General features: G+C 35.3%; 3 protein-coding genes and 1 long non-coding RNA gene across 9 annotated transcripts in view; 2 read left to right on the forward strand and 2 right to left on the reverse strand.

Moving 5' to 3' along the window:
* Positions 1-30284: 30284 nt before the first annotated feature.
* Positions 30285-298897, forward strand: C4H1orf21 (chromosome 4 C1orf21 homolog). Of its 2 annotated transcripts, XM_074308574.1 has the most exons (11): positions 30285-30414; positions 33054-33203; positions 39029-39232; positions 94092-94190; positions 151982-152216; positions 197467-197561; positions 229229-229291; positions 237542-237610; positions 264255-264331; positions 277653-277713; positions 298111-298897. In XM_074308574.1, the coding sequence occupies exons 5-11, from the start codon at positions 152123-152125 to the stop codon at positions 298147-298149; spliced, it is 498 nt and encodes a 165-aa protein (XP_074164675.1). In that variant the 5' UTR covers positions 30285-30414; positions 33054-33203; positions 39029-39232; positions 94092-94190; positions 151982-152122; the 3' UTR covers positions 298150-298897. The 2 variants fall into 2 exon arrangements, with proteins under 2 accessions (XP_074164675.1, XP_074164676.1); XM_074308575.1 differs by lacking the exon at positions 237542-237610 and having other exon boundaries at positions 298111-298341.
* Positions 208854-211334, forward strand: LOC141565491 (uncharacterized). Its single transcript, XR_012489038.1, has 2 exons — positions 208854-210763; positions 210831-211334. It is a non-coding gene; the product is annotated as an uncharacterized LOC141565491 (long non-coding RNA).
* A 76595-nt stretch (positions 298898-375492) lies between the features above and the next one.
* On the reverse strand, positions 375493-426849 carry EDEM3 (ER degradation enhancing alpha-mannosidase like protein 3). Of its 5 annotated transcripts, none has more exons than XM_074308581.1 (21): positions 426401-426849; positions 421136-421181; positions 412929-413029; positions 411505-411544; positions 407148-407260; positions 405829-405982; positions 399582-399716; positions 397070-397175; positions 395696-395793; positions 394330-394455; positions 392933-393016; positions 391265-391348; positions 390769-390893; positions 389141-389306; positions 388732-388886; positions 387649-387805; positions 386141-386335; positions 383463-383628; positions 380029-380214; positions 378939-378986; positions 375493-376666 (listed from the first exon to the last, which is right to left on the reverse strand). In XM_074308581.1, the coding sequence occupies exons 1-21, from the start codon at positions 426571-426573 to the stop codon at positions 376260-376262; spliced, it is 2865 nt and encodes a 954-aa protein (XP_074164682.1). In that variant the 5' UTR covers positions 426574-426849; the 3' UTR covers positions 375493-376259. The 5 variants fall into 5 exon arrangements, with proteins under 5 accessions (XP_074164682.1, XP_074164677.1, XP_074164680.1 ...); XM_074308576.1 differs by having other exon boundaries at positions 387649-387802; positions 426401-426774; XM_074308579.1 differs by lacking the exon at positions 378939-378986 and having other exon boundaries at positions 387649-387802; positions 426401-426774.
* A 40742-nt stretch (positions 426850-467591) lies between these two features.
* NIBAN1 (niban apoptosis regulator 1) overlaps positions 467592-576716 on the reverse strand; it is a 192261-nt gene continuing 83136 nt past the window's right edge. The window contains exons 4-14 of the mRNA XM_074308582.1: positions 570926-571040; positions 565653-565820; positions 509164-509279; positions 495071-495175; positions 494587-494749; positions 486890-487077; positions 485408-485569; positions 483047-483157; positions 480014-480121; positions 469559-469670; positions 467592-468954 (exon numbers count right to left, since the gene is read on the reverse strand). Of these exons, the coding sequence (XP_074164683.1) occupies positions 467798-468954; positions 469559-469670; positions 480014-480121; positions 483047-483157; positions 485408-485569; positions 486890-487077; positions 494587-494749; positions 495071-495175; positions 509164-509279; positions 565653-565820; positions 570926-571040 (2505 nt within the window). The 3' untranslated portion in view covers positions 467592-467797. The remainder of the gene's footprint in view (positions 468955-469558; positions 469671-480013; positions 480122-483046; positions 483158-485407; positions 485570-486889; positions 487078-494586; positions 494750-495070; positions 495176-509163; positions 509280-565652; positions 565821-570925; positions 571041-576716) is intronic.

Raw genomic sequence — 576716 nt, forward strand, 5'->3', positions numbered from 1 at the left:
CAGCCCATAAATTCATTTTGGGAACTCTCTTTTCCCCCAAACTAGAGCAGCTCTATTGTGCTTGGGGCTATAAAACTCACCTCCCCCTGTGATACTATTTAGTTAGTATGCAAATGAAACTGAGAAGAAACAGTTGATAAGTAAAAAAAGTAGTCTTTGCTTTCCGATTTATATTTTTAATTTTTATTCTAGTATTTTTAAAAATGTATATCCACCAATTACAGCAGCTGAAACTGCAGCCCAACAACCAACCTGATATGGGGCTATATTTTAGCTGGCATAAAATTTCTGTAATTCTCCATATTGAATTGACATGAATTTGCAAAATGGAAATTAGACCTACCTCACAGAGTTGCCATGAGGTTTAAATGAGATAATTTTTGTGAAGTACTTCATAACTATAAAGTGTCACATAAAAATAATTAAGCTATAATATTTTTGTTATTGATTCCTCAGGTGATCTTGACTTCTTGAAAATGAGGAGCTTCTACCTTCACATTAGTGCCTAGTGAACTGCTAAAGTAGTCAAAAAGAGTTGGAAGGATTTGGAAGAACTAAATGTTATTAATACAATCTATCACTTCAATTGTAAACTATAATTATTAGTTGTAAAGAAGTATTTTTAAATTGTTGACAATTATGCTTTTTGTTAACCAATTTGTGCACTTGTTCTGTCTCATGAGTTGTTGAGACCAAAGGATTTATAACATAATATGTATACATAATATATACTGAGTGCCCGAAAAGTCTTAGTCCACTTTTAAAATTTAAAGCTACAATATTCTTTGACTTAACAATACCACTTCTAAGCATAGATCCCAAAAGAGATTTTTAAACAAAAAAGAAAAGGATTTATATATACAAAAATATTTACTGCAGCTCTTTTCTCAGGGTAAAGAACTGGAAATTGAGGGGATATCCATCATGGCTGAATAAATTGTGGTACGTGGTTATGGTGGAATATTATTGTTCTATAAGAAATGATGATCAGGACACTCTCAGAAAAAGCTTGAAGTCCTCCATAGACTTTATGAAAAATGCTATGCATACCCAGAGAAAGAAGTGATTGTGTCTGAATACAAACTGAAGCATATCTTTTATACTTTATTTTTCTTGAGGGTTTTTTGGGGGGAAGGGAGATTTGTTTCCTTTCACAATATAACTTTTATGGAAATAAGGCTACAGGGGTTAAGTGACTTGCCCAGGATCACACTAAAGTCCTTCTTAAAACAATACTGCTATTACTGTGTGTAATGTTCTCTTGGTTCTGCTCATTTTGCTCTTCATTATTCCATGCAAGTCTTTCCATGTTTTTTAAGGTCACTGAGCTCATCGTTTCTGACACAATAGTGTTCCATCACAGCCATACATCATAACTTGTTCAGACATTCCCCAATTGTTGGATATCCCTGAAATTTCCAGTTCTTTACCACCACAAAGTTGCTATAAACATGCTAGAATATATAGATTCTTTTCCTTTTCCCTTAATCTTCAAAAATAGACCAAATAGGTACTGGTAGGTCAAAGGACATAGGTAGTTTAACCTCTTGGGTATAATTCTAGCTTGCTCTCCAAAATGGTTGGATCAGTTCACAATTCCACCAACCATGAATTAGTGTCACTTCAACTGGTTTTTATAGATAATATCTAGATCCATCACTATCCTGGTTGCTCTCCTCTGAACACTTTTCAGTGTATCAGTAGTTTTTTCTAAAACAGGTTGCCCAGAAACAGAAACAATACTCTTGAGGTGATCTGACTAGAGCAGAAGACAGATGGTTTAATCACCTTCATAATCCTGGACATTATACCTCTCTTAATGCAGTATCAAGATCCAATTTATTCTTAAGGTCTAGGGTCTTCCATGTAACATGCCTCCATCTCTCCCATCCATAATCTATGTACTTCCTGGTGACGCAAGGCATTTTTATCTATATTCTATCTTTCCTTTTGATTCTTGCATATTTCCGGCATTTTAATCTATATTCTATCTTTCCTTTTGATTTTTTGAACATTTCCTGGCCTTTTTTTTTTATCTATATTCTGTCTTTCCTTTTGAATGTTTGTACATTTCCTGGCCTTTTTGTATTTATATTTTCTCTTTCCTTTAGAATTTTTGTACATTTTCTGGCATTTTTTCAAGTCCATATCATGGTTGGAAGGAACCTCAGTGGTCACCTAACTAGTCCAACACTGTCATCTAAAAATGATGAAAATTAAGTCCAGAAATTGCTGGAGTTGGAATGAACTCTACAAATAATTCCCTTCTATAGCATCCCTGACAAGTGGTCAAGTTAGGTTTCCTGAGGTCACACTGTTTGTAACAGAGTAGAACCAAGGTCTCCTGACTCTCTCTATATTTGTTGAGTGTCAGAAGGAAGACTATTGCTTCTTAAGGCAACATCATATAGTGAAAAGAGTGTTGTATTTGGAAGAAAAGGACATGGGTTAAAATCCTGACTCTGAGACAGATTATACAACTTGCCTGTGTTATTTTGGGGCAGCTGGGTGGCACTATAGTGTATACAATGCATAATCAGGCCTGGAGTTAGGAAGACTCATCTTCATGAGTTCAAATCCTGCCACAGGTACTTACTATCTATAGGACCCTGGATAAACCATTTAACTCTCTTTCCTCAGTTTCCTCATCTGTAAAATGAGCTAAAGAAGAAAATGACAAACTGCTCCAGTAGTCTTTGCCAAGAAAACCCCAAATAGAATGATGAAGAGCTGGACATGACTGAAATAAGTGAACAACAATTGTCTTGGACAAGTCACATAATCTCAATTTTTCCATCTGTCTATTTAAAGGGTTAAATTAAATGATATCTCATATCTTTTTCAGATCTGTTAATATCGTATTCTTCTCTATTCCTATAGCACCCAAGACAACAGTAAATTTTAATTAATCCACACAGACTGATCTGAAGCTATTTTCAGAACAGATATAAGAAGCCCACACTTTAGCTTTTCCTATCTCTGCTCCCTGGGTAGATAAGACTTCTTTGGATTGACAACATGAACAAATATATTCTTTTCTTTTCCATAGTCAGATTTGTGACATGTCTATTTTTCTCAATATGGCAAAATATTGTATATATATTTAAAAATTGGATGATAAGCAAGAACATAAACAATGTGGAAGAAAACAGGTAGTTTTGGTTCATGGAAGATTAATTAATTAAAAAATTAAAATTATTTAAGCCTCATTCTCTTTTTTCACAAGACCTTGCAAACGCAGAACATAGGAGTCACAGAGGTTTCCAAAAACCTTATCAGAGAGTAGTTTCCCGTTTGGCCTGGTGACATTTTGCAGGCCAGTGTAAGTTCACACTTTCCTATTGTATGAACTTATATGTTTGATACTTCTTTGGTTTAATTTTAGCTTTGTCACATGAGATCTCTAAATAAACTTCACTTGGATCTCTCCTCATGGACAAGTTATTGTCTCTCTGGAAGGATTTGTAGAGGAAGACAGAGGGGCTGAACTGGAATTTAGCAAAGACAAATGTTTTAAAGAACTGCAAGTTCGTGAACCAAACCAAACCAAACCAAACCTAGAGCTTTCTCCAATTCCTCTTAGTTGTTGTGGAAAATAAGAAGGCAATATCTATTATAAGTGCTTAAACCATCTTGGAACTGAGATGAAAATCTAGTGTCATCCTGACATCATCATTGGGTGATAATGGCATTTTTATAAAGAGCATGATATCAACAGCAGATTTAATTTAATTTGTGAAAAAGGTGGGAATAGTAAGGATTTCATAGGATATTTGATCTGGTACTTAAAAAAAATAAAACTTAAAACAAAAGCAAAGGGCTGTGTTTCCTAAGAATGGAATGCCTAGATCCATGAGCTTGTTGTTCCATTCATAGCGTTCTATTTCTTTCACACTTTTTACAGAAATGCCCCAATATTGTGTATAGTAGAATCTAATCTTTTGCCTGGAGAAACTTGCCAAATATAATTACATCAAGAAATGGCAAAAACAAACATCAAAGGGACTTTTGATGAGAATCTTGGGCTACACAAAGGACTAGATCGTATTACTACTGGGTCTGTATCCCAGAGAGATAAAAAAGGAGCACCTTTATGTACAAAAATATTTATGCAGCTCTTTATGTGGCAAAGAATTGGAAATTGAGGGGATGGCCATCAATTGGGGAATGGCTAAACAAGTGTTACATATGGTTGTGATGGAATAAGATTGTGCTATAAGAAATGATAAGTAGGATACTCTCAGAAAAACTTGGAGAGACTTACATGAAGTGATACAAAATGAAATGTACAGAACAAAGACAACACTGTATACAGTAACAGGAATGGCATAGCATTCTCAGCGATCCAATGCTCCAAGACAATTCTGAAAGACTTATAATTAAAAAATACTATCCATCTCCAGGGAAAAAACTGGTAGAGTGTGAATGCAGAGAGAATCATACTTTTTCTTTATTTTTCTTATTTTTTTAAATATGTGTTTTCTTTCACAATAAGACAAATGTGGAAATATGTTTTGCATGACTATATATAGAGAATTATTTTTATTTACTTCAATTAACTCAATTAATTTAATTATTTCAAAAATATCAAATATTCAAATTATTTTTACATGCAATTGAAGAAAAAATAAAATACCAAAATTTTAAAAAGCAATACTTACTATACTATCTTTGATACTGGCATTGATATATCTACTAATGACCATTTTGACAAGCTCATTTACTGATATGATAATGAATATAGTTATAGCAACTGTGTAGTAGTAGACCTTGTCATCTACATGGCAATCAAGAAGTGAAAAGTCTGCATCCCCAAATAAAAGATGAATTCCATCACTGAGAAGACCATAGCCCTAACCTATTTGCCAATAGTAGGGATACTTTGCTCCTTTCATAGTCCTTGCCTCAAAGCACTCCCTAGTAGGGGGAGAATCATAAAATTCTATGTTGTACACCACCATAAAGTTACCATATTCAGTGTAAAAAATGAAGAATCCTTCTTTGAAATTTGACCTTCATGTATTTGGATCATCTCTAAGGTATTCTAGGATGTGATCCTTTACTCCATCTAAATTTTTAGCTCTCTTTCTAGTTTCTACAGCATTACAGCAATATTCTGAATGAAAGTCAATACCATTATTTCAGATCTCAATTATCTAATTAATCTCTATGGGAAAATGACAATATTCTAAATAAAAAAATAACATACATTTGTGGAATGGTCATGGGGCAGGGGAGTGATTTTATTTAATTAGAGGTTTCTTGAAAATGCTCTTATTCATTGTATTCAATAATAGAAATAGACACAGAAGTAACTTAGAAGCAGGTGAGCAGTTTCTCTGGTGGTATTAACTGTGAAGGTTTTTTTTAAATAGTTATGGAGGAAACCTATATTTGGCTTGTTTTCCTAGAACAAGGATTAAATAGCAGAACATCATTTCAATTATTTATATAAGGAGAGTCATGTGTCAAAACATCAGGGTCCACCTCTAGCAGAAGTATGTGGATGTTCATCCGTCATTTTGTCCATTGAAGTTCTATTGATAGTCACTATCATCAAATTGCATTGTTTAAGGTTCAAAAGATACTTTCCTCCAAACTGTCCTTCGAGGTAAGAAGTACATTTGCATACTCATGTTACAGGTAAGGAAGACTCTGAGGCTCTGAAAAATGAAGTGAGTAACCCATGATCACAGAGATGTATGAAGCAGGAATAGAGAAGACAGGTCTTAAGAATCCAGGGCCAACTATTTTAAACTAGTATGGGGCAGTCAGAAATCTTGAATCTGAAGATCCGGGTTCAAATCCTGGAAAAATAAAAAAAACTAACAAAAACATGGAAAATTAAATCTCAAATCCAAAGTGTTTTTTAAAAAAAGCTCTGTGCAGATCAGATATAAATTTTTTTAAGTGACAATGAATAGGTCTGGGTAGCACAGTGGATAAAGTTCTGGGCTTGTTGTTAAAGACTTGAAATCACTACATCTTCAGACACTAGCTCTGTGATCCTGAGTAAGTTATTTAACTTGTATGTCTCAGCTTTCTCAACTAAAATGGGGATAATTAGCACCCACCTCCTAGCAGTTTAAGATTCAATGATATAATATTTGTAAAGAGCTTAATACAGTGCTTTGTACATAGTAAGCAATGATATAAACATTAGCTATTACTATTATTAACTTTTTCAAGCCTTGGTTTACTCAACTGCAAAATGAGGGGACTGGATTTGATTACTTTCAGATCCTTCAAGGTCTGGGCCTATTATGGGCTTTATAATATGACCTCTCACTCTCCAGGAATTAACAGGAACCAGTTGTCTGTTTAAAAATAGCTCCCATTTATGTAGTACTTCAAATATATCCTCTTCTTACAATCATCCTATGAAATAGCTAGTATGCATATTATTATTCTTTTTACACATGAGGAAATGGATGTTCAGAGACTTTTAGGATCACAAAGCCACTAAAAAACAAGATTCAACCTTTTTTATCCAATGTTTTTCCTATAGTATTATGTAGTCTTCTTTATACTTCTCCTTTGGGAGTGTTCCCTTACCTGAGCCTTGCTTTCTTCATATTAAATCCTCTCCAATATCACATAAAACCAATTTTTTAAAGAGTGAAAAATGACTTTACTTTAGCATGAGGAGTCTTGGGAGCACACACTATATACAGGCAGGCAAAGTACAAGAATAGAGTCTAGCCTTGCACATTTTAATGAAAAGTCTGGTTTTCCTTTAAGTACCAATTTTCATCCATCTCCAAGCAAACTAGGCATATCCTAGGCCCTGGTCTTTACAGAAACAAAATCCCTTCTGGCTGGGTCTCCAGGCATCGAGGAGGAAATTAAGTTCAGGTCACAATTGTTTTCCAGGCTGCCTCCCCATTCCGGTTGTTCTATTTTTCCTAGTTTCTGACTCTTATATATCCCTACTTATATAATCTAGTTTAATATCTTGATCTTCATCCAAGGTTTACTCTGATTAACTCAGTTGGTTTTCTTCATATGTTTCTATTCTTTCTTTTCCCAAATCCAGGTCTAGTGCTCTATCCATTTGACTATTCTGTCAATAAAACTATATCAAGAAGGATTATAATTATTATGCATGTATAATTGGAAAGGGAGAATAAATAATTTTATCTTATGCTATGTGTATCACCCTCGACAAACCATTTAACCCCAATTGCCTCACCAAAAAAAAGGTTTGATCTTAGGGAATAATAAATCACTGCCCTTTTTTTGAACAAATGATAGAATAACTGGAAAAATAATAGTAGTGGGTTCAAGCCTTGTGTCGGAAGAAATCTGTTCTAGGACTATACCATGTTCAAAATATAAACCAGAAGAAAGAAGCTTGTATTTAAAAGATCTGCTTTGAATCCCAGTTCTGTAAAACTCGAGACCTTGATTAATGTACTGGGGAATATGGGTCTCAGTTTCTTTGTCTACAAAAAAGAATGGGATTGGTCTTGATAATTTCTAAAGAATCTATCAGTTCTAAATCTTATATTCTTTATACCTGCCCAAAAAAGTCACAGAGATATCAAACCTGATTTCAAAACTCTCTAAAGAACCAGATTAAAATACAGTAAAAAATGTATGACAAAATAAATAAAAATATCATGCAACAGAAATAATGTTAATTTGAGGTTTTCTAAGTGAAAAATACCACATACAAGAATTCTATTTGACACCAGTGGTCTAGAGTAAGGCTTCTTAAGCTTTTTCTACTAGTGACTCCTTTTTGCCAGAGAAATTTTTATGTGACACTAGATACATAGGTATATAAAATAAGCATATCGATACATATTTATTAATAATAAATCATAATTTAACAACCTTCACATTCGGTTATAAGAGCCCATATGGGGTTTAAGGAGCTGGGATCTAGAGGACTTAAAGTATCAGCTGAGAGAATGTAGGTGCTCAAGCATAAAATCCATCTCTGATGATGAAGGAACAACCCTGTGATGTAGAGGTAGGAAAAACCAGGCTTGTCAGATGCTAATTCTTATACTTACTGACTGTCTTAAGTCACTTATTAACTGTTTTATGTCTATGCCATATCGCCCTAACAAAACACATCTAACACAACAGACTTTTTAAATCTCCCATGTCTGAGAGCTCTCAAAGATGCAGCTACAAGTCATAGTGCAGAGTCCTGGACTTGGAGTCAGGAAGAGCTGAGTTCAAACTTAGCCTCAGACATTTACTAGCTGGTCATATAGCTATATGACCCTACGTTAGTCATTTAATTTCTGCCTCCCAGAGTTTCCTCACCTATAATATGGGCATAATAAGAGCAGGATTGTTGTGAGAATCATATGAGATGATATTTATAAAGTATTTAGCACAGTTTCTGGAGTAGGGTAAGTGCTATATACATGTTATTTATCAGTATTATTAGTAGTAGTAATTAAAATATAAACAGATTGCTTTCTGTTTTGATGAAGGGTATTTTCTACTAGAAGGAAATTACAGATCCTTCACATACTAACTCTTATTAAGTACCTGCCAGATTCTGAGCAACTAAACACATGGGAGATTTAAAAAGTCTGTTGTGTTAGATGTGTTTTGTTAGGGCGATATGGCATAGACATAAAACAGTTAATAAGTGACAACATAATCAAGTATACAATTATCAGCATCAGTCATATAATTAGTGCTTTGGGAGCTCAGAGGAGGAAGCCTCCAATAATGATCAGCTTCTGATTCTATAGACAGCACAATAGACATCTAGATCTTCCTACAAAAACAACCTATTTTTAAATAATCGTAGTTTACAATTATATGGGAACTGGACATTTACAAAGTACTTTCCCAACATGACCTGGTGAAGTAGGGAGGAAACTTTTTTTGATGAGAAAACTGAGTCTCAAAGACATAACTACTTGCCCAAGAAAACACTATAAATGATGAAAACAGAACTTTTCCAGGTCTTCCAGCTCTTAAAATTCTAATATACTCTCCATATTATATCACCTACTCATACTATGTGTCAATCACTAAATGCATATATTCAAGGCAAAACTATTGTTCTAGCACAAACCAAACAAAGATGGGAAAGCATATAATGAACTAAACAAAATGATGTTATTTATGTCTCTGGGACTTTTTTAATGTTAGCTTCCTTTGACAATATTAATAAGTGGTACAGGACCATCCAATCATTAAGGTGACTTATATCAATCATTTTATTTCAGGCAGTGCATCTTTTCCTCCAGAAGGGTTTGCTTAATAAAAGAGAATTTCTTTTTTTAGATAAAAAATGACAAAATCTAGGGTAAGCAGATCTCTGGGGCTGCTCTGCCTGCCTGAAAAGTCTGATGTGTGCCCTGAAGTCTTTGAGGACCTTTGCTGCTTTAATTAACCAGAGGAAAACCTTAGTGACTCTTCAGGAGGCAGATAAAGAAGGGAAAATAAATGGGTTCCTGAACTCTGGGGATTTCATTGGTGCCTCAGGCAAGGAAAAAGCATTTAAAATATGACTAAACAAAAAATCAAAGTCAATTCTTTATAGTCCTTCAAGTGTGGGGCTCTGGGGACATCCCTAAACATTCAAGATATCCAATAAATAGAGTGTCTCTTCTCCTTTCCTCCTGCCCTGCCTCAACATACCCCCTAAACAGATTTGAAGACCAAAATAGACTTTTAAATAATTTTCAAATACCTTCAGCCTGAAGATTTCTTTGAAAAATCTTGTTGTCTGACTGTCCTGTATTCTATTACTACATTCTAAGTTCCTGAACTAAAAGGACACTAAATGTTTGCTGATAGCAATTACAGTCTATCAGAATTCTCTGTCTCTGGTGAAGATATGACTATAGGGAAAACTGGAGGGCTTTGAGTATTGCAATTTAGTTAAACATTTACTACAAACTCTTTCCACAGTGCCCCAGGCAACCATCTGTTTGTTAGTTACAGTACAGTTATTTACCTGTGTTTTAATGGGTATATCTGCACTAGAAGCTCCCTACATCGAAGAAATCAGAAGGAGAAAGAGGAGGAGGAAGAAAAAGAAGGGAAAGAGAAGGAGGAGGAAAAAATAAGAAGAAGGAAGAGAAGGAGAAGAAAATGATGATAGTGACCATGACAAAGAAGACAATAATAAAGGAAGAAGAAGAAGAAGAAAATGATGATGATGGAAACAAAGACAAAGATGACAAAGGTGATGAAGATGACAATGAAGAAGGTGAAGAAGAAAAAGAAGAGGAGATAGAGGAGGAAGAGGAAGAGGAAATTTGTCTATTAAGAATTTATTCTGTACACATTGTGTGTATATATGTATACACCTACATATATATACATATATACACCTACAATGTGTATAGATATACATATATATGAATATATATATATACACATATACATATATATCACCTCTTATGCACATGTTGGAAAAGCAAGTTTTGAGTTATATTTATCTCAATCTTCTAGACTTTATAAGTTTGAAAAAAAGAACTAAAATCTCCAATCAACTGGATAACTTTTGGGATACCACCTGAGCAATATCTCTTTTTGACTATCATGGACATGTTCCTTCAGAGAGCAGGAGATAGGTAACCCTCAATAACTGGGGCTTGCTGTCACTAAGATGGAAAGTTGGTTGAGATTCAGGAGGCTGGACTTTTATCAGAAGACCCAACTTTCCTCATCAACATCTATAAAAGTAAGCTTGGTCTTATCCTGTTTTAGAAGCTAGGTGCACAGCAAAGTTCACCTAGTCCTAGAAAGAAGTGAAAATGGCTGTACTGGGTCAGAATTATTGTGAGTTTCATGTCTTTCTTTACAGGTAGCCTGAGAGGAAAGATTTGGAGAATGGAGTTCCCTCGCCATTGTGATAGCAGCAACTGGGGCACTATTATTTTCCTACAGAAGCATATGGCAGAGATAAACATTGGTGTTTTCATCTATGCTACGGGAACAGTTCAGGGTCAATGTTTGTGAAACACATATTGGAGAAAAAGAGGGGAGATTCTGAATTGCATAGTCAGTGTGATCCCAGAATCTAGCTTGGCCAGAAAAGGGATATTTTCTGGACAGCACCACTTCTAGGACTTGCCTTGGGTTTAGCCTTTTATTTAAAAGTTATTTCATTCAAGAATTCCCCAGTTTAAGAATTCAAGAATTAGAATGTCTAGAGAGAAATAAGTCTTTCCTGATGCAATATGCCCCTCAGAAAACGATTAATTCCTAAGCATTTTCCTATTTGAAGAAGGAATCTATTTGGATTATGCCGGTTCAATGGGGATGGGAAGACTTGTTCAATAGTCTAAAAGAATGTTTGCCTTCTGAGGGGAAACTAAAGCATATGTTAACAAAAGATTTTGTGGGAAACCTAGGGATCCAACAGAATGTCAAGGGGCTGCCCTAATGTACCTCTAAGCTTAGTTCCTTTCTAAGGGCAGTAGATAATCTAAGTCCTTAATGTGTTTATGTATCTGTTTATGGCTTCCTATAAATCCATGTGTGCTTTGTGTTTTCTATCAAGTTACCTTGAATGTCTATGTATTAGTTGGAATATCTTGTTTTTCTACATTTGGGAAAACCCAGGCACAAGCTAAATGTAAGATAAATTTAGAAATTTTCTTGGAATAAGTCCAGGTTAGGGCAATGAGTCAAAGAGAGGTATAATCCTTTTCAGGATTAGCTGTATAAATCAGCTGACCAAGACTGAATCTGGACCATATGAGCCCAGAGTCTTGGAGGATGGAGGTGGGGAAGGGTTGAGCCATTATCAATACAGTATGAGAAAGATACAAGATAGCACAAATCTGAGTATTCAGGAATGTGGGGAAAACACCAGATTCAGAAGGAGAGGACTGAAATTTAAACTCCACCTCTGATACATGCTGTTTATGTGATTTTGGGTGCATTATATAACTCCTTTGGTCTTCCATTTCTTCATCTATAAAGTGAAAACATTGTATAATCTCTGAGGTCCCTCCCATCTCTAAATCTATGGTCAAGAGTGGATTGTAAACTCAAAGTGTCAACAAAGTGAAATGACAGCTAACATAGGTCATACTACTTTTAACTGTATGAGGGTTTGTGCAAACAATGACTGAGCAGTCATTGGTCAATTCCTCCCCACCCCTGATTACATATATCTGTGTATCTGTAAACATAGGTATCTGTGTATAGACTCATAGATGGGTAGGTAGGTAGGTAGGTAGGTAGATAGATAGAGACAGATAGACCCTTCCTTAGATCCACCATCCAATAGAATACAATCTCCTTAAAGGTAGGAATTATTTTGTTTTGTTTTTACTTTGTATCCCTAGCACTTGGGCTCTTAATAAATTGTTGTTCAGTTGGACTAACTCAATGGACCATATCACTCCCCTACTGTCAGAATGAATGTTGCAATCAGAGCAATAACTCTTCTTCATCTACTTTGTTTCAGTAGGGATAGTTGAATTGATATCTTTCCAATAATTATGAATTTCATGAAAATTTCATGAGATTAGCACAGGGTCAAGAGCATTTAGAGAATATCATTACCAATAGAGAATGTTTTTCATTCAGACTTTGATTGTCATCCTCCAGACCTAGAAAATACTTTAATCAACTATATGTCGCAGTTTTATGTTTCGCTTATGAAATCCCTAAGTAAATTTATTTCTATACTTGCATCTCTCATAGAATCTTATGTAATTTTAATAAATGGGTTGAACATTCCTTTTTCAAAGATATCTTCATGATTGTTTTGATCTAATGATTAATTTTTTAAATTCAACAAATAATTAATATACCAATAATTTGAAGTTGAAACCACAGCTACCCTTGACTCCCTCACCCCCATTTCTTTTATTTCATAACCAACTTGTTGCCAAACTTAATTCCATTTTCATTGCTTCTCTCACATCCACTGCCTTTTCTCTATTCACACTGGCATCAACTTAGTTCAGTCCATCATTAGCTCTTAACTATATTATTTTAACAGCCTCTTAACAAATTGACCTTCCCTTGGCTCTCTCCTTCTCCAGGCATCCAGATGGCACAGCAGGACTTCTAGGAGCCAAGAGGGTGGAATAAGCAGTAAATTGCTGTAAATCTCCCACATTCAATTCCAGGCAACCATAAAATAATGCCCTAAGACAGGTCCACCAGCAAGGAGATAGAGTAAAATAATCTGTTGGCCCAGGAAACTTGGAAAATCAGAAGGAGGGGCCCATCTCATTCAGACAAGAGGGGGTATGGTTTGGGATAAGAAGTTTCCCATTGAGGCAGAAGCAAGCCCTACCTCAGCAAAGCAGCAGGAGATCCTGAGGCAGGTGAATGCTAATATCAGGACTCCCCCTGTGCCTTGACATAGCGTGGGAGCTGGTACACTCCAGTTTCAGGTACTGCAAGCATTATTGTAACTCAGAGGCAGTCAAGTAACCTCCTGCAGCCAGTCCTCCACATGCTTCAGCCAAGCAAGGGAAGTGTGGAGGCACCCTGCTGGGTCTCAGCCACAAGAAACAATTCAAAAGGGAACAACAATGTCAAAATACTTATGGAGAAAACTCTAAAAAAAAGAGAAGTGGTCTCACAGAAAGAGCTCATGAAAGAGCACAAACAGGAACTTAAAAATCATATGAGAGATAGGAAAAAAAAAAAACTTGGGGAGAGTGGTGCAAGGGAATTATGAAAAAAAAGGAGCCAATGACTTGGAAATCTGCTTATAATATGAATTTGTCAAATGGAAAAGAAGACAAAAAAAATCCCCTGAAGAAAACAACCTTACAGAGTATAGTTGGCCAAATGGAAAAGAAAGTATAAAAGCTGATTGAGGAAAACAACGCCTTAAAAGTTAAAATTGGAGAAGTGGAAGCTAATGACTTTATCAGACATTAAATCTATCAAACGAATTCAAAAGAATGAAAAATAGAAGAAAATATAAAATACTTCATGGGAAAAACAATTGATCTAGAAAACACATGATACAGAAAAAAATGTGCAAGATTAAGAGTGGGGAAGACTGAAGTTCAAATCTGGTCTCCAACACTGGCAGTGTGATCCTGGACATATCTGTTAACCTCTGCCTGCATCTGTTTCCTCATGTGTAAAATAGAAATAATAATAGCACTCACTTTCCACAGTGGTGAGAATAAAATGAGTCATTTGTAACGGGCTTTGCAAACCTTAAAGCTTATTTAATGTTAGCTATTATTCCATCCTTCACAAAAAAAGTTTTCTCTAATCATCATTCTGACAATATCTATCCCTTGCTCAAAAAACCTTCACCTGTCTCTATCATAAAATACAATGTCTTTTTATAGCATTTAAAATCCATCATAATTTAGAGGCACTGTACCATTCCAGTCTTATTTCCCACTAGGCATTGGCCCATATCTGCTCTTTGGGGAGGCTGAGACTAAAGATTGCTTGAGCTCAGGAGTTCAGAGCTGCAGTAGGGTTAAGTTGAGTGGGTGTCCAGATAAGTCCAGAAGCAATATAATGAGCTTGAGAAAGGAAACAAAGCTGCCTAAAGAGTAGTTAACTGATTTCAAAAATGGAGCACAGCAAGCTCCCATGTGGACTAGTAATGGAGTCAAGCCCCTGAGTAGTTGCTGTATTTCCAGCTAGAATCAATCTCAAAAAAAAGAAATAAAGAATAACCAAAAAAAAATCACTTCCCTTTATTCACTCACATTTTAGTAATTTCTCTGATTAATGTTAATCATAGCAAATGATTTCTTCTCCTGCCTCTTTGTATTTATCCAGGCCACTCCAGATCTTCCTAACACTAAATGGAGCCTTTTTTACACTTCACTATACTAGGAAAAGGATGATCCAGGTAAAGAGAATCACATCAGCAGAAAACAAAGTGTTCTTAGTTACAATAGTTGCTTCTTTTGCTCACTTCAGTCATGAATTTCACACTTACATACACACACACACAGGAGGTATTATCCAGTCATTTATGTGTCCAACTTCTCATGACCCCATGGACCATTGCATGCCAATAATATTCTTGGGATTTTTTTGGTAAATACACTGGTGTGGTTTACTGTTTCTTTTTCTAGTACATTAAGGCAAACAGAGATTAAGTGATTTTCCCAGGATCACACAGCTACTAAGCATTTGAACTCAGGTCTTCCTGACTCTATGCCCAGAAATCTGTCTTCTGTTTCACCTAGCTGCCTCCACAGGAAGTATAAAGAAATGGCAGATAATTGTCATTATTATGTATATTGTATTTACAGGAAGTAATAGCTAAATGGAAATATTGGATGATGATGATGATGATGATGTATATATTATATACAGAAAATAGAGCTAAAGGGGAATATCGGATGGTGATGATGATGATTGTATGTATAATAAATACAGGAAATAGAACTAAAGGGAAATATCAGATAATTGTCATTATTATGTATATTGTATATACAGGAAGTATAGATAAAAAGAAATAATCTGATGATGAGGAGGAGGTATATAATATATGCAGGCAATATAGCTAAAGGGAAATATCAGATAATTATTATTATAATGTGTATTTTATATATGTGTGTGTGTATACAGGAAGTATAACTAAAGGGAATTATCAGATTATTGCCATTAATATGTATATTATATATATACACATATATATGTATATATATACATACATATATATATATGTATATATATATGAAGTATAGTTAAAGAAAAATAAGGTAAAGGTTGCCAGTTCTATTCATTCCAAACAGTCTCTTCCTAATCTCACTCATAATATGTCTTTGCATAGACCACTTATTAGATGAGAGTTTAAAGAAATCTTCCTATCACAAGTTATCTAATTCTTTACAATTTTACTAAGGGAAATTTCCAGGATGATTTTCAGAAACCAAGGCCAGGCTGCAACTGAGGATGTGATAGGAGATCTTTCCTGTCTATAATTCACAAGTTTAATCTGAGGGAATCTGAATGGCAGTAAAGGAGTTTCTTTCAAAAGACAGACTCAGATGTCTACAAAGTAGTGAGCAATCTGAGTGCATCTGACTGGAACAGTGATTTACAAAAAACCTGAAAGAGCCATGGGCCCAAGGGAGATGTCAGCAGAGAATAAGACGGCAGAAAGAAAAGAGTTAGAAAGTATCACAGCTCCCCATCAAGAAATCACATCCCAGTCCAATGACATCAGCAGAATTGTAGAGGCTCTGTAGGACAATAAGCACAATTTTGGAGTTCTGAGTTCTCTGTCCAAGAAATATGATTTGCCCCAATTAGTCCAGCCATGTATTTTCTCTATACATACATACTTCCCAATCAACATGTTCCTGTCTTTTAATGGAAGTGTGACAATCTTTGAGAAGAGTATATTTCTATTTAGAGAAGATGGAGACAAGAAGAGGGAAAATATTTTTTGACACATGCTTTTCTGTTTTGTTTAGTTTTCTTTTGCTTTTAACTGATATGTCCTCTGTTTAATTGGTAAAAAAGAAATTTATGTGGGAACTAACTAGTTATCATTTTAGTGCATTATAATCTACAATATACTTCAAATCTAAGGTAGCTATTAGTTATGATAATAAATACTGAGATTTTTTTTTTTGTTGTTCAGACATTTCAGTCCCATCTGACTCTTTGTGATCCTCTGGGGGATTTTCTTGTCAAAGATACTTGAGTGACTTACCTTTTCCTTCTCTAGCTCTTCAGAGGAAGAAACTGAGGCAGGCAAGATGAAGTGACTTGCCCATAGTCATCCAATTAATCTGAGGCTAGATTCGAACACAGGAAGATGTCTTCTTGTCTCCAGGCTCAGCACTGTATCCATTGAGCCATCTAGCTAACTATTGTGCCATCTAGCTACCCATATGTAGATGTACATATACATATAAATATTCATATATATAACCATGTATATAGTTGAGCTTATTGTTTTTTCAGAATACTAGTTATTAATGAAGTCCCTTAATAGACTGATAATAGAAAGATAGATCGACCTTTTATTAAAAGTCTTTATGCATCACTTTGCTAAGCACAGGGTATATAAATACAAACAAACAAGATAACTCCTACCCCTTAAGGAGCTCACATTTAATGAAAGAAGACAACACAAAAGAATGAGTTGGAAATATGATAGGGTGCAGGCAGAGGTGTACTAGAAGCAGTCAGTCTCCTCTCACTAGAACTGATTGTTAAATTTTCAATGTGACAATTTATAGTCCAGACATCAGCAACCACTATAAATTAAGTTTGGTTTATTGTCCAAACTTAAAAAAAGGATGGAGGAAATGTTATGATACAGATGAAACTTAAAAGTTGTGTCTCACATATTTTTTGACAGCTGGTTTTTAAATATTTAGCAGTATACTCCTGGGGGCAGACTTAGTAAAGGTCAAGTCAAAGCTGAGAAGAAGGAAAAGGAATCGGGAAAGTTCAGACATGAATGAGGTAAATGACTAAAGTCCTAACTAAAATACTTGTTGGAGTTGGGAGTTATCTATCAAGAGAGCGGGCCTTAGGGCACAGGTCTCTCCAGAGTGTCAAAGAAGCAAGAAAGGGATAGAGAAGAGAAGGAGAAGGAGGAGAAGGAGGAGAAGAAAAAGAAAGAAGAGGAAAAGGAGAAAGATCTAAGAATAGATCTATTGGCTAAATGATGAAATAAAGGATACCATAAAGTCTCAAAGTTGAAAATGAACACAGAAGTCAATCTAGTCTATTTCTTATCTTTAAAAAAATACATATCACTAGCAAATAAATACTTGAAGAGCTCCAGGGAAGAGAAATCTACTTCCCCAAGTAGCCTATTCTACTCTGTTATGAGTTTCATTGGCTTCAAAATCCCAGACTAATTGAGAATATTCAGCAACCTTTATTTTGATATCCTGCTCTAGTTTCTTATTGAAGTAATTTTCTTTGAGTTAGATTAGTGGTCTACAGTAGAATTTGAGGGGAGGAGAGAAAATAAACCTTACTTCAGTCCTTTCCATGACAAAAGCAAAGTTCATTCCCCAATTCTGAGACAGAAGGAAGAAGAGTTTTGAATTATCTCACAAAGTGATTCTCTGCGATCTTCTTGCCTTCTAATGTTGATAGTACCTGCTAATTCACTAAGCAGAATCCAGCTTGCCTGCAGATTATTGCATGTTATTCTTTTTAAATTATTTTTATGAATGTGGGTCTTCATTATATAGATAAATAGAAAGTAACCTTCCCCACATCTCCCCATTCTGTCTTTTCTTTTTCTGTTCCTCCTCTTCTACCATTATATTCTCCTAGCAGAGCACAGTGCTTATCCCTCAATAAATATTGAATTATTGAATAGTTACATAACCAATACATGAATGCATATATACATGCATACATGAATAAATGAATAAAAATGCCACACCCTGCTAAGATACCAACTGATATTATATATATATATATGCTTGCTTGTTACCCTTAGAACAGTGTCCATAGAAATTGAGAGAATAGTTGAAGTACTATAAAGAATAGTCATTCTATAGGTATAATAAAAGCAAAGGGAATTTTATAATCACCTGGGACTAAATTAATTAACTTCATCACAATAAGAATTTCCCCAAAGTAAGTTCTTTTCCATGGAAATCTTCATGCAGAGGCTAAATAACTAGCCTTTTGCTGGGTATGAGAAATGAGAATTCTTTCACCAGTATGGGTTGATTTAGATTGATGGCCACTTGGCAGCTAAATGGTACAATAAATAAAGCCCCAATCCTGGAATCAGGAAGATTCATCTTGCTGACTTCAAATCTGGCCTTAGACACTCACTAGCTGTGTGATTCAAGGCAAGTCACTTAACCTTGTTTGCCTCAGTTTCCTCAAATTTGTGGAGAAAGAAATGGCAAATCACTCTGGTATTTTTGCCAAGAAAACTCCAAAAAGGGTCACAAAGTGTCAGCTGTGACTGAAGCAACTGAAATTGTCAATTGGCTACTTAGGTCTCTTCCAACTCTGAAATTCTGGGATCTTGGAATATTTCAGCCAGATAAGGTAAAACCTAGAGTACTAGTCTCCTTTCATTCTTCCCTCCTTTTCCAGTGTCCCAAATCCTAATGCTTAGAAGGCAGCAAACCTTTTTCAGCTGCACAAAGCTAAAAAACAAACAAACAAAATGAAAAACAAAACAACCCAAAAAACTGCCAACCTGTCTTACTCTCTAAATCTGTTTTAAAAGCAACTGGCACAGTGGATATAACACTGATTTGTAGTCAAAGGGTGCAAGCTCAAATCTCATCTCCAAACTATAATACTTAAGTGACCTTAGTCACTTAATCTCCCTGGTCCTTGATTTCCTCATCTGTAAATGAAGGAGTTGGACTAAAATGCCTGTTAGGTCTCTTCTGTCTCTAGAATGACAAATTAATGTCCCTTAGAATCACCAGCAATTTCTTACATCATATTCCTTTATACTATATTACATGTTTCCTATGATTCTCCTCTTATATAGTTCCTTTTAGGAATTGTCTTTTTTCAGTATAAGGAGAACTCCTTTTGTCTTTGATAAAATAAGGTGTTTCCAAAATACATTTGCATAATAATCTCATTTTAGGAATTTTGCTTTCAGAATCACCAGATCATAAAATCTCTGAATTAGAATAGATACCAGAGACATACAAATCTTGTCCTCTCTGCTACATATCCAAAAAGTAACTATCCAACCTTAACCATAGATTTGGAGACAAACTTTTATTTGAAACCTGTACCTTTCTATCCTCTGACTAGATATCTTCATTAAATATTCAGCTAGACATCTAGTCCCTTATTTATATCTTCTGATTACATTAGGTTTCTTCTAGGTTTTTTTTTATTCCCTTAGAAATTCTGTAGTGTATTCTGTGTACTATTAAACTATCTTCAAACTTTCTCCCCAGAGGAAGATCACTTTGTTGGTGGATTCTACAATTCCCCTAAGGAGACATCTGAACTGCTAATAAGCAATGTAGAACTGGAGACTTGGTTTATGTTTTGTTTTATTTCTTAAAGAAATGAACACACGGACATTAAAAAAAAAAAAAAAAACCCTAGCTGGAAGAAATTTTCTTTCTAAAGAGAAAGTTTGCTGATTGCAAAAACAAATTCTTTGGGAAGGAGTCTATGCAGGTGAAAGGGAATTGTTTTGAGACAATGTGGTACAATAGAAAAAGTACTGGTCTTGGAGTCAGAATTGGGTAAGCTTAAGCAAGTTATCCAACCTTACTGAGTTTCAGCTTTTTCATCTGTAAAATGGTCTATCAGCCCCGCTCACAGAATTTTTAATGAAAGAAAAGATTCAAAAACTCTGTAGCATTCTGTAGATGTTTGCCTTTCATGCTGATAACCTGAACCAGCCCTTGTCCCTTAGAGGCCGATTCAAAAATGTGATGAAAACGGCCGTACTTTGAAATTTGGTGCTTTGGGAGTGTATTTGCCATTGGAAATACATATGTGCCAAGATGAATTATGCCTGTTTTCCTAACTCGGCATGGTTAATGCAGACACACACACAACTGAGGATTTCAAATCTTTCTGAACAAAAGGAGACATGTGAAAGGTGTCCAGGTGTTATCTTAATTACCTCCCCTCCTAAACCATTTTAATGAATCATGTAAACTCTGTAAGTCCTCAAGGAAGTTGTGGAATATATCATATTGAAAGCTTGCTTGATGGCTCAGAAGGAAAAGAAAGTTTTCCTGCCCATGAGACACTCAGACATAAGTCCATTGTGCATTTTGTCAGCTTAAATAAAATCTGTCCTATTTTTGATGTCTTGTTAGTCTACTTACACAGGAGCTGATGAGCCTTCTAGGGAGAACCAAGTGACCCATATTCTGATGTTCACAAGGGAAAGCATAGGTGGGTCTATGAGCCAGGGAGATCTGTGAGAAACCTAAGCCCTATTTTTATGTTCCCATTTAAAAGCCTGGGTAGATATAAGCCAAATAAATTTTGCAAGAGACCTGTATCAAGCTCCAGACAAGACTGAACCTGCATGCATAATATCAGGAGCCAGGGGCCCAAATGACAAAAGGGTTATATTAATATATTTAATAATAAACATTATTCTCTAGTATATGTAAGATGCTCTTCTGAATTTCGGGAATATAAAGATGAACCAATAGAAAGCCTTCCTCAAAACTTTCTGTTATCTGAAAGGAAAAAGAATTTATCATACATAATATGCTAAAACATTATGGAAAAGATGGGCCTTTATTTGGAATGGAAGGCAGACCTCTTAAAAAGGGAAAAGACAACTTTTAGGGGTATTCTGGGGAAAATAGACACATTGATACATAATTGTTGAATTTTGGATAATCCAATCTTTTTGGAAAATAATTTGGAATTATGCTCCTAAAGTCACTGAACTGTGCATACACTGTGATACTACTACAAAGTGTATACACCAATGAGATCAAAGAAAGCGGATTATAACCCACAGATACAAATTCTTTTTGTCATGGCAAACAATCTAAAATCAAGAGGATCATCAATTTGATAATGGATAAATAAATGATTATATATAAAATAATGGAATAGTATATCATTAAAAATGACAAATAGGATGATTTTAGAGAAACTCAGGGAGATATGAGCTAATGCAGTGAAGCAAGTAGAACCATAATTACTTAGACAATAACATTTAGACAAAGACAAACATCTTTGAAACACTTAAGAACTATGATCAATTCAATTATTTCAAAGAATAGATAAATTATTGATAGATAAATTATGGACTCAAGATGCAGAATGAAGCAAGCATTTTGGGGGTATTATCAACAAGGGAATTTGTTTTGCTTGACTATGCATATTTGTTACAAGGATTTTTCCTTCTTTTGTTTCAATGGGAAATACAGGAAGAAGAAAAAAGTACTAACTGAAAGATTTTTAATCAAAAAAGAAACTCAAGGTCATCTAATCAACCTAATCCTTAATAAAAATCCTTTCCAGATTATTCTCAGAAAGTAATCATCCAGACCTCATGGGGCAGAGAGTGGAACCCATTTTCTACTAAGGGATTACATGCCACTTTTGGATAGCTATCATTTTTAGGAAAACAGAAGATATGTCACAGGACTGGAGAAAAATAAATTTTATCTCTACTTTAAAAAAGAGAAGATAGTTATCTTCAAACTATAGATCAATGAGCTTTATTTCTATTCCTGGCAAAATTCTAGGACACATTATTAAAAGTATCATTTGTGAACATCTAGAAATGAAAGGAGTGATGATTAAAAACTAGGATGACTATGTCAAGAGTGGATCATACCAGACCAATCTAATTTCCTTTTCTGACAGGTTTACTAAAATGCTAGAATCTGAAAGACAAGATATTTTTAAATTTTAGCAAAGCATTTGCAAAGTAATTTGCATATAAACAAGATTAGGATATTTGTACTAGACGATATGTGGGCAATAAAATGTTATAGTGGACAGAAAGTCCAGAAAGGCAACAATAACTGAGATCTTGAGCAAGTTATTTAACCTTTCAATATCCCCAGGCAATTCTCCAAGAATATAAATTATAAAATACTTGCCTACCTATACTGCTAGAGGGAGTTTCCTCATCTTGAAGTTTCCTATAGTAATGAATTTTCAGGTATAACTCCTATCCATATTAATATATTTAGTAGATTAAAAACTGGCAGTGTAATCTGATTTCACTTATTTTAGTTTTAGTTTCTTCATCTGTCTATTGAGGGAACTGGATTAGATTGCTTTGAAGTCTGTTCCAGCTCTAAGTCTGTAAGTGTCTCAGGAATTTCTCCTTATCCTTGCATTATTCAACAACATTTTTGTCAATGAATTGGATAAACCCATGGAAAGTACACTTGTCAAGTTGCCATATATGATACTAGGAGAAGCACAGCTAACCTTTTAAAAGACAGAGTCAGAATCCAAAAAAAGATCTTGTCAGGGCAGACCAATGGCTCAAGACTAATGAGATGACATTTGATAGAGGTTAGCATCAACTTCTATACTTGAATTGGAAAAAGTCAACTTCACACGTGTATGATGGGAGGAGTTGTGTCTAGACAACAGCACACATGACTCATAAAAAACTCCTGTGAAAAAGATCTGGGGTTTTAAATTAGATTTCAAGTTCAAAATGAGTCAACAATGTGGTATGGAAGCCAAAAAAAACTAATGCTGTCATGGGATGCATCAAAGAAGGTCTAATGTCCAGAAAGAGGGATATAATAGTTTTTTAATTCTGATCCTGCAAAGCCATATGAAGATTATTGTATTCAGTTATGGGAACTATAATTTAAACATGGCATACACAAACTTGAACCTATCTGGTGAAGGATGACTAGGACAGTAAGAGGACTGAAGAACTACCAAATGCAAATTAGTCTAAAGAGCTAAAGATGTTCAGTCTAGAAAGAAGATTTAGTAGGAACCAGGTTTTGAAGCATTTAAAAGGCTACCATTTAAAAGAAACATTTGTTTTCCCCTTATGACTACAGAGCAAAGAACTGGGAGTAAAAACTGCAAAGTGCAGTAGACTTTGGCTTAATGTATGCAACAACTTCTTAACAACTAGATTTGTTCCAAAGTGAAAAAAAGTACCGTTGTAAGGGATGGTTTTCCCTTGTTGGAAATCTGTAGACATAGTGTAGATGCGGTCCTATCTAATATATTCAGGGAGGAATTATGGTTTGGATACAGGTTGGATTCGATGGTCTTTATAATCTATTCCAACTCTTAGCTTCTGTGACACTTGTGCTTTATTTAAATATTGACTGGGAAAAGAGATATGAGACATATATTTTTTAATGAACCAGGTTTGGTATGAGAAGCAGATCAATAGCCCCAAGAGATATCCTAGCATTCTTTACCAATGTTCCAGTTAGTTTAATGGTAGAAATAATAATTTTGTGTTATAAGATTCATATTTCTCATTCATGTAATTTTTTAAAGAATTGCAGAAATGTAGATAGAACAGGCACAAACAATGTTGGGAAAGGAAAAAAAAAAAACTTTCCCCAACCTTGTGCACAATATTCTTATTTAAACACAAAAAATGTCAGAGTGCTTCCCACTCCTTGCCCTACAAAATAACATGCTACCTTTGTAGGTGCTACTGAGACAACCTGTCAAGAAATAGCTGTGTGAGTCATGGGAACACCAACCCAGCTGTAACCCAACTCTCATCAGCCTGAGCAGCCAGATTGCTGCGGGGATGAGAACCCAATCTTCCTTGGTTTATAGTGTATGACCACCACATCATCAGAGAGGTAGGAGGAGGAGTGGGATGGAAGAGGAAATGCCTCTTCCTATAGTTATCAGCAGTTTCAGCATGCTGGGAGCATCCTGTACCACACAGTGATTGGAACATTGTACAGTGACTCATCCATACTAGTTAACTCTTCATCACATTCTTGTGGGTGGAGTAGAATGAGGCTATTTCGGTGGATATAGGCTCTCACTGACAGGAGATAACATTCTAATAAACATGATTATTCTTGAAAGTAGACAAAATTCAGTTGTTCCTTTCTAGGAGGAGTGGCAGATATCTACAACAAAATAGATGTCTGTTTCCCTTATCGAAAACATATAAGAAAAGATATGGCCAAAAGACCCAGAGATAGATAGAAGGAACTTTTCTCCCTGTAATGACTGAACTGGGAGAAAGAAAAGGTAGCTTTTAAATGATTACTATACTGTGCCAATTGCCAAGGATACAAATATATAAAAGACAGTTTTTAGTCTTATTCTATAGAAGATAACCCAATAGCAGAATGATGGTCAAGAAATGGTACTTTGGTTTGGGGAGCCACAGAGACAGTAACATCCTTTCTGGAATTAATATTGCTATTAACTAGCCAAGGCAAGAGGTAGAAAGTAGAGAAGGATCCCTGGAAGGTAGCTGGCCATTGTCAGGGAGATGATAAGATGGTCTGGGCAGTGGACTGTATGGCCAGATGAAATGAGAAGGTAAATCAAAGCCTGAAATCTAGAATCAGTCTTAGTTATAGATATAGTGAGCTAAGTTGACTTGGTTTATAGGGTAGATTCTAGAGCAAACTTCAATGATGAGTGGTAAGTATCCCAAGAGTAGAGGTATGGGTTCTCAAAATTAGGAAGGTGAAGGTAACAATGTGAATCCAGGATGAGGTTAAGAATGAAAGCTATTAGCAGAGCCATATTTAGGATATCCAGTATATCAATTCCTGGTTTGGACACCTTCAAATGAAAGTATTTACAGAAAAATATAGGAATCATGTCTAGAAAAATCAGAATATATTTCTTGGCTCTTAGTTCTTAGTAGGGCAGGTGTAGCAACAGCCATGGGTTAATTCCCAGAGGAAGTATCAAAATGCTTCCGCCATCCCTAGTGTTGTCATAACACTCTGTTCTACAACCAGGCCATATTCTCAGTTTCATGGGATAGACAGAGGTAGTAATAGATTTTCAGTAGCACAGAAGTATAGAAACTACTTTTCTTCCTAAGAGAGGAAAGGAAATTATTTGGAACATGAGGGGGAGGGAAGAGGAAAAAGAGGAAAAGGGGAGAGAATATGATACAGGTGCTGAAATGCTTAACTATGCCCTCAATAAATATGGGAATGTTAACTTAAAATCACAACTGAAAACCTGGGTAGTATTTCATGGAAATTCAGGTCTAATTCCCTTTATTTTTTGATTTGTTATTCTTTGGAGGTTGGCTCTTTTCTCCATTCATGCAGGAATCTAGGTGAGAGGGATATCTGATAACTTACCTTCTAACCACCAAACCCACAGCAATTCTTACTCTATCTAAAGTCAAAAGGCCTTCTGAAGAGATTTTTGATACCTTCTGGTTCTGTTTAAGCTGGAATAAGATCAAAGGCAGGTGCAAGCTCACTCCCAGAATATCAGATCTCACACAACATTCTAGGGAGAGGAAAAAGCAAGTGGACATTAGAAGGCAAAAGGTGAGCACTTGGTTCCTTTTCTATTTTGACTTCCAAGTTCCTAGGCAGTATTTTAAAGATGATTTTCAGTTTCTCCTAGTTTTCTCCTATGTCTGACATAAAAAGTAAACGGAAAGCAGAAACATTGCTTTCAAATCCTTGAAATCAAAAGAAACTTGTGGTTTTATTTCTTCCTTAAAAATCTTGCTAGATTTTTAAACTATCAGTCTTTTCCTGATTTACTCTTCCACCAGTTACTATTCCTCTCCTCCATCTAGTTCTGTAAAACCAACTCATAAAACAATCCTATCTGTCAGTGTTTGCAGAACTCTGGACCACCTCTCTTTCAAAGGACTGAATGGGTATGGTGTCCTCTATTTTATAGAACACAGACTATTTCATTACAACCCAGTTAAGAGTGAGTAAAATGTGATTTTTAAATAAGATGAATATATTTTATTTTTTTAAAAAATCTTCTGAACTTTCCTATCTAGTCTTTATGACTTTTAACAGTGTTACCCTTATATCCCCCACACCAAGTCACTTCAGTTCCTGTTATTAAAATCCAATATCAATGGCATTATCACACACTCAGAGTCATACTTCCCAAATTTAAATATACTTTCCATAAAACATAACAAAAAAAGTAGAAGTAATACTGTATTAACTTACTAAAAATATTTAAAGTTCACTGCCTCAATTTTTTTTCAAGACTTAAATGTCAGTTGACTTAAAAGAGGTCATTTTTATAGAATTGTTAATAGAATTAATAGAATATGGATCTATGAAATCTATGAAATCGTACATCCTTACAGTAGGAAGAAATCTCTTAGAGGTCATCCAGTACAGTCGCCTATTCATTGTGTGATAAAATTGGTCATTTCTATAGTAATTATGTGGTATCTTCAAATGCTTTGCATGTAAGAGGGATTGTTTAAAAAAAAAAAAGATATTAAGAGCCAAGGCCCCCTTTCTCTAACAGCTCAAGTGCCTAAATTAGATCACACAATTCTCCTTTTATAGAACTCACAGGAGAATTCTGGCTGTTACAGAGTCCATGTAGAAAGCAGAATTAGATTTCAAAGTAACCTGCTGCCAAGGTTCACACTACTAGATACCTTTCTAAAGTTATTCTGTTCTTAGTGAGTGAAAACAGAATGCTCTCTTGATCTAGGAACATTTAGTTTTAGCAAAAAACAGACTTCTCTAGCAGCTGCCCATCTCTGAGAGGAATTCAGATATTTCTCCAAGAAATTTGCTTTGTCTCATTGGTTAAACTGGAAATGACACAATCTTACATTCTTATATACAAAGATGAAAACAATTTCATAGAAACAATCTCTCTTTCACTGGTTCCTTGGGGTATTGGTCTATAGGAGGAAATATTCCCTCATGAAATATGTTGTTCAAAAGTCTGATATATAGAGAAAACTACAAGTCTTTGAAGATCGCAGATAAATGAGTTAGTAATAAAGAGAAATTAGTTGTATATAACTCTAAAAAGTCTGATTGATATGGCAGACAGGTGCTTAGCAAAGATAAAATTATTTGGATTTCAAAGAAAAGTACGCTTGAATATATGAAAACATCAGTTTTAAAAAGCTGGACATGATAGACTCAAATAACAGTTATAGAAACTTGTTAAGAAGATAAAAAGAAGATTTAATTGGTAAAAGGAGAGTTATTATGAATTTTCTGTCATAAGGTTGGTCTGTAGAAAGCATCACTTTCATAGTATCTGGGATACCTTCCTGGAAAATGGAGTCAAAATGGAGTCAAAAGCACTCACACATTACTTAAAACTTCTCTAATATACCACTTAGAAAAAAAAAGTTAAAAATAATTATATCAGAGACTGCATAACAGAAAACAAGCCGCATGTTATTCTAAGTCTAGCATGAATGTGATTGCTTTCCTTTCTGAGGGTTATGTTGCATCAATATTAATTGGGAGGAATAAGGAGAGTGTCTTAAAATACTTAAGAGCTCAACAAAACCACAATGAAATTGAGTGATAGTTATGAAGATCAGGATCTGCTGGCCTATGGGAAAAGATGCAGAACCAGAAATCTAAAAATCCAAAAATAAGTTCAAATCCTGATTACTCTGATACTTTCTAGCTATGTTATTGGCAAGTCACTTAAACTTTTTTTGTCCTAATTTCCTCATCTCTTAAAATGTCAATTGAAATACTAGTACCTCTCTTATAGGTCTGTTGTTGGGAATCTCAGATAAAATATTATTTTCTAAAGCATTCACAAATTTTAAAGCCTAATATAAATGTCAACTAGCTGTGAAAGTCAAACAGGATAGAATAAGGGTGCTGTTTCTGGGAGGAAAACAAAATCTGACTTAAGAATAATAATAATAATCTCTGCAAGAGGTAGCTAAGAGACACAATAGATAAGAGTATTGGTTCCAGAGTCAGGAAGACCTGAGTTCAATCTGGTCTCAGACACTTATTAGCTGTGTGATCCTGGGCAAGTTACTTAATGCTGATTGTCTCCTAAAATAAAATAAAAATCACAGCAAAATTGTCAACCAATGATTTTTTGGGGGGTATTCATTATTTTATTCCTCCCAACACATAAAGTTTGTGAATTATTTGATGTTGAGTAAGGGGTGCATTTGATTCAATTCAACTACACAAAAGGTCCCAGTCTAAATGCATTCATGCTGATCAGATCTTGACCACTTGTATGTTTGATCATGCTTATTCATTTCTTGTCATTGTAGCTTCCTTCTTCACTATTGCTAAATCAGAAAAATTAGAGCTACATACAAGCAGGGATGTGTTATAAATGTTTAACAATTGGCTCTCAAGGGGGGGGATATACATACAAGACACTTTTAAATTTAATCTGGATTATTAATGTTTCCTCCATCACTTTCTTAAGTCTAAACAATCAACAACAAAAAAACAACAAAAAAACAAAAAACAACTCTTAATTTTTGTATAGTGTTTGCCAATTTCTGAGGTATAAATGCTTATACTGGAGTTTTAATAATCAGCTCTTCATTAATTTTGCTCCAGAACAGGTCATACAGCTAGGAAGTGTTAAGTGTCTGAGACCAGATTTGAACTCCCATCCTCCTGAATTCAGGGTTGGTGCTCTATCCACTGCGCCACCTAGCTGCCCCAAGGTCATTTAATCTAACGCTTTCTTTTTTGAAGTCCAAAAACTGAGCCCCAAAGAAGTTAAGGAAATTTCCTAAAGAATTATAATCAAGTAATAAACTCTTAACATGAAACTTATCTTGAACAAGGGCTGGGAAACCTTTCTTGCTGGACCATTTGGTGTTTTTTTTGGTTTTGTTTTGTTTTGCTGAGATGATATTTGTGTCTGACACATTTGTAAGTGTTTAATGAATGTTTATTCCCTCCCTTTCCCACTCTCTGTTCTAGGATGGTTCAATAAAAACTGACCATGACTCTATGGATAGACTATACTTTGGAGAGGAGAAACATCAAATGTTCTTGAATATGTAAATTTTTCCTTTGTGTCTACAAGTTCATAGGATATTTAAAGGTGAAAGGAATTTGCTAGGACTATTCAGAAAAAACTTGTAAAGATTTTTACAAATTGATGCAAAGTGAAGTAAGCAGAACCAGGAAAAAGTTATGCAAAGTAACATCAATATTGTAAGATGATCAATTGTGAATGACTTAGCTGTTTTCTTTTCTTTATATTTTTTGGTGGGACAATTGACTTTAAATGACTTGTCCAGAGGCATACAGTTAGGAAGTATGAAGTGTTAAGTGTCTAAAGTCAAATTTGAACTCAGGTCCTGTCTCCAGGGTTGCTATCTAGTTGTCCCAGAACTTAGCTATTCTTAGCAATACAACATTCCAAGACAGTTCTGAAGGACTTATTAAAAAATACTGTCCACCTCTAGAGAAAGAACTGATAGATTCTAAATGCAGATTGAAGAATATTTTTTAAACTTTCTTTTTCTTGTTTTTTGTCTCTATTTTCTTTTCAATATGGTTAATATGAAAATATATTGTGCATGAGACTTGTATAATTAATTTCAAATTGTTTGCCTTCTTAAGAAGGGATAAAGAGGGGATAAGAAAACAAATTGGAACTTAAAATTTTAAAAAATGTTTAAAATAATTACATATAATTGGGGGGGGATAAAATTTTCACTTGAAAAAGGAATCTTTTTAGTCCAACTGCAACATTTACTATTGTTGAAAATTATAGTGGAATTTTAGAATATGTTTTTATTGGAATAGTTCTATATTAATATAAGTTAAGCTATGTTGAGGGCCTGTTTGTCCTTCCTCTTTGACCCATATCTGATACAATGAAAGCTTGTAGGTTCATATTACACCACCTTGAACTACAGCCAAAGTGTGAGCACAACAAGACAAAAATGGTTTATGACTGTGGGGGGGTGTTGACTGATACTGCTTGTCACAATACGTAGGAAATACACAAATGCCAAAAGGATCTGTGATTTCATCAGTATAGGAAAATCCTGGGTGGGAACCCCACCCACCCAGGCAGATATACCCTACCTATGAAAGTAGATAAGCTCAGAATCACATAGAGGCAAATGAATTTCTCAGGCTGAAAATCAAGTAACTGTCACAGGTAGGATTTGGAACCAGATTTTCCCAACTCTTAAATCCACCATTCTAATTCACTATTCCATGCTGCCTCTTGTAGAATATAATTTTTGACCTTTTTAAAAAGCCAAAGCAATCCACATGTCTGGACTTTCAACCTATCATCAGGAGAGAGTAAGAGGGGAAGAGAGGAGAGGGAGGAGATGAGAGAATGAATGAGAGAGATGTGAGTAGAATTCTGCCCAACTAATCCTAGTGAGGAAGAAAAAGGAAGACAAATTAGTGATTGTTACTTCCTATTACCTAAAACTGCTCTTAAATGGAAGAGAGCTACTTTGTAATGGAAAAAGCAAGCTCTTCTGTCAAAGAGAGTTATCTTTTCATATGTCTGTATCTTAGGGTTTTCAATTGTCCTTCTAGCTTGGTAAGATATTGATAAACAGGTAAAAATTAACATGGAAGGCTTTTAAAACTTTAAAGAAACTCTCTGGTCAAAACACTTAGTATCTGTGATGTTTGTAAAATCATTGCCACATTCCAGTACTCAAAAGATGGAAAACTGGCATCACACAGAGCTTCCTCGCAGGTATCTATTGTCATGTTATATTTAGGACTGTAGGCCTGTAGACTGGGGAGATCCTTTATATGTCATCTTCTTCAACCTCCTGATCTTACAAATGAGGAAATGGAGGCCCAGAGGGGCCAAATGATTTGCCCAAGAACCAGGTCTTTTGACTAGAGAGATGTTATATACCCTTTTGTATCAGTAAGAGAAAGGCTTGTACATGGTAAATGCATAATTAAAATGTGTTGCTTAATTGAAAGGATAGAGATTGCTGATATCTAGATTTCTCAGCAAGCATTTACATTTGATACTAAGTCTTTATGGGGCAGATGTAAAAGCTATTTTTTGAGCTGGAAGAATGTGGGGTCCATCAGGAAGTAATATGGTAACTAAAGGACCGCTGAATCTAAGACTTAATTTAAAGACTAGTGTGAAGCTATTCTTGGAAAGAAAAAAATCTGGAAAGGTATCAGAAAATCCTTGAATGGGGATGACAGAGGCAGACTCAGAAGAAGAAATTGGTCACCCTTCAGAATGGAAGTATAGGACTCCTAAAGTGAATTTGAAAGAAGGGGGGGAAAAGTTACCCACTTAAGTCATCCTAGATAATCTTCAGAAGTAGACTATAAATAATGTAAAAGCAGAGGTTATGACATGTTTTATTTTGTGAGGTAATTGGATTCAAGAGACTTGTCCAGGGTAACACAATTACTGTGTTAAGTTTCTGAAACCAGATTTGGATTGGGGTCTTCTTGACTTTAGGGCTGGTGCTTTCTATCTACTGCACCATCTAGCTGCCCTGACTTTTTTTTTAATTAAAAAAGTTCTTTAAGAACAGACACTTCTCTGTATCTCAGCATTCTGGACAATTCCTAGAATGTAGCAGGCACTTAATAAATGCTTACTGGTCTGGCTTTTTAATCCTCAGGACCAAGGACAGTGGCATACATAATAAGTTTTAAATAAATGTTTATTAATGAATAGCTGAATGTAATTGTTTCTAAAATCGAGCCACTGAAAACCCCAGGAGAAATCCTGAAGGATTCCTCAGGATTCAGACATCAGAATTCTAGTCTTTCTTAGAGAGTTAGTGGGTTGTGGTAGATTGAAACAAACGCTGCCTCTGATATTTGCTAGTTGCTTAAGTATTCTAATTTTTCTGAGTTTTACTTTCCTCATATGCATTAGTAATACTAATCAACCTACTCCCAGAGTTGTTGAATTCAAATGAAATAATGTATATAGAGTACTATATTTGCGTCAGTTATTATTTTGTCTACTTGGTCTCTTGGGGTGGTAAAGAAGCAGAATTCGGCAGCTAACAGAGAAAAAGAGATTGGCAAGCAGCCATAGCAATTTGTGTCATTGAACAATTAAATATTATTCCAATGAAACAACAAACTTCAAATTATATTTAAGGGAGGTGATTTTATATATTAATTTCCAAGTAAGTTCTTTAAAAGAAGAGAACCATTTAAAATAATGGTCACTGTCTTTGTGGTTGGAGAGAGTTGTATGTGCAATATAGATTTGATGCAATTAACCAAAAAATCCACTCTGAGAGGATCACTATGCTAGGATTGAGTGAGAAATAAAGTTTAGACAAGACACAGAACTCTGCTCTTAAGGAACTTTTAGTCTAATAGGGGATTTGATACACATAATGCAAAAGCATATTTAACCATATCAGGGGATTACAAAACAAAGTGTTGTTGTGAGAGGCTTGTTGAAGAAAAGGAGATCAGCCAGGTGAGAAGTGAAGTCTCTCAATTATTAATCTATCCTAACTATTTGATAGATTCAGGAAGGTAGAAATGAAGGAACAATAAGGAGTGTTGGTATACAGAGAGAATGGATATAATAATGATATCTGACACAAAGTATGCTTTTAAATTTTGTGAAGCACTTAAGTTGAACCTCAAAAACATTTGAGGTAGATATTTTGAGATATTATTGTCCTCATTTCACAGAGGAAGAAACTGGGCATGAGAAATGCTGCTGAGATACAGTAAATCTGACTGGTAATTAACTGGCTGTGTAAAATGAAGGAAAAGAAAAAAATCTTAGAAATAACAGGATTTTGTGTTTTTTTCTGACAGGAAAATAACCTTGGACTTGAACAACAGAACAACAAAAAAAGAGAGTTCAAACCCAAGATAAATAGGAAGAAGACAAGAGAGCACTGAGTTGTTAGTTAAAATCACGGAAACCGGATAAACTGCATCCCAGAGGACTGAAAGAACCAGCAGGTGTGGTAGTCCACAATCTTCAGAAGATAAAGACTTGTAGAGAGTTGCTAAAGGACAGGAAAAAGCTACAATTGTTCTAATTTTAAAAATTAAATTCTAATGTAACCTGATGTAGTAAAATGCAGAGAAGACTCAGAGAAGGTAGAGAGCTGTACCTTAAAGCTGTACATTCATAGGGATGAGGATGGACAGAGAGAGGTCATTCTAGATAGGGGAAAAATCATGAGAAAAGCAAGGAGACAGAAATAACACATGACCCCCCAAAAGGATAGAAAAATATTGGGTTGTCTAGAGTAAAGGTTTTGGGTTTTGGAAAAGTTGGAAACATGGTTGGAATTGCTGAGTGAGGCCTGCTTAAGGAAAAACCACAGGTAGTTGTCAAAGTGGATAGAGAGTTTGACCTGGAGTCAGGAATATCTGAATTCAACATTTTAGCAGGTGTGTGACTCTGGGCAAGTTATTTCATCTCTCTCTACCTCAGTTTCCTAAAATATAAAATGGAAATAATGATATGCCTAACTCTGAGGACTCTTATGAGGTTCAAATGAGATGATATTTGTAAACCACTTTGCAAACTTTAAATCATCATGTAAATGCCAGGTTTTGTTATTAAAAGTTTGATAAAGGAAACCAGGAAAGAGATAATTGGCAACTGGTAACTGTGATTCTTGCATGTGAGAATAGTAGGGAAAAGTAATTTTAGGACACATCATCTTACTATCCTACCTGAAAATCCTTCTGTAGTGGAAGTGACTGTGTTTTCTCCAAAACCATGTTTCTTGAAAACCAGCTCTGTCAAATCTTACTAGGCTAAAAAGTCTTCAAGTTCAAGGAATGGACTCCATGTCTGTCATCCACAGATCAGTATCATTAACTTTAAAAAAGCTCATTAAAGGGGATTCAGTGTCAGATCATAAACTTAAGGGGAGCCACACAACTCCTGAAAAATGATCTGTGAGAAAAAAGAGCTTTCATACCACCAAAGTCCTGGGTCTTTGGCAGCCTTAGGGGATAGATAGAAATTAGTTTGAATATGTAGGATGGGTTGTAGAATAGAATACAGGAAACAGGGAAAGCAAAGCTGGTGATTATTGCAAAAAATTCAATGGCCATAAAGGTGAAAATCTAAACCTACTATGTTTTGAAAAAAGGAACAAAATACTCAACATTAGATGAAATTGATAAAAAGAGGTTAAATTGGAAGTTTTTATTTTAGCTTGGTAGATTAGAAGAACTGTGGTGTCACTGACAGAAATGGGCTAGCATGCAAGGAAAGGTGCATTCTTTAAAATCTTTTTTTTCTCTCATGTCAATGTAGGTCACGCTGTGTTAGGAAGAGATCAATTGAAGTAGATTTTATATTGTTAAGAATGGGAAAATTATATTTCATGCCTATTGCACTAGGGACTTCACATGACTTATTTTTCCTCATTTGAGTTCCTAACTGCTCTTATAAGAGCTCTTGATTTCTTGCCCCTTTTTCCCCTCTCAATAATCCGCTTCCGATTCTTAGAATCTTTGCAAGCATCTTCTAACCAGAAGATCTTCTCAACCAGTCTCCCCATATATAATACATATACACATATCTGAATGTACATATGGATAATAGATATATACAGATACAAAAGTGTGTTTATATACATATACATGTATGTGTGTAAATACACATATGCAATTAGATGCATTCTCCATTGAGATTTAAATTTAATTCTTCTACTTTCATCAGGGAGGGAGAATAGTTATACTGCTTTACAAAAATTGTTCATAAGTCTAAAGAGAGACTCATATTCTCATTTATTGCTGAGAACACTTAACTCTTTCATGCTTCCTTAAGCATTTCTTTAGTAGGTCCAAATGACGGCATCAAACTCCCTCTCTTCCCCCTCCCCACCAGCATGTAAATCATGAAAATCATGACATCTTATCAGTAAGCTATTTCTTAGGCAGACCCTGAAAAGAATTTGATTTTGTCATGATTAGAATATTCATAACAGTGGAAATACAATATGAATAAGAATAGAGAATGGATCTCTGTCCACCAATTCATGCATTGCTGAAACCTTAAAAAGAATCCTCCTGCCCAAGAATGTTCTCTTTTCCTAAAAACTTTGGTAAAATGGAAAGAGTTCTAGATGTAGAGTCAGGAGACCTGAATCCCACTTCCATTTCCCTCACTAGCTTGCTATGTGATTTTATGGCAAGTCCATGCCTAGGGAAAAGAATAGATTGATTTAATTATTCCTTTTTTTGCTCGTATCTGATTTTATGTAACTTAACTATAATTTGATGTAGGTCAAAAAATGCCCGAAAATTAATTTGAAATATATTTCTGCTGATTTGAATACAATAAGCAAAAGGTCAGTAGAAGCTTGCATAAACTATGTGGTCATGATAAATTATTGTTAAAAGTAATTAAACTTAAGCTCTACACCATCTGTAAATATCAAAAGGTTTTTAATGTATTTACATATTCTTTGAACTTACAATTTCATTGGTATAGGGAATTCCCAGATGAGGAAACTCTCTCTGTCAATGCAGCTCAACACTTTCTCTGCAAATTCTGGTCTTCACATATTGCTTAGAACTTTTAAAGACTAATTATAGAGTCTCATTTACAAGACTGGAATTAGAGCTAAAGGACAATACTTCTTACGATATTTACAGAGTCTTCACTTTACATTTAAGTAATTGAAATCTTAACAAAGAAATGTCAGGACATTGTGGCCAATGACCAAGTTGAATTCTGATGTTCCAGAAGTAATGAATGAAGAAATTCTACATGTCACCAGAGTTCACAATTGGAGCATACATAATGTGCATTTTGCGTATAACTTCAAGATGGTGATATTATGTAATGATAGTTAATATTTACATAATGCTCTAAAAGTTTGTAAAGAAAACTGCATACATAATTTATAGAGAACCTCACAACAATCCTGTGAAATAGGAATTATCTTATTCATTTTGCATGTAGCCTATATAAATTCAGAATCCTTACCACTCACTTATAGTTCCATTCAAAAGTTGAGTCCCCAGACCTTGTTACATCTCTTCCTTAAATTCTAAAGATATCACTGAAGATTCAGGGGTGATTCTCTAGAGCTATCAGTCCAAGTCTCCTCAAGTATGTTTCTCTCTCTAGGATTATTTCTTGAGAATCAATTCTGGCATCCAAACTTAAGTAGCTTTCAAAAAAAAGTTGAGAAGAGTTGGTTTAAAAAATTCCTCCTCCCCCCACCAAAAACTGTTAGATTCCCGAGTTCAAATACCGAGTTCAAGGGGAAGAGGGCTCAAATTTAAAGCACATATGTGTCAAAGTTTCTGGTTTCTAAAATAGATTCCCCTTAAACATGGTATAGTTCCTTGTTGGATTCCATTGTGGAACTATGACTCTCTTTCCATTCTATCCTTGGCTCTTAATGATCTATAGATCTCATTACGACACCAATAGGAGAATGGGTAATTTGATACACTTTGCACTCTTCAAAGCTATCATGGTCAATTGCTAAATTGGGGGGAAGAAGGAGATAGGAGGAGACATAGCCAAGGTCTCTCTTTTCTCTCCCTCTCCCAAGAACTTCCTGCTCAAGGATATGCTGTAAAGTCATAAGTGCTCCAGTTTCTGGAAACTCTTGATTCTGGTTAACTTAATTCTTTTATATAGAACGGGGGAATAGAGGCTATTATAAAATCCATAACTAATTAAAAAAAACTTTCTGTGTATTATTTCATCTCATCAAAAACTTTCACATTTTTCATATATATTCTAAGATCTATGATTAAAAATAGACTGATTAAACATTTTATCACCATGACTTGATTAAGTCAGTATCAATTAATTTTCCATTTACACACAGATACATAAACTAAAAGTCAGAAGTTAAGTCTAACCCATGATGATCATGTAACTATTAACAGTTAGAAGTATGATTCAAATCCAGGTGTTTCCAACTCCAAATCTAACACTATGCCCCAAATACCATGATATATGTCTCATGGATGTTGTTTATAACTTCTGTGTGTGGTCTATTCTATCAACTTTGTTATGTGTTTCTTTTAGTTATGTTGTTATATAAGATCTATTTGTTTGCCAAATTGTTTGTAAATCTAATTTGTGTATATCTATGTGACTACCTGGGGTTAGTAATTTGCATATAATCTAACCATACACAAATAGATATGCAATTTTTCTGTGTGCCTAGTATGATTTGTAGGGACTACAAACTTTTTGCTGGGAGGAAATTTTAAAGGAGACAGAGACTTTTGTTAAAATGAATTAATATCAGTGCAAAGATCTCCAGCTCTTAAATCATTTTTTAAAAAAATCTTCTTAAGAATTATCAAAATTTCAAGACAATTAGACTGGCCTGGCACTTGCATGGTCAAAGTCAAAAGAATTTATTTGAATGTATCTAGTTGGTAACAAGAACAAAGAAATTTTGCATTTGAGGAATATATGAGTCAAAACCAAAATATCTTGACAAACTTTAAAGAGTTGCTCCACTCCCAGCTTACTTCCTGCTTCACTGTTCCTCATCTGTCCTTTATTTCCATCCCTGAGGTTTTGGCAAATGTGTCATTTGCTCTCCCATCTTCTCTAATTTCCCTGTTTGCATGCTACCATTTTCAGCTTTCCCATCTCCTAAAAGTGATCAAAATTTTTTTTAAAAATGTATATATGTCTGTGTATGTGTGTGCGTGTGTATCTATGTAGATTTGGATCTGTAGTATATGTATAATATACAGGTATATAAAATATAGATGGTCTATCCTATACATGTAAATAAAATGTAGCTTGGAATCACATATATATATATATATGTGTATATATATATATATATATATATATATATATATGTATATATATATATATATATATATATATACATATATATATATATATATATACACACACACACACACATATATATACAGATCTATTCAATGTGTACATATAAAATATAGATATAGATCTAAACTACACAAAAATATAATGTAGAGCCATACAATGTGTATATATAAAATATAAATCCAGGTCTATATTATCTAACCCCTACACAGATACTCTAAAGATAAATCTAACAGAATGAATTTCTCTTTGTACCCTGCCCCCAATATAAGAAACAAAAAATGAGACCGTCTTTAGTATTTCATGTACTATCAAGAGAACTATTAGAATCATTAGAAGGTTTTTAGCACTGCATTTACAACATTTGCACTTATATGGCGCCAAATTATTTATGTGTTGTGTGATGTTCTTGGTGTTAAAGATCTTAAATAAAGTATCCTCTCTAGTCTACTGGCAAGAGAGCAGTAGCCATGGAAAAAGGGGATAAATGGAGTTACCTGCTGAATATTTGGAAGTTTTGTGGTTGTAGACAAGTGGTTGTCTCTTGGAGTCTCAGTTTCTTCATTTATAAAATGGGAATAATGAAAGTTGTATTTTTTTACCTGGTTGCTGTGAAGAAAGTGCTTTAAAAGGACGAACTATAAGTGGTTATAATTAATATATGCTTCTATTATAAACATAAATATTATATTATAATGCTGCAAGGCATTAAGGTTTGGGGAGATAACAAAGAAGAACACGATCCTTGCCTTCAGGGATGATAAGATATAAACATGAAACCTACATTATTAACTCATGAAGAGATAATTAACAATGGCAAGGAATAAAATCTGCCCAGCTAGCAGTTTAGAGAAGGAAATTAGCTTATGGACTGAGGCAATCTAGATTCATAGGTTCAGGAATTTAAAAAGGCTCTGTCTTTCTGACTTCTGATACCTTATTCTCTCTCACCTCTTTTTCCATTTGTCATCTGCAGGAAAATAAACATTTACACATAGGTGCCGGGGGATTGGTCTGTGTACACGAAAAGACTGAAAATTCACCTGTCAAAGGAAAACTATGAGGAGTATTTCACAGACTTTGGTGGATGATTTCTGGGGTGAAGATCAAAAGGAGCTGGTGTGGAGAATAAGGAAGTGGAATGTAAGCTGGAAAGCCCAAGTCCAAGAGGAGCACTGAGGTTAGTGGGGTGATAGAGGAGCCACCTCAGGAATCTGCCCTCCCCTCTTCCTTCCCATTCATCACTAAGTCAGCCTGACACCATAGGCCCCTCTGAACCAAACCAACATTATTGGTGATTGCAGTAGTCCTTATTCTTTAAGAGGACCCCAATATAGTGAGAAGCAGGGCCTGAAGATGGGGAATGAACTGGGAACCAGTCCCGGGCCTTAATCAAAGGAAGGGTAGAAAGTATCTAGAGCCATAGCGACTAGTGAAATATTCCTGGACTTCTGTGGACTTATTTAAGTAGGAAAGTGACTACACATATGAAATTTATGTGAATGACTAGGTATCAACAGAAACACATACAAAATTTAAGGCATTTTTTCTTTTGTAACTTACACATTAAAAAATGGCCCTAAGCCTAAAACTTAGGTAGTAGTATAAAGACTACCGTCAAATGAACTACATTTTGTTTAATTAATCAAAATTGTATATTAGGGAAATATATGTTTTATTTCTATTACCTCAATATGGACCCAACTTTCCTTGAAATAACTTAAATAGTGCTTAAACCTATGTATAATTATAACATCTGTAAAAATGAATTGTTATTATACTTCTCTCTAAATTTATTTTCACCTCTACTCCTTTTGAACTGTCTTTTGGATATCGTGAACTGGATTTCTTGTAAGTAGGCATCTTAAATATGTCTAAAATTGAACTCTTTATCTTCCCACTCACCCATTCAACACTCTTCTATTCTAACTTTCCTGTTACTGTTGAGAGTAATCCACTGTCCTCACCCCAATCATACAGGCTCATAATTAGGTGCCATCCTTGACTCATATTCTCTCTCACTACCACCACTACTCTCATAGCTAATCAACTGTCAAGAGCTGTCATTTTACCTCAGTAATATTTTGCCAGTATAACTCCAATTTTCCTCTGACACCATTAATACTCTGGTCTAGGTCTTTCTTATTCCATGCCTGAAATATTGCACTAGCTTGCTGGTTGGCCTCTCATATAAGTTTCTCCTCATTTTAGTGTACTCTACACTCAACAGCCAAATAGATCTTCCTAATGTATAGGGCAGACAAGGCCACTTCCCTATATCACCTCCAATCACTGAAACCTTAATTTTCTCCCAAGCCATCAACCATATACCACTGATTTTCTCTCTTCCATCTTGACCCATTCAACTCCACACTGTTCTCATCTCTTGTGTCCTTAGACACTACATTATATCACCAATTGTATCGTATCAAGCCCCAGGTTTGAATCATTCCCACTATCAGGTATTACAATAAATTTATGGGAGCTGAAGAGATCATCAAGTGAAAACAGTATAGGGGGGAAAAAAGGGCCTTAAGACAGAACCCTGTGGGACACCTATGGTTAGCAGGTTTGATGATCTGACTGATGATATAGCAAAGAAGATTGAGAATGAGAGGTCTGATGGGGAAGGAGAATCAGGGGAGAGTAGTATCTCAGAAACCTAGTGAACAGAGGTTATAAAGGAGAAGAGGATGATCAGCAGTGTCAAAGGCCACAGAGAGGCCACAAGGAGAATAAGGATTGAAAAGGAAAAAAAAATGGATTCATAGCATAGTAAAAACTTTAATTATTGACTGACTGACCATTCGGTAAATCCATTGCCATTGTCTCCCACTTTCTTCCAGAATCAAATATAAAATAGTCTGCTTGGTTTTTCTGGCCCTTCATAACTGAATCTCTTTCTATCTTTCTAGTCTGCTTACACCTTACTCACCTCCATGTATTCTGTAATACAATGATATTGACAACTTGTCTTTCTGGAACATGACTGCAGCTCTCAACCACAGGTATTTTCACTGGCTGCCTCCTATACCTAGAACTCTTTCCCTCCTCATCTCTGCCTCCAGGCTTTTCTAGCTAAAATCTCATCTTCTACCAAAAAACTTTTCCCAACTTCTCTTAGTTCTAATGTCTTCCCTCTGAGATTATCTCCAATTTATACTGTAAATATCCTATTTGTACATAGCTATTTATATATTGTCTTTTCCCATTAGATTTCGAGAGTTCCTTCAGAATATACTTTTCCCCCTTTTTTATCTCCAGTGTTTAGCAAAGTACCTTAATAATGCTTGTTAACTTAATTCATTGACTTGATAGTTTATGACATGACCATTATCTCTTCAAAAGGAATGGACAGAACAAAAAAAAATCACTTAAGAAGCCAAGAGGTTCTTAAAATCTATTATTTATATGGTAAAGAGAAAGAAACTTTAGAGGATGGACAAATAAATACATGTACTAAGTTATATTATTTTTAAATTTGTATTTAAATTATTGGAAAAATGTCATTTATGCAGTATGTTAAAGAATAAGGAAGCATTTATGTTACTTTAAAGATTTAAAAACTTTCTGAAGTTTATAATGAATTTAACAATAATTTCAGCTATTTTTAAAAATAGATTTAGTTTTTTAAAAAGAAACATATAATACTAGAATTCCTCTTAAATCATTGAAGAAGAAGCAATTATACTAGAATTCCTATTAAATCATTTTTGAATTGAGGCAGTTGCTGGAATATAAAGGGTCAAAGCAGGAATATATAAATAAATATAGATTTGTTAAATTATTACTATTTCCAATGAGTTATACTATATACCAAGTTGGGTACAAATAAGAAGACCTCTGCTCTTGAAGACTCTTGAGGAAAATGTAATGTCCTGTCGTCTCTAAGTTATAATTCCTCTCTGGGAGAAGATTTCTTTTCTGTGAAATCTTTTCCTCTGTGTGCAGGTTTCTTGGGAGGCTTCTGGAGCCTCCAGCCAGAGCAAAGGTAGAATCTCGAATCCTCTTCTTCCTGAATCCTGGCTCTGAATCTTCTCAAGCTTCCCCGAAGTTCTCCAGGGAAGTCTTGTTCTTATCCCAATCTAGACTACTCCTTCCAGACTGCCGTCCAAACTCAATGTCCCAATCTAGACTTGTCCTACTTGTCCTTTCTTTATGAATGGATGCCTTCTCTATTTCCATCTTATCTTTGTGTCACAATTAGGTTGCCACAAATCGTGACTGCTTCCTTTTCTCTGCTATTTGAAGTCTCTTATAATTCCTTCCCTTTTTCAACTTCTAAGAGTAGAATTATTACTAAGCTAGGATGACTTGGTTTTTGTTCTACGACACTTCTTCGATATAGAAGCAATGGTGACACTAAAGCATTTGGTTGGCAAAAAAAAATTAATAGAAAATTATCAAATGGAAAGCTTCTTCCCTCCTTTTCCCCTCCATCCTCAACTGTATATTAGGTGAGACCTTCAGTCTGGATTCCAGTCAAGCTTTCCAAACAGTGGCCTTCCATTAGCTGTTTCAGGATGTCTAGAACCTCCAATACCTCATCAATACATAGAATTCCATGTCTCTTTCTCCCTTATTTTTCCAACTTAATTTATCTTTAAAAGTTGACTTCAGACTGTATTTTGTTCTTCTTCTTCTTGATGTCTAATATCCTAAGTAACACAAATGATACTTTAAGGTTTGCAAAGCATTTTACAAGTATCTCATTTTTTTAAGTACAACTATCCTGGGAGGTAGGTGCTATTATCTCCATTTTATAAATAAAAGACTGAAGCAGGTAGAAGTTAATGATTTATCCAACTACTGTCTAAGACCAGATTTTATGGAAGACTAAGGTCTTCCTAATTCTAGATAGCTGGTAGAATAGTTGGGTTGTTGCCCTTCATTCTCAAAGAGAGTCTAAATGACATCACTACATGGGAGTCAAGTTACAATGTGTCTGACAGTGCCTGATGAGATCAATATGATCTTGAAATGCTTTACCACAAGTCTAGCACAAATAATCCAAATGAACATTTTTTAAACTTTCTTTTTTTAATTTATTTTTAAATTAATTTTATAATTATAACATTTTTGACAGTACATATGCATAGATAATTTTTATAACATTATCCCTTGCACTCCCTTCTGTTCTGAATTTTCCCCTCCTTCCCTCCACCCCCTCCCCTAGATGGAAGGCATTCCCATACATTTTAAATAGGTTATAGTATATCCTAGATACAATATATATATGTGGAGAACCTAATTTTGTTGTTGTTGTTGTTGCAAAGGAATAATTGGATTCAGAAGGTCAAAATAACCTGGGAAGAAAAACAAAAATGCAAACAGTTTACACTTATTTCCCAGTGTTCCTTCTCTGGGTGTAGCTGATTCTGTCCATCATTGATCAATTGGATCTGAGTTAGATCTTCTCCTTGTTGAAAATATCCACTTCCATCAGAATACATCCTCATACAATATTATTGTTGATGTGTATAATGATTTCCTGGTTCTGCTCATTTCACTTAGCATCAGCTCAAGCAAGTCTCTCCAAGCCTCTCTGTATTCATCCTGTTGGTCATTTCTTACAGAACAATAATATTCCAAAACATTCATATTACCATAATTTACCTAACTATTCTCCAATTGATGGGCATCCATTCATTTTCCAGTTTCTAGCCACTACAAAAAGGGCTGCCACAAACACCAAATGAACATTTGAGCACATGAGATTATTGGGCTTCCTGAAATAAAGGAGTATTGGCCAACGTGGCTAGAAGGCTATCTGCCTTTGAATTACCATCAAAAATAGGACCTGAAAATCCAGTATGAGAGTGGACATGCAAGATATAAATCTTACCTGGATGCTTTCTCACTTGCTCTTGAAGTTCCTTAAAGAGCTGATGTATAACTTCAACAACAATACTATATGATGATCAATTCTGATGGACAAAGCCCTCTTCAACAATGAGATGAACCAAATCAGTTCCAATAGAGCAGTAATAAACTGAACCAGCTACATCCAGTGAAAGAACTCTGGGAGTTGACTATGAACCACTACACAGAATTCCCAATCCCTCTATTTTTGTCTGCCTACATTTTTGATTTCCTTCACAGGCTAATGGTACACTGTTTCAAGTCCAATTTTTTTTGTACAGCAAAATTAACTGTTTGGACATGTATACATATATTGTATTTAACTTATACTTTAACATATTTAATATGTATTGGTCAACCTGCCATTTGGGAGAAGGAGATGGGGGGAAAGAGGGGAAAAGTTGGAACAAAAGGTTTTGCAATTGTCAATGCTGAAAAATTACCTATGCATAATTTTTTTGTAAAAATCAATTAAATTAATTAATTAAAATTTGAAAAAAAAAAAGAGCTGATATATATTAGAGACTACAAATTTTATTTGGACTGTGGCAATTATTTATACCACACCTACTGAATGCAGATATTATATTTATATCTCCTGGATAATAAGTAAGAGCTAGAATGATTGCATACTATTCATTCTTCTGAATGGACTGAAAAGGAGTTCTGACTACTCTCTTTGTAGTTAAGTCATGAGAGTATACAGTGCAAATATTATATTTGGATGCATCTGTAAAGACAGTTGGTACTTTAAGAGAAACTTTAGAAACCTTTTCTCCAAGAATCCATCGCCAATTATGTAACAGTCTGGTTATCTTTAATGGAGACCTGGGTGTAAAATTTGGAGCCATAGCTAATAAAATTTGCCACTCTGGGATGGTTTCGCAGCACACATTAACTTGTGCATTAGTATAAAAGGTGTATATCTTGTCAGGTCTTATCCCAGATAATTGTACTGCTCGCTTAATGGCCTTTAATAAAATTCTAGCCACAAGCACTGGGTAAAGAGTAAGGCTTTGTTCTGGTTGTGCTGGGAGCTTCACCCACTATCACACTGTCTCCTTAATGAAGGACAGCTGTGGGTGCTTCTTGTGTAGCAAAAACTGATATTTCCAAAGAGGTTTTGAGTGACTTTCAACCACATTGGATAAAGCAGTTCAACTTCTCTCAAAGCCTCTTGAGCTTCTTTTGTAAGTTGGTGTGGCGAGTTTAAACCACTGTCTCCCCTTAAAATGTCATATGATGGTTGTAATTGACAGGTAGTCAAGCCTAACACTGGATGTATCCATTGGGTATCTCCTATCAATTTCTGGAAGTCATTTAAGGTGGTTAGCTTCTCTGTTCTTAAGGAAAGCTTTTGTACTGTAAGCACCTTAGGGTATACTTTATATCCTAAATATTGAAAAGGAGCATGTCTTTGATTTTTTTCTGGAGCTATGTGCAATTTGTAGTTCCTTAGTGTTTCCATGGTCTTTTGTTGACATGCTTCTAACATTTGTTCCTCAGATGCACATCCCAAAATATCATCCATGTAATGTAATAACATTACTTTTGGAAATGCTTTTCTTACTGGAGGAAGAGCAGCAGCAACATACATTTGGCATATAGGGCTTCTTTTCATTCTCTATGGCAAAACTGTCCATTCATATATTTTATAAGGCTCAGCTAAGTTAACGCTGGGCACTGAAAAGGCAAAAATCTTTTCATATCCTCCTTATCTAGAGGGATAGAATAGAAACAATCCTTAATGTCTATAACCCACAGAGGCCATTCTCTAGGCAATTGAGTAGGAGATGGAAGTCCAGGCTGACAAGTTCCCATAATTTCCATCTGTTCATTTACCTTTCTTAAATCAGTTAACATCTTCCATTTTTGAGATTTCTTTCTTACAACAAATACAGGGGAATTCTAAGGACTTAGACAAGGTTGTAAGTGTCCTTGGTCAAGTTGTTTCTGTACTTTGTCTAATAAGGCCTGAATTTTATCGCTACCTAAGGGCCACACTGGTGTATCAGTTTTCCATTGGATACGATACGAACAGGTGAAAGTGTTGGCAGGCCTTCAATAGCAGCCCTGCCTAAAAAATTGAAGTACTCATTTTTAATCCTAATTGTTGTAAAATGTCTCTTCCCCACAGATTAATGGGGATTTTTTCAACTATAAAAGGAGTAAAAACTCCTGTTTCACCTTCAAATACCCATCTCAAAGGGGTAGCACTAACTTCAGCTACTATTGATCCTCCTGCACCAGACAAGCAGATGTTTGCCTTAATCTTTGGCCAATGACTGGGCCAGTTGGCACCTCTAATGACTGTGCGATCTGTACCAGTGTCTACTAATCTTTCTAATAGTATGCCATTTATATAGATAGTGAACATAGGATGGTCAGCTCTCACAGCTGCTGTCCAGTATATTCCTGGATTTTGCTGCTTGGAGTCAGAATCTGGGTGACTATCACCGGGTTGCTTATTAGGAGTCTGTATCAGTAAACCTGATGCTACTACTTCTCCTGGTTGATAAGTCACACATTGTCTACCTGTATTAGTGACTGGGATATTATCTACACATTTCCCAGTTTCCCACATCAGTGCATGGATGGACACTGCTTTGTAAGTAATCTCAGGAAGTGAAATGGTCAAGCCTATTGTGCCTGGAGGCAAGGGATCCATAGGCTGGAGAGGAACATATTTCACCTCTCCAGGGGGTATCTCAGTTGTCCCAGCTGCATACAAGTCTATCCTCCCAATTATAATCCCTTTCTCCCATCAGGTAGTGCTTCCTGGCTGATTGTTTTGCATTTTTTGGTTTTTAAACACAGTGCCTGCAAAATAGTGGACTCCATAAAAAATGCTTACTTCTTCCAAGTCCAGCACTCCATTCACTCAGATGCCTAGTTGCCTATTTGTGATTCTGTCTCTTGGGATCACCCAGGGCCTTCTTTTCCTTCCTTTATATTTCCTTCACCTGCTTCTCTTGGAACCTAAGGAATTTCACTGTCAATTGCCAGGTTGAAGTAGAAAAGAAAGTTCTTGGTTTTTTTTTTTTCTGAACAAGAGGAATCTTGTTCATCAAGAGGAAACACATTCTTAGGCATCCAGAAGGAGAGGGAGAAATATGTTTTCATATATAAAACAATGTTACAAGTGATAGGTGGATTTTAAAGTAATATTGGTACTGTATAACATTGTTTCTATAGGGAAAATGAACTCTGGATAGGTTGTATGTTAGAGCTAGTTTGACTGGTCCCAGGAGCAGATTGTTAACTTTTCAGTGTGGACATTTACACTTCAGAAATCAATAACACATCAGGGTCTGAATGTTTCTTTTGGTGATGGTTTAGATTTAAGAAAATATTAGAGAAAATGTTAAAAATACAGATAAAGTTTAAAATGGTTCATATGTGTGTGCATATATAAGTATATATACATAAACGCATTTTTATTTAATTTGAGAGAGCTGTTTGATAAATATTGTCCAGAACATCTCTAGCTCTGGGTTCTAAACAATGGAATTTAAAACTTATAGCAAGAATTGATACATAGAAGTATAGATAGAATGATTTTACATACATACATATACATGCATATGTTTTTGTACATATAAATCTATATATGTATATTTATATCTAATTGTAGCCATCTCTGGGATGGAAAGGAAAAAGGAAAAAAATAAATTTACAAGATAACATTATATATTTAAAAGGAATAGCAAGTTATACCCAATAAATTTGCAATTTCATGTGTAATCATATTTTTATTATACTATGTTACAGAAATGTTTGTTTTATTCCATAAATTAAAAATAAAATTAAAACATGGTATACAATATTGTACATTTGGGTTCCTGCACTTGAGACTAGAAATATAAGACTTAAGAAGGAGAAAGAAAATAGAAGATAATAAACAAGGAACACTTCATTACAAATCATATAATAACAAAAGTTGTAGATTTTTATTTTATTTATTTTTTAGCCAAAGAATGAGGGAGTGGAGGACTACAAATGGAATAGATTAGGGAAAAGGTAAATCTGCCTTGCGTATATACTAGAGGATAATGTTAAGTGGAGGAATATCTCACAAAAGCCCATACCTCTCCTCTTCCTACAATAACTCTTCTGGTGCTTTTATTACTGTTGAGGATTGGTGTGGTGATTGACTCCAAGCTCTTCCTGAAGGGATAACTTCCTTGGGGGCCACCTTTAGGATTTTTGGAAACCAGCTGCTTTTAGGTTTTTGATATTAACTGCTATGTCTGCATATCAAGGCATTCATATCCAAAGATGTAAACTAATATCAATTGGCATTTATAATGCTTTAAGATTTGCAAAGCAAGTCCTATGTCTTTCTCTCACAATTGAGACTTTAAAATGCTGAGAAGCATTTTTTATTATTATTTCTCTTTTACAGATAAAGGAACTGAAAATTTAGTGATTTGCTCTGGATTACACATCTAGTAGCCAAGTCAAATCAATAAATATTTATTAAAAACTTAGTATGTGCTAGGCATTGTGATATGCACATAAGGAATAACAAGTAAAGGGGAGAAAAGCACTGCCCTCAAAGAGCTTATAATTAAGTTGGGGAGACAACACGCAAACAATTATGTTCAAACAAGATCTATATCTTGGTGTGGTTAACTCCAGCATGTAATCCCTGCTATTTGGATGGTGGGGCTGGTGGATCTCCTGGATCTCTTCATCTTGGGAGTTCTGAATGAAGTGGGGTAAGACAAAAGGGTTTTCACTAAATTCAACATTGGTATGGTGAACCCTGAAGGAAGAGTGAGTTATCAGATTGTTTAAGGGAGAAACCAGCTCAAGTCAAAAACTAGAGGAGATCAAAATAGGACTTAATTGTGAGTAGCCCTGTACTTCTAGCCTAAGTAAGAAGAGATGCAAGCTTTTTTTTTAAAAGAAAAATATACAGGATAAATTGAAGATAATCTCAGAGGGAAAATACTTGTTTTTAGAGGCCTGGGGAAGCTTTCCTGAAGAAGGTAGGATGTCAGAAACAAGATTTGAATTCCATTCATCTTGATTTTGAGATCAGTATTCTATTATTTGGCTGCTATAGACTAAGTGCATCCCTAAGCCCCAGTCATACAGCATGCTCATCAAAGTTCTCTCTGCCTTGCATCAATCTACTCACTTCCCATCATTCTCCATTCCTTTAACTTTCTGAACCAAAACCCATCTCTCTGGTCATTCCTCTCTATATATTGTTTCTTCTCCCTTTCCACTTCCCCTATTCCTCTTAGAATGTAAATATTCTTGATGTCAAGGGCCTGGATTTGCCTTTGAGTTAATATTCCCAGGATTACTTTCATTCACTAACTCAAGTTGTACTATTGAGATTTCATATTATAGATTTTTTATTTAAAAAAATATCTTGGAGCTGGCGGTTCAAGAATCAGTTGAAACATCATACTGAAAGGGGAAAGTATATACAAGTCCTAAGAGCCTTTGAAAAGAGTTGGCTGTAGGCAGCTGGATGATGCAGTAAGAAGACCTCTGGTACTGAAGTTAGTTGACACAATGTGCTAGTTTTATTCTAGACAAATAACTTAACCCCCTTTGTCTCCACAAAGAAAGAAGAATTGGCTAATTATTGATGAATTGGTGCAGGGAATAAACAGGTTTACCTCCAAAAAGGATTGTGTGAACTGAACTTCATTAAAACAAAAAGGTCTTGGCAATGTGATTCAGTTCTATTAGAGGGGAAAATGCTGGTTATTATTAACAAAACATGGTTAATGAGAAAAACCCAACAGTGATTTTCAAGATTGGAGCTGAAAATAGTATTGATATTTATATTAAAAGGAAGCATTAGAAGTCCACATTTTTAAAAAGGTAGACTTCCTCTTCAGTAATGGATGATTACTAAGTCATTTCATTAAGCCAAATTATGAATTTGCTTTTCAATTGTCTCATCACTGTCATAGCTGTAATGTGTGCATTTCCATTTTCCAACTTCATCTTGGCCCAAACATCAAAAAGGATCTGGTTCTAATAGCCATCCTCTGGGTGAGGTTATTGTCTAGCCCTGTTGTTTCTTGTATCTTTTGGTAGGTGTGCGGTCTGACATTTTCATGTGTGATACGGATCCAAACCCAGAAAAAAGTAGCCGGTGGAAGGTAGAAAAAGGCCACCACTAATGACATTTAAATGATAAAGGGGCAGGAACATTCCGTTGTCATATTTTAAAATGCACCAAACGGTAACTCTTTACACTCCCCACCAAAATCACAGAAAGAGAAAATAGCATTTCCCAGAGACTGGGAAATTTGACCCTTTAGGGGAATTAACATAGAACTATGGGATTTCAAGTAGAGGGAATATTTATTTTCTTCGCCCGTCAACAAATCATGTCCCATCATTGCCAGGCACTGCCTCATCCTCAGCACCCCACTGGGTGGGCAATGGGCAGTGTACCATACAAAGTCCTCAAAACGCAGCCCGGTCTGCTCCTCCCTCTCCCTTCCCTCCCTCTTTTCTAAAGCTGGCTTCTGTTGGGAGACACTGATGATTCATTCATCTTGCAGGAGGCTGCCGCTCCCCTCCCCCCCCCCAAAAAAGAGAGAGAGAGACAGTTGTTCTCCACGACTGGGCTGGTCCGGCAGCTCCGGCCCAGCTGCGCTCCCCTCCCGGGGCCCGAAAAGGAAGGAGAGGATGGGGGTGGGGGTGCGGGAAGCAGTGCGTCCACTCTCGGCGTGGCTCGGTCCTCTCCCACCATCCCCCGATGCGTCCGTTCCTTTAGGGGCTCCCTCCCTCCCTCAGGAGCCTGCCTCCTTCCACCCCTCGCGCCCCGGTACTGCTCCGTCCTGGATCTATGCCTCCCACTCTCCCGCAGGTAACGAGCAGGTCCGCCAGGGAGTCAGACGCCCACCCGCTCGCTCTTCACGGATTCTTCCCCTTCCCTGAAGCTGCGCATCCCTCGGGCTCCATCACCGAGCTCCCCCGGCGGTTTCCCAGCCTTTACCGTCGGTAGCCTCGCCCAGAGCCGGTGGAGGGCAGCTCCTTTCCTCGAAGTCCAAGAGTGTCTCCTCCCCTGCAGCGTCGGCCCCCCCCCCCCCCCTTCCTCCGAGGCGGACTTTTGGCTGTCTCATCTTCCTCCTCCTCCTGGTCCTCCTCCGCCGCCGCCCCTCGTTCTTCTTCATTGAACCTTATCCAGCAGCCCAGGGTAACCCGGTCCTCCCCTCCGGCCCAGCTCCAGCCTGCCCAGCCTCCTGCCTTTCCGGATGCGCCTCCTCTGTCTCCCTTGGCCCCTCCCCCGGAGGGTGGGGAGAGGTGGATGCAGGAGCTAGAAGGGAAGGGAGGGGGAGAGGCGGGGTGGGCGGTCGGGGGGTGGGGGAGTGCCTGGCTGCTCCCGCCCCCCCGAGTGAGTGACTGGCCGAGGAGGTTTCTCTCGGTCTCCCTCCCTCTCTCCTTCCCTCCCTCCCGCCCGCCCGCCAGCTCCCGCTTGCTCCCTGCCCACTCCCCGGGAGAGGACGTTCCGCGCTGCTGCTGCCGCCGCCGCCACCGCCGCCGCCGCCGCCGCCGCTTCTTTCACACTTTAGTTGGGGATCCGTGTGCGTGTGCGTGTGTGTGTCTCACAGTTTCAAGAAAGCTGCCCGCGCGCCTCCCCCTCCCCACGCACGGAGCCCGGCTGGGGCGCTTTCGGCTTTTACTCCAAGCGGCAAGGGACGAGGGGGCGACCAATACACACAGAGGGGAGGAGGAAAAAGAGGAGGAGGAGGAGGAGGGAGGAAGAAAAAGAAGGAGGAGGAGAAGGAGGGGAAGGGGCGGGGGGCGGGAGGTTTGCCACCTTCAGCCCCCCCCAAGCGCCCAAGGTAAGTGGGAGCTTCATCCCGGGCCCTGGGGCGGGCGGAGCTGGCGGCGGAGCCCGCCCACGGCAGCGCTGTCCGGGCATCCCGAGCTGGGCAGGCCGGCCTGCCTGCGGGGTGTCTGCCGCCCAGAATGGATGGGAGCAGCGGTGGTCATGCTGCTGCCGCTGCTACTGCTGCAGCTGCAGCTGCAGGGGGGCGAGAAGCGGGAGGTGGGGGGTGGTTGCTGGAAAGAAGGGGCTGAGATGCTGCTGACGACTTTCGTCACGTTGAGGCCTGGGTGGCTTATGTTTAGACACCCCTCCCTTCCCACCCCCACGTCCCCGCCGCCCTCAGCCTTCTTCCTCTCTGAGCATTGCATGTAGCACCGTACTTTGCAAGCTGGAGCTAGAAGAGTGAGCAGGGGAAGAAAATCCAGATTCTTACCGTGGTCCCTCTGCCCCTTCTCTGTGTCTGTATGATACATTTCTGTAAGATGGTGGGATCTTTGCAATTCCTAAAGTTTTTGCCTTTTTAAAAGGCGGCTTATTTCAGTGCATCTATTTTTCTCCCACCATATATAATTCATGCCCGTTCGAGGTAGCATGGGAGATTCGGCTTGATTCGGGGAGTGGGGTGCTTGGTTATTGCACAAGGAACAGATTTCATTCCCCTTTGCAATTTTCAGAGTCGCTGCCTTTACTCGGCTGGATAATGTCCTTTTCCTTGTTGGCAATCCTACACTCCCCCCCTTTACCCCACCCCGTCCCCCAGAGAGGATGCTTCTTTAGAAGCTGTGTGTGAGAAAGGTCGTTTGTTTTGCAGGGATCTGATCTCTCATTCATTCACATTCTTCATTCGAATCATGCCTCAGACATGTTGATGATATTTTGGGGGTAACTGTTTCTCTCCACCAAGGGTTGCATGCAGAAGATATAAATATGCACACACATTAATCTTGAGGTTTGGCACATACGGTTTGAGAGAGAAGGAAATCCTTTTTTTTTTTTTTCAGTGGAGAACTGATGGCCTGGGGGCTGTCTTCCTTTGTATATAGATACTGAGAACTGTTTTTAAAAAGAAAATATTAATAGGCAGGGGATAAAATAGTGCTGTTAAGTTCTGCAGTTGAAAACATCCCTCTTAAGTATCGCTGCTTGGTAATCCCCGATTGTGGTGTGTGTATTTGTGTAGTGTGTGTGTGTGTGTGTGTGTGTGTGTGTACATTTACACACACACACACACACACACACATCCACTTCATTCAGTAAATGTGAGTTCAGGTAAACCAACATGTTTGTATGTTGTAGTAGTTTCTAAGAGGGATGACAGCCCGAATAGCTTAGTAGAAAGACTATGACTTTGGAGTTAGAATATCCAGGTTCCAGATCTGCCTAGGTCACTTACTATTTGTGTGACTAAGTCACTTTTAGCTCTCTGAGTCTGTTTCCTCTTCTGTAAGATTGGGCTAATAATACATTATCTATCTCATCAAGTCGTGAAGAAAACACTTTATAAACCTTAAGGCATTTTACGAATTTGAGTTATGGACAGTATTGGAACTGACAGCTACTTCTTAGTGGGTCCATGCAATGGAAGCCTCACTCTACCACAATAATAGTATTCTTCAGAACAAATTTATATTAGGGGAGAGTGGAATTGAGTCAGGTTCATAGATATTTTTAAGGATTGGAAAAGTCCTTAAAGGTGAACTAGCCTCCCTCCTTATTTTATAGATGAAGAACCATTAATTCAATTTGAAAAGAAGGTAGTGCTTTTGCCGGGCCTTTGATACTTTAGTACTCAAATTTGATGTTTATTATTTAGTTCACTTTAAAATTGTGTGTGTGTGGAGAGAGGGTATAGATCTAAGCAGTCTTGTATCTGTTTGCTAGATGTCTCTCTATCGATATCTTTCCAGAACTTTAATCTAAAACTGAAGTCATCATCCCCTTCCCCCCAACCTCTTCTCAGTTTCTGCTATTGGCATCTTCCCAGTCACCCATGCTGAAAACCTCACTCACTCCTTCAGCATCTAGTCATTCGGCCTCTTCAGTCTTTCTTCCATCTGTCCCATCATTTCACTCTGACTGCCTTGCCCTTATTCGAGTCCTCAATAATTTTCACCTGGAATATTATCATAAGACTAATTGGGCTTCCTGCTTCCATTCTATCTTCCACACAGCTGCCAAAATAAATTTTCCAGTATATAAATCAGACCATGTTATTCCATTGCTTAAATCTTTTAGGGAGTTCCCCCTTGCCTGTATAGTAAAGTTCAAACTCTTTAGCCTAGCATCAAAAGTCCTCTACCCTGTGCCTTCATTCTGTATTTCCAGCAATTACCTTCCCAACCTTATTTAATATTACTCATTTTCACACATTCCCTGAGTTCTAGCCAAAATGGACTGCTAACTTTTGCTCCATCTGTCCTTTTTCTACCTCCAGGCATTCCCAAAGAGCATTCACTTACACACCTCAGACTTGAACTTTTCTTCCTTCAAAGACCAGCTCTTTTGTGTATGATTATCTGATCCTTTCCCACTGAAAGTAATCTTTCCCTCAAATTTTCTTATAGCATTTTACTTGACCTTCTTTCTTTGTCTCTGTCACATTCTGTATATCTAATGGATTCTCCATTGGTTATGAGCTTCTTTAGAATCAAGAGTGTTCATTTTCAATTTTGTATTCCTACTCCCTAGCCCAGGGCCTTGCAACTACAAGTCCCTTAATGTTGACTGAATTGAACATTTGTATGTATATCAAGGTAGCCAGTATAAAAGTATATAGCTGAATGTATAGTAGGGAATTGAGATAACCATAAAAGTCAGTGTGGTATAGTGGTTAGGGAGTTGCTTTCTGTTCACAAAGAACTTGCCTCTGATATACACTGTATCAGAGTAAGTGAGCAACTTAGTGCTCTAGGTCTCATTTTCTTAAATTGCGGGTCACAACTCCATATAGAGTCTTGTAACTGAATGTGGGGGTTACAAAATATGATTTATTATCAGTAAATGTTTGATTTGTATACCTACTTTTGATACCTATATAAGTGGGGTCATGTAAAAATGTCTTGGCTAATGGAGTTGCAAATAGAAAAAGCTTAAGAAGCCTTGCCTCTAGGTAACTCTTCAAACTTATAAACTATGAGATATTGATCTGAAATGATGAATTTCTGGGAGTTCCCTATCCCAATAAAAGAATAGGTTCAGCCTTTATCCCTGAGACAGGTATGCAAATAACTATAACATAAAGCAATAATTGGCAAATGAGAAAAGAAATGCAAAGTATTGCAGCAACTCAGGACAGAGAGAAATCATTTTTTTGGAAGGGACCTAGGAAAGCTTAATGGGGAAGGCTGGCATTTGAATTAGTTCTCAGGTGTTGATAAGCCATTCCAAGTGTGAGCAAAAGAGTAAGAAATCTTGGTTTTTATATTGGATTATTCCTTCTTCCTCATCTTTCATGACTAATCCAATACAAAGTTGTGACTTGTCTCTTCCCTCTTTCTATTGCCATTGTTATAATATCCTTTTTATCATTTATCAGGTTCAAGGTAATTTCCTTTCAATGGGTCTATTCCCTACCCAATCCCCTCCAACTCATCATTTGTAATCATATCACTACCAGACTAATTTCTATGCATATGTCTTGTCATGCCACTTTAATTCTAAAATATATTAAATGATTCTTTCTTGTTTAATAATTAAAATTTATTTTACTTGGTTTGGTGTTGGAACTTCTCCATGATCATATCACTTTCTTCCCTCTTCACATAGTCTATGCTTCAGCCAAATTGGGCTAGTCTATGTTTGCTGAGATAATATTTGTCAAACATTTAGCACAATACATGGCACATAGTCGGTATTTAATAAATATTATTATGTTCCACTTGTCTTTCCCTGATTTCACCTTGACCATTCTTATCTCTATACTTTTTCCCATGGCATTGCCTAAACCTGAAAAGATCTTTTCTCTTGTTAAAGTTTTTTTTTTTTAAATCTTTAAATTTTAAAAAATCTTTAAAGCTCAACTTAAATTTGACCTCCTCCACGAAGTCTACCTTGATCTCCCTCTGTAATCAGTTTTCCCATGGACGTCTATGATGCATTTAACAATTAATTTCATCAATATTGTAATCATTTATATATCTCTCATTCCTCTACCAGACTTAAAGTTCTATGCAGATGGAGACTATGTGTACTTCAACTTTCTGTTCTCATTGGTTATAAGACAGTACTCCATGTAAAAGTACAGGGTGTTCCAAAAGTCTGACTGTAGTTTTGAACCTTAATAGCTTAAACTTCATTAAGATTTCTGGGATCCACTCTATACAATAGCTATCAATGGTGGGTTTTTTTTTTAATTAAATTGCTGAATTGAAAGCTGTTGAGGCTGTCTGTCATAGAAAAAAAGTAGTTGGGAAATAATGGAAGATAAGGTTAGAAAGGTACATGGAAAACAAAATATGTAATAAAGGCTAGGCAGCAGAAAGCCATGAGATTTTTAAGTGGCTGAATGACATGACCTGAGTTAGCAGCTGTGTGTAAGATGGATTGGAAAGAAGAAAGTAGTGAATGTAGTGAGACCTAAAGCTAAAGATAAGATGGCTTTTGTGAAGTGGGTTTTTACTCAATAAAAGCTGAATTGAGACTGACTTTTCTCCCCATTTCTCCCATAATTTTATACTTCCTGCTGTGACTAGCCCCTGCAGACTTGAATGAATACTTAGCTCAGCTCAGTCAACTCAGTTGTATTTTTGTTTTCATCTCTTTGCAAAGTTCAGTACAATGTGCCTGTCATTAAATACTTAATGCATTTCTTTACACTGAACAAACAGAAGAACTGGAATTTGACCAAATGTAGAAGGTGCAGGCCATTCTAATATCATAACAGATCCAAAAGCTCTGTGAATTGCTTTTGGAGTCCAGAGGAAGACAATGAATGTAGGTCCTGATTTTTCAACATGCTCCCAGATGAGGCACAAATAAATATGCTTTGGTTGGTAGTGGGGTGCAGAAAGGGGGAATGGGATTTAGCATTTTCTTCTTTTACATGGATCAAAGAATTGTAGATTTGAGCTTCTTTACATCTTTCAGAGGTATATTCAGAGAATGTTCTCTCCACTGTACTGTTTTTGCCATAAAAATATTTAATGATCCTACCTCTCCTGTAATATTGACTCACTGTTTTACTTTGTATAGAGTAAGCCATGGGGCCTTTCTTGATTCACTTTTATCTAGTAAATAAGTAAATATATCTTAGTTCTATTTTGCAATCTGAAATTGGCTTTAAAAATATAATTAATTGGTTGCTTTCTGAAGTACTTAGTTTCCTAGGGCATAAATAGAATATAAATTGAGAGTGACCACTTATACATGTTCATAATTGTCTTATTTTCTGTCCAGTTCAATAGTTTCTGAAGAGTGCTGATTATATACTCCATTTTTATATCCTTACATACATATTCCCTATTTCTTTTGGTAAGTTATTAATAAACATGCACAAAAATACTAGCTTGAGATTAATTTCCATAGTGCTTCTTTGCCATATCATATTTACTTATACAATTCTCTCTTTCTGCATTTTTTGGGGAGAGAGAGAATTTGGTATGGATTTGTTATGTGTTCTTTGTAAGGACATTCCAGTGTGGAAATGTCTTCTACCGATATACATTTTCAGCTCTCTGACTTAGGCTTATAGAAACTGTTGATGTAGAGCTGAAAAGGTCATCTAGTCTAAACTTCCTAATTTTCAGATGAGGAAACTTAGGTTAATTGACACAGATAATATACACAAGTAATATATGATGGAACTGGGACTCAAGTTTATTTGAGCCAATGACTTCAATCTCATTGCTGTTATTTAGTTTCAGTTATTGCATATCAAAAGCAGGGTTTGAACTCAACTCGAGTATCTGTGACAATTAAGTTCCACCTCTCTATCCACTATTTACTCAATTTTATTCTTAACTATCACAAAACATTTATCAATTCTTAAGTGTGGTGCTTTTTGGATTTAGGTTCAATTCCTGAAGAATATTGTTTCCAATTTCATTAATTTGTTACTGGGCACAGTAACAATTCTATTGTATTATAAGGGTCCTAAGCTGTTATTGACCTTTTCTACTCTGATCTTTCTGTAAAAGATGGAAAAATCCCTAAACTGGAAAAAGGGGAGCATGATTCTGGGCTCAATTCAAAATTTCTAACATGTGAATCATCAGCAAGAGACCTGATGGGCCCCAAACATAAGAAGCTCAGTTCTTGGGACTTGCTTGTTGGAAACTTAACTTTGTAGCTATACAGGTGTTAGGTATTCTCTATGGCCCACAAATTCAAGTAAACAGGTCACTGTGTTCTGCACCAGCTGGCCTTCAAGAGTGGCCCCTAGCAGATCACATTACAGTAATTCAGTCAGGAGATTGTAGAGGCAAAGAGCCAACTAAAGGAGAGAATGAAAAGGTATTTTGCTCCCCCTCCCCAACTTCTTGGACATAAAGAAAATAAATTATCTATATTTCCTCTCTGTTGCATATTACTGGGTTCAATCACATTAAGCTCAACACATTTTAGGTAGTTTAAGACTTTAGACCCAGACCCTATACCAACTGTGAATCAATAAACAAAATTTAGGCTCATTTAAAGTTCAAATAAATCTTAAACAAAATTAGTTTTCAAATAATATTAGTATAGTCATGCTACTTGATGCAACTTCTTTCATTTTTAAAAACAGTTCCAAATATCCAAATATATAAATAAGACAAATGGATGATTGCATTAAAAAAAAGGATCCCTAGAAGGGTTCCTTCAGTTTATGGGGGAATCTTTCACAGTCGGTGAGAAATTCAACAAGAGAGGTGAGGGTAGCCTAGTTTTCGTCTGTATTCTTGGCCTACTTGGGGGCTTTAGAGAGAGAGAGAGATAAGATATTATAGCCACATGACTATAAAAATGGTTTTAAAAATCTCTGAAATAATCAAAATATGGGATTATAGACTTAAAAGCCAGAAGGGAATTTATAAGATATATAGTAAATAAAGCTTCCTCATCCTACAGATGTGGAAACTGAGACTTAAGAAATTTGCTCAAGGCCACACAGGTAATAAATGTCCAAGATGACATTCAAACTAAGGTCCTTTGACTACAAAGCCAGTGCTTATATATTATGTTGTCTCCCCAAAAGGAACTTAATTTATTTGAAAGTTTTAATTTGTACTGTGGCCAATTGTTTTGTTAACTCAGGAATTGTTTACTTAGTTTCATGAAGATAATTCACCTATTGATCACTTGGATTTGGGAATTGTGTGTCATACTATTAGAGGCTTTATAAATAAAGATCATGTAGTCAATCCTTTTATTATACAAATGAGGAAGTAGGGGCACACAGTGGTGAATCAGTTTGCCAAGGTCACACAAGTAAACAAGAAATCTAGGACTCCCAATATAGATTCTATAAAGTTGAAGGTCACTTAACCATCCACAACATGTACCATGTTGCTCCTGTTAACACAGACATTCTTAGCAAACAAATCCTTTCTTGCCTCATATGACTTAAGTGAAGAGTGCTTATTTAAGGTTAGCTTTTAAATTATGAAAAGTGGATATGGCACAGACTTGTTTCGTGGCATTGCATAAAGCCCTAAGAAGAGAAGGAAGAGACCTGGGAACAGGAAGGATTGTCACATTGTAAGTATTTTTAAAATTGTGACAGCCGTGACTTTTAAGAGGTCATAATTCAAGAGCTTATCCAAGGCATCAAATGAATTATGACTTTAAAATAAAAAAAAACTTTAGGCAGTCATCTAGTTTAAATACACATGGTCTTTAGCTTAACTGTCCATTTTACCACTGCAACAAGAAACAACATGATGTGCTGTGTACATTGTGTAATTAATAGCTACAGCAGTTGGAAGTGAACTGGGTTGCCTTGTACTTTTCAACAAATGACTGAGTACCTTCTCTCTGAAAGACATTGGGGATGCAAAAAGAAAACAGAATTCTTGGCCTCAAGAAACTTACATTCCACTTGTGGGTGAAGGCTGGAGCAAGATTAGATTCAAAGTATGTATAAAATAATGCAAATTATTTCAAGATGAGAATACCACTTATAACTGAGAAGATTGGGAAAGGCTTTGGGTAGAAGATTGAATGTGAACTGTTCTTTGAAGAGTGAGCAAGGAAAACATACCACATGAATTGTAAAAGTTTATTCAGTAGCAACAGTTGCCTTAACTAGATGTTGACAGTGCCTCGTTTTTGTTTTTGTTTTTTTGCTGGGAAGATTGTAGTCCCTAGATTGTGATCTGTCATTAAATACAGCTCAGAGACCATCTTTCCTTGTACAAACTAAAAAAAGTCAGTTTGGCTCTCCTCTATTCTTATGTGGATGTTGAGAAAATTATTTAGTTAGTATGCATTGTATGTCATAAATATCTTAGAAATTAGTTAAATGTTGATTTAATTTTTAATACTTGCACAGAAGTTTAATAAAGAGTTTATAGAATATCTCCAGTGAGTTTCCCATGTATTAAAAAAAATCTTTTGCAGGAAAGTGAGCCTATCAAATGCCTTAGTCTCTGACTTACTTGTGTTTCTAGTCAAAAGGAAAAGAATAGAGCAGATATAACAAAATAATGCCCATTGTTTTGATCCACAGTCAGTATTTTGTCTAGTCAGCTGTCATTATAAAACAGTAATGCACAGACTTTGCTAGATGGGGAGGATTGAATTTGGTTTTCTAGCCCAAAGTAGCCCATCTTAGCCAATCCTTGTTTGGGTCACACAAGTACTTTCTGCTTTGTCGGGGGCTCTCTAAGCAAATAATGTGCTTGATTCAAAGTTCAGGAAATCTCATGTTCAAGAATTCAAGGGCCAAGCTAGGATTCAGGTATTAACCTTTCTCCCTTTCCCCCTCAAAACCGGTCAGTTCAAAAAGGGCAACATTTCTTTCTTTCAAATCAATGAAGCAAGGAATTATCAAGGTACCAGTGCCCACTGCAACTTTCTACATGGCATCCTTCTGGAAGGACTTCTGTCTACTCTATACCTCTTCCTTTTCCCTCCTTTCTAAATCTAGCTTCTTATCTTTTAAGTCCACAAACCTCCTTCAACTTCTTTTTGTCTATCACTTAGCCAACTACCTGGCCAGGTCTTACTCTGTTTTCTCAGACCTTTCACAATTGCTTTAGACCAATATTTTTAGCTTATCCCTTCCTACTTCTCCTCGCTTTTCTTTATTAGCATTTTTGCTTATCCCCATTGTCAGTTATCTCCTTCTGAGTCTTCCACTTATCCTTATGCTGCTTTCTTTCTCTAAGACTCCTTGATTTGCCTCTTATTCTTAGCTCCTCCCTTTATGCTCTCACCGACTTTGCTACATCAGACCCTGTGGTCTTTCTGCCCACTACCTGCCTCTGCGTGTTCCATGCAGCTCCTATGTCCTGAGGCAATTTGCTTACCATAATCATGAAGGCAGCTGTCTTTTACTATGTTCATTACTTGTAAAAAGTGGAATGTTAAACAACAGTCTTACTCTCACTGTTTTGGGAATTTGTTTTTTCTGTTAATTTTTTCTAGTATATATTAGTCACTTTAGGCTCCTTTATATTTTCTGATGGTGATGATGATGTTTTTCAGAGATACTAAAACTGCTAAATCAGAGCTAAGTGACTTTGATTCTTTGCCTCTCAATCTTTTCCCCACTCTTCCCTGGTTAACAGAAAAACTAGAGGGTTTTAAGATTTTCTTTTTAAAGTACCTGTAACAAGTCTTGACAGTAGCTTTAAGCTTTACCAAATTAAATAATTAAAGGGACTTACCAGAGATACTACCCAGCAGTTACTTATTATACAGAAGAAGTTACTTACTCTATAATAGAGATTGCTGAACACAGAGAGAGAGACTATTGGATTAATTGAATTTCAGTCTGCTGTTCTCATAACTTATGATTTTCATCTCTTTTGGCCAGGGTTAGCTGGCTGGTTTAAGTGTTACCTTAACTTGAACTGACCTAGTTTTTTCCTCCTTTGTTGTGGTATTTATTGCTTTCCAATTCTTTCAGTAAGACTGGCATAAGATCATAAAGACAGTGCTATGATTTGAGATGGCGCATAATAGTCTCAAGCAAGGAAATTCCTTAGCTCAGAATAACTACTTGTTGGATTCCCCTCCAGGATTTCTCTTATTGGGGATTGAGGGGGCAGAACTTTGAGGAAACATCGTGTGCTTGCTTACAATATACAAACTGGAATAGTTTAGGGTATAAAGCTGCTCTTTTCAAGTAGAACCCACTACCAGTAATAGAATAGTCCTGAGTGCCATAGGACTCTTTGGGAAAACATTCTGTAAGGCACAGTAGGCCTGTGGTGGCTTTTAAGTAAAAAACTTTCTTCTGAAGTTCTACACTTTACCCACATGCTGAGGGTGTTAACAGTAAGGTTTTTGTTTGTTAGACATTATGCTAAGACAGCCTATTTATGTTTCACCTCACATAGTGAACTAGCTGCAGTTTTGCTAAGAGAAAAAAACTTACTTCCTGATAAGCAGTGTGTCCTAGGTAGAGATGTGGAGGGCAGAGTAGGACATGGCTAGGGAAATATTAGTAGGAGCTGTCTCAAATACAAGAGGTGCTTAGAAATGTTATTAGTAATACACTGTTGCTTGTAAAAGATTAGTTTTCAAATACTAACATGTTACTTTGGGCTGTTGGGGTTTTTTTTAAGTGCTTTAAAGGAATTATATGTTATTGTATTTTCTTTAGTAAATTAAAGCCAGGAGATTGCATGAATTTGCCAAAGTCTGGGGATAGCAATCTGTCCTCCAACACAACTAATTATTTACAGACATGGGAAGTTACCATAACTTGATATCAGTGTGGGATCAGAAATTTAGAGCTGGAAATGACTTTTGAGGTCAGATAGCCCAACTTTTTCATTTTTCATATGGAGAAACTGAGGTGTAGAGAAGGTCATAGATGTATATAAGGCACATGTGCCTTCACAAAAACAATTTTTGCAGAGAGAATTTTTGTAATAGTTATTTCATTCAAAAAGTTAGAAAGTCAAAGTCAACAAATATATTAAAAACCTGCCGATGAGACTGAAAGGAATAAAAGGAATGATATTCCATTTGCTGATTAAGGTTTAGGAATTTAATAGCAGATAATAAAAGAAAACACATGATCCAGGAAATTCTTTAGGAATTTTAAAATATTTGCTGAATTTGTAAATATTCTAGCAATTTTACTACATATACACAAGAAAATTATCCTCTGTTCTTTGGGGCTTTAATCTCTTGTGGTTTAAAATCCCACTTTGTGGGGTTTTCCTCCTCCGTGTGGAAAGCTGGAGGTATCTTATTATTTTTGCTTTAGTGATTAGTGTGAAGTAGTAGAGAGAGTGTTGGCCTTTACAAAGATCTTAGTTCAAATCTTGGCTGGAACACTTATTAACCTTGTAATGCTGAGCAAGTGATTTCATCTCTCTGAGCCATTCCTAGCCAATAAAATGGGCGTAATTATCATAACATTACCTACCTCAAAGGGTTTTGTGACAAAAGTGCTTTAAAAACTTTAAGTAGTAGATAAATATGAGAAATCTTGAATATGCAAAGAAGCTAACCTTGAAATATGGAAGGTGGAAGAATGGGCAGAGATAATGTATTTGCAGAATAAAATCAGTTCTGGAGGTCAGACTAACCTTTCCAAAACATTATTTTCAACATGTCACTACTGCTTAGACATTTTTACTGGTTTCCTATTAATTACCATGTCAAGTATTAAATCCTCTGTCAAGCTTTCAAGACCCCCTCCCTCTGTCCTCAAATATGGTCTGTCTTCTTGCTTTTCCAACATTATTTACACTCTTCTTCATAATACAGTCTAGGGTGCTTTTCTTCCTGATTCTGTGACCATGCCATGTGCCTGTTATCACCCCCTCACCTGGAAAAAGCTTTCTTTTTATTCTAAGTTGGAATTATCACATCTGCATTGTCAGTCCAGTTGTAGAAAAAGCTCATATACCTGGGAACATCTGTGGAACTGGGGAACTACAGTTGGTGTTCCACGTAGGGCCACACCCTATGCCTTCAGGTACCTGGCAGAAAAGCTCTGTTTGCCATCTGGAAGTGTGGGTGCCCCCACCACCAGGAGAATAATTAATATAAAACATCTACCTTGAATATTGATCTCTTTCTTCCCCTTCTCCCTTAATTCCCCCTCTGAAAGAAAATGCTGGAGACCTACTTATCCATATGAGTGAGAAAGCATTAGGGAAACTGAGGTTTGGACTTGTTCTCCTATAAAGCTCTGTCCTGCCTAGAGAATGCTGCCCCCTATTCTCCTATTTTTAGTCTTGTTTTTTTCTAAGGCAGTGAATGTCTTCAATATGGACATTTACGCCACTGGGAGAAAAATATTCCTTTTTAGTCATTGCATGTATACATACTTCCTTTGTAGGGCATTGCAAATAAACACATAGATGCGTACATACAGACACACACACACACACACACATATACACATACACATACACACATACTCATCACTTAACTTTTTCTAGCTTGCTTATCTGTAAAAATGAGAATAATAATAGTGTGTATCCCATAGATTTATCATAAGGGCCAAACTTTTGTAGATCTTAAAATGCTATATAATTGCTAGCTATCACTATTAATAATAATAGCAGTAATAATAATTGTAATATTAATAATAGTTATACTAATAATCCACAGGATTGAAAAGTTAGATGAGAATTGATTTTGGCTCGACTTATGTACTTTTAAAGATTTAAAAAAGGGAAACTTAGCAATAGCCCAAAAATATATATATAGCAAGACTATAACATTGAGTTAGTTTTATACAGATTCTCTGCCTTCTCATTTTTCATGATGACCATTTGGTGAACAGCATTTATGGAGCCTGAAGAAGGACCCACTGTCTCTTTGTGTGTTGGATTTTGTGCATTGTTGACCAGAAAGATCTGTGGTTCATAATTCACTCCTTGGAATCAATTAAATCTCTTTAAAATTTTTCTAAAATTTATTTTTACATGTTTTTATGTCACTGGCATTTATCTCACTGGCTCTCCCAATGTACAAAACCAAACAAAATGAAAAATAAAATCCTCATCATTGATGTTCATACTCCAGGAAAACATTTCCACACTTGCCATGTCTGAAAATGTATGTCTTTCTTTGAATTTTAAGTTCTTCTCCTCTCTGATAGTGAAGGAGTTATCAAGGTCTTGTTAATGACTTCTTCTCAGTCTTTTTCCTTCTTCATATCTCTATAGCCTTTAAACCCTGCTCATGACACTCTTCTGTCTGATGCTCTTTTTTCTAGGTTTTCATGACATTGTTCTTTCCCAGTTCTCCTCCTACCTATCTGATGAATCTTTTTTAATCTTCTTTGCTCAGGGTTACATGGCAAGGAAGTGTTAAGTGTCTGAGGTCAAAATTGAACTCAGGTCCTCCTGACTTCAGGGCTGGTGCTCTATCCACTGTGTCACCACTGTGACATACCACTGTGACATACCACTGTGCCATCTGTCAAGTTCTGTTGTTTCTACCTTTGTCATATCTCTCTCAGAAGCCCCCTTTCTCCTGGGATACTGTCTACCACCCTCATGCAAATTCTCACCACTTGATACCTAGAATGTTGCAATAACCAGATGGTGAATCTGTCTACTACAAAATCTCTTCTCAGTCTAATCCTCTACTTGTCTGTCAGAGTGCAAGTATGACCAAGTCACTCCTATTAAGTAAATTCCAGTGAGTTCACTATCACCCCAGAAGCTCATATCAAATTCTCCTTTTGACTTCTACAACACTTTATAACCTGGCCTCCTCCTATAGTTTCAGTATTTTTGCATCTTACACTCTCCAGTCTAGTTCCCATAATTCTGCTTACTTTGCTTTCTCTTAGTTTATAGAGGTCTTCAAGTTTCATTTGATAATTTCTTATAGTGCAAGAATAGTCTATTCATAAGATACAATTTGTTTGGTCATTGCTCTTAGATTAACAATTTTTGGCTACTATGAAAAAAAGCTGTTATTAATACTTTTTACAATTAGACCCTTTTCTTTTTTCTTTAATTTCTTTAAAGTATATAGACCTAGTAGTGATATAGCTGGGTTGTAAATTATTCACAGCTTAGTAGCTTTTTGGAATGGTACCTAATTATCTAAATGCAAGAACAAACTTTATATATAATGGAGAAAGTTAGAAAGCTTTAAGTTTGAGTAAAGCAAGAATACCACTACTAGATCTGTATCCCAAAGAGATTTTTTAAAAATGTACAAAAATATTTATAATGGTTCTTTTTGTGGTGGCCAAAAACTGAAATTTGAGGGGGGAAGCCCATTATTTGGGGGATGACTAAGAAAACTGTGGTATATGATTGTGATGATGGAATATTATTGTGCTATAAGAAATGATGAGCAGGGTGGTTTCAGAAGAACCTTGAAACAGTGTATAAACTGATGCAAAATGAAGTGAGCAGAACCAGGAGAATATTGTATATAGTAACAGCAGTAATGTGTAACGATCAATAGTGAATTATTTAGCTATTCTAAGCAATATAGTGATCCAGGATAATTCCAAAGGACTTATGACGAACAATGTTATCCATCTTCAGAAAAGGAATTGATGAGTCGAGTGCAGACCCTAATCGCTTAAACACGTGCAATTCTTCTAAATATTTTTCTACATTTATCATTCTTTGAGGCATATTTTAAACTTTATTTGTTTTATTTATTTGTTTATTTATTTTGGTTTGTGTTTTCTTTTGTAACATGGCTAATATGGAAATCCATTTGTATGCCTGCATATATGTAATGCTTATCAAATTACTTGTCTTCTCAAGGAGGGAAAAGGAGAGGGAAGGAAGAGAATTTGGAACAAAATTTTTTTAAATGAGTGCTAAACATTGTTTTTACATGTAATTGGAAAAAAAATATAAAAATTTAGAAAAAAAGAGTAAATCTAGGATATCTATTACATATTTAAGATAGTACCAGAAATACTAGCTGTAGCAATAAGACAAGAAATAGAAATAGAGAAAATTATTGACAAGAATAAAAAAATTATAGCTTTTTGCAAATATGATGATTTATGTAGAAAGCCTCAAAAATACAAAGCAAAAATTAATCAAAATATTAAATTTGGCAAAGTTACAGGATATAAATTTGAACTTTATAAATACTTAACTAAACTATATAAATCCTTAGTATACATTTCCTGAGTTCAAATCCAGTCTCATAAACGTAGTAGCTGTGTGGCTCTGACCAAGTCATTTAACCCCATTTGCCTCAATTTCCTCATCCATAAAATGAGTTGAGGAAGGAAATGGCAAATTATTCCAGTATCTTTGCCAAATTGAACAAGAAGAACTGGGGGGGGGGGGGAAGAAATTCCATTCAAAATGACTATAAAAACAATAAAATATTCGAGAACGCATTTACCAAGATTCATCCAGGAATATATAGTAGTTTTTAATAGAAATAAAAATAGACTCAAATAATGAGGGTCATTCATTGATCATGGGAAATTAAGTTTATATCATAAAATTAGCATTACATAATAGTTAAATTAATTTGGGGAAAGAGAAGGGACCTCAAGTTTATTAAGTATCTTTTATCGGCTAGGTACTTTGCAAAAATGTTTTACAAATATCTTATCCTCACAATAACTCTGTGAAGTAGGTTCTAGTATTATGATCCCTGTGTTTAGAGAAAACTTTGAAACAGGCAGAGGTTAGGTCCAGAATCACTCAGCTATTAGGTATATGGGATAGGAATTGAATTCAGGTATTCCTAATTCTAGCTTCAGTGCTCTACTACACCACCTCCCTGCTTAGATACAACATTTACTTATTAAATACAGTACCAGTCTCTACTACCAAAGGAATATTTTATATACCTAAAAAATTTTAATTCTTGTTTGGAACAAAAGATTAAAAATCTCAAGAATAATAATGAAAAAAGGAGAAAGAAAGAGGGCCTACTAGTATCTGATCTTAAGTGTTATTAAAAAAATGATCATTAAAACTGTTTGGTGATTAAAAAAAACAAGATTTATCAGTGAACAGAGTAGATATACAAAAAACAAACACAGTATCCTAATGTTTGATAAACTTAAAGACCCTAATTATTGGCTGGCGGACTATATTCTACTAAAGTTGATATGTAAAACTGGATAGCAATTACTAGTTTTATAGATTTGTTTAACAGTTTTGTTGCTTCCAGTTTTATTAATCCCTTCTTTAATTTTCAGTGTTTCTCCTTTGTTCTTTAGTTAGGACTTTGTTGTTGAAGGTTTTTGGTTGTTAGTTTGTTTTCATTATATATTCAATTCACTGACTTGTATGTCTAGAGATATACATTTGCCTTTAGAAACAGTTTTAGCTATATCCCATAAATTTAAGTCAAAATACGTATTACATCTGAGTCTGTTTTTATGAGTCTCTATCTATGTCTAGATAGTGAAAGAAGCAAATATGGAAGATAGAACCCCACAGGCTATTCCCTTCCATCTATCTGAATCATTTATTGTTTTAAGGCCTTAGGTCAGGTCTTACTTGCTCCATGAAACTCTATAACAATATCAACTTACATTGATCTCTTCCTTTTTGGAATTCCTAAAGTACTTAAAGTTTGCATCTAATAATGTATCATGTAATTAGTGTCTTTTATTGCTTTCTTGCTTTATGCATGTTAATCTTATCTCCCTAACTAAATGATTAGCACCTTGAGGACCAGAATCATGTAAAGATTTTGTAGTTCCATGAATATCTAATACAATGTTAGTCATAAAATACACTAAAAATTTATGGTTCATTGACTGATTAAAGCTGTTATACTCCTGGAGAAATCCCAGGTTGATCTAGTTTCTCCAAGGATGGTCCATTTTCCTACTTTTATTAGTCAAATGAATTAGAAGGATCCTCTGGGAAATGCTTCATTCTTTTTGCTTCCTCATCTTCTTAGAATACTGTGGAGAACCCTTGGGCATGTTCCAGATTGATATCTACCTATAAGTTCCTTAGATATGGGTTACCCCATTATCTGGTAACTTGAGGGATTTTGAATGTATGTGGAATAACCAGTTTTCTGCTGCTTCCTTGGAGTATGCTTGCCTAACAGTATGTCAAAATATGGCACCACTAATGTACAAATAAGGACACCCCAAAGTCAGCTAGAAACAGACCAAAAATCTTTTTCATTTTACTTCAATTTATGATACTTCAAGTTGATACTGGTAAGATAGATTTGGGAAGGCACAGATCATTACCCATTCCACCCAAGTATGAGAATGTTTTTCTGCATAAGGGCAAAACTTGAGTAATACTTTAAGAGGAAAGACAAAAGAGGCTCTGTAAGGCATGTGTTCCCCTTCACATGTGAAACAGAGGACATTGTTTATCCATTCTCAGTATGATCTGATTTTTATTAATTTTTTAAAATTGTGGTAGAGATAGATTCTTACTGATTTTTGGTTTCCTTATGACAATGGTATTTAGTTTGGCATTCAAAGCTCTCCATAATCTTACTCTTTCAACTCTTCTGGCTATATTTTGTATTTCTGTACATAAAATAAATTGTTCTATTCATTACTGACTAGGCAATAAATACCAAATACCTTAATACATTTTCTTGCCTTCCTGTTCATGGAGTGCTCTTCACCATTCTCCCCTTTTCAAAGTAATTTGAAGTGGAGATAATGGATTTCCTTTCACTAGCAGGAATGTTGTTGATCAGGTACTGGTTGGTCTAAATAATCTTTCAGGTTCCTTCCAATTCAGATTTTGTGATATTAATGTGCCAGTTCTTTGAGAGGGGTGGGATAGTCTGGGTAAATGAGAAAATGCTTCCTTTTTTTCACATGCAGGACCTCAGACAGGCCATTCACCAGGCTATATGGATTCTAGCACAGATATGAGCATCATCTTCAGGGGGGAAGGTTTAAGGGAGTGAGCCTTTTAAAAAAATGATCTTTTAGTATACAAAACTTTTATATCGAACTTGGTAGTCTCTTGATTATAGCTTCCATTGAAGAGGGAACAAGAAGGAAATAGATTTGAAATAGAGCTTAAAAGTCTTCGATGTCGTGGAATTTCTTGAAGTCTGGGGATTTCTATATTAAGAAGTTATAGAATTTTGCTTTTTGAGAATATTTTAAAACAAAATAGATTTTTCTTCTATTTGAGGTAATTTTCTTATGGCCCTGCCTTCGGGTACGGGGAATACAAATAGAATACATTAGGAGAACACTTAAACAGAAGAAGTGATTCTTATCATTATCAAAACGCTTACATCTATAATGCTTTCAGGTACATAGAGTATTTTCCTCATAAGTGCTGGGTCTGGTAAGACACTGTAGAAAGTATCTTTCTTTGCAAATAAGCAAATAAAAGCTCAGGTTGTATTGGCAATAGGTGGTGGAATGGGGTTGAACCCAGATTTCTGACTTCTAATATGCTATATTGTTAAGGAAGCATAACTAAAAATCTAGGAAATTTACAACTTGACTTTTTGTTTTAGAAGTTGAAACACCCAATAAAAGTATCAAAAAAATTTTGGTAAATATTTATATTATTGGAGTGAAGTGATTAGGTGGAAAGTGAATTATATTGCTGGTAAGAAACCCCAATTAAAAACCCCTAAAACTATTATAGTTTAACAAATGAAATGTCTCCTTTTAACTTTAATACCTTTTCTTTTTATTAACTTGACAAATTACCAAATACTAGATATTTAACAAAAATAATCTGTGGATAGCACAAATTTTTCACTAGTTCAATCCCCTTTGTTTTATGGATAAGGAAACTGAGCTCTGAGGGGTAAAGTAACTTACCCCAACATGGTGATATAGCTAGTATTAGGTGGAATAATTAGACTCAACAAGTAGAACCATGCAAAAATGGGAATGTGTGGTGAGACTTTTATTGGATATTTATTTTGTGCTTGGATTAGAGAACATGGCTGATCATGTTTCTTCCAATTCCTAAAACCAGTGATTTGTGGAACTATGGCTGTATTGTTCTGCCATCATCGTTCTGCCGTCACCCCCTTCCCCTGCCTTCTAACCCCCAATATTACACCGATAATTTCACTATAAAATGGAGTAACAAGAAGAAAAGGAGATGGGGAAGAAGGCTTAAAAAAGCACATTAAAATCCCAATTACCTAAGAACTGTGACTCATTCAAAGAAACAGAGAACTAATGGCAAAGTTAATTGGATTCTAGATCTTCTAATTGGCATTTCTTCTTTGTTCCTATTTCATCTAGATCACTGTACTTTGTGATTTGGGAACTGAATGTTGTTCTTAAGAGCACTAGGGAATCCTTGTTGAATACAGCCAGGGAGGCTGATTGAAGGGACTAAAAAACATGGGGAAATTACATTGTGATTTTTTTTTCCTCTAGATTTGCTTTTCAAGAGGAAGTTTAGGTGTGTGTGAAGGGAAGGGGTTGGTAGGAAAAGTGATTGAGAAATACGAAATCAGAACTTCTGTATCCCCAGAGAATACTAGACTTAGTCCACAAAGACATGGTTTTGTGCTCTGCCTCTTGCATTTACCAGCTGTATGATCCTGGGCAACTTTTCTGAGTCTGTTTCCTTATCTGAAAAATTTTGAGGATTCTGTGAGTTTGAATAGTTGTACTTTCTTAACTTGTGACTTAAAAAAAAAATTCTCTATGGAATTAAATCTGGCCTATTGTAAATGTTAGGCTGTTCTATAAAATACTACAAAGACTATTTTCCTGTTCAAAGTGATGAGGAAAAATTGGAAAATCATATGTTCTTTATATAACTTCCATTAAAGCTCTCTTTGATAATTCATCATGGAAAGGATCATCTTCGATTCTGAAAGGTTACTTCTTTAAGAAATACAAAGGTTCTTAACTTTTTATGTGTCCTAGACTCCTTTTGTGGTCTGGAAAACCTACGGACACCTTCTCAGAATAATGTTTTTAAATAATAGAAGGAAATAATAAATTTCAATTAGAAGTGAGTGAAGATAAAAAAATGTAATTTTTCCCTTTCCTCTCTTTTTCCCCTTTCCCCCCTCCCCCCAGCCATCCAAATTCATGGAACCCAGATTAAGGATCCTTACTATAGATTGTAAGCAGAATTTAACAGCTGGAAAGATTTTGAGTACAGACCTGGTGAATAGACTTTTGAATGTCATTCCACAGCCAACCTACCTAAGTTTGGAGAGATCCAACACCAGAAAACCAGGCCACTGGGTATCTCTTTTTGGAGTGGAAATGGCATAGGAGAATTGTAGTTCGTTAGTTATTGTCTGGTAGGATAAAAAGGGAGTTTCATTTAGGTAAAAATGGAGAGATGTTGAAGTATGATGTAAAGTAAGTGGCAATACCAAGGAAATCAAAAATCTTTGGGAGGAAAAGTATATTTGCTTTCTTAAAATTTAATAGGCAGATAAATTTATACTTCAGAATTTAATATGGCAGGAATAGGAATTCTCTTAGGTGAGATTTTCTTATTGATCTAAACTTTTTTCTTGAGTTACATCCCATGTCTGACATATTAGTTCATTATAGACATCTAAATAAACAAATAAAATTAAATAAATAATAAATTAAATAAACAAACAATAAATGATGGATTAAAATAAATAAATAAATAAATGGAAGCCCCTTACTTTGGAAGCACATAGTTCCTTAAAAATAAATAAATAAAAATACTTAGCTTGAAATACTTTGATATTATTTTGATAATAGTAATAGTTTCGCTAACCTGTTTGCCTTAGAAAAGGATTAATGAAGATTAGATGCTTTTTCTGCCTGGGTATAAAGGGAAAAACTACCAGATTCCTAACAAATTATGCAGAGAGATTGCAGGGGGAAGAAATGAACCTTATTGAGTTTGACATAGTTATTTATCAGGTAGTTTTTTTTTTCTTTTATCAAGTGTACAACAATGTGAGGTTTAAAATGAAAAATCTTCCTTTCACTAATAATATAATAAATATGAGTTTTTGATGGCACTAAGGAAGAATCTATTTTTGGCTCTGCAGATATCTTATTTCCATTTTACTTGTGCTAATGGATATTAGATGAAGAAATACATATTATCTGGGTAGCAACCTTCCTGGAGGAGATAAAAATATGGAAAGGAAAAAAATGGCAAAAAAATGTCATTTGGAGCCAAGAGGATTCAAAGTTCTAACCTCTCCTTTTTGTGGTATGGTTTACTTAGTACATTGTAAATAGTAAATTCTTAATAAATGCTTGGTGAATTGACTAAATGAAGATAAGAAAGCGTTTTAAAGAACCTGAACTTTATGGTACAATTAAAATGGATTCATTAAAGTTTTAATTGTATTTAAGCAGAAACAGAAGTCTAGGATTTTAGAGTCAGTAAAGGGTTCAAAGGTCACCTGGTCTTAATTTCCTTATGGATTCTGGACCTTGCTGTACCATATCCCTCAGAAGTGCTTAGTATTTGCTTGAAGGTCTTCTGTGATGGGGAACTCATGGTCTTTTAATACAGTTTGAGAAATTAGGCAATTTTAATTATTAGAAATTTGCTATTCATAATACAAAGAAAAAATTGTATATTTTTGTTTACTTAAGTAAAGCATACTACCTTCTTTTACACTGTTTTCAAATAAAGTATAAAAACTGGGCTGAAACCTCAATATTTTCATTAGCATAACTGACCACTGCAGAGCAGAGACTTGTGAATGTATCTTTTCTCAGACATTTTTAATTTATAAGAATTCATTGAAACCAAATCAACAAAACCTGTTCTGTGGTTCATTTGCTAAGATGGAGACATAGCTTTGCTCAACAGAAAACCTCAGTTAAAATAGTATTTGCTAAAGGTGGATATAAAATACTTATTTTCAGGTAACTGTAGGGTCTATAGTGCATCTGATAAGCACTTGGAAATTAGGAGCTGCTCCTAAACCTATTAAATAATGGTAGTATGTGAAGATAGAGTAAACTTCGGTATGCTCCATCTCCCTTTGAGAATAGTCTAACATTTGTTTGAAAAGCCCAGTTGAACTGAGTCATTTCACTATCCCTTCTCTTCCATCTCAATCTGATGCAGTCTCATGCTTAAGAAAAAAAAATCAAATTAAACTCCTTTATTTGAATTGGACAGTGAAGGTATAATAAGGAATTTTTTGGGAAGTCTGAGCCTGAGCTATACAGAATATTATTCTTACTGTGACTATATTTTGGTATTAGCATTCTCTCTGCAACTGATCATCAAAACTTTCTTCAAAAAAGCTGATTGATGGTGACTTAACAGTGACAGTTCTCAGAATCTCACACACCCATTGAGTTAACTTTATCTCTTGGAACCAAATCTTCAGAAAAAGCTGCTGTCGTTGTGAGCTTGTTGTTTGGTCTGTATTTGGTTGAACTAGGTCAGTACTGATCTTATTATAATTTGCTTCTTGATGCCAAGTCAGTCAGTCAGTCAGTCAGTCAGTCGACATTTATTAAATATCCACTGTGTTCCAGGGACTGTGCTATTATGTCCTAAGAATACCAAAAAGAAAAAGAAAAGAAAAGAAAGAGAAAGAGAGAGAGAACACTCATTGAATGGGAGAGACAACATGAAAGCAATTATGCCCTAATATGTTATATATAGAATAAATTGGAGGTAATCGACAGAGGGAAGGCTATAGAATTAAGGAAGAACAAGTCAGAGCTAATTAGTGACTAGAAGCTCATCTATTTCAATGTAATTCCTACAGAGGGAGGGATCCTTTTATTTGAAAATTAAAATTTAGAGCTAAGAAAAATAAGTTAAAATGACTTTTTAAAAAATCACTCTTTAAGTTCTTCCTTTTCCTTCTTTTGATTTTTTCTAAAAAAATAATTCCTTTAGTTGAGAGATTAGTAACAAACCATCTTGTGTGATAGTAGGGTTCTCCAGAGAGAGAAGACTGACTTTTAAAAAGCAGTTTTTTCAGTGTCTATGACTGCACTTTCTTTACTATGGTGTGGGTGACATTGAACTTTTTTAGAGATTTTTTAAAATTAAAGACAAAAGCTTAAAAGAGAAGTTAATGAACCTTTTCCCTCATTTCTGCAGTGTGATACTTTGTCAAGGCTTCAAGAAATCTCCCTTTTCACCATCACTTGTTTTTGCAACGAGTTTAAGAGGATATGTGTTTAGATTATTGTATGTGCCATAAGTTTAGCAGGCTGAAATAAAACTTGGCTTTAATGTTTATTTTTTTAAAGATGTTTGCATATTGTGTGAATTCAAATGAGAGAAGGTGATGATGCTGAAGTATGTGTGTGATTGTAGTTCCCATTTTATACCTGAAGAAAGTAAGAAAGACAGAGGTAAAAATTATGATCCAAGTGATATGAATGATGACACTATTTTTTCTACAGAACTAAAGTTTCTTAGGTTGGTGATTAATTCTCTTTAAGGAGAAATCACAGGGAAGTTACTGGATGCTTGCAAAGATTACCTTTGTAGAACTCTTTAGTGACAGTCAACTAAAGGCTTGTTTCTCTTCCACTTTCCAGAAACTCTCCTAGTGCATCTTTTTGCTTCCCACTTCTTAAACTATCTGGCAACTTGGGAAGTAAGTTGGTGCTATAGAAATTCATTCTATTTTTGGTAGTATTGAAATCTATGAGAAAAGCTATGGATTAATTTTTTTAACTAGAGGTCTACCTACACATTTGCCATTTTGTGCTTGAATGGATGAATGAAGTTCTCTGTCTGGCCTTAGATTTCTGCTACCTAGACTAGCCTCCTCCTGCCAGTCAAAATTCCAGTTCCCTTGAAGATTTGGGCTCTCACCTACCCTATTGATATCATGATCACTTTCCTGTAATTCCCACTAAGATATAAATGAGGCTGGAGTCTCTAGGGGATATTTGCCTTTTAAGAAGGATACTTTTAGCTCAAATAAATCTCTAATTGGTGAATGTGTGAGGGTGGTATTTTTAAGAAGGGAGGGGTCTGTGATGGTTTCCTTGCACTGGAATCTCCTTTCCTCCCTTCTCATTAATTTTTTTTAAAAAATCATAGCTGGGAGAACAAGGTAGGTTGGTTTCAGGTACTATAAATGAAAATTGAAAGTGTGGAAAATTCTCTATACTTAAAAATATTAATAGCTTAATTTTATATATCACTTTAAGGCTTACAAAGTGCTTTACATTGATCTTTTCTTGAATTTTCACTTCAACCTTGTGAAATAGGTATGTCAGATGTTATCACCATTTTTCAGACCAGGAAACATAGAAGAGCTGCCTGAGCTGCCTGAGCAGCAGAATAAAATGGGAAAAAAAGGATTAAAGGTCAGAGTGTCTGCCTCTTGCTGTCTTTCTGATTATGGAAAAAATCCTTAAACTGGGTCTCAGTTTCTTTATCTTCAAAATAAGATAAAATTAGGTGAACTTTCTGAAGTCCATTTTAGCTTCTACAGCTTGCTCATGGTCACATAGCTAATGGGTATCAGAAGTGGGAATTCTGGTCTTCCTGAGTCCAAGCCCAAAACCCTCTTCTTGGCTCAGTTTTTTTGATCTTCATACTAGCTGGTAGTTAGTGACACGGATGGGAAGGATTTGAACATTGTACATTGTAGCATAAATGTAGGGGGAAGCTATCATGTTGCAGAAAGAGAGCTGAATATAGTTTCAATCAGGACTCTTTTATTTATTACCTGTGCTGCTACTTCAGGCAAATCATTTTGCTTCTCAGTTTTCTCATCTGTAAAATGAGACAGTCGATTTCTAGGACCTGTTCCAGTTCTAAATCCTATGATCCCAATGTAATGTTCTTTTTTGAGGGTACTGAATAATATATTATTCTAAGCAGCAGCCCTTAGCAGACTTTACTTTTATTTATCTTGTTTGTGCTATTCTGATAGACTGTCTTCTCTCTTTATTATTGATATAACACTACTTAATTATGAAATTTTTCTGTTAAGATGATTTCTAGGAGACATTAGTGTGGAGAAGAAATATCCAACATTAAGAATCTCTTGCAATTTGGGCAGTGATTTACATTCAGGTGTTAGAGGATTTTCTAATATTTGAAACACACTAAATAAATTTGACATGGACAATTTGTGGATTTGTTTTGCTTGAAGGAAAAGGTTTATAGTAGACTATGATTTATTAGGTAAATATTGAGCACCTTTTCAGAAAACTGTGTTGGACCCTGGGGGAATTACAAAGTTTAGACACAAATCCTTGCTATGGATGGAGCTTGTGGTATAGTCAGGTAGAAAGAGAAAATATAAATAGCTATCATATAATAGTGAATTAGAGAAATTAGATTGTAAGCACAGTGAAGGCAGGGACTTTCTGGCCTCTTTTTGTATCTTCCATACACAGTACAGTGGCACAAAGTGAGTGCTTAATTAATATTTCTTGATTTATTTTTTGATTATTGATTGACTCATTCTCATGAGTGAGTTATTGAGGTTTGGGCATTGAGTGACAAACATTTGAATTGGGTTTGAAAGAATCAGATACTTAGTAGAAATTAAGGAAAATAGACAAACAAATGAGAAATAAAAATGAAAACTATGTTGTCAAGAGGGAGCTACAGAGAAAATAAAAATCTTATTTCTTTAATAATGTATAAATATATTTAAAGTACATTGTCAAAATACTGTCTCATAAATAGACTACAAAATTTTAGCTTGTTTTTAAAAAATCTGTATTATTCTGATCAGTAAATATACCAATAGGATTCGAGATCTTCTAGTAGCTTGTATAGTGGGAGAGAGTAGATTAAGGTTGGACCTCCCTATTAATTTAAAGATGTTTCTAATGAAAATGCCCCAAGAATCATAAAGATTCACTACTCAACCTTTTTACATTCTGACTTCTGACCTCATCACTTAGCTGAAACTGTTATCTCCAAAGATACCAATGATCTCTTAATTATAAATCTGGTAGTCTTTGTTTTCAGTTCCCTTTCTTCTGAACCTAGCCTTCTGCATTTGTCATCATAGTGTTCTCTTTTCCCCTGGATATTTTTTCTCTCCCCTGATTCTTTTTTAATCTAACTATTCTTTTTTCTTTGCTAGAAAACCATTCATATCACACCCAGTCATTATGGTAATTTCCCCAAGGTTCTCTTCTTCCTCTTTACCAGAGATTCTTAACTTTTTGCTTAACACCTTTAACAGTATGATGAAGTCTTGGACCTGACCCCTTCTCATAATATTACTTTTAAGTGCATAAAATAATATGTGTAGAATTGCAGAGGAAACCAGATATATTCAAATACAGTTATCCAGGTATTTTTTTAAAATCAAGTTCACATACCCCCAAATTAAGAATCTTTATTCTACATATGCATCCTTTAGTTACCTCATCAGCTACTATTGGATTTAACCATCATTTCTATGTAGATGATTCACAGGTCTATCTATCTAGCTCTAATTTCTCATGAGCTTCAGCCCCAAATCACCAGTTGTACAGAGAAAAGAATTTGAAATCAGTGTTCTTTCTTATCTGTACAATCCACTGCCCACACTCTTATAAGGGTAATTACCTTCTTGTTTCTTTATCTTCCTGTGGAAATCTTGGGGGAAAATGTTTGAAAAAATTGGTTTCAAACTAGTGCCTAGCAATTTGAAAATGACAGAACAAAATTATGGTATGTGAATGTTAATATGTCAAAAGAAACAATGAAAGAGGTTGCCCTCAGAAATATTAGGAAGAATTATGTGAAGTGATGCAAAGTAAAGTGATCAGAACTTGGGGAATAATTTCTACAATGTCTACAACATTGTAAAGAAAAGTAACTTTTAAAGACTTGAGAACTGAGATTGATTCAGTCAGTGATCAGCCATGATTCCAGAGTACTGATGATGAAACATGCTTCCTATCTCCCAAGAAAGGGCTATAACTTAGAGGAGTCATGTGATTTGGGAAATATGTGGATTTTATATACTGCCTATAAGGGAGAGGAAGAGTGGGGAGAAGAGAGGCTAATAAAGATGCCAAAAGAAAGAAGAAAAAAGTATCAATAAAGCATTTAAAAGAACAGAAATAGGTTCAAAGGAAAACTTAGATAATTTTGAAAGTATAATTGTTAAATTTATTAAATACTTTGAAAAAGGGAAGCTGGATTTGCTATAGATGTATGCAATTTAAAATCAATTGTTTTTAGGTTCTATATATGTGTATGGAAATGTTCGTGTTTGTTGGATGTTTGCTCACTTCACCAAATTTTTTTTCTTTTAAACTTTGTTATTGAATGAAAGCTTTTTGAGTTCAGATACTATTTTTCATTTTTTGGTCTTCATATCTTGGGTGCTCAGAACAGTGACTTTTACATATGAATACTTTATAAATGCTTGTTGAAACGGGACTTGTTGCTAACAGGCAATTTAAAAGTCTTGCCAAGATTTTAAAACAAATGTGACTAATTTGGGCAGACTATTTCATTGATTCTTATCCTGTTGAAGTTCATTGCCACCTTGTTGTATTTTTAGAGGTATATGCTAGCTTGAACATGGTATAGGCCGGTGATACAAAGGCAGCCTAAGGGAAGGATTATGAAATAAGTGCCTGGAACTCAAAGAAGTTCTCAACCCCTTTTCAGTTTTTAGCTTATTTGGACAATCTTGGGAAAACTGCTGACTTCCCTGAGCCTCTGCCAGACCTTCTCAGCTCCTCTGCCAAATGGACAAAGGAATAAGGTTTTCCCTCATTAATGTTTGCAAAGTGATTAGAACTATTTAGAAATGTTGGTGCATTGTAGTAAAAATGTGATCTCTGGACAAGCTAACCATATGACACAAGCATTAGGACTTGGTCAAATCAAACAAATACTTTATACAGAAGAAAGTAGTTTATTGCTTAAATTTAATATAATAGTGCATAGGTGACAGTAGCTGCCAATGTTTTGGCTTTCAATAGTCCCTAGAATACTCACCAAAATTTAAGAATAAGGTTTTTAATATACATTACCATATCAAATACTCATCACCTTCAAGATATATGGCTCTCAAAATATAGAGAGCCAGTGGAAAAAATCAATCCCAGAGAGAAAGAGGAAGAAATACATATCATCCCTGGCATCCTGAAATGCTTTCTGTTATTGTCATGAAGGTGGAGCTATATTCCAGTACTATAAAAAACTAATTATTTTCATCCTTTGCACAACAATCTACCTAATATTAGATTGCCTGTTTAGATTTATTGTAAGCTCTTCAAAGGACACAAACTGGTTTTTGCCTCTTCTTATATCCCCATGCTTATAGCATCAGTGCCTGGTACATAGTAGGTGCTTAATAAATATTTATTGATGGGACATTTATTAAGTATTGTGCTTATGGAGTGATAAGAGGGAGCAGGGCATGGAATAATGCTAAGCTTTTAAATCAAGAATGAATCAGTGAACATGGGAATTAATGAAAAAGCATTTATTAATCATTTACTATGTGTAAATTCTAGGGATACTAATAAAACACAATATTATATCTGTTCTCAACTAGCTCATATTTTAATAGTACAGTGTTTCTTAATCATTAGTGTACAGATCATCCCTCTAGGAGGCTGGTAAAGCCTATGGATCTTGTCTTAGAATAATGTTTGTTTCCTATACTCATAATTGAAAGAAGTATTTAATTTCACTTAAATGTTAGTAAAAACTAAGGTGCCGTTTTTCCCCATCAAGTTAATGGATTTGTGCAATCTAATGGATCCATTGGGTCTGTGGCCCTCAATCTAAGAATTCCTATAATAGGGAGAAGCAGCATATGTCAGAGGAGGTCTTAGCTAAAAAAGCAGATGAAAAGTTCTGGTGTCTTTATATTTCATGGAGTTCAGATAGAAATGGTACTGAGAAAAGTCACTTTCCTATTATTCTTTAATTAATCAATAAATTGATCAATTAATAAACATTTATTAAGCATTGCTTGGAGCGGTGAGGTAGCACAGTGAATAGAGCTTTGAACCTGGAATTAGGAAACCTGAAATCAAATCCAGCCTCAGACATTTACTACCTGTGTAACCCTGGGCCAGTCTGTTTAACTGTCTGCCTCAGTTTCCTCATTTGCAAAATGAGCTGGCGAAAGAAATGGCAAATCATTCCAGATTCTTTACCAAGAAAACTCCAGAGGGAACCAGGAATAGTCAGGCATGATTGAAAAACAACATGCTCACCATGTGCCAGGCACTGTGCTTAGCCATAAAGATACAAAAAAGAGGGAAAAATAGTCTCTATCTTTGAAGAGCTTACAGTTACTCTAACAGATAGTCTAATATGAAGAGCTTATAGTTACTCAGACAGTCTAATGTTCAGCACATTGTTACACAGGGGATGAAAATGATTATCTTTTTTATGGTGCTGAAAATGCAGGCTCATCTTCAATACACTCACAGAAAACATTTTAGGATACCAAGGATGCCCTTCTTCCTCATACTCTCTAGGGTTGATTTCTTCCACTACTCTCTCTATTTTGAAATCTTTTCATTTTACATAGCTTAACAGCAATGCATATTTGATACAGTGATGTTTATTAAAATCATTATTCTGAAGTTTTTCAGTCACTGTTCTGTTTAGTATATTGCAAAAGACAGTTTCATCTCTGAGCATCATCCTGATGCTAATACCATTTATTTATTGAATATGTTTGGTTTTTGCTCTTTTGATGTTTCTTTGCAGCATAGGTATTTGTTATCTTTTACCATACAAAAAATAATGAGCTTCTACTATATAATTCTGGTTTTTACTGTTGTTTTTATTATGCTGAGCCCTTTGGGAAATTTTTTTAAAACAATATTATTTTAAACAATTGTGGTGACCTGCTCTCAAGGCCTTTACAACCTATTTGTGTTTCTTAAATAATACTGAACATATGCACAAAAGATGTGGTCAGTGCATTTGTGTTAATGATATTGGTAATGTGGTTCTAAGCAAATCTCCAAGGTAAATGAGGCAAAGAAGTTGCTTTTTTATTATTTTAACTTTTTATTGACAAAACCTATGCCTGGGTAATTTTTTACATCATTATCCCTTGCACTCACTGCTGTTCCAACTTTTCCCTTCCCTCACTCCACCCTCCTCCCCTAGATGACAGGCAGTTTTATACAATGTTAAATATATTATAGTATATCCTAGATACAATATATGTGTGCAGAACTATACAGTTTTCTAATTGCACAAGAAGAATTGGATTTGGAAAGTAAAAATAACCTGGGAAGAAAAACAAAAATGCAAACAGTTCACACTCCTTCTCTGGGTGTAGCTGATTTTGTCCATCATTGATCAATTGGAATTGAATTAGATCTTCTCTTTGTCGAAGAGATCCACTTCCATCAGAATACGTCCTCATACAGTATTGTTGTTGAAGTATATAATGATCTAGTTCTGCTCGTTTCACTCAGCATCAGTTGATGTAAGTCTCTCCAAGCCTCTTTGTATTCATCCTGCTGGTCATTTCTTACAGAACCATAGTATTCCATAACATTCATGTACTACGATTTACCCAACCATTCTCCAATTGATGGGCATCCGTTCATTTTCCAGTTTCTAGCCACTACAAAAAGGACTGCCACAAATATTTTGGCACATGCAAGTCCCCCTTCTTTAGTATCTCTTTGGGATATAAGCCCAGTAGTAACACTGCTGGATCAAAGGGTATGCACAGTTTGATAACTTTTGGGGCCTAATTCCAGATTGCTCTCCAGAATGTCTGGATTCGTTCACAACTCCACCAACAATGCATCAATATCCCAGTTTTCCCGCATCACCTCCAACATTATTTTTTCCTGTCATTTTAGCCAATCTGACAGGTGTGTGGTGGTATTTCAGAGTTGTCTTAATTTGCATTTCTCTGATCAATAGTGATTTAGAACTTTCATATGAGTAAAAATAGTTTCAATTTCATCATAGAAAATTGTCTGCTCATATCCTTTAACCATTTGTCAGTTGGAGAATGGCTTGATTTTTTTTTATAAATTAGATTCAATTCTCTATATATTTTGGAGATAAGGCCTTTATCAGAACCTTTAACTGTAAAAATGTTTTCCCAGTTTGTTGCTTCCCTTATAATCTTGTTTGCATTAGTTTTGTTTGTACAAAGGCTTTTTAATTTGATATAATCAAAATTTTCTATTTTATGATCAGTAATGATCTCTAGTTCTTTTTTGGTCACAAATTCCTTCCTCCTCCACAAATCTGAGAGGTAAACTAATCCTATGTTCCTTTAATTTATTTATAATCTCCTTCTTTATGTCTGAATCACGGACCCATTTTGATCTTATCTTATCTTGGTAAGTATGGGTCCATGCCTAATTTCTGCCATACTAATTACCAGTTTTCCCAGCAGTTTTTGTCAAATAATGAATTCTTATCCCAAAAGTTGGGTTCTTTGGGTTTGTCAAACACTAGATTGCTATTTTTATTCATTTTCTTGTCCTGTGAACCTGACCTATTCCACTGATCAACTAGTCTATTTCTTACCAATACCAAATGGCTTTGGTGACTGTTGCTTTATAATATAGTTTTAGTTACAACTAGGTCACCTTCATTTGATTTTTTTATTTATTAATTCCCTTGAAATTCTTGACCTTTTGTTCTTCCATATGAATTTTGTTATTTTTTCTAGGTCATTAAAATAGTTTCTTGGGAGTCTGATTGGTATAGGACTAAATAAATAGATTAGGGAGTATTGTCATCTTTATTATATTTGCTCGGCCTATCCAAGAGCACTTAATGTCTTTCCAATTATTTAAATCTGACTTTATTTTTGTGGCAAGTGTTTTGTAATTTTGCTCAAATAATTCCTGACTTTCATTTGGTAGGTAGATTCCCAAATATTTTATGCTATCGACAATTATTTTGAATGGAATTTCTCTTTGTATCTCTTGCTTTTGGATTTTGTTGGTGATGTACTAAAATGCTGAGGATTTATGTGAATTTATTTTGTATCCTGCAACTTTGCTAAAGTTGTGAATTATTTCTAATAGCTTTTTAGTAGAAGCTCTGGGGTTCTCTAAGTATACCATCATATTAGCAAAAAGTTGGTTTCCTCATTATCACTCTAATTCCTTAATCTCTTTCTCAACTCTTATTGCCAAAGCTAGTGTTTCTAATACAATATTGAATAATAATGGTGATAGTGGGCAACCTTGTTTCACTCCTGATCTTACTGGGAATGGTTCCAGTTTATCCCCATTACATATAATACTGACAGTTTTAAATATATGCTCCTATTTTAAGGAAAAGTCCACTTATTCTATCCTCTCAAGTGTTTTTATTTGGAATGGATGTTGGATTTTACCAAATGCTTTTTCTGTATCTATTGAGATGATCAAATGGTTTTTGTTAATTTGGTTATTGATATAGTCAATTATGCTAATAGTTTTCCTAATATTGAACCAGCCCTGCATTCCTGGCATAAATCCTACTTGGTCATAGTGTATTATCCTGGGATGATTTTCTGTAATCTCTTTGCTAATATTTTATTTAAGATTTTTGCATTAATATTCATTAGGGAGATTGGTCTATAATTTTCTTTCTCTGTTTTCAATCTACCTGGTTTAGGTATCACTACCATGTCTGTGTCATAAAAGGAATTTGGTAGGATTTCAAGCCCATTTTTTTCAAATAGTTTATATAGCATTGGAGTTAATTGTTCTTTAAATGTTTGGTAGAATTTACATATAAATCCATCTAGTCCTGGGGATTTTTTCTTAGCGAGTTGATTAATAGCTTATTCTATTTCTTTTTCTAAGATGGAACTGTTTAACCAATTTACTTCTTCCTCTGTTAATCTGGGCAAGCTATATTTTTGAAATTATTCTTCCATTTCATTTAAGTTATCAAATTTATTGGCATAAAGTTGGGCAAAGTAATTCCTCATTATTGCTCTAATTTCCTCTTCATTAGTGGCAAGTTCTTCCTTTTCATTTTTAAGACTAACAATTTGATTTTCCTCTTTCCTTTTTTAAATCAGATTTACTAAGGGTTTATCTATTTTGTTGGGTTTTTTCATAGTGCCAACTCTTATTTTTATTAATTAATTCAATAGTTCTTTTACTTTCAATTTTATTAATCTCTCCTTTTATTTTTAGAATTTCAAGTTTAGTATTTGACTGAGGGTTTTTAATTTGTTCCTTTTCTAGCATTTTTAGTTGCAAGTCCAATCCATTGATCTTCTCTTTCTCTATTTTGTGCAAGTAGGCATCTAGAGATATAAAATTTCCCCTTATTGCCACTTTGGCTGCATCCCACAAATTTTGGTATGACGTTTCATTATTGTCATTTTCTTGGGTGAAGTTATTAATTATGTCTATGATTTGCTGTTTCACCCAATTATTCTTTAGTATGAGATTATTTAGTTTCTGAATATATTTTAGACTATTTTCCCCTGCCTTTTTATTGAATGTAATTTTCATTGCATTGTGGTCTGAAAAGGATGCATTTACTATTTCTGCCTTACTGCATCCAATTATTCTTTAGTGTGAGATTATTTAGTTTCTGAATATATTTTAGACTATTTTCCCCTGCCTTTTTATTGTATGTAATTTTCATTGCATTGTGGTCTGAAAAGGATGCATTTACTATTTCTGCCTTACTGCATTTGAATTTGAGGTTTTTATGTCCTAATATATGGTCAGTTTTTGTATAGGTTCCATGAACTGCTGAGAAGAAAGTGTTCTCCTTTCTGTATCCATTTAGTTTTCTCCACAGATCTATCATATTTAACTTTTCTAGTATTCTATTTATCTCTTTGACTTCTTTCTTATTTATTTTGTGGTTTGATTTATCTAATTCTGAGAGTGCAAGGTTGAGATCTCCCACTATCTTATTTCTTCTTGCAGCTCTCTTAATTTCTCTTTTAAAAATTTAGATGATACTCTGCTTGGTGCATATATGTTTAGTATTGATATTGTTTCATTGTCTATGCTTCCCTTTAGCAAGGTATAGTTTCCTTATCTCTTTTAATTAGATCAATTTTTGCTTTTGCTTAATCCGAGATCAGGATGTCTACCCCTGCTTTATTTTTTTTTTACTTCACCTGAAGCACAGTAGATTCTGCTTCAACCTTTTACCTTTACTTTGTATGTATCACCCTGCTTCAAGTGTGTTTCCTGCAAACAACATATTGTAGGATTCTGCCTTTTAATCCAGTCTGCTAACCACTTCCTCTTTGTGGGGGAATTTACCCCATTCACATTTATGGTTAAAATTACTAATTCTGTATTATTTGCCATCTTGTTAACCCCTGCTTATGGTTTTCTCCTTTCCTTCCCTCTTACCCCCCTTCCTGTATTAAACTTGTGATCACCACTTGGTTCTCACAGCCCTCCTTTTTTAGTATCCTTCCCCCCACCTTAGAATTCCTCCTCCTACCTTACCCCTTTTCCTCACAATTTCTTTATTCCTTTCCGCTTAGCTTACTCCTTCTCTTTTCACTTTTCCCCTCCCACTTTTCAATGAGGTGGGAGAAGTTTCATAATAAATTGAATATGTCTAATATTTTTCTCTTTAAGCTAGTTCTAATGAGAGTAAGATACACACTGTGTTTATACCCCTCCATTCTTTCTGTCAGATATAATAGGTTTCCTTTTCCTCTTTGTGAGATGTAGTACCCCCACTTTACCCTTTTTCTGGTACAATTTCCTTTCCACCTCTAGTTTTTAGAACAAATTATATATGTGTTCTTTATATATCTTTATAGCAGAAATATAGTTCTCAAGATTTCTTTTTACCTTTTTAGATTTCTCTTGAGTCCTATATTTGGAGATCAAACTTTTTGTTTAGTTCCAATTTCATCAGAAATAGATGAAATTCACTTATTTCATTGAATACCCATCTTCTTCCCTGGAAAAAAATGCTTATATTGGATAGGTAAGTTATTTTTGGCTGCATACCAAGTTCCTTAGCCTTTCAGAATATCAGATTCCAGGCCCTTCGATCTTTTAATGTGGATGCTGCGAGATCCCGAGTAATCCTTATTGTGGCTCCTCTATATTTGAATTGATTTTTTTAGCAGCTTGTAGTATTTTTTTCCTTGGTCTGATAGTTCTGGAATTTAGTCACAATATTTCTTGGAATTTTGATTTTAAGGTCCCTTTCAATAGGTGATCGATGAATTCTTTCAATATCTATTTTACCTTTTGTTTCTATAACATCTGGGCAATTCTCTTTGATAATTTCCTGAAAAATAGTATGCAGGCTCTTTTTTTCAGCATATTTTTCAGGAAGTCCAATAATTATCAGATTATCTCTCCTAGATCTATTTTCCAGGTCTGATGTTTTCCCAAGAACATACTTGACATTTTTTCCATTGTTTCATTTTTTTTTTGGTTTTGCTTGACTGATTCTTGGTGTATCCTTGAGTCATTCAATTCCATTTGTTCAATTATGATTTTTAATGAATTATTTTCTTCACCCACTTTTAAAATATTTTTTCTAATCATCCAATTGAGTTTTTAAGTGAGTTGTTTTGTTCTATGGAATTTCTTTCCATTTTGCCAATTTTATTTTTAGAGCTATTTTCTTTTTCCAGTTCACTAATTATGTTTTCCTTGGAATTATTTACCTTTTCCAATTCACTAATTCTATTTTTCAATCCACTCTGACTTTAAATGAGTGAGATGACTTATCCAGACTCTCTTGCCAAGTTTCCCTTTCCTTTCCCCATTTTTCTTCTAGCTTTTGTGAGAGCCTTTTAAATTTCTTCTATGAGAGTCTTGTGTGTTGAGGACCAGATCATATCCCCTTTTGGGGATTCATCTGGAGACACTCTGTTTTTGGTCTCCTCAGGGCTTAAAGTCTGCTCTCTATCCATATAGAAGCTACCAATAGTTAGAGCCTGTTCAAATTTTTTGCTCATTTTTTCGAAGAAGAATCAAAGAAAACAAACAAACAAACAAAAAACAAATGCAGTCTGCTTTTTTTTGGGGGGGGGGCGGGGGAGGTTGACTGGTATTACCAAGCTTCCTCTATAGACTACGGGGGGCAGCAGTGAGGCATTAGCATGACAGCAATGGTTGTGCTTCATCTGCACTCTGAGACTCTGAGAGCATACTGAGACACTCTGGGTGGATGTGGCCAGGTCCTGAGAGACACTAGCTTTCAGGGTTATAGTCTTTACCCCCTGTGTTTATAGCTTCTCTGCTGATCCTACTGGCTTGCTGCCAGGGCAAAGTAGCCCACTGTAGTAAAGTTCTGTCCCAGAAATGGCTGAAATCACACCTCTCCCCTCTCAGATCTGCTCATACTCTCACTGCCTTCCATGCTCTCACTACCTGCCTTCAGTCTGTGCCCAATCTAACTGTCCCCACCCGCGAGCAAAAACAGACCTTTTTTGGCAAATTTCGAGGATATCTTCTGTTGGTAATTAATTGTGGGGTTTTTTTTTCAGTCAAGTGTTAGGATTCTTACAAGGTGCTAAGTCACTGGAATGAATAGAGACAATAATTATCTAATTTAACATGGTTCAGTATGATTGATCTGACCCTAAGGAGATGTTATGGTCCAGAACTTGAAACAAGGTGCTGAGTGGAATTGAGGAGATAATGGTTAAATCTAATTTAGCATTGATTTAATCCTACAACAAATAATGGTTTCCTAGTGATGAAATGATTGGTGTGCAACATATAAGCAAGAAGCTCTCAGGGCCAGAGAAGACTTTGGGATTCAGAGTCAAGATTTCATTCCAACTAACCCCCTTTGTGCTGGCTGGAGACATTGGGAGGATGAGAGGCTGAAGCTGGCAGAGACAAAGGACTAGCAACAAGAGCTCTCAGGAAACCAAGGAGAGAGATAGACCTCTAAGAAAGCTAAAATTCTCATGAAATACCATTATATAAATTCTCTAGAATAAGACCTTCTTCATTTTACCAATAAAGAAACTAAGACTCAAGTATACTGATTTTTTTACTCAGGATCACATTGGTAGTAAATTAGAGAGCCAGACTTCAAACTAAGACTTTCTGACATAATATATAACAAGTTTTCAGCAATATGACATGTACAGAACAGGGCAGTACAAGAAGGGGAGATCACTTGATTTGAAAACAAATTTCTTTCTCCAAAGCAACTTTTTTTTTGTTCAATTGGTTTAGTCATGTCCTACTCTTTGTGACTCCATTTGGGTTTTCTTGGCAAAAAAGGCAAAGTGATTTGCTGTTTCCTTCTCTGGCTCATAAAGATAAGGAAACTGAGACATTGTTAAGTGATCGTCATTTTGAGGGCATCCTTAGAAAAACCTTTGTTGATTCTGCTTTCCAGTTATTCAAAATTTCTCCCTCCTGAAATTATTTGCATATTCTTTGTATGTACTTTGTATGTACCTGGAATATATGCCCTCAGTACAACTTGAGATCTGAAAAGGCAAGAATTATTTGTCTTAGTATTTCCCAGCCCAATACCCGACACAGTAGGCACTTTATAAATGCTTGATTTGAATTGAATTGAGCATTCAGACAGTACAAGCATCAACCAGATCCTGGGCACACACCCTAGTTCTCTCTGTCTTTTGGAAATGAATGATTTATAATTACTCCATGGATGCAGCTGTGGAGGACACAGCCTTCTCACCATATAAGCAAATCATATAAAGGTAGTTTAGTTGTACCACATAGAATCAGTGCTTGGTTTTCTTCACCTTCTAAGAATAAAGTTAAGGAAATCTAGTCTCTATTTCCCTTTCTATTATTTCTTTAGAAGTTTTTCTTGTGAACTTGCACTGTTGGGGAAACCTTTCCATGTGGCCTGTTGGGCAGATCCTTGTGTTCTGTGAAGCTCCTGATTAATGGCTAGTATTTCAATTCTTGACTATGGGATGAAATTCCTTAATTGAAAATATTTCAGGGAACAAGCCCAAAGTTGTTAATCTGATTCTAATTTGTCATGCTACATTTAATAAAAAATAACACAACTATGACATAATCCGACATTTTTCTATAATTACAGTGTTTGAGCCATACATGATAAATTACTGATGGATAAAAAAGATGGAATCTGGGCTTTAGGAACAAGAGGGGGAAGCATTTACTGGTGAGGTCAGTCCTCATATTGATGGAAATGTAGCTTGGGTTTTATTTTTTCCAGGTCTCTAAACTGTAAAACTTATAGTAAATCTGTGTAGTGGGCACAGTGAAATCAAGATCTGGGGAGGAGAAGGGGACAAACAAACAAACAAAAAAAAACCCCGCCATGTAGCTTCAGGCATGATATGTATGAGCTTAGCTCGTGGCCAGATTGGCTTGCTGCTAACTATTTGGAATGCTTTCTGGGTTCTTGTTGCAGAAAGGAAAGGAAAATTCATGTGGGCTTTTCTAGTCTAGATGTTTTAAGTTTCTTAAGAGTGAAGACTTTTTGTTTACCTTCGTATCACCCTCTGGGCATAGTTTAAACTCTGCTAATTTTCTTCTCTCTTACTCTAGGCCACCGTACTTTTTCTCCCTTTATCCCTTTCAAAAATAGCTTCCAGAAACTTTGGGTTAACAAATTCTTTTAAAGATGTAAAGACCCCTTGGAGGAAGGGTTTAAACCAGTTGCTTACTTACACTTTACTGTGAATTTAATCTCTTTGAAAACCCCTTCCCCCTAAAAATGAGATTTGTAAGAATCTTAATTTTGCTTAACATAGGGGGCTAATGGAATTAGAGATCACAGTATGAAATTGGGGTTGATTGATTTATTCAATCAAATGCCTCCTCTCCTCTTCATTTAAAACAAATGATAAAAAGAGAAATCAGGAGATGGAAATAAGAAAAAAGAGAATTTCAGTCATGGGATATAGTCAGATAAAATGCATGGAACCAGGAGATGGAGTGTACTGAAAAGAACAACTAAGAATGCCTGGGTCACTGGATGTTAAAATATATGGAGAGAATAAAGTAGACTTGAAGTAAGAATTGAGAGGTAGAAAGGGGCTAGTTATGGAGGTCTTTAAAAGGCAAATGAAGGATTTTATATTTGACCTTGAAACTCATGGAAAACTATTGAAGTTTATTGTATTAATGGAATGACATAGTCAGATTTATATTTTAAGATCATTTTGGCAATAAGGGGATATGGATTGGAGTTTGGAAAGACTTGAGTGAGGGAGACCAACCAACAGGCCATTGTAGTAATCCACTTATGAGGTATTGAGGCTCTGCACCAAAATGGTGACAATACTGGAGGAGAGAAGAAAGTATATAATGAGAAATATTGCAAAGCTAGAATCAACAAGATTTAGCAATAAATTGGATATAGAGGATGAGGTAGAGTGAAGAGCTGACGATGACAATTTTGTTGTGAACTGGAGTACCTAAGAGGATAGTAATATGCCTAAAATTAATAGTAAAGTTTGGAAGAGGACAACATTTTGGGAAAAGATAATATGTTCAGATTTGGACATAAAGGTATTTAGATGTCTCTGAGACATCAAGTTTATGTTACCCAATAGGCTCCTGGAAACTAGATGTCAAGAGAAAAGTTAGGGCTGAATAAATAGTTGAAAATCATCAGTTCAGAGATCATCATTGAATCCATGAGAGCTGTTGAAATCACCAGGAAGGCAATATATAAAGAGAAAAGAGAAGAGAACCCAGGATAGAGCTTTGAAGAGAATATTTGGGATAGTGAGCTAATTCCCAGATAAAGAAATAGCAAAGGAGACCAATAATGGGTAATTAGACAAATAGGAAGAGAACCCAGCAGCATTATAAAACCTAGGGAGAAGTGAGTACCAAAGAGAAGGTAAAGATTGAGAAAAAAACATGTTGGAATTGATAATTATGGAGATGGTTTGTAACTTGAATTTTCCAGTTGAAAGAAAGGGTTTCTTAATCTGGTTGCAGAAACTTAAGTAGAAAGTTAGAGAAAAAGAAGTTTGTCAGTTATGGAGAGCCTTCTCAAAGAGTTTAATTCGTTCAAAAGTCAAATCGTCATCATTTTGAGCTCATTGATTTTTTTAAAGAATAAAATACAAACAATAACAGCAACAACAGCTAAAAAAGACATGAGAAACTCAGGGTGGTAACTATTGAGCATTGATGAAACATTCGACAAGGTGTTTTTGATTGTTTGTTTTTTTTAGAATAGAAGAGACATAGGTATTTTGAAGGCAGCAAAGAAGTGGCCAGTGAAAGGGCAAACTGCTGATTAATGAAATCAGATGACAGAGGAGTCAGTCTACTGGAGAAGATGGGATGGAATGGGATCACTTGTGCATATAGAGGGGTTTATTGTTGTAAAGAGAAAGACTATCTTTTTGTGTGAGATGGTTAAAAGAGTAAATGAGGGAGAAAGCATCTGAGTGGAGGAAGTATGGAGAAAATAGAGATGGGTAAATGACTTCAATTTCTTAAAGAAATGTGAGGGTAATATTCTTAACTGAGAATGGTAGTGGACAAGGATGGGAAGTTTGAGGAGATATGAAAAGGTTAGAAAAGCTGTTGTGATGAATGTGAATTGAATAGGGAAGATATAATAAAAGCATTGCCTTGCTGCATTTTGGGCCAGTTTGCATTATATACCATAAAAATGCAGTAGATCCAGTCAGTATGTTTTTTTTTTTTAATTTCTTCATCAGGGGTCAAGATGTAGAAAAGGAAGTATGGACAGTTCAGGGCTGGGAAAGTAGAGAGGAGTGGAGAGACTAGGAGGTAACAGAGCCGGATAAGGAACATGGTTAGAGATTATAAGGCAGAGGGAAGGGTAAAATGACAAAAGATTATATTCAGAGTTAATAAAGATGGAAGGTGAAACATTTTGGGGTAATAGCAAGATCAAAGATATGCCTATAGCTGAGCAGATGGTATGAAGCGGGAGTAGGTCATGAGAAATAAGCAAGTTGAGAAACTGGGAAGTAAAGTTGTTTTATTATTGTTGGGTTTTTTTGAGTATTAGTATGTACCTCAAAATTTCCTACCATGAGGGAAAGGGTTAGAGAGGAGACTGTGAATGAGGTGCTGAATACATTTGCTTACTAAATTCTAACCCACTTTCCCCTGGATTTGGTATTTATATGTGATAGAGTATGTCAGACTTTGGGGGGATTTTTTTTGATTTATTTGATTTTTTAAAATAATTATAGCATTTTGTTTTTCAAAATACATACAAAGATAATTTTCAGCATTCACCCTTGCAAAACCTTGTGTTCCAAATTTTATCTCTCTTCCCCTCTCCCTCCTCTAGACAGTAAGTAATCCAATGTAAGTTAAACATATGTAATTCTTCTAAACATATTTCCACATTTATCATATTACACAAGAAAAGTCGTATCAAAAGGGAAAAAAAGAGAAAGAAAGAAAAAACAAGCAAACAAACAACAAAAAGGGGGAAATACTGTGTTGTAATCCACATTCAGGTCCGGGGAATGTTTTTGTAACAATTATACTTTACCTGTCACCTTCCCTCTAGTCCAATCCCATCAATTTATAAATGAGGAAACTGAAACCCAAAAAGAAAGCTAGTTATTTTTTAAGGTTTTGTGTAGTGCAAGTAGTTTTTAGCTTATACTTTCCCTTTCTTAAATATTCTGCAAGACTAATTATGATAATAATAGGATAGGAATAGCAGCAGCAGAAGTATGCATATTTATATAGCACTTGAAAGTTTACTAAGTGCTTTACAAATCTTATATTTGCAAGTGTTATCATTTTATCCTCAAAACAACATTGAGAGATAGGTACTATTATTTTTCTATTTCAGAGATGAGAATACTGAGGCAGATAGAGGTTAAGCACCTTGATTGATGACACACAGTCAGTAGATCCCCAAGACCATTTTTAAACTTAGGTCTTCCTGATTTCAGGTACAACACTCTGTCCACTGTACCACCTCTAGCAATTAGTAGGCTAGCCAGTGCCTATTATCTTGGACAAACTTGAAAACTGAGCACTATTTTTTTTTCTTTTCTTTGTTATCGTTATTGCTATGTATGTAGTAGGAGCCTAATAAATGTGATTGAAAAATTGGAAACATATGAAGTGAGTGTAAGTTTAATTCAATACAGATTGAACTCAGTGTTTGCAATTGGACAAGAATTTTTTTTCCAGTTACTTCACTGTTTACTCAAATGAAAATTTCTTAACCTCCCAATCTGTTATTTTCATTATGTATAATTTGGTGTTGGAAAAGACAAATAGACAGGGAATGAGGAATTCTTGGGCAAGTCGCTCAATTACTCTGAGTTTCAGTCTCATCTGTGCTTGGGGATAATAAAGATTTAAATACTTATCTCATAGATTTGTTATGAGTTAAAATAAGAGAGATATGTATGTAATGCTTTATAAATCTTAATATGTTATTGTAAGTACATGTTAGCTTTTACTTTTAATATCCTTTTAATTTTTTCCTTTTGTTCAAATCTGGGAAAACCCTTAAGGTATATGAACCCAAAATTTGATGTTCCCATCCATTATTATACTGGTTCTTTTTGTCCTCTTTAGGTCATTTGCCTGTTGAATGCTTCTTCCAGAAAACTTCGTTAACTGGTTTTGTTTGGCAAAGAGCTTCATTTGGTGACAGTGCTGGACTCCATACTGAATGTATGTATCATGGGAATTTGTTTCTTATTTTAAAGAGTCAAAACATCATTGGCTAGCTACATTTCTAGGTTGCTTATAATTTTAAAAATCACTTGAAATAATATATGAGCAGGTTGAATTTTATATGAAGAAGGAAGATGGAAGAAGCCAAGGTTGTGAGAAATTCATTATAACTCCAGCTAGGAAAAGTTGAGCAGAGCACTAAAATAATGAAGATACATGCAGTAAGGCTTTGGTTGGGAGATAACATTTGAACTGAGCTTGATGGGAGCTGGGGTGTGCAAGAATTATAAGTGAAAAGGGAGAAACATTTTAAAACTGTAGGATAGTTCATAAAAAGCCATGGAGATGGGAAATTGAACATTATACACAATAATAAATAGAATAGATTGGCTGAAGCTTAGAGCATGTGAACGGAGTAATGGTGAGTCAGTTTAGAAAGATAGGTTGAAACCATATTGTAAAGATCATTAAATGGTGAGTAGGAGGAGTTTGTACTTTATCCTAAAGACTGTGGTTGAAGATTCTTGAGTAAGAGAGTGACATGATCAGACACATCTTTAGTTGCATATGTTCCTATTTAAAACAAAATCGTAATACTATTCTTTATTAGTGAAAACTGTAGGAAATGACTCACTAACATATATACCAGCTATCCAGCTTTGCTTAACTTAAAATAAGAATTGAAATAAATTTTAAATTATTCTTGTATACATTGTTCCAAGTGCTTTGATATTCTTCTTTAAAGTAAGACCATAAGATATTTGTCATTTAAAAGTTTTTGAAACTTTTGCTCCCAGTCCAGTGAGTTTATAAATGTTTCTGAATAATTTTCTATTACAGTAAGTGACAGTACCTTCATTGTAAGCAAAAACATCTTTCAGGATGGGCTTGTATAATGGAGATCATAAATCACATCTAAGTTTGAAAGAGACCTTAAAGACCATCTAGTCTAATCTTAATTAAGAATTATTTCTATGACATAGTTAACAGACATTTATCCAACCTTTGCTCCACTTTTGGAAAAATCATCTTCCATATACGATTATACCTGATTGAATTGGGCCCAATATTCTAGTCTAAGAATCTGCAAACAACACCCCAAAGCCAAATCCAGTTCATGACCTGTTTTTGTAACGCCCAAATGATTCTTAGGTTATGGATTATATAAAAAATAGGTACCACCTCCTTTTCTACCCACTGAGATGGCAAAAAATACAAAACTCAATACAAAAATGAAGTCAAGCAATTTTCCACATTAGCTATATTCCAGGAAAAAAGTTTGAATGATAAAAGAAAGAAAGAAAAAAATGTTTTAATCTATACCCTGAACAGTTAGTTTTCCATCTGTAAGTGGATAACGTTTTTACCCTGCGTCTATCAGTTAGTTCTCTATTAAAGTGGATAGTGTTTTTTTTTTTTATCATAAATCTTTTGGAATTCTGGTGGATTATGTGGAGCCAAACAGCAAGGTAAGGAATATGCCATTGGATCAAAGAGTATGGGAGTTAGAAGGCTGTAAGAAGATTGAAGAGGTGGGGTGAATTATGAAAGGCTTTGAATGCCAAAAAGAGATTTCTATACATATGATCCTGGGGGTGATAGGGAGCCACAGGAGTAAATAACCTTCATCAGAGAAGAAAAGATTTGTCTTATACAAAGTAGAAAGTAGCAAGTTTCCACATAGGGAAAAAAAAAAAGGAAAATCATATTCCCCAAAATAGATTAGTGATGAAATAAATTTAAATAAAATCTCTCTGAGAATGTTATATGGGTGGATAAATAAAAGCCAAAAATTCAAAAATTTTCAAGTATTTTTGGATAGTGAAATATTTAGCAGGGAAGTGAACATGGAATGGGTTGAGAAAACTCTGCAAATATTTCATATTGTAATTTTTTTGAAGTTCTTTCTAAGTAGACAAAGAGATTTAACTGTTTTGCTTATGTAATTTCCCCCTTAATATTGAGGTCTCTATCTCCTTTAAAAAAAAAAAAAAGAAGGTTGTTCCTTAATATACTCATGTTTGTTAGAAATATAATTCAGCCCAAATCTAGAATTCATTTAAATCATAAAAGCAAATGATTTTACCTTCCCCTTTCAAATAGAAATTTAACAACTTTGAGATAAATTTTAAAATTTCCCAAAAAATTTCTGATGAAAATTTTTATTTCTGTTTTAAACCAAATGATGTCATTATTTTCTGGCTTTGTATTGTATTCCTGGCTCTTTTTACTTCACTTTGTACCAGTTCATGTAAGGAAGCCTATACTTCTCTCATTTTGAATTAGTTTATATGCCACCCAAGAAGATAATTCATGTTTCTTTAATTGCATCCTGATTTTGACCCCAAAAGGTTGCATTGCCTGGCCTCATCCTCAACTTCATTCATTAGAATTAAGTCTAAGTGAATTTTGACCATTTAAAAATATTGATGGTTCCTCAAAGGATGGAAAATGTTTTTCAAAAAGTAGTTTCCTTTGGATGACAGAATAAAAAATTAATGCTATGATATTTTGATATTAATATATAATCTAATGAGGTGGCTACTTTGGAGGGAACAACATTGATTGAGATTTCCAAGTTTTGATGTGCCAATAAATGAGATGTATTACTTTAGCATCATAGTTTATGTTTATTGATGGGTTAAACACGTACTAAAAAGAAGAAAATTGGAATTTGACTGGGATATGTAACGGCTGATAAACTAAAATATGACAAGATCTTTGGCAAGTATATCCATAGAAAGAGTGCTGGTCTTTGATCTGTTGATTATTAATGCTATGCAATATACATAGCTGTGTTATGTACGTAGATTCAAATCCTCCTATTAATGCTTAGAAGGTATGTGACAATGGGCAAGGTCACGCATTCTCTACTTCCTTATCTGTAAAATGGTAATAATAAACAGCATCTATATTTCAGGATCAGATGAGTTAAGGGGGAAGTAAAGCACTAGACAAACCTTAATATGATATATAAATGATGGCTATTAAGCAATAAGACAAGGAAAGATTTGTCTATGTGGTTATGGATATAAACTTTGAATGGAAAGGGATTTCCCCATAGACCATGAGTTAGTTCCTCCAGATGTTCCTGTTAACTGAAATACCTGCTTTGTGTCACTGGCAGTTGAGAATTTCTTTCCATTGCTGGGCCCAAAGAAATAACATGTTAAATTGTGATTAGAAATAAAATTAAAAATTTCAAATTTCTATTTAAAAAAACATAACAGAAGGTACTCTTGACTCTTATATGCAATCTAATTTTGGCTCTTTGAACTTAAAATATAAAATTCTAAAGTAAAAGGCAAAAAAAAAAACACCCTAGAAGCTATCCATGAAAGTTTCATTGAATATTTAATTTAAGTCTAGTTTTTGGGGAAAAAAAAAAAAAAAGAAGAACCCTACTGCCTTGTCCTCAGTTAATGATAGTAAAGAATTTTGTATGGTCATACATTGTTATAGTTAACTCCCCCATGGAGCAGGTATCTTTGCAAGTCATAAACTGTGTTGCCTGGAAAAAATCTGGAAGCTATTTTTAGTCAAGAAGGTGCTAAGAGAATTTTAATGCATATATTCATAATGATCAGGATAGGTTTGATCTACATCATTCAAACAACAGAGTGTTAAATTGGTCATTGAGTGGGGCAGCCAGATTCCTGGTATTTGAGAATGTTTCCTCGGTCCACTGTCCTTGGTATTGAAATCAGTTAATGTGGTACTTGATTCATAGACAACCTGCATTTTTGCAGGCCAGCAATTTTAACCTAGTGCTATATGAGACATTTTATTTAGCCCGCCTGGTTTCTGCTTGGCCACCAGCCTATTCTCAGCCAAACAGAGGCAGTTTGTTTGTCTGCTAAGTCGACTATAAGGTTCTGGAAAGAACTCTTCTTCGGAACTGGGACCAAAACTGGTTTTAGGTCCTGTTACTTATCACTGAGTATCTGACTTACATTGGCAAGATGCTTAACTTCTCTGTTGCCTTATCAAAGTAGAAGTAATTAATAATTGGTCTCATGGAGTTGTTATGAGGAAAGTGCTTTTAAACATGAGGTGCTCTCTCCACAAGAAGGGTTCTTAATTTGGAGTCTATGAACATATACATGTGTGTATGAATATATTATATATATATACATATACACATATGTGTATGTGTGTCTAAATACACACACACATATATGTCTGTGTATATATATATATATATATATATATATATATATATATATATATATATATATATATATATATATATATATATGGATACATGCATGGATGTGTAATATTTTAATTTTTTAAAATATCCCTAGCACAAAGCACAGTGCCAACATATGGCTGGCACTTATTAAATGCTTGTTGATTTGGCAGTTTCCTTTGCAATCCTATGAAATTTTTTCTGTGTACTTAAAAATATTATTCTGAGAAAAAGGTCCACAGGTTTCACCAGCTTGTCAAAGGGGTTCACAACATAAAATGGTAAGATTCCAAGAGTGGAATCTTGATTGATCATAAATTGGACCTGCTGGCTTCTTGGCTTCCTTATTCTGAAATTTCATGGAGTGCTATAAGAACTCCTGCTGGTGTGAGTCTCATTGTTTAGCATCCTTTTAGAGCTACTAAGGCATTTATCCCAAAGATTTAGAAATGGCTTCAGTTGAACTTTCATGGTATTTCCTTCATCCCCCATGAAGGCTGATAGAAACTTCAGCCCTTCTCTGTGCATATAAAAGTTGTTCAAAAGTAAGACGGTTACTAAAATTCAAGTCTCTTCAGTCCCAATTTGATGATTAATTCAGTAGACCCTATTCTTTATGGTTGCATAGGTAATTTAGTTAATAACATTAAAGAAAACTTCATTATAAAACAGTCCTAAATAGTATGGAATGTACAATGGTGAGAATCCAATATACATGAAATTACACATAGCCTAAACTGTGTGTAGTCATATCCTGTGAAGGAAATTATGCATTTATAATGAAAATGTTCTTTCAATTAAATTTGTTCTTAAGGTTCTAACCAAAGAGAAATAATTTAATCGAAAGAAATGTAGTGTTTCATTATAAATATATACCTTCTTTCACAGGATATTCCAGCATGCATTTTTACACCTAAGAGTGATCTCATACATGCTATTGGGAATACTCCTAATAAAGTTTTCTTTGATACTTCAGCAACTTAATCTAGGATGTTATACAAGGTAGAACTTCCTTATGCTGAATTCCTTTCCCTAGGTAAAACTGTCATAACTAGGGTGTGGTGAAAAACTCCAGAAAACCACAAATATCTACCAACTGAGTGACTCTTCAGTGATAAGTCCGACATGGTGTGAGTCAAGGTGTAGGCTAAGAAATAGAAAAGGAAATTAATTTTATTTACTTTCTTTGGAACTTTCAGAGATGAGAAATTTGCATGTTCAAACTCACACAATGAACCAGTGTAAAAAACAATTCTACTTCATTTATTCAACAAATATTTATTGCATATTTACTATATGCAAAGCAAAAAAGTAAAATGAAACCCAGGCCCTTCCTTTGAGGAGCTTATTTCCCACTATAGGGAAATAACTATAGTATAATATGAGGAAGAAGAGAGAATTAAAAACTTTCAGGATCAGGAAAGGTTTCCTGATCAACCTGAGTTGAGCCTTGCATAAAGCTATTTATGGAAATAGAACTTTGTGAGTAAAAATAGAATTCTTTACAGTAACGTTTAGGACTTTTTTTCATTGATTGTCATCTTAACCTATATAATTTCTTTGAAAATAGTACTTGCTGTATTGTGAGTAACTAGTCAAATTAGATGGGACTAAACATTTTGGATAAATCTAGCCTCACACACTCACTAATTGTAAAACTGGGGCAACTCATTCAACTTTAATGTGTCTCTTTTCATCAGCAAAAGAATGTATAATAAAAGCACCTACCTCCAAGGCTATTGTGAGGATCAAGTGGAATAATGTTTACAAATTATTTTGTAAACTTTAAAGTGTTCTATAAATTCTAGATAATGTTCATTTTAACTTTATGTGAAGAAAAGGTAGCATTTGCTGCAACCTAATTACAGAATTTTAGGACCCTGTTGAGGAAAGGAATTCACATACTCATCTTTCAAGCTTATCCAAGGTCTGTTCAGTGTCTGTCTTTTCTTAATGGCACTGAGAAGTTTCTGTACTTACCTGTTTTCCTCATTCTGCTTGCCATGTTGGAGGAATGATTTCTTGTTTGGCCCTAAGATCTGTTTCATGTTGGCACACACATTGGAGCTTTTCTCCTTTATGTCTCTTAATCTGAAGTTGTTAAAGATGAGTTAACATCTACAAAAAAATGAAGCCCATTAAATCCCTCCCCTCAATTATGCTTTTCAAGTATTTTAAAGCCCTACATTTGCTCCATTCATAAAGGAACCCTGTAATAAATAAAGATTAACCAGTGCTGTTGTGCCAGCTTAATTATTTAGAAACTGATTATCCAATTTGTAGCTTAGTTTGGCCTCTTGTTTTTCTTTTTCTTCTCTCCAGTTTTTGTCTAATTTATAACTATTGATCACTCTCCCTCCCCCGCTCCAGGGTTAGACTAGAAAAAGGAAGAGGAGTGAAATGCACGCCAAAACTACCTTCCTTAATTCTGATGAAAGCCTTGCTGGGAAAGAAGTTTAAAACAGTTGAGTTAAATGAAGTTTGTTTTGTTTTGTTTTGTTTTTGCATTATTTTGGCAATTACTTTATTCCTTGTCAATTCTGGTCATGCATGTTTTATACATGTGCATTTATAATCCCAAATTAGTAGAGCAGAAAAAGAAAATTCTTTCAGACTATTGAAAAAAAGAAATACAAAACAAAAAACCTATTTTGACAGATGCTATAAAATATTTTTAACATATTCCTGATACTTTTTAAACTGGGAGTTCCCTCCCACATTCTTCCACCCTGACTCTATAATTGTATCAATGGAGCCAGTGTGTTGCATTGTCTGTTAAACAAATATTTAGTCATTATCTGATAAACAAACTATTTGGAGGATAGAAATTTCTATGTCCCATATTTGACTAAAACAATAACCTTTAAAAAGAATTCCTGTATTAACATAATAAATCACAGTGTTTTCTCATTAATTTTCTTAATTATTACAAAATTGAAAGGGATGATTTGGAAATATAGGCTATTTTAATTCATTTAGCTTTTATTAAGGGCTTTGTACTCAATGCTGGGAGAGATGAAAATTCAGATTGTCTTTGACATCACAGAGTTTATAGTTTGCTGAGGGGATAGCGTATTAACACAAGTTTGTAAAGTGCCCAGGGCCAGCCAAGTTTACTCCTTTCATTCCCCAGTGAATTATGATCCTTCTTTCTCTACTATGACCCCAGTGTGTGCTTCTTTTCTCTCTTGATTTTGCCTTTCAATTTATTTTTTATGTATTGTCTTCCCCCAATTAGGTTGTAAGCCCTGGAGAGTATTTTTCTTTTGCTTGTTTGTATGTATATTCTTAGCACTAAGCAAAGTTCATGGAACATAGTACATGCTTTAAAATGCTTGACAACTAATACAGCCTAAGCATCAATTTAGATAATGAATCCCGTGAAGTAGCTAAATTATATGAATTTATACTGTTGTAATTGATTCTGGCCCAATGGAAATATGCAATGAAATTTTTAAAAAGTTTTTTTATTTATTATCATAGTATGAGAGTAAATTATAAAATGTATATCTGATTCAGGTTTATTACAAAGTAAGTAATTATAGAAAGCAAAATTTTAAAAATCACTAAATATTGTACTTAAAGAGAAGCTTAAGTTGATGTTATAAAAAAATTGTGTTATTATTTAAAATGTTTTAGCAGTATAATTGTACTGTCTTCTCTTTTTTAAAAATCTTCATACATGTGCTGGTAAATACAGGGAGTTTTTTTCCATGTCTCAGCAAATTTGCACATTCACATTCTCATACATTGAACTAGTATAGTGGATGAAGTTTATCTAAACTCAGTAATGCTTTCAACATGATATTGTTGTCTTTGCAATATTTTTTAACAGTGGGCTAAGTTAGAAAACTAGTCTTTAAAACATCTTTAGTCACCTATGCTTTCTTATTTGGGTACTGAAGAACTGGAAATGATCAATGATTGTAGTCTCTCAGAGTACATGGGTTTAGAGACCAATGAACAAGCATTAGTTTGAATTTAAAATTCTTTCTTCCTTACCTCACAATATCCTTAGATACTTGAAATCCTGATTTTTTTCTTTCTTAAAAATCTCAATTATGGAGACATCCTTTTCTTTTATTCCTTTTTTTTTTTTAAAGAATTTCATCCACAAAAGTGGCCTGGCTGTACTAGACTTAAAACTATATTATAAAGCAGCAATCACCAAAACCATTTTGTCCTGGTTAAGAAATAGAATAATGGGTCAGTGGAATAGGTTAGGTTCACAAGACAACAACATTGACTCTAGTCAATGACTAGAGTAATCTAGTGTTTCATAAACCCAAAAACCCAAGAACTTACATTTTGACAAAAATTGGTGGGAAAATTGGAAATTACCATTCCATACCAAGATAAAGTCAGAATGGGTTCATGATTTAGATATAAAGGGTGATATATTATAAGCATATTAGGAGAACAAAGGATAGTCTATCTCTCAAATCTAAGGAGAAAGAAGGAATTAGAGAACAAGATTAAATGCAAAATGGATAATTTTGATTATATTAAATTTAAAAAAAGGTTTTGTATAAACAAAATCAATTAGATTAGAAAGGAAGAAAGGTGGGAAAAAATTCTACATCCAGTGTTTCTGATAAAGGCAATAAAACTGCATACCCTTTGATCCAGCAGTGTCTTTACTGGGTCTGCATAAAAAAGGGAAAAGGACACACATTTGCAAAAATGCTTATATAGCCCTTATTTTAGTATCAAGGAACTGGAAATTGAGTGGATGCCTAACAATTGGGGAATGGCTGAATAAGTTATGGTATATGAACATAATGGAATATTATTTTTCTGTAAGAAATGAAGAGTAGGCTGATTTCAGAAAAGCCTGGAAAGACATACATGAACTAATACTGAGAGAAGTGAGTTAGAACTAAGAGAATATTGTACACAGCAACAACAAGATTATGTGATAATCAACTGTGATGGATTTGGCTCTTTTCAACAATGGGGTGATTCAAGGAATTTCAATAGACATGATGAAAAGAGCTACCTGCATCCAGAGAACTATGGAGACTGGATCAAAGCATAATATTTTTGCCTTTTTTGTTGTTTTTTGTTGTTTGTTTTGGTCTGATTTTTCTTGTACAGCATGAAAAATATGGTAATATGTTTAGAAAATTGCACATTTAGCCTAAAAAGAAGAATTTCATCCATATTATTTCATTCGTGTTAAAAATATGTTCAGCACAGTATCCACCTTCTTTGATTAGTTATTTCAAGACATAAGAATATTTAGCTCCTGTGTCCTCATCTGCACCGACTGCCACTCTAGCAATTTTAACTTTATGCAATTGAATTCAATTTTTAAAAGTGATCAAACCAAACAGTGCTTACAATGGAAGTTTTTTTTTACATATACTTCATTTCTGCTTTCTTTCTTTGCCTTAAATAAACTCAAAATTTTTATCTGAATGTTTGCTTCCTGTTAAGAGAAATTTGATTTTTTAAAATTACAATCATCAAATCATATAGCTAAAATGTGCTCTGTTTCTTTCATTGAAAAATATTCCTTATAGTAGTTTGCAAACCACAAAAAAACTGGTATAATTCTGTCCTATGCATTTTATAATATTCTGTATCCTAGATTCTTACATTCCAGTATCTTGTCCTATTTTATAATTACTATGATCTCTTGTTTGTGCTATTCAGTTATATCAAATTTTTGTCCTAATATAATAACAAGCCTTTATTTTTTATTTTTTAATAATGGCAGTGTTTCTATCTGAAGCATTCTTCCTTTTGTCCATTTTGTTGAGGGCTGTTTAAAAAATTAGTTTACACGACTTTGCAATGCATCATATCCAAACATAATGATAAGTGAATACAAAAGTGAAAGTATAGTGGTACATTGAATCCCTTGAATGAGCTCTTTTGCATTACATTAATTGAATTTGGGGCATTAAGTAAGACTTGATATTATTTTATAATCACACTAAATTGAGTTTAGCATTATTCATACTCTTATTAATTGTAAATGCTTTAGAGTTTCCAAAAGTGTTTCATGTGAGGTCTAAGAAGAAAGGTTATTACCAATGTTGAAGGTTTAGGAAGAGGAGGTGCATTTCAGGATTCTATCTTTAGCCATCTTCTTTACTCTCTTTACAAGTTTTCCCATAGTTGGAAAGACAATAGAATCTGTAGTTTGAAAGGGATTTTGGAGTTCATCTTGCTGAACCCCCCCATTTTATAGGTAAAGAAAATGAAGGCCAGAGAGACTGAATAACTTGCCTGACATAACATAGTAAATAAATGGCTCGTCTAAGATTTGAGCCCAGGTGTACAAAGTCAAGAACCACCTGAATTCAAATTCAGCCTCAAACACAAGTTATTTGATATTGAGCAAGTCACTTCTGTTTGCTTTAATCCAAATGATTGAAATGCTTAAATATTGGAGAAGAAAATGGCAAATCACTTAAGGAAAACCCCATGGATAGTACAGTCTATATAGTCAGGAAGAGTTAGACAAATTGCGTGGTAATAAGTACTGATTCCAAAACCAGTGGTCTTTCCATTGTACCACATTGCCTTTTTCTGGTAGTTTCAAATGCTATTTTTCTGTAGATTATTCCAGTCCTATTCCTCTATCCCTGAATAATATTGAATTCCAGATTCATCCTTCCAACTGCCATCAAGACATCTCTAAACTGGATGTTCCACAGGAACCTCAGATTTCATATGTCCAGAGGAGAGCTAACCCAGCTCCATTTTTCTGACTTAATACTTTCTGAAGTATGATCCTTATATTAACAATTTTGGTGTCGTCATTGACAACCTCATCTGACATAACTACTCAGTCATTTAAGAAGCATTTATTAGACACCCACTATGTGCCTAGCAAGCTACTGAGCACTGAGACTTCCTCTACATGAATACCTGGTGAGTCAGCTCCCTTGTTTTTCTTTTTAAAAAAATAAGCTGCTCTAATAAATCTCCAGATCTAAAACTCTATGATTCTGTGATTCTTAATGAATTTAGAGAACCAGATAAACAAGTTGAGCTTGTTAAATCAGGAGTACAAGGGTGTGACTCTAAGTTTTGGCCTTCCTTATTAGATTTGTTTCAATCTGGCAAAAAGAAACTAATGAATTTGATCAGAAATAAAAGATTTGTGATTCACGGGAGTCCATTCACAGTTTTGTTGTTTGGTTTTTATTAAACGTCCACTTAATGTCTTCACTAAAAATCTGTTGTCTTGGCCCCTTTAAGTGACTGCCTGGTCTCCTTCATGGAGCTGATTTTGGAGGTAAGGAACTCTGAGTCCAAAAATAACATGTGACACTTATTTTCCATATGATCTGAAGCTAGTTACTTCTTCATAGTACCTTAAGCAACTGGAAATCTATAAAATTCAGAAAAATTATTTTTCTACATTAGTAGAGGATTTTCTTGACTGGGCACTCCCTATAGTGATGACGAAATCATAAATCAAGGACTCAAAATAGTACTGTTGAAGAATTTTTCTTTAAGAACAACCTTTTTTTTTTTTTTAAATTGGAAGCAACAGTGTTTCATAAAAAGTTTTCCCTTTTAAAAAGGGACTCTATTTGATACATAGGCAAAAGGTAAATTGAAGATAAAGCAACATCCTAGTTTTCCCTTATAGTTTGGGGATAAAGCACAAAGAAGTCTTCCAGAAGAAGGGATTTGACAGTTTTCTGTAAAAATTTGGTTGGGAGAAATATTTTCATGATTATTATTAGATGCATATAAATGTAGCTCATATAGATCCATTTAAATATATGTGTACATATATGAAAGTCTTTATATAACATTTTAAAGTTTGCAAAGCTCTTCTACTTATTATTTCTTATTTTAAGCATTTCAATATTATTTATATGTACATGTTATACATATATACATATTGTATGTATATACATATGTATAATATGATAAAAACACTTTGCAAACTCCAAAGAACTACAAATATACTATCTAGTATTAAAACATCTGTGATTTCATTATTACAAGTACTTCCTTCACTGACCAAAGATCACAAACTCTGTGAATATGACAAATACTCCTTCCTAGACCATTTTATGAATTACTTTGGCAAAACAAGCAAAATACCAACTCTTTACCAGCTGTTGGCCAGCTCTCAAGTAAATAAGCCTCTGTGAACATAGACTGATGCTTAGGTAACACCACAGTCAAATCTGGGCTTAATTAATCTTCACAGTTTTGTAGGACCTGCTAAAGCTGGCATTCTATGGGCATCGTGATTGTTTAGAACCTAAGATCAACTTCATGGCATGATGACACATCAGTCCAGAAAAAAGGGCAAAGAGAATATTTTATGAGGGGTAATATGGCATAATGGCTGGACCCAAAATCAAGAACACCTAGCCTCAGCTGTTGCCTCTGAGACACAGGCAGCTGTGTGATCCTTGCTAGTTATTTAACCTTTCTAAGAAATGCTCCAAGATTCTTACATTACAGAATAGTAGCTAATCCCCTTGGTAATAAAAAGGTCTCCTCAGGATGAAATAATTAATTCAGATACCCTCTCTCCTGCCCAAAAGGACACAAAATATATCAGTATACTTAATTTCTATAATAAGGAATTAGAATATATGCAAATACATTTTTAAAATGACTTGCCAGCATCATTCAAATCACCTAAGTTAACTTCTTTAATTTATAAAATGTTTTCTAATATAAAAATCTTAGTAAAAAATGGAGCTTCACTGAAGTTTTTGAGTTTAATTTGACTTTCTTTTTCTAATGAAATAACATTAAAAGTTATATGGATCTGAGATTTGCTAAATCAAGGTCTAAATTTTGCAATTAATTAATCAGTTTTCATAAGATGTGAGAAAATGCATATCACAATAATTATCATGTCCTACTTAGATCTGATCCTCTTACCAAGGTTTTTTAACTGGGGTCCATTAACTTGTCTTTTTTAATCAGTATTTTGATAGCTTTATTTCATTATAATTAGTCTCTTATGTAATCTTGTATATTTTTCTTTTACTCATTTAGAATATTATTCTGCCAAAGAGGTGCCTGAATTGCACATATTTAAACTATATCAGATTGCTTGTTGTTTTGGGGAAGAAGAAAAATGTTGAATCATAAAGTCTTATAAAAGTGAATATTGGAAATTATCTTTATATGTATTTGGAAAAATCAAATACAATTGAGAAAAAGAAAGAAAAAAGTGAGAAAAAAGTATGCTTTAAAAAAACCAAGGTATCTGACAACAAATGTTTAAAAGAGGAGGAAGGAAAAAATATAAGAATTTTAGTTCTTAGATACTTTATGAACTTTATGTAACAGGATTCTTGCTAAAGGCAATAAGACTCTTAAATTTGGGCATTGACAGTTCCCACTATTATATCTAGGATAAAAGACAAACTCTTTGGGAATTTCAAAGCCCTTTACAATCTTGCTCTAGCTACCTTTCCAAGCTTGGTGAATATTATTCTCCTTTTCTAGCCAAACTGTCCTGTTTGTCATTCCCTATATATAACATCTTATCTCCTCCCTCTCTGCTGTTAAAGGTGGGGCTCCATGCCTGAGATACACTCCTTCCTCACCTCTACCTCATAGGGTACATGTTGTTGGTATTAATGAGTTATGTCTGACTCTTCATGACCCCATTTGGGATTTTCTTGGCAAAGATACTTGTTTGCCATTGCCTTCTCCAATTCATTTTACCATGAGGAAACTGAGGTAAACAGGAATAGGTGATTAGCCCCCTTAGGTCACAGAGCTAGTAAGTGAGACCGCATTTGAGCCCAGGGAAATAAGTTTTTCTGGCTCCAGACCTGGCATGCTATCTATTGTACCATACTCTCACTTTATTCAAATCTCATGGCTCTTCCTCCAGAAGGTATACGTGTGTCAGTACTTGAACTATCCATGCTTATTTCTCTCCCCATTCTGTTCTTTACTCTGCACCTTTTCCTATAACCTCTCACTTCCTCTAGCTTCCTTTTATGTAATATCTTGTGATATCTCCCTCTGTGTGATATTAGAATTATTATTATATGTAATGTATTACATATATGTCTTTATTAATATGATTATATATATATGTGTATACACATACTATATATATACATATATATGTATATATATTATATATATATATGTGTGTGTGTGTGTGTATATATATATATTGCTCCTTAAAGATAGGGCTTTTTGTTTTATTTTGTTTTGTTTTTTTGCTGAGGCAATTGGGGTTAAGTGGCTTGCCCAAGGTCACACAACCAGGACGTGTTATGTGTCTGAGGCCAGATTTGAACGCAGGTGCTCCTGAGTTCAGGACTGGTGCTCAAGGATAGGCTTTTTTTCCCTCTTTTATTTGTATTCTCAGGCTTAGAATTGTGCCTGGATTGAAATAATTTCTTTTTGAATGAGGGAATGCATAATAATATTTAAAGATTGCAAAAGCTCTAACTTCTCTCCCCTCATTTAGACCACTTTGTTACTCCCATATTCCATAAGCTCCTTACTAACTCCAGGATCAAATATTCCATATTCTGTTTGGCATTTAAAGTCTTTCATAATCCAGTTCCACCTCCTACCTTTCCAGGCTTTTTATAAATTATTTTCCAACACACACTTCTCTGATTCAATGATAATGACCCTCTTGACTATTTCATGAATAAGTTACTCCATCTTTTTATTGACTCTTGGTATTTTTCTCTGGCTGTTCTCATCATGGAATAATCTATCTTCTCAGCTCTCTATTGACTTCTTTGGTTTACTTTAAATACCATCTTTTTTACAGGAAGCCCTTTCCAATCCCTCTTAATTTTAATGCCTTCTCTCTATTAATTATTCCCTATTTATCTTCTCTCTAGCTTGCCTTGTATATATTTGTTGGCAAATTATCTCCCCCATTAGATTAAAAGTTCCTTGAGGGGCAGGGATTAGATTTTTCTTTTTTCTTTTTTTTTCTTTTTCTTTTCTTTTTTTTTCCCACTTAGCATTTTGCATTTAGCACTGCACCATGTCTGGTATATAGTAAGAGCTTAATAAACATTTCTTGATTTCTGATTGATTCACTAATTGACAACCACTCCCCCATTTTCGTAGTCTTCAAGAGTTACTTTGGCCAAGCAGATTTATAACTTTCTGGTATAGATTCTCTACTTTTTAGCTAAGTGTATCCTTGGACAGCAGGCACATAGTTCAACACTTAGATCCTTGAAATCCTTCAAACTTAGTAGGACTTATCAGAACTTGTATTTTGTTCCTGCCATAGAACAAAGTAGAACTCAGCATCACTTCTGTACCTTGATGTATCACAGTAGGGTATTTTTCTAGTAGATTGAATGTAGTACTTGAAGACAGGAAATTCTGAGTTTGAATTTTGCCTTAGACACTCCCTAGCTCTGTGACTATGAGCAAGTCATTTCAATTTTCTGTTCCTCAGTTTCCTTTTATGTAAAATAAACATAATCATAGCACCTATTTCATAGGATTGTTGTAAGGATCAAATAAGGCAACCTATGCAAAATGCTTTGAAAACCTAAAATGCTATCATTATTATTATTCCATATCACTTTTATTTTATACATGAATGGTGGAAAAAACTGTTTAAGGATTCACAGTACTCTTTTTAAGGAAAAAAGGAAGGAGCTTTCCAGCTAGAGTCATACTTTTCTCCCCTTTTTTTCCTTCCGTAACTCTAACAAACAGGATTGTTTAGTACTGAATTTTATACATGGGGTGGGTGAACATGAGAACTTCTGGCTAGTGTGAAAAGAATCTTAGGGATATGAGAACAGACTTCAGGAAAGAATTAAAGCTACTGTAGCAGGTAAGTTCATGACTTCTTCTTAGTGTGATATCAGCAGGTCAATCTCACTTGTATCATGACCATCTTGGACAGTTGACAATTTTGTGTTCTCCCTTACCATATACAAAGTACTGGGTATTATCCAGAGCAGGAATGTGTAAGTATGACAGGCAAATAGAAGATAATCTGAAAGCCAGTTTAGAAGGGATTAAAGATTAGGACTGGAGACAGAAGTCTAAAAACTTCTCTCCCCAGGGCAAGTTTTCTACTGAATTTCCATCTCTTCTTGCTTTCCTCTTGTTTATGCTTAATTTGGCTACTTACCCATTATATTTTCTGGGATGGCACTTGCCAGAAGAAGGGAGATCAGTCACCTTCCCTTGATATTGAAGCACTGGTTTGATAGCTACAGAGCTGGAGATAGTCTTCACTTTTTTTGAGGGGAAGGGGAGTTTCTCTGGATCCCATTTCTCTGGACTCTCCTTTATACTTGGTTTAGAAATTATAGTTTGAGCCAATCCATTCAACCTCTGCTTGTAATGCTTTAGAGCAACTTTGGACTTCAGACTGAAAAATGGAAGAAGTGAGGCTGAGAAGTAAACAAAAGATGAAAAATTCAATTTAAAAGGGGGGAAGGATGTTATGTTAGATTATTTGATTTATGGGACTAAACTTGTCTCATTTTTTCTACTGAATGGCTGGCTGATTCAGTGCTGTATTATCAACTTAGCCTTTATGTTGGAATGTCCCACCTCCCCAGTTTTTTTTTCTCTTCTCTTTATCACTTTCTCCATCTCTTTCTCTCTAAGACTTAATTTATTTCTCTGGTTCTCTAACCCTAAGACTAGCTTCCTGACCAAGACCAGGATTCTTTCCACTGTCACCTAGCTAAAATTTCATACTTTAGGGGAAGGGGGAGGGAAATCATGTTGAAAACAAACAAGAAGCTGTTTTTTTTATTCTTTATCATATGAATATTGTGTGTGGAACAGAACCACCTCAAAAAATGTAGCAAGCAGAATTGAAGCCCAACCCAAATAACCAACGGTTAAGAAGAAGAAATTTGTTGCTGGCTATAACCTCCACTCAGATCTCCCTCTTGTATTTTATTTCCTCCTATCTTTACTGTATATTTGTTTTTGTTTATCTCTTACCTGGAAACCTTTTACCTACAGCTACACCTTCAGTATAATGATAGAACTGAAACTCTAAAGTCAGTCATAGAACCATGGTTATAAAACTGAAACTCTCAAGTCTATCATGATCAATTAGGATGTCAATGAGGTTTCCTAATATGATTGTGTGTGTTTTGTGTAGGCTATAAAAAATGATCTGTTATCTAGTGCCTTTATAAAATCTTATGGATTGTTCCCAACCATATTGCTATTTTCATGAACTGTTCCCAATGAAAGGAAGAAAGGGTGTAGTATTAATGCTGCAGACTTCCTCCTACTAAGTGCTTCAAAAATCATCTTTCTCCTTGTTCCTAGTGAGTGTAATATGGAATTTAGCTCCATTTGCAAAGATTGCTTTGTTCTAAGAATCTTGAAAAAGTATAATCCTTAGGGACAGGGCATTGGACCTGAAGGAGACGACCTTTTTTTTCCTCTTTGGCATCTTTTGAGTTGTAGAGAAAGCTCTTTCATCGAATGAAAGGTTGAATTAGAGGAACTTTCAAGTTCAGTCCTTTTTTATTTTACCACATAGATTTTTGGAAGGAAAAGGAATTTAACTAATACTTCATTTTTCTAATATCTTCTTTGAGTTACCCTGGCCAAAGTGGAGGCAACTAGCAAATTTTATGGAAAATGGATCTATGGAAATAATATATGTAGAACTAGAAATGACCTTAGACTTAATCTAGTCTTGTCCCCTAATTGAAGAGATGAGATCACTTAGATAGTAATTAAATGGCATATATAGAATTTAAACTCGGCTCCTCTAAATAAGAGCACCTGGGTGGCTCAGTGGATAGAGTCAGACTCAGACCCAGGAAAACTTATCTTCATGAATTCAAATCCAGCCTCAGATTCCTCCTTACTAGCTGTATGACCCTGGGCAAGTCACTTAATCCCATTTGCCTCAATTTCCTCATCTGTAAATTCAGCTGGAGAAAGAAATGGAAAACTATCCTTGTATCTTTGGCAAGAAAGCCCCAAAATGGGATCAGGAAGAGTCAGACGTGAGTGAATAGCAACAAGCCTTTTCGGTGTACTATACTGTCAATCGGGTTTTGTTTGTTTATTTTGAGCATCATCAATCACTGAAAACAGATGACTGGTTCCCCTTTCCTAACACACCAAGCAACCCCCTCCAAATCTTACATGGAATAATTTTGTGAATACCCATTAAAGTGACTCTCTAGTGAACTGAGAATTAAGTGACTTGAAGGATTGATTTGAACTGGAAAAAGCAAGTAATATTAAGGGGATCTGATTGATCTTCTTAAAGAAGTATTAGGTTATTGTGGAAGAATTTATAATAAAATGACATTTTAGATGAAACATGAATTTCACTAGTAATGAGAGCCAAGCACTAGTCTAAGGAGGATTTCTTTATGCTGCTGCCCTATCTGTGACATGAGTGAAAAGCTCTACAGTGTTACTATAAGCTTCAGCTGAATAGGAATGTCAAGGAAGATGAGAGAAGAGGGATTCTTGAGTTTCAGAATTTAAAAATAGGTACTCTTAAGATCTGAAAGCAGAAGCTACATCAAAGAATTTACTGTGAGTTTAAAAATCTGTGTGTATCAGTGACAGTGATAGAACAAAGACACAAAACTTAGCAATTGGTCAGGTTTTAAAACTTGGAGGCATATGGATTGGCAAGAGGAAAATGGCCTCTTTATAGCCTTGAGAGTATTCATAGAAATAAATAAGGCTTTTAACTTCTTTTTTCTCATATGGTAATTTAGTGATGGTCCTCAGTAGATATTGGTTATAATGATCCCTTGGGGAAAATAAAAATGATCTATATTTATTTTAAGGTGAATTACATTTTTACAACTTAGAAAAGATCATCAGACTCAGGCTTGAGGAAATCGGTCATTCTCATGATTATTCTTAATAGAACTTTAGTAAGAAGCTTGATAAATATTTGTCAAGCTATTGTACATAAAAAATGTTACCATCAGTTCAGTGAATATAATATGACAATCCGTTAGTGTAAAAAAAAAAGAAAAGAAAAGAAAAAAAAAAAAAAAAGAAAAAGGTTGTTCCCCATTTCCAAGCTTTGGGAATTCAAATCAGTCAACAAGTATTTGTTGAGTCCAATTTCCTAGTCCATAGATTAAAAAAAAAAAATTATCAGGAAATCTTAACCTGAAATTTGATTTTTTTTTCCTTTTGAAGGATTGAGAAAACCTATGTGATTATTCATTATTTGAAAAATAGAATAATAAGATTGGTGATAGAAGGGATCTTAAAGGAAGATATTTTAAAAAGCGAGTCTCATAAAGCCATCTTATTTTTTCCCCTTTTTTGTTGAGGAAGTGCCCAGGGTCAACAGCTAGGGAAGTGTTAAATGTCTGAGACCACATTTGAACTCAGGTCCTACTGACTGACTTCAGGGCTGGTGTTCTGTGCCACCTAGCTGCCCCTAAGTCATCTTATTTTTAACATGGGTCCCAAGAATATGAAAGTGAGAACCCTTTTTTCTTTAAGCACATTCCCTATTCCTTTGCTTTTTGTATGGGCTGTCTTCACATTTAAAGATTCTAATAAATGGATATTTTACCAGCTTTCTTTGGAGAGAAGCCAGAAGGAAATGATTGTCTTCTTACTGTAGTAGAAATTTTGCTTGTTGGAGGCTGCCTCTGTTGGTTATGCAAAAATGGTCGTTTTTAAAGTTTATACACCTGTTTTTTTTTTTCAAGTTTATCTTCTTCTCTACTTCTTCTGCATTTTTTTTCATGCATTACTTTGCCAAACTTTGCTTTTTTGCCTTCTCTTTCTACCTGGTCTTCTCTGAAATTCTTTCAATAGCAATAAGATATGTTTTAAGCTTTTCTGGGAAGGAGGGATATGCATCCAAAAGAGCCAAATCTGTCATGAATTGCCTTAGCATTTGTTATGGGAGTCTAAAACAACAACAATAAGGTCACTATTTAATGCATAATTTTAATGCTTATAGGTTAACTTCTTTGCCTTCTCTTCCTCCTTCCCTTCTTCCTTGTTTTCTTCCCCTTTTCCTTTCTTCCTTCTCTCTTTACCTTTCTCCTTCCCCCTTCCTTTTCTCCCTTTCGCCTTTTCTCTTCCTTTCCTCCCGATCTCCATTTCTCCTTCCCTCCTTCCTTCCAACCCCCTTTCTTCCCTTTTTCCTTTCTTCCTTTCCTCTTTTCCTCCTCTCCTTTCCTTTATTCCTTCACTTCCTCGATCTTTCTTTACTCTTTTTCTCTCTTTCCTTTGCTTTCTTCCATCCTTCTTTGCCTCCCTCCCTTTTTTTACTTGTCTTTCTTCCTTCCTTTATTCCCTTGATCTTTTCCTTTCCCCAACTTCTCTCCCTCCCTTCCTTCCTTTCTTCCTCCATTCTTTTCTCCTTCCCTTGCGTCCTCCCCTCCTTCTTTTCGGCCTCCCTCCCTTCTTCCTTTTCTTCCTCATTCCTTTCTTCCCTTCCTCTTTCCATTTTTCTTCCACTCTCCCTCTCTCCTTTCCTTCCTTTCTTCTCTCCTTTGCTTCCTGTCTCCTTCCTCTCCCTCCTTTTTCTTCTTCCCTGCCTCCTTCTTCTCTCCCTCTTCCTTTCTTTTTTCCTTCCCTCCTTCCTGCATTTACTTCATCCCTTTTTCTTTTCTTTCCTTCCTTCCCTCCCTTCCTGATACTTTTAGATGCTATGACTATTACTCAATTTTCCCATAGTTATTTGATAATTGGAATTTTATGTACCATATTTAAAGTTATAATTAACAAGAAAAATCCTAAATCATTTTGGCTTTGGGAAGTAAATGATACATTTAAAAAAAAATTTTATCTAACTTGCTGTGGTTTGGGCATATCTCCTGTGAGCCTCAGGCTAATTGCTTTGTCATTATTTAGCTGTGTGAATGTTTTGCTTTTATTACAGCTAATCTTAATTTTCATCTTTATTCAATTCACCAGAATTCATGTATACCCAGCAAGTAGACAACGTATTTTTCAATGTTATGTAACAAATTACATACATGTATGTATATATATTATATATATGGAAATATATATCTTTTTTATTATTTTAACAAGAAAGTACAAGAAATAATTGTTGCTCTGTTACTCTAGTGTATGATTTAACCTGGAACCCATGAACTTTTAAAAAATGTTTAAAAATTGTATTACATATAATTATTGGTCTTTTATAATTATAAGCATTTTATTTTATGTATTATAAAATTATGAAAAGGGATCCATTCATAGTTTTACCAGAATGTCAAAAGGGACTATGATAAACACATACAAAAAAGGTTCAGAAATATGATACGCAAATTCAAAAAGGTTGGTCTTATACAAGTTTATTGAGCTTTTCATTATTAGGACTCTTTCCTCTATCTACTACTTGTTTTGCTACTTGACTACATATATTTTTTCTTTGCTACTTACTTTTCTTCTATAACTTGATGGATGTGTATTCTCCTGAGTTTGTGTCCTTCTTCCTCAATTCAGGTTACAAGCTATCTACAGTACCTCCTCATTCTGTGTGAATCTAGTACAAGATATATTCACTGTTCTGGGGACCTCATTATTGATGTCTTCATACTGAGTGGATTCAAGTAGAGCTCAAAAGGATTAGTTTGATGTCCCATACTCTTCTCATTTGACCAATTCATCTTCCCAGTCATATACTCTAATGGCATCCTTTTAGGCCCCTTATGTCTAATTCTTGTTGGTCTTAATAGTTTGAAAGGATTGTAGAAGTCCAAACCTGTCATTTTACAGTTAAGCAAACTAAGGCCCCAAGAGGTTTGTTGATTTGTTGAAGATCACATAAGTAATAAGTGGCAGAGAAATCATTTGAACCTGCATCTTCTGACCCTAAATCCATTGCTAGTCCTATTTCTCACCTTATTCCTTTCCAGAGCCCTTTGGATCACTCTCAATCTTATTTCTTTGAAGATGACAACATTTTTAATTGATTATTTTGTCATAATAACAGTATAATTTTGTTTGTTCTTTACATTTATTACTTAAGTTGATTCCCACAACTAAATAGTGGTTGTAGAGAGAGATACATAGCATAAAGATTATTGCTTTTATCTATTTATTTTTGGTTTGTACCTAGGATTTCAACTGTGTAGGGAATTGTTGAGTGAGAACATTTACTCAACAAGTATGAATCAGCAACTCTTCTACAATTTATAATTTTAGGGTATTTTCTGGAGCACTGAGTGGTTAAGCAATTTGCCCAGGGTCACCTAGGCAATGCATTTTAGAGGCAGTACTTAGACATAGGTTTCCTTGGAAAGCTAGGTACCTGGGTGGTGCCATGAACAAAGAACCAGGCCTGGAGTCAGGAAGTAAGTCCAGTCTTATTATCTATGTGACCCTGGGCAAGTCCCTTAATTTTGCCTTCCTCACTTTTCTCATTTGTTAAAATAAAGATAATAAAAATACCTTCCTCCCAGGGTTGTTGTGAGACTCAGGTGAGCTAATATTTATAAATCACTTAGCATTGTGCCTGATACATAGTATATACTATACTGTATAATTACAGTATTAAGCATCTACTGATACAGTTAATAAATACCCTTTTACTTCCCTTCCCTCCTTCCCTTCTTCATTCCTATTTTCTTTCCTCGTTCAAATTAAAGTATAAATTTGATGTTTTAGTTTTGGAAATTGCCAGCTGGAAGAATTTAATATCATAATTAGTTTTTTTAATAAATGATGGTACTATTAAATATATCTTTATTTCCTTTTACCTTCTGTTTTTATATTATAGTCCTTTCTCAAAACACTCACCCAATCATAATTTTATTTTCACTTTTATCATTCTTTCCCCTTCCAATACCTTGTGAAGGAATATTTTGAAATTATCAACATTAATGATAATAAAAATTATTAATCACAGCAATAATGTGCTTGCTTTTGTATCTTGTAATAGTCTTGTTTTCAGAAGAAAGATACCTATGTTTGTGGAATCATACCAGAGGTTCAGCCACAAACTGCAAAATCTGATTCTATTCAACTTGTATAATAAGCACATAGTGTCATTGTGACGATTGAATATGATTTTAGCTTTCTATAAACTTCTTTTAAGTTATTCAGAATTGGGATTGCACTACCTATTTTCATTGTAGATAATTTTCTTTTTTTGCCACTTTGCAATCCTTTGAATTCCAGAGTTCATGGTCCATTGACTTAAAAGGTTTGGAAATGAGATTTAACTTTCTATTTCTTCAGATGAAGATTCCACAGAAATTGCAAGAAGGTCTCATTTCTTTTGGCAGCTAACAAACATATTCAGTGTGATGGGTTCCTAGTAATATAGTCATAAAAAGTCACATATACAGTCAGTCTTAGTCACCTGTTTAGCTTTTGTGTTTTCTGGGAAATGTACCTTACTTGGTAGAGAAGAGGAGTTTAAAGAATCATACAACTAGAGCTGGAAGAGATCTTAGGGGTCATCTTGTTTTAACTTCTCATTTTTCAGATGGGAAAACAGTGACCTACGAAGATTGTGACTGGTCTAAGGTATCACAAATAGTAAGCTAGAAAGTCAAATTCATAAGAGATTCCTTGAAAATGTAATCAGATGATCAGCAAGCATGTTCTGTTTGGCAGTGTTCTAGATGTTAAGGTGACAGTTAAAAAATTAAATAGTTCTTGCCCTCAAGGAGCCTGCATTCTATTAAGAAAGAAAACATATACATAAATAAAAATATAGAAAATAGATGCAATGTATACCTTTGTAACTTTGACCCTTTTATCAAATGAGACACAAAGCAGGAATTATATATACGTGTTTACTATTGTCATGAAGCTTATCTAATTCAGAGTCCAGAACACAGGGATTTGATGTATTTGGTAAGAGATCCTCAAGCTACTCTGTTTGGAGATAATATTGTGCACTCTGCATTGAACCTAGGTTCATTGCAGATCATACTGAATGAATTTCATGATTGCTTAACTATCCACTTGGTTTACCAAATAAATAAAGAATGCTTTTTGCCAAGAATATGATTGGCATTTGAATGTATGACTCATAGAATTTGTCCATTAGTGAATATATCTTAGAGAAACCTGACAAATGGAAAAATGAGTTGGACACAGAATTGAACAGAAAAGGAACTGTTGCCTTTAGGGAAATTATATTTAATGACCCAATACTTTACTCTGAAACTAAAGCCTATGCTTTATTTCATTTTGTTTTTAACAACCAGGGTTTTTATGATGATGTTAAATGGATTTCAGTCACAGAGTATTAAAAAAATTCAAAGAATCAAAATTGCATACCACCTAAAGGTGAAGAGATACATAGTGGGCATAAATAAGCCATAAAATAAAATCACTGAAAGCAAGGACTTATGTAAGAGAAGGGTCCGTTCAAACATCAGGATAGTGATGTGTCTGATGATATCCTATCATTAGTAACTCATTCCTTTGTATTACCTTGTTCTCTTTTAAAATTCAAACATATTTTTGAAGAGTACCATACCATTGAATCTGGAATCTCTGAAATCCCTTCTAGCTTCAAAGGGCTAGGAATTTATGAAATATTAATTTGATTTAATTGGTCACATTTCTTCTCTCTTCGTTAATATATCTGTGATGACACATTTGTGGGGGGAATTGGCACAGAATGAGAATCAAAGAACCGAAGACAAAACTGAGTTCTATTTGATTGAGTTCTAAGCAATGCTGTTCTGATCTGAAAGTGAAACACTGTGCTTCTCTGTGAATCTAAGAATGCAACTGAGAAGTAGCCAGAGTTTGTTTTGCCCCCACAGGATAAAAGCACCTCACTTTTATTTGTTATGGGTCAGCCAGCTAAGACCTCTCACACTTTAGCTCCTGTTTTCTTCCTTCTATGTTGCCAGTACAATGTTAAAACTAAGAGGTCAGTGTAAAGAAGTGACCCCACACTGCTCTAGATGCAGGCTCTGTGGTCTGGTGCAGGTAATAGTTCATTCATTCCCTGCCTAGTGTTCTTTCCACTCCCCCCCCCTTTTTTAGCCAGGCAGCAGTAAATAATGATTTTTCAAACATGGTTCAGTGTTGCCTCTGTAGAGAGAATACCCATACCTGAAATGATAAATCTCTGAACACTGATACATAGTAGGTACTTAATAAATGTTTGTTGATTTGATTGAAATGCTTTGCAGAATCACTACCATCACTGCTTCTTCCCTCTTCAACCCTTCCCCAGTCCCATCCCCATAATAATCTAAGAACCTTGGAACTTTTTAAACAATCTCCTTAAAAGTGAATCATTGTTTATCTTCAGAGAGCATCTCCTTTCTTGAGTTTTTTTTTCTAAAGGAATCTGATGACATTTTTAAAATGTCCCCTTTTCTTCAAAGGTAAAGATTATAGAATAGATTATGCTAAAGAAGTTCAGGGTTGACTTGTTAGAAAATAAAGAAATCTTAAGTCCTTTTTGTTCCCCTTGAAAATGCAGACATTCTGATCAATTTTTCCAGTGCCCTTTGAAATGAGTGTGATTTTCCTTACAAATAATACCCTTTTCCCCATTGCAACTGCCATTATTTTCCTTTTCTACTTCCTCATCCCTGGTGCTTTGTAGCCCTTCTTTGTTTAAACTCTCTCACAATGAAGAAGCTGTGTAGTGTTAATAATGCCTCATCATGGAAGTCCTTTAATAATGTAGGTTATAAGTGTGATAAATAATCTATAAATGGAATTTAAAAGAAAATATTTTAAAGTACTAAAGTTGAAGACCAAATATATTAACCAGCTCTATAGAATGTATTTGTAATCAAGACTTACTAATTAGTTATATGACCTCAGGAGAGTTATTAGCATAAGTAGTAAACAAGTGAAAATTTTGCTGGCTATAAGAAAGTAGCATGTTGGCTGATCAAGGACTAGACTCTTGGTATCAAGAATTGGGTTAAACTCTTTACTCAGACATTTATTAGCTATATGATCCTGGATATCAGTTAACCTCTCTATGTTCCTCATTTTCCTGATCTGTTAAATGAGGCCTAGAAAAAAAGCCTCTAAATTCTTTTCTGGCTTTTATCTGTGATCCTATTTATTTCCCCCTTCCATTTAATAGTCTTTTAGTTTTTCTAGTTACATGTAAAGAATAATTTTCAACATTCATTTTTATAAGATTATGAGTTCCATTTTTTTTTCACTCTTTCCCTTACCACCCCTCTCCATAAGTGGCAAGCAATCTCATGTAGATTATAAATGTACAGCAATATTAAACCTATGTCCACATCAGTCATGAAATCAGTAATGAAAGAAGAATCAGAACAAAAGGCAAAAACCATGACAAGGAAAATAAACAAAAAAATTAATGATTCTAATAAACCTATTTCCATATTAGTCATATAATGAAAGAAGAATCAGAACAAAAGGGGAAAACTATGAGAAACAAAAAAAAAAGTTTCGATGATTCTAAGTAAATTGCTTTATTTTTAAGTTGTCAAAATTTAAAGATAAAAAAAGGTTTAAGGATTTTATATAGAAAGAAGGATCTACATTTTGGAATGAATTCTTTTTAAAAAGTTTGTTTTTTTTCTCACTCAGGACAATTTAAGTTTTAGAACTCATTTTTTTTTGTCAGAGAGAGCAATGGAGGCTAATAGCTTTTTTCTTTTAGCTCTTTGTGGTAATGATCCTTTCAGGCCTGCTCAGGGTAAGGATAGGGCCAACAGGGTTCAGTGTAGCAAGCTGAAACTTCCCCACATTGAGAGCAAGAGAAGGCATAACTAAGGAATTCTTGTACTGTTAATGTCCTTAGGTTTCATGCCTTAAAACCAGAATCTGTAACTAGAAGTTGAGCTAAAAAGTTAGCTCTGGAAGTTACATATGGTATCTAGAACAAAAACAAGGTCAGAATCATATCAGCAAGAAAGTTTAATTCCAGAATAAGCAAAAGGGGACACAGGTTTTAAAATGAGTATTCAATTTGATGCCCTCAGCAGGTTATGAATTTCTGTGTGGATGTAGGAAGCTTTTATTCATTCAATTCAATGAACGTTTATAAGTACTTTTACTTGCTAGGTAGTATTCTTGAGACAAAAACACAAGACTTCCTCTTCCTAAGGACTTGACATTCATGTAGACTCAAAGTTGATTCTAAGAATGATGGAAATAGAATAGCAAAATAATCATTATGCAACTGTGGATTTTGTAATGAAACGAGCAAAGCTTACAGAGAGAAAGAACTCAGTCATTTCCCCTTAGATCTTAAGTAGCATGTGTTTACTGTGTAATATGGCATATCCTTGTTATATATGCTTTTATCTTACCCTCTTTCTAGACTAAAGCCTCTTGAAGGCAGGCAACATATACTACTTCAAATCTCTTTAAATTTTCTGACTTCTTTGGTACTTTTTCATTTGCAACACGAGAGAGTTGAACTTTTAGAATTATAGGGCTCTAAGGACCCTTGTAATGCTAGATCTGTGATCCAGCAATTACATGAAGTCAAAAAATTTTGTGTCTCTAGAAGCATATTGTTGAGTTGGAATCCAAATGTAAATTTTGGGACTCTGTTAAATATTCTATATTGCTATTTATTTTGCTGTTCCTGGCAAATCACTATAAAATTCACGATATTGTTACAGTCTTGTTTATTGAGAAGTTCAGTTTTTCTTTTTTTCATTTGTATGGAGCTCTTAGAGATTATAAAACTATTGTCATACTGTCAGCAGAACTGTCACTACCTTCATGCTGCTTTTGCCATGATTTCTGCCATACTCTCCATTTGATACCCATGCTTTAGAAATTGACAGTAACTAACTTCTGATGTTTAAAGAGAATGAAATCCAGAGTTTCCTAAATAGTAGAAAGAATGTGAATATTATCCAGGGGTTGTCATGACTCAAGACTTAGGGAAGCAGAGAAAATGTAGGTTACCAGTGTTAATCAAGTAGAAGGGGCTTCTGTAGAGAGATGTAACTTTCTGGAAAATTTGAAGCAATGGCCGAGAAGTGTGCACAGGAGTAAAAAACCTCATTGCCAGTCCTATAACTGGAGCTTCCAGTTTGGTGTAGGTCTTTCCATATATGGTGCTGGCAGTCTGAATCCATGAAATATCACCTCCATGATGTAGTATCACCTTCCTTCAGTATCATTGTGATACTTCAATATCACAAATAATATTAACAGTGTTAATAATGTAATTTATTATATATTGTAATACCTTGAGGAAGTTATTTCCCTCCCTGAGGCAATTGGGGTTAAGTGACTTGTCCAGGGTCACACAGTTAAGGAAGCATTAAGTGTCTGAGACCTCATCTGAACTCAGGGAGGAAATGATTTTTTAAAGCCCAACTTGGGAACAGCTTGAAGAACTTGACAAAAATACATTTTAAATCTGACTACACATATAATTGCCTTTATTTCAGATTCTATCCTATGAGGCCTTTGTGTTTTCACTGGTGTAGATACTTCCATTCATTTCAGCATGTGTTTGCAAAATGCCTTCTAGGTACAAGACAGAAATTAAAAGAAAAAAGTCCCTTAAGGGACTTTTAGTATATTGTATTTTTCTCTACTAATTATAACACTTCTTTACTTTCTTCTGCTATGCTATTTTTTCCAGTCCAGAAAAATAGACATGATTTATTATACATATGCTATTCTCAACCACAACAAAAACAGTTCAGAATGTTTATAGGTATTTAGTTACATTAACTGATTTTAGGTATGTAGCTCTTGCACTAAAAGATGGAATATAGGGACAGCTAGGTAGTGCAGTAGATGGAGCACCAGTCCTGAAGTCAGGAGGACCAGAGTTCAAATATGATCTCAGACACTTAACACTTATAGCTGTGTGACCTTGGGCAAGTCACTTAACCCCAATTGCCTCAGTTTGAAAAACAAAACAAAACAGAAAAGATGGAATATCCTATATTAGGAATAGGCAATTGGTAGGAAGAACCCTATATCACATGATGGAGATAGAGAGTTCTGGTTCAAGACAACTTTTTTGCTTTTATACCTTCCCATTAGACTGTGTGAACTCCTTGAAAACAAGGATAATTTTTTTCTTGTTTTCTTTGTATGTTTAGCATTGAGTATAATGCCTGGTACATGGTAGATGATTAATGAATGCTCTCTGACTAATTGACTGTCTGATTGACATGGGAGAGATGATGCACTTCTATATGTAGTGATGTCTCCTGAAAGTTTCAGCCAGGTAGGACCAGGGGCTAGGTATTCCATATCTCTATTCCATTAGTATCTGTAGTCAATCTACTTTTACCTCTGACTTGTCTTTTTCTCTCACAATTTAGTCTGTGCATTTCCCTATTCTTTCTCTTGGCTTTCATGGAGAAATAGAAGCCAGTACGATGGCACTAAGACCCGAGACCAGGTTTTTCTTTCCCATGTCTTCCCATAAATTCTCCATAGAGGTTTCATCCATTGCACCTTTTGTCTTAGTTCTTATATTAGTCTTGGGGACGGTGCCCATTTAATACCTGGGACATCCTTATCTCATTATTTAGTCTCTTTACATGAATGGCCTCCCTCCTTTTCTAGTAATAATCCTTTTTCCTCTGTTCTCCTGATAATTCTTTTTGTCCCATTTCTTAAACATAAGCTATTATTGTCATCACACTAAAGCCTAATTACACCCATAGTGCTTTAGCTTATTCATAATTTAGATCTTTTTCAGAGATTCTAGTGTTACGGTGATTCACAGCCATAGACTTGAGTCTAAAGAGATCACATTTGTGCTAGGAAAGTCATAAAAAGCACTCATCCTGATCTCCTCCTATTCATTTCTTAATCTAGTCACTATCTGCAGCACACTTCTTGATGGGCAAATACATATACCTGTGTATATCAGTACACTTATGCATAGGTATATTTACATATGTTGTATGTGTGTGTGTGTGTGTGTGTGTGTGTGTATGAAATAAGGCAGTTCATCTTGGCAATGGGCTTTTAATTCTCTTTGTCTCTCTAGGGCATTTCTCAAGGTGTATGATTAGCCTAATCTTTTTCCAAATGATATTTTCACTGAGGAAGCTTAGAAGTGTTCTATAATTCAATGGAATTGCTGTTTTAGAAAGAATAGGAGCATTTGGAAATCCTTACCATCAATAAGCAATCATTCTTTTGTTTGGAATCATGTGGGACATCTTCCATGACACTGACCAACACCTTAGGTCAGCATGTGTCAGTGCTCAGTAGTTAATAGAGCACTGGCTTGGAGCTATCGGAGTTTGCTTCAAGGCCTGGCTCTGATGGTTACTAGCTACGTGATGATGAATAAATCACATAATCTTTTGAACTGCAGTTTCCTCAACTGTAAAATGGATATAATAAAACCACCTATCTAAGGTTATTGGTAGTATCAAATGGAATAATATTTGTAAAGCACTTTGCACAATACCCAGTGTATAACAGGCACTTAATAAATGCTTATTTCTTCATCTTTTCCTCCTGAGGAAACCTCTTCCATTTTGGTTCTCTGTCAAGGAACTTTTGTATAGCTTTTGGAAGAAATTTTTCCTTACCATGAATTGAATTTTGCCTCTCAGTAATTTCCACTCTATTGTTCCCAGTTTTCCCCTTTGAAACCAAGCAAAACATTTAATTTTGTTTTATTTCAAATTAGTTACTTCTTTGGTTACTTTTATTTCAGATAGGTGAAGTTAGCTACCGTGTTCCCACTCAGTTTTTTTTTTCTTTTATAGACTTAACTTTCCCCGTTTCCTATCTGATCCCTATAGAGCATGATTTCCAGTACTTTCGCCCTCCTGGTTGACCTCCGGCACTCTGTCTTGTCAAGACTATTTTAAAATGTGGCACCCAAAATAGAATGAAATATTCCAGATATAGTCTCACCAGGGCATGATGCAGTACAAAAGGGATATCACCTCCCTGATTCTGGATGCTGTTAATGTCCATTAATGTAGCCTGAGATCATCTTAACTCTTTTGGCTGACCCAGAATGAAAGATTTAGAAAGAGTTCTAACTGAGGGAGCTGAATAAAATGACAATTTGTGTTCCTTCAGGCTGTAGTTCCATTTTTAAATCTTATTTCTAGTTCTTATAATAATTAGCAAGTAAGTCTACCAGCTAGGTTATATATAGGAAATTAATGGTGATAGAGAGTGGAAAAGGGACATATTGAGTAGTAATATGGTAAAGAAATGGTGTTCTTGTGTTGGAGAGAAACCCACAAATGACTCTCACAGGAAGGGTAAGATATGATTCATCTTCATGGTTTATCACAAATCCCTAGCTAGGGTCAAACCATGGCCTCCTACGGGTATGTGGCTACCATTTTGGAGACCACTGTTATAGTGGAAAGAATTCTGGACTTGGAATTTGAAAGGAGTAGGAAGGAGGGAAACAAGCATTAACCACTTAATAAACTGGTTACTATGTGCTGGGCACTGTACTAACAATAATTATCTCAGTTAATCCTCACAATACCCCTAAGATGCAGGTGCTTTTATTATCCTCAATTATATAGTTAATAAGAATTGCCCAGGATCACATGACTGATAAGTGTCTGAGCCAAAATTTGAACTCAGGCCTTTCTGACTTCAGGCCTTAGGTTCCATGCACCTAGGTTCAAATCCCATACCAAAGACTTACTAGCTGTGTGATCCGGGATAAGCCCTGGGATTCAGAACTTCTGACCTCCTCCCTTTCTCCTACAATTAGCACATTAACTAACTTGTCTGTGCTCTATTCCTTAAGAACCTGTCATAAATGGTCTGATGCAGTCAGCAACCAGAGCCAAGAAAACAATATTGTAGTCACAATGACTACAATAATATAAATAGAAAGAACAGCTACTAAATAATCAAAAGATGTTTTTGCAATGCTGCAATATGCTGCAGTGTGTTGAATGTTGCAAAAGTACTAAGGACAAACACGGCTTCAAATAAAGATATGAAGGAGTACTCCTAAACCTCCCCCCCTCACCACTGCGCCCCTTTGCAGAGGTGGGAGCTCTATGGCTAGGGAATTTTTTGTGGATTTTCATACTTTTTTTGATGTGGGATCAGTTTGGGTGATTTTTTTTCTCCTTTTTTTCTTTAAAATAATATTATTTGCTATATGGTATGAATCTCTGGGAAGGGTAGCAAACAAAAATGTCAATGAAATTAATCTAAGAAGAATATAAAATTCTTAAGGTCAGGGATTATGTTCTTTTCTTTTATTTGAATTCCCACCAATTAGCATGGCTCCTCACACTTACTAATGTGTTTTCATTCATTTGCACCTTCAGTCATTGTGTTTACTTTAAAAATTCCCTCTTTTGTACTCTAGCTTTTTAAAAAATCTTTTCTGTCATTTCCATATTGATAATGAACTTGTGTAGTTGAGTTTACTACAAACCTATTTGTCAGAGTTCAGGAAGAAGATTTGAACTCAGTGGATTTTTCCTAGATTTATTTTCTGTGTTGTGATTTCTTTTGAATGAAACATATTATTTTTCACTTTTTTTGTCTGAGTCTTCTTGCACTAGAATAATAGGGAATTATATGAATAATATAGAAATGTTTAATATGACTGTACATGTATAACCTGTATGGGATTGCTTACTATCTCAGGTAGAAGGAAGGGGAAGGAGGATGAGAGGAATAGAATTTGGAATTCAAAACTTTAAAAAAATGTTAAAAATTGTTTTTATATGTAATTAGGAAAAAATAAAATATTATTTTAAAAAATGAAAAAGAATTTTAAGATGAATTTTTTTACCTTCTAATTAGTAGTTCTTAACCTTAAGTTTTGAACTTTAAAATGTGTGTGTAATTGATTTTCTTTGTAATCCTATGCATTTTATCTTATGAATTTAAAAGCACACCAAAAAGGAGTCCATTAGCATTAGCAGACTGACAAAAGGGTCCATGACAAAAAAACCCTAAGAATCCTTGCTATCATATATAAAATGCTTATAAATTTCATCTATTTTCTGTGTTAATTTATTTGAAAGAAACAAACAAAAAACAACCCTCAGCCACAGTTTTAGATAAATCAACATCTGTTTAGTCTTGCCTGACAATTATATGTATTGCAATCTTCTTGCATCCAAAGTTGCTATAATATGAACTTGTGATGGGTCTATATTTCTATATGTAAAGTGATTTTCGTAACACTTTTCTGTTAAAGTATTTCTCTGATAACCTGCCATAGGGAACCTGGCTTTTCAAAAGCTGATTTAGTAGAGCCTGAACTCTGGTATATTCTGTCTTACTGAGCTGGAAAGGCATGAAGTATGGGCCTAAAGATGCCATGTATGTATGTGTGTGTACATAAAAATATAGATATAGATGTGTGTATCTATCTGTCTATAAATAGATACACACACATACACATACACATAAAACTCCACCACTTTAGCAACTCAGTCTAGCCTAAAGACTATCTCCTGAGTCAACAGAGAAGTTTCAGTCTGATGTTTTAAGAACCCTGCTTCTGGGTTTTTTGAAGTATAAAAGTAGCCTGCCTTTCTCTAAATCAATGTCAGTAAATATTTATTGAGCACCTACTATATACCAAGAAAGGCAAAAGACAGTCCTCATTCTCTTTTTTTAATGGCATTTTCCCCCGATTACATGTAAAAACAATTTTTAGCATTTATTTTTAAAATCAAGTTCTAAAAAATTTCCCTTTCTCTACTCCTCAGCACAGAGACCTTGTAAAGGTGAAGACAATATGCAAGCAATTATGTACAAATAAGAAAAAATATATACGATAAATTAGAAATAATCTAAAAATACAAAAATTATATCACAGCATATCTAATAGGGTCCAGTAATGGGTTAAATGGGATTTTTTAGCTGCAGAGTAGTTTTAAAATTTTTGTCTTGTTTTAAATACAGCTTTTTTGCTTTGAAGTTATCTTTTTGTCCCAAGTTCATAGAAAGGGCGCACATAGCAAGTCTTCCAGAAAACAGCTGAAGTGCTCCATGTTGATAAATTTAATGAGACAACCACTCGTGGAATGAATGATTACATCCTTTGTAAATATTCTGCATTTTAGAAGTAAATGTTAGCTTTAGTTTGTTATTGAAAGTGAGTAAAGTTGCTTGCCAATTCTTAAATGAGTCTTTTCTTTCTTTGGAAGATGGGGTCTGTGGCGGAATATTTTTGACATTGGAGTCATGAGACAAAATGCAACTATGATTGATGACCTTTGAAGTGTGTTCCTTTTTAAGAAATGAAAATCTATATCTATAAGTTTAAGCATAAATTAACATTGGAATGTCTCAAGTAGGGTACCCCCTTATGCTTCATAATTACTAACTTTTAAGACTTTTTCTTATTCAGAAGAGGAGGGAGGACTTCACTGTATCAAACTCACATAAATAGGGGGGGCAGCTAGGTGGTGCAGTGGATAGACTTCCAGCCCTGGAGTCAGGAAAGACCTGAGCCTGGGACTAACTCTGGAACCCTGGGCAAGACACTTAACCTCTATTGCGTTGTCCTCCCACCCAAAAACTCACCTGAATAGAAGAGGTTGTCTTTAAATGGATTTTGCTTTCTTTTCTTTTTTTAAATTTGCTTTATCTATTCAAAACAACCTAGTATTGGAAGCAATATTTTTCTTCTTTCATTTGGGGAAATCAGAGCAACTTTGAAGGGAAGAACAAGTTTTCTAGTTCATTATTATTGTCTATCTTCCATTTGATTTATGGGTTATCTGCCTTAGAAACTATTAGGGTGCCTATTGTTCTTGGATAGAAGAGCAACAATGAAAATCCATACAAAATAAATCCTGCATTTTTTATTCCTTATGTAATAAACTATATTTATTCCCATATGATTACTCAATCTTACCTCACCATTAATAAGTTATCATTAATATTTGTTGAAGGATAATTGTTTGATTATATTTGCATTCCCAGCACACAGAATAGTGCCTGGCAAACAGTAAGTACTAAATGAGTGATTGATGGTGAGGAAATTATAAGAATAATGATAATTAAAGAGTAAAACTAACTTTTAAATTTATATATAAGACTTGTGATTTCATTGGTGCAGGGATTTCCTAACCAGGGAACCTAATAGTAACTTAGAAAAACACCTTCTCTTCCATTTAAAGAGAATCCTCCCCCTGAGAGATTGTGTTGGTCTGAGTCATCTAGGAAGCATGTGTCTATCAGACTTGAACACAGGTCTTTTTAAATGGAAATCGTGGTGTTTAGATCTTTGTAAAAGACTTTAAATATAGTACTAATGTTTCTGAAGCACTTGACACATATTGTTCTTTGAATCTCAAAACCGCTCTATAAGATTTGGTAGAGAAGCCCCACCTGAGCATTGCATCATCATCGCTTAGCTTTGTAATGTTTCATGATCTATCTCTACAGCTTTTGGCTTTTAAGAGATCTTGGACTTTTTAATAGATGAATAGCACAAGGATTTTCTGTGAATTGTTTTTATTTTTATAGTTTTCCTTAGGTATTTCTTTCATACCCAAGATGACTTTACTATTGCTTATTCTGTTTGATGGAAGAGTTTTAATGTCTTTTTTCCTTTCCTCTACTTCACACATGTTTATTACTCAAAACCTACTTTTTTCCCCTTGTGAATGGAATGCTTTCAGTCAATGGGAAGCATGGATTCCTTCCCGTGGAAAATGACTGTGCTCTAGAGGCACTTGGGTTGTGTTCAGTTGTAGCAATTTTTCTTTTAGCAGCTATAAACAAGCTCAGAGCTTCAGCATATTACTGGAAAGACCCTCCTCTATGATTAGGACTTAATGAAATGTTTCTGCAGCTTGCTTAAGTTTTCTCTAGCTATAATTCAAAACCAATCAAAAGAACTGGACAGATTTTCTCCTTGTGACTTCTGTTGTCTGATTGGCATCTGCCCCAGTTCAAGTAAAATGCAAACAAATCTTTTCTCAGTTTCAGGTGGAGTAGCAAATAAATGTCATTGGGATTACTTTGCTTTAGTTTTTCATAAGGTTCCCCTGCTTTTTTTTATAAATTCTAAGATTTTTGTTTTATGTGTTAACAATACCAGCAACCATCAAGATTTTCCTTCCTAAAGGAAGGAAAAAAAAAAAACCTTAATTCAAAAGAAAAAATCGTGCTGAGGTTCAACATATAGGGTATTTTGTTTTGTTTTGTTTTTAACCACTAACTTTACATGTTTACATGGCATAAACATCTTTCCAAAGCTTCTTCTGGTTTAATGGGGGGAAAAACACACTGAATTTGGAATCAGGAATTTGGATTTGAATTTTATCTCTAATAACTGACTTTGTACAAGACTTTTCTCTCAAGTCTTTGTACAAGACTTGAAGCTTTGGCTTCCTCATAGATAAACTGAAGGGAGTGGTCTTTAATCTTTTTATGTGCCTTGGCAGTCTGGGAAAACCTATAAACCTTCTCAATATGATGTCTATTAATGACTATATTAAAATACACAGTATTACAAAGGAAGCTAATTTATATTGAAGTGCCCTTACCATTAAAAAAAAATAAGGTCATAAACCTCAAGTTAAGAATCCCTGGATTAGATGATCTACAAAGTTCTTCTATAGCACTTTCAAGAGAAAAAAAAATGTTCCTTATATTTTGCTTTGCACTGTAACCATGTTTTTCATTTTTAATTCCTAAAGAAAATTTGCCCCCAAATTGTACCTTTATTGGATGATTTGTTTATAATTATAGTGTTTGCCTTGTTTTCTCAGCAACAGCTGTTAGTTTTCACAGGGAAAAGTGCAGAATTTAAAGGACTGTGAGTTCCAGACATTTTACAGCTGTTGGCTGGATATATTAAAAGGTTGGATACATCTTCTTGCCATTGCCATATCCAGCATTTTTTTTAAGTGTCAGGTTCTAAAATGTGAACTGAAGATAGTTTGGAAAAAAGAGCTGTGGCTCAACCAACCTTACCCATTGCCTGCCACTTCCAGGGAAATTTGTTACCAAATAGACAACTAAGAGAATTTTAGATATTAGCATAGTATGAATGATGGCTCTCACTTTCTGAGCTCTCCTTCCTTTCAAGATGCCAGGAATAGTCCTTGGAAGAAGGATCCATAAGAAAAGCAATTAAAAAGTAGGGTTGTCCTAAAATAAAATTTGATTGCCCAGGAAAATAGTGGGCTTTCAGCTCTTCAAGCAAAGCAAAGAAAACTACTAGTTGGGAATGTGGTAGGAGAGATTCTGGTTCAGATGTGGCCTTGATGAGGTGGCTTCTGAGTTCCCTTACAAACCTTCTGAAGTTCTGTGATTCACTGTTTCACTAGAAGACATGCAGACAGTAAACTTCATGGAACAAAATGTTTTCTTTTTTGGTTTTTGAAAGAAGTGGATTTACTCTGAATAATTGTCTTGAAAGCCAATAGAATCCTATAATTTTTTATTTGTGTCCCGATTTTTGATATAATTTAATCAATATTTGCTGGAAGCATGAATGTTTTAGGCATGTTTAGCTTTGTGTTTTGTTTGGCTTATCTTTTTATTAATGGAGGAGTAAAAACAGGAATACTTAGTATTTATAGGGACAGATGCTTATGGACAATTTTACAATATAATTGGCCCATTTAACTTGCTGAACAATCTTGCCAGCTGAGATTTTTTAGGGAAGAAGTGAACACCATAGTGTTCTTAAATTAAAAATATATATATATAAATCATTGATCATAAACCTGTAAGAGTCTTGAGAAGCCTCCTAGATAATAAGGTTTCTGGAGCAAGGAGCCTTTTCTCATTCATCTTACTCACTAGGCTTCCAGTACCTTGTTTTAGAGGTGATACTCACTAAGTATTTGTTGAGTGACTAAATAAATAGTTTTTGTGTTGGTGTCTACTTTTATTCCCTGAAGTTCTTTAGGAGAAAAACTTCAATATAACTTCAGGATAGTAAGTCAATAGGTTTAGTAGATCCTTAAAAGATGATTACTGTATCTTGATGTAGTGAGTTTGAGAGGTTCCGTTTCTTAAAGTAATATTATAGTTAAATTAACATAGCTTGATATAACCCATGAATTCAAGAAATGTTACTATATTCTGGCTGCACAACCTTAATTATATTAAATTTCTATTGTTAAAGGAAACTAAAGATATTCAAGGTATAGCATTCCTTACTTGAGGTTAATATCACAGAAAAGCAACTATACCATCTTACAAATTAGTGCCATGGTCAGATAATAGAATAATATTCCTGCTACATTATTGTCTTCACCTGGATGGCATTTTTGTGTTGTTACACATTATTATCTTTTTGCAGAAACTAGCCTTTTGCAAAACGTGTACATTATTAAATAAAAGTCATTGGAATTCTTACTTCCTATGAACAGAAAAACCAAACCTTTGGCCAAGTAAGAATGAGTTTTTCTGTATTTCTTTGCTTTTTCATCAAAGTTGACATCAAAGCCAAGTTTTCAAAGCCTGGATGTCTCATAAGAACCCTTTAATTAGTTTCATTTTCTGAATTTCACTTTCTAAAATAGTATTTTTCATGGATAAAAGAAACTTTACATTTGATCTTTAATGGGCAGACATTTTTTCAATAAGTTATGATATTTCAATTGATTCTTGGTGACCCTCTTAATTTAGGCAATACTGATTAACAAGAAAAAAACCAAATACAACTAGTTCTGAAATCAGAGGATATGAGTTCAAATCTCACTACTAATGCTGCTTTTATAACCTTGGGCAAGTCAGTAGAGTACAGTCATGAGCCTGGAGTCAGAGAGATATGACTTTATATCCAGAACAGACTCTTGGGCACTTAACCCTGCCTGCCTCAATTTTTTCAACTATAAAATTGTATAATAAAGTTCTTCCCTTTTAACCTTAAAATGCTATATAAAAAGCTAGCTCTTATTTAAACTTCCTTGGACCTCAATTTCCTATCTGAAAAATGTGGGAGGTATACTGAATGATCTCTAAGATTTCTTCCAGTTTTAAATCTATAGCTCTGTGACATAAATGGTCTTACTAGTTGCCTTACAGAAAAATTCACTCATATTACGCCATAAATTTCTCTTTATGATAATTTGAAGAAATATATTTCTCAGTAATATCTCTAACTTACCTCTCTTATCTCAATTCAAGGCAATAGAATAATATCTCTTATTAGTTGACAGGTAAAAAGAAAACCTGAATTCAGATCTGACTCCAGCACTTACTAGCTAACTGTAAAATAGTGATAACAATGGTACCTACCTCTAGGGATTGTTATGAATTGTTAGCAATCTACACAAGTGGTTTAATAATATCATCAAGAGGCTGGTTTGGTTCAATTGATAATATCTACTTGGAATAAGCAGTCTGCTGAATTAATCCATTCATATGTTGTTGTTGGGTAAGCATTTAAAACTGGACAATGAATTGAGCTGAGGCTTGAATAGGCTATTAGAATGAGTCTTATGTTTTACTTTACATGATCTGAAGCTGCTCCTTACTGCACAATCTAGTCTTTCTAAGTTCATTTAATATGATTTTCTTGGTGATGCTGTAGGTCTATAGATTGTGAAGCACCATAATCTCCTAAGAATCAAAGATTACCTAAGAGGCAATGGTCAGTAAAGTAGACCAAAGTAGGCTACAGCAGCTCACTTTGGATTTCTTGGTTGTATATAGAAGGGAGAGTGAAGGAGAACAATTGAACAGTCCTAATGTTGCCCCAGAATCTATGAAATGCTAAGAGTCTGAGAAAAAATCTAGCATTTTGGATAGATACTCTTTGGGCAGTTTATGGAAAGATAGGTACAAGAATCCCATTGGGAAGAAAATATGAATGAGAGGCAAGATATACTGATAATCTTGGGAATCTTATGTGAGATTAAAGCTTCCTGGAAGTCCCCACAACATTTTTAAGATTCACTGAATTTAGTATTTTTTGGATGGAGGAATGAAAATGAATGATGCATTAAGACTTTGAAGTCCTTTAAATAAGTTATATCTAATTTTCCTTGTAGAAGTTTTAGAATCTCAGTTATTTTCAGTTATGTCCAACTCTTTATGACTCCATGCATGGTTCTTTTAGGAAAAAATTTTAGAATGGTTTACCATTTCTTTCTCTTACTCACTTTACAGATGAGGAGCTTAGATATATTAGAGGCTAAATGATTTGCCCAGAGTAATGCAACTAATAAATTTCTGAAGGCACATTTGAACTTGGGTTCTCTGAAGCCCAAGACTGGCGCTCTATCCTGTGCCACCTAAATACCCCTAGACTATAGACACCTATAAGACATTTTGAAGATGCTAAATTTGCTGTGTGTTTATCATACATATATACACACACCCATACACATTATATGTAGTAGGTTTTTTTTACAGGACCTATTATAGCATTGGTTTAGGAAACTCCTAATAAAGAAATTTCCTCCCCCAGTTCAGAAGGAACTAATTGATCTGCAACTTAAAGTCTTAAAGTGTTGCAGGCTACACTGAGAGGGTAAGTAATATGTGTGAGGTGAGCTAGGTAAGATGTGAACCTAGAGCTTTTTTTCTTTGAAGCCAGCCTTCCATCCACTGCAAAACACTGCCTCTCATGTGCATTATATATTCAAAAAGTCATTGCCTACCATTTATTTTCATACTAAGGCTTGAGTTTGTATCAAGTATTGACTTTTCTTTATACCCACCCACAACTACAAGGGCAGTTAATGTAATTTGCAAAGCCTATCCACTTCAATTTTCAGTCTTCAGGAGAGATTATCCATGTGACATGCTGACAACTTGTTTATTGTAGCTTTCTCTTAGGTTTATTAAGTCATTCAATTGGATTAATAGTATGCTGTTATTTTTATCTGTTTGATTTTATCATGAGAAAAATAAGTGTTTGGAACCATCTTTTTAAAATAAAATTTTAGGATTATTGGAACTATTATAGTATGTTTATCATCGTTCACAATCAAGATACACTCCAAGATATACCAAGATCATGTTCTATTGGCAAAAGGATAATCTCTAAGAGACATATTCAAATGTTTTTCGTTGATTTGGATAGTTAAAATACTTGCCTGTGGTCAGATAACTCTTAAGTGTAAGAGTTTGACATTAGACTCCCAAAATTGATGTTTTTTTCACTATCCTAGGGAAAGTACTTGGTGTTAATATTTATAAAAATGTATATGTATCATTGAATCTCTCTGTTGATTCTAAAACACCTTGGCCTTAATTGTCTTATCACACTGCATTTTAGGAACATTTTCAAACAAATCTCTTTAAAAAGTTTGCTAAAGAGCAATTTTGGAGAATAAAGTGGGGGGGACAAGAAATTAAACAATCTTAAGGTATCGCAGTTTAATAGAAGAATTTCAGGAATTTTAATGAAAAGGATTAATACATAATACTTTATAAATGCATTCTGTCATATAAATGCATAGTTAAGATCACTTTGCCCATTCCTATTTCTTCTTCTTGTGTAATTCTTGTCTTTCTTTTCCCAAAAACACTCTGTAGAAGATATGTATAATATATTAAAGCTTTTCTCTAGGTCTTTATAAATGATATAAATTGGAATAATAGTTGAGATCATGTGGAATTCATTTATATACCCTTAGGACTGAATCATGTCCAGATTGTTTTTCCCCCTTATTTGAACATTAGCTATACAATTATTTTTGAAATCTTTTAAAATACCTATGTTTTCATTGGTCATCACCATAATGCTTTTGTTAATTTTGCATATAAATTACTTAGGTTAATGTATCCCGACACTTTTTCTGAGAATTATGACATCTCAGTCTTTTTTCCCCAGGGTTCTGACCTCCACCTGTCACCTTCTACTACCATCACCGAGGGAGTAGATTAGAAAATAGTTGAGATAGTAATTCACTTTGCTGAGGGCCTGACATGTCCAGAGTTTATCACTACAATTATAATGAGCTACATTTTCCCACTGTGTACTCAGTTCCCTTGAACTTTACCAGGTGCTTTTGGAGGTATCTTTAAATCCCTTTAAATTAGAGAAAAGTATTTGTTGACTTAATAATCTGAAAGGATAAATCCTCCTGACGTACCTAGATCCAGGAAAGCAACTTATACATTTTGAAGAGCTTGTTTTTTTTTTTAATATCAGTAACCAGTACAACACCAAACCAGTCTAGCAGTCCTTTATTTAGTCATTCTTTAAATTCTTCCTCATCCCCAATTCCAACTCATCATCCATCATCCATCTTGTGGGTGTGGTAAGGCAATAACAAAATAGAGGACTAGTAAATAATAATAATGTTCTGTGTGGACTTGGGTTGCCCTAAGACCACCATGCTATCTATGAAGATCTGTCAGACACCTTGAAATTCTGATTAATATCCCAGTCATAGTGGTAAAACTATTTCTATGAATACAAGAAATAGATGGTGGCATATTAATGTTGCAGGCTGGTGCCCTTATTTAAAACTGCCATGATGATTAGCTTGACAGGGACAATAGCAGAGCAAGCATAGCCTTGCTTCGTGTTTTGATACCCTACCTACTGGAATTACTTTAGTGCAGATGGCACTAGTCATTAAAACAAGCCAATCATGAGAGATTCATGAAATGGACTAAAGAGGGTTTATGATAACAATTCAGAACTAGGTCATTGTCACCCCAAATAACAGAAGGGTTATCCTTAAAGAGTCTAGATAGAATGATGCATGTAGATGATATATGGAAGATCATGGAGGTAGTGTAACATCACAATAATCTGTAAAAATTTAACACTTACCAAATAGGAAGCAAGACATGATCTGGGGAGAAGAATTACATATCATAAAGCCCTTCAGCTTTCATTCACTAACAACAGATCCACATACTATAAATACAGTCCTCAAAATGCCCTGGAGAACTCAATATAGAAATTTGTAATTTCCTGGACATAACATTGATTCATTAAACTTATGAGTAATTTTATATTTGTCTTCATCCCGAATTCTTTCAAACAGTATGGAAACATCCAAACTATAGACCTGGCCAAGGAGATCAGAATCATGAGGGAACAGAATGAGATATATTTGATTCCTGTTGTACCAATCTTTGTCAAAGATATTTTCTAAGACCCTACAAAGAATAGGGTTCCATTACTTTTCTTCAACTATAAAAAGAAGATATTTCATCTATTTTGTATTAATCTGTGGGAAATTATATATAAAGGATTGATAATGGTAAGATAATGGCTTGTCCCAGAGCCATGTCTAGCTAAACCCCATCAAAAAAGGGGTTTAGAGTCTGGCAGTCCTCCACTTAGTCTGATGATAATGTATTAGCATTAGATTATTAGAATCTTAAGGTTTTCAAAGCACTTTACACACATATCTTGAGTCTCACAACAGCCCTGTGAAGTAGATCTCACAGATATTATCTCCATTTTATAGATGAAGAAACAGACCCAGAAAATTAAGTGATTTAACTATGGTTACCTAGTAAGTACCAGATTTGTCTGATTCCGAAATCCAGCATTTTCCACTAACAAAAAGCCACATCTTATACTTCTTTTTTTCCTAAATATCAGTGTGGAATTGTAGAAAGAGTACCAAGTATAAGAGTTTAAAAAAAAAAAGACCTGGGCTCAAATCCTAGTTCTATTTGTATCAGGTAATCTTTTAAAATTTTTTAAAAATCTTTTTTAAAATTCTGAATTTAGCTAACCAACTAAAATTTGCATTTCTATATGCAAAATAGAATTGAACAGTAGAAAGACAAGTAAAATTATTATTATGTAGATATTTTTGTTTTACATATATTTTCTTTCTTTTTTTGGGGTGGGGGGTGAGATAGTTGGGGTTCAGTGACTTGCCTAGGGTCACACAGCTAGGAAATGTTAAGTGTCTGAGACCACGTTTGAACTCAGGTCTTCCTGACTTCACAGTAGGTGGTGGGGATTGGGGCAGAAGGAGTTTGGTCCATTGGGAAAGAAATCCAGTAAAGAATATAGAGGAAAGAAGACTGAACCAAAGATTTGGATTCTAGTCTTCCCTGGTTCTGCTATTAATTTTCTGTGATGATACTGATCATATCACAACTTCCCTATCCCACAGTCTCACAGAATGACACAATGTGGCAGTTGGAAGGGAACCTAATTGACCATTCAGTCCAATCCATATCACAGAGGGATTGCATTTTAAAAGTATCCAATAAAGGATCATCCAGTTTTGGGTTCTAAATGTCCAAGGAGAAGGAATCTGTTACCATCATTTTGAACAACTCTCATTGGTTAACATCAGTTGTAAATGTGCAAATTTACATTTTCACTCCACTCCCCTTAGTTCTTGCTTCTAGTGCTAAAAAGAATCATTTACCATATGACTGTCCTTCAGACACCTGAAGACAGTTATTGCTGAGTCTTCTCTTCTCTAGGGTTAATATTTCCAGTTTCTTAAACTTACTCTTATATGACATGGAGTCCATCATCCTAGCAGATCTCCTCTGGATATTCTCCATCAATCTCTTTCTCAAACCATGGTACCTTGAACTGAACATAGTGCCCCAGATAAAGTTGGAATGGATAATCTCTAAGGTACCTTCCAGCAAGGCATTAAAACAGCAGCCAATGTCATATTGAATTAATGAACAGATAACTTGTAAGGGACTTTCTAGCACTAGAATTACACAGGGTATGCCAAAGGTCTTAAACAACTAAGCTTAGACTGGATTGAGACTTTTCAGACATCCACAATAATAATTCCAAGCCTACTGCCAAAAGTACAGAATTAATTCATTTATGAATACCCAAAGACACTCTGGGGTTTCTTGCATTGTAAAAATTGCCTCCATCATCATATAAATACAGGATGACTCCAAGACTTTGAGAGAGACTAATCCAGGGTCACATAGCTGGTATCAGAAGCTGCACAGAATCAAGATCTTCTTGATTCCAGACATAATATTCTCCCTACTGCACCTTATTGACTCAATGGCTTGTATAAGGTCATTAAAATAAAATGCATTTGGGAGACACTTTCTTCCAGTCAGACAATAAGTATTCATTAAGCCTCTACTGTGTTAAATTCTGGGAATATGAAATGAAAGACAGTTCCTGCGTTCAAAGGAGTTCCCAGTCTAAGAGGAGAGGCAATACATAAGCAACTATATCCTTTTCCATCTCAAGAAAACACTACGCTCAGCTTCATTTACTGCTCTCTCCCAGATAAAAAGTTTATCATAGTAAGTTCCCAGTTGATGGAATGCCTAATTTCAAACATAGCTTGTTTTGGGAGGAAATTTGATGTTCATCATCTTTGTTCACTGATTAATATTCATTTGTGAATTTGTATTTTGTAACTTTTGTGGGCATATTTTTTATTAGAATAGTGTAAGATTTGAAGGATGCCTTGTTGCTGAAAAATAACTTGTATGATTTCTTTGGATATCAGTGAATATTTGGAAACTTTTGGAAAGGATTTAGCTTTCCTTCATGTAAGGAAAGTGCACTATTCTTAAGAGGGGAAACTGTATGTAAGCTATTTGGAAATGGATCCATTGAATCTAATACTTAATGTGCAATAAGAAAATGGGATTTACACACATATATTGTATCTAGGTTATATTGTAACACATGTAAAATATATGGGATTGCCTGTCATCTAGGGGAAGGAATAGAGGGAGGGAGGGGATAATTTGGAAAAATGAATACAAGGGATAATGTTATAAAAAATTACTCATGCATATGTAATGTCAAAAAAAATTATAAATAAAATTAAAAAAAAAAAAGGAAATGGATCCATTGGATGTGCTTGTTAAAAAGTGAAAAAGGTTTGGAGTCTGGGTTTTTTTTTTTACTTGTGGACTTTAGGGGAGAGCTGTGTGATCATCTGTCCTGTTCTGGGAAATACCCATGCTTCCCATTTATATTGTATAATAATTTGTTTTCTGGAGCCTAGCAGCAGAAGTCATGTATGTTGTGAATTTTTTTTCTGCCAGGCAGTACTGGTTTTGATTGATGATCTTCAGATGCCTTTTTTTACTGCTTTGTTTTAGGGATGAGGTAAAATTTGGTTAAAGAAGAATTGGATTGGGCAGCTGATTATCCAAATAAGGAGAAATTCATTTTGGATTATCATCAGCAGAGCTACCGAGCTCTGAATTTACAAGAATAAATTTCTGCTCTGGAATTATTATTTATAGTTGAATGTAGCGTGTCCAAAAAAAATTACAAGGAAAATGTTTTGCTGCAAATCAAATAAATGAAATATTCTTTTTCAAGTCCTCTCCTATCTCTCTCTATCCTCCAATAACATTGAGTGGCTCTTATGGGAGGAAGTATAGAGTAGTTAAGTAGTACTAGACCTGAAATCAAAAAGCCCCATCTTCATGAGTTCAAATCCAACAGTACTAGCTGTGTAACCCTAGGCACTTAACCCTGTTTGGCTCGGTTTCCTCATCTGTAAAAGGAGTTGGAGAAGGACAAAGCCAACTACTCCAGTATTTTTGCCAAGAATATCCCAAATGGGGTCACAAAGAGTGAAGCACAACAAAAGAACATGGCTTAAGTCTTGTTTGGGCTTGTTCCAAGCCATGTGACTCTAAGCAAACCTTGACTCTCTAAGGGCCAATGTTTTAATCAATAAACTAAGGATATCACTTGTACCATGTGTCCCAAAGGACCAATTAGGAGAAGAGTGCTTTGTAAACCTTAAAGCACTATATAAATGGGAAATGCTTTTGTTATATTAATGCGATGACTGGCCTCTTTGGAACAATGATAATAATTCATTTATGAAACAGAGCAGTCGGTAAGCTGGTCAACCTTCTTCCCCTCACTCTGCCTCTTACTCCCTGATCTTGGTTTGGTCTCAAGACCTTAGATTTTTTGTTGTCAAATCAACCACTGTGCTGGGTTCTGAGAATATAAATGCAAGCAGAAAATAAGTCCCAGTCCTCAAGGAACTTACTTTTTAATGGAACAAAATAACACTTAAGAGGAAGCTGAAAGGTGGGATAGAAAAGGGAGAGTATAGAAAATGAAGGCTAGCTTTCCTTAAAAAAGAGAGGGTGTGTGAGCAGCTAGCCAATCAGAGGAAGAGGTTGCAAGGAAAGAGTATATTTCTATAGTGTGTGAGAAATCCAGGGCTGAAGTGAACATTGCTGAGCTATGGTAGAAATAATGTTATCTTACTCATGACGGCATCTTGCTACAAGGCCTTTTTTCCTTCTTTCCTGGAAAGTGTGAAAAGTAAATATATTCAGAGGTAACTCAATTTTGGTAATAAACTTTGATTTTGAGTTCTTAATTGGCATACTTAAGTAGTCGGTGCTAAAAGTTTTGCACACTATTCACTTGCCCTTACGGTAAAACCTTACCTATCCTGTATTCTTGGATGATTGTGATGATGCTAATCCTTCAGATACTGATATTTTTATTTCAAAAAGTGAATGGAATTTAGTTTATTTTCTTAAAAATGAGACCATTGTGCATATTAATTGTTATGATGTGTTGTAGATGCAGCTTTATCTATGGGGATTCATTAGCTTATTTGTTAAAGGCTGATGATGACTTGTTTTTTTTGTTTGTTTGTTTTTGTTTGTTTTGTTTGCCTTTTTTCTCATAAAGATGATGTAGTCAAAAGAGTGCTGGATATGATGTTAAAAGACTAGCTTTGGGTCCTTCCTCAGACAAGCCACTTAATCTCTGGTACCTTGGACAAGGCATTTTAATCTCTCTGGGCCCCAATTTCCTTCTCTGTAAAATGAAGGTTGAACCAGTCTCTAACATCCATTTCCTCTAACATTCTATGAGTTTATAAGAAATGTCCATTTCCTTGCAGTGTGACAAGGTTGTCTTTTTGCCAAATAAGTGAATCAAAGGATAAAACAAATGCAACCTTAAGTAGTTTTCTTAACATCCATAAAAATCCTCACTATCATGACTTGTGCTACCAGTGTTCTTTGATGTGTGTCACTATTGGAAACATTAGGACAACCTTCAGGATGGCTACAAATATATTTAAGAATTGTTGGTTAGATTCTCTAGAAGCAGACATACACAGGAGATTAGCACAAACATCAAGGGTGAGGAGACTATTCATATGCAAAGAGGAATTAGGTGCAAGTGATGCTCTAAAGGAAGAATAAACCAGAGTCCAGTTGAATTAGGGACCAGAGTTTCCTGAGAACATGAAAGTCCAAGGGGATTGAGATTTAAATGTGAGCCAGAGATTATGCAGAAGTTTTGATCTAAGGAGTTGGCATAGTCCCAGAAAGCTCATATTCCAAGGGGAAGATGATGATGTCTTCTATACTCATTCTTACTGGGGTTTTGTTCCCTTATGGAATGGATGCAGACGTTCCTAGACTTGCATTGTTATGATCAGTCATTGAATTTACTGGGTTGATGATCTTATGAGAATGGACATTATTGACCTATGACAATGGCAAACCTTGGATGCCTTCCCCTCATACCCTATGCATGTACTAGAAATGTTATGATTTTTAAGAGTACATACCATCTTAGGGGTTTTTTATTATTGGTGGTGGTGTTCTTAATGTATGTTATTTGTTCTCTGTCCTTTCCCCACCCATATGAACTCACATACAAACTAGAAATGCCCTGAACTTTTAAAGGAAGGAAGGAAGGGAGGAGTTCCAGTCTATATAGAGTTTTAAAAGTGGAAATTTTAAAAGGAAATGATGAGAGTCTCAGGAATATGTCAGGATTGGCCACAAGGGAACAAAGTAAAAATGGCGTGATTCCTCCATATCCATTGAAACTAGTTTGGGGGAATAGCTTTTATAAGAGTGTTTACTTGTCTTCTTAACACCTAAATAGCTAGACATAAACTTTTGTATACAAAATGACAGTGGAATTAATATAGTTTCAGTATGCCAAATCTAAGCTCTTTCCTCCAAAGAAGGAGGTTGGAATTCAAGAAAAGTACCCTTTTTTTGACTAGCTATATTCAAGGAAGAAAGTACTTTTAAATGTTTTCTTTTAGAAGAAAAGAGAAAAAGGGAAGTAAATGAGGTAAAGACAATTTTATTTACCTCCCATCATAATAAAAAAGAAATTAACCCCCTGTGGCTGAAATTGTTACGGTTTGTTGTGAAGTCTTTTTTACACAGCATAAACCTCCTTGATCTTTTATAGAATGTCTTGCAAAGATATAATCGCTTTACTGCTGAGTGAGAATTGCATGATTAAAGTGAAAGAATGCCATTTTTCTTTTAAATTAAAAACTAATAATTAAGCACAAACTTTTGAATAAACATGCAGGTAGGTCTTCTTTAGGTAGTATTATGGTTATCATGGTTATATGAATGACTAGAAATATGTAATTTAAACAACCCTTAGTATTTATTCATTCATATTTGAATGAATAGTCACTCAGAAGTAAGGCTTTCCCTTGGAGAAAACGGAATCCAATATTCTTGCTCATCAGACTTTATTAACATATTGTCTATTGTTCTATTATCAAATGAATGTTGTGTGAAGAATGGTTATATTCTGTAATAGACTTGTCTCTTTCAGATTACCTTCCTACCATATGTGACATCTTCCTCCCCCTTCCACTCCTCCAACCCTCATGGCTTTTAACACTCACAATATAATGTGTAATCATGTTAACAGTAGCCCAAGGATACTGAAGCCTGAAGTCTGAAAAACACTTTAAGCCCCTTTTTTGGGAAGCTTTTGTGTTAACACTCATTATTGCTAAGTAGAGCAGATGGTCAAACAGACTGATTAGTTATTTATATTTTTACTTTATGGTACTTAGATGTTGGCACTTCCTTCAGTAAAGAAAGGAGCTGTTAGATGTCATCTTGTCTTGATTTTCCTTTTTAATCAGAAACAGAAAGAAGTGCTTTGCTCATAATCTATTAATAATGAGACTATACTAGATTCTTCATGGCTGCTTCCTAACTCAATTCTGTTGAGTTTGGGGGGTTTTCTTCTTCTATGTTCAGTTTCCAATCCAATATTTGTATTCTTTTTGGTTTATCATTTTTATATGCTTCATCATTGTTCATTTTTCAGAAGGTTCACTGTTGACGATCACAAGGAATCTTTAGCAATATTTTGGCATTTCTATGCAAAATAAAAAGGTCCATGACTAATTAAGGGAAAGGAGGATTGTTTAGTATGCCATATAAATAGAAATATTTCCTGTAGTCTTTTTTTTCAAAAAGGTCAAATGCCTTCCCAGTTTACTCCTTTTATATTGTTGTTTATTCTCCTTCTTTTCCCAATGTTATATAAAAATGGACCTACTGATTAAAAAAAAATCATCTGGCCCATTCCAGCTTAGAAATATTGAGACCAAAGAGGGAAACACAAGGTTTTTTTTTTTGTTAATACTAGTTATAGTAATATAAACTGTGTATAGCTATGTAATATGCATATATATGATAATAATAGCATTTATATAGCACCTACTGTGTGCCAGGCACTATTATAAATATTTTACCACTATTATTTCAGTGGCTCTTCACCACAATCCTGGGGTGGTAGATAGTATTATTGTCTCCATTTTACAGTTGAGGAAACTGAGACAAACAGACCTTGTGATTTGTCCAGGGTCACACAGCTAAAAAGTGTCTGAGTCTGGATTTGAATTCAGGTCTTCCAGATTCGAGGCCCAGCTCTCTATCTATTACATCACCTGAACTAAGTGGCCATCCCTGGGTTTTTGCAAAAAATCCTATGTAAGATCCCTAACTACTCTAAAGAGTATGGCCAAACTATCTGCTCCAGAAAAATTAATTGGACAAAGAATAATTGGTACATAGACTGTAATCATGAAGGAAACACATATAACATTGTTAATCTTTAATAGCTTAAAACCATACTAAGATTGTGTGTATACATATGTACATGCATTTATATATGTATGTATGTATATATACATATATATACACACATACACATGCATATAAACATGCAATGTAGAAATATATGTTAGGATAGGTTAGGATACCTACTGTAAGTAGACAGTGAACTGGGTGATGAATTGAACTGAAAGAGAACAGGCTGAGTAGCCTTGAAAAACTACAGATTTTGTTTTTGTTTTTGTTTTTTTTTAGTGACCCAAAATTTGTCCCTGAAACAAAGTTTCTCTTTTTAATACCAGTGTTTTTCCAGAAAAGTTCTAGGACTACAAGCCTATGGAACTTAAGTTTCCAAGGGATTAAAGGTCAGGCTTGCTTAAATGACATTGGAATATGAGCAGGCTGTAACACCTTGCTAAAAAAAAAATAGGGGGTGAGGGGGAAATTATGCAGGAGATGTGAAATAAATATGATTAAAAATTATTTTTAAAATGAGATGATATGGGTAGGGAATTGAACAAAAGCAAAGGATTACTGATGGGTAGCCACATACTGCTTTGGTGCTCTTGCAATGTCAAGAGAATTCAGGGAAGAGCCCCAGCATGATTAACGGCCTCCCTATGGGGAACTGATAGAAATGAGTCATTTGGCTCAGCATAGATGAGTTTCCATCTTCACTGTTGGAAGTAGGTTATTTGATGACATCACATATCCTATGGAATACTTTGAATAACAGCATTATGTGGGAGAGAAAGGTGCCCAGTTCTGGTCATTCTATAATCAGGTCCTTATCTTTTGAAAAAGCATTGGGTTTTAAGAAGGTTAATGAATAAAAGTTTTATTTGGGGGAGAGTGGGTTAGAATAGAACTGGAAAAAGAAAAACAGTGTAGACAAATACAGAGTAAGAGATGGAGACCAAAAGAAACATTTATGACCAAATATTTCCTTTGTCTATAGAAATAAAAATTTGGGTATAGTCCCCATTCATTTGAGATATACTGAAGAAATAGTACAGTAGGAAGGAAACTTTATCATGGAAGTAGGCTGTCAATGAGGTGTTCATTGGGAATATTTTATAAGTATTCTTCTATATATGGGTGAAATACATTAGTGACTAAAATCTGAAAAGCATTGTGAAAATATTCCCCAGATATCTACAAATAGTCTGTTGGGGATGCTTCATTGCTCAGTGATTTCACCATTATTTCCTTTGATTAAAGTTTGCTAAATTGTTAGTTACTTTTCTAATTAAGGTAAAAATTTTGAGGCGCATTTAAAATAGTATATTGTTTTAAAATGTCAAGTATATATCTTCCAAAAATGAAATCTACTTCTATTTCTGAGTTAGGGAGAATATGAATTTAAAGGAGTATTGAACAATGAAGATGCTAAATTTTGTACAAAAATATAATGAAATCAAATCCTCCTACCTACTAATTAAAATTGTGAAATAGATCAAATGGTTTTTCCTTGTTAATGTGCCTGTGATCTATCCTTATCAGCTTGAGAAAAATATAGGCGGCCCAAGAATGAAGTTCTACTAAAAATTTTATGTAAATTCCACAAAAGTGTTTTTCAGTCATTTCCCTCAGAAATAGTATACAAATACATTATTTCAATTAGTTCCCTTCTCAGCCCTTTTTTGTTCTATGACAGAGTTTACAATTAATCATGATTTCTCACACACTCACACATACATGCATACACACACTAATAGCCTCACAAAACACATTTTTCAGTATTTCACTTGTGGAATACTGCTCAGAGATGGGAAAAGATAATCCATTAAATTAGCTTTGAGCTTTTACTCCTTGAATGATGTTTGGTGTGTCAGTAATTTCATGTGTGTTTTTTTAACATTAGATTGGAGTAGAGGATTGCTAGTCAGAGATTTCTTTTGTTGGTTTCTAATAAAAATTTAGTAGTTGGTAAGAATTTCCCTTTGATTTTCAAATGTCTTTATTTTGAAAAGATGGTAGAGGAAAAGAGGTCTGCCCTTATTCTCACTTGACTCTCACATCACTAATTCTTCACTCAATGTGTGAAGTTTGCCTCCCTCAATCAGTTTCTGGTATTTGGGAAATGGGAAGGGTTTTTTTTTCAGAATGTTTCTGATTTCTGGCACATTGGCATCTTGAGGGACACTGTCAAATAAAACAGGTTTGAAATGAGTGACTGTTAGAAATGGTGGTTTTTCTGCAAGTTTAAACTAGGTGAGAAGTTGATTGGATCTAAAAGGGAATATGACTGACTCAGAATACATTAATCCCTTCTACTTCTTCCACCCCATTTTTTTTATTTTGTGTTTGTGTATATGTGTTTGTATGTGTGTATATGTCTGTGTGAGTGTGTGTGTGTGCATGTATGTGCATGTGTTGGTATTTCTTCCAAAATGTAGTCAGATGCTGTGATGAGTTGACAGCAGCCTTCCGCTCTATTAATTAAAGCATCTGAAATAGATACAAAAAGCTCCTACAATCTCATAACATTTGATCAGTTTACCCTCACTATTGGACAAATAGTTCTGACCATTACTATTTGCCTCAGAGGTTGTTGTGTTGGGATCCATGAGTCCATTGCAGTAAATGTAAAAGCAGTATTTCTTTTATTTCCATTTAATAGTATTTTATTTTTACCAATTACATGTAAACATAGTTTTCAACATTGAATTTTATAAGAGTTTACAAGTTTCAAGACAGCAAACAATCTGATATAGGTTATACATGTGCAGTCACATTAAATATATTTCCACATTAGTCATATTGTAAAAGAAGAATCAGAATAAAAGGGGAATACCACAAGAAAGAAAACAAACAAAAATGTGGAAATAGTATGCATCAAACTGCATTCAAACTTCCTAGTTCCTTTTCTGGATGTGGATAACATTTTCCATCATAAGTTTTTTACAATTATCTTGGATCATTGTATTGCTGAGAAGAGCTGAGTCTATTATAGTTTGATATAGGTTACTGTTACCAAGTAAAATATTTTCCTGGTTCTGCTCACTCAGCATCAGTTCTTCTAAGTCTTTACACGTTTTTCTAGCACAATAATATTCCATTGCATTTTCATACATCACAATTTTGTTCAGCCATTCCCCACTTGGGGCATCCCCTCAATTCCCTTTGCCATCACAAATAGAGCTGCTGTGAAAATATTTGCACATGTGGGTCCTTTTCCATTTTTATGATGATTTTGGAATACAGATCTAGTAGTGGTATTGCTGGATATCAAAGAGTATAGAAGTAGTATTTCTAATACTTTTTATGCTGCTATGAGAAACACAGAGCAATTGCCTTATTTGTAATGCTGGTGGAGATTGAGCTCTCAGCCTGGTGTGTGTATGTGATTCCTATCTTGGCTTGCTCAAGTTTATGGTGGAATCATGACATAGAATTCAGGGCTTCCTAAATAAACTTTTTCCACTCATGATCTCTTTTTGGCTCAGAAATTTTACATGACCCCCAGGTATATATAAATATGTAAAATAGGTATACAAATAAAATATTTATTGATAATCATAATTTTGTGACCCCCACTACTTTACAATTGAGAAATTGAGACTCAGAAACATTAGATGGTCTGTTTGAGGTATACATCCAAGAAGTAGCAGCATGCATATTTGAAACTTAGGTCTCTGATCTCAGATTCAGCACTCTTTCTAGTCCTCTCATTTCCTTTAATACCTCTTGCCTCTTAACAGCACTTTGAAAAAAAAATTTTGCATGAAAATCCTTAAGATCATTTTGCCCTGGGACAAATTCATTAAGAACATCTTTAGAGCCTTTCTTTCAGAATCACATCAGATCAGAAAGAGGCACATCTGTCACTATCATATATACCACTGATTAGGAGCCATAAATAACATTAAATTATATCACCCCCTGAATTCAAAGGTATAGAACTGCATGAATGAGCTGTCGAATAAAAATACTGTAAAATTAAAAACCCAAATGTTAGAATATCATCAGGTAGATCAGTTATCTCTCTGCCTTTTTATTTTAAAAAGCCTTGAAAATAGGAGATGGACTGAAGTGTTCAGATGAAGTTGAGAGACAATCCAGTGTCATAGGAAAAATGTTGGACTTTCACTCAGAAGGATTGGATTGAATCTGTGAATCCTGCATATAATTGTTATGTGTATGAAGTTTCATTCTTTGTAAAATGGGCATAATTATCTTTTTGTTAACTATATTGCAGAGTTATTTTGAGCAAAGTACTAAGTAAAGTTTTCTATCTGTAGAATAGTCCTTTTAATCTATTCTACGGTAATAGGTAGCTATAATTACCAGATAAATGTAAATTATTGTGATTATTACTCAATCTTTAAAAAAAAAACAAATGTTTTAGGTTTGTTCTTCATTCCTAGAATACTTTCTCTCTCTATCTCCCCCTAGCCTTCCCTAGCTTCTCTTAAGTTCCAGCTAAAGTACAATCTTCCACAAGAAGTCTTTCCCAATCCTTCTTAAATCCAGTGCCCTCACACTGTTAATTATTTTCTATTTATCCTGTCTGTAATTTGTACATATTTGTTTGCTTATTGTTTCCTTTTTAGATTCTGAGCTCCTTCAGGGCACATTATTTATTAAGCACCTACTATGTGCCCCAGCATTTAGCACATTATGTGTATGGTACATAGTAGGTGCTTAATAAGTATTGTTTAACTTCCTTTATTCAATTCAATCAAGATTTATAAGTACCTATCAAGTTAAGACACTGCAAGAGATGCTATAGTGATTTGGTAAGTATTTGTCTATTGACTGGCTTTAGAAAATTGAGGACCAGAAAAAACAAACAAAAACAAACAAAAACAAAAACAAAAACTAGCTTGAATCTTATAAATCCAACTATTCCTGAGCAGTAGAGCTATCACTAAGGTCTTGACTGCATTGATTTTCATATTTCTTGTTCTAAGAGAAAAATAGAAGGACTGTTTTGATAGTAGAGAGGTTGGGAACCCATTACACAAAAAAATAAAAAGTAAGAATAATCACTTGTTGAAAGGGATTTTCCATAGAATTGCAGTCTAGTTAGGAACTATGCCAATATATATTTATAATAGTTTTTTAATAAAAATGGAAAGGAGAATTCTAGGCCCTAGAATATATCCTCTGTTTCTCCCTTTGGTACCAAAGTTCCTGATTACTCAATTTAATTTTAAAAACCTTTATTAAGCATCTACTAAATTCAAGGCATTGTGGGTTGAAAATCACTCAATCAGGTGGAAACTTCATCTGTTTCTGTTTTTCTAAATTTTTAGCAAAATTTATCATCCTAAAATTTCATCTCAGGGGCCTTCTACAGGTTCTTACATTTTGAGGATATGTATAGAACTAAATGGCTATCCATTGTTTTATCTTTTGCTTTTGCCTTCTTTTGTTGGTCCTTGCTTTGATTACATCCTCTCTATTAACAATTCTCCTTCATAGTTCCTTGTTTATAATGTTCTGTGATCTGTTACAGTCTATGCTTGTTCACCATTTACCTTTCCATTGCTTGTCAGGAGCTCTTCAACCTTAGTATTAGAATTCACTCTCTTCTTACTTAGAATTGTCTGTGACAATACAAGTGGACAATAAGATACATTCTGCAAACAGAGACAGAATTTTTCTCTGGATCTTTCAAATCTATTTCTTCTGATGCTTTTCTTGGAAATGATTGAGTGGTGTAGGTATCAGGAGAAAAAACTGTCTTATCTTCATCCTCAAGCAGCAGCATCTTTAATAAATGAACTGTCACAAAATGTTGTAACATCCATATAGCTTTAGGAAATAGGAGATTTTTACATTCAGTGTATAGTGGAGTTATCCACTATAATTTTAGGTGCTGCAGTGGATGCAGAAGATTACAACAGCATCTCTGCCCTCAAAGTTTCCACTTTAGCTTTGTGAGATAGTACTTAATCAAGCATTTGTGAGGGAAATCATATGTCAAAATGTCAGTGAGGAAAATCAATGAGAACTAGAGTTGTTAAGGAAGACTTCATGGAGAAAGGTGGATTTTGAAGAGGCTTTGGGAGATATTATGTAATTAAAAGAAAGAGTACTACAGGGAAATGTAGCAAGGTTATTTTAGAGAAAGGGAACAACTTGAAGAAACAGTTTGAGATAGTAATAAGTATGGTCTATTAGTGAGCTAGGCAACAGGATGGCCTTACTTATATATACTTATTTAAATATATATATGTATGTATATAAATATAAATTTATATACTATATATATATATACTATAGTATATTGATGACCTCCCTTATATAAAATAAAAGACCTGTATTAAGCAGTAGTAGAAAATCAGTTTGTAGAGAAGAAATATGGCCTCTCTTTGGAGGACTTTGAAAACCAGACACAAAAGAACAGAGAAATGACATGATAAAAATGTATTTGAAAACTAATCTTCTCTGCATTGAACAAAATATATTGGGGAAAATGGATAGTCAAGAAATAAGAGGAAACATATCAATCAAACTAGCTTCAAACCCCTAGGTCTGCTTCTAACTGTGATCATGTAGTTGACTAAAGTCACTTAACTTTTCTAGACCTCAGATTTCTCATCTGTAAAATGATTTTTTTCAGCCACAGAAACTCATAAAAGCCACTTATTCTTCTACCATATATGATTTGCTTCAATGGAGATCTCAACGCTGATAAGAGTCGTTAAGAAAGTTAAGGAATTCAGGATTAATAACATTAAGTTGAGGAATTTAGAATTAATAACACACAAATTTACTTGTGTAGTTCTTTTCCTGAGTTTACAAAATATCTTCATATATATTATCTCATTAAAGTCTTACTGGAGCCCTAACATAGATAATGCAAATAACCCTATTTGCATTAAATTAAGACCTTCTTAAGCCTAGGCCAATATCCTTTCCCTTTAATAATGGGGGTTCCCCCCCATGCTGCTAGTGTCATACAAAACTGTTATTTTTACTCAGCTGCCACATTCTGTTATTGTACATGGGTTTAAGTCATTGTACAGATATTGAACTATTGTTTTAGTAACTGCACATACTCAAATTTACCTTTCTCTTTTTGCAGGTAAAAGCCTCTTGGTCAACTGAGCTGGAAGGTAGATTTTTTTTTCCTTTTTTTTTTTTTTTTTCAAAAAACGAAAGTATGTGCCTGTGTCTGTAGAGATGATTTGTAGTTCAGCGAGGCTGGAGCTGACCGAATGAGACTATGGGCTGTGCCTCCGCCAAGCATGTTGCCACTGTTCAGAATGAAGAGGAAGCCCAGAAGGGGAAAAACTACCAGAATGGAGATGTGTTTGCTGGTGAGTCTTTAGAATCTTGCTTTTAAATCTCTTGGAGAAAAGACAGAAATTCTAATGTTTAATTTTCTTCATAGTAGTCCTAGAGGTAATAAGATGACAAATCTGGTAATTAATAACATTATCAAATATGTAGTATGTCTTTGGGAGAAGCTTTCAGTAAGGAAGGGTGTAGTATCAGTGGAACTGTCTGTAGCAGGGGAATATTTGCATTAGTGAGCCTGGGTGTATTCCTCAATTAATGTATAAAAAACTTTTTTCCAAGTGTGGTTGTGTACTGAGATATACTAGTGATATAAAAATTTTACAGATAACAGTTATCTATTCTCTGGATCAGTGGATAAGAGTAGACAAGAATGATGTTTATGGTTTACAAAGCATACCTTTATATAGAGAGTCTTCTCATTAATTTCATGCCATAGTCCTGTGAGCAATGAGGATTGGAAATGTTCCATTTGGCCCCATAGGGTAGAACTGGGTAAAAGAGTTTGAAATTACAGAAGAGCAGAGTTACACTTATAGCAAAGTTTGAAATTACAGAAGAGCAGAGTTAGACTTATAGCAGGAAAATGCTTTCTAACCATCAGAGTTGTCCCAAATGAAATGGACTGTCACAGAAGAGAATAGATTTCCCCCATTACCGAACATCTTCTAGCAAAGATTAGATGAACAGTGATCATCTCTTACTAGTCCTGAATAGCTTAAATGGCTGCTAAGAAAGGTAGGTTTCTTCTGAATCAGATCTCACAGTAATGGATAGAACAGATATTATGAAGCCTATTTTGCAAATAGAGAAAATAAGACTTAGGTTACCCAGCTAGTCAGGATTGGGTCGTGTTAGATCTAACTGCCTAGTTTTAGAAATTCAGATGGTAAACATGGATTAGCTACCTTCTAAAAATAAGTCTAGTCAGATATGGTGGTGAACCCTTCGTCCTTGCTCTGGGGATACTGAGGTTGTTATATCTCTTGTGTTTGGGGATTCTGAGCTGTAGTAGGTCTGGAGTCAATCAATGCTCACTTTAGACCAGCATAAATATTATGAAACTCTTTGGGAGAGATGGAATTGAACCATCAGCCTGCCTGAAATAAACTGGCTCACAAAAATGATGCAAGTGAAGTCATCTGGGGCAGTCAACATCAAGACTAAGCCCGTGAGTGGCCACTGTTCTTCCAGGTTAGGTAAGATAGAGAGATCCAGGATCAACTGAAAAACTAAAGTATCATAAAATGCACTTAACACTAAAATGACTTAATACACTTCAATGTTTTTATTACAATTTTAGAGGCACTTCAGGATCATGTAGGGTTTCCAAATCATCATTACCTAGATACATCAGTTATCATGATTCTCATGAGGCAATATAAGAGGGTGTGGAAGATGGCATTCTGGTTGACAACAACCCATTTTTATCACACACTTTAACTAATGGTGTTACCAGCTGATATTTGTATAAAACTGTTACCTTACAAAAGCTCTCCCCTGCATCTCTTTTTTGATGAGGGCTCTGCTTGAGATCAGATGTTCTGTTAATGAGCTGTCTCATTTGACTGGAGTGGCAAACACTCAGTCATCCTAAAATAGCTTCACTATTTTTAGAACTACCATGCTTTTGTTCCAGTGTGGTGGCTGGGGCATTTTATTTGTATGGAGGGGGGTCCGCCATGCTATGTTAGGAGAACTGGGGAGGCTCTAAAATTAGGAAGGGAGGTGCTTCCATTTATATTTGAATTGGAGGATATCTGTGGCTGGGAGGGAAGTTATTTCCATTGGCCCACTGTAAGTAACAGTTTAGTGTCATCTTAAGAGCAATAAAATATAACATTAATGAATTAGAATATAATTAATGGAACTTTTAATTAGCTTGAATCATCCCAACAACAATAATACCATATCAATTAACAAGTGTGTTTTAGTTATCTATTATGTGAACAAAATCAAACGGGACAGTTCCCATTCTCCAGAAGTTTGTCGTCTTTGGGGGAAAAAAACATGTATTTAAATATATATGTACAAAATTCATATAAGATATATTTAGCTGGGGAACTTGGGAGAACAGCATCATTTTTTCCTTTTTGAATCCTATAAAATTATTATATAAAAATGGCTTGAGTAGAGAAAAGTACAAAGAATTGGGGTAACTAGATTTTTGGATTTCTATTTCTCTAAGTAGATTTGCTTAAAATTAGTACACTTTAATGAATTTGTTTCTAGCAAACTTATGCCCCAACTCGAATATTGAATCTTTTTTCTTCCTTACTGTATAATCTTTGCCTTCAGTTAAAAATTATAATTCTATAAATAATATTTAGTTTACTTGTGTATATTGTTAGAGATATATATGTAAATATAAACATATATACATATCCACACATACATACATACATATATGCAAATACATACATATACATATGTGTGTTTCATTTCAATAGGGAATCTTAGATTCAATTTTAGTGCATAGTAAGACATGACATTGGTGTAAGGATCAGAATTTATTGTTCTTTCAGAGTAGAATTGAATAAAATAATTTATTTTTTCATAACAGGAATACAGAATAGCTAAAAGGCTTGATGCTGAAATGATGTACATCAGAGGTTTCAAATCATGGCCAGACCCAGATGAAAATGTAATTGGGAACTGTTTAATAAAATAAGTAAAAATACAATAGAACACAGATAATGTTAGTTTGTGGCCTTTTAAGTCAATAGGTAGCTCACAGATATTCTTGTGTGTTGTTAAATGACACTTCTTTCTACCCATGTGTATCCAGAAGGAATGCTATTTCTCTGACATGTGAGCTCTGATATGGGTAATGACTATTTATGTGACAACAAATATTCCAGGTCATAAATTATCCTTAAATATCTGACTTAACCTTAATCATGAACTTTTTGAATCCATCTTCGAGTTACACTCTTGTGCTAATCAGGGAGCTAATAAAAAAAAATCCCAATAACTCCCTTGAAATTCATATTCCTGTTAATTTAAAAACAAAAACAAAACCACTTGTGTGATTGTAAAAATGGGGTTTTAAAAAAGCAGAAATAATAAATTGGGGGGTGAACTTCAACCAGTAAAGACAACACTAAAACTTTATAATACAGTTGGAATTGAAACTCAGCAGTTATTTTGAGAATTAAAATGCAATGTTGTGAAACCTTAAATTATTATACATGTTTCACTATCATCACTTGTTTGATTGTGACCTATGGAGGAGAGTAGCTGTAACTTCCTCCAGGTACTTTACAGTAGGGTTACTGCCCACTTTGGAAGAAGGAAAAACTAATTGAACTACTGATGTGCTAGGATCACTTAGAACCATTTCATAGTACTTATGACTCTAGAACTAATACCTATTTCAATCCATTTGCACTGTACTTTTTCTAAACTGCCTCAAGAGTTTAAGTGAAATGACCTTGTTAACTTTTTCAAATTGCTGAGCTTTCTTTTCATGTGTTGCCAAAGACTCGACAAATTCCATGAAATGTGACATATTGGGCAATCGATCTAAAGTATGTATCTGTTTATATGCATGAGTGTTTTCATATGCAATCAACACTAAGCCATTTTTTCCCCCTCAAAAGTATTAACTTAGTTTTAACACTTCTAAAGCCATATGGGGAGTGATAGTAGGAGAAAACAGTGGCTATTAATAAAGTAATTGTTTTATGTAGTAATTTTCACTGATACAAAGCAGTTTAGTTTTAGTAATGCTCTTATGTAGTCTAATAGCTTCAAATGTGTGTGATTTATGTGTGTATATAGATAGACAGATAAGATACATAGAAAGAAAAAATACAACAGATTTCTGAAGATAGTTTCTTCTTGGGGACTTACAGAAGATTAAAAATGGCAAATAGGCATTTTTACTTTTGGAACTATAGAAAAGTATTGACTTCATTATGTGGAGTTTATTTTTAGTGTTGATATATATGTGTATGTATATATATGTAAATATATGCACATATGTATATGTCTATATACATATATGTACATATACATACATATTTATATATATATGTGTGTGTGTGTATATTCTTTGACATAGCCATCAAAATTCAGTACCAAGGCAAAAGTGAGCAGGAGTGTCCAAGGGTGAGCAGGAGAGTGTCTTGTAAGCATAAAAGGATACAATCCTATGAGATGGTGTCAGAGATTCTGGGGTCCTGCTAACGGGAATCAGACCTACTTCCGAAAGCTTCATTTCCAAATTTGGAATTTTCCCTTCATCAATAGTTAATGCAGATGTGAAAAATGGTCAGCAGATCGATTGAGGTCATTAAGGAGACTTTTGAATATGCTGCCAAGGTTGGATTTTAGAGGCATGAACCTGGGGCAATTCTAAGATCAGTCAAGGAATATTAGGTCATATTTATTCAAGCAACTTTTCTTAAGTATCTAACAGTGTGCATAGAAATTAATCAGATGTTACATATTTCTCATAACACATGAGGGTACTTATAGGAAGTATCCTCACAAAGATTATTTTTTACTTCCTAATGGAGAAATTTAATGCTTCCCGACTCAATCTTTCTTTTTCTTGACCTACTTTCCTTTTCTTTCTCTCCCTATCTTTTCTTTTGACTTTTCTTGCTATTTCTATCTCTTGTCCTTTACTTATCTTCTTTCCTTCATATTTTCTTTCTTTTCTCTATTCTCATTCTTTCTTTCCTTTCCTTTTTTCTTTTTTCCCTAACCATAGTCTTCTTTTCTTTGTTAGTTTTTTTTTTTAACTCAATGCCAACTGTCTCAGATACTTATTAATTGTGTGACCCTGGACAAATCACTTACCCCAATTTGCCTCAGTTCCTCATTTGTAAAATAAGCTGAAGAAGGAAATGTCAAACCATTCCAGTATCTTTGCCAAGAAAAGATCAAATAGGATCACAAAGAGTTGGACATCTCCAAAATAACTGAACAATAATAACATATTAACAGTAGATTAGCAATACAACATTAAGACTAAGTCCCTTCCTTCAGAGTGTTTGCATTCAGATAGAGGATATAAAATATTTGCAGAAATTAATATGAAAGGTACAAAATGATGTTTGAAAGAAGAAGAAATTATATCTGGTTAAAGGAATAGGGAAAGCAATTACACCTGATCTTGGGGTTTGCTGAATTTAAGGGTGATGGCCATTTCAAGTGGAAGAAATCCATAGAGGCTTGATATTGGAAGACATGTTTGAAATTTCTCACTCTTATAATGCTTTACAAATACTACTGCCAAATTAATTTCATAAAATGCAACCCTAATAAGATCATCCATTTGATTGAAATTTGTCATTGGCTTCCCATTGCTTAAAGAACAAAATCTGAAACTCTTGACTCTCAAACACTGTCACAAAAATATAAATCTTTACAGCCAAATTTGAGCAAATTTAAAGACAAAAAAATTAATCTTTTATTTTATTTTACCTTCATTTTAAATTACTCTTGCCCCCTAATCCAAAAAAATAACCATCTGTAATGATAAGAATTTTAAAAAGATGGGAGTGGAGTGAATGGATAGTAGAAAGAAGCAGTTCAGCAAAACTAACCATATCGGGAATGGAGTGTGGACCTCAACATAGCATTTTCACTCTTTCTGTTATTGTTTGTTTACATTTTTGTCCTCCTCAGGTTTTTCTTCTTTCTAGATTCGATTTTTCTTGTGTAGCAAGATAATTTTATAAATATGTATACATATATTTCATTAATATATAATTTAACATATTTAACATGTATTGGACTACCTGCCATCTAGGGAAGAGAAGGAGAGGGAAAGAAGGGAAAATTTGGAACAGAAGGTTTTATAAAGGTCAATGCTGAAAAACTTACCCATGCATATGTTTTGTAAATAAAAAGATATAATAAAAAAGAAAAAACTAACCATATCAATGAAACACTTAAAATTCCTCTACCTCAACAAAAAAAGGACTGTGCATTTTCTGTTTTTCAAGACTACATTTAGTCATTTTAGTTCGTTTTCAGCTGGATTTTGTGATGCTGGTGCTGGTAGTAGTGATGTGATTCTTTCCATTTATATTGTTAATGATTATTTTGTCAGTTTCTCCCCCCCCCCACATTCCCCATATTCTACTTTCAGCATTTTTCATCAGTTCACATATATGTTCCTCATGGGAGACTTTCATATGGCAATTAGAGTCAGCAGCTAATAAGGGTTACATTTGTTTATTTTGTTTTGTCAAGAACTTTCTGGGTCCTGTAAAGTAGTGTTTATTATGGTTTTCTCACAGAACTGGAGTGTCTATGAATTGCAGCAATGAAGAACTCTTTTGACGCCCAGATTTATGGGTGCCAGTTTTCTCAAGTGTCTGACAACCTCAGATTTTTTGATTGGGTTTCTCAGCAATTAAGCTGAGGAAAAAAGCCCAGCCAATTTACTGAAGGCGTGTAACTTTCCCTAAAAGCTTATCAACACAATTTTCTGTTAATTTTTTTTGTTTAAAGTAATTCTCTTCCTAGGGATTAATCTCTTTCTAGCTTGACCTCTATCAGCTTCTTGTTGTCTGATGTTTATGTGTTCCTGTGTGTTAATTAAGTTAGCAGGCCAGTCTCAGCAGATGATAATACAGGAAAGATGAATGTAATAGGATTATTCCATATTTTTCTCTAATGACTTTAAATCTCTTGACTAAGGAGAAGAGCAATAAATCTGCCTTTAGGTGACATTGAGTATTGAAGTTTATTTCCCAGGGTATGCATAGTATTGTAGCATTTTCTTCTTTCTCTTCTATTATTATGAATACTTGTTAGAAGCCAGAGTTAGTCATGTGTTAACCTTCTGACTTTCAGGTAGAATACTTTAATTTTTTTTTAACATCACTTACATGTATAGTATGAAGTACTGTATTAATCTTTATCTTGACTATGGGCACATCGTTGAATATGGAACAGACACTTTGAAAACAATAACTGGTTTTTTTTTCTCTATTGCCTGCTTAAAATAGTGCCAGAAGGAAGAAAAACTTGGGATAAGGGGACATCTTATCTAACTCTAATATCTGATATTTAAAAATGGCCTCAGGGCAGCTGGATCCAAAAAGCTGCTTTGTATTACTTATATTAGGTGGGCAGGCAAATCCCGGTTATTTGACCATTGATTGTTCTCATTTAAAATATAGCTCTTTACTTAGGCAAAATGGGGTGAGGGGATGGGGATGGAGGGCTGAAACAGGGGGAAGGAACCGAATCAGGTCAGAAGCCCTAGACATAACATTTTTTCACATCTATACATACATGTATATATATATATATATATATATATATATATATATATATATATATATATATACATATATATATACACACAGCAACTTTGTGAAGTAGGTTTTCCCATAATATTCATTTGCACATACATTTTTTTTTCTTTTTACATTTTGCAATGAACCATACTTGCAATAAAATATCCTTTATAAAAGAGAAAGGAGAGTAAGCAGTTCTAAATAACACATTAAGTCTGATAGTGTATACAATGTTTCACACTCAGAGTGTGACACTGGATGATCCCTTGTTTGGCATGTTATATGCTATATGAGTTGTACTAAGTAGCCTCTGAGGTCTCCTGTCTCTCAAGTCCTGTGATTATGTGATGGTGTTTTCTCATGTTTTCTTGGAAAATAAAAGTAGCCTTTATGTTTATATACCACTTTGTTTTGTTATTTTCTTTTAGAACTCTTCATTTTAAGCAAAAACTTTGGTTTAAATCATATATTAAAATATCTTCCAATAATTTTTTTAAATTTTATTTCATTGGAACCAATTGAGATGAGATCAATTTAAACAAAAGAAAAACACCTTATATTCTCAGAATAGTTTGTTCCAAAATCTAACATTATTACAAACAATTCAGGTAGAAGGATTTGATTGTTTTGCTAGCATAGTCTGATTGACTGATGGTATAAATAGATATTTTGTAAATAGAAAAAAAATGTGTTAATAGTTCACCTTATAAATGCTTCCCAACAGTTTTTGTTTCCCATTTATTTTCATAAACCACTGCATTGGTAATTGTTTTAGTTCACATTTTTACCATACAATGTTTTTAGTCTTCCTTTTAAGTTTGCTGTTTTATTTATAGAAGATTTCATAATTGTTTCTAGTAACATGGAATTATTCTTAATATGGTCACACATATAATAGATCTAAATTAAAGGTGATTATCATTTTCAGATATGTGTGAAGTTTGTGGGATATTTGTTTTCTCCTTAGAACTTGTTCATTTACCCTTTTGCTTTGTTGTTTCTTCAGACTTCATTTTTCATAATAAATTTTAAAATGCTACTATTTCTATTTTTCTTCCTTCCTTCCTCTTCTTTTTTTTTTTGCTCAGGCAATTGGGGTTAAGTGACTTGCTCAGGGTCACACAGCTAGGAATTGTTAAGTGTCTGAAGCCAGATTTGAACTCAGGTCCTCCTGACTTCAGGGCTGGTACTCTATGTACTGCACCACCTAGTTGTCCCTACTATTTCTATTTTTAAAGAAAAATAGGACTATAAACAGATATCAGTTCACATCATATGCATTTCGCTGATTTTTATCAATCAACTAATAGTGTGTCATATCATTTACATGTATTCTTGACTATTAAAAAGTTGGCTTGATTTTGTTGTTGTTGTTTTAATGAATTCTGAACAATCTACAATGACTCTCTAAATAGGAAGAGCATATGTGTGTTGTGTACAATGACAGACAGCAAAGTAGATTGGTTTGCCAGGTCTGCCATTTTAATTTTTCATTTCACAGAATTCTGTGGATTGCTTTGGGGAGAATATGGGTTTCAGGGAGCACAGTTTGAGAAACACTGTTTTATGAGATTCTTGGGCTAAATAAATAGTATGGATCAGGCTCATGCAAAAGAGAATAAATAATAGGTGTAATCATTCGGAATCTCTGAGTTTCTTTGGATAGTTCTTCAACTATAAGATTTCCCAGTTAAATACTTTGCTATTCCACATTAATACCATGACTTTAATTATTCATTTTAATTCAATAAACAATTATTAAGTACATCCTATGTACATCCTGGTGTTAAACACTGAGAATACAAAGAAACAGTTAGGTGTCATAGGCATAGAACTTATGAGCTGTTTGATCTTGAGCAAGTCACTTCCTAACCTGTCTCAGTTTCCTCAACTATGGAGATAATAATACCACCTATTTCACAAGGTTGTTGTGAGAATCAAATGAGATCAACATTTAGCATAGTGCCCAGTACATAAAAGGCACTAATAAATGCTTGTTTCCATCCCCAAAGACAAAAATTCAGCTAGTCCAACCTCTCTTTTATGCATGAATTAAACCTTAGGTCACAAAGTTATTAAGTTCCAATGACAGGATTTGATTCCAGGATTTCCTGATAGCAAATTCACTGCTCTTTCAATAGTTATAAGAAAAAGTATTTTTGCCCTCACAGAGTTTGCTTCCTGTTGGCAGAGTACAACATGTACATGAATAAGTCAACACAAAATATATACATAATTTCAAAAGGAATAACTGTAGGGAATTAGGAAAGGCTTCATCTCAGAAATAGCATCTGGGTTCTTTAAAGGACATTAGGGATTATAAAAGATGAAGATGAAGAAGGAGTTCATTTTAAATAAGGAGGGTTGCTTATACAAAAGACAGGTGTCACATGTGAAGAAGTATAACTGGGAAGCTAATTTGACTGGGGCAGAGAGTAGATGTAGTAGAGGAAAACAAAAACTACTAAAGGTCTTTAAATACCAGTCTAAAGATTTTCAGTTCTCATCTAACAACCAATGAGGAGTCTTTTAAATGGGGAATAATAGGGTCAGACTTGTATTTTCAGAAGTTTTATTTGGGCAATTATTTGGAGGATTGATTAGTCTATAGGGAAAGAACCAAAGAAGGGAGATATTGGAATAGACTGGGCAAAATATGATGAAAGTACTATGAGTGGTAAGGAGGAAATACATGACTTTCTAAAATATTTTGAGAATACTTTGAGTATTTCTCAAATACTTTGAGAAGATCTTAAGATATTATCACGTAGTGTTTTTTCTAATGCTTCAGATTGTATCCCATTCCCACTTTACTCTGAGTGATTCTTGTTTATGTTTTCCCATTAATTCTGGGTTTCACACTGGGTCCAATCAGCATGCTAAAGGTCTTCCTCTAGATCTTAACATTGCTTGGGTACCAATAGAGAACATGAGCTCTAAATCAGTTTTGATTCCTACTATATGATTGGTCCACATCCTTTTTTCATTCATACATTTCCCTAATAACATAGTTTACACCATTTCTCCTGTGTGGTTCTTCATTGGTAAGATACTACAACTTAATCACATTGACTATTCCATTGTCCTTTAAATGGCCTGTAATTTAAATTCTTTGGAGCCTGTGATACTTTATGCTTCACAAGCATCCATTGCATCGTCTTGAAAAACATTGATATTAAAAAGGATGGGCTTTTGTTTTGGGAAGAAGCTAAATAAATACAATGTAGGTAATTGCTTTTTCTGTTTGAATGCTGTATATAAAGGATGATATGAGGGGGAGGAAATTCAGTATATTTATATCAAGACCTCAGTTTGATTATTAACTTTATCACTTGGAAGAAATTAACTTCTTTAGGTTTTCATTTCCTTGTCAGAAAAAGATTGTATTAAGTGATTTTGTCTAGTATTCAGAATTTTAGAGAAAGTCAGATGGATATTTCATTTAAAGCTGGATAAATCATGGAAATCTAGAAGGAATGTCAATTCTGAGCCTGATTTTAACTGTATGGAGGAAATGATTGATAAAATGAAAATGGTATAGAAACTGTGGAAGGAAGAAAATTACTCCATAAGTATTTATAATAAAGTGAGGGAGGAAGCCTGTACAGTTTGATATGCACCTATTTTTGGAAACTAAGTGAATGAATAATGGCCCTATCAAGTTGCAAAGACATGAAATACAGGACTAATGATGTCTGACATACAAGCAACCTACCTAGCTGAGATTGGAGAAGCTCCATTACCAGGTTGACCACAAGATGATGAATTTTTTCAACCATAGCAATTCTTTTTTAAAGAGGGATTCTGTCTGCATTGGTGAAGGGAGTACTCACACTTTAAAAATCAAAAATTCTTAATTATAGGGAAGAGAGATTATGTTTTCCCAATATGGTGCTAGAGGGCAAACCTCAAATTAAATGGGTAAAAGAGAAGTAAACAGATTTGGGCTTGGATTAAGAATAAATTCTCCAGCTATTGGAGCTGCCAAATAGGAGAATGTGTTGCCTCAAGCAGTCAATACAGTGAGTCTTTAAACACAAATTGGATGAGCATTGGTTATGGATACAGTAGGGGAGCTCCTGTGCAGGTGTGATTTGATGTAGATGAGTTTATAAGTTTTTTTCTAATGTTGCAATGCTGTGATCCCCAAGTCTTTTATAGCTTTAATATTACATCAGTTTCCAATGCCATATAAATACAAACCAATCTAAGGATGATTGAACTACCTCTTCTGTATTTGTATGGTAGATAGAGTTTGGTCCTCAAGGAGATTACAGTCTTCTAGGGAGATCAATAAAAACATATAGTAGAGATGAGATATAAATCCCTGAAATAATTTAAAAAGAAACAAAAAAGGATTTTACAAGATATTTTATAATAAATTATTAGATTGATTAGATTGATTCTAACCACAACACTTACATGTACTCTGCTGATAGGGCTATGGGCAAACAGGAAAGGAAAAATGAATGTCAGGTTATGTTATCAGGGAAGGGGGTGGTTTGAAAAAGTATGAAGAAAGAAAAGAATTTTCTTCTTTTAGAAAGCTTCTTTTTTCTTCAGAAAATTATAATTATCGCAATCAGCAAATTATGCTTATTTGAATTCTAAATTTAAAATAACTATGATAACTTGCAAGAACGTTTTTGAAAATATATTACAAAAGTCTGACTTTTACAAGTTGGTATTTAGTTATAAGGTGTGAAAAAATCTACCTTATGACACAATTTATTTTACTTTGATGGCATTTTTGTGTTTATTACCTGTCAGGACAAACTTGATGTGTATAATAAACAATGAAATCTAAAGGTTGAGTTCATAGAAATTCTTAAGTCTTAACTGGTAATTGGGATTAAAAAAATTAATCTTATCTGAGTATTATATTCATAATATCAAGTAGGAGACTTGCATTTTACAAATATCTTTTGATTACTTCAGAAAAATTATTGCAAACCTTCCACACCTTAGTTTCCCATATTTTGAGTTGCTGTGGCCAAAAAGAATTAAAATTTAAAGAACCGTTTTGATGTTACCAAGACAATAGATGTAGTCTATCACTGTCCCTTTATTGGAAACCTTTTAAACCTGGAAGAACCTGGTTGAATTCTCTAGGTCAGTAAACCATATAGGATTCCCTACTGGCACATACATATTGACTTAGAAAACCACATGTTAATATCTATGTTTGATAGTATTTTTATTCATTTTGTTAAATATTTCCCAATTACATTTTAATCTGGTTTATGCCCAGTTGGTCTGTAAATGTTTGACACCTCTGCTTCAAAAGAAATTGTGAAATAGAAAAAGCAAAGCAGAGAGTAGGAAGAAAAGAGAGTTAGCATTTATATTGCACATATTATGTACTTGCTACTGTGTTAAATGCTTTACAAATCTAACTGCCTAATGGATAGTTTTAAGAGTTGTATGAACTGTTACAGAATGAAGTGACCAAAATTAGGAGAATAATTTATATAATGAAGATTTTATAAAGAAAGACAATATTAAATAGCTTAAGAATTCTATCAACACATGACCAACCATGATTTCAGAGAACTGATAATGAAGCAAATTACTCACCTTCTGGGAAAGATGGTGGGGTCAGGATGCAAAATCAGATATTGATTCTAACTTCCTTCCTGTGCTTTGGTCTATTTTATATATTAACAATATGTGAACAAGCCATCAATGCAAAACTGGATTAAAGGCTTTGTCATAATCAATAAAGGCAGTATCAATATTATGATGCTATTGAGAAGCTTGTTCAATAATTACTGCATTAACAAGTAAGTGGCTCTAGATCCCTGGGGCTTTTTGCCATACTGATTTTACTTTTTGGCCAATATGCTTTTATTTTATAAATATTTATATACGCAGGATAAATTAGATATAATCTCAGAGGCAAGGTACTGAGCATTAAAAGAGGGCTTTGACTTCTGGCTTTGACTTTTGGTACAAGGTAAAATTTTTACCTGAGGCTTGAAGGAAGCCAGGGAACCAGGAAGCAAAGATGAAAAAGGGGACCAGAACCAGGAGATTCATTATATGTGTCAAAGGAAGAACTTAAAACCATTTTCTTGGCCCCTGAGTCTAGCTGAGTCCAGTAGTAGACTCTCTCTAGTATTTTTATACATACATGCATGCAGGCACACACATATAAATACCTATGCAAATGTTTTGTCCCTAAAGATTGAGACAAAACATCCATGGTTTACTTCAGTTATGGAGTTATGAAAATGATCTTAAGGATTAAAAATTAAGTAAAGTTAGTTAAAAGCATACTTTTTTCCATCAGTGGGAATGTTCCTGTTAAAAGACCTGATTTCAATCCTACCTCATACTTCCTAACTGTTTGACCATGGACAAGTAACTGAATCTCATCTGTAAAATGGGAGTCATAATAATATTTTAAACATAGTAAAATAAAATAATATAAAATCTTAAATATAATAAAATGCTTCAAAATATTGTGTTAATGACCAAATGAAATAACATGGAAAGCCCTTTGCAAATCTCAAAGTGCTTTGTAAATATAAGTTTTTAGGTAATAATATCTGCAGTTCCTACCATGGATAGAAAGGAAGGAGAGATAATGACTTGCAATAACAAGTAGGACAGCTAGATTGATTGGCTGAGTGAGGACTTTCTGAACTCTGGGGCTATTTTTATGGTAGCTTATAAAGATCTAAGCAGAACCCTGAAATCCTGGCAAATTGAGCTCTAAAATTTCTATCACTGGTTGGGTTAAAATCACTAACAGGACAATGATTCTTATTCCCAAGAGTCAACAAAACAGAGAATTTGACATGGGATTGTAGAATGGCCCTATTGTAAAAAGGCTAACACAGTATTATTTAGCCAATAAGCAGGAACCTTAGGGTTCTGGTTCTATTCTTATAGAACAATATAGGCAAAGGCAGACTGAAACAAACCCAGAATAATCTAACTTCACCTGCTGGAACTACATGAAACCTTTCCATATCTCTCCAGATGTTAGAGCTTCATCCTTAGATTTTTCTTGCCTTTATTTTGTGTATGATATGTACACGTATATGCATATCTGTGTGCATATACATTTATGTATATTGTATGTAAACTCCTTAAGGAGCAGATTATACTGTGTTTTTGTCTTTATATAATCAACACCTATGACAAGGCCTAATAAATAAAGTCTATAGACATTTATTAAGCACCTATCATGTGCCAGGAACGTATGCTAAGAACTTTACAAATATTACTTCATTTAATCCTCACAGCATCCCTACAAGATAGTGCTGCTATTATCACCATTTTGTAAGTGAGGAAACTGAGGTAGACAGAATGTAAATGATTTACCCAGGTTTTCACAGGTAGTAAGTATCTGAATCTGGATTTGAACTCAGGACTTCCTGACCCCAGGCCCCAGTGTGCTACTTAGATACCTCAGATCCATAACTTTATCCCAGGAGCTTAGAATAAATAAGATGAGGGATGAAATCAAAGAGCTACAAAACTCTAAAGAGAGAAGAGTTGAACAACCTGAGGTCATTCAAATTCTTTACTTACTCACTTAACCTCAGTTAAAATTTCTTTTCAATCTTTATTTAATGCAAATCCCAGAAATTAGACTTAATAACAAAATGGATGGCAAAAATAATTCCAATATCTCTTTATATGTATATGTGTATATATATACACATATACATACATATATACATATAGAGAGAGGGGGAGGGAGGAGGAAAGGAGAGAGAAACTAGAATTTCCCAAAGCAAATTTAAAATTTGAGAATATATATTCATCTAGCTAATTCAATTGTACCAAAAGAAAAATTTTAATCTGTCTATAACTATCATAAAGAATTTATTCTCCTGCATACTTGACAGAAAGTATAAAATACTTTAAGACTTACACATAGTTGTGTATATTTGGCAACTCTATTGTGTGGTTATTTATCATAGAAATATACCATTCAAATTAATAAGGAGTCTGCTTAAATCTTTCTTCCCAGCCTTATTTCACACTATATCCTTTTATGGTAGAATGTAAGCTCTCCGAAGGAAAACTCAGTTATATTTTTGTTTTTTGTCTCTCAGCACTTAGCACAGTACTTTATATATACTGAGCATTGATTTGATTACTTAGACTTCATGTTCTAGCCAAACTATTTCCCAAACTTCCATGCCCTTTCTTGTTTCCATGAATTATTAAGGAGATCCTCCTGTGTGTAGGATACACTATTCCAGGCAGGTAGAATGAAGGAGTGGATGGATAGAACTCTGAACTTGGAGTTCAGATTTTGCCTCACACATTTACTAGCTGTGTGACCCTAGGTAAGAGTCCCTTAACACCTACCAGCCTCAGTTTCCTTATTTGTAAAATGTGGATTATAATAACCATCTGCATCACATGGTTATTGTGAGGATTATATGAGATAACATAGGTAAAGTACTCTGAAGACCTTAGGATAATATATGAATGCTTGTTATCATCAATATCATCCTCATCATCATTATTTGGGATGAATCTATTTCATCTTGGTTGAAGGATATACCCTTAACTATGTGGTCATTGATCATTTCTATCACTGGACTAACATTTAGCTATGGTCAGTCAGTGAGAGAGATTACTTAAATTTGCAGTTTTTCTACTATGCAGGTTATATTACTAGCAATAATAGTGAAAGTAGGTTCAATTTATAAAATGGATAAGTGTGTGTAGGGTAAAATTTATAAAAGAAGATGTTTCATAAATTAAAACTTTATGAAAAGGAAATATATTATATATGTAAATTCCCTTTTTATTATTTGTTAAGTTCAGAACACGCAAAAAATTTAAAGAAATATATCATTATTTCTAAATTACAAACCTTCTTAAGAACTTTTATAATCTCTTTGAGAGTTTGATCTTGTTAATAAAATTATACCAGGACAATCCAACCAGAATGCTTCTACGATGGACAATCAATTTTTTTGATAAAATTTGCAGAATGAAACAAAAACAAACAAAAAAGAATGACAGACTAATGAGTTAGAAAAGGGAAGCTTTTAAAGTCTACATTTGAAGAATGCCTTGTGGAGGAAGAACAACACCTAGGATACCTGAAAGGAGAACAGAAACACTGGGTGTAATTTAAAAACAGTTTTTATCTCACTCCAAAACACTAATATGTTCTCATTCCTATGGTTGTTCACTCTCACTTTGATTTATCTCATTGTATTACCCTTTCCACATAGATGTATGTTATATGTGTATACATATAATACAAATATACTATATAGGATGTATATATATATATGTGTGTGTATAACTATAGATATAGATATGTAGATATATAGATAGATATAGATATTTTTTAAGGAAACCAGAAGGTAGAGATGAGGAAAGAGAGAATTCCAGGTATATGAGAATAAGTTGATAAAAATGCACAATTGAGAAATAGTTTTTGGTGCAAGAAACATCAAGTATGTGTCAGAACGAAGATATAACATATGTATATACTCCAACGTATATATGTATATGATGGAGTATATACATATGTTGTATATCATGTGAATATATGTGTGTGTGTATATATATATATATATATATATATATATATATATATATATATATACATTTACATTATAAGGAATGGAGCTATAATTACATTGTTAGGAGAAAATCCCAAATGAGGAAAATCCTGTTACCTGTAATTGATAGTCTTGGAAAGTTACCTAGAGTGCTGAGAGATTAAGTGATTTGAGCAGGATCACAAAGCCAAAACAAATCAACCTGCATTTATTAAGCACCTACTATGTGCTAGGCACTGTGCTAAGTATGAGATTTTTTTTAGTCAAAACTAGTCCCTGCTTTCAAGTAGCCCACAGTATTACATGGGAGACAACATGTAAAAAAACATACATACAAACAAGACAATATTATGAGATAATATAGGAAATATATAGGGAAGACACTAGAATTAAAGAGTTTGGGGAAAGGTGGATTAGCTGGGCTTGAAGGAAATCAGAAGGTAGAGATGAGGAAAAAGAGAATTCCAGGTATATGGGAATAATTGGTAAAAATGCACAACTGGGAAATAGATTTTTGCACAAGAAACACCAAGTATGTATCAGAATGAAGGCATAAAGCTCAGAGACCAGCTCTCTTTTTACTATACTAGGCTATTTTCTCTGTTTTTACATGTATACACACATATATTACATGCATGTACCTATGTATGTATTTTTCCTTGGGTAGAAAATCAAAACAACTAGTGTTTTAAGTTGTGGGTTTCTGAGAAGAGTTCTTAAGGATTAAAAGTAAAGATGGAAGTAGTTGAAAGCCTACTTTTTTTTTCAGTAGAAATGTTAGTGTTAAAAAAGTATGCATATGTGTTTTGTGGGGGGAGGGTGTTTGTAAGAGAGAGAGAAGGAAAAAGAAATTCAGAAAGAGACAGAGAAGAGAGAATAATTTATGAAATGGGAAACAGAGCCAAAGTAGCACATCTCCCTAATATATTAAACTTCAATTCCACAAGGTTGAAATTCCCTTCAGCTACAGCTTGATGCTATAAATGTCTTTGCTGATTTTGAGCTGCAAACAAAAAAAGAAAAATTGTCAAATTATATATGAAAAAGGATTTCATTTAAATATATCACAGTGAGAGTTTTTGTATTTATTATGCCATCTCATTCAATTTTATAGCAAATTGTTGATTTAGCATCTGTTTTTCAACTTTTACTTTCTCAGCCCTGTAAAAGGTCTGCTTTTTAGAAGGTATTTAAAATTTATACCTTTAATCATGTTCTCATAATAATAGTTCACATTTGTAAAATATTCCCGTTCATCTCATATCTTTTGTGGCATCCAACTCCTTATATCCATGCATTTAACAAACAGAACAAGTTTCTTTTTATGCTAGTGTTTTCGCTCTGAGACTACCTCCACTTTATCCTGTAAGTACCTTGTCTGTACACAACATAACTGTTGACATGTCATCATCTCCCATATTAGAACATGGAGTCTTATGGCAGTGACTATTTTTACTTTCTTTTTTTTAATCCCCAGAGATTAGTTCAGTGCCTGGCACAGAGCAAAGAGCATCGTAAATGCTTATTGTCAAGACTTCCCAGTATCTGCTATATGCAAAATACTGTTACAGAACTTGAAATGTGAAAAATTAATAGTTCTCTTCTCAGTGATCTTTCCATGTAATGAGGAAGACAAGATCATAGAATTATAGAATCTCATAGTCAGAAAGAATCTCAGAGATGATGTAGTCAAACAATAAGTGAATAAGAATCCTATGTAACATACTGGTGAGCCAGCCTTGGCTTGAACACTTTCCTTAAGAAGTAGCCTACTACCTGCTGAGGAAGTTACTTCTATTTTGGGAAAGACTTCAGTGTTGGGAAGTCTTGCCTTACTTTCAGTCCTTATATTTACCTCTTTTTAACTTCCATGTTTTATTTCTAGCCGAAAGGAACAGATACAGTCTTCAGTGAGAAAAACTGAAGGCAGCCTTCATTTCCCTTGCCTTTCAAATGTTTTATTTTCTAGGCCAAATATATCCCCGTACCCTTTGATTGATACATGACATTACATGACATTATCCATAGCCCTTCACCCACCCCCATTTCCTACCACTGGTTACCCTTCTATAGATAGTCTCTAGCTTATCAATGTCCTACCTAAAATGTTGCTCAGGATGTCGTCTGGAGTCAAGTATATTGGGACTCTCTCCTCCCTAGTCCTTAAATGCTCTGCTTCTCAGTGGCTTTTTGACTATTATAGGAGTCAGTCAGAAAATACTTAAGAGCACTTACTATGTGCCAAACATTGTACTAAGCTCTAGGGATACAGGGAAAAGCAAATGATAGACCCATGCTCAAAGAGCTCACAAACTTGTGGATGTGATGATATGCAAACATCTACATATAAATGAGCTATATAATACAGGATAAATTGGAAATAATTACATCAACTGGTTAAACTTGCCTTCTATTAAAACTATCATAACTTTTGCAAATAACCTTTTGTCTACTTATGTGTCTCCTATCTTGTATTTTAGAAGCTGATTTTTTTTTACCAAGTATAAGACTTGATCTTCACTCCTATTATTAAATTTCAGGTTATTAGTCTAATGGCGTTAAATTATTGAGTTCTTTCCTTTGTCCATCATGAATTTGGTTAGAAGACCCTCTACCACTTTTTTCAATAATTTATTAAATGTTATTTTAAATAATTTATTAAAATGTTACATGTCTTGGGATAAAACATATTCTCCTATATCCATTGCAGACTTTCCAAGTTGAGTATGACTACTCTTTAGATCTTGTCATCTGACTGATTTTTTAATCCAATTATTCATCATCTAGCCCATAGTTTTCCATATTGTGCACAAAAATAGAATGCAAACTACACTATGGGCCCCGGTCCAATGAGCCCAGGCCCTGTGATTTTTGAATATAGTATTACTGATGTAATTCACCTCACTGAAGAGCTTGGAAAGCCTTCTCCCAGAAGACTTGATGACATTTAATAGTGCGTGTAGACATTCTGTAACTGTTAACCGTCTGGTAGACAGTAGTCTCTTGATTGTCTGCAGCTACTAAGAACTAGGAATGCCTTCAAAAAAGCATCAGTTGGTCTCAGCCTCTCTCTTGTTTGGAGCCCTTTACTTCTGTGGCTTCTCTAGCTTATGACATCACGTGAAAGACAATGTCTCTATACCTCAAAGAGGCTTTTTGACCATTACTTTCCAGCCCAGTGATATCTTAAATGAGGATTCATCCAGCAGTAATGCCTTACTTGGATGTGAACTTGGTGAGCCTAATACTACCTGGAACCCCAGCCCTCTCCCTGAAGTGGTCTAGTGTGCCCCAAAGGTGTTGGGAGGTGGAGAGGAAGGAAATTTTAAAATTCCTGGTCTTGCTATATTGTGTAAGTAAATATCTCTTTGTAAAAACATTTTTTCCCAAATTAGGATTGTTCCCTCTCTTCCTCCGTAAACACAGTAACTATGTGTCTTCAGTTATTTTAGCTAAATCTATTTTAAGGCAACCCTATTCCCATAGGCTTTCTTCCCCTCATCCTCAAGTGTCCTCCCCCTTCCCTGTTATCCTTTTCCCTTATTTTTTATCTCTTTTCTTGTTTGCTTTTATCTAGTTATGTAAGTCTTCTTTTTCTTCTCAGTTAAGCAGAATGCTTCTTTCTCTCTTCTTCAACTAGTTTTGTTCATTTGTTTTCAAAATTCATTTTCTATGCTTTTTCTTAAAAAAATTTCTTTCTCTGTCTTTATTAATCTTCCTATTCTGTCAATTCTAGAATTTTTTTAAATATTTGATTCATGGTCCTTATACTTATTTTGTTCCTGTTTAGTTTCTGTTTCATTCATAGAATTAAAGTTTCTAAGGAACCAATTTTGTTTCTGTCTTTTTCCTAAACAGTTTCTTTTATGATTTTGTAGGTCCTGCCCCCAGTCCCCTTTTTTCTATTGTGCCTCACTCTTTGATATACCAATTCCTGCTGGTGATAAAGAGGATATTGCCATATGGTAGAATTTTTTCTATTTCATTATTGATCCCTGTTCTCACCTAGGTCATTATCTCCCCATTTGCTTTGAAATCTCATCCATGGGCTCATGCCCTTCCATTCTTCTAGGTGTTAGTTGTTCTGAAGAACTCTGATTCCCCTTCTCCTCATATAAAAAGTGAGTAGTCTTTCTAAGTACCAAATGCCTCTAGGTCCTACCTTTTTTACGTTCTCCCTCTCCTTTTTTTTCAATAAAATCACTCCTGTCTCTTGTAAGAACATTCATCATTATTGACCCTCCTCACTACTACTCACTTTTATCTTTTTCAATTTTTCCCTTTGTCTCCTTACCCATTCTCCTGTAGGTACTCTTCCTGCTGAGATATGGTAGCAGTTATTTTCCTTTCATTTTTAGCCTTCCACTTAAATAGGGTATATCACATAGCCATGGTTGGTTTTTGATGACACTTTGCTTGCTTTTTTGTAGTTTTCTTTGTTTTCTAAATGTCCACTAACTATTTTAAAATAATGTGTTCTAGAATTTCCCAAGACTCAAAATCAAGGTTACTGCCATTTGGTTTGCAAATTAAATGTACTTCTCTATTATAAAAATCAGTATATTTGCCATTCTTCTAGCACTTGTTCTGTTCTCCAAGAGATTCAGTGACATTGATCATTCAGCAAATATATCTGCTTCCTTTTAGAATTTTAAGAAGCAATTCAGCAATAATATGTAATGTGTACTCATCAAGGAAAGCTTCTTGATCACTTTTACTGTCTCTGTCCTTTCTAATTCAGAGATGATCCTTCTTCACAGGTAAAACACAAAGAAAGCAAAAATTGAATTGTTCCATTATCTCTCTACCTTCCATTTATCCTATTTCTTCTTTATTCATACTCGTTTCCCCAGCATAATTTTTAAAAAATAATAACCCTAGCCAAACCTGTTTTTTACCATTAGCTAAAATAGCAAGGAAAGTTCTGAGCTTTCCCACTGCTGATATTACTTTATATAACTCTGCCATTCTTTTATGTTCTCTTAATATTTTCCCTTGCTTCGATCTTCTGTCCAAGTCCTATTAAAATCAGTTAGTTGATAAGCTAATAGATGTGATCTATTTTTAACAATTCCTTCTTATCCTTCTTATTCTAATTATGTCTCTGTTTTCAGAATTTCATTCTGAATGCTTTCTATCTCTCCAGACCTGACTTCCACTTTGGACTATTAGTTTGGGAGATTCTACCTATTCTTTCTCTAAACTCTTTGAAAGTCTTTCTTCAGAAATCAAATATACATATCAAACTGTGTTCAGATATAATTATAAAATAAACCAAGGGTAGAGATTCAAACACACTGAACTAATATGGCTACATTGGAAGAAGTTACAAGGGAATCCATTTGAGTGATATAGTGATAGAACTTCCCAGCGGATTGAATAGAGAGGAGAAGATGTTGAAGGGAGATGGAGGAAGGGAAATACCCTTACGTAATATGATTTTAATAAACTATTTTAAAATTCTCTTGCTACTTATAGAATGTTTCTAGAAAAATCAGCTTTACATTAATTTTGACATAAATATAGGTGTCAAATCAGAAACAATTTCTAACTCAATCTAGCATTTTCAAAGAGAAGACAGCTTTGGAGAACTTAGGTGAAGGAAATTGTTACAAGTCTCTTGATTCTTAAGAGTTCATACCCTGCTGATCTTCCTTGAAGCATTTCATATTTATCTTTAGAGATAGCAAATTAAATTCCAGTCCATTTGCTCAAAAGATAAAAGAATATTTGAACTCTTTGAAGCATTGACCAACTTCTGCTCTTGAATACCTGCCCCTTTGCTCCCTTGGTCTTTATGATGCTGCCCAGTCCTATTTATGATGACATTTACTCTATTGTTGCAGTCATTATCCATCTATCTTCTACTCTCTAAGCATGAATGTCCTCCAAGACTATATTTTGAGCCTACTTCTCTTTTTTCTAACTTTATTAATGATCTCTGCTAATTAGTAACCTTAGCAACCAGGGCCAATCTGCCCTCAACTGTAGTCCATCATTATGAAATGCCTGTGATCCATTTCCATGTGAATGTGCCATTGATATTGCATCATAAAAGGATTTCAGGAGCCATCTATTCTAGGCACATCATTTCATAAATTAAAGAAACTGAGACCCAAAGAATCTTACTGACTTTCATGAAGTTATAAGTGTCTGCGTAAGTGTCTGAGGCAGGACTTGGACCTTAAGTCTCTGAGTCCAGAGCCAATACCATGTTGTATCCACATTTCCAATAAACATTTTGCCAATGGAAATCAACATCTAATCTTCCTATGCATACCTTCAAACTTCCCTGTTTCAATTGATGGCTCTGCCATCTTCTCAGTCAACCAGATTTATAACATTGGAGCAGTCATCCTTGATTTTTGCCTCTCCCTGACTCCTAATTTCCAGTTATTTGCCAAAACTTAGCAGCTTTGCTTCCACAATATCTCTTATATCCTTTTCCTTCTCTTTCTTCATGTAACCATTACTTGCATTTAGGCCCTTATCACTTTCTGCCTAGACTTTTGTAGCATTCATCTAATTGGCCTCCCTGTATCCTATTTCTTATTTTCCTCTTCAATATCTCCTCCTTACAGCTGCCAAAATTTTTATTTCTAAGGCATAGGTCTAGCCATGTTATAACTGTTCTTGAAAACTTTGAATAACTTTCTATTGCCTCTGGGATAAAATTGAAAGTCTCCAATCTGTAATTTAAAGCAATCAACACTCAATATTCTGTCTGGCTTTCTAGAATTATTTAACATTTTCCCCATCCCCTCATATACTCTACCAAGTAAGAGGCCACAGAAGTGGAGGGGAATCTAGAGTAAGCAGGCTAAATGGAAAGACAGAATATATTGCAGAGAGGGAAGGAAGGAAGAAGGGAAGGAAGGAAGAAACAAAGTCTTTTTTAAGCACGTACTATATGTTAGATAATTGATTTTAAAATATATCAGATGATCCTCACAACCCTAGAAGGTAGGTGCTATTATTACCCTCATTTTATAGTTGAAGAAACTGAAAAATTATGTCATGGTGTCAGGGTGACAGTTAATAAGTGTCAGAGGCTGATTTTGAACTTGGGTCTTCCTGATTCAGCTCTCAATCTACTGCATCATCTAGCTACCACAAGGGAGGAAGCTTGTTCCAGAATGAGAAGCCTACTGGGGTCAGATGGAGAAGGTTGAGGATTCAGAAGTAAAACCCAGAAAAGAGTAAAGATCATTCCTAGATCTTGAATATTTTTCTTACCTCTTGTTTTGCTAAGGTTGTTAGATCTTTTGTTTGGGATAGTAAAATTAAGTGTACTTTTTAAAACAACATTCTCTGTGTGCTTTTGTTTCATTTTATGTTTGTCACTGTTAGATGTAGTCATTGATTTGAGGATTGATGATAGTGGGTTTAACATGAGAATTCATTCTGCGTTCCCTTCCCCAATCCCTTTTCCTTTCCTGACAAAACAATCTTTTTTTTTAACTAAGTTTGTTATTAATATACTTTAACATTCTAGGATTTAAAAGTGGATGAAACTTTAGATTGTTTATTCTAATTCCCTCTTATTTCAAATAAAGAAGAGGACCTAAAACGGATCCATAGCCATGAGTTTTTTTACCCTGGACAAAATCAAAGGGTTGTTTAGGATTTTTTTCCTTAGCCAGAGATAGGAGGGAAGGAAGTGGGTAGTGATCAGTCCAAGGTCATACATACTAAGTGTCATAGCTAAAATGTGACCCTAAATACAGTTATATATACATTGCCTTATGTTACAGATATGGAAACTATAAGATATAGTGAAATGTTTGAAAGCTTTTACATAAGAGATTAATTTGTTTTACTAAACCGCAAATGTCAGAATCAGGAGCAATTTCTAAAAATTGCAGATTTAAGCTTGAAATTAGGGGGGAGGAGATTGCTGACAATTAGACTTATCCCAAAGTATAATGCCTTTTCTAAGAGATAGTGAGCACCCCCCGACTGAAGATCTTCAAAGAAAATCTAGATGAACATATGGAACGTAGATTGGACCCTTCCCTCTCTAGGATTCTGAGGGACCATCGATACCACGACAATGCAATTAGAGGAGTAATTTGAAAATAGAGGATAGGGTATTTGAAGGAGAATAAAGAAAAGCAAGTCTAGCAGCCAGAAACCTGAGCTGGGAGTGATAAGGCAGGCAGTAGGGGCAATAAATAGAGAGGGGGCGGTCTGATCCTTGCCTACATGGAGATAAAGAAGATAGGCATGGAGCTGGGAAGAAAGAAATGAGTCGATAAAAGTAGGACTATGGCAATAGGAACCTGATGTGTCTAGTCCTTGGGATGTAATTGCCCCTTGCACCTGTAGAGCATTATGGGGCAAAGTGTGGGGAGATGTCTCTTCTAGCATCATGTTAATGATAATTCTGCTAAAAGAGATGAGTTGCCCATGTCCTTTCATGGCAAGCCACATTGAGTCTCCTGGTCCTTTTTCCCTTGCTTTTTCTACCAGACTACAATCCTTTGCTTGCTCAAACCAAGTTCTTTGTGGAAACATGTTTTCTTTTTTTTTTCTAAGAAACCTTCTAATTTTCACTGTATATATCTTTTATGTACAGTTAATTTGTGTATTATTTCCCCCATTAGAACATGATTTCCTTAAGAGCAGGGACTTTTTTTTCATTTTTTGTATCCTTAGCACATAATAAGCACTTAATAAATGTTTCTTGACTAAGTGCTAAGGTTTTCTTTAAGCTTTTTTTAATTTTCTAAGCTTATACTTTGAAAGCTTATTCTCCATTGTACCTTGAGAGAGAAAAAAAATAACTTTGGGATTCTTTTTAAGTGGAAATTAACTTTTTCTGTTTTCTGTGAAAGAAGGGAGGACTTGAATAGTTACTAGAAGGGTGAGATGGAAAGGAGAAGTAGGGAAGGGTTTCCAATAGTAAACTCAAATTTGTTTTGAAGTCTTTTGGTCTACAGTGAAAGTCAAGTCACAAAAAGCTGCCCCTTAAAAGTAAACAATGTCCTTTTTGTCATAAAGTAGGTTCAGGTTGCATTTTTCTCCTTCTGAAATCCCCATGGGAGTCCTTATCAGAAGATTTTGATCTCTTTTTTATTAAAAGTTGTTAATCAAATATAGATGTGTCCCTTGCTTAGCAGAAATTGACTAAACTAAAATTTTAGTTTCAAGAAAATGTAGAATTGTATAGCCACTCTAAAGAAATGTCCACTAAACTTGGAGAGACTAGGCATCTCATGCTGATATCTTTAACCCGTTAAATCTGCTGGATTTGGATGCTTAGCTCTCCCTGTTATATATGTCTTGACTAAATTTAAGAGCCATTTATGTGTCAATAATCAATACTTTGAAGCCTCAACAAACACTGTTTAGATATAGTAATGGCCCCCAAGAGGGTGTACACAGCCTACAGTTTCATAAACCACTAACTTACAAACAGAATAGATCTACTCAGACTTAATCAACTAATTCGTTATTTATTTATTTATTTATTTATTTTAGCTAATGTCTCCAGCTGATATCACTACTGAGGCAAACTGTAATTAAAAATTCAAGGGTGGTATATTTTTGAGTCTTTAGCTTTGGGGCCTTCTGTCTCTATTTTTCACTAAAGTCCTATATCTTATTATAAATGGAAATAACCTTGGGCCTTTTAAGAGCTTTGTCAGCAGAGCACAATCTCTGGTAGATCTTTAATTTTCCCCTTCTCCCCCAACACTTTAAAGAAAAGAAAATGCAAATTCTGTGGACTGGCTATACAACTACATAACAAAGTCTTGACAATAAGGAATTTTTCATCCACTTGGCTTTTGCTATAGTGGATAGAGAGAACAGAAATTTTATCAATAATTATACAGTTTATTCAGAGCTTCTATGGCTTCTGGCACTTAGTACAATTAGCATAGTGCCATTTATAAGCAGGAGCATTTGGAGGATCTCATTATGGGACAGGAAGACCTCTCCCATTTGTGTTAACCCCTCTGTATATCTCTCTTTCCTATGTGCATAGGATATGCCTTGTTGAAGGATAGCCTTTAAGGCTCCATTTTTACTTTACAGTGTTTTCACTATGCTTATTGTTTATAATCAAGAAATTATAAGCACTGTGGCCTCTTGTATTCTCTATACTTTTCAGTGATTTGTATCACTGTAAATATAGGATATACTGTAAAACATTGTGAAAGTGTACTCTACCTATTCTGTTCTTCTCTTTTCATCAGTGATATCCTTAATATAAAAGGGGTCATTACTGAATGTTAGAAACTGAAATTGTGAAAAACTGAAAACTAAAGAGGTGCCCATCATTTGGGTAAGGTTAAATAAATTGGGATATTAATGTAAAAGAATATTATTGGACAGTAAGAAATTATGAAGAGAGAAGTTTCAGAGAAACCCATGCAAACTTGTATGAACTTGTGTAGAATAAAGTGAGTAGACCCAGAGACCAGTTTATATGTAACATACAGAAGAATAACTTTAAGAACACTGCAATAGCCAACCATGATGCCAGAGAACTGATGATGAAACATACTTCTCTGCCTACCAAGAGAAAGATGATAGACCCAAGATATAGAATATGACATGTTTTTGGATACAACCTATATAAGATGATGTTTTGCTTTACTACGTATATAAATTATAAGGAGTTTGTTTTTCTTTTTTTTTCTTTCCTTTTTGGAGATGATAGGAGAAAACAGGTTAAGAATAAGAAAAGGTAGCACAAAAGAAAAAGAAAAAAGGGATATTGAAGCATCTTATGTATTTTTTAAAATACAAAAGAAAACTGAAGAAAAGCCAAAAAGAATCAAAGAAAAGTAAAACAGCTTTGAATTTGCTATATATTTTAAAAGAAAAATAGCTGAATATGATAGAAATTTGCAGTTTCATGTACAGTCCTCTTTTTATTCCCTTATTTATCTAGAAACATGCATTTTATTTGATTTTGTTAAGCTCAATATTTTTAATAAAGAAAAATTTAAAAATAAAGCTATTGTTTTCAATAAGAATAGGTTCATATTAGTGTAATTAATTTGGGGGGAAAGGTAGAGTTACTAGACTGGTAGATGAGGGTTATTATTTGCTCAGACAATATTTTTCATAATATTCTTGTGGAAATGTCAGCTGGACAGTAATAACAGTTGACCTTGAAATTAGTTAGATAATTGGAAAAAAGAGACATGGCATTTATGTTTTTCATGCTAGTTTGGAAGAAGGTCTCAAGAAGATTATTCCTAGGGACCTGTCCTTGACTTTTTACTGTTTAACATCAGCAATGACTTAGGATAAAGATATAGATGACATAATTAGCAATGCAAAGCAGGAATAAATAACAGATGACAAAATAAATGCTTTAAAATTTTTTCACATTAGAATCAAATTAAATAAAACTTAATAACCAATAAGCATCAACTTCAGAAGTGTTCAATGGTTATTCATTTTTGGTTTGTACATTTTAGTGTGCCACAAGTTTAGTATGAGTAAACAGACAAAACATCTCCTCCCATAATTACAATGTATATATTTTACATTTTTACATTTTCCCCAAGTCTAATAGAATGTTACCATAGGGGAGATACTGGGGCTTTTAGATTGTTAATTTGTTTTCCTTGAGTCTAGTTTATTCCTTACACATAGTAGGACCTTAGCAAATGTGTGTTGAATTGAACTGAATCCTCATAAGTCCAGGATCGGTAAGCTGCCAAAGCAGGCCAAAGACCCTGCCTCCCCATTCTTGCTGGGATTTCTCCCTTTATCCATCCATTCTACTTGCTATGTATACTTTTTCTTTCAATGTGAAAAGGCCCTCTTCCCCTCTAAACAATAGAACTATGGCATTGCTTTTCAAAAGTTCAATCACATAGCTAAGATGACAGGAAAAGATGATGAATGTTGGAGGAGATTGGGAAAACTGGGACACTGATACATTGTTGGTGGAGTTGTGAATGGATCTAACCATTCTGGAGAGCAATCTGGAACTATGTTCAAAAAGTTATCAAACTGTGCATACCCTTTGATCTAGCAGTGTTTCCACTGAGCTTATTATATCCCAAAGAGATCTTAAAAGACAAAAGGGACCCACATGTGCAAAATGTTTGTGGCAGCCCTCTTTGTAGTGGCTAGAAACTGGAAATTGAGTGGATGCCCATCAATTGGAGAATGGCTGAACAACTTGTGATACATGAATATTATGGAATATTATTGTTCTGTAAGAAACAACCAGCAGGATGATTTCAGAGAGGCCTGGAGAGACTTACATGAACTGATGTTGAGTGAAATGAGCAGAACCAGGAGATCATTGTACACAGCAACAACAAAATTACATAATGATCAATTCTACACCCAACGAGAGAACTGTGGGAACAGTGTGGTTCACAAAATAGAATTTTCACTCTCTTTGTTATTGTTTGCTTGCATTTTTTTGCTTCTCTTTTTTTCCTTATGTGGCACGATAATTATATAAATGTGTATGCATTTAATGGATTTAACTTATATTTCTACCATGCTTAACATATATTGGACTACTTGTCATCTAGGGGAGGGTATGGGGGAAGGGGACAAAACTTGCAAGGGCTAATGTTGAAGAATTGTCCATGCTTATGTTTTGAAAAATAAAAAGCTTTAATAAAAATAAAATATTATTTTAATCACCAAAAAAGAGCAATCAGAGCTTTATCTCTACCTTCTTTGGGGAAAAGAAAAACATGTTGGCAGCTCTCTTTCAAGAGAAGATGATTAGGGACAGAACATAGAGGAACTCACTTTTCTCTTTAGTAGTTTACATGATAATGAACTCTTGGAAGCATATCAATGGAAGGTAGCCAAAGCTGATGACTCTGGGTCAATGCACAGATGGTTCCATGTACCACATGTACTGTGTTGGAAATAGTGCTACTGTGGGTACATGTGCTGAGGACTTAGGAAGGGGGGGGGTATAAGAAAGGGAAGAGGATAATTCTTTCCATGCAAATAAATAAACCAGAGAAAAAGAGAGAAAGAAAGAGACAGAGAGAGAGAGCGAGAGAGAGAGAGAGAGAGAGAGAGAGAGAGAGTGTGTGTGTGTGTGTGTGTGTGTGTGTGTGTGTGTGTGTGCGTGTGTGTGTGTGTGTTCTTAGTAGGTGTTATGAGGTAGCTATCTTTAGTCATGGGCAGAAGCTTTTAAGTCACGAGACAATGAAATTCATGGGAGGAAATATAGAAATCTGGACCTACTGCTATGTGTCATGGAGCATTGTAAAGAATATTGAACTAAAATTTAGGAAATTGTGGTTTTGATCCCAACTATACCATGAATTTCATCACACCAAACAAATCCCATTACTTCTCTTGTCCTGATTTTCTTACCTATGATATAGTGAGGGAATTAGATTTACTTGCTTTTAAGGCTCTTTTCATCCTGATATTTTATGATTCTGCATAGAGCACCCTTCAATTGGTTTTGTGGTAGATTGCCCTGATATGTTGGGAGATTCTAGTTCTGACCCTGTTTGGGTTGCAGTTAACTGGGTAATGCCAATTACTCACAATTACATTGTGAGTTCTTTAATAAATTGTCAAGGATAAAATACTTCAAGGGTTATATTTATTAATCTCTGGGCATGCAGTATCATAATTGGTTAATGAACTGACCAGAAAAAAAATGACCTGCTTTAGAACCTACCACATGTTGCTGATGCTATAGCTATATCCAGGTTGCTGCTGTCTGTAGTAATTATCATGTTTTCATCCCATAGTTTAGTTGAAATGCTTATGCATTTTAAGGTGACTGTGTAATACTAAATGCCCACTTTGAGTTCGTCTGTTTTCAGGAAGATTTCCTTTCCTTTACATAAATAAAATATTGTGTTTAATTAAAATTCAAGCATTTCGTCTTTCTCTTTACCACTTTCCTAAGGGTGAAATATATTTTTTTATATTGTGATGACAGGGAATCTAAAAATGTCCATGAAACAAAACTTGAAGCTTTACCTTGCAGGCTTCTAAGCCAGTGACACTATATCCACTTGAGAAAAAAACAGAAGCAGCTTCAGACACCCCCCCCCAAAAAAATAAATCTGAGCCATTGTCATACCAAAAGGGTTATCTCTGTTTCACAGTATTTGTGCACAGAATGCATCTCTTGGGAAGAAGATAGAGTTTGAATTGTGTGTACATGAGAGTTTTGTTCTGAGTCAGAGAGGAAACACGATTCATTGTTATCTTTCATCCACTTCTAACAATGGAAGTGTATTTTATGACATGTTCTTGGATTTTTACTTATTCAGAATATGGCTTCCTTGGCTAATCTTTTTATTTACATTGTTGTTATTTTGTATATTGTTCTGTTAGTTCTGCTTAAAAATTTTAAAATGGAAGGGAAACTGAGAATATCCTTCAAATCCTCTGCATTTCTCAATTGAGGAAACAGGGCCTGAGATTCAATTATTTGTCCAAGACTATGCCAGCAATAAATGGTGGTCAGAATTGAAACCCAGATTTTCTGACTTCTAAGCAGCACTATTTTTTTTTAATTTAAAGACTTTTATTTTCAATATACATATATGGATAATTTTCAATTCAATTCAAAATTCAATATTCAATAGCAAGTGATCCAATATATGTTAAACATGTGCAATTCTTCTATACATATTTCCACAAATATCATAAAGCAGTTCTATTTCTCCAGCTATTTTTTTCAATATTAGTTGATGGTTTTTTTCCAAATGCCTCATATTTGTCATTCCTTATTGGAAAATAATATTTCATTACATTAATTTATCATAGGGCTAGTTTTTGGTTCTCCTCCCCCCCCAAAAAAAAAATCTATGCAATATGAGGGAAGTATAGGATAAAACATTTTCAGAAGGCACAAATAATATCTGGAAAGCCCAAGACCTGAATTTATGTTTTAATTTATAATAACTGTGACTAAAAAAGTAACTAAATCACTTGTGGGATTGAGGAGACAAAAAGTATTGTCAGGGGATAGGAAGATTCAGGGAAATGCATATAAAGTCCTTTACCTTTGTCATTAGTTTGGGAAGAAGGTTGATCAGATTAAAAAGTTTTCCTGGTGAACAGCCAGTCAGTTATCTGTATGGTGAGTTGGTAGTTTCCATTATATCATTATTGGGAGACCAGCTTTGGGCAGGAAACCATTCCTAAAAAAGCGGTTCATAGTTTATAAAGACCCCTTTTTTGACTTATCTCAAGAAGAGTCTGAAACTTGTGTTGTGTATATCTTTCATGCCTTTTGAAACAGTTTTAGTTCGTTAAGGAGGCAAGGGTTAGATGAACTAAAGAGGCCTTTGTTTTTCTTGCCCACCTCCCTGGTGCTGTGCCAACTCAGGTCTGGAGAGGTTGATCAGTGGGGTGGGGCAGCACTTCCCCCATTCTAGAGGTCAGCAGGACTTTTAACACTTGCAGCTTTTCATTTAACCACTCCAGCACCATCCTGCTGCTGTCCCAAGTAATTAGGTTCAAAATGGGGCTAACCCAAATGACCACTTGGATGGTGAATAACAAGGTCATGCCAGGGTTCTCTGGGAGGGAATGGAACAGAGAAGCTCTTTGTGGAAGGTGGGGCCCTCAAGCAGTCTTTCTAACTGAAGCATCTTTTTCTTAATCCAATAGGAGGAGAAGGCATAATGGAAAGGTTTGCAATGAAATAAGCTGTATTTTTTAACCATGCATGGGCAGCTCTTTTAGGGTTCAACCACAGGGTGGATATACCCTGCAAGCCAAGTAAGAACATTATGCTATCTGACCTATAAGTTGGCTAAATTATGGACTTGTAAGAACTTGCAGTGGACTCCATTCTAGTACAAGCAGTCCCAGACTTATAAATAACCCTTTCAACTGTAAGATCATAGATTTAGAGTTAGAACTGACCTCAAAGGTCCTCTAGTCCAACTCCCTTATTTTACGGATGAAGAAACTGAGATCTAGGGAGATTAAATGACTTATCCAGCATACCATCACCATCCTTCACTCTTCCACTGCCTTCTCTGGGGAGAGTTGGAAACTTTTTAGGCAAGATTTAAGAGAGAATTTCAATAGAATTATAAGGTGGAACAGGATGCCTCCTGATTAGATGTCTGCAGACAAAAGCTGGCTCTGATAAGTTGTGGAAGGTAATCTTGTTTAGAAATGGACAGGAATAAATAGCAGCAAGGTTTTTTTTTACTACTTCTGAGATTCCATAAAGTCAATCCAGAGCAGACTTGTCAATCATACCTAGTCACAGCTCCTGTGCCAAGAAATAATTTCTCATCTGTACCCCCATTACAAACTTGGTTTGACTGTCTAATTGTTTTTCTTCAGTATATTATAATATCACCATGCACTAATTCACTTTGGCTCCTAAACAACAAATACATATTTGTGTGTATGTATATGTACATGTATATTTACATATATATGTACATACATATATATGCACACACACATAATACACATCCCTCTTGGCCCAAGGGGAATAAAGTATCATTCATCTAATATTGATTCAGTCAATCAGTATGTTTTCTATTTTTATACTCAGCTGAAATGAACTGTACCTAACATATTAGATTTTTTTTTGGAGTGGGAACAAGGAAAAATAAATCATTTTGTAGCATGGAACATTTACTTAGGGGTTTGACCTAGCATGGATGCCACGATGAAGGATCATTCAGAAACACCATCTTAGGATCTTGAGAAAGGGATACAAGTTATATTTGGAAAGATGTGATAACTAAACTGTATATTTCCAGAAAATTATCACTTAAGAGATGAGCTAGTGACAACAAGGATAAAGGGGTAAAACATTTAAAATGAAATAATTTTCATTTGAAAGGCCCTTAGAAATCACTAAATATAGCCCCTCATTCACCCTAGAGGGGTGAAATATTTATCCAAGACCATGAAACTCGTTAGTGGAAAGAAAATCTGTGATTAGAATCCAAGTTTTATAACTTCCAGTTCTGGGTTTTTTTTTTTGTTTTGTTTTGTTTTTTTTCCCCTAATTGGTAGACTATGGTCTCTATTCCTCTTATGTCTCTTCCCTTCCTAAGTAATATGACTACCCACTCTTAGGACCCAGAAGTTATAATTTAATCCAATGAGCATTTATTAAATCATTTGTTATGTGCAACATGCTGAGGTAAGTTCTAGGGAAATGGAAGGAAGGAAGGAAGGAAGGAAGGAAGGAAGGAAGGAAGGAAGGAAGGAAGGAAGGAAGGAAGGAAGGAAGGAAGGAAGGAAGGAAGGAAGGAAGGAAGGAAGGAAGGAAGGAAGGAAGGAAGGAAGGAAGGAAGGAAGGAAGGAAGGAAGGAAGGAAGGAAGGAAGGAAGGAAGGAAGGAAGGAAGGAAGGAAGGAAGGAAGGAAGGAAGGAAGGAAGGAAGGAAGGAAGGAAGGAAGGAAGGAAGGAAGGAAGGAAGGAAGGAAGGAAGGAAGGAAGGAAGGAAGGAAGGAAGGAAGGAAGGAAGGAAGGAAGGAAGGAAGGACACAGTCCTTGCCAACAAGGCACTTACATTCTATTGAGTACATAGAATCATTAATTCTCTAGTTCTTGGATAAAAATGAGCCTTGATTGACAATCTTATTGTCATTGTACAGGATGAATTCTATTAGGAAGTATCTTCCAGATTCCAAACAGCTGATTTAAATTCTGTACTACAAAAAAGACTGCTTATTTTCTTTCCTATGAGATAGAATCACACCTTGATAGTTTTACTCAATAGAAAACACTGTAAATTTTAATACCAACCAAATCCAAGAAGAAGTAAACTTTTACTTTTTCCAAGTTCCCAAATTTCCATATGGGTGAAAAGTATGAGTAGAATAGCAACAAATTTTACCAGAGTAGGACCATATTGATGTATATCAGCTGAGTTTAGAGGAGTAAGCTGGTTGATATAATTGAGAAATATTTCTCCACATAATGCTCTCTTTCCTTTTCACTACTGTAGTTAAGCTGAACTTCCAGTGCTCTTGGGTTTATTCTCTGGCACTGTTGATTTAGTAAAAATGAATCCATTATGTGAAAATAGAAAAATTGCTTTGTTGCTGTTTGTTGACAAGGGCAATTGGACTAGATGACTAGATGGCTTTTGTTACACCAATAGAGAGATTTTTGTCCTAATTATGAGATAAGCCACCTTCATTTTACTGCTTCTTTGTGAATACTCTGGATTATTTAGACTTATGTAACTATTTTTTATCTATCCTCTTCCATTTACTAGTTATATGATCATAAGACATTTACTCATCCTTGAGCTTGTTTCCTTATCTATAAGAGGTAGATAATTTCCACACTACAATCACACAAGGATTGTTGTGAGGAATGTGCTTTTTTAAAATTGTTTTTACATGTTTTGTTTTAATTCCTTTTTCTTTTTATATCTTGTCCATTCTGAATATACCACTCCTCAGCAAGCCTTTCTTTGCTTTGTAATAAAGATTTTTTTTAATGGGGGTTGGGGGAACCCAGCTAAACATTTAACTTGATTGATAGCACATGCAACATTGCACACTCATAATCACCCACCTCTTCAGTAGGTGGAATTTTGTTTTCTTGACTTTTCTACAGGAACAAGCTAAATTGTTATAATTACACAAAATTTGGTTTATGTTTTGTTGTTCTTTCCATTTACATTGATGTAATCATTGGGTATACTGTTTTTTGAATTCTGTTTGTTCTGCATCATTTCATGTCTACCCAAGCTTCTCTGAATTCTTCATATTTATCATTTCTCATGGTCCAGTGATATTCTGCTTACATTTATGTATTACATTCATTTATCCATTTCCTAGTTTACTTTGATTTTATTTCCTTTCTACCACAAAAATGCTGCTAACTGTATTTTGGTGTTTATATATGGTTGGGACATTTATTTGTCTCTGACAAGGATATACTTCTGGGTTAAATAGCATGGATATTTCCGTCACTTAAAAACAACAAAAACAACATTCCAATTTGTTTTCCAGAATAATTGGGCCATTTCACAGTTTTACCAATAGTACATTAGATGCCTGTTTCATTAGCCTTTCTAATATTAACTTTCTATCTTTGTTAATCTTGGTCATTTTGCTGGATGTGAGGGTAAATCTCAATTAGTTCAATTTAGATTTTTCTTATTGGTGATTTGAAATAGTATTTCATATAGTTGTTAGTATCCAATGCTTTCTGTAGCTTTTAGCCACTTGTTTACAGGGGAATGGCTCTTAGTTTTCAATATTCACATAAATCTCTGTGTATTTGCATATCAGAACCTTATCAGAATTATTTGGTATGTGGATTTTTTTTTACAATACACATTTCCCTTCTCATTCTAGCTGTATTGATTTGGTTTGTGCAAACAACTTTTCAGTTTTTATCTTAGGATAGTGTTGGGAAAGTGCTACTGTGAAAGTAAGCTGTAGCTTTAACATATTTACTTGGTATCCTTAGTATAAGTTTATATATTATCCTAACTAAACTTAAAGATATATTTGCATAGAAGTTTTATGACTCTCAGATCAGCTACTTAGCGCTCACACGCATCATCTGGAAAAGTAACTGCCCAGGAAGATAAGCCAGCTTAGTTAAAGAACAAGGTGCTTGAGGGGAAGTGTTATGGGCCAGAACTCTGAACTTGAAACAAAGGATTCTTACAAGGTGCTAAGTCAGTGGAATTGATAGAGACAATAGTTATCTAATTTAGCATGGTTCAATATGGTTGATTTAATCCTACAAGGAGATGTTATGGGGCAGAACTTGAAACAAGGCACCTGTGTACCTTTTTTAACTCTCACCTGTGGCTCCAAGAAGCTGTAGCATGCACACCCTGGTAAACTTTCTCAGACGATGAACTGATCCAGGTTGAGAGTAACCAACAGACCACAAACCTATAGCAGAGTTAGAGATGGAATGTCTACCTCAAGGTGGAAAATGAAGACTTTCCCCACAGAATGGGCAGTTGAAAACAGTTTGTTTCAACTACCATGAAGGCAGCTGAAGCAGGTGCTGTGAAACACTTAGAGCTTGGTCAGATACCTAGAAGCTAATGTCATCTGCTACATTCTGGGCCATCTCTAGTCTTCCTGACTTTTGTCCTGCCACTGGACTGTGATGATCCTGTAAGAATGAGGGGGATGTCTTTGAACTTTTATAGAAAACAAGGAACAAACAGCAGCAACAATAGGTATACCAAAGCTGACTTGCAGCAGCTGGAACTGGAAGGAAACTTAGAAATCATTGAATCCAGTCCTATCATTTTATAAATGATGAAATGGAGACCCATAGAATAAAATTATTAAATCCAAAGCCACACAGGTTTAAAAAAAGTTAGCAAAATTAGGAAAATCTGTTATTAGAAAAGGGCAACCTGGGCTTTGCTTAAGAGTACAGAAATATTCCTTAGGATATACTACTCCATCAGGCAGAAACAACTAAGCAAGAACAATTAATTAAATTGAGAAGCTACTGGATTCAGTAACTGTCCCTCCTTCTGGCCATTCTAGATAACTCCCTCCCTGGTCTAGCCATGCCCTGGTTATTCTTTCAGCAACAGAATCTTGGTGGTTGGTTTGAAGACTTTTTGTGTGTGTGGCTCCCATGTAGCAGAATTCCTAGTTGCAGTTTTATATCTAGAATTCAAAATCAGATCCACTAATTACTCTTTCTCCTACCCTAAAGAACCAGTCAAAATACTGCTCCCAGGGAATTCCTGGATCAGCCACTTTGGAGTATATAGTGTATAATTCACAGCCACTATTACGGGTGAAATATCCAAAAGAAGAAGCAATCTGTTTTAATGAAAGTGATGCTTTTGGCCTCTTTTAAATTAGAGTGACAAAGAGTCATTAACTACCCCCTCTCATTTAATTATAAGGGAATTTCCTTCCATAGCCACTATCCCTAGTACAAGCATTGCCCTTTTTCCTGGGGAAACATTTCTGTCTGGTTTGTGTTGGGCTCTGGCCAATTCACTGTTCTTTGTGCTAACTCAACTACAAATTGGAAGTTTTTGGATAATGGTAGTAATTGAGTTTAAAAAAAAAAAAAAAACAGAGGAAGCTGGGATTGTCTGTTCACCTCTGGTTTCAATCATTGCTGATTGAAGATGTCAGTTTTGATAATCACTTAGCAACTCCTTGTATATATTAGTTTCCATAAGGAGCCATCCGTCTTTCACTTTTAAATGTAACTCTTGCCTTAGGGACACCTTGGCACAAATGTACCATTCACTTTTTGTTTCCCCTGGGGACCAAAGATTTAAAGATGAGGATGGGATTTTCACGTCTAGCTTGAAAGTGACTACCTGGTATTCTTGAAAAGTCAAGATATTTTTCAGCCTTATACACAAATTACTTGGAAAATTCTGATCATAAAATATTAAAGGAAAGAAACTTTTTTATAAGAGCAGCTAGAGAATACTCCAAAGAAGGCAGAACAACTGCTCTCCACTTGTACTGTTGCTTACTGCAATATTCTCAACTGACATATGCCATTGTAGCAACTTTCCTGGATAGTTGGCTTTAACTGGGGAACATTGTCATTAAGTTCATATTCATTTTGATTTATCTGTCACTTCAACTTCCTTCAAAAGAAGGTGGAATATTCTTGCCTAAAGGTCTACACCCCAATTGTTCAATGGATGTTAAGTTAACTTAGCTGATTTTATTTTATTCCCTTAGGGGGAAAAAGGCCACTAAGTATGAGTTACTCTTGTGAGTTTTTTTGTTTCTTTCCTAGGTTTTTAAAACATATGAATAAAAATAATTAGTAATATTTTAGGAGTTAAATTATGATATCCAAAATAAGTGGTATAGAAAGACGAATTAGATGCTGGATTTGAAATCTGGAAGACCTGGATTTACATTTCTTACATTTATGAACTACATGATTCTGGGCAGTTCAGTTCTGCCTCAGGCAATTTTCTAGGATTTATCTATTAAGTCATAAATATAGATTTTGGTTGAGAGAGTTCTAATGCTGGTTTTTCCTATCCTATCAAAATAACATCCTTCAGATTATTTGCTTATGATATCCAAAATTTTAATTTCATCAAGCAACAAGCATTTACTAAGCATTTATTAAGTATGTTCCAAGCATGGAGCTGTGTGCATCAAATACAGGAAGAAAGGAAGGGAAGGAGGGAGGGAGGAAGGAAGAGAGGAAGACGAGAAAGAGAAGGAAAGAGTAAAAAGAAAGAGAGAGAGAAAGAAGGAAAAAAGGAAGGAAAAAAGGTTATTAGAGGATAGGAATAGAAGAACATTAAAGAGATTTGACTCCATTATGCTACCCTTTCCCTTGTTACAAATTCAGGCAGAGATGTTATATCAAAAAGTAGTTACTATGTGCCAGTTATGATACTAAGAGTTTGATTGATATTTCCTCATTTGTTCCTTACAACAATTCTGAAAAATAGATTCTATTAATTTTCATTTTACAGTTGAAGAAAATGAGACAGACAGATTAAGTAGCTTGTCCAGCAAGTAGTGGTTAGATTGGAAATCCCAGATGCAGAAGTCTATCCATTGCACCACTAACTGCCTCCTTGGCTAATTGTGAATATATGCTATCAGGTTTGTATTGGCCTATAAAACAAATCAAGAAGCCTATTTATATGAAACCAAGGACCATCTCTACCAGATGCCACACCTTGACTCATATATAGGAGCATATGAACAGGAAGGGACCTCAAAAGCCTTCAATCCCCTAACTTTTATAGCTGGGGAAACTGAGGCTTAAGGTGGTGAAAGAATGAGAGAGAAATGGAGATTCAGGTTTTCTGACACCAGAGCCATTGTTATTTCTATTGTACTACATTGTCTCACACATTACTTTTGATCACAAGATAGACTGAAAAATCTGCAAGTCTATCAGTTATTTTTATATTAAAAAAACAAACAAACTCATATCTGTCTGAGTGTGGAGAGAGCAGAATATTGGAATCAAATCTCTTTTTTAAGGTTCTTCTTTCCCTTATTGGTTTCTTATGTTTTTTATATAACATAAGACCTTTCTAAGAATTGTCCCTGCCTAAAAATAGACTCCTTTTAACCTGAATATTTCTTTATATTTTATTAATGATGATAAGCATAACTTTTCTGAAGCCCTCATGCAAGTAGTGCTGTAATCAGTTTTGTACAGAGAAGTTTTTGTTTCCTTCAATGCCTCCTCACTACTTTGTTAGCAATAATGAAAATATCTTTTTTTTTTTTGTGAGAGCTAAAGGGCTAAGGAGGCTAACTTAAGTGCCCAAAGGCAAGGGAGCTAGGCCTGATGTTCTGAAAATGCCAGTATTTCAGACAAAAGGTTCATAGTTTGTTTGGGGGGAGGAAGAATTTTTTTTTAGTTTGCTTGGTTTACTTTTCTCTTTTTTCTGCAAGTCTGCAAGCCAAGTGTAGAGATGATGGCTCGGAGCAGAAATACCTTGTGACTGCACTGAAAACATTTTAAAGTGTAAATATGAGATGCAGAAAAACCAGACACTGGGTTGGGAAAAAAACGGTTTCTGATATCAATGTGATAGAGCTCTCAACCATATCAATCCTCTGCCTCCCATGCGTCCTCCTACCTACAACACTAAAAATATTGAAAAAGACCAACTTTATCCAAAATCTATTTTGACTAGAACAACCTGTCACTGTTAATGTGGAGGGAAGGGGAAGCGTGCTCAGTCAAGGGAGCCATCCTACCTACTGTACTTCATTTGAGTAAGCTACTAGTTAGGATCAACAGGAAGAAAAGAAAAAATATAAACAGGCATTTTGTGTGTGTGTGTGTGTGTGTGTGTGTGTGTGTGTGTGTATACAATAGAGGAATACACTTCCTTTCTCTTTTCTTCTTAATCAAATTAGAGCATTGTCCCAATGCCAAAGAATATTTTGCATGTAACATTGGTTGTTTAATTGCTTTCATTGTGGCCACCAATAAAGAATATCCCAAATTAATTCCCCTGTGGTTTAAACAAAAGAAAAACAAGATTTCTGCAGTTACTGTTTGACTGTTAAAAACTGAAATGCTCTCATGGCATTACCAGAGAAGCTCTTAATGAGTGCTTTTTCTCTTGGTTAAGTCAATATGGAAATGGTGTGACACATTTGTTGATGAGTTAGCTGCTTCCAGATGGACATCTTCATTCATGATGTTGGCCTTAGAGAATTTTAACGGAACGTTTTGAAGTATTTGCTTTGCACAAATTATTGTTTTATCTAGAGACCCCCATTTTACACTATGACAGATTTCATGCGGTTTGTTGTGCAAGTAATAATGCTAAGCCTGGTGGCAATTGTCTGGGTTCTTTGTTTTTTGTTTTTGTTTTTAAATTTTGTGTCCAGTTTGAGAGTGATCCTTCTAGGTTGCCTTCTGCATTTGTTAATGGCACTATAATACTGCCTTTTCCTTTTAAATTGGCAGAAATTTAGGACGGTTGAGTAGACAGTGCATTGGGCATGAAGTCAGAAACATCTGAGTATAAAACCAACCTCAGACATTTACTTGCAAGCCACTTTAACTATTGCCTGCCTCAGTTTCTTTATCTATAAAATGAGAATAATAGCATCTACCTCACAGAGAAATTGTGAGGATCAAATGAGCTAATGTAGATAAAAATATTTTGTCAACTTTAAAGCATTTTGTAAGTGCTTATTTATTAAAGGAAGAGTTTGTTTAAATCAATAGTCAGCATTTATTTAAATTTATTAGGAAAACTACTGAAAATTGGTTGTATGTTTTCAGGGACTAAATAGATACACTGAAAAAAAAAAAGAGAGGATTATTTTTATTTGATGAAATAAACAAATCCTTTCTGAAAACTTTGTTCAGGAGTTTTTAATCTTATGTCCCTAACCAAGAACATGTGCTTTTTTCTTTTTGGTATCTTGAAAACCTCAATGACAAAGAATTCTAAATCTTTGGTGAGAGACATATAATTTTATTTATAACATTTTATTGTTTATGCTATAATTTTGTTCTTCAGGACCATCTGGTTTGTTTATAATTAATTTAATAATTAGTGTCAGTTTTTAATATTTTAAATTACACTTAGTTTACCTTACCATATATGAATGTATGAGTGTGTATTTGTATATGTACATATATATATATACATACACATGCATAGATATATATATATATGTGTGTGTGTGTGTGTGTGTATATATATATATGTCATAATGGTAAATATTTCCCATTGTTTCATGTCTTTTATCTGTGAATAAGAAATGAGACCAAGCCATGAGACCTAGCCTATCTTTGGTCATGTTTCTTGATAATGTATAATTATCTTCATTTTCAAACCCACAGGACCACATTTGAAATAAGGTTTTTAAACCTGTGAATATATTACACTTTCTTCCTCTAAGTGATTTGTTCTTGTCTAAATTCACATCACATTTTTATTAATTTTGCTTTAGTTTTTCATATTTTGTATAGGAAATAAAAGTATAGAATGTAAATATATTTCTCTTTAAAATAAGGTGTTTTTTGATGCCTTTTGGGTATTTTTTAAACATCATTAAAATTTCCTTCAGTATCTCTTCTCTTCCCCCTCCCCTTTCAGAGAGTTATCTCCTACAACAAACTGTATTTTAGGACCCCTTCCCTTTAAGATAAGGGGGAAAATTGACACAATTGATCAGTATACAAAAAAAAGTTTTTAAATATACAATCCTTGTGACCCACCTCTCTGCAAAGAGATATTTTCTTCTATCTCTTACTTCTGAGACATACCTCTTCTTTATGACGTAACATTCACTTTTTACTTTTTTGTGTGTGGTTATATTATAATCACTGTGGGCTCTGCTTACTTCATTATGGATCAGTTCATGCTTCACTGTATTTTCTTTCAGAACAGTCATATTCTATTATATTCATTAACCACAATTTGTTTAGCCATTCCCTGATTGATCTGCATCTGCTTTGTTTCCAATTCTTTGAGATCACAAAAAGTGCTGTTACAAATAGTTTGATGTATAAAAGGATTTCTTTCTATTTATTATTAGCTTCTGAGGTTTAAGTATAGCAATGGAACCTCTGGTTCACTTATTTATATGACATTTTATGGCAAATATACATTATATTTACATTGTATATTTTAAAAATCACTTTTTGTGGTAGCTTTATAGTTAGATGATATAATTTTATAGTACCTGTCTGGCGGTATTCACTAATTATATCTAATACTAGTTTACTTAATTTTGTTCTCTTCTCCACTGAAGAAAGAAGGAAAAGAAATACAGCAGAGGCAATGAGTACCTTAGATGGATGTTATTCTTCTAATTGAGTAATGAATGGTATAAAGAAAATTAAGACATTTGCTTAGGTCCCTTGGATACCAATGTGGATTCTTTTATTAATATCTGTGGATGATTATTTTATAAATGATTTAGGCATTCATTTTTCATAAAAACACATATATTGGTTTTTTTTAAATGCCTATTTTGATGAGCTAGGGAAAGAAGAAACTCCTACTTAAGGACACTGAGGTAGCATTAGAAGTAGGTCATATAACTTGGAACCCAGAGAAAACATAAGGAAATCCAACTCTTTCAGAAGAGGAGAGGAGGGCTTTAAGCGGGAAATGTTACATATTGAACATTGTGATAATCACTGTGTTATGATTAGTTATTTTGCTTAACTATTTTTCTTTATTATAAAGGAAAGACTACTCTGCATCTAGAGAGAAAACTGTGGAAAATGAATGAGGAACAAAGCATAATTTTTGCACCTTTACTTTATTTGCTTTTTCCTTCTCATGTTTTTTTTTCCTTTTGTTCTGATTTTTCTTTCACAATATGACTAATATGGAAATATGTTTAAACTGATTGTACATGTATAACCTATTTCAGACTGCCTGCTGTGTTAAGGAGCAAGGAAGTTAGGGAACGAGGGAGAAAAAAATTGGATTTCAGAATCTTATAAAAGTGAATGGATTTTTAAATACCAAGAAAAATCTAAATAAATGGGTATCATGTACAAGGGTTGAGGCAGAATATACACACACAATTGATATAAAGAGAAGCATTAAGAAAACATTTTAAAGCAATGTCACAAACAAACCTTAATCACAGATGACTCAAAAATGATTGGTGGCTTTTTCAATTATGAAGTAAGATCTCCCTTTGTGTATAGTCCATAATTGGAAGATATCTGTCCTTGAGTGGCAGTGCTGTTATCATCACCATCACTCTGTCTTCATTATCTTTTCCACTCATCAACTTTTAATAATATTCTAGTTAATATATTAGATTAATGAATTAGTTAGATAAAGGTAGCAACTGTCCAGAGGCATCTCAGTTTTTGCTATCTTCTGGTCTCTATAAAACTGAAGACTGAACAGGAAGGGAATTAAAATGAACAGGGAGTGAAACCATAGCTAGAAGTGATAGAGAAAATTCTCTTGGAAAGGACACTTGACTGGAGAGGAAATTGGATTCAATGGGCTTTTCTTCTGTGTGTGTATACGTACACGTGTGTGTGTGTGTGTGTGTGTGTGTGTGTGTGTGTGTGTGTGTGTGTGAGAGAGAGAGAGAGAGAGAGAGAGAGAGAGAGAGAGAGAGAGAGAGAGACAGAAACAGAGACAGAGACAGACAGAGACACACAGAGAGAGAGAGAGAGAGAGAGAGAGAGAGAGAGAGAGAGAGAGAGAGAGAGAGAGAGAGAGAGAGAGGAGAGAGAGAGAGAGAAAGATTGTATTTGTTTTCATGAGTAAGCAGTGTGGTTTAGTGACTTCAGCATTAATAATAGAATATTATGATAGCATTGAATGGCAAGATGAGAGAACTAGGTTCCTTTGTAGGAACTGTCATTCTCACTGACCTTGGACAAATTGTTTTTGTTTCGGGGTGTTAGTTTCACATCTCTCAAGCAGGGATTATATAGTACCTATCGCACATCCTACATGTGTATACTAATACAGTTCACCTGGAGGTTAAGATAAACTGTGTGCTTTAAAATAATCTTTCAATCATTTTGAGTTCAGTTGGGCTAAGATGTGGAGTTCAAATTCCAAGATGATCAAATCTTTTTGGATTAGACCTTCAGCAATCAATGTCCACCTGGCATTGCATTAATTTTTTTTAAAGGAGAAACAATGACTGCAGACTTGGAGATTATTGCCCCGGGATCATACTTCTATTTTGAACCCCTTCCGAATATAAAGCAGTTTCTTTTCATTCCCCCAGTTTTCCATTAAATGCTGTGCTCCTGTGAGTTGTAGACTTAATAGCCTTTGTACAAAGGGAAAAAAGTGCTTTTACTTCTACCACCTCTTGCTGTATTTGGGAAAGTGCTAGACAATGAAACTTTTATAAATGTTTTTAAGATACTGAGCATTTTCCAGTAAATAGGAGAGGAAGTCTCCCAGAAAAAGAGATCCAGGTCTCACAGACTTTTATCCAGATTGATTTTAATGCACTTTGGACCAAGGAAGGGGGGAAAAAGGAGCTAATATCATTATAATGTTCAGGGTGTTATTTTTTCGTCCCTTGTTTAACTGTCTAAAATGTGTTTTCCTTTTTTCTTCCTCAGATGAGTATAGGATCAAACCTGTGGAAGAGGTCAAATACATGAAAAATGGGGCAGAAGATGAACAGACAATAGCAGCCAGGAACCAAGAAAACTTGGTAAAAATAAGATTCTCCTATTTCAGGGAATTGGGGTGATACCATTGTGATAAATCTGCACTATGCTCAAATAATAATATACACATTGAAACAGGATTTCTTGAAATTGCTGTAGCTATTTATAGTTTGCCTGGAAGTCTGAAAAATTATTCCAGTATCCTGTTTGCCTCTGAATAAGACCTTACTTGATCTTGTTAAGAAAGAATGCTTCAATGTTGAATATTGTGTGTTTTTATATTCACCCCCTTTTAACTTTTTATTCAGGTCAGGATAAAGAGTGATAACTTTTATATTCTCTGCATGTTAGTCTTGTTGAAGGAAGTTACTTTTAGATCCCTTACAAAATAAAACAAATTGTTTTTAGATCTTTCTGATCTTTAGATCTGTATTTCTGAACACAGATTTGTCAAACTAGTATGTGAGTATTGAGAATAATAGGAGAAATAAATGTAATTATCAGTTTTATTCAGCAAGCATTTATTAGATATGTACTATATTCAGGCACTGTATATACAAAAACAAAACCAGACTATCCTTGCCCTCTGTGAGCTTGGATAAGAGTTGTTGAGATGTTTCAGTGTTGTCTAATTCTTCATGACCCCATTTGGGGTTTTCTTGGCAAAGATTCTGGAATGGTTTGCTATTTGCTTTTCCTGTTCATTGTAAAGATGAGGACACTGAGGCAGACAAGGTTAAAGTGACTTGCCCAGGGTCATACAACTAGTAGGTATTTGAGACCAGATTTTAACTCATGAAGATGGGTTTTCCTAATTCTAAGTCTAGTCCCTGTTCCACTAGACCACTTAGCTACCCCACTGAAGAAGAAGGGAATAAGTAAATATAATAAAGCTGTAATGTTATTTCTATAAACAAAAAAAAAAAAGGTTATAGAGCTCTCAAATTCTATCTATATCAAACACAAAATATTTAGGAATTCCATCAATAAGTTATCTTAATTGTAAATATAGAATTTTTCTTTGGTTTTTAAATTGGATATTTGTTGGACTTCATGCCTTAATAAATATTATTCGAAGAAATTTTCAGTATCACAAAATCTGCCCATTTATTTTAAAGGGACTTTTCCTCATTATATATTTTATGTTTAATTGTAACTACAACTGAAGAATATGGAAAAATGTTCAAGAACTCTTGAAAATCTCATTTTAAGTTGTTCCTAAATTGAGTACATTGTATAACTTGAAATGCTACCATTTCAGATACTGAGTAGTCTGGATGATTTTGAAAGGATTAAAAGTATTTTGAATGATCAGAAATGCAGTTGCCAGAAAACTTTATCTGGATGAATAAGGAGTTGTTTCTCTAGCACAGCAGTTAAATCTCAATGATTAATACTTGGAGTGAGGAGAATTTTCAAAGACTACATTTTAACAGAATGTATATGGCTTGGTTGTATTTAAATCTTCATAATTTGTTAATACTTAAATCTCTGAGGCTACCTTCCATTGACTCAAGATATGTGTTTCATGTATATGTTATTTTCCTCCATTAGATTGTAAACTCCTGGAGGACAGAGGGGCTGTTTTTGCTTTTTCTTTATGTCCCTAGCAAAGTGCCAGACACACAGCCAACAATTAATAAACATTTAGTGATTCAGTAATTGTACATGGTCCCTTTTCATTCAGATTGATAATGCAGAAGGATTGAATAATTGAAATTTCAGGAGTCTTCTCTTTGCCTTATCTTGCAGAATAAATAGCATTTTGCCCTTTTCCAAGTGTGGCTGTGTCCTCTGGAGTTACAAATTGAATTCTTCAGCATGTAAATACACATATGCAGTGGTTTTATTTGGGGTTTTCTTCTTAGTAATTTCTAGTCTGCAACTTTTTGCTTGTGGTGCCCCCTTTAACTTTTCTCTTGTGACACAGCTTTTTCCCCTCTATAGATACAAAATGTATTGCCAATGTCACTTTTTCAGCATATGCTCTAACAGTCAGCATTTGTTTCTGCTGTAAATTCAGGTGTGTGTCTTTGGCTTTTTTAAAGGCAATAGTAATTAGCAGAATTAACTAATTCAGGAACCATCAGCATTTACACTGACTGTGTGATTCTAGATTAGTCCCTTATTCTATCTGAGCTTTACTTTATTCATTAGTAATATAGAAATATTAGATGAGATAATGTATATACACCCCTGGGCCAAATTTAGAAGTTCTACATAAATATGATCTCTTAGTAATTTCGTTCAAATTCAGAAGGAAGTAAAGAAGGAAGAGAGAGAAAAAGAGGGAAGAAGAGAAGGAAGGAAGGAAGGAAGGAAGGAAGGAAGGAAGGAAGGAAGGAAGGAAGGAAGGAAGGAAGGAAGGAAGGAAGGAAGGAAGGAAGGAAGGAAGGAAGGAAGGAAGGAAGGAAGGAAGAAGGGAGGAAGGAAGGAGGGAGGGAGGGAGAAAAGAAAGAAGGAAGGAAGGGAGGAAGAAAGCCTAATAGATCCTTCATTTGTTAGTGTTTTCTTTCCTTCAATTTTGGAGTATTTACTTATATGTATGCCCATTATACACAATATACCTTGATGGAATATAAACTCCTTGAAATAGAAAGGGTACAGGGAGGTGTAGGGATAGTCTCCTTTTTGTCTTTGTGTCCATATTGCCTTAACTAATCTTGAGTTTAATTTACTGCAACCAACTCTTCATTACTTTCAGGCAAGTTATCATCTTTGTAGCTTAACTATAATTATTGCCAAATCTTGTCATTTTTACCTTCACATTTCCTGTATAGTCCCCTTCTCTACCTTTAGATAACCAGTATCCTTCTTAAGTCCTTATCCTTTCTCACCTGGACTATTACAATAACCTTCTAGGTGGTCTCTTTGCCTCAGATTTCTCCCCATTTTGGCCCATCTTTCATTCAATTACCAAAGTTATGTATTTCTCAGAAGCATAGGTTTGACTGTGGTTATCCTTATACACACACACACACACACACACACACACACACACACACACACACACACAGTCTCTCTCTCTGTCTCTCTCTCTCTCTCTCTCTCTGTCTCTCTCTCTCTCTCTTTCTCTCTTTCTCATTGGTTCTTTATCATCTCCATGATCAAATATAAAATCCTTTCTTTGTCATGTAAAGATTTTCACAATTTAGACTCTTCCTACTTTTCCATCTTTTTATACTTGACTCCCCACTACACTATACATTTGAGGATCCTGCTAGTATGATAAATACTAGTTGTTCCTTGTACCTGAGTTTCTATTGACCTAAGTCTTTACCTTTGCATTGCCTGTGCACTCCCATCCTCAGCCTCACCCATGCCTGGAATTCTCTCTTTCTTCAATTTTGCCTCTTGGTTTTTCCAGACTTCTTTCAAGTCCCAGCTCAAATCCCATCATCTACTGGAGGCTTTTCCCAGCCCCAAACCTCACCCCCTTGTTTAGTGCTTTTCATTTGAAATTATCCTACATCCGTATCCCTTATGTATCTTGTTAGGTAATCTTCAATATATTAGCTACTGAGGCCAAGGACTTTAAAAAGTTGATAGAGTTCCCTCATCTATAAGGAGAGAAGGTTGTATGAGATAGATAATCTCTAAACTTCTTTCTCACTTTTAAAACCAAAAAAGTTTTGGTTTTGGTTTTCCTTTCATTCTCTCCTCAGAGCTTACCTCAGTGCTTAAGGCTTAGTAAGTATTTAATAAATGTTAGAGGTATGACTAACTCATTTCTCTTTCTGTTGAAATTTATTACTTCAAAGTCCAACCTCCATGAAGCTTTTATTGAGAAAGTGGAGAGTTACAAGAAAAAAAAATGTGCCTTTCCCTCCACAACCTCTCCAGTCTTTGTAAATTTTTTTTGGTCCTCTTTGCCAGTCTCATGAGTGTGGGATGGAACCTCAGAGTTGCTTTAATTAGCATTTCTCTAATTATTTGTAATTCAGAGTCTTTTTTCATATGGCTGCTGATATCTTAAATTTCCTCCTTTGAAAAGTATTCATATTCTTTGACCATTCATCAACTGTAGAATGTTAGTGATAGTTTTGATTATGTGATAGGCAATCAACCTCAGCCAAAAATAGAAAACTAATTTTAAATTACTTGTCTCAAAGTGATTTCCTATTTAATGTTTGAAATCATATTGTTAATCTCCCCTCCTTCACTTATCTTGGGCTATATCTTCATATTCATTGTATTTCTCATACAGAGGCTGAGTTTAATGTTAGAGATATTTTTATTCCTATTAGTAAAAATTATGAAAATAACAGAATTACTCAACTATTGAAGAAGAAAGTATAATTCAAGTACTCAATTTATTATAATTCAACAGACATTTATTAAGCACTTACTATGTTAAGCATCCTGTACTATTCTCCAAGATTTTTTTTAAAAAATATAATTATACAATACAGAACTAGTTCTCAAAAGCTTATCATTTGATGGGAAAGAAAGCAGTACAAATAAAAGTTAGACAGATTATATCTTTTCCAAGCTAAATGGAAAGGAGAAGTCCAAAGAAATTTGAGAGGAGAGTGAATGGGAGTGAAGAGAACAGTGTCAGAGAAGGCTTAGTAGAAAAGAGGTGCTGTCTGAGTTGTTACACTTAATGATGGGATCAATAAAGGCATAGACATGGAAGAGTGTATGACAAGTAAGGAGGGGAGGGGAGGAGTTTATTTTGGCTGGAATGTGGAATGTAGAAACCAGGAACTAAAATAATACAAGATAAGGAAGTCAACAAGCTAAAATGAGGGATTTCTTCCTGTGTAACTAGAGTGTATTTGATTAATGTCAAAGGCTAGACTGTATCACAGTACTAAGAAAACTAAGACTTTGGGGCTGTTACATTAATTAATAAATACATGATTTGAGTACCTACCATATGTCTAGAACTATACTATGAACAGTGATGAATATAAAAGAAGTATAAGATACTGTATTGCCAAAAAGTAGTTTATAATCTAATCAAGAAAACTAGATGTATATAAGTGAAATAGAGCACAAAACAAATAATGAAATGTTGGCTGTGTCACTGATGTGCTCAGAAGAGATATCCAAGGACAAAAAAAATACAGGAAATGATAGGGAAACTTTAACTTTATCACTTAGATCAAGGAAGTACTATTAGAGTGATAGTGTCTTGGACATAGAAAGGATGTTGGATTTTGTCCAAACCATACCAAGAATTCCTTTAGAAATAATGTCTAATAAGTAGGGCACCCTAGCTTTGTTTGAAGATCCCCAGGATAGAGAAATTTACTACTTCCTCTGATGATTCATTCTACTTTCAGATCGCTGGAGTTGTTAAGTAGTATTTTGTTCAAATACTTTTTTACTTTTACTTATTTTATTTTTTCTCAAATACATATAAACAAGGATTTTGAACATTCATTTAAAAAAAATTTTGAATTCCAGATTTTTTCCTTCATCCTCCTAATCTTTCCTGTCTCCTTGAGAAGTTAAGCAATTGGATATAGATTGTATATGTGCAGTCATGCAAAAACATTTCCATATTAGCATGTTACAAAGAAAAATGCAGATAAAAAAACAAGAATAATAAAGTTTGAAAAAAATATGCTTCTTTCTGCATTGAAAATCCATCAGTTCTGTCTCTGAAAGTGAATAGCATTTTTCACCATGAATCCTTCAGAGTTGTCTTGGGTGATTGTATTGTTGAGAAAACCTAAGTCATTCAAAGTTGATCATCATACAATATTGATGTTACTATATACAATGTTCTTCTCGTGTAGATTGGAGTGTTTTCTTATATCAAGCCCACATTGTTACTACGTAACTTCTGTCCATTATTCTTAGTTTTGTGCTCTGTGTCAAGACCAAAGCATTAGTTTCCCATCACCATATATGTCTGATCACTCTGAGGGGGAAAAAAAATTGAGTACCATTCTGTGGAATCCACAGTGTGGGGCTACCTAAATTTACTTATTTTTATATCAATCTTTCTGATCCTTCCATGATCCGTTACAAAATTTTGATCAATGTAATTATGTTCAAAGACATTGGGGCAGGTAGGTAGATGGGGCAGTGGATAGAGCACCAGTTCTGAAGTCAGGAGGATCTGAGTTCAAATGTGGCCTCAGACACTTAACACTTCTAGCTGTGTAACCCTGGGCAAGTCACTTAACCCCAATTGCCTTGAAGAAGAAAAAAAAGACAGCAGAGGACCTATATTTTTTAGTAAGATTTTTTTTTAATTCTTATTAAGCTTTTGCAATCCAAGTACTGTTATTGAAAAGCTGTAATAAGGCAAATGACTTTGTCTTACAAGGAGAGAGAGACAGAGAGAGAGAGAGAGAGAGAGAGAGAGAGAGAGAGAGAGAGAGAGAGAGAGAGAAGAAAAAAGAACAAACTCTTCCATGACGGCAGAAATCATTTTATAAAAACATCCTGGTATAAAGAGTGGAAGATCACTATGTTATCTTTTTGTTCCCTTCTTCTCTGTTACTGTTGCTATTGTGCTCATCACCTCACACCTTGAATATTACAGTAACCTTCCAGTGGCTTTCCTTGCCCCAAGTCCTTCCTCACTACAGCCCATTTTACTTTTCATGGCCAAAGTGAACTTCCTGAAATGTAGAACTGATCATGTCATCCCATCCTTTCTCAGTGGCTCCTTATTACCTTTTGTAACACATATAAAATCCTCTGTTTGGCTTTTTAAGCTCTTTATAATTTAACCCCTTCTCTTTCCAGTCTTCTACTCTTTATTCTACAAACCATTGTCACTGTTCTTCTCGCTTTTATTGTTATCACTGACATCTTCCCAATAACACCACCTACTACCATGACCGTTGTGTTATAATGCACTAACAAAAATGCCCCAATGGGAAAAAAACTTTAATAAATATTTGATAAATAAAAGTAATAAATAATGATCTCTCAGAAAATATCTAGCCTAACTAAACTTCATCACTTTTTACATTTTTGAAATTTTACATTTTTGTTCCTAAGATCTTTGAAGGAACCTCAAGAAAAACAAAATCAACTTTTTCAATGTTTTCCCCAAAATTAAGTAATCCTAGTTTTGGTCCAAATATTTTGTTGCCTGACATTTGTCAGTAATGACAGTCATAATGATAGCTGCCATTTATTATTTTATCTCATTTGATTTGTCCAACAACCCATGCACTAAGTATGTGAGTGTTGTTATTCCATTTCTCAGAAGAGGAAGCTCAGTTTCTAATCACGCAGCTAGTTTATGCCTGTTAAGGAAAAGTTGATGGGCATTGTAGGAGCCAACACCTGGATTATTGAGCTCCTCAAGTATGCAAATTGTTTAACATTACAACCTATAAAAGATTTACCAATAATTCACTCAGGGTTTCTGAAGGAAATCAATTCCATTAACATCCTTGACCTCTCTAAAGTAAGTACTTTATAATGTTAATAGCATTCCTGTTATACTTTTTCAATACCCTCTGTTAATAGAATCCACAGTGTTATTTTGTTTTCCTTAGTTCTTGCTGACATTTTCAGGACTGTACTCCTTAATGATCATTAAATCATTTTTCTAGGCAGTCACTGGCTTGGATGATTGTTCTATTTTAGTATGTTTTTCCTAGATTGATTCTTTACTCCAAGACTAATTTTACTTTTGTTTACAATGATTTTCATTTGCCATCTGCTGATATCATTGTCTAAATGAAATTTCTTTTGAATCAGTTTGTTTCACTATTAGGCAAGCTTCAGTTTCAGTAGTATTCCCGATTTAGAGACTAGTTTTAAATATTCCTAAGTTATTATTATCCCAGGATCATAAAATATTATAATTAGAAACTTTGAGGTAATTTATTCATGGGATCATTGGCTCAGTGAGGGTTTTTAAACTGAAATCTGTAAACTTATTGAAAAATATATATATAATTAATTTCCTTTGTAATCCTTTGCATTTTATTATTTAAAAAACATTCTGGGAAGTGACCCATGACACTAAAAATGTTATGAGCCATAGCTTTAGAAAGGAGGCCATTTTTTCTGATTATCTTATTTCACAGATAGGAAAGTTGAGCACCTGAAAGATGGAATTTGTCTACGGTCACTCCAACTATCAGTGAATCTTCTGGCATACTAGAAGAATGGAATTTTAATTTCTGATTATGTATTTCTGTTTTCTCTCTTTGCCAGAGCTTATCAATGTTATGTCCATTTATTTCAGGTATATATATATATATATATATATATATATATATATATATATATATATATATATATATATATATCATGGAAGTGTTGGATTTAAGCAATGTATTCATCTACAATAGAGAAGCATGGGACACTGTCATAGGACTATCAAAAGTCACTAAGCCTTGCTGAGTTTAGTCATGAGAAATGGATATTTGGAGGATTATAAATTAAATAGAGAAATGACTTTGGAATTAAGAAGATCCAGAAGTTCAAATTCTACTTCTGATAAATATTAGCATGACCTCTGACAAATAACTCTTTTAGAACAGTTTCATCATCAATAAACTGAAAAGTTCAGATTCAGTGACTGCCATGATCTTTTCCTTCTCTAAATTTGTGTTGTCTACAAGCCCTTTCTGACTCTGTAATTAAGAGCAGAAGAAATGCTTTGGAATCTCAGAGAGACACTATTTGAAGTACTTAAACCTAGCTGTTGATAAGGCATTATGGCTAGCCAGGATATACAAGGTTTGTAGCTGTCAGCTGTAGGAGAAGGGTTCCATGTCACTGTGCTGACCTAAGGGCAAAGATACCTTGACAGACTCTAAAAGTCCCTTCCCTGGTTGTCTGAAAGGCCTTTCACTAGTTATTGGTCAGAGATCATGCAAAATTCTTGCTTAACTCTGAAATACATTGGCTATAGTAGGAATTTCTAATTAATCTATCTTACTTATATAAGTGGCAGGATGCTGCTGTACTCCATAGCAAAGATTTAGGCTTAAAATGGTTGTTTCATCAGAGGAGCAGCATTTGATCAATTTGCTTTTTAAAAAAATTGAATGTGAGTTGTGTTCTTTTCCTTTTGCAGAAGAATACCTATTGATTCTACTTTTCCCATAATTTCATGAAAGGTTAATATCCCAACAGATTTCCTTTTCTGTTCTCATTTGTCCTAGACCCATTAAATGGTGACCCCAGGTAATCTTGGGAGGATTGTTTGCCTACATTTTTTGTTTTCTTCATTCTTTTTTCTCTTCATTCTCTATTCCTCATATAATGAGTTAGATTATTTTTATTTAGAAGCCATATGAAAGAATATCTTGTCACTTTTGGAAAGTCCTGATCTCCCTGAGCAGCTAAAATAGATTTAGCACTGTTGAGACTTAGCTAAAATAAACTGAATCTGCCTAATAATTAGGCTTTCTCTCAAAGAGAGAACCCTTCAATTCATTTCAAAAAACATTTACTAAGTATCTACTAATATATACAGGCCATTGCCCTAGATCCTGGAGAAAAAGGTCCTTGCTCCTGTGGAGCTTGTCTTCAGTTGATACCTGGCACATAGTAGATGCTTAATAAATACTTGTTGATATGACTTGGAGAGGATACAGCATGTATAAGTAGGTAGGTAAATACAAGATAGATTGAGGAAGGAGAACAAAAGCACTATCAATTTTTTGCAGTCTTTCCTTACAATTAGAGATCTTTTTTTGGGATTTGGTTTTTTCCCTTTAAATCCAGCCTCAAGGAAGCCTGGATCTGAGGATCACTCATTACACCCCTGTTTTGAAGGATTTTAGAAGTCTAGAGTGGTTTCAAACCAAATAGGGTACCTGGAGATTTTATTTAACTTTGCTTTAGAGAAGATTAATCAACTTCCAGTTGGCCCCATACTTATTGTCTCCTCCCTGGTTATTCAGCCCATAAAATTTTGGTAGTATTATTTATATTCTTTCCTCAGAGTTAATAAATGGGCACCTTGGAAGAGTAGCAGCCCTAAGTTAATATAAAATTAGGGTAGTAGCAGTCTTCTTTTGTTACCTAGTGGGAATGAATAAGAAGATTGTGTATCTTATTTTCCCCTACTAGATTCTCTGGGTTGCATTGATTGTAGTTTTTCAAGGTCTTTGAGATGATTCTGGTGATAGTTTTATTCTCTGTTTTAGAATAGAATTGGAGGAGCTCAGCTCTCCAAAGAGGAAGTATCTGATGAATCAGCCATCATGAACCTCAGGTGTTGGTTGCATAAAAAAGTATAGAGAGAGCATGTGATGCAAAGAATAGATTAATGGGCAGATAATATGGTCATTTAGATTCTACTCCAAGTTTAGTTGCTGACATAGTATAAAACTATATGCAAGATACTTAAAATCAATGAGTTTTCCTTACCTAGAACATAGGAAAGATCGAGAAGAGCAAAAACACTCAACACATATTATCTATCTGAGTGGAGGTTGGTGACATAACACACCAGTCTTACTCAGAGAAAACAAATGTATGATCATCACTATAGTCAAAGACTGTAAGCTGAGGAGGTACCACATGAGACATTATTTGAGGAAAAGAAGAGAATAACCATGTATTAAGTGCCTCCTATGGCCCAGGAATACTAAGTGCTTTGCAAATATTATCTTATTTGATAACTCTGGAAAATAGGTGCCTTTATTATCCCCATTTTACAGTTGAGGAAATGAAAGCAGTCATCATTTCAGTGACTTATCCAAGGTCACACAGCTAGCCTCTGAGGCAGAATTTTAACTTGGGCCTTCCTGACTCCAAACACAGAGAACTCTGCCCACTGCTCCAAGACATAAATATAAACCTTTTTCAAGTTGTACCTTTTCTCCTCAACTTTATCTAAAGAAAATTACCTTAAGTTCCTAAGTTGAAATCCTTTTTTATTTTGATCTAGGTACTTTTTTTTTTCCTGATACTTCATTGTTCTTGTTTGCAAATTAGTCTCCAGTTTGTAGACTGGCTATTGGCCCTTATTATAATCAATAAAGTTTATGTGTTAACACAGTGAATCAGGCAAAAAGCTGTTGCTGAAGGCTTTAAAGACTGAGGACTTTTGTGATGACTTCCGTTTTTCCCAGTATTGTTTTGAAATGTATTCTTTGTTAAACATGTTTTCCTTAGATGCAGAGTGTTGTATAAATATAAATTGTGGTTCACATACTTGACCACATCCTTCTCCCTCCCAGCAGAGGTTGATTTGTCTCCTTTTCACTTTTTAAAATCAACTACTGCCACTCTAAAAAGCAAGGATAATAGGCTCAACCTGATTTTTGGCTTCTTCCCCAAATAAACAGATATAGCCTAGTTTTGAAGCTGAGAGCTTGGTACGAGCTTCATCAAATCATGGTGCTATTTGGATGGTATGTTAATTGATCAGACTAAAAAGGCAGAATATTGTTACCCAGCTAGTATGGTAACAAGTGGCAAAGCATGGAAAAGGAATACTAGTAAAATGTGTTCTTAATCTTGAAATCACTATTACATGAGTAGCTAATACAACACAGTAAGGGATGATATGCCCTTTCTGCAGGCTGCTCAGAGTTCTTTCTCCTTCCCAATGGGATGCTAAAAATAAAACCAAAGCATTAAGTTTCATTTATGATTTGGAAAATTCAGTGAGATGTTTTTTTCCAAAAATTAATCATTTATATTTTACTAAAAGTAATAGCATTATACAAATAATATTGTTTCCTAGAGAAAGTGTTAGGGTATGTTTCTTGATATTTTTCATGTATACTCCAATCGTATTCTTGATCAACATGTATCAGGGATTTGCAATCCAATTCAGGTTTGGTTTTCAAAATTCATGGTAATTCAAGAAATGTTGACAAGATAGGAATGATAACCAGGCATAAAAGTCTATTAATCTTCCTTCTTGAAAGTACTCATTGTTTTGCTTGTCAACATCATATTAGATCTATTAAAATGCCATCATATAACTGCCTGTTTCATGTTCATAATAGAACCAATTTAATTTTCCTGATTTGCATACTACCAGTGTGCTGTGACATTAAGTTGTTAAGCTTCTCTGTTCTGCAAAAATAAAATATGCTGCTTTTACTCTTCAGTATTTTAATTTTGAAATATCAATGTAGAGTAGAATGCAATTCAGTCATGTCTTCTCATTGTAGGCTACTTTTATCTATAATCTTCTGTAGACCTTCAACAGAGGATTCACCAACATCCTGGAGGCCTTCCTCCAACTCTGCAATTTGGAGGTACTATTGTAATGTCTGGAGTGTTTCTCTCTCTGACCAGCCAATTTTTTTATTATAATTTTTGATGATGTATTTTATACCACTTCTTGTACATAGATAATCATTTGAAATAAGCTGTAGCCTATTTGTACCCCCAGTACATCTCCTCATCTTTTTGGCTCATCTTCCTTCAACTTTGATTCTTTGAAGAGTCAAGAATTTACATTTTCATTACATGAAATTAAATCATCTATTCCAAGGGGAAAAGATGAAAATGGAATGTTTAGAATGATTGTTTTAGGAATTGAGATGAGAGTCTCTGGGAATTATACGGTGATCAATTCTGATGGATGTGGCTCTCTTCAACAATGAGATTGAATCAGACCAGTTCTGATAATCTTGTGGTAAAGAGAGCCATCTACACCCAGAGAGAGGACTGTGGGAGTCGAGTGTGGTTCACAACATAGCATTTTCACTCATTTTGTTGTTGTTTGCTTGCATTTTATTTTCTTTCTCATTTTTTTCCTGTTTGATTTGATTTTTCTTGTGCAGCAAGATAATGGTATAAATGTGTATGCACATATTGGATTTAACATATATTTCTACCATGTTTAACATATACTGGACTACTTGCCATCTAAGGGAGTAGGTGAGAGAAGAGGGGGAAATGGAACACAAGGTTTTGCAAGGGTTAATGTTGCAAAATTATCTATGAACATGTTTTGAAAATAAAAAGCTATAAAGAAAGAGAGAAAGATGTAAAGTATGGGCTAGCTCCATGGAGGCCTCAGTAACAGCCAGAGTCAGGATAAGTAAAAGTCCTTGGTCTTCAGGGGAAGAAGTGAAGGAGATAGAGAAACTGTCACAAGCTCTCCACCAACCTCCTTTCTCCTGGTCCTGCTACAAAGTGAAGTTCTCTCACCTCCCTGACCCCACCCCTTAATCCTTACCTACAACTAACTGTATACACTAAACATCAAGCCTTCATGGAACCATGAAAAGGACCATTTTTCCAAACATATGCTAATAGAATCATTGTACCATAGGTAATTAGCCTTAAGTGCTAGGTTGTCTGATTCAACACACCTTGAGAGAGAGAGAGAGAATGAGTGAGAGAGAGAGAGACAGAGAGAGGAGAGGGAAAAGGAGAGGGAGAGGGAAAGGGAGAGGGAAAAGGAGAGGAGAGGAGAAGGAGAGGAGAGGAGAGAGAATCTATGGTAGGACTGTTGAAGAATCTTGCAAATTCAGCAGAGGTTACATACAAATTTGTACCAGGCGACTAAAGCACAATTTAAAAAATTTCACTAGTTTACTTAGTAGCCCAACAACAAAAGGACAGGGTCTTCCATCCCAAGGCCATCTCCTGTCAACCTGATCTTTACCTGGCTACCCAGATAGTTCTGGAGGAGAAGTGAGATAGGTGACCTTGCACAGACCTACCTCACTTAAATCCACTTCATTAGCATATCATGGTATCATCTCCCTAATATCATGGTTCTCTTCTAAAGTTAAGGACAAACAATAACAACAGACAAACAACAATTAAAGAAACATTTACTGGTTCAGGACACTGGGCTAGTCAATCAGACTAAAACAGAAAAACTGCCCCCAAGGAGTTTATATTATATTAGGGATAAATATGCATGTACTAGTCATATGATATAAGGTAGGAAGAGAAAAGAACAAGAGAAAGAGATCAACGCATACTAGGAAAATTTGGGGGATGAAAAGAATGGTTTCAGAGAAAACTAGGAAAATTTGTCTGAATTGATCCAAAAGTTAAGTGAGCAGAACCAGGAGAACACAATTGACAACAATCATAACTATTGTAAAAATAATCAACTTTGAAAGACTTAGGAACTCTAACCAATACAATGACTAACCACAATTCCAAAGGACTAATAATAAAATGTGCTTTCAGCCTCCAAGTAGTGATGGATTCTAAGTGTAGGTGGAGTCCTTTCCCTCACTTTCCTTTTTCTTTTTATCTTTATGTTATTGTTTCATAGACAATGTGTGAAATGTGTTTTGTTTGACTATAGAAGTTTGTAATGAGTTTAGTTTTTCGTGCTTTATGGAGGGGGAAAAGTAAGGAAAACTGAATCTTTAAAAAAAAAAAAGAAAAGAAAATTTGAGGATGACAAAAGCATTAACATCTAGGAGAATCAAAGAAAAGGGTGGCATTTAGTGTAAGCTTTAAAGATAATATTTCTGAAAAGCAGAGATAAGGCAGGAAATACATTCTTATAGTAGGTAGGCAGCTTCTATGAATATACAAATATAAAAGATAAAAATTAAAAATTTTAGCTTATAGATGTTCATTCATCTTTTATATATTTCCATATGGGTCATGTTGAGAGAGAAAAATCTGAACAAAGGGGAAAAACCACAAGAAAGAAAAAAATATGAAAATGGTTATGCTTTAATCCGCATTTACTCTTCATAGTTCTCTCTCTGAATGTAGATGACATTTTCCATCCTAAATTTATTAGGATTGCCTTAGATCACTGAATTGCTGAGAACTAAGTTTTTCATAGTTGATCATCACAAAATGTTCCTTCACTTAGCATCAGTTCATATAAGGCTTTTCTGAAGTCGGCCTGTTCATCATTTCTTATAGAACAATTATATTCCATTATTTTCATATTCCATAACTTATTCAGCCATTTCCCAACTAATGGGCATCCAGTCAATTTCCAATTCTTTACCATCACAAAAAGAACTACTGTAAACATTTTTGCACATGTGGGTCCTTTTTGCTTTTTTATGAAGAGAAAATGTTGAGTAAACAATTAGTTTTCCAGTTTGGACTTTGGAATGTGTGAATGGGAATAGAGAGGTAAGTTGGAGCCAGGAAGAGGAAAGCTTTTAATACCAGTCTAAGGGGTTTCTTAGGAGCTTATTTATTTGTTTATTTTTAAATTAAGAGACTGACATGATCAGACCTGAATAGTGAGAGAGATTATTCTGACCAATTGTCAGATTTATTGCAAAAGTGAAAGTATAGTGGCAGGGAAACCAATTAGGGAGCTATTATAATAACCCTATGAAAGACAGGGAGGATCCGAACAAAAATGGTAACCATAGAATTGGAGAGAAAACATATGTGAGAGATGATTTTCATAGTAGTAGAATCAGTGGAACTTGGTAACTGATTGGGACTGAAATGACTTCCAGGATATGAATTTGAATGATGACCAGTAGTGACTTCACAGCAATAGGGAATTTTGAGGAGCTCATTTTAACATGTAGAGGTTACATAGTATGGAAGGTTTTTAGGTCCAGGCTAGTGGACTCTTGCAGATGAGCGGTAGATTATATGGTTGTAGCTAGTGAAAATTTAAAATAGCAGATCTTAAGGTCACAATTGTGTGGGATGGGTGCTAGACCCCCTTTCCCAAATTAACTGATCAGAGACATCTTCAGGTACAAAGAGAAAACATGTGTTTAGTTCCTGCAAGGAGAGGCCCAAGCACACCTGGGAGCCATCCCAACTCCTGTGTTGTGCTCCTGGAACCTGGCCAGCTTCCACCTTGTCCAGGATTAAAAGCAAAAGACCTGAGACTTCTCATTGGATAGACTAAAAGGACAGAACTACCCTTGACCAATGTTGTCTGCTTCCTGTAGGTCATGTCACTTCCTATGGGTCACATCATTTCTTGAGGGTCTAACCTTTAGACACCACATGTCTCCCTGAAACCCTTTAAGGTCCAAGACCTGAGAATAGGGATGAAGGCCTGGGAATAGAGATCATGTGACTTAGTCTCAATACTGAGAAAGCTTCATCCAATTAGTCCCATTCACAAGGTAGTACAAAGGCAAGGAATCCAGATCAGTTCCATTCACAATGTAGTACAGAAGCAATGAATCCAGAAATCATTTAAGTAGAATGAATGACTAAGAAGGGATTGAGGGACGAGAGTTCATTATGAGGAGACAGAAAAATGGGAGGTTGTGGTCAGAGTGTAGGACATTTCACTCTTCACCTGAAAGCATGCCAGGCAATAGAAATTCCTACTAAAGGAGAATTCAATATATACAATAATCATGGAAGTCGTTTCAACCTTGTCTTCTACACCAAAGGTATCAATCTCAATACATATACCCCCAACTCCTGAGTGCTGCCCAGAACAGAATAAAATGTAATTATGACATGTTTAACAAAATATATAAAAATAGTTTTTTTGTCTGTTTTTTTATTATTATTTAAACAGATATTTTGGTTCACAGGATTTTGTTCTCCAAGCCTCATAGACTTGGTTTTGGGTTAATTTTTTTTCCTCCCATGAAATACATATAGGCAGAAAAGGATGCTTAAATATGAAGTAAAAGGATTTAGGGTCAAATTTTGGCTTTGCTACCTAACTAACCAACCACCTCTGTGACTTTGGGCTAGTCAGTTCAAGTGTTGGTGGATGAAGGTCATTGGAGTAGATAATCTATAAAATCATTTAGCTCTCAATCTATGAGTTTATAAATTCTTTGAGAAAAAGGAAATTGAAGACATTTCCCAACTTTTCCGTTGGTAATTCAAAAAAAATTTTTCAAATTCTACTTGGAATTCAAAGTTAAAGCTATTTGTAGATACCTGAGACTACTAAGGGTAGTTAAGGAAATTAATTGTGGTTATACAACATTTCAAAGCTTAATAAATCATAGCAATAAATGTACTCACAGTGTGGACAAACTGCCTGACTCTGGCAGCACTTCAGAACATAGAGGAAAATTATTGTCATGTAAATGTGCCTGTTATTTAGCAACCTGCATAATTGTTCTTTAATTTCTTAAGGGGGTTGAAAATAAAATTCAATTAAGTAAAATACTTAAAGGGGAAGGGGGGAAAGTGTTCTGATTCATTGAGAATTAGCCTTTAAGCACAGACACACAGTAAGCATACATTCCTAGGAAATCTTCACAAAATGCCTTAGTACATTTTTTTCTTTAGTTTCTTGCCTTTAAACCGAGTATATTATACTTTTCTTGAAAAAATGTGAATTTCCAATTAAGTGCATTATGTAGACTTGTAGGAATGTCATTTTGATCATTCAGCATCTTGCAACACCATTATGATGAACATTAATTATTACTAAGCAATAGGTAGATTTGCCTTGTGAAGCTGCTTTTTAAAAATAAATTCTAGCTATCATTTAGTTTGGTCAATTCATATTCATTGAATACTTGATCCAAATTCTGTGCTTTGTCTCTTGCTTTATTTAAAAATAATAATAATAAAGCACTGAATCTGTATCTGCTAGGGCCAAATTTAGGAGTCATCAACAAAATGTATCAATTTTTAATAGACATTATAAAATTCATTGATGGAGCAAGGAAAAAATAAGTTAGGGGGATTATGATAGCATTATAGTCAGCCTATTTCTTATTTTTCTAATGGCGCTTCTAATTTTAAATCCTTGTAGCAATACTTGAGAAAAAAATAGAGGTTTGGCCAATTAGAGTCAAGTAAAAAGCTTCTGGGTGGCTCAGGAGATGGAATCCTGAGCCTGGAGTCAGGAAGCTTCATCTTCCTGAGTTAAAAAGTAGCCTCTGACAGTTACTTGCCATGAGACCCCTGGCCTAATTACTTAATCTTGTTTGCCTTAATGTTTCCTCTTTTATAAAATGAGTTGGAAAAGGAAACAGCTAAACCCCTCCAGTATCTTTGCCCCTTCCCCCCCCCCCAAATCCAACTAAATGACTAACAGAAAACTTCTTTTTTAATGACCAGAGCACAAGTCACTTTCACTTTTTTTTTAGCCTGGATTTTCCTTATTTGTAAAAATATGGGATTAAACCAGATAGTCACCAAGACAGTTAACTCCTGCCTGCCTGCCTGCTTGACTTTTGAATTTATAAGCAGTATTCTCTCTGAGCTTCAGTTTCTTTATCTGTAAAATGAAGGAGGGGCATCCATACTAGATGAACTCTATAAATCATTTCAGCTCTAAAATTCTAAAAGTCATTGAATCACAGATTTAGAGCTAGGAGGGACCATCCACCCCAGTCCTTACACAGAGGAAGGACCCTCTGAAGAAGGCTCAGAGAGAATGAAATCTACCACTTTTCAACTGAATACTGGCCTGGACAGAGAGAAGGCACTCTGGAAACCAACTCTAGAAAGTAAAACTTTTCCAAAGTCCTACAAATGTAAATAAAAGCATTGGGCTATGGAATGTAACACCTCCAAAACCTATTCTTGGAATAACTGCAAGTTATCAGGTGATTATCATAAAGCAAATAGAATATTTGCAAAGGTTAAATTTTCTAATCTTGAAATTCCCTAAGGAACAATCCCCAGCATTAAAAATTTACTGAATTCACTTCTGACTTAAAACCATAATGGTCCTGGGAGGATGTGCGGTGGGATAAAAGGTTTTGTTTTATCAAAAGTTCCAAAACATTCTATCATTTATCCTTTTATTGCAATTTTGGTCTCTCCATCCCAGAAAAAATAAAATAAATAAGTGAAGGGAATAAAAGAAATAAAACAGCACAGCTAAAAAATGCAAACAGCCAAACAGTTGGAACTCTCAGAAATCCAAAAAAAAAAAAAAAAAAAAAAAAAAAAAAAAGGCTTTCTAGAATCTCATTTCTATTGTAAAAGAAAAGTAAGGACCAAGTCAATCTACAGACCTATTCCTCCTGATCCCTACAGTCAACATTAAAGAAAAGAAAAGACATCCTTTAACTAAATGCAATAGTCCTCCCAATTGGCCTAAACTTTCACTGAAACCTAATTTATTTTCTGATCCTACTGCTCTTGGATTCTGCTTGTGACTTTTGCCCTGAGGAAAAATAGTATTCATTTGAGGGTTCCAATTACTGAAATGCCAGGTAACCGCAACTTTTCTGTAGTTTTCAAAACTTTTATAGATGGATTTAAATAGTTTCCTCCTAGTCTCACTAGTTAACTTCAGTTGTGGAGCATGAAATCTAAAAATATAATGTCATATCACAAAGGGCTCCTTCTCTCAGCTTTCCTAGTGAATGGTTCACATTGGAATAGCTTTATTTTAAAAAGAAAGTAAAATTCAACATTTCTATATTTCAAATGAAAATAAATTCATATTACTGAAATGGAAAGAGAAAGTAAAATGACATTACTATAAGACTGCAAATGCATTCTTAACTAGAATTTGTCATTACTCATCAAGGAAAATATGCACATTTCTCTAGGCAGCCTGCACATCTCTGAGGGCTGCTAATTAGCAGAATATTTAGAGTGCCTTGTAGTGACCTCCAAGATCATGTCTAATTAAAATTAATTCAGAGCACAGAGTATCCCACATCTTGGCTCCTTCAACAGGGTTGGGTGGTTTATGTATGTCTCATCAAACTGATCCTAGTGGAAATGATTTTCCTCTCAAATCCTTCATTGTCTGGGATATATTCCTTTGTCTTTAAGGTATTATAAATTTAGATTACAGTTATTTGTGTACATAACTTATCCTTCCTACTGGATTAAAGCTCTTTGAGGACAAGCAATTGTGTCTTCATTTTTTAATTCCTGGGGACTAGCATTGTACCATGTATAGAATAAGTGCTCAGTAAAGTTTATTAGACTGTGTAGAACTCAGTTCTTTTGCTGGAAGAATTTGCTTGCTTTTATTTCTGAGAGATAATGTAGATAGAGTGCTGAATTTGGAAGCATAAAAACATGGGCTCAACTTAGTAGAATTGTAACCATGGGCAAGACACTTAGCTTCTCTAGGCCTTGGTTTCCCTGTTTGGAAAATGGGGCTAATAATACCTATAGCAGCTACTTCACAGGGTTGTGTAAGGCTTAAATGAGATAACTTATGTAAAGTGTTTTGCAAACCCTAAAGCTCTGGATAAATGTCAGCTTACCACTGTAGTGGGTAGAATTAGTGGCTTCATAAATTCCAAATGTGCTTCCTAAGAATGTGTATAAGTGAATTGGTTATCATTGGATAGATTAGCTTAATCTTTCAAGATTAGTAATCTCATTAAACAATATATCCAAAATATGCCCTCATAATAGCAGTTTATGTATATAAATATATGTAGTTTCACATGCATCATAACAATAATCTTGTGAGGCAAATAATATAGGACAAATATTGTTGTACCCATTTTTGAGAATAAGGAAATCAAGGCTAAAATAAGTTAAGGGACACAAGGATCATAGACTTATAAATTTAGGAAGAACCTTTATGGGCCATTTAGGTCCCTCCCCTCAGTTTTTACAAATAAGAAAGCCAGTTGTGACTTGCCCAGGATCATACATGGGACCCTCTTATGGGCTCCTTCTATTTATTATAGCCAGTGAACTTCAGGGACAAGATTAGAATCCAGCCATTCTAAGTCAAAGGCTATTTGTACTGTATCACACTGCCTATCAAGGAGTTGTATGAACTTGACAGAATATTTTATATTATTTTGGATAGTGCAATGGGCTGTTATCCAGGTTGAACTAATTAGCCAAGTATACAAGGAGTAAGAGTACCTCAGTACTAGTGTTGGGTATAGTTAAATGAGTTACTTTAAGCATTTAAGTATCTATGGAAAAATAGTATGGAATATCAATGTAGCTTTCTAATCCAAGTCTCTTAAGACATCTTTTAAAAAAAACTTCTCAATATTCTTTGCTATCTCCCTTGTTGTCCACGACGTGCCCCTTAATTCTTTTGTTATTGTTGTTATTCCATCATTTTCAGTTCTGTCCGATTCCTCTTGAACTTGATGAGATTTAGAATTGGGGTAACTAAATGAAATTAGAGTTAATTGAGGTCTAATGGCATATTTAGGGTACAGGGAGTCAAATGGAGCTCCCCTGCAACCCCTTTGATTCAGTGCAAGGATACAGAGTTAAATGAGGTCTAGTAGCAGCGCAAGAGTCCTCTGTAAAGGAATTTACAGACCTGAAAACCTAGATTGGTAAAGGAGGTTTATTATAGGGTTTGGAAGTAAAGTTAAAGTCTAATTAGTAAAAGGTGAAAGTAGAGATAAAAGGGCACTGGAAATAGGATTCCAGTGGACAGAGAACCTTGGCATGCCAGGCATAAGGCTGCCATGTTAGGAACTTCTGCAACGAGAGAGCTTCAGCTTGGCTCTTTTATAATGAGGGATTTAGCTAAAGGGGCCTGTGGGTGGTGTCCCAGGTTGGCTCAGATCTGGGTGGGGGGTTGTGAGAGCCTGGATCTCCTATTGGAATTCAAAAGGGCTCTTTTGACAGGATTTATGAATCAAAGGTCTTCTGCAACCTGGATACACCTAATTGTAGGTGGTCCCCCAAAATCTGTCCTAGGCCTTCTGTCTTTCTCCCCACTTTTACTCTCTCTTGATAGCCTCATCAGTTCCATTGGACTTAACTATCATCTCTTTTTTGGTGACTTACATACTCACACACATATTATGTATACATATATGTTCATATATATTCATAGACATATATACAACATGTTTATATCTATATACCTATATAGAATATATCTCTAGCCTCATTTTTTCTTTTGAACTTTATTATTGAATCACCAAGTTTTGCAAATTAGATAACTTGTAAGATCTTAAACCCAACATGTTCAAAACTAAGCTTATTTTTCCCTCCCTTCAAATCCCACAGAGGTTAATTAACTTGTCTAAAATTATACAAACCACAAGAAGGAAGCACCTGCTATGTGCCAACATTGTGTAAGATGCCAAGAATACCCCCCCACAAAAAAGAAAAGAAACTTCTATTCTATCAGAAGAATCTCCATGGCATGTTTAAGTGGATACAAACAAATGCAAAGTAGCAGAGGATTGTTAGGGAGAGTCCCACTAGCAGTTGGGATTGAGGAAAGACTTCTAGAAGCTGCTTCTGTCTTGAAGGAAGTAAGGGATCATGAGAAGTGGGGTCAAGGTGGGAGTGTATTGTAGGCATTGGGGACTGTTATCACATAGGTATAGGAGACTGGAGATTGAGGTATTATGGGTGAGGTGCAGAGAAATAGGCAATGTAATTGAAATGTAGTATGCAGAAAGGAATTTAACATATATAGTGAATTGATGAAATTCAGTTTAACTAAAATTTGCTATAAGCATCTATTCTGAGCAGGACACTTGGATATAGATGAAGAATGTGCATATAGAAAAACATAATACAAAGTTAGAGTGTAATAATAACAAAGGAGAATACCTGTAATGCTTTAGGAAAATTTAAGAAGACTGATTTGAAATCTGATGACTGTCTCTGTGTAGTCTTAATAAAACTTGCTAGTTTTGAGAAAGAGCCTTTTCTCTTGGCAGCTAACATTTTTCTTTAGGGTAAAAAAAGTTTTTAGATAATACCCTAGGCTTCTTCACTTGATTGATCATCAAAATAAATAGGGTATGTGTAATAGAACTATGGTTCCATTAGCATAGGTAATTCCCAAGTGAGGAAACTCCCTTTAACTATGCAGATGACTTTTTTCCTCTTACAATTCACAGTCTTAGAAACCCACTTAGAGCACTGAAAGGTAAAGACCTTGAACAAGGATCTTTTTGGCTCCTAAATAATCCACTAGGTAGAGATCATTACCTTGACTAAATCCTGAGAAAAGGCATTCGAGGACTACAATATAATTAAATGGTCAAAAAGCAAGATGTTATCACAGAATAGTTGTTACAACTAAACCAAAACCATCTGATTTTAAATAAAAATGGTGATCAAGTTCAGTAGCTTAGACAGTCTATCTTGTTGCTCCAGAGAAATAAAATGTGTCAGTGTTTCAGGTTAACTGGATTTGCCCCTTTTGTTTGTTTATTTTTTCAATGTACAGAACATTCTTGAATTTGCTAGCACCCGTCAATAAATGAAGGGACAGAGTTAATTGTTAGACCAAGTTCTTATTTTTGCTTTTAGGCAAATTCCTCCTTCATGAAGAATACAGTTGTCTTAATATCTCAGCATCTGGCTGTCACAACTTGTTAGAAATATCATCAATCTGTCCATTTATGGTTGTGAAATTGATTCCGATGAGAGCTGACTGACTCTTGGAAAAGAGACATATTCCTTACTCTTAAGGTGTTTACATTCTTACTTGAGATGATGTGAAGGGAAGAGTAAACGATGTAATATAATAGCAGGAATAAACCTCACGCAACATACTGGGGATGTTATCACACAGAGAGACCTAGAAGGGACTTCAGAGATAATCGAGTCCAATAGCCTTATTTTATAGATGAGAAAGGAAACCTGAGTCCTAAGAAAGTTGTGTCAGTGGTGAGATTTTCTGATTGCAGAGCCCGTGTTTCTTTGACTTCACCAAGATTGTGATTCAGAATTGTGGGGGCTGTTAAGGGAAGACTTATTCATGTCTCTAAAATGAATTTAGTTTTTTTTTTTAATCTTTCTTGCTATTTAAGTTAGACTTTAGCAGTGTTTGCAGGGTCAAGGAATGAGAATGGTAAATCCCCCTAATAAAATAAATTGTAGGATTATGGGATTTTAGGGTTAGAAGGGATCTTAGGGATAAAATAGAACACTTCTGGTTTTATAGATATAACCAATAAAAAGTTCCTGTTCCACAATACTCGGCAAATTAAGATTCTGTGGCTCAGAACTATACATTATTAACATGCCAAACTTCAGGCCTTGATGCTTCTTTTCATTATGAATTTCATTAAAACCCTTTACTTTGAAAATTGATAATACTTACCTACCTGGCAAGTATACCATATGAATTAAGTAATTCCAGATTGAATGTAAATCAAACGTGTAAATATTTTAGTTTTCATTATATAATAATTGGAAATAAAACTATTAGTAGCCACACATAACCTTCCGAATGGCTTGGTTTTGCGAAATTAAGAGCAAAAATATCTACTAAGCTATTATCAATTTTAAATTTATTTTCTCTAATGTAGATGTTCAAGAAATCCCCTCTAATTTTCCCTGGAACAATATATCTGTTCTTCCTTTATAGGAAGAAGCATTTTAAAAAAAATAAATAAATGCATCAGTACATCTAGCAGTAAAAAGTGTAGTGTTTAATTATTTAGTGAAATGTCAAAAAAGAATAATGTTTATTTCATAAAATATATAGTATGCATTTGTCTTCATTATTGTGAAACTTGGAGCTGATATCAGTGGGAAAGCAGAAATGATTTCAGATGCCTTTCTGCAATAAGAAAGAACTGCTTTTATTTCTCTAAAGTATTATTGTATTCCAGTCCTTGTCCAGGTATCTTAATAGCAAGTAAAAAGGTTTTGGCCTAAATCATTTGTTTTTGCTGGTAATCCAAAAAAAATGAAAAAATATTTCAGTTGAATTTAGATTTGAAAACAATCTTTCTTCTTCAGTTTAGTAATTTTAGAAAAGCCATACTTTTCATGTTCATTTTGCACCCCACAACCCGTACCAAGGAATTTGTTTCAATTAATAAATCAAAGTTAAATAAATATTTATTATGTACTTATTGTTTGAAAAGAAATGTACACTAAACTCTTGGGAAATGCAAAACTCAGATGATGGACTCTCCAGTAATCTTACAAATATAGAGTGTTTATATAGTTTGCTATAGTTTAGGTGCCAGTCAATAAACACTTATTAAACTAGCCTGCTAGGTCTAGGCAGTGTGCTAAGTGCTGAGGATACAAATAGTAAAAAGAAATCACCTGCCCTCACGAAGCTTACCATCTAATGAATAAAAACAAAAGAGAAAAAGAAGCAGAAAAGGCAGGGAGGGAAGATTAGGAATGTACCTAAGCCATGATGGAAAAGTGCAAAGGAATGTAGCCTAGTCAGAAAAGGAGAAATAGCTGGCCTGAGTACCCACCTCAAATGGAAATTTAGAATGGAGCTCTTCACTCATGAAATTTAACAATTCCATCTAATTCAAGTTTTTGATTCTTTCTTTTTAATATTAATGAGTAATTTAAGGAGGTATTTAACTGATCTTTTAAATTCTATTTCCCAGCTTTGAACCTTCAGTAGCCTTCATGGTTATTTTGGTAACTGACAACTTAATGGACAATTTAAATGATACAGCAGTGGTATAGAGCTACACTGATTTTTAAAAAAGAAAGAAACACTGATACTATCTAATAAAAGTCATCTTAGGTTGAATACTTGGAGCCCAAAGATGGTCTTTTTTTCTCTGAAGTTTTGAGAAATGTATGGTAAATGTCCAAAGGAATTTGTGTGTAAGTATTTTATCTCATTCTACATGTATAATATTTTTAGATAAAATGCCATTTATATTAATAAGAACAAAATATCTGGTTTTTATTAGGGTGGGAAGCAGGATTCTCCTTGGCAAAGTGGATGATGATAACAAAGATATAATAGCAATAATAATTATTGCTGTAATAAAGGCATTTTAAAATATTATTTTATCCTTATAAAACCTTGGGAGGTAGGTGCTTTTATTATCCCCTTTTATAGATGAGAAAACTGAGGCTTAGCAAGAATTTAAATGACTTACCAAGAGATATACAGCTAGTAAACTATCTGAGGATAGATTTAAACTCAAGTGTTTCTTACATGATAGGATAGCCAGGTGGTGCAATCAATAGAGTGTCAGACCTGGAGTCAGGAAGATTCAGCTTCCTAAGTTCAAATCTGGCCTCAAAAATGTATTAACTGTATGACCCTGAGCAAGTCACTGAATCCTATTTGCCTCAGTTTCCTCATCTGTTAAATGAGCTGGAGAAGGAAATGGCAAACCACTCCAGTATTCTGCCAAGAAATCCCCAAATGGAGTCATGAAGAGTCAGGTATGACTAAGTATCTCACCTAGGCTCGATGCTGTAATAAGGAATATTGAATTGTTCCATTGGAGACATAGACATATTATAAATCAATTCAGAAAGCATTTTATTGAGTATCTACTATGTGCCAATATGGCTTTTATTATCCTTATTAAGACTATATTAATATTTATTTGTTACGCTACCTTTAAAAAAAAAAAGCATTTTCATATAGGATCATTCATTTAGAACTAGAAAGTAAAGCCATCAAGTCCACATTCATTTTCATAGATAAGTAAATTTTTTAAAATTAAAAAAAATTTAAATGATTTGCATATGTACTTAAGGTCACTTTTTTTCAGAGTAGGATTTGAAACGATGTGTGGCCAAATCAACAGACCTTTGCCCCCTCCCGAAGTAATATGCTTATGCTAATATTTGAGCATTTTGAAAATTCACTTAATCATCACATAAAATCTTGGTATTTTGTGCATAAATTCATATTTTTTGAGTTTGTATGAGTATTTGAATGTATCAGTAAATATTTGTCAAAAGAATGAATTTATTTTGGAAGTTCTTAGTCAAGCCAAGAATGTTGGTCACAGAACATGTTTAATCACTGCCAGAGTGATCAATTGAAATTACTATATTGTATTTAGCAAATTAATCTTAAAATATAGAACAGTCTAATTTTTGAGGGATTTTTGTCTGGATTCTTTCTTCAATTGGTTGTCTCTCCACAGTGATTTTTCCTAAGATATCAGTGTACATTTTTTTATGAATTTGAAAATCTTTCAACATACAGCAGCTTATGTAGTGAATAGTGAGTGACTTATAGAGTTCTCTTAAGGGTAGTAAACAAAGTATCTATCTGCCTCAGTACAAATCTTAAGACAATTCAAAAGAATCAGAACTATCACTTTAGACACATGGAGTAAACTAATTCCTGTCCAAGTGAGTAATAGTTCTGCAACCATTGGGTAATCATGTGATGCTGAAATTCAGTCTTCTATGTAAAGTGAAAGATTTGAATTTCTGTGGTCCCTTTCCGCTCTAAAATTCTATCATTCCATTTTATCCAAGCCTGAATATGTTATAAGCACTTTCAAATGAGTTTCATTGTTTTATTTATGAGCTTATCACAAGTGCAAAGATTTTCATATTTACATCTAATAAATCCATTTGACAGTGGTATTTTTTAAAGGTCCATAATACTTTTCTACTTTTAGTCTCCAGGCCAATCCGTTTATGCAGAGATAGATATTGCTCCAAAGAACTGATTTCTACATGTACAGTCATTTGTTTTATTTAAGGACTTTATCCATTTCTTTCCCCCTCATCCATATTAACCCTGATGTTGCTAATTTAATATTGGAGAAATAGGAAGGAGGCTAGAATATAGGAGCCTTGTATCTTGAGTCTTGGTTTAAATAATTGGAGACTGTGGAGCAAGTACACAGATTCAATATATCTTTATCTATGTAAAGTTGTGAAAATGCAACATAATTTTTAAAAATATTTTTAGCAGTATCCCAGAGACTTCTCTTATATTTTCTGTCAGAGGCATTGTGTGGGGGTTACAAAGACAAAAATGAAACTATTCCTGTCCTTAAGAATCTTATCTTATACTGAAAATACTAAAACATCAAATTTTCTTCCTAATTCTGAGTGTTTCTTTGCCTGTATATACCATTCTTTTATCTTTTTTTCCTATATTACATTGTGCATCAATCTCTAACTATGTGCTACTTTCTTTTTGTCACTATCTCCTATTTCTGTCTTTATCTTATTTTTCTTTTTTCATCTTGCATCTTTGCTTCTGTACCATGATGAGTAAAATCAGTTGTTCTTTTTTTAATAATAGCTTATTCCCTAGACAGGAAGTAATCCAATATAGGTTAAACATGTGCAGTTTTTCTACACATATTTCCACAATTATCATGCTGCAAAAGAAAATTAAATTAAAAAGGGGGAAAATGAGAAAGAAAACAGAAATGCAAGCAAATAACAACAAAAAAGGAGAAAACACAATGTTGTAATCTACACTCAATTCCCCTCAAATTGGGGCTGCAGATGGGTGCAGATGACTCTATCACAAATCTATTAGAAATGTCCTAAATAACCTCATTGTTGAAAACAGCCATGTCCATCAGAATTAATCATCACATAATCTTCTTGTTGCTGTTTATAATGTTGAATGGGTTCTACTCACTTCACTTAATATCGGTTCATGCAAGTTTTTCCAGGCCTTTCTGAAATCATCCAAAAGCAGGGTTTTTTCCCCTTATTTCATATTTACTGAATAGATCTTTGTATTTTCTATTCTTAATTTTAAAAGATGAATTTATATTTTTCTTTGGAGACTAAGTATCTTTCTAAAATAGTTTGGTAGTAGTAACTTTATGTACATTATACTTATTTTATATTTTAAATTTCAGTGTATGCCCCCTTATTAATCTATAAAGTCTGTGAGGGCAGGGACTTAGTGTTCTCTGAACCAAGGTGTTTTCTCTACAAACTCTACCCCTACATTTTGTCTCCCACGATACCAACTTAGAATAGTACATTCACATGGAGTTATTCTGAGAATAAATGAAATAATATTTGTCAAGTTCTTAGCATAGTAACTGGCACAAAGTATATAGTAGCTTATGGCTTAATAAATAGATCCCCTACTATTTTTTACTTAACCCTTCTTCTATGGAATACATTTAAATCCAAACCCATGAATAAAATTTTTCATTATCACCATCAGAAGATATACACCATGGTCCATGAGGAGAAGAAGGGGCCAAGGGAAGCTGTTGTAGAACTTGTTGACTAAAAGATGTCTGCCTCTATATTTTAAAACAACTGAGCAAAATTTTTTCTCAACAAGTTTTGCAAGTTCCAGGAAGTTTGCTACATCAAGAATCTTATGAATAATTAAATTTCCAGTTCTAATTATATTTTCATAGCTTACTGGTCTAAGATTATCATAGCATGCTTATAACCCTTATCCTTACTTTAGTTTCTTTCATACCTAATATTTGCCTATTAAACCCTTAGAGAAGGCACATCAACATTATCTACCATTTCAAAGGGCATTACTAAGGTGTCCGGACACAATTTCTAGTTTCCAGCAGAGTTTCCCTACAGACAACTTTGGAAGAGGATGCCAAGGTTATTTTTTATACCTTATGACTGTTCTCTGTCTCTGCTTCTTTCTTTACTCATCCGTTGCTACTTCTCTTCTTTATTTATCTAAACCTTTTTCTTTGTCTTTACCTATTTCCATATCATCATCAAAGTATGACTTGTTTTGCTTGTCCCCAAAGGGACAAACCAAAAGAAATGAAGTTCCAAAGGGGCAAATTTAGGCTTGATATCAGAAAAAACTGCCTAAGCAGTAAAGCTGTCCAAGAGAGGAACAAGGTTGCATGAGAGCTGATGGGTTTCCATTCTTGAAGTGTCCTCAAGCAGGTCTGGACAATTGCTTCCCCAGTATAGTGGAGATACCTCTATTTATGGGCAGGATTAGGTCAGAGGTATCAAACAATGCTATCACATTTAGCAGGTTAAAATATAACTGGAAAATATTTAACAAAATAAGTAATATGTATGTAATGTAGATGTGTAAGTATACATATTTGTTGATCTTTGTTAAGTTCATAATGAAAAACAAATAGATATTTTTTAAAATAAGGATATTGAACTAGTTGTTTTCCAAATTCTCCTGTGGCTCTCACTGTGTAGTCCTTTTGATTTGGTTCAGTTTCACACATTTAAAAATGCTACTCAACTTTTATATGGAATCAGGAACATTCATCTTCCTGAGTTTAAATTTGGTCTCAAATACTTACTAGCTCTATGTCCCTGATCAAATCATTTAATTCTGTTTGCCTCCATTTTCTCATTTGTAAATTAAGCTGGAGAAGGAAATTGCAAGCCATTCCAATATCTTTGCCAAGAAGACCTCAAATGGAGTCACAAAGATAAGCCTGAAGCAATTGAACAAGAAGAAGTAAACCAGAGGAGGTGATAGTGGTAGTGTTCTCTAGCTATGTCTAGGGAATAGACCTTCTGGATTCAAAGATTCCCAAGTAACCTAGATGCTAGAGGGGCATAAAGAGCTCTAGAGTCAAGGCAGCTTGACCTTATTCTCCACAAAAGAAGGATGGCTTCCAATCCTGGCTGACGCACCAACCTTAATAAGACTGCCTAATCTCTCTCTATTCTTATCAGATTCCTAGACTTCATGAGAATCTTGAGATCATCTAGTATGGGCTTGCCTGTTGAATCAATGTCCTCTGCAACATCTCTAAGAAATTAGTCTCCATTTTTCTCATTTCTAAAATGAGGAATCTGGACCAGATCTCCAAGGCTCTTAAGATTGAGTGTTTTGATGATTCTGTATTTTTTTTCTTTTGCCTTTCAGAATAGTTTGATGGTTAGTAAGTGAGAGGTGTGGACCAAATGGTCTCTAAGGTATATTCTAGCTCCAAACTTGTGATCATGAGCCTATGTATAGCAAATGACAGCTGACATCTACAGAACACTTTAAAGTTTGCAAAGCACTTCATATACATTTATCTCACTTAAAGATCAACATAATTCTGTAAGGGCAGTGTCTAGATATTACACTTATATTTTGCAGGCATGTCCATCAAATTTGCACTTGGCATAAAGTTGGAAGAAATATCAAATGCACTGAATGAGTTAGTTCTTAACCACTAGGCAAGAGTTTGAGAAGATGACATTCATTAGAGATAAATTTAAAGTCGTATACTAAAGTTCAAAAATTCAACTCCAAAAGTGTGAGATGAAGGATACATTATTAGATAGCAATTTGTTTGAAAAATATTGAGAGGTTTAGTGAAGGACAAGTGCACTTTGAGTTAGTGTGATGTGGAGACATTGGGAAAGTGAGGGTCCAGAACTTGGAGCTGATAATCGTTCTGTCCTTTCTCCCTTCATCATTTCTTTCCTGAGTATTGTGTTCAGTTCTGGAGACCACATTTTCAAAAGGACAATGATAATCTAGAGTGTCTAGAAGATTACAACTAGCATGGGCAATGACCTTGTTATGACATGAAAGGAACAATTTTTTTAAAAAAGGAATGGTGTTTAGCTTCAAGAAGATTTAAGGAAACATGATTAAAGAGCTGGCATGTAAAAGATAGGACATACCAGGAACAATGGGTAGAAATTGCAAAGAGAGAAATATAAGTTTTATAAAAGGAAAAATTTCCTAACAGAGCTACACAAAAGTAGAATGGGCTGAATCAACAGGTGACAGATCCTTTCCTTTTCAGGTTTTCAAGCAGAGATGAGATCTTATTAGGTATATTGAATAGCAGGGATTCTTTTCAATTTGGGGATGATTAGAGAGCCACTGAGGTCCCCTTACAAAATTCTTTGATTCTGAAGCTAGAGACATAAATAAATATGAGAGGTGAGATCTGAAAGTCTTCCTGACCCTAGAGCACCCTTTCTTCTTCACTGAGGTTAAATGAATGAAAAAGGTTCAGGAGATGATCACTGGACAGTTCTGGCTGCTCCATTGATATCTTCACAACGAGAAGATAAAGTGAGAATCCTGGTGACAACATTTTGGTAGTACATGGAGAAAAATCTCACAAGATGAGTAGGCAAAGATGAGTAACAGTGGAAGGAATCCCTTCATCACTGAGAACACAGATCTATTTGTGTAAGCATACAGGAAGAAACTAGGCCACTATATAGAAGAAACCATTATATTTTGACATTCAAAGTATTGATGGAGTTCAGGAAAGGAGAGGGATCAAATCTGTCCCTTATTATGTCCTTTCCTTCTCCTTCTCCTTAAGGTTTTATGGGATGGGGGAAAGGGGGCCAAAGTTCTTTTTTTTTTCAATTATGTTTCCATTATATATTCTTCCAGGACCTAAGTCCACTGATCACCCTCTCTCATGTATATTCAATTTCCACTGAAGATCAGGATGAGGTAAGACTTATAGGGGGATAGAAAAGGGGTAGATCTCCCATTTATTTTATCATTTTTATCATTTTGGAAACTTCCTCCTTCAGTGATGATCTGCAAATCATCTATATAAATATAGTCTTGGAGAGTTGCCTAGAGCACTGGGAAACTTAATAGCGTGTCCAAGTTCACACTGGTGACTACCATCCATCCACTCTGCATATGTCTTGAATGTTCATGGTTGTTTGCATATTGCCTCACCTATTAAAATGTGACCTTGAGGACTTATTTATCTTTCTATTCCCAGCCCTTAAGGCTGTTCCTGGCACATAATGAGTACTTAATATATGCTTGTGGACTGATTCATGACTAGGTAGTATGTCTCCCTGACTCCAAATTTACCCATTATTGCCACTCTGCCTCTCATAAAATCATAGAATTTTAAAAGTGGAGTAGATCTTAAAGATATCTAATGAGGTAGGAGTTTGGCACCAGTCTTCCTAAAAGGGATATACTGAATGTGGACAGAAATGGACTAAATCAAAGTCTCTTTGCTGATTACCCTCCCAACTACCTTAGAGAAAAAGTCAAAAACAAACCCCAATTTTTTTGCTGATTTTGTTTTTCTTATTACTTTGTGTTTTGTCCTTACAAAAAAAGTTATTATTAAAAAATTATTATCTTGGTTGTTGGAATTTTTTGGTGGAGAATGGTGCTAAGGCATGACACACATTTGGGCTCTATCACTCCAGAGCTGGTAGATTTAGAACATTGTTGATAGTCATATCAACTAAACAGGAAGCTATATTATGCCCTAGTAGTAAGAAGTAATAATAATTGTTCTCTCTGTCTTGAACATTATCGATATAGCGTTCATATTATATCATTTACAATTGCTATCCTAATAAAAATGTTATGACTTTTACAATGCAAATATCACAAGTCCTATTGGACATTTGAAAAAAATCTTAATTGTCACCTACCCTAGATTAAGTGCCTACTGTATTTCAAGGCCTGTGCTAAGCTCTGAGGAAACAAAAAAAGTCATTGCTCCCAAGGAACTCATATTCTAATGGGAGAGACATCAAGAAAACAACTAGCAGCTAAACAGTGCTCTAAATAGAGAACACTGATCCTGGAGTCAGGGAGAACTGAGTTCAAACCCAGCTTCAAATATTTACTGAGTGAATTTGGGCAAAGTTACTTTACTTCTGCCTGCCTTCATTTTCTCTCTGTCTCCACTGAATCCAGTTTCCTATTAAAGCTTTACAAAATCCCAAAACTTACTGGATAGCCGTATGAACATATGACATTTCCCTTCATTATTGGCATTTAATAAATGTTTGTTAAACACTGACTTGAATTAATAAGACATTGACATTATTATCTAGAACATTTATCATATCTCACACTAAAATAAAGATAGCTAGCCTTTATTAAGCACTTTTAAAGTTTATAAAGCACTTTACAAATATTATCTCATTTTATCTTCGTAACTATCCTAAAAGGATGATGCTATTTATTTTTAATCCCCATTTTTCAGATGAAGAAACTGAAGCAAACAGATTAGGTGACTTGTCCAGTGTCTGAAGCAAGATTTGAGTTCCTGTGAGATTTAAATTTATGACCATACAGTCATTATTATTTATCAAGATTGCTATGGATTTTTTTAAGGAGAAAAAAAAGTCTTTTAAAGTGAAAATTATGAATATACATCAGAGAGGCAATATGTGATATCTTAGAAAGTGCTCTGATCTTGAAGATAGGAAGACCAAAGTTCTAATGCTGCCCATTAGCAGCTCACTGGAAAGGCACGGACAAATTACCCAACCTCACTGAAAATCAGTTTTCTCATCCATTCCATGAGGACATAACTGTAGTTGAGGTTCTGATAGGACCTATTTCATGAATGTATGCAAATAAAAGTATTTCAAGTGTTCTCCACACCTTAGTGCTACATAAATGTCAGTGAGAATTATTATTAAAGAAATTTATGAACTTAAATTTCTTATCTTTGTGAATCAGAACTATACTTAATTCATACCAAAAAAAAAAAAAAAGTAAATTATGGCATTCATCATTAAACAATTTTTTCTGTAAAATTATCTGAAATGCTAACTTAAACACTATCTGGTGATAGTTTAAAAAAAAAAAAAAAAGAGGTTTGGTACTGGGAATGGTGACCTTCCTAAATGAAGTAGCTTAATTTATCTCAGAATCTCAAAGAAATAACTCTTGAATAGGAAACTGGACTTAGCCATTCAGGGGATATTACAATCACAGTGACTGACATGACAGAGGAAAAGGATGTGCTATAAGTACAAAAACAGAGTAAGCTTCAAATGATAACATACATTTCAAAACAAAATAGGAATGGTTTTTTAACCTTTCAACTTAGAAAGTAGAATAGTGATTTTGTTTTTGTCAGTAGTAAGGCTGCTTGCTTTTTTTAAATCCAGGTTTCCCTGGATATCATTTGACAAGACAAATACAAATCATAGATCCCAGTATTTATGTATACAGAGTTTTTAAAACCATATAAACAGTTATAGGAGATAGTTGGGTGGGTACTGTCCTAAATCAGTGCTTTGTACCCTGGTAGGTACTTGATTGATATCAGGGCTGTTCCATTCTGTGTCTGATTCAGAATGTAGTTCAGCTTTCATCTGAACATCTACTCTTAGGGACCCTAAAGAAGCACCCATCCTCAAAATAAAGTTCAGATTGGTTACTTAGACTTTCTACTTAGCATTAGATGGACATCTTTTATTTTTCTCCTTTGTTTTGGATTCTAAAAAATATTTGCAGGAAATACATTGACTGATGGCTTTCTTTCTCTGCTTCACGCACTCATATCCAAACCAATATTTTTCTCCAGGGCATTTTCACAGGAATTTGATTTGGTTTCTTAACTTTACTTATAAACTGGAGGAGAAATAAACTAAGATTGTTAACTGGCTTTTTGATAAAACCATATGGGAAGTCAGTGACAGGATAGCAATTCATACTTGCATCCAAGCCAGGTAAACTGAAGGAAAAAAGGGCTTCCTAATGCCTCTTATATCCTACCCTAAGAGGTCTTTGAACTTGTGTTGATTAAACAAAAATATACTATAATCATTATGGTCCTAGTATTCATTGGCTTTTAGTAAATCCCCATTCAATATATAAAGAAATTAATTCTAAAGTTTATCTTGCTAATGCATATAAGAAATAACATAGATTAACTAATCTCAATGTAATTATTTTTAGACTATAGTTATTTGCCATATGTTCCTCATCCCCTTTAGAAGTACACTCATTCCAGATTAGAGACTCCTGCTCTAAAACATACCAAGTATTCAGAATGCAGATTGAAACATTTTTTGGGAGGGAGAACCACTGAAAGAGAGCATTTATCATTTATTTTTGCCTGACAATACATGTTTGTAATAGGGAATTTGCTTTTTTTTCTTTCTTGAAAGGGAAGGAGAAAAGGCAGATCTTTGGGGAAAAAATTAATTAAAAATTAATTACTATGCCTATAGTATGAGTGAATAAGGGAAGCAAAAGCACTGTAGACCATCACTTGTAAGAAGATAGGGAACAGTGTTATACAATGAGAATGCCAGCAGCATTTCTCACTCCCCCTCCCCAAAACCAAATTCATTGTTAAGAGGTCACTGTCATTTCTGTGTGGAAAGAATGAGTAGAACATTATCTTACTTTAGAAATTTTATTTCTATTTTTTGTGCAGCTGAATCAGTGACTGATAAAAGAAGGCTCACAGATATCATAAGGGGGATGTTACTGACCAGATGACATTTCCCTTCATCTTTCTGAATGTGCTAAGAAAAAAAAATTTCCTATCAGTTTTTGTATTCCTGTAAACCATCTGTAGCTGTTTCCCACCAGCAGACATTTTTTGACTACACTTATCACTCTCTTGTACATATGTCCACTCCCACCATTCTTTACCATTTAATTACTACTCTACTGTGAATGTCAAATTAAAATTCTAAATTTATATTTCTTGGTCCCTTAGTTTTATTTAGTATGGGCAACTTCTTTCCTTCCCTTTTTGCTTCTCCTTTTTCAGCTTCCTTTTAAGACTGCCCTCCCATTCCTCTCCCTCCCCCCCCCCCCCCCCCCGCAATTAGAACAAAAATTCCTTGAGGCAGCAACTGAATTTCTTTTGCTTACGTTTATATTGATTTAGCCTAATACCTGACATGCTTAATCATACTTGTTGATATCTCAATTATACAACTCATGAATTAACTATTTGTTACATAAATCTGAGGGACTTTAGCTCTATGTAGTTCCTTTTGCCCTCATCCTATCCCACGTTTCCATTTTATGTGAAATTTAAAAAAAAAAAACACCCATGGATCTAATTTTTTCTCCTTTCTTTGACTGTGTAACATTTTAAAATATTTTAGTCTTAACTTTTAAAAAACTCAATAGTTTTAAATTTCTAAGTCACCAATTGTTTATTACTTCCACTATCTGATTTGAAAACATTAAACTAATGTAATTTCAGATCTGCTGTCCATCTGTAGAGGTGATGAATCACCATGATACTTTAACAGTCTTTATTTGACATAAAGAGGCGCAATGGGGGAGTCACTCATTCAACAAATATTTATTAAGTTCTTACTAGTCTGTTATGAGAAAAGCCACATGTGAGATCATACATCTCCTCCATCGCCTTTACAGCTATATATATTGGTGAGACCTCACTTGGCGTACAGTTTTATACATGCTTTACATTCTGTTGTCTTTAGATTGTGTGAGATCCTTTTACCTTTTTTTTTTAAATCCCAAATGCTCAGCATAATGCCTTGCACATAGTTGAAGCTTTAATAAATGCTTCTTTTTTTTAAAATTGACTCCCTATTTCCTTGCTGTCTTCTTCACAGCTTTCTATGCCACTCATATATTTGCCCTTCTCCCTTCCCTTAGTTAACTATGTCAGTCTCTCTTCTAAAACTCCAGGGACTGTCCTTATAACTTTCTTGGCCAAAGTACCTCCCTGACCACCGATTCTCTTTGTGTACGGTGGTTTCATTTTAGAAAGGGGCAGCTAGGTGGCGCAGTGGATAAAGCACCAGCCTTTAATTCAGGAGGACCCAAGTTCAAATCTAGTCTCAAATGCTATGGTTTTTGTATCCTCAAACTTTAGCATAGTGCTTGACACATAGTAACCATTTAATCAATACTTTCCATTCATTTATTAATACAATAAAAAAAATCTTAGTTTTTGCTTATAGGGATACTATATAATAATGATACAGAGAATACAGTTAACAGTATTAAGAATGACTACTGACAGTATTGATGGCACTATGGGAAAATGGGTATAATGATGTGCTATTACTAGAATTGTGGGTTGGTCCAATTATCATGGAAAGCAATTTGGAATTATTCAAAGAAAGTGACTAAAATGTTCATATTCTCTAACCAGGAGATTTCATTGTTAGGCATGTTCCCAAGAGAGTCCATATCCAAAAAAAGAACAAGTGCATCAATCAGTTAATCAATAAACATTTGATGAACATTTTCTTCACCAAACATATTTATAGCAGCACTTTTTGTGGCTGCAGAGATTGGAAACAAACTAGATGCCCTTCACTTGGGGAATGGCTAAACAAATGGTACATGAATTGTAACAGATTATTTCAATGTCATAAGAAACAATGAATATTATGATATAGACTTATTAATTAATGCAAAATGAAGTAATCAGAAGGAGGGACATTATTCCACAATGATTATAATAATGAAGCTGCAAAGAGGAACAAAAAGACAATTGAAAGTGAAGGCTGTGAAATTATAACAACAGAACTTGACCAACAAGAAGAAATAGGATAAGACCCCCTCTCCTCTTCCTACTTCTTGTAACAATAGGGGACTATGAATGTGGAACATTGCTTCATTTTATTCATTGATTTTGCTAGATTTTTTTCTTTCTCTTTTTTATCCTTTATTATAAGGAATTGAGGAAAAAGGAGAAGAAGAAAGAGGATAGATGTATTATAACTGCAGATGATTTGAAAACAAAATATATCAATAAAAATACATTTCAAGCTTTTTAAATAGCTTGACTACTACTAACCTCTGCCTTATGTTGACATTTACCAAGACTTAAAGCTAATGCAAACATTCTCTAAGCCCACAAGATAACATATCTTAGTAATATTACTGTAGCAATTATTTCTCATTCTGATGAGACTCCTGAGTCTAAAATTTAGTGTTTCTACAGACTAGCTTCCAACCTTATTTCATACTATTCCCCTTTCTTAGCTGTATTGAATTTCCAGCTGTTCCCTGAATTCAAAAGGTTGTCCATTGTCAAGTCCTTCCCCATGCACTCCTTCCTCATCCCTGCCTCTCCCAAAACTTAGCTTCTTTTAAGACTTAGCTCAAGGGCTAGCTAGATAACTACTCAGGAGAACTTTAGTTCACATTCAGCCTCAGACACTTAATACTTACTAGCTGTATGATTCACTTAACTACACCAAAAAAACAAAACAACAACAACAAAAAAAAAAAACCTTATCTCAGGTGCTATCTGTCTTCTCTTCAAAACCTTCCCTAACTGATTTTCTCCTCTCTCTCTTTAGGTTATCTTTTATTCGCTTATCTCTGCCCATATTGTATCCCCTAATAGAATATAAATTCCTGGAGGGAAGGAATTGGATTTTGTCTTTGTAATTTCCATGGAAAGGCTGTAGTATAAATAACAAGACTGATTTATCTTCTCATTATAAAATATAACTGACATTTATATAATATATTAAACAACAGCTCTATGAAGTAGGTACTACAAATATAATTCTTATTTTACAGATAAGGAAGCTAAGACTTAAGTTTCAGAGATAAAATAGCTTGCCTTAACTCATATAACAAACATCAGAAGTGAGCCTTTGAACCTAATAATTCCTGATTCTGTATCCAACATTCTTCATTATATACTCCATTGCAGAAACTTAGTAAAGATATGTTCATTTTAGTGTTTGAGGTACTGCAAAAATACCCATTTTAAAGTCACGTCAACAAGCATTTATTAAGTACTTCTTATGTATTAGGCACTCTGCTAAGTCCTGGGTACAAAAAAAAAGTCAGAAATTAGTCCTTATTCTCAAGGAAGCCCAGTTGGATGTGGGTGACAACATTCAGACATCTGTATGCAAACAAGTTAAATTGTAGATAATCTTAAAAGGGGGAAGGCTTTATAATTAATTGGTCATTAACTTTATTGAGGATAGCAATAGAGATTCAATGACTGACAGTAGGAAAATGGGATTCTAGTACTTTAGTATGTTAAAAGTCTGAGTCTCCCTCTGACATTGTTACTTTTGTGCTTTGGACATTTAGTCCCACTAGGCCAGTTTCCTCATGTAAAAAATAGAGAGGATTCAGCTAGATTACCTCCAAGATATCCCGCTCAGATTTCCCTGATTCTGAGATTAACAGCTGTGTGTCATGTCTGATTAGATCAATGCCTACCACCAAATAATATATCTAGAGTTCAAATTGTTTTCACTCTTTAAACCTATTTCTGTATTGTTTTTACTGTACTTCCCTCAAAATTTACTTCTGAGTGTCAGAAGTTTCCTTTTGTGCATCTAAGAGATATATTTTAAGAAGCTTGTATTTAAATATAGCATTTTGGTTTGGAGTGGGTAGGGGAATTTTTGTCTAGTATTTTTCTTAAAAACAAAAACAAAACAAAATTGGGAATCAGAGCTATTTTCTCACACCAAGAAATTCCTTAGCTTTTTCTATTTTTATTCCACAACATTGAAATAACTATTTAAAATGCTGATAAAGACTTAAATGTCAGATTTTTTAAAATTACTCAAAAGAATAATGTAAAGAGCTTTCCTTTTAGTTTACTATCACAAGGAGCTACCTAATTATCTTCTGGGTAGTTCAAAGGGGAAAAAAATTATATTTGATATCCAGTAGCTTTTAAGGTTAATATAGATTTCATATAGTTAAATAATAATCATTAAGATAACTCTGACCTTGGTACTCTAGGGTGAAAAAATGTAAGAAATTAAATAAATCTGAATTTTGAAATTAGGGGAAAAAAGATGATTCTGACCTCAGAACATTTTGTTTTAAAAAGTATAGCCCCATTTTGATTCTACTTTGTATTTTTTTAATAGATCTCTTCTCCCAACAAAGAACCAAGCTCATGAGTTTTAAGTATAAACTTAGATCTTTACATAGTATACCAGTCATAGAACAGGTATTTATTAAATACTATTGATTGCTTCTCCATAGAATTGCGAATTTGTTTCATCATGGCATGAAGGTGACGTTGACCCTGTCTGCCAGCCCTACCCTACAAAGGTAGAAAAGCTTTTTAGTATAAGTCAAATAATGAGCTAATTTTTTTTTGTTCTTCAAAACCAAAATTGCCCACCAACTCATGGGTTTTTTAGTTGCCACTCTTTATGAATTGATGGTACAAGTGATGAAGTACTGAACTAGAGGCAAAGAGACCCAAGTTCTAATTCTGCCTTCGACATTTAGTAGCTGTGTGAACCTGGACAAGTCATGTAATATTTCAGCCTCAGTTTTCCCATCTGTCAAATGGAAACAGTAATAATACCTACTTCCCAGAATTGTTGTGAGGATCAAATGAGATAGTAAATTAATTTTTAAAAAAAAAAATAAATAAATAAACTTTAAAATCTTAAAGAGCAGCTGGGTGATACAATAGGTAGGGCATTAGCCCTGAAGTCAGGAGGATATGAGTACAAATCCAGCCTCAAACACTAGCTAAGTAACCCTCGGCAAGTCCCAGACCTATTGTCTCAAAAAAAAAAAAAAAAAAAACCAAGCACTTTAAATTAAAGTTCCATTCAAAAAATTATAGTTATTATTGGGAATACCCTTGTTACCATCAGTACTTTTCCAAAGAGTTAGAAAAGTAGTTAATTCTCAAATTCTTAAAGTAATTATTGCTCAGCACTGGACTAGGCACAGTGAAAGACACAAAGTATTAAATGTGTTTTCTACCCAAGGAACTCGAAAGGCATTTAGTGCCAATTTTGTCCCAGGTACTTTGATAACTGCTGGGGATATGAACATAAGCAAAAAGGAAGCCAGTCCTTGTCTCCAAGGAATTTAGATTCTCCTGAGCGATGGGAGGTGGGGATACCTGGAAACAACATGCTGGAGGGAGAAGATTGCTGCTCTGGGTAATAGAAATTTAGAATTACAGCCTGAAGGAATGAATTGACTGGCTGGGGCAACTAGGTGGCACAGTGGATAGAGCACCAGCCTTGAAGTCAGAAGGACCTGAGTTCAAATCTGGTCTCAGACACTTAACATTTCCTAGCTGTGTGATTCTGGGATAAGTCACTTAACCCCAATTGCCTCAGCAAAAAAGAAAGAAAGTTGACTGGCTTGAGCCTCTCCAGAAAATGGAGGAACTAACCAGTTGGGGAAGGGAGCCAGCATGGTAGCAGAATATTGTAGTGTGATAAAGTAATAGGAAGACAATGGAGGTTCCATTGTGAAGAGGAGCCTGATGCTGAGGTAAGTTATTGGATGAAACTGCACTTAAAGCATGCTGCTGAAATCCTGAAAATCAAAAGTACACTGGGGAAGGCAAACAAGACTGAAGTATTCAAATAGTAGGTATGATATGATATTCTAGTGAGTGCTACTGCCCATGTTATAATCAAGCAGAGGAAACCTTATAAATCATGCAAAATCTTATTGGCTTTGTTTTAGTCAGATTGCTTTGTATTGCTTTGTTCTCTAAGACACAACTTGTAAAACTTGTGGAGGCCTACTTGAGTGGTTAATAGAGAATCTTAAGCCATTTACTGTAGATTAATATTTATGCCATTTTGAGCTTTAGGATCCAGGTAAACTTGAAGGAAGAGAATCAAGTGCAAGAGAAATCTATTTTCCTGCCTCCCATCCTGAAAGCACAAACATTAGCCAGATTCCTTTGCTGTCCTACACTGCTCCCCCAGAAGAAGATCCATACTAAAATCTAAAACACTGTATAGGGTTTTTGTTTTTTTTAATGTCACCTGTTAACATTAACTTTAAAGTGTTTATTTTTCTGAGATTTGATTTTGAGAATAAGTGTGCTGTGTAAACAAAAAATACTACATGATAATTATGGAAATATATATATAGCAGAATTGCACATTTAACATATATTCTGGATTACTTGCCCTCTGGGGGGGGGGGAAGGTAGAGGGGAAGGGAGGGAAAAAAAATTTGGACCACAATGCTTTGCAAGGGTGAATGTTAAAAATTAACTATGCATATGTTTTGAAAATAAAAAAAAAACTTTAAAAAAAATAAAATAAAAAAAGACTGCTGGATATGGACTCCAAGAAACCTAGACCCTCCTCTGCACTTACTGTGTAATCCTGGGCAGATGACCCTTTGAATCTTGGTTTTTGTTCATCTATAAAATTGGGGTAATCCCATCTGTTATAGAAGCAATATTACCTAATGGATCCCAAGTTAGCTTTGGAGTTAGGCCTGGATTCGAGGTTGGCCCCCTAGTTAATGCTGTGGGACTCCAGCTAAAACAATATTAAAAAAAACATCAATTTCATTCATTTGATATCCTTACAGCAGAGATTTATAATAAACATTATAGATTTAGAGCCAGTAGAAAACTTAAAGGAAATCTAATCCAGCAATCTCATTTTAGAGGGAAGAAAACTGAAGCACAGAGAGTACAAGTGATAGAACTGGGCTTTGAAACTTAGGTCTCCTGACTCCAGCTGCAGTGTTCTTTCTAGCCCCAGCACATGGCACACACCAGGAGCTTACTAAATGCTTATTAATTATTTAACATAATCTCTCACTGTCTGACAGTTCTCATTCAGTTACAATTTGTAAAGCAGTTCTTTGTTGGGACAGGCAGTTTGCTGAGTTAATGAATTACCTTCCTTATAGGTAGGGATGTGCTGGAGCCAGCTCCAAGAATTGTTAATCTGAATTTCAGTGAGCATTCACACTTGGAAACTGGTAAATGATACAAATCAGGGATTGATTTACTATTTTGTTGGTTGCCTATACTTAAGATAGTGTTGGGAAAATGTGAATAATTCAGAATAAACCCAGAAAAGTGTCCCGCACACTGTTTTTATTTCCTCTGGAGAGCTGACCTGATTTTCCTAGCACATCACTGTTAGGATGAAAGCACTTTATAAATCTTAGAACACTATATTAATGTGTTATTATTTTAATCATTTAGTGATGACATTTGTGTATTTTTTCTTATTTCCCTTTCTCCTCTCTCCTGGCTTTCTGGAATATATTTCTAGGCATCCTATGTTATTTCTACTCTAAATCATAGAATTTGAGCATCAGAAAGCACCTTCAAAGTTATCTTATCCCCTTATTTTATAAAAGCATCTTTAACTAGAAGAGGTATGATTTGGCCAAATCAGGCAGCTAGTTAGTGATGAGATAAGGATTACCACCCAGATATGTTTACATGATGCCTTTCCAAAACCAAAATACCTTTTAAAAAATTAGAGAACTCAAGATGTATTCAAGAGAACATAGAAAGGAAAAACTTCTCTGGTAACAAAATTTCTAACAAAAGGAACTGTTGAAATACATCTGCTTCAAAGATGCGATTATATAATTAAGCACAAAATTGTCCACATACAGAAAGTCAGTGAGAAGACTTTTATTAATTAAAGTATTTATTAAATTAATTTAAATTTAATTATTACTTAATTAAATTTAAATTAAGTTAATTAAATACCTACTAGGTGTCAGACACTATGCTAAGCTGTGTAGATACAAAGAACTAATACAAGCATTTAATACTCAAGTCACTAAGTTTTTATTGAGAATTTACCATGTGTCAGACACTATGTTAAGCTCTGGAGATACAAAGAGAAAGGCAAAAGATAGCTTCTGCACTCAAGTTTAATGTGATAGAACACTATAGTTGGACTCTAGAGTTTATATAGTGTATGTATATGTGTATATCATATATATCTGAGTGTGCATAAACATACATGCATATATTAATCAAGTCAATAAGTATTTATTGATATCTACTCTGTGCTGGACTCTATGCTTTAAAGACATGATGGCAGAATCCCAAGAAGGAGGATGGCTGATCTAGGCCTTTCCTCAAAAGGGATGTTTAGGGAGGAACTCACTGATGGGAGGGATGAGGTACAGCAGAGGAGCAATAGCTGATGAATGATGGCCAGTCTTGAGATTGCAGAATGACTAGTCTGGACTCTTCCTCTTAGCAAATACTTATAGATTAGATTGAATGCTATTAGACAACAGATTTAATAAAAGTCTCCAAATTTGGTTTTTTTGGCTTTTTTTCTGAGGCAATTAGGATTAAGTGATTTGCCCAGAGTCACACAGCCAAGAAGGGTTAAGTGTTTGAGGTGACATTTGAACCCAGGTCATCCCGACTTCAGAATTGGTGACCTATCTACTGTGTCATTTAGCTGCCCCAAGCCTCTGAGTTTATTTTATTATAATAGGATTATGGATTTAGAAGAAGAAGAAACCTTAAAAGTCACCTAGTCTAACCACTTGATTTTCCAGGTAAAGTAACTGAGGCCCCAAAGGATTATGACTTATCCAAATTCACAGGAGAGCTAGGATTTAAACCAATTTCCTCTGATCCTAGTCCAGCATCCTTTTTACTATACTACCTTGCCTTCTAGCTTCTTAAAGGAGATATTATCTGATCCAGTTTCATTATTCTACAGGTTTGGAAATTGAGGCCCATAGTGGTGAAGTGACTTTTCCAAATAATAAATGGCATTTTTTTCATCATAATGTTCAATAAAAGCATGTTTCTCTTAAGTTAGGATACCACCTATATAGTTCAAAGTGTGTACCCTATTTAAATATGAGAAGCAAATCATGTTTAATTTTAGTTTTCATAGAGCCTCAGTGGTATGTATTTCCATATCCAATCATAAGGTCATATATTTGATACTATCCCTGGCATGAATCAATATCCCAGGATCATTATGCAGTTGTTTCTGAGCTCTGGTGCAGAGCTCTTCCTTCAGCATTTCCCTCTTGGACGTCTTGCTTTCAACCTATGTCTTGTCACTGTTTTCAGTTATGAAGGTTTTTTTGGGGGGAAAGGAAAACATAAAAGAACTGAAAAGAACTCCTATAGACTTTGAATATAGATTCTGAGCCTATCCACAAATGCATAGTAAAGGCAGAAATTGAATTGGAGAATAGCTCATTAGTCATGGCTCTATCTGAGCAGCTTTGTTCTCTTTGGATAATAGCTCCTATAAAGTTGCGCCTTCCTAGCAGCCCTATGAGTTAGGTAGTTCAAGTATTTCCATCTCGCTTTTATGGGTCATAGAACAGTCTCTGAAAGGATGATAGATTTACCCACCATCAAACAGAAGGTCAAAGCTGGAATTTGTATCTTCTGACTTCATATTTTTTCCCTTTTTAAAATTATAAAGTCAGAAGTCATCAACAAACAGAAGAATTGCAATTAAATATACAAAGAATTTTTTTAAAAGATTTTATTTGAAATCATGGACATCTGCTACATTTTTAAAAGGTGTGTGTTAAATTTAACAAGGGAGTAACAAAATTACCCCTTATGTATTCCTTGTGAACTTCTTTGGGCTTCCTCTTCTGTATTATTTAAGGTTTTATTAATGTTCTTTAGCTCTTTTCTTCTCCCCTTCTCCCGCCCCGCTCTGCCCAGTCTCTGCTCTTGCTCTTTCCATGTAGTACTCTGAACATGTGTTTATAATGGTCTGACTTGTTCTCTTGCACTGTGCACACTGTTCTAGAATAGCATTTCCCAAATTGTGTTCTGAGCAACCCTGGTGCTTCCATGCGGTATGAATGGTGTTCTCTGAGAAGGCAATGCTAGCATTATTTTTACCTCTGAAATATTAAGCATGAAATTATGTTTTGTTAAAATTCTGACTCTTCCCACACCAACACTCTAGTGTCACTTAGGAATAATGTGATAGAGAATGGATATTTATCTCATTAAGCAGACGTAGCTTTAACATTAGCTAAGGGGAAACATGTATTGTTCAGCCTGAGTCCCAGCCTGTCCCCTCCAAAAATGTTAAACTCAATGTGTGTATGTGTGTATACATATATACAGAGATATATATACATATTCATATATGTATATTGCATAGATGCATATCCCTTCCTATCCCTTCCTTGCCTCTATCTAAGTATCACTCATAAAATCCTAAAGGAAGTCTTTTGTTTTGCGACCCATTGTAGAACTAATTTATGATTAGTTTGTTGCTCAGGAAATGAGACTCCAGTTATTTACTATTATTTATCTAGAGTTATTGCTCAATTCAGCCAGTGGTATGAAACATTTATTATCTATAATATTTTGTGATATGAAAATAAGTTTAATTTCCTCTGTTTTGCTCCCATAAAAGTTGTATGTTTTACTCCATTTCTCTCTTCTTTCCTAAGAATATTTGATAATAGATTTAGGTATGGATTAGAATGTAGCTGTCATAAAACCCCTTCATTCTATAGATGAGGAAACAGTCCCTGGAAGAAATTAAGGGATTTGCCCCCTGGAAATACAGATAATAACTTGACATTCAGGTGGTCAAATCAGAACCAACTTCCTCTTCAGAGGATCAAGTTCCTTTTCTATTCTTCCTTGTATGGGTTCCTCTTTTGTCCAGATGTCTGAGTGACTCAGTTCTCTATTGGAGAGACTTATACACCTCTTCCTTCATTCTTCATTGGACAAGGTATTATTGAAGAAAAAAAAAATTTGTATTCTGCATTGTGGACACGAACCTGCCGAAAACAATTCTTATTAATTTACCATTATTCTAAATTCAAGTATTGTTCTGCTTGAAAAAGAAACAGCCAAACTGACATCCCTCTTATGCCCTTGGACATCTTGCTGAGTGAGACAAGGCATTTCAAAGCAACATTTTATAGAATTCTTGAATAAGGAAATTTCACAATGTTAAAAATATAATTATACAGCTTCATCAACCCAGAACAATAGTCACTTAATCTTGCAGAATCATTTTCCTGAAATCATTCAAATGTCTCTGTGACCACTTCCTTCAAGTGACTGCTACTCTTGGGTGAAGCATTCAGTAAAAGTGCTTCACTCAAGGTTCTTTTGCCCTTGTCCTTGCCCGTTTATTGCCCTAGTTTCTTCAAGGCACAAGTCCCTCATGGATTGATTAGAGAGGGACTTACAGGATATTATTTCATAATTGACAGTAAAAGAGATATTGTTAAAGCATTCTCTTTCAGATTAGATTTAAGACTTCACATATGATACACTAAACATACTTTCTAAATTTTTCTAAATAGAGCAGGATCAAGCAACAGGAGGCCCTGTCTACTTCTACAGTAGCCCCTAGAGCTAAAATTATTTTTGCCTTCCAGAACGATCATTTCTTTAACTTGATAGCTTTAGCATAGTATTAGTTAGATTAATACATGTTTTATTAAAAGTACCCTTTTCTCTCCACCCCTTAGGTCTCCAACATGTATCACATATTTATTATAGTATTTTATGACATGAAAATAAGTTTAATTTCCTCTCCCATAAAGGTTGTTTGTTTTACTCCTTTTCTCCCTTCTTTCCTAAGAATATTTGATGATAGATTTAGATGTGGAAAAAAATGTAGTACGTTTTATTCTTTATTCTATAATTGAAACAGTTCCTGCAAGAAGTTAATGGACTTGCCCTTGGAAATACAGATAATAAATAGTAGAGGTACAATCTGAACCCAACAATTCCTGACTCCAAGTCCAGGACTAACCATTATGCCACACCATCCAGTCCTCATTTACAGATGATGAATACATTGATGTTAGATGATTAGCCAAGGTCACCTATGTAATAAATGGCAGGGCTGTTTTTTAAAGCCAGCTTTTCTGATTCCAAATCTAGAATGTATTCCACAGGACTACACTAATTTTCTTGATTTCTTGGATCAGTATTCATGTACTCTATCCATATATTCCAAACCCAAAATTTCTTATGGCCAAAGGAATCTGGGAAATACTATTCTAGATTTGTGCATGTGTGTGCAAAATGTACATTTTAGCACCAGAGTAGGAGTAATTCCCTTTTTGCATTGCAAAGAAGTAGAATACAGAAAAAGTCTCGAGTTCTAACACTTATAAAAAGTATCCAGTGGTGTTGTCTGAATTGCAAAAAGCATTCTATTTAGTTCTGTTCGAGATTTCATAAGCATGCTTCTTTCTAAGCATGCTTTGATAATATGATCCATATGATTGGATAGTATTGACATTTTCCATAGATCTATTAGTTGTCTATCACAGGATGAATCATTAACCTCTACCTAAACCTGAGGGTTCCCAACCTACGGTTCCCATATCTCAAGGGAACATGTGAAGCTTATCAAAAAGAAATAAAAAAATTTGGTAGCCAAATTATCTTATTGCAATTAATTGGTTTCTTTATTCCTATGTGAATATGCATATAAGAGAGAGCATACCTGGTCAGTGAACAGAGAACGTCTGACCTCTAAGCCAAGAAGACTTCTAGGTTCAAGTCCTACCTCTCTTAAAACTTAGATATTTGACTTTGAGAAAGATACTCAATTTCCCAGGTTTTACTTAGGCAAATCCTCTAAGTAGTTGCAAAAAAAAAAAAAAAAACACAAAAAAAACACCAAACTTCTTTGATGAAGTGATCTCTCCCAATTAAATCACAAGTCCATAGATTTATTGAATACTCTCTCTATATATAAATCTACATGGGGTGGTTCTTGTCTTGTCTTAGAGACTTATTATCTGTGTGACAATGGGCAAATCACTTAACTTTTCTCAGGAAGCCTCAGTTTCTTCATCTGCAAAATTAGTAGTATAATGGTACCTATCTCCCAGCATTGTTACAAGAATCAAATGAAATTTTTTAAATGAATAATACTGTAAACCTTAAAGCTCTCCATAAATATTAGCTAGCTAGCTTTATAGTCTTGTAAAGAAAAGGAAGGCTGGCCTCAGAGTAAGAAAATCTGAGTTCTGATTCCATTTTTGCCACTTACTATGTGATTATGATAAACTCTAGATTTTGTTTCCTTTCATAACAAATAGGGCATATGGAAAGATTCCCAATATCCAAAGGGCATGAGACTAAAAAATGTTAGTCTATACATCTTGTTTTCCTCTTAAAGGAATAGGAAGTCATGATTGTGAAGATGAGGTTTATAAACCCATCCATTTTTCATGTAATCTTGACTTATGTTGGGTCAAGATTATAGTGTTGAGCCTGATCTGATTGCTTCTCATACTGTAACAGCTGGTTGGAATGGCTCTGACTTCAGCCCCATACATTTCTCTAGAAGTGCACTGTATTAGCCTGATTCTCTCCAGATGTTTCATTCCACTCCTTAAGTTTTCTGTCAAGCACTGTGCTGCTCCCATCATAAAAATGGAGCTCGATGGAAGAGTTCATAATTCCTCCTGATGACCTCAGACTGCTCTGTGCTCGGAAATGTCACAAACACATTAGATTCTGTTAAATTGCACATTGTTAAATTACAACACATGTAAACACCTCCTACTCAGTTCTATATTTTTGTCAGTCTAACCAAAGCTATATATCACTATGGTGAATGAGTTGCAGTGATGTACCAGCTTGCCACTGAGACAGCCTGCTGGCTTGTTCAATATAAGCAAATATTTTAATACCTCTGTGTGAATTTGTTTGCTGTTTAAGACTGGCTTTTAAATTTTAAAAGAGCAGTTAATGGATTTAGAGTCAAACAAGAAAGTCTTTAAGATTTAATCATTATTTATTAAATATCATATAAGGTCTAATGTTAATGCATCACAAATGATGTAGTAACAAATGATGTAGTAACATTTGATATCCTTACATCAGAGATTTATAATAGACATCATAGATTTAGAGCCAGTAGAAAACTTAAAGGAAATCTAATCCAGCAGCCTCATTTTAGAGGGAAGAAAACTGAAGTAAAGAAGAGTACAAGTGATAGAACTGGACTTTGAAACTTAGGTCTCCTGACTCCAGCTGCAGTGTTCCTTCTTCTACACTTTGCTACCATTGCTAATAATAATATAATACATTACACACACACACATACACATATAACATATGTAGTAATAACTGGAATTTGCTTAGTATTCTAAATGATTACATTATTATTACAAAATGATTAACATATATTGTCATTGTCATTCGAATTTCATAACAGCTTCCTTAGATAGGTATTATAGATGTTATTATTACCATTTTATATACAGAAAATTTGAGGACAGGGAGAGAAAAAAATAGAGGGGAAGGAAAGGGAATAGGGTTTTGGTTAAGTAACATGTCTAGGACTCTGGGAGATGACTATGAACCACTACATAGAATTTCCAATCCCTCTAATTTTGTCCGCCTGCATTTTTTATTTCCTTCACAGGCTAATTGTACACTATTTCAAAGTCCGATTCTTTTTGTTCAGCAAAACAACGGTTTGGTCATGTATACATATATTGTATTTAATTTATACTCTTAACATATTTAACATGTATTGGTCGACCTGCCACTGGGGGGGGGGGAGGAGGGGAAAAATTGGAACAAATGGTTTGGCAATTGTCAGTGTTATAAAATTATCCATGCAAATATCTGCTAAATAAAAACTATTAATTAAAAAATTACCCATGCATATATTCTGTCAATAAAAAGCTATAATTAAAAAAAAGTAACATGTCTAGGATCACAGATAGTAAATGATATTTCAGCAGGTTCTCTGACTCTATATCCAGCACCTGTAGCCCCTCAGATTTATTATAAAATTATTTAATCATAGGTAGGGTGGAATGGCAATTAGGGTCTTACGGAAGAAGGATCTGAGTTGAAACCAGCAGATACTTCCTAGCTGTGTAATGGTGATGGGCTCAACCCTGCTTGCCCCAGTTTTCCTCTTGGTAAAATTAGCTGGAGAAGGAAATGGGAAACCACTCCAGTATTTTTGCCAAGAAAACCCCAAATGGGGTCATGAAGAGTCAGATATGACTGAAATGAGTGAACATACACACACACACACACACACACACACACACACACAAAGTGAAATGAGGTATATTGAACTCTCTTCTGCCTTTGAAATTACAAAAATGGATCTGATTTTAATCTTGTGAAAATGAAAGTGCTTGTTTTCCTATTTGCCAATACTACTCTGTAAGGACATGGTTCCAGTCTTGCATTCTGTTCCTCCCACTAAACTATTTTCTTAGCAATCAGCCATATGCCCAGTGGTCACACACTACTGGTTTACCTGTCAGTATAGATCCCCAACTCCACTGTGACTCAATCTCTGAGTATATATAATTCTGAACTATATAATGAATTAGATAAGGAACGATGAGTATTTTTATTTTTTGCTCCTCATTACAGGGTTCATGGAATATTTCATGCTACATGCTTTGTCTTCCACTGACCTCAGTTTAATTAAATAGGATCTCATTAAGCTTTGAGTTGGTTGGCTAATATGGAAAGTGATGCAACACTAATTGGAATTTAAAAACAAAAATTTCCGCTGCAACTTTCCTTCACTTTTCTCATTTTGTCTTCTGTTGAATGAAAGTTTTAAAAAGAATAGACCTTGCTAGTGCCGGGTTAGAAGTCTTGTACAGAGATTGATTTAGTTCTATTACTTGCATCACTATTTTTTGTTTTTATGAAGGAGAAAATGTTCTTTTATTTAAGCAGTGAAAGAATGAAATGGTAATTTATAGCCGTGGCACAAATGTTCTGCTGCAAAAGTAGGATACTGAAAGTACCAGACTCTGACCTCAGATGTCCCTTCCAACTCAGATCGTGAGATTCTTTGATCACATAAGTGTGACCTTTTGTAGAAGGAAAAATATCAATTTTTAAAGATATAACCAGATATAACAGGAATATGATGCATGGCAGAGGCCATGAGGATGTTAACAATTTACTGGAAAACAGTATTTTTGGAGACAAGGAACCAAGCTCAGCATCTGTGTCAAAAAAACAAAACAAAACAAACAAACAAACAAAACTCCTAAACATCCATTCCCATATAATGAAATATAAAGAAATTAAGTAGGTTATTGTCCCTGTCCACTCAAGTTTATAGTTTAAAACAACTAGTAGTTATAATGGCCTACAGCCAATGTTTATACAAAACACCAAGTTTTTGTCTTGGCATCTTTTCTCCCAGATGATGGCTGTTTCATAGCAGTTATTAACATTCAATTTGTGCCCTGTTGAAATGAGGTTTTAAAAAGTGGAGTGACAATTCTACTTGCTTAGGAATATGGATTTTCATTAAGACGACATCTTTCAGGATATCTTCTTGCCATACAGAAAAAGTCTGCTTTTATACTAATATTCTAAGTTAGATTTTCCGAAGTAACATTTTGCTCCTTAAGTTGAGCCTACTCTTTTATTACCTATATCCACCTAGGTCCATCCTATGTTTTGTTCTTTACTATAGACATAAAATGGGCAAAGTAATGAAAGAAGGGAGAAAAATACTGGCTCATAAAAGTTTACTTTCCTTTCTTGTAGCTGGAAGAATGAGTACCTTAAGGAAAATTGAGAAAGAGGTCTCTGAAAATTTCGTGCCCCCACTATCCCCACCATGATCTTTGATGAAAGACATGCTTCTTGATGAGTTTATTAAATCATAATTAGATTTCCTTTGTAAAGTTTCCTAGTTAAAAGAATTCAAAAATATATGATAATTTAAAAAATGATATTGAAAATTATTTCCTATAGTTTACCTCTCAAATCTGTGGAGAAGGAAGGAATTTGTGAACAAAAAAAAAAAAAAAAAAAAACTGGAACTCATAATTGAACCCCATATAGATAATTTTGATTATATTAAGCTAAAAGGTTTTTATACAGACAAAACTAATGCAGACAAGATTAGAAGGGAAGCAATTAATTGGGAAAACATTTTTATATTTAAAGGTTCTGATAGTGGCCTCTTTTCTTAAATATATAAAGATTTGACTCAAATTTATAAGCATTCAAACCATTCTCCAGTTGATAATGGTCAAAGAATATAAACAGAATTTTTAGATGAAGAAATTAAAACCATTTCTAGTCATATGAAAAAGTGCTCTAAATCACTATTAATCAGAGAAATGGAAATTAAGACAACTTTGAGATACCATTACACACCTCCCAGATTGGCTAAAATGGCCAAGAAAAGATAACGATGAATCTTGGGAAGGGATGTGGGAAAACTGGGACTCTAATACAGTGTTGGTAGAATTGTGAATGATTTCAGCCATTTTGGAGAGCAAAAGGTTTATTAAAATATGCATACCATTTGATCCAGCAGTATCTCTACTGGGTCTATATCCCAAAGAGATTTTTTTATTATTATTATTATAGCTTTTTATTTACAAGATATATGCATGGGTAATTTTTCAGCATTGACAATTTTCCCTCTCCTTCTCCCCACCCCCTCCCCCAGATGGCAGGTAGACCAAAACATGTTAGATATGTTCAAATATATGTTAAATACAATATATGTATACATATCCATACAGTTATTTTGCTGCACAAGAAGAATCAGACTTTGAAATAATGTACAATTAACCTGTGAAGGAAATAAAAAATGTAAGCAGACAAAAACAGAGGGATTGGAAATGCTATGTAGTGGCTCACACTCATTTCCCAGAGTTCTTTTTCTGGGTGTAGCCAAAGAGATCTTAAAGGAAGAAAAGGGATGCACATGTGCAGAAATGTTTGTGGCAGCCCTTTTTGTAGTGGAAATTGAGTGGATGTCCATCAATTGAAAAATGGGTGAATAAGTTATGGCATATGAATATTATGGAATATTGTTGTTTTATAAGAAATGACCAACAGGATGATTTCAGAAAGGCCTGGAGAGACTTACTAATGTTAACTGAAATGAACAGAGCCAGGAGATCATTATACATGGCAATGACAATATTATATGATGATCAGTGATGGACATGGCTCTTTCCAACAACGAGATGATTGAGGCCAGTTTCTATGATCTTGTGCTGAAGAGAACCATCTACACCCAGAGAGAGGACTGTGGGAACTGAATGTGGATCACAACATGATATTCTCTTTTTGTTGTTGTTCATTTGCATTTTCTTTTCTTACTCATTTTCTTTCCTTTTTGATCTGATTTTTCTTATGCAGCAAGATAATTGTATAAATATGTTTACATATTTATTGGATTTAACATATATAACATATATTGGATTGCTTGCCTTCTAGGGGAGGGGATGAGGGAAAGAAGGGGAAATTTTTGAACATAAGGCTATTCAAAGGTCAGTGTTGTAAAATTATCCATATATATGCTTTGAAAATAAAAAGCTTTACTTTAAAAAAAAGAAAAAGAAAATTAGTTCCTAGCTTTATACTCTTTGTGAATGTATCAGTCTTTTAAAGGGACTGGTAGAAGACTGGACTTCATATTGCCTCAGATTTTTCTAGAAATATAACCCTTGGGAAGTTATTTATTCCTTCTAGATCTCAATTTCCTTTTCCATAAAGTAAGGGATGGGACTCAATGACATTTACACCCCTTTCAGCTCTAAATCAATGATTCCGCAAAACAAAAGGTGGTTCAACATATACAAAGTAGAACTAGTTACTGTCTGGTGGTTATTTTTTATATATACATGGTAAATTATCCTAACTCCCTTCTCATACTGGCAGCTAGGTTATAAGAAGGTTTCTCGCCTTATAATTTTAGAGATTGGGTGGAAAATGGAAGTTCTAAAATGATGAGCCCCCATCAGTGTGCTCCCAAATTGACTGATCATTGCTATTTATTAACCAGATACTTAATTAGCTTTTAGTAAAAAAAAAAAAAAAAAAAAAAAAAAAAAAAAAAAAAGATATTGCTAAAGTTACATAGAGAAAACAATCAGCATAAACTGTCCCTGAAAACTGGAAGCACACTTTCCACAAATACATACAGAATCTAGGGCAGAGATTTTAAAACTTTTTTGTGTAATGGACAATCAGCTCACAATACAGACCCCCTTTTCTGAATAATATTTTTAAATGCAGAACTTAAAAAACATAGTATTAACAGTATTAACAGAAACCAATTATTCTAAAATAGAACTATAAAAAATTTGTTTTAAGAAGTTCATAAGCTATGGATTAATAACCCTTATTCTGGGAGAAAATAGACTCAAACTTAAAAAGAGTTCATGTGGCAAAGGGATGAATTCATAGCTTTAAGTTGCTAGAAGTTTTCATAAAGTTTTCTTTAATTATGATGTAGCTTTCTTTTGGACTTCTTGTAGAGTAATAAAACTTCCTTTATTGTGTCTATTTTCTATTCAGTTTCCAATATAAATATTATCATTAGCCAATATTGTTCCAGAGACACTGCTAAGATGCCCATGGAAAGTCCAGAATTTTCCAGTTTCTCAAAAGTTCACAAGTCTTTCTAATGGCACACAGGACAGTTTTTCTGCCCACCCCAAATTATTCTGAGTCTGCTTTGGTTCAATCAGTCACCTCACCCTTACATATACAATACCAAAATTGAGCATAAACTAGTGGAGAGACACTGAGATTCTTGAGTTTGTACTTGATAATGTTATCAGTTCTAGGAAATAGAATGTTATGAAGATATGTAAAAAAAAGAATTTTAGATAGAATAACCTTTAAGTTAAGTTATAAAAATATATCTCCTTTTCAAAGCATGAAATAATGATAGTCCAGGCAGTATATCATTCCTATAAAGAAGAAGAGAATCACAGACTTTATTGTTCATGTACGATACTTGACTTTTGAGGAATTCTTTAAAATTTGGACTGTAACTACAAGCCATATTTTCTGGCAGCCTGGGGCTAAAAGTACATCAATAATGAAAGTATACTAGACTTGACTGTTGACTGTCAAGACTCTGTATAGAAATTTAATGCCTGACTCCACATTGTAGAATAATCATACCATGGTATATCTGACACTTCTCTTCATTAGAAAGCCTGAGGGCACTGTTAAAATATTGACTTTTTAGCTCATTTTCTTTGACTTCTGGTAGGAAGAGTTTGTTAAAAAAGCATAGGCATTGGGGGAGAGGTGTTGTGGAATTAGGAATTGGTAAGGACAGCAAAGAATTACAAATAACTTTTCACTATTCATAAGAGCTAAAGTGAAATGATATAAGTAAATTCTGACCTGCTGTCCCTCTGAATGAAAAACCTATTTGCGTCTTTTCTTTGGCTGGTACTCACTTTTTTGCCATTTGGTTAAGGTCTAATAAATTAGGGAAAATCTTAAGTGGCACAGTTGATTGAACACTAGTTCTGGAACTGGAAAAACCTAAGTTCAAATCCAGCCTAAGGACATTTATTAAATGTGAGATGTGTTGGGCAAGTGACAACTTCTGTCTGCTTCAGTTTCCTCATCTGTAAAATGAAATAATATCACTTACCTCTCAGGGTTACTACGAAGATCAAGTGGGATAATATTTGTAAAGCACTTTGCAAACCTTAACGTGCTGTATAAAGACTAGCTGTTAGTATTATTGTTGCTATCATTGGTTCTTAGTTAATAGTTATTATTAATATAAATTATTTCATACAAAAGGAATGCCTCTCCTTTTCTGGGAACTTAAATTCTCTAGAGATAAGCAGAAACCATCCTTTACTTTTGGCCTCCCTGCTTGATATTGATCTCTTTTCCTTTCACCCCAGGACTACCTCTCTAGTTCCTTTTTAGCCATTCCCAAATCATGTCCTCTTCCCTTTCTAGCATTCCTATATACATTGTCTTCCCCCAGTAGTGGTCAAACTCAAATCAAAAGGATCTCTGCAAAAGGTTACTTGTTGACTTTGAAAACCACAAATTAAACACTATTCTGTGTTGTACTATATTTTCACTTAGTTTGTTAAACATTTCCCAGTTATGTTTTAATCTGATTTGGACAGCACATGTGTGTTTGGAGTACCTTGTGGTGGTGACAGTTTGACACCTTTGCCCAGTAGACAAAGATCCTTATTGTGTTTTCTTGTATCTGCATCCCCATCACCTTTCACCATGTCTGGAACATAGTAAGGACTCAATAATTTTTTTTTCATTCATTCATTCTTAGAGTGCTATTACTACTTCTTTTTATTGCTTTGGAGAGCAGAGAATTAATGTGGCACTGGGAAGAAAGGTGATGCTAGAGTGTAAATTTGTAAGAGAGTATATCAAGAATAAGAACAAGAGCATCACTGCTTTCATATTCTGCTTTCTGTCACACCAAAGTTCCAGACTTTAGCTTGCTTATGGAAATCATGAGCCTTTCCTGGAAATGGAAAACCCAAAGAATCCATTTATAAGATAGTAAGAGCTATCATAGAAAGGTGGAAGGAGCATAGTGTAGTGGAAAAGCACTGGAACTCAGAATCAGAAGGTCTGCATTTGAGTACCTGGCTATTCCTACCTTTGTGACCATTGACAAGATAATTTCAACTTGTTGAATCTGTTTCCATAGCTATAAAATGAAGGACTGGGTGCTCTCTCTGAGGGCCCTTCCAAGTCCAAGTCCTGTGAAATCCAGGGAATTTCTCTGTGTCTTATTTCTTAGCTTTATTGTGTCTATTTGTTTCCATCAAAATTACAGAACACAAGTATTAGAAAGGGACCTTGAAAATCTACCTAGCCTATCCCACCTCCATTTACAAGCTTAGGTCCAGAAGAGGATCTTGCTCAAGATTATATTTCTAGTGAATGACATAACCAGGAGCATCAAAATATTTCAATAATAATTTTATTTTAACTCTCATTCCACAGTGAGTCCTTATTACTACTGATTTTTGTCTCAGATTTTTTTAAACTGGCCTACTTGCCATTCTCCTTTCTCCCCTCAAATTCACCACTATGCCTAGAATTCAATAACCTCCCCTCAGTTTCTTAGAATATCTAGAAATTTTAGTTTAAGTGCCACCAAACATAAGAAACTCCTAATCCTCCAGCTAAGTAAGCTAAGTGACTTGCCCAAGGTCACATGGCTAGTAAGTATCTGATGTTAATTTTTTATTTTCCTTTTACATATTACTTTTACTTATATTCTTTGATAGGACAACATTTCCCTAGCTCCCTTATATTCTTTGATGGGACAACATTTCCTTAGCTCCCTCTTTCCCCCAAATAACAAAACAAAAATACAATTCAGTCAAATAGGTCTAACTCAGTAAAACAAATCTATACATTTATTATGTCAAAAATATATGCTTCATTCTGCAGCTTGATTCCATGACTCCTCTGTCAAGAAGTGGGTCATTGCTTCATCTTCATTCCACTGGAATCACAACTGGTCATTGCTTTAATCAGAGTTCTTCAATCTTTCAAAGATTATTTTTCCTTTAAAATATTCTTCGTACTCTATACATTGTTCTTCAGATTCTGCTCATTTCAATCTACATGAAATCTAGAGTTCTCTGGAATTGTTCCATTTCTCACAGCACAACAATTCCATTATATTCATTCATCTCCTGTCATTTGTTCCATTTCCCAATTGATGGGCACCTCCTTTGTTTTCAGTTTTTGCTATGAGCAACAGAACTGCTCTAAATATTTTTGCATATTTAAATCTTTTATTCTTCTTTCTTTGATTTCTTTGAGCTCGAGGCCTAGTTTTGCTATTACTGATGTTGGGGTCATAGCTTCAATTCCTTTTTTTTTCCCCAAATGACTGGATCAAGTCACGACTCTGTCAGCATTACCCCATAGAATCTATCTTCTTGAGACCCTTCCAACAATTGTTAAGGATAACTTTAGTTGTTTAGTGTGAAGGCCTTAGGTAAAACTAGCAGTTTTAATCAGGCATAAATGAACTTTCACAATCATAAAGCCCTTCCAAAGCAATCAAATTCAATTGATATGTGAATGAAAATCTTATCTGCAACATCTCTAATGAGCATTCATCCAACAAACAACCCCAAAGTATCTGAGAGATCTGATATTAACCATACAATAAATTCTTTCATAGAATAGTTTGAGCAGAATTACAGAATTTTGTAGCTAGAAACAGAAAACAGAGGCCCACTAATTCAACCTGTACCATTACATTCTTAAACTGGAGTCGTTGAGTCTTAGCAGGTGAAATCACTACTTCCAGAGTCAATCCCATTTTTGATGTTTTTATTTGTTAATATTTTCCTCTCAATCTAGTTCTGTCCACTAAGGCCAAACAGAACAAGCCTAAATCTCTCTTTCACTTTTAAATATTAAACATTGCTATCACAGTCTTCTTATTTCTTCTATTTAAACTGACATCAAGAAAACATTAAAGAGAGACCTTAAATTCACTTTTTTTCTGCTAAAACTAAATTACAAATAGTTTTTGTCTGTGTATAGGATCAGTTTGTGTCAAATAAGTGAATGTATTGTATTCAGTTTTTGATGTATTTGCAAAGGTTTTCAATTAAGAAAATAAATTATGGTATTACAGTCAGTTTTCTGTTATTTATATAGTAGTATGAGTAGTTCAAAACAGCAGGCAATTTTAAAATATTTATATTTGTGGTGAAGAGATGTTTGGGAATTTATATTTTAATGTGTTCTTTTTTTTAGGCAGGTCCCAATGTGATGTCATCTGCCTTTCATGCATTGCCTAGCAACATCCTATGATCCTGTCACAGTGATTAAGGGCATATTCATACATGGTGCTAAAGTTATAGGAAAGCTCCTTACAATCTAGCTTACTCTGTTAATTATGTTAATTAAATGATTAATTGAAGTGCGTGCTCATCCTTATACTTGTATGATTTTCTACAAATAGTAGGTACTTATTAAGTAGTATCTATTAAGAGTCTTACCAGGCAAAGAAGTATGAGCTATTCTAATTAGAAAAAAAGAGAAGTCACTAAAAATTATAAGCAGTACAATTACATGGACAGATGTAAATTTTAATAATAATAGCAATGATGTCTGTCTTTTATATATCACATTAAGGTTTGCACAGCATTTTGGGAATATTAATTCATTCAATCCCCACAACAACCCTGGTAGGTGCTATTATTATTATTATTATTATTATTATTATTATTATTATTGCTTCCATTTTACATATGGGGAAACTGAGTCAGGCAGCTTAAACAGATTGCATAGCTATTAAGTAGCTGTAGCTAGATTTGAAATCAAGTCTACCTAACTCCATGTTCAATGTCCTATCTACTGTACTGCCTTTAATAGAATTTTCAGTCCAGTAAAGGGATATAAAACACACACAATTGTATTACAGAAGAAAAGATAAAGGATGAATCAGATTGAATACACGCAAAGTGCATTGTGACATCTGAGGAGGAGGCTAGGGGGGGAGTCATGGTTCCATGGGTTCTGAGGACTAGGACTTTGAGCCTAGGTGTAATAGTTCCAAAGCTCCTATATTTTCTCTCCATAAAGCAATTTGTTTTGTTTTGTGAGAGGAAGAATGGAGCTGAAATGTGATTTTATTGATTAAGGGAATTACCAGTAAAGAAACTACCCCTTCGAAATACCTATCTGTAATCCTCCTGCAAGTTATTGCTTTAGACAGTTGCCTGAGGCACTGGCAATTAAGTCCCTTGACAGATCATATGGTCAATAGGTTTTAAAAACTGGACTTGAACCTGTCTTTCTGAATCCCAAGGCTGGTTTCTTATCCACTATCTAGAACCTGTAAGTTGCTTCTCAAGGAGCACAAAACATTACCGCATGTGAAAATGATACTGGTCTTATGGCTGTATCAGCAACACATGGGGTAAGGATACTCAAAGTCCATGAGATGATAATATACCCAGTTAAAACATAAAGTAACCTGAGACCTCTGATCAGTGCAGGTCCTAGTCTTCTTCTTACTTAGTTTAAGAATTCTGCATGCATAGAGCTCACTTAATTCAGAATATTTGGAAGTGAGTTGGAGGGTGAGGTTTGTTTATTGCTCTTTGATTCTTAAGTCCAGGGAATGCTTTAAACTGTTTTACCCTGTGTTTTACTTTTTGTTACCTTATGTTTACCCCTATGTACTGAATGGTTGCTGAATTGACAACTAGGTAACGTAATATAGAGCGTTGTACCTGGAGTCAGGAAGACTCATCTTCCCAAGTTCAAATCTAGTCTTAGGCACTTATCTACTAGCTGTGATGTCGGGCAAATTACTTAACCCTATTTATCTTAGTTTCCTCATTGTAAACCAAGCTAAAGAAGAAAATGGCAAACCATTCCAATATGTTTGCCAAGAAAATCCCAAGTAGTAGGATTACAAAGATCTGGGCACATCCGAACAGCAAAAACAAATAGTAAAACTTTTCATATTATATAGTCCACTGATAATGGTAAAGGAATATGGTTCTCTATAGAATGATTGCAGAGGAATAAGGCATATGCTGGTTTATGCTTGGCACAATTTACAAGCTTTCATGCATTGCTAAAGAAGATCGTGGGAGAAAAAGCCCAGTGCTCCAAAAGATGCATATATTCAACTTCAGACTGCTAAGTGGCACACTAGCCAGGACTAGAGAAGATTTGAATTCAAATGTTGGCTTCGGTTATTTACTAGCTATATAATATTGGGCAAATTACTTAATCTCTGCTTCATCTACAAAATGGGAATAATAATAGTCTATATTATTCCACGATTATTGTGAGAACTGAATGAGATAATCTTTGTAAAGTGCTTATTTCCTTCCCTTCCCCTCTGCAGTTCACCAGTGTTTTTGCACATATAGACAGATAGATGGATAGTGACCTTACCTCCACAGTATGAATTATGGCCTCCTCCAACTTAATTATGTCTCTTGACATAGCTCCCTAGGCTACAGGATTTCTAAAATGAAAAATTAGTTCCCCTATTATGGGTTTTCAGAAGATCTCCACAGCCTTTGTGTTTCTATTACTCTTCTAGTTAAACCATTTTTCTTCATGGCTCAGAAACTGGTTTGAGTACTTAACCTCGTGGGAGGAATAAAGGATGCAGACTTTCTCTTTGTGGGCAACTGAATTAGACGAGAGCTATAGATCTGTCCAGTCAATATGGAAGACTGGATTCCGCATGACTACTCTGAGTCTTGCAAATTACAAAGGGAAGAAAGTACTGAGAATCTGGCTGGTCAAACAAAGCAGCTTTTTTTCTTCTCACTTTGATATTTGTCATTGCTCTGTTTCACCAAGAAAACTGGTCATGATTCTGGTTGTTTGTGTCTCAGATAAGAGTTAAAAGAATTTAGAGAAAGAATAGCATGAGGTTTTTTTTTGGTTTTGGGGGTTTTTTTTGGAAGAGTGAAGGTGATACATTCAAAGGCTCATAGCTGGAAGGGACCTCAGGATGGAGACCTTCTCATCCAACCCTCTTATTTTCCAGAGAGAAGGACTTTAAGATTAAGAGAAGAGATCATAGATGGAGTACTGAAAGGAACTCTGCTACCATCTAGTCTAAGCCCTTCATTTGATTTTTGAGGGAACAGGCTGAGGGATGTACCACCATCACACTGGTGGTAGGTGATGGAGGCGGCTTTTGAACCTAGATCTAATTCCATTCTACCATGTTATCTTTTTTGCTCAGATATAGTATGCTTTGGATACATAAATTTACTGTTCACTGTTGTCCCACTGCCCACTATTTTTGATACCAGAAAACTTTCATTTATAGACAATCTGTGTTTGACACAGTCATCTCTTGCGTGCATCTCCCAGTGTTACTTTTGAAAATTGTTTCATAGGCACCAACATAGGCATCAGGTATACATTAGTTCTGGTACTGGCTTTGATTTTTTTATACTTGAGAAATCAGGAGTATGATCCATCTTCCTTAAAAGGCAGGACCAATTCAAGAACTTCAGACTTGGAATTAGGACTTGGAACTCCTGACTTTGACACTTGCTGGCTGTGACACTTTGGGTGAATCTCTTTTCATTTTGAGACTTTGTAAGATTTATATGTAAAATGGTGATAATAATACTCATTCTACCTGCCTTGATTGTTTGGAAAGAGCTTTGTAAACCTTAGAGCACTATTAAACTATCATTCCCATTTTCTTATATTTATTTTTTTCAAATATATGAAATATATTTCAACTTCTTATAGTTTCACATATGAAATATATTTTCATATAGCTACATACATGTATATATGTACATATGTAAATATATACATGCATAAATAAACACATCAAATCTCATCTAGCTTCTAACTGCCTTTTATTTCCCTGGAAAGTCACTTCAGTCATCTAGATTTCATTTTCCACATCTATAAAATAAAATAAAATAAAATGCAATGGTTCAGTATGTATGTGTGTGGGTATGGGTGTATGAATGTAAATGTGGAGGTGTGTATAATAGACCTTTTGGTAATCAAGTGAAACCTACTTCTTTAAATAACATTTTTAAATGTATAAAATAAAATATATAGGATTATAAAGGAACCAATTATATTGAAATAAAAATGCAATTTTTTCCCATTTCTGTTCAGAGATGCTTTTAAATCATTCCACAGATCCTTTGTGGCTCCATGGACCAAGGATTAAGAACCTACGTACTAAATCTCTGTAGTATCCATCCAACTCTTAATTATACTCTATGTTGTCCCATAGCCCTGCCCATCTTACATTAGCACTATTCCAAAAACTTAGACTCAGTCTTCAAACCACCATGGGCTTCTAATAAAGAGGCCTTCACATTATCTTGTCCCATTCGGGACTTTACCTAACTTTTTAAGCCATCTTCAGAACTCATTAATAGTGAACACCTCCATTTTCCCACCCCCCTCCATTTTCCAGCACTCCTTTAGATATTATCTAATTCTGGTAGAATAGTAGAATGTCAACTCCTTCAGGGCAGAAATTGTTTGTTTGTGTCTCTTCCACCCTTTAGCATAAAGCCTAGGACATCAATAAATATTCTTATCTATCTATCACTCCAGAAAATAGAGCTACCAACAGATAATAATAAGTGACATTTGTAAGGATGCTATAAGATTTGCAAAATGTTTTTGAATACTTTATCTTATTTGAGCCACATGACAGTTTTAGAGTGGAAGTACTGTAAGTCCCATTTTATAGATGAAAAATCTGAGATTCAGTGAGATCACAAACTTAGAAATGTAACACTTAAAATGTGAATCCAGTTCTTCTTTCTATTAGATAAAAAAACAATCACAATGGAAATGGGGATTAAATGGAAAGGGGATATGAGGTAAAGCAGGAGAGGTAAATTGGAGCTAACTGTGGAAGTGCCTTGCATATCAAGATGGAAAATGTATATTTTACTAGTATAACATATAATATGTAACATATAAAACATATAACATCATATATAATAACATAATGTGTTATAATGCTATTGTGAGATATATTATGTTATCATATTTTACATATTACATATATATAATATCTTATGTTGATACTAGTATCATATTAATGCATTGCTCTGAAGATTACGCCATCAGAACTGTAAAAATTAGATGGGAGAAGGGATAAATTGGAATTAAGTAACAAAGTAGTAAGGAGTCCCAAGAGAGAGGTGATTTGGGCCTAAATTAAAAGTCACTTTTATAAAGAAGTAGACTATGGATCTGAAATGTTTCAAAGATAAATTTAACAGAATATGATCATACATTTGATTGTGGAATAAGGAAGAAGATAGTCAAAGGTGACAGGTTATGAACTGGTTATGATTTAAGAGGACTAACCATCATAGAAATATGGGAGAGCTAGAAGGAGGGATGGTTTTAAAATAGAAGATGACTTCAGTTTCATTTATGATGAAGCCTGCAGAAGGGAGCTCTAGGGAGAGATGGCAGCTCAAGAGTGGAAAAAGGAGAGGAGATAGAGATCTAGCATTCATCTGAATAGATGGACAAGATAGGAGTTTCTTCCTTCTTGTTCTCTTTATCCCACCCATTTTTGCAAAAAGAAAATGTAATAACTCTCAAGATTTTGGTTTTTCTTCCTCACCTGGAGGTGAGAAAGAAAATAGGTTTTATTGTTAGGCATAAAAAAAAAACTAGTTTATTTTTATTTATTTATTTTATTTTTTTAATGTGGATCCTTGAAAGCAGGGAACTATCTTTGTTCTTCAATTTATATCCAGTACTTTGTGGAATAAGTGCCTTTTAATACAAAAAGGAAAAATGTAGCAACTTACTAGTTTCTGTTCACTGTAGCCATGCTCTTTAGTCTACATATAGTACATTTTACTCAATTAAGAAATATTTATGAAGTGCCTTTCTGTATATGCTAGAGATACAAAGATCCTTTCCCCATTTCCTTAAAAAAAAAATCTCCCTCAAGGAACTCACAGTCTAATGGAAGAAATATGTATGTATGACATCCCAAAAATCTTATTTTTTAAAAACTTAAATACAAAATGAAGGAGGAACCATTGCTATGTTTATAGCACAACATAAAAGAAAATTCAAAATAGAAAGCAGCAAGTTTCCATTTTAGAAAGCCTATATAATGCTATACATTGTATTCAGAGCTGTGCATTTTTTTTTGCTTCCTTGTAAGTTTTCTTTTGTTCTCTGCTGTATTAGTGCTGTTATAAAGATTTTTTTTCCACCACATTAGGACTTTTGGGACACCTTACATAATGTGGATTATTAAGGAACTTTAATAATTACCCCTTTCTAATAGGAAATACAACCATAATAGACCTACTTTAGACATAAATATCATACAGATAATGTATCTGTTTAATATCATATAGATTGCAACAACCAGATTATTGTACCTTCTCTATAGCTGCAACATTTTAATGTCATTGACATTGATGCATAACATCAATCAATAGTTATAGGGAAGACAGATTAGGTTTAAAAAAAAAACAGTTCTTGGAGTTTTGTGTACTGTCTTATTCTCTTTGGCAAAAGAGAGGAAAAGTTGGGTTAGTTATAAGTTAATAATTCTAGCATACTGATTTCAGTCAATTTTTCAATTCTTCAGGCATCTATGCCTTTATATGAAAATGAGAATTAAAAAATTCATTCTTTGGTAAAGACATAAAAAAATTTTAGCTCTTCAAAAGCCAAGTATTATAAGCCTATAGATTACATATTAATGCAATGAGTACCTTGGTGTTTAAAATTTATGGGTCATTTTTCTCTTTTATTTATAATAAAGCATATATCTTGAACTCAAAGAGGGAATAAATTTAAGGAGTTCATTTTAATTCAATTTTATTTTTTAAAAATTGGTAGTCATTTTTAGTCATATATCTCCATGTGCCTCTAACACAGTGAACATTTTTTGTCTTGGTAGTCATAGCTACTACTAATATGTAAGTAAATAGGAAGCCAATTTTAATCAATTTGGGGAAAGAGATGGATGGTTGAGATTTTACCAATTTGACTATCGTTCTTGGTTTTCACTCCTAGAATCTTATATTCTCTCTCTTTCTCAACTCATTCCTCACACCTGTTAATTTTCATTCATCTTTCTTCTTGGAAGTTGAGAATTAAATATTTGTTTTGTTTTCTCAACATCATCTTAATAATTAACTGTCAAATTTTTATAAGCAATATCTCTTCTTTTTCAAGCTTAAATTATTCCATCAGATGAGTTGACAGATTTCTCCTATGTACTCTGTTTTTAAGACCATTGTAATATGACAAAATTGTGAAGATCATAAATCATTGAGCTGGAAGGGACATCAAAAACCAACTTGTCTGCCCCCTTCATTTTACAAATAAACAAAGGCCCAAAAAGTTGTGATATAATGTCACCTAGACTCAGGATTTGCTCTCATGGTTTATAGTTTGGGTTCTACAAGAATCCAGTTTTCCTTTTTCCCCCTCTTCTTGATTATATAGTTAAGGAAGATATGACCCAATGAGATTGCTCAGAGTAACATAAAGTAGGATTTAGGTAATTTGGATTTAAGTCCATTAAGTCTCCTTTAAATCCAGCCATTGTCCCATTGTCCCACACCTTTCCACTGCTTTGCAGCTCTCTCTACATATAATCCTAACCCTTTCTGATCATGAATTTATGTTTGGTTGCCTATCTACCAATTTTCTAATCTTTCCTTTATGTTTGTTTTACAGGAAAAAAGTGCCAGTGCAAATGTAAAACTTAAGCCTACTAAAGAGGTTCCAGGATTGGTACATCAACCTAGATCAAAGTAAGTTATTTTTCTAATTCTCTATTGTGATTATTATGACAATATTTTAGGTAGAAATATTTAAAGAGCTCCCAGGCCTCTGGGACTCATAGTTAAATTATCCATAGGGGAACTTAATTCATAGGGTATATTTTGAGGCAAATCTCATCTTTCCAGGCTTATCTTTGGAAGCGAATAAAGGGGAAGAGAATAATATTTAAATAGTCAGAATTAACAAGAATCTTCACAACCACCTAGTCCAACCCATTGCTGAGAAAGAATACCACTTCCTCTATTCATAAAGTATATACTATATCCAACAAATGGTCATTCAGTCTTTGCTTGAAGACAGCCTGTCATTTCCTGAGGCAAAGTGTATTTCCTGCACTTTGGGGGTAACTCGTGGTTAGGAATCTTTTCTTTTCATCAAAACTCAATTGCATAATCATTCCTAACATGTGAACATGGTTGAAGCAGGATAGTGATATGGCCAGAAAGTAGATTTTGAAGCCAGGAAAACCTGAGTTCAAGACTCAGCCTTGTGGGACTTAGAGCAAGTAACTTCAGTTTTCAGTACCCTAAAAAGCTCTCTAAAACTATGTGTTACAAAGAATGTTATTTTGTGTTAATAGAGGAAGTTTTCTCACTGGAAGATCCCTATATTAATAAAATCACAGGTCCATTCTCTGTCCCTAATCTTATGCAATAATAGTTCCATTAAGAAAGTATAATTAGGGGGCAGCTAGGTGGCGCAGTGGATAGAACACCAGCCTTGAATTCAGGAGGACGGAGTTCAAATCTGGTCTCAGACACTTAACACTTCCTAGCTGTGTGACCCTGGGCAAGTCACTTAACCCCAGCCTCAGGGAAAAAAAGAAAGAAAGAAAAAGAAAAAAAAAAAAAAGAAAAGAAAAAGAAAGTATAATTAATCAAGCATTTTTTAAGCACCTAGAATGTGCCAGACTCTGAAATGGATATTAGAGACCTAAGGTAAAATGGAAACAGTGCGTGCCCTCAAAAAAGGAGCTAACATTCTAGCTGGAAGAGATAATACGTTCCTGTGCCTACAAAGGAGAAAATGGTGGTTTGAGAGAAAAAGAGAATGGAAGGAAATCAGGAAATGCCTCATGTAGAAGTTGGTAATTGAGCTATATCTGGAAGGAAACCCAGAATTCTAAAAGATTGAGATCAGGACATTGTGTTTAGGCATGAGTAAGACTAAGCCAATATGAAGGCACAGACATAGGAGTTGGAAGGTCATATATGAGGAAAAACATGAAAGCCAATAGAACCATAAAGTTCGTGGAGGAGAATAACGAGGAATATTATGAAACTCAAATGAGATGATAAAATCATCTCATCAATCATCAATTTTTTTCCTAGTTCCAGAACACTCATGGAGTAAGGTATAATAATAAAGCTGAAAAGGCAAATTGGAGCCATGTTGGGAAGAGCTTTGAATGCCAGAGAAGTTTCTATTTGATCCTAGGAATGATAGAATTTATTGCATTAACGGAATCATATGGTCAAAATTGTGCTTTGGGGAAAGCTGCTTTGGCAGAAATGTGGAAGATGGATTGTAATGGGATTCAGTGACTACTTAGGAGCCTATTGCAACAATCCAAAGTGTCTATTTATCTTCTGTCTCTGTCTCTTGTGTATTTGTATTTGTATGTTTATATGTGCATGTATACATGTATATAAAAATCACATACCTGTAATTCTCATCAGCTTTCTCTGATCTTCCTTCTCTGGAATATCAGTTGCTTCTGGAGAAAATCATGAAATTCTGCTGAATGATTTCATTACAAATTTTTTTGCTCTGATTTCCAGTAGGTCTCTGCTTATACATGACATTTCTTGGATTAATTTCTGCTTAACTATTATCTTTGCTATAGCAATTCTTTCATTTCTTTTTCCATAAGCCCCCCCAAATCCCCAGCCTTCCCAACAGGTGACCCCCTCCTTGTATCCTTCATATATTGATATCCTTGATATCAATGAAAAGATTCAGTTTATACTTACTATCCACAAAACATGCTTCCACAGAAAGTCTTTTCCCAATCTTTCTTAATTCTAGTGACTTCTCTCTCTTTATTATGTCCAGCTTTTCTTGTGTATTTCTGTATTTTTGCTTCCTTATTGTGTTCCCCATTAAATTGTGAGTTCACTGAGGGCTGTCTTTTACTCTTTTTTTTTTATCCAGGGCTTATCCTAGTGCATATAGTAGTAGACATTTAATAAGTGATTTTATATCTATATATATGTATATATATGTATATATACATATATATAATATTGTATAACATGTTCTTTATATATATATGTATATAATACATTGTATAACATGTTCTTTATATATATATATATATGACTGACAAAGTAGGTATGCAATATATAAGCATATATATGTATATTTATACATATATGTATATATAGTTAAGTAAAATACAAGGTAATATTAGGAGAGAAAGAGCAGTCATTAATTCCCTAGCATACTACTACCATTTTATCTCCGCAAAATGACCTTAAGTTGTTATAGTAAAGTAAAAAGAGGTGTGGACTTGTAGCCATGAGATCGTGGATCCAAACTGTACCTCTAGCATTTACTATTTTGTGATGCTGGACAAATTTTCATCTCCCTGATGCTCGGTTTCTTCATCTGTAAAGGGAAAATAATAATTGCAGTATCCTACTATGGAAGGTGAGGAGGGGGGAGGGAAAGAGGTATGGCAACTTTTAAAGTGCTATTTTTAAAATTATCTACTGCTGTTATATCCGTAGCAAGAGTAAGAGACATGTTGTGAATGGGGTGGTTTTTTAAAAGTCATGTTTTCAAAGGAAACTAGATTGAATATCCTGTCTATTATGGCTCTCTAAAAGAAATGCTATATAGTTCCCTACTTAGGCCAAGGACAGAGTATTCACAGGTGTTAGAATATAAAATTATCTTTTGCAGAATTCATGACAGTATGCTGTAATCATCTTTATCACCCTTCAGGGGAATTCTATCATCATAACCAAACTGAGGCCGCTTTGTATTAATCTGTGGGACTCCACTCTGTTAAACTGATTTTGGAGCAATAGATGGTTAATAACATGTGTGCTATCAAAGCACCTTTATATCAGGTTTGTTGAGGTCAATCCTTGCTCCATAAAAGTACAGTGATAAAATTCTCTTATCTGTTCAGTAATGATGAAAGAAACACACCTGAGGAGCTTTTCTGTGCCTTCTGGATGATTATTAATATATTCTTGATACATTAGACTAACATCAGGCAAATCTGCATTTCATAAAATTTCCAAAGAATACTGTCAAATTAAAACATATAATAGAAAACGTTTTTCCTCTCTTCCCCAAATGCAGACAAGTTTGAAGTTTAACTATAAACTGGAGTGCTATTTTTAAAATGTCAACTTCATTGATGATTTTGTAAAGTTCAGAAAATCTTTGAATTTAAGGTTTTATTTCCTACCTTGTTTTTTGCCCTATAAAGTAAGGGGACAAAAAAAATGGGGAGGGGGACAAAAAAAGAAATAAAATTGCAGGGTATGGGCCCCTTATATCTGCTTTAGGGGATCTATACTTTTTATGTGAATAAGAGGAAAATTCCCATATATCAAAAGACAAATAAATAATGCTGTGTGTCAAGTTTCCCTTGTGTTCAGTCATTTTCTAATCACGCCCAACTTTTCACGACCCCCTTTGAGGTTTTCTTGGCAAAGATACTGGAGTGGTTTGCCATTCCTTCTCTAAGTCATTTTACAGATGAGGAAACTGAGACCAAAAGGGTTGACTTGCCCAGGTCACATAGCTATTGTTGTTTTCCTTCATTCTTGAAAATAGCCATGACATCAGGGAGGTGATGTGATGACTTGCAGATGAAATGGATTTCACCTCCCTCACTTTCTCTTCCACAGTCCTATAGCAAGGTTATAGATCAGGTGCTGGAGATGGTGCTGAATGAAATGGGAAAACTTGGTCTTTTTAAGATAAGACCTCCAATGGCTTTCAGTTTGATTGAGGCAACACCCATTCCATGATTAAGGCTAGATAAGTGTCTGTGGCCATATTTGACTCAGGAAGATGAATCATCCTGAGTGCTGGTCCAGCACTCTATCCACTCCATCATCTGGTCACCCCATCAAGTTTCAAGCTATTTTTTTAAGCTGCATCGTGTTATAGATGAAAGAGCACTAGGTATTTTTAGTCCAAGGACCTGGATTCCAGTTTCTCCTCTACCCTTACAACCTGCTTTCTTGGCTAAATTACTTGTAACCTCACTGGACTGAATCAGTATCCTCCCCTGAAAAATGAGAATTTTGGACTTGATAGACTTTGAGGTTCTTCTAGCTCTGAGAAAAATGATCCTGTCTTTGCAGAAGGAACTGATCATTATCTTGATGAAGTCTTAGAGGTTGGTGGAGAGTTGGGATTTTAACTTATGCAATTATTTTCGCATGCTTTTATAACAAAAGTGTGATAGCCTCACAACTTATTGGTGTTTGTTTGAATGTACTGCAGATTAATCTTTTTCTTTGAGATCTAAGGAATTTTTCAACACAACTCATCAATTTTGCAATCTTAATTTGAAACTGTTTACTTCTCGGCTCTTTCAGCTGTACAAAAGGCCACTCACCCTCTGTGTGCCTTTTGTCAATACATGTAAATTTCTGAGAAATTTGGTCTTTACCACTGGAGTGCTGCTGCAGAACCTATCATTTCCCTATAATGAGTATGTCTGTTGTTTTCAAGGAAAAAATCAGACTCCCTTAATAATGCAGATAAGCCTTATTAGCAATGAATCAGATGCCAACCATCATCATGACTCTAGCTGATAGTTAAAGGCCTTTGTAACAAAAGCAACTTTTTGAATGAGAAGCTAGAAAATATCATAAGGATTTGTTTTCTTCATTTAGTCATCCTCATACATTTTCAACTTTTTGTAACCCCATTTGGGATTTTCATGGGAAAGATCTTTGCCATTTCCTACTCCAGCTTATTTTACAAATGAGAAAATTGAGGTAAACAGGGTTGAGTGTCTTGCCCAGGGAATGCTAGTATGTAAATTAATATCCCATTCTACCCCCTGTCCTCTTCTGCTAAAAATTCTTTATTTTGTGATTCCAAATGTATTTTTAAAAACCATATGCTTCAGATTTTTCCATAGCAATTCTTTATAAACAGCTGAGAATTAGGTACTTATGGAAGTCATCTCTACAGCAATAATAAGAGTCCCTTAAAGTAAACCTTATGCCTTAGTTTGGACCCAAAGGAGGTCAAGTTCATAAAGTACTTTATAAATGTTATTATTACTCAAGATGTTTTTTTGTCAGATTTGTGGGACAATGGGAAAATATACTAGCTTTGGAGCCAGAGAACCTGATTTCTAATTTCAGTTCTATGTACCGCCTACTAGATGCATGATCCTGCTAACTGGGTGACAAGTCACTTAATTTCTGGACTTCAGCTTCTTCATCTATAAAATGAAGGAGCAGGACTAGATGGTCTCCTTTCCCTTCCAGCTTTAAAGCTTTGATCTAAAGATTTCATTTTTTAATAATTAACTTTATCTTTTTTATAATTCCATATTTGCCCACTTTTACAGCAGAACTTCTTAATTTTTTATGGGTCATGGTCCCCTCTGGCAATCTGGTGAAGTCTGTGAGCCATTCTCCAAATGTTTTTAAATGCACAAAATAAAACATAGAACTACAAAGAAACTGATTATCAATTTTTTTAAGTTTACTGTCTCCAAGTTAAGAACTCCCACTTCATTTACTAAAATTGTGTCAGGAATTGGAGGGTAAAGGAGAAAGATACATCTGTCCAGATTGAACTTAATTCTCAATCTGGTTATTAGTTTTATTTCATTAGTGAATGTTTGCTCATCCTCACTATATCTTCAATGCTTATTTTTTTTGTTTTGTTTTGCATTGTTTTTGTTTTTTAATAATACCTTTTTATTTTCAAAATACACACAGTTTTCAACATTCACCCTTGAAAAACTCTTTGTTCCAAATTTATAACCCTCCCTTCTTATTCCCCTCCCCTACATAGCTAGTAATTCAATATAGATTAAACATGTTCAGTTCTTCTAAACATATTTCCACATTTATCATGCTGCATAAGACAAATCAGATTAAAAAAAAGCAAATAAACAACAACAGTCAAAAAAGGGGTGCAAATACCATATTGTGATCTACATTCAGTCCCCATAGTACTCTCTCTGGATGCAGATGGCTCTCTTTATCACAAGTTTGTTGGAATTGCAACCATGCTTATTGGGACAAAATTTTTACTTTACAATCTTACACCAACATCTTTTTCTGAAGGCTCTGACTCATTCATTGCAGCACCTTTCAGGGAAAATTTATGGCTACCCCAGAGACATTCTTCCAAACTACCTTTTCTGATAAAATCTCATGTTATATTTCAAAGCAAGCAGTGAGTTCCCCATGAGTGATTTGGTCAATCTTTTCTCCTTTGTTGGTTGTGATTCGTGTAATCACCCAAAGTCAGAGTTAGTTTTAATCACACCTTACATTTTTTAATGATTCACAAAACACAAAGATATTCTTCAAAACATTTGAGATAGGTACCATAATAATATTATCTTAATTTGACAAATGAAGAGACTGAACTTTAGATAGGTTAATTGACTTATCCAAGAGTCATCATGGTGAAAAGAATGAGGCATTTGAAATCTAGGGACTTAAGATTGAAATTCTAACTCTACCACTTACTGTACCTCCATGCCTTTGTACAAGATCCAACTTGTTTCACTTGCTTTGATTCCCTTGTTAAAGCAATAACTACCCTAGAAGAAATTCTTGTTACTCTGAAAGTGGTCCCAGAGAGTAACTATGATACTGAGAGTTCCTATGATAATTCTAGTATACTTTTAGTTTTAAAAGTTTGGAGTACATCTGTGGCCATTGGGAACTCAGGATCTCTTTTCCACCATTCTGGGTTGGAACCTCTGGGTAAAAGCAGATGAGACAAAGTGATAGAAATCCTAAGGAGGGTGTGGTAATCCTCAGATTTAGTACATGCAGCAGCAGGGACGGTGCTGAAAGGGCAAAGCTTATATCACGTACTATCATGCGTGCCAAGCATGTGGGAGCCCCAGTTGGAAGGGTGCTACTAAATTGAGTTTTGGAATCATAATGGATTACAGAATTTTAAACTTATAGTCTTTACTTTTTAACTTTTGTTTCATAAATTTCAGAGAAATAAAGTTTTGCTTTCTACTTTAAAAAAAAAAAGAGGGGGTAGTAAGTTAGAGTGCTTTGAAGTTTGGAAAATACTTTATGTATATTAGCTCCCTATCTTCCTTTAAATTAAAATCTTCTACCCAAAGCCTACCTTCCTTATCCTTCTTAGAGTTTTGCTTTGTGTATATTTGTTTGCATGTTGACCTCTCTGAGGTCAGGGACTGTCTTTTGCCTCTCTTTATATCTTTAGAGGTTAGCACAATGTCTGGCATATAATAGGAGCTAAATAAATGTTTAATGAATGGATTAATATGATCCTGAAAAATTAGGCTCCTTTATATAGAAACATCCACAAAATAGCTCTGTGGATAGAATGCCTGGACTGAAATCAGGAAAACTTGAGTTCTTTAAAGTTTGCAAAGCACTTTACTTCTACTCTGTAAGGTAGGTGCTATAATTGACCCCATTTTACGATAAGCTAACTGAGGCCCAGAAAGGTGAAGTGATTTGCACATCCAAGATAGAATTCAAATCCAGCTCTTCTAATTCCCATTATTGTGCTTATGGCCACCTAGCTGCCTCATGTTCATTAAGCTTGGTAGGGCCAGAGCTAAGGCACGGGGCTTCCAACTATTAAGTTCAGAGCTTTCTCTCCAAACTATGCTATTTCCAAATCATACAGACATAGCAATATATAGAGGAAGGGAAAGCAGTATCTCATCTGCTTTGGGAATTGGATTCAAATGGTACCACCATTTTAAGGTCCCATTGTCATCTTAGTAAAAAAGGGGTTGACCACAGGGACCTTGCACAAATGGTGGTTTGTTTCCTCCCTTTCTACCTCAAAGGAATGGAATATCTGGCCCTACAGCTAGGTCTTTGTTGGCTTCCTATGTGCTAGGAGTATCTGTATTATGTGTCCCTGGGCTGGCTGGCAGGTTTGTTCACTTTGTTTTACTTAAAGGATCAATTTGGAAAAAGTGGCAGTTAGGGAGTCTGTGGTTCATTTCAGGAAAGATCAAACAGCTTTTGCTGTAAATAAATCTTGAGCCTGCCCAGTCATTAGCTTTGGTGTCAAACAAGTCAAAGACACAATGAGACTTTTGGAAACTTCGGGGTTGAATGCAAAGGCAGTAGTCATGAATCAGAAGCAGATTTCACTAAGGCTTCTTCCTATTCTCTGCTCTCAAGCCCAGCCTTAGGTACAGAATACACATAGTAAATACAAGTGTTGTTGCTTATTGTAGTAGTGATAACAGTGCCAACAGAAGCAAATTACAATCATAAAATCCTAACCTGGAAGATCTCCTGCTTCAGCCCACCTCATTTTACAGATCCTGTAATTTAGCAGATTATCCAGGAGAATGTAAGCTTCATGAAGGGAGGGACTATTTAATTCTGACTAGTGTAGTACCTTCTTGTACATAATAGGCACTTAATAAATACTGGGGATTTCACATTGGAAGAGATCCTGAGGCTTAGGAAGTGTCCCATAGCTAGTTAGAGACAAAGAAATATTTGGTGGCTAATTCAACAATTTGTCTTCTTTATGTGTTATCTCCATGTGGTTTATTGAACAGTTGTATTGGGTGAATAACTAGTCAAAGTAAGTCAGTGAAAAAAAGAATTATTGGGCTGCTTCTTTGTGCCGGGCACTATAATAACCAGTAAATCTCCTTAATGAACATGGATTCCTTAAAAAATAGTTTGGGGGACAAGACTGCTGTGAGGGAGGGGAGAAGGGCAGGGTCCTTTTTGTTTTAAGGGATGTGGATATGTATATGTGTGTGCGTGTTGTATGTGCATATGAATATACACTGGATCCTTGTCCATGCCAGAGCTAATATTAGATAGATATAGATATATTGTTCCTACATATAGCATATGATCGTAAGTGTATACTATACATATGAGTATATATTATATGTGTATTCTTATGTGAATATTATAAACATATAATTGCCATTTATTCCAAGCTGATAATGACACAGATCAGTCGCCTGGTTATTTCAATTTGATATTGGAATGAAATAAGATATTTGTAAGTCATTCAATAGTTAGCAAAATGAGATTTGTTTAGCCGAAGGAGGAGGCTGTTTATAAAGTGTGGTCATTGAGGACAATTTGAGATGATTCACCTGAACAGAGCTCCTAAGCCTGGGCTGCCCGTCTTGATCAGCAGCCAAGCATTTTGACAATACCTGAAGCTCTTCAGTGGCTATTAATGCTCAGACAGGAAATTATGTCAATAAGCTTAGCCCTTAATCCCTTGAGCCAATCAAGAAAGGTCTCTGTACTTGTTTAAGGGAAAACTAGACTAAACTGCATGAAGGCAGGGCTTAAAATATTGCTCCTGTAGCAATATGGAACTATGTCCAAAGGGCTATCAAACTGAGCATACCCTTTGATCCAGCAGCATTACTACTGGGCTTATATCCCAAAGAGATTTTAAAGAAGGGAAAGGGACCTGCATGTGCAAGAATGTTTGTGGCAGCCCTCTTTGTAGTGGCCAGAAACTGGAAACTGAGTGGATGTCCCGTCAGCTGGGGAATGTCTGGGTAAATTGAATGTTATGGAATATTATTGTTATATAAGAAATGACCAGGAGGATGATTTCAGAGAGGCCTGGTGAGACTTACATGAACTAAGTGCTAAGTGAAGTGAATAGAACCAAGAACATTGTACACATAGCAACAGCAAGATTATATGATAATCAATTCTGATGGGACATGACTCCTTTCAACAATGAGGTGACTCAGGTCAGTTTCAATGGTCTTGTGATGTAGAGAGCCCTCTGCACCCAGAGAAAGGACTCTGGTAACTGAGTATGGACCATGACATAATATTTTAACTTTTTTATTGTTGTTTGTTTACATTTTGTTTTTTCTCATTGTTTTCTTTTTTGATCTGATTTTTCTTGTGCAGCATGATAATTCTGCAAATATATAAAGACTAGTACGTGTTTAACATATATTGGATTACTTGACATCTAGGGGAGGAAGTCGAGGGAAAGGAGCAAGAAAAAAATTGGAACACAAGGTTTTGCAGGGGTGAATGTTAAAAACTATCTATGCATACGTTTTGAAAATAAACTTTTTTTTAAAAAGATATTGCTCCTACCATAGCATGCTTGATGAAGAAATAAGCCCATTAAAGTTAGAAATCACCAAAATAGGTATTTGAGTATCTCTATGTTAAAGCACATGAACTTTACTCAAAATATAGCCTCTTATTCAGAGCATATTTATTCTCATTTCATATATAGTTCTGATAGCTTTGTTTTTTGGTTTCTAAGGCTGTGGAATATTAGAATTAGAGAGAGATAGACTCTTGTGGGTAGACAAAGTAGTAAGAAACAAATACCTGACATTTCAAAGGAAGTGACAAAAGATGACAGGAAGGAAAGTGACAAAAGAATTCCAAAAAGCAGATGGGAAATAGCATTATATGCCTCAAGAATGTAAAGATGATATTCCTGAGTCATCAAGAAAAAATAAGGAAACCTGCCCATCAGGGAAAAGTTAAATTCTGTTCACAAAGACAGAAAAGTATATTATTTTAGAAAATATTTTAGGAAGATTTCCATCCCAAATAGCCAAACTGGGACAAAAATTAATGAGTTAATTAAAAGAGTAAACACAGAGTCAGCAAATATTTTCTAGGGGCTTCCTATTCCCTCCAAGAGCAAATACAAAATGTAAGATTTGATATTCAGAGTCTTTCCTAACCTAGCACCCTTCTACTCACCTTGCCTCTTCCTCTATGATCTAGGAACACTGGCCTGGCTTCCTGCCATTTCCTCAAATAATACACTCAGGCCTTTTCTCTGCCTGTCTCCCATACCTGGAATGCTCTTCCTTCTCAGCTGCTCTCTGGCTTCCTATGAGAAGCCTTCCCTAGACCCTCTTAATTTTGTTATCTTCCCTCTTTTATTTCTTCTTATAGAATTTACTTTGTATATATTTGTTGAATGTTGTTTCCCTATTAGACGGTAAGCTCTTTGAAAATCAGGACTGTCCTTTGCCTCTTTTTGTATCCTCAGCATAAAACTTACAGTATCTGGCATATAGTGAATGCTTAATAAAACAATGATTGATTGATTAGTACCCACTAGGTACTCAGACCAATGCTTCTTAAACTTTTTCCGCTCAAGACACCATTTTACCCAAGAAGTTTTTATGTGGATATATAGGTATTTAAAATAGATATACAAATCAAGCATTTACTGGTATTAAATCATAATTTATGAGCCCCATATTCAATTATGATTCCATAGGGTCATAGACCACAATTTAAGAAGCAGGGTTCTAAATAGCTATCCAGGAAGACTCATTCTCTCCTCTCCTTTTGGTTCTTGGATATCCCCATATGAAAAATTGGGGATACATATATATATAGATATATATTTATATATGTTTATATATGAATATATATGTATATGTGTATATATATATGTGTGTGTATGTATATGTATATATATATATACACTTTGTAATTGTTTTGTACATTTTTAGACTTTATTATTATTATTATTTATGTAGTGCTTACTATATTCAAAACACTGTACAATTATTAGCTCACGACCCTCACCACCCCCTTGGGAAATAGGTGTACTATTATTCTCATTGCATAGATAAGGAAACTGAGGCTTACCCAAGTGTCTCACGACTGTAAGTGACTGAGACTTATTCAGATCTTCCCGACTCCAGACCTGGTGCATTAATAAGTTATAAGTATTTGCTATCCAAGGAGATTGTCTTTACTTTCCCCACAGGTAGCATGAGTTATATTTCTGTTCTCACTATCTTCTCAACCTCTGTCTATACACTTAGCTGAGTATCGTGCTGCTCTCAGCTTTTCTACAATATACTCTTCAATGTCATTATCAGATTTATTTTCCTTTTGCTATAGACATACACACATTGGATCATATTATTCTACTTAGGGCTTCTCTAAGCATTTTTTAGGACCACATATGTTTATTTGAAGACAGAAATTAACTCTCGCTTCCCTATAATATTAATGCAAATAACTTCTGTAGATTAAAGGGGAATCCTATCTCCTAGTTTGCAGGCAATGATAGAATCATATAGAGTATCTTTGAATTTTTATTTTCATGTTGGTGAAATTCATGCTTAGTGGAATTTCTAAGAGTCTTTCCCTCATACTCCATTTTCAGATAATTGATAAATCTCATCAATTCTCAAAATTTCTTAATCTTCTCCCCCCTCTCTTTTTTACTCACAAAGCCACTTTCCTAGCTTAAAACCTCATTACCTCTCACTTGGATCATCAAAATGTACTCTTAATTTGTCTGTTCAAATGATACCTCCTCCGTGAGATTTCCTTCCCTTACCCCAAGTTGGTAATAACCCTCCTTTGAGATCATATTTGTAATTCGTATTTGAGGAGCTCTTACATGACACAAAAGATCCACATATATTTTGGAAAAATCCTTGTATCTTAGGTTCAAAAAACAAAATGTAAAAACTTCACTATCAAGTAATTTAATGTTTTTAATGAAGTTATGTAGCTTGACATGATACATGTATATAAAGTAAATAATGACTATCCATCAACAAGCATTAAAAATCTACTATGTACCAGGCACTTTGATAGGTAACTGGGGATAAAAATGCAGACTGAACCAGTCTTTACCCATAGTGTATAGTCTACTGGGGAAAACAAAACCTATAAAAGCATATACAAGTATAAACTTAATGAATACTCAAACATACCAAATACAATGAAATACAAATACAAGGTTGAGAAGGAGGCAGTAGCACAGGATTCAAGCAGAAGATGGGGACTGAGTGATCTTAAGAGACTCTATTTAGCAGAAGTAAATAAGAAGTCAGTTCCAAGCAAAAGAGATGACCAGTACAGAAAGTCACAGGGGTGGGACATGGAGTATCATGTTTGATAAACAGAGAAAAGACAAGTTTAGTATCTCATCATCAAATTCCCTTTCAAGCTTATAGTTCACAAAGTTCAAAATAGAGAAGGAAAAAAAAGGCTACTCTGAATAATGATCCCTGAGTTTGAGTTGAATCAGAAGTTAATTTGAGGTTACTAATTTGGGAAACCTTTTGTTAATATGGACTTAATCACTTTTGTGTTTCAGCATGCACATCTCTGAAAGCCAACAAGAATTCTTCAGAATGCTGGATGAAAAAATTGAAAAGGTATGAAGTTAAATAAATATTTCATGCACTCTGAAAGGGAATATACTAGGGGCTCTATTTTGTGCATGTGTGTGTATGTGTGAATTAAGGTCACATTAATATTCAGTGACTTTCTTTTTTCCATAAATTACTACAGAAGCTAGTTGTTATATTGATATTTTTGTAAGGACATAAGAGCTGTGGGTTAAGGCAAAAAATCGAATGTGGCTATGAACTAATTTATGAATTGTACAATCTATAATAATGGTCCCCTTCTCTGAGTACCCTCTGGTTTTTTCAAAATCTCTGGTTCAGTGGAAGCAGTTTTACCTTCAAGCCTTGATCATCTGTTTATAGAACCATGGATTCAGGGCTTTCTACTTGTGGTGAATTAATAAGTAAAAGGGAACAAAAACCAACTAGCCTTTGTCCTATAATCAGAGCTCACTTTAATAATCTGTTGATCATAAGTGACCATGGAACATGGTACTGGCCTACTTGGTTCCTGCTATATCTACACTTGTGATCATTGTTATTACTAAAAAGCTTTTGAAAAATATAATTTGTCAATGCCTTTTTTCTTTATATCACAGCCATTTCTGGGAGGAAACCTTGTTTCCACCCTATCTAGATTGAACCAACCATGCAAAGAAAAACAGTTAAACAAAGCCATCCAGTACAATTACCATATCTGGCAACATAGCCAACTTTCTGCCCTAGCAAACAGTTTTCTGTTCTGTGGGGCAAATATTGGTTTTCCAGTTACTCAGAGTTGGTTTCCTTTCAGGTGCCTTTTTATTTACATTGAAGTTGTTTTATATGTTGTTCTCTTATAGCTACTTATTTTTCTTAAATTTCTTACTTATTTTTTCAGCCTCCATTCACACAATTCTCATGTCTCTCTGAATTTCTCATAAACATCATTTCTCAATGCACAGTACCATTCTATTAGTCTTCTTCCACCATTCCCCAATCAATGGGCATCTTCCTTGTTTCCTGTTCTTTAAATTGCTGCTTTGAATGTGTTCATGTATATTGGATTTATAGACTTTTTAACCACTCTTATTGACCTTGAGGGCTCTGAATTTTGCCAGCATTTCACCAGACGTTTTCTAGATTTAATCTTTTGCCTGCTTAGACTGCTCTAGTACTTACCAGATTCCTAGTCCTGATTTTTTCCTATTCTTATCCCATTCCCAGTACTAATTTTAGTCACTTCTGGATATGTGGATCTTTAATATGACATATAAAAATTATTGCTATTATTATTTTTAACATTTTAAATATATATCAGGCTCTGTGCTAAGGACTAGGGATACCAAAAAAGAAAAAAAAACAGCAAAAGAATAGTCCATGTACTCAAGGAGCTCATAACAGATACCCTAATCCTATTATCATTAATAATAACAATAGTAATAGCATTTTAATCCTGTTAGCATAACACCTAATTGCAGCAATGACTGGCCAACTTTAGGAATGTGGTTATCTGTCTAGAAAATGGAGCTTACCTAATAGACTCTGCTGAAACGAGAACAAACAAATCTTGTAAGCACTTTGTTCTAACCATCTAAACAAAGTAGAATATAAAGTCCATTAAGGACAGGCATTGTAGTAAATTGAAGTTTGGTCTCTGAACTTCAAGATAAGCAAGTAGATATATTTTAGAAACAATTAATCAATTGAGGACACTATGATTTATAGAACTTATTCCCTTAAGGAATAAGGGGAAGATCTGTCCTTTAAATTCAAAATGTGGGGCAGCTAGATGGCACAGTGGATAGAGCACCAGCCCTGAAGTCAGGAGGACCTGAGCTTAAATCTGGTCTCAGACACTTAATACATCCTAGCCGTGTGATCCTGGGCAAGTCACTTAACCCCAATTGCCTTGGCCAAAAAAAAAAAAAAATTTATGGATGAGAGATCTTTGTTCTAATTTGAGAAATTATCTCAGTTTTAATTTTGATTTCTATTATTCTCATAAGTTTCTAAGTTGTGATCCATAATTTCACAAAAGGTTTTATAAAGAAGTCTTGGATTTCAGTTATTCATGAGCAGTGCTTCCCACAATGAAATGAGAGAGCAGTTGTCTCTTCTCTTTAATTCATCATTTTATAAACTACCAATATGTGACCAATGAACAGTTCTACAAATTATCATTCTAATTATAGCAATGTGAAGAATAGAGGAGGGTCATAGATAAAACTGAGTATATCTGACCTATTCCTTATAAGTATGTAAATACTTTTCTCTGAATATCTTAGTGTTTGATTATAGTGAAATTTTGTGTTGCCCCTAATGGATTAAGCATGGCTTTTCTCAGTAGAGAGGTGTAATTTTTATAAATCTACAAACCAGTTGCCAATTTTCCTAGAACAGAAAGGCTTATCATTTCCACCTACACTAATAACCTTTTGTAAGTAAAGAACAAGAAAAGGAGAAAGTACTCTGTTCCTCTTAACAAAGTCTTCCTTTTTTTTCTGTTTTGTTTTTGTTTTTGTTTTTTGGGGTTTTTTTGCCTGGCTTCCTGGTAATAAATAGATTTGTTTGGTAAGCAGGACTGTTGTATAAAAATTTAAACCAAAAATAAAGTTTTAAAAAGTTTACAGAATAGTCATTGAAGACTCATTTTTAGAAAGTAATTTCCAAACTATAATCCTACTTTGTTCTCTTAAGTCTGATATTGCTCCAGTCTGATATAGGATCTTTTTCTTATATAGACAGGAAAATAGGAATGCTAAGAGAAAAAGCAGAATTTGTGAACTGACAAATCTTGAATAGAAACTTTCTCTAGACTGCAAGTAATTATAGATTGCATAAAAGTATGGCTTGGCAAAAGTATGGCTTCAGTCTCACTAGTTCCTGGATTTTTGACTAAAAGAATTGTGACATAATGTTACTCTATTAGTGCACATTCAAGGGATAGCCTCTCCTTTCTTCTTTTTTTTCTAATCTCAAGTGTGGATATTAGTAACCATTTTTACACATTTACTCCTATTTTATCATCATTTCTGAGAAGAAAATGTCTTTGAAATATTAGACTACTTCTTTTCCCTTCAACACTATTGCAGTGACTAAAAGCAAAGAATTTCTATAGAAAACATCTCTTATCTTAATTGTTAGACCTTGAAACATCATATCACTCCAGAACTTTGAAATGTGTCTGCATATTTCTATAAATGGCCTCCCTAGGCTTCTTCCATTCCCAAATGAAAGGTATTCCAAAAGTCTTGGTGTAGTTTTAAACTTTATTTTTATGTTCTCTGAGTTTATTCTTTGTATTTTGAAGAGCTGAATTCAAATGTATTTCTATACTAAAAAACTTAGACTTTAACAGGAAAAAAAGATAACACTATTAGAGATATGAACAAAATTTAAAGATTGAGGAATGTATAAATATGTGTACATTTATATAATAAAGCATATATACATATATACAAATATGAACGAATATCTACCACAGTATGCTAAATTATGAAAAAGTGAGCTTTGGGTTTTAAAATTTTATTTGCCCCACAATTTGTCACATAACTCAATTTCTTCCCCTCAGATCAATATGAAATTAGATTAAATGAACCTTGGGAGATTTAAACCAACCATTCCTTGGATTCATACTCTTTATTTGACTATTTATTGTTTTCAGGATACAGCTTGAAACTTGACCATTCATCCCTCCTTTCTGGATATTTCTGGTTTGCTCTACTCAAAACACTTATTTTTAGCCAGAAATTCATGTAGTGAAGATTTTTAGTAGAATCTTGTTAATTAGTCTTGTTAATTCTAATTCATAAGTAGTGATGGCTCTGAGCCATAGCATATCTTTAGAATATTTAGAGAAGAATGATATGCTAGGCAAATGAACAGTTTTGAAATGATTTTTTATTCCATTCACCAAATACTTATTAAACATCTACTAAGTACAGAGCATTCTGTTTAGGTACTTGGGGAAAACAGTTAGATAAGACATAATCCATGCACTGAGGAAACTTAGGGTCTACTAGGAAATGATGTCCAGGGAATTAAGGTCTTACCAACATGAGTAAGGGAATCTTTCTTACAGTTAGTAGCATCTGAGTTGGAATTTAAAGGGACTAAATGGGTGAAGCTGAAGAGAGATAACACTTTTTTAAAGAAATGGAACAGCATAAGCAAAAAGTACAGAGGCAGGAAAATTTGAGGTACCTTCAAAGGAAACTTTTGGTTCAATTGGAGGGCCATATGCCATGTGTATCAGGAAGTAATATGAAATAAGGCTCAAGAGGTAGCATGGTGTCACAGTATAGTGGACACTAATGCCAGGCAAAGGAGTTTGAATTTTACTCCTTGGACAACAGTGACTACAATTTTTCCAGCACAGGAATGACATGACTACATCTATGCATGAAAAACTGACATGTGCAAATAATTGATTACCAACTTAAAAAGAAAATTAAAAACTTCTAAAATCATTTTGCTGCCTTGTGCAATAATGTTCCAGGCTAGAGACCATGCTTTATACTTCTATTGTGGACATGACTAAAGAGGAAATTCCCAGGACTTCATTTCCTATGGTGCTTACAAAGCAGACATTATTACTCATTAGAAGAAATTCCAGAAGACTGTATGTCTGGCCACTGAACAGATGTATTATTTGGACAATGATTGAGAAGAAAAAAATAGCATATTTATAACACTTTATGGTTTACATAATTTGTTACAAATACCTTATTTGAGCCTTATAATAACCTTTGGAAGTAACTGCTATTATTGTTCCCATTTTTCAGATGAGGAAACTGAAGCAAGGGTTAAGTCACACAAATAATAACTTTCTGAGGCCATATTTGATCTTAGATCTTCCTGACTCCGGGTTGAATACTCTATCCACTAAGCCACCTAGCTCCTCTAGAAAAGAAGGGAAGAAATCTCATGAAATGAAAATAGAATTTTTTAAAAAAAGTTATAAGAGCAAGAAGAAATGGAAAGGCAAACTGTGATTTGTGGTCAGAATGTGAAGACAGAAAAGGAAGTTTATGTTGTGATATCTTTACCTTTTCCCTGGTCCACAGATATTTTTGGTTGATACCTGCTGAATCCAGAACCAAGCACAGAAATTTCTGCAGGCTGCAGCATATCCTGAAAAATGTACATGTAGCTCCAAAAGGCAGATGACTCGTCTTACCTTATATCAGTAGATAGGGAGTTCTGGAACTGCTATATATATCTTGGTATTTGGGGCATTAATGAGTATTGATAGAGTATTCTATTCCACCCTCCCCCCCGCTGCTGCCCATTTGTATATGGATAAGGAGGTTATTTTATTACTTGATATTCTCCTTTGTTATGTACAATATTTTGTGTTTTAATTATATATATATATATATATATATATTAATTAAATATTTTTGCTACTGAATTTGTAAATATAATGTGCTAATATCAATGGAATCTCAGACTATAAATTACAAAATTGCATACAACAAATCATAGGAAAGTACCAAAAGGGGTCAGAGTCAGAATTCTCAGAAGTTTTAGGATTACAGTATTTTTGTGACCCTCCCACAGTTCCAGGCACACAGTAAAAACACAACAAATACCTTTTATTGATCTTTTCTTTGCCTTACAGCAAATCTTACAACATCTCTTTTTTAAAATACTACATGTACTCAGAAGGCATAAAACACATTTCTTTATAAAATGTTACATAATTAAAATATTTAACTGAATTGGATTAGCCTCTTCCTAACACTGCTTCTACCCTAGTCTTACAGGGAAAAAAGAGCTATGTTACTATTTGCTTGAGTCATATCACTTACTAGCTCTTGCAGAATTTAGCTGAGACATCAAACTTTAGTTTAGATATTTAACTGGTTAGTGATAAAAGAATTTCTGGCTTGACTGTATTATCTCTATTCATTTAAAAAGATCTTTTGCAATAACTAGCTCCTGGGTTAATAGTTTTGGTTAGTTTGCAGATTCCACTTTATCCCTAGTGTTTACTGACTAGTTTATAATTTTACCTGATGCAAGTCTTCCCTTTCTGCCTTGTCTTCTATCTGGTCTTTGATGTGTAAATCTTTACCTTCCCCTGCTGCCCTCTGTGAGATTCCATTGTATCTGTCATGTCATTATAATTAAGCTCTATATAAGGCTTTATTTCAGCAAACTTCAGTTTTAAGTTTCAGTATCATGAAGCTAGGTGTCCACATTGACTTTTATGTACTTATGCAGAGACTGGTCTATGCTCGAGCACGTGACAAATCAGTTATTGAAATGTTTCTGCATGTTGTATGATTGGCAACAGTATTTATCAAAGAGTCCTTGGGCAATTTTTTATGTCACTCTCAATCAGTTAGATTTTTACTGTATTGAATCTAAGTTTCTCACTCCCTTGAGAAAGTAGACCAAACATATGTGACTTAGTCAGCAGGCAGACCTTGTCATTCAGGTTTAACAGATAATTAAGATAATATTTGATAAATGCTATGAAATAGGGATAATTGATCCTGGGAAAACACTTTAGTCTTTTGCTCTTTCCCTATGATCAGTGAGTACTCTAAAATCAGTGGGAAAACCAGTATTTCTGTGATCTATTACTCTACTGGGGTCTCACTGACTTTGATGTCCCTGATCATTTGTTGCTTTATATAGCTAGGTAGCATAATAGAGCAGGAGACCTAGAATTAGGGAAGACCTGAGTTCAAATCTAGCCTCAGATATTTACTAGCTTTACTCTGCCTCAGTTTCCTTATTTGTAAATGAACTGAAGAATGAAATGACAAATTCTTCCAGGGTCTTTGCCAAAAAAACCTCAAAAGGAATCATGAAGAGTCAGATATGACAAAAGACAAAAAATATTTATAGTAATTATGAGAGTTGTCTCATTTTATAACTTTAAAGGAATCTCCTTAAAAGTTTACAAAGAATATACAGTTCCAGGAACTAGTTCTCAATAGAAAACTCAAGTTAGTTACCCTTTGGCAATACTTGTTTGATATAGAGGGCTTAGAGCAAAGATACCTACATTCCAATATTCCCTCTACTATTTACCAGCTAGATCACCTAAGGCAAGAAATTTTTCTGATTCACTGGCTTTGATGACCCTGAACTAAACATTTCTCCTGCCTAGTTACCTGCCAGACCCCACTTGGAGACACTTCATTCTTTCCCTAATACTAATCCTGGTGCCAATTCTGGTACTGGTTCTGGTATTAGTCTTAATCCCTTTTGTCCAGCCTGGACTTCAAGGTATTTCACCCTTATTTTAGGGACATCTGCTATTTTTTTTAAATTAGAAAAACTGAATTAAAATCCTGCTTTTCTGCTACATATTAACTGACAAATTTTTAACCTCACTGGACCTGTTTCCTTGTCTGTAAAATGAAAGCATTAGAGTAGACTAATTAGACTGAGTTCCTTTCCAGCTCCAAATCTGTGATCCTGTGATCCTGTAACTCAGGAGTTACAATGTGGCAAATGGATGTAGGCTCATTTGGAGAAATCCTTAATTCCTCAATCATTGAAGCTATCTCTGAATGGGCAGGGCTGTCCTGGGAGGTAGCAAGTTTTCCCTTATACTAAAGCTTTTCAAATTTAGGTTAGGTGATCATTTATTGGTGAGGTTCTTTAAGGTATTCCTGCTAGACATTGGATAATCTCCAAAGGCTCTTTCTATGCTTGAAATTATATAATCTGTCTTAAAGTGTGACCCCAAGAAGGCTAAGAATTTAGGAGCATTTTCTAGATGATCGTTTATACAGGTCGCACCAAAGTTTTAGAGTTTGTTTTTTCCACTGTAATTTTAAGTATCCTTAAACTCTACTTCTACTTCACACCAATGGAGGAGAGAGGGGGAGAGAAAAATATCCACTGTAGCTAGACTTAACCAAACTAGCACATCAGGGCACTTCTTCTCCCTTTTTATGCTAGATGAGAGCATCCAAGGAATCTAAATTTTTTTTTTGTTTCACAAATTGGTCTATAATTACAAAGAAATAGAAACCACCTAATGACATTCTCTGTCCTGGTTAGAATTCAATGTAGATGAGCCCAAGTATATGTCAGGGTTTAGTACACAGTTATGGAATGAGCGGGTTACTGTCACCTTGACTTGGAAATAATCTCTCTGGCATAAAAACCGCAATATCAAGGTTATGGATCTCATGGCCCTTGGGCTGCTAAACTGTACTCCATGCCCAAATGCTTCCAACGTAAATGGTACATGGTACATGGTAAATGGCAAATGCAAGCCATGGGTTCAGTACATGCAGATGCTTCAGCATAAATTTATTCCTTCCTTACTGGGGGGAAAAAAAACTCAAGCATGTACTTTGTTTAGTAAAAGGCCTTTTGCCCATACCCCACCCCCCAAATAGCTTCTCTCATACAACTGTGTGGTTTAGCAACTAGGTATACAGCATAAAGAATGTTGGACTTGAAGTCAGCAAGACCTGACTTCAAATCCTGCCTTGGATATTTACTAGCTCTGTGACCCTGGACACATCAATTAACCCCTCTCAGCTGGTTTTCTCACTTAAGAGTATGTACCTTTCATTCTCAAAATTCTCTGAGTGTCTCAATATAATTATATATATACATATATATATATATTTATTTATATGTTTTATTATGTTTTAAATATGCATTTATATGTGTGTAGAGAGATATATAGACATACTCCATGGAAACAGTTTTTACGCCTTGTTTATGATAAGGACCATCGTAGTATCAATTTCCTCTCTAACCTCTATTCCTTTCTTCAGCTTTTCCTTCTCTTCCTTTGTAAGGAAGATGTTAAATCTGCCGGTCTAATTAGGTTGTAATTACAAGGGAGAGGAATTGTGTGACACATTCTTTCTCTCTCTTTTATCCATTGTCAAAGTCTTCTCAGTAGTAAGAGTGTTTTTAAATAGTAAGAATCTTCTCTCATTGTAGTGAATTAAGATTATATACTGGTCACTAAGAATGGCTGCTTCACTCTCCAGCTGAAAGTAAAATTAGGCCATGGGAGAGAAATCAGGTATGAAGCCTGAAAGAAATGAATAGCCCAAATAGGAAAAAAATCCCTAGGGCCTACAAGAAGATCACTTTAAGTGACTGTACTGGGTCCTGCAAAAGAAGCCAGATTGAATGCTCTTTTCATGGTAATACAAAAAGAGATATAGTAGTAGTCCTTGAGGAGCTTATAACAAAAATAAAATAAAAAACTGACACTTGTATAGCACTTTGCAGTTTGCTCATAGGCAACGTGATAAGGCTTTCTCATCATGGGCGTGGGGAATAATAGGAGTGGGTAATTCAGGGTTGCTGATGATGTCAAAGTGCGGTAATAGTAAATTAGTTAAGAACACTACCCATTTGTAAGTTTATGGCAGGATGTGCTTGGATCAAGACTCTTCTAATATCAGAATTATAGGTCTAGAGTTGGAAGTAACTTAGAGACCATCCAGTTCAACCTTCTCATTTTTATCAGGAGGTAAGTTAAGACCAAGAAAGTTAGGTCATACCCCTCTAGTCAAAGAGAGCCTTAGTGAATTCTCCAGCACATTGGATAAAAACGTATGACAAACTTTTGGGAAGACGGGAATAGAGTCACATAGGATGTGCAGACTTAAATAGGTTTTGATAAACATCCTTAAAGGGAATTCTCAGTTGATGAAATCATAGAGCTAGAAAACACCTAGTCAGAATGAATAAAATGTACTCAGAGATTGATATGTAATCTGTCCATGCCAGAGAAAAGTGGACATGTTGGTAAGTAATGATTAATAAGATTAGGGGTAGACGTGAGTTGAAAGCCAGTATTAGTATAGTCTGAGGAATTTAAATTAAGTGTTGTGGGGCTAACTATAGATCTTTGAGGTTGAAAATGTTTTTCTTTCCATGCATTTTAAAAATTATATCCTTTTATAAAATGTTGTTATATCATCATGTGCTATGAGGAGCTGTGACTGAGTACCATTCCAGACCTCATATTGTATAAACAGTAGTCTTTAATTATTATTCCATTTTCTTGAAGATCTGTTCATCACCCCCTTTCAAAACAGAACTTAAAATAATTTGTCTCTTCCAAAAGTCCTTCCCTGACCTGTGTCAGCTAATTTGTGTTGTGTAGCTGTAAGACTTTTGTGACCAGATTCTGACATGTTTTGCTTTTTTATTTTTTCCATTGTTTTAAAGTACTTTTCTTTGGTTTCATAGGCACATGATTTGTTTTCCTGATTAGTTCACTAAGTACTAGAACTATATATATATATATATATATATATATATATATATATATATATGTGGGGAGGGAGAAAAAGCATTTAGCTTGTAGGACCAGGTTAGGTCCTACATAACCCAGCATAGCCACTTAAAGTAAACTTGCTGAGAGACACATAAGCAACAAACATTTATTAAACTCCTATTATGTTCTAATAATTTAGCTAAGTAGGGCTAATAAATGAAATAATCCCTAGTCACAAAGAGTTTACATTCTAACCTCTCCTGCCCTGGCTTTCCTCATCTACAAAATGAGAAAGTTACATGAAACAGTGATTTTTCAGGTCCTTTCTAACTCTAGAATTATGGCTCTCAGGCATAATGCTTTCTACAGATACTTGTGAGCTAACTGTGCTGCATCAGTGATGTTACATGCAGTAAACACCAGCTATGTGCCAAGCACTGTACTAATTGCTGGGAATATTTTTTTAAAGTCTCAAGATAGTTCCTGCTCTCAAGAAACTCTCAATCTAATGGGGAAAACAATATACAAACAAGTATGTGCACACAAGCTATATATAAAGGATATTTGCATATATATATATATATGTATATATAAATATACTAACACTGAGAGGGATTGGGAAAGGCTTACTGTAAGATTATGTGATCAACTATGACGATCAGCTTGGATCTTCTCAGCAATGGGGTGACTCAAGACAATTCCAATAGACTTGAGATGGAAAATACCATCCACATCCAGAGAGAAAACTATAGAGACTGAATGTGGATTGAAGCCTAGTATTTTTGTTTGTTTGTTTGCTTGTTTGCTTTTTCTTTCTCATGATTTTTTTCCCTTTTGGTCTGATTTTTCCTGCACAACATGACAAATATTTCCTGTGTTTAAAAGGATTCGCATGTTGAACCTATATCATATTGTTTTCTGTCTTGGGAAGGGGTGGGACATAAAGGAGAGACAGAGAAAAATTTGGAACACAAAGTCTTACTAAAAAGAATGTTGAAAACTAGCTTTATTTATTTGGGGGGAAAATAAAATGTTATTTAAAAAAGCTTACTGTAGAAGAGATTTTAACTGTGATTTGAAGGAAGATGGAGATTGGAAATGAAAAGGAGAGCATAACAGTCATGGGGGACAGCCAAAAAAAAATGCCCAAAGACAAGAGATAGAATTTTTACCAGTGTGCATTCTAGCTCCTAGACCCTATTTATGAGATAAACTATGAAATTATTTTTTTTATTTATTTTTATTTTTATTTTTTTTGCTGAGGCAATTGAGATTAAATGACTTGCCCAGGGTCACACAGCTAGCAAGTATTAAGTATCTGAAACCAAATTTGAACTCAGGTCCTCCTGACTTCAGGGCTGATGCTCAATCTATTGCACTACCTCGCTGCCCCAAAATTACTTCTTAAAGTCAACTATTATTATTTTTAGAAGGTGTTAAACTCACAATTTTAGCATTTAGAATTGAGCGTACATTTGGCAATGTCCTTTCTTCCAGAAGGCTTTGGAGGTGAAGGATCATTTCATAGTTAGGAATTCATTCAAGCAAGAAATATACCCCATAATGCAATAATTGAAGGGCTCTCAGGCCCATCCAAAGCAAGGTGTGGGACTGAAGTGAATTATACTGTGTGATACAATTTTCTCTTGTTTTGTTTTGTTTTGTTTTTCCCCTCTTTATTTAATGTAAGTGAAATCTCAAGTAAAATGAAGTTCAAGAAAAATTAATTTCAGGAGCAGCTTTGATTAGCAGTATCTTAAGTACAAATATTTTAGGCAAAGTTCCAAAATAAGAGTTTAAAAAGTGTTTTGAGCTTATATTTACAAAATAAGTTGATATAAATTTCAGCATATGATGGAGTTAATTCAGAGCACATTATCCTAAATACCATATGTGGAAAAAACTTTTTTGTTAAGAGGCAGCTAGATTATAATTTCAAGCTTACCAAACCATAATTCAAACTAAACTGTCAGAAAATAACCACACTAACCAGGGGATTTTAGGTTTAGCATTGGCAGGGACCTTAGAGGGCATTTAGTCCAAGCCCCTAATTTTATACATGTGGAAACGGTAAGGGCCAGCAAGGTTGAGTGCTCTGCCTAATGTCACATAAGTAGTTAAGTGGCAGAAGCAAAATTCAAACTGAGGTCCTCTGGCTAGAAATACAACATTCTTTCCAGCAAAGACTTTAATTACTATATATTTCATTTAAAAGTTGTCTGTTTTATGCTGCTTGGCAATTTAGTATTGAAACTGTATTTACCTTGGCTCTCTTGGGAAGACATAAGCAGGCAGATTCCAAAGTAGGGAACCAAATCAATCCCTGTTAAAACTAAATTGTGCTATCCTTTTTTTCCTTTAACTGAGCCAAGCCATGCTATAGCCTAGATATCTTAACAGGTACTTCTTTTCAAACAAGAATTCTGAGCCTGACCAAAAATGGAGAATGGTATCCTCTCAAAAATGGACATTTATCTCCCTTTCTAGCTCCTAAGAAATAAAAAGCAGTCAGTAAGCATTTATCATGTGCCAGGTTCTATGCTCAATGTTGGGCACATAAGATATCCCAAAAGAAACAGTTCTTGACCTAAAGAAACTAATGTGTATACTTCTTGTCCCTGCATACCACCATCTAAGCAGTCCCAAAAGTTATACATTTCTTTTCCTAATGAATTTCACATCATGGCCTTTAGCTGTGAGGTCTTAGAATAAACAGGCAGGAGGAAAAGAAAGGGAAAAAGTCCATTAGGACTAAACTGTCATTGTTTATATCATTGTAGTGGGAAATGGTGAAAATCCTCCCCTCTCCCTTTTTAAAAATATTACGTCTGGTTAGATCCTTATTCTGTTTCTTGTAAATAAAAAGTTCTTTTGTCCACTATTTCTTTCCATTATTGGACCATTATTTCTTCTTTCTTTGTGTGTCAGGGATTCATTCATTCTCTGGTAGGCGCACACTCCCTTCACCGCCTTGGAATGTATCCCCTCCATGCCATAGTAGGTGGTCTCATGAGTTTCTATGGCCCTCATCATAATCGTTATTACTCTGTAGCCCAAGAAACAGTCAGTGGCTGTCACACTCTTGAGTCTCATTACAAATGAGATCTTTTCCAACTGAAATAATAATGCCTGAATCTAATTAGAATAAAACTCATTAGAGTAGTTGATTGCCATTAATGCCTCTATTGATTTTCCTAATGAAGTAAGCAGAGGGAGGAGACTTTAACACAGCACCTAATTATTTCTTCCTTTTTTCCCCCCAACATTTTCTCAAAACTGTTGTTATAAATGTGTTGTTTGGGCTGTTAACTAAAAAGCAGCTGAAAAGTGCTTCTTGGGTAGAGATTGATCTGCTGTCTCCAGCTTTGAGGTGGGGTCTGCTCCGTAAAAAAAACAAAAAAAACCACTATCTTACTAGCCATACTATTAAAGATTTGTTTTTAGTTTTGACCTGTGATTTCATCCATCTGGGAAACACTCCATCCTACCCCTGCCTTGCACCTTCAGAGTCTGGATGTTTGGGAGGGGGGCAGTCTTGGTCCATGTGTTAGAGACTTGAATCCAGGTCCTGCTCATGCCAAGATCAGCTCTGCCATATGCTGTGACATTTTAATTTTATTATCCCTCTAATTTTACAGTAAGACAGAAAAAAAATAAAGCCTGACCTGTAGACATAGTTAATATCATATAATCACAAAATGTCATAGGCCAAAGAAGGTATCTTATAGATCATATAGTCTAGTACCCACCCCCATTTTCTAGATGGAAAAATGAGCCTCAGAATTGTTCATTGACTTATCCAAGGTCAAACAGCGATGAATTCTAAACTAGAGTGCAGTCCTCCAACTCTCAAACATCACTCTTTGCACTGTACCCTGCTGCTTCTCTTGGCTTTGAATTTTGTGCCTTAGGGCTTGAAAATGCCAGCTGCTTCCCATCACACAGTGCCAACGCTGTAGCTTCACGACCATTTTTTCCCTTTCTCTTCCTCCTGCCTGTTTATTCCAGTTCCTAATCACAGATGCCAAGGGAAAGAATGAAATGAACTTGGTCTAGTTCCTCTGGATGAGAAAAGAGTTTAAATGCAGTAGATTCTTCTGGAGATTCAAATCCATTGTTGTTTCTAAGAGTAGGGCTGGCAGATAGGCTGTTTATTTGTGTTGAAAGAGAGGGAGATTGCCCATTGAAGCCCTGCATCATGTCACTGCTGCAGTAATTGTGTCTGATTAAATCTGGCTGTAGATTTCATCCCAGAAATCCTGTGATCTCCCAGGTATGTTTTTAGTCAAAATGGAAGTGTACGGTCATTACCCTGACATACTGTCTGCCATTGACGTTATCCTTTCCACTTAGGGGAGGGCTCTGCAGCCATCCACAGCGGAGAATGGGGATTTGTAGAAAGACAGTGGGCTCGGCATCAGAAGAGCCGACTATAAATCCTGCCTCAGGAAATTACTAGTTCTGTAACATTGGACAATCCATTTTCCTTCCCCTGAGTCTTTGTCTATAAAAGAAAGAGGGTTAACTAGATCAGGAGTTCTTAACCATTTGGGGTTTATAGACCCTCCAACTGTCTGAGGATGCCTATTGGCCCCTTGTAAGAATAATATATCTAATGCATAAAACAAAACACAAACCATTACAAAAGAAACCAGTTATATGTTACTTCTCTATCTTACTGTAGATCTTCACAATAGCCCAAGTAATGGGACTCAGGGAAGTTAAAGGGCTTGCCCATTGTCACCAAGCTCATAAGTAGTAGAGCTGGGTCTTAGGCTGTCTTCTGACTCCAAAGGCAAAAGCTCCTTCCCCTGCATCACAACCAAATGCACTAACAGCTCCTTAATACAACCCTTCCTTGTCCAACTTATTAGGAGATTCCATTCTTCAAGCTTGCTGGAGCTTTGTGAAGACTTTCCTTGCAGAAAGTCGCCTTTGAATTTGGTGAAGTTAACCAGTGTGTGCTTTGCACAAGGAGGTGATTGTGCCCCATGGTCACTTATTCTGAATGCCTAAAACATTTTTCACAAAGAGTTCTATTTTGTGTTTTCCTTTAAAGGGGGATGGGGAGGAGAGAGGAATTGCTAGGGAATTAAGCTAAAGAAATTGCTATCTTCAAAACTAGCTTTCCCCCTACCTTCTGCCTTTTGACAGTTGGTGGATTTAAGGTTTTCTTTTTCATCACAGTTTTTTTTTTAATTTAAATAAGAGATGAAGCCACCACTGCACATACAATCTCATTGTCATCCTCAAAAAACCAGAATGAGTGAATACTATGCTGTTCTGCAAGGCTAGAGTTATGCTTTGTGCTAGGGGCTGTCAAAGGAGCCTGCCTGTCTTCCCTCCAGGTGGCTGAATTATTCCTTCCCAAAACCTTGTTGGTATTTCATATGTTTGTCATATTGCTCAGAAAAACTACAGAACAATCTCTGGCCCTGCTATTCTATTTTTCATAATTTTCTTTCAAGATCTCCATGGCTGCAAACCCCCTTGCATCCCCTAAAATTATCTTCAATTGCATAGAATTATGGCAATTATTAGAGTGGAAATGCATTAAGAATCTGGAATTTAATCAAGATAGGAAGCTTCTGATAAGGAAGAAAATCAGACTTATTGTTACCATCTGTGACTTAGCAAGTAAATCCTAAATTGCTACTTAAAGCACAGAATAGTTCATGTAACTAGTGAGAATTAGCAATGGTATATGAAATCAAGTCATAGCAAGCCTAGCACTCTATTTGCTTTTCATTCATATTATTAGTAGTAGTAATATTAATGCCACAATTTTGATTAAGCTAACAATTTCTTGAGAAGAAGCATGGTCTTATCGATACAGGGCTGGCCTTGAAGCTTTGTTCAAATCTTGCTTGTGACAAATCACTTAACTTTCAGTGTCCCCTGCAATAACATAATATAATACAACATGTTATAATATAATATTCTATAATATAATCCCATAAACTACAGAGAAAATAACCAATTTTTCATTGACAGAAGGAATTTCCAAACATAGAGATGACAGTTCTAGACCACAATACTAATAATAATTTCTTAGAAGTTGCTGTGATCAGAAATTCAAAATTACAGTAGTTTTGGTTCATATAATTTTCAAAAGATAAAAAATTTATCATTTGTAATTTATAATTGCAGCTGTAATTCATACCCTTACCTACAACTAGGATTCATGTATTAACTCGATTACTACTTTTTCTGGTGCACATTTATGTATTTCCTTATGTTAAAATTGTATATTGCTCCCAAAACTGTCCCTCATCAGAAACATCTTTCTGGCTTGCTGAGATTTAGTCAACTTTGAGAATTTTAATGGGAGCTAGACTAATAATGACTTTTTTTATGGTTGGAGCATTATCTTTAAAACTGTTATGAAGTACATATTCATTGAGTAAGCAGGAGCTGAAAGAGTCATCTTTCTGAATTCAAATCAGCTACTTACTAGCTGTGTGACCCGGGGAAAGTTACTTATCCCTGTTTGCCTCAGTTTCCTAATCTGTAAAATGAGACAGAGAAGGAAATAGTAAAACTCTCCATCATCTTTGCCAATAAAACCCCAAATGGGATCATGAAAAATTAAACATAACTGAAATAACTGAATAACAACAAAAGTCACGTGAAACTTATTTAGAAGAATACCAATTCTGCCCAAGATGCTTTGGAACTGAAATAGAAAATTCATGGCATATTCCTTCACTTAGAATGTCTTCTCTTCATTCTGGAAAATCAAGATCTTCTTTTCATTCAAAACTTTTCAAATTCACCTCATCGATGAAACCCTTCCCAGATGATTTCTCCCTGGACTTTCTAACTGTAACCAGAAATTTCTCTGTAGTTCTATTTCTCAGAGTTGCAGATAAGATTAAATTTATGGAAAAAGATTTTAGAGGGTTTTTAGTACAGCCCCCTCATTTCACAGATGAGGGAACTAAGACCCAGACAAGGGTAATGACTTGCCAAAAATCATACTGATATTACATGGCAGACTTGAACCTAACCTTCTAACTACATATCCAGCCCAGAAGGAACAGTCTTGTGTAGCCTGTGTCTGAATACAAATCCTTTCTTTATGGTAAAGAAAGTAGTCATATGGTCTTCACTTGAGAACAAAGAAGTAGAAACCCCACAAACTTCTGTGACAATCCATTCCACTTCTGCAAAGCTCTGATTGTTCCTGGGTTCTTCTATGGCATGATTCCAATGACCTTTCATATCTTGGTTTCCCTTCTCTGGAAGCTCTCCAGTTTATTAATGTTCTTCCTAAAATATGGCATGATCTTCAAATGTTTTCCAATATAGACTGAGTTTATAGCAAAACTACTAATTCTCTTTCATTAGTCTGCCTTTATTGATGCAGGATCATATTTCCATATCACATTATTTGCTTTTTATGAACTGTGAGCCACCAAAGCTTCCAAATACTTTTCAGATAAACTAGCCTTGTATCGGTGACATTGATTGCTTGAACCCAATTTTACATTTACCTCTATTACATTTTATATTAATTTCTCCTCCAAATTGTAGCCCATCAAGATAGTTTTGGATCCTTAACTTTGCCCTCCACTGCTTCCCCACTTTGTGTCATCAACAAATTTGATGAACATTCCCTCTAAATCCAAGTCTTTGAGAAAAAAATTTAAAGAGCTCAGAAGCAAGGACAGATCCCTTGGGATATGCCTCCAAAGACTGATGCCATGTTTTGAACTAATTTCTTTGAAGTCCACACCTCTCTATCTTTTCCATGAGAATAGAATGAGAGACTGTCCCCTCTTTTGCTAAATTGAGGTAAATGATGGGTACAGCATTCCCTTGATCTCTCTAATGGCTTTGTTAGAAAAAGGAAGTAGCATTAATCTGGCATAACTTATTCGAAGCCACACTGGCTCCTAGTGATCAAAAAGATGTTCCCCAACCATCCATTTCATGATAACATTCTAGGATTTTGCCAACTTTTAAAAATAATATTCCCCTTCTTATATGTTGTGTTCTATCCAAAGTTGACTACAGATTTGCTATTCAATCTCTCATCTCCATATATTTGTAGAAGTTGATTCCCAGTCTGTCTCTGTTCTTTCTGTTAATGTGGTCTCTCATGTCACTTCCCCACTCAACCAACACCAGTGGTTCTCTAGTACCACTAAGATCAAAAATAAATTCCTCTATTTGCCATTTAAGGATTTCACAGCTGAGCCCCAACCTGTCTTTCCAGTCTCATTATTCATTATTCCCTTTCCCACTCTTTAAATCCAGCCAAACTGGCCCACTTTCTCTGACTCCCACATAACACTCCTCTCTCTCATCTCCTTGCCTTTGGACTGGAGGTCCCCTAAACCCATAATACACCATCTCCTCCTGTCTGCCTCTTAGAATGCCTGGCATCCCACAGAGTTGAGTCAAGTACAACTCTAGACATGAAGCTTTTCTCAGTTCCCTCCACCTTCCCCCCTGCAAATTACTTTATATTCACTTTGTTTGTCACCAAAAAGCTGGGGTTCTTTACTTTTTTATGTCATAGCCCTCTTTGGCAGTCTGACAAAAAGTTATGGAAATCTCTCACAATCATGATTTTTTTTTTTAATGAGTAAAATAAGATACACAAGCTTACAAAGAAAACCCGTTACAATGAAATATCCATTTTCCCCCCTTCCAAATTAATAAACCCCACTTGAAATCTATCAGGGAATCCCATTAAGAACCTCTCCATAAAAAAGAGGTAACAAGGTATAGTAAAAAGAGAGGTGGCCTGGAAGCCAAAGACCTGACTTCAAATCCTGCCTTTGACATGTGCTCCCCATGTGATTGGGCAAGTCACAAGTCACTGAAAAGAAGGTGCTGACCTGCATTGGTATATGGAGTTCTCTCCCCTGTGAGTTCCCTATACTAATACTTTTGCTAACAACAATAGTTTGCATTTATCTAATACTTTAGATTTTGCAAAGTACTTTATAAATATAAATCATTTGAGAAGTTAATTAAATAATAAATGTCACAGGCTTGCATCTTCATACACCCCCACCCTCATGGATAGATTTCAAGGATTCTGTGAATTTGGGTAGAGAAATAATACATCTCTATTTTTACTACCTTTACTTTCCTTTGTAATCTGACATAATTTATTCATTTAAAAACATTATTCTGAGAAAAAGTCTTAAACAGTAATTGATTTGTAGAGAAAAGATTCTGTGTTCGCTGTTGAGTTAATCAGGGAAGTGTACACTCTAGAAATATTTTCATCCCAAATGTTTAATTTTTTAAAAGCAGTTTTGGGGTTCCTAGGAATACTCCTATCTACAGAAGCCAATAATATAGATTTGGAACCCAGAGGTTTGGGTACAAATCTCATTTCTATCATATACATCCATTTACTCTTAATTTATTTACAGTTACTTTGAGCAAGTAATTTATTTACTTATTTGCTTCCTCTCTAAGATAAGGGATTGAAGAAGTTGATCTCTTCAGTAACTTCAATGTCCAGGATTCTCCCCCCACCCCCTTTATTATGTCCTGTCCCCATCCATATGGTAGAATGTAAGGATTCCTTAGAACCAGGACTTCCTCTAAGCAAACCTGTTTCAAACTGAATTTTAGCATAGAAATGAAAGCATTCTTTTTGTTGGCAACTTTTTAAGGGGAAAAAATGTTCTTTCTGATGAGATATAAGTTTCTTAAATATCTAGTTTCCTTTTGGAATTTCTGAGGAAGTACCAGAAATAGTAGCATTCATACCCAAATCATCCAGCAATTTTTTAAGTTGACTCTGCTATCTTAGGGCAGCTAGAACTTTGGGATTAATCAAAGAGTGAGTATTTATTGAACCCTTTATGCATCTAGTTAAATACTTAGTGAACCCAGATTGCACTATCAAAAGGAAGTATGGCATGAGAAGTTTTAGAGCATGTAAATCACTTGAGAATATATATTATTTCATCCTTTGGGTTTGTATTCCCCCATTCCAAGCACAGTGCCTAGCAGATGGTAAGTATTTAATAAACACTTGTTGATGGATGGATGGATGGATGGATGGATGGATGGATGGATGGATTGCCTAATGGCAATGACTGTTTCTTTTTGTCTTAGCATTTCCTTCACCTAGCACAATGCTTGGCATATGGTGAGCGCTTATGCTTTTTGACTGATTTTTTTTTTAATTTCTACTTTGAATTTCTTATTCATGTGACATTATTTTTTTTTTCTTTTCTCCAAAGGGTCGTGATTACTGTTCAGAAGAAGAAGATATCACATAGTGCCAATTCTACTAGTCAAAACAGGAATTACTACTGTGTAAATAGATTACAACCCAGTTGAGATCTTTGGGAAGGTCGTCTACAACACACACACAAAAACAGCACTACATAATAAAAGAAGATCGATCGTCTCCATATTGTATGCCCCATTCACTTACAATGTTTCTTAATGAACTTGCAAAGGAATATTGCTAAGAACTGTTCTAAAACTTTGTTGCTGCTAGTTAAAACTTGTTGCAACTTTTCACTCCTCTTGTGTCCAGGTATGCAGCAAAATTCTTAAATTTCACCTTACAGACACGGTTGTTCTTACAGATGCTGCCCAGCTGATTTTCTATCAGATGAAATAGTGATGAACTCAAATACCAAACTTCCATTTCTAGACGGTTCCAGCTTTTCTGATACCTTTTCCCTCCCCTCCTCTCTTTAAAGCTGTTTGTCAGTCCAGAGATGGGCCAGAATATTGCTTCTTACTGGCGATTTTGAGCTTGGGAGATGGGGATGGTTGCTATGGCAAGCCTTGTTTCTCTGCTAAGAAGAAATGGAGAAGCTACTATCTATTAAAAGCATGTTGTCCCATGAATACTGGAAGTGATGCCGGAGCAGCAGTTTGCCTCACTTACTAGGTATCTTAATCAAGGACTAAGCTTGCAGTTTTGGCTTTGCTCAGACGCAAATGGAAGTGTGATCGCAATCATTTTGAATCCCTTTTTTTTTCTAAGGAAATAAACATTTTACTGTTTTTATGTATCTTGTCTTCTACCATTCATCTAGCCCAGTTTTTTTTGTTTTGTTTTGTTTTGGGTTGTTGTTGATTTTTTTTTTTTTTTAAACAAGTATCTTGGGTTTTTACAAGTATCTCTCGGGTAGGCGTCAAGACCTTTTGTTGCAATATTCATATTAGGCTAAATTGCCTCTCTGCTCTTCCCATTTATGCTTTCCCAGGTTTTACCAGGGCAAATGAGAAGAGGCACATAGCCCCTTCCTTTTTTAACAGAGCACCAAACCATAACATTACTTTTATTTTTTGCCACCAAATAAAGCATCCCACTTCTTTATTTCTCCCCTTATAACAGGTACAGGAACCTTTCCTTTTCTTATTTTCCTCTCTCTAAGGACTAGTTTGTATATCTACAAGGTTTTGACCTTCTGGGAAAAAAAAAATGCTCAAGTATACTGGTCATGGTTGTTGAAGATGCTAACAGCCAGAAGTACCTGGGCAGCAATGAGGAATGTTGATTGTGTGTTCTGTAGAGTTTATTTTTCCATATTATGCAAAGAGGATGATCTCTTCTCAAAGACAGAGGTAATATTTTTAACAAATATTGTCACAAGTAAATAGTAATCATAAGGGGAAAAAAACTTTTGTATTTTTTTAAATGAGTTTGATAGCTTTGATGAGGGCTCTCTTTGTTACTTTCAGGAGGAAGGGCTACCATAATGAATGCATTGCGATGCTGGTCATGAGGTTCTGGGGCTTTGTCTACACAGTCCACATGGCATAAGTTCAGTCACAAAGATTATTCCATCTTCTCCAGTCTTGGATTGTGACCTTGAAGGGAGGCACTTGTGAATTCATTAACATTGCCACCCTGTGATGTTAGTGGTTCAGGCTTTCCAGGGAGTAAAAAAGATTTTCTGCCAGGGAAGAGATCATAGTTCTAAATATATTCTTGATAAAAGGATGAGATAGGACTTCAAATAGACTTCACCTAATTGATGGCAGCCATTCATTCATGTGCCAACTGCATTTGTTTTCCTTGGTTTGGATGAGGGGAAACTGAAGATGGAAGAACTTTAGTCAAAGGGATGAGGAGCAAGGACTTAAACATTATCAACAACAATAACAAAAACAAGCCTTCTTTCAAGCCAGCACTGCAGATATTTGGGGAGCAATTGTGACGGTTACATAAATAGGGAGAAAGCCAAATTGTAAGACTTTTTATCCTGATCCAAACAGGAAAATGTCAGTTCAAGTCTCCAAGGCTTTGGAAAGTTTTTCACTCACTTCATCCTCCACATCCTCACCCATGGTTTTGGTCAAGGGATTTAACTGGTTTTCCTCAAGTGAACTGAAGGTTAGTTACAGTCTGGGTACCTAATTCTACCTCTCCCACCCCCCACGCCCTACCCAGTCCAGAAACTTCTTGCCTTGGATTCTAGCGATTTGATGATATGATTGTGGTATTTTCCATTGGTATTGATCACAAACCAAAAAAAATCTGGATTTGAATCTCTACACTGTCCTTTTCTACCTGTGTGACCTTGAGAGGTCATTCAACTTCTGTGTGCTTCAGTTATTTTGTATTCAAAATGAAAGGGTTGCACTAGAACACCTCCAAATTTGCTGCCATTCCCTTAATTTAATTCCATAATTAAGTTGGTTAAATCAAGTCTTCCATGTGACTCCCAAACTTGGTGTCTCACTGTCTTCCCTAGAAAATGACTACCTTTCCCCCCACTTCAGTTTCCATAAAAAGCATTTTTTAAAAACATAAATGTTGCACATCTATGAGGAATAATATTCTTCAAGAGTCCAGCCTTTAATCATTTGAATGAAACCAGATGGGTCCCCTACATGGACCCAGCAGCTTCCCACTGGAGGTGCTCTTGGGTGTCATGCTTAACAATGAGCCCATATCTGATGTGCACAAGTGATTTCATCTGTAGTCACATTTGGCAGATCTAGAAATAGATCTGGGAAATGGGGTGGTTGAGCTGGTTGGCACGAAATGCCTGATTGTGTTAACAACATTCAAAACTGTCTGTTTTCCATTTGTTGGTTCTAATCATAAAATTGTCAAAATGACTTTGTGGTTGTACTTCATTTTTCAAAGCCTTTTGAAGGGATCTAAAACAAAAATATTTTGACTCTTCCTCCAGTGCAGCCTACGATTAGACAGTGTTTCTGATGCAGTGAAAAGAATAAGCTGATTTATGGGAGGGTGCAGCTCTGGTGACTGATAACACTGTAGCCCTAGCTCAAGGGAAGGGTGGGAGGGAGGCCTATTGAGGTGGAGGTTAGAGAAGGGTGGGAAGAGATCTCAGCTCTGCAGGGATTCACGGATATCTCTATGGGGTATTTTCTATGCTGAGTACTTTTCAAAGTATAGCTCCTGGGCTGCCAGTAGGCGTGGTGCAGCTGTCAACAAGATTTAAAGTGTTTTTATACATGTCTCAAGTGCAAGGAGTGTGGTGTTATAAAAGATCAGGAGTATATAGATGTAGCCTTTTCATTGGCAAGGAGTCAGAATCACCCAAGACTTCGGCCATAATGGAGTACATTTGTGGTCACGACTGGCAGAAACCTTTAAAGAAAACTTGCATCACCGTTTCTTCTTAGACCCAGACTATGAACAAGAGTAGATTGTTAGGGTCTATTTCAGGATACATGAAGCCTTAAGTCCAGAGGAAAGAAATAAAGTCCATAAGAACAACAGCAGTCACCTCTAAAAGAAAATAATTCTCTTAGCGTAGGCAGCATAGCTAAAGAGAGGAGATTGGGCTAGTGACCCAATAACCAGTGACCTCAGTTCAATTCAGAAAGCACTTATTAATTACCTATAGTGTGTAAGGCATTGTTCCAAGTGCTAGGGATAAGTAGAATGAAAACTTGGTCTAACTTCCCTTCCCAACTCAGTCATTCTTTCCTCTGAGCCAGAAACCTAAAGCTTTATTTTAAAGGAGTAAATTCAGTTTTCAACCTTCACCCACAAAGTCACAAAAAGAGATAGAAGTCTCATTCGTGTTGGCAGGACAGGCAAATTACCATATGAGAAATGATTACCTATGTGGCAAGACAGTGGACAATGGCAAGCACAGTCACTAAGGGGCCTACTTTTTGCTACCATCCCATTTCAGAGATTATCCAATGTCCTCTCTTCCTAATTATTCCATGTCCCCTAACGTCAGGCTTTCTAAAAACATGATGTCTGTAGGACAGGAGTGTGATTCTGCCAATGACTTTATATGATTGTTATTTGTTTTGCAAATAGCATGAGTTGTCACAGAGATTAGAAAGTCCACATTGATGGATGACAGAAATGAATGACAGAAAATGTGCTTCAAAGATTGTTCAAAAATTAAATAGTAAATATTGTATGTTGTAATGGAGGGAGCTTAGAGTGAGCAGTCAAGCAGACCTGGGATATCTTATTTATTACTTGGGTGAACTTGGACCATTCATCTCTTTGGATCCCAGTTTCCACCGCTAGTATGAGGGAGATTGGACCAGATGACCTCTAAGGATCCTTCCACTCATTCTGTAACTATAAAAAGATACCTACAATGAACATTTGTTGCGATTTAGAAATAGTTGCAACTTATCAACCATATACCTCCTCTATTCCACCATTACAAAAAAAAACAAAAACAAAAACCAAAAAAGGGCTTAAATATAATTGTTTTTTAGGGGAAGGAAATGTCAACGGAAAAACACTAACATAATCATGCCTGGGTTTTGATAATTTTTTTTTCCACAGAGGGAAAATAATTGGTGTCTGTACAAAAGAAAAAAAATTAATTAGCCTAACACTGTTATTAGTTATTAGTTTATACAAATGTGCCATCCATATTTTTGGATTGAAAGACATTTTCAGCTATCTATTTAATATTCTCAGACATGAGGCTTTTCTTTAAACAATCTAAAACCTCAATAGAAAAATGAGACCTGGTCTGGGAAGAGGTTCTATATGGTTAACGACTGGACTAAAGGGTAATTTGACATTGAAAATTCTGGTTTCATGATGTCATGTGAGTAGATGACTGGACCCCAGTGCTACTGTGTTAAAACTTGTGTGAAACAGTTGGCTTTCACATTGCAAACGTCTCTGCAATAAACCTTTTGGAATTTCGTGAATGAAGTCTATGATTTGCTTTTTGCCAGGGAATCATTTGGGTTTTTCCAAGAAGGGAAAAAAATGGCTTAAATAAAAGATTTCTAGCTGTAATCAGTTCACTCTTCCTTGACTTTGGCAATCACCATTTTGTACACAAAAGCTTTGGTTCAGAATGGGATTCTGTTCATGTATGCGTATGTCAGGCACAAACAGTAAGACCCACCAGTTAACATCCAATTTTCAAGTATTCCATTTTATATTGGGATCCATTCTAAACAAGCACCATGGTAGGGGAGGTAAGAAGTAGCTCGTCTTTTGTGTAGAATGCACTACCCTGTATAAATATTAGTGTTGACCAACGGGAACTTGTGCAAAAAATCTTAAGATTTTTAAATTCAATCTTTTTCCATTACTATAAAATTCCCCCCCTGCTTGTCTGTCTTCCTATGGTTCATCATTATACTTTCATTTTAGAGTCATAAAATCTTGAAGGTCTCATAATCCAGCCTTAGATGCCAAGCAAGACCTTTCCTATAAATCCTCATTAAGTGGTCATCCTTCCACTGCTGAAATAGTCCTAATGATTTGGAACCCATCACTTAATGAGGCAACCAATTCCACTGTTGGAAGGCTGTAATTGTGAGTAGGACTTTCCTTTTATTGAGCTGAAATTTTTCTTCCCTTGTAACTTGGATCCATTCATCCTCATTCTGTCCTCCAAAGCCACACAGAACAGTTCTAACAAGCTCTTCTTCCAGGCACTCTTTGGATGTCTGAGGACAACTATTATGTTCAGGATCCTTCTCATCTCTAAAAGATAAGTCTGATATGCTACTCTTCTACACAAAGTACATGCAGTGAGACTACCACCTCCCTTGTTCCAGACACTGTGTGTAACTATAGGTATAATCTCTGTGTGTGTGTGTGTGTGTGTGTGTGTGTGTGTGTGTATACATATATACATCTCTGTGTGTCTGTGTCTTTGTGTGCACACACACATATACCTATATTTTGCATATATAATGAAACATGTATCCTTTAAAAAGATATAAAAGAAATACCAAAGGATAGTATTACCTAGAATGATCAAGAAAGGTCTCATGTAGGAAGCAACACGTGAGTCAATTTATAAAAGAAACTAGAAGTTTTAAGAGGATGATGAAAGAAGGAATTACATTGTAGGCATGGAGGAAACTTGAGAGATAGAGGAATGATAAGAAGTAAGCTTCCTCTTAGACATATTTCTTTTATCCTTTCCTGGTAGAACATTATTTTCCTTAGAGGTGACCAAAGTAAAATAATAATTGAGTAGTTCTCTACTCTTCTCTCCACTGGGTTTACATAGCATCACCTCTAGTAATAAGTAAATCCATATGTCACATGGCTTATTTTGTTGTTCGATTTTTTGTTTAGGGTTTGGTTTTTGTTTGTTTTTGTTTTTTTTTGGAGGAGGGGGATTGGCCCCAGCATAGCTTTAATGCCCCTCTCTTTTTCCTCTCAACTCTCAGCTCATTCTAGGGTGGAGCCTTCCTGACCCATTAGATTCTTAGTATATCTCAATATTCTTTTTATGGTATGTCTTAAATTCTTTGGATCCCAGTTTCCACCCCCAATATGAGGGAGATTGGACTAGATGACTTCTAAGGATCCTTCTACTCATTCTGTAACTATAAATGAATTATCTATGTGGATTCTCCCCTTGTTTTTAGATGTGCCTCTGTTTTCATTTTTGGTACATTTCCTTTTTTTTTTTTTTTTTAGATCTAAATTTATCAAAGATCTTCCAATGCAGGTATTTCAGCTTCACTAGATGCCTCTCCTTATTCCTCCTCATTTGGATCAAGTGTGATTGCATTATCAGGAATTTGTTTCTAAAAGCATTTCTTTCTTCCTTTCTTGTTTCCTTTCTTCCTTTCTCTTGTCCTTTCATTCTTTCTTCCTTTTTTTCTTTCCCAATTTATTGAGGCTACATGTGTAGTAGCCATTAGAGCTTGAGCCCTCTGCTAATCTGCCCTGAAGCTTTAATCTGTTGATTTGCTATTCCTTAAGCTGCCTGGTGCCCCTCTCCCAAAAAAAAAAAAAAAAAAAACGCCATTCTCCTTTGTCCTCCACCATACTTCCAGGTCTCAAGGGTTTACTACATTGTGTTAGAATTAGTGTAAATAGAAGGACATTCACCACCACAGCCAATTATTATTGTTGTTATTTTTTGATGATAGCTTTTTATTTTTCAAAATACATGTAAAGATAGTTTTCAACATTCATCCTTGCAAAACCTTATATTCCACATTTTTCTCCCTCCCTCTTCACCCTCCTCTAGACAGCAAACAATCCAATATAGTTTAAACATATACAATTCTTCTAAACATATTTCCACATTTATCATGCTGTACAAGAAAAATAAGATCACAAAGGAAAAAAATGAGGGAAAAAAACAAGCAAGCAAACAACAACAAAAGTGCTATGTTGTGACCCACATTCTGTTCCCATAGTCCTCTCTTTGGGCTCTCTCCATCACTTCTGTTGGAACTGGCCCAAATCACCTTGTCGTTGATAAGATCCAAGTCCATCACCCTATTTTTCTTGAACTCTGTTCTGGTTTAATACTGGTACCATATCTTCATCTCGAGGAGTGTGTCTGACACACTACTTTCCTGCTTCAGAAGAGATTCATCACTGGCCCACAGATGATCTGAGCTTCCTGGAATGAAAGGCTCATGGGATCTTTGTGACAATCAACTTTTAGAATCTTTTCAGCACATAACATTGCTGAATAATATTTTTTCACTTTATTTTTCTTACTTTTTTTCAATATGACTAATATAGAAATGTGTTTTATATGAGCTCACATGTATAATTGATATCACATTGCTTGCCTACCCAATGAATCAGGAGAGGAGGAGAGAGAAAAGAAGATTTTAGAACTCAGAAAATTTTTAACAAATGTAAAAAAAGAAAAAAGAAGAAATTTTAAAAAATCTTTTCAGTACATTAAAAAAAAAAAATGTCCCTGATGTATTTAGAGCCTAGTACAATGAGAACAAACTTCTATGAATTGCATTTTGTTTCTCTTCCTGGCTTTCTTAGATGCATTATTTTGTCTTAAGTTGGTTGACTCCAATTATTAGAATTAGAAAATAGATCCATTATTTCATTGATATCTAGATAATTTCTCAAATCAGGAGATTTCTACCGATGCAAATTAAAACCTGCAACATAGTTTTGAAGAGTTACCTAGAGCACTTAGAAATTAAGTGATTTGTCCATGCTCATATAGCTAATATGCATTAAAAGCAGAAACCAACCATCTATCAACCATGCCATCTCGCCTCACATCTATTAATAACAAGCAAAAAAATAAAAATAAAATAAAAATCTTGCAAAGAAATCTACAAATTTACCATCCTTTCTCTACTTTCTTTGTCATCCATGATACATATGCAGAAAGTCAGTACCTAAGCTGGATGCCACATTTTCAAATCTCATTGAAGTTCCTAATTGCCCATCACCTCATTTTTTGTAGATTAGATCCTGACATCTTTATGATACTGGGCCTCCAGATGTCTAGGCCAGTTTAAGCATTGAAAACTCTCTTTAGAACTCCTATAGGTTCTTCTAGTACTTTCTTCTCACTCTCAAAACTTCCCTTGGTAGCAGGAATGATTCTCCCACTTTCCCTAGAGACAAAGGAATTAACAAATCCAGTATGAGCCTGGCTCATAGCTATGGTATGTATTGTCAATGATCCAAGCAATTATTTCAATGGCAACTACCAGATTTCTTGGGGATGAATTGAAAAAATAGCTTTTGTTCCTATGAATCCAGATAAATTAGATTTAACCATATTTTATCCCTATTTAGGAGGTCCCATTATGTTATTTCCTGCCTGAATACCTTATTCTGCTCCCCTGTCCCCACCTGAGGAAAAAGTGCATTTGGGACCTTGGAGTTTGAGGTTGGATCAGAGATTTAGAGTTAGAAAGGAACCTTAAAGTTGTTTGTTTTTTTCCCCCCAACCCCTTCAAGCCCAGAAAGGTTGAATGCAAAATCAAGATTCAAATCCATTGCCTTAGACTCTAAACTTTGTGTCCCCTTCTTCACACTGATGCTGAGCTAAATTGGATCTGGTTTGAAAACATCAGAGGCCATACATCCAGGCTCAAACTAACCTTCTGAGCCCCAAGACTGAAAATCCCTCCAGGATCTTAGCGGACCACCCTACATCTAGAGATGGTAAAGCAACACACCATCCCTAGATTGCTAGATACAAATTTGGGTGATTGGTTTTATTACAACAAATGACTTTAAGCAAGACAGGACGTTCAATAGATCTCAATCCAGTCTTTCCATTCCAAACACCTGAATTAGTATGCAAATTTTACTCAAGTAGAGTCTGCCAATAAGTCTAGTAGGGCTTTAAATGTGGAATGATTTACCTTTAAAAAAGAAGAAAAGGAGAAGGGGGTAGAAGTCATATTGTTAACGTTTTCCAAATTTAATTTTTGTTTTTATATGCTTCCAAAGCTCTCAAAAAACTCTAGGTAAGTGCTTTCAATGAAGGTAGAAAAAAATAAAGTCAACTGACTTGCCTAAGATCACATGAATAGGTAAACTCGGACTAGAATTGAGGTTTTCCAATTTTGCTTCAATCAATTGCACTGTCCCTGGCTTCCATGATTCATGGAATTTATGTATTTGATCCAGGGAATATTTGTCTGAGAAAGCAAGTTATCCATCATTCCCTATCATCATCCAATCGACAAGCATTCATGAAGTCTGAGCACTGGAGATACAGAGCCAGCCTTCAAGAAGTTCTCGTTTGAACAGAGGTGGGGAATCTTTTTTCTCCCAAGGGCCATTTGGATATTTACAACATCATTCACAGACTAGACAAAATTATCAACTTATAGAACTCAAGCAATGGGAGGTTGTTGTACAAAGCTTATAGCTCATCATCACCTGCAGTTGCCTTGATAGGACCAGACCAAATGATTTCACAGGCCTTATACGGCCCATGGGCTGGACATTCCCCACCTCTGGAATGGAAGAAGACAACATGCAACAAATGAGACATTCACGATATAAACATTGCAAATGGAAGTCACTGGGTAGGGAGGAGTGGGGGAGGACAGTGATAACCAGGAAAAGTTTCTTATAGAAGTTGAGATTTTAATTGAGAATTAATGGAATTCAAGAAGTGAGGAGGGAACCCTCTATATCAGGGGATCTCTAACTAAGGCCGCGGGCCAGATGCGGTGGGCTGAGGGGCAGAGACAGAGTGTGAATTTTTGTTTTTACTAAAGTCCGGCCTTCCAACAGTCTGAGGGACAATGAACTGGCCCCCTATTTAAAAAGTTTGAGGACCACTGCTCTATATCTACAAGTTTCCCTCAAAATCTCAGGATCCATGTTCCTTCTATTGCCTCTTTTCAATATTTCTGTTGAAACTTCCTACAGGCCTAAATTCACTTGGGGTCCTTTTATCATATTCTAGCACATCCAGGTACTAGGTTTGTCGATCACTAACAATTCAGCAAATGAAACTATTTAGCACAATCTGCTACTCTGGGCCCTCTGTTTCCCTCCTCAAGTACTTTCTGTCTTATTTCACCTACAGAGATAAATGTGAATGATAGAAATTCAGCTCTTTACTAGATAGTTGTAAAAAAAAAAAAAAAAAAAAAAAAAAAAACAACTAGCCAGGTTCTGAAAGCTTGTGGTTCATCAGCTCCCAAAGCTAGAAGGAAAAATGAAGAAGCAACATGGATCATGACCTTGTAAATCCAGATCACATTGTCTAACAATGAACCTAAAACGTCCCTCATCTCTCCTCTCACTGCCTGAACAGACTTACAGATAGTCTGTATATACAGATAGGGAAAAATCTTTAAGGTAATCCTCCCCCCTTTCATAATTTCAGCAGTCTTCATTGATCAGAATATGAGCTACTAAGCTTTATTGTCTGGAGCTCAAAAATACTCATTCATTTTGGTCCATTTGAGATCTTGAGCCTTTCTCTGAGGGAAAGAGCCTAGGAGGTAAAATCTACCTATCTGTTCAGAATGCGGAATCCTTCTTACCGACCCTTCTTTTCTCGTGGGAATCTGGTCATCTTCTGTGCATTCTAGTTGTAACAAGAATAGGATAGAGCCAAAGAAAAAGGGGAGCCTATCATTAAAAAAAAAAAGATATGGTAAGGATTATACCCACATTCTACAGTTATTCTAACATGCTTTCTTGAATGAATAAACACTCTCTTTTGACAAATCATTGAGTGAAGAAGTTAGTCTTTAATATTCCTGATTCTAAGCAATAGCAATTTCTCTAGTGGAAGGAGTTACCCCAAAAGTTGTTATGATCTGTATTTGCTAAACAGCCATCATAATGGGATAGACCATAGAGCTACCTTGCTCTTCCAAGATTATAGTCCACTTCAGGACAGAGCAAATAGCTAAGATAATACAGAAGAACAGAAAAAGAAAAGAAAAAAAAAAAATCAAAGACTTCTCTTATCTATTCTCACCAAGGAGGGAAATAGGGCACTGAGCAACTCTGCTGAATGCTGGGAAAGCAACTTTATCAAATGGGGTAGATGAGCTTCTCATAATGAGCAATAAAAGCATTTAGTGCTGGTTTCCTAGAATTCCTGATTCCTTTTAGGCTTTTTTTTTTTTTTTTTTTTTTTTTTTTAAGTCAGAGACTGTTCCAAGGCTAGATCAGTTTATTTTTCCCCCTTAGGTAATTCAAGACATCAAAGTATTGGCAACAAGCCAGTTCCTTTTCCAGGAACTTATGCAAGAGAGAATACAGGTGGAATGAGTTAGCCTTGGAGGTTTGCAGTAGGCTTGATAAGAACAAGGCAAATTTTCCAGCTTTAAGGGCTTGACTCCTTGGCTCACCAACTCTGTTTTACTCTTGCCTTGGAGCTGACCCTCTTTGCAGAGTCCCCACCCACCCACTTGGATTCAGCTTGGTTTGCATCACAGACTGCGTCAGTTTCCTGGATTTATTGAAAGCCCCAAAGCTTGACTGTGTCCCCAAGCTCTCTGCCCTAATCTCGGCTGAAGAGTTTCCAGTTCTCTGTCTCCTGATTCCTGCTCCCACTGGACCAAGAGGGTGAGCCTTAGTTGACCTGCTGAAATAATAGCACTGACATGCAAAAATCCAAAAAAAAATTGTTTTCAACACCGAATATCCTCGTTTTAGGATTATAGAATGAGAAGGAAGCATAGCTTGAGAGAACAGCTGATCCCAAGGCTTGTTTTAGACAAAAATATGTCTTGTGCCTGTGTCTTTTGCCTCCTCAGGATTGTCTCTTCCCACAGGTTCCAATTCTTGTCCTGACCTCATTCCCTATTTCCTTTTCTTCATTAATACCTGTTTTCAGTAAAAGATTGGACACAGATTTATACTAAAGTGTGAATGATTGATGACAGTGTTTCCCATCTACATCCCCCCAAGAATAAGTGCATTTGTACATAAGAAAAAGCCTTAGATTAAAAAGAAGTGCATCTTCAATAATAGAACTTTCAGCATCAACCACTAGAAAGAAAATTTACTTTGAGAGAGGCGGATATCTCAGTAAGATGGAACTTAAAACCATCCATAAGTATTTATATATTGAAGTATTGATGGAGGAAATCTCCCCACCAGGATTTCTCTATACTGATGATGAAATCGTTGTTTCAAACCCAAAATTACTAAACTAAATACCGAAGAAAATCAATGCAGGCAAGGCTTGATTCCTGCCCTCAGTTTATAGTTCCAGTTGGGTTGAGAAATTGTTAAGTAGCAAGAAAAAAATTTAATAACAAGTCAAGACAACAGAAGCACTGTTAAGAGGTAAATCACATTTAGTCCCTTAAAGTAGGAACAATAATTGCTTTTAGGAACTTTTAGGAAGGAGAATTCCCTTCAGGCTGAAAGGGATAAGGAAAAAAAGATCTGTTGAGTGCTGACACATAAGGCTTTGTCTTTATAAAGAGTTGAAGCCAAAATGGAACCAATGAGATTTCTCCTTTGAGGAAAATATCTTTTAACCACTTTCTTCAAGATTTCCAGAGAAAAAGATTCTCTATACTTCTTTGATAAAACACTCACATTGTCCCCATGCTCTATTCACTCTTCAAAGTGCTTTACCAATATTGAAACTTAGCACCAATGAGCCCAGGCAGCTGGGATACTGGCTAGGCTAGCCTAGTTGTCTCATGAATCATTATTGTTTTTAATCTCTGAAAATATAAACATTTATTTACATGTACATATCTAAACATGATTTTCTATACATTGCTTGTAATTTTTGATAATGGACCTACTATTAAATATTTTTTAAAGTTTGCCTGACTTCATTCTTTTTTTTACATCCTTCTTTTCTTTCTGCTATATCTTTCTGTAAGTTCTTGTTCTCCTTTTTCCTCTTCTTTTGTCCTTTTTGTTTCCTATCCTGTGAAACCTGGATTCAGATATGACACTGACACCAGGTGGGTGATTACCAATAAGTCATGTAGTCTTTCACTCTCAGTTCCCTCATCGTAATATATAGAACTAATAGTACTTTGAAGAGCTACCCAAAAGTTCATAGCATCATGGATTTATTCCATAGACCTACCAAAAAGTTCATAGCATTATAAACCTAGTCCATAAATCTACTCAAAAGTCCATAGCATCACAGAATTTATTCCACGGACCTATCAAAAGTTCATAGCATCACAGAATTTATTCCACGGACCTATCAAAAGTCCATAGCATCACAGAATTTATTCCACGGACCTATCAAAAGTCCATAGCATCACAGAATTTATTCCACGGACCTATCAAAAGTTCATAGCATCATAGACCTAGTCCAAAAACCTACCCAAGACTTTATGGCACCATAGACCTAACAGTGACCTCAGAGTCCATGTAGTCCAATACCCTCATTTGTAGAGACCCAGGGGGGCTAAGTTATTTGCTTATGGTCATACAAGAAGTAAGCATGAGAGACAGAATTTGAACACAGCACATCTAATCCCAGAATTTGTGCTCTTTCCACTCTAAAATCATGACTCATAGAGTTGATACACTAGCAAAGAATTTTATATGCCTTAAAAAATAAAATATAAATTTTCATATACAGTCCTTTTCTGCCCTTTTGATTACTTCTATGTGGGCTCCATTCTTTCTTAATGTGTTCCTAGAACTCAGAGTTTTAGAAGCTGATGGGCACTTGGGTCATCTCTCCTCTGGTTATCAATATTTGAAAAGGCTCCCAAGGCAATAAGCCATGGCTCAAGGATCAGAGGACTTTCAGTCTTGGCTCTACCATTATCAATGGCACACTGAGGAAGTCATTTGCAGAACAGTTCACTTTGCCTTCCTTTCCTCTATTGAGTTTTTCTTCAAGCTCATTGAGTTGAAAAGAGTAGAATGACAAACTTTGGATGCCTCAAAGTCTTCCACTCTAACCTCTTCCTGACTACTTACATTTCCCATCAAACTCAATTGAATCAAGCAAAAATAGTGATGTGGGTCTATGAGGAGTGAAAGTGGAAATGAAGGTGGTCTAGCAGCTTTCTTCCTCTTATTTCTCCACTGTTGGTTGGATGGTATAGTGGGAAGACCTTGGATTTTGGAGTCCAAAGGGTTGGGTTCACACTTAGCTTGAATACTTTCAGTTTGTGTGACCTTGGGCAAGGAACTCAACTTCTCTAGATAACTGTTTATTCATTTATTAAATGAAAGTATTATCCCATTTGTACAAAAATATTTGTAGCAGATTTTTTTTTGGTGAAAAGGAAATGGAAGGTTCTTATTAATAGGAAAAAGACAAAACACATTATGGTATATGAATGGGATAGACCACTATTTTGCTGTAAAAAACTGGTAAAGAGAATGATTACAAAAGAAATCTGAGAAGACTTATATGAACTGATGCAAAGTGAAATTAGTAGAAACAGGAGAACCACTTAGATGACAATTTTGAAAAACTCAAGAACTCTGATCAATGAATCAAATACAATTCCAGAGGACTCATCATGAAACATGCTACCCACCTCTTAATAGAGAGGTAATAAACTCAGAGTGCAGATTGAGGCATTTTTTTCAGGCGTTGCCAAATAATGTGTTTTATTTGGTTATACATATTTATAGGTCCACTATTCATTCTTTTCCAATGGGGTTAAGAGGAAAGTAGGAAGGTGGATTTTTGTCAATTAAGCAAAAAAAAAATTTTTAATAAATTAAGGCATTACATTCAATGAACTTGGAAGTCCCTTCCAACTCAAATATGGGACCCTATGATCTTAAAATGTTTTCTGACCTCAAAGAAGAATTAATGTTTCAATTAGGATTCATTAAAATTCAACTGTTCTTGAATTAACAAGAGAATCCCATTTCCATCATCTTTCCTGGCATCTCATTAATGAAATCTAGAGAGGCAGTATGAGAAATGAACCATTTTCCCTAGTAGCCCCATGAGCAGAAATGGGCATGTGGCCACCCTTGGCTCCTCTGCCCTGTGAGAGGCTCGAGGCAATTGAATCTCTCATCTCACCAGCTTCCCAGCACCTTCTAAGTGCCAGTATATACAAAATGGTCATAGCTGGCAATCTGTAAACAAATTTTCCCTGGCCCTTTCTTTCCCATCCCTGCCCATTCTCCCCAAGAACCTTTTTTTACTCTCTGAGACCCTTCCTCCCTATACCCATTTCTCATGAACAAACCTGTGATCAATCACAAAGTGATGATGAAAGCAGAACTTGAAGAGAGGGAAGGAATTGATAACTTCCCAGGAAGAGCACAACTGAGCTCTTCTTTTCTCCCATGTAAATGCAGCAGGAAGTCCACGTTGGCTGCCAAACTTGGCAGGTTGGCAAACAGGCAGAGAGCCATGTTTCCAGTTGAGGTAAACCCTGAGCCAAAGCTTCCTCTGTCAAAAGAAACAGGCCTGTTTCTCCATGCAGATGTTTGCCTGGGATCCTGAATATTAGCCCTCATAAAACTATCCATTCGTCTGCCATCTCCATCCCACCCAAGCTCTTGATAGAATTGGCTGACATCCTCTCACCTCAAGGTGGACATTTCAACCTTATATCAATGAAGGGCCAGCTGCAGAAAGAGATAGCTGGGTCTCCTCTAGAGACTCAATAAACAGACTTTCCTATAAGTCCTGAGAGGACTCAAAGTTCTGTCCAGCTTGTTCATTTGTTCTGTTTCCTTTTGCTTGAAAGAGGGGACCATAGAGGGTACCAAGATAGTGCAGGGGATAGTGTGCTGGGCCTGAAGTCAGGAAGACTCATTTTCATGAGTTCAAATCTGGCCTCAGACAAGTAATAGCTATGTGACCTTGGGCAAATCACTTAACCTTTATTTGCCTCAGTTTCCTCATATGTAAGATGAGCTGGAGAAGGAAATGGCAAACCACTCTGGTATCTTTGCCCAAATGATTTCATGAAGAGTCAGGCACAAGTAAAATGACCAAACCACAAGGGACTCATACAAGATGGGGCATGAAGGATAAAAATGGGAAGGAGGATTAGAAGTGAGTCAAGCTAATTTATTAGATCTCCTAGTTGAGTGGACTGGGAGTCAGGTATGGAAAGTTTATCATCATTCTGCAAGACAAAATCAATTCAGAAACTCACATCTTTTCAGATAATCTTCCATCCTGGCTATAAGACTTCATCATGCCCTCAAACCAAGTCAATCTCTCTCCCTTCACTTTTTATGTAATGTCTGGCACGTAGTAGACATTTAATAAATGTTTATTGATTCAAGTGGATTTACTCACTATTCACTGTTTGTGAAAGTCTTTCACATAACAGCTTTTGGGGGAAAGGACTTAAACCAACAGATATAAGTTAAGGGGTATCTTCCCCCTTAAAATCCGCTAAAATAGATTTCTCCTTGGAGTCCTAAAAATGTGGTCCTCTTCTCCTTGATACTCCCTACTTTCTAAATTTCTCTTATCTCCTGGTTCTTATCCCACCCAAATGATAACTCCTCAGTCTCCTTGGCGGAATCTTCATTTGGTTCTGCTAAACTTGAGTATCCTCTGAGTCTCCTGTGCCTTCTTCTGTTCTCTATACTGTTTCACTTGGTTATCTCAATAAATCTAATAATCCTCTCTCTGCAGATGATTCTCAGTCCAGTCTATCCTCTTTGCTGACCTCTGCCTATGGGACATTTCAAGTTGGGCCTGCTAATAGATCTTTCCCCCCAAAGCCTTCCCTCTTCCAATAGTCCCCATTGCTAGTGAGGATACTTCCATTTTCCCACTCACTCAAGTTCACAACTTAAGCACCATTCTACTCTCATTCTCCCTCACTTCGGTTCCCACTAGATATGATCTATTGTTAAGTCCAGTTGTTTATATATATATATATATATATATATATATATATATATATACATATAATCTCTAGAATGGTTCTCTTTTCCTTTGACACGGTTAACACCTTCATGTAAAATCAGATCCCCTCATGTCTAGATTATTGCAATAATCTTCTGGGTGGTCTCCACAACTCACATCTTTTCCCCACTTCAGTCAATCCTCTGCTTAGCCATTAAACTGATTTTCCTGAAGTACTAATCTGTCCACTTCAGATCCCCCTAACTCTTCCCCTGTCCTACTATTCAATTAACTTGTGACTCTTTATTGCTTCCAGGATCAAATATAAAATCCTGTATTTGGCTTTTAAATCACATCATAACCTGTTCCCTTTCCATGTTTCCAGTCTTCTGTACTCTTTCTCCCCTTCCAATACTTTGAGATCCAGGGCACTGGCCATCTTGCTGCCCCTTGCATGAGACACTCCATGTCCTGCCTCTGTTCTCACAGGCAGTGCTGAATAGCTGGGACTCTCTTTCTCCATCTTTGCCTCCTGGCTGCTATGAGTTCTTTCAAGTTTTCTCTAAAGTTCCATCTTCTGCAAGAAGATTCTTTTAATCCTCTTTCATCTTAGGGCCTCTCCTTTGAGATAATCTCATAGTTATCCATGTATATCTAGTCTGTACACAGTTGTTTGTAAGCTGCCTTCTCCATCAGCACGGGAATTCTCTGAGAGCAGAAACTGTTATTACCCTTTCTTTGTATTTCCAGAGTTTGTTCTTGGAACATAGTTGGTGCTTCATAATTGATTGTTGAACAACTGGTAATTAGCAAATGATGAGATTGACTCATCTAGGTACTTATCTTTAAGAAGTTTTTCTTTTTTTTTCATTTTCTAAAGAATTTTTCAACATTAGCCCTTGCAAAACTTTTTGTTCCAATTTTTTTTCCCTTCTCCCCAGCACCTCCCCTAGATAGCAAATAATGCAATATATGTTAAACATGATAAAAAATGTGTTAAATCCAATATATGCATACATATTAATATAATTATCTTGCTACACAAGAAAAATCAAATCAAAAAAGAAAACAAAATGCAAGCAAACAACAACAAAAAGTGAAAATACTACGTTGTGAACCACATTCAGTTCCCATAGTCTCTCGGTGTAGATGGCTCTCTTCATCACAAGATCATTGGAACTGGTTTGAATCATATTATTGTTGAGGAAGGTCACATCCATCAGAATTGACCTTCATATAATCTTCTTGTTGCCATGTACAATGATCTCCTGGTTCTGCTCATTTCACTCAGCATCAATTCAAGTAAGTCTCTCCAAGTCTCTCTGCATTCCTCCTGCTGGTCATTTCTTACAGAGCAATAGTATTCCATAACATTCATATACCATAATTTACCCAACCATTCTCCAATTGATGGGCATCCATTCATCTTCCAGTTTCTGGCCACTACAAAAAGGGCCGCCACAACATTTTTGCATGTTCCCTTTCCTTCCTTTAAGGAGTTTTTCACCCGAAGTAGTTAGTGGCAAAGTGGCTATAGAGATCTGGTCAAGATGACCTGGCCTCAGACACTTACAAGCTAGGTGACTCTCAGGTCATGAGTGGAAAAAGTGTAACATGAAATTATGATTTATTATCAATAAAATTTGATTTGTATGCCTATTTTATATACACCTGGGGTCCTATAAAAATTTCTCTGGGAAAACAGGGTCATGAGTGGAAAATTTTAAGAAGCCCTGATCGAAACTCCAACCCACTATAATATGTTGCCAAATAAATCAACAAACCTTTTCAAAATGTTTTCTATGTGTTAGGAACTGTACTAACATGAAATTATGATTTGTATACATATTTTATATGCTCATATAACTGGGGTCACATAAAAATTTCTAAGGGAAAATAGAGTCACAAGTAGAAAAAGTTTAAGAAGCCCTGATCAAAACTCCAACCCACTATCACATGCTGCCAAACACAATTAGCAAAACTTTTCTAAATGTTTCCTATGTGTTAGGGACTGTGTTAACATGAAATTATGATTTATTAACAATAAATTTTTTATTCATATACCTATTTTATATACCTGTATACCTGGGGTCACCTAAAAATTTCTTGGGGAAAAAGGGGTCATGAGTGGAAAAAGTTTAAGAATCCCTAATCAAAACTCCAATCCACTATAACATGTGGCCAAACACAATCAATAAACCTTTTCTAAGTGCTTCCTATGTGCTGGGAACTGAGCTAAGTGCTAAGATGTGAAAGCAGGATTTTAGAAAATGAATTACTACTATTTAACTTAGAATCCTAAACTGGGAAGGTCCCAGTTTAGCCCCTCTACACATAACCATCTCAGACAAAAAGAGCTGTTCACTACATCCTTTATCTTATTGTCTGTGGTTCCTGGATATCTCCACTATTACAGTCAGTGAGTTAATCCTTTTGTCTAATCTCCTTCTGGCATGCTGCAGGTTTTGGGGTTTGGGGTTTTTTATGAGGCAAACAGGGTTAAGTGACTTGCCCAGAGTCCCACAGTTAATAAATGTTCAGTGACTGAGGCCACATTTGACCTTGTGTCCTCCTGACTCCAGGGCCAGTACTTTATCCACTGCTCCCATCCAGCATGTTGCATTTCAAGCCAGTTTCTTCTATTTTCCTCAGTGCATAATAATGAGCTCCTTCTCAGCATCCCTCATGATGCTATCCCACTTTTCTGATTCATGCTCCTTCTCAGGAGACCTGGTACAAATGCACCGGGTAGCCTGGTGCCCCCTTCTTCATGACTCTCTTGGCTAGAAATAGCCTCTTCCGTAAGGGAGGTAAGAGATTGATACTCAGTCTCTCCCAGCTTCCCTGGTTCCATTCCAAGACTGGAGACACTGAATTCTCATCTCCTTTCCCCATTCAGTTCAGCTGTGTAAACAGGAAGGCAGCTGTGACCAGGAGCACCCGGTTCAGGATTTACACACCCAGGGCCTTGAAGGAAGCTTCTTTTTCATTGGGATGGGGACCCTTCAATTCCTGGAAGCCATGGGAAGATAATTAGTGTGGGTTAGAGATTCGCCTGTTGGGCCCTTGCTGGCTGTCCATCTCTCCTCTGTGAATAGGCCGGGGTTCATGTTTGGAATGTCATTATTTGCACAGTCCCAGTCGTTGAACTGCTCCGGTGTTGCTCTTCCTGCTTATTGACACCAGGGGCTGGTTTGCCAGGCTGCCAGCCACCAACAATCTTGAATGCTGTCTTTGCTATTGAGATCCAAATAAAGGGCAGTTTTGTTTTGGTTTTTCCTTTTTAATTGAACTGCTACTGATCCCCTCTCTTCAGAAATGTTCAGTGACTCAGGGATTATGTAGAGCTGGACATGGCAAAGAGGGAATGGGAGGAGAGGGGAAGGGAGGGAGAAGAGATGAGAGAACTGATTTTTCCCAGGGTGTTTTCTTGCTGCAGCTGAACTCTCTTGGAAGTCACATACTCAGGCTAGAGCCAAAAAAAATGTAAGTCTCCCATGATCAGACTAGAATGCAAATGGGAATCAGATTTAAAGATTATGTCTAATGGAAAGAGATGGGAAGGGCAGATGGGAGCTGAAAACACTTTGCAACTCTCCTACAATAAAGATCCAAGTTGGTCATATGGTTGTGTCTGTTAATAATTTATTCCAGTTCTTTTCTTTTAGTTTATCCTACGCCTTACAACCTACGCCACCCTCCCCCCCCCTAAAAAACAAAACAAAACAAAACAGGACCAGGAACATCAATTGCATCAAATGATGCAATAATTTTCAAATAATTTTAATAAGTATACTATAATTTACTGTAATTTCTCCTATCTGTACAAATATACTAAATACAAATAATTACAAGCAAATGTTATAATTTTACTTTGAAATAAATTTTCATCCTATTATCTCTTATTGTTTGGTCATTTCAGTTGTGTCTTACTTTTCATGAGTCCATTTGGGTTTTCCTGGCAAAGATACTAGGATGGTTTGCCATTTCCTTCTCCAGCTCATTTTACAGATTAGGAAACTGAGGGAAAGAGGGCTAAGTGGCTTGCCTAGGATCACACTTCAAATAAGTGCCTCAAGTTAGATTTGAACTTGGGAAGAAGGGTCTCTCTGACTCCATGCTGAGCCATTATGCCATCTAGTTCCCTTGGTTTGTACAATCTCTAGAACATCTACATGAACTGCCAATTAACACAAATTGGTCCTTCTAGGTATCTTTAAAATCCAGTCCTTCTAGTGTTAAGCAAATCCTTCTTGATCCTTATAACAGTCGGCTTGGTCACCTTTCCCATCCCAATCAGTGCCCTGAGATCCTTTCTTTGGATGTCTTGTGTCTGCCTTTCTTGAATCACAATGCTCCCAGATTACAACCAACTGGGGGAAAAGAAGTATGATCTAGGGGGGGAAAAACACTGGATTGGTCCTTATAATATCTGAGTCTGAGGTTCTGTTTGATAGTTTAGTAGAAATGAGACATTAGTTTTTCTGGACTTCGGTTTTCTCATCTTATAAATGAGGGCATTGCACTGACCTCTGGTAGAAGAATAAAATAACTACATGTAGCTCTCAAAGTTTCCCAGTGCACAGACTAAAATGTAACTGGGAAATGTTCAACCAAATAAACACAAAGATAACAGATAAGGTGAATTTGTAGTTTGCTAAGTCAACACACTGCCATTGGGAGCCATTGGGGGCAAGATGGGTTACACGTGCATATGTCTGTCATCTAATTGACTGAGAATTTGGAGGGGAAAAGAGTATCTGAGAAATGGTTTCCAATCCATCTTCACAAAGAATTGTCTCCCAGTGATAAAAGTAGGAATGAAAGTACCAACCTAAAACAAGACCCAGTTAAAGTCTATCTCAGCTGGTGCTAGTGCTGGGAATGAATTTTATCTAGGCTCAGCAGAATGGTTTTCTTGGTAGGAGGTGGTTTTTAAGCCAAAGCCTCTGACCAGACCTCTATCTCCCACCCCAGAGCTATAATGTGTTTGACTTAAAACATAGCAAATGAAAGTATCTGGTTTCTCAATACTCTCCCGTGTGAATGGTCTCCCTATGCAGTGCCTTTGCCCTTCTGCCACCAGTTCATGATCACTGACCTAATCTAACTCCACAATAAATGAAGATGATCCTGAGGGAGAAAAGTCCTGGTCTAAACTTTCATCCACTTCAAGCCTCCTTGTGGGCTCCCCGCTGGTGGTAAAGAGACTTACTAAAGAATGTTTTTTTATTCTATCTTCAGACACTCCTCAAACCCTTCCCAGAATAGCCTCTTCCTGAGGTCTGTGGTGTCCTTTTTCTGTTCCCTGAGTCTCTATTGACCTTTCCCTAACCTAGATGAACTCGTGTTGGTCATCGCCAGTGGGGAGCTGCTTTTTATGTACGACCTATGGAGTTTTCTCCTCGTCTCTTCAGGGCTATCATGGTTTCTGAATTATGAAAATTCACCTTCTCTTTCCAGGCTTGAAAATAAGTCCTCATCTTGCCATCAATTGTCTGTATGACCTCAAGCAAGGAAGGCATTTACCAACTCTCACCCGGCAAATGAAAGCTTGGGATTCGCTGTAATTTAAGATCCATTTCTAATGATCTGTGACAATGGGATGCTATGTTATAGGCTTATTTGAGATGGGTTTGTGCAGTGGATTGATTGCTGGGTTGGAATCATAAAGAGCTGAGTTCAAATTCCATTCTTTTAGGATGACCCAGCCCAAAAAGCAGCCTTTAAAACAACAAGAACAACTCTTTGAGACATCTTGAAACCAAGAACAGCAAATAGCAACCGCAAGCTGCATAATGGGGTGGGAAGAAAGTGCTGGGTTAGGAATTAGCGACCTAGATTTGAATCTGAATTTTCTACTTGCTTTCTATGGGATCTGGGGCAAAAGTCACTGTTTCCTTATCTATAAAGTCGAGGTTTGGACTAGAGCTTTAGAGCCCTTGATTCTAAGATTGTCTCCCAGGAGACACTTGGGGTGTATGCAGAATGGGGAGTGCTGGATTTGGAATCACAGGGTCTGGATTAATATCTCACATCTGCTACTGATTGCCTGAAAAGTCTTGGGCTAGTAGCTTCAGTAGCTTCCGTTGCATCTGTAAAATAAAAGGATTGGACTCCACCTCTAAGGTCCCTTCGAGATCTGAATCTGATCCTATGGTTCTTGCTCAGTGATACAATAAGTAGAGCAATGGACTTCTTTAGCATCGGGAAGACCTGATTCAAATTCAACCTCAGCATCTTACTAGCTGTGTGATCCTGCAATGAGCCTCATCTGCCTCAGTTTCCACAACCATATAATGGGGGTAATAATGGCATCAATCTTCCAGGGTCACTGTGAAGATCAAATAAGATAATTCTCATAAGGCACGTAGCACAATGTCAGGCATGTAAAAGGTACTTAATAAATGTTTGTTTCCTGTTTGTTTCTCTTCTTCCTTAGCCCAGTCCCATTAGTCTACCACAGATCAGGACATTCTAAGTATTAGTTACTCCTTTGCCTGAAGGCAGAGAAGACTCCAGTTCAGATATAAGTATTCATTAAACCATCTCAGCAATGAGCTGAACCAACATCTCTGATTGATTATGGACAGTATGGCTCAGAGGGAATAGGACCAAGGACAGGTCAGTGATAAGAAGAAGACAAAGAAAGGGGTGTAGAAGGGCAGATCTAGTATCTGGTACTGAGAGGGGGCCCTGGGAGCTGGACAGCATCACCAACTGCCCTCCACAATTTGGTCCAGGGTTGATCCTCAAAAAGCACTTATTTTATATCCATTTGCAGCAGCTAAGATGTGTCCTGGAACGAACACCCCAAGGAGCCACTGAGTCTACCCCGTTCCTCAAGTAGACTCCTCACTAGGCCATATTAGAAGAGTGAACTTTCAGCTTTTGCTCAAAGACCTCTCTAGAGGGGGAACCTGTTCCTCCCTGCCCCGTCCATCTCCAAGGCCACCCATTCCAGTTTCCTACAGAGATAATTTTTGAAAGTCTTTCCTCTGGTGAAGATGTCTTTATAAAATAAAAGATTTATATTCAAATGCCATCAAAACTTCAAAGAATTCATATGGGGAAAAAAGTAGTCTGGACTAAAAAAAAAAAAAAAGATTTTCAGGTTGCATTAGAATTAATTACCTAGGACACCAAGTACTTTTCAGATTTGATTCACTATTTATTGTCTAAATATAAAAACTTCCATAGAATTAAAAAAAATTGTCATGGTATTGATATGGTCAAATTCCTGGGTTTCAAATAAGAAAATGGACAGAAAGAAGTGGAAGGAGAAGAAACAAGAAGCTTTGATTCAGATAAAAAAAAATAAGCAGGTAAGTGAGGATGGAGAAGGGGAGTTGTTTTTGTTTTTTGCTTTTCTTAATGCGGAAGAATGGAAAGGGAAAGGATTGGTTGTTTTGAATAATAATAATAAGGAGGAGGAAGAGGAGGAAGAGAAGGAGAAAAAAAGAAGAAGAGGAGGAGGAGGAGTGAAAAGCCATGTCAGCTTTCACAATATCACAATTACCATCACAATTTGAGGAAAATCTGCACTCAAAACCAAGCTCTCTAAACACATTTATATTATTGCTATGTTGTACATCTATGAATATTACATAATTATTATTTCAAAATCTATTTCGGGGCAGCTAGATGGCGCAGTGGATAGAGCACTAGCCCTGAATTCAGGAGGACCCGAGTTCAAATCTGGTCTCAGACACTTAACACTTCTAGCTGTGTGACACCGGGCAAGTCACTTAACCCCAGCCTCAAAAAAAAAAAAAAAAAAAATTATTTCATCTTCTTATCGCTGACCTGTCCTTGGTCCTATTCCCTCTGAACCATACTGTGCATAATCAATCAGATATGTTGGTTCAGCTCATTGCTGAGATGGTTTAATGAATACTTATATCTGATGTGTTAATAAAATAATTTTTTGAAAAAATTTCTCTCTCGATTCCATGGTTTTCTCTCTTTATCTTCTCTCTGTCTCTGTATCTCTCTGTTTCTGTGTCTCTCTATCTTTTTCTGTCTCTCTTTCTCTCTGTCTCTGTCTCTCACTGTCTTCTCTCAGCCTCAGTATCTCTGTATCTCTGTCTCTCTTTGATTACTCTGTCTCTGTCTCTTTCTCTCTCTGTCTCTGTATGTCTCTGTGTGTGTATGTGTGTGTGTGTGTGTGTGTGTGTGTGTGTGTGTGGTGTGTGTGTTCTCTTGTAAACTATTTCAAAATCCCTCACTATTGGAACTCCACCTGCACTGTGTCCCAGGACTGGAGTCAGGTTCTAGAACTTTGTCCCATCTCTCCTTGAGCAAGTATAGGAAAGTCACCTGTCCCTTTAAGACCCAAGCTCCTTTCACTTGTGGTACAAACTAGCAAGAATCCACATAGATCTGAACTTGCCAAGGATATATCACAATGGAAATCCCCTGATTTACACAATCAGTGCTGCCTGATTAGCACAAATGGAGGCAAGAGAGGCAGCAGCAATGCAAACAACTCACACCATTTCATCCCCCTCCATTCAAGCAGAGCAGCCCCTTCCAAGGCTCCCTGGCACCTGCTTGGGCATGTGGGCACATTTCGTCCATCCCTAAAAGCCCTGCCATCATCCTAAAAGTCATGGACTGTGGCCAGAGGAAACTGACTGAGTCCTGTGACCTCTGCCATCCCCAGATCCTACCCAAGGACTCCTACTCTGGGCTAAAGCCCAGAAATGTCTGCGTTTTCTAGCCCAAGCAGTGAAGCTGGCGTTAGATCGGAGGGTGGAGGGCTGGGATGGGCCTCCTGGGAAGATAACTGGGGCTTTTATTCTCACCCACCTGCCCAAAGGGGTGGCCCTCCCAGCAGATGAACTGATAATTAGGTGGAAAAGGCACATGAATTAGGACTGAAAAAAGAAGGCATGAAGTTCAAAAGTCCCAAAGATGCTTCCCTCAGTTTTGGGGGGAAAAAGGTCTTGCCCATGGGCACAGAACACCGCTGCTTTCTCAGTCTCAGATAATTTTACAGAGAAGCTGAGTTAATGTTTTTCTGGAAGCAGCAAACAAGGATTTAGTCCTCAGTGCTGTCTGATTCTACAGAACTGACCTGGCTCCCCTCCCCACCTTGCTTCCAAGAGAAATGGGACCTCCATCTAGAAGTAACACAGTTTAAAAAGAAGCATTAGCATCCAGGCTGAGTAGATTGGCTCCAATTCCAGGCTATTTGGTTTTCATAGCCTGGAAGGGCTTCCCACACTCTAGCATAGGGGATCTTGTCAGGGGGATTCTAGTGTAGGGAAAAGTGTCAGCTTTATCTTGCAATACAAATTCCTCAGTTTCACTGACTCTGCAGCCCTCAAGCTGGGTGGATGTGTCTGTGTGAGTGAGGTGGGATGACTTTGCAGAAATCCTGCAAAACACCAATATTTCTCATTCCATTTTTAATTCTAGGGTAGATTGAGCCGACAAGGGCTTCACTTATAAGATTTTGTAAGGATTTCCCTTTTTAGTTCTCATTTCAACTGGGTAGGGATAGAGATGGGGAGAAGGAAGCATTCCACACCTATCTCCCCTTATACTTGCTCTCCAATCCTAAATCTTTCAGTCCAAGGGCAAACAATTGGAGTTTTACTTCCCCTAGAACCTTTATTTCTATTCTGATCACCATATGATCTACTAATAGCACCCTGTGACTAAACTACCCACTTCCAGCTCATTCTGCTGACCTTTCCAATGATTTCCTTACCTTATTTGTGGCCTTCCTCTCTATTGCATCTCCCTGCTCCCATTATCTTGGAATCTTCCAACATTCATGATGGCAATTCCTTTGACAACTTAATAGAAAAATTCCTTAGCCTTCCCAAATCTAATGACTTTGTTCCTTTTTTTCCCCTGAAGCAATTGGGGTTAAGTGACTTGCCTAAGGTCACATACGTAGGAAGTGCTAAGTGTCTGAGATCAAATTTGAACTCATCCTGACTTCAGGGCTGGTGCTGTATCCAATGCACCACCTAACTGCCCCTAATGCTCTTATTCTTAAGCAAACTCCAGCTAATCATCAACTCCAGATATGTTTCCATCCTTTGCAGCCCTGCATGGACATGGCCACATATTAAAACTCAGCATCTCTTGAAACTGAACCAGAGTACCACCTCCATCATTCAGAACTTCAAAATATGTTGGGATATGTTGTATCCCTTGTTGGGATATGCTGTATCCCTTCCAGCAGAATGCATACTCTATGAAGGTAGGGATGGTTTTTTACTTTTTTCTTTGTAAGCTCAGCACAATGACTTACCCACATCAGATATTTAATAAATGTTTGTTGGATTAGATTAGTAATTCCATTCTGAGACTCCTGTCCTATTTCTCCCATGATCTCACTCTTATCAAAACTCTCTTTTATTCTTACCACAACCCTATTTTTAAAATCTTCCAGGCAGTCTGACTCCTCTGGATTTCAAGGAATAACCAATTTAATCCCCTTTCAATTAAAGAAATATGTTAACATGATTGCAAATTAGTTGTTCTAACCTTCACTTCCATGGAGAATCTCTGAGCTAAAAGGCCTTTCCTAGACTTATCAATTTGCTATGATGAATTCATAGTCTGATATCCATGAAGATCCTAAAAGAATAAGCCTTTGAAATCAGTCTCGCCATGTACTAACATACCAAGTAAGCAAGCAACATTCATCAACAAAAGAAACGAGATAACTAAAGAAATAGATAAGGGAAATAAATATATTTTCCCCATTGCCTTAAAAATACAACAAAATGCCCAAAAAAAGTACACAAAGACAAGCCTATTGTTTGCATAAATTATCCTAGTTTTCTTCTATTTTTTTCTCTTTATATTTTAATAATTCCTCTTCTCGCTCCCATCTGTTACATCTGGGTTTTCTCTAGTGTCAATGAATCCTTGGCTTCACTATCACCTCTCAGTTAATAAGTTTCAAGTTTCTATCTTCAGACATGTTCTCTTCTCTGTGCTCAAGAACCATATTTCCCAGTTGTTTAATGGACATTTCCATCTTTTCAAATTCTATATGTCCACAATTTGACAAATGAGTATTGATTGATTAATTTAGTGGAAAGATTATTGGCCTGAGCATCAAGAGACCCAGGTTTGAGAAATGCTTCACCACGTAAAACCTGTGTGACCCTAGGTAAGTCACTTTACCCAAGCCCAAGACCATGATATAATTGGTTATCAGACTAATTTTCTGCATTGTCTAGACAGGAAACAAGGATAATATAATCTCTTTAAGGACAAAAACTTAGATATTTACAGACCCATTACCTAATAATGCATGGCATATTTGTTGTTGTTCAGTCGTTCAGTCATGTCCAGTTCTTTGTGACCCTATGGACCAATGATGACCATGGGTAAACCTGATATGTAGTAGATGTTTAATAAATAATTGATGATTAATAATTAATTTGCATTTCTAACAGCTAGCACAATCTCAGCACATAGTAGGTACTTAATAAGTGCTTTTAATTGAATTATTGAGATCTATTCATTAGCTGATTCTTACATAGAGTTTCTTGGACCTCCTTTCAGGATCTTAGATCAAATCAAAAGTACAAGAAGAGATTTAAATTAATGTGGTCTAGAAATGGTCACATCCATCCTGGAGGTAATTTCATCAATTGAGTCCATATATTCAACATCAAAAGTTTGTTTCCTCCACTAGATGGATGAGAGCAACATAGTACCTGCGCTTATCATGACCCCCCCCCCCCATTGACAAGACTGAAATCTATGACACCAAATACAGAGATTCTTAAAACGGAACCCATGAAGTTTTATGGTTTTTTAATATTTTGATCATTATATTTCAATATAATTAATTGGTACAATCCTATGTGTTTTATTATATGCATTTAAAACATTATCTTAAAAAGAGTTTTCATGGGTTTCACCTGAGTATAAAAAGGATGCATAACACACAAAAAAAGTTAGGGACTTCTGCTATGGAATTCTTACTCATCTGTTTGACATTGCTCATCCCCACCACTCCCTACAATGAGGATATGAAGAAAACTGTTGACATCTAGGGTGGATAGGAAGACAATCAAGATGAGCAGTTATATGCACAGTGTTGGCTCCTATCAGGATGGAGATCTTACTGCATAAAGTTATCCAATTGTTGACAAATGCCAGCCTGGTGCTCTGAAGACAGGAGGGCATGAAGTCTATAGATGACATAAGTGGGTTTGATCCTCCTTTCTGAATGAGTTTTGCTCTACTAAACATACAAAAAGAATACCAGGATACCTTTCTTGTCAATGCGATGAAAGGTTTGAAACCATGAGTGGCTAATTCTTCTCTTCTTTACTCTCCAATTTTTAAAATAAATTGTGACACTATAAACTCCTATAATAATGGGAAATGTCATATACACAGGGTCAGGCTAGTAATATGGGCCAGTGACATTTGTTATTCCAAAGGGAATATTGTCTATGTTAATTTGTAGGGACCCAGAATTGTAACTTATACTTTTGATAGAAATGTGTCTATTTTCATTGAATTATCTCTAAAACCAGAAGAACAAAGACAAAAGAATTGAGAATTTGGAAGGAATTTTCAATTCTCTTTCATTTACATATGCAGAAACTGAAGTCCAAATGATTCAACAAACAGGTAATGAGTAGCAGAGCTGGTCTACTGGTTCTAAATTCCGAGCTTTCCGTTCAGTCCTTTCCATTATAGCAACCTACATCAAGATGAATAAGAGACATGACCCTAGCAACATTATTGGCTGAATTTTTGTTGGTAGAATTGCTAGAATTGATCAAAACTTCTGTTCAGCCTCTTTCCTCTTCCTCCTTCTCCTTACAAGTGACAGCACCTGTTCTTTCATTGGGCAACAAACACAGATCTACAGCTCTACCTGGGTATCATTAAAAAACAAAAAAAGTCCCAGAAATCCTAGTCACAGAATGTTAACATGTCACAATTCTCTGCTTACAAGCATCAACTAAATTGTGGGTAATATGCAGCAACTCCCCCTGCTTGGCTGGTGGAATGGAAGAATTCCACTGTAATGTTGAAAAAAATAAGGAAGTTATATTAGCAGTAGAAGTGAGGAGCTATTGAGATAGCTAGCTATGATTTTCATGCAGCGCCAAATTTTTTTTATCACTTTATGATCTTTAATTTCCACTGGTTCTTGCCACCCAAGAAATTCCGGTGCCTTCATTATCTCTAGGATTAAATAAGAATTACTCTGCCTTTTAAAGTCTGTTGACTCAAAATTGGACTCAAACAGATCTTGGTCATCTGGTTGGTATAGTGGATTAAATGTCGGGTCTGAAGTCAGGAAGATTAGAGTTCCAATCCAGTCTTGGATTTAGGCAAATCCCTTAACATTGTAAAACTGGGATGAAAATTACACCCCACCACCTTCTCCTAGAGTACTTATAAGAAAAACTTACAAAATGCTTCACAAGTTATTAAAACAAATCTAGATACTGTCCATGTCTTAAAAGTGTACCTCCTCTCTTAGCCATCCTAACAATACTACAGGAAGATTTTGGGACACGGGGGCTAAGAAAGTTTCCACTATCTAGATGGCACACACCAGTCTAGAGGCTACATAAGTTGGGGTGCCACAGAGTCATAATTCACTTGGGATTTCTTAATCATTTAAATAGGATAGCTGAAGGAGAATTCTGGTTCTAGTGCCAGAGTGATGGTCCCTAGGGTGTCACCAATCTACTCCTGCTTCAGAGGCAGCTGCTGTAACATATTCTCATGCTTAGACATAATGCAATCATCTGGTGGTTGGACATTTCCAGTTGGAAAAGACTGATTGCCTTAGGATCTCCTCTACCACCTTGACAAAGAACAAAAATGAAAAAGAACAAATCCGAGCCTTATGCAATGAACAAAGTTGAAATGTGTTCCTTACTCAAGGGAGCGTTTTGGAGTTTTGCAAGAAGACTTAAATTGGGTAAAACAAACATCCTCTTAGATCCCCAAGCTTGTACATAGAGGTACTCAAGAAATGCTTTCTCCAGTTGATTGCTTTTTGTCTCATGCCATTTTTTTCCACAATAGGAATCTACCCACCTAGTTAGAAAGTGGAATTCAAGCACATCCTTCCCTTTTGTGCTTCTCAGATCTTTTTTTTTTTTTTTTTTCTTTTTATGGGGAGGGAGGATAGTCATGGGAGCACTTCCCCAATATCCAATATTACTGTGATTATTTTAGTAATAAAGAGCACTCAATGAGGGAACAACCTCTGCAAATACAAAATGTCATCTTCTGGAGAACTTAGAAAGAGTTGCCTGCGGCGCTGAGAAATTCAGTGCTTTCCCCTTGGTCAGCAATCAGAAATATGTCAGAGACTTACTTGATTTTGAATTTTCTTTGTCATAATAGTACCGTGCTCTGTCTTCCACAGTGGATATTCTAGCTCCTGCATCGATGGTAAGACTTTCCCCACCTATGTATGTATGTGTACCTAAGGTCTAAGATCACAGTGTACTCTGATCACATTCCTCCACATCTCTCCTCCCCCACTTTTGATCACTTGCTTTAAAAATAGTAAGCAAATTGACAGTTCCATTCCCGGAAAGGATATGCCTGTCATTTGCCCAATGACTCCACTCACCATCCCTGGGATTTCCCATACAAAGGGTATGTCAATATTCCCTCCCTCTCTGGATTGTTTTCTTTACTAAATTCCCAAAAATAAACTACTACCACACAGAACCAAAATAAGGGTAACTCCAGTAAGGAAGAAAATGCTGCCTATTCCTCATTCAGCTCTTATCTTGTTTTCTCTAGCCACTGATATCATTTGCATATAAGATAGATATAGACAAATGAACTAAGTTACCATAATGCCTTGCAGAACTAAGTATCCAATGTGGCCCACCCATTTCTTTGGTATCCTGAAAATGGTTTCTCCAGTTTCTAATTAAAAAATGATTTCTCTCTGCCTCTTTCACCAAATGAATCCCATCAAAGTGAAACATCACTCTACATCATGTACAAAGTAATTTTAGTTTAATGTTTATTTCACAGTTCATTTTCTATCCTAAATTGCCTAGTTCCCACCTGAAATGAGTGTTTCCTTATAAACAAATATTCACAATTTTTGTGAAAACAAAATCCTTCTCTATTCCTTTTAGTTATCAAAATGTGCATCTATAATAGTGGCAGTATCTCAAATCCTTTGATAATTAATATAGATCTTTCCCTTTACATAAAAATACTTTTTCTTTCCTTTTCACTTATAAACTGTTCCATATGAAAAAAGATCTTGTGGGGAGAGTGTATGTCAGCATAGTGCCTTGCACATAACAAACAATAGATGTTCATTCATTCATTCTTGACTTCAAGGCTTTGGCTCCAAGCTGTCTATTATTCCATACTTCTCTTGTTTGGCAGCATTTCGGTTCCACATGAAGAAAATGAAGTAGAGAAGTAGCTTTCTGCCTTCCTGCCCGATTATTTTCCAGAGATTTTTGCTATATTAATTCTATAACTCAGGATAGAGAAGTAGGGAGAGTGGAATAAAGGTGTATTGTTTGTTGTTGTTATTTCCCTAGATAAGATTAGTTGTCTCTATTCTGGGCTTGTTGAAAAGAGGTATCGCCTTAATTGATTTTATGTGATCATTCAAGCATTTGTGACTATAAAATAAAAGGATTTCACTCTGCCTTGATAGGGAACACTGTTTTCAGTCCAAGGAATAAGAAGCCAAGGTGAACTGCCTTTGAGTTAAAGGGGGAAACAAGCCTCTTTCTCTCCATTCCATTCAAAACCCCCGCAAGACAAAATGCTTTAAAGAAAGAGGTTTTTGTTCAAAAAGAGTAGGTATAAATAAAGCCAGTGGCTGAAACTGAATGAAATTCAGTTTTCCTATCCCTCTGATCTTCTGTCTATTAATAGCCTCTTTGAATGAGTCACACAGACACATTTATTCACCATGTCTGTGAGGGTTTTTACCTAAAATAGTTCCTGAGCCGTTTTTCTATGATGCCATAATGGTGGGGCAGCCAAGACTGACACCACTTCATAAAGAAACGTGAGTGAAAAACTAAGTATAACCTTAGCCAAGGCCTGCAGACAAAAGGCCAGTCAAACCATCCACAATTGAGAAAGCATGGTGGCAATGACTCTCTGTTCCCTCAAGTTCTGCCTCTTAAAACCATTCCCACCTTTCCTTTCTGCCACACAGATCAGCCTCCTGGCTTTTCCTCTCTACAGAAACACCTCATTTTCTAGATGTTGTCTGAGCTCTTGCTTATTTTGGTAAATGCCTTTTAAAAATACACTGTTACATTAGGGTGGGGGTGGAGATGTATCTCTCAGATGAGAGAGAGTTTGAAAGAAAGAGAGAAAGAAAGAAAGAGGAAAGGAGGGAAGGAGGAAGGAAGGAAGGAAAGAAGGAAAGAAGGAAGGAAGGAAGGAAGGAAGGAAGGAAGGAAGGAAGGAAGGAAGGAAGGAAGGAAGGAAGGAAGGAAGGAAGGAAGGAAGGAAGGAAGGAAGGAAGGAAGGAAGGAAGGAAGGGAGAAAGTTTGAAACAAAGAAAGAAAGAGGGAAGGAAAGAGAAGAGAGAGAAAAAAGAGAAAGGAAGGAAGAAAGACAGATAGAAAGAAAGGGAAGAAGAAAGACAGAAAGGGAGGAAGAAAGAAAGGGAGGAAGGAAGGAAAGAAGGGAAGGGAAAGGAAAGAAGGAGGGAGGGAGGAAAAAAGAAGAAAGAAAGTTTGAAAGAAAGAAAAAGAGAAGAAAAGAGAAGAGAGAAAAATAGAAAGGAAGGAAAGAAGAAAGGAAGAAAGACAGATAAAAAGAAAGGGAGGAAGGAAGGAAGGAAGTAGTGAACAAATGAACGAATGAAGAAACAAAAAAGGAAGGAAGAAAGAGAGAGAGTTTGAAACAGAAAAAAGAGAGAAGGAAAGAGAAGAGAGAAAAAAGAAAAAAGGAAGAGAAAGAAAGAAAAAAAAAGAAAGGAAGGAAGGAAGAAAGAAAGAAAGAAAGAAAGAAAGAAAGAAAGAAAGAAAGAAAGAAAGAAAGAAAGAAAGAAAGAAAGAAAGAAAGAAAGAAAGAAAGAAAGAAAGAAAGAAAGAAAGAAAGAAAGAAAGAAAGAAAGAAGAAAGGAAGGAAGGAGGTAAGAAAGGAAGAAAGTATGGAAGGAAGGAAGGAAGAAAAGAAGGGAGGAAGGGAGGAAAGAAGGGGAGGGAGGAATGAAGAAAGGAAAGAAGGAAGAAAGGTATGCTTTCTCTTGACTCTTTCATGCCAAGAACTAAACTGTGCATTTCTTTTGGATCCTTAGATTATAAATCCCCTAACAACAAGGACCCCATCTTCTCCATCTAGATCAGTCCTACATATCTCACAATTTCGGTTATCCAAACTCAGTGAGAGCTCAAAAATTCATTTGACCGGATGACCGGTAAGTTTCTAGCCTGAAAGGATATTTAAATGTTAATACATTGATTAAATAGCCTGAGAGGAAAGTAGTTAAGAATAGAACATGTCAACCAGAGGGTTTTTTTTTAATGTTTTAATTTTCTCAGACAAGCTCTTACTGTGCAGATTAGATTGTGAGAAATATTACTTTTACTGATTGAATATCTGTGTACTTGGCATCTGTATAACCCTGGGGAAATTGTTTTCTCTCTCTCTGAGACTCAGTTTCTTCCCCAATAAAATAAACTACAAGATCTGCAAGGTCCTTTTGAGTTCTAATTTATCCAGATGCCTAATAGGATCTTGGGAACTATCATCTCCCAGACACTACCTTCCTGTTATTCAAACTCTAACTAACTCTTGGCTCAGCCCTCACCTCCTGAAAGCTTTTCTGTTTTAGATGCAGCTGTCAAATTCAATCAGAGTAAATCAAAACTGCTTTATTAGGAAAACCATGGTTATATCAAGCAGCCACAGGTTCAGAGAGCAGAATCTGCTGCAGATGCAAACTGCTCCCAACATCAAGTTTTCCATAAGAGGAGGAGGAGAAGCATACATAAATGCTTGTTCCCTTCCCCCTTTTCTGATGATAGGAATATCTGGAGGTCTGGTGCTTGAATAACCTTCTGCCATTCTAATGCAGCCATAGTTTGAATTCTGAGGGCACAGGAAGGGAGAAGTTCACCATACTAATGGAGTGAGGAGAGGGACTCCAGGTCCCTCTATGTCAAGTAAGCACAGACACCATAACCAAAGTGTCCCAATAATGGCAGTCTCTGGAAAAACTTCCCAGAATCTCTAGTGCCCTTTTAGATTGCTAACATTCTATGATTCTGTGACAATGTCAATTACAGCCAAAAATACATGGAATCATGTCACGGCACACTTTATTCATTGTCCCTGTCAGAGCTAGAATATCCCAGAGTAGATGGACTATGGACCTAACTCAGCATGGCATTTCTTTTTTTTTATTATTATTATTATTTTAATAGTTTTTATTTACCAGCTATATGCATGGGTAATTTTCCAGCATTGACAGTTGCCAAATCTTTTGTTCTAATTTTTCCCCTCCTTCCCCCCACCCCAGATGGCAGGTTGACCAATACGTGTTAAATATGTTAAGAGTATAAATTCAATACGATATATGTACACATGTCCAAACAGTAATTTGCTGTACAAAAAGATTCGGACTTTGAAATAGTGTACAATTAGTCTGTGAAGGAAATCAAAAATGCAGGCGGACAAAAATAGAGAGACTGGGAATTCTATGTAGCGGTTAATAGTCATCTCCCAGAGTTCTTTCACTGGGTGTAGCTGGTTCAGTTCATTTCTGCTCTATTGGAACTGATTTGGTTCATCTCATTGTTAAAGAGGGCCTCGCCCATCAGAACTGACCATCACATAGTGTTGTTGTTGAAGTATGCAACAATTTCTTGGCCCTGCTCATTTCACTCAGCATCAGTTGATGTAAGTCTCTCCAGGCCTTTCTGAAATCATCCTGCTGGTCATTTCTTACAGAACAGTAATATTCCATAACCTTCATATACCACGATTTATTCAGCCGTTCTCCAATTCATGGGCTTCCACTCAGTTTCCAGTTTCTGGCCCTACAAAGAGGCTGCCACAAACATTATGGCACATACAGGTCCCTTTCCCTTCTTTAAGATCTCTTTGGGATATAAGCCCAGTAGTAACACTGCTGGGTCAAAGGGTATAGCATTGTATTTCTTATGTTCTTGTGCTATTATTTGACTTAGAAGAAACCTGCTTCCTTATGAGATGGTGGGAGTCAGGAACACTGTGCATCAAACCACTACAGGAACTGGTCAGACAAGTCAAATGAAAGGAAAGATCCAAAAGAAGGCAAAAATATCAATGGAAGAATTATAGTCAAACCAGAAATTTGTTATAAGATCTCAATGAGACTTAGACAGATGACAAGACCCAGGTTTCATTCAGTCTGCAAGGGTTTAGTGCTGGTTTATGGACAAGAGCTTGTGCTAACCAAAGAGAATAGGTTCAAATTATTGAATTCCAGGAATCCATAAATACAAAAAATAGTTGTAGTAGCTCTTTAATATAAAAGCAAAAATAATAATAATAACTTATTTTTTAATAAAGGGAAGATAAGTGAGAAGATGGTGAGAAAAAATATAGTTACTCTCAATGAGTTCAAGTGTCTAGACCTCAGAAAACCATACATCAGGCAAGGACATGTGTCAAGCCTGGGCTGATTATTGGTGTCATTTCTGGACTACCTGCACCTGCCTTACACCACACCTGGACTACAAATAATACATTCCCATGATCCCTCAGTCCTGGAAGATTCCATAGTTGTGATGGAACCATGTAATGTTTGGAAAACAAATTAACAAGCATGAAAAATGAGAGCTATATTGGCAGAATGGATTTAGGAAATGTTATAATTTTCACCAAAAAAAGAAGGCAAGGGGATTGAATATCCAAAGTTCACAAGTTCTTAAGGAAAATAATCTCAAATGTTACTTTTCATTTAAATTTTTATTGATGTCTTTTGATTGAACATCATTTTTATTTCTGAATATACCCCCTACCTTATCTAGCAATGAATTTTTATAAAAGGAGGAGGAAAAGATAATTGATCAAAACTGCTTAATAAATGTATTCCAGTCATTTCTTGCTTAATGTAAGTGGACCATTCTGCTGGGAAACCAGCCAGCACAAGGTCCTCTTCTTCAATGGGGAAGCAACGTAGTGAATTTATATAAACTGAGGATTATCTGTAAATATACATTGTAAAATAGGTTATTAAATAACTTGGCCATGGGAAGTTACAAAAGGAAGAGATAATTACCAAAAGACAACATCGTTTTATCAGTATTAAGTCATGTCATATTTACCTTTTCCCCTTTTATATCCCCTTGAACTGGGATCTAGATTGGCAAATCAGCAGTCTAGTATACTATACTATACTATAATATAGTATAGTATCTATGTATGTATAGTATACTAGTATAATTCTATAGTATAGTATATTAGCATAGTACATATAGTATAGTATATAGTATAATATACTGCAGTCTAATATAGTATTGTATAGTATATCTTCTGTAAACCTACAATAGAATATTATACCAAGATTTTAGTCAATCATTAACAAAATCTCCTTTACTATTCCTATGGACAAGATGAAGAGATATTGGCTAAGTGATACTAAAATTAGATGATTTCAGAATTAATTAAATGAATAAATTGTAAGAATAATCATATATGAGTCAGTCACAAATTAAGAAGATCTCTAATTTTAAAAAGCATCTATTGTCAGTTTTGTTCTTTTATATCAATTACTCAAATAAAGACAAAAAGTATTTTATCAATATATGAAGAATACAAGAAGAATTTCTGAGGACAGCATTACAGGGCACTCATAGTGTGGAGATTCCCTCCAACATGGAAGATATCAAAGCCTGCAGTTTGGTTGGCAAACTTCTAGTGATTATGAATTCATAAATTGAGAGTTTGAAGTAACCTTAGAAGCCACCCAATCCAACCCCTTCATTTTATAGATGAGAATCTGAGGCTAAAATCACACAGCTTACAAGCTTCTGAGACAGCATTTGAATCTGATTCTTCCTGACTTCAATTCTGATACTTATTGAGTGCTCCTTGCTGCTCCTGAGTTACCTGAGACACAAGAAATAATGATATAATGGTAAAAAGAGACAGGGGACCTGGGTTCAAATTCAGCTCCAATGCTTATTACCTATGAGACTTTAGACAACTTCCTTGGGACTCCCTCTCTTCATTTATAAAGTGTTGGGCTAAATGGCTTCCAGCATTTCCAGCTCTAGATCTAAGACCCTCTAATCTATGATCCTATTAAGGGTACTTAACAATTTGTCCAGGGTCATTTAGATAATAAGTATTAAAGGCATTATTAGAGACCTCCTTAGCTCCCATCCTGGAGCTGTGCCCACTCTGCCATGATGACCCACCTGACCCATTATCCTTCTTAAAATGATACCTAGAATTGGCCTGGGTTCAGAAGTTTGCCGACTAAATTGCAAGCTTCCGTGATGGAAGGAATCTCCACACCATGGATGCCCTGCAATGCTGTCCTCTGAAATTCTTGTACTGATGAAATACTTTTTTTGTCTTTACCCAAGTAATTGATAGAAAAGAACAAAATTGACAATAGATGCCTTTCTAGAGACCTGCTTGTAAATGACTGACCTGGGTCCTTCAGATGTGGTCTGATCAGGCCAATAGTAAGGTTAAGATGAAAAAAGAACTAGATTCAGAGTCAGAAAGAACAGTTCAGACTTTCCCTCTGATAATTACAATTCTTTCAGCCTTTCTGAGAGAGTGTGATCTGTTCCTATAATTCAGACATAATAATAATATATGGAGTTCCTATTTCCCAGGACTATGTCAGGATCAATCAACTCCATAGATATAAAGTGACTCAATGGACTTTAAAGCTCAGTTCAATGTGGCACAATGGATAGACCTGAAGACAAAAAGACCTTAATCCAAATTTAGCCTCAGACACTTGATAGTTATGTGTATGACTCTGGGCAAATTATTTAATTTCTATCTACCTCAGTTTTCTCAACTCTAAAATGGGGATAATAATACCTACCTCCAATGGTTATTACTAATGGAAAATATTCCACATGGCATCAGCTTTGTCCCACATTTTCAATGTTTTACAGTCTCTTCCTCAAATCTATTCTTTTCTTTCTGATTGGTATGGATACTTCCTTATGTAGAATGACCCTGCCTAGGAGGAAACATGATAATCCAAATGAATAAGTCCTATGTGTAATATAGCTTCAAAAGCAATACCACTGTAAGGAGACCTTACATATAGAACTGTTGATGAAAAAGAACTTTTCACACACAGTGAAATTGTGGCTTGCTTCTTATATTCCTTAATTGTGTCTAAGACCTTATGAATAAAAAGATAAAGGATAAAATTAACTAACTTTTATAAGCACTGAGCAAAGCTTAAATTATTAAATGTACATTTAATTAATATTCAAATAAATAATTGATATTTAATGAAGCATTATTGTTGTTGTCATCATTATGATTGTTGCTATTAGGGGTGGACTAGAAGTCATATTTCCACAAACTTACCATCAGGTATTGTCAGACTTGGGACTCCCAACTGAAAATATTTCATGGATACTAAGCTTTCAGCTGTTCAAAGCAGGCTCACACAGTGGCCCATGAAACTCAAGGATATTTTGTCATTAAAATTATTTATACAGTATTGTTCTATTTATAATTCTTTTCCAATCACCAAGCAAAAAGCCTAAAATACATAAACACTCAATTCCATATAAACACCAGGAAGGATTTATGATTTCATCAGCATAGGGGATTTCTTCCTCAGAAACACTTCACAATTTGTCATCAATTCCTAGGGAGTTTCCAGGGTCACATAGAAGTTAAATGCCTTGCCTGGACTCATTTATTTGAGGAGGAATTCCAACCCAGATCTTTCTGACTCTAAGTGCAAACATTCTAATGTAGGTTACTTTCTTATAAATACCATAAACTTCAATGTTCCTATGTACCTTCTTCTTCATAGCATATTTTAAGTTTCAGTAGATAAGTCATCACTTCTGCTATTCCAGGGACTCTCTATGCCCAAGAGCATAATTCATTCTCCTTCTTTCCACTTCCCTTCCTGCAAAGGCCAATAACTTGACCTTGCAGCCAGAACTTATTCATCCATTCTTTCCCATAGTCTTTGCCAACTGCTTCCAAAAGACTTTGATTTCAATGCATTCTGAGCCCAGGTGCTGTTCTACCCCTCTCCTATCTCTTATGTTTTGCTTTTATTATTGGCTTATATTGTAAAATATTCCATATGACATCTCTCCTTGCAACCAGTCTTCTATGTCTTACATTCTCTTCTTCAAAAACCTGCCATTTTCTTTTTGATAAGGATAGATACCTTGTGTAGGGGGGCAACATAGTCCAAGTGAGTCCTAGCTTCAACTATAGCTTCAAATGCAATAGCACTGCAAAAAAAGATCTTAGCTATAGAGATGTTTATGAACTTGAATTTCACATACACATATAGTGAAGCTTTTGCTTGCTTGTTATATTTCTTGCTTTTGTCCAAGATCACATTGTACATGGTCCTCATCTTATAGAACTATAAGACAAAACAATAATGTCAAATTCATATTCAGAAATAGGAGCTACTAAACTAGGTAAGGATCCCTGCTGGCGGAGTATTGACTTAGAAAACCACATACCAACATTGTCTATGTTTTATTGCATTCTTGTTTATCTTGTTAAATATTTCTCAATTACATTTTAACTTTATTGTGATTGGAGATTTGGTTGGAAGTGCTTGATGACTTTGAGATAAAGGATACCTAAAAGGGGCAATGTAGGCACCCTCTCCATGTGTGTGCTATATAATTCTCTGCCAACTTATCTGGCATTTATTTTATATTTATGTTGTGCATAGATATACATGTTTATGTTCTCTATAAGCTCCTTAAGGGAGTGATTGGGTCACTGTTAATAGGTGTCTGGCCAATGGGCATCTAATAAATGCATGTCAAGGAGTCCAATATTTCCACAAACATCAAAGATAGGAGAAAATAATCCTCTACGCACATTGTCAAAAGCTGGGCTTAGTAGCCATTTCTCCAGAGCAGTATAATAGCCTCTCATCAGCCCCTAATAGATTCTGTCCACAGAAGCTGTCAGTGGGACACAAGCTTTCTCGAGCAACTTCACTGTGTGACTTCAGGAAGGTCACTTCATCTTTATGAACCTCAGTTTCCTGAGCTGTAAAACGAAAGAGGTTGAGCTACTAGAAGGGGTTCTTTTATCTCTAACTCCAATAGTACTATATCTGGAACATGCTTTTTTAAATTTTATTTTATTGGGTAGGTCCTCTGCTGTCCAGCATAGTGGATATAGTTCTGGATCTGGAGTCAGTAAGACCTGAATTCAAATCTTACCCTAGACACTTACTAATGGTTACTAGACTTTTGATCTCTGTCATATTTTTCTCATCCATGAAATGGGAAAGAATAAAATAAGATAATTTTTCAACACTCTGAAAACCTTGACATGTCAACAAATGCTTATTATTATTATTATTATCCATTTTACCATCTTCTTTACATCCCGTTCCTCACATTCATTTTATGGTCTTCATGAATAACCAAACTTCTCTGCTAGTCAGATTTCAAGTCTTTTTTTTTTAATCATGTGATGATAATTACACTCCATCAGACCTGAATTTTAGCTCACATTTATCATACACCTGTCCAACAAAAATTCAATCAAGACTAAAGAGATTTTAGAGCAATGAGTCTCTCTCTTCCCACCATCCCCACCCCAACTCCTACCCCCAATCTGGCAAATTGCTTTTTCAACTAGGTTCTGGCTAATAATCTGTCTGGTTCTTTTGAAAGTTTCTGCTTCTTTAAATAGCAAGGCCTTTGATGTCCTTTATCTGCTCTAAATTGAAGCAGGAGGGACCAAAAAAAAAAAAAAAAAAAAGATAAGAGAAAATACCTCTACTGGTATTTCAGGTGAACCTAGACATCGGGGATTTTACCTGAGTAAAATTTCATCAAGGGCCCTTATCCTTTGTTAATTGTTAACTAAATGCTCATATCCCTGTTGGGCCCAAAGCAGTGTCCTTCCAGTGACTGGAGTTCATGAAATCTTGGAGCTGGGAAGTCTCTGGCTCTACTCTAGTGACTGTCTTGTCCAAGAATCTCATCTCTCATAATCCCATTGTCACTGTCCATTGTGATTTAGCCCCATGGGTTAATAAGTAGACAGGCTGATGATAATAGTTGGCAAATAATTCTTTAGGAAGACAAGAGTTCAGATCTGGCCTCAGACACTGGCTAGTATGTGACTCCAAACAAGTCACTTAACCCTATTTGCCTCAGTTTTCTCATCTGTAAAATGAGCTGGAGAAGGAAATGATCGATCATTCCAATATTTTTGCCAATAAAATCCCAAATGGGGCCACAAAGAGTTAAACACACTGAAATTACTGAACACTTTAATGCATCTCAATTGGTTTTCACACTATCCCTGATTGATAATTACTATTGGTATTTGTTTCTACATTTTACAGATAAGGAAATAGCTTCAGAGTGGTTAAATGACTTTCGCAAAGTTTCAAGGCTAGTAAGTACTAAAAAGAATATTTGATCTTGGGGGCTTGGATTTTAAATTCAATATGTTTTTCTCTCTATTATGCTGCCAAACCATCTACAAGTTTAAAGGATCTAGCTACAGTTGCTTTAAAAAATATGTATGTAGTCTTGAAGCCATTGATAGTATTCAATATATCAGTTGCTGATTAGAAAAATCTAAATATCCTATGCTGAATTAGGAGCTTGTAGGTCTTTGCTTTTTGTTCCAAATTAATTCCTTGGGTTCCCATTAAGTCTGAGTCAACAAGGTGTATAGAGGTTTCCTGGGATAATAATCCAGCAAATGCTTTCAAGGAATAATTTTCACAGAATATTCCAAGTTGAAAGGGACCACAAAAGCCATCTAATTCAACGAATACCTAAATAAGAAATCCTTCTACCACCAATCGGAAAGTGGCCATCCAGGCTTTGAAGACATAGTGAGGAGGAATCCATTCCTTTCCAAAGCAACCCATTCCCACTTGTAGATAGCTAATTTTTAGGATTTTTCCCCCACCATTTTGAGCCTAAATATGTTTATCTGTGATTTCTAATCCCATGAGCATCTATTAAATACTTACAATGTATGAGCTCTGTGTTAGACTCTGAGGAGATAAAGACAAAATGAAAAATAATCCTTTCCCTCAAGGAGTTTACATTCTGCTGGGGCATTGTTGGGGAAAAGGATCAGGGAGAGGAAACTTACTGGTTGCATTTCCATGGGCAAGTCACTTAACCAGTTTTTGCCTCAATTTCCTTAACTGTAAAATAGAAATAAAATAATAGCACCTATCTCACAGGGTTGTGAGGATCAAAGGAGATAATATTTGTAAAGCACTTGGCACAGTGCCTGTAATAAAATAGATCTAAGCAAATGCTTTTTCTTCCCCCCCCCCCTTCCATATAACAACCCTTCACATTTTTTAAAGACACATAGGCTCACATTTATCTTTTTCTTCTCAAGGCTAAATTTCCTATACAATCAACATGTACTAAGCACTTATTATGTGTAAATTTCTTTTAATCATTGTAGAAGCAAAGATGAAAGCTTCAAATCTACTAGAGGGATAGGATAACATAGTTGGACTATGATCAGAGCAAAGGATAGATCCAGATAAAGGATTGTTTAAGGAAGAATTGAAGAGAGAGGGAACACATGACTTGCAGCTGAAGAGAGCTTAGATACAATATAATGGCAATTGCCACATTTTGCAAATAATAAAACTATTATACTCCATAGAAGTGAAGGGACTTGTCCTAAGTCATACTAAGTCACACTCAGTAATAAGCTATGGTGCCAGATTTTGTATCCAGCCAACAGTCTTTCCACTGTGCTGCACTGCATTTGTTTCTTACCATGGCAGGGAATGACCATCTTGGCTGCAGGAGTCCAGCCTCTAGTCTATTATATGAAATACTTCAAGTTAGTCATGGAATTTAGCTTCAAAAGTAAAAGCTCAGGCAGTATCTTGAGTTCTACCCTTTCTTTTCAAAACAATTCTCCTTCCAGGTAAGCACTCAACGCAACCATGTGTCACTGGTCAATGATAAAAGTAGGATCAGGGAATCCTAAGAATCGAATGTTCCTCAGAATTCACTTAATTCAATATGTATTTAAAATATGATTCTAAACATACCTGATAAACTCACTTTTCCCTGAGGCAGTCCATTTTATCATCCTTCAGTCCAACCCTTCATGATCTCATTTGGAGTTTTCTTGGCAAATTTCTTAAGTAATTTGCCATTTTCTTCTTCAGATCATTTTATAGATGAGGAAAGTGAGGCAAACAGAGTTGAATGACTTGCTTAGGCTCATATAATTCTAATAAACCCAGACTTGAACTCAGAAAGATGTCTTCCTGACTTCGGGCCTGACTCTATCCACTTTGCCACTTAGCTATTTTTTAGTCTTAAAATTCCATTGTAGAACAGCTCTAATTATTAGAAAATTATCCCTGTTATTAACTGACTGAAAGTTTTCTTCCCTGTAACTAGCTTTGGTCCTAGTTGCTCTCTCCAGGGCCATCAAAAATGAAATCTTACCCTTCTACTTAACAGACATTCATATTTTTGAAGACAACTAAACATATATGTTTCTTTCATATATATGGTAGTTTCAAGTCTTTCTCCCTTCCCTTACTTTACAAATCTCTCCTAAATCTGGCACCAAAAACTGATTACAATACCTCAAATGTGATCAAACCTAAATAAAGCACGGTGGGTTATACTTTTCCCAGTTCTAGCTACCAAATGCAGCCTGAATATCTTTGGAAGAAAATGGAAGTGTTTGACTTGGAAAAGAGAAGGCTTAGGGATACAGGGTAATTGTCTTCAAGGGCTTGAAAGGCTATCACGTGAAAGAAGGATTATAATTATCAATTCTTACCCTTTCCTGGAAATCTCCTGGAAATCTTCAAAAGTTAATGATCACTTCTCAGTTTTTTTGTAGTAAGAAGTCTTTTGGAGGTTTAAGTTGGGCAGATAGGTAGCAAAGTGGATATATTACTGAACCTGGAGTCAAGAAGAGTCAAATCCAGCCTCAGATATTTACTATTTGTGTGACCTTGGACAATCTGCTGCCTCAGTTTCCTCATCTGTAAAATGGGAATAATAACATCCTATTATGATAACTTTCTTAACAACAACAGTAATAATAATTTTAAAATATTAAGTAAAATTATATAATATAGAGACTATATCATAGTCATGGAATGGGTGACATACTCTATTCATAGTCTCCTACTTCTCCTTATAGGGGAAGTCACGGCTTTCCTTTGTAAATGCTATCATTTTTCAGGAGCTAGAATTTTTTTTTATTTTTTTTTCCCTGACGCTGGGGTTAAGTGACTTGCCCAGGGTCACACAGCTAGGAAGTGTTAAGCATCTGAAACCAGATTTGAATTCTGGTCTTCCTGACTTCAGGGCTGGTGCTCTATCCACTGCACCACCTAGCTGCCCCAGGAACTAGAATTTTCATAGGAATTATCATCAAGTCAACTAGCCTATGGTTTGAAACTTCCCTGGTCATTTAGAAAATTAGGGTATTTTTTGACCTTTAATTGATAGACTTGTGTTTCTTATGAAAATTCCTTAAATATCATTTATGCAGTTTGACAAGCATTTTTTTTTAATTACCTGAGGTGCAATATATCTATTTGACTTATTTTGCCAGCCAGGGCACTTTTAACTATCTCGTTACTTATCTGATGTAAAATTATCTGTTAATTATTTTTGTTCTATTTCCCTCAGTTACAAGATCAGTCTTTATAGAAGAGAAAGAAAAACAAAATAACAATTGAATAGTTCTGCCTTCTCTCTGTCCTCCACTGTCATCTTCCCATCTTTATCCAAAAGGGGTCCTATCCCTTCCTTGATCTTCCTTTGGGTCCCAATATAGATTTTTTTTTTAAGTTCCTTTTATTGCTTTTAGCATTGCCTGCCAGTCTACTGAATAAATGAATTTGTTGAATTAATGAACAAACTTTGGTACATACTCATCTCAGTTTTCTTGACAGTATTAACATTCTTACATAAAATTGCCCCTCTTGCATTTTTCTTCAGTTGATTGCCCTTATTTAGGTCTCATGTACAGTACTTTGCTGTCAATAATCTATGCCTGTGTACACTGTTCTATTTTAACCACACTGGTCTCTTTCTATGCTGTCTCCTTTTCTTCCTCATTGGAATCATTTAAGAATGCATCAGCATAATTTCACTCTTCCAACATTCCAGTTCCTCTTGAGCCAATGCCCCAGGCCTTTGTTCTGCCTATGAATTCTTGGACTATTGCTCTCCTAAAGGCTGAAATCAGACTGTAATTGAGCATTCACCCTTTTATCTATCACAAATTCTAAGATGCCATGGTCACTGACTTCCATCATTTGCTTATTAAGATGATAATTTCACATTAAGTATAAATATAGATATTGACATCCATATTCATAATTTTTGGTTCAATCCTGTGATTTTTATTAGTGTGGGAATTCCCAACATGAAAATTCACATCATCTTCTTTTTCATTTGTAGACCTATATAGAGCCACCTGGGATATTGAGAGGTTAAATTACTCAGTCAGAGCTAATATGTATCAGAAGCAAAATTTGAACCCAGGTTTACTTGTCTCCAAGATTAGCTAGCTATATACTATGTCTTGTTGCCCATGATTATAATCATACTATACAAATTTCAATTTTGACTTTTGAGGAACTTTACATATACTATCTAGAATCATTGATGGCATGGTACAAATAGAAAGAGAAACATATTTCAAGTGAGAAATCCTAGTTTGGCAATCCTGACCCTTTTACCTAATTGTTCTGTGACCTTGGAGAAATTATTTAAGCTTTCTTGACCTTCATTTCCATAAGATGAGAAGATTGGGCTAAATGACTGAGATCTTTTCCAATCCAAAATCTATGATCTTATGATGTTATTCAATATTTATAATCCCCTTGTGGGTCAAACAGGGCAGGTACTATCATCTCATTTTATAGATATAGAAACTGAGACAAAGAAATTTGGTTATTGACTTTGGAACCCCCAATTAATATTATATCCCATTTATCTAAATAGTAGTTCATATTCCTTCACTATATTTCAAATTTTGGGCAATCAATTTCTCACATTATGTGATAATTATTTATATCCCTGACAAAAACGTTCGGATAGAAGTGTGATATGTCTCATATTTATATTGCACTTTTCACTAAGTGTTTTCACACTGTACTATTTGATCCTCAAAGGCAACCATTTGAAGGCTTGGAAGAAATGATGATATCATCTTGACTTTAAAGATGAAAAAAATAAAGGTCCAATTATAGGTAGCCAACTTATTGTTCCTATTTGAAGGTACTTGAGAGACTTTTGATTGTTTTGCAACCCAAAATTTCACCATTACAACTGAATTTCTTTAGTTTCTAAAATCTTAGTTATTTGAGAATCTCCTTTTAAAATTAAATCAAATCAGTGACTGGAATACATTCTAATTTTGCCAGTTCCAATTGGAAGTAACTAGAGAGATGAGGACATATATCCAATATTTGTGAAGTTGGGGGCCAAGTCCTTCCCACCCTCACCCCCCACCAAACTTCCTAGTTTTGTTGAAGCTAGTTTTCCCAGAGGCTAAATGAGCTGCCCAAGGTCCTGAAGAAAGTTAAAGCAGAACTAAAGCTCAAACCTGGGTTTCTTCAGCAATGGTCACTCCCTGTAATTGAACTAGTCATTAGAAGACTGATTTCTTTAAATGGTCTTCCTATAATAGGCATATATAGTACTGAGCTAGTCCTGTATTGTGTATGCATTTCCTGAGAGATTTTCTGGGACACAATCTATGCCTTTTCTGCTTGAAGATAACCAGTCTTCCTTGATAAGATTCCATTCACTAATAGGAGAAAAAACTGTAGCATAGAACTTGAGAAATATAGCAGATGATAATCTACTTGTTTCATTCATTGTACTCATATAAAGTGCTTTCTGTGCATTCATTGCATATTTTCATCGTTTGCCTTTAAAATTCAAGTTTTGTGTTGTAATTGTGCTTTCAAAGAATAATGTAAATCTTTTGGTCTCTAAAGTGAAGTTGAGACTTCTCCAGCTTCAACATCTTCCAAAAACAGTAACTAAAGTCCCATCTACTTCTCCCTTTCAGAAGATGGCCAAGAGAGAGAAATGCATGACGGTATGGTTTCCAGTACAATGCCCTCACACTGTCTTTTGACAAAGTAGAAAGTAAAATTCAGTGTAAAAATGTTTTACTTTTAAGAATTTTTATTGGCTGTAAAGTATTTCTGGTACTGTCAATTTCATATGTTACAAAAAGTGAATATTGTCTGAAATCAATGTTTTTTATTGAGATGTTTGCATAAAAGATCACAGAATTCTAGGGGATTATTAGCAGGGGAAAATGTTTTGCATGCTATCAATATTACTTTGTGTATTCCATTTATGGGTTATTTCATGGTTACTATGTTAGCAAAAGTGCATATTTTCTTTTTTTTATTTAGAATTTTTTTCCACAGTATGTATGCATGAGTAATTTTTTTATAACATTATCCCTTGTATTCATTTTTCCAAATTTCCCCCCCCTCCTTCCACTCCCTCCCCTTGATGACAGGCAATCCCATACATTTTACATGTGTTACAATATAACCCAGATACAATATATGTGTGTAAATACCATTTTCTTGTTGCACAATAAGCATTAGATTCTGAAGGTATAAGTAACCTGGGTAGATAGACAGTAGTGCTAACAGTTTACATTCACTTCCAAGTGTTCCTTCTCTGGGTGTAGTTATTTCTGTCCATCATTGATCAACTGGAAGTGAGTTGGATCTTCTTTATGTTGAAGATTTCCACTTCCATCAGAATACATCCTCATACAGTATTGTTGTTGAAGTGTACAGTGATCTTCTGGTTCTGCTCATTTCACTCAGCATCAGTTGATGTAAGTCTCTCCAAGCCTCTCTGTATTCCTCCTGCTGGTCATTTCTTACAGAGCAATAATATTCCATAACATTCATATACCATAGTTTACCCAACCATTCTCCAATTGATGGGCATCCATTCATCTTCCAGTTTCTAGACACAACAAAAAGAGCTGCCACAAACATTTTGGCACATACAGGTCCCTTTCCGCTCCTCAGTATTTCTTTGGGATATAATCCCAGTAGTAGCGCTGCTGGGTCAAAGGGTATGCACAGTTTGATAACTTTTTGGGCATAATTCCAGATTGCTCTCCAGAATGGTTGGATTCTTTCACAACTCCACCAACAATTTATTAGTGCCCCAGTTTTCCCACATCCCCTCCAACATTCATCATTATTTGTTCCTGTCATCTTAGCCAATCTGACAGGTGTGTAGTGGTATCTCAGAGTTGTCTTAATTTGCATTTCTCTGATCAGTAGTGATTTGGAACACTCTTTCATATGAGTGGATATAGTTTCAATTTCTTCATCTGAGAATTGTCTGTTCATATCCTTTGACCATTTATCAATTGGAGAATGGTTTGATTTCTTATAAATTAGAGTCAGTTCTCTATATATTTTGGAAATGAGACCTTTGTCAGAACTTTAACTTTAAAAATATTTTCCCAATGTGTTACTTCCCTTCTAATCTTGTTTGCATTAGTTTTGTTTGTACAGAAACTTTTTAGTTTGATGTAATCAAAATCTTCTATTTTGTGATCGATAATGATCTCTAGTTCTCCTCTGGTCATAAATTCCTTCCTCCTCCACAGGTCTGAGAGGTAGATTATCCTCTGTTCCTCTAATCTATTTATGATCTCACTCTTTATGCCTAAATCATGGACCCATTTAGATCTTATATTGGTATATGGTGTTAAGTGTGGGTCCATATCTAATTTCTGCCATATTAATTTCCAGTTTTCCCAACAGTTTCTTCCGAATAATGAATTTTTATCCCTAATGTTGGTATCTTTGCGTTTGTCAAAGATTAGATTGCTATAGATGTACCCTTTTTTGTCCTTTGTATCTAATCTGTTCCACTGATCTACCGTTCTATTTCTTAGCCAGTACCAAATGGTTTTGGTGACTGCTGCTATATAATATAGCTTTAGATAAGGTACACTTAGACCACCTTCCTCTGACTTTTTTTTCATTAGTTCCCTTGCAATTCTCGACCTTTTATTCTTCCATATGAATTTTGTTGTTATTTTTTCTAGGTCATTAAAATAGTTTCTTGGGAGTCTGATTGGTATAGCACTAAATAAATAGATTAGTTTGGGGAGTATTGTCATCTTTATTATTTTTGCTCGGCCTATCCAAGAGCAAAAAGTGCATATTTTCAATTAATGTTTTGTTATAAAGAACTGTTTGCAAAAAGATACATTTTCGGCAATCTCTTATAAAAAATTACAGTTTTTGATAGTCACAGGCACCTAATTCCCTATTTCCCATAATTTTTGAGTACCAACATTAACATTTTTTACTTTAACACTGCTTTTTAGGAATGTTAAGTTCTCACAAAAGTTGAGAATCAATTGTATTTATAGGACAAATTTGAACTAATCAACAGAAGGAAGGCACTTGAATGAAGAGAGATCAGGAAAGATTTGTAGTAAGTCATATTTTAGCTGAGACTTAAAAGAAGGTAAGAGGTAGGGATGAGAAGGGATGGTATAATAGGCATGGGGGTCAGGGATGAGAAGGGATGGTATGCTAGGCATGGGGGTCTAGAACTAAGAGTTGAGGGTGTCTCATTTGAGGAACAGCAAAAAAAGGCCATTGTTACTGGATCCCAAGATACATGGAAAGGAAGTAGAGGAGGGTGCAGGGTTAAGGTATAAGAAGCCTAGAAAGGTGAGGTCAAGGGTATTTATAAAGGACTTTAAAAGGCAAACAGAGGATTTTATATCTGATCCTGAAGGCAATAGGAAGCCAGTAGAGTTTATTGAATGGGAGGAGGGGGTGATTTGGTCAGATTTGCACTTTAGAAAGATTAATTTAACAGCCAGATGGAAGATGCATGTGTAACATCAGATCTTAAATATAATCAAGTTTAATCCCTTCTTTTGCAAATTAGAAAGGACTGATCATTGGCTTTGGTATCAGGAAAAGTCACAGCTGTGCCATTTACTAGCTAGGTGAAAAGCTACTAGCCTACATGAGACACAATTTATCAAAACCTCAGTTTCTTCATCGATAAAATGGAGATAATAGTTCTTAAATTAGCAGCCAGGTGTGGATAGTGCAACGGATCAGGAAACAGAAAGATCCAAGTTCAATTCCAATCTCACACTACCTATGTGACTCTGGACAAGTTATTTAATCTCTCTCAGCCTCACTTTTCTCATCTGTGAAAAGAAGATGATAACCATACTTAGGGGTTGCTGGGATAAAATGCAATATTACTTACAAAGTGCTTCACAAACCTTAAAGAGCTATATAAATGTTAGTTATTATTATGATGGTACAATGAATAGAACCTAGGACCTGGAGACAAAAGACCTGAGTTCAGATCCAGCCTGAAACTTTTGTATGCTTGTCTCTTCGTTTGTAAAATTGTGGTGATAGCCTCTATTTTCCAGGGTTATTGAAAAGTTTGTAAAGCATTTTACAAAACTCAAAGTGCCATGCAAAATCTATTACTGTTGTTGTTATTGTTGCTTGTCACTTGGGGTATATGGGATGTTCAAGGGAGGACTAGCACCTCTGGTGTGAGAGCTGCTGCTCCTCCACCTTTGTCCAAGCTGATTCACCCATCTCTCACCTGGGACTTCAAGAAGCTGTCGCCTACACAGTGGCCACACTCCAACAAATCTCCCTAGCAAATGGTCTAAACCAAATTGAGGTAACCAAGGGTCCTCAAACCCATTGGTGAGTTAGGAGGTGTCTACCCTAAGCATGTGAAAACTTCCTCAGTGGAATAGGGGAATGTGAGCATTTTGTTTCAATGAGTCATGAAGGCAGTGGAAGCAAGAGCTGTGGAATATCAAGGTCACCTCTGCAACCAGAGCCATTGACAGTTGTTTTCTTGCCCCTGGGATCCTATGAATGTAGAAGAGAGAGAAGAGAGAGTGAGACTGACGATTTTGCACAACTTTGTCTCACTTAAATCTAATTGATGCATGAGTGAAAAAGGCATCATTTATACTGCTTTACTATTTCATTGTTTTATGAGTTTACTACATAATCATTTCACGGTTTTATCATTTTATTATTTTACTATTCAATTATTTTATTTTTTTACTATCTTACTATTTTTGCTTGCTATGAAATCCCATGGCAATTGGCTAGTGATAAAGCAACAGGTGTGGCTATACAGGTATAATCCCAACCCTCTGTATAGGTGGCCCAGGCCATAGATTGTCTTCTTGCTAAACTGAAACAGCGTGGGATTTGACAGCCACCTGAATATCTGAGCAGCCTTTTTAAGCACAGTTCTAGTCACTTCCTGGTGTGAGGAAGAGGCTAGGAAAGATACCCTAAAAATTATTTGCTTCACCTAATTCTGTTTACCGGGACAGGCAGGCCATACATTCAAAACACACACACAACAATTATACAAAAAGCTATGGAGATGGTTCCACTCACCATTAGTGCATGGAATGTGCACACAAGGACAACAGGAAATACAATACACCTGAAAGATGAATAGCTCACGTTGCAGGAGAACTCAGCAGGTTTCACATCCAAATAGCAGCCCTAAGTGAAACAAAGCTTGCAAATAAAGCCCAGATTCTGCCATAGTCAGAATGGGCTGTGAACCTAGCATTTCACAATCAAATCTAATCTAATCAACAAGCTTGTAGGCTTCCCAAAAGGAGAGTGAATGATAGACTCAGGACAATGAGATTTCCCCTTGAAGGAAAGCAATGCTACTACCATCATCAGTACCTTTGCTCCCACCAAAATGAACCCTGATGAGGTCAAAGTAAAATTTTATGAATCCCTGGATATCCTCATTATCATCATGCTGAAAGAGGACAAGTTTATAATTCTGGGTGACTTTAATACCAGAGGGATAGGGAATTTGGGGGAGGAATGGAGTTGGAATAGTAATGGCAACAGCAACAGTCATTTACTATGAAAGACTTATGTGTCCCATGATCTCATCACAAACATTGTCTTCCATTCTCTTAAACACCATAAAGCATGGATGTACCCTTGCAGCAAACATTGGCATTTAATAGACTATGTCATTATAAGGAGAAGAGATAGACTGATATGAGTGATATGGTACAGAGTGCTGGACCAATCACGGACTTTTCCACTTCAAACTAAACATCTGCATTCAACAATGAACCCCTGCGCAAGACCATTACCTCAAAGACTTGATGTCAGCAGGTCAGAATTCTTCTCCAAGTGTGTACAGCTTGTTACTAACTTGGAAGGAAAGCTGAGTGAACCCTGTTGGTAACAGTAGAGCAGAAAAGGGCTGGGAAGCTTTCAGAGAGTTGATATTTTTGTTCAGTTGTGTCTGAATCTTCATAACTGCATTTTTTTGCTTTGTCATGTCTTTCTCCAGTTCATTTTATAGATGAAGAAACTGAGACAAACAGGGTTAAGTGACTTTCCCAAGGTCACACAGCTTGCAAGTGGTTTTTTATTAAAACCTTTTATTTTGAACATATGCATGGATAATTTTTTTAACACTGACCCTTACAAAATCTTGTCTTCCGAGTTTTCTCCTCCTTCCTCCCACCCCCTCCCTTAAATGGCAAGTAATCCAAAATATGTTAAACATGTTAAGATATATGTTAAATTCAATATATATAATATGTATTTTTATATATACATACATATTTATATAATAATCTTTGCAAGTGTTTAAGATCAGATTTGAACTCAGGAGAAAAGTTTTCCTGGCTCTAGAGTCTAGCACTCTATCCATTGTACCATTTAGCTTCGGTACAACATTATTTTTATTCATCTAGGCCAGAATACTCTCAAATATCAGGATTGGTTTGATGAAAATGATAAGGAAATTCAAAAGCAACTAAATGAAAAATGGGAATTTTAAATTGTCTACCAGCAAGATAGTTCATTTGTCTCTTTAAAAAGACAGTATTTTTTATTAATTTTATAATTATAAAATTTTTTTGACAATACATATGCATGAGTAATTTTTTTATAACATTATCCCTTGTATTCATTTTTCCAAAATTTCCCCTCCCTCCCTCTACTCCCTCCCCTAGATGACAGGCAATCCCATACATTTTACATGTGTTAAGTGTAACCTAGATACAATATATGGGTGTAAATACCATTTTCTTGTTGCACATTAAGTATTAGATTCCGAAGGTATAAGTAACCTGGGTAGATAGACAGTAGTTCTAACAGTTTACATTCACTTCCCAGTGTTCCTTCTCTGGGTGTAGTTGTTTCTGTCCATCATTGATCAACTGGAAGTGAGTTGGATCTTCTTTATGTTGAAGATATCCTTTTCCATCAGATTACATCTTCATACAGCATTGAAGTGTACAGCGATCTTCTGGTTCTATTCATTTCACTCAGTATCAGTTGATGTAAGTCTCTCCAAGCCTCTCTGTATTCCTCCTGCTGGTCATTTCTTACAGAGCAATAATATTCCATAACCTTCAGAGCAATAATATTCCATAACCTTCATATACCATAATTTACCCAACCATTCTCCAATTGATGGACATCCATTCATCTTCCAGTTTCTAGCTACAACAAAAAGGGCTGCCACAAACATTTTGGCACATTAGGGAATTAATGAAAAAAAAATCAAATTAAGGTAGTCTAGCTGTACCTGATCTAAAGCTATATTATAAAGCAGCAGTTACCAAAACCATTTGGTATTGGCTAAGAAATAGACTAGTCAATCAATGGAATAGATTAGATACAAAGGACAAAAAAGGGTACAACTATAGCAATCTAGTGTTTGACAAACCCAAAAATACCAACAGTTGAGATAAGAATTCATTATTTGAAAAAAACTGTTGGGAAAACTGGACATTAGTATGGCAGAAATTAGATATGGATCCACACTTAACACCATATACCAAGATAAGATCAAAATGGGTCCATGATTTAGGCATAAAGAGGGAGATAATAAATAGATTAGAGGAACAGAGGATAGTCTACCTCTCAGACTTGTGGAGGAGGAAGGAATTTATGACCAGAGGAGAACTAGAAATCATTATTGATCACAAAATAGAAGATTTTGATTACATCAAACTAAAAAGTTTCTGTACAAACAAAACTAATGCAAACAAGATTAGAAGGGAAGTAACAAATTGGGAAAATATTTTTACAGTTAAAGGTTCTGATAAAGGCCTCATTTCCAAAATATATAGAGAACTGACCCTAATTTATAAGAAATCAAGACATTCTCCAATTGATACATGGTCAAAGGATATGAACAGACAATTTTCAGATGATGAAATTGAAACTATTTCCACTCATATGAAAGAGTGTTCCAAATCACTATCGATCAGAGAAATGCAAATTAAGACAACTCTGAGATACCACTACACACCTGTCAGATTGGCTAAGATGACAGGAACAAATAACGATGAATGTTGGAGGGGATGTGGGAAAACTGGGACACTAAAAGACAGTATTTAATTCCATCAAAAGTAAAATTCAAACAAAACTTATAGAGATGCATGTAAGTAAGAAAGTAGATGAAATTCAGCTTTACACTGATGGTAACAATTCAAAATGTTTTCGTGATTCCTTGGATATTAGGATTACTAGGTGAGAACTCAGGTTGTCTGGACAGTGACAAGCAAGCCAGATGTAGTGCAGAGTCTTCTCCTTGAATCCTGGCTCTGAATCTCCTCTAGCTCTTATCCTTCTCCAGGCAGACTGACTTTCCAGGCCCACTGTTGTCTCTTTTATCCTCCCAGAGAATGGGCGTGGGATAATGCAAGGGCTTCTGGGAAGAACCACTTCAGCCAATGAGCTTGCTCCTTCTATCAAGTCAACCTGAGTTCTCACCTTGTAATTGTCCAGACAACCTGAATTCTCACCTTGTCACTGTCCAGACAACCTGAGTTCTCACCTAGTAATCCTAACACTTGAAGATTATTTGTGGGCCAAAAACCTATGGTGCATCTCAATTACTCAATGTTAATGGAATCCCACAGATGAGTGATAAGGACTTGCTCCGGAAGAGATAAACTGAACATTTCCAGCAGAGATCTACAACGTAGAACATCTACTGCTAATACAAAAGCTGATGGAAATCTTCCGGCAAAAGGAGATAATTCCCCAGGAGATCAAGAAAGCTCTATTATTCATCTATATTAAGGAAAAATTGTACTGAGACGACCACAGAGGTATCTCTTTCTCTCAGTCATTGCTGGCAAGATTCTTACTGGAGTTCTTAATTGACTGTTTCTTCACCTGGAAAATGCTCATTTCCTTGAGAGCCATTATGTAAAACTTGGTTTTTTTTTTAGTTTTTTTTTTTTACATTTGTTTTGAAAACTTTGAATTCCAGATTCTTCCCCTTCCTTCCCATCCCCTATTCCCCTCATTGAGAAGTATGTTTATCCTTTGACCCAGATCTGTATCTCAAAGAGATCCAAGAAGAGGAAAAAGAGCGTATTTGTTCAAAAATATTTATAGCAGCTCTTTTTGTGGTAGCAAAGAATTAGGAATTGAGAGGATGCCCATCAACTGGGAATAGCTAAACAAGTTATGGTATATGATTGTGATGGAATACTATTATGCTATAAGTATATTGGCTTTAGAAAAACCTGGGAAGACTTATATGAACTGCTGCTGAGTGAAATGAACAGAACCAGGAGAACATTGTACACAGTATTGTAACAATGATCCATTATGAAAAACTTAGCTACTCAGATAAAGCCAATGATCCAAGATAAATCTGAAGAACCCATAATAAAAACTTTTATTTACCTCTAGAGAGAAAATTGATAAATCCTGAAACATACTTTTTTTTTTACTTTTTCTTGGAGTTTCTTGATGTTATTTCCTCTGCAACATGGCTAAAATGGAAATATGTTTTTTATGACTTCACATGTATAATTGATATCAGGTTGCTTTCCTTCTCAAGGCGTGGGGAAGAATGGGAAGGAGACAGAAAATTTGGAACTCAAAATTCTCAAAAATGAATATAAGGCCACTAAATGGTGTTCCAGCCCTGAGTCAGGAGGACCTGAGTTCAAATTCAGCCTCAGATACTTAACATTTCCTGTCTATGTGATTCTGAACAAGTTACTTTACCCCAATTACCTTGCCAAAAAATTAATTAATTAAATTCTTCAATGTAATTGGATACATTTAATAAAATGAATATTTTAAAGTACTTTGTAAATTGTGAAGGGTGGTATAAATTTGAGCTGGAGGGATTTATTAAGTACCTACTCTGTTCCAGATACTATACTAAGCACTGGCTTCTACAATCAGAGGACCTGGATTCAAGTCTCACCTCTTATCTTTATTATTTGAGCAAATTATTTAGTCTCCCTCCATGTCCTCCAATGTTTTAGATTTTGCCATTTAGCTGCCTCATAATAATAGCATGTTAAACATAAATATTATTTCTTTTCTCATCTCAAGTAAAGAGAGTAAAATAAGAGAATTGATTAGATGGTTTCTGAGACCATTCCAGCATATAGATTTATATGTAATTATATATATAACATAGTATATAAATATATATATATAAAATTATAGCTAAGTATATTGGGGAAGAAGGCATTCATTCACATTCACACTACTCTTAAGTTAACATTATATTAATTTGAACCAGTAAACAAAACACAGAATGGCCCAAAAACCTTAGTTCAGTTTCAAGTTTGTCTCTGAGGATACTGTGTATGATCATAAAGATTAAGCAGTGGACATCTGACTGAATATACATAAGTAAAGCCCCCCCCCCCAGACTGTTAAAGAAGAATTATACATCGTGCTCAGTTTGTAGATTGGGTCACGGAACACTTGTGATTTTTCCCAAGGTCAGAGATATGCCAAATGTCGGTAGGTAGCAAAGCTGGAACCCACATATGCTGGTCCCTATTTTGATTTCTTTTTTCTCTAACCTGTAAAAATTATTTAGGGACCACATGATTAATTAGTAAGAACCTCAGGAAAAAATTTCAATTAATAAAATTAATTTTTTCTCTCTTCTGGTATTAATAGCTTTAAAGAAGGAATGCAGCTTTCCACTCTTTTCCGGGAGTTAGACCACCATCTTGGACACCCCTCCATTCCTATGACTGTTGCTTGTCCAATGCCATTTCTCTGCCAAGAGTTTGCTTGGCTTGTGGAATGGTCTCATTTCATGAGTCTTTGGGGAGCCTTTAGAGACATATAGACCAGCTTGATGCTTCATCTCCCTCCCAATTGTGCTTCTAACTTTCTCGACTTCAACACAAGGCGTCAGCTGTGATTGTACCCTAGAACTTCCTTTGTGCTTACCACCTCCGTCTGATAGAACATCCATTTACCCTGTAGCCTTCTCACCATTCCTCCCAGGGCTTCCATGTTGGGGAAGGGGCCACACCAGCCAACTTTCCTGTCCCCTCTCAGCTAGACTTCTGACTTTCTGGACTTCATGTCCCCCTCCCAACCACCACCTGCTTCTCAGCCCTTTTTGTATGGTATCTTTTCCTATTAGAATATAACTTTTAGTGTCCTTTTGACTTGTATTTGTATTACTAGTGGTAATTCTTTCTCTTGTGGCCAGAAACTCAGAGAGGCTTTCTCTTCCAGACTGATTCTTTTGTGAGGGCAAACTAGGATGTCTTTTGCCTCAATTCTTACCTAGTTTTTAATCTCTGCCTCAGAGACTTAGCTTAAAAAGACCAAGGTCTCCCACTGCATGCAGGGTCATCCCCACTCATCCTGCTCTATTGCACAGTTATCTCTGGAGGAGATAACACTTAAATCCTCACTAAATGCCTTCAAGTTAAGACATCACCCTCCTGATGACATTGGTCTTCTTCAAGAATGAAAGATGGCCACCTGGCATATAGTTAGTATTTAATAGACGCTATTTGTCTTGAACCCTAATCTGGGATTCTGAGTCACCTGAGCTAAGCCCAGGAATCAGGTTTGGTGTCAGTTTTTTGTATGTTAGAAAAGTCTGGTATTTTTTACCAGCTGTGATGGGCAGAAGTTCACATCCCCATGTGTTTCTGGTGGCCTTTATCACACCCGACTGATGGAAAAGCAATGTAATTATGGGCTTCTATGAAGTTTGGATGAGATGGAAGCTCACAGCGTTTCGATATTTAAACAATGTCTGAATCACATAACACTGAATTTCTTCTCTTTCTTTCTTTCTCTCTCTCAATCTCTATCTTCTCTTTCTCTCTGTCTTTCTCATTCTCTTTTTCTTTCCCTTCTTTTTTCTCTTTCTCCCTCCCTCCCTCTCTCCCATTATCTCTCTGTCTCATTCTCTCTTTCTCTCTGTTTTCTCATTTTCTCTCTGTCTCTGACTGTCTCTCTCCACCTCCCTCTCTCTCTTTCTGTTTCTGTCTCTCTCTGTGTCTCTCCCTCCCTCCCTCCATCTTCTCTTCTGTCCTTCCTTCCTCGTTCTCTTTGTCTCTCTCTCCCTCTCTCCCATTATCTCTCTATCTCTGTCTCTGTCTCATTCTCTCTCACTGTCTTCTCCTTTTCTCTTTGTGTCTCTGTCTGTCTCTCCCCCTCCCTCTCTCTTTCTACCTCTGTCTTTCTCTGTGTCTCTCCTGTCCCTCTCTTCTCTTCTTTCCTCTCTTCCTCCTTCTCTCTCCCACTCCCTCCCTCCTTTCCTCCCTCTCTCCCATTATCTGTCTCTCTTCTGCCTTCTTGCTTTCTCTTTCTCTGTGTCTCTCTGTGTCTCTCCTTCCCTCTTTTTTTTTCTCTCTCCCTCCCTCTTTCCCAATCTCTATCTCTCTTCCTTTTTCTTCTTCTCTCCCTCTCTCCCATTCTCCCTCCTCCTCTCCCTCCTGCATTTCTCTCTCTCTCTCTCTCTCTCTCTCTCTCTCTCTCTCTCTCTCTCTCTCTCTCTCTCTCTCTCTCTCTTTCTCTCTCTCTTTCTCTCTCTCTCTCTCTCTCTCTCTCTCTCTCTCTCTCTCTCTCTCTCTCTCTCTCTTTCTCTCTCTCTTTCTCTCTCTCTCTCTCTCTCTCTCTCTCTCTCTCTCTCTTCTCTCTCTCTCTCTCTCTCTCTCTCTCTCTCTCTCTTTCCAGAAAAGAAAGAAAAAAAATGTCGAAGTAGTTCTCTAGGGCTTTGGTTCCGGAAAGATCATCCAAGCCATAAACTGCAGTGGGGAATACTGCCTGTTAAACTATTAGAGGTGCTCTTTCAGCAGGGGGGAAGGGAAGCAGGAGAGACAGAGAAGGAAACAGAGACAGAAATAGAGACAGAGAGAACTTAGAAATATTTTAAATTCCAACCAACAGTATACTTTCACCATCTGCTGGAGAAACTACTCAGGACAAAACACAGTCGAGATTTTCTACCATCCAACTCCTCCACACTGTTCTGATTTCAGCCACCCTATGAAGCTTCTTAGAATGGAAAACCTTTGAAATCAGTTGTTTCAGAGGCAGTGATTTAAATCTCAACTCATGTACTTCCACACCTTTCCCCCCATTGTTTTTTTTTAACTGAGATGTAACAGCAGGATTGTTCCAAATAATTTCTAAGGAAACTATACTGCCGTCTTTCCCATCAGTGGGTATGACTGATTTAATGGGGGAGAAGGAAAAAGGGAATCAGCATTTATATAGGCTCTGCTACACACTGGGTACTGTGTCAAATATTTTACACATATTATCTCATTTTATCCTCACAACAATCCTGAGAAATAGATATTATTCTTCTTCTCATTTTTACAGGTGAAAAAACTAAAGCAAACAGAGGTTGTGACTTGCCCACCTTGTAAATATCTGAGGGCTAACTCAGGTCTTTCCAATTCTAGCTCCAGTATTCTATCCATTGGGCTACCAGTTGCCTCCTTCTTGGTGTTCCAATATTTAACTAAAATTCTAATAGAATTATCATTTGGTCACTATTGATTTAAGAAATTCAAATTTGACACTTCTCAGATTGGTTAAGATGACAGGAAAAGATAATGATGAATGTTGTGAGGGGATGTGGGAAAACCAAGACACTAATACAATATTGGTGGAATTGTGAACTGATCCAAACATTCTGGAGAGCGATTTGGAACTATGCCCAAAGAGCACATAAAACTTTGCATACCCTTTGAGGCACCAATGTCTCAACTGGGCCTGACCCCAAAGGGTCAGCCCATTTTGTATAAGCAAGATACTGGAAACTGAGTGGTTGCCCATCAATTGGAGAATAACTGAATAAATTATAATATATGAATGTTATGGAATGTTATTGTTTTGTAAGAAATGACCAGCAGGATGATTTCAGAAAGGCCTGGAGAGACTTACATGAACTGATGCTGAGTGAAATGACCAGGGAGATCATTGTACACATCAACAGTAAGATTATATGATGATCAATTCTGACAGACGTGACTATTTCAACAATGAGATGATTCAGGCCAGTTCCAATTATCTTGTGATGGAGAGAGCCATCTATACCCAGAGAGAGAACTGTGGGAACTGAATGAGGATCACAACATAGCATTCTCACTTTTTGTTGTTGTTTGCTTGCCTGTGGTTTTCTTTCTCATCTTTTTTTTTTCCTTTTTGATCTGATTTTTCTTGTGTAACATGATAAATATGGAAATGTATATAGAAGAATTATACATGTTTAACATATTTTGGATTACTTGCTTTCTAGAAGAGGGGGTCAGGGAAAGGGAACACAAGGCTTTGCAAAGATAAATGTTAAAAATTATCTTTGCACAAATTTTGAAAATTAAAAGCTAATTTTTAAAAAGAATTATCATTTGGTCTATCCTATTTTTGCTTTGGTTTTGCAAACAGGGCATTCAAGGACACGACTTCTGAAATGAATTATTAAGCAGAACTACATCTCTGGGATTTGGGACCTAACCAGTTTATCTGGACCTTGTCTGAAGCCCACCTGCCAAAGCAAACAAACAGGCGAACTGATCCTTGTGTTTCTTGCCAAAGTTCTGATTCAAGGCTTGAGTGTATAAAGAGTCAAGTCTCACTCACTGAAAGAAAGATGGTGTTAGGGGTCATGGATTTGGTGATCTTGGAAGAAGAGGTCCATAATATCCACTGGGCTTTTCAAAAGGACCAATAAGCAAGATTTATCAAGGGCATCATGGCTAGAGGGAAAGAAGGAAATGAATGCCAGTGACAGAGAGATCCTTGTGTTTATGTCATAATTTTAGAAAATTTTTTGAAATGCCACTGATTATTTTGGAACTTAGACAAAGTCACTTTGCTTCCCAGGGCCTCTGCCCTCTCATTTGTAAGATGAGTGGGTTGTAATAGATAACTTGGAGTCAGGAAACTTACTCAAATCCTGGCTCTGCCATTTACAATTTATATGAATTTTGCCAAATTATTCCATTTCTCTGGGCCTCAGTTGCTTCATCTAAAAAATGAGGAAAGTGGGCTAAACAATAGAAATATAAATTTTGAGTTGCAAGGACCTTACACGCCATCTTGTCCTATCCCCCTCATTTTACAGACATAGAAACTGAGATTCAGGGAAGATAAATGACTTGATTGATACAGCTACTAGGTAGTTCATCTATGAATCAAATTTTGGTCCTTAGACTCCCAAAACATGACCTCTATTGAAGAAAAACTATTCATTCTAATACTGTACTCTGCATTTTTATACTCAAATATTTTAACATTTAACATTAATCTGTATTCAAGATATTTCTAGTTTGGGAAAAGAGATGTCCAAACTATCATAATTCTCCCATTCTCTCCAACATGACCTTTTACATCAAAATGACTTCAGGTAACATTTATGAAAAATGATCACAATCAGTCAGTAAGTATTTAATAAGCACTTACTATGTTCCAGGTATTATGCTAAGAGTTGGGAATTAAAAAAAAAAGTCAAAAGACAATTCCTGACCCCAAAGAGATCGCAATTTAATGGGGAAGACAATAAGCAAACAAATATGTACAAGCTATAGACAGGGTAAATCATAAATAATAAATAATTAAGAGAAGACACTACTCAGGAGTTGGGAAAGACCTTGTAAAAGTTGGGATTTTTGTTATATATGTATTCATGTGTATATAGGTATACATATATATATATCTAGTTTTATATATGTATATATATACAAATATACATTAAGATTATATATAACATATGGTATAACATGATATTGTATATAAAATAATATATTATATATACATATGCCCAAACATATACATACACACATATATACACGTTTATATATATAAAATAAATAAATTCCAGCAAAGTTTAATTCTCTAGCCTTGGCCCTCAGTTCAGTTCCTACTAAATACCGTATTTCTCAAGCTCTCCTGGGAAAAATGTCTCCATCTGCAAATAATAACCAAACAGGAGCAGAATCACTAGCCAGTATGTTTCCTTACTAAAAGACAAGGAAATCTCAATTCAAAACAACAGATAAGCAGCAAACACTTTCTATTCTGGCTGCTTTGATTGATAGCCTTAAAGGAGACAAGCTCTTCTTCTGTACTCTCCTGTGTTTTCCCTGCTCTTTCCCCTTTTGTCTCTCTTCTCTTTTCCCATTCTTCTCTTCTTCCCTCTCTTTTTTCTCTCCTCCCTCTCTCCCTTTCCCTTCTTCTTCTCCTTTTTTCTCTTGCCTTTTCCCTTTTCTCTGTTGTCTCCTTCTCCCCTTCTTTTTCTCCCCTTTCATTTTCCTCTCCTCTTTTTTCTCTTCCCTCCTCTCATTCTCTCATTCTATGTCTCTCCTGAAACTATTGCAGCTGCTACAGTGACCAATGAACCTTCTTTCTGCTGTACCAGTCTCATCCACTTAAGAAGGATGCAAAGTGCACACACATGTGCATACGAGCACATATCCCATAGACACAACCAAAGATTCCTCTCCATCCCTCTCAGCAGCCATATTCGCAGCCAAACAAGAGAAGCCTGCTTCCTAAATTCAGCTGCTGCTTCTACAGGGGAAGGAAGGCAGATCCCTGTCCTTTACATAGTATAAGCAAATGCCTTAATCCCTCCTTTAGGTCCCATAGGATAGAATGATGTAGTGAGGATGCTTGTCTATTTGCCTGGGGGGAAAAAGCAGAATACAATAATGTGTTCGAGGAGTTGGCCTTGGAGTCAAGTCCTATGAGACCCTATGTGACCCTGGAAAAAATCACTCATTCTGACAAGTCATCCATGCAGATGATTCCCAAATCTGTCCATGAAGTTCTAATCTCTCCCCCTTGTTTCCATCCAGCACCGCCAAATACCCATTGGGTAAATCAAACTAGATGAACCATAGACTCGTTAAGCTAAACTTGCTTTGAAAAAACTCATCTTTCAATGAGATCATAAATAGATTAGAGGAACAGAGGATAGTCTACCTCTCAGACTTGTGGAGGAGGAAGGAATCTATGACCAGAGGAGAATTAGAGATCATTATTGATCACAAAATGGAAGATTTTGATTACATCAAACTAAAAAGTTTCTGTACAAACAATACTAATGCAAACAAGATTAGAAGGGAAGTAACAAATTGGGAAAATATTTTTAAAGTTAAAGTTCTGACAAAGGTCTCATTTCCAAAATATATAGAGAACTGACCCTGATTTATAAGAAATCAAACCATTCTCCAATTGATAAATGGTCAAAGGATATGAACAGACAATTCTCAGATGATGAAATTGAAACTATTTCCACTCATATGAAAGAGTGTTCCAAATTACTACTGATCAGAGAAATGCAAATTAAGACAACTCTGAGATACCACTACACACCTGTCAGATTGGCTAAGATGACAGGAACAAATAACGATGAATGTTGGAGGGTGTGTGGAAAAACTGGGACACTGATACATTGTTGGTGGAGTTGTGAAGAATCCAGCCATTCTGAAAAGCAATTTGGAACTATGCCCAAAAAGTTATCAAAATGTGCATACCCTTTGACCCAGCAGCGCTACTACTGGGCTTATATCCCAAAGAAATACTAAAGAGCGGAAAGGGACCTGTATGGGCCAAAATGTTTGTGGCAGCTCTTTTTGTTGTAGCTAGAAACTGGAAGATGAATGGATGTCCATCAGTTGGAGAATGGTTGGGTAAATTGTGGTATATGAAGGTTATGGAATATTACTGCTCTGTAGGAAATGACCAACAGGAGAAATACAGAGAGGCCTGGAGAGACTTACATCAACTGATGCTGAGTGAAATGAGCAGAACCAGAAGATCATTATATACTTCAACAACAATACTGTATGAGGATGTATTCTGATGGAAGTGGATATCTTCAACATAAAGAAGATCCAACTCACTTCCAGTTGATCAATGATGGACAGAAATAACTACACCCAGAGAAGGAACACTGGGAAGTGAATGTAAACTGTTAGCACTACTGTCTATCTACCCAGGTTACTTATACCTTCGGAATCTAATACTTGAATGTGCAACAAGAAAATGGTATTTACATACATATATTGTATCTAGGTTATATTGTAACACATGTAAAATGTATGGGATTGACTGTCATCAGGGGGAGGGAGTAGAGAGAGGGAGGGGATAATTTGGAAAAATGAATACAAGGGATAATGTTATAAAAAATTACTCATGCATATATAATGTCAAAAAAATTTTATAAATAATATTTTTTAAAAAAAGAAAAGAAAAAAAGATAAAACTCATCTTTCTCTCCAAACTGACCTCTCTTCTGAACTGAGGTACAACCATTTCTGGTCACCCAGATTTACCACCTTGGTACCATCCGCAAACCCTACAACTCACTCTCTGCAAATTTTGAAGTCTTTATCTCTACAATATCTTTCCTCTTCTACCACTTTCATAAAAACAACCCTACTTTGAACCTTCTTCGCTTTCTCACCTGGACCTTTGCAAGTCTCTTGCCACCTCAATCCATCTTCCACAAGCTGCCAAAGTCGTTTGGGGAGAGGGGGCTGTGACAGTGACATAGTCACATTTAGCTCCAAACACAGAATTGCCGATGTGCTTGGACAGATGGCTGTCTGTGGTGTGGTGACGAACCAGAGAAATAGAGATAAAACATGCTGACAGGGACTGCTAGAAAAGTTTTACAGTATATTCACTGGGGGTTCCCCAAAGAGAGAGGACCTTCAGTGTTAACAGGGAGCCGCACCCATGTCAAGTAAAGTGGGAAGTGGGCTTTTCAGGAGCCTGTGGACAGGCAATGGCAGTGATAATCAACCTGTTCCCAGCCCAAGGGGTCAGGGAGAAAGAGGAGACATATGGTGACTGCCCAGGGCAATCCTTCTGGAGAACTAAGGAAGTCACTTTACTAGTGACATAAGTGATTACACCTCTTTTGACGCTGCTTCCAAAATTGCTATACATTTTGTGCCAGGATTTGGGGTACAGGAAAGTGTGCAACTTTGAGTTATGAGAGAAAGGGAGAGAAGGGGGGAAGGAAAAGAGATATATGAGAGACATAGAGAGATGATAGAGAGACAGAGACAGATGAAAGAGAGAGAGACAGAGAGAGAGAGAGACAGAGAGAGAGAGAGAAAGAGAGAGACAGAGAGACAGAGACAGAGACAGACAAAGAGAGAGAGAGAGACAGAGACAAAGAGAGAGAGACAGAGAGACAAAGAGAGAGAGAGAGAGAGACAGAGAGAGACAAAGAGAGAGAGAGAGAGAGAGAGAGAGAGAGAGAGAGATGATAGAGAGACAGAGACAGAGAGAGACAGAAAGAGACAGAGAGAGAGAGAGACAGAGACAGAGAGAGACAGAGACAGAGAGACAGGGAGAGACAGAGAGAGAGAGAGAGAGACAGAGACAGACAAAGAGAGAGAGAGAGAGACAGACAGAGACAGACAGAGACAGACAAAGAGAGAGAGAGAGAGACAGAGAGAGACAGACAGAGACAGACAAAGAGAGAGAGAGAGAGAGAGAGAGAGAGAGAGAGAGAGAGAGACAGAGAGACAGAGAGACAGAGAGAAATAGAGGGAAGGGGAGAAAAGAGACAAGACAGAAAAAACCAGAAAAGGGAATAAGAGAAAGAAAAGCAGAGAGAGGAAGGGGAAGAAAAAGAAAGACAAAGAGAGATAGAGACAGAGAGAGACAGAGAAAAATCAAAAGAGGAAGTGAGAGAGGAGCAGAGAAAGGGAGGGAAAGAGAAAGAGAGACAGACACAGAGAGAAAGAGACAGAGACAGAAAGATTGAGTCAGCCAGCAGCAGACCTATTATGAAACAGGTGAAGTTTGTTTTTGCTGTCCAACACCAAAAGGTGTGCTTTAGGCAAAATTTGTGTCCTCCCTATGAACAATTTTCAAAGAAATCAGAGCTACTGATAGTCATATGAAAACTTGCTCTAAATTACTGTTGATTAGAGAAATGCAAATTAAAACAACTGATCTATTGCCTCACACCTATCAGATTGGCTAGTATGACAAAAAAGGAAAATGATAAATGTTGGAAGGAATGTGGGAAAATTGGAATACTAATGGATGTTGCCAGAGTTGTGAACTGATCCAACCATTCTGGGAGAGCAATTTGGAATTCTGCCCAACGGGCTACAAAACTGCATATCTTTTGACCCAGCATTATACCTCTATTGAGTCTGTATCCCAAAGAGATCTTTCTTTCTCCCTGTCTTATTGATTTTTTTTTCCCATAAAATGACTAATAAAAAAGTGTTTTCCATGATTACACATGTATAACCTAAGTCACATTGTTTACTGCCTCAAGTTGGGGAGACCTAAGTGAGAGAAGGATAAACTTTGGAATTCAAAACTAAAAAAATTGAATGTTAAAAAGTGTGTTTATGTATAATTGGGGGAAATAGGATATATATATATATATAAATATAAATATATACTTTTTTTTTTAAAGAAAGAATTGTTAGGGACAGTTAGATGGCACAGTGGATAGAGCAATGAGCCTGGATTCAGGAGGACTTGGATTCAAATCTGAGCTCTGTCACTCAATATTTCCTAGCTGTATGACCCTGAGCAAGTCACAACTCCAAAATGCCTCACCAAAAAAAAATTAAAATTAAAAATAAAAAGAATTGTTAGTTGCAAGACAAAAGATCAAACTAACAAAAGTTAAGCTTGATTGTAAGTGAAAAAAGGAAAGGTCAAGAGTACTTTATTCCTTCAGAGGGATTTTAAAAGTATTTGAAATTTTTCCTACTAAGATTGAAGAGCAAAGAAGTCTAGAAGTTATAATAAGTTGAAAAACCTCAAGATCATGCTAAATAAAGAATGGTTGAAAGAACAGGAGTTTAAGAGAAGGGAAGAGGAAGGGGAGAAAAGGAGGTTGGCAGCTATTTTCAAGTATTGGGAGGGGTATCATGGAGAAAAAAGTTTCAATTTATTCTGCTTAGTTGCAGAGAACAGAACCAGGAATGTTGGCTGGATATCGTATTATGGCAGATTTAGGCTATGTGAAAAGAAACAGAACTGTCCCCCAAAGAGGGTTCAGTCTCCAAACAAAAGCTGGAGGGTCACTTTTCAAGTATGTTGTAGAGATTCTGGCTTTGGTATGGGTTAGGTGTAATGTTCCTTCCAATTCTGGGATATGGGGTTTGCTGGGTTTCTAGAATAGGGCTTTTTAACTTGAGATCCCTGGACCCTTGAAGAACATCATGGACAGATTTTCAGGTGGTTCATGAACTTGGATCAGAAAAAAAGTTCTAACATTATTTTGACTAACTTCTAATTGAAATTTAGCATTTACTTCAAATATAAATCAAGAAAAAAATAACCTTCTGAGAAATTTATGGGGTTCACGAGGCTTTCAAAAGGATCCATGACACCCCCTCTCCATACACACATGAAAAGTTAAGAAGCCCTGGAGTAGAGATCCCTAAAGCAGAAAAGGCTCTCTCTCTGACATTTTGATTCCATCTTATGGATGTCTGCTTAGATATTCTAAGAAATAAGGGCCAGCTAAGTGGTAAAAAGCTTGACCTGAGTTCAAACACAGCTTCCTTACTAGTTGTTTGACTGAGAAAGTCACAATCTCTGTTTGTCTCACTTTCCTCATCTGTAAAATTGGGATAAAAATAGCACCTACCTCCCAGGATTGTTATGATGAAAAAATGAGACAATATTTGTAAAGTACTTTCCAAATCCAAAGTGCTATAAAAACACTTAGGAGTTTAATCAAAAATCAAAACTTTAAACGGTGGTTCACAACCTCATATGGGGTCTCAAAATTGAATATGGGGGGTCATGAAATTATCAGAAAATGTTTGATTTGTTTGCCTATTTTATATATGTATGTGCCCAGAGTTATGTAAAAATTTCTTAGGGAGAAAGTGGGTCACAAATGGAAAAAGCTAAGAAGTCCAGATCAAAGCAATTGTAATGTCCACATCTGAGAATTAAGCTGATCAAAAGGACAAGAATCCCATTGACTTGTTGGTGAGAAACATTTTTCATTTACATAGATAGCACTGTGTGCTCAAATATGCTTTTAAGGAATCTCTATTGAATCCACTTTAGATGATCAAATAACATTATTTGAAATCATTTTATTTACTAACATGTTACCATTTCATTAGGAAACATCTTTATGCTAATTTTATATTCTATCTTTCCCATAAGGCTGCTTAAATTTGTTAAGCTATTAATTCTGTATGCTTGTTTTTTCAGTGTGTGGGTGAGAAATAGGAAGAGGTAAGAGAAAGAAAGGAGAAACCTATTAACTTTTTTAGAGAAATAAAATATTTAAATATTTACATTAACAATTTATTTATTAAATTTTAAAATATAAAAAAATTTAAATTTTTTTTTAAATTTTAAATAAAATGATGAGGCTATTTCTCTACCTAGAGATTTTCAATAAAATGGCATTTTGCAACCTACTTTTGCAGGTACTGGGCTTGCTGGTTGTAGTCTATGCACTCAGTACTACACACATTTTATTCTGTGGCAGATTCTTCTAAGCCTTACTTACAGACTGTTATCCCTATTACTTCTTGCCAATTAATAAGAGGCCAACAAGCAATATTAAGCTTTTCTACTTGGCAGGTCTGACATTAGAGGGTTAACTTTGCCAGGGGTCAAAGACAGATGTCCTCAGCAGATATCATTTTGCCACTTAGGCTGGTTTCAATCTGTAATCTGACTCCCCAAAAAAAATAATCTCAGATAAGACCAAAATCTGTGAAATAACCAGATGGTTCCTTTAGTATTACTTCTCTCCAGATATCTGGTTTTGGAAAGATCATCCTCAACTTTTTTCTTGTTAGGAGACTATAATTAGCATCTCCTTCTAAAGATACTATACCTGTTTTTCACCTTATATTTGTTCTTCCTTTTCTAAGAGAACCAATGACATCACAATGTGATGAATGTCTTGATTGTGAATGAATTGGATTTCAGTGAGACAATTGCTCAAAGTCATCACCTTCATGGTCTTTCCCTGAGACATGGAAGTCCAGTCACAAGTCAATTGGACAATCTCAGTATCTTGGATGTCTGAGCCCTAAGAGCTCCACAGCTCTTGCTTCAAATGTTTTAATGGCCATTGAAACAAATTGTTCTCATCCAGCCATTCCGACAGGCAAGTCCTTAGATGCTTAGGGTAGACATCCCCTTACTCACCGATAGGTTTAAGGCTTGTCAGTTAACGTCAACCTGGTTTAACCTAAATATTTGCCAACACAAGATATAGCCACTCCACATGCTATAGGTGAGATCGTCTATAGGTAGATCTGAAAAAGTATGACCACTTATATATAGCAGTTGACATCATCATTTAATAAAACTCAGAAAATTCTGGATCGCTTGGATCACTCTACATGCCATATTGGATATGGAGTTAGTGAGACTGTACCATGAAGAATCTGTACTGAATGAGCCCTCTTCTCAGGCTGAAGAGGGATAGGGAAGAATGTACCCCTGAGGATGGAGAAGAAATGTGCTTTTGTCCTTAACAGCTTCTAAGTAAACTTTCTGTAAAAGCAAATAGATGTTAATTGGTTAAATAGACCCGATGTGCTAGTAACTGGCATCTAACATTGATGCGAGTCTGGGGAGGGGGTTGAGCCAATAGCATTAGGAATACCTCCAAACCTCTCAGGATACCCCTAGGATCCTGAGAGGAGAATGTAGCCAACTGACTGTGAAAGTGACCCCAGATTGTACTTGTTACAAAAGCATGACACTTGATAGTCGGTAGAACTGGGTTGTAGTCTTGTCACCAAGTCATGAAGATGTTTTTCCTCCTTTATGTAATGGTTTTATCTTTATGTAAAAAATGAAGAATTGTCCTTTTCTTGATTTATTATGAGGCTCAAATGAAATAATGAAGATGAAGAGTGCTTTACAACCACAAATTATTAGTAAATATGAAGTATTATGCCAATGGGACTTAAATTATTTCACAGTACATTTTTGTGAAGTTAATGAGTTGGTCTATCCATTCAAGAAAACAATTTGGAATTATATTTTTAAAAAGTAATTAAAATGTCTTAAATTCAGAAGACTCATTGATAGAAATATATTTCAAGGATCTCAAAAAAATACATCAGAATATCATAGAAAAAAAATTTTGTAGCAAAATTGGAAGTATAGATATTGATGAAAGCACATAAATTGTGGTACATAAAGAATTCAAAAAATTGGAAAGACTTTTATGAATTGACATGATGAACTAAGCAAATCCAGGAAAACATTATGCAGAATGACCACAATAGTGTAAAACACAAGGAAAAAAAACATCAAAATTCTGTGTAACTAGGATGAGCAAACTTTGGCCCAAATAAGAGATGAGAAAATTCACCTCTTTCCCTCTTTGCAGAGGTGGGAGACGATAGGTGTGGAACAACACATGTTGATCAACATGCTGATTAGTTTTGCTAAATTTTTTTCTCTTTCATTGTTACTTACTGGGTAGGACAGAATGGAGGAATACATTTGAAAACAAATTAATATAAAGTCAAAAGGAAATAAAAATTTTAAATGAAAATAATTTTTATTTAATTAAATTTCTTAAAAATTTAAAATGATAGAGTGAAGTCTCTCCTTCTGCTCCCTTTTCTCATTGATGAGATCTCTGGCCATTTCATTGTTTGCTCAAATTCAAAATACAAAAACGATAGTACTTTTAATGGATCCTTTAAGAATCAATTTGTACTCTTACCTGCATAGGCATTTCATCCAATGGTGCAGTGTCACTCATCTATGCCCAATCACTTGATTCTACACATTCTTCCACAAACCCTGGACACAGTGACCATGACAGTTGGGTGGAACAATGAATAAAACACAAGTGAGACCCTAAATTCACTTCTTTCCTGATATAGGACTCTGGGCAAATCTTTTAACCTGCCTGCCTCAGTTTCCCCAACTGTAAAATAGGAGTAATAATAGCATTCACTTCCTAGGGCTGTATATTTATAAAGCTCCTTTTCCCCTTGCAGCCTTCTGTTAGTATCTATTGCTGTGTGTGGATACCAGTAGAGCAGATGGACCTTCTTCAGCTACCCCCCACTCCTCCCTAAATGACTAACCCATTTCATTTTTTACTAATACACTGATCTGTTCCCACCCCTCTGCACTGTCTCTCACAACTTTTGCATCCTACAGATATCCATCCTTTCAATTGAGGAAGTAGATTTCAGGCCTGCATAAAGGTAAATGAGATGTTGAATTTGAAAGAAAACTGGATATTAGCTACTTATAAAATGAGCTGATCTCATTTTGAGGAGATCCCCCCCCCCCCAAGGAGTTCAGTAGTTATTTAATATCTTACAATCCTGGACTCCATCCTTTTTCTTTCTTCTCTAGAGTCAGTATGCCACTTTGTCTCCATTCATACAAACACTCCTCAAATACATTCCATCACCCATTTCTTCTTTCAAGGCTTAAGGTATCATCAATTCCATGAAGCCTGTGCTGTTTCAACTTGTTGAAAGTGTTCTCTCCTCAAAGGTTCCAAAGCACTTTGAATCTCTGCTTTGTATAAATCACACCCCACTTTGTATAAAACGTATCGGAGTGGACAGAGAGCTACCTCAGTGGCCACTCAAGAGCAGGGATAGTGGATGGTGGCTTCCATTTTTGTACACTTGGCACCCAAGCCTAGTGTTTTACACACATAAGAGATACAGATAGGGACTAGATCTATTTCCCAGAAATTGAGTTTGAAGAAACCTGGGTGACTGCCTAATCCAGTTTACAAATGAAGGAACCTCCACTGTAACATTCCCCAAAGTAATTATCCAGTCTCTGAAGATCTCTAAGGGGCATTGCCTCAGACTAGCAGGCACAAACCCCCCTCTCTCCCCCCTCCCTAGTGAAGGGAAGCAATGAAGGCAGGAGGATGTCAGAGCTTGAAAGGAAATAGATGTATTTTTGCAGCGTTGGAGATGATGCAATGCTGAAATCCAACAGATGTGGGTAACCTATTGGCTATGGGGCCTGCAAGACAGAGCGGAATTGAGGATCATTCACGTCTTTAGAACTGGGAGGATGGTGTTGCCCTTTATATTTATAGTAAGAGGAAAAGAAGGTGCTAAGAGTTTGGAGGGAAAGGATGCAGAGAGACAAAAGGAATGGTCCAATAGGAAAATTAAAAAAAAAAAAAAAAAAAAAAGTGGTGTTCTGAAAAGCTAAAAGGGAACATATCAAGAGAATAATCAGTAGTATCAAAAGCTGCAGAGGTTCAGAAAAATGAAGACCATGAGTAACTTTGGAGAGGGCAGCTTTGATGAAATAATGGGGTCAGAAACCAGGGCATAAAGGTTCGCAGAGGAAGTGGAGGCATCCATTATAGACTGCCTTCTCACAAAAGTGGAGAGGGGAGATCAAGGAAGGGCTGGAGAAGCATGCTGGGCTCTTGCCCCAGGTTCCAGATCAGATGCATCTGCTAGGGAATTCTCAAAGGAACCAATGTATGACATGGAGAAGAATGGACTGGAAGATTGGTACCAGAATTCTGCTCTAGGCTCTGCCACTAACTAGATGTGATCTTACATAACAAGTCACTGTGTCACATGTGATTTTTATTAACTGAAATTAGAGCAAAATTCATACTGAAAACAGACACTAGCAGTATAGATGGTATCAAAGGTATTAATACCACTCTGAGAACCACAGTGCTAAGTATCTAATAGAATACTAGCTGAGATGATAAAAATGCTTTTTGTTAAACTATTTTTAGAACTTAATTAACTCCACAGGAAATTGTTTAAATCTGAATTAGTAAAAGAAATGTGGTAAGGACAGCAGGAAAACTTTCAAGACAACATCCAATATATGACTTTTCTGCAAAAGCTACAAGATAAACTAAAGATTCAAAGAAAAACTTGATTAGAATATTTACATATTTTATTAAATCTTTACAATCAGCAATTATAATCAAATACACAATTATATATACAAGGATTATATACATTTCTGCCCAGACTTTTACATCACAGTACACAGTTTTCCTTAGAAATATTGTATACATTTATCACCAAACAGTAAAATCCAACAGTAGTGTTACAGCACCTGTTAGTACAGACATCTTTTTTCATAAATTACATTTATAAGAAAATATACGGCTGTAAATTGGGCTTTTAAAAATGTCTTTTATAAAATCTGAACATACAATATTTCATTCACAGAATGTTTTTTTTTTCTATGTTCTGACTGAAGCCTTGTGCATAAAACAAACTATTGGAATATTTACTAGGTTTCTTATCCACCCCCACCCCTAAATTATGAACAACATTTGATTAATGCTGAGCTTTCTGCAGAGTTGGACATTGGGTTTGGTAGGAGAACAAATGTTAACTTTATTGTAAAACAGTTACAAAATGATAAATAAAAGTAGACAATAAATATCTTTAAGAGAATAAGAACTGACTTAAGTTAGAGAGTATGATTTTAAACTCTAATTTTAACTGATCCAATATTTAAGGAAAATGTTACAATGATTGGTTCTGATAAAAGAACTCTACTGTCATTGGGAGTCTATAAAATATATACCAACAACCCCCCCGCACCCCATTCAACCACATCTGATAAATTATAATTCTCTTATAAATGGAAGTTTCAAAGAAAAATTACTGAAGATTGATGCTAATGGTTCAAAGAACAGTTATAAGCAGGCTGAGACTCTAGTTGTTTTCTATTAGGTTATTTCTTTCTATATTTTTAAATGTGAAAATACCTGAATTAAATTATCCCCTTTTGCTTCCTGCCCTTTTCCTTCATGTCTAACTTAATTTTCAGGTTAAAATTCTTGATTCCAGGTTTGTAAACAGAGTGCAAATTCCTCCTGGTCAAACTATTTTTATGGCTCTGGTGATCACTTCAGCTCAACCTCCAGGCAGTCAACATTTAACTGAGGTAGTAGACCAGATATTTCTAAGTTCAGGATTTTTTTTTTTAAAGTCTCCCAAATTTATAGGAAACAATCTATACGAGTATGTTAAAAAAAACAAACAAAAAAAAAACAAACAAAAAAAAAACACCTTACTTGATACTGCTGGGGTTTCTTCTTAATGAAATAAAAGACTATTTTGTGGCAGTATGATAAATTATTTAAGACCCTAATGCTGGCAAATTATAGCCAATGACATAACTGGGCTATATGAGGTGAAAACTACCTTATTATCCTAAGGATAAATTTAAAAACTGTAATTGTTTAAAGCAGCTGGCTTAATTTATCAAGGTTTTAATTGTTTTTAAATGAGTCAAATCCTTAAAACAAGTGAACGAGTGCCTTTCTGACCCAAAAGAAAAGAAAGAGGTCCCCCTACTGGCCAAAGGAGAGAAATGTGGCAGCAAGCGGGTCTTCACTCACTGATGATTTCCCTTCAATGCTGGGTTCTTGGTGGAAAAGAATTACTTTGTTTTGGTAATTCAGAAAGCTTAGATTCTGGAAGTAACGGCTCTAAGCTACAACAATCAAAGTGGTGCACATAAGGCTCCCATAGTCCAAGTTTGGAAGACCATCTGCTCCTCCTCACCAAGCCCCAGCCCCCTTACATCAAGGCAAATCAAGTACTATTAAACTTCAACTGTTTTGGCAGTTTTAAAATCAAGATTGACAAAGCACTTTATCTGTCCTGCTTTATTCTGTAGTATGAAGCTTTACCTTCACCAAATTTCACATGCAGAAAGACTACTTTGGAGTTAAGACTTAAATAAGGGCCAGTGAAGATCTTGTTTGCTACCAATTTCTTTCTAAAGTGAACTCTCGTTAGATTTAATTTACTCCTGCCTTAATTATGTTTAACTAGAATTTTTTTAAAAGCAATTACTTCCCCCTTACAAAAGAATACACCATTTATCTGGGATCTAAGTCATACTGTACATGAATATACATAACTACAAATGCCAGACAGCTATTCTGATTAATAGCTGAATATACCGTTAGAAGTTCACCAGTACCACAAAACTGTACATAAAGAAAAAAAGTCATTTTGCCAAATGATAAAAAGGTAGGCGGAGGGCTTAAAGGGGGAAAGAAGAGATTTAACCCTTTCTTATAAACTTTTAAATTGATTCATAAATGTTTGGACAGAATCATAAAATTAAGCCATGATTTACTGCTAAACAAGATGTCTAGAGAAATCAAAAGTTAATTAACCAAACACTTGTTAATGTGGCTAATATTAGATTGCCACAAAATAAAATTTTTCTTAAAGCTATGCGTTAGTTGCTATTGTGTGAAGAAACTCATAGATGACCACAAATTTTCTGGTACCTATTCAAAAGAATTACTTATAAGAAAAACATGATTCAACAGAAAATGTGAATAGCCCTAATTGTAACTTTAAAAGTAAAAGCCCTCAAAGGAAAAAAAACAAAACAAAACAAAACCAGTTATCCCTGGATTTATATATCACCACCATAGTTTTATCATGGCTCTAATAAGCTGGACATATGGAATAAAATGTAATCAGTTGTTGGTAATACTGGCCTTATGGCTCAAATTGCATACTAAAAGTGTGATATATTATAAGGCTGATGATGTTTAGAGGTAACATCTTCAAGAGAAATGAACTGAAAAAGACTTGTGGTCTAGTCTACAACAGAGAACAACACTAATTTCTAGTGTTAATGAGTAGTTATAGCTTTAAAAGCTTTTACCATGGCAGGCCCAAAAGGAAGTTTGTATTGCAAAATTGTATTTTTTTTTGGCCCTGTTTTTCAAGAGTACTAAGCGACCATTTCCCATAACGCGTTCCAATGACCTATTTGCCTGGTCCCACTGATTGGCTTCCATGCAGAGAAATTCACTGAGAAAGCACATTAGCTTCACCTTTGGTTTGTATAAAAGGGCAATGTCAAGAAGAAACACCCAAGTCACCTTGTTCTTTTGCCAGTGAAAAGAAACAAATGAAAATAACGAGCAAAAATGTTCTTAATATAAACATATTTGCTTTGTAACAAACTTTACCAATTGTAGTGGTATTTGTAAGGCAGCACAATCCTGAATGCTCACAGCACTTACCTACCTTTGTCTTCACAAGGCAACCCAACTTCCACCTCTCAAAACTCTAGTGCCAGGAGGTAATAAGGGCTATTACATTAACCAAATGCATTCATGCTTCTCTCTTTCAGTGGCTGGGTCAACCCGATGCCCAGGAATGCCCATTACTTCTAAATCTGAGATATGCTATCATTGTGTTGCAATGCCGCCATGTGTGGAGGGGAAAACAGCAAGCTCCCATTTCTTTCTAATGGGAAAAAGTTTTAAACAAGGCCAATCCTAACATAGCATGCACTGGATTTCTAGGATTTTTAAATAATCCAGTCAGAACCTGGTTGCTCGATCACCATATTTAACAACTCCCACATGAGAGCCTTCCTAGGCATTAGGGTCTACCTTAACCAAAGTTCACCTTTTTTTTCCCTTTTTAAATACCCACCAGAAGATTTCTTTTGTGAGTCATAGTTCATCTTTTTCCATCATTTCAAATGCTTCTATATCTTCATTCCAGTCTGCTAATATGGATTCCATAGGCTGGACTTTATTGTCCCAGCTAACATTAGGGCTAGATTCTTCCTCAGTTTTTGTTTGTTCTTGAGGCTGGTTATCTAATTCTGTACATTCACTGTCATGGATTGCAGTCTCGTGGTTTTCAGTGGGACAGGAATCTTCTTTGGAAGACAAAATGCTAGAACTATCCACATCAGCAGGAGGTACAGACTCTGGTTGAGAAATAGGAGAACTTTCTTCTATAGACTCCTGACTGACTGAACTAAGGTCCTGAGAACCTGATGTAGTCTTTTCAGATTTTTGATTCTCAGAATCATTTTCAGAAGACTTTTGTTCCATGTTTTCTACTTCCAGATCTTTAAAAGAATAAAAAAAAAAAAAGCTTCATGAGATTTAAAAGGAAGTACAAAGTAATAATACTACTTTATACCAAATTTATCCCTTCAAAGGCAAATTAATTTTTCCTGTGTTAACAATTTTAAAAAGCCAAAGGGTCTGAGAACTGACATAGGTCAATTCTGTTAAAAATTGCATTAACAATATAATCATTAAAATATTCAATATTATTTTCTAAACAAGTTCACACCAAAAAAATGCTTTACTTATAAAATTGAAAGACACAAATATTCAATGAATTAAAAACATGACATTGATATTTATCAGTAAAAAAATAAAACTTTGTAAAAATATACACCTAATCATATCATCTCTCCACAAAAAAGCAAATGACTTATCAAACTATCAATTAAGAAAAGTCCTACACTAAAGAAAACCTCAATACAAGAAAACAGCTATATGTATACTTTTATAACAATATAATATTTTCTTTTTAGCTAAAATTCCCATCATAATCCAAGTATAATGCAATAATATTTAGAAAATCCTTAAGATCTCATAATTTTAATTGTATGAGATAAATCATAGTTTTGGTGAAGGGTCTTCAACATTCAAGAGCTTTCATGAAAGAGAAAAATCTGTCACTACTGAAATAGTACTAATGATGTTAACAATAATAAATAGCAGCTAACATTCACACAGCAGTTACTATGTCAGGTACTATGCTAAGTACTTTACAATTATTATTTCATTTGCTCACAATAACCCAGGGAGGCATATGCTATTATTCCAAAAGTGAATTCTATCTTGAATTTAATAATTCTCAAATCCAAATGGTAGTCTAAAAATGAGATTATACTTTTAGTAATGCCCCACACACAATGAAACCTCAATAAAAGATATAAAGATGTTTGAATGCTATAAGAAAATGGTTAAAAAGCACTGAAATTCCATCCATGACTTCTTGCTGGCTTGTGATGACAGAAAAAGCAACAGAAATAAATTATTGTGCACAATGTTATGAATGAGGAAATAAATAATCAACAAATGCTTAATTAGGGAAAATGAATAAAGAACCAATGGGCTCTTCCCTGGGACTTAAGGAACATAAGATTTCATATCTCCTTATAAAAAAAAAAAATTCAGAGAATGAGATATTAGAAAAAGATGCAATCGTGCACTATATGCAAATGTTTTCTTGTTTCTTTCAAACAAGGAGTAGACACATATCAGAAATCAATTCAAAACTGAACTGATAATTATAATGCCTATTCAAAATCAGCAAGGTAATATTGAAGAATATAGATTTAAGCTACTAAGACAACTCAAAATTTATACCACTTTTTAAGTTGAGAAAGCATTTGTTCCTCACAGAAACCCTGTATAAATATTACCTTCCCCATTTTGGGCTTGGGGGAGGGGGGGAGAAATTGAGGTTTAATGATTTGCCCACTCATACATATCCAGTGTTGGAGAAGGAACTTAGATCTCTTTACTCTAATTCAACAACAAAGCCAGTGGTCTTCCTAGTAGTATATAGTGCTGTCTTATCATTCATGCAGGTCTAAGGGAGTCCCAAAAGTAAGCTCTTCAAACAGACTTCACTATAGTGGGAGGAACAAATGAATGACAACTACTACAATGAATTTCAATTAGTAACAGACTGTTAGAGCAGGATATAGTTGCCCCCAAATTAAAATTATTTTTAATTATTGTCAGTCATGCTATTCTTTTTAATCCACTATCCTGTGGTAATTTTAGTTTACTACATGGATAAATATTGAACTTTAATTATAATGAAACCTAATGTTGATTCAATTATGTAAATGTATGGTTTACAGAAAATAAAAGTACTAAAATAAAGATTTTTTTCAAGAACAAGGAATTTCTTACTACAAATAAGACATTAAAAAGCTATTTTACTACATAAAGGAATACTACTTAGGAACTCTTTTTCTACTACATAGATGAGCTCACATCCACCCTGAGACTATGAAAACACTATCTTCCAAAAAGGACTCACTGAAAAATAGTACATTCTTTAGGGGGGGAAAAAAAAAGCTAAAATTACAGAAGAATTTTTTTTAAAATACTGTAATAAAAATTGGTATTTATACACAAATAGTAAATAATATATTTATTAGTTACATATACAGAGATTGGTGACAATATCTTTTATATATATATATATATATATATATATATACATATATATATATATAAAATGTCATTTTAAAAAACAGCTTTCAACTTGATACATTAACTTGAGGACTATTCATTCAAGATACTTACTGCTATCAAAAATGTAGTTTGGAAGCATTTTACCTTTAAATATTGTTGCTGAAATTCCAAGAGCAGCAGAAAGGGCAAGGGGAGAGGAGAAAGAAAATGCATTAAATAATCAAAAGAATTAATTCACCTGTGTTTGAAGTAAACAAATGAATGAATGAAAAGGGATGGATCCAAGATTCAAAACAAGTGACCACAAAGAAATCAGCTTAGAAAACCACTTTGTTCTGTTCTTACTCACTAGGAAATATTAGCACGTAGAAAAAAACTCTCAATTGACAATAATTTAAGACCATCACAGAAATAAAATTTCCACTATACCATGATCAGATCAGCCTAGAGAATCTAGTTTATGAAGTCTCACCTGAAAAACTACTCAATTTAAAAGCTCCATTTGGATGTTTATTAAGAACTCTGGGGTAAAGAAATAATCACATAATTGTAAAAATATGTATAGAAAAATTGCACATGTTTAACACAAATTGGATCACTTGTCATCTAGGGGAAGGGGTAGGGGGAGGGAGGGAGAAAAAAATTTGAAACACAAGATTTTGCAAGGGTGAATGTTGAAAACTGTGCATATGTTTGAAAATAAAAAGCTTTATCAAAAAAAAAGAAAGAAAGAAAGAATCACAGAAGTAGATATTTATAATTCTTCTTGACTGGTTAGAGTGAAGAACAAGACATGAAGAACACATGGCCTTATTTGAGTCAGCAGTTCCTTGCATTTTGAGCACTACAGTAAAAAAATGTGCCTCCCCTTTGGGTTATGGAAATGAGTAAATGGTGCATATGACATTAAATGATGCTTTCAGATTCCTAAAAACTACTACTACATACATACATATCAAAACACTATGACAACTAATATAAAACATCGATGAATCATAATTTTTATAATATTCCTAAAAATTTGGAAAAACTAGAAGGCAAAAAGGAAAGCTTATTTCAGCTTATTTTAAGTACTAAGATATATAGTACTTTTAAAACAATATTTTTCTATTTTTATCTACAAAGAAAATACTGCAACTTACTTTGTAATCAATCAGAGCTAGTGTTGACCTGCATAAAAAACTAATGACTTTGTCCTTACCTCGATCTTTTGCTTTATCAGAGAGAAGCACTTCTACCTCCTCATATTCCTTGATTGCATCCAATATAATATTTCCTTCTTTGTTGAATAAGAACAGCATAGGGATTGTAATATCATCTGTATTCTTTCCATCACCAGCCATCTGGAAGAGAGGGGCAGTGTCGCTACTGCTCCCCTCATTGTCATCTACCCAATGATAAACACAGTAAACTTGAAAACACTTTTTCATAAATACATGCACCCACCATGATTTTTGTCCTTTATTTTGTATACACAACTGAATCAAACTATCATCATAAAACATCATAAACTACTAGCTTAAAACTGTCTGAATAAGATCCAAGGTTCACTGATTTTCAATTTATTTTTTTTTTTTAGTTTCCACTTTTATAAAGGACAAAACAAAATGAGTGTGCTCCCCTCTACTCAATGATCAAAAGACTGATGAATTAGTCACCATTTTAGAGGGGGGAATAGAGGGAAAATCCAGTGGCTGATCTTCACATTTCTAGTAGTTGTCCTTCAAAGTCATTTACATCTTATTTTCACCATGTTCCAATAACCTTGGGTAACAGAAAAACTGTACAAGAATAGTTTTCATTTCTTCCCTAATTCCTGTAGCAATTAGTATCGGATTCTATAGAATAGATATGAAAAAAAAACTGAAGAAATTTAAATGTTTTGCATTAACAGCTGCAATGCTTAATATAATAAGGAAAACTTTTCATTCACTGTTATAAAGTTTTTCTTAGGTAATGAAAGCAATTTTTAAAAAAGAAAAAGTGATATGTTAAATATTTTATATTTATAATTAAGCAATTTCATTTACACTTTGTACAAATGACAAAAAACTAAGTCTCTGATGTAAACGACCTCAATGAGGAACTAATAATAGAAGAGTCGGACTAGGAGTCAAGAAACTCATGTTCAAAAGACACTTCTACCATTTTATTTGTATGACTTTGAAGTCAGTTACGTTCTATGGGCCTCCCTTGGCTTCAAAAGGAGGAAGTTGAACTAGAAAATCTTAAAAGAGTTTTTCTTTTTCTCAAGTAACTATGTGAAATTTCCAGATACTACTTAGCAAACTAATTCATTTTTATCACCTTCAAATGAAGTCCTCAAATCCTATGGATTTTTTAAGTAAAGAAAAAAAAAAAAAAACAACAACAACAACATAAGTATTCTATACTTTATGAAGTTTAAATTAAGTTGAAAATGTACAAGAATGACAATATGAATGGCAAAAAAGCAAGAAATCCAAGAGTCTGAAAAGAAAAAAATGAAGAGAATGGAGTTTGCAGAGTTAGCCAACTCTAGCATGTACCTGTCTCCCGGCAAGCATTCACTAGAAAAGGCCACAGTAATCCTAAGAATCTTTGCAGCTTTCTCTGTATGGAGGGGCTAACTTTCTTTCCTAACAGAGTCACTGAACTGATAAATCAGGGGATATACTCCACAAAGATGGAGTTTGTTAAGTTTAGCAAAGCATATGACTAAATATTTTCTACAAACAGGAAAGAAAGCAAAAGGCACAGCCAGATATATCTGGAAGTATTGGAATGGCCCAAATCAAATAGTTAATTATTATCCACTCTCAACCTAGAGGGAAGTTTTTAGTGAAGTCCCTCAAGATTTGTCCTTGATCCTGTGCTATGAAAAATTTTCATCAATAACTTGGATAAATGTATAGATGGAATGCTTCTCAAATTTGCAGATGACTGGGAAGGGCAGTTAGAATGTTGGATGGCGGATCCAGAAGGGCAGCAAGCAAAAGCTCAATTATTACTTTTTGGATTTGCTTCAGAAGGAATTCTTATGATCTCATTCATGTGTGTGCCTCTCCAGGCCCACATACCTGCTTAACTGCAGGATTCAAGGCCATCTTGACACGGCTTTGACCCCTTTTAAGTGCCAGCCAGCAGAGTGGCAATAACTTAGAAGGACCGGGAACAGGTATCCTGGATACAGGTTGGCAAAGGTATGAGGTCATATCACTAGGGGATACCAAGTTTCTTCTTGGATCCCAAAAATACATTGTCTCTTCATGTACTGACTGATTTATTTGCCTTTTGTTTCCTGAGTGTATGCAGTTTCAGAACTTAAATAGAGAATGTTTAGCTACAAACCTTAAACAATAGTGTCTCTCTCTCTTTTCTTGCTTCCATGGTCACCATGAGAGCCAATAAAGCTGGCCTGTCTTTGGCAATTAACATATGTGGTCCTACCTGATGCTCAAAGAAGCCACCTACCTAGGTCTACCACAAATTGAGGTTATCTAATATGACACGTATGGCTGAGAACAGCAAATTCATTCATAATTGATCATCCTACAATACTGCAATTATTTTATACACAGTATATTTCACTTTGCATGAGCTTGTTAAGGACATGCGGTGGAGGCTCTAAGAGAATTTATTTGCCTCTTCACTTAGTCCTTAACATGAGCTCATGGAAGTCTTTCTAGGTTTTTCTGAGGAGATCTGGCTCATCACTTTTTATAGCACAATAATATTCCATCATAATCATATACAATTTGTTCAGACATTCCCCAATTGATGGACATCCCCTCCATTTGAATCCTTCGCTTTTCCTCCCTTTCCTGCCCTAGGTTAGATTCCCTGATTCCTTCCTTCCTTCCTTTTCTTTCTTTTTTGGTGAAGCAACTGGGGGGGGACTTGCCCAGGGTCATACACCTAGGAAGTGTTAAGTGTCTGAGACCACATTTGAACTCAGATCCTCCTGACTTCAGAGCCAGTGCTCTAGCCACTGCGCCAATTAGTTGCCCCAGCCCTAAGTTAGATTTCAAAATTAATCTACCTCATCCTGTCTTCCTCTTCCTCTGCCACAGAGGAATGAAAAGCTCACTTTTGTCCTTGCCCAAGCCAGTCCTTCTCCTTATACACCTGGTTCCATCTCTCTCGCCTCTTACAGAAGTTTGTTTCATCATTTTTCTATTCCTCAATTATCCAACCTCTCCTTAATGTCTGGGATCTTGCTTAGGAACATCCCTAAATTACTCCGCTGTTTAAAAACAATTCACTTGACTCTACTAACCCCTCAAACGATTGATGAGCTAGAGCTATGGTAACTAGGCAAGATAAAATCTGAACGAACCCATCAAAAATCTTTTATACCAATGTGCTATAACTCCCTTTCCGCCCCTTGTGATGCTTAAAACTATTGAAGGTAAAGGGACATAGAAGTATGTTCAAAGATGTGAGTTTCCTGCAACAGTCACTGTGCCTTAATGAGATACCTGTTCTTAGTTACTACCAAAAGCTATGCCACTGGCATATCTACTTATAAAAAAAAGGTAAATTGAATTTACAAGCAAGAAATTTAATAAGGTCCCTAAAAAAAGTAAATTTAAAAGTATTTAAATGATGTGCTTAATTATTCTGATCAAGTAATAAGAGAAAAAAATTGCTTACCAATAACAATGCCACCAATAGCTCCAGCTTTTTGGATGTTCCGAGCCTTTTCAGCAAACATACACTGGCCTCTTTGCATCAAAGCAATTTTCCCCATCACCATTTCAGGATTAGTAATCTCTGAACAGCCATTGTACGGTTTACTGCTTGCAACAAATCCTCTTGTCTTGAAATATATAACAAGTGATTAAAAATATGATTAGAACAAAGAATTTTAACTCTTCAAGTAATTCAAGAGTAATAATTAAATACAATATTTGAGGCTTTCTTCCTAAAGAAGGATTCAATAGAACTCATTTCATTCACATACATTATATCATACTTGCACATTTTAAGTTAATTTTTGGATTACATTACATCACAAGAACAAACCAGAAAATATCTTGTTTCAGAGTACTTATTATTTCCATGATTGTATTAGTCTGATCACTGGCCATCAATTCAGTGTCTAATACACCTCTCTGCACAGACTAGGTGTTCAATAAGTATTTGTTGGGTTAATTAATTTGGATTGCAAATGGGATCCTGACAAACTAACCAGAAAAAAGCAACCAGGATGACAAGGACTTTAAAAGCAGGTTATCAGGAAGGATATGCAATGGAATTTTGGATATTTAGCTTTGAAGATGAAACTAAAGTAAAACAAGACAGCTTGTCCTGAAACAGTTGAAGACTAGCATGTGGGAAAAAAAAAAAAAAAGAAAAGAAATTTCTTCTTTATTGCTCCAATGAGCAGAATTTCAGCAGAAGTTATTTAAAAAAAGAAAAAAAAAAAAAGACTTCAGATTAATATAAATGTGAGTCTATATACTAAATTCAATCCAAACATTCTGTATTCTACCAAAAACATATCAGCATTTCAAGAAATTTTGTTTTTATGAAATTTCCAACTCAATTCCCAAATTCCCAACTAGTTTTTAAGAAAACCAAAATGAAACTATGCAAAGTATATAATAACTTTGAAAAATAATCTTCAAACCGCTTCAAATACCTGGGAGGTAGCATGGTACAAAAAAGTACAGGATTTGGAGAAAAAAGGAATTAATTTCAAATCCCAAAGGGGGCTTTTGCTATCTGTGTTACTATAGGCAAATCCCAATCTCCCTGGGTCTCAATTTCCCTCACCTTTCAAATGAGGTAACTAGATAAGAAGGCTTTAAGTTTTTTTTTTTTTTATTATTATTAATATCCTATGACCTCAAACAATGGTGAGCTCATTAACTGAACAGACTGTTTGATTTGCTTCTGAACTTTCATATGTAAAAGATTTTGAAAAATATATAAGTATATAAAAAGATATAAAGATCCTTCATAAAAAAGAAATTGTTGTCTTTAAGCCCTGAATTTAAGTAAAAAGTAACTGCAAAGAAAGGATATAATGTGGCTTAAGAGCACAATTTATGATAAAGACCATGAATTATATTCAATATAAGCCTAATATGACATAATACCAAAAAAGGAAATATAATCTTGTACTTCACCAATAGAAGGATGTTTCCATTGTTGAGATTAATATGTTTTAAGAAAGGTTATCTATGTAACTAATGGCTACATTGGTCTGACTCCATTCTTTTCAGTGAAACCACATCAGAAGACTTACATTTTTATTATAGATGCAGTATTTTAAGAACACTGAAAAACTAGAATATATAGAGGAGACTATCTAGAATAATGAAGGAACTCCAAACCACGTCATAGGCAATGACTGAAGAAATTAAGGACAGGATTAGCATAGAGAAAAGAAGTCCTGACACTGGTTAGGAAAAGGAGATGGAGGAAAGAACATAACAGGTTTTTTCAAATATTTTGAAGCTATCACATATTAAAAAAAAAAAAAAAAAAAAGATTATGTTTACTTCTCGTGTAGCTTCAGTACTAGGACTAACAGCACAATTGAAGTTGATATCTATTAAGCTAGGATTATGGTTCAACATAAAAAGAAATTAGCAACCAGCACATCAAGTATATTAAAACTACTTAGAATAGAGATCTTGACTTCCCTGATTGTAAACAAGGTACACACTGCCCAGAGTAGATATTTAAAATATATGTTAAATGAATAAATGAATTAAAGTTGTTCAAAAAGCAATGAGATAACTGATTACTATGTTTCAGAAGCCTTGCAGAAAATTATGTGACTCCTAAGAATATTTGTTGATTGACTGGTAATGCTGCATACACAAAGTTTCTTTAAAAAACAAAACAAACTTTTAATCCACCATAATTTTATCAAATTTCCTGAATGCTTCAATAACTTTATAAAAGATTAATTAGAACATGAATTGCCTACCAAAGCTAGGCACTTAAGACCTTAGAATGAATACTAAGTACACCTTAACCTTCTATATGATAAGGCCAAAGACTACCCAAAAAAAAAAAAAAAAAAAAGGGAATCATATTCTCTATATATCATCCAAAAGAGCAGCAAAGAACAGGTTTTCCATTTAGGAGGTACAGAAAAGCAAATTTTTAGGCAATGAGTGACAAAAATTATTCTGGTGATATTTACATTTTTAAAAGTTTATTTAGCACACTCAAATCTTAATTTTTTTGAATATAGTATGTTCAAATTTGGATTTGTGAACATTTATTATTTTTGTTAAAATACATTGTGGATGGTATTTGAAAAAATCAAAAAGCATTAGATACTCTATAAGATACGTGTGATATACACATACCCCTGATTTGTGTTTAGACAAGTCCATCCCAAACTGTGCTGGCCCTGCAGTCAATACTACTCTGCCAAAAAATGGATGGGAAACTATTTGAACAGCTCGAGGTGGTAACTGTTGTTCTTTCTGTTGCTGACTAGACAACTCAATCATCTCTTGCATGAATCGCAAACCATCTTCAGCATCAAGTGAACTTGCAGCCTAAAATGAAAATGAAACAGCTTTAGATGGAAAATTAATGACTTTACATTTTCTACAAAAGATTTTTATTTTTTGGTGCTATTGATGCTGAACTCTATGCTTTTTTCTCACATACTCCAAACATATGTATAATCTCCCCAGTATTAAAAATAAAAAATACTTCTACATTATATTACATCATTCTTAAGTTAATCAGTTTGGATTTTTTTTTTTTACCAGAAGCCATCAACAACAGGACAGAAGAATTCATTTCTGAATCATTCTTTATTAGGGATGGAGTATCATGATTTTCATATTCTGCTTTCTTTTGCCTACTACTCTACTAATTATCCCAGAAGGCAGAACTATGAACAATAGATGGAGTCACCAAGCTCCATCTTGTGAAATAAAAATTTCCTAAAATTAGGGTTATTCTAAAGAAAAATAGCCTGCCACAGGGAGCAAGGGAGGTAGAAAGTTTCCTCTCTGTAGGTCTTCAAACACTGAATGAATACTTTAAAGGAATGTGGTGGAGAGAATACAGTGTTTAGGTATAGGCTGTTCTAAATGGCCTTTAAAGTACCTTCCTACTAAAATTCTATAACTGCTTCTCTTAAAGAATGAACCCACTGATTTCCCACATAATTCTTCTTTCCCAAGGCTATAAGCTAACATCCAGCAACAACAAAAAACTATCTACATGTGTAGTAGTTTATTCAAACTGAATATATTAATAATGTAAGTAATTCAATGGCTCACTTAAATGCAAATAGTTCTGAAGTACAAAATATAGTATAACTGTTAAAATTCTATTCAACAAGATATTACAAAAAACTTTTAAGTGATGAGATTAATATAATTTTACAAAATAAACTCAGTACTTAACAGGCAAGCCAAAAAATGCACAAAGAATTTAATATTTCTGAAAATGCCAATTAGTTTAGTTGCTTTGGCCCAATGAATGAAATTAAAAAACAACACATGTTAAAAATAATATGTATAACATATATAAAATAGCCAAGTAACAACTCTACGGCCCATTTTTTTGGCTGAGGCAAATGGGGTTAAGTGACTTGCCTAGGGTCATACAGCTAGGGAGTGTTAAGTGTCTGAGACTTCAGGGATATTGCTCTACCCACTGTGCCACCTAGCTGCCTCTTTAACTTTCAAATAAAAAGGCTGAACTAAGATTCTAATCCAGTATACAAAATTTCACAATTCAAATGGCATATTGAAACCTTCTGGATATCACTTTAATTGTTTTAATTTAATGCTAATAAGATATTTTAAAAGTATTGGAAAAAATATCTTTAATTAACATAGCAGAGTCTTACTTGAATTGCATGCTGGACCAATTGCACTCTTCCATCTTTGAGATGAATCAAACTAACTCCCATCTTTTTTAAGATTTCTAAATGCTCAGGATTACTGGCCATGAAATCTCTGGCTCTCAATGGGGGCTTAGGTCCACTGCCAAAACTCTCCTCTCTGCTAAGAATAATAAACCAGGATTACAATTATATATTTTAAATAATGAGAAACAGATATATAATATATATATATATATATATATATATATATATATATATATATATATATATATATATATATATATATATATATATATATATATATATATATTTAAATAGCAAGAAACAGACATTTTTGTTACATGATTATGTCTATACCCGAGTTCTTTTGCCTCAGATTATCAGTGTGATTGCTGGAAGTGACTGAGTTGCCTTAGGTTTGTTTAAGGGGTTTGGGTTTTTTTTCCCCTTTTAATGAGTAAATAATATTCTCAGGATTAAAATTGACAGGAATGACATAAAGATGACTGTGTCATCAACTCTCAGCAATTCCATCACAAAGGCAATTTTTTTCCCCCTAAATTTATAAATAGAATGTTTATAGATGGCGTGTATTTATCTAGTCCTACTCTGAATGCATTTCACTTCAAATGCATTTCACTTAATTTTCACTTTCACTTCAAAACTGTGAACTCCTTGAAAGTAAAGGCCTTGCCTGATTGATTTATGAAGCTCAGTTTCCACAAAGCAATCAGTAAGTATTTCCTGAATGAATGAATTGGTGAATGGACTTGAAAAAATTATTTTGTGTAAAACAGAGCTACAGAAAATACAGCTATATATTAATAACTGAGTTGTTCATTTTTCTATTTAAAAAATGATAGCACTAACCAAAAGAACTCCTAATGTTGCCATTCATATATTTCTATAAAAAATAAAAATTTTACATTAAAAACAAAAATAAAATTACCAATTTTAACCATAGAACTGTACATTTTCCCATCAAACCATTATTATTATAACCATTTTCCTAGTCCCCTACCAGATATGACCAGCTCTTTTAACTATTCAAAATTTCATATTGATTTAAATGAAAATCTATCTTACACTCGCACAACACCTCGAGGACAGCTTTTATCCACCACATTTTTCAAAGGTTCACGAATGCTCTGGGCATACATTGGATCATTTGGGAAGAGAATTTGAGTATTTGGACATGTCCAGTCAAAATTACTATCATCTAGTTCTGTATATTCTGTAGTCTGTAAGAAAACAGAAGTTAAAAAAAAAAAGGAATTAATCATTCCTTTAACATATCATGATCTAATAAAATAAAATTTTAACCAAGAAAGACAACACTCTCAATAAAATATTGTGAAACAACTGGTAATAAAATAAAAAACTTTTATAGAAACCAAAATGTTATAGTGAAATTAAATAACCCCATTGATAGATTTATCTGTTTGGCTACAAGTACAAATGACAATAAAATATTTAATTGAGAAAGGTAACTCACTGTGTTTTTCTTAGAGACTGTTTGATTTGTAGTAGAGAGCCAAAGAGGTAATAGATGAGCTTCTGTTGTAAAAATGTAATCTTCTATATCAAAAATAATATCTTCTTTATCAGCAAATAGGAGATAAAGATATTTAAACATTTCAGCCAAGAAGAAAGAGTCCATTCTAAATATAAAAAAATACAGTTTTAAAACTTCCAAAAAGCTTAACAGCCAATGCAAAGTCATTTTTTAAAATCCATATGCAACCCTATTTAAAATTTATAAGGGAATTCTTAAAAAAGTTCTAATGATTCCAGAATGTCGCTGCCAGTCTTAGCTCTAATTTTATTTTGAGCCAGAAAAATTGACGTGAATCACAATGCCTTAAAGATGAGAAAAGAAGGGCAAGGTCTGCTTCTTCTAGTCCTACTAAAGAGTGTAGGAGTTAGGATTCAAAAGCCTCTGTTTTACCATTTCTACTAAGGGTTTGTCAATCAATCATATGACAACTACTAGTTAGTCAGTCACTTCACCTTCAGATTTAGGTTTACTCTCATAAAGCAGAGACAGATCATCTGACCTGACTTCCTTAATGGATTATTCCTCTGTAACTAATACCATAAGTCAATGCGAAACTATTAAAAATATTCATCTCTTACTTCAAATGTCAAAAGAAAATGCTAATGAGTCAAAAACCAAACAATTAGGACCAAGTAACAATAGCAATTAAAACATCTTATCTTTACTCCACTACAAGATCAGAACCCTTAGTTTATAGAACTGTGTCCAAAATAGGCTCTGAATGAAGGCTTCTCCCATGAAGGATGCATATGCATTTTGTGAACTTCATTTGGCTGCTTGGTGACTTTTTTTGTGTACTAATTTCTGGATCTTCAGTTGTATTCTGGCTATTTAATCATGTGATCCAAGTATATTTCCATACAAGAAGCACTACTGTGGTACTAAACATGCTGAGTTTAAGCCTTTTCTTCACTTTGGTCCAAGTCATTTAATCTCTCTGGGTCTCAGTTCCTCAAGTTATCCCAATTCGAAATAATAACATGCATATTCTCTACCTCACAGAGATGTGATATAAAAAAAAATTCTTGACAAAGCTCAAAGTCATATATGTTAACTATCATTACCACATATGATATTCTACCACAGCACATTTTTTATTATTAAAATATTCTATCACAGGGTCTCACAGAAGAACAAAACTTGCCAGCAAATTTTTTTTTTTTTTTTGGCTAAACAACAGAACAAAAGGGAGACTAAACACTACCCACAACTAGGGATAAGGTGATTAAATATGATGCTGCTTATCTTGTGCTAAACTCATTATTTAGAAAAACTACCCAATTTCAGATCACTTTTAAACGCTATTTTGTTTCTAAATGTTATAAGAATAGAATACCCTCATTTCTGATACTCATATTGTAAGATTTAAACATTATTTTATTAATTACAAGTTAATTAATAAACATTAAACAATTAAGTTATTACAAAAAGTATAGAGCTGTTCTCTAAAGAGTTTATTTCCTTAAGGAAACTTTGTCAATGTGGTAAAATTTATTTAAACTTTAATGCAAGTGTTTTAAGTAACGTAAACATTAACTTGAAGAAAAAGGCTAGGAGTATTTTACCTATCCTCATGACTTCCAGTACGAACATCTTTCATGGCAGCAAACCCACAAGGCACTCTAGCATATTTATTTAAATTTTCAATAAGTGTTTTCCCTACTTCGAGGTAGTAAGGATCCCCTGTAGCCTATTTAAAAAAAAAAAAAAAAAAAAAAAAAAAAAAAAAAAAAACATATATAATATATATATATATAATGTATAAAATATGCTACATAATCTATTAAGTAAAATCTATTTCTAAAAATAATTTGAGTTCAGTTAAACACATAAAATTTACTACATTTCTTAAATAGACAAAAACAAACTTCTACTTTGGATGTATGGATAAAGCAGATGATGTTATCTATGATATCTTCCAATAACCATTCATTAAACAGTGACACACTCACCCAATGAAATATTCAATAAGGATTTTGAAAATTCAATTGTCATTGTCAAATGGCAAAATATATAAAAGGATATGAGGACATGGGGAGGAAAGAAAGAAAATTATCTTACTTTATATAAGAAGTAGGTACTTTCTGCAAATTCTGGTCTTAAGGGATGCTGAGCCCAGTGTACTCTGAAATCTGTAGTAAAAGCCTAAACAAAATTTAAAAGTACATACCAGATAAAACTTGGATGTAAAAATCCATAACAAAATTAGCAAATTCTAAATAGTTTTGAAATAGCTTAGAATATTACAGATGATATACAACACTCAATTAAAAACATAAACATATTATGTATGAAGAGGAAATAAACATTTCTTTAAAAAAAAAACAAAACTTCAAATTTATAAGATTAAATGATCAAAATTTAAAGGAGAAAAAAATCCAATTAATAACCATATCAAAAACTGCCCTAACAAATTAGAAAAATGTAATTAAAACAATTTTGAGATTCTATTTCACAGTTTAGAATGGTAAAGATGACAAAAGAGGAAAATGACCAACATTAGAGGTACTGCAAGAAAACAGGTCTATGAATGCACTGGTAGAGGAGCTGTGAAATGGTTATGGCCATTCTGGGAAACAAATCAGAACTATGCCCAAACTAATCTATATTATTAATCAGTATATATTATTTGATTACAAACTGAGGGTACTCTATATACTATCTACAGAGCCTAAACTTCAAAGAAATAAGAGGACAAGGACTTAGATGTACACAAAAACATTTACAGCAGTTATTTTTGTGATAGTCAGAAACAGGACATTAAGGAGATAGTTCTACTGGGAAATGACTAAGTGAATTGTGCAAGGTACATGGAATATTATTAGGCCATAAGAATTCATGAAACAGGCAGCTTCAAAGGAAACCATGAAGACCTCTAGGAAATAATGTGATGAAAAGTACTTCCTTGCCATTCCTCCATAAGCCATTCCATTTCTTGACTTTAGCAATTTTCACCAGTGTCTCCCATACCTAAAATTCTCTCCCTCCTTCTCTTCTCCACCTCTCAGCATCCTTATTCAGCTAATATCTCATCTGCTACAAAAAGTATTTCCTGGTCCTTCTTAATCTTAGTGCTTTGCCTCTGAGATTATCTCCCAACTATTGTGTTTGCCTTTTCCATTAAACTGTTAGTTCCCTAAGAGCAGATATTGTGTTTTTTCCCTTTTTTTTTATATACTCTGCAATTAGCAGAGTGACTGGCACTTGATAAATGCATGTTGATTAAGTGAACTAGGAGACCAATTTACATAAACTTCAAGAGAGCTTTCGGACATACAGTGAATGAAGAATTCTTCCCAAGCAACTAATCAAATAGTTTTAAGACAAGACAATTTAGATACATTTTTGGAAACTTGAATTCTACCTTTTACCAGGAATTTTAAAGTTGATACTAAAAATTAAGTCTAGTGGCAGCATATTTAAATTGGTAAGATAGTTATCATACACATAACTTGTTATTAAAAATCAAATCTAATCCAACACCAAGATTTCACAAAAATAAATAGCTATTTGAGAAGAATGTCAAAAATATATACATGTAACTGTATAAAAAACTGATGGCTTCTCTCATTCAGAGGAATCCATCTATCGATAATGCATGAATGTGAAAACATGAAAATTACAAGTTTAAATAGAAAACAATTATACTATAATATCTACATCTTCCACAAAATACTTTTTTTCTTTTGAAAATAATGTATTGTGATCGCTATGATTTTTGTTACTTACTTCTGGAAGAAAATTGTGCTTTTTTATCACCTGATACAACATTTCATGAGTTTCAATAGCAGGTCTAATATCGCCTTTTAAAACCTAGAAATCATAGAATAAAAATTAATATAGCATATACATTTTGCTAGCTAAATCACTGTGATCAACATCATGCAAAACCACACAAATTAATTTGCTCATTTTTAAAAAATGTGAATACCAACCTTTTTTTGCTTGAAGCCTTTTCAGAGGCAACCCCTAAATCCATGTGATCCTGTTTGTCATTTAACTTGGTTTAAGCATAGATATTATTGACCCTCTCAGAGAAGATACATTTATATATTTATTGATGATCTATTCCAATTTCAAAAATATCAACAGAAATCAAAAACTAGCTACAGGATATATCTATCTAGAAGATTTAGGGTTTAAAAGTAGTTAGGTTAGCTAAGTTGCTTTAAAGTATGATGTTATTAATACCAGGGTCATTTCCCTATGGGAAATAGGATGCAATGGAAGGTAATTTATCCACATAATTAAATACTGGATACAAGAATCAGAAGGCCTGGGTCTGAACCACAGCTTAACTGACTGCGAATTTGAATTTGAAAAAATTGTATAATATCTTTAAATGAAGGTGCTAAGATAATTTCTAAGGGTCCTTTTCAGTTCTAAATCCTATGCTCACATAAAAATCAAACCTGATCTGACTCCTTCCTCCACTTATCTTTCTTTCAATGTCACCATCATTCTCTCAACTCATTTATGTCCAAAAACTTTCTTCTTCACTCCCAAACACAGTAACCAAATATTGTCTATTCTTCCTTGAAAATCTCTCTGCCCTGCATTCTATTCTTCCTTGAAAATCTCTCTGCCCTGCATTTCTTCTTCATTCTTATTGGTAGTATTGCAAGCCAAGTCTTTATTATTTTGTCTTCTTGATAGCTACAACTACCGGACAAGGCAAAGAAAGTTCTCAACAACAAAATCCTTGGCACCATTCAAATGGAAAAGAAAATGATGAAAGAAGATGAATTACTCCCTGCCTTGTTGCTACATCCTAAGAATCAAAGGACCAACCTAGTTTTGTTTTGTTTTTTAATTTGTTCACAGTAAATGTACTTGTAGAGCTTAATAAGTGCTTTTTTCATTCATTCATTACTCATCCAAATAAAGACAAGCTATTATCATTGTCTACTCCTAAAGAAACAAAGGAGTATTTAGCTGGTATCTAGCATTTGACAATGGTTATTTGTTACTTCATTTACATTCCATTACTGTTTACATTGAAAAATAAGGATGAAACAATTTTCAGTGACTTTTGTTTTTAGAGAATGTGAATTAATATTAATAGTATTTATTTCACTTTAATGGTATGATTTAATGCAAATTTTAAATGCTCAATTTCTTTTTACCTGCAGACCTGGGAAGAAGGCAAGCAAAGAATCCATCCAAGTTCGAGCATTTAGCATTGGCTTGTGGATGTGCACATCAAGCAGAAGAGGGGGCTGACTGATATACCTCATTATGGCATCATAGTGCTTTAAAAAAAAAAAAATTCATGAAATAAGAGCAAGAGAAAGAATAAACAGTCAAACAAGCAATTCTGGACAAGTTGTTTAAGCTCAATGAACCTCAGACGTTCAGATTACAGAAATATCTGGGAAAGAAGATGAGCTCTGGAATCAGAGATCTACTTCAAAACCTGCCACCAAAGTTTGCAACTATACAACATAGAGTAAGCTCTCTCTGGACATCATCTTCAGATTTGATCTATAAAATGAAGGAGTTGGATTGGAGGGTTTCTAAGTTATGTATTATTCTAATATTGCAATAAAAAGCTTGACTTTATATCCTAAATGAGAAAAATGTATAAAGCTGAATCAATTTCAGTGCTGAAAGTTTAATCATTTTAATAGAATCATTCCAAAATAAAGTATACCTTCCTATACTTTCTTAAATCAAGTATATAAAATAATTAACCTGTTTGCTGTTGATGACCAAGGTTTCAATAATATGAACATAAATTTCTGTTAATATTTCTACTTCTTCCTGCTTATTCTGATGGATGGGGTTCTCTTTTCCTTTCCCTTCAATTTTCTTTGTTGTTTAATTTCTTTTAGGATAAGAAAATGTTTTCTTAATGAGAGACAGTGTGATAGGCTGGCAAAATGTTGGACAGTCAGGAAAGTGGGATCCTGATTCTGACACCCCTTAGCCATGTGATCCTGAGCAAATCAACCAATGTCCAAGTGTCACAGGAAGTTACTTATATCTATCAAGCCAAGAAACTAGGAAATTAATAAAGAGTTCCTTATACTGACACAGTGCTGCTGTAAATATAATTATCTCCTTCTAACATCCTATCCATTCAGTAGTTTTGTTGTTGTTCATTAACACCCAGATCATTTGGGTTGTAAGAAATTGCTACAATCAAAGAGAGAGAATTATAATAAGATTATAGTCCATCCATTTCCCCTTTCAGCAATTCTGATAAAAGATCTAAAGTTAAAAGAGAGAAAGAGAGAGAAACTGACTGAGACTAAAACTACTGATTAAAATTAATTTTCTGGAATATGTATTTCAATTATCGATAAAAAACCTGGCCCTAACATCACCAAAGATAACTGAGTTACTTGTGTCACACTTATGTGAACAAATCTGCCAAATTTCATGACTACATAAAAAGAATTCTGTCAAAAACTGACAAGTACTTTACTTTAAATCTAAAAATTTTACAAATTTACAAATTTTACAAAATTAAATGGTGAAAAAACTTACTGTGTTAAATCTTTCCAGAAAACTGTCATCCCCAAGTAAGACATAGGCTTTCAATAGATATTCATAGTATGAATCAATTCCTGCTCCAACTCCACTATCTATGAAAAATGAATTCAAATAAGCCTATTCAAAACAATTGTCAAAATGATGCAAAATATAAATGAAGTTACTCCAGTACTTACAGAGGCCAAATAAGGATACTGGTATGTTAACAGAGAAAAGGGAATTATTAAGCACATAAATAAAAATAATAGCAGATTAACAGTGAAATAACTTTTTAGAGATAATTTGTGATTTTTGTGGGAGAAAAATAGTGTTTCTCTAACAACATTTCAAAATTGAGAGATAAAAGACTTGTTTACAGAGATTACATGATTAAGACAAAAAGGACAAACTCTTAATAGGACATTAAACCAAAGCACCACCAGAGGGCACATTTGCGCCTTTTAAAAGTCTCGTTTTTTATGTTACAGGACCTTCTATAATCACTTATTAATTCCTTTAAAATCATCCTGATCTTGTTCATCGGTCTGGGTTTCTTTTGCTTACAAGGATTACTAAGAAAATGGAGATTCAAACAAAATTTTAAACAAGCATTCCTTCTCTATTTTCCCACCTTTCTTCCGGAATTGGTGACAGGTGGTGCCAGGTAAAAGAATTCCTCCCAGAAGAAAGATGCTCTTCCCCATGCCCATGGCACTGCTTAGGAGATGCAAACCCTCCTCAGTAGCCCCTTCTTTTAATCAAAAAAGATTTGCTGACTGTATCTGGAGATTCATATACACAAATCTTTTGCTGCAGCCCTCTGGCATACTCAATTACTTAAACAATGGCCATTCCCGTTTCTGACCTTTTACATGAACAAGTTAGTAAGGCATTGTCTTTTTCCCTCAAGATCAAATTGCCTTTGTGTCAAGTTCAAATTCTGAAAACCCCCACCTTTTCTAATAAGTCCCTTCATGTGAAATTCAAATAACACAGCTATTCATTAGATTTTAAGTCTCATGAAAGCAAGGATGTATCTCATGCTTGGTGTGGCCTTAGGATCTAGCACCTAATGTTATGCAAATGTCACCAGGAAAAACAGCAGTCAGTAAGCTGTGGCACTAGACAGAATTGCTAAATTATCAAGACTAAGTACACTTTAATACATGAGGTGAACTGGGATATAAGGACCAATTATAATACTTGAAAAGCTCCAGCTATATTGTGATTTTGATTCCAGTTAAAAAAAAAAAAAAAAAGGCAAAATAAAACATAAAACACCATAGCTAAAGCTCCAAGGGCTGCAAAGGAAAAGACTGATTCCATCACTTCCCAAAATACTCTAAGAAGATAATGAAATTGTGATGAAAAAACTGGCAACTTACATACCTTTGCGTACCCAGTCTCCAGTATGAATATTAATAGTTACTCCTACTAAATTACTGCTGCGCTGTCTTTTTTCCCAGAGAAAGTCAAGGGCTTTCCGTGCATATTCCTGAAATAAAATACACACATGAAAACTATAATTTAGCAATCTAGGAAATCACATAAATGATAATTGATATCTCTTTAAGAGGATGAAAAAAGTTACAACTACTAAAGAATTCCCTTCAAAAATCAGCTACCCTAGCCAATTAAATGAGATTAAATGACAAAGTGGTTAGAGAAAGATGGCAGAGGTTAACAGTTCTGCAAAGATTGAACTCATAAATTACAAACTTAAACAACATTATTTATCCTCAGGTTTGTGTATAGCAAAATAGGAAAAGCAGCTTATTTTATATATAGATATTTATATTTATTGTTATTTAACAATAGCTGTGTCAGCATAGTTGATAAAAGTACCAGGCCTGGCTGAAGTCAAGAAGTCTTATCTTCCCAAGTTCAAAAATGACCTCAGATACTTACTAGCTATGTGACCCTGAGCAGATCACTTAATTCTGTTTACTTCAGGTTCCTCATCTGTAAAATGAGCTGGAGGAGAAAATGGCAAGCATCTTTGCCAAGAAAATCTTAAAGAGGATCATGAAAAGTCCGACAGGACTGAACAGAAAATAATGGTTTTAAGGTTTGTGGAGCACTTTATCTGTTGTCCATTATATGAATCTCACAACAACACTTTAAAGCAGGTATTACAATCATTCATATCTTCATTTTAGTGATTAAGAAACAGGCTGAGAGAGTTTAAAGTGATTTTTCTGTGTTCCTGTATCTAGTAAGGTTTGTATTCTGTAACCCACTAAGTTCTCTACATCTCAACTTTTTCCCTTTGTTAAAAGAATGACAATATTAAAGATGAAAAACCCTATGAAATAATAATTACCATTGAAGTAATGATTACCATTTACTATTAGCATAACTAAATTAGCCTCTTAAAATGATTCCCCCTACTCAAATATAAAGTAAATAACTTTTTATAGATGTTACTCTGTCAAAAAATTGTATTTTTTAGGTGGGCAACCAGTGAAGTTTCCAGAAAGGTGACAGAGACTGAAACGCCAATGTCAAGAAATCAGAGCCTATTTATCTCAATGCTAGATAACCTAGTTAATAGCAAATGAATAGATGAATCTGGCTTCTAGGTTATTGTTTGGAAATTTTTAGATGATTCCTTGATCTTACATGCACTAAAACTAAATAATTGCTTTCATGTAATATTTTATTATATAACAAAGGCTACTCTAAGTCAAAAGTCCTGTAGCCTCCTGAGTATACTTTAAAATTAAATTATGTTTCTGAACTTTTAAAATGTCAGTTTGCTTCTCATTTCCATTTGATAAAATATATGTTGCTTTAATGTTACTTGGTAGCATGTATAGGGAAAATCCTAACAAAACATGCAACAACTCAAATTTTTGTTTTAAAGATAAGAAATACAAATATCAATTCTATATGTAAACTGTCTCTATACAGGTCATTGCTGTACTCTCACCACTTGCTTAAGCAATTGAAAAAGTTAAGCAGAAGAAGCTAGGTGGCCCAGAGAATAAAACACCTGCTATATAGTCAGAAGGACACAAGTTCAAATCTAGCTTCCAACACTTGACACTTCCTATTTGTGCAAAGTGCAAGTCACTTAACCCCAATTATTTTATCAAAAGGGGGAGTGGGGAAGAGCATGGGTTTTGCAAGTGATTATAACAATTACCAACTCTTGCAATGTTAAATCTTCTAGGTAATAAAAAAAAAAAAAAAATCTTCCTTAGGGTAAATAAAATTTCTTATTGGGACTGTCAAATTAAATTTTCCAATCAATATGTAAAGTACAAGCTTTCTGTTTTCAAATATTTACACCAATTTGCAATGTGCTGTTGTCTCCAGAAGATGCCGATAGCTCTCTGGGAGGAGATCTGCTGTGTCAACTCAAATCTCTCGAGCCGACTTCCCTTGCTGCAGAGAGCAACCTCAAGTCTCGTCCAGACAAAACTCTCTCTTTCCTCCAAAGCTGCCCTATTTATCCTCCCAGAGAATGGGCGTGGGATAATGCAAGGGCTTCTGGGAAGAATTACTTCAACCAATGAACTTGCTCCTCCTAAGCATGCAAGCTCTTCCCCAGGAATTCACAAGTAAACTCAGGCCGGAACTAGAGAATTGTCAAGTACTGACTTAGCACTTAGTAAGAACCTAATATCTCATTATCTCATTAGCACTTAGTAAGAACCTAACAACTACCCTCTTGAGAAAACACAAGGTTACTTTTAATATAGTTGGCAACATTCACTTTTCCTTAGCATACTTCTATGTGGTGGATTTAAACAAAAATTCCACTGAACAAAGAGATAAAAAACTAAATACAGCAGTACTCTAATTAAGAATCTTAAAGCTATTCAACAGAATCATGAAATAAAAAAGTGTTAGCTAGACCCAATACCCAAGAGATTAAAGATCTTGAAAAACAAACCTCAAATATTGATGTTCCTGTGAAGCGACTTAGAGCAGCAAACTCAAGGATCAAGGTACCTGCACACGCAGTACAGGTATCCGTTTCTGTTCCCGTTCTAGCTTCTGGTTTTCTCATGCCAAATTTTAAATTAATCTGAACAAAATGAAAAGAAAAGCATTTTAGCAAGAAGGATATACTAACTCTTTGACAAATGACTACTTTATTTTTCATAATGGCTTTATTAAACTATGAAAATCAAATATGAAATAAATAAGTATATTACGAAATTTAATCCAAACACCTGAGACGATAATCCAAACCCACTGGATGATATGCTACACAAAACACTCAAAGGCTGACAATTTTAATTCCTTCTTCACCAACAGCAAAGTTCAACTAGATTATACATCTTATATGAAGAAATTATCTTCTAGCACAGATATCAATGGATGAATTGCTAAAATTATTCAATACAGAGTTAGAAACTAGTTGAAACTAGGCCAGGTCTAAAAAAAAGTTAAATTTAAGAAACAATTTAAGAAAAACTAAAAATCCTCTCCTTAGAACTACTAACAGTCTTTTAGACATAAGTGGCAAAATAATACCTTATTGTGATAGTGATAAGAGGCAAGCTGAGATTTTAATATACTGAGTTTTAAAAATTTTAAACATTATTCTACCATGTGATATAAGTAAAAAAGTATTTCCATTTACAACAATGTCTCAAAAGGATAATCCAAAACATATTACTCCATGAACTTTCATTAACCAGAATCCAAATGATCAAAACTCTCAATTAAAATCCAGAATTTCTACAGCATCACATTGTTAGAAGGAAGGAAAACTGAGAACAAGTTCAAATTAAAGAATCAAAAGGGAAAAAAAAAAATCAAATAACTTTGGGTAGAGAGGAGAAAATCCAAGAGAGCAATTTACAAATGTATTCCCTGATCACCTCCAGGTGGCTGCATTCTCTTCCTTGTTTTCAGCAGAGACCCAGGAGGAAGTGGCTTAAGCTACTATCATCTTCAGTTGGGAAAAGCTTAGTCACCCACAAAAGACATCTGGTACTACTCAAACCTTCAAGCTAACAGTTGCTCTTACTCTCAAAACCAGGAAATCCCTCACCACAAAGACCATGGCTTACCTTCTAAACTAATAGTACTATCAATAAAAATGTATTGACCCTCAAAAGCCTAAGACTTGCAATTACAACAAAAAGCCATTATAGTTACCAACATACTAAAGTAGCAAAGCTCATTTGTACAATTTAGAAAAAATGCAAATTTAAATTTTTTGACTGATCATTAGCTAACTATGAAATTTAATTAGGAGTAATATCTTACTTCCCCAAACATTCCAATTAACTGAGTTTTTTGGGTTTGAGGTTTCTTTGTTTGTTTGTTTGTTTTTGACTACAACTAGCTATCTACTGACTCAAGGACACAAATGACACATACACAGAGATAACTAATATTATAAGGCAATAACCAATATGCCAAAAGCATTTTATATTTTCTAAAGGAGGAGGGAGCTCTCCTAGGTCAGAAGAGGAAAGCAGAGGGGTATGACGCAGCAAGAGAGGACCAATCTGTATGCAGAACTATTTATAATTTCAGTTCATTAAAATTAATGAAACAAAAACAAAATGCATTTCTGAACTCACGAAGCACTGTGATTTTCACCCAAAAAAACAGAAACATTAAATGCCTGATTTGCTTCTAATATAGAAGTCAGTACTTGTTTTCCTGACTATGCCTCCAAGAACTTAGAATGGAGGAGAGCCTGGCAGTAGCATCCTTTTGTTCTTGTCAAGATTAGAAATATGGGCTGATTGCCCAACTTGACTAAAAGGTTCAAACCAGAGGAGTAAGATCTCAAGAGGAGGCAAATTAGAACTTGGCTCCTCTTGGCTTCAAGACTAAGAATCACAACAGAATTAAAAGGAAATACACTTCTTTGTGGATATAAAAGTTTAAATGTAATCTGAGTTTAAAAAACAAGCTCTATTTAGATGTGTTCCAATACTTCATAACTAAACTTCTGAAAAGCCCATATTTCATAAAGAAAAAACAAGCACCTATACTATTTGTGGCCATGAAGTAACTGGGAGGGCCCAGTCACAAAATCCATGCACGCCACCACTCATGAGCTGATCACTATGTGCCCCCACCTCCCAGTAAAATGGTGAGACCAACCTCTACCATGCAAAAAACATTCCCATATTACAATTTATTATGAATAAAAAACATGATTTGCAAATAATGTCAAACAAAATTTCCAAATGAGACTGATTAGACAACTTTCCATGTAGCAGAAGTTGTATGCAAAGCATGTTGGAGTTCTTTTTCTCCTTTTTTTTCCCTCAGCTTCTTTTTTGAAAATGATTGCTTTCTATGCGTATCTGCTTGACATACCGGAGGCCACTAAGTCCAGAAAACATAACAACTTTTTTACTTTCCTATTAATGTTGATGGTTTCTTCTGTTCTCAAATCTTTGCCTGCGTCTCATAAACTGGCAAAAGCTAAGAGATGCTAGACTCCTTAAAATTCAGCAGCTTGTAGCTCCATTTGTAACAAAAACTAAAAACATTTAAAAGTAGATTTAATTAGTAAAGTTGTTAATACTGTTGGAATAAATTACAACTAAACAAATAAGCGATATAGCAACCCCACCACCACTATATCACCACCCCAGCCCCTTCCCTTGGGTCTCAAAGATGAAATTGTTCCTCCTCCTTGCCCTTCACACAAATCTTTGGGACTATTCCTTCCATGTAACAAGTGCCTTGCTCCACTGAGCATCCCATCCCTTAGATCATCTTCAATTCTTTGCTATTGGCTCCTCCCCCACTTTCTACATTGAAATCTCCCAACACTAAAAATAAACAAAAGAAAACTATTTTTCTTTGCTCCTGCAACCCACTCTTCAAGCTATCATTTTCTCTTTACTGCAAAGCTTCTAGAAAATAGTTAATACCTCCACTCCCTCATGATCCATTCCCTCTTTGGCCTCCACAAAGTGGATTCTATCCCTACTACTTAGCACAAGGAGACGGCTCTCTCTCCAAAGTCTGCAATGATCTCCTACTTAGTAAATCTAACAGTTCTTAGTTCTTCCTTTCCCTTGACTTTTCTACAGAATTTGTGGACTATAAAATACTGTTGACCAGTTCCCTCTCTTCCTTGATTACTGTTCACTCCTGGCACTCCTCTCTTTTCTTCCTCTTGATCCTTAAAAATAAGCATTTTCCTCTCAACACCCAAGAAAACTCTGTCCTGAGCTTTCCTCTTCTCTTTATTCTTTTTGCCTGGGTAATATTAAGAAGCATCATGGACTTGACTATTATCTCTATATAGATGATTTTCAAATATTTCCTTTCTTGACCTCATTTCCAATTGTATGCTAGTCATTTTCCTCCATAGTGACTGATAGGAAGCTCATATTCAACAAGTTAATTCTTTTCTCTCTGGAATCTGTTCCTTCTCTAACTTCCTCATTTCTGTTGATGGTACCACCATTCTTCCAGCCAACTAAACTTTAATCCAGGAGCTCTTAACTCTTATAGTGTCATGGATGCCTTTGGCAATCTGATGAAACCAATGGACCACTTTTCAGAATGTTTGCTGCCTACATTGATAATTGGATAAAATGCTAAATTCCAAAAAGAAGCTAGTAAAAGTGAAGATGTAATGTACCTAATCCATGTACCTATTGAAATTTGTCAGGCTAAGAACCCACTGTTAGGAATCATTTTTGACTGTTTTCTCTACAGATATTCAATCAACTGCCAAAGCCTGTTGATTTTAAGCTCTAAATCTGTCTCCTCCTTTTCACTTATAGTGTTACTTACCTTCATTTACGCCTATAGTGAAAAGCCTAAACTAGTACGATAGCTTCCTAATTAGTTCTTTTACCTCCAAGTTTCTCCCCCTTCCACCCATCCTTCACACCACTGCCAAGATAATCTTAATACAATGGTCAAATCACATCATTTTTCTATTTTAAAAAAAACTCTCCCTCCAACAATTCCCCCCACTTAATAAAATATAAATTCCTTCCTCTGGTATTTAAGGTCTACAACAATCTGTCTCTAAAACTGCACTCTACCAGCAAAGTAGACAAATATTATTTTCTGATCTCATTCCTTCCTCTCTTGCCTCTGGGTTTTATGCTGTAAAAATTCAATAATAAGGATGAGTCTCCACTCCTACCATGTCTACCAGAGGACAAGGCTCCACATAAGTGCTATCACCTCCTTAATTTAATTAAGTATTCTCTAACTTCCTTCAGGAATGTATGTAAGTGATCTCTACCAATTACATCTCTCAGACCACTCTGACCACACTTAAAATCATTTCATTTTTATCTTTCAATAAACTCCTTGAGAAAAGTCATTTTTCATCCTTGTATCCCTAGTGCCTATCACAATATGCCTTGCACACAGCTGACACTTATTGATACTTATGAAGTTAATAAAATTAATTAAATTTAATTTTTAAAGAAATATTGCATATTTCAATTCTTCATCAAATTTTTATTTCAAAAAAGCCCTCCATTCCCACACACACACAATTTCAAAATTCTTCAACTTCCCATTTCTAATTATAGAAAAGAAGAAAATCTGATCTGGTCTCTGAAAGAGAACTTGGATAGCAGTATGAAAAGTGTAACCAAGGGCACAATGGCAAGTAACAAATAAACCAGCAAGGTTGGAGCAGAAGGTCTGTGACAGGAAGAAACAAGAAGTAGAACTGTAGACAAAGAGCCACTGAAGATTTTTTTTTTTTTTAACAAAGAAGTAACATAATGAAAAGTAATTTTTAGAAAGTTAAATCTGGCATTGCTGGTATTTAGAATGAATTCAAGGGGATAATCAAGAATACAGTCATAGCTGAGACATTAAGTAATAATCACCTATTTTAGCTATGAACACTGGGAAGAGAATAATGATTGGCATTTTATATAGCATTTTTTAAGATTAAAAGAAATTTCTACACATTATTTTATTTAAGCCATAAAACCACCCACTAAGGTTAGGTAGGCAGATATTATGATTCCCCATTTTATAGATTAGGAAATTTGGGACTTTGAGAGAGTAAGTAACTTGACCATAGTCACTTAACTAGTTTCTTGTAACTTAGTCAGAGGCAAGATCTGAACTTGAACTTGAGTAATCCTTACTAAAAGTCCAGCACTCTATCCACTACCTCAAGAGGTAGATATCTGAGAGCCTCTAGAAAGACAGACATATGAGGCTTGATTGATTAAATATGGGGAAGAGAGAGGGAAAGGAAAGGAAGGAATGGAGTAAAAATGTCATTCAAATTATAAGCCTAATTGTTGAAAAGGATGGTGGTCCCATTAACATAACTTAAGAGGTGAGGAAGCACCTCTCCAATGGTTCTTTCCCTTCTGCATCAAGCAACAAAACCTTCCGATCCCACTGTCAAAAAACATTTCTCTCTTAAATGTTAAAATTCTGAAATTAGTGATCCATACTACTACAAACCTCTACCTTCCTCATAACCCACTTTCTCAAGTCTCCCCTTCCATATTTGTGTAGCCTGAAGAGCCTTCCTCAAGGATCAGTAAAATGATCGAATAATAAACATACCCAAAGGCCCCCTCCTATTTTCTCTTTAGCACTGATACTTCTAACTACCCTCCCATCCAGGAATTTTCTATTTCCTTGAGTTCTTTTATATTCCACCATTCTGGTTCATTTCCTTTTCCACTTTTCTGACACATCTTCCAATTCCCCCAAAATAAGAATTAACCTGTTTCAATGTTTTGCTATTCTGTATTCTCTTCCTTCAAAAGCACTATACAGATTTGACTTCAACTATACCTCAATGCCAGTTTATAGCATATTTCATATCCTTAGACCTTCTTTCTATATTATCTTTCCTAGAAACTTTATCCACTCTAATGACTTCTACTATCACCTCTAAGCTAATGGTTCCCAAAACTATACCTCCAACTCTTGACTTCTTTTCTGGGCTCTCGTGTGACATTCCCAGTAACTGCCTGTTGGAGAATATTCTGTATGTTATATGATTTCACATGAAATATTTAAGATTTAGATTAAATTATAACCACTTACGTGTAAATTAAATGAAAAAATGTCATAATTTATAGTATTAACATTCACTCTAAATACTGTTTCTACATGAATTGAGAAAGATACAATCAAAAAACATTCCCCATATAAGGTAGTAAAAGAAGTATGTAATGACTACATTGCTCTTCAAAATGACTTACTCTTGGATAAGGAAGGCCACTTGTGGTATTGAAAGCAGGTAAAAGCTTATAACCCAATTGCTTGGCCATTTGGAGAAGTTCATTATTGTACCACTGCATGTGTTCGCCTTTCTCCTTCAGCATGATAGCCACTGAGTGTCCACCTAAGAGACCCCTAGAATTACATATAAGAAACATCCACATTTTATAAATTGCTCTAATCATAAAATCAATGAATGCCTCCATAAAGTTTGGAGTATTACAAAAGTTAACAAGAATAACCAGGTATAGAACAGGAAAAGAAAGAATGAATAGTTCAGTTGTTTAACTCACTCTGATCACTTAATCACTGTATGGCAAATCACTGATGTTTCACATTTTATAAGTCAGACCTGATAAGATCCATTTGTGAAGAGTTTTAAAATTCTTAATCAAATACTAAGATACAAAAACTAAGTAGTTTTTAATTTTGCTACTGTTTATATTCCTATCAATCCTAGAATAAATCATAATAACCGTAAATTGAGAATTTGCTGTAAAATATAAATGGACTAATGAACCACATGAGTTTCTATAACTATACTGAGAACCTTCACTAAAGGATACCTAGATTTTAGGTCACATTCACTCTATATCTCTGGCAACAGGATGTAAATTAGATTACAATAACAATCATAATCACAAAATAATTAAAAGCAGACAGTGTTTTCTAGTTATTTCCTAATATCTTCAAGGAAACATGTTTTAAATATATAATGAGCACTTAATCTGTTTATAGCTGAGATATATACTTAAAATTTTTTTTATAGGTAGATTATCCTACCAAGAGTTGCCTATGGTTGGAAATCAATATAAGTTTAAGAACAAATTGAGTATCTTAATTTTTTAAACTATAAAGTGAATTTGTGGCACTTAAAAGATCAAATATTATTTTCCCAATAAATCATAGTTTAGCCACAAACTAATGATAGATGACTCATATTCATATTGTAGCCCTTAATACTGAACTATGATGTTCCTGATAGCAATTTATGATAGTGGTTTAAATGAGCTGGAAGTGACTCAAAAGAATAATGCTCAACTTCCTGTCCACACAATAAGGGTATAAAAATTTTTTTCTTGTAAAAAATGGTTATAATCACAAATCAAAGTCTTTGTAAATGCTCCAATTTGAAATGTGATGGAAGCATTTATAACTCAGAATTTTTTAAAAAGCCCTATCATTTTAACCTAATCAAGTGCCTTATTTTCTAACCATAAAAAATTGGAAACTATTAATTTCATGTCCTAAGTTTTTATGATACAAATTTACAGCTTTAACTTATAATAAATACACTTACCCAAGGACTCTGATGTTAGTTTCAAAAACTGATACAACTATGTCATTATCCAAATTAACATCTCTTAAAACTTTTCTCACAGCCTCTTCAAATTCTTTAGTTTTATTTAATACCTAGGAAAATAAAAACTTTTTCAACAAATTGCAGATTAAAACATTCCAAATAAGTTACTAAAATAGGAAACTTTAAAAATCCAACAATTAAAAAACCTGTAGGCATCTGGGTGTACTGCACCATACCAGATACTTGAACATATTGTTGTTCAGATTCTTTATAAGAACATGAGATGACTGAGGTTTAGGTAGGATAGCATCTGACCAGGTTAAAAAACAAAAACTACTGATATGTTATGATTTCCTTAAACTTGGGTTTTCCAGGAACACTGAAAATATCAGTAGAACTTAAAATATATAATTAAAAACTTGCCACTGAGTGATGAATTTTCAATACTCCACTCCCAATTTTTTAACAATGCTTGTTCAATATATGCCTTATAAAAAACAAGTCATTCTCTCACCATCAGCAGGGAGGACCTTCTTCACAAGAAAGTCATCAGCAATCTGCACATTCAAACTTAGGTGAGGAAACTTTTCTAGATCCTAAATCCTACAGTTCTTGCTTTTATCACTCTTTGGTAAGAATAACTGTGTAAAAAAAGATAAGGAATACTGGCTGGAATATAGGCTTTGGAAATTATTCTAGTAGGGCTTTCTAACATTATATAAGCAGCCTAGTTTTTTTCTGCTCTACTTGTCTTCACATTTAAATCTTTGGTCCTAATTTTCTTTTAAAGTATCTTTTTCATTATTTTAGTTTTAGTTTTCTTGGGCAAATCCTAATCCTTTAATTCCTAGCAAGTCAATTTCATATAGCAGGAAAAAACACTGGTTGTTAGAGTACACGGATCCATTATCTAAACACTTACTGGTTACATAATTTTGAACAACTTGAGCCTCAGTTTCCTTATCTGTACTTTTACTGCTTATTTCATAGAGCCTTTGTGAGGAAAAGCACTTTGAAATACTACAAAAATGTGAGGTGTGATTAGTGTTACTCTGATGCATCATTATGTAAATTGATGTCTGAGTTTCAAAAGGTTATGGTAGAAAAGCATATTTCTATATATAGGCAGCACATGCTACAAATTAAAAAGGGCCCAGGCCCAGATGGAAGTCTGTCATATAAGGGCTTGATCACTGAGACTGATGAGTTAGCCACTAAATGATTTCCCCCCCACTCTCAGTAAAACGCCTGAAAAAAAATCTACTAACTGGCTACAATTTATACTGATGGATAAAGTGCACACACCAATTGCTTTGTAAATCCTTGAAGTGTTTTAATTCAGACACTTCAAAATTATAACTTTCCTAGAAAATACTATAAAAGAGAGTGACATCTTACTCAATTAATACTACAAGTAAATCTAGAGGGGGGAGGGGAGAAGAGGGAGGAATGAGCCAAGCAAAGAAACCCAAATTAATCATATTTTGAGACTTGTTAATGTATTTGATGGCTGTCAGTCTCAAACACAAGATACTTTTAGATTTTGATCGATTAAAGACATGTATCAAACTAAACCTTAATTTTGACTTAATTTATTAAGAAGCTTTGATGTTCTATTTTAGCCCTTTTTAGAACACTTGTTTTCCCAAAGCTATCTCCTCAGATTCTATCCCCTTTAGCCCACATTATTTTGTTTTCAGTTATCCTCCTATGATGTTTTCAATAAGGGCCAACCTTAGAGGGGGGAAAAAGTGTCCTCATTATTTCTTACTGCTAATTTCATAGTAACCTTAAGCATAGAGTCTAAGTTAAAAATTCTATTAGCACAGAATCATTCAGTTAAAACTGCATCAGTTTTAGTACTACTTAATAAACTACTAGTACTTCTTAACAAACAATGAAATGACCAAAGTAAAAACTTTCAGGTTGTCTATAACTTGATAATTGATAAATTCTACCCAGATAATCATTTTCCAATACTTAATATAAAATATTTAAAAAGTCACAAATTAAAGTCAAGGTGAACTAGAATTGTTAGTGCTTACATTCTATCAAAATGTTATAAAACCAAATATTTCTTTAAAAATTAAACTGCTTTCCTGAAAATTAAACAACCAACACCACATGGTTAAAAGAGAGGCTTTCAATACATTTTAGAGTCTTCATTTTACAACTATTTTTTAAAAAGAACACTCAAACACGGAGTTAGGGCATTTAACAACTACAAAATGGTCTACATTTTGTCTTAGAATAAAAATAACAGAAGATTCAAACCCTAATTTTTAAATGAATTTTTAATAACAATATGAAAAATGTTATGTTGCTTGCTATCTTAGACTTTCCCCCTGACACTGCTTGAAGATAGGTGCCTATATATCCCTGATTTTCTAAAGGTCACTAAAGTTTAAAATTTAATAAAACCTTAGCGATTATTTAGTCAAAACCCCTTTTTACAGATGAGGAAGCTGAATTCCAATGGCAACATGACATTGTATGATGTCCATGAATAATTATTTATTATTCAGGAATGCTTCCTACCACTGAGAATTAAGAAATCTGATTAACCAGTTTCTAGAGAGGCTCAGCAATTTTGTGAGGAAACTGTTTGGGAGGGAGGGGGGGAATTAGAATGAGGCTTTTGAACAGAGCGTACATGATACTTCAAGCTAGTATTTTTGAAAACTCATTAGGACATGGTGAAGATATGATTAGAGGGCATGTAAAACAGGGAAATATAATAGAGATGAGATTTTCACCAATAATCAGAGGAAAGATATACATGAGACTTACTATCTTAACCCCCCTGTTGCTAATACTACTCATCACAGTCTTATCAATTTTTATCCTTTACCAAAGAAGAATCTGTTCCATTCTACCCAACAGTGACAATTCATATCTTTTGAGATATTCATTGCAAAATTTATTCTCCCCTACAACAGAAGTATCCTTAAAGACTACTGAAACAAATTAGGAAGGATTACCATTCCTGTTTATACATTTTATAAAACTATTCAAATTGAGCATCTAAAGACCTAATTAGATTAGAATTAGGCTCAGGAGGAAAAAGTAGAGATGTAATGAGTTAGAAAGAAACCCCAAAGCAATAATTTCAATAGTCATCCCAGAATTTATTTATTTTTTTAATCACTATATTGAACATTATCTCAAAAGAAAAAAAATCTTATCAAATTTAAAACGATGAAACTTGAAATGAAATTTAACAATGCAGGTCTTAAGTTTTTCCCATTTTTATACAGGGCATGAACTAAGAAGAGCAATCCAACTGTTAATGTTAACATTTAGCAATTTTGGCATGTGAAATTTAATCTTATTCCTCCAGTTTCAAATCCTTCTCCACCAAAACTTAAAACAATTTTTATATTAGACTTTCTTCTAGGGTGGGAAAATAAACTTCTTAGAAAATTTGTTCAGGGAGATAAATAATGAATTTGAGAAAATTTATTTTTAAAAATGTTTTAAGGAAAATAATAAAATAAAAATACTGGACCTCTCAGAAATGGAAAAGGAGAATTTAACATTATTCCATGATATAACAGAATTGAAAAGTTCTGTCATTTTCTCTATCTTAAAAAACTAAAAGACTCTTACTTATGTAGCTAATAAACAAACACCAAACACCAAAAGGTGAGAATCTGGTGAACATTAGTCTTGAATCCATGTCTTCTTAACTCCATGTTTCCTCTCTGACACACACACTGATTTATATGACACAAGAAAAGTCATTTAGTTTTTCATCAACCAAGGCAACTCTAAGACTACAAAATGAGTAAACAGAGTTTCTTCACAGAAAAGTTCCCTATATCAATGAAATAATAGGACTAGCTCAAAAGATAAAAAAGATTAACTCTGAAGAAGTTTTATTTAGTGGGGAAAAGGGAAAACAGCATAAATATAGTACTTTAAAAATTGAAAATTTTATCATTTTTCATTATCACTAGGAAGAGTGACTTTTGGATAGAAACAACTAAAGCAGGAGCTAAAATTATTTTCTTACATGACGAACAAAAAATCTGTGTTTCCTGACAATGTAACACCATATGTTTAAATTAAATCACACACAAAAGTAGCTGAATATCTCTTCAATATTCTGAATAATTTCAAGGGACATTATAGATTGATGTATATCTTATCCAATTATGGGGACACTAAAACAAAAGATTTATTGAGAAACAAAGGTCCAAGAGACTAAGTATGGAAATTCAAGTTCAATCCTCAGTGCTACTCTCTGCTGATTACTTTATCATCTCTATCTTTATAATACTTTAATGCACATATATATATGTATATATGAAATTTATAGAATGAAAAAAAATCCAGGAAGGATCAAACCTACCACAAGAGTGTCCAAAGTATCAATCAGTGTCAGGGAAAATCTAAGAAACAAGTATAACCAGATATAGAAAATTAGAATCCTGAATGTCTTATCCATATACAGTAGACTCTTTGTTATCTGGCATTTTATATACCAGCACTCTCTCATAACCAGTATTTTGTAGTAACCTTTTATACAATGATAACTGATGTTAATAAAGATAAGCCCGAATCAGTGTAAGACCATAAAATGCTTCGAGAAAGATTAAATTACCAGTGAAATTAAAGTGTTAAATTACCCAGACATATTCTAATTCTATGAATATTGGTCATCTGTATGGGTGGGTATAAAATATTTACCAGAATATTTGATTAATTAGGATAGCCCATTTGTGACCCAATCAAATAGAAGTTTATTATACCTCATTTTTAAATAGTATTTGAGAATTGGATTCCTATCATTAACCAACTGCATTGACCTATTACAAACAGAAAATTTTTTTCTTGAGTATTTTGTCCTCAATCATTGTAGATAAATCCAATTCCTGATTCTTGCTCCTAGTAAGAAGGAACAAAATAAACCAAAAGAAGAAACAAAACACAAATACAAAACATCTCTCTAATTAATTAAAAAAAAAAAAAAAAAAAACACACACACACAATGAACTCAAAATATGGTAACATTTGAGAAGCAAATACAAAAGGTTCTGTTATTCACCTATCAAAAGTAAGTCCTGGGTTGTATTTTTAAATTTCTAAAAAATCTGTGGGAAAGATAATTTAAAGTAGCAACCAAATGAACTTATCACAGTGTGCATGCATCTTTCAAGAGCTTATTTGCTAGAAAACCCACAAAAAGATAAGGAGAACTATCTTTCATTTTACTTGTGGAAAGCAAATAACCTAAATATAACAGTATTAATAATGCTCTATAATAACAATTTTAGTTTATGATAGGCTAATAATGCAACAATTTGATTTAAAGGACAGTTATTTAGTAAAATGCTCATGCTGTTTTCTATCCAATATAACAACTAATATTTTGACTTTGAATCTGGTTCAAATCCATCCCAGGGTTACATAGGTACTGTTTTTAAGGGCTGCTATTCAAACTATACATTAACTAAGTAATCTAATTAACAGTTATACAAAGTAAAAACATAACTGAAGCTTGAATGTTTTCCCAAAAACATGGCAAGAAATGAAAAATATTATATTCATAAAATCATTTAAGGCATATTTATAGCATATCTTGCATCACCTAAGAACAATGATCTGTTATCTTCACATCAATCACAAGATTTAATATTTCAAAATATACCATTCATGGGCTTCTATTTAAATTTAGTAAGATGCCAAAAGTTGACCTGAAAAATCAAACATTTTGCAAAGTTCCTGCAAGTGATCTAAGCTTTGGGTACAAATAAAACTTATACAAATACTCACTTTCCTAATGCATCATCAACATCACCCCGACTTGGTTCCTGACCTCTAACACGACCCCGGCAAGTTAAGGGCATGAGTTCATCAGCTGGGTAAGCATGTTCCTGTAAGAAAAGTCAACTGAATTACTTAGAAAACCAAGACAGAGAACACACCATGTAATTAGTGCAACCTATCCAATGTTTAAGTACATTTAATCTGGAAATAATCAAAGCTACTATCTCTATAAAATAAGGAATCTGAACTGGCATATTAGATATCAAATATGGCCACATACCCCATATCATCTACTTACTGCCCAAACTTACACTACCATATCCATACCAGACTACCAGAAAAATGTTCCCAGTTCCGAAGTGAAGTTCATTTACTCACCTAAACTCTTGCTCTGAACCAAATTATCTTAATCAGAGAGTAAATTCAACTACATAAACAACTTCTCCACATGACCTATTTTATTTTTTGGTCTCTTTCTCTGTTATATGATAATGACCAGAAAATTAGGCACCCCCACAAAGGAGCCAGGAAGATATGGCAATCTATATATGTTGATCCCTGGCTTGCTTTTTTAGCTCTTGATTTAAAGCATAGCATACAATTCCTCATACAGAACCTTACTACAAGAAAAAAAATACTGTACAATACAAACATGAGAAGATGATTTTATTTTTTGCAGATAAATATGTTAGAATTCTACAAAACATTAAGACAATAACAAGGCTCACATTTTATATTCTTGCCAACAATTTTGACTTCAGAAAATGCAATTGTTTAAAATTGTTAAAGATACAACTTCTTTCCTCATATAAAGATGAAGAAACTAAGGCTCAGTAATGTCCCAGCATCACACAGGCTGGTAACTGTGGACATACTGCAAGTGTTAGAGTTGGACTCCATCCAGCTTTCTCTCCATTGCACCTTATAACAACCTGTCCTAGGATAGATATTAAATGGACAACCTAAAGAAATGGAATCCTCTGAAATAGAATATTATTGTTCTATAAGAAATGATGAGCTGATTTCAGGAAAGACTTACATGAACTAATGCTGAGTGAAGTGAGAAGAACCAAGAGAACATTGTACACAAGATTATGTGATGATCAGCTATGAAGGATTTGGCTCTTTTCAACAATGAGATGATTCAAGGTAACTCCAATCCAGGACAGAGCTTGAGGAACATAGAGAATGGAAAAAAAGATAATCATAAAAGAACCTAAGAATTTACAATAAATCAAGCAGGAAGACAACCAAGTTGACTTATAAGGAAACTATCCAAAAGGAGATTTACAGTGTTGAAAGCCATATAAAAGATGAGATCATGAGGACAAGCAAAAAGCCACTAGATTTAAAAATTGAGTTCCTTGGTAACCTTTGAGTGAAGATCACTAGAACAGTAGATTGAAATTCAGATAGGAATCAACTGAGGAGTTAATAGTGGTCACATCTATTCAAATTCACACTTTCATTGTTATAATTATGTAATAAAATATAACTGGTTCCAGCTCAAAAGAATATGCAGTGCAAATGTGAATAATAAAATTCCTAATTAGTACCAATCCAAACTTAGATGTAGAGGCAGCAAATGTAAACTACTCTTTCTAGGAATTTAGTAATTAAAGGGATGAAATATAGGAAAAACAGCTTGAATGGTAGGAAAAATGAATTTACTTTTAAGGATAAGAGAGATCTGAGTAAAATGGTCAATGGAACAAGAACCTTGTAGACAACAACAAAAATCAAAGACATGAGCAGAAGGGTAAGGCAAGAAAAGCCTCATTGTTCTCTGAGATTAGAGGGAAGGAAGGAAGAAAGAATAGGTAAAGACAGATACAAAAGAAGAGAGCTACAGGAACTCACAAATAGTTGTCCCAAAATCCTCTATAAAATAGGAGTTAAAATCATATGTTGATAGAGAATGGCGATAGGGACAAAGTTAGGGTATTGAAAACTAGAAAATGAAGAGAAGACATTTAAGGACTAACAGTCATTTGAGGTTAAGAGAATATCATATTACCAATCATAGATAATAGGAAGCCTGTTTTACATAGATAACATGAATTTATGGTGTATTCTGTAAAGAACTTCATGACTTCTTCCTACAGTGTCCAGGAACAAGAGCAGAAGAGAAAGGACCCATCACTTAACTGGTTGCTAAATTTAAGGCTAAGAAAGTAAAGCCACAACAAGAAAGCTGGAGTAGGAGAAAATCAAGGGCTTAAGAGATCTAAAGGCATAAAGTCAGAGAGAAAATAAAAAACAGGTTTAGGAGAAGGGCAGTAGGGAATGTACAAAGACAGGAGTTGTGATCAAAGAGAATTTCAGAATTCATTAGCTTGGAAGTGAAACAGTCTAGTTTTTAGTTTGGCCTAAGGTCAAGATTTTAAAATGTTCTAAAATAAATGTCACTTAAAAAAACAAACAAACAAAATCCACCAAGGGCATGGGTAGAGGCTGGGATAGAGAAGACACAAGGTGTGCTAGATGCTGAACTCACCAGGTAGTAAGATCAGCAGGTGACAACAAGAAGGGTCTAGGCAGGGTGACATAAACAGATGAAGTTAACTTGAAAAGTGGAATGGTTCCTGGATACAGGGGGCAGCAGGAGGTCTGGAAACAGCAGGTGAGTAATATCAGCACTTCCCCCTAAATAAGACGTTGAGGGGCTTGACAGAAGGAAGAGCCAGCACAGACCAGGGTGCTAAAGACTGAGTTGTTTTCTAGGGAATGATATTCTTAACTAACAGAATGAAGATTCCTGAGCTATAAGAAACTGAACCTTATCAACCATCTAATCATATGCCTGTTTCACATAGCGAAAATATAACACATTTGAGAAAGATTTTTACCCCAATATATGTTTTTAAAATGCCATTGTTTAAAAGGAAAACTACATATCTAACATTCCTTCTCTCCAAGTACCTTATAATTTGTTAGTTTTACTACGTAATGCAGCTGCTAAATTGTAAATGTGTAATTATGACAATACTGCTCAGTCAACAAACATTTACCAAGTATCCCTAATATGAATGAAGCCCTATCTAGATAGGTATTAGGGAGCCACAAAGTCTAGAATAAGAGAGTTCCCTGCACTCATCAGCATGCATGTTTTTTACCTATTACTTCCAAAAACCTATTAAACACAAACTATACCTTTTCCACAGTGATCATCATTTTTTATTCCTTTAATTTCTCAAATTTTTACCATATACATAACATTCAAAAAGCAAAGACTACAAAGAAATCAACTTTTTCCAAGTTACTATTGCAATTTGAGAGCTGCATAAAACTTCCACAAAAATGAAAATTCAAATCCACAATCCAAAACATTTACTAAGCAAACATTATATGCTGATATACTGTTAGACCTAGGAATACGTAAGGGGCGGGGGAAACAGTTCCTTTTCTCAAGCGGCTAATATTCTATAGGAAGAGAGTAGGGATACCAAATATACCACACAGAAAAGCAAATTTAAAAGAAAAAGAATGTAGAACAGGAATAACATTGTTTAATAAGAAGATATACTCAGGAAATATAAGAATTTAAGAGATTAAGCCTTAGAAAACAGCAGAGTCTCTACAATGATAAGTTAAAAAAGAAATATAGGAAAAAGATCAAAAGTCAGGCACTGAGATCTTATATCGTAGCTATGAGGGATGGCAAGTACCTGAAGTTTTGCTGTATTTGCAAAGCAATTAGCAAATTCATAATCTGCTTTAACAATTTCATAGTATCACAGAATTTCAAAATGGAATGGAATCCCAAAGGCCAAGCAATCAACCCATAAGTGGACTAAAATCAAATCCTTTCTACAACATATCAAATAGTTATCCAAACACCTACCTAAAGATTTTCAGCAAAAGGGAATTCACCCCTTCCGAAGACAGCTGCTCATGTTAGATTTTTCCTCACATTGGGCCCCAAATCCCATCTTTCTATACCTTTAAACCCTGAAAATTTTACTTGTAAATAATTCCTTACAATCCAATCTAAAAAAAAAAAAAAAAAAAAAAAAAAAGGCAACAAAGAAATGCCAAAAAAGTAAATATGAAATGCAAATCCTAACATTACCCAGGTAAGAAAAAGCATAAATAATGTCAAATTATCATAAAATGAAATAACTAACTTCTGAATTTGCTGTTAAAGAAATATTCTTTTCTTCTTGTCATAATGAGGAATAAAAGCATTATCTTCTCATCAAGTTAACCACACAAAAAAAGCCTGACTTGTTTTAAGTCCACTGCATACGTGGCAAGTAAACATCCTTATTAGGTTGCTAAACATTCAGACTATTTGAAGTAATATACTTCCTCCTAACCAAAGGATTCCTCCATCTGGAGAAAGGAAAAGGTTACTTAATTTCATCATGATGCAAAGTGTATAAAATACATTACTTTTCAGTCAGAAATAAACCAGCTGATTGAAGAGTTCTGTATAAATTTGGATAGCACACATGCCTGATTGCAAGTAATAAATATAGTAATCTCCACATTCATGTCTAAATCTACTGGGGGAAGGATTAAGGATGGGATAGGATAAGAAGGTAAATATCTCTGCTCTGCTCTGCATCACTGAAATCAGAGTAGAACCAATAATCAGGTTCTTTTTAAAGCCTGCATCAAAAGCAAATGAAACTCAAAGAATTTATTTTATAATAATGGTAGTCAATTTTTAAAAGCTGTTATAAAAATAAAAAGCCTATATAAATTTTAGTAACATATATTTTGAAATGTTTATACTCATGCAATATACAGTAGCTGTTGTTCTTCCTCCTGCTCACAAGAACTTCAGGCATTTTAACAGCAGAATTTAACTGGTGTTACCATAACTGTTCCTAAGGCAGGTGGACTGGGGTAGGTTGTGGATAGTATGTTGGATCTGGAGGCAGGAAGAGCCGAGTTCAAATTCAAATTCAGACATTTACTAACTGTGGGACCCAAAGCAATTTACTTAATTCAGTTTCCTCATGTATAAAATGAGCTAGAGAAGGAAATGGCAAACCACTCCTTTATCTTTGCCAAGAAAAGCCCAAATGGGACTAAAGACAATACACAACTGAAAATGACCAAACAACAACAGCACTAGCTGTCAACATTGAAATACAGCTAGTCAAAACTGTGATACTATATAAGGCCTTCTAAAATCAAATGAGAGAATTCATTCAACAATACGAAGATACTTTCTGGAAACTTCTTGAAGTTACTGATTGAACTCCAATATTTATTTTTCCTTTTTTCACTACTAGGATTACTATAGTACTCTACTGTTCATCATTCATATTCACATCATAAGTGTGAGCATGCACGCACACGTACATACACACACACACACACACACATATACATACACATACACACGATGCTCTTCCCACATATGACATGCATCATTCCTTTGAGAGTGATACAGTATATCACTCTATCTTTCAGCAGTGAATAGAAGCATTAAATTGAAGGGCAATCAAGACCTTCAAATCCTTAAAATTAAATATTTTAGCCTGGTTTTAATGGAGAGGCTTACTCCAAATGTTTTTCAATATTTCAATAAATCTTAGTATCTCTGAAATTTGTAAACAGTGGGGGGGAAAAATCCTTATTTTCACAATATAAAGTAGTTCCCTTCACTTTGGGCTTAATTTTCTAAATTAAAGGAATAATGACCAAATTTTCATTACAAATGTTGCAAATAAATTGTGCAATGTTTGGATCTGGAAGCAGGAAGTGCAGAGTTCAAATATAAATTCAGACATTTACTAACTGTGGGACCCAAAGCAAGTTACTTAATTCTGTTTCCTCATGTATAAAAATGCTTTCTGCTAAACAGGTGCAAAAGATGAAAACTGAAACTCAATATGTTAAAGCAGGAATATAAACCACAATTTATAAAAACACATAACCACTCCAAAAATCCTTATTGAAAAGATAACTTGCATATTTATATAATGTATCAAGCTTCCATTCTGACAGCTTTATACTTACAAACCTAAATAATCTTCTATCACAAGATATTATTTCTCCTGGCAAATATCTTTTAAATATATAACCATCCCCTCCAAAAACAAAAAAAAAAAGTCTTAAAAAGCCTTGTATACTTTTTAAAAGGTTAACAAACTCATTTTATGTAAGGTAGAAATTCAGTCTATAACAATAAATAAATGTACTAAAGTTTAACAGTGTATACAATGTATTTCAAGTCTAATAAAAAAAAAATTTTAATGATTACAATAGCCAAAAAGATAATCATGTCCTATGGCGGACAGAACTAAAATCTAGGAAAAGAAAGTCAATAACTACTATAAAATATTTTTTTTTTCACATATACAATGCAAAGTATTTAAATTTAAGAACTAATGAGGACTTTACAAAGAACCTACATATATCAAAACTTCCAAATTCCATTTTAATGTTCTAAGTCAGTTTATATGAAATACTTCCTTAAAATGATGTTGTTAGAGAACAATTATCACACACATAATATAACCACATTTTTATACTACATTGATGGAAAGAATTTCTGGGAACATGAATGAACTCCAGTGTCCTTCCAAACATATGTTAAAAAACTGTCAATTTTAATAGCTAAGTTGAAATCTAGTGTAATAAATTAGAATCTTAAAATAGTACAAGAGAACACTATAATTTTAGGTGATTTGCTGGTCAAGACTGATGTATTTTCTAATTATTAGCTGACTATGGGGGGAATCAACTAAATACAGTCATTTTATAAAATAAGCATAATTATTTTGATACTCAATGTCTTAATCATTAGAACCATGAGTTTCTAAACTAATTAGGATAGGTTACATAAATGATCAAATTTCATTTATAAATCAGCATTAAGGAAGGGAAAGGAATGACTATACTAGCTTGTTTGAACTGTAATTAGTTGCTTGGGTTTTATCAGTTTGTTGGTTGAAATGTTAACTTCCTATTAGAGACTACTTTAACTGGCTAAGTGGAGCTGTAAAAAAAAAAAAAAAAAGAAAGAATAGCTAGAACATCATCTAGGAGTTAGCTGAAGCTTTAAATGTTATTCTAGTCCAATATCCTCATTTTATAGATAAGGAAACATATTTGAAGAGGTTAATTTTTTCCAAGTTCACATATAGAGTCAGCAACAAAGACAGGCTTCAAACTTTAACCTGATTTAAATCTTATGATTCTTTGTTAGCCCATGTAATCAGCCGCAGATTGCCTTCGATGAACAGAGGGAGAAATCAAAGATTGACAGGCTTAAGAAATTACTTGAAAGCTGTTAAAGTATTTAAAAAAGTAAAAAAGTAAAGTATTTAAAATATGCTTCTTCCTTGCTCAAATTAAATTGCTTATTATCAAAGAGCAAAATATATTTATTGAACACCCAATCTGTACCATCAGAGTTTATGACCTGGGAGAAAGACAGGTGAAAAATATCAAAATCCATTGTCACAAAACCTATATATATTAGCACATTCAAACAGATACACAATCCTATTTTGGTTAAAGTTTAGCTGACAAAGGACCAAGAGAAACAAATTAAGATGCCTTCAAATCAAAATAAACTTAAATCAACTCTGTGATGGGGCAATCACTCCAAATTCTTTTCCCAAAACCACATGTATATATTTTAGAGATGATAACTGTAAAAGCAAATTAAATCCTTTGCAATGCAAAGGAAAACACATAGTGAAAGTATTCTCAAGTATAAATCTGGAGATGTCTCTTCCCATTTATATTCATATTAACTTTTTTCAATCTCAAGATTTTTATTATTAGTTAATACAAGTAGTTGCCACTGAAAAAGAATTATCACCTTCAATCATTAGTAACAAAACAAATACATTTATAAAGACAATAAAATGTCCCAGGCACTACTAACGATGGCAATTTAGACAGGGGCTGGTTTAACCACATTGAGTTGGTTAATCTACAGAAAAGGTATGCAATTTTTAAAAAAATGACTACATTTTAAACATTTTAGAAACATAATTTAGAAAAAGTCCAATATACATAATTAGCTACATTATTACATTAATACATTAACTATTATAATTTTTCTCTATTCATAAAAATTCTCTAAACATCTTATTTCATTAGTCTGTTTTAAGTCACTCTGTGTATGTGAAAATAATAAAATTTCATACAAGTGTTCTATAATTCAGCTCTATCACAAACTTTGAACAGTTTTCCTTCCAAAAAGCTTACAAGATATATATGAAAACAAGTATTTCACTTACCATATAATTACCATAAGCATGATCAAACATTTCCAGCACTTGATTCCTATTTTAAAAAGTACAAAACGGAGAGGAATAGTAAGTAATCAGGTTAACATTCATTTTTTATTTAAAAAAATCTTTCAGAAAGTTACCAGAAATTATACTGTTCCCCAATAAAACAAACAAAATATTTGTTTAATTTAGCTATAGGGAAAATAAACAAAGACAGGCAAAAATAAGGCAGGCAGTATTTTGATATAATCAAGTTTCCAATATATATTCCCCAAAACAATAAAGGTTTTGCTGAACTATTTCATAAAAATCACATAATTTTGTTACCCAAAAGAGAATAAGCAATTATGTAAGTCCAGTTTTTCTACATGTATCTACTGTGCCAAACTCTGGTATTCCAAATAATGTGGCTACAGGATCTAGAAAAAAAGTTTTGATCTTACTGACATAAAATTATGTATAAACATTTAAAATACATTTTACTGGAGTTCAACTTTTTTTTTTTTTTAATTTCCCTGTTCTCACATTTATCTCAGCTATATTCTGTTCTCCCAGATAACCATTTATGGGTTTAACAAAATCTAAAAACCTAAAAATGTTGTATGGTTCAATTAATTTGGGAAATGCTGTAGTCTAAGCCTTATTTTCTACAGAAAAGAAAACCAGAACTCAGAGGGAAGACTTGCTCAATGTCACAGAAATTCCAGATATTCTCATTCTTAGTCCAATGTCTTCCTAATGAATCATGCCACTACACATTTTTTTTTATTTTAGTACTTTAAGAAAAACTTAAAGGAATTAGTCACTTGTCTGTTACAAGAAGAAAAAAAAATACCAGTAGAAGAAAAAGTATCTTTAGCATTATTTACCTTTCTAGTTGAGGGACACAGTGTGAAAAAAAAAAAAAAAAAAAAAATATATATATATATATATATATATATATATATATATATACACCTAAAAAAAATTACAACTTCAACTCTCTAATAAAAATATAAATAAATTTTAAAAGAATATAAGAGTATGTTACTATTAACACTCTAGCTTCTCTCCAAAATTAATGAAATTAAGGGCTATATGTGTATATGTGTGTATATTTCACCATATTTTCAAGCAATTCATTATATGGCATTCTTCTAAAAAGCTATTATAATCAAATGAAATATATTATTTCCACCTCTAAAATGAAATGTAAGTATTGAAGGGATTTGTGTTTTGTCTAAAAAATTAGTTAAGTCAAGAGGCAGGATAAAGACTGCCAAAGTTTCTATATTTCACTTACCTCGATACTATGGGTACTTTTTTGCTATCATTTATACCTGATATAGATGTAACACTTCATATCACTTTCTATCAAAGACATTCAATATATTTATAACAATCACATGAAATGATCATTCCCTCCCCCCTATCAGTCTTCTCTAAACCTTCACTAATCAAGCCTTTTAATGCCTTCATTTGGATAAAACTGTCCTCTCCAATATTAATAAATCTTTTAATTGCCCAAATGGTTATTTCTCAAACATCCTTCCACCTAGATTTTCTCTTTTCATGTAATTGTTCTCTGAATTCTCTTTATATCCATCCAACCACTTCTTGATCTCTCTTGAAGTTTCTTCACCCATATACCAGTCACTAACTTTAAATGTCCCACAAAGTTTTGTCCTAAGCCTTTTCTATCTATCTAGATTGCTGATCTCATCAGCAGCAATGAGTTCAACTATCAATCTTTATGAACTGCATAAACAAAAATTCCCAGATCTTTATATATCTAGCCTTGGTATCTCTTCTGAGCTTTAGGCCCACAGCCCCAACTAACCCTTGGACTTCTCAAATGGGATGTTCTGAAAGCATCTCAAACTCAAATTTTCTAATAAAGAAAGCATTATCTTTTCCCTAAATCCTTGCCTCTTCTCAACTTCCCTACTACTGTTGAGGACACCACAACCTTATTTTCCTAGTCACCTAGGCTTACAACATCAATGTCATCCTCAACTTCTCATTCTCTCCACACATCCAATCTGTTGTCAAATCTCATGTTTCTACCTTCATCACTTTTTCTATCTCTTCTCCATTCATACAACCACAAGACACTCTCATTATTTCTTTTTTTCCCCCCCTGAGGGGGGGGTTAAGTGACTTGCCCAGGGTCACACAGGTAGGAAGTGTTAAGTGTCTGAGACCAGATTTGACTCCGGTCCTCCTGAATTCAAGGCTGGTGCTCTATCCACTGCGCCACCTAGCTGTCCCTACACTCTCATTATTTCTTGCTTAGTCTATAAGTCTATCCTCGCTTCAATCCCATGCCCTACTTAAAAAGCTATGGCAGACAGGTGAACCCCCTCTCTCCCTCAAGAAACTCGAGTGATTTCCTCCAGAATCAAATATGTACTTTATTTGATATTTAAAGCTCTTTATATCTTGGACCCTTACTCTTCCACAAATTGTACAATACAGCAAACACTAGCCTAATTACAATTCTTCAAACAAAATACTCTTTCCCTGTCACCAGCCATTTCTCAAGCCTGGAATACTCTGTCCCTTCAGTTGGATCTTTTATGTTCCCTGGCTTCAACAATCTGCTCAAATCCTCCATTTTCCAAGAGGCAGTTGTTGCCTGTCCTCTCTAAAATTAAATACCTTCCCTTTTAGAATTCCTCCTATCTATTCTCTAAGGACTTTGTTGTCTATTCAGTTGTTTACATGATGTTCTCCCCCATAGAATGTAAGTATATTGGGAGCAGGTTCTGTCTTTCTTCTTTGTAACCCCACCATTTCACACAGTGCCAGAACATTAATCACTTAATAAATGTGGACTAGACTTACCCTTAGAAAACACTTCTAATTAAAGTACCCACCTTCAAAGATATGGAAATAACGAATGGAAATGCCAGATAAATGTTTTTTTCTTTACATTGTACTGACATGAAATTAAGTACCCCTTTCAGATGCTTAACCATTGGTAATGATAAGGCTGGCAAACCAAAAAGCTCTGATTTAGAGATTAGGCTATAATAACCAATATAATCATTTTTCGATCTATGAGATGAACAAATTAAATCTTGAGTTCACTAGAAGTTAAACAAAGGAAACAATTTTAATATACACCAAGTATTTTCTGATATTAAAAAAAAACACTGATACGTTGGGATCATTTATAAACTTTATTATAGTTTGTTTAGTAGAAATTAAGTATTTTACCAATCCTTTTATATTCACTTATACTATTGATTTAGGATCATTCTTTTTACAAGAATTTTAGATAGGTGGTAGTGATTGATATCAGTGATATCACTGACACCAAGAAAGGAATATAAAAACTTTCTTTTCTCAACTCAATGGAAAAAAAAATTGCTAAAAATCTGTCAAAAAACCAACAAATAACATTGTATCACATTGTTAAAGATGACACCCAAAATGCAATGAAAAGATAGTGACTATGAGTAAACCACAAAACATTATTAAGGAAGAAATGTGCAGAAGGAACAATACAAAGGAATTTATCAGAAAATTCTGGGGAAAAGTGTGCCAGTCACACAGCAAGAGTGAAGGAGGGATGTAAATAATACCAAATGGACAACTCCAAAACATCAAAAGTATAAAGTTCCCATCTTCCCTGTGGAGGAGTTATACTACAATATGGCCAAGAGTCACACGGGATGAAGAGATGGTTTGGTTGCTACCTGGGGGGATGATATATAAAGGATCATATGATCATAGATTTAGAGATTAAAGGTGCCTTAAAGGTCATCTAATCCAATCCCCTCATTTTACAGATAAGGCTAAGAAAAGTGCCCAGGAGTTAAGTGACTTGCAAGGCCACAAAGGCACCAAGTGACAAAGGTAGAATTTGATAACAGGTTTTCTGACTCCAAAACTGCTTTTACCCACAATTCAATGCTAACTCTCAAGGTCATACAGCTAATCATTAGCAAAGACAGAGCTAGAACCCAGATGCCCCCATTTATAATGCAGCGCTCTCCCATCCAACTCCCATGCATACAAATTTAAATCTCTTATGTTCTAAAAATCGTTTTTATAAATAAAAGTTTCCTTGTTGGTAAATCACTTGCCAAACTCATTACAGAGGTAGAACAGATTTACACCTCCATTAATGTCACAAGATGACATTTGCACAGGTGTTTCAAGGAGTACACATGAAGAGATGAATCACCGTATTTAACACCAACCTATGAATTAAAGTAACTTTTCGAAATAACATTCATGAGGATTCGTGTCTCCATCATCTGGACGTAGGATGCTCGTTTTTTCTCTTAAGACACCATATAAACTAATCTGCACTATTACTGGTATCTAAAGAAACGAAATAAAGTGTCTCAAGGACTAGTTACGCAATCTTATTTTTTATACTACAGAAGATAAAGCAGGATGAGAACACTCAACTGATGTAACTTGAATTTCCTGAGGAATTACAAAACTTGAGATAAAACGACAAAAACGGTAGGTAGTATATCACTGACAAGCCCTTCTGCGGAACGATCCTACACTTAAAGAACGTTTTAAAACATCAGACCAAAGAAAAAGAAAAAGAAAGAAGCCTGACTAGAACGTTTCTGAAACGACAGTCTTACTTTTCGTAAAGTGTAAAAGTGATCCAGTAAGACTTGAGCTAGGGGAGAAAGGATCTCCATTCTGTAAAATTAAAGGGGTGTCCAGGCTTCCAAACTGCCCGTCAGCTATTCCACGTCCAGAGAGACGGCTCCTAGAGCCCCCGGGGGAACGTTTCTGCCCGGCGGACAACTGGGTGGGAAGGGAGTAGTGACAGCCCGCGCAGCCGCTGGCTGGGGAAGGGTTCGTAGCCAGACTCCGGGAGTCCGTTCTCCGCCGGCGGGGCTGTCTCCCACAACCCGCTAGCGAAGGGCTCGGCAGCGATAACGTCGGCAGCGCGGTCTCCTAACAGGTGCGACCAGGCTTGCCTGAGCGAATGGGCAGCGTTTCCCGAACTTGTTTCCCGAAGGCAGACGCACCGGCTTCAGAAGGGACCCGCGCACCCGCAGCCTGGAGGTCCGGCCAGAGACCCGCACAGCTCCAGTCCCCGAAGGAGCCCTCCCGTCTCTTTTTCTTCCCTCCCCCTGGCGCTTTCCGAGAGTCCCGGCGGCCGCCGGATCCTCACCGCCTCACCGCCTCCCCCACCCGCACTGGCCCAGGCGACGCCCCGGGGCTGCTCGCAGCCGCGACCCCCGAGGGATCCCCGAGGAGTCCCAGAAGCTCCCGAGGACAACGTACCCGGCCCCCAGGGCGGAGCCTTACCCCAGCCTCTGCTTCTCCTCCTTACTCATGGGTGCGGCTCCGGCCGCCAGCACGGAGGCGGAGGAGACCAGGCACAGGGCGGCCGTGGCCACCAGGCTCCATCCCGCCCGCCAGGCGGCAGGGGACCCGCAGCCCGGACCGCCGCCTTCGCCGCCGCCGCCGGCTCCGCTCATGGCCCGGCCGGCCGGTCCCGCGCACGCGCAACAGCTACACTCGGCCGGAGGGACACATCGCCAGGCGGGGGGTTGGAGGTAGACCTGGGGGAGCCGGGCCTTGGGGTCGCCGGGAAGGGCGGATGCCGAGAGGACGACCGTGCGCCGGACACCGAACTGTTTCCCAAAGCCAGCGGAGCCGGTCGCCCAGCGCCAGCGCCGCCGCCCTCCACTCTCAACAGCCCCAGGAACCCCTCCCCCAGCTTTCCGGTGGCGTAGTCTAGGAAACCGCCTTCCCCAACGCTACTTCCGGGTGGGGCCCAATGACGCTCAGGATAAGGACCAATGGGGACCCGGCACGGACGGGGGCCGGAGGAGAGCCGGCTTCGCCAAGCGCTAGTGAAACGTGGACAAAAGGCGGGATCGGGGAGGGGCTTCCCTCTTCCAACCCGACTAAATCCGCAAACCAGGGGCCTGATGTCGCGAAAATATTTGCGTGAAAACCACAAGTCCCAAAATGCACTTCTTCCTTTTCCCCACCCTTTTCCTCCCCAGCACATTCGTTCCCTCCTTTGCCTGTGTCGGGGGAACAGCCTCACAGGGTTTCTTGCGGCGGTGCTGCGCGTTGTTCTCTGGGATATGTAGTCTGGCCATGGGAGCACTGACAGGTCGGCCAACATCTGTTGTGTCAGCCTTCTCGGCTCGGTCACCTGCAGTACTACGGACTCTCTCGGGTTCTCGACGTCATTTGTTTTTTCTCTCCCCCATGACTCTGACGAGTCACTAATTCACCCAACAGATATTGAGTATCGTTAAGCCCAATGGAGGATGCAATAAAGTAAAATAAATTAATTAATAAAAATAAATTAAATAACACGTTCTTTGCCCTAGGTGTTTATAATCTAGTTGAGCAAGCAAGGCGTTAATAAACACAGGAAAAGTTTGTCAATAACTTAGAAATTAAATATTAGGTCAGTGCTCTGCAGCTTACCAGCTGTGTTATTGGGAGTAAGTCAATTTCCCTCTCAGCCTGTTTCTTTCCATTAGTCAAATAAGGAAGTAGAGTATCTCTTACATCCCTCGGATCTCTAAATCTTTCAATCTAAGAGAGCACATGATTAGATGTTATCCAAGGCCCATTTCAGTTGTGATTTTACATCATTTTATACATAAGTATTTTTACAATAGTGCAATATAACATACATGGAATTTTATGCTTATATTGAAAAATATATATTACATTTATAATTTTGTGTATGCGATGTATGTACTAGATAACACATGTGTTACATGTATTCACACGCATGGAAAGCAGTGGCTACTGTTTAAAATATTTGCAGGGCATCCAGAATATTCTGCAGTCTCGCTTCCCCTGCCTTTTTAATTTTTCTCTCATACCACTTTTTTTCACCTTATGCCAGTCTCTGATCTTTAATATTGTTTCTCCGAGGCTTCATTACCTCGGATTCACTTCATATCCATTTTTTTCTATGCTTTTCATTGTTCCTCTGTCTTCCGCTGCTGGTTGAATTGTTACTTAAACCTTTAAAACCCTACTCACGTTCTCCTTGATACATAGTGTTTGCCAGTTTCACCCGATGAGAAGTGTGAATGGACAGCTCCACCATATGGGGAGTGCTAGAGAAAATTCCCATTCTCCATATGGAGGATTTCAGGGAAAAAATGGAAAAGTCAAGCTGGAACTCGGAAAAATGAATCTGCTTGATTCCAAGCCCAGTGCAAGCTCTGGCTGTCCAGGAGATGCTTAAAGGAAGCTAATTGAATTAAACTGAACGACAATATCTGCTGCTTATTTATTCTGCCGTGACTAGGAAAAAAAAAAAATGAAATTTACTATCCAGTATTTAGAGGCCAGATAACCCTAATCAGGAGTTTTCACACTACAGCAATCGGTCCATATGGGGCAGGCTGTGGACTTTTTATGCGCCCGCTGGTTATGGCAAATGGGCTGAGGGGCGGAGACAGAGTGTGAGTTTTTGTTTTTACTATAGTCCGGCCCTCCCACAGTCTGAGGGACAGTGAACTGGCCCCCTATTTAAAAAGTGTGAGGACCACTGCTAGATTCTCTTTGGCAAAGTTAAAGATCAAGGTAGCCAAACAAACATCTAGGAGTGGGGATTGGCCGGAGTGGGGGAGGGGCAGAAGAGGGTGATGGGGGGGGGGGGGGTTGGTGGAGGATAAAGCTTTTCCAGTGAATACAATCTGCCAGCATTTTAAAATAGATCAGAAAATTAGCTCTTGACTTTCAACTTCCCCAAAATGCTATCAATTCAATTATTTGTGGCCAGATAATCCAATTAGTGAATTAACTATCTCCAGTGGCCCAGATTCTTCACCTACTTCCTATGCCATCCCCATAACAATGTTCCAGGCTAGCATAATTGACCATTTAAAAAACCTCTTCACTTTCATTTGTTGGGAAGAGAGAGAGTATTAAAGAGGATGAAAAGGTGAATTTTAAAATTTCAAACAGTATTGTTTCATGATTCAATCTTGTTTTTAGAAATTATAAGATTATAAGAAATGATCTTTGATGCACAAAAAGAAAAGGAATAAGTGGGGATAGGGCATTGGAATTTCCTTTTCTTTTCATTAAATTTATCCCTAGTCATTGTTTGAGAACACTAATAATTTTATAAAGCTAATAGGAACTAGTAGGCATAGTACCTCTGAGGTTCCCAAATTAACAAGGAAATAGGGAAAAAATAAGCATCTACAATTTGCATTTTAACCCATTAAATCTAGCAGGGAGATTCTTAGACTTGTCAGTAGACACCAAGAAAATTTTAAATTTTAATTAAAACAAATTTTAAATTACATTAAAATTTTAATTAAATTTTAAATTAAATTAAAACTTTTAATTTCTTCTTATTATGGCTTTTTATTTACAAAACATATGCATGGGTAATTTTTCAACACTGACTCTTGCAAAATCTTCTGTTCCAAATTTGCCTCTCATTCTCCCCACTCCCTCTCTTAGATGACAGGTAATCCCATACATGTTAAATATGTTAAAGTATATGTTAAGTCCAATATATGTATGCATATTTATGCAGTTATCTTACCACACACACACACACACACACACACACACAAAATCAGATATAGAAAGAAAGAAAAAACCTGAGAAGGAAAACAAAAATGCAAGCAAACAATAACAAAAAGAGGGAAAATGCTATTGCCCATGGTTTTCTCTCTGGGTGTAGATGACACTGAACAATTGGAAGTGGTTTGAATCATCTCATTGTTGAAGAGAGCTATGTCTATTAGAATTGATCTTTGTACATCTTGTTGTTGCCATGTATAATGATTTATGGGTTCTGCTCCTTTCATTTAGTATCAATTCAAGTAAGTCTCTCCAGGTCTCTCTGAAATCATCTTGTTGGTCATTTCTTACAAAATAGTAATAATCCATAACATTCATATACCACAATTTATTCCGCCATTTTCTAATTGGTGGGCATCCATTCAGTTTCCAATTTCTAGCTACTACAAAAAGGGGCTGCCACAAATATTTTTGCACTTATGGATCCCTTTTCCTTCTTTAAGATCTCTTTGGAATATAAGCTCAGTAGTAACACTGCTGGAGAAAAGGGTGTGCACATAGTTCCAAATTGCTCTCCAGAATGGTTGGATTCTTTCACAATTCCACCAACAATGTATCAGTGTCCCATTTTTCCAACATCCCCTCCAATATTTGTCATTAACTTTTTCTGTCATCTTAGCCAATCTGAGAGGTATGTAGTGATACCCTCAGACTTGTCTTAATTTGCATTTTTCTGATCAATAATGATTTGGAGCACCTTTTCATCTTATTAGAAATGGTTTCAATTTCTTCATCTGAAAATTGTCTGTTCATATCCTTTGACCATTTATCAATTGGAGAATGTTTTGATTTCTTATAAATTTGAGTCAATTCTCTATATATTTTAGAAATGAGGCCTTTATCAGAACCTTTGAATGTAAAAATATTTTCCCAGTTTATTGCTTCCCTTCTAATTTTGTCTGCATTAGTTTTGGTTGTACAGAAACTTTTTAACTTAATATAATCAAAATTATTTATTTTGTGATCAATAATGATTTCTAGTTCTTCTTTGGTCACAAATTCCTTCCTCCTCCACAGGTCTGAGAGGTAAACTATCCTATGTTCTTCTAATTTATTTATAATATCATTTTTTATATCTAGATCATAAACCCATTTTGACCTTATCTTGGTATATGGTGTTAAATGTGGGTCAATACCTAATTTCTGCCATACTAGTTTCCAATTTTCCCAGCACTTTTTGTCAAATAGTGAATTCTTATCCCAAAAGCTGGGGTCTTTGGGTTTGTCAAACACTAGATTACTGTAGTCATTGACTCTTTTGTCCTGTGAATCTAATCTGTTCCACTGATATAAATATTCTATTTCTTAACCAGTACCAAATGGTTTTGATGACTACTATTTTATAATATAGTTTTAGGTCTAGCATAGCTAGGTCATCTTCATTGGCATTTTTTTTTCATTAATTCCCTTGAAATTCTTGACCTTTTGTTCTTCCAGATGAACTATCTTATTATTTTTTCTAGATCTGTAAAATAATTTCTTGGAAGTTTGTCATGGCACTAAATAAGTCTATTAATTTAGGGATTATTGTCATTTTTATTATTTTCACACAGCCTACTTGTGAGCACTTGATATTTTTCCATTTGATTAGTTCTGACTTTATTTGTGTGGAAAGTGTTTTTGTTTATATAGTTCCTGATTTTGTCTTAGCAAATAGACTCCCAAATATTTTATATTATCGACAGTTATTTTAAATGGAATTTCTCTTTGTATCTCTTGCTGCTGGAATTTGTTGGTAATATATAAAAATGCTGATGATTTATATGGATTTATTTTGTATCCTGTAACCTTGATAAAGTTGTGAATTGTTTCTAGTACTTTTTTAGTTGATTCTCTAGGGTTCTCTAAGTATACCATCATAATCATCTGCAAAGAATGATAATTTGGTTTCCTCATTATCTATTCTAATTCCTTTAATCTCTTTTTCTTTTCTTATTTCCAAAGCTAACATTTCTAATGCAATGTTGAATAATAATAGTGATAGCGTTCAACCTTGTCTCATCCCTGATCTTATTGGGAATAGCTCTAGTTTATCCCCATTACATATGATGCTTGCTGATGGTTTTAAATAAATGCTACTCATTATTTTAAGGAAAACTTTTATTCCTATACTCTAGTGTTTTTTTTTTAATAGGATTGGATGTTGATTTTATGAAATTCTTTTTCTGCAAGTTTAGATGATTTTCTAAAGAAGTCTAGTCAAAAAGTCATCCTAGTAATTTTTTTTTTCTTAGATAATTGGGTTGACAGTGGTGAGTCAGTAGAAATTATAGAGTCAGTGGAATGTGGATGATAAATGGTGTTAATCGTATGGAGAGATTGAAAAGGTATAACTTTGGCTTTGAAATGGAAAAGAATCTCTTCTTTCAAGACCAGACTGAAGTAGAAGACATGGGAAGATGTTTAAATAATATGGGATGAGGAGGAACTGTTGGTTGTAGAGGGCTAGAACAGATGTAAGGTAATCTAGCACATGAGGCTAATCACCAATTGGACAATTTTCTATTGCCACATGTTTGGAGGGTGAACCTACTTAACTATTCTGTGCGGCTCCATTGGTGGGTATGGACAAAGAAGGGGAAGTGACATCAGTGGGTGGAGTAGGAGGAGGAGATTGAGTCATTCTCTTGGCATGGAGAGAGAGGAAGGAGGTGTGGAGATTGCTAGATCTAATCCCCTGACCTTCATGGCAAAAGACCAAGAATAAAGATTTTTACTTATCCTGACTCTGGCTGATTCTAAGAGATCCAGGGCTTCAACAGTTGGTGAATTGGATTATTTGAATCCAAATCCTTGTCTGGGGTGATGGGGGACCATGGAAGGCTTAAAAAGAAATGAAATTTGGAATAGCCATTATGGGAAGTAGAATAGTAATTTGATTATGGAGTAATAGAATATTTCCCTTCCTATAACAAAGATCTAGATGAAATAAGATCATGGACATTTGCAGTAGATCCAATAAGTGTGGTTTCTATTACTTTGGTAAGCATTTCCTAAATAGGAACAAAAGAGGTCAATGGCAAGAGTAATCCAGGACAATTGAGCAAGAAGGAAAGTAAATTGAAAATAAAGGCAAGTGTAGAAATGAGTTTGTTCAAGGTGAGGAAGGGAAGAGAACATAGCCAGCACAGAATTAATAGCTTGTGAAAGAACTGAGGGCTGCTGAAAATGGGAGAGTATGATGATAGGGACTTAGGGACTTAGGTAAAGATGGACTGAAAAAAGATTATGATCAAATAAAGGAGATCTTTCAAAGTTGTTTCTCTTCACATTATTATGGTCATCTCATAAAATGCATAACACTCGTTCAGTATAGACGGCCAACATCTTTCATTTTAATTGTCTTTATTTCCCCGCCCCCATTGTTCCTTGTGTTTTTATGAGCTTATTTATTTGGTTCATCTGCTTGTATGCTTGGCCTTTTTCCAGGCTTCTTTCTTGAACGACAGGCCTTTTAGCTTCCTTCCTGTATTCCCTGTCACTGGTCTGTAGATTTTCCCCTCATTCTTCAGCTCCTCCTTCTTCCACTGCTACATAGACCCCCAAGACTAGAGCCATAGAAGAATAGATACTATTCTTATTCTCAGCCTTCTAAAATTATGGCTTATGGGAGTTGGCCAGCCCAGGCCAATTGCTACCTTGAGTAAATTCTACCAAAGACCTTACTTGGACTTCCCAGTCTCTTTCCCATTGAGCCTGTGCCTCTGAATGCAGTCTATATCTTCTGCCTGTCTCTTCCTTTCTCACCTCATCTCCTCGGTCATTATTTCTTTTCTTACTGTGGAAAGATAGAATCAGTGTCTGCCATCTTTTTTTCTAGAGATACAGGAGTTTTAAACAGAGTCACAATCATGAAATGAACTAGTAGGGAAACCACAGCTGGACCATGAATCCCATGGCTGTGTTTGCTTGTCCTCAAAGTGTGACCTGGAGGTTTAAGTAAGAGGATGAATTATTCAAGTTCTCTGATATTATAGCATAAGGTTTTAGCCATGTTTCTGTCTCTTTATTTAATGGAGTCAGCTGTAATTACTTTATAATTGAGACACAATTTCTTTTCTGAGGTTTTTGGATTGTTGAAATCTAGGGGGAAAAACAGCTCTTCTGCCATGTTTCTGGTCATGCCTTTAAAAGTCCATCTTTTTACATTAATCTTCCAACAGTCTTATATGACTGAAGGGCATAGAATAACACTGTCTCCGTAGAACTAAGGTTGAATATAGCCCAAAGGAAAATGAAGAGGTGTATCATGGGTATAAGCAGGCTGAAATACATTTCATAAGGAATTATACAGGAATTTACATAGGTATAAAATAGGTTATCAAAGAAATGTATGATGGGGAAGTAGAAGGGGGGATAAGATGGGCCAATCATATAGAGAGAATAAGACTCTTATTCCCCACACATAATTCCAAAAATTCTCACTTGTACTCAAAAATTGGAAGGGCAAAGGAGAAGACAGGAAGAATGGCAACCACTACTTGAGTTTTGGCATAACCTTGTGAAAATTCACTGCTCATAAGCCTCCATCTATATGTTTCCAATAAAAAAATCAATCAATATAAATAGAACCAATAAAAATAAAACCAATTTTAAAAACACCCTAGTATATATTTCATTAACTCTTAGCAAACAAATTAGATTAAGATTATTGTTGCTGTTTGTCCTTCATTTTTGAAGACAACCATGCATCAGGCTGCATGACATGCAAAGACCAATGTAGATTAAGAAGTAGCACAAAACACTCCTCCTAAAGGCCAGGGGGCATTCTTATACAAATACACAAGATAATAGATACAATACAGTAATAATACAAGAGAAGAGTGGTTCAAACTTAGAGTGCTGTTGGTAGTAAGGAATATGTTGAGGATGCATGTATGGCAAAGGGTAACTGTTCCTGTGTGGAGTCCCCATACATCTCCTATTGGATACAGCTCTGTGCTGGGCAGGCTACTCACTAGGACCTTCAGGATCTATTTCATTCTTAAGCCCTTAGCCAGCATTTCTCTCTGTGATGAGTGAATCACAGTCTCTGAAATTTTCTCTTCTCTCTCCATCCATGTCTACCCTCCATGGGTCTCTTTGCTCCTAAATGGATGCATTGTCTCCAGTAGCTTTATTGACATGATTGATAGGGGAAAGATAAAGTTTCCCTTTATCTCTTACTGTCCTCTGCCACAAAGCAAGGGGTCTTCCATAAAGCTCCTGTCCCCTAGAGTCTAGTCCCTCTTTCTATTTCTAAAAGAACTTAACCAGGGCACAAAATTATTGTCAATAACTAAAAGAAATGAGGAGATGGGATTGGACCTGTTTGCATTACTGTAGAGAATTCCCAGGTGAGGAAACTCCTACCAATGTAAGTCAGTACCTTATCAGCAATTAGTCAGCTTAGAGAGAGTGAGAGGTTAAGTGACTTGTCCAGTGTCACATAGCTAGTAATTGTCAGACAGCCCTTAAAACCATTCTTTCAGATGAATGGATGTCCATCAATTGGAGAATGGTTGGGTAAACTATGGTATATGAATGTTATGGAATATTACTGTTCTATAAGAAATGACCAACAGGAGAAATACAGAGAGGCTTGGAGAGACTTACATCAACTGATGCTGAGTGAAACGAGCAGAACCAGAAGATCATTATACACTTCAACAATGATACTGTACGAGGATGTATGCTGATGAAGTGGATTTCTTCAACATAGAGAAGAGCTAATCCAATTCCAATTGATTAATGATGGACAGAACCAGCTACATCCAGAAAAGGACTGGGAAATGAATGTAAACTGTTATTTTTACCTTCTGAATCCAATTCTTCCTGTGCAATAAAAAATTCGGTTCTACACACATATATTGTATCTAAATTATACTGTAATATATTTAATATATATAAGACTGCTTGCCATCAGGGGGAGGGGGTTGGGGGAGGAAGGGAAAAAATCTGAATAGAAGTAAGTGCAAGGGATAATGTTGTAAAAAATTACCCATGCATATGTACTGTCAAAAAATGTTATAATTATAAAATAAAATAAAAAATTAAAAAAAAAAAAAAAAAAAAACCATTCTTTCAGGCTTCATGGCCACTTTTATATACACTACTCCACATTACCTCTCAAACAGCATATTCTAGGATTATAGAGTTGCAAATTACTTTAGAAATTACCTAGTCCAAATCTTTCAGAAGTAAATGAGGAAATGGAGGACCCACAGAAGCCAAACCATATTCCCAAGATCACACAGCTAATGACAAAGCCTTTGGTTTCATAAGTCCCTATTTAATATTCATGTACATTTTTCACCACTTTGGTAAGGAGAAAAAAAATGCTATTAATTTGCAGGTATTCATGTTCATAAGAGTGAAACCTAGCACAGAGTTCTCAAAACTAAAAATAAGCACCTATTTCTGGAACAGACCTAATATTTCTTCCTATTTAAATCTTGCTTTGAATTTCTGGCTTTTCTTTAGCCACAGAAATTCCCATTAATATTCCCACACTCTCCCCCCACCCAACAATATTATGTTTCTCAAGCTTTCTTCCCCCATCTCAGTGTTTGCAAACCCTGAAATTGAAATTGACAGGGCCAAACCCAAACATCTGGCAAGCCCAGATGTATCCTTTTCATTGAAATAAATGCTAAAAGTTACCAAGAAATTAAATATTTCCTGGCTTTCTTCCTCAGGTTAAGGCATTAAGAATAGTCCATTGTTTCTATTTTTCATCCAAATGAATTGAAAGTTTTTACAAGCTCTACATTTAGAATTCATAAGATAGTTGATAAGGATGGGAGGAGGAAAGGGGGAGAGGAAGGCGTGAACAATTATTTCACATATGAAAAGTAGAATTAACTGCTATTATTTTCCTTACACATCAGTCTCACTTAAGTTTCATGAAGTCCAAAAACTCCTTCCTTGTATATATAATTACACTTTGAACACAGGAAGATAGAGCATCTCCCCATGAGGCATAAAGATATTCTATTCATAATCCAGTGCCAAAGATAAATTTTCTTTATAGTGATATTCAGAATCAACCCCTAGACAAAACTATGAAAAATGGAAATTTTGTCTTTTTTATCCATCTCTGTCACTAACCATTAAGTGACTCTTCCTTATACCCTAAATAGAAGCTCTCTTTTATAACAAAGAAATCAAACATATTAACAAATAGCCTGTCTGAAAATGTTTCATTTTGTACCTCTATTCTATCATTTCTTAACCAAGAGGCAGGAAGCATATTTCATTATTAGTCTTCTAAAGTCATGATGTGTCACCTTGTTGTTCAGAGTTCTGAAGTCTTTCCAAGTTGTTTTTATAATGATGATGTTATTTTATATATCAGCCTCCTGGTTCCTGATCTGACTTTACTGCACCTCTGTATCAATTCATGGAAGTCTTCTCAGGTTTCTCTGAAACCATTACCTTCATCATTTTTTGCATCACAATAGTATTTTATACCTGCTTACACCATAATTTTTCAGACTTCCTCCAACTGATAAGCATGAACACATACTTTGTTTCCAGCTCTTTGTGATTAAAAAAAAAAAATGCTGCTATAATTTTTTTGCACATGGATCCATTCACTCTCTCTCTCTTTGACCTCCTTAGGGAATATGTCTAGTAATGGTAAAACACCCAATTATAATCATAATTACCTTATTTTAAGCCTAGGGGCAATATAATGTCCCTTCAGATCCATGTGGTACTCTCCTCTGCTGCTTTAGGGAGTTTGTATTAAATGAAAAGCTAAGAAGAGAACTATCCTAATCACTTCAAGCCTTCAGTTAGGAAAAATCCAAATATTCAAGCAGTGGTTTGGCTCTTTATCTTAATTTACATTTACATTTTATCTTTAGCCAACCCCTGACCTGTTTGTGGTTGAGGCACAATTCAGGTTACCGGAAACATTTGGGTAAAAAAGCAATAGAGCATGTCATTGTCTCCATTAATAGATGGGCACCACCCAGAGATGTTGGAAGAAAAAAAAAAAAAAAAAGGCAGAGCAAAACAAAGCTTTTCTTAGAACTTTTCTTAGTCCTTGAGGAGACCATCTGGTGGCTCTGAGTAACTTTAGACCTAATACCTGTTCATGATCTTTTCCTTCCCTGCTACAAACAATTCTAACTTTTTTTTTTTTTTTTCATTTATCAGGTGTCTCTATCTGCCCATTATTTCTGCTTGAGTTCTTGATTTTCCCATTCCTTCCTTTCAACTGATAAACCCTGGAAATTTTTCTAATTGGTTTAGAATTAGCTTCTGAAGTATGTAAGTTCCTCAAGGCCAACCAAAATCCTCATTTACTTTATTTGGGACAGAAGTCTTGTCCAAGTTAAATGAAAGGTAGTGTTGAGACCTTGTTCTCACCTAGTTCAAATTAACTTTTAAATTGGGTAGGGAAAATCAATGGATCCCCAACATTACAAGAGAATTTTTGGGTCAAAGTATGTCAAAACTTATCTTTAAGGTTTCTTTATTACTGCCTTTTGAAAATCCTTATTTTTATGGATCCTTTAGAATTCTCAGAACAGTGCTGAATGGTCTAGCTGAAATTCACTAAAGAAAAAACTACCTAAAAAGTAGAAAAAGCTAAATATAAAAGAAAATACAAAAATTCACTGAGGAAAATAACTCCTTTAAAAGCAGAATAATCCAAATGGAAAAAGAGGTAAAAAAAAAAAAGTCCTTGATGAAAATAATTCATTAAAAATTAGAATTAGGCAAGTGGAAGCTAATGACTCTATGAGATGCCAAAAAACAATAAAACAAAGTCAAAAGATTAAATAATCAGAAGAAAATAACTGACCTGGAAAATAAATTGAAAGGAGATAAATTAAGAATTATTGAACTACCTGAAAGCTGTGATCAAAGAAAGAATCTAAATATCATATTTCAAGAAATTATCAAGGAAAACTTCCCAAGTATCTTAGATCCAGAGGGTAGAATAGAAACTAAAAGAATAAAAAAAAAGAAATCCTGAAAAAAATCCCAAAATAAAAACTCCCATAAATATTATAGACAAAATCGAGCTCCTAGGTCAAAAACAGAATACTTCTGTCAGAAAGAAACAATTCAAATAGTGGAGCCACAGTAAGGATCACACAAAATTTTGCACTTCCATGTTAAAGGATAAAAGACTTGGAGTATGATTCTTTAGAAGGCAAAGAAGCTAGGATTATAATCAAAAATAACTTAACCCATAAAACTGAATGTAAATCTACTGGGGAAGAAATGGATATTTAATGAAATAGGGGACTTCCAAGTACTCATAATAAAAAGACCATAGTTGAATAGAAAATATGATATTCAAACAAAAGCCTCAAGAGAAGCATAAAAAGATAAACTTGAATAATGAGTAATCATGAGGGATTCAATTGACTCTATGAGACATCAAAAAACAAAACAAAGTCAAAAGATTAAGTAATCAATGGAGTATGTTTCATCAGAAAAATAACTTACCTGGAAAATAAGTTGAAAGGAGATAAATTAAGAATTATTGAACTACCTGAAAGCTGTGATCAAAAAAAGAACCTAGATATCATATTTCAAGAAATTACCAAGGAAAACTTCCCTAGTATCTTAGATCCAGAGGGTAGAATAGAAATTGAAAGAATAAAAAAAAAAGTTGAAAGAATCCACAGCTTACCTTCTGAAAGAAATCCCAAAATAAAAACTCCCATAAATATTATAGCCAAAATCCAGAGCTCCTAGATCAAAAACAGAATACTTCTGTCAGAAAGAAACAATTCAAATAATGGAGCCACAGTAAGGATCACACAAAATTTTGCACTTCCATGTTAAAGGATAAAAGACTTGGAGTATGATACTTCAGAAGGCAAAGAAGCTAGGATTATAATAAAAAATAACTTAATCCATGTAACTGAATATAAATCTACAGGGGAAGAAATGGATATTTAATGAAATAGGGGACTTCCAAGCACTCATAATAAAAAGACCATAGTTGAATAGAAAATATGACATTCAAACAAAAGCCTCAAGAGAAGCATAAAAAGATAAATATGAATAATGAGTAATCATGAAGGACTCAATAAAGTTAAAGTGTTTACATTCATAAGAAGGAAGATGATATTGATATACATACATACATACATACATATATATATATATATATATATATATATATATATATATATATAAACTCCTAAGAACTTTACCATTATTGGGGCAGTTAAAAGGAGTTTAGATAAAGGTCATGGGTATGAGTCAATTATGTTGGAATGAACTCTAAGCACAAATGGAAGAATAAGGGATGAGAAAGAGAGATGCACTGGGAGAAGGGGGAAAGGAGAGGTAGAATGGGGAAAGTACATAAGGAAGAGCTTCAGCAATGGAGGGAAAATAGTGGGGAAGGTATAGGACAATGCTTGAACCTCACTCTTATCAGAATTCACACACACACACACACCTCTCATTACATCATAGACAGACTAAAAGTTAACTCTCTCCCAATGGCAAAACTCTGTGATAATCTAACAAGAAAATCTTAATTAGAAGATGTTGTAGAGTCCATCTAGTTTAATTTCTATGAACCTGGAACCAACATGCAATAAAATTTTACTATCAATGGTTCTTCTTTAAAAATCCATAAAACTGACTCTATCTATCTGATGATCAAGAGAAGGCACAGCAGACTTAGACCAGCCACCATACCATTTGTCCAAGGATAGAGCTGAAGAATAAAACTATGGTGAAAGAGATTAATTGAACCAAAAAAAGACCAATTCCTCAAACATATCCTATATCTTGCTTCCTGATTTATCACTTACTTCCCTTAATCTCCATTTTACAACTAGTCTTCCAAGTCCTCTCCAACTTGGATGTTGGTGCTTTGAAGAAATCCCAGTAGCCAGCTGTCTTTGATCTTTTGTTTTATGTTTGTGGGGATATCAACTTGGACCCTAGCCCTCTTAGATGTATTTTTCCTTACTGCAGTGTTCACTAAACCTCTCTTATATGATGGCCCTCCTCAGATACATTTTCTTTCTCTGGCCCCAGTAATTTCTAAACTTCTTTCAAATGATGGCCCTCCACAGATGGATTATTTCTTCTTTCTTCTCCCTTCATCCAGCCCTTCCCATCCCATTGCTCCCTTCTAAGTTTTTATTTCCTGAGCCCCTGGCTGCTACTATATCAAATAACTAAGGAAATGGTTTAGAACAAGAGATACACAACCTTACCCAAGAACATAAGTCCTTGAAAATTAATATTAGCCAAATGAAAGTTAATAAGTCTAGGAGACATCAAGAAATATTAAATCAAAGTCAAAGACTTAAAAAAAATAGAAGAAAATGTGAGATTTCTCAAGGTAAAAAGAACTGATCCTGGAGAACACTTTAAGAAAAGATAAATTAAGTGGCCAAGAACTGGAAACTGAATGGATGCCTATCATTTAGGGACTGATTGAATAAGTTATAGGATATGAATACGATATGGAATATTATTGTTTTATAAGAAACAATCAGCAGGGTGATTTAGAGAGGCCTGAAGAGACTTACATGAACTGATGCTAAGTGAAAGGAGTAGAACCAGTAGAACACTGTCTACAGCAACAAGATTATGTGATGATCAATTCTGATGCACATGGCTCTTTTCAGGTGATTCAGGCCAATTCCGATAGACTTGTGATGGAGAAAGCCTTCCGAATCCAGAGAGAGGACTATCAGAACTGAATGTGGATCACAGCATAGTTTTTTCTTTGTTTTTGTTATTTGCTTGCTTTTTGTTTCCTTTCTCATGTTTTTTCTTTTTGATCTTATTTTTCTTGTGTAGCATGATAAATGTAGATATATGTATAGAAGAATTGTGCATGTTTAACATTGGGAGGGAGAAAAATTTGGAACACAAGGTTTTGCAAGGGTAAGTGCTGAAAACCTATCTTTGCATATATTTTGAAAAGAAAAAGCTATTATAAAAATTTAAAGTTTTATGATAATTTTTTTCTTTTTTTATTAATTTTTATACTTATAACATTTTTTTTGACAGTACATATGCATAGGTAATTTTTTTTTTTACAACATTATCCCTTGTACTCCCTTCTGTTCCAAATTTTTCCCCTCCTTCCCTCCATCCCCTCCCCTAGATGGCAGGCATTCCCATACATATTAAATATCTTATAGTATATCCTAGGTACAATATATATGTGCAGAACCGAATTTTGTTGTTGTTGTTGTTGCAAAAGAAGAATTGTATTTGGAAGGTAAAAATAATCTGGGAAGAAAAACAAAAAAACAAACAAACAAACAAAAAATGCTCACAGTTTACACTCATTTCCCAGTGTTCCTTTTCTGGATGTAGCTGATTCTGTCCATCATTGATCAATTGGAATTGGATTAGCTCTTCTCTATGCTGAAGATATCCACTTCCATCAGAATACATCCTCATACAGTATCATTGTTGAAGTGTATAATGATCCCCTAGTTCTGCTCGTTTCACTCAGCATCAGTTGATGTAAGTCTCTCCAAGCCTCTCTGTATTCCTCCTGCTGGTCATTTCTTACAGAACAATAATATTCCATAACATTCATATACCATAATTTACCCAACCATTCTCCAATTGATGGACATCCATTCATTTTCCAGTTTGTAGCCACTACAAAAAGAGCTGCCACAAACATTTTGGCACATACAGGTCCCTTTCCCTTCTTTAGTATTTCCTTGGGATATAAGCCCAGTAGTAGCACTGGCTGGGTCAAAGGGTATGCACATTTTGATAACTTTTTGGGCATAGTTACAAATTGCTCTCCAGAATGGTTGTATTCTTTCACAACTCCACCAACAATGCATCAATGTCCCAGTTTTCCCACACACCCTCCAACATTCATCGTTATTTGTTCCTGTCATCTTAGCCAACCTGACAGGTGTTGTCTTAATTTGCATTTCTCTGATCTCTTTCATATGAGTGGAAATAGTTTCAATTTCATCATCTGAAAATTGTCTGTTCATATCCTTTGACCATTTATCAATTGGAGAATGGCTTGATTTCTTATAAATTAGAGTCAATTCTCTATACATTTTGGAAATGAGGCCTTTATCAGAACCTTTAACTGTAAAAATGTTTTCCCAATTTGTTACTTCCCTTCTAATCTTGTTTGCATTGGTTTTGTTTGTGCAGAAACTTTTTAATTTGGTGTAATCAAAATTTTCTATTTTGTGATCAATAATGGTCTCTAGTTCTCCTTTGGACACAAATTCCTTCCTCCTCCACAAGTCTGAGAGGTAAACTATCCTATGTTCCTCCAATTTATTTATGATTTCGTTCTTTATGCCTAAATCTTGGACCCATTTTGATCTAATCTTAGTATGTGGTGTTAAATGTGGGTCCATGCCTAGTTTCTGCCATACTAATTTCCAGTTTTCCCATCAGTTTTTGTCAAATAATGAATTCTTATCCCAAAAGTTGGGATCTTTGGGTTTGTCAAACATTAGATTGCTATTTTTATTCACTATCTTGCCCTGTGAACCTAACCTATGCCACTGATCAACTAGTCTATTTCTTAGCCAATACCAAATGGTTTTGGTGACTGTTGCTTTATAATACAGTTCTAGATCAGGTATAGCTAAACCACCTTCATTTAATTTTTTTTTTCATTACTTCCCTTGAAATTCTCGACCTTTTGTTGTTCCATATGAATTCTGTTGTTATTTTTTCTAGGTCATTAAAATAGTTTCTTGGGAGTCTGATTGGTATAGCACTAAATAAATAGATTAGTTTAGGGAGTATTGTCATCTTAATTATAATCACTCGGCCTATCCAAGAGCACTCAATATTTTTCCAATTATTTAAATCTGACTTTATTTTTGCGGCAATTGTTTCGTAATTTTGCTCATATAATTTCTGACTTTCCTTTGGTAGATATATTCCCAAATATTTTATACTATCGACAGTTATTTTGAATGGAATTTCTCTTTGTATCTCTTGCTCTTGGGTTGTGTTGGTAATGTATAAAAATGCTGAGGATTTATGTGGATTTATTTTGTATCCTGCAACTTTGCTAAAGTTCTGAATTATTTCTAATATCTTTTTAGCAGAGTCTTTGGGGTTCTCTAAGTATACCATCATGTCATCTGCAAAGAGTGATAATTTGATTTCCTCATTTCCTACTCTAATTCCTTGAATCTCTTTCTCGGCTCTTAATTGCCGAAGCTAGCGTTTCTAGTACTATATTGAATAGTAATGGTGATAGTGGGCAACCTTGTTTCACTCCTGATCTTACAGGGAAAGGTTCCAGTTTATTGCCATTACATGTGATGTTTACTGATGGTTTTAAATATATGCTCGTTATTATTTTAAGGAATAGTCCATTTATTCCTATACTCTCAAGAGTTTTTAGTGTAATGGATGTTGGATTTTATCAAATGCTTTTTCTGCATCTATTGAGATTATCATATGGTTTTTATTAATTTGATTATTAATATGGTCAATTATACTAATAGTTTTCCTAATATTAAACCAGCCCTGCATTCCTGGTATAAATCCTGCTTGATCATATGTATTATCCTGGGGATGATTTTCTGAAGTCTTTTTGCTAATATCTTATTTAAGATTTTAGCATCAATATTCATTAAGGAAATTGGTCTATAGTTTTCTTTCTCAGTTTTCCATCTACCTGGTTTAGGTATCAGTACCATGTCTGTGTCATAGAAGGAATTTGGTAGGACTCCTTCAATCCCTATTTTTTCAAATAGTTTATATAGCATTGGAGTTAGTTGTTCTTTAACTGTTTGGTAGAATTCACATGTAAATCCATCTGGTCCTGGGGATTTTTTCTTAGGGAGTTGGTTAATAGCTTGTTCTATTTCTTTTTCTGAGATGGGACTATTTAGACTACTTACTTCTTCCTCTGTTAATCTGGGCAAGCTATATTTTTGAAGGTATTCTTCCATTTCATTTAAGTTATCGAATTTATTGGCATAAAGTTGAGCAAAGTAGCTCCTAACTATTGCTCTACTTTCCTCTTCATTAGTGGTGAGTTCTCCCTTTTCATTTTCAAGACTAACAATTTGCTTTTTCTCTTTCCTTTTTTTAATCAGGTTTACTAAGGGTTTGTCTATTTTGTTGTTTTTTTTCATAGAACCAACTCTTAGTTTTATTAATTAATTCAATAGTTTTTTTTACTTTCAATTTTATTAATCTCTTTTTAGATTTATTTATTTATTTATTTATTTATTTATTTATTTATTTATTTATTTATTTATTTAGGCTGGGGTTAAGTGACTTGCCCAGGGTCACACAGGTAGGAAGTGTTAAGTGTCTGAGACCAAATTTGAACTCGGGTCCTCCTGAATTCAAGGCTGGTGCTCTATCCACTGCGCCACCTAGCTGCCCCTCAATTTTATTAATCTCACCTTTTATTTTTAGAATTTCAAGTTTTGTGTTTGTCTGGGCGTTTTTAATTTGTTCCTTTTCTAGCAATTTTAGTTGTAAGCACAATTCGTTGACCCTCTCTTTCTCTATTTTATGCAAGTCGGCCTTTAGAGATATAAAACTTCCCTTTATTACTGCTTTGGCTGTATCCCACACATTTTGGTATGATGTCTCATTATTGTTTTTTTCTTGGATGAAGTTATTAATTATGTCTATGATTTGCTGTTTTACCCAATCATTCTTTAGTATAAGATTATTTAGTTTCCAATTGTTTTTTGGTCTATTTTCCCCTTGCTTTTTATTAAATGTAATTTTCATTGCATTGTGGTCTGAAAAGGATGCATTTACTATTTCTGTCTTACTGCATTTGACTTTGAGGTTTTTATGCCCTAGTATATGATCAATTTTTGTATAGGTTCCATGAACTGCTGAGAAGAAAGTATACTCCTTTCTATCTCCATTTAGCTTTCTCCAAAGATCTATCATATGAAACTTTTCTAGTATTCTATTTACCTCTTTGACTTCTTTCTTATTTATTCTGTGGTTTGATTTATCTAATTCTGAGAGTACAAGGTTGAGCTCTCCCACTATTATAGTTTTGCTGTCTATTTCTTTTTGCAGCTCTCTTAATTTCTCTTTTAAGAATTTAGATGCTGCACCACTTGGTGCATATATGTTTAATATTGATACTGCTTCATTATTGATGCTACCCTTTAGCAGGATATAATGCCCTTCCTTATCTCTTTTAATTAGATCAATTTTTATTTTTGCTTGATTTAAGATGAGGATGGCTACCCCTGCTTTTTTTGGCTTTACCTGAAGCATAGTAGATTCTGCTCCACCCTTTTAGTTTGAATGTATCACCCTGTTTCAGGTGTGTTTCCTGGATAATTTTTTTAAAAAGATAATTTTAGAGTAATTAATTAATAAAAGTCAGGACCAAAAAAAAGAGTCTAGATGTCATATTTCAATCATAAAAGAAATCTCTGCAAATATTTTAAAACAAAAAAACAAAATAGAAATAGAAGGCATCCACCAGTCACCTCCTGAAAGAAAATACAAAATGACAAACTTCTGGGAATGTCATAGCCAAAAACCAGAACTTTCAGGGCAATAAAAAAAATTAAATGATCTGGATAGAATTTTAAAATATCTTTAAACATTTTCATCAAAAAAAAAAAGAGAGAGAAAGAACAGCAAATCAATGAATTGGGCAAGAACAACAAGGATTTCAACAAAATAAAATCCTCTGATTAAATACTACAGTAAAAATCAAAAGAGAGAACAAAAGTGGAGCAGAAAAATCTAACTAAAAAATTGAGGAGCTGGTTGCCTGCATTGGGCAGGGGTACAGTATGTAATAAAATAAATATACTAATTAACTAATTTGAAGGGGGAAAGAAAGAAGAAAACTAAATTGTAAAGGGCTAGAACTGAGCAGATGCACTTGGATAACCAAGCACCTGAGGCTAATTACCAATTGGACAATTCTCTATTAACATGTTTGGAGGATGAACCTACACAACTCTTTGTTGGCTTGATCGGGTGGGTGTGGACAAAGAAGGGGAAGTGATATCGATAGGTGGAGTTGGAGTAGGAGGGTCATTCTCGAGGCTGTGGAGAGAGAGGAAGGAGGTGTGGAGATTGCTAGATCTAATCCCCTGACCAAGAATAAAGACTTTTGCTTATCTTGACTACTGCTGATTCTAAGATATCCAGGGTCCCAACACTAAATTATTTGTATAAAAAAATGAAAAAGGTGATTTCAGATCTAATGAAAAAGAAATAAAAGAAATTATTAGAAGCCATTTCATCAATTCATGAGATTAAAGAAAAAAAACAACAAATTGTTTAGATTAACAGAAGCCTATTTTAGAAAAAAATTTGAACAAATCATAAATCAACTCGAAAGGGGGAAAAAACTTGAAGGCCAAAAATTTACAAGCAAATTTTATTAAACATTCTTTTTTAAAAAATTATTGCCAATATGACAAGCTGTTTGAAAAATTTAAGTAAAGAAGAGGTCTTAACAAATTCCTTCCATGACAAAAAATATGATATTGATACCTAAATCAGGAAGAATCAAAACAGAGAAATAAAACTATAGACCAATTTCCCTAATGCTGATATAAAAATTTTAAGTAAAATATTAGCAAGAAGATTATAGCAATATACCTCAAAAATTATTCACTATTGCCTGACTGCATTTATAACAGGAATGTAGGACTGGGACTGGCTCAATATTGGAGAAATTATAAACATAATCGATCATATTAATAACAAAATAAACATTATGAGATTATTTCAATAGATGCAGAAAAAGATTTTGAAAAAATATAACATCTATTCCTGTATAGACACACGCATACATACACACATGAAAGGATAGGAATATCTATCTAAAACCAAAAAATAGTATTATCTATAATATAGATAAGCTAGAAGCCTTTCCCAAATGATTACAGGTAAAGAAAGGATATCCATTATCACCACTATTCAATATTCAATATTAGAAATATTACCTATAGCAATAAGACAAAAGAAACTGAAGGAATAAGAATAGACAAAGAAGAAAAAAACCCATCACTTTTGCAGATAATATGATTGTTTATATAGAGATTCCACAAAGTCAACCAAAAATTAATTGAAACAATTAATGACTTTAACAAAGTTGCAAAATATAAAATAAATCCACACAAATCATCAGCATTTCTGTATATCACCAACAGAATCTACCAGGAAGGGAGAAGAATGAGAAATTCCATTTATAACAACTTTAAATAATATAAAATAAAATTATAAAAGAACAAAATATAGAACACAAAAAGGAACTATATGAACACAATTTCAAAAACAGTTTTTAGACAATAAAGAAATATTATTTATGTATAGACTGAGCCAACATAGTAAAGTGAACCTAAATTGATTATTTAGTTCAATACTAATCAAACTACCAAAGGATTATTTCAAAATTAGAAGAAATTATAATAGTATTTATATGGAAAAAACAAAATATCAATAATATTACAGGAAATAATGGGGAAAAGTAGGAAGTAATGGGAGAGCTAGCAGGATCAGATTTTGAATTACTTTACAAAGCAATGATACTGTATAAGGAATAGAGAGGTTGACCAGTGGAACAGATTAGGTACACAATGTATGGAAGCAAATGATAGTAGTCTAGTATCTGATAATCTTAAAGATCCAGATACTGGAACAAGAACTCACTACTCCTCCCACCTCCACCCCCAGCCCCCCCCCCAAAAAAAAAAAGCAATCTGGATTTATGGTGGAGTAGTTTCTCATACCACATGTAGGTTGAGACCATAAAAAAATATCTCATACTATATATGAGTTCCAAATGGTTATATGAGTCATATAAAAGGTGATGTCATGAACAAATTAAAGAGAAGAAATTACCCATCAGATCTGGACAGCTGAAGACCAAACAATAGACTGAAATGATGATAGGAGGCAAAGGACAATTCTGATTGCATAACATTTAAAAGCCTTTATGCAAGCTTTTTCCCAGGCAATTAAGATTATAAGAGAAGCAGAATGGGGGGACAGGGAATCTTTGCCTCAAGTTTCTCTGATAAAAGTATAATTTCTAAGAAAAACAAATTTATAAGAATAAGGACTATTTTCAAAGGATATGAACAGACAGATAAAGAAATTGAAACAATTTCTAGTCATATGAAAAGATGTTCTAAATCACTATTAATCAGAAAAATGTAAATTAAGACAACTGAAGTACCACTACACATCTCTCAGATTAGCTAAAATGACAGGAAAAGATAATGATGAATGTTGGAGGGGATGTGGGAAAACACTAATACATTGTTGGTGGAGTTGTGAACTGATCCAACCATTCTGGAGAGCAATTTGGAATTATTCCCAAAGGGCTATCAAAATGTGCATACGCTTTGACCCAGCAGTGTTTCTACTGGGCTTGTATCCCAAAGACATCTTAAAGGAGGGAAAGGGACCCATATGTGCAAAAATGTTTGTGGCAAGAAACTGAAAATTGTGAATGTCCATCAGTTGGAGAATGGCTGAATAAGTTATGGTATATGAATGTTATGGAATATCATTGTTTTGTAAGAAATGAATTACAAATTTTTTTGTTTTCAGAGAGACCTGGAGAGACTTACATGAACTGATGCTGAGTGAAATGAGCAGAACCAGGAGATCATTGTACACGGCAACATCAAGATTATATGATGATCAACTCTGATAGACATAGATCTCATCAACTATGAGATGATTCAGGCCAATTCCAATGATTTTGTGATGAAGAGAGTCATCTACACCCAGAGAGAATTGTGGGAACTGAGCATGGATCATAACATAGCATTTTTTATCTTTTTATTATTGTTTGCTTGAATTTTATTTTCTCTCATTTTTCCTTTTTGATCTGATAAGATTAAAGATAATTATATAAATATGTAGGCATATATTGGATTTAACATATATTTTTACCATGTTTAACATATATTAGATTACTTGCCATCTAGGGGAGAGGGGGAAGGGAGGCAGAAATTGAAACACAAGGTTTTGCAAGGGTCAATGTTGAAAAATTATCCATGCATATGTTTTGAAAATAAAAATCTTTAATTAAAAAAATAATAAGGACCATTTCCAAGTTGATAACTTTATTAATGGGTAGTTTTTTTCAGGAAGAAATTCAAGCTATCAAAAAGCATATGAAAAAATGTTCTAAATTATTAAATAGCCTCAAAATAATTAGAGAAATACACATTAAAGCCTCTCTGAGTTACCATCTCCCACCCTCAATTTGGCAAAGATGACAAAAAAGGAAAAGTACAACAACTGGCGGGGATGAACTGATCCATAATTCTAGTTAATTCCTAATTTTAGAGAGTAATTTGAAACTATGGTCCCAAAGCAATTAAATTGTGCTGGACTTTTGACCCAGTGATCCTGCTATTAACTTTGATCTGCAAAGAGATCAAAGAGAGAGGAAAATGATGCTTCTGTATAAACATGTTTATGACAGCTTTTTGTGGTAACAAAGAATTGGAAACTAGGAAGGCATCAATCAATTGGGGAATGGCTAAACAAGTTATAGTATCTGAATGTAATAGAATAGTATTGTATTGATAATTTCAAAGAAATTTAAGATAACTTCTAAGAATTGATGCAAAGTAAGGTGAGCAGAATCATTTACAATATATATATATATATATATATATATATATATATATATATATATAATTTTTTTTCCAATTCCAGTCAATCTGTATATTCTTTTGTACTCCTCCTTTTATCTCTTCTCTCTCCCTCATTTCTTTATAAATTTGGAAGACTTTTATATCCTTTTAGACATAAAAGTATTGTCCCCTCTTTAAAGCAATTACAATGTGAATAGGATTTCAGAACCAGCAGCCCTCTTCGTCCATGTAATTCTTCTATGTCAGCTGTTCCTCTCACACCTCATTCATATAATATAATTATTCTTTTTGTCTTTTCCTATATGGTCTTGCTTTTTAGACTTTTTCAGAATTAGTTTTATTACAATCTTTCCTTTGAACTACCCAATTACTAATAATAATCTTAGACATATGATTTATATTCTCATGTATAAAAGTTTGTTTTTATTAAATTCCTTGAAATTAGTCTTTGATGTTTACCTTTTTTTTTTTGGATCTTATATGTCATATTTCCAATTATGTTAAGAGGGGTTTTTTTTTGGTTTAAGTGTGTGTGTGTGTGTGTGTGTGTGTGTGTGTGTGTGTGTGTGTGTGTGTATGTGTGTGGTATTTGCAACAAAATCATGAAAATCTGGCAATACTTTGAATATCCTTTTTTTTTTTTTCTTATTCAGGATTATGCCTAATGTTTCTGGGTGTATGTTCAGTAGCTACTCTAATTCTTTTGCTCTTTGATATAAAGTGGTCCAAGACCTGTGGTCTTTAAATGTAGACATTGCAAGGTCTTGTGTGATTCTAATTGTAACTCTGCTATATTTGATTGTTTCTTTTCTTGTTGCTCATAAAATTTTCTCCTTGATTTGGGTATTTGAGAATTTGGCAGTGATGTTCCTATGTTTGTTTGTTTGTTTTTTTTTTTTTTTTTAATAGGATCTCTTTCAGGTGGTGATCTATTTTTGCTTTCCCCTCTTGTTCCAATATTTCAGGACAATTTTCTTTAATTATTTCTTGTATTATTGTATTAAGAATCTTTTATTTTTATTGTATCTTTTTAGTAGTCCAATTATTCTTATGTTCTTTTGTTTTTCTTATGAGATGTCTCACATTCTCTTCAGTTTTTTTATTCGTTATACTTTGTTTTATTAATTCTTGGTCTCATATCTTCATTGGTTTCTCCTTATCCAATTCTAATTTTCAAAGAGTCATTTTCTTCCTTAAGGCTCTGGATATCCTTTTTTATTTGGCTGTCTTTCTTTTCATAATCTTGTTTTTCTTGGGTTGTTCTTTTTTTTTTTTTTTCTTTCGTTTTTGTTCAATCCCTCTCATTGATTTTTTGAGTTCTTCTATCTACTCTTTAGGGTAGGAGAAGCTTTTTTTTAAACATCAGTATTTTCCTCTAAAGATGAAAGCTGGTCTTTCCTATTCAAATAGTAACTTTGTTTTGTTCTATCTCTTTGTTCTCTGCTTGTCTTTCTCTGTCTCTTTCTCTTTCTCCCTCTCTCTCTCTTTGTCATTTTCTCTGTCACTCTTTTTGTCTCTGTCTCTATGTCTCTCTATGTCTCTCTCCATCTCTCTCCATCTCTCTCTGTTTTTCTCTGGATCTCTCTCTCTCTCTCTCTCTCTCTCTCTCTCTCTCTCTCTCTCTCTCTCTCTCTCTCTCTCTCTCTCTCTCTCTCTCTCTCTCTTTCCCTCCCTCAGTCTTCTTGGATTCAACACTGGATTCCCCAACTGTCTTGAAGGTGAAAACTCCCGTGGCTGGGGCAGAGGCCACCTCCCAAACCATCTAGTTCCAGGATTTGCCACTTGTCGGTGAAACTAGACTGGAGGTGTTTATATTTCACATGGGCCAAATCTCAGTCCTGGTATCTTTCTTCAGATCTGGTACAATGGTCCTAGAAGTACCATTGTTTGGCCCCAACTCCTATTTTTTTTAACCACTCTACATTATCCTCGAGGCACAATTTTATCATAGTTGTGGAGAAAATCTGGAGACCTTGGAATTTTCTGTCCTACTCTGTCATCTTTCCAGAATCCTCTTATGATATTACCATATACATTTTACTCAATCCTGGGCACATTAAAAGGAACACCAGCAAATTTAACAAATAGGTTTTTCAATCCAAGGAAATTTTTGGAGGATTTGGGTTTACTGGTTTTTTTTTTTTTTTTTTTTTTTTTTTTTAACCAGTGTAGTGAGTTCCAGACATCAGTCTAATTTCTGTTCTAATATCCAAACAGAGGTTTATTAAGTCTGACCTATTTCTCATTGCTATTCAGAATTATTTGGTTTAATGTTTCCAGAAGTGTAAAAGAAATAGCTTCCATTGCTATTTCTTAGTTTAATCTTAACTCATTTCCAAGCAGTTGATATGCTTTGTTAGCTCTTCAGTAGTAATTTGGGCCTATCTATTATAATGCCTATTTCAACCTTTTCTGCAATCAATCTATATATCACTGCTGTCTTACATATCATTAACTCTGTAGGAGACTGTAGAATGCATTCAGGTAGTACTAATCCACAGTTCTTTCCTCAGGTTGTGTGTGTGTGTGTGTGTGTGTGTGTGTGTGTGTGTGTGTGTGTGTGTGTTTGGCTTTGGATTTTCTTAAAGTTCAATTTGTATTCATTTCCCTCTATTTTTACTTTTATTCCTCACTCCCCAATTAATATTTAGGAAAGACCTTAATAAGAAGTTAAACTGTAAAGGATAAGGCAGATTTTACCTTCTTGGTAAAACATTATTAAATTTAACTTAAATTCTGTTGAATAAAATACTTTAATTTTTGGGGGGTCACTCTTCTCCCTTCTCTTGAGTATTTCCCAGTACTGGCCAATGAAAGAGCCATTTATAAGAGAAAATTAAGAACATGCGTTCCCACATGATTCTCTTTTTCCCTCCCCAATTCTTAGAAGTCTTCCCCTCACCTCCAAATGTATTTTTCTAAGCTTTGCCAGCACAAAGGGCTGCATAGTGAGCCTGATTACAAACAAGTTCATATAAAATATTAAATTAAAGCAAATAGCTCTTACCATGGACGAGTTGTAGACAGAGGTGTAACTAGTACTGCCTATTTTGTCATTCTTTTGTTTTCCCATCACAGAAATGCTCTAGATTTTTCACCCTGCCTGTTTCAATCAGCTTTATAACCATTGGAATAAATTGTTCCAATTCCATCAGCAAAGTCTTCACATAGTTGAGGTAAACATTTCCCTAACTCACCAAAGAGTTTGAGGTCTGCCCATCATAGTATTCAGGGAGGATACGCACTTTTGGTGTGAAGCTTTGCTGAGGCCTTTTCAATGCTGCTCTTTCACCTTTGATGTATACCTTTTACCTAACTCTCACCTGTGGCTCTAAGAAGCTGGAGCATGCACAGGGATCAAATCCCAGTAAAATCTCTTGGCAGTTGGGCTAAACCAGGCTGAGGGGGAACTCCAGGTTTCAATCCAGTCAGTGAATTAGGTAGATACTATTCCAAGCTTGTGAAGACTTCTCCCAGGGGAAGGGTGGATGAGAATAAATTGCTCCAATATCTATATACCTGAAGCAGGTATTGTGAAGCACTCAAAGTCTGCTCAGACATCAACAACACCAAGGTCTTTCTGGGCAATCAATGGCCAGTCATTTTGATTGTTGTCTTGTACTGGACTTCACTGACTCTGGAAGACAGAGTGAGGCTTTGACTTTGTGCCTCACTTAAATCCAATGCACATGCAAATCAAAATATCATCCCATGATGTCACTGGTCCCCTTAGAAAACAAAAGACAAACTTATTATTAGGCTGTTTTCCCATTCACTTTGTTCCTAGGTCATCCAAATAACTCAGAACAACTCACAGAAGATTGCCAAGGTCAGAATTGCCTGACTTCTCCTGACATAGCTTTAGTTCTTAAGCTGTAGTATCCTCCAACTGCTATCCCACTTCTCTAAGAAGGGTGCTGTTCTTAGGAGAAAAGTGTATACAATCACATGAACAGTTCTGGGAACCATGTGGGCCATGGAGTAGCAGGAGAGAGAGGCATCCGTGAAATAGCAATTAGTCTCTGGATCAAGTCTAGAGCTACAATATTGAGAAACAGAGTGATGGAATAGCAGAAACTGAAGAATAAAATAATTTCTGGATGAATTCTGGAACCAAGATTCATGGGGATAGTGTAGGATTATTATTTCCCAGATAACTTCTAAGTTCCCAGACCAATAGAATTAATTATAAAACTGAGTCAGTAATGGACTAAGGAACAGTGACAGACAAATCCATGACATTGAAAAGTACCCTTGAACTTGGCTGTTACTTCTGAGTCTATGTGGACTGTGCAGTTCTTGAGGAAAGGGGGCACTGACTCTGATTCTGGGGCAGGGCTTGTATTTTTTAATTGTTTAGTCATTTCAGTCATGTCTTACTCTTTCTGACCCCTTTTGGGGTTTTTCTAGGCAAAGATGCTGGAGTGGTTCACCATTTCTTTTTCCTGTATTAGCTTCTAATTAACTTTGTTAACAATGAACTTTATCGTTGTTATTAGTAGATAAAGTAACAAGCTCAAAGGTTAATGAAGGAGAAGTGAGAAATAATAACACAAAGAAGAATGGAAGAAGTATCAAATGATAGAGTAAGGAAAGAAAATCAGAATAGTAATGGACATACTGAAAACAATGACTAGGATAAAAATCCTAGCAACAATATCTGGCAAAAATACATAAAAGAGATAAAAGAGTATGATTAGAAGAGGATGTGGAAGCAGACAATTATTTTTATTATTTTGTGAAAGTTAATATATATATTTAAAACAAATTATAGAATTTATAGTCTTAGGTGCTATTATACTCATTTTTTGTTCTTTTGAGTGTTCATTTTTTTATTGATAAAATGTTCAGAGGGAAGCAAGATAGAAGTTATCTAAACAAATATGATAAACTGTCTGTTTAACAAAGTATTTTTTGGGCTTATACAAATAAACCAAGACTTTATTAGCCCTTAACCAGCAATACATAGTACGCTGATGATAATTTTGCACTGAAAGTTATAGATTCATTGAAGTAGAATACCAGGAAAATAAGTGTTACTAATTCAAAAAAAGATCCTGAAAAGATATAGAATAATCTTGTTAGAGAATATTGATTGATATACAAGTGTGTTGGGTTCTACTTTTCTCATTCATTGAATCAACAATTAGGAATAGTTAATATTATTATTGTAGGGAGTCAGAGTTCTGACTGGTTATACTGCTAGGCCAATCTTATTATGAAGAATTCAGAGAAAGGGCCTGAAAATAAGGAAATCACAGTGGGCAGAAGCTATTTCAGAAAGTCAGACAAGGAGTAATGAAGGTTTGAACTATTTATTGGTGGAAGCTGTAGATTTGAGAGAGGGGTATGGGTATAAAAAATACCTTTCAAATAGACTAAAAAGCTTGATGACTGATTGGACAAGATGAACAAGGAAAAGGGAAACATTAAAGGTGACTTTGAGACTAAAGGGTAAGTGTATGGGGTGAAAATCAGGAAGTTGACAAGAGGAGGAAGTTTTGGAGAGAAAGTACATTCAGTTTGGGATGTGAATCTGAGGAGCTCAATGTAGGGATGTTCAGTTAATTATTGGAAATGTGGATCAAAAGCTGAAGAGAAGGGTTTACATTTACAAATGAAGGTTTACAGATCATTTTACAAATTGGATAGTTGAAACTATAGGAGGCAACGAAACCAACAACTCTAAGCTTGTGAAATCTTTCTGTAATTCACAATCTATCTCTTCTGAAGTGATTATCTTTCTAATCTTCCGCATCCTTTCATTACATCCTCCTTAATTGTACCAGAAGTAGATTGAGCAATGGATAGAGTGCTGGGCCTGAAGTCAGGAAGATATGGATATAAATCCAGTTTCAGATACAAATTTTCAAAGAGGACCAATGACATCACAGAGTGATATCTTGACCTATATATAAAGTGGGTTTACGTTGCATAAAGTTGTCAGCCTCATTCTGTCTTCCAGAGTTATCAAAGTTCAGTGGGAAGACCAAAAAGTCCAGTGGCAAGATGACTGATGATAGTCCAGGATGCTGTGGAAGACCGTGGCGTCATCAGCGACTGACCAAGTTCTAAGTACTCCACACCATACTTATTTAGTAGCTGTATGACCACTATGGACAAGTCACTTAACTTCTGTCTACCTCAGTTTTCTCAATAGTGGAAAGAAGATAAAACACATTGTTGAAGTATCAGGTACATATCCTGGTATTGCCTCAGAAAGAATTCAGGCTGCTCAGATAGTCTTCAATGTAAGCAAAGACATTTTAATGAGGTTTTATATACTCAGTGGGTGAGCCTCTTTTGCCCAGCAAAGCAAGATAAGAGACATTTATAGAGTAAATGGTGGTAGTTCCATTACAAGATAATACAAATTTGAGGTTATAGGAGGAATTTACTAACAATCTTGGTGGAACAGTGCATGTGGTTAACCAGAATACATATAGAAAAGCCCACTTGGGGGGTTATTAATTTATGGTAATGATATTATAAGTAGCATAAAATTCACCCAAGGATAGCAAAAGAAGGGGAACTGCACAAGTGCCATGTCAGAGGAAAGATTTATTGAGATTTGCAGTCTCATGTCCTGTTCTACATCCTGTTGGTGCTCCTTTCTTATTGGCTCATGTTTTATAGTAATCATCATATGCAACCAGGTGATGTGATTACAGAACATGCTAGGCTATTCATTGTTCTAGTGATACCTTTGATCCATTATTCCTGTGGAGTTCAGAGCTGGGGGGAGGTGAACGGACTGGGGGTAACAATCAGAACCCCAGCAGTACCTACCTCTGGTTTCTATGAAGATTAAATAAGATAAGAGAGGAAATGAGCATTTAATAAGTGTCTATGATGCAGCAGCACTGTGTTAAGGACTTGCAAATGTTCTTATTTTAATCTCACAACAACCCTGGGAGGTAGATGCTATTATTTTCCCCCTTTTCCTGTTTGAGGAGACTGAGGCAGATTGAAGTTAAGTATTTGCCAGGGTAGTCAGACAGCTAGTAAGTATTTTGACAGGAAAGTACACATAGGCAATGAGGTTGACAAGGACATTGCCAAAGCTAGCATTTGGGAGGCTCTGAAAGAAAATATGGGAGAGAAGAAGTATTAGACTATCCACCAGACTGAAAGTGGACAGAGTCTTTGTGCTGACCTCATTGTTGTATACCTGTGAACCTGAACAGTCTACCATTGCCGTGTCAGGAAATTGAACTGCTTCCATTTGATTGTCTTAGGAAGGTTCTATCACCAGGCAAGATGAGGTACCAGTCACTTAGGTCCTTTCTTGGGCAGAATTGTCAAGCATCCATACTCTACTGCAGAGAGTGCAGTTCTGATGGGTAGGCTACATTGTTCAAATGCCAATTGTATGTTTGTCTAAAGACTATTTTATAGAGAACTCACAAAAAGTAATTGCTCACTCTTTGGTCAGAAGAAGTAATACAAGGACACTTTCAAGGTCAATTCTAAGACATGGGAGACTGGCACAGGATTGTTCAGGATGATAAAGGATGATTCTAGGCAATTCATTATTTTCGTGAGACCTTTGATCAATTATACTATGAAGTTCAGAGGTGGGGTGGGCTCTGTGAAGGGTGCTGTGTTCTACAAATATAATAGAGAAGGTGCTGTGTTAGATGGATATAATAGAATCGCACTGGATCACAAAAATGTGAGATGCACAAATTGAAAGATATCTCCCATTCAAATGGCCATGTGAACTATTCATGCCCAACCTGGTAGAGCTTTCTGACTTCAAAATGATCTGATCAACCAGTCAGACACATTGTACGTTGTCCCTCAACACAGTAAGTGGTCCTCCTCAAAAATGAAGGACAAACAATTGTCTGACATTGTATTTAAACTCAGATTTTCCAGTTACCAGGTCCAGTACTCTATCCACTGTACCACCAATTTAATATTTGTAAATTGTCTGGAATATAGTAGGCATTTAATAAAGGCTTTACTCCCTTTGTTATCTAGAAATTTTTCTTCTTGATTATCATCTCCTATATTTTCACTTCTACCTTGTTTCATAACTCATTCTGTATCCTTTTATGACCTCCAGACCCTCCATCCCTTGAAATTTTCCCACTGCATAACATTCTACTCCGGTCCTGCCTTCTTAAAAAGATACCAAGGTCATAGCTCTATAGCTAGAAGGTTCATTAGAGGTAATCTAATCTAATCCCATTGTTATTATAGGTGAGGAAACCAAGGCAGATGAGAAGTGACTCCTAATCAAAGTTATATGACACTGGAGTAAGATTTGAACCACTATTAGATCTGTATCCTAAAGAGATTTTTTTTAAAAGAGAAAAGGACCTGTTTGTTCACAAATGTGTATAGTAATTTTTTTTATAGTAGCAAAGAATTGGAAATTGAGGGGATATTGATCAACTGAGGAATGACTGAATAAATAAATATGATTATAATGTATTATACTGTAAGAAATAATGAACAGGATGATTTAAGAAAAACCTGGGAAGATATATATGAACTGAAGTAAAGTGAAGTGAGTTGAACCAAAAAAAAATAGTACACAATAATAGCAATATTGTACCCTGATTATCTGTGAATGACTTAACTATTCACAGCAATATAATGCTCCAAGACAGTTCCAGAGGACTCATGATGAAAAAGGGTATTTACCTCCAGAGAAAGAACTGATGAAGTTTGAATGCAAATTTAAGCATACTTTATTCACTTTATTTTTTCAAGTTTTTTTCTTATGTTTTCTTTATCAATATGACTATTATGGAAATACATTTTATATGATTGCACATGCATAACCTACATGAAATTGCTTATCATTTCAGGGAAGAGAGAGAAAAGGGAAGGAGAGAGAGAATTTAGAATTGAAAATTTTTAAAAGTAAATGTTAAAAAAATTGTTTTTACATGTAATTGGGGAAAATAAAATATTTGTTAAAAAAGACAATAGAATGAAATTCACAAGGAGACCAGCATGAAAAGGATAATGTTAAAAACCAAACACAATAATTTGAAATATGTTTAAACAAAAGTTTACATATTGAAGGAGGATAGGATTTGATCTCAGGTCACCTAACTGTAGAATCAGTATTGTTTTCACTAAATCATAATGTTCCTACCTCCTTTCCCCACACTCCCCACATAATTTTTCCTTCTGAGGCAATTGGTTTAAGTGACTTGCCCAGAATGACATATGATAAGTGTCTGAGACCATATTTGAACTCAGGTCCTCCTGACTCCAGAGCTGGCACTCTGTAAAATGCACCATCTAGCTGTCCTCTCTTCTATATTTTGATTCAATTATACTTTACCCTAGAATCCTTTGATCCATAGTCCTGCTGTGATCCGTAACTTGCCAATTGCCAACTCTGGATAATGCTTACCACCCACCTTTTTCTCTCCTACTTCCATTTGGCTAAATACCACTAAAGTAAGTCATACAGACATATTGGGTCTACTCCAAATTGATGTTACCTCATCTCAACTGAATTGCGTATGACAATCTTTTCATTTTTCCCTGATTGCACTCCCCTCATTAGTTATTCTAAACTCCATAGCAGATCTCAACTCCTACTTTCCTTCTCACCTCAAAATCCTTCAACATCATCCCCAATTTTTTCCTTTTATAACTTTGATCCTCTGAACTAGTTCAATTATACTCTATCCTTTATCCCAGAATTCCTTGTTCCTTTGTCCTGCTGTCATTCTTACCTTGCCTCCCAGGGAGATAGTTTTATTTAATTAAATTAAGTTCAATAAGCATTTATTAAGTGATTATTCTTTTCCAAGCCTAAGAGATTCAAATAAAAATGAAAAATAGTCCCTGTTCTCAATGAGTTTAGCTTCTATTAGGGAATACAAAATGTAAGCAGATTAAGTAAATATAAAAGAGTTTAAGGAGGAGGATTAAGAAATGTGTCCATAGAATGTGACTTGTAAACCAAACCTTGAAATAAAGAAGAAAGGGAGGTATGAAGGCAACAAACAAAGACATTAAGGCAGGACATGGAATTTGAGTTTTGAGGGTAAGATTGGCTATGACATGAACTGAATGAAGGCGAATAATATGGCACATCTTGAAATGTAGCCTAGAATCAATTGAAGAATTTTAGATACCATGCTGCAGAGTTTGAAGAATTTTATGTTAGAGGCAATAGGGAATTATTTGAGATTCTTAAATGGGAGAAATGATATGGCTAAACCTATGTTTTAGGAAGTTTTGGTGACTGTGTGAAGGATGGACTGGAGATGGGAGAGCAATAAAGGAGCCACTGCCAAAGTACAGATGAGAAATTTTATAAGTCCAAACTAGCATAGTGGGTATGTGAGGGGAGGGAAGGAGACAAAAGGACTGGTGTCACAAAAGCAGCATTGACAGGAGGTCAACTGAATCTCAAAAATATTTATGGAAATTGGAGTAGTATGACTCATGACTGGAATAATTCTTCTTTGTAAATATTTCAAAGGGGGAGTAGAATAATCTTTCACGTAAAGAAAATAATTCCATAGGAGTATATAAGAATTAGATGGCAGAAGAACAGAAAATATACAGGTGAGAATTAGTGTTCAGCCATTTCAGTCATGAAAGTCTTCACGACCCTATTTGGGGTTTCTTTGGTAAAGATACTGAAGTTGTTTGTAATTTTCTTCTCAGACTCAATTTATTTGCAGATGAGGAAACTGAGGCAAATAGAGCTAAGTGACTTGCCAGGATCATAGACCTAGGAATCATCTGAATTCAGATTTGAATTCAGGTCTTGCTGACTCTAAGTCTGGCGCTCTATTCACTGAGTTACTAGCTATTTCTTATGTGGGTTACTGTGTTAGAAACTAAAATATATTAGTATTGCCAATGAAGATTATTCTAACATTGTGTACTCTCTGAAAGGGAATTGGAAACTCCTAGGGTCCTTGGATCAATAATGGAAAACCACTATTCTAGATAGTTAGTTGAAGGAACTGAGGATATTTAGCTTAGGGAAGGTAAGATGCATAATATCTCTCTTCAAGTATCTGAAGATCAACTAGAAGAGATATTCAATCAGTTCTGTTTGATCCCAGAAGGCAGAACTAAAAACGCTGCGTGGCATTTTTAGAGGGACAAACTTAGGCTTGAAGAAGAAAAACTTCCATAACAATTTGTTGTTGTTAAGTCTTGTCCAACTTTTCATGATCCCATTTGGGGTTTCCTTGGCAAAGATACTGGAGTGATTTACCATCTCTTTTTGCAGCTTCTTTTACCGAAACTAAGGCAAACTGTGCCCAAAAGTCAGAGAGCTAGTAAGTATCTGAGGCTAGATTTCAAGTCAGGAAAATAAATCTTTCTGATTCTATGCCCAGAGCTCTATCTACTCTATTACCTTGTTGCCCCAGGAAATGTGTAAAGCAAAATAAATGCTCACATTGACCATATAAAAAAAAAAAAATTACTCATTCGGCATGTTGAGCCCTACCACCTCTTTGTCAAGAGGCAGGTAGCTCATTAAACAAATGTTGAAGCTTTCTACTTTTACTCCACAGTCAATACTGAAAGCATGCATTCATCTTCCTCACCTTCATTTGTTTCTCTAAAATTGAGTCCTTCCTTGTAACAAAGGAAAATTAGATCCCAAATAATGTTTAAGAAAGCTATTGACAAATGGGAGCATGTCCAAAAATAGGATTTTTTAAAAAGTAGAGAGAATGGCATACAAAGATCTGCAAAAAGGGGTGAGGATTTCTTTAGTTGAACCCTAGAGAAGGGAAGACTTGGTGGACCTCATATTTGTCTTTTAATTAGTAAAAGGGAAGCGTAAAGAGGAGGAATTTTAAAAAGAAAGTAGAACTAGGAGAACAGGTGGAAGTTGCAGAAAGACCAGTCTTGGGTTTGTGATCAGAATAAATTTCTTAATAAAAGACTTCCAAAAATAGAGTAGACTCCTCAGGGAGACAGCAGGTTATTTATTACTGGAAGTCTTGAAGGGTAGACTGGATGACTGCTTTTCTGATATGTTGTAGAGAAGATTCTTGTTCAAATACAAATTGAACTAGATGCCATCTCTTTCAAATCTGGGTTGAAAGTAGCTCATCAAATTCTCTGTAGTCAAAGCCAAACCAGATATTGGTAGAGGTCAAACTCACCAGAAATGTCAAAGAAATTTTGAATAGCTTCCATGTACACATCACCTATAGGCTTTGTTATATCTTCCACATTTATTAATGGGTAAGAAGGTGAGGAATCCTGGAATTTATGACCTTGCTATAACTACTCTTCAACCTTTCCAGAAGTCATACACTAACTTCCTTATTCCTACTGGATATGTTTACAAAATTCTTTGACACCACCCAATAAACTCTCTATTTTTGTCCTTCTCAGTTTGAAATGAATTGTGAAGAGAATTATGTCTGTATAATTGGGCAGGGCTAACACTGCTCCCTTTAAAGCCCATCATGATGAATATTGTTGAACCATTTTATGTAAAGGAGGATCTCATCTGTAGGGATGTGCTGGAGTCAGCTGAAGCTGGTTGGCAAGAGCTAGTTATTAAGTTATCAGTATAAGCATTTATACCTTGTAAATGGTACCAATCAAGGCTTATTTTGATGATTAAATAGGCTTAAGAAAGTGGGAGACAATGTTAATGACACAGATTAATTTTTAAAGTGAACTATGTCTATTTTCCTCCTAAAAAATTAATTGCTACACATCTATGGCATCTTTTAACTAAAATTAAGCTAACCAACAAGATGATACCTTTATTAGATGAGACCATTTTTTGCCAGATATAGAACCAATCAATCCATCAAAGATATAAATTAGATGTGAACAAGCTCCTAATTACTTTAGGAGGAATGAGGTGCTATTGAATGAAGTCAGATGAAATATAAAACACATTGTCATGTCTGCAAAGTCCTTTGAAATTCTGATATTCCATAACTCAATAGGTTATGAGATCATTTTAAAAGATTGTATACATGCATTCCACTTTTGATAACATTTTGGGAATGGCTGAAAGGATTACAGGCACATCTTTAACTTATGTAAATCATTGAAGGGATTCCAGTAATGGGACAATCGAGCAAACTTTGAGAACGATTTGAGGAAACTTTGAGTTTTGTACCTGTGCTGGAGGGCAGATGGGAGTGTTCCCATAAGCAGTATCACACTCTTCCATCTCTTGCCCCTTCTCCAGCCTCTGCCTTACACTTACCACATCATCATGCCCTAAGAGACCGGGGCAGTAGCTAACAATGCCTGTAACTGGGAGCTGGGAGAAGACAAAGTAGACATACCAAAGAGAAAGGCAGCTTCAGAGAATACAATAATTGCTTTGGGGGGTGGAAGTAGGGCAGCTCTGGACTTCACAAGGCATCAACCTTTAGAGCCCAGCCAAGAGCTAGACCTCAGGAGAACTTCATGAACATTTTGAAAAGGAGACAAATGAACTTCCAATGATATTCTGGTCTTTAATTTTACCTTTTGGTCACATGTACCTTCAAAGCTTGAGACCATTCTCCCTGTGTTCTATATGCACTTGTGGGAGTGTGTACCTCATACTGCAGGGAGGATTGGATTTCTCCCAAAGGTCTTTAGTAAAATGCCTTGGTAGAATGTGTCTAATGATCATTGAGTAGGGCACTAATGGAGGCTCCCAAGTAATATTTATGATACTATTACTTCAAGTCTCTCAAGGTTACCCCTAGAACCAGAAGGGGAGAAATAGTTGACTCTGATTTCCTAATTTGCCAATACAAGAAATTGAGTGAACCCAGGGAGAAAACCTGCCCAGTAAATGCTTTTTCTTCTTTTCCTGTAAGACAGGGGTTCTCAAACTACAGCCCGAGGGCCACATGCAGCCCACCGGTTATGGAAAATGAGCTGAGGGGCAGAGACAGAGTGTGAGTTTTTGTTTTTACGATAATCCGGCCCTCCAACAGTTTGAGGGACAGTGAACTGGCCCCCCCTATGTAAAAAGTGTGAGGACCACTGCAAGAGATAGCTACCTTTTAAGCGTTCCCAATTGAAGATACAAATAAGTTTTTATGGGTGAAAAGAAGTAAATTGTTACTTTTACTTGAGACCAACCTAATTCATCAGATCACAGAGCATTTGAAAAATTAGAGGAAATGTACTCCAACTCTATTATTATATAGATGAAGAATTAAGGATCAGACAAGTGACTTGTCCAAGGTTATACCAAGAATGAAGAACAGAACCAAAATTCAATCCCAGGTCAAACTCCAAATTTAGTTGGCTTTCTACTATACCATATTGATGTTTATCTATGATCACATCATTATTCCATCTGCCACTCACTAGCATTCCCAATGAACAGGAAAAATGGACCTCATCTCTGAAAAATAAGCTCTTACTTCAGAGCTAATATTAGTAAGAAGTCAGTCAAGAATCACATTAGTGTTTAAAAAACCAAATAAATATATATCTGGACAATTCTTCAAAGAGAAACTTTTTATTGGCATATAAGCATCTTACAAGGTAAATAGATAGTTACAAAGTATTTTGAATTTTATTTACTTTTTGTGGGAACTAGATGAAACAATCTATAGGGAACAGCATTATAAGGGTCATATTCTGTTTTCTTAAAACTACTACAAAGAATCAGTACAGGATTCAGAGCGTTTGGCCCTCAGTTCTGTAGTAACAAGGTGCAAAGAATTCCCAAGCCTCATACAGTCATACCACTAGTATCAATGTCTGATTTCAAAACATTATCCTCCCCTTTTCTTCTAAAAATTTTTATGCCTGGCAAATGGGCTACTTAAACATTGAAGAGAAATGGAAAATATTTATTTTATAAAGAAACAATCCCCACTACCACCAGAGACTTTTGTTATGCCTTTTGAAGTAATTGTTGGCTCCCTCAAGAAATAGGAAACACCATTCATGAAAAAGTCCACGCCAAGAAAGCCTGAAGTTTTTTGTACAACTTCAGGGAGATCTTGCTAAATTTGAGTCTCATTAAGATGATTTTCAAAAATCTCTGAAAAGGTAATTTGCTACATGCATTTATTACAAAGCACAACTATCCCTCCTGAAAGTTACAAATGGATAAAGTGCAAATCAAAAATTAATTATTTCTCTGAACTAAATGTTCCCTTCTCCCAAAATCAGCAGAGTTAAAGCTAGTTGATAGTCATTCAGCTTTCACCCAAAATTATATGTAAAAGTGACTGTGATGGCAAGAAACCATTGGTATACAATTCTATACATTGAGCTAGCCTGACATATATCAGAGAATCTAGATAATATTTATAGGCCTTCAAAAGTGCTGAGTTCATCATAAGCTTGATATTAAAAATCACAAAGGAAGTAAATGAAATCCCTGTTAAAGGCACAAAAGGCAGTGTGATATGGTAGAGAAAGAGCCTTGGAATGAGAAAGATCTAACTAGAGTAAGGATCAACTTTGGAGTGAGGAGATACTGACTGAGACTGATGGGTAAAGTAATTAATCTCTCAGTCCCCCAAGTAACTCTCAGGACTAGAAATTGCCAACGTGCATAAGTGGAGGACTTCCCAACACCGATAAAAATCATAGATCTAGATTTTTTTTTTAAATTAAAGAACTTATTTCTTCATTATTGTTGTTCAGTCATTTCCAGGCATGACCTGATCCCATTGGGTGTTCTCTTGGCAAAGATAATGGAATGGTTTGCCATTTCCTTCTCCAACTCATTTTACAGATAAGGAAACTGAGGCAAACAGGGTTAAGTGACTTGTCCAGGGTCACATAGCTACTAAGTGTCTGAGGCCAGATTTTGAATTTAGGATGATGTTTTCCTGTCTGTAAACCTGGCACTCTAATAATTGCACCAACTAGTTGCTCCCATTTATTTCTTATTCCTTCTGAAATGGAACAATCGTCCTCCCCCTTTTGGCCAAGATAGCAAGATCTTGTGGGAAAAAGGATTAATTATTAAGTCAGGATATCTTGGCTTTAGCCCTAGGCCTGACAATGCATAACAATGGCTGAGTCAACTGATTTCTTAGGGTTTAGGTTTTCTCAGTTATAACATGAGATTGGTCTTAATGACTTCAAGGTCCTTTGCTAGCTTCAACATTTTATCACTCTACTGACAAGTTATAAGATATTTAAAAAGTGATACTTAAGCATTTTGATTTTGATAACATCCATGTAATTTAATGGCTTGTCATTGGATTATTTTTTTTTTCTTCCTGAAATAACACAAAATAGTATTCACAGAAAGATGTCAGTCTTTCAAATAGTTTTTAAACATCATGAATTTTTTTTTTCCTTTCAAGAATAAATCTAATTTGAACTTTTGCTTTGGTTGGATTTTTTTTTTCAGTTAGATTATGCAATTCAGGTTTGTTCTGACCATAAATAAGGAGCACCAACTGTCCTTTGATTTGAGGTTCACAAATGCAAAGTGAACTTTTGTTGCAGAATCTGAACTTTCCTCTGATATGAAATCGAAATTGCAATCTTGTATTGTCTCCTTTTCATCCCCCACCCAAAAGTAAAGTGTGAGCTCCCAGAAAAGAGGGATTGTTCAATGTGTTGTCTTTCTATTCCCAGAATCCAACATAGTATCTGGCATATAGTAGATAGTCTAAGAAAAATCTTTATTGAAAGTAAAACCAAAACCCAAGATTACAAATACAAAGGTGACAGAATATCACAAGCCCAGTGGGTTAATGGATCTGAGAATAAGTTTAATTGTTTACAACCTTTCCTAAGACTTTTCAGCTTTCTCTCATTAGGATCCCTACATTTACAACACAATTAACATGGGTGGGTATCAAATTGCTGCAATGACTATCTGTGTTAATGAACTTTCTGTTTTGTTCAGCCTAGCTGTGGATGATTGATGGACTCCTAGGAGATAGTAAAGCTTATAAAAATATTAAAGAATGATGAAAAACTGGTATTACTGTAAACATTTGCATCAATCCAGAAGAGAAGAGAAGAGAAGAGAAGAGAAGAGAAGAGAAGAGAAGAGAAGAGAAGAGAAGAGAAGAGAAAGAAGAGAAGAGAGAGAGAGACCGAGATGAGAGAGAGAGAAAAAAGAGACCGAGATGAGAGAGAGAGAAAAGAGAGAAAGAGAGAGAGATGCTCCACAGTCCTTTCAAAGGCAATGTCACTCAAATATAGAGAGTGGATTGTGAAAGCTGATCACAGTATTTTTCCAGCCATAAATATAACCTCCCATCTTTGTCTATTTCCCTCTTCTTTCTTTCCTCTCCCCCTTTATTTTTGAAATTCCTATGAAAACTGAAGCAATCATTTGCACAGTTTACCTTGCTAGTGAGAATGGCTGCTTGACTACTGTAACTAAGGCTTTCTTTTTGGTTTCACTTTTTAGTTAAAGGGATTTTTCTTAAAGTATTTTTTCTTGTAGAAACACTCAGACACTAAAAATTCTTGGCTGAATTGTTTTCAGAGAGAAACTCTCTGGCCAATTAACCTTGGCTAATTTTCTGACTAGTGCTTTGTTTAGCTCTCCTGGTTACTTTCACAAGGAGATTTTGTTTTTCATGCTTGGAACATTTTCATATACCCACTGGTACTTGTCATTCCATCAGCATCATTAAACCTTTGGAGGGTCTGAATCTGTGGGTATCTGCATTTGGGCAAGAGGGTTATTCTCATTCTCCTGCTCCAGAGAAATGAAGCTCTGTCCAGCAGATTCCATTTTGGTGCATTCATCACCCAAAATACCATCTTCTTCAGTTAAGAGCTTATTCTTCAGAAAAAAAGCCGATGTGCTCTCCATCTCAGTACCTGCTGGGATGGCTTGGAGCTGGGCTTTTTCTCCTTCTTGCAACATGGAAGCGTCCTCTCTAGACATACTTTCACCGGGTCCCATTGTTAGCACTTGATCGCTTTGGGGAACTTTACAATTGTCTGCTTCAGTATTCCAGACACAGCTAGTAGCTTCTGGCTCTGTTTTCTCTTCTCCTGAGAGTGTAACACCAGCTGGTTGAGTTTCACAGCTGCCCGCTTCTGGAGACTGCATCAAACCTGTACCATTGGTCTCTAGACTGGAAGGAAAAGACACCTTGGCAGTAATCTCATCAACAATGCAGTCTTCCCAGTGGGATATGGATGGTGGTTTGGCCTCTTGATTCACTTGGGTTTCTTCTTTGTTTCCCTCTTTCCCACCTTCTTTCCCCTCCTGGTTCACATCATTTCTGAGAGCTTCTTCTCTTTCCATCTGGGCAGGATCTGTTGGCACCTCGACAGTCACTGTCAACAAGTTCCTGATTTCACTCAAGGAGTCTGGGGCAAGAGTTTTTTCTCCTGACTGGTTTACATTCTCAGGAATTCCCCCGAGCTCCATTCCAGGTGTATTTCTGCTTAGGAGATCTACCTTTTCCTCTTGGGCTGCTAGATTCAAAGGGGATGAATCTGTTTCATCAAACATCTTAGCAATAATCACTTTCTCACTGGCATTTAGAGAAGGGCTGGACAACAGGAATGACATGCTTTCTTCCCTGGCAGAGGGATAAGCACACTCAGGTTGGTTCTCTGGTCTCTTCTCTTCGGATGTAAGGAACACTTCATTACTTGATGTTTCTTGATCTAAAATTGCTTGCAGGCCTGTCAATGATTTCTTGGCAGGACTGGCCTGGTTGGACCCAGAGGGGGTTTTTAGATCAGTTAAGCTGGACACACTCTCACAAGGCAAGGCCATGTTGTCCTCAAAAAGATTGTGCTTCTTAAGAACAGCAGCTTCCTTTATCACTGTGCAGGACCAGAAAGTGAAATGAAAAATTTACATCCCATTCTGAGCAAACCGGACATTATATTTTCAGTCAGAACCCCAAGTACTCTCCCCAACCAAATACCACATACATTTGTAGGTCTATCTCCTACCTCCTATATGGTAGGATCACACTAGCAGAGATGTTTTCTCCTTCATCAGAATCCCTTCAGCCTTTAATATGGAAATAACTCATAATATGGACTTCTGAACTGCACTGACAGTGACATGCGTGCTGAGGGGAAGCTTAGTCATCAAATGAGAGGGGAAAGGTCTGGTCATTTGCCTTTATTTGAGATCATCCAGAGATTTTAAATGGGCAGGTTCTGGAAGAAAGTTCTTCTATTAGCTCCTCCTCTTATACTTTCATTTCTTTCTTCCTCTCTTTAGGCACTCTCATCCCTGACTCCTCCACCCCCCCAATGTGTGTATGTGTCTTTTGTATATGTATATATAGATATACATATACACAACATATATGTATGTGTATACACACACATCTTTCTTTTTTCCCTTCTGTATCTGTTGGTAATGGATTTATGTTGATTCTCTGCATCCTGTTTCATATTTCCCCCTCTCTCTTACCTTTCAAAGTTTCATCAAGGAGGGTCTGATACAAAATCTCCTCATAGACATTTTCAACCTGGATGACATTGGTATGATCTGCAAAGATAAACTGCTCATATTTCTGAAGCTCCTAAAGGGTTAAGGAGAAAAATGAGAGAAAAGGTATGAGGCAATGTTATTTCAGAAGTCATAAAGGGGAGCTATCTTATATAAACTCTCTATATATAAGTTTCTTGAGGGCAGAAATGAATATTAGTTTTTTGCCTTTGATATCCCAGTGTCTAGCAGTACCTTGCAGCCCATCAACAAGCATTTTTAAGCCACTCATTTTGTGCCAGGCATTGTGAAAATAGTAGGTGTTTAATTGAACTGAATTGAAGATAAGGTAATATTGATCAATTGGATTGGGAGTCAGAAGATTAGAAATGAAAAAGTCTAGATTTTCCTACTATCTGTATAATCTTGGGCAATTTATTTCAAGTTGGGCTCTCAGTTTCCCATCTGTAAAAGTGGGGAGGGGTTAGATTAGATGGCCTCTAAGGTTCCTTCTGGTTCTAGAGTTATGGTCCAATGGACAATTCATTGGCTTTATTCTGGATCTGTAGGACTTAGACATAGCTTTAAAGTTAGAAAGAATTTCAGAGGACACCTAGTCTAACCTGAATCCCAGAGAAGTGAAAGAAAATGTTCAAGTTTCTACAAAAGTAGAAAGCAAGTAGAGCATGGATTCAAATCCAGGTCCTTTGCTTCCACATAGCCAGGACTCTTTCCACAAGACCCATATGGCCTTCCTCAAAGACAGTTACCATCAAATATTTGAAGAGTTCTTATGTGAGAAATGGATGTGACTTGTTTCCATCTCATCCTAGAATGCAGGACTAAGAACAGTAAAAGAAAGTAACAGAAAGGCACATACAGATTTGATCTAAAGAAAAATTTCCTAACAATTAGTGCTGTTCAAAAGTATATGAAATGCTTCAAGAAAGGAGCAGACTCCCTCTCCATAGTACTGAAAGTGAAGGCTTCTCAAGAATGCCAGAAAGATGATTCCTATTCAGGAACAAGTGGGATAAGATAATCTCCTTTCCAAATCTGAGATAATGTGATTTAACTAAAGAGTACAGATTGAAAGCTATAGGCTGTGTGGTACCAGAGATAACAGGGCTGAATATGGTATAGAAGGATCTGAATTTCAATCCTGCTGCTGATCTTGGACAAATTACAATATTTCTGGTCCTAAGTTTCTTTATCTGTAGCCTGAAAAGGTTAGATTCTATGATCTTTAAAATCCTTTCCAGTTCTAAATCCATGATCATATACTTAGTTCCATACTTATTTCACATTATCTGGGATCCTGTTAGAGAGGAGAGAAAAGAAGCAGACTATATGATGGGGTCCCTTGTGTAGAAAACCGTCATAAAGAACTGGATTTTGAAGGCAAGCCTTTTGGATAGCTTCATCCAACTACATCTACATCAAAGCATTGTGCTAGTTAGGGATGTGTTTAAAAAGCATGAAAAGAAGCAGGTTACAAGATATATATAGATAGATAGATAGCTGAAAAGTCTCTGTACTATAGCCAAGGAATCTGCATATTCCAGGGGAATCTATCTACACTAAGAGAACACAGAGTTTCCTGGAGATGAGTGCTAAGACCAGGGCATGGAGGAAGAGTCAGTTAAGCCAAGGAAAGAGGTATTTGGGGGATGGTATCCAGGAACTGAAAATTTTGCTGTGTTTTTTTTTTTTTTTTTTAGAATTTTTTCCCCACAGTATATATGCATGAGTAATTTTTTAAATAATATTATCCCTTGTATTCATTTTTCCAAATTATCCCCCTCTCCCTCCACTCCCTCCCCCCGATGATAGGCATGTGTTACATGTGTTACAATATAACCTAGATACAATATATGTGTGTAAATCCCATTTTCTTGTTGCACATTAAGTATTAGATTCCGAAGGTATAAGTAACCTGGGTAGACAGACAGTAGTGCTAACAATTTACATTCACTTCCCAGTGTTCCTTCTCTGGGTGTAGTTATTTCTGTCCATCATTGATCAACTGGAAGTGAGTTGGATCTTCTTTATGTTGAAGATATCCACTTCCATCTTGCTGTGGTTTTTTTTACCAAAACTCTATTCCCTCCTCCAAAAACACTTTTTAAAAAATACATATAAATGATGGTGCCCATTCTGTAATCACCAAATATGAAATTGCCATTGTACTGTCAGTCAGATTCCAAATGGCACCAGTTACTTTTCCCTCACAGTTCTACAGGCAGTTCTGTGGGGTTAGGGATGTTTTTCTAATAGCATAGCTCCCACACATTTCTATTTTTGGGCAGCAGCAGAAACTAAAGCTCATATTTAAAAGATTGGTCAATAAAGACCAGTCTTCTCACCTCCTCAATATGTTCATGGAGAAAATAATATTTTGTGTAGGAAAGCTCTTAAAATATTGATTAAGACCTTATTAATTTATAAGTTTTTGGAATAGGGGCATAAGGGCACACTCCCCCCACCAAGCTTACCCTAGATCAGTAAGTCTCAAAGAAAGGGCTGGTACCATGATGTGTAATAGGACTGAGGCTATGGCTTTCTTTTTCAGGGCAAGACCTTCAGTATTCAAAGGCTGACCATTTGTTATTGTTTGTAAATCTATACAAAATCTATAGCCAAATGAAAAAAAAATGCTCTAACTCACTACTGATTGGAGAAATGATTCTGAGGTACTACTATGTACCTATTAGACTAGCTAATAGGACAAAAAAGAAAAATGAAAGATAGTGGAGGGATGGGGAAAATGAGACATCAATGCTCTGTTGGCAGAGTTGTGAACTGATCCAATGATTCTGTAGAAAATTTGGAATTATGCCTAAAGGATTATAAAACCATTTATGCCCATTGATCTAGATTTATATTCTTAAAGAAATAAAAAACAAAAATAGAAAATGGAAAAGAAAAATGAAAAATGTAGAAAATATTTATAAAAGTTCTTTTCTGGAGTCAAAGAATTAGGAAATTGTAAGGATGCGGTTCCCACAAAACAAAAGAAGGGAATTGTAAGGGCCCTTTAAATGGGTGGTGCACAGTGCAACAGGAGATTGAGTACCCCAGAAAGTATTCTCTGTGGATATAGGACTGCCCTGTGGGTGGGATCCTGTCCATATTGAGATAGCTTCGTAATGGGTGATGGCTCTCTCACTGGTTGGCTGTGTGTGTGACCCCACAGGCCCACTGCAGACAGCAAGTCACTCTCTTTAACCTAGCTCCTTAGCCTGGGGTAACCAAGCCAGGCCAAACTGATGGATAGCCAAGAGGTAAGGAGTTTGATAGAGAACACGTGGGTCTTCAGACCAGGTGTTCACTAGGGAGCTGACAAGTCAGGGCATTATGTGAGTAGGTATAATAAAAGCTTTTAAGATTACACATGGCTGTTCTTGAGCATGCTACCGGTTATTAAACTATAGATTCAAGAGATCGTGGCCAGAGACCTTTGAAAGCCTCAGAGGAGGCGAGCCGGGTAGAGTTGACACTGCAAAAGTCAGTGGTCAAAAGTACTTTGTTGGGCCTAGTAATTGTAACTGCCAGGAGGGCATGTTACAAATGGCGCCCAACATGGGGCGCCAAAATGCTGGAACTCTGTCTTCCCAGAAATCAGCTAGAGTCAGGATCACTAATCGGTTCCCGCAAAACAAGAGAAGGGAATTGTAAGGGCCCTTTAAATGGGTGGCGCCACAGCACAACAGGTAATGCCCATCAATTGGGGAATGACTGAATAAATTGTGATGGGTAATTACAGTGGGATACTATAATGCTATAAGAAATGATGAGCAGGATGCTCTCAGAAAAATCAAGAAAGACTTCCATGAGATGATGCAAAGTGAAATGTATTGTGTACAAAGTAACAGCAATATTGTAAGATGATCAGCTGTGAATGAGTTGGCTATTCTCAACAATACAATAATCCAAGATAACTGTGAAGGACTTATGATAAAAAATACTGTGTATCCCAGGAGAAAGAGCACAGTTTGGAGCACACTATTTTTTACTTTCTTTGTTTTTCTTAAGGTTCTTGCTTTTGGTCTATACTTTCTTTTACAATATGATTATTATGAAAATGTTTTGTATTACTACACATGTATAAACTATATCAAATTGCTTGCCTTCTCAGTGAGGGAGGGGAAGGAAGGAGGAAGGGAGAGAAGCTGGAACTCAAAGTTTTAAAAATAAATGTAGAAAACTACTTTTACATGTAACTGGGGAAAAGTAAAATACTAAGTAAACCTCCAAAGTGACAACATCCCTTAGTAACTGTCAGATCTCTTAGAGAGCTTAGAATTCAGAAAACAGGATTTTATTTCTAACTTTCAGGGAGAACTGATGAATAGATCAGAAATCTTAGCCAGAGTCAAGGTAAATTTTGTTAATTCATTGGTCCATAGAGCTAGAGACTAAAGGACCTAGAAGACCATCAAACTCCTTTAATGTGTTATGTCCCTGGTTAGAATGTGATCTCATGGAAGGTATGGGTTACTTTTTGCTCATATGTGTATTTCTAGCATTTAGTAGAGTGTCTGGCACATAGTGAGTGTTGATTTTTCAAACCCCTCATTTTACAGATAAGGAAAATTAGGCTCAGAGAGGGTAAGGTCACACAGTCAGCTTGAAAAGTAGATTTGAACTTACATTCTCTAATACCAGTCAGTGATCTTCCCACTGTGCTCCACACAGCCTGTTTAAGGCATAAGCTAAAGGAAGGACATGAGAAACGTGGACCTCCTGTGTTATATATGGTACCACTGCCTTTTCTCTTCTCTGACAAGACCATTAATGAAATTCCAGTCTCAGACTTTGGTCTTTGACCAGCCTGAAAACACCTTCCTCTGAAGGCATTCCTGAAAGTCTATTCTGCTAAGCTAGTGGCAGAAGCAAGTAGCATTGTTGTTTTTTCCTTCTGAGCATCTGGTCAGGAGGCCACATCTTTTCTCTCTCTTTTTTGAGGGAATAGATGAAAATTGGGGCAGAGATGTGGGAGGGGGAGCAATAAAAATTAAGGTTAACACCTAGCCTCTTCTCTTCTTATTTATCAGTAATACAAATCCCTTCATTCAACATATTTATTCTCCTTCTGTACTACACATATCAAATAAAACCAATATGGCCCCAGAGAGGCACTGATTTCTGATCCAATTTCATCTTTGTAGGGGTTGTGTATGTGTATGTGTGTACCCACAAGCTTGTTAAAATTCATGTTTTCCATAAGCTTGCTAAGTCTTATGAAATATCCTCTAGCTATCTCAAGGAAAATCATATTGTTTTATTGGCCAGTATAAAAGACACCAGAAGTATCTGACTGGGAAAATGTGTTGAATTATAAATTCAGGATTTATTCACTTAGAGCAGTGATTCACTTGGGCTCAAGAATACCATGAAACTGTCAAACATCTTGCTGGATATTTCCCAATCTTATTACACCTTATTTCCTTTTCTGTATTGTAGGGTCAAGTTCCCCTAACTTCTACGTGATTCCTCCAACACAATACTTAATTCCCCATTTTCTTGCTTCTGTGCAGGTTGTATTTCTCCCCTCTGCCAAATCTGGAATGCACTTCTTCTACACCTGAGCTGTTTAGATTCCATCTCAGCTCAACCATCACATTCTACACAGAGCCTTGTCAGACCTGCCCCATCCTCTGGCAGAGAGTGCCCTTCAAGACCTTCTGCAGGTAGCCTTTCCCATCTCCCTTAATTCTACTGACCCCTTTTTTTGACTATTTCCAATTTGTCTTGTGAATAATTTGTTTGTACATATTTATTTGCTTGTCTCTTCCATTAGGTTGTAAACACCTAGGGGACAGGGCCTGTTTTTTGCCTTTCTTTGTATCCTCAGCACTTAGCACAGTGTCTGGTTTTGAATGGGTATTTCATTGACTGATTGACCTGCATATACAAATCTCCTTGTATTTAGTATACACACACACACACACACACATACATACATATTGTCTCCCCCAATAGGATAAAAACTCATCAATAATAAGAAGTATTTTGCTATTGTCCTTGTGTGCTCTGGGATGCAGCATAGCACCTAATCCAGAGTTGGTATTAGTAAAAGCTTACTGAGGACCAGCTAACCAGCACAATGGCTAGAGCACTGACCCTGAAATAAGGAAGACCTAGTTGTGTGATTCTGGGCAAGTCACTTAACCCTGATTGCCTATAATAATAATAATAAATGCTTATTAATTGATGGATAATATTCAAACACACTGAATATAAAAAATCTCTTGGACCTTGTATCTAATCTAAACAGAAATAAGATCAGTGTGTACAATTTATTCTTAATGAACTCATACTGATTTTATAAGAAAGACCACTTAATTTTGTTTGTTTAAATATATACATCTAAATTTCATGGAGGGATTAGGGATGAGACCAGTGATTTCCTTAGTACAGGAAACTTCCAGGTGAGTAAATAACCTCTACCAATGCAAGCCAGCATGTTTTGTAATTTATAGTTTTAGAAGACCTTAGCTTAAAAAGGTCAAAGTCTTCCATTTCATCCAGGGTCATCTCTAGTCATCTTGATCTATGTCTTGTCACTGGCTTCAGATGGCTCTGGAGGGGAAAGAGAGGCAGGTGACCTTGCACAACCCTCCCTCACTGAAATCCAATTCACTTGCATGTCATGGTGTCATCTCTCTGGTGCCATCCATTTAACAAAAGTAAATATAATAGAGACTCACTGCCTGAGGTACTAGAAATTAAAACTACATACAGACCTATCAGGGCTCTTCACTGAATCTGGTTTATTTTTCAGGACAGTAGTTTCCCTTCAACACATTTTCATCAGGTCTACTGGAAAGAATCCTTGACTTGGATTTACATTCTCGAGAGCAATTTGGAATTATGTCCAAGGGGCTATCACATTGTGCATACCCTTTGATCCAACAGTGTCTCTCCTGGGCTTATATCCCAAAGAGATCTTAAAGGGGGGAAAGGGATCCACATGTGCAAAAATGTTTGTGACAGCTCTTTTTGTAGTGGCAAGAAACTGGAAACTGAGTGGATTTCCATCAGTCAGAGAATGGCTGAATAAGTGCTGGTATGTGAATGTTATGGAATATTATTGTTCTATAAGAAATAATCAGCAGGATCATTTCAGAGAGGCTTGGAGAGACTTACATGAACTGATGTTAAGAGAAGTGAATTGAATCAAGAAAACATTGTACACAGCAACAAGAAGATTATGTGATGATCAGTTCTGAGGAACACGGCTCTTTTCAACAGTGAGGTGATTCAGGCCAGTTCCAATAGTCTTGTGATGGAAAAAGCCATCTCCATTCAGAAAGAGGACCATGGGGATTGAATGTGGACCACAACATGGTATTTACATGTTTTTTTTGTTGTTGTTTGCTTACTTTTTTTCTTTATCTTTTTTCCCCTTTTTGATCTGATTTTTCTTGTGCAGCATGATAAATGTGGAAATATGTATAAAAGAATTGCACATGTTTACCATATATTGCATTCCTTGCTGTCTGGAAGGGAGAAAGAGAGGGAGAAAAAGTTTGGAACACAAGGTTTTGCAGGGATGAATGTTAAAACTATTTTTGTGTATGTTTTGAAAATTAAAAAGCTATTATTAAAAAAAAACTAAAAAACCAAAGATCCTGGGTTTGAATCCTGACTTTGAAACTACTTATGTAATTTTTGGTCATATCACTATCCCATTTAGGCCTCAGTTTAAAATAAATAAAGAGGTTGGATTAAATGTTTAAAGTCCCTTTTCTCTCACAATCTATTTGGAATATGATCTATGATCAACTGAGATGTTCCAAAGAACAAGAAAAAATATATTGCTTTTTTGATTGAGGTAATGGATTGAGCAGGGAGAGGAAAAGAGGGTTTCTATCCATCACTGTTTACCTTAGACAAGTAGCCTCATCTTTCCGGGAAGTTTGATCAAGGGCCTACTATGCCATTTGTAGGTGTTTATGCTGTCCTAGGCATACGTGTCCCACTAAGAATCAAGTTCATCAGTGAATGCTGGATATTATACTAGGTGCTCTCTAATAAACACATAAGGGGATAGGTGGGATTGGGTCAGGAACTCTGTGTGATATGAATTCCTGCTTATTGCAGGGAGGGAATCTCCTATGTGATTTATTAAGGTATTCCTTCCTTCTGTCCTGGTCTGATCTTGCTTCATGTTATTCTGTTAGCCCTTCCATAACAAAAAAAAACAAAACAAAACAAAAAAATCCTTTCATCTCTCAGCTTGTCAAGGATTTGCAGAAATCTGAAAGTTCAGGATCAAAATGTACCAAATCATGCCGGAGTTTCACCACAGATTGCTATCAAAGAAGCATCTGGCTTAGGAAGTCATTCAGCAATAGAATAGGAAGACATTTGCCTAGAGGTCACTGGTCTACAACAGGTGATCAGCTGTTCCATGCAATGACACTACATGGCAATAATTAGATTTTTTTTTTAAAAGCAACCTCAGAGGAAAGCCAAAGTTCATATGTGAGATCCATCCTTCCACTCTCTAGTGGTAACTATATAAATGAGACTCTGCATTGTTGTAGTGGGTAGGGAGTTGATTTTAGACTAGGAAACACCTGGGATTATATCTCACCTCTGACACATAGTGAATTTGCCACTTGACCTCACTGATCATTTCCACTATATCCTACATCTTCATTTCAATTAATTCCTTGAAAAAGTCAACTGTACTAGGTATGTATACTTTCTCTCCTCTTCCTTCTATATAATTCTTCCTCTATACAATTTATCTTCTGACCTCAGCACCCCTTTCTAAAGTTACTAGTGATTTTCTAATTTCTAGATTGAACAGCCTTTTCTTAGTCCTCATTCTTTTTGGCTCTCTGCAAGTTCTGACACTTGACCATTTTTTCCTCTTGAACACCGTGGGCTCCTTCAGGTTTTCTCCATTTCTGATTGCTCCTTCTCCATCTAGCTAGCTTGCTAGCTCTTACACCCATATCATACTTATTAACTAGAGCTGTCCCCCTGTGCTTTCCTGGATCCCTTTCCTTCTCCCTATGTAGATAATGTGACTTGTGATCTCATCAGCTCTCATGGAATTAATAATCACCTCTCTGCAGATTATCCCCAGATCTATACAATTGGCTCTTGTTTCTCTCCAGATATATAATCCCACATCACAGAATGCTTTTTGACGTCTAGATCCAGATGTCTCATAGACATTTCAAACTTCAATATATTTAAACAGAAGTATTATTATCCTCCATGTATCTAATCAATTGTCAAATATAGGAGACTATTGCAGTATTCCAGGTGGAAGGTGATGAAGGTCTGAACTAATGTGGCAGCTGTGTGAGAAGAGAGAAGAAGGAATATAGGAGAGATACTGTGAAGGTAGAAACAAGATTTGACAATTGATTAGATACATGGAGTAAGTGGGAAAAGTTTAAGAACCTGTGGTATAAAGAACCAAATGATGCCAAGGAGATCAGGGCTCCCAGCGGATGCCAAATTGTTCCCTATAGACCTGAGTCTTTTCTTGCCATTGATTTGTCTATGGGGGGGGGGGGAAACTATCTTGAACTCCATTATAACCTTGATAATGGAGGACCATAATAACCAAGAAAATGGGTATCCCATTATAAAAAATATTTTTAAAAAACTGCATGTTTGTCAAAATTGGATGAGATGAGATATGACATATGACATCTCTCTCAAATCTGTAGCAAAAAAAATATGGCAGAAAAGTCCAGTGATGCTGAGTGTCCAGATAAAGTAGCCTCCAAACCAAGAAGTTGGGAATAACCATTAAGTCTTTTAAGTCTTTGTTCTTAGGCCCTTATCTGCAAGGAACTTAATTTAATAGCTAGAAGTTGCATGGAGCCTGCTATGTGCTGAAATGCTTTCCAAATATCTCATTTGATCCTCACAACACCCTTGGGAAGTAAGTGCTATTATGAACACTGCCACTTGAGGAAACTGAGATTATGTGATTTTCTCAAGGTCACACAGCTAGTATGTATCTAAGGCTGGATTTGAACTCAAATATTTCTGAATCAAGTCCAGCCCCCCAGTCACTGTACCATCAAGCGGCTAAAAACTTCAATTTAACAAATATTGATTGGATTGACCCCTAAGTCTGGAATATACTCCCTCCTCACCCCTGCCTCTTAGAATTCCTACCTTCCTTCAGTGTACTGTATCTCTTACAGAAAGCCTTTCCTCATCTCTCTAGTTATAATTGCTCTCTCCTTCCTATGATCATGCATAAGCTTCTCTGTTTATATATTGCATTTCTGCCCCACTAATTCTTCCCTCTCTTTCCCAGCAAAATGGAAGCACTAGGAAAGCAAAGTCCATAGTTTGGTTTCATCTCTGGATTCCCAGTACCTTGCCCACAGTTGTTGGACTGAAGTACATTGGAACCTGGGCTCTTTAAGAATAATATATTCAGTCTCTTACTGGCTTGCACGTTGACGCCAATGCCTTTTGCATTGTGGGCAGTGTGATCTGAACCAGCGCCTCTTGAAATAGCATCTTCCGGATGGTACTGCTATCATAATCATATTGCTGTCAATACAAAGACAGAAGCATATGTTAAATAATAACACTACAGTCTGGTGAAACTTTTCTTTAAAAAAAATAATCTACAACAACAAAACACCCAGCAACCCACAGCATCTCACTTTCTTATTTTTGGCATGGTATTTGATTTTCTAAATATTTCAGAGGCTTTTTCCAGGTAATTCCCACTTCTATTTAGTGAAATGATTAATAATAATTAAGATGATGTTAAAATAACATTTTGGAAATTGTGTAATGTATTAGTGTAGGTTGCAAAGATTTAGCAACTGCTAGAAGCCTAAAAAGATAAAAATTAAGTGGCTAGGAATACACACCAAGAGGTCAGTTTCTATTATAAAATAGCATGATAAATCACAGTTCTACAAACGTAAATTTCAAAATATGATTGAGAATCCAATAATTCAATTTTGCTGGAACTGGAGCATAAGCTAGAACTGCAATCCACAGCTGCCTTGACATAATATTGATATATAAAAATTCAGAAACATTTTCAATAGACATTGTCAAATCAAATACTCCTATCAAGCCTCTATGAAATAATTAATTGAGCATATATTACATAGCATTTTAAGGTATTCAAAGTACTTTTCAAATAATATCTCATTTTATCCTTATAATATCTCAGAAAAATAGGTGTTATTTCCACATATTCCCCTTTTTACAGATGATGTATTATATAGCACTTTAAGGTATTCAAAGTGCTTTACAAACAGTATCTCATTTTATCCTCACAATAGCTCATAAAAATAGGAGCTATTTTCACATAAACCCCTTTTACAGATGTATTAACACAGCATTTCAAGGTATTCGAAGTGCTTTACAAATAGTATCTCATTTTATCCTCACAATAACTCAGAAAAGTGGGTGCTATTATTACCCCTTTCTTTTTACAGATGAGGGAGCAAAGGTTAAGTGATCTGTTCAGGGTTACACAATAAGTGTCTGAGTTCACATTTGAACTTCTTATTCTAGGTTTAGCATTCTACCCACTGGGACACCCAGTTGCCTCTGAAAGAAAAACTTTCAAAGATAAAGAACTAGCGAAAATTTTTAAACCACTTGGGAACTGAAGGATGTATTTGTCACCTCTCTTGTTCCTTCTGATAGCAGAATTGTCTTAAACATGTTTTTAATGAGTTTACAGAAGGTGAAATTATATTTCAATGCTCTTATTCAGTTACAAGAAGTAGACATTTTATATACCTCATAAGAGTTCACAAAATATTAGCTATAAAAGAAGCAAGCTAATAACTTGTCCTTGGACTTTATAGGAGACTCGTAAAAAAATAACCAGACTATATCAGCAGCAGTAGCAACAACAATAATGATGATGATGATAAAAGCAAAAATAACTGACTTTTATGTAGTTCTACATAGGGACTTTACATTTATTATCTCATTTGATTCTCAACAAATATCTGAGGGGATATTTTTTATTACAATTTTATAGATAGGTAAATGGAGATTAGAGAAGCTATGGGAATGCCCATGTGGGATGACATAATTGGTAAACCAAGGATTCTTTCTGCTAGATGCTCCTGACGCCATCCAATTGATCCTTGAAATGTAAAAGCTACATTAGCAAGAGCAGACACTGGAGGCCAGAACATTGGCATTAAAAGTAATGTTACTTTTTATTGAACAAAAAAGCATAGAAATTATTACAGGGCTGAAAGATATAGGACCACTGATAGCACCTCAGAGGATCATCCACTCCAACCCTTTAATTTAATAGATGAGACAAATGAGGACCAAAGGGAATTGTGGTACATGGTTATGCAATAGCCTAGAACTCCTGCCTAGGATCCAGATCTCCCAGCACCCAAATCTGGGCTCGTCCTATCTTTCTAGGTGATCACTTAATCATAGCTCAGTTGTATCCAATTGGAGTGGATGATCCTCTGAGTTCCTTACTGCTTTAATTTTAGGATCCCAAAGTTGCTATCAGTGGTCCTATATCTTTCAGCCCTGTAATAATTTCTATGCTTTTTTGTTCAATAAAAAGTAACATTACTTTTAATGCCAATGTTCTGGCCTCCAGTGTCTGCTCTTGCTAATGTAGCTTTACATTTCAAGGATCAATTCTGCATTCATGTCTGCTCTGGTCTATTGCCTTGATAGATGCAATTTAGAGCCACTTTAACAAGTTACTAAATTAAGTTTCTTTCCCAGAAAATGAATAAAACATACTAAAAGTAAATGATTTCATCTGGCATGCTCTCTGGACCAATCTGGGGTTATATTAAGCCATCACTTCATGACTATCTTTTAAAAAGTTGTTGCCAAGGGGTCTGTATTTCCACAAGGCTCCACCAGATGGCAGAACAAACACAAAAGCCCCAGACTGGGGGAAAATCCTGACCAAAATATTTGTTTATAATTATGAAAAGCGTTTCAGAGAGAGAGGGAAAGGAGGGGGATAAAGGGGAGGAATAATGACAGATTAATAAGGGAGAGAAAGGGAAAGGTAGGAGAGGGATGGGAAGGGAGAAGCAAAAAAGACCAGTAGGGGAAGAAGGGTTTCTTCAAGTATATGAGGGGTTAGTACATAGAAAAGAATTAGATTTGTTCTGCTTGATTGCAGAGGAAGCTAAACTAGGAGCATTTAACGCTTGGAAATTGCAACAAGTCGGATTTTTGACTCATTGAAAAAATTTCCCAACAATTAGAGCTCCTCTACAGTGCAATGGCTGTCTCAGGAATTAAAGAATGGGTGGTGAAGCAGTCATTGGGTATAGATGGGATCAAAGTGGTTCTTTTGTTCAGTTATAAACTCAATAGTCTCTGGGGTTCCTGCCAATTCTTAATAGTCTCTGAAGGATAGAGAAGTAAAGGGAAAGAGATAAAAGTGTGGGAAATGTAGGAACTTTCATCTTGTTTTATACAGTTGAAATTAAGGAGATATTTTACCTTTAAGACTCGCTTCTTGACTTTTTCAATGGCGGTTGAGATTTTGGACACGTCTCCTTGTTGATGGGGTGAAAGAAGCTGCTCAAAAGTGTAGACGGCATTTTCCATGAGCTAGAAATCAAAGCCAACATACAGAGCTAAAGTGACAGCTGATTGGAGGTGCTGCCTTTATGTGCTACAGCATTCAGTTGGTCCCCCTCTTCTCCCCTATCCCCCTCCGTTATCTAAATCAGAGCAGTTCCTGAAGCAAGAAAAATCTGGTTCTCCGGTCACTAACTGCTCCAAAGCTGAATAGTTTCTGATATGGTGACCTAAACTCTTTCCATGTGTCTGCCTTCAGAAATAAGTCTCTTAACAGCCAGGATGAAAACTGTAAGGTTACATTCCCATTTGGGATTTTAAAAATCTGATGTCCTCCCCCCACCCCTGATTTGAATGGAATCAACAAATTAACAATTGTTTATTAAGTCCCTTCTACATGTACTGCATTGTACTAAGTGCTGGGAATACAAAAGACAAAAAAGAAACAATCCTTATTCTCAAGGAGCTTATATTCTAAGAGAATATTAACATATTTATAAATAAATAAATATAATATATAATAAATACAAAGGGAATGGAGGGCACATTAACTGGGGGAATTAGGGAAGATTTATTAAAGAAAAGATTCTATTAAGGATAGAATCTAGAAGTATCAAGTGATGGAGAGAAAGAACATTCTGGTCTTGAGGGGGACATCCTTTGCCATGGATGTGGAAAAATGGAATGTCATGTATGGGGAAGAGCAAGTAGGCCAGTTTGGCTGTAACTGAGGACATATGAGGGAGAATGATGTATAATTAGCCCAGAATGACAAGCTGGAGCCAAGTTGTAAAGGGCTTTAAATGACAAAGTTAAAGTTTTATCCTAAAGACAATGGGGAACAACAAGATTCTTGATAGAGGAGAAAAGTCAGTCTTGTTCTTTAAGAAGATCAGTTTGACAGCTTTGTGGAGTGTGGATTGGAAAGGAGAGAGACTGGATCCAGGAAGACCAATTAGGAAGCTATTTCAATAATCTACATGAGAAGTGGTGAAAATTTAAAATAAGACAGTAGCTTTGTGAGGACATAGAAGAAGATACATACAAATGGAAGGGAGGCAGACACACTGGATATGTGGGGTGAGTGAGGGTGAGGAGCTGATGATGATTGTGTTTGTGAATCTGGATGACTGGAAGGATGTTGTTTCAATCAACAGAAAGAGGGGAATTTGGGGTGGGGATGATTTGGGGGAAAAGATGACTTCTGTTTTGTACAACTTTAGTTTGAAATGGCTATGCAACATCCAGTTTGGAATGCACAGTGGGCAGTTCTATGGAATAGTGGGCAGCTTCCTATTTCCAACCTCCTTTTCCACTATGATTCAAGAGACAGCTGATGGCTACATATAGAGATTAAATTTTTTTGAGGCAATTGGGGTTAAATGATTTGTCTAGAATCACACAGCTATAAGAATCTGAGGCCAGATTTAAAGGGCCAGTCTCTATCTACTGTGTCACCTAGCTGCCCCTAGATAAGTAGATTTTAAAGTCATCAGCTGAAATATTGTAATTGAACTGAGGGCACCTGGTGAGAGAGCTTGGGTAGACCAAGCAGAAGAAAAGAGAAGAGAAAGCAAGAAGGAAGCCTTGGTGGGGCAATCATTTATGACTTGGATGATGAATGAATAAGGAAGATTGAGAAGAGTGGCTCCATTGATTGGAGGAGAACCAGAAGAGAACATTGCCATAAAAACCCAAAGAGTAGAGAGAATATTTAGGAAGATCCTACCTCCATTTTCTACTTTCTTTAAAGTTTGCCTGAGTTAGGAAAGGAAAGATTTAATTTTAGTTTATCAAATGGAATTCTATTCCATTGAATTCTGATAGTTTTAGTTCTGCTCTGTTGATTCTTAGTGGGTAAAAAGGATCCAGAATTATCGTTCCTACTTTCCCTTTTTACTATTTCCTCTTTCCTTCAGAATTTTTCACTTCTCTTTAGTGGTCAAGAAGCAGATGTAGGATGTTAGTGGGACAAGCTTTGGGCTTATAGCACTGAGGAGAAACCATGCTGGGACTTTCCTTCCCCCCTCCCCCCTTACCATATCTCCAATCCTACTGGAAAAGTCCTAGCATAGACTAGCTTCTTTAGAATTAGGAATATTTGTTCTCTGTCTGTTCCTTTCCCCCCCAAACTCCTGCCAAACTTCCAGTCCTACTGGGAAAATCCCACCAAGATTAGGTCCTTTAGGACGGGGAAATCTGTTCTCTGTCTCATATATTGATCTGCTACCCTTTTCACCATTCCTACCTCTCTCAGGGGAATGCCTTTGTTTCACTTACTTCTTGCATGTAGTTTTGAGTCCTCTGTACCACCAAGTCAATGTGAGGGAACTTGAAGCGGCTCTTGAGGTCTTGGAGTTGTTCTTGGAGTAGATTGACTTTCAAGTAACAAGGCTCCATCTTCACTGAGTTCAGTGGGAGATTCAACAGCTGGTCCAAGTGCTATAATTTGGTGAAGAAACAAAATAATCTTGATATAAAGGAAGCTGATTTCAAGGAATGCATCCTAAATTTTCAAAGACTCTGTGCGTGAGTGTATTGCTTAGGTTAAGGACCACAAAATCTACAAATTGTCATATTTTTCTGCTCTGTTGATTCTTAGTGGGTGAAAAGGATCCAGAGTTATTGCTCCTGCTTTCCCTTCTTGGTAATTCCTCTTCTGTACAGAATTTTTCACCTTTCTTTAGAGAATAAGGAAACAGCACCTGGGGAGGCAGTGGTTCCTGATATTAGAATAACCCTATTGATAGACGAGGTACAGAATCGTGGAGAAATCCCAGTTCTAGCTATTCCTTATAGAGCTTCAGGAAAATTCAGGTTATAGAATATCAAAGTTTGAAGGGACATCAGAATTTTATCAGACTAATCAATATCTGAATAGAAATGCCTTGTGGGGCATTACTTAGCTTACAACTGAAGATTTCCACTGATAAAGAATTTAGTATCTCTTGAGGCAATCCATTCTACTTTAAGATAGCTCAAATTGTTAAAAAGCTTCTTCTTCTCTTGAGCCTAACAATGATTTCTGGCAAAAGTCATTATAAAAAGGATGATTTAGAACATTTAGAAAGGGAAGCAATGATGGTGCCATACTTTCATCAAGAACAAGTTGTACCAGACTAATTTTTTTAAAGGATTACTAGACCAAAAGATCTGAGTTCCTGGGCACAGTATTCCTGGACTTCAGCCAGGAATATTATGTCTCTCCTAGTGTTCTTTTGTTTTTGTTTTTTTTTTTTTTTTAAATGAAGAGATGTGGACCAAATGATTATACAATTAGGTAGATTTGGATCTTGTTGGATGATTGGATCCAAAGAAAGAACAGCCCAGAAATGTTCAACATTTGTTATAAAGAGACTGCTATAATTTTACTTAGAGAATTTTAGGGTATTCAATTAATCAAGAGTGATAGCAGGTTCTCAAGTGTAAGTTACAATGAAAATCATTATCTCAAACTTTCTCAGTGACACATCTATATAACGTTGTCCATTAAAAAAATCAAACAGAAGTCTGCCAAGATCCTCAAATACTCACGTGGTTCATCTCCAACTGGCAGTTCCACTTTATTTCTCTTTTTTTCCACTTAATAATATTTTGGTTTTTTTCCAATTACATGTAAAGATAGTTTTCAACATTAACTTATAAAATTTTGAGTTTCACATTTTTTTCTCTCCCTTCCCCAAGCAATTTGATATAGGTTACACATGTGCAATCATATTAAACATATATCCACATTAGTTATGTTCTACTTTATTTCTTTACCTCCCTCAGCTGAGCAGGATCTTTGTTGGTCTGGAAACTTTGACTGATTTCATTCACTTCTTTTTCAAAGAGGGCCCGGACTTCACTAAATCCAGAACTCACTGGCCCCATGAGTTCCTCCAAGATAGAAGCCAGAAATGGTTGCACGCTCTCTGCACAAGTTCGTCCAGCAAGTTCAGCCACCATGACTAAGGGAAGAAAAGAAGAGTCATGATTTTGGGAATAGTTGTAGGAATGGCTGCTGAAGAGCCAGAAATCAGGTCTAGCACATGACAAGGAACTCTAAGGCCTCTCCTGGGCCACCACGCCAAGCCAGCTTCGTATTTGCTGTGCCCAGTTTTACTCCTGAATGATCACTGTCATATACAACTGTTGATTCACTTTTTCTGATATTTTCCAAAGTCCCTTTTCTCACTTTCTTTTACCTTGGGAAAAAGACACATTTCTTCTGTTTCTTACAAACAAACATGCAAGAAGATGACAGACATCTGATACAAAAGGAGAAAACTCTGGTATCCCACACTTCTGGACATTCTATTGTATTTTCAAATACACTTATGTAATATCGGAAAATATTGGGAAAGGCAGTGAGGTACAGTAGATAGAGAACTCTCAGATTCAAGAAGGACCGAATTTGAAATCCCATCTCTGACAACATTGGTTTCTGTGATCCTGGGAAAATCACATAACCTCTCAATATCCTAGATAACTCTCTAACCCTTTAAGTGGCAGAATGGAAGCTGAGCTATCTTGGTAAAGAAATTACCTCATAAGGAGTTTCCTCCCAATACCAATGAAAGCAGAGTTCCATATAAATAGGCAGACAGACAGAGATACACATATGTGCAGTTACACATCCATACACATATTATATGTATTCCAGCTATATAATACTATATTTATTTATAGAAAGGGCCATTTCTAGCACTATATACTATGGTCTGCTTCTTCCTGGAATTACTTTGTTTATATTATATTCATTTATCTGCATACCTGCTATATCCTCCCAGAAGAATATAAATTCTCTGAGAACAGGGCATGCTTTGTTTTTTGTCTTCCTATTCCTAATTTCTAGGAAAGAAGCTTGTATATTATTCCCCCACAGATATATGGGAAAATTTTTCTTTGGTCAATAAATGATTGTTTAATAGAGTTTTTTTCCTAAAGAAAATCTATGAATAGACTTTGAATGACTGGGCAGCTATTAACCAACAAAACAATTTGCCACGAAAACAAAAGAGAATAATAACACTCACAATAGTGATTCTAAAAAGCATGTTATTAAACTGATAGGACAAGCATGAAAGGAACTTTTGAAAAAGAAAAGCACAATAACCTGAGCATCTATAATAGCCTATGAGCTAGGGAACTGGTTCTAAAGTCAGAGAGTGGAGCTCTGTTTTTAATTTGGGGGTAGAATGACGTGTAAAGTGGACAGAGGTAAAGAAGAGTAATGATGGAGAATTTCAAATGTTTTCCCTGTCATGGTGCAGACTTGATACCAAATTACAATTTTAGCCTTATCTCCTACTACACCCTTCCATATGCCCTAAGTTCCAGCCAAATTGGACCATTTGCCATTTCCTGAACAGGCTCTATATTTTCCCAATCCTTTGTCTTGGCTCATACTATTCTTTATATTAGGCCATACCCTCCCAGCTATCTGTATTCACATCCTTCCAACCTGGCTCACAATCTGTCTCCTTTATGATGTCGTCCTAAATCTTTCTATCTGGAAGTGAGTTTTCCTCCAAATTCCTTCAGTATTTTGTTTGTGTCTTTTTAATTGCACTTAATACAACAAGCAATTACTGAATGCTTGCTTGCTACATGCAGAGAATTGGGGTAGGTGGTGTGGGAAGATGCACATTTTAGATAAGAAATCCCCACTTTCATTAATCTTACAATCTTAGAAGGAGATACAATATCAGAGCAGACAATTATAAAACCTACTATGCGACAGGTACATTGGAGAGTTACAGAATCAGTGCCATATGTGATCGGAGGGAGAAGTCTATCATTGATCAGTTCAGGGAAACATTAAAGGAGGAGGAATTTGAACTGGACTTTAATGATGAGTAAGAATTTAATAAGTGAAGATCAAGAATATTTCTAACATACTATATGATGATCAGTTCTGATGGACGTGGCCATTTTCAACAATGAGATGAACCAAATCAGCTCCAATAGAGCAGTAATGAATTGAACCAGCTACACCCAGCAAAAGAACTCTGGGAGATGACTGTGAAACACTACATAGAATTCCCAATCCCTCTACTTTTGTCCACCTGCATTTTGGATTTCCTTCACAGGCTAATTGTACACTATTTCAAAGTCTGATTCTTTTTGGACAGCAAAACAATTGTTTGGACATGTATACATATATTGTATTTAATTTATACTTAAACATATTTAACATGCATTGGTCAACCTGCCATCTGGAGAGAGGGGAAGGAGGGGAAAAATTAGAACAAAAGGCTTGGCAATTGTCAATGCTGTAAAATTACCCATGCATATATCTGATAAATAAAAACTATTTTAAAAAAAGAATATTTCTAACATAGAAAAACAGAACTATCAAAGGAACAGAGTTAGGTGAAGGTAACGTATATTCAGGTCAATGATTTAATTGAAGTAGAGTTTAGAGAGGAATAATATGAGAAAAGGCTGGAAAGGTAGAGCAGAAACTATCTTTTTGATTGGAGAAGGACTTGAATGCCAGTCAGAGGAGTTTTAAACATTATTTGTTAGGCACTAGTAACTACAGAAAAATTCTGAGCTTACTGATGAAATGAGAAGATTATCATATAAGAAAGAATATTCTGATAACAGTATGAAACATATATTGATTAAGAAGATTAATAAGTATGGATGGAAGATCTAGAGAGAGATTCCTGCATTATAGGGCAGGTAGGTGGGAATCCTAAAATGGTGGCAGTTGAGATAAAAAGCATGAGTCTGAGAGGTAGAATAGGTATAGGATCATTCTAAGAAACAGAGCAAATCTAGTCTCTTCTCCCTGATAACTTTTAAGGTCTTTCAACTGGAATTTTATTTAACAAAAATGTATAATGTATTCTACTATATACAAGGCCAGATAAGAGAGATACAATCTCCCTGACCTCAGGGAGGTTACATTTTGCTGAGGGGGGAATACAGCACATGCATAGTTAAATCAATACAAGGGTAATTTTCAAACGGAAGGTACACGAGCAAAAAAATTGGGGGCATCAGAGAGAGCTTCCTGAAAGAGATGGCACCTGAGCTTAATACAGTGTCTGGTGCATAGGGGAAAGCTTTATAAATGCTAGCCATTATTGTTAATATTAGAGATAGTTTGGATAGTGGAAAGGAGCCGAAAAAGGGAAAATTATGAGATAGGAAAAGGCTACCCAGCAAAAGAAAAAATACTCATTAAGGGAAAGATTATTGAAATGTCCAGTTTTTTCAACATTTAATTTGCATATAAAAGGATTAAGAAAGATTAGGGAATAGAATTTGAAGAGGTCTCTACCTAGAACAATAGAACAATAAGAATAAGGTGGTTGGCAAGACAAAGCAAAGGAAATAAGAAAAGAAAAGTGACATAATTAGGTTATGCAAATTGGTAGAACAATATGGTCAAATCCATGAAACAGACTGAAGATTGGTACAAAGCTGAAGGGAACGTGGATGGAGCTGAGGCTTTGGTTATGGGTTGTTGAAACAAAGGAAAGGCTGAAGCTGCTATAAAAACTTTTAAATAGGTTCTTAAGCTTAAAAACACATTTTTAATACATACAGGTATGAGGAAAAAAGACTGAAGAGGAGGAGGGAAAATTGCATAATTGACTTGTATCAAATACACAATATTTTCATTTCTTCCTATGGTTGTTTATCTTTGTTACTAGTGTAAGCTGTTCTGCCTCCTGGAGGGAAAAGGTAAAGGTAAAGTAAGATTTTATTTTTACATTTTGAATTGTTAGAGAGAATGAATCAGAAATAAGGATTCAGTGAGAAAGACTGGGACTTGAGATTGAGGAGAGAAGGTCTGACCTTGCCAGAATGATGGGAAATGGAAATTATAGACAAAGAAAAAAGGAAAGGAAAAGGACAATTGTATATAATTAGAGCGAAAAAGAGATTGGAGGCTCATCCTGAAAAAGAAAGAGCTGTTAAAAAGAGAAAGCAACTACTTGTTGTTCTAAGAATGATGTAGTGGAGAAACTCTGGAGTGAGAGATGATTAGTAATGGGAAGAGGAAAGTGAGAAGAGTAGAAGTCAGTAATTCCCTACACAAGGGTTTTCAGGAAGTTATTTGTTGACTTGATAACAACAAAGAAAAGGTCTGCTGTTCTCCTCAGGCAAGTATCCAAGATAAAACTACCCACTTCTGGTGATTCACATGGGCATAAGTGACACTTTCAGGAGGAATGTAAAAAGTATTGCCAATGATTATAAAGTCTTGGGCAACAAACTGAAGACCATAAGGTTGTGTTTCTCTCAATGCTGCCCATTGAAGGCAAGGAATGCAGAAGAGAACAATTAATTTAAGAAGTGAACAGCTGACAATGGGATTTGAATTTCTGGATCACAGCTTACAATATAGGGTTGACAGATTCCTGGCTAGAGATGGAATACACTAAAAGTTAGTAAGAATATTTTTTCCTGGTATCTTGTAAAACTTATTGCAATGGTTTTAAACTAAAAAAGGATAGAAAAGGAAGATGATAAATATATATATATATATATATATATATATATATATATACATATATATATATATATATATATAAGTTAGAAATCTAAGAAGGAAGTATAACAGTGACTGAGAATTTTATAAATCCATAGAAGATTCACACACAGGAGACAAAAATCCAAAAATAGAGCCAGAAATAAAATCCATGGAGATACACACACACACACACACACACACACACACACACACACACACACACAACCCCTTTCTAGTCTTCTTATGCCTTAATGCCCCTCCCTCACATATTCTTAGCTCCAAAGACACTGGTCTCCTCTTTGTTCCATGGACAGACAGTAGAGACACCTCCTCTCTCAGTTCTGAACATTTTCTTTGCCTCTCCCCCATGCTTGGAATACTCACCCCTCCTTAGGAAGGAAGAGCCTACTGATTTCTCTAACTTCCTTTAAGTTCCAACTAAAATCCCATATTTTAATAGAAACCTTCCCCAACATTCCTTAATTCTAGTGCCTTCCCTCTATTATTTGGGGAAAGCATACTGCAGAAAGTTCAGAGGAAACACAAGTAGGATCCCATAGACTAAAATGCTACAGTATGGGAAATGCTCAAGAATGATAATCTAAAGACAGAAAGAAAAACAATTCTAATGAAGAGGAAAATGAAATTTGTCTGAAGAAACTGTTATAGAAGCACAGCAAATCTATCAATCCACTTAGATTTTTACAAAATAATGTACAGAAAATGGAAAAGATTGGATATCCGAAGTTGAATATAAGAGTATAGCATAGTCCTGAAAAAAGGATGACAAAAGGAGGATTTTTAGCTAGATGGGGAAGCAGAGGATCAAAGAAGGCAAAGCTTTTTGTTCTGAGTTGATAGGATGATGACAATTGGCAATACAGAGAAAGCATAGATGTTTAACTCTATCTTGTTTTAGTTCTCTCTGCAAAAGAGAATGACTTTTACCCTGGAAACGACAGAACAAAAATGACTAACACTGAGTTGATATCCAAGATAAGTAAAGGGTCAGTGAGAGAATACCTAGCTGCTTTTGACGAATTCATATCATCTAGCTCAAATGAACTACATCCTTGAGTAGTGAAAGAACTAACAGATATGACTGCTAAGCCACTGTCGCTGATATTTGAAAGATAGTGGGAAATGGATTATAGTACTAAAAGATTTGAAAAGACCAAACATTTTTTGATTTTCAATAACAGGAAGAGAACAGTATCTACAAATTACAGGCCAGTGAAATTGATTTTTATTCTAGGGATGAATTCTGGAATGGAGTAAAGCTTTCATTGCTGAACACCTAAAAAGTGATTACAAATTTCCAGCATGGTTTCATCAAGAACACATTCCAGACTAAACCCATTTCCTTTTCTAACAGGATGACTAGCTACTATCTGGGGGAAATGTTACAGATATAATTTACTTAGATTTCTAGCAAAGCTTCTGATAAAATAGCTCATAATATTTTTTGTGGAGATAGGAAGAGATATGAATTAGAAAATATTATCAATCACTTGGTTTCAGAACTATTTGGATGGCTGGATTCAAAAAAACAGTTATTCATGGCTCAACATCAACATGACAGACAGGAGATATCTAGTGGAATGTTGCAAGAATCTGTGGCTAGTCCTGTGTGTTTAACATTTTTATGAATGATCTGGATAAAGACAGATGGCATGCTCATAAGATTTGCAAATGAAACAAAGCTGGGATGGAGAGCACAATAATTACCAAATCTAGATTCAAAAAAGTTCTTGACAGGCTAGATCATTGAACTGAATCTAATATAAAATCTAATAGGAATGAATGTAAAATATTACAGTTGGGTACAAAAATACAACTTCAAAAGTATAAGATAGGGGTTAGACAGCAGTCTTTATAAAAATAGATTTGAGTATTTTAGTGGACTACAAAAACACTAAGGGTCAAGTATAAACAACAACTAATAAAACTTTGGTACCAAGAGCGACTTGGAGGAATAGGGAAGAGACAATCCCACTGTACTCTGCCCTTGTAAGATCTCAACTGGAGTGATGTGTTCAGTTCTGGGCAGCACACTTTAGAATGGCCTTGACAAACTGGAGAATGTCCATAGAATGGTGGATGGCCTTGAGTTTAAGTTTCTGGGGGCTATCACATTCTTCTTGGCCCCAAAGGGCTGAATCAGGTCCACAGGGAGTGGAGGGGAGATAGGAATTATAAGGTGACAAGTTTAGCCTTAATGTCAAGAAAAACTTCTAACATTTGGAACTGTCCAAAAGTAGGATGGGCTGCTTTAAGACCTCTAAAGCCTCCAAGCAGAGATTCGATGGTTATTGGTTGGGTAAGCTACGTTAGGGATTCCTTTTTTATGGGTTGAACTAGATAACTACTGAAATTCCTTCTAGTTCTCAAATTCTGTGGTTATTAGACTAGGTAATGGCCCACAGCTAGTGTTCGAGGTGAACCCAGGTCTCTGATGACTCTAACTCTGGCATTCTTTTTGCTATACAAAGCTGCCTCCTAGAATAAGTCAGAGATCTTGAGATGACAAGGAAGATCTTAGAGATAACTGGGAGTCAGCCACAATAGGCTTTTGAGTGGGGAAGTGATATAGCCAGAAAGGAAGATGCATCTGACAGCTATGTTTTAGAAGTTAGGATTGGAGAGAGGAAACACTGAATCATAAAATCAAAATGGCATAATCTAAGAGATAGTTGGAATATTGGAGGCTGTCTAGTCCTAAAATTATTTTAAAGGATCACATTAAAAGCAAAAGTGATTTTTCTCACTTATTATATAGCAAGAAAACTGTCTTAAACAACTATTACTTTTCCCTTCATTGTTTCAGTTATTAAAATTATTTGTTTAAGGCATGCTATAGGATTATAGAAATATAGTTTAATCATTTTAAGTCTTAATGACTAGACATCATGTGTTTAGTAACGTGTCTCTGGAGAATAATTCTGAAATGAAGTTATAAAGAACAGAATATTTTATTTTTAACCTCTGATCTTTCCAGATAAGAAGTTCTTTGAATTCACAATCTGATCCATGTCTGAACGAATGGTCCCTTCCAGGTCCTTTGTCATAGTTCTGCATTCCTCTTTCAAAGCACTTAATCCTTCTGAAACTTGATTCTGGACTAAGTTATAGGCTTCTTCTAAAATCTATAACAAAACAAACACATAAATTAATATTCTGCATTGTACAAACTATCATCATGACACTCTAAAGAGCAGAAATTAGGTTTGTCAGTTGGACCATTAAAACTTGAACTACCAAAAAAATCTTCTTTTTCTTTCTAACTTATAGTGAGTTTATTTTTATCCTTATGCAAGTGAGATTGGTCAGAAGCAAGAAGTAGTCATGAAATACAACTTCCTACTCAGAATTTTCTCTTCAAAAAAAAAATCACTAACTAAGAGAAGACAGTGCTAATTTTGTTTTACCCCCAAGCCAAGAACAGTAATAAAGTAACAGTCACTTACACCAAACCAAGCTCTTTTCCTGTCATTCTTCTTTCCTTTCATTTTAGGTAGAAGGTCCGTCTGAAGGGTTGGCAAGAGTTCTTCCATCACAAGATTGCTCAAGATCTATAAAATCAAAGAAAAAACATAGCTTCAACCCAAGGGGTTCAATTTAATTAGGAAGTCATGAAATGACTTCCATGGTGGGGGAACGAAGGAAGAAAAACTCCTGGTTCTCCCCCCTTTCTTCCAATGCCATTTCTTCTTTGTCAGCTGGAACATAGATCTCTTAGCTGGAGCTAATCACAAATGAGACAGGCTCTAAAACCATGTCATATTGTTGTGTCCATTGAATGAGGACGGGGGAAAAGTGATATATAAATATAATAGAATATATTCCATCATGAAAATTGCAGGTATAAAAAAATTGATGAAGAGCAAAGTAAGAAGAAGCAGAAAAACAACATTCAAAATGAAAGGTCAACCAAATGATATTGAACTCTGTATAATTACAATAACCAAGATTGATTTTGAGAAATAGTTATAAGAAAGTATTTTCTTTTCATTGCAAAGGTTAGGAATTATAGGGATTGAATACTGCATAGTCAATATGTAGGTTAGTGTTGCTAACCTGGTTTTCCCCCTTTTTCTTTTAGTTACAGAAGACGGTTCTCTAGGAAGGGATGAGAGAAGAGATACATGTAGAGATATATGTGATGCAATGAATGTGATGGTGATTCTGTCTCCATAATGTTGTTTAGCTCTGTCTTCTCTCCACTCCCATAGCCACCTTAATTCAATGCCTTATCACCTCTTGCTTAGACTCTTGCATTAGCCTCCTAACTGATCTCCCTGCCTCAAATCTCTCTTCTCCCACATCCATCCTTCCTGTAGCTGACAAAGTGATTGATCTTCCTAAAGCACAGATCTAACTGTGCCATTCTCCTGCTCTACTAGTTGTCAAATACAAAAGTGTCTCTGATTGACACTCAAAGCCTTTCACCATGGGGCTCCGAGCCATCTGCAATGCAGTCAGCTTGGCCTTTTCTCTGTTGCTGACACATAACACACCTCCTGTATCAGTGCCTTTGCTGTCCTCCCTGCCTGGAATGAGCTTCCTCCTTATTTCTGTAGAATCCTTTGTGTTTTTCAAAGATCATCTCAAATGCTATGTCCATGTGAGAGAGACCCTTCCTGACACTTCCAGCAGCTAATGCCTTGCCACTTAATTATCTTCTCTTTATCATATATCTATATTATAAAGCATTATATGTGCACAGGTTGTAGCTGTGTTGCCTTCTCTGGCTAGGTTCAAACTCTATTTTGACAAATCACTACCTGTGCAATATTAGGCAAGCCGTTTCACCTCTGAAAGCCACACATTTCCCGCATCTATGAAAATGAAGAAGTCTTTGAGGTCCCTCCCAGCTAGAGAGCTAGGATCCCTATGAAATGGAAGCCCCTTCAGGGAAGAGATTATATCATTTTAAAATGTTATTATTCCTATGTGCTACATAACCAATGCTTGTAGATTGATGTAAAAATAAAAGGCATTAATAAAAACTGACAAGAGTTTCCCATAAGTAGCCAGAGAACCATCATTATCAGGATGTTTGCTGTTCCCTGGCTATTTCATGCCATATATTGTGACAATGCCTGAGCATCATTGCCCTGTCTACATCCAACCCCCTTCCTTATTTGGGCCTAGATGGCTCAGAGTTAATGTAAATAACAATTCTTTCTGTTTTGACCCAAAATCCACCCAGATTGATTTTTTTTTTGACTAGGTAAAACAGATTTTTCTCTGATTCTTTTTTTTAAAACCTAGCCTTAATCACTGAATGGCAATTGCCTCAGTCAAATGAGATCTGTTAAAGACTTTAGCTTAGAAAGGCTAGGTCTCCCACTGCATTTAGGGTCAGCTTCAGTCCTCCTGATCTATATCTTGCCCTGGATTCAAGTGGTTCTGGAGGGGAAAGTGAGGCAGGTGACCTTGCACAGCCTACCCTCACTTAAATCCAATTCATTTGCATGTCATGGCATCCTCTCTCTGAAAACATGATCCTCTTCAAGAACTAAGGACTAACAGTAACAACAACCTAAAGAGAATACATCAATCAATTGTCCTATGTCTCTACTCAAAACCTCATGGATTCTTTAGTCCAAATCATCTCTTATTGGCTACCTTTTTAGGTTAAATATGTGCAATTCTTTGTCATGTTCAAGAAAAAATCAGATCAAAAGAAAAAAAATCACAGGAAAGAAAAAAAACAAGCAAACAACAATAATGAAAATGTGAAAATATTGTTCTTTGATCCATATTCATTTTCCATAGTTCTCTCTCTCTGGGTACAAAAATTACATTTTCCATCCCAAGTCTATTGGAATTACACTGGCTACTATTTTAAAAGAGTCATCTTCCCTTATTAAACTATAAACTTCTTGAGGGGAGGGAATACTTCTTTTTTGTATTTTAACTCAAGAATTTAGCAAAGAACTTTGAACATAGTGAGCACTCTTAAAAATGACTTCACTCTTTCAAAAATTCATTTTAACAAAAAGAGAAAAAAAAGAAAAGAATCTGGATTTGATAAGAAAATAAGAAAATACAAGTTTCAGTTCTGGACCTGAAGCCACAGACATCTTGAATAAGACAACCTAAAAAGCCAAAGATTTTTAATATCCCAAGTGACAGAAACTCATGTGGATGGTGGATATTTTCACATAGAAAAGAATCAACAATTTATCATACTCAAAAGAAAAGTGTCATAGCATTTAGAGCTGGAAAGACCCCAAGAGATCATTGAGCCCAGTTGCCTTGTTATTTAGGCAGGAAATAAAGGCTCAGAGAAGCTGAAGTCAGCCAACTAACCAGTGGCAGCCCCAGGACCAGAACTCAGCCTCCTGATTCCTTCACTGGTAAGAATAGAGGAGGATAGCAGTGCTGGGCTTGGAGTGAGAAGCCTCAAACTCAGAATCAGACTCTTAGACACTTATTAACTGTGGGATCTTAGACAAGTCACTCAAATTCTGTGTGCCTCTGTTTCCTCACCTGTAAAATGAGGATCATGACAATACCTACCTCCCGGAGTTGTTTGTGATTATCAGATGAGAAAATAGTTTATCACAGTGCCAACAAATAGTGCATACTTAATAAATATGTGTTCCTTCCCTATTCCCCTGCTTTTTCCACTAAGTCGCAGTTATCAGGGTGGATTAGGTTTATGTGAAAAAGGAACTGTTCCGTGTGGGAAGGATCAGATCAGCCCCCTCAGGACTTTGTCAGCAGGCCCTTTCCAATGTTCCTTTTAAAAATGTGCTACAAGGTTTAAGTTATTGACCTCAGCTTAACGTGCTATGGCTTTGAAGATCCTTAGGGGCAGGAACTTTTTTTTCCCTTCTTTTGTTATCCCCAGAACCTGACACATAGTAGGCACTTAATAAATGTTTATTGAATGAATGAATGAATATTTTCTTATCGAGAAGCATCAAAGTCTTAACAAGGATGGAGTATCACAAGTGGAGTTTTAATCCCCAATAGGTAGTAGAACCAATGGACAGTCACTTGTTAAATGTTTACTATGTTTTAGTTATACTGCTAAGTCTGAGGACTGCACCAACACATGCAAAAAGTTAAATAGTCTGCTCTCTTTGAGGAAATAACTTTTCTCTCTAGGAAGGGGTTCATGATCATTGACTAGCTCTACAGGAAAACTGGAAAAACTTATAAATCTAAGGTTGAAAAAACCCTGAGAGAGAAACTTTTTCCCTAATGTACAACAACAACAAAAATATACCTGCCCAGGGACTAAAAATAAACATAATTCAGACCTGAAAGGGACCTAAGAGATCAATTAACGGAGGTCTCTGTCTTCAGATTGGGTCTGAAAAAATGAAGCATGGAGATTGATTACAATCAAACACTAGGTCAATCAATCAAGAGAAATTTAATATACTTATTCAATTAATTTAAAAAGCATTCATTAAACACCTACTATGTTCTTGATACTGCATATAGAGACAAAAGTTAAAACTATCCTTCAGGGACTTACTGGCTTCTGGCCAGAAAAAGCACAATTTTGCATACATAAATACAAAAGATATGGTGAAAAGACAAAGTTATTTTGATGAAGGAAGATTATTAGCATCTAGGAAAAGGTCTCAAGTAGGAGGTGGTAAGTGAGCTAGACTCTGACCATAACTTGATATTCTAAGTAGGGAGGATGAGAAGGAGAGAGTACATGTGTTTTACTATTGGAGCAAAGCCTTGGGCAAAGGTACATAGGCAGAAATGGAAAAGTATAAATGAGTAAAAAGCAAATAGGTTGGAAAGAGAGTGTAGGAAGGGGACGAATGGAAAATAAGCATGTAAAAGGCTCTTCCAGCTAGAATATGAAGAGCTGTAAATTGCAAACAGAGATCTTTTCCCCCCTAAAGATAACATGAAGAAGTTGGAGGGTTTTTTTGCAAAGAAGTGACGTGGTTTGAATTGAATTTTAGGAATACAAGTTGGGAAGATGAGCAAAGAAAGTATAAGGCAGGGAGGAAACTGGAAGCAGGGAGACCAATTAAGAGGCTATTTCAATAGGCCTAGCAAGATGAGGCCTGAAACCAGGGCAGTAACCATGTCAGTGGAGAGAAAAGGATGGATACAAAAGAGCATGTTGAGGTAGACACTCAATATGGGGGCAGGGAGGAATGAGAAAAACCAAAGAGTCAAGGATGACTGACATTGTAAACCTCACTGACTGGAAGGATATTCTTAACAGAAACAGGGGCAGTGGGAAGAATAGGGAAGTAAAGGAGAGAAGAAAAATAATTTTACATGTGTGTGTGTATTTATTTGTGTCTAATGGTAGTTATATCTAAAATGGGGTAAGGGTAAAGAAAGAGGAGAAAAAAGAAATTTCAAAATAATTTTGTTATATTTTTTAAAAGAATAGCAGGTTGGACATAGTAGATTTGCAGTTTCACATATAATCATCTTTTTATTGTGCCATGTGATGGAAATTCTTGTTTTATTCTATAAATAGTTATTAATGTAATAAAAAAGAAAAGAAAAAACAAGATAATGAAGTCTGGTTTAAACATGAGTTTGGGATTTCTAGGGGATATTCAGTTGGAAATATCTAACAGCAGGGCTAGACTACAGCAAAGGAAAGACAACAAGGACTATTACCTTTAAATTATTTTCTCATGGATCAAAGGTAGGAAGTGGAAAGGAGCAGAAACTGGGTGCCAGGACTCTGAATAAGTCTCCCAAAAACAGAAATATGTTTTACGTGACTTCATCTGTATAATGGATATCATATTTCTTGCCTTCTCAATGAATGGGTGGAGGAAGAAATGAAGGGAGGGAAAGAATTTAGAACTGAAAATAAAAACATTTAAAAATAAACAGATGCTCACAGAAACTTATCAAATAAGTAGGACTGATGCATATTTTATCTGAGAAAAAAATTTTTGGAGACTTTCAAGATTCCTTTACCTAGAAACCAAGGGAAACATTTAAATATGAAAAACAAACAGGTATATAAGGAAGTCATAAGGTCCTAAAATTTGGAGGAATCGATCTCTTTGGCCAAGAAATATGTGTCTTTGGAGCTTCAGCAGAAATTTATGTACTGTATCATCAGTGCTCCCCATCATTTCACTGTCATTAGAACAGAAGTGATGTTAATTCTGTTTGTAAATATGATCTTTTTTTTTTAGGTTGGACCCATATATAGTACAAGGCTCTGGGCAGGACTTAGCTTAGGAAAAAACACTGGGGGTATAGAGGGTGAAGATTAAAAATATGGAGAGAAGTCATTCCAAACAACATCTGCTCTACTCATTTAAAAATAATATTTGGATAAAATTACTTCTCCACCCCTTCTCCCACCCCATAAAAGAGTCAACCAAATTAACTTTGGAAAGTGAGAATGATGTGCTCTGAGCTCAATGATCTAATTGGTGTTCCCATGTTAATGGAAAAGTTCATTAGATCATCAGATCCTTTTCTCCAAGATGGCGACATGGGGACCACTGAGGAAGGAGAGAGAGCAGAGGAGGAATTATAGGAAAGATGGCTTTTGAGCAGGCCTTTAAAAGATGGATAAGATCTCAACAGTTGAATGCTGGGAATGTGAGCCTATTGAGCATAGGGAACAATTTGACCAAAGGGTTAGGGAAGCAGAAGACAACAGGAAGGCAACAAAGAGAAGTCTTGGTTTAGCTGGAGTATAGACAAGGTAGAAGAAAATAACATGAGAAAGGACTGAAAAAGCATATTTTGATGAATTCAAGAGGAAAATTGAAACCTTCATATTTCATGAAAATCAAAGGCCCTACCACTAAATTCAAGTTGAACACTTCAATTCCAAGTATTCTCAAAGTATTTGATAAAAAGAACAATCTTAGGAGGAAGAAACTTTACATCCCTGCCATCTCATCAGCAGCCTTGTAACTGGGACAAAAAACTTAACCCTTTCATCTCTGGAACTCCAGCCCTAGGGTCCCAAGAGCTTTGTGGGGGGCTAATAGATCAGATGGCTACTCTAATCAACTTTTACTTTATTCCCCTTCATCTTAACAGGCATAAGGAATGCATGGGGAAAGACCGGTTGAGCCTTGGAGAACTGATTTACCCAAAGTGTTGAGTCCTTTATCATTTAACTTTTCTGTCATATTAGTCAATCCGATAGGTGTGAGGTGGTACTTCAGAGTTGTTTTAATTTGTATTTCTCTAAACAATAGTGATTGATGTCACTGTTGATATTTTTGTTTCTTCTGAAAACGGTCTCTTCATATACTGTGACAATTGATCAGTTGGGAAATGGAGGCCAGTCATTTTCAATGACTGTTCCTCATCTGTGGAATTCTCTCCTTCCTACTCCTCCATCTCTTTGCTTTCCTGGCTTCCTTCAAGGTCCAGCTAAAATCCCACTTTCCATAAGAAGTCTTTTTCAATTCCCCTTAATGCTAGCCCTTTCTTCTGAGATAATTTCCAATTATTCCCACATAAGTATGTATGTAAATATATATGTATATAGCTACAGTATATATACAGTATGCATATATATTATGTATATCTATATGTATATATATGAAGATATATGTAGATATACATATAGGTATACAAATGCACATATATACTGTGTATATAATGTTTGCACTATATACAAATAAGACATATATTTGATTATATATATGTTCATATACACAGGAAAGTATACATATAAGTAGATACATACATAATTGCATGCTGTCTCCCCTATTAGATTATGAGCTCCTTGAAAACAAAATTTGGGGTTTGCAGTCTTGTTTCCCCCTTTCTTTGTTTCCTCAGCATTTAGCATGGTGCATGGCAACATGCTTGTTGACTTATTAAAATCAACCAATGAAAATTATTAAGCATTCATTATGTGCAGATTATAGTGCTAAAACTAGGGATAAATTGCATAAATACCTCAAAAGGCACTAAAAGGAAAGACAAGGATATGTCAAAAGGAGCAATGGAAAGGTGCAGGAGTAAAGATGGCGGGGATGTCTGTGGAGTAGTATTAGGGCTGTATTCCATGTAAGATAAGATGCAAACTCACCTATTGAAGCAAAGTACCCAAAGACTGAGAGACTAGAGGAGTAAGGAAGACAGCCAGATTTCATGGGGAGGAGATGGCTAGTGTGGAGTTTGAGACAGGACGCAGATTGAAATGTTTAGTAAAGAGTTGGTAACTGGGACTAGTAAAGAGACTGAGCTTGGATGTAAAGCTCTGGAAATTATCATAATAGAGATGCTAATTAAGCTCAAGAAAGGTGAAGACTATAAAGTGAAAAAAAGAAAAAGACACAAGGTAAACCTATAGTTCGAGAAAAGGGAAAACAAAAAAGAATAAATTGTTTTATATTTCAGTTGTGTCTGATTTTTTGTGAACCCATTTGTATTTTTCTTGACAAAAATATTGGGGTGATTTGCCATTTCCTTTTCCAGATCATTTTACAGATGAAGCAAACAGGATTAAATCACAAAGCTAGTGTCTGAGATCAGATTTGAACTCAGAAGATGAATCTCCTCAACTCCAGATCCAGCCCTCTATCTACTATGCCATCTAGTTGCTTCAATATTAATTACCTACTCTTTTTTAGATCGCCCTGAGTCATACTCTAAAGAACATTATTTTTTGTCACATTAAAAGTAGATGACAGTATACACCTTAACTCATTTTAAATATTTAATTTAATAAAATAAATATTTAAATAAGTCAAGATTTTCCTTTGCATATAATAACACGGCACTCTGCTTTTCTTTTCTTTGGGACAAAGGGGTGCTGCTTTAAGAATTCGTGAATTTTCCCTGTTTAGAAGCCCTTGAGTGGAGATGGAACAGCCACTTGTTTAGTAAGTGACAGTGGAGATCCTTTTGGTATATGGATGGGACCAGATGGTTGCTGAGGTCCCTCCCAACTTCCACATTTTTTAAGACATTCACCTATGCTGGCCAACACCTCTGGGAGTTTGTTTCTCAGTTACCTTATCTGTAAAACTAATGGGTGAGAATAGATCTTCTCTGAATTCTCTTCTAGGTTTCAGCCTATGACAATTCTAGCTCACATTTATATCATATTAACATAAGACGTTTGCAAAGTGTTTTGTATATATTATCTCATTCAGTCTTCACACTAAATCTGTTGGGTAAATCTGTTGCATAGGTAATGCGAACATTAATATCTCCATTTTGGAGATAAGAAACCTGAGACTCAAAGACATTAAGTGTTCTTTTCAAGCTCATATAGCTAGTTATTGTCCATTGAATCTGGGTTTATCCTCACCTTCAAACCAGATTTCTCTCCAATATACCACATTTCCCATGATGCTATGATGATAATATTTTGATTCCTCCTTGTCCCCCAGTCAGTTATCCTATTCTAAGAAGGAGTAGTATGTTTATTGACCAACTGTACTTGAAGACAAATATATACTTACTTAAACAACAAATGAATCAATATGGCTTTTCAGAAATACCTTATTATTTCCACAATAACAAACTTTATGGGTAAGTTATTCTAAGTTATTTGCACAGCCTGGATATGGGACCAAAATAACCATAACTATTGTACAGAACCAACTGTGGGGGCACACCATGCTTTTAGAGTGAGTCATTACTAGAAAGATTATCTTGCAAATTGTCTGGGAGTCTTCTGATTATAGGTCTCCTAGGTTAGTACATTATGAGTAAGTTCTTGGCAGGCATGAAGAAAATATGCGGTACAATCCTTTAAATAAAAAACCCTATAGATCAGAGCGAGCTTTTAACAATAAGCCATATTCTTAAGTAATTTGGTAAATTCTATCCTCTTTAGTTTTTGTATTTTCTTTCATATCTTATTCTGGGCATCCTTCTCTTCAGTGTCTGAATCTGTTCTGTCCTTTGTTACTCTAATAAATAGATGTTATTGTTAAAGGCTCATCAATTATATTATGTTATCACTATTATAATTATATTATTAATTACTGTTAGTTGTTCAGTTCTGTCTGACTCTTCATGACCCTATGTGAGATTGTCTCTGGTAGATTAAGTAGATTAAGGAAAAATAGTTAAATGACTTGCCCAACTAGGAAATTTCTGAAGATGGATTGAACTCAGGTATTCCTGACTCCAGATCCAATGTCCTATCCACTAAGGCACATTGCTGCCTCAATGCCCAGCACATAGTAGGTGCTTAACAAGTACAAAGTCAGAATATCTTGGCTTTTGTTGGTAAATCAGATTCTCACAAGTTACACTTAAAATATGTTATAAAATTTATTGATGTCTACACTTTTAAAATACACACTTTTACTTCCCAGTGACTTCCCTCTTTTCCCTGAGCTCAACACTTCTTTGTAGAAGAAAAGAATAGCCAAGTAAAACAAATCAACATATCACTCATGAAAGATGATGTATGCCTCACTACATACCCTTAGTCCACCACCTCTCTACAGAAAAGCTAGAAACATGCTTCACTGTTAATCCTTCAGAGTCATGATTGCCCACTGTTTTAACTTGAATTCTGAAACCTTTCAGATTCCCTTTGTATTTTTGGTCATCCTTTAAGTTATTCTCTTGGTTTCATATTGACTCACTTCATTTAAGTCTTCTTAAGTGTTTTTTTTTAAATGACATCTTCATGTTCATTATTTCTTATGTAATAGTTTTCCATTTTATTCATAAACTTCAATTATTTCAATCATTCCCTAATAGGTATCTACTTTCTTTCCAGTTCTCTCCTACCACACAAAATGTTCCTAAAAACATTTTTTTTATCTAAGGGTCAAGTCCTGATGTCCTTGATTTCTTTGGGTAGAAAGATCCCGCCATGTCTACAGAAAGCGGTGTGACATGATGAAACTGGACTGGAAATCCAGTAACCGACTCTAGTTCTGGTTCTGGCTTTGGCACAGCCATTGCTACTGCCATTAACTAGCTGAGGGGCCCATTTAATCCCAATTTTCTCACTGGTAAAATGAGAATAATCTCAAAGGTTCATTCCAGTTCTAAAATTCTGTGTTTATGATTCCATTAAAAATACTTAAGTTATGAGGGAGTAAAGATTCAGTGATTAGGACATCCTCTGGCACTATAGAGGGGAACCAAAGGAAAGATGACCTAAGGTAAGATTTATACCCACCTAGAATTTAACATAAAATAACAATCAATTCATGCCAATGGAATGCTGGGCTTTATAAATAAAGTGTAAATGATCTGGGAACTCAAGTTCCTCAAGTTTAGCTTACATGATGACTCCAACATACATTGATTTCTCCTTTACTTAATTCAGTTTGATTCATGGTAATGTCTTTATTACACATGTACAGCCTTATTCTAACTGTCAGCATCATTTCACGGCACACTTTGTCACAGCAGTATCCAATGCTGGTGTTTGTAAGCCTGTGTCAGCATTTGTTATTTCCTGTGTATGCTTCCCTTGTCTCTCGCCTCCTTAGGGACAGAGTCTTTTACTCACTTTTTTTGATTTCCAGAACCCTGTCAAGGACAGCACCCTTCTTTCACTCACTTAGATTAGTAATATGGAGTCATCATTAACTCTTCCCTCTTTTCCTCCATCTCCACTTCCAAGTTTTGTTGCGTCTACTTTTCCATCTTCTCTTCCATCTATCCCCATCTCTCTATGGAAGTAGCCATGGGGTAGCATGGATAAAGAGCAAGAGCTCAGAGACTCAAAGCCTGGAGTTCAAATTCTATGTCTGACACCTACAAGCTGGATCATCCTGGACAAGTGACTTAATCTCTCTTAGCCTCAGTTTCCTCATCTGTTAAAAGGGGATAACCTTATCTGTCAGAGTTTTTATGAGAATCAAATGAGATGATTCACGTAAAATACCTTGTAAACTGTAAAGTGCTATGGAAATTAAAGCTGTTTTCCACACATTCTAGCTAGGTGGTACAGTAGATAAAAGCCTGAAAAGACTGAGCCTGGAGTCAGAAATACTTGAATTCAAATGCAGCCTCAAATGCCTATTAGCTATGTGCCATGCACAAAACTTTAGTTCAGCTACTTGTCTCTCCTAATTAAACTATCACCATAGGATTCTAACTGGTCTCTAATCTCTTCTCCTTTCAGCTGCCAAATGTATGCTCTTAAAACACAAATGTAACTATGATGTCTCTTCCTACTTAAAAATATTCAATAGCTCCCTACTACTTCAAGGATAAAATTTTATATATATTTTAATTAGCCTATTTTAAGCATTTTCACAAATTGGCTTCCACTTACTTTTCCAGTCTTATTTCATATTCATATTACTCCTCCTCACCTATCCTTCACCTTAGTCAAATAGGTCAGTTAACAATTCCCTACCCACAGATGACATATCTCCCACTTCTTAACTTCCTTCCCCCAAGGAACTGCCTTCCCTCCTCTCTTCTACCTTGTAGATTCTAGCTTCTATTAAAGTACATCTCAGGTACTGTCTCCAATATGAGGCCTTTTCCAATTTACCTGATCAACGAATCACAGATTTAGAACTATAAGACACCTTTGAGGTTGTCATATTTCACGGTGCCATTTTCTTGTTCAGTAGTTCAGTCATGTCCAGATTTTTGCCAGGACCTTCTATCCTCCACCTTCCTCAAAGTTTGTCCACGGTCACACTTGTTTTTGCCAGGACTTTATTCCTTCATCTTATCCTTTGTCATCCCCTTTTCATTTAGCCTTCAATTTTTCCTAACATCTGGGTCTTTTTCCATGAGTCCTGTCTTTTCATCATGTGGCCAAAGTACTTAAGCTTCCGTTTAAGTATTTAATGTTCCAGTGAATAGACTAAATTAATTTTTTTAAGTGTTGAATGACCATGCCCTCATTTTACAGATCAGGAAACTGAGACTCATAGAGGCTCATGAGCTTTCAGTAAGCTTAGGGTTCCTTTGGTCTTAAAATTACCTTATTTTGCATATAATTCTGCTTTAAATCCTTACATAGTGGATCCCACCTCTAGAATATTAGCTCTTGAAAGTAGGAAATGTTTTGTTTTTGTCTTTCCATGCTCAATGTTTTTCACAAAGTAGGTCCTTAATAAATTGTTGTTGACATAAACTTATACTCGTAGTCAGTGATCAGAAGAAAACTGGGTTTGATATCTGACGACTTGAGTTAGAATCCTTACTACACAACTCACCAAACTTTATGACTTGGGAGATATCAACAAAATCTCCCTGGGTCATAGTTTCCTCAAATAGAAAAAGTTGGAGCAGATGACCTCCAATATCCCTCCTAGCTGTAAATCTAATGATCATGTAATATGATAAGTTTTTATTTTTCATCTCTCATAAATACTTAGTTTCTTTCTCTTCTTAGAATTTCTAATGAATGCACTAGGGACATCTCAAATCCAGCAAATAAGAATTTGTACAAGCTCAGCTCTCTGTCTCAGGATGGGAAGTAAATAGGTTTGAACTCTATAGAAAGGAAAATTGTGGGTCATATGGTAAAACAATTTTAAAAAACCAGCTCTGTCTCCTTGAGAAAATATTTTGAGTTTTAGAAGTTTAATGACCATAGAGAGGCTGAGAGCCATCTGGCATCTTCTTAGTATTGGCTCCCAATAACAGGTCTCACAGACCCCAAGACTCTTCAGGGACATGAGGGGGAAAAGAATAACATATTTGAATCTGGATGCCTACATCTAAATACATATTTTTAAAGTCCTGTCCAACATTTTGTCTTTGCTAAATTATACATACAACTGGACCACACTGTGAGAGCTAGAGTCATTATGTACAACACAGTTTCTTGGGATTTATGCAGTGTGATGCCTGGAATAATACCTAAAACATCGGTCAGTTTACCCTGGATAATTAATCAGGCAAATTACCAAAAGGAATTACAATGACTAATCAGAGTAAATCACCAAATTGGGTGAAAAGTGTAGAAACTTCCTTGAGGCCTTATGTAAAAACAAAAAAGAAAAGCACAGTCCTATTTTGTAAATGCAAATGTTATCTTCTAAGTCTCTTCACTTTCATGGATTACCCTTTATGTAGAAAAAGATGTGAGACTCCTTCTCTGTCTATGATGAAATTCCATTGGTTAATATCCTGGTACTCTGTACACAGTTGGTGCTTAATCATTCTTGTTGATAGTAAATGATAGTAAAAAATAAATAAATAATTTATTAGATGAGGAACAAAATTTCCTCCAAAACGAATATCCTTTACATTGAAACAGAGACCATTTGTCCAATAGGAACAGATGATCATCTCATGATCACTTGGGTCACTGATTGTGATAACTGGTACCATTTCTTCCAGCCCAAATTAAGAAGAAACCTGTCCATCTTATGTGGAGATAGTCCTTGCTTCACCCAACTTGTGATCCTACTGAGATATTATTTTACTTATTCAATAGAATTATTCTGTATTTGGTACAACTATTCTGGAATAAGTGGACATCTAGTCCTATAAAAATAGGACTTAGAAGGAGAAGGTATCTTAGATTGTGAGGAAGATCTGAGATTTATTACAATAGAGGGCACCATAGAACCTTTAATAAAGTACTATTGGCTCCCATCTCTGCCTCAGGCTCTCTTTTTGTAGGTGGGATAATTTTAATCTCCATAGCTCAGTCTAGCATTACCTGGACTTCATTCCCAGTGATCATTTCCCATGATCCATAGTGGCCTTTCTCCTGCCGGAAGAATTGCACTGCTTCCAAAAAGGCTTGGGCTTCAAATGTTTTCTGCTTCAAATAATCTATAAAGCAATAAGATCAGAGTAATTAGCAAGAAAAAGTATTTGAGATTATCCCTTGATTCTTTAACACGCTTAACTGGCCTAAGAAGCTTTGTAGTCAATGAACTGCAAAGGTTTTGTTCTGACATTTCAATCAATCAATTAACAAGTACTTATTAAAGTGTTATTATGTACCAGGCATTGCATCGGGTGAAGGATATAGCAAAGATAAAAGTCAAACAGGCCCTGCCCTCAAAGAACGTCTACAGAAACATAAATAGTCAAATTTGGAACAAGGCAATTTAGAAGAGAGAGCATAAGTGGTTGGGGGATATATATATATATCTTCATATAGAGAGTGAGATTTGAGCTGAATGTTGAAGGAAAAAAGGGATTCCAAGAGGCAGAATGAAGGGAGAGCAGAATCCAGGTTTAAGAAAAAGTCTAAAAATGGGTAAGAAAAATGGTGTGACAGAAGCACATTATTCATGAAAGAGTATGTCATAAGGCAGGGAAGGTAGGTTGGGGCCAGTTTGTGAAGGTTTTTATCAAGCAGAGAGAAAGAGAGATTTCTACATGCTGCTAGACATGTTCACCTTGTTTCCTAGGAGTACCTAGAGTTTATTAAGTACAAAGGCAAATCATTTGATCTCTCTAAAGTAAAAGGATAGATGAGGAAATCTCTGAGGACCTTTCTGGCTCAAGATCCACGATTCCAGGAACCCACTGTTCAAGGCAGTTACAAAGGAGCAGAACTGCAGGGACCAGGACAAGATCATACATGTGCTCTGATGTCAGAGTCCATCTCTGCCATTTCTATAGGTGTGACTCTGGGCAAATTATTCAATTTCCCTTGATCTCAGTTTTCTTATTTAAGTAAGATGTGGAATGACAACGGCTCTTGAGATCTGTTTTAGCTTGAGATTTATGATCCTATGGTATATGATCTTTTGGTCTATAAAACTGTGGGTCCATCTCACAGATTACATCCCATTAATTACAGAATTCAGAGCTGAAAACAGAGGAAGAGTCTGCAGCCTGTCAAAGTGAAGCGATTAGCCCCAATGTCACAGTTTAGCCAGGGGCAGAGAGGTTGGAAGAAAAAGGTCTTGACTCCCCGCCAGTATTCTTTCCACTACACTGGTCTTAACAGAAGACTAATTAGCTCTAAGGAAGGAGACTAGACTGTGATTTCTCTGGTATATGGAACTTTTTGATAAAGAAACTTCCTCTACCCATGTAGGTCAGCACCTTCTCTGAAACTTCTTAACAATATTTCCTAGAGCCCTGGAAAGTTAGTATATGGGAAAACTAGGGCTTAAACCATAGTATTAACAGATGTTTAACAACTGGTTTTCCCCTCCAAAAGAAATGTACACGTGATGTGCTTTTAAATTTTAATCTGAAATTATTAGCATGTTTTCTATCACTTTCTTAAATCTAGAAAATCCACAAAAAATAAAGCAAGCCCTGATTTGGAGTGTTTGATGATTTCCAATGTATAATTGCACATGCTGAAAACATTAAGTCAGCTCTGATAAGCCATTTTAACCATTTTAAGACATACCTCACTTGAACTCAGGTCTTTTTGGTTCAGAGATTGGCCCTCTAGCAATCACACCATATTCTCTGATGGTTCAGATTTGGTACCAGCGCCAAGCTCAGGTGAAATTGATAAATAGGCTGTTAATTTGGGGCACATAGAAAAAGTCTCCTTCCTCTCACCATTTTCCCCTATTCCAGATTTCTTATGTTGCTCATTGCAGGATAAGAAATGCCTCATGCTCCAAAATTATCCCCTCCTTTTCTCTTTTTACAGACATTGCAGATGGACATGAATGTGGGCCTGGAATTGAATAGAGGATGGAAATTGGGCTAGATTGCATTTGGAAAAGTATACTGCACTTTTAATCATCTCCAGCTGCTCCCTGCAGTTAAAAGCCCATCCAGCGATGTTATATGGCTGCAAGTCATGGGACACCATGATCTCAGAAAAATCCCAATTTGGGTCATGGAAAGAGTCATGGTGAATATAAGTAGATAAGTAGTATTAATAAGGGAGGAGACATCATCAAAGACATGAATATTTAAGGTATGTTGACCAGGGAGCAAGAGCCACCCAAGTACAATCAAGGTAATTTTGATACATTTTTAAAATTAAGTGTTTTGGGCAAATGGGGAATTTATGGAAGTTGGACTAGAATGACAAAGGGGAAGGTATGGATGTGTTTCAATCTGTATTGGGGGAGAGAATTTCAGAGACATGAGATTATAGATGCATGGATAGATAGATAGATAGATAGATAGATAGATAGATAGATAGATAGATGCATGCAAGTATTCTGCTCCATCAGAATTTTTATTCCCTTGTACGGTGATCTAAACTGGTTATTGAGGGGGTCCCATAATGTAGTGGAAAGAGAAGTGAATTTAGAATTAAAAGAGCTAGGTGCCAGCATGTCACTGAACTCTGAGCTGCAATTTCTAAAACGTCCTTTTAATGTTGTGAAAGTCAATTTTAGGTCATGGGTGTATGACTCAAAGTTTGCATATGATGGAAGATGTAGCAAACTTTAGAAGTGAAAAGACCCACAGTAAAAAAAAAAAAAAACCCAAAACAGGAATTTCAACAGTTTCTGGTTCAAAAAAGTGGTAACCAACCATAAATTATCAGTTTGGTATAAAAGTACTGGTATTGAATCAGATGACCTTGTTCAAAAGATCAATGCTGAATTTACTTTCTTCTTATTGCCTTTTGATCCTTTGTACTTTGGCTTCTGATATTCTCACTCAACCAAATCTGCTTTCTTCAATGTTACCAGTAATCTCCTAATTGTCAAATGTAGTGCCTTTTCTTAGCTCTCACCTTTTCCCAGTTCTCTGTAGCATGACACTTAACCACACTAACCTGAACATTTTCTCCTTTCTACATTTTTGTGAAACTACTCTTGATTCTCCTACACATCTGCTCTCTCTTTTTTGTCTCTTTTTGTGCATCACCATCTATGTCCATTCCCCTAAATATGGCTGTACCCTAAGGTTCTGTCAGGGGTCCCCTACTTTTCTCTCTCCACACTCTCTTTCTTGGTAATCTTATTGGCTCTCATGGGTTAGATGATCAATTCTATCATTCACCTTCTCATTCTTAACTGATGATTTCAAGATCTATATATGCAATTTTCTACTGAACTTCAGATCTATTTTACTAATATAACCCATTGGACATTTCCAACTGGATCTTACAGAGGACTCTCAAACTCAACATAGCCAAAACAAAATGTAGCTTTTCCTTAAAATTCTCCCTTTTTCTAAATTTCCTAATTTCTATTGAAGATATTATCATCTTTCCAGTTACTTAGATTCACAATCTCAGTCATCATCTCCTCAATATCCACTCCTTATTTCCACTAACTTCCCAAGTTCTCTTGATCCTATCTCCACAGCAACTTTTATATCTTCCAGCTAGCTGATGCAGTGAATACAGATATGGATCTGGAGTAAGGATGATCTGAGTTTAAGTCCAGCTTCAGATACTTACTAGTTGTGTGACCTTGAGCAAGTCACTTAATCTCTATCCATCTCAGTTTTCTCAACTATAAATAAGGATAACAACAGTACCTACCCTTCAAAGTTATTATGAGAATCAAATGAGATATTTGTAGTTCTCAGTACTAGATATATCCCTGGCAATGTTATGCTTTTTTTAATGCTTGTTTTCTTCCCCTTTTCTCTCCCTTCTTATTCTTACAATCTCCACCATACTTCACGTCTTTATTCCCCTCTCTAGGCAGAATTATTGCAATAGCCTTCTAATGATGCTCCCTCCCTCAAGTCTCCCTTTCATCTCCAAACCATCCTCCACATGGCCACCAAAAAAAAAAGGTCTGACCACATCATATCCTTGATTCACAAACTCCAGTGGCTTTCTACCATCTCTTCAAACTTCCCAGTTTGGCCCTTAGTGGTCTATTTTTCAGATTTTTTTACATATAACTCCCCATTATGCATTCCATAGTCAAGCCAAACTGTCCTTCTTGATGTCCCCAAATACAATAGTGCATCTACCATCTCTCTGTCTTTGTATCTTCTCTGTCTAGAATGGAATCTGTGCCCATCTCTACTTCTTAGAATCTCTCATTTAAACCAAAGCTCAGCTCAAGTGCTATTTTCTCTGTGCGATCCCCCAACATTGTACCCCACTTCATTTCCAGGATTTCTCCTATTTATCTAATATTTACTTTGTTTATATAAGGTATATATTTTCATATATACCTTTATAACTGCAGTTTTGTTGTCAAAAGGGGCAGGAGAAGGAACGAAAATAGGTAAAATCAATTTGTGCAGAAACACAGCCTCAGATAAAATGCTTGAGAAAAATAGCTTATTCTGAGAACTATATAGATGAGAAAACTGTTCCTTAGATGAATGCACTACGAGGTTCTATTTGAAGACAGAGCAATGAGTGGGTTAATGATAGCTACAGGAAATTGTGGCCCATTAGCCCAATGTATAAGTGATTGTTTTTAGAGATTTGTAGTACATAGTAGACAAGATTGGGTTTTTTTTTAAAAGATATTTGTGGGTTATAATGGAAAAATTGTAAGTTAAATCAAATAACTGCACAGAGAGTAAAGGGAAATTATTTAAACACCATTGAGTTTATACCTGACAGAAAAGTAGTTTTCTTTTGATTTGTATCATAAATTTGAGACATTGACCACAAGGGAGCTCAAATTTGAAGCTTTAGAAGATATATTTGTAGGAGAAGAAGCTATAGGAAGAAATGGAAATAAAGGCTGAGCTCAAGAGTCTGAAAAGAAGCTGGGGTCAGAAGACAGAAAGCTACAAGAAAAGCTGCATATAAGAGACAGAACACAGAATTTGACAGGAATTGAGCGGATAGGATGTTTTTGCATGCAGCTGCTCTGCTGGGAGTCTGCTGATTGGAAAAGAGTCATTGCTTTAATGATTGGCTGGAGAAAGGCTGGCCAAGGTAATAGAGCCTTCAATCATTGTGCTAATAATTAGAAGAGGGCTGAATCTTGCTGCTAGGTACAATGCTTACTGCTCTCTAGCACCAAATACAATCTGAGAAAGGGGAAACCTCTCCTGTGAACCTGGTTACTTTCTATTGCCACTCCTGATATGAAAGGGGGAAAAGATAGAATTTGCATTTTTTTTTTTTTTTGCTATGAAAAAAAGGCTTAACTGAGTCTAATGGACAAAGCAGATTGTCATTGTTCTTCGATCATTTTCAGTCTTGCATGACTCCTTGTGACTTCATTTGGAGTTTTCTTGGCAAAGATAGTGGAGTAATTTGCCATTTCTTTTTCCAGATTATTTTACAGATGAGGAAATTGAGGCAAACAGGGTGAAGTGGCTCACCTAGGGTCACTGTTGGTGTCTGAGGCCAAATTCAGGAAGATGAGTCTTTTTGACTCCAGCCCTGGAACTATGTCCACTGCACTACCTCTCTGCCATATGTGACAGAGGCAGAAATTAATTTCTGATCTCCCTGGCACCTTCAAGGCATCTTCTCTAACTTTCCCCTAGGATTCCCTTGACTTTCCCTAGGCTGCAGGGAGGTAATAAGAATTCTAAAATGAAACTTCTTGAGGCTTGTACTGTTACATCAAAGCATTACTGTGCTAAGGAAAGAGAGGAGAAGCTGAAAAATATAAAATCCACATATTGGATAAATGACACTAAACTGAAGCCCACTCAATCCTTCCATTCCTTCTCTTTATTTACAACCATTTGTTGCATAGCAAATGCTGACTGGCAGAAAGGGGAGGGGGACAGGCATGTTCCTGGTTGGGAACTTTCATCTTTGATGAAATCAAAGACAATGTCTGAAAAACAAAAACAAAAGCCACCCAAAATCATGAAATCCTGGGGAAAATTCTTAAAATTAAGAGCTACACAGCTCAAAGGGACCCCTTTGTCCATACTCTCATAGTATGGACACATACTATGTATTACACAAGTAATAAATTTCTTTCCTTCTTTTTCTTCCTTTCATCTTTCTTTCCTTTCTTCCCTTCTTCCATCCATCCTTTCTTTCTTAAAAAAAAAAAAGGAAATTCATGACTGATGCTCACTATCAACATAGGGATTTAATTAAAAGTACATTTGAAGCCACAAGGATAACTCTTTGTAAAAGCCGAGTCTTCAAAATTACTGCTTTCTATCCCTTATTATTTTCTCAGTCCAACTGAATCAGAGGTCTCTGTGTATAAAACTGACAGTACTTCCTCAAGGGGCGCAGTAGGGAGCACAGCATGTTGGGAGGGGCTCCATCAGCTGGAATGGAAACTGTAATGACTACATTGGGATTGGGGGTTTGACTCATGATCTCTTATTTTTAACAGCTGGTCTTATTCCCAACCAAAGGCGAGAGAGATGGAAGAAAACACTGGTACTGTACTTGGATAGAGTAAGTGTGGCCAGTCACTGGATTTGGGGAATATCGTTTTAAATTCCTCAGGCCCGTGCAGGAAGCATAACTTTATTTATCCCCTTCACTTAACCTCAAAAATTAAGGGAGGTGACTGAAATTCTGTCCAGGACGTTTGTGGCCATAACGAAGCATGCAATAACATTCTTATTGAGATGGTCATTTTTAAAAATATTCTTTTCAGATTTAATTGAAGAAATGGTTGGGGGAAAATGTGGAAAAAGAATAAAAGTCAAGGAAAGGGAAAATGACCAAAAGAGAGATAAAGAAAGAGTGGCAATAGTCTACCTAACTACTAGACTAAACACACTCAAGAGACTAAAAGTATTAATAATCAAACTTATCGTGACAGAATATTATAGTAACTCATTACTGCCAGCAAAGCCTAATAAAATTCAATTTACTCTTGGTGATCTGACTATCAGAATTAATTCAAACTCTATTTCACCTATTCCATCTACAATATAGAAAATGAGTTCTAAAACAGATTCAACATAAAATGTTCTCTTTATTTTTAAAAAAATATATGTCCTTAAATAAGGAAAGAGCACAGGTTAGCTTCATTAAAAGACAAAAATTCCATCTTTATCCTCTACCCCTCCTTCAGTTGTTTGCTAAAGGATCACTATACTTTTTCAGAAGGTACAGGTGTCTCTGAGAAAAATACATATCAAATAACCAGAGAGTTGAGCTAATTAACTTCCTGCTCTAGTTCTTTAACTAAATCCCATGGAAAATGGGGAGTTAAGACATGTTAATTATCTTCCTTACTCTTACCTAAAAGCAAACTAAAAATCCAACTCATCTCAGTCCCAGCAACTTCAATAGTAGCTGTCTCGAAAGGTTCACTTTAGACTTCAAGCTCCCTGAGGTTAGAGATGATTATATTTTCCTCAGACCCTAGACCTGATGGAGTCTAAGTGCTCTGTGAGTACACATGTTGACTAAGTGATTTCCTTTGCATTTCTTGAAAAAGTATATTTTTATGTCTATCTGTCCAGATTTCAGATATCAAAACATTTGCTGAGAAGTTCATGGTCTGGAAATTCCTTGCAAGTTGGGGTTACAGCAAATAGGTCAGAAACATAAAATGAAGAGGAAGGGGATTGCTTTCTTCACCCACCACACTTGACCTGAACATCTCTGAATATTTTAGTACTTTCTGAGGGAAACAGGATAGGGATAGGAAAGCAGAATTAAGCTAAGCAGGAAGGTGATATTTCAGCCTAGAGTCAGAGGAACTCCCGAGTTCAAATCCAGTCTCAGATACTTATTAACTGTGACGTTGGACACAGTTTCCTCAACTATATAATGGAGATAACAACTATCTGCCTCCCAGAGCTGTTGGGAGAATCAATTTGTAAAGTTTTTAGCATAGTGCCTGGCACACAGTCAGAGTTATATAAATACTTATTTCTTTTCCTTCCCCCTCCCAAATCACTAAGCCATAAATCTAAGTGTTGCATTCTATCCTACTCGATGTGATACAATGAACATACCTTCCAGATTTTCCCAGTTTTAAATATTTATATATTCTGTCCTTTTTCCTTCATAAACTCTCAAAATGCTCTGGAAATTCTAAATATTTTGGCAAATAATAGCTGAATGAGTGAATAAGCATTACAATAAATCAGCAAGCACTGCAATAAAAATATGCATGTCATAGAATATTTGTAATCATAAAAATGGTGCTGACAATTGTGATTTCTGGTTGAGGAATCCTATCTAAGTTTTATTTACTACCATGGAGAATAGAATCTACCAGGGCCATTGATTAGAGATAAATAACAGGAATGGGGGTGGGAGGGAAGAACATTCCTCAAGAAAATGAGAGTATTCAAATCAGGATGGAAGAAGTTCACTAAAAAATCATAAGAATTTGTTAAATCAGGTGTATAAGATAATCAAACCCAATGGCTAGGCAAGAGGTTGCAAAAGATTTCAGAGCAAGGGGGCAAAGCCAGGAACATTTGCAGAGAGTTGGATGAATGAATGAATAAATGAATGAATAGAGGAGCAATAGGTATAACTGAGGTCATATATAGTTTGCTCCATATAACTTTGCTAATGAAGACAGAATTCCTTTATAGAAGTATCAAGCTAACTCCACACCATTGTTGCCCCCACTGTACTGTCACTGTATTGGATGGCCTGTCCAGGAAATTATGACAGGGAAGCAAAGTTGTTTGCAGTATGATATGATGAAGGTCAGCATTTCTAGGGATCACTATATTTAGTCACTTGGTTTGTAATCTGAAGCAAGTTTCTTGTGTCTGGATTTGGGATCTGGAAAATGAGTTCTATGCTGTAAGTGCCCACCAAAAATTGATTGAGAAATGTTCTCTCAGAAAGATGGTCCCTGAATTTTTTCTGCCAGTGACTTCTGACTAAAATTCTGAAAGTTCCCTCCTAACTATGATTGCTTTACTTTTTCAAAATATTCTAGATACTCCCCTCTTTCAATTTTCACAGGAAGCAGTATGGTTTATGAGAATGCATTTGGAGTCAAAAGATGGAGGGCTGAATCTGGGCTCTTCTTTCAGTATATGGCCTTGGTCTTATGCCCTAATCCCTCTAAATGCCATTTTCTTTATCAGAAAAATGGAGATACATTTTTCCTTTTTGATCTGTTTTTTCTTGTGCAGCATGATAATTGTAGAAATATATATAGAAGTTTAACATATATTGCATTACTTGCCATCTAAGGAAGAGGGTGGAGGGAAAGGGGAGAAATTTGGAACACCGGGTTTTGCAAGGTCAATCTTGAAAAATTATCTATGCATGTGTTTTGAAAATAAAAGGCTTTAATAAAAAAATAAAAATGGAGATAAGATGCACTACCTACCTCACATTTGTTGTAAAACTCAATTGAAATGATGAATGTGAAAGTATTTTATGAACTATGAAGTATTAAATGTAAATTATGCTTATTTTTCTTTATACTTCAGCCAAGAACAGATTTATGTTATCCATGGTTACCCACCCACCACAACTGTAAAGCAGTCTTTAGAGGGAGGGGCCACTTGAATGTGGTAATGCTTATAATCCTCATATTGGCACTGGAAGAGACCTATAAAAGGAGAGCAGATAAATAAGTAATGAAAAGGAGGGAGAAGGATTATCCCTCTTCCTCTACTCCCATCAAAGAATTGGGTGAATAAAATGAAATGAGATAATGTCTTTGAAAGCATTTCAAAAATATAAAGTGTTGTACAAACTTCGTCCAGTTCTATGATATCATCAGGATAAGGAAATCCCAGGATGGAAACTTTCCACTAATCATCATGAGCAACTCCTCTTAACTAAGAATCATCTGAGACACCAAGAGGTCAAGGCAGTCAAGTTGTCAATCAACAAACATTTATTAAATGCATACTATGTGTCAGATGCTTAGCACAGAGGGGCTTTCTGTCCTCAAGAAGTTCACATTCCAAGGGGAGGGAAGAGAAGATATGCAAATAATTTTAGGTATTGGCTAAGTACCAAATTTCTGTAACTCATCAGTTCCCAGTTGGATTCTTGAAAGATACTTTTCTGTAATTTCTGGTAGTGATAACCTACTTGATTCTGATTTACTATCATAAACCCCTCTATTTTTATTAAAAAATCTGCATGACTCAAACATTTTTGTTACTATCTTGACTTTTTTCATCCTTTTCAAGCAGTTATGGATATTTCCCACTGGCCTCCTTCTTTTCCCTACTCACTGTGGATCAGTTAATAACTTACATCTATGTTCCTTCCACAATGTCTCCAGTTAATTCAATACTATGTATGTGATAGTCCACACACAGTCTGCTCCACCCTATAGAAGTCTTCCAATACTGAAATCTGCAGTTGAATCACATAGACAAATTAGCCCAGACTTAAGGAAACGGTTCCTTAGTGTTTTTTTCCTTAGCTTTTGTAACTGCTTTTTAATTAAACTCAAGATTTCCGAGCAGCTATATTAGAATCTGTTACTCCATCAAAGAGCAAAAGAAGATGGTTTTTTATTCGTTTTTTTATTATTATTGTTGAATATGCAACTTACAAAGCAGAGTGACTAAAGATCTTCACGAGAAACAGGGACTTTAGAAGGGGCAACCTGGTAAAATTTTTCTTAGACCCATTCTAGAATTATTTTTCCATGCCTCTTTTCTCTTTCTACAATTAGTTCTAATGCATTTCTCTGAGCTGTTCAGAAGCCTTATATCCCTTTGTTTTCTCATCTGTAAATTAAAGGGTTTAGAAAATCTAGTTTAATTCTGAGATTTCTCCTTGCTTTCACATTCTGAGTCTATGATTCTATAATCCACATGTTTGGGTTATTGAGAATGTTAGCATAACTTCTAACCCAAACTATTTTGGTCTTCTAGCCTTTCCCCTCCAAATTATGGACCCAGAAAAGTGGTAAGGGTCAATTCAAGCAGTTTTTCCTTTAGATTATGATTATCAGAACATGTAAAAGTGCCAAAAATGATTTAGAAGCATAGATATTATAATCTATAATGTACTATAGAGTTTGTTAGTTTGGGCTTACATATGAAATTGCATCTACATAGGGAACTCCCAATGTGAAAACTCCTTCTACTGATGCAGAGCTTCTTCTGGTCTTAGAGCCTAAGGCACTCTGACATTAACTGGTCTGCCCATGGTCACCCAGCTTATAAATATTAGAGGCAAGATGTGAACATTGACCTTCTAGATTCCAAGACTGGTCCTCTATCCCAGTAGACTCCAAAGTAAGGGCTGTGATATTTATTCGTCCAAGGAGCCCATGGTGTAACCTGAAAGGATTGGTTGGTTGATGTCCTTCATTCTTGAAGAGGACCAAAATCATGTCACTAAATATTAGAGTAGAAGAATACAAATCACAGAAAGAATTACATTCCACCTCCACTCCTATGACAGTCACTCCAACACAACTATATCCTTCTCTTTACTCATTAACAAGAAGCACTCCCAAATTCTGTCCAGCCATCACCACAGCTGGCTTTCTATGGATAGGTGAACTCCCAACCTTTCTTCTTGAACACTAAACATCAACCACTTTAAGCGTTTGTAACCTAACCCCAATTTGGCACTATCATCAACAGCTAATTAATAAATCCAATAGAGCTAAGATTAATAGGAAAATAATCGACTAGAGGAAAAATTTTTTGTAGCAGGTTTTCCTGAAAAAGGTCTCATTTTCAATATAGATAAGGAAGTATTTCAGATCTTCAAGAATAAAAACTATTCCTCAATTGATAAATGGTTTAAGGATATAAACAAGCAAAAGTATAAATGGTCATATGAAAAAATGTTCCAAGTCACTACTAATTAGAGAAATGAAAATTAAAGCAATTCTGACACCCATCAAAATGGCAAAGATGACCAAAACCAGAAAACCATAAATGCTGGACTTACTATGGGAAAAGACAAATTGATGTATGTATTTGAATTGAGTATTGACTGAATGAGTCATGGAATATGAATGTGATGAAATACTGTTGTACTATAAGAAAAAATGAAACGGATGATTTTTAAAAGAAATGAAAAAATTCTATGAACAGATACAGAGTGAGTCTAAGCAGTGAAAACAATGTATACCATAACATCAATTTTATTAAAATGAGTAATTTGGAAGATACTTATAAACTGAGAAAAGATGAAATGAGCAGAACCAAGAGAACAATTTATTCAATAACAACATTATAAAGAAAAACAATTTTGAAAACAATGAGAACCATGATCACAGCCATCTGGGATTTCAGACAACTAACGAAACATGGTATCCATGACAGAAATAATGGATTTAGGGGCAGGATGAAATACAAATATTTTTGTATATAGTCAATGAGGGAATTTATTTTGTTGATTGTGTATATGTTACAAGCAAGTTTGTTTTTCTTTTCTTTTTCTCCCCCTAACATGATGGAAGTGGGAGAAAATAGATTTCTGTTAATTCTAAAAAATATTTTTAAAAATAGAGAGGTTGGAGGATTGCTACAGATGCGCGATGTTGCATGCATTTTCAATGAGGCCCTTGTATTGTTATCTTTACTTAATTGTTTTTGTTATAAGAGCACTCTCATGGAGTTGGGTCAGAAATTTGGAAATGTTTGTTATGGAAAAACCCAACATACCAACAAAACTTATTTTAAAAATACAAAAAGGTTTACATAATGGAGATTTGCAGTTTAGTAAGAAATCCTCTTTTTTTTTTTCTATTATGGATGTACAGATGATTTTGTTTAGATGGGTTGTATTTATTGATAGTTACCATATTAGAGATTAAATATTTTAACATTAGTATGAAAATAGTTTTGACCTCATAGATTTTTTGAGTCTTGGGGATCCCCAGAGGTCCCTTAACTACATAATTACCAAGTCATTTACAATTCTAAAGTCTATGATCCTTGCCACTAGTTTGATCCCCATTTTACAAGTTAAAGAAACTGAGGAAAGCAGAGATTGGGGATTTATCCATAACCACAGAGCTACTAAATATCTGAGGTTGGATTTGAATTCATACTGCCAGGAGATGCACTCAAAAGACTGCATAAAAAAAAAAAGTTTAATTCTGATTTGGAATCAGAAGACCCAGGTTCAAATCTAGGCTTTGAAACTAACTACTTATATGACTTAATAAAGTTATTTAAGCCTTTCTCACTTATAAAATAAAGAACTGGACTAGATATCCAAGGATTCTTTCAATCCTAAAGTTAATAATCCCATGATCTTTGCCATTTGGTTCAAGGCAGTCAACTAGCATATTTATTCAATGCCTGCTATGTGCTAGACATTGTACTAGACACAGGAACAGAGGCCACATAGTGCAATGAAAACAACATAGTGCATTTGGAATCAGAGAGCCCATATTCCAATCGGAACTTTATCCCATATTGCTTGCCCAATTTGGATCATATCACTTAATCTCTGAGTGTCAGAGATTATCCATAAAACAAAAGCATTGGAGTAAAGAATATTTAAGATCTCTTCCAGCCCCAAATTTATGAATCTATGCTCACGTAAACTGTCTAGGAACAAGCTTTCTCTATCTGCTTTCATTTCCTCATCCAAACTCTCTTTCTCTCACAGCTGCATGGAAAAACTCACGTTAAGGGGAGATGAGTTAAATAGCTTTCAGGGAAAGAAAACTCCTTTGGTTCCCACAGGGATGTGTTGGTGAGAACAGCCAAAAAGAAATCATTTTTCTTTCCATACAGATTTATAACATGTCTTCTTCATCACAGACTGCAAAGTTCCATAGCCTACACAGTTATCCTAAATTTTGACCCATGTGAGCTTGTGGGGACTCCTTGACTCAACACTGCTTTGGAAGCTGCCACACTATTTGGCTTTAAGAAGAAACCAAGCCAAGCCTTATTAGTGGCTCTGCCCCAGTGATTTGTGGAAGTTATATAACTGCATTACTCACCATGATTCCTAGTGAATCATTTTATTAAGTTACATTTCCAAACAGTCTGTAGGCCTCATGTCCTGTGCCCTTTTCCCTGAAGTGGGACTGCTATCCCTGAGCTTTTACAATAATAAAAAAAGAGAATTTTAAAAAGGCTTTGGAACAACCAAGAACCTTGAGTTGGATCATGAATCCACAAAGAATCCATGAATTTCACCTCATCATTTCCATTTTTATAAGAGGGAGAAACTGAATCAGATATGTTAACAAATTTATCAAAAATGAACATATTGAATCAGTTGTTGAACCAACAATAAAACTGAGGAATCTTCATTCCCAGCCTGCCAATTCTTTTCTATGACAGATTCCAAAATAATCCCTTAGGTATTCAATAGAAGTTGGGAGGAATTTTTCAGTATTTTTTCCTGATTTCAGCAGGATTTTTGAAAGACTATACATCATTAGCCTACATAACCCAAAATCTTGAAAAATTGATTTATCAAACCTATTTTACGAAACAGCAAAAAAGTTATTTTTGATAAATTTCATTTTATCCTTTGAAAACTGTTCCTAATTCTTTCACCAGTTATCTATTTGCAAGTGGCTCTTAATATATTCATTCCTAAAATTTTTGAATGTTATATTTTCATCAAAGACATGTGATATAAATATTCCAAAATTATAGTTTTTCTTCTTATCTAGCTGCATCAACTTAGGCAAAAAGTATTTCATTTTAAATAATCAAAATTATTTATTATGACTTTTTTTGAAGTTTTGTGTGTTTATTTGACAACCAGTTAAAGCAATTTCAAGATTGTTCAAGTTAAATCACAGGATAAATGATATCACAGATGTTCCAATAGAGCCAGAATCTCATAATCTTTTGAATAAAAATTTCCACTGACTTCTTTTTTTCATTTTATTCTGAACTTAAGATATAAATAACAAGATAAAATAAGCGCATGCAAACCATCAGCATTTCTATATATTTCCCACAACGTCCAGCAGCAAGTGATATAAAAATAAATTCCATTTAAAATAACTAGGAAAAAATAATTGCAGACAATATAAAATACTTGAGACTCTACTTGCCAAGACAAACCTGGGAACTATGTGAACAAACTATAAAACGCTTTTCACACAAATAAGTCATATCTAAATAATTGAGAAAATATTCATTGCTCCTGTATCAGCCATGCCAATATAATAAAAATGATAATTCTACCTAAATTAATCTATATATTTAATCAGTTCCATGCCAAACTATCAAAAATATTTGTAGAGCTAGAAAAATAATAACAGAATTCATCTGGGAGAACAAAATCTCAAGGATTATCAAGGGAATCAATGAAAAATGCAAATGAAGGTGATCTAGCCATACCAGATCTCAAACCATGTTATAAAGCAGTAATTATCAAAACATTTGTACTGGCTAAGAAATAGAGAAGTGGATCAATGTTTAGTTTCAAATTATAGTAAATGATCATCGTAATCTAGTGTATGATAAAGCAAAAGATCCAAGTTTTTGGAACAAAAACTCATCACTTAATAAAAAATAGCTAGAAAACTGGAAAATAGTATGACAGAAACTAAGTATAGATCGATATCTGATATTGTATACCAACATAAGGTCAAAATGGGTACATGATTTACCCATAAAAGGTGATGCCATAAGCAAATTAAGAGAGTCCAGACTAGTTTGTGTCTGATTTATGGATAAGGAAAGAATTTAGGACCAAAGAAAATTTTAAAATTTACAAAATATAAAATAAGTTTGAGTATATAAAATGAAAAATCTTTTACAAAACAAAACCAATCCAATTAAAACAGAAAACAGAAAACAGGAGAACATTTTTTCCATGAATATTTCTTGTAAAGACTTCATTTTTCAAATATATAGAGAACTGAGTCAAATTTATAAAAATACAAGTCTTTCCCCAATTGATAAATGGTCAAAGGATATTAACAAGCAATTTTCAGACAAAGAAATTAAAGCTATCTATAGATTATATGGGAAAATGTTCTAAATCACTAATGATTAGATAATTGCAAATTAAAACAACTCTGAGGTACCACCTCACACTTATCAGATTAGCTAATATGACCCCAAAAATATGTTGAATGTTGGAGGAGATTGGGAAAATTGGGACACTAAGGAAGTTATGAACTGATCCAACCATTTTAGAGAGCAACTATGCCAAAGATCTATAAAAACTGTGTATACCCTTTTTCAGCAATACCATTGCTAGGTCTGTAAAACATCCAAAGACATCCAAAAAAAGGAAAAAGGATATATTTGTGCAAAAATATTTATAGCAGTTCTTTTCATAGTGGCTAAGAATTAGAAATTGAAAAAATGCATCAATTTGAGAATAACTAAATAAGCTGAGGTACATAATTGTGTACCTCATTGTGCTATAAGAAATGGCAAGCAGAATGATTTCAGAAAACTTGAAACTTAAAGTAGTAAACAGAACCTGGATATTGTTATACACAGTAACAGAAATATTGTTCTATGACGAACCATGAATGACTTAGCTGTATGCAGCAATCTAATGAGCTAAAACAATCCCAAAAGACTAATAATAAAGCATACTATCCCCCTTTAAAGAAAAAACCTTAAATGTTGTTTGAATACAGACTGAAACATACTATTTTTTACTTTTGAGTTATCTTGTACAAAGTGACTACTATGAAAATATTTTAGATAATTGCACATGTATAATCTACATCTGATTGTTTAACATCTGGGAGGAGAAGGGAAGGGAGAAAGATAGAATTTGGAACTTAAAACTTTAAATTGAAATGTTTAAAAAAGTAGAAAAAATAAAACAAGCATTTCCATTAGATCTTATGTAATCTCCCCTATCCTAAGTTTGATATAAATTTTCTCCCTAAATATAAAAGATAGTCTTTTATTCTCCTCTAATTTTTTTAAATGATTTGAACTTTTATATTAGATTGCCTGTTCATTTGAAGTTTGTTGTGGTATGTGGTATAAGATGCTAATGTCCCATACATATACTTTCAGATTAACAAGCAAAATCATTCTTTATTCCCTACCATTTGCACCTTAATAACAAACTTCATAGCAACCATAGCAGAACAAGTATCATTATCCCAATTTTAAAGATAAGAAAAGTGAAATTCAAAGTCAAATGATTTGCCCATCATTATATAACTGATAAATAAGTAATAGGGGGAGTATTCAAAGTTTAGTGTTTTTCCATTCTACTTTGTGGATTGACTAAATGAAAAAAAAATCACAAGATATATAGATGCTACTGTACAAAATATGCCAGTTTCACTGCTTATATGGATAGTTTAAATAAGACTTGGGAAGTCAGATATATTACCTAAAACAAAAAAAAAGTCTTTTCTCTAAAGGAGAAATCAGAAGGGTTCATGACAAATTGACATGCCATACTATTTAGGCCTATTTTAGTCCATGCTCCAAGCCAAAATCAAGTAGTCATTTTAAAAATAGACATCGCTTTAAATGTTTCTCTGTTACTGAGCAGTAAGCAAAGTTATTGGTTAGAAATTTTTTCAACCAAATACAATGAAAAATCACCATTATTTCCTTCTACATAGGAAGAAAACATTTTTTCCAAACTTTATTTGCTATCCTAAATTACGTTTCAATGATAGTGAGTATCTTGGCAGAATCTTCTTTTTAAAAAATCACTCAGTCATTCAATCTTATAATTAATCAACAATCTCTCAAGTGCCTACTATGCATAAAGAATTGTGTATATTAAAGAAAATATATCATAATGCACCATAATTGTGACAGGCTAGAAGCAGGTAGTTATTGAATCATGATGGATATTCTTGCTTCTATTCTTTCTTTCTTGCTAATTCATATTTTCTATCATTGTGTCATCGATTCTCTTTTTGTATAAATATGATCAAGTCTGATGAAACATGATGAGAGGTGATTCTGTAATATTAGTACCACTGAATTGGCCTTAAAAAAAACCATGGTTCAAATTGTGGCTCAGCTACTTGCTATCTATATGAGCATGGGCAGGTCTTACCTCTCAGAGGATAGTACAAATGTCACCTCCTCCAGGAAACCTTTTCTGATCTCCTAATCAGGAATCAATATCAAGCATTTATAAAGTGCCTACTCTGTGCCAGACATTGTTCTAGGATGTTGCCTTATTTTCCTTATTTAACACTTTGCTTTGCACATTTTTGATACATTTATTTATTATTTATATTATAATTATTTTATAGTATTTTATCTTCCTATTTGTATACTCTATGATTGCTATAATTAGTATATTATTTAGCAACTAGGACACCTTAACTTGAGGTATATAAAGTGTCCAGAGAAGAGTAGCACCTTTAGTGTGAGGGCTTACCAGCTGAATAATCTCTATCTGCTTCAGTTTCCTCATTTGCAAAATGGGAAAAATAATAGCACCTGCATCCTAAGATTGTTGTGAGAATAAAATAATATTTGAGAAATGCTTTGTATATTCTAAAGTGCTACATAAATGCCAGCTATGATTATTATTATTTGAGATAATAAAATCCAACTAGTTGCAAGGTTCTCAAGACCTGTCTGTCCTGCTTCCTAACCCTTACAAACATATAGGCCATCTTTTGCCTCAATTCTTATGTAGCCTTAAATCACTGAATGGGTTTTGCCTTAGATAAACTGAGACCTTGGAAAGATCTTGGCTAAAGAAGGCCAAGATCTCTCACCACATCTGGGGCCATCTCCAGTCATCTTGATCTATAGCTCACCATGGACTCAGATGATTCTGGAGGAAAGAATGAGGCTGATGACTTTACATAGCCCTGTCTCACTTAAATCCAATTGACCTGAAAGTCAAGACAGCATCTTCCTGATATTAATGGTCCTCTTCAGGTATGAAGGACAAACAACAACAAGAAAGGCAGCTACAAAAGGCAAAGAAAATGGAAACCCTGAGAAAGAACCTGGCTCTAGGATATGAATGACTGACTACAAGTATTCTTACTCTGGCAGTCACAATAAGTTTCCCTTTTTGCCAACTCATCCGCTAATGATGAATAAAACCTTTCCCTGTTAAAAGGCCATCATTACTGTGTACATACCATGTGTTTATGAAATGGAAAGAATTCATTGGCTTCTCAAGATAAATAGACTCAGAGCAGAAGAAAAGCATTCTCACTGATCCTGAGATAAGACTCAATTTTGGCATTCGATCAACAAATATTTATTAAACATTTATTATGTGCTAAGGCTAGGAAAACAGAAAAGCAAAAAACAGTCCCTGCCTCAAGCAGGGAGATCTTGAAAGATCATAAAACCTAAAGCTTGAAAGTGATTGTTAGAAGTCACTTAGTCCCTTATAAACTACCTTTAGAAACAACTTCTAGGCAACCTTTCCAGAGAAATGAGAATTTTTATTTGAAAAACATATTGTGCAACCTCCCTCCTCACTCCAGGTTTATGTACCGTTATCACTCTCTGGAAACATTATTTTCTCAAAACAAAATCCAGTCTCCCCTGTTATTAGGTGAATCTTCTTTCTTCTTGTTTGGCTTCCAGGAGATAAGGAAAATGGTTGCTCTTTATACTTGACTTATTAGGTCCTAGATGTGGATTAACCTTATTAGAACTTAAACCTTCTCTTCTTCACTAGACCAAATAGTTTTTATTTCCTTAAATTTATTTATTTCCTTAAATTTTAGCTCATAGCTTTCTCTTTCCATGGGAGTTTTTACTCTATTCCTTGCACAGAAAGTACATGGAACTCAAAATTATTTCTTCCCATCCCCCACCTCTGACCAAATTCTGAATTATGATGATTTCCAAAGTTCTTAGGAGGAAAAAGACATTAACAAAATACACAGAAGGAAGTAAAAAAAAAGGCACTATAACAAAAACTAGTTAATTTTTTCTTTAAAACTGAGAATTCTGACAGTGATTGCCAAAAGAGGATTTAAAAGCAGCCACACATAATGTGAATGCTGGGGTAGGCTTTCAGTACAGACCATGGAATTGAATCAGTCATGTGCCTCCCTTTAACATGATGGAGAGTTATGTGGCAAACTCTCTGCAGGGAAAAATTCACCAACAACCGTCTGGATGCAATTTAAGACAAGCATGTGCTTTAATGGGAAGGGAGGAGAGACGTTCTCCAACAAAATAGCATGGTTGTCCTTCATTTTTGCCAATGCTCTCCTCCTCCCCTTCAAATGAATAATTACAAATGAGGCTTTGTGAAATTTGTCAATGTGACAGTATTGCAACCTTAGAAGGTAAAATCCCCTTCACTTCCTGCTTAGTCCTTTGCTTCATTGGGAGTGTCCTAGTACCTGATATTTATACCTTCCTTCTGAGGTAAAAGCACTTTAGAACTGAACCACCATTAATCTAGACACAGCTCTGTGAACACAAGAGGTATTTCCCATGTGAGGAGATAAGAACAGAATAAAAGGTAAGAACTGTGAGTCTTTGGTAGAGGAAGGGAAAAACCAAGTCTATTTGATGGAATAAATCACTGGTGTTAATTCCCAGGACTTGGGGATAGTATTACAACCTCTGCCTTATACCTCAACCTCACAGCTCCAAAATAGTTTGACATAATTCCAGGGTGTTATTTTGGCACTACCCACACTTGGAAATAAAAAAACTCGCTTTATTTGGTGACTTAACAGGTCACCAAATAAAAATAAAGCATCAACTCAAAGCAACTACTAAGTGAAGTTTTTGTCCTATTTAAGATCTAACTTACAGAATAATGACCTCATATAGCTGTCCCATTTCTCTGACATCTAAAATAGAAATGGCTTGCTGACTTTTTAAGGCTCTGTAGGTTGGGGGGAAGGGGAGGGAGGTGATGAAGAATAACATAATTTAACTTAGTACTCAAATGGCAAAAATTGCATTTTAAAAAATGGTATCTTTAAAAACCATCACCGATAAAAGTTTTCCATAAATAAACAAACAAAAATTTCCCATAATTATTACAAGAACTAATCATACTATCAACAAAATTCTTTTTATTTTAAAGATAAATCCAAACTATAATTCATAATGATAACCCTTTTAAGCCAGGGGGATGCACACAGGGCATCCTGATGAAAGACTATACATAAGACACAATATAAGGAAGGATAGATAAAGTATTGGATGACAGAGACAAGATCCAAAAAGAATCGCCATCATTTGGAATGATGACAACTTTAATTAGTTGAAATTTAATAGGGATAAATGTCCAATTTTGCATTTAGGTTAAAAAAAATCTACTGACCAAGGGTTAAGAGAAGATGTGGTTTAATAGCTTTAATTATAATTGACCACAAGTTCAATATGAGTCAACAGTGTGATATGACTGCCAAATGAAATAATGTCATTTCAGGCTTCAAGCACAAAAATGGAGCATCCAGCATAAGAGGTGACAGTCCTTCTGTATTCTGTGTGGTTGAGACCATTTCTGAAATATCATGTATAGTTTGGGGTGCCATATTTAAGAACGCTGACAAACTGGAATGTACCCAGGAAGGGTGATCTGATCAAGCAAGAAAAGAAACTGGAGGGTTTGGGATTGATGAAGAGAATGTAGAGGCAACACAATGTCTCTCTACAAATATCTGAAGGGCTTTGTTATAGAAGAAAAATTAGATATTTTGTCTGCCTCCAGATGGCAAATCCAGTGGGTGGAAATGAAAAGGAAGTAAGTTCTGACTCAACATAAGGGGGAACTTCCTAACAATTAGACCTCTCCCAAAATGGAACTACCTTGTAAAGTAGTGTGATTCTCATCACTGAAGGTGTTTAAGCAGAGAATGGATAATCTTTTTTAAAAGCTAAATTTAAACCATAACTCATGGCAATAACTTTTTTTAATGTCAAAAAGATGCATGAATTGCATCCCAATGCTGGTAAAAATATGTAATTGTGTTTGAGAGGTGTCAGAAAAAAGAATTTACATATTAGGGTAAGGAAAAGACTAGATTTATATTCAGAATGGTATTTTTATATACACACACACATATGTATATGTATATGTCAAAGTTAGAAAGCCAGTCTTAAAGCCAAGAAGATGTGAACTCAAGATCTAACCCTCAGATTTGCTGGCTATGTGACTTACTCTAGGTTCTAGCAACTCTCTTGAGACTATAAATTATAAGGAAAGTGCAGTTCTTCATCAGTAGAGGGAATTTCCTCTCCTGGGAGTTTCTTATCCCAATGAATAAGTCTAGTCTTTATCTCTAGACTACCTTATATTCAGGGCAACTAACTGCATAGAGATTTAATTTTTAATAGAGATTTTCACTATACTCTCAAAAAACAGAAAAAAAACAACCCTTTTCTTTCAAGAATTAGTACAGGATCCTGTTTTTAGGGTAATAAGTGTCACCATATGCATTCCTTTTCACGTAACCATTCAAGTCATTTTTTTCCAGGAAGGTTATAGGGTAAAGAGCTTGAATCTCCAGCAACCAAATAGAGAGGCTGCAATCTGCTGCTTTCTATCACAAGGAGCCCATATCAGAGACAGCAAGTTCAAAATGGTGATGGCAAAGTCCCAAGAGTTTCACTGTTGAATGTCATCATTTCTTACTAAGTTTTTCCAAAACTTAATGACTGAAGCCAGTGACAGTTCACACATGAAGGCTGGCCCCTTGATGTTATTTTCCCCCCCTGGAGAAACCATGTCATTTTAGAATTCTGGCCCCATTCCAGTTCTTGTCATGATGCTGGGACGATTGAAAATTTCCAGTGTATTTTCCATTGGAGAAATAATTTTCCCCCTTTTCCACTTCCTTAAAATTGTTGCTTAATGTAGCTTACTCAGAATGATTCCTCAGTGGTATCTTCTAGATAGTTATATTTCAGGGATAGATGAAAACTTTTGACTTTGAAAAGAGTTTTGGGAACCTACAAGAAAAGCCTGCTACAGATGATAGTATACAACTATCATACTGGCTTTTGAGTATATCAAATAAATGACAACAATAAAGATATCTAAATATCTGGATATGTCTCCTATAACATATAAACTTCTAATCATCAAAAGTATGATATAATGGGAAAAACAGGACTGGAATCAAGAAGCATGGGTTCTAGTTCTAGTGGTAACATTCACTTGTTAGGATACTTTCAGCAAGTTGTTGTTGAACCTCTGAGGTTCCTAGCCATTTCTTCTACAGCCCTGCCTTACTTATTATATACTTTCTTTCCTGGTTCCGTCTAGTTCTGGATCTATTAATAAAGCCAGCTCTGCCATTATTCCTGGATGAGATGTATCAATCTACTCTCTTCTGGCCATGATCATCTCCCTCTAATACTAACCATCCTTATAATACTCAGGTTCAAAGTGCTTTTTTCCAGAACCATCATTACTCAGTGTGTAGTATCTCTCTTTATTAAAATATAAACTCGCAGGGAAGGGAAAGACTGTCTTTGCTTTTGTATTTATATATTACATTTATATATACATTATATTACATATATATATAATTTATATATTGCACATGGTACCTGTATAATAATGACTTTTTTCATTCATTTATTCACTTATTTAACAGTGGTTAAAGCACAATGTATAGAATCAGAAATTTAAATATAGTCTCAAACACTAGATGTGTGACTGAGCAAGCCACTTCACTTTCCTCAGTCTTAATTTTCTCATCTGTAAAGTGGGGAATAATAATTTTATCTCATTATCAAGGTTATTGCTTAAGTAAAATAAGATAGTATTTATAAAGTATTTTCAAATCTTAAAGCATTATGTAAATGCTGTCATTATTGTTACCCATGCTGGAGGGGATCCAAATGAAAGGGCATTGACAGAATGATATAGCAGTTATCTAAAGGAGGGGGAGATAGTAAAAGCACTGAAAAAGTTTCTTACCTTACTGATACTAATAAAAGGGGACCCAAGAAAATATTATCAACTACCAACCAATATTCTTACTCTCCCATCTACACATATTGAGGGCAACTTCATAGTGGTATTAATAGGGGAAAAGCAGGCTTTCAAAAACAGAACATATTTTATCTTGTAATTAGCTAAAAGGATAGAGAAGTTAGATCTCATTGTGGCTACTGCTTGATTATAAAAAGACACTTAAGTTGTCAGGACAAAATGCCACGTCACAGACTTTTTTTATACAAGATGTCTCTCATCTGCATATCAGGATCATTCAAGATTTCTTGGGAAACATAATAATTGTCCTATTCTATATCCTTTTAATTATAAGCATCGGCTTAGGCATAAAATAGGGATATGCGTGCTCATCCAAAATATTTGCCACTGTGATGGAAGAGATCAAACATAGAGTCTAGGTGAAAGAGGGACATCATCAGGTGATAGTGAAGTCCTCCATATGCTTCTGATTTGGGGTAATACAGTGTTGATTACATTAACCTCCAAGACACTGCAGAGCCCACTGGAAGAGATTTGTAATCACTCTAAGGACTTTGGCCTATCCACCTACACAAGAAAGATCTAACGAATGAAGAATATCTATTACCTCAATTTCAATATACATCTAAATGAACATGTCTTAGAGCTTATTAAACAGTGCATAAATTGGAGTCAGACTATGTATATGAGAGCATGCTGGATTGCTTTCAGGAAATTGCAAATAAATTTTATTGATCTTAAGTTTCCCATAATAGCAATTATATTTTCAATACAAATATCTTATCCATGTGGCTATATAATAGTGAGACCCAGAAGTCCACTGCCTTCAAAGAACTAAAAATGAGCCTCAAACAAAATATAATGGATAGGTGAATGGTGAATGTGAGCAGGCTGTTGTATAAAATCAATGAACTCCAAAGAACAGGAATACAGGATGTCAAGGAATTGTATGACATGGAAAAGAGGACCTAGTGATGTAGTAAGAGTGAGAGAGAAAGTTGGCCAACATGCCCTACTGATGCTCTCCTCATGTTGAGAAAAACTGAGGAAAACATCCAGCCTGTCAAGTGGACCCCCAGGACAACTTTTTGAGAGGACATGGTGACTCTCAAATGAGAACCAAAATAATTCTTTGGTCTAACTATCCACACAAGAAAAATTAAGTAGGTAAAAAATGCCTTTTGTAAAAACTGTAATATGCATTTGGATGGTCAACCCATAGAGCTCGTCCAATTACTCTGTATTTTGGATGGACATGAGGAATGGACAATGAGTTGGACCCAGAATTAAACAGGTGATTAAGAATGGGTTAGATTGCCCTTAAGAAATAGAAACTTTTTTTTTTAAAGACATCAAACTTCAGCCTGAAACAAAGACCTATCTTGTTAATACCACTGCTCTTCTGGTGTTGAATGTACCATCTTTGAAAAATGAAAATTTTGTTTAAAAATGACAACTAAATATCATCCAAAGGGCAACAGAGAAGTGAATGGTGGCCAGGAGGAGGCTACAGCATATTACAAACTAGAAACAAAAGAAAATCAGGTATAAGATATGATCAAAGTAATGTCTTTGCTACAAAGAAAACAGACTTGTTACAAACCAATGAAAAATTATTTATTAAGTGTTTAGTTTGTACCAATGTACTAAGTAGATGCTCTCATATGATGAAAAATAGAAATTGATGGACAGTACATGTTGCATTGCTAATCTCACAACGTCAAAAGAACCTAAAGATGCTTGCAGCATGTTGTCTGGACCCTTCGTGACCAAGACTCATATGGATGAGTTGCAATCTGTATTGATGGCAAGAGGATCCACATCACTGAAAGCATAAATGAGGCAAATCTCTTCCTTTTTCTAGGCTTCAGTTCCTTTTCCATAGAATGATGAACAGCTCGTGTAAAATGTTAAGATTCCCTTAGAGTTGTAATACTCTAAGTGAAGGATGCTAGAGTTATCTTTGAGAAAGCCAGATGGCATCCTGCTAGACCCAGAGTATAAGTTTAATTACCTGGAGTCAAGAAGACCTGAGTTTGATTCAAAGAGATAAATAACATATTGAAAAGTACTTTGCCAATGTTAAAGCACTACATAAATGCTAGCTATTATATTAGAGTGGGTAGAGAAGAATGGGAGGCTAGCCATGAAGGGAACTTGCCAAGTCAACAAGCATTTATAAGGAGGGGAAAAAAGGGAAGCAGAATATACCTCTACAAACTTCAATCCTCAAAATATGATCTAAAGGAGAGACCCAGAACCAATACAGAAGAGAGATACTTGTTAATTTAATGGCACTCACACAGAATATGTCATATTTAATCTCCAGAGCTTTTCCAGTTCTATGTTTCTATGATACCATGTAACAAAAATTTGATAATAGGGCTAAGATTTGAATAACATCTAACTGTAAGGAAGGAGATGTAACATGTAGCAAGAATCTGTGGATCAGTTTTCTCATCTGTAAAATGAGAAAAATCATATACAGAATACTTACCTCACAATACTGTTGCAAGATTCATAGGAGATAATGTTATACATAATGCTGTGCAACCTTTAAAGGCTTATGTAAAAGTAAGCAATTATCATCACAGATAGGATTATTATTACTATTATCAAAGTTAGGTAGGATTTGAGGTCCCTCACAATGAAATAAGTCACATTTCCTGCCTTTAGAGAGCCTGATATTTTCCTTCTGAAGTTTCTATAACAACAAAGCCACAGCACAATAGTCAGACCTCACGTGGTTTTAAACTGCTAACCACTAACAGACACATTAGATGAGGTCATTTCCAAACAGGATACATTTGTTGTATTTAGAGTAACTGCCATAGAAAATCCTGCAAAGGACCAGCAAGCTTCAGGGATCCAGGTAACACAGATTCCCTTTCTAGGATCATGTAGGAAGCCAGACTCAAATGATTCTTTCCTTTAATGACTTGGAACAAGTTTCAATCTATGAAACCCCAAGGTAATATCTGAACCAATAGGTCTGAGGCTCTCTACAGCACAATATAAATACCTTCACCCCCTTCAAAGGTAAAGAAAACATTCTGGTTTTTGGTATCTACAGAATCAAGTATATGACACAGGAAAAAAGTGATTTTCTACATGTATCCCACGTTTCAAAATTATTTTGAGTCTTGATGCCTGCATTTGGAAGACTGAAAAGATAACACTCTACTTCAGATAGTATTGTTGTAAGGATAAAACCAATTAATCAGCAAGAATTTATTAAATGCCTTCTAGGTTCCAGGCATGGAGCCAGAAGCTAGGGACAGAAAGACAAAAATTAAAGTTCCCTGTCCTCAAAGCGCTTACATTCTATGGGGAGTAAAGGGTGAGGGTAAGAAAGACAACATGTACAGAAATAAGTACAGAAAAACATGCAAAATAAATTAAGTAAATTTTGAGGGAGATAATAATAACCAGCAGTTATGTGGCACTTAAAGGCTAGAAAAGCGCTTTATAAATATTTCATTTATCCTTAGAACTACTCTGGAATGTAGATGTTGTTACTATACCCATTTTTCAATGAGGAAGTCCAACTAGCTGGTACCGTGGACTGGTCTTGGAATCAGAAACACTCATCTTCATGAGTTCAAATTCAGTTGTAGACACTTAGTTGTATGACCCTGGGCAAGTCACTTAGCCCTGTCTGCCTCAGTTTCCTCATCTGCAAAAATGAGTTGGAAAAGGAAGTGGCAAACCCCTCCAGTATCTTTGCAGGAAAATCCCAAATGGGGTTAGGAAGAGTTGGATGTGATTGAAACAATTAAACAAGAACAACAAACAGATGAGGAAACAGTCTGAAAAGGGGTGCTCAGGGACACATAACTATTAAGCGTCAAAGACAGCTTTCAAACACAGATCTTCCGGATAATAGCTCTATCAACTAAGCCCAGCTTCCTGACTGCACGTACATAGATTATTCATAACAAATAAATGAAAGTTAGTCTAATTTTGGACACATTCAAAGGAGATTCAAATCAATTCAACTAGTATGGATTGAGCCTACTATGTCTCAGGCATGGCGTTAGGAACTGAAATACAAATGACATAACTCCTACCATGGAGGAGTTTCCATTCTGGGAAGAAGGAGCAATAGTTGGGAGGAGGTGTGTGCCACATATACCTACTTAGACAATTAAAGATAAGAGATATTGAGAGGGGAGGTAGTTTCATCAAGGTTTTCAACAAGAATTGCTTTCTCAACTCTAATTTCAGCATTTCAAGAGAGAATTTTGACATGGTTAATCCTAAATAGATTATCTCACCACACACTATTGTTTGCCTTGCCCTTTACTTCTCTAAAGTAAATAAGTATAGTGTCTTTAACTCTTCCTTAGAGTTTTCATTTTGCAATTCTTCAGCTATCTCTGTGCATCTATGGCTGAGGTGGCCCAGTAAATAGAACTGAGCCTAGAACCTAGAAGACCTAAATTTAAATCCAGTCTCAGTTACTTCCTAGGCTATGTGACTGAGCAAGTAACTTAACCTCTACCTCAATTTCCTCACTAATAATAATAGCATATACTTTCCGGGGTTGTTGGGAGGATCAAATGAGATAACATTTATAAAAAAGCATTTAGCACAGTGTCTGGCACATAGTAAATACTATATAAATGTTATTGATTATTATTATTATTAATTGTTATCTCCTCAGACACTTCTGCATATTCTCCATGTTCATATAGCTGTGATCCCCCTTCAGGAAAAGAAAAATTAAACTTGTTCTATTTATCTCTGGAGAACAAAAGTAGGAGAGACTGGTAAAAATCTCTATGAGACCAATTTAGATTTAATGTTGAAGAAAAAAAAAAAAACTTTCTACCAGAGTTAAATGAATGAAGACTGAGTTGCCTCAGGAGTCAATAAGTTTCCCTTCATTGGAGAAGCTGGGTGACTACTTTTCATATATGTTATAAAGGAGATTCCTTTCTGGATATGGGTTGATCCATCTACAAATTTATATGATTCTGATTCTTAAATTGTAACCTACCATTGGATATATGCAGAACAGAATGAAAGCGCTTCCTAAAATTAAGATGAAGTGGATTAATTTGGGATGTAATTAATTATCTTCACTAGATGTGAGTAATAATTCCAATCAGTATTAATCAGTTTGAGATTTTACATAAATCATTGGGATACAAAGGTTCTTGTGGTGGGTCTCAAACTTTAATGTAATGTTCTCTGTTTACCAAATTATGAGGTTTACTTGTACAATCACAAGAAGGCTGACAAAGATATCTCTATCCTGTTTTGTTCAAACTCCATGTCCAAGCCCTTAATGCTTTGGAAAGTCCCACAACTTATTTTTGTACCCCCAACCCACTCTCTCTTGAGCAGGTGACAATCTTAGGACCATATTTTGAACCACTTAGTCAGTGATGTTCCATGCTTCATCCAACCTGTGACTCTCCCACTCATACTCTTACTGATATGCCATTTTTAGCCCTCAGGAACAAGGTCTATACCAATGAGATTCTGTATTTTACTCTGCCACTTTTGCATTTTGGGGGATGTCAAACCCTTTAAAAATAAAATCCTGGAAGACGAGGGCATCTCAGGTCATGAGGAAGATTAGAGGGGACCATGAACTTTAATAAAGTGGGATTGGCTTGGAGCTTTTCCTCAGTGGTTTTCTTGTAGATTGGGCAATTTTAATCTATTTATTTATTTATTTATTTATTATTATTATTAATTTAAATTTAAGTCTGGGTGAACACTTGTCAAGCATTTTGTTGAAGAGATTTAATTGCAGATACATATTGGGCTAGCTGACCTTTGGGTCCCTTTCAACCCAGAGCTTTTGTGAAGACCTATGTTATCCAATGCTTCTCTTTTGAGGTCAAACTAATGACCCTGAGAGAGCAGAGACCACAGGAGCCTTAATGGTACTCACTCTTCACCGAACTGGCAGCTATTCAGTACCTCTGAAATAGACAGTAATTCTTTCCACATGTTTCCAGGCAAAAAAGTTGCGCTTACAGGTCTATGGGGCTCAGAGTCAAATACTTGTATTTTCCACTCCATCCTCACTTTTAACATGGGTGTTAACTGCTGGCATTTGCCCCATCTTTTGAGATCTTTATAGATTTTATATATTTTATGAGTGGTATTCCCATTTCTTCCTCTGCATTTTCTATCCTTGAAGATTGGCAAACTGCCCAAGTTTTCATCTTATTGTGGCATTATGATGCCCATCTTTGGTGCATTTCCACATCTGTTATTATTTTTATATACTGTACAACTGAAACTGTAAGAGGAAATATAAATAGGTTGAAGTTTAACACAGAAAGACAGATTTATGGAATGGGCAATTCTGGCTGTTAAATCTGACAACTGACATTTATGATAGAAAAGGGCAAGATTAAATTTAAATAAACAGCAGCACCAAAATGAGCACGACCAAATGAAGCACAACATGTTGTGTATGTTCATGTCTTCCTACTGGATGACAAACTTATCATAGGATAATAGAACCATAGATTGAAAGCTGAAAAGGAAGGACCTGAGAAGATGGCCATTGGACCAACCATATCATTTACAGATGAGGAAACTGAGGAACAGAGTGGTTAAGGATTTGTCCAGGGCCACACAGCTAATATATCTACTTTCCAATCACAAAAGCATCAGTTCTCAGAGAAGAAAATAGTCTAAGCTAATTGATTTAATCTATTTCTGAACAAATAATCATTTAATTTTTGCTTGAGGGGGAACTCACCACACATATAAACATATACATGCACACATACATGTGTATGTGTACACACACGTAAGACACAATACATTATATGTGCATGCACACATGTGTGTCTGTATCTATGTATGTGTAATTATAGCTCTGGTCTTGGAGTTAGGAACACCCAAGTTCAAATTCCATCTCAGACACTTACTAGTGATGGGATTTTGAATAAATCACTTAATTTCAGTGTCAGTTTCCTCATCTTTAAAATGGAGATAAAATGAAAATAATAATACCTACCTCACAGATTTGTTGAGAGGACCAAATGAGATTACTTATTACAGACTTTTACAAACCTTAAAGAAAAATATAAAAGCTTGCAATTATAATATGAAACAAGTTCCACTTACAGATAGCTGTAATCCTTAGGAATTTTTTTTTCTTTTATCAAGCCTACATTTCCCTCCTTTCAAATTCTACCCACTGATTCCAGTTCTGCCCTCTTAGTATAAGTTGAATAGGGCTAATCCTTCTTCCACAGAATAGCCTCTCAAAGAGCAGAAATAAAGAGGGCCTGGGCATTAAGGGAATGTTCTTGAGTATTGGGGGTTAGGGATCCAGAGGAGAAGAGTAAAAGTGCGTGTGTGTGTGTGTGTGTGTGTGTGTGTGTGTGTGTGAACTGAAGGTGCAGTGGTAAGGAATTCTTCATGTCAGTTCATGAGCCACCATTTTCTAGATCCGGAGTTCATAACCTTTTTTGTATCATGATCTCCTTTGGCAGCCTAGCAAAGCCTAGGGATCACTTCTCAAAATGTTTTTTAAATATACAAAAAAAAAAAAATCCAAAACCATGTGAAACTGCAAAGAAAACCCATTATATTAGAATGTAGTTATCAAAATATATTAAAAAGATGGCAAATTTCATTCTAAACATGCCTGCTTTAAATGTAAGGAAGCTATTGGTTAGATAATGATTAGAGGAGGAAGGAACAATATTTCCTCATATTTGTATTTAATCTAGTTTTGTGTTTTTTGGTTCAGAGCCCAATGTTTACGTCTTATATCTTAATGAAGAAGCAGTGTAAGATAATAGTCATCTCATCAAGATTTCTTCATGACCACACATTGCACAACCTTGGCTAATGCCATGCAACATTGTAGAAACATTAAAAACCCATATGGTCAAATTTTCCTTAATTAAAAGAGTACAATTCTCTTCCCCCTTTACTCTAAAGACAAAGGCTCCAATGATTACTAGTCTCTAAAGTTAAACATAGAAAAGTCAGAGTCAACAATGCCTTGGAAGTAGTAGATGTTTAATAGGCTATTCTTGTATGAAATTAAATTTACCGAAATTTTCTTCTAAGACTCAACATTTGGATTTTGGCAAAGCACATAGCAGGAAGCACATAGCAGGGAGCACATATTATGTCCCTCTGTGACTTCCTGTTTACATTGAAAGGGTATCTTTGTCTTTATTAACATTAGAACATTATTGTTACTGGGTTGTTTTTAGTCACATCTGACTCTTTATGATCCTATTTAAGATTTACCTGGATTGGTTTGCCATTTCCTTCTCAGCTAATTTTATAGATGAGGAAAGTGAGGCTAACAGATTTGTCCCAGGTCACACTGTTACTAAGCATCTAAGGTCAGTTTTAAATTCATGAAGATGTTGCCCCCCAACACCAGGCCAGTGGAAATTCATATTTAAAGTCTAGTTAGCTCTTATAATCTTATTAACAAGATGAAATGATTTCCCCAGGCAATAACCTCATTTGTATTTGACTTTAACACTATTACTTTAGAGGGACCAAAAGTTAGGATTATTTTAATATTTCATAGCTCAAAAACTGATTCTTACAACCTTCTGACATAGCATGTTTATTATTCCTTCAAATACATTGAACAGAATACATTCTGATATCTAGCAAGAGCATATATGAGATGATCTGATATTTTCCCCCAATGTACATGTTTTGAATACCAAACTTGACTTCTGTATTTAGTTAAATCAGGCTGAAACTCATAACGTAAATTCAATACCATCCCAAGTTCGGATCACTGACCACCATCCCATTAAAGTTTTTGTTTTCTAGGCAATGCAGTACACATCTTTTCCTTTTTCTTCATTTAAGTCTCTCAGATTGTTGAAGACAGAAACCATGCTCCCTTCTTGTCTTCTCTTCTCAATGATCAATCTACTCATAAGAGATTTTCCAGTCCCCTTAACTTCCTGATTGCCTTTCTCTGTATGGATTCTAGTTTATCAAAGTTCCTCTCAAAACTTGGTTCTCACAATTTTCCAGATGTCGTTGAATCAGCACAGAGTGGATAGAGAGACTGTTGCTCTCCACAATCTCAACAATACAGTGCTATTAACATAGCCTCCTATCATACTATCTTTTTTTGTCTTCTTGGCAACCACTTCATATGGTTAGGGAATGACAGACAAGTATTTCATTTCCATTGTTTGTCTTATTTCAAGCCCTGCATACTAGTAAATTCACTGTAGTGCATTTTTGAGTCAGGGAACAAGTGAAGTTTTCTATAATTGCATATTTGAAGGGTGGAATCTCCCCATAAATTAGTACAAAAAAACTTGATGGAGGAGATAGAATTTCAAGCACTTGACCTAGAAAAACTATGCTTAATCTTCATTTTGTTAAAATGCTTATATAAAGAGCTGAAACAGTATAACTATAGAGAATAAGATAATAAGTATATGCTTTTATGCAATAAATAATTTTAAAAGATGCTGAATGGAAAAATTTATAATTTATGTGTATTTAAATCATGAGATAATGTACCAAATTTCACTCTGATTTATCTTTCGCTCTGATTTACCTATCAGTAGCCTAGACTGGCAAAGGAAGAACTTGACTAATTGGTCAGCAATGGCCTACAGATGAATTCTGTAGGAGTGGGAGAGTGGGTCTATAATCCCAATAGTAAGAAGAAAGGGGAGACACTAAAAGATTGTTGTAATCTCTCTCTTTCCCAATCCATCCTCTTCATCACTGTTAAATTGCCTTTTATTTGTCTGTATCTCTAGGACCCAGAATCACTGAATAGAGTAGGATTTAATAAATGCTTATTGAATTGAATGGAGCTAACAGAGCTATTGTGATTAATCCAAATCGAATGGACAGCCCCATAAGAATCATAACATTCTTTGTTGATATTGTTGGGCTATAGCTTCCAAATATTAGCAAACATCCTCCATCTTGCTTTCTAATTCTAATGCCAGAATCTTTTCCACTTCACCATGGTGCCAAAAGAGAAAATTATACATTCAGGCATACCTATTTATTCCCAAAGAGAAGAATGAAAGAACATTAAAATAAGGTGTGGAAGTCCTGGGCTTATCATTTAGAGGAAATCAATAGAAAAGCAAATAGGATATTAAGATTCAAATACATGAAAATATATTTTCCCAGCAATTAAATCACTCTAAATAACAATAACTGAAGATCTGTAGCCCTCATTTTCAACCTCAAGTTCTTCATTTTCAGTGCCCCCTTAAAAAGGCAAGAAACATTTATTACATATTTAGTGTAGGAATATAAATGTGAGGAGAGAGAAAGCGTTCTTACTCTCAAGTATTTTACATGAAGGAAAAGATAAAGACACTTCATATAAGGGGTAAAGAGGAAGGGGAGGATTGTAGAGAAAGTCTGGGAGAATAAGAAGTGTGGTTGGAAAAGGAAGGAATGTTTAATCAGCTGACCAGGGCATCCCCCTTAAAATGGAGGTTCTGGGAGAAATCAGCCAATCACAGGAAGGAGCTTAAGGGCCAGACAATACTTCCCATCTCTGAAATCCAAGGATGGGATAAGCTTCCAGAATAAAGATGTTTCTGGAGCATTATTAAGTTCAAAATAAAAAGAATTAAGATTTGAGAAATGTTAACAGAATGAAAAATATAAATAGAGTAGTACCAGAGTTTCAAGGCAGCCACTTTATATGGAAATCTAAATCCAGAAATGATAACATTTTAGTCCACCTTCTCCACCCAATAGCAATGCATTTTGCCTAAGCTGGGAATTTCCCTGAGTCATCATGTTATGACTCAACTCCACCATGAAAGGTACTCTTCATGTCTCATAAACTATAGGTAAAAACCTGGTATTTTATAAAACTTTTGTTTTCCTTTATCTTCCTTAGATTGGAGATAAAATATAAGAACATCAAAACTTGAAATTAAAGGAAGGACTGAAATGTATATCTCCCAGTCAAGCAGAAGATGTTTCTTCTTTTTTCTTAGTTGTCAATCAAAATAAAACCAGAATGTTTGCATTAAAAACAAACAAACAAATAAAACCAAATACTGGGCTACTGGGGAGAGTCTGCAGTTTGAGAAAGAATAGGAAATCTGGGATCTGAGTTGTCACCATCAAAGCATTTCAATACAGCCATACAAGCCAACAAATATGAAATAAATGTCTGTGAGATGCAAGATCCCAAGCTAGGAGCAAAGACTACATTCTGTCTCCCAAAGAAATCAAAATGCATGGTAGCACACTGTGCTACAACTTAAGTCAAGAAAACATGGACTCCAAAGGGCTATTTAATCCAGCAGAGTCTCTATTGGGTCTGTAGCCTAAAGAGATCATAAAAAAGGGGAAAGAACCCGTATGTGCAAAAATATTTATACCATCCCTTTTTGTAGTGGCAAGGAATTGGAAATTGAGTGGATGCCCACTGAGAATGGCTGAATAAACTATGGTATATGAATACAATGGAATATTATGGTTCTATAAAAAAATGATGAGCAGGCTGATTTCAGAAAAGCCTTCAAAAACTTAAGTGAACTGATGCTCAATGAAATGAGCAGAACTAAGAGAACATTGTACATAGTAGCAACAAGATTATGTCATAATCAACTGTGATGGACTTGACTTCTTTCAACAGTGAGGTGATTTAAGGTAATTCCAATAGACTCAGGCTGCAAAGGGTTATCTGTATCCAGAGAGAGAACTATGGAGACTGAATGTGGATCAAAGCAGATTGTTTTTACGTTTTGTTGTTGTTTGTTTGCTTGTTTTTTTTTTCTTTCTCCTATTTTTTTCCCTTTTGATTTGATTTTTCAGATTTTTCTTATGCAGAATGATAAATAACAAAATACATGTTTAACCTTTATTGGATTGCTTGTTGTCTAGAGGCTAGAAGAGAGGGTTTGGAGGAAGAAAAAATTGGAACACAAGGTTTTCCAAAAATTAAAAGCTATTATTAAAAAAACAAACAAACATGGGCTCAAATCTATGTCTGATTTTTTTTAGGTGTGTGGTGAGCTTTTGGAAAATTGGGAGTATATGTCAGTTAATCTTCCAAAGCCTCCATTTCTTCTGTAAAGTGAGACAGTTGCAATAGATGGCTTCTTAGGTCTCTATCACTTCTAAATCTACAGCCTTATAAAATATGGACCACTCTTAATCACCTGCCCTTCTTCAAACTTCTCTGTTCTAATCATAATCATGAATTTAATCAGAATGCTCATGATGAAATATGCTACCCACCTCCTGAAAAAGTGATGATGGACTCGGAGTGCACATTGATATAAGTTGAGTTGTTTTTTCTTCAAGGTAGACAACTTGTTTTGCTTGAATATGCATATTTGTTATAAAGGTTTGATTTTCTTTTCTTTTTCATTGAGAGTGGAGGAAATAGAAGTGAGAGAAGTAGAACTTCATTCATGAAAAGAAAATTTCATTTAAAAAATTCTTTGGTTTATAATTAAGAGAGTTAGTGCCAAGAACTATATATATTTCTCAAACTGGAGAGCAGATTTTAAAAAATTGAAGTATGCAAATTCATCTCACCTTTATTTTAGGAGAGTCTTACTGTGGTGATTCATTACTATTGTTGAAATGAGTTGGCTGACTAGAAATGTTAATTACTTGAAGGAGCCATGACTTCATCTGTGTGGGTACTCCCTCAGACAACCCCAGAGTGTAAAACCTCCAATCTTCAGAGACCACTATTATGGGTTGCCATGGCTTAAAAAAAAATCTATCATTTGGTGGCCAGCGTTCTGGAAATGAGCCTTTCCCAATCTAACTGAAAGGTGTCTCAACTGATACCTGAACACCTTCCACTTTGGCAAGATCTAAAGAAAGCTAAAACTTTGCTGCTCACAAAACCCTTGAAAACCTAGGGTTACCACCAAGCCATTGAAGCACTAGAATAGGACTTTTGTGGAAGAGAAATTTTTCCATTGCTCACAATTTAAGTCCTTAAAGAGTGAAGAGTATAAGGAAAGAGTAAAATAGAGGGAAGGAGGAAAATGGCAAGTTACTCATAACATGGAGTATTTCTCAAGGAGAGAAGAAATATAAAAAAAAGTTATAGATCTCTGGTTGGAGCAGCACCAAGGTTGGGAGGATGCCCCAGGGTGGAATGAGTGAAATCATGTTCCAATTCTTCTCCATGCCATTTCTTAAAACATTCCCATATGCCCTCCAGTCCTGGCAGATGGTATAACCATCTGAATATTTGTAATGTGAAGTACTTTGAATTATAAAGCACAACAGAAGCCTAAGCTATTTAGCTGTACATCATAGCAAGTCCTCAGTTGCATGTAATGCTCTTTTTATTTGGTGCTTATTAAATTCATTTTTTAAAATGTTGCCATTATTATGATTTTTATTTGAACCTATTATTTCATGGTATAAGGGATACTAGTTGAGGAACGAACCAGTGCAGTTGAGCAAATACTCTACAGCTTAGAGGCACACAGAGTGGCAGGAGTACCAACAGATAAAGTCCTGTACCAGGACCGTGCAGTTAGCATGTGTCAGAAGCATATCTTTGATCCATATCTTCCTTACTTTCTCCCTATACCCTAATTCTATGATTCCTCTTATTGACATTATAAATTATTATTCTTTTTAAATTTTTGTATATTCAATTCTAAATATTTGGAATTTAAAAAGCATTTCTATAACAACATAATTTTTAAAAGATGATTGCATATGAAAATGCAAATCTATTATGTACATCTTGCTGCTCCTTTTAAATATATAATAAAGTTATCATGCAAATTTTTCTCCCTCCCCCTATCAATTCTAGAGATTCTAAAATAATCTCTCAAAGACAGGAAACATCTTTTATTTCCTTTGTATCATACCCCACCTTCCAGGACTTAGTATAAAATTCTGCAAACAGTAGGCATTTAATAAAAGCTTATTACATAGTTTCTTGATTCTCTTTTAATATCATTTTTAACAATATATGTGTTTAAGTGCCCATTTTGAACAATTCTGATATATGAAAATGCACATTTATGCCACCTAAGTCTTTTTAACTTCCAGGCAAGCTCACAAAAGCTACCTCTAAATATGTGCAAGAAAATACAAAATCATTAGCTGAGGATCTAGAGTTAGAGATTACTATTATTTACTTTCAAAATAATTCTTCATAATGCAAAATTGAGAACTATTTATTTGCCACATGTGCTAACTAAGCTTGAGCCCACTTTACCCTGGACTCTGTATATATTTATGGAACAGATCCTGGAGGGATATTTTTATACTGTGTTCTTACTATATTACCTTAGTAAATAACCATTTTTAAAAGTTAATTAGCACAGGTTGGCTAATTGATATCAGCTGCAAATCAGTGAGGACACTCAGGAACAATAGTATTAAATAATATTAAAAACCTTCAGCTCTTACAGTTATCCATAGATTCCTTGGAGCCCACTTTGCTACTCAGAGTTGAGAAAGAATCCAGAGCCTGGGCTACACCAGTGAAGCTAATGAGTCTTAGAGAAGTAAAACTATTTCCCCAATATAAGTAGTAAGTATAAAGGAAGGTAAAGTACAAAATAAAGTAAAATAGAATTTGAATAAAACTTTCCTAATTCCAAGTCTAATATTTTTCCCAATTTCCACACTTCATTTCTACTAACAAGGCAGGACATCATTTTTGTAAAACTTTTTTCTTTTCTTTAGCTCTTTAGGACCTGATAAGCTAGATGAGGTAAAATTTGCTTGCATCCTCCCCTAGCAAACTTTCCAGAGTTTGAGCAGAGAGTTAGAAGTTCTAGTAGGAACCAGGTTAAAAATGAAGAGAAGGAGACTCTACTAATATAGAAGTTTCATTTCCTTTCTTAGCTGGTACTTATATATATATAGTTCATGTGCAAGACCACTTCAGAAAAAGAACTTTGAAAAGGAGTAATCACAGTCTGGAAAGATGCAAAAAGGTGTTAGGTTCCATTCCTCTTCCCACACCTTCCTCCTTTCTCATCTCCCTTCTGGGAGAATGGAAGAGTGCCTCTCCCAGAAGTGTTGCCTCTCTGACAGCCTTCTCACTTGAACTATATAGTGAGGTCTAACGAAAAGAAGAGTAAACTTTAAGTCAAAAGACTTGAATTCAAATCCTGGCTCTGTTCCCTGCTGTATAATCTTTATAATCTTTCTACACCTCAAGTATAAGTGTTCAGATGGTGGCACATTAGATAGAGTGCCAGTCCCAGAGTCAGGAAGATGTATCTTCCTGAGTTCAAATCTGTGTGACGCTGGGCAAGCCACTTACCTGCTTGTTTCAATTTCTAAAACTGCAATATGAGCTGGAGAAGGAAATGACAAACCATTCCAGTATTTTTGCCAAGAAAACTCCAAATGGGGTCACGAAGCATCAGACATGACTGACTCTTTTACTACTGAGTCTACTATTGACTTGTTGGAGGGATCAAATGAGATGATAATATAAAAATGCTCTTTTTTTTTAGTTACACAACTGTCAATCATTCTTTATTTGCCATCTTAAGGTATTCATTGGATTATTGAATTACAGCTGGAAAATACCTTAAAGACCAAAAACTCTTCATTTTACGGATGATGAGCCTGAGACTCAGAATGACTTGCCAAAGATTACCTGGATAGAAAGGAGAAGTAGTGGGATTTTACTCCAAATTCAGCATTCTTTTCACTATCCCATGATGTCTCCCAATAAAGTAGCTGGATGGTAGAGCTGGCAGAACTCTGAACTTGACACCATGCCTGGCATACAACAGGCACTTAATAAAGGCTTGTTGACTGATTTATATATTTGGAGTCAGGAATACCAAAGTTCAAATCCTATCTCAGATATTCACTACACGTGGGACATATCATGTATATCATCTCACGTGATTCTTAAAGCAACATTATTCTACAAATCAGGAACTCATAGCCAGGGAAGTAAAGGAAAGAAAAAGGAAAGATAACCCCCTACTCTCAAAGAAATTGTATTCTAATAAAGAAAACAAATACAAAAAAGTGAAATAATAACAATACTTTCAATATTATCGTCCCTGTCTTAGAGAAACAGGTTAAAAGAGCTTAAATTATTTTCTCAGTCACATAGTTAAGGAGGCAATAATGTACTGGTAAATGTCTAACAACAAGCTCTCTGGGGGTAAAGAAAATGTACCTCCTACACACACATTTTTAAGCTTAATCTGCATTATTAATATTTCCCCCATCATTTTATTAAGTCTAGGTAACCAACAGCACAATAAATCAAGCCCTGATTTATATAGCATTTGCCAGTTTCCAAGGTATTAATGCTCACACTGAATATTTAACATTTGACTCCCAAGAGTTGATTCAAGCTGGCTCCATCACACCCTTGTTCAGAGGTCACATTTGAATCTAGATCTTCCTCACATTCCACATCAACATATGATTCCTACCTTCATACAGCCCATACAAGATGTCCCAAAAGTTTCAGTGCAGTTTAAAACACTTAAATTGTACTGAGAAGTAGTTGTTAAAGCTCTAGCAGTTAGTTGTACTACAGGGATATATTTATTGTTTTATTCATTGCCTAGACTTGAGAAAGTGATGGAGAAAATGTTAATAATTCAAGAACGTGATCATGAGCCAAAGGAAAGAGGTTGTATAACACCCCATCGTCAGCTCTAGTAAAATGTCAGTGACCACATGAATTCTGCGGCACTTTCTTGGTTGTCTGGATAGCATCTTTGCCAAACAGGCTGAGAGATGGAACCCAGAAGTGAGAAGGACAGAATGTTTTATTTTGCTAAAGCAGACTATAAACAGAGAGTAGGATCCGTTTGCCTGTACTTTTATACACAAGTAGAAATATATTAGAAAATCTAGGTTGAAATAAGAAACAGCAGACTATGGAAGTACAAATCAATCAACCAAACTATGGATACTCTCTCCTCTCCAAATTTTTATGACTTGATTCTCCTCTTCCTTGTCTGATTACTCCTTGGTCTCTTTTGTGGATTCATCATCAATATCGTGCACTCCAAGACTCTGTTCTGAGCCATTGTCTCTCTAAACACTCCCTGGAACCTCATCAACTCTGTACAAATGACTCACAGATCCATACATCCAGCCCCAGTCTTTCTCCTGAGCTCCAGGTGCAATCTTCTCCAATTGCCAATTAGGGATTTCAAACAGTATCTAGAGATATCTCAAATGTAACATTTCCAAAGTTGAAATCATTGTCTTTTCCCCTGAAAACTCACTTTTTCTTGATTCCTCACTTTCCTTACATATCTTGATTCTTCACTTTCCTTACATATCCAATCATCCATCTTTCTCATATCTGTGTGATTTCCACTTACACATTTCCACTTAAACATTTACTATCTTAGTTCATTTCCTTTGCCTAGAATACTGTAAGAGCATCCTAATTATTCTCCATACCTCCTCTCTTCCCATTATAATTCAACCTGCACATTGTTGCCAAAGTGATCTTCCTAAAGTATGTCTCACTACATCATTCCTTATTCAAAACCTGTGGTGGTTCCCTGTTATCCTGTAATATCAGAGAAACTGAGGCAAGACAGAGATTAGATTTTAATCTTTTAATGTGGAAAGTTTGGGGCTAACTGACTAAATGGAACTCATGTTCAAAAATCATTTGGCCCTGAGGAACTGAGGCAGGGAACTTATATAGCTAATTAGGGTTTGCAAACAGGATATATAACCTGAATATACAATCTTATAGGGGAAAACAAAAGCAGATAAAGGAAGGGAGGACACTAGGTGGGTGACAAGCCATAATTCCAGGACAGGATCATAACTTAATCCTGACAGGATAAAGGTCAAGATAAGAAAGTTGAGGGCAGGAAAGATAAAAGTTCTGGAGTTTTATGACTCAATGGTATTTCAAGATTTTTCCTGACTTAATTCTCTCAGTCCTAATGGCAAAGAAGGGAGGAAGGGGGTGGCCATAATAATTTTATTCAGGGCATAGAAATTCAGGTCATAACAATCCCACCTCCATAACTTTGTAGTGACTGACCCCTATACCTGGAATATACACCTTTCTTACTTTCTGTCTCTTCAGTTTCCTTTAGGACTCAGTTCAAGCATTTCCTTCCCAATACCTCTTGCTTCCCATCAAAAGCACTTTATATCTATTTGTATGTAATGTGCATACCTATTTATAGATATATCATCTTCCTTAGCCAGACTATAAGCTCCTTAAAGGCATCTTTTGTCACAGTGCCTTTCACACAATAGATGCCTAACAAACCTTTGTTGAGTAATTAATTGAAATACAAATATCTATGAAATAAGAAAAATGTTGATCAGATTCACCTGCTATTCAATTTAATATTTTTGAAAGGGAAATTCTATTAGCAAAATTGTCTCCCAATAACCTGATGAAAATATAAATTCCTTCACATGTATACTTGCTGGAAATATTAATAAATATATCATGAAAAGTTTTCTTAAAACACTTGTCATTTTTTAAACTATGACTTTCTACTGGATAATCTATTTGGAGAAAAAGCAGATACTAACCTGTAAGGAACCTTAAAGATGCTCTAGTGCAACCATTCATTTTTTAAATTTTATTTTTGATATATGTGATGAGATCTAGATTTTGAGATTCCTGATCAGGGAACCAAATGATGAGATTAGGGTTCCTGGTGGTCAGGGAGTTAAATGATGAGGTTAGTGGCAGGTTCGGGGTTCATGGAACCAAATGAAGAGGTTAGGCTCCCCTAAATCCTCTTGGGATTCAGCACATGGATAGGGAGTTTTGGGAACCCCCTTCTGGCGGCACAGAGGTCCTTCGTAAAGGAATTTACAAACCCAAAAAGCTAGACTGATAAAAAGAAGTTTATTATTGACATTTGGAATCAGCCTTTGCTATATATGAATAGAAAGGCTGAATTCCTTAGTGATAAGGTCTGACAGAGAAGTAAAGTTTCTAGTAGAGAAACCCCACAGAGAGATATAAAGAAGGTCCCAACTGAGAGATATAAAGTCTCGTTAGGGAAATAGGTGAGGGAGATAAAAAGAGGGTAACACTGAAAGAGAATATTCCAGCGGGCAGAGTTCCTATGCCAGGAAGAGAGAGTTTTGTTGGCATGGCATATTAGCCCCTCTGCGAGGATTGGGTTTAAAATTGCCATTTTTATAATAGAAGCCTTTGGCTACAAGCCAAGGCCTGCTCCCCCTCCCAATGAGGCTGGTGGGTGGAGTTTGAGCTAGAATTGAATAGAAAATCTTCAGTTGAATAGGGTTGGAATTCTCCAGTTTAGGACTCAACCAGCCCCACCTAGATAATAGAATGAAGCAGTTTGTCCTCGGGTGGGATCTTTACAGTGGCAGGATTCAAGGAGAATCTGTCCTTCAAGGAGTTTTCAGAGACTTTTGGGGTCCCTTCATCATATGGAATAAAGTAGGCATTTCCATAATATAATATCATAAAAAAGATAATTGCACATGAAACTGCACTCTATTGTATACAACTTGCTATAAAATATTATATAAAGTTATCATGTAATATTTTTTCTTCCCTCCCTGCCCCCCAACCTCACCCTAGAGATGGCTACCATTAGACACAAATAGATGCATGCATGCTTTTGTGTGTGTGAAATTATTTGATATATATATTTATCAGTTCTTTCCCTGGATGTTTTACAGAAGTGGAAACATTAGAGATCTAGAAATGTTAAATAACTTGCCTAAGATCATTCAAATAAACCACTTCAGAACTAGTCAACTAGGTTTTCTGAATACAAATATGACCTATTTTGTCACTGTACCATATTACCTCTGTGAGGTAATATTAATGATAATTCTTTATCTTTTTAGGGCTATGAGGTTTACAAAGCACTTTATAGAATCTCATCTGACTTTCCCTACAATTCTGTCAGCCAGGTGCTATTAATATCCTTCTTTTACAGATTTGGAAATTGAGGCTCACTGTGAGACTTGCCTGCAATTAAATGGCTATTAAGGGTTAAACAGGTAAAATTCAAATGTCAACTTTTTCCCAACTATGCATACTCTGTCATGTAATGGAAAGGATGAAATTTAAGCCAGCTTCTTTGTCTTCTCAGTAACGAATCAATTATATCAAACTGTCTGGGTCTTTGGGTTTTTCTGATCATTTTTCTTCTTGCTGAATATTTATCTATTTTGTCCTGACTAAACTGAACCCCTCTTTTTTTTTTTTTTAATTGCTTCTTAGTATTGGGAGCATTCTGGAAACTTATAGCTTTTAGAGGACAGCTAAGTGAAAAGACTGCCAGGCCTGGAGTCAGGAAGATTCATCTCTCTGAGTTCAAATCCAGTCTCAAACACTTATTAGCTGTGTGACCTTGAGAGAGTTATTTAATTCTTTTTGCCTTAGTTCCTCCTCATCTGTAAAAATGAGCTGGAGAAGGAAATGGCAAACCACTCTAGTATTCTTGGTAAGAAAACTCCAAATGGGTTGTCAATGTGTCGGCACCAACTGAATACAACTGAACAACAATGTAGGCTCTAAAGCAGCCAGTCTGTAGTTAAACACTGTAAGACTTCTGATTAAGCTTTAGCAACAGTTTCTTAATTCTACTGAAATAAATGTAAAAAAAAATTATTATAAAATTTTTGAACAACAAATAATCTCTTCCCTTTCAGCTTTATATTGCCATAACTTAATATCATTCTCTACCCAAGTGATATGCATATTTCCTAATCTCAGTGATCTACAATGACAGATTAACATCCTCCACAATACTGGCCATTTCCTAATCGCTCTCAAACAGTTATATCACATGGTCTTTCACTTTTCTCATATTACATGCATTTAAAGGCTATGAGCTGCCAAAGTAAAGCAAAGGGACACAATTATGAGTTTGGGGTGCTCCCAATCTAAATAATTCAGGGAAAGCTTTTCAGTTGAATTTACTTGATCCACATGCCTCTCTGGTCTTTGTAATTGACCTGATTTATCATTTTTAGGTATTAAAATCTATTAGTAGTATACAAACTACAGACACTGGACCAGAACCCATTTTAGGTCTTACTATAGTTTGCTGACCCTTGATCTACAAGAATGATTTAATTTCCTGACCTCTGGTGTATGCAAACGATTGGGCTATAATACTATCAACTGACCAATTAGATGAAAAACAAACTATTGAATTCAACCAAAGCAACAGTTATTTTTACTGAAAATATAAGTTATTAATATTCTTCCTGCCAAATAAAAATTACATCATACCTCCTATATACTTTGTATTTATTTACCTACTTATATACATTTTATTCTTCCAGTAGAAGGAAAACTCCTTGTGGGCAATAAATATTTTCATTTTTGTATTTGTTTTTCCCCTCTCCCACTACCTAATATAGTATTTTTTTTTTTTTTTTGAGGCTGGGGTTAAGTGACTTGCCCAGGGTCACACAGCTAGGAAGTATCTGAGACCACATTTGAACTTGGGTCCTCCTGAATTCAAGGCTGGTGCTCTATCCACTGCGCCACCTAGCTGCCCCAATATAGTATTTCAAAGAGGATGCTTAAGTGCTTTTTGGATTAAGCAGAATTAAAAATAAAATTGGTATGCTCACACAGATAAGCTTTAAACAACAAATGAACCCAATTCCTAAATATATACTAAATCCTGAATGAACTAAAGAAACCAAGAATTTTTTTTTAATTCATCCTTGATGAAATTATATTCTTTCATTTTGTTACCTAAATGCTTGGGTTATTTGGAAAGCAAAAGGTACTTTAGGCCAAACCACAGTCATAAATAATCTTAAAATGTGTCATTAACCAACTAGCATCTCACTGAGAAACTTCACTGTGTCTTCCTGTGCAACATAATCTTCTTTGAAATAACATCTCATTAAAATGGATGAACCAGCCAACTTGAAATGGAGAATAGTTTGAATTTTGGAATACATAGATGACTTGGCTAGGGAACAAGTGCTATCATTAACTATTTTATGTGAAGAGCATATTTAAATTAAAAGTTATTGCATATTTATCTTATCGAATAAACTACAATAAAGCCAAGATGGCATGTAACAAATACATGTAATATCTTTGGAGTTCAGATTATATCAAATGAATGTGGCTAACTAAAACTTATCTAACATTTCACATTGGATCATGCAGATCTACCACAGATAGGAGTGTTACATTATTTCAGTTAAACTTCATCCAACGTGTTTCATTTTACTCTCTACCACCCACTTTCCCTCTAGAACCATAATCCAGTATTGTGGATCAATCATGATCATTTCAACTCTACCACTGTCTTTGGATAGGTCTTGTCAATCTATTTCCCTGTACCCCCTTCATTATACCTGAAAATTTCCTGATCAAAGTGTCCCTCTCTGAAAATCATTTTCTATGTATATTGTCTCTTCCATTAAAATGTAAGCTCCTTGCCATCAGAAACTGTCTTTGATTTTGTCCTTGCATACAGAATCTGAGCACAGATCTTGCCATAAAATAAATGATTAGTAAACACTTTTTTGTTAATTTATTTTTTGAGGAAATCCAGGTCTGGAAGGTTGTATCTTTCCTAGAGACACTCAAGGCCATCTGTAATGAATTCTCTTAGCTCCTCTCTGAAGTTCAAAGCTTTTCTTTTTTCAACATTCTCTCCTTCCCATTTAAGCTTAAGGAATAGATTTTGGAATTTTATGATTATAGATTTAGAGCTTGAATGGACCTTTGAAATAATTTAGCCTCAGCCTTCCTTTTGCAGACAGGAAACTGAGGCTGAGTCTTTGTGACTGCAAATCACAGAGCTTCATCTAAAACTGCCTTCCTGGTGGTTTTACCACACCTCCACTTATACATATGACTGTCCTTTTAGGAATAATTTCCTTTGAGGCTGGGTGGCATAATAACTAGAGTACTGGATTTAGAATCTTGAAGATTGCCCATGCAAGTTATTTAACCTCTCTCTCTTTCTCTAGTTCCTCATGTATAAAATGGGGATAATAAAAATGTTTGTGGCAGCTCTTTTTGTTGTAGCTAGAAACTGGAAGTTGAATGGATGTCCATCAAATGGAGAATGGTTGGGTAAATTATGGTATATGAAGGTTATGGAATATTATTGCTCTGTAAGAAATGACCAGCAGGAGGAATACAGAGAGGCCTGGAGAGACTTACATGAACTGATGCTGAGTGAAATGAGCAGAACCAGAAGATCATTATACACTTCAACAATGATACTGTATGAGGATGTATTCTGATGGAAGTGGATATCTTCAACATAAAGAAGATCCAACTCACTTCCAGTTGATCAATGATGGACAGAAATAACTACACCCAGAGAAGGAACACTGGGAAGTGAATGTAAATTGTTAGCACAACTGTCTATCTACCCACGTTACTTATACCTTCGGAATCTAATATTTAACGTGCAACAAGAAAATGGTATTTACACACATATATTGTATCTAGGTTATATTGTAACACATGTAAAATGTATGGGATTGCCTGTCATGGGGGGAGGGAGTGGAGTGAAGGGGGGGATAATTTGGAAAAATGAATACAAGAGATAATATTATAAAAAAATTACTCATGCATATATACTGTGGGAAAAAATTCTAAATAAAAAATAAATAAAATAAAATGGGGATAATAGCACTACTTTACAGGGTTCTTATGAGGGTTAAATTTGATAATATATATAAAGTGTTTTATCATTCAATTACTCAAGAAGCATTAACTAAGCACCTACTTTGTGCCACACACTATAACAAAAGTTAAAAACTGTGCTTTCAATGCTTATAGTCTAGTCAGGTGAGATAACATCTATATAGGTATGTACAAGTTACATACAAAATTGATGTAAAGTGATTTTGAAGAGAATAAGAGCAAAGGGTATCAGGTAATACCTCTGCTTATGGAAGGTGCCATCTACCTGTAAAAGGTGATTCTTGAGTTGTGTTCTGAAGGAAACTAAGTATTATAATCGATAGCCAGTGAAGAAAGAACATATTCCAGTCAGAGGGAATAGTCATTGAAAAGGTGTGGAGGTGGGAGATGAAGTATCATGTATGAGAATCAGGAAGATTGCATTTCAGGTGCTATTTCTTCTATTAAACCTTGACTGTTGATACCAGCTAGAATTTATCCCTCCTATCTCAAATCTTTAGAACTCTCCTAGATGTTTATATCCATCTGTTATTCCCTACTACAAAAATGTGAGATAAATCTTTAGTGAGGTACATTCTCTATCGAGTTTCAGCTTAGTTTAAATAAGTTTCATCTTAATGTAAGTCAGAAGCAGATCCTCAGAACTAAAGTGATTAATGATGATGTCTGCATTGGGAGCAAAGAGATTCACCAAGAGTAAACTAGTCTCATCAAAGAAAGAAAGCCTCAGGTCCGGATCTTAAGAGCCAAACCAAGAGCTATCCCTAAGGAAAGAATAATCTGCCAAGGAGGGTTGGGGGGGAGAAGAGGGAAGGACTTCCAGTAACCACAAGTTTGCCCTTTGGCCATGTGTGATCTCAAAATTTCATCCCACCCCAGAGATCTTATGTGGGTAAAGGGAGGACACATCTCAGTTTGGAGGGATGTTTTGGTAAGACTTTCCTTACAAATACCTTTTTGTAAAAGTTAATTTACTCAATGAGGAGTATATCAGTGATGTTTGATGATAGACATTCCTAAAAACATAGTTAATTAAGATTATATTTTTTAAATTATTTTTCTATCTTTTTTTTTTCTCCCTGAGGCTGGGGTTAAGTGACTTGCCCAGGGTCACACAGCTAGGAAGGGTTAAGTGTCTGAGACCAGATTTGAACTTGGGTCCTTCTGAATTCAGGGCTGGTGCTCTATCCACTGTGCTTACCTAGCTGCCCCTAATTAAGGTTATCAATAGAACCAGGAGGATAATAGGCTGCCAAGCTGAGTGACAGGTGGTGAAATAGCAAGGGAGGGAGATGCTATATTTGTAACTCGAGTACCTACCATAGCATATTATACATACTATAATGTTTATGGCATTAAGCACAATCACCCATAGTTCCTGGATTAGCTCATGGTAAAGCTAGGATTAGAAATATATTTTTTAAAAATCTCAGTTGAGGACTATTGCCACTATCTTACATTTAAACAAGTTATTTAAATACTCTGTGCCTCAGTTTCCTCATCTATAGATGATAGGGTCATATTATATGTTCTCTATGGTCTCTTCCAGCTCTATAAATGAAATATAAAACTATAAATGAAAGGTGAGCATAATTTCCAAATTTATGGATTAAAGATACAAATCCTATAAAAACCTGAGGAAAACCACATTTCCTAAAGATAGCTAAGAATAATGTTTAAGCTGCAGAGGATATTGAGGCACCTAGACCTGGAGTCAAAAAGACTTGAATTGAAATTCAACCTCAGATACAAACTAGCTGTGTGACTTTGTCTGTTTCATCAACTGTAAAGTAGGGATAAGAGCAGCACCTATCTCCCAGGATTGTTGTGAAAATCAAGTAAGATAATATTTGCAAAAGGCTTAGCATAGTGTTTAGCAAATAGTACATGCCATATAAATGTTCATTTTCTTTCCTTCCCCTTCTGAAACTTGACTAGGTGACAGAGAAAGAGTATGGTCAGGTTTAGCAAAGAATGTGGGAGGGGTACAGAGCAAGCTTCTGATGCACAAGAGAAATTAAACTGTGATTTCTTTTTAATAATTTGGGGGTTTTATTTGTGTCAATAAGTCCTATAAAAATTAATGTGTTGATATGATTAGTTATAAAAATACATTTACTCAGTATTTTCCCCAGCATTTTACTCCCCATTCCTGCAGTTTTTTGGTGTTGTTGCAACACCGATATAAGAAACCTTTTTTTTTTTCCTTTTAGTAAAAGATTTTAAAAGAACTCAACAATATGATGTTACTACACATCCAACATTCATTTAACTAATCAGTCTCCATTTGAATATGACTCACTGGTTAATTTTAAAGGATTCTAGACAAGCTTAGAAAATGTTGTAATTATCCAAGACATACATGCATAAACATTTCCATTTTTTATTTTAAAAAACACGTAGCTCTGATATTTATAACTCTTGGCATTTTAAGAGATGACTGATCAAATCAAAAATTAAGTGATGGTAAAATGGCAGAGACAAATTTATAATGGCATGAAAGGAATCCCTTCACACTGAAACTGTATTCATCTTGTTAGCTGAAGATTTCTCTCTAGTCCTAATAAATTATCATCAGATAATCAATTAATAAACATTTATCAAACACTTACACATGGTAGGTAGGCTCAAAAAATATTGCAAGACTCTGGGTTTTTGTTTTGTTTTTGTCTTTCTAATTTTATCTATTGGGGTGGGGAGGGAGAATAGCAAGAGAAGTTGAAAAGACAGTGTGGGGGTTAGTCTAATTGGAATTGAGGACTTTGCCCTATAGATAATGGGGAGTTGCTAAAAGGGAGTGGGATGACCCCCAAAATTATGTTTTCAGACTAATCTGGAGGTATTTTAAAGGTATTAACTGAAAGAGAGAGAGTAATGATGAGGCAGGTAAAATTAGGGTAGCTACAGTAAGAATGGAAATGAGAGATAACAGAGAGACAAAGCAAAGGAAGTTTTAAGAATAATAAAAAGGATAGCTAGCATTCATATAACCCTTTAAAGTTTACAAACAACTGGACAAATATGATTTCATTTTATCCTTACTACAATCCTGGGATCAGGAAAGTGAAGCTCACAGAGGCAGTTGGTAGTGTAGTGGATAAAATATTGGGCCTAAACTTTACTGGGTTCCCATTTTCTCAGTCATGAAGTGAGGCTATTAAAACCTATTCTGCCAATTTCATGGGTTTGCTATATGAAAAGCACTTTATAAATCTTGAGGTAATGTAGGAATTCAATTCTATTTATCAAGCATTCAATTTGTCATGCATTTATTAAGTGATTACTATATGCAAGTACAGAAATATTGCTAAAATCCTTTTTAATTTCTCTAGAAATATTAAAAATAATGTTTTGTTCTAAAGGCCTTTCCAGACTCTAAGGAAAAGCCCCTTGGAAAGGTGAGTAGGATAAGCTTGGAAAAAAGAAAAAGGAATTTTATTAGGTACCTGGATAAAGGGTAATAATCAGATATTCAATATTAAGTTCTTCTAAATGAGGTAAGGATATTGCATTTCCCCACAGCTGGTACAAACCAAGATATTGATCCACCTAAGAGCTACTTCTTCCCTCTACCCCATAAAAGGATTAACAAGGATCCATCCTTGAGAAGTGCCCTCTTCTATCCAAAAGGAAGCATTCAAACTATCTTCTAATTTTTTTATTTTGAATTATTGATATGGATCTATGGGAAGAACTCTTCTGACTTTTCTAAGACAGTATTATCAGAGTAAATTGATAGAGCTATGATCACTCAATTCTGGAATTTAACCCAAGTTTCACTTTAAGATAACTTCCTTGTTCAAGATTTTTATAAATGTTACCTAAAATCTTCTTGGGGTAAAGTCAAGCCAGAGTGCATGGGACATTTTGCTACTCTAGACACTATTCAAGCTAGAAATGACTTGGATACAAATTAGTGATAAATGAAATAAAAACCATTCCAGTAGACTTGGGCCTAAATCACATAGTACTACATTATATTAATATTATGTCTTTAACATAAGGCAATATGCTAGGCCCTTGGGATGCAAACACAAAAATGAATAATGAACATTTATATACGACTTTAAGATTTAAACTACATGAACATAAAGCAGAGAGGTTCTCCTGGCTATTACAAACTCTATACACTAGTCAATTCTTTCACCAATTTCATAATGATGTAGCTAATATATTTATTGCACTTCAAGGTTTGCAAATCATTGTACATATATTATGTCATTTGATCCTTACAACCACCCTGTGAGGTAGCTACTATTATTATCTCAGTTTTAGAGTTGGAGAAATTGAGCTAACACAAATTAAATGCCTTTTTCATGGTCACATAATGGGTAAATATATGAGGCAGGATTCAAACTCTTTCTGACTCAAAGCCCAACATAATCCAGGCAATAAAAAACCAGCTACCTTGTAATATTCAACCTTGTCATATGTGGGGATGTGATGTAATCTGACTTTTCCCAAGCTATTGTTCTGGGTATAGTAAACTCTGAACGTTTTATATAAAACATTGTTTCTTAGTAAAGGAACTAGTCTTAACTATATATTAAGTTATATTACATTATCATTATTATTCATTATTTATGCATTTTATTCATATAATTATATACATTATATAATAATTTATGATATAATAAAGTTATATAAATAAAATCTCAGTCTCAGTTTCAGTTTCAGTCATTTTTCAGTCATGTCTGACTTCATGACCCCAGTTGGGATTTTCTTGGCAAAGATACTGAAATAGTTTGCTATTTCCCTCTCCAGTTTATTTTACATATAAGGAAAATGAGGCAAATGGGGTTAAGTGACTTCCCAGGGTCACATAACTAGAAGTGCCTGAAGCCAAATCTGAACTAGCAAAATGAGTCTTTCTGACTCAAGGTCTGGCTCTCTATCCATTCTGCCATTAGCTGCCCAGAAATAAAAATATTATTAAATATTACTATATTTTTATTAATTTATTGTTCTATTATTTATTATATATCACATAAATATAGCTTAGGGAACATAAAGAACATGGGAAATCTTCAATGGTGTTTACCGTTTCTGTCTACACATCTCAGCAATGATTATGGCATTATAGCAGATGAATAAGCAATGATTCCAACATGGGTGCTAAGTTCAGAAGCAGGACAATAAGAATTAACAAAAAAATAATTCTGTGGTGTACTAGCACAAGTCCTGAGCATTGCCCTTCCCAGATATCACAGACTATTATAGAAAGTAAAACGCCACTGGAATTATACTCCATTGGAAATAAGGGGAGGAAGTCTTCCTAGGTACCAGTCATTGATGCACCAGGTAATTTGTATCCAATGTTCCCAGTATCCAATGAGAGAAGTTTATCTGATTGACAAGTGAATTAAAAAAAAATAATAGCTGCCATTTATACCTTAATATTCAATGGATCTATTTTTTATTTTTCATTAATGGGAGTATTCTCTCCAACAATGCCCTCTCAGCCCTTCCTTAATATTTATGTAGAGTTATGCAAACTGTTATACATCCATTATCTCATTTTAACCCAGTAACAACACTGTGAATAAGGTACTATGGTTATTATTATCTCTGTTTAACACATGAAGAAACTAGTGTTAGAGAAGTAAATGTCTTGTCCATTCTCACACAGTTAGTATGTGAGAGAGTACTAAGTCCATGTCTGTCTAAGTTCCAATTGAGCATTCTATCCACAAAATGTGAAATGTATCAATAAAGTTTTTGTAAACTTATTCCATATTTTTATCAATAATTACAGCTAATGTTTACATAGTACTTTAAAGTCTGCAAAGCACTTTATTAATATTATTTTATCCTTCCAACAACTCTGGGAAGAAAGTGCTAATATTTCCCCCATTTTACAGATGTGGAAACTGAGGCAGACAGAGGTTAATTCATAGCTAGCCTGTGTCTGAAGTTAATATTTTAACTCAGGTCTTCCTAAGTCCAGATCCACCACTTTATCCACTATGGCAGCTGATAAGCCATTGACCTTATATAAGATCTCTAAACAAATAAAAAAATAAAGTGAATTGTTGGCAACTCATGTGTTTTACTCCAACTAACAGGTGAGATTTAAGGACATTAAGAGACTTCCTGAAAGACACACAATGAATTACTGGAACAGAAAAAGTCATGCAGCAATCAAGGAATAGCTTAACAAAAGATCAGTTGTCCTTTTTACTGTCAAGAACAGAAGCAAAAGAGGGAGGTGGGGGAAAATCCATGAAGTTATTCAGCCTCATGACAGTAAAGGATTGTTCCCTGTAGTAACATGGTGGCCTCTGGTTATGACTGGAGGTTTTGCCAAACCACATGAAGTCTGTTTGAAGGTCGCCATGAAGGAAGACTGGTCTCAAGACAGAGGAATGCTCCCCGGTGCCAGGGAAACCTGATTGGACCTCATTACATTATTGCCTTTGATAACAAGCTGGAGAGCAAAGTCATATTTTGGATCTACAGTTATCTTCCATAAATGGAGCCCTAAGTGGAGGCTAACCAGAGCCCATTTGTGTCCCAAGAAAACTTCCTATTAAGTGCACAAAAGGAGGAATGCAACAAGGTTTATCTGGCCGGAGTTAGGCAAACACTCCCTACTGAAATGTCACAGTCTTAGAGCTTAACAATTGCTTGTTGATATTAGACTTTGCCTCGGGCACAGGAATGTTGAGGCGCATGGGATATTGGGAAATCAGATGGGATCAGGATTTGGGGCTTCTTGGCTTAAGAGACGGACGCACTAGAAGGGAGCAGAAAAACAAGTGAATCTTTTTTTTGCAATGATCTAAATGGGTCTTAGGAGTAAAATTATACCCTCTGTTATTCAGTTACTATGGCAAAGTAAAGTAACATTATGTATTTCCTTTTTTCTCTTCATTTCCCTTCACCTTCTCTTTCCATTCACAGGGCAACCAAACATAAGAGGTAGAAATTAAGGACAGATTTGTCACCAGTGAATCATTCATCTTTTATGAGTCAAGCTCTTTCTACTGCATTCTGACTTTAGGGGAAATCCCTAAACATTCAGCCACATTCAGGCAAACCAGCTGTGATAGAAAACATTTGGGATGATATAGACGATAGATCCTAGATCCATGATAAATGGGGCGAGAGTGTGGGGGAAGGAACAAACATTTATTAAGCACCTACAATGTGCCAAGCAGGATGCAAGGACTTATTGATATTATCTCATTTAATCCTTACAACAAGAGGTGCTATTATTATTTCCATTTTACAGTTGAGGAAACTGAGGCAGAGAAAGGTTAAGTGCTGTGTCCAGGATGATACTAGGTGTCTGAGGCTGGAGTTTAACTGAGATCTTCCAGGCCCAGCGCTCTCTCTCACACCTCTGCTTTCTAGGGAAGCAATATAAACACAAAGAGGCATAGAAGGAAAAAAATGTTGGATTTGGTGTCAGAGGACCCAGAAATCAAATCCCAGCTCTATTAGGTTAGTCATTCAACTCCCTGGGATTCCATTTTCTTATCTCTAAAATGAGAGCTTGGGGGTTGCTGGAGGGCACAGTGGACAGAGCACCTTACACTGAAGTCATGAGGATCTGAGTTCAAATCCAGTCTTAGACACTTTATATTGAATTATCTGTGTGTCCCTGGGCAAGTCATTTAACTCCAATAAATAAAATAACATAATATAAATAAATAAAATAAATTGAGAAGTTGAACTAGATGACCTCCAAAGTCCATTCTAGCTCTAAATCTTTTAGTATAATCATCTTCCTGTTAACAGAAACCCTTTATGGACAGGAACCAATGTTCTTCAGAATTCTCTGTTAAAAACAGTAATCAAAAGGATTTTTGATTGGTGAAAATATCAGGAAATCTAGGCTCCAGTGGCTATACCACTGACTGCTATGTAACTTTGTTTTCTAAAAATGATTATTAGAAAACGAGTTATGGCTGAATATTTGAAAGTCACACAGTCTTTTCATATGTAAATGGGGATCTTGACCTCTAATGTCCCTCCTAGCTCACCAATGCACAGGTCGATTTAGAAATGGAAGAGACTTGGGGTACAGAATGTCTTTATTGGGACATTTCTTAGAATTGAGGTCTGAGCTGGGAGTAGATATAGAGCACAGAACATTAAAGGTATGAATTTGGAGTCAGAGAATCTAGGTTCAAGTTTTAAAATTCTATTTACTTTTTTTTTACTAGGTGAAAGAGGCCACTCTTTACCTCAATTTGTACCTAGTCTTAATTCCTAAATGGGTACGGCCTCAGTCAAATTGAGATCTGTAAAGATCTTGGCTTAAAAAGGCCAACCTCTCCCACTGCATCCAGGGCCATCTCCCTCGATCTGATCTATATCTGGCCACTGGACCCAGATGGCTCAGGAGGGGAAAGTGAGGCAGGTGAGCCTGCCCAGCCCTTCCTCACTTAAATCCAATTCTCTTGCAAGTCACAGCATCCTCTCCTGGTGTCATGGTCCTCTTCAAGAATGAAAGACAAATGATAATTTTGATTAAGCTACTGTTCTTTAGTAAAGTGAAATAAAGAATCAAAAATGCCATAAAGATGAATAAGGGGCTGCAGGCAACTGGCTTGGAACCCTCCTGTGGTCAGGAAGATGAAAGTAACTGGGAGAGATAAGAAAGGGGAATGATACTAGTAAATACAGAAAGTAAATTGGTTAACATCTGAACTGGTTGCAGAATCACAAGTCTCTATGTCCCTCTTCTGTTTCTCCTTAATCATGCAGATGTTCATGGGGACTGGTTCTACTAGAGATTACTAGGTGATAATCATTTTTATATTTATTCAAGCCATGTTTACACAGGACTTTACAAAGCACTTTGCTCAGAACAATCTGAGAAGTAGGTGAGGTTATTAGCATGAATATCATCTAGCTGATGAGGAAACCAAAGCTTTGAGTGGGTTGGGTCACGTGGGTTGCAAGCTTCACAGACATGACTCAAACTCAACATTATACCATTTCATAGAACTGGAGAGGAAATATCTCCTCTTACAACCTGAGTCTCTGCATAATTCAAACTGTGTGCATTGGGCTGGGGGGAAGACATAAAGGAAGAGAGAAGAAGGAGGCAAGAGTCAAGAGAAAAAAGAAGGGAGAGAAAAAAGATGGTACCTACCATGATTCAGATGTCGAATGCAGTCATTCAATAGAGCACTGAACTGTTTTTGGTCTGCTGAATCTTGGAAACAGAAGTAGTTGTGTCTGAGGAAGGGCTGCCACAGGTATACGGGGAATTCTTTTGGTAAAACAACAAAGGGCTGAGAAGTCTCCTTTTCGTTGGGAGCTAAAGAATATTTTGGGGGAAAACAGATACAAAATAAAAACTTAAGAAATTGGGGGTTGTATTTCATTTAGAACAATATTGTTTCATGTTTTTTGTCAAGTAGTAGAAATTTAAGATACCGAGACAACCAAAATTAGATAAACTATTTTCACAAAAGAAAGAAAAAAAAAATCAGTCTTAAGTCTTATCAAGTCATCTAGCCCAGTGAAAAGGTGTCACATCATTATCTCTTTGCATCCATAGGATGGAAGTACTAGTAACTATGGGTGGAAGATATAAAGAGGCTAAGCTGGGTATAAAGAAAAACTTCCCAATAATTAGAAAAGTAGAATGGATTACACATACCATCTAAGGAAGTGACTGATAAATTCCCCCCACTTGTGATCTTCAGCAAAGGCCAGATGAACACTTGTTCATCAGATATCTATGTAATCAAGCTGATTCTAATTCATATATGAATGGGACAAGGTAACTTTTGAAATTCCTTTCAGCTCTTGAGATAATAGGAATCTACATAAGAATATATATATATATGTGTGTGTGTATATGTATATATATATATACACTCTAATGTTTAATGCTATTCAGTGCAGTTTTAAAGGACCCAAACTTCCCTAAAGAGACAATTTCCAGAGTAAACTGATAATAATCCTACTTACTGTGCTGTTTTCCTTATTAATTATAATTTCTCTTCCCCATGATATTTAGAATTGTTATTGTACTTGAATGATTCCTTTCTTTCTATAGTGCTTCTACAATTATAGAATACTGAGTAGCCTTTGGTAATGACCTTTCAACAACCACCTTGTATTATTTTGCATAATAGTCATTTCTGTAGATATCATATTTCATTATTAGACTGGAAACCCTGTTATGGAAAGGATATCATCTTATCCAAACCTGGTATCACACCCAAAGATTATTGCAATATCCTACTCAATGAAGCCAATCAATAATTATTAAGCACTAACTATAAGCACGAGAGATATCCAAAAGTGACATATATGTGAATAAATAAATATAAAACATATACAATATATATACAAAATAATTAAGAAGAGAAAGCACTAACATCAATGAGAAAGTAGTCAAGAATTGTCTTGTAACTAAAGTGAGCAGAACCAGAAAAACTGTAAATAACAACAGCAGATTGTGTGATGATCAACAGTGATAAACTTAGTTCTCCACAATTTAGTGATCCAATAAACTTTGAAGGGAAAATGCCACCCACATCCAGAAAGAGAACTGCAGAGATTAAATGTAGCTTGAAGCATACTATTGTCACCTTTTCCCCTCTAATTCATGATTTTTCCCTTTTGTTCTGATTTTTCTTTTCTGGAAATGTTAAAAAATGAAGGTACACATATACACTATCCCAGATTGCTTGCTAGTGTTAGAAAAGGGCAGGTAAGGGAAGAAGGGAGAAAAAAAATTGGAACTCAAAAATCTTATAAAAATGAATGTTGAAAGCCATCTTTACATATTATTGGAAAAATAATATGCTAATACAATAAAAAAGAGACATAAAAAAGGAAAAGAATTGCCTCATGTAGGAGATGTAACTTGAAATAAATCTTGAAAAGAGCTATGGATTCCAAGAGTTAGAAATGAGAAAGGAAAGCATTCCAAAGAATAGGCAGAATTTGGAGAATATGCAAAGGCAGAAAGGAAATGAGACCTGATTTTTGCTAATGATAGCACAATCTCTTTAGAGAACTCAATGTTCTCTGTACAATGTCCATGTACATGAAACAGCAAGTAGGGCAATTTAGCTGGAATATAGAGTGCTTAATGAAGAGTAATTTGAAATCAATTTGGCAAGAAATGTTGGAATCAGAATGTGAGGGATTAAACGCTAAACAGAAATTTGTATTTTATCATAGAGTTTATTTGAAATTATTTCTTGAAGCTTCTTGTGTAGGAAAATGAAATGGTCAAACCTGTTTTAGAAATATCAATATGGCAGTTGGGTGGAGGATAGATTGGAAAAGGGAGTCGGGAACAACAATTAGGAAATGTAGCTATGATCTAAAAGAGATGATAAAGTCCAGGTGACGGTCATCACCATGTAAATTGATAGAGGGGAAAGAATGCCAGAAATGTTAAGAAGAGTCAACAAGGGTTAGCAATTTGTCAGATTTAAGGCAGAAATGAGTAAAGAATGGAGGATGACTCGAAGATTCATAACTCAGAAGAATAGAAGGATGATGATGATCTAGATAGAACAAAGGGAGTTTAGACAGTGTCTGACTATGGTAGATGCTTAACAAAAGCTTCCTGATTAATTGATTGATTAACTGAAGGGTAGATTTAGGAGATTAAGTTAATAAGAGTTAGAGTTGACATTAGGTCTTCTGACTCCAGGACCAATATTTTTCCTACTATTCAATACAAAGTTAGCTCCTATCAAAATTATTGTAATCATCATTTATAAAATTTTACTTAATTGGCTTTAATTCTGTAAGATTTGGTAGCCTCAGGAGAGACTCATTCTAAAAAAGACTACTTGAATTTGAAAAAGAACAGAGACCTCATATAAAATCTCAGTTTATTCTCTGCTCTGATCCATAATGAGCTCCTGGACTATACATTTTGATTCCATACCAATTAAGAGGACCCAAATTATGCTGTAGTAGGGCATCTGCTTACAAGTCAGATTAGTTTCAGTGGCTTAGAGGATAATTAGGAGAGCAAATTAGTCTTTGCTTCTATCATCTCATTCAGTGCTTTGTACACAGGAAGTTCCTAATCAATGTTTATTGAATTTTCATCATTATCAAGCTTTTGTTAAAGGTACAATCACTTGTATAAAAAACAGTTCTTCCCATTCCCTTCCATGACATAGTTAACAACTTCACAAGTAATTAAAAAATAGCACTGACCTTTTACATGTAGCTGTCCTATTAAGCCACAAACTAATTCATCATTATTTGGCTACAGAATTCTCTTTCACTTTAACATTTTGCATCAGTTTCCCAGAAATATGTATTTGCATGCTTTCTGAGCTGAGTTGTAAGGTTATCATAAAAGAACCACTGTGTCATTTTTTAATTTATAATTTTAATAATTAAAATTTCTATTTTAAGATCAAGAATACCATAGTATGAGATAAACAATAATTCATATACAGTCTTCTGAAGCTTGGGGACATTTAAATCATTCATAGTCATCTACAAAAATCATTCAATTTCTTCCCAGAATTATTTCACCAGTAATTGTACAAGTGCCAGCCTATGATTACAACTTGTGTGAATACGGGCAAGTCACTTGACTCCCTTGGGCCTCAGTTTCCTTGTTTTACAAATGAGGAGATTGAACTAGATAGTCTCTCAAGGTCTCTTCTAGCTCTAGAGCTATGATCTTATATAATTCTACTGGACTCTCAAGGTCTTCAAGAAACTAGAGCAGAAACTGTCTTTTAGCCTTTCTTTGTCTCCCCAGCACTTAGCACAGTGCCTGGCACATAAAAGGTTTTTAACGCCTGTTGGTTGACTAGAAAAGTTCAGCTGTGGAAGTTCTGAACACAGTGGGTACCTTTTGGTATTCATACCACAAGCTGCATTTCTCCTGTAGCCAAAGCTGTGTTTAAGTGTGGATTAAGTTAAAAAAAAAAAAGGGGGGGGGGATAAAATAACTGGATAATTCAGGGAAAGCTTTATGGTTTGCTGGGGAGGAGGGAGAGAAAGGAGGGACTTGGCTGTTTTTTGTTTTTGTCTGCATTACTCAGTAACAACTTGTTAGTCTTTGTTCATGATCTATGTACCAATCTGGGCACCTTGTTATTAAAACTATTCCACCAAGCATTTCAACCCAGAAATAACAAATGCTAAGAAGATAGCCTTCTCCATAAATTCTGACCAAAGCATTATAGCCATTAATAAGAGTTAGGGCTCTCTGAGAAACCAAATAATTACTGCGGAGTGCAATTCACACAAAGCCAGATGGAGTTATTATAGTGTCTGCAGCTCATAAATCTCAATGAAATATCCTTATTTGGTATATATATCTCCAGTGGTTCTTTCTATACAGGCAAAATGAGGTGTATTAGAATCGTAGAATTTTAAAGCTAACCTTGGTAATCATATGGTTCAATTTCCTCGTTTTATAAATAAGGGCAAACGAGGTTCAGAATATTTAAATGACATATCTAAGATCACACAGCTGATAAATGAAAGAGCCATGATCAGAACTCGGGTGTCTTAATTCTCCTAGTTCCTAATTCTTGCTACAATGCTGTTGTTCATAGATATGATAAGGCATATTAGGGATGTATTTCTCTCTGAGGGGGGTTAAGTCAATGATATTTCAGTAGAAACTGCTATTCAATGAAATCTAAGGCTCCCCCTTCCTTCAGGCAGGGTGGAAGAGAAAGAAAGCCAATAGCTGAGCTAATTGAGCATACCCAAGGTGCAGTGAGAGAAAAGTTCTTTATCTCTAGTGGCACAAAGGATTGTGGAGGACACAAATGGTCTCTAGGTTTACAGAACAATAATGCAGTTTCTGAGCACTGAAAATACACTTTCATTCATGTCCATCTTTGTGATCCCTTTTGGGGGCTTTCTTGGCAAAAATACTATAATGGTTCATCATCAAGATGAATCTTCCTGACTCTGGATCTGGTGCTCTATCCATTGCAACACCTGGCTGCCACAAAAAATATACTAGCCACATTATATTGCTTTGCATCCTTATCTTAGTGGAAGGAACCCTGGATGTATTGTAAGGACCTGAATTCTTTTCCCTTCTTTTTGTCTCTTGGTAGCTGAATAACCCTGGACAATACATTTGACTTGTGAACCTCAGTTTCCTCATTAGAATAGTCAGGCCGCCTCATCTACTCTGCAGAGTTGTTGTGATGAAAGTGCTTTGTTAAATGTAAAGTACTACATTAATGCAACCTTTCATCATCATCACTATCGTTGTTCAAACTCATAACTATTAGGTTAATGATAATGTTTATTTACCTAATGAAAACACTTCATCTAATGAGATGGCACATATAAGTTCCTTTGCAAATCTTTGCTGCATATTATTATAATAACACATAAGATTTAAACCAAAGCAAACATTATCTTTCTGATTTGAAAAGATTCTCACCAACTCACCAATAGGATCAGGAAAATGTCGGTCAGATAATAAATTGTAATTGTCTTCGGAAGTTAAAACTTTGCCGCCTGCTGGGAGAATTCGACTTTTAGGACTGGCTCCTTTCTGATAAGCCTAGGTAGGGAAAGGTTAAAAAGAAAGAAAGAAAGAAAGAAAGAAAGAAAGAAAGAAAGAAAGAAAGAAAGAAAGAAAGAAAGAAAGAAAGAAAGAAAGAAAGAAAGAAAGAAAGAAAGAAAGAAAGAAAGAAAGAAAGAAAGAAAGAAAGAAAGAAAGAAAGAAAGAAAGAAAGAAAGAAAGACGATAAAGAAAGAAAGAAAGAAAGAAAGAAAGAAAGAAAGAAAGAAAGAAAGAAAGAAAGACGATAAAGAAAGAAAGACGATAAAGAAAGAAAGACGATAAAGAAAGAAAGAAAGAAAGAAAGAAAGAAAGAAAGAAAGAAAGAAAGAAAGAAAGAAAGAAAGAAAGAAAGAGAAAGAAAGAAAGAAAGAAAGAGAGAAAGAAAGAAAGAAAGAAAGAAAGAAAGAAAGAAAGAAAGAAAGAAAGAAAGAAAGAAAGAAAGAAAGAAAGAAAAAGAAAAAGTTAGCAAATTTCTCATTTATGTTTTAATAAAAATCAAAGACATATGCTACATATAATATATTATATATATTTATTACAAATACATGTTATATATAACAAATGTGTTATATATTACAAAGAATTAAACAGAGAGTTAACTTGGAAAATACAAAACTTGAAAAAATACAAAAATACAAAAAATACAAAAATACAAAAAATACAAAAACACAAAAAAGTGTATACTGCCTTATGATAAAAATAATAATGACAGCTAATATCTACATAGCATTTTAATGTTTGAAAAATACTTAACAAATATCTCATTTTATTTGCACACCAACTGCAGGAGGTAAGTGCTATTATTATTCCCACTTTCACAGATGAAGAAACTGAGGCTGACAGAGATGAAATGATTTGACAGGTTATGCTAATAAATCTCTGAGATTGGATCTGAACTCAACTTCCTGGCTCCAGATCTAATCCAAGCTATCTCTCTCAGAAATGATTATTAGCACTAAAACTTATCATATGTGAAAATTTGCTTGACTTGATGACAGGATGAAAGGGAGATAATGAGGTCAGAGAATACTTCAAAATCAGATGGCATGCATCAGTTTTAATGATTATCAATGGCAATAATAATGCCACTGAGATTGTACTTTTCAAGCTTTCCCCACAAATAAGAATATGTTGTTAATAGCATACTGGGACAGAAATATGACATAATATGAATTTTAATGGGTAAGACATTCTGCTCTTTTCATATATTTTGCAAAATTATATTTATGTTTACAAAAGTGCCACTTATCCCAAGACAAATAAGTAGATAGATAGAAGAAGCATTAAAATCAGATGAATAAAAGATGGGCAGTTCTCTTGGCAATGGAGATTCAGTATATGTTAGCCAAGTAATTAAATGGAAGATTCATTATATTCTGGCACCAAATTAGAAGTCAATGTTTCAGTAGGAGGATCATGTTAATGACAATAATAACTTGAATTTGACCTCGTTTTGCTCCCTAGAAAGCAAATTATCTGAAAAAGTTCTGGGGAATTTAATGGATTCCATGCCCAATGTGAACATTGTGAGTCAGGATCCCTGCCTTATTCTGCCCTAGTCAAATGACCCCTGGTAGATTGTGTTAAATTCTGGGCACAGAATTTTAGTTAGGACATTAATAAGCTGGAAAGCATCCAAAGAAGGGTAGTGAGGATTGTAAAGAGCTTCAAGTTCATGCTTTTGAGGATCAGATGGAGTAACTATGAATGCTTATTAGGGAGGAGAGAAAAGTTTGGCAGGGGAATGATATCTGTCTTTAAGTATTTGAAGTATTATCACATGCAAGAAGGAATAGACATTCCTCTTGGCACAAGATGGAATAATTAAGACCAATGATTCCCAAGTTGCCAAGATGCAAATTTAGATTTGATGCAAGTAATAAAAAAATTTAAATCTCAACAACTAGAGCTAACAATTCCAAAAATGGAATGGGCTACTTTGGGGAAGGTAATCTTAAAGGGAAGACACAAGATTAAAGTGGACTGGGAAAGGGTTCTTGCTGAAGGTGGAACTTTAGCTGAGATTTGAAGGAAGCTAGGAGATGGAAATGAAGAAGGAAACAGTTCAAGCATGGAGAAAGAGTATTCGAAAAGACCCAGAATCAGGAGATGGAGTGTCAGGTTGAAGGAACAGTATGGAGGCCACTGTCCCTAGAATGTAGAATATGGGGGGGGGTGAGTGAGGAACAAGAATATTAAGAAGTGAAGGAATGAGGGGGAGAGACAGATTATGAAGGGATTTAAAAGCCCAATAGAGGTATTTATATTTGATTCTGGAGGTCTTCGTGAGCTAGTGGAATTTAAAGAAGAAGGGGAAGAGGTGAAAAATATGATCAGATCTATACTTGCAAGATTGCTTTGACAGCTAAATGAAAGATGGTTTGAAGTGGGGAAAGATTTGAAACAGAGACCAACCAGCAGGCTACTGCCATAGTCTAGATATAAGATGACAAAGGTCTGCACCAGAGTGATAACAATATCACAGGAGAGGGGACAGATACTAGAGATATTATGAGGGAATGAGAAAAAGTGAGAAATTGATGGTGCTATCTAGGTTCTGAGACTGGATGACCTGGAAGATGGTTCAAATAGGTATCACACTCAAATAAAAATAGATCTTTGGAGCAGTACATTGACATAGAAAATTAACATTATTTAGGTTGTAATATATTTTTGTTTATTTTGTTAAATATTTCCTAACTACATTTTAATCTGATTCTTGCTAAACAGTTTGACATTTTTGGTCTATCATGATAGGAAATTAGGAAAAGGGGAAGATTTTGGGGTGGAGGGTACGGTTAGATAATGAGGTTGGTTCTGGACATGTTGAGTTTAAGATGTCTGGAAGATATACAGTTCAAGATGACCAATAGAAGTCTCGTCATTTAGTCTGAAAATTCTTTGCTTTATAGGTGTAATATATGGTTCAATCCTGATACAAAGTTATATGACTCCTCACTGATTGGCTAAGTCTTCAATTGGATGGTCTTTTATTAAGTATCTAATCTGTCCAAGACACTAGACATTAGGCACTAGGCAAGATGCTAGGGATACAAAGATGAAGAATAAGAACAAGGAACACTCAAACTACTAGGTCAGATACAACATGTATACAAACAAGGTGCAGATAATTTACTCCAAAAAAATCAAGGAATAGGGCAGCCAGGTGGCACAGTGGATAGAGCACCAGCCGTGAAGTCAGGAGGACCTGAGTTCAAATCTGATCTCAGATACTTAATGCTTCCTAGCTGTGTGACTCTAGGCAAGTCACTTACCCCAATAGCCTCAGAAAAAGAAAGGAAGAAAAGAAAAGAAGAAAAGAAAAGAAAAGAAAAGAAAAGAAAAGAAAAGAAAAGAAAAGAAAAGAAAAGAAAAGAAAAGAAAAGAAAAGAAAAGAAAAGAAAGGAGGAAAGGAGGAAAGGAGGAAAGGAGGGAAAGAAAGAAAGAAAGAAAGAAAGAAAGAAAGAAAGAAAGAAAGAAAGAAAGAAAGAAAGAAAGAAAGAAAGAAAGAAAGAAAGAAAGAAAGAAAGAAAGAAAAAGAAAGAAAGAAAGAAAGAAAGAAAGAAAGAAAGAAAGAAAGAAAGAAAGAAAGAAAGAAAGAAAGAGCTTAAGTAATATTAACAATAGCTAACATTTATATAGTATTACAAAGTGCTTCACAAATATGATTCTTTTGACCTTTACAATAACCCTAGGATCTAGATGCTATTATTATTCCCATTTTACAGTTGAAGAAAATGAGGTAAACTGGCCTTAAGTGACTTGCCTTGGGTGATACAGCTAGTAAATGCCAGATTTGAACTGCCTGACTTCAAGCCCTGCACTTCATTTATGGGGCCACCCAGCTATCTTACTTCCTGCCTAATGTCAACAAAATGTGGTAAATCAAGTGACAAATTTGAAGTCAGAAAGAATTGGGATTGGAGTCTATTTGACATGTCCTAGCTATGTGGCCCTAGGCAAGAGATTTAAATTCTCTAGGCCCCCTTTTTCATCTGTAAAATAGAGATAATAGCTATAAACTTTACATAGTAAAGTTGTTGGGAGGATCAAATGAGATAAAATGTATTTAAGGGGCTTTGGAAATCTGAAAGCACTTTATATAAACATCAGTTATTGTTATTCTCTCTCACCTAGATTATTGACCTAAACTGAAAGTAGCCCTCCTGAACAGCAATGAACAACACAAATGCTAAGCACATATGAGAAAAATTACCAAAAAAATCAAAAGTATCATACCAGAACATGTTCTAAAATGGCAAATGACTTAAGCAGCTGTGGGACTCTAAAATAAACTTTGCTTTTTTAGCATCCCTCCCACAGTCAAAGCAGCAGTCATCCCCACACCTAGTAATCACCACACCCAAACCACCTGAACATTTTGAGAATGATGAACAGAAGAAAATAACTCATCAGTTAAATTTCACATGGAGGAGCAGATTTTAAAAACATCTATGATTGTTTGTAAACACTGAGGCTAAGATCAACATGAAACTACCTAGTGCTAAATGTAGGGGCCATCCTGAGAAAACAACTAAACTGTGTGGAGCAGATGGTGCCTGAGTTTTGCAGTATGCCCTTGCTGTTAATTTGCTTCAGAGAGTCAGTCATGTGTTGAATCAAGTCGTAAATGACTTGGACAGATGGGCAGAGACAGAATCTAGTGTAATGAGTCTTGACTAGGCACAGCTCTACACTAGAAGTCATTTGGGAATTGACTGGTTGAACTGTGAGCTTGATTTCCATTCTCTGATAGGGTTGGGAAATAGAGATTATAAATGCAGAATCCCATTGTCCCATCAACTCTGAACTCACAGTGCCTACTAGCTTGACGTGATGGGTACTTTCTTGGTCTGCTTTGAGGTTATTTCCTATTTTGAACTGAGACTTGAGATACAGATCTGATCTTACTTTTATATGAATTGGGATAAGCTATTATTTTCTCTGTGCTTTCATTTCCTTATTCATAAAATTGGAATAATGAAAAATGTACGCTTACTCTCACCACGAATATATGTTATAAATATACAAAGGAGACTGCAAGACAATTCTAAGTGAAAAAAATCTATAAGGAAAGTAGGGAGAAGGGAAGGGAAGAAGAAAAGGAAAGGAAAAAAGAATTGGTTTTTCAGTTTCTAGGAAACTTGACTTAATTCAAACACAAATATCCCATATCAAAGGGTTTCAAAAGTACAAGGGACATTAAAGATCATCTAGTCTAAGTGTTCTTAACCTCGGATCTGTGAACTTGTTTTTAAAAATATTTTGATAACTGTATTTTAATACAGTTGGCTTCCCTTGTAAATTTATATATTTTATTTTATGTATTTAAAAACACAATTCTGAAAAGGGGTTTATAGGCTCACAGACACTGCCAAAAGGGTCAATGAAAAGATTAAGAATCCCTTACCTAGGCTAACAGACTATATACACATGCACATGCACACATTTTACAAATGAGGAAACAAGCTAAGAAAGGTTAAGTCACTTATCCAAGATCAAACAGCTAGAAATAGCAGAGCCAGCATTTGAAAACAGGTCCTCTCACTCTTAATTCAATCCTTTATTTTCACTCTATCAGTCTCCTTGATTTCTCATTGCATTCGATGCCTGATTATATAGAAGCAGAAATCCTAAGGCAGAAAGAAAGAGGAAGTATAGGGCTAAGGCTGC

Source organism: Sminthopsis crassicaudata, chromosome 4, assembly GCF_048593235.1.
Source record: "Sminthopsis crassicaudata isolate SCR6 chromosome 4, ASM4859323v1, whole genome shotgun sequence".
NCBI classification, from domain to species: domain Eukaryota; kingdom Metazoa; phylum Chordata; class Mammalia; order Dasyuromorphia; family Dasyuridae; genus Sminthopsis; species Sminthopsis crassicaudata.

What these genes read in the sequence shown, in the direction of transcription:
- C4H1orf21 (XM_074308574.1), top strand. Translation starts at nt 152,123, where the DNA reads ATGGGCTGTGCCTCCGCCAAGCATGTTGCCACTGTTCAGAATGAAGAG. An exon ending in CCACTGAAGATCAGGATGAG is followed by an intron (nt 229,292 to 237,541) that starts GTAAGACTTATA and finishes GCTTCTCCATAG; the next exon opens with AATTGCGAATTTGTTTCATC. An exon ending in GTACATCAACCTAGATCAAA is followed by an intron (nt 264,332 to 277,652) that starts GTAAGTTATTTT and finishes TTTGTGTTTCAG; the next exon opens with CATGCACATCTCTGAAAGCC.
- EDEM3 (XM_074308581.1), bottom strand. Translation starts at nt 426,573, where the DNA reads ATGAGCGGAGCCGGCGGCGGCGGCGAAGGCGGCGGTCCGGGCTGCGGG. An exon ending in ATACTTTGGACACTCTTGTG is followed by an intron (nt 407,261 to 411,504) that starts GTAGGTTTGATC and finishes TTATTTTCCTAG; the next exon opens with GTATTAAATAAAACTAAAGA. An exon ending in TTCTGGAAAGATTTAACACA is followed by an intron (nt 394,456 to 395,695) that starts GTAAGTTTTTTC and finishes TTTTTTTTAAAG; the next exon opens with CACTATGATGCCATAATGAG.